This window comes from Callithrix jacchus, chromosome 3 (genome assembly GCF_049354715.1).
Source record: "Callithrix jacchus isolate 240 chromosome 3, calJac240_pri, whole genome shotgun sequence".
Taxonomy (NCBI): domain Eukaryota; kingdom Metazoa; phylum Chordata; class Mammalia; order Primates; family Cebidae; genus Callithrix; species Callithrix jacchus.
Genome location: NC_133504.1, coordinates 149,182,021 through 149,758,736, shown reverse-complemented (window position 1 = coordinate 149,758,736; position 576,716 = coordinate 149,182,021). Strand labels below are relative to the sequence as shown.

The window sequence follows — 576,716 nt, the reverse complement described above, 5'->3', positions numbered from 1 at the left end:
TTAAAACAAAATAATATGATGAAAGAATATTACTATATAATTCAAACATACTGCTGTGTTGATAAAAAGAAATTTGGGCTTTTGAAATCGACTTAACTGTCCTAGACCATAAGAATAAGAGAACAAAACTGATGGAAAAGAAATTGAGTTCAAAGAAATCTACTTAACTCTGTCTCATCTATAATATAAAAAATATACACTTTAAAACAGTGAAATGAAGACATTAGAAATAGCCTTTTCAAGTTGTATATATAGAAACCAAAGCAAATGTAAGTAGAAAAAATATTAGGAGCTACTTTGTTTAACAAATAGCTCTGATACCAATAATGATAGCCATCATATATTACCCAAAGGTTATATATTAAACACTGCTAAAAATTTATGTAATCCTACAGGTAAATATTTTTGAAGTGTCTTAATAAATTCAAATATTGAAAAATGTGACAAAGAATTGTATGAGTGGCAAATCCAGAGGCAAACACCCAACACTGATGCCCATAATCTTTCTATCATGCAGTTATTTCTGCCAAATCCAGAACAAATATCTCGTCCCCAATTCCTACCCTTAAGTGAGCACAGAAGCAGTATTTCAATTTTGCTTTTGCTTTTCATTCCTGTTAATTCCTTTATTGTCCAGAGGCCTTCCTTATGCCACTTATTCTGTGATAGCCACTCTCCTAAGGCAGGGGCAATAGAACATAAATAGAAAACAATGACACTGTCATTTTACATTTATATTCAAAGGCCTTTATTTATGTAAGAGACTGAAAAATGAGAGACATATTGGCTTTACTAGACTCATCTACCCAGTCCCATTCTCAGACTAAGTGAGATTATTTGAGAAGAGGAAGAAAAGAGTTGTAAAGGCAGTCATGAGAAATTTGAACATAGTTGAAAGCCATACCCCCTGTCTTCCACCCCAAACCAAGGCCTAATGTGTAGCCCCTTTAAGTTTATGGATGCATTTGAGAAAATAGAGAATCTATGCCTAAATTCCTAGGTTAAGGCCCAGGAAATACCAAGCCGTGTAGGAAATTCTTCTGTGCAGTATTTCCTGCCCTCTGGAGAACTCTGGGAAGTAGCTACATAGAATTGTGCAGTGGCTCAGGCTCGCTTCAACTCTGACAGCTATCCTTTGGGGGGACAGAAGTCGATGTGAGGTGTGAAAAGAGAAAGAAAGCTTGATGAAAGCTGCAAGGCAAGAAGGCTCCAATTGACTGGCATGGAGCAGATGAAACCCCTTCATGCCTTCTGGTGATTCCAGATTTGACTTAGTTTAAACCTGAAATGATTTACAGACGCAGAAAAATGACTCATAAAATTTGACATTTACTGGACTACATTTTCTGTCATCATGAAGAATGTGATCTTGATATATGAATTGCATTCAGATTTATAAAAATCAGGAAAATCTGCTTTCTTGGGACAACTTTGCTACTTGGAAAATGCACGTCAAAAATGATAAAATTAAAGGACTAATATTTCAAATAAAATAATCTAATAGAGTTTCTGATTACAGAGCTGTTCAAATATACCATTCTTTTCTATTTTTAAAGAACTGGGCTATCTGCATACTGCAGTTTATTTATATTCAAAGAGATTGTAATAATTAAATCATATGGAAATTAATAATATAAGAAAGCCAAGGCTATTTGTCCCACATGTGAAATAATATGTGTGTCTTGTTTCCAGTCTTGGTCATTATTACACAATTATTAAACTGAAGTTCTTATTTCACTGCTGAAATAACTGATTGATATTCATTTCCATCCTCTGATCATTGGTACAAAGATGAGATTATATCATAAATGAGCCCCAGATAAGGTAATGATCATATTGCTGTGATATATCTAAAAGGATTCTCTGAAGTTTCTGATTTTCTTAAGGGATGGCACAAATTATTAACAAAATACTCCATGTAGGTGAAAATATGTGCCTTAACATTCTGTAATATAATGTCCCATGTACTATTATATTAACATTTGAAATAGAATAGTAGGATAATACATTGTCCCATAGATTTACTCCCTGACACTTTCTCTGGAACTAACCTCATTGAGAGAGTTTCATTTCATTTTAAGTTGAGCAAGCTCATGTTCTAATAAGCCAGCTAAAATATTAGGCCTGTAGGACTGCCTTACTGATGGTTTCTGTGTTTTTGTCCTCTCTGAAATAGGTATCTTACCATCAGTGGCAGGTGATTTGCAGAAAACATATATAGCTTAAGTTTTATGCTTAGAAATGGGTGCATAGAAATTCATTTATACTAAGATGATAGAAACCTGCTTTGATTAAAGTAGATGGCATAAAGCATATTTTCTGCAAAATTATACTTATATATAAAAACATACATTTATGGTTTCATTTTAAAATATGTGGTGTATTAATATTTTATTAGAATTTTTTGGTTTTAAATACCAACATTTCAGGTACTTTAACACAGTAGTGAAAAGATGGTTGTAGTAGGTATTGAAGTTGTACATCTATTTCCTGGCCTCCATCAAATTTTATATGTCGAAGTCCTAACTCGCAGTACCTGGAACGTGACTGTATTTGAAGATAGGGTCTTTAAATAGGTGAGTACATTACAATTAGGTCGTTAAAATAGGCCCTAATCCAATATAAGTAATGTCCTCATAAGAACAGGAGATTAGAACGCAAACATACACAAAGAGAAGATAATGTGATATTCCACTGTGTAGGTCTATGCAAACATACTCCCAAAAATCTCAAGAAACCAAGAGACTAAAGAAAGACACTGACACAGCCAGTTTCTGAAAAAGAAACATTTAATACCAACTTACATACAGAAGGCCTATGTCAAGGCATGTGGCAGTGAGACAAGATGGTGGATCCCCACGATTACGCCCCAGACCCAGGGCTTACATACCATAGGGAAAGGATAATCATGATTTAGAAGGTATGTACAGGACAGTTGAATAGCATTAGGGTTGTTTGACCTTTGGGCAGAATTTATGGTAACTGCTCTTACACAAGAAACCATAGATAGACTGGAAATCTTAGTGGGTTTCCCAGAACAGGAGTTAATCAGAAGTCAACACAATGGATAAGAAGCCACAATGGAGTTGCTTTAGCCTCCACGTTTGCAGACCTGAGGAGAAGAAAACCATATATAAGCCAAGGAGAGAGTCCACAGAAGAAACAATCCTGCCAATATCTTGATCATGGGCTTTCAGCCTGAGGCAGTGAGAGAAAATAATCTCCTTTGTTTTGGCAGCCCTAGCAAACTAATTCAGTTCCAGTGAACTGTGAGCATTAAACTGTTAATCTTTCCAGCATGCTCTTCCCTTGTCATAGTGGCAGTGTTCCAGTATACCAAAACTACTGACAGTATTCCAGGTGGTGGCTGCTTTATCAGCCTTGGTCATAAAGAAAATACGATGCAGAAGATAGTCCCAATGACTTTCAATGGACATCACGGAAGCAAAAAATAAACCCTTTTTGTTCAAGACGGACATTTGGAGTGTGTTTTTATACAGCATATTCTAATTTATTGTGAATGCTACCTGTCTGTGCTCAGAGATTATTAAGATTAGCAAATATTCTTAAATGTCACACAATTATATTTGTGATATGGCTATGAAGGAAAAGTACAACCTATATTTGATGGTAAAGTCACTTTGCATCAACTATGTTACTTGATCTAAATCCCAACCATTTCAGACACAGAAATGGTAAACATTTTTCTTCTAGGCTGCTAAGAAGTTAACCCTTAGAAAGGTGACAGACATAGCCAGGCCATTTTACTGGAACATGATTTTAAGAAGGATCAGAATCCATATTTTGAAGCTAGTTTCTAATATTATTTTACTATATACAAAGAAGATGGTAAAAGGCCCCAGGATATAGTAAATGGCAAGGTTTATGACAGGAGAGACATTCGACATAAGCAACAATAATAAAAAACATAGTAATTTATCACCGTGGAAGTGTCCCTTTACCTAAAACTGTAAGATAAAACAAAATATTTGTATTTCATTTTTATAAATAGTGTAATGCAGCAGTCAAAAATAGAAACTATGAAACTTCAATTTCCAAAAAATATTAAATATACCTTTTATTATTTAATTGCTATAAATATTATTCACCTAAAATAAAGATAAGTGTCTTCATTTCTGTTTCATTTCTGATCTGCCCTAAGACGCACATGGTTCCTAATAGCACCTGACTACTTCACATGCTAAGCTTTAATTAATTCCATTTGATAAAGATATATTGAGCCCCTGGATGTTCTGTGTTTTATGCTAGACTGAAGAAGCTAAAAAAAAAGGTGACAAAAACTAGACCTAAGAAGAGACAACTTGTTAATTTAATTCATAAAGCTCTTTTCACTCCTGGATATGAAGCAGATGTTTAATGAGTTAGAATACAATTAATTATTTTCAGTACTCTAAGATTAGGCAAAAGGTGAAGATTTCAAAGGGTATACATACAATGAAAAAGAATTCTATCTTCACACTTAGAATAGCCAGCTTGGTTAAACATACAGTTTAAGATACATTGTGCTATGATGAAGATTTTAATAATGAATCTAACCCTGTCTTAGAGGTATTTAAATTAAAGATGAAAACTAACTATTGCTTTATCTAGGTAACATACATTTTATACCATGGGGGACCAGCAGAATTTTTCTGTACAATTTAATATCTTTGATTCTGTGCAGTCTAACTCCATATGATCTGGGCAGTAGGGTTTCCATAATGTCTCTTGCAAAAGTCAATCTTGGCACAACTTATCTTACTCTTAGGAAATGTTTGAAGATCTTCTGAATAATTTCTTTATTCTCTTAATCATATTTCTGTGACAATTTCCAATATACAGCTACATACTAAATTAAATAATGGTAATAACAAAAGACCATGTTATTTTGTTAGTAGTCAGTGAAATAAAACATTATTAACAGATGAACCTACCATAAGTACCATTCTTTAAATCTTCCATCAGAGAACGCAGAAAGAAATTGGCTTCTATAGATGGTCTCCATTCCACTTCATTAACATTTGCTTGTCTTAGCAAAACAAGCAACTCACCAGTAGTGTTTCGAGTTGTCCTCAATCCAAAAGTAATTACATAATTTAAATGGTGGTGTTGCAGGATCCTTGGAATGTCACTTTTCTGTCCAGAAATCTCTGTGGCCAGTGGCACCTTTGCCTGAGTTTTGCTCAGGCCCACTGGGCTCATCCCACCTATTTGTCCTGGAAGGCTGTGCTTGGCTCACTCTACCTGCCTGGATCCCATGTCTCCAAGGGAGACTGTGAGTCAGGCGTGGAGCAGCTAGGAGTGTGTGAGTGACCCTGAGGTCTGACCACTGTGCAGTCAGACACACCAGCTGCTGCCACAATGCAGACAGCTCCAGGTGCCAGCATGGGTGCTGGCTCCCTGCAAGGTTGTGGTTGGACCAGGCACACTGAATGCAGCTTCCCTGGCTAGCACTGGGAATGCAGCGGCACCCAGAAGCTTGGTGATTTAAGGAACCGCAAGGCCTGAAAGAGGGAGTCACAGTCCTGGCTCAGGGAGCTCCCAGGTCTGTGCTCCCCAGTGGACCACCACTCTTCTCACCTCCTTTTAGCCCTCAATGTGGCAAGCAAGGGACATGTTTCAGTCCTGTTTGTGTTACAGCTCTTTTAGCCTCTCCGTTTGGTGGTTGCCAAGTTCTTGTCCTGTGACCAGGAAGAATGAGGTATGCAGACAAGTTGAGGGTGAGAAAGACAAAAAGGAGCTTTACTGAATAAGAGAACAGCTCAGAGAAGTCTCGTAGTGGGAAGCTCCTCTCTGTAGCCAGGGTGCCCTGATGTGTGTTCAGCTCTACGCAGAGAGGGTAGCTCCTCTCTGCAGGCAGTTTATCCCAACAAGTGTTCAGTTCTCAGCAGAGAGAGTAGCTCTCCTCTGCCGTTGTTTGTCCTGTCATCTGCAGCTCTAGGCAGAGAGGAGGTTCTACAGTGGGTGACTCATCTTTGCAGGCAGGTGGTTCTGTCATCTCTGCAGTTCTCAGGAGAGCAGAGGCCATAGAGTGAGTGGCTCCTCTTTGCAGCTGGTGGTCCCATTAGCTGCTGCTCTCAGCAGAGAGGAGGCCCCGGATTGGGTAGTTTCTCTATGCAGCTGGTCTTCCCAGCATCTGATTAGTGAGCCCTGTGCGTTTATGGTCCTCATAGGGTAGGATGGGTGCACCAACTGGTCCATGGGTGGCCATGATTGGGCCTGGAAAAGGCACCACAAGTTCCCACTCTGATCTGTAGGACTGGCATACCAGTCCCCAGCCTTCAGGCCCTCCCTGGCCTAAAGGTGGGGCCTCACTAGGGAACTGCCCCCTTCCATCCAGGAACCTATCCACTTGCTGCTGCCACTCAGGGTGCCCAGGCTGTAGGTGCCAAGGTTTACTTGTAGGCCAGTGCCAAGCTGCCCTCATCTCCCCATCAGCTTTCCTCCTATGTCCATGGGTACCCCAAGTCTGGAGGGGCAGAGGTGACTTTGCTCCAAGATCTGAGTAGTTGCTGACAGCAGAGAAAGGACAGACAGTGAGAACAGGCATTTCTGAGCCTGTGAAAGGCAGGGTGCCTTTCTGGGCCCCGCAGAGTGCAAGGATGTCTGGTCTGCAGCACAGTTTGAGCAGCTGCAGTTGCACCTGGTGGGGTGGGGCTCCTACCTGCTCTGTGGAGTGGGAAGTCCAGGTCTACAGCTATAACTTGGGCAGCTGCAGCTGCACCCAAGGAGCTCCTGCATCGCAAACTTGGAAGGAGCAGTATTTCCACTTGTCCCCAACTCCCTCCAGCTCCACAGAATGTGCAGCCACAGCAGCGCCTCCCTGCTGCAGCCAGCATAATGGCAGCAGCCACTCCATATGGGCCACTGCTACCATCAGTGGCAATTAAACTATTTAAAACAGAGTTTGAAAGTGGCAGTACACGGGTTATGTCTACCCCTACATACATATTTTGTATGGCCTTTCAATGTTTGCTTACTTATAGTTAGTTAGTAGCACTGAAAATTGGGAGGCTGCACAGAATCAGTCTTTCTGACTTCTTCTGAAGAAAATGCAAACAAGAAGGAAGAAAAAAGAAAATGTAAAAAGTAGGAGAAGGTGGGGTGGAAGAAAGGAAAAGGAATGGTTGGGAAAGTAGAAGGTAAGGGAATGATGAGAGGGAAACATGGGACAAAGAAAGGAGGAGAAAAGAACAGAACTCTGGGCCAACATCACTTCTTGGTAACAAATATTTACTGAATAGCGGGTATTGCTTTTAGAGGGTATCTCTACTCTAAATTTGCTATAATCCTTTCCATACACCATTCTTTCTCCTCTATTCACTTCACATATTCTTAACCTACTTGATCCCATATGTCATTTTAATTTGTGTGTCTTATTTTAGACTACTAGCTCTTTGAAGCAATTTCAGTGCCCAGCCATGTACTGTCAAATCCATGACAAAAGTTATTTTGGCTGAACTGACTTGTATGTGGAGTTGAAGACTCACCAAAATAACTGACATTGATTTTTATATCCATTTCTATTACATATCTTACATAAGGTTTTTAAATTAATTTTTTTTCTTTTTTACTCATTCTCCATATCAAGTAGCACCCCTGCTTTGTATCTATTCTCCTAACTTTACCTCTACTTAACAATTAGTGCAGTTTTTTTTTTTTAAGGGTTTTGTTTCCTCTTATGCCGCCAGCTGAAGCTCGTAGCTCTGTCTCTCAAATTAGAATATGGCTCATCTTAAAGAAGGAAGAAGAGAAATGATGCCATCAGAAAGTAACTCCTCTTACTCCGATGGTTTCCCTCGTCGGCTAGGGTCAGGAGACCTGTGTCCCCTTAATTCTGTGTTATCAAATATCAATTCAGGAATGGTGAATCAGCTCTTGTTTATCATTTTCCCAATTAAGACATTTTCATCTCATGTAAGTTAATTAATTTTAAGCAGTTCAGGGCCTCAAAACATAACTAGACTCTTCTCTTATTACTCAATTTATTTTCAATTTGCCAACTAAGTTGATAGCCTATGTTATAATCCTCATTAGACCTAAAATAAAGTTAAAATGCCATTTCTTGTATCAAAAAGATTAAAGAAATCTAAATACTGTGTAATTTTTACTCAATTACACAATGTTTAAACAATTTGGAGTTTTAGAGAATTTTTTTATTTTAGTATTTGTGTTACTGATTATTTATACTTCTTTTGGTATCCATAATGTGAAAATATTTTTTTCATTACACTATATTAATTTGGTATCTTCTGGGGTTTTTTATTTTTCCAGTAGCATAATTCTTACCTAGTTCAATTTATAACTCCTACTGCTAAATTATTATATGACAGTCAATTTTTAAAAGTACATTGATCTTTGCACTATCTAGTTTTTAACTTATTTGAATAATCTTTAAGACTTATGTGCTTTTCCCTTTAAAGTAGGTTTCTGTTTTTCATATATCTTTATTATTTTAACATGCTTACTTTGTGCCACAATTTATTCTTTAAATGTCTTTAAAGATAAATATAAAAGAGAATTAAATAGAAGATCTTAGACATGGTAGAGCCAATATTAGTTTCATAGCTCTCATTTATTTACTCTCTAGTATATCTTTTTTGCTGAATATAATTGTAAAACTCTACTTATTTTATGTAATTCCCATGGCTAAAATTGCTTCTTTTAGGTTTCTTTAATAATTACTTTTTTAATTGACCACTTTCCTTCATAAAAAATATGTATTCTCTACTTCTAATTTATTTTCTATGCATTGGCTGGGTTTCTTTGTAAGCCCATGTTTCTTTCATATATATATATATTTATATTATTATATTATAATAAATATTTATGTTTATATTATTTATATTAATAATTTATTTGTATTATTTTATATTATTATTTATATTAATTTATTTATATTAATAATTAATTATTTATGTTAATAATATAAAATTATATTTATATTATTTATATATTCATATATAAAAATATATATATGAAGAGAGAGAGAGATATATATATATAAACATACAAAACATGGGCTTCCAAATGAACATATATATGTCATGTATAGTATACATGAAACCTATATACACTATATAATATGGCTCTCACATAAATATGTCTGTATACCTATGTATTATATACATAAATTATATAATACACAAAACATTTGATCAACTCTAATTATATATAACATATTATATAATGTATATGCTTTATATGTAGTATGTTTTATATATAATATGTGTGTTTCTTTTGCATTTCAGCACACACATATCTCTGTCTATTTCATTTGTTAAAAATATTAGATATTGTCATTAATTTCTTACTCTATTTAGCATGTTTGAATTCTTTCTGGGTGACAGACTAAATGCACTATATAATTAGAGTTGATCAAATGTTTTAAAATAAAGGTTATAAGAAATGCAAATGAAAGTAAACTCAAGCACCCCCCATTTCTCCCATTAGAGTAACATCCACTTATTTCCTTTCTGGCATACGGTGAAAGGGCCTCAGAGTCATCCCAATATATAAAGTGAGGTAACATTTAAGATGATAATGGAGGCCATATTTTTTTAACAACTGAGAAATATGATTTACTCTTTCAAAAGAGCAGTCACCTCCAAGTGTGTTTTCTAATGACTGAGAAAATAATCAGCTTGCAACACAGTCTTAATAAACTATTTTGTCACTGTCAACTTTATGATAGACACTTCATTAATAGTTTTGAAACTAAACTTTGGGGCAATAAGTCTAAAAGTCTAAAAATGAAATTGTATTTACAGATAGAATAGGACAAGTTCATTAAAATCAGGGCTGTTTATTATATTCCAGATTGAAGAACCCCCAATTTAAAACAGAGTAAATAAATGTCCCTTGCAGTGCTGATGGGCCCAGCTGACTTGGCTCTCCCTTTCTTGCTGATGTGAGCAATCCCTCTCTCTATGCTATTTTATTTCTTTACAGGGTACTCAGGATCAAGTGTCATACTGTTTTTCTTCTAAAAATGCTAACTTCAGGCCTTCTCCATTTTCAAGCTTGACTGGATACTCTCAAACTTGCTTCAACCTATTTCATGCCATATGTAATACCGTATTCATGGACTAACAATTAACTCTGTTCAACTGGCTAACAGGAAATTGTGGACACTCTTTTTCCAACCTGTTTTATTAGTAATTTGCTAAAGTTCATTTTCTTAGCTATTTATTTGCTGTTGTAAAACACAGCCAATGTGAAACAAATATTTAAAATTCTGAGATGCTTCATCATATTTTGTACTTGCTTTGTACAAAAAGGTTTATTCATTTATTTATTTATTTTTAAGACAAGGTCTTGCTGTCACCCAGGCTGGAATACGGTAGTATGATCACGGCTCACTGCAGCCTTGACCTGCAAGGCTCAAGGAATCCTCCTGCCTCAGCTTCTTGAGAAGTTGGGACTACAGGCACACACCACTATGCCTGGCTAATTTTTTTTTATGTTTTACAGAGATAGGGTCTCACTATGTTGCCCAGGCTGATCTCAAACTCTTGGGCTCAAGTAATCCTCTCACCTCAGGTTCCCAAAGTTCTGGGATTACAGATGTGAACCACCATGCCTGGTCTGTACAAACAAGTTTAGAAAATAATATACAAATATCCGTGTCCCCACAACATAGAATAAATTAATATTAATAATTTGTTAAATTTGTTTTATAGATTTAGATAAATGAAATCAAATATTTCTGATAAAGTTCAAGTCTCATTTATAATTTTTTCCTGATTTCATCTCCCATCTCCACAGACAAGCCCTATCATAAATGGGTGTATATTATTTAGTCTATATTTCAGTAATAAGACAAAAATAATTAGGAGGAGGAGAAGGAGGAGAGGATAAAAAGAACAATTAATTTTTTATATTTGTTGAGTACCTACTATATAACAGGGACTTTTCAAAGTGCTTTTAATATATTAGCTAACATAATTATCAGAACAACTGGTTTTGTACATGAGAAAACTAAGGCACAGAGTTTATATAAATTTTATAAAGTCACATAGATAGTAAGTTCTGGAACCAGAATATAAACCCAGCCATTGTACTGCATATGCAAGTATAAACAGTGCTTTTAGTGTTGTTTTCTATGTTTTCATGCTTGGTTTTTCATTCAATGGTTTATTTTTCAGGTACATGCCTTATTTATTGTGCCAAAACAAGCATATCTTTGTAAACGTTTACAAAAAAGTATTATATTTAATAGAAAAATGCTAGACCTAGTGAACATATATTTCTATTTTCAGTAAGACTATAAATTGTCATCTTATGAAATGATGTTATCTCCTACAGATTTTAGAATTCACAGTTTGCTTCTGCTTCTTTCAAAAACTATACTGTCAGATACTTTTTCTTCATTCAGATACGTGTGATTTTTTTTTGTTTTTTTAATGATTTTTTTATTTGTTATTAGAGTGCAGGAATCTTTGGGGGTTTTTCCCCTAAAACTTGCCTAGTTCTGTATTTTTCTTAATTATCTTTTGAATTGTTAGTCTCTTTTTCATTTATATAAAATCATTTTCATTAATTCCAGATATAACTTATCTGTTTATTACAAATACATCCTTTCAGTTTTTCACAGGTTTTTAAAGTCATGTATCATTTTGTTTATATTTCACCTGTATATTTTGAATTCTAATGGAGTTTAATCTGTAACTCATAATTTGTGCTTTTAAAAATCCCTTCCCCTTTTACTTGTGATAAAGCCACTTTTCCTTTTTTGTTTAACTAATTAATTATAAAGTTCTGTTAACTTTATTTGTGTGGTATGAAATAATTTAATTTTATTAGTTTTCCTATGAAGAGCCAATGGTCCCAATACCACTTAATGAGTAGCTTATCTTTTTCTTATCGACTTAAAAATGCCAATTTAGAACAAGTGGTCCATGGGGAGCAAATGGAAAAGCCATTTTGTTAATAGTCTGAACTTTTTTTTTATAACTGTACATAGCACGTTATGAGAAATAATTAGTTTAAAATCAGAAATGAATGAAAAGCTCAGTTCAAAAGCAAAGTAGCCGTAAGGGTGGAAAAGAATATATATAAAATTATATTGTCCAAAAATGTCATTAACAATATCACCTGGTCCCATATGCTCCTCTAAGATGTGACTCTGCTACTCCCAATGAAAATGGGGAGATTGTTTCTCCACCCTCTTGAATCTTTTTGAATGGGCCTTGAGATTGCTTTGCCCAACAGCAAGTGGCAAAAGTCACTGTGTGCCATTTCCTGGCAGAGGCTTAAATATTTCATAGCTTTTTCTGCCTACCTGTTAACAGTCATAGCCTTATAAGAAATACTACTACCCTGAGACCACTGTGTCATTGGAAGCCCAGTCCACACAAGGAGAACTGCAGACTGAGATACCCTTTGGGAAAGGATAGATGATGGGGTATGAAGGTACCAGTTATGCAAGTGGAGAAGCCACCTTGGTAGTAGATTTCCCAGCCTCAGACACCTCTGATGATAGTAAATGTGGCCAGCTCAGCCCTTCAAAAATTTCTCTCCCATAAAATTCTAATCAAAATACAATTATTGTTTTGTTCTGTTTGAGATGGAGTCTCACTCTGTCATCCAGGCTGAAGTGCAATGGCATGATCTGGGCTCACTGCAACCTCTGCCTTAGGGTTCAAGGGTTCAAGCAATTCTCCTGCCTCAACCTCCCCAGTAGCTGGGATTACAAGTGGCTGCCACCACACCCAGCTAATTTTTGTATTTTTAGTAGAGATGGGATTTTGCCATCTTGGCCAGGCTTGTTTTAAACTCCTGATTGCAGTTGATCAAAATTACTTTTAAGACATTACATTTTTCAGCATTTTGTTATGCACAAATATATAATCTAAACATATTCCTTGTAGATCTCAAAATATAAAAAATGAAATTGAAAGAAAAAACAGCTTTGAGCTAAGACGCTTAAATAGAGGACATCAGTTCTACAATGATTCGACTAAGAATAATTCTTCCCACTTGTATCAGTCAAGTTTCACCGGAGAAACAGATCCAGCATGATAGTATATTAAGAGACATGATTATAAAGGTTGATGAGCCAAGTTCAAAATTCATAAGGTAGGCCTTTTAAAAAAGCTAGTTGCAATTCTTGATCAAAGGTTAAAACTGTAGTTCACAGGCAGAACTTTTTCTTCTGGTAAATCTTAGGTCTACTCTAATCAGTCTTATCCAGATTATCTAGGATAATCTTACTAATATTTATTTAAAATAAACTGGTTATAGAAGTGAATTACTGTTACAAAATATCCTCACAGAAACACCTATGAATTGGCATTTGTTGGGATAACTGAGCAAATTGACATATAAAACACCATCAAACTGCATGAGTCTCCATTTCATATGACCTCAAGATAAACACGTTGCTAAGGTTTGTAATGGAGAAAGCCTTAAGGAAGAGTTAGCAAAGAAAGAAGGCAGACTAGATATTCATGTTTGGTAAATTACTTTGATTATGGTTCCTGTCACTCAGAACAAATGGATCAAGAACAAATGGAGTTTTTATTGGAAGAATTGATGAGGGAGAAACCATGAGCCTGGTCCAAAGTAGCATGTGTTTGTAAGATAAACCTTGTCACACAAAGTTGTCAGGCAGAAAGCATCCCACATATAAGGAAGCAAAGATCATACTCCACGAAGCTCAATTCATAAATGCCCAAGGAAAATAATTAATTAGTAAGAACTTTCCAGATGGTAGAACCAGAAGTATGAAGGACTATGAAAAAGGAAGGTTTGCCCAGATTACGAAACCAAGGAACTTCCTTACTGCCTGGTGCTTGGTCTTCAAGATGCCTGCCCTGGAAATTTACATGATTGTAATATTTCTCATTATTCCAAATTCTTAAATGGAGTTATCTTTCTTTCCTCATCTTTGTATAGTGAATGTGTATGTGAAAGGTGAGGAGATAGCCAGCATTTTAGTTGCTAGACTGCAATCTATGAGCCATAAAACCAGACTTAATGGATAACCTAGAAAGTAGGTAATACAGAAATTTGATGGAATTTTGAGTTGTCTCTTTTTGAGATGGATGAATTCCTTCTAAGGGTGAGAATAAGAATGTGCAGGGATATTTTGTTGGTCATTGAGGAAGACTGCAATAGTGATTGCAAATCATCTACCAAAATGTGTGATATGCCTCTGCCTTCCATAATATACACTTCATGCCGGAACACTGTTGTGCATTCAAGGAACAAATTCTCAACTCCTTTTGTGACACTGGAGCTGTGTGACTAGTTATCAATTATGGAATGTGAGTAGATAACACAGCCACATCCAGGATGAAGCAGTTAAAATGCATGTTTGCTGATTTCATTGTCTCACTTGCCTTCCCCTTGATGAAGAGGAAACCAAGACACTAGGAGATAATGGGGCAATAAGAAGAAAACAGCCTGTGTTCCTGAATTGATGTACTTTTATTTATTTCTTCATTTGTTGGAAAAATATCAACAAATGAAGAAGTCAGTACTGAACTGTTGTATAAGAAAGAATAAAAAAGAGTCATCTATTATGTTAATCTATTGAAAGTTTTGAAAGTTAATTATAGAAGGTGGTTTATAACTATAGAATGCAGTCAAAAACACAGTTACCACGATGAGTAACGAAGAGCTCTGGTATTACTCTCCTTTAGTGGTAATGCTTCTAAAGTTTCTACTTAATGTACAGCCACTTCCAAAGATTCAATAACCACAAATATTTTTGTTCAACTTTCAGCTTACATATCTCTTCTTGGTGACACAACAATACATTCAATTTGCTACTGAATATTTCTTCTTGAATGATCCATGAATTCAACATGTTAAAAATGAAAGAAATTAAATTCGACACTGTTTTGTCACTCTTTCTTGCTTGTCTCTTTCTCTTTCTCTCTCTCTCTCTCTTTATTTCTATCTCTTTCTTCTTCCTAAGTTTTTTTTTTTTGTTTTAATCTTTTAAAATGGCTTCAAAATCTATTTAGATCCTTAAATTGGAATTTTGGAAAGAATTGTTGAGTCTTTCTCACTTTATGAATTTGATTGGCCTACAAATTCTGTTAATTTTACCAAGCAAATCTTTCTTCAAAATATCCTCCTATCCATCCTTGCTGCCTTAAAAATTATAGTAGTACTACATCAGTAGCAATAGTAGTGCTTACTGTTTGTTTAGAGTTGTTTCTAACCATTTTACGTAGACTATCACATTTAACCCAAATATTAATTTTCTATAATATAGTTCAAAATTACCTTTATTTTATAGAATGTCATGCATCTGTTTCATGGTACAGCCAAGATCCAATGACCCTAAGCATCCAATACCAGAATTCACATTCTCAATCACAACACTTTTTTTTCATGCATTCTCACCTCCACTTCTGCAGGAGCTAGCTCGTAACTGTCTTCCCACTGCACTGACACCCTCCAATACTTATAACATCCAAAGCTAAGTCATTTGACTCTATTTCATCAACTCCTGCAATGTCTTCACATTTCTTAATGTACAGAATTTGTCCTCTTTTTAGTGTTCATACCGTCTGTTATGTTTTGGGCTTTCCTCTCATTTTAACCTCATTTCTTGCTAATGTTTTCTTCATATTCTCTGCCCAAATGATAATTAACTATTTGAGGGATGTTCTTTGACAGCAATGCCTTTCCTAGTCTCGTAGCATGGTATATTAGTTGGAATAGACTTAACTGCTAGAACTCCCCCCGACAAAAAAAAATATAATGACTCTGTCATGATAGAAGTTTTTTTTCATTTTTTGGTTTTATATAATAGTTAAGGGTGGGTGTTATATCAGGACAGGGAAGTGGAAAGATGGAGCTCTTCACTGCATAGTTATTCAGAGTTCAAGGCTAATGGTGTCTTTGCAATCGGCATGTAGGTATTAAGGTTGCTGATGTAGTCACTATTCTGGTCCATGGTAAGTAGAAAGTTGTGGAAGAGTGTACAGCAGATCCTAAAATAACATCAATGTTCTCAGTGTTGTTTCATTAAAATAAGGCCCTGTGTGTGGAGTTTGCAGGGCCTCTCCATGTCTGTGAAGGTTTTCAACAGGCACTCTGGTTTCCTCCCACATTCTAAAGATGTGTATGTTAGATTAATGCTAGTGTCCTGGTGTATACATGGTCCCAGTGTGAGTGTGTGGGAGTCATCCTGCCATGGAATGGCACCATGTCCATGGTCATTCTAGCATTGCACTCTGTGCTGCAGGGAGAGGCTCTGGCCACTTACAACCCTAAACTGGAATAATTGGATAAATAATTATCCTGTTTTTATTCATATTTCTTAAATATATGTATGGCTCATGTTTAGTTCAGTGTTCAACATTAGCAATTTGGGTCTTTAAAAGTTTGGTAATAATTTTTGTGACCAGAAACATGCCAGGAGAATGTGAACTCTTGTTGATATCAATTAGCATACAGTAGACTGTGTCCTTACAGGTTGTTTCATTAAAAGCTGCCATTTCAAAGAAACTGTCTACCATGTTAAGTGATGATTTACTGTACTTCCAAATTTTGAGGTACGTTCTTTGGGCCACTCTTGGAGGTGACACAAGTGACTTTTGCTCACTTTCCTTTGGCAGGAGCATAATCACATAACCTTATCAATCTCCAGTCAGCTGGGGTTCATAGCCTTTGCCTAGGCAACCATAACCCAGATACAACTCCATTGTCATGGAACAAAAATATATAGACAATGACCAACAGATTTGCACCACATGATTAACCCTTATAGTTAACTCTTATCATCCATGAAAGCTCAGAGATCACATAGCATCTTCCCTGAAGCACCTTTTCTGCCCCCATCCATTGTGGTGAAGCATCTCTTTTATGTGCTCTCATGAACAATTGTCTGCTGACCTCCTCCCTCTAATGAGATAGTTACCTTTTTGCAGAGAAAGGCTTGCTTATTAATCTTAATGTTCTCAACATCTGACACATGACTTGGCATATAATATAGTAACTTTCTAGAATAGAAATTCAATTTAATTTAAATGAAATAATATGGAATGGACAAAGATAAGAAAAAACAGAACAGAAAACTATGAGAGACCTGTTTATGGAAGACAAGTGAAGGAAAAGGCTACATCAAATATTTCAGAGAAACTGATTATGTATGAAAAAAACGTATTAGTTTCAGCTAATGAACAGAAGTGAGCATGCAAAGGCAGTGACACAAAAGGTGAGATGAAAGATGAAACTAGGTGATCAAAATAAAGTAGAGAGTATTTTGTCTTGTTTTTAAGATGGAAGTCATGGTTTTCCCAATGGAAAATAAGCAGCTTGCTTTATAATTGTTCCCTAGTGTCTGGACTTGGATTCAGTTGTTTTACACTAAGCATAAATAACTTGTGTCCTCAGGCATTCAAGGTTAATGATGTCCAATTTTTGGTTTTCTCAATTGTCAATGAAGTATACTTTTAAAAATAGCAATGTGATTAAAACGAGCATATTTTATTACTGGAATCAGGGTATTTTGAATGACTTGCATTTTCAGAAGTGTTTCAAATTCTGAGAAGGTCATGTCCCCAAAATTCCTTCTTTATCCTTGCATTCTTAAGCAAATGGTGGTTATATTTTAAAAAAATACATTTTGTATCCTTTATTAGCACAAATACACTATAAGCCATACGAATAATGTTTACTTCTGCTCCTATTAAGCCTTTTATCTCCTTTGTCTAAAATAAACACATTATGCTTTTCTAGCCTTTTTGTGTCTCAAAAATGAATATCCTCCTCCATGGTCTGCTTATAATTTCTCCCTTTCCTCTCACTTTGGCCTCCCATAGATCCCAGAAGTATAAAGGTAAATTCTGCTAATGTAACATCATCAAAAGATTAGAAGATTTTGAGGAAGTGCAATAACATTCAGAGCCTCTCCCTTCTTATTTTTCTCTGGTAATTATTTTATTCCAGAACACAAACTTCCAGAAGAGTGAAAAGCTTCTACAAATATAAGGTATTGGGGAGTAAAGAAGATGGTAGAATATACAAACACTGTAGACTTCATTTTTTTCTTTCTCCAGTGGTCTTTTAATCTGGTTGTACACCCTTAACCTGGATTAAGAAGTTGTACTGTGTATTTCCAAGAAATATTTCATTCATCTTGAAATATGACATAACACACTTTATTGGAATTCTCCAGAAGCCCAGCTTATGTCACATTTGTATCCCATGGCAATCACCTATGGGCAGAAGGATGGGGTCACTGTGTATGCATATGGCTCCCTAGTGGGAGAAGAATCTTAGAATAGAGACAACATGAGCTAGAGATGTGTTTCCTACAGGGTCAAAGTTCTAGTGCATATTGAAGAATACATATGAGTGTTGTGCATCTGAATCTGTTGGAAAGAGTAAATTACTTGCCCTCACAGATTTTGCTTTCTTTGTAATATGAGATCTCAGAGTTATATTAATTAAGGATGGTAAAATAACAAGACTTGACCAGTAAATTAGGAAGACACTGTTTTTTTTTTTAAAGAAAGTAGAAAACTGTGTTTTCTGTCTACTAAAAAAATGTTCTCCTATTTGTTTTATGTTTTTTACCTAATGTAGTAAATCATGCTGGGAATGAATACATGTCACTGGCAGCAAAGTCCAGTTTCTAATTAGCTGTTTATATTTTCAGGAAGATGAGTCAAATAGTTTGATGAGTAATAATTAGAAAGATGCGAATTAAAACTATAAATTTTTTAATTATGGAAATTTATAAAAGATGTGGATTGCTTTTTTGAAAGATAGTTTAACTGTCTTCAAATAACGAACCATCAAAGCAACTGGACTAAGAAATATCATTATTATCATTATAACTTTATATATGCTAAACCAGTGTTAAAAATGACTTTACAATTTATTTATAATTATACCTCAACATTTTATTACAATCTTTGTTCAAATTAAATGATTTTTAACTTGCCAATTCAACTAGTTCTCATTTTTAAACATGTTAATTGAGATATAAATCACATATCATAAAATTTACCATGATCAATGCACTATTTACAAAGCTGTGCAACCATCCCCACTGTCTAATTTTAGAACATTTTCAATCATCCCCAAAGAAACTTATATGCATTAAAAGTGTTTTTTCTTCCATTACACCCACATCTCTGGACCCAGTTCTGCACAGCCATTAATCTAATTTAGGTTTCAATTGATTTTTCTTTTCTGAACAGTTTATATAAGTGGAATCATATAGCAAGTGGTCTTTTGTGACTGGCTTTCTTTCACTTAGAAAAATGTTTGAGGATTCATCCAAGTTTAATGTGTAATAATATCGTATTTCTTTTTATTGTTGAATGGTTTCCATTGTATAAATATATCACATTATTAATGCTTTCATCAGTTGATGGATATTCAGGTGTTTCTACTTTGTGGCAATTATAAATAAAACTGTTATGAAGATATGTGCACATATTTTTGTATGGATATATGTTTTCCCATCTTTGGATTAGATTTGATACTATCTGGCAACTGAATGACATGGTAATATAGTAAACCTATACACAACTTTTTTCAGCAATTTCCAGACTTCTTTTTCTTAAACAATTGCATCATTTAGCATTCCTATCACATATATCTGAGAATTTCAATTTATCCACATTCTCACAAATATTTGTTATTGCTTGCCTTATTTATTATAGCTATCCTAGAGTGTGAGAAGTGGTATCTTATTGTGATTTTGATTTGCATTCCCCTGATGAATAATTATGTTCAGCAAAATGTTATGTGCTTATGTGCTATTTATATAACCTCTTTGGAAAAATATCTATTCAGATTGTTCACTCACTTTTTAAGTTACATTATTTTCTTATTTATTTGGGAGTTGTATATGCTCTGTATGTATTCTGTATATAAGTTTCTTATCAGATATATGCTTTCCAAATATTTTGTCCTGTTTTGTGAGTTGTCTTTCTTGATGTTGTCCTTGAGATTTAAAAGTATTTAATTTCAATTAAGCCCATATTTTTTTTTGTCACTTATGCTTTTGGTGTTGTATCTAAGAAACCTTGTCTAAACCAAGGTCACAAACATTTACACCTGTGTTTTTTTCTAAGATTTTTATAGTTTTGCTCTGACATTTAAGTCTATGGTCAATTTTGAGCCAATGTTTTTATATACTCTGAGGTAGAGGTTCAATTTCATACTTTTGAATGTGAATATCCAGTTGTCCCAAGATCATTCATTGAAGAAATATTGATCTCTTAGTTGAGGTATTTGTGAGAAGATACTTGAAAAACTATTAAAAGAGTTAAGACTACAAAAAGTATTGTTAGAATTTACAGGAAAAGAAAGGAATATCTAGTTAAATACAATCAGACTCTTGACAAGCAATCGTCTGGCTAACTAGGTTGCTACTTTACTAGAAAAAGGGCCAGTCCCAGTGCTTTTTTCTCAGAAATTCATATTTTATGTACTTTATCAGAAATACTATTTGCTTCCCATAAGCAGTTGTTCTGCTTAGAGAAGATAACAGGCAGTATGGAAAGAGGCAAACAAAAATGGCTGCAGCTCACTAAATTTCAAATGGAATCAGCTAATGTTAAGATTCTGAATAGATATTAATTTATCATCCTTTTAGTCACTTGTCTTGTATATTGTATTTCTGCTCATTATTCCCCTTATTTTAGGCATATTATATTTTCTTTTAACACAAGAATATAAGTATCAGGAATACTGGACTATCTTAAAGTTATTTTATACAGTGCTATATCCCATAATCTAACATAGCATCTGGCAAATAGGAGATGGTCAATAACAACTTTTCACTGAATGATGAATGAGTTTATTCTATTTAGAAATAATGAAAATAGCCTTTATACTACATTAGGAAGGGACAAAGAGAGAAGAAAAGAGAGTTTCCAACCGTTTTATAAATGTTTTAGATATGAAAAATCTATGTGATATTCCTTTATATATTCAAAACCTAAAATCTTTCAGTAACAAATATGAAAACATTTAACATAAAAGATAATAAATATTCTTAATGTAATTATTACCAATTATTATTCCCAAAGGAAAAATACAAGAAATTGTTTATTTCTTTCACTTGCATACATTTCAAAAAATCCAATTCAATGGATCATTTATTTATATTATTTCTTTCTCACAGGTCTTTAAAAGAGAAGAGAACTATATAGGCAATAGTTTCAGAACAAGGTTTGCTCATTATTTTATAGTCTGGAAAACCAACTAATGTCTCTCAGAGAAAAAGCTTTCTTCAGGAGTCTCATTTCATTTAGGAAATAAAAGTTAGTTTAATTATGATTTCTTCATTAAGAAATAAAGCTTGATTTTCTTTTGCATCAATCCCAGCACAGTTCTTACAGCACAAAATGATTTAAAATTCTTATTGATTAAATGAATGGTATGATAGTGAGCAAACTTTATCATAATACAAGAGGGCAGGAGAGTTGAGCAATGCTTTCTCCATTACTATAAATAACCCGTGTCACTTTTAGTTGACTTGAAAATATATATTCTGTATGCTTATTTACTTATGATAGATCTGCTTAAATATTAACAAAATTTGACACGGTGAAAGGAATTCTGATCATAAAGTGACAAGTTCTGGGTCGAAAACCTAGATTATCTCTTTCATTAGTTGGGTGACTGGAAATTTAGTGTCCTCATGTGAACAACAACAAAAAATAAGAAACCTGTCATGAAATACATCACAGATTTGTTTTAAAAATCAAACAAGATAATGGATATAAAACAGAGGTATTGACTACTGACGCTTAGCAACTTACATGAATGAAATGTTGTATAAGATATAGTCCTGCTCTCATACCACTTAGCCAGTAGAGATGATAGCATATAAACTGGAAAGTTCAGTATAAATGAGTCTTCAGCAGGATGCTGCAGAGATATGATTCTGGAGGAGACATGAAATGGTCTAATTTTTCACTTCAACTCCTTACTCAACAGTTTCTTGCAATCAACTTTCTGAAGTCTCTTTTTACCCTAAGAATGGACAAGTCTATTTTTGAAAGATGCTTTCTTTCAAATCCCATCTTCAGTGAGTAATATCAGTTGTAAGGACTGGCCTATCCCTGAAATCTAAGAGAAATAGAAGATGTAAATATCTACATAGCAAAGAATTATTCTTGTTTGCTGTTATCATTCAAAATGAAAAAAAAAAAAAGATTGAACTGAATCATTGAGTTCTAAACAGCAATAGATTTTAAATATTCCCCAAATATGTAAGAGATTTTATTAAACTCAAATAGCTAATTTCTATGATGCTTTATTTATTTCTCACCACTAACTGCTTGGCTTTGGGGACATTATTTAAATTTTATAAATTTCAGTCACTCCAAATGTAACTTGGGAATAATAATAGCACCCATCTCATAAAATAGTCACAGGTTGCCAATAGAGTACTGAGCATGGGAGTATATGTTATACAATCCATACATTCTAGCCTCTATTACTATTCTTTTATTCACAAAGAATGTGAGAGTTCTTCATAAGTGACCTTCCTAGTCATATGCTGTGCTCTGAAATTCCAAACCAGTTCATATAGTCATCTCTCTCTGGCTTCCTTCCATTGGACTAGCAAAAATGCTGCAGTAACTTTACTTAAGCCAGGCAGAGAATCCAACGGGAAAGAATATCTTCATTGTGAAACACGGGAGCTGCTTGAGTTTCCAAGGAAAGAATTACTGAGCTAAATAAAAGGAATTGCTTTTTAGTGAGGTTTCTCAGTCTATGTGAGGCGGGGGAGAAGTAAGAGCTGAGAGAAAATGCAAAGAGAGAGTACAGAGCTGAGCTAGAAAACACAGGGGTTTCCTTTTTCTAATCATTTTAACAAGAAGAGTAATCAATTTTTCAGTAATTCTTCTGGCTTAAGTTTTTGTTTGTTTGTTTGTTTGTTGGCTTCTTCTTGTAATTGGCTTCCTTCATTGCAAAATATTTCCCAACATAATAGATTGTAGCTCCAGATTTTCCCCATTTACAGTTTTGAAGCAGGAGTATAGTTTTCCACAACTATTAAATAAAAGCTTGGAGTTTCATTTTGATTGGACAAAGATGGACCGATAACTGTGACCAGAGCATAATCATTAGCTTAGGCTTGGAGTGGCACTCATTCTCGAACCAATGCCTGTAGCAGCATAGATTGGAATTGTGCCTTTCGCTTATGTCATTCAGTGCACCCATGGAGCTTGAGGTGCAGCTAACTCCCATCCAAATAACTGCCATACAGGAAAAGAGAATTGGATTTCCAAAGAAGAAATCTGAGTTTTCTAAAAAGAGGTAAGGAGGAAAAAATCGTGACTAAAAAGGCAACTAAACAATGATCACTCCAGACACAATCAAAAAGTCATTTTTAGTGCAGCTGGTAAATACTATACTATCTCTTTTACTGCAAATATATTTGCATATATTTATTTTTGTCATGCATTCTGTAACTAGTCGTGGTCAAAATATCTTCTGTAAGTCCTGAAATTTCTTCAATGAGATTTTAGTTTCCTCATTTTACAGTTCACAGAATGGTGGCTCAGGGAATTTGAGAGACTTGCTTCATGAGCAAATTATAGACCTAGAGAATCCGTCAATTTATAGATCATTCCATCCAGAATTGTTTTACTTTGTTTGGTGTGAGGTAGAGATTAAGTTTTATTTTTCCACACGAGGATCCCCAATAAATGATGAATTCGGCATCATTTATTTCGAAAGTAATCATTTCACACCTCTTTTGTAGTGCTAGCTTTATTCTAAAAGAATTGTCCAAATAGGTATGAAATTTTGGGGGTGGACCCATTTCTTTGTTTCATTGATCTTTTTGTCTATCCTCACACCAGTTCCAAACTTGGTTAATTATTATAGCTTATAAAACATCTTCTTGTATAGCAAATTCTTGTACCTTGATCCTTAAGAATGTATGAACTATATTTGGCCTTTTGCATTCTCAGAAAAGATTTTAGGATTGTTTTGTCACGTCCCACACACACACAAAAAAAATACTAAAAATTTTGTTGTGGTTGCATTGAATTTACCAATTTGAGAATTAACATTTATTAATAGTTTTTTAATCATAAATTGATATTTAATTTTATTAATTACCTTTTCTTTTCCTTTTTTTTTTTTTTTTTGAGATGGAGTCTCACTCTGTTGCCAGGCTGGAGTGCAGTGGCGCAATCTCGGATCACTACAACCTCTGCCTCCAGGGTTCAATTGATTCTCCTGCCTCAGCCTCCCAAGTAGCTGGGACTACAGGCATGTGCCACCACACGCAGCTAATTTTTTTGTATTTTTAGTCGAGATGGCGTTTCATCATATTGCCGAGGATGGTCTCGATCTATTTACCTCCTGATCTGCCCTCCTCATCTCCCAAAATGCTGGGATTACTGGCGTGAGCCACTGTGGTCAGCCATTAATTGCGTTTTCCATATCTCTCAAAATAATTAATAATGTTCTACTCTTAACAATGAGCTATTTATTTTCTAGTATTAAATCAACTTTGCATTTCAGTAATAAGCAATCTTAAATGTACTGCATTGTACTCTTTGCACATTTTCACATTTTGTTTGATAATACTTTGTAATTTTGGCCACAATGTTCAAGTGTGACTGAACAATTTCCTTTTTTATAACATTTTGATTTTCCTTGTTGTAATTTTTCTTTTTTTATAACATAATTTATGGTGTTTGGTATCAATTTTATGCTTATTTCATAAAATAAACTAAGAGGTCCTTCAATTTTTGGATTTTCTGAAAGAATTTCTGTAAGATTAACATGATTTTTAACTGAATGGGCCAGTAAATATATAGGAAGTTGGAGCTTTTACTGTGTAAAATGTTTACATAATAATTTTATTCTTCAATAGTTTCAAAACTATTAGCATTTTCTTTCCTTCTTAGATCTATTTTCATAAGTGGTAAAGCTTGATAGCTTTATTATATGCTATATCATACAATATTTTTTATTATTTTCACAGAACTGAAGCAAAGACATGTTCAAAAATTCCTAGCATTCATTACTTGCCTTGTAACACTTGCCGAGAGACTAACTGGCTTTGTTGAATCTCCATAGGGAATTCTTAAAATTTTATTTTTTCTGGTTTTAGTTATTACTATTTACTTCCTTCTGCATTTTTTGGATTTATTTTACTACTCTGTCTCTAATATCTTGACATTAGTTCATCAGTGTTTTAATTTTTTATCTTTTCAAATATACACATTTGAGGCTATGAATTTCACTCTCATCCTACTTTAGTTTTTATTATTTTTCAATTAAAACATTTCTAATTTCTACTTTTTGCCTTTGGTCCTTGTTTGCCTAACAGTTATATTTTCATAATTTATGAATATAAGTTTTAAATATAAAATTTTTGAAGTTTAAAAAAGTTATTTCCAGTTTTATTGCTTTTATTGCATCAGCAAAAGCTTCCTGTGGCTTCACTGTTTTCAAATTTGTTATACTTATGAATATAAATACTACAGTTTTGGGGTCCATTGTTCTATAATATACGTTTTGAGAATGCTCTCAAACACACAGAACAAATATTCTATATTTTAACATTTGTTAATCATGTAATTTGGCGCTTCTCTATCCTTAATGACTTCTTTGCTATGAATTTTATCAAAAATCAATAATGGGATTAAAATCTCCCATTAGAATTAGGATTAGATTTGTCTATATCTCCTAGTAATTTGTTCAATTTTTGTTTTTTAAATTTGAGTATGTATTATTAGGTACATAGACACTTAGAATTGTTGTATCTTATTGTTGAATTGAAAGTTGTATCATAATAATGACTACATCGATTTTCAGCTGCTTGATATTAATCACTGGCAAACTACCTTCTGATATTAACATCTTCCTGACACTAACGTAGCTACAATGGCATTCATTTGCAAGTCACTTAGATAACACATTGCTTTTTATGCTTTTATTTTTAAAACTTCTTTGTATTTATTTTAATATGTTTCTCTTTAAGTAAAAAATATTGAATATTTTTATTTGAGTTTAATAATAATAGTCATTGCATTTAAATTTGTGCACGTATTGTGTTTTTATTTAATAAAATTGACAACATATTTAAATGCTGACTGAGAATGCTGTGTTCTTTTGACCTGACTTTCATTTCCTATTTTTTATATGATTAAGCAGTTTTTGTTATTCGATTATTTTATGCTGTTAGTTTTGCAATATCTCCTACAGATTACATCATGAATCTTTGACTCACAAAAAAAGAAAAATTAAAAACAATCTATACTTTAATCCTCTTCCAGCATAATTATTTAAACTCTACTTACCCACTGTATGCTAATATTAGTATGTATTTTAATTACATAATTTACATTTCACAAGATATTATTAATGTTGTTTTATAATGTTGTTCATTTCAATTGACTAACAAATTTACATTTTTGTTACTTTTTCTTTCTTCCTACCTGTCAAGTTTCCATTTGGGATAATTATTTTGTTTCCCTAAAAAGTTGTTATTTAGGGAAACAAAATAATTATCCCAAATGGAAACAACTTTTAACATTTCCTTTATCGTATATATGCTATTGAAAATTTTTTATCAGTTTTCATTTTCTGAAATGTCTTTAGGCCATCTTTAATCTAGAAAGATATTTTCACTGAGTATAGAAGTCTAGCTTGTCAGTGTTTTCCTTCAATACATTAGGATAACCTTTATCTTACTCTTGGCTTCCGACTACTTTTTGTACATGTTACCTTGTTAATATGTCATTAACTTCTTAGGGCTCTGATGCTGTACGGTATTTCTGTTTTGTTTCATTTTTGTTTTCTTTTTTTTTTTTTTTGAGACGGAGTTTCGCTCTTGTTACCCAGGCTGGAGTCCAATGGCGTGATCTCAGCTCACCGCAACCTCCGCCTTCTGGGTTTAAGCAATTCTCCTGCCTCAGCCTCCCAAGTAGCTGGTATTACAGGCACACACCACCATGCCCAGCTAATTTTTTTATATTTTTAGAAGAGACAGGGTTTCACCGTGTTGACCAGGATGGTCTCGATCTCTTGACTTCGTGATCCACCCGCCTCGGCCTCCCAAAGTGCTGGGATTACAGGCTTGAGCCACTGCACCCGGCCTATTTGTTTCCTTTTAACCATATTCCTTCTTGGAAGAGTTGGTTTGAATTACCTAGGATATCATTCTTGGAAGTAAAAAATCATTAACTTCTTTTATAATAAGAAAAATCAATACATTCAATGTAAAGAACCTAAGAGTACCTAAATCATAGTACCTAAGAGTACCTAAATCATACAGTTTTTGTCATAGAGACAAAAAAAAAGAAGTCAATTTGAATATGTTATTTTGCTGAAGTTTAACAATGATTTAGAAATGGAAAGCAGAAACATGACAAAAATGATAAGGGGAGAGATTTAGATTTACAAATTATTGGCAAAATTATTAGTCAAGAGTGACAAAGAAAATAATATAAAATGAGGACAGATGAGTTTAGTAAGATCTTCAAGCACCACATTTAAGGAATGGCAAAAGAAACAGGAAATAGAGTAACTTATTTTAGGAAGCATTTCAGAGTCAGAAAGAAAAACACATGATTTAAAGTTTGGAGAAGTTAAGAGAGGCAAAATTTTCAATTAAAAATATGTAGGGGGGCAGAGGCAGGTGGATCATGAGGTCAAGAGATCGAGACCATCCTAGTCAACATGGTGAAACCCCGTCTCTACTAAAAATACAAAAAATCAGCTGGGCATGGTGGCACGTGCCTGTAATCCCAGCTACTCAGGAGGCTGAGGCAGGAGAATTGCCTGAACCCAGGAGGCAGAGGTTTTGGTGAGCCGAGATTGTGCCATTGCACTCCAGCCTGGGTAACAAGAGTGAAACTCCGTCTCAAAAATAAAAAAATGGATTAAAGAATAAGACGATATAAGCAGACGCAATGAATGTAGATGCCTGTAAAAAGTTTTCATTGTTAAAGGATGGTCAGCTATTCTTGAGTCACTTAGTAACATAACTCATTTTCAGGAAAGTTAGGAAGGAACAGAAAATCATGTTTAGGGTGAAACCTAAACATCTACAATGAGAAAGTCACTGTTAAAAATTTAATAGACTTTGTTCCACAACAACCCTCTGAAGTGATCATTGCTATCTTCATTTTACAGATGAGGAAACTCTGCTTCAGGAATCTCTATTTTTAATTCTGTCACACAGGCAGAAAGAGATAGAACAGACATTAAAACCCACATCTTCCTGGCCCGAAAGTTTACATTCTTGCAAATGTCAATGATGCACTGTAGTTTTTTATTGGCACTGTATTTACTGATACTGAATGATTTGAATATATGGTAGGCAGAAGGTAAAACACCAATGAAGTGGGAGAGAATAAATATGAAAACAAGAATAAAATGGAGAATTAAGAGCCCAAGATCTTAGAAGGTTCAAGACAGCATGAGAATAGAGAAGCTGAAAAGATGTTAGAGAAGTCGGCATAGAGCATACTGTATTAATTTAATTTTCAGGATAAAGTTATGGGAATGAGAAAATGTGATGGAGATTGCAGGTTGGAGGAGAACAGAGTTTGAAAGCTGTTTAGATCATAAATCCAAAAGTCTACCAAGTTGTATGAAAAGATTGTTATGCAGCTTCGGAGGCCTAGATAAGATTGTATAACACAAATGTTTAGTGGAGTCAATCATCAGAGCTGCATAATCTTGGTCATTAATAATTAGTAGTATACATACTAAAATATAAAATTGCAAGGTCAAAATGTTGAATTTAATTGAAAGCCTTTTCTGCATCTATTGAGATGATCATACAGGTTTTGTTTTCAGTTCTGCTTATGGTAAATCACATTTATTGATTTGTGTATGTTGACCCAGCATACACAGAGATAAAGCCTATTTGACTGTGGTGCATTACTTTTTTGATGTCCTACTACATTTGGTTTGCTAGTATATTTTTGAGGATTTTTGCATTGATGTTCACAGAACATACTGGCCTGAAGTTTTCTTTCTTTGAAATGAAAAATTTTGTTTTTTTGTATCTTTGCCAGGTTTTGGTATCATGATGAAGCTGGTCTCATAGAATGAGTTAGTGGGGAGTCCCTTCTCCTCCATTTTTGGGGAATAGTCACACACTACTATAAATAAATACCTGAGACTAGAAAATTTATAAGGAGATTTAATTGGCTTACAATTCCACGGGCTCACAGTACAGGAAGTAATGATACTGGCCATCTGCTCAGCTTCTGGGGAAGACTCAGGAAACTTACAATCATAGCAGAAGTGAAGGGGGAACTAGAATGTCTCAAATGGCCTGAGCAAAAGGAAGAGCAGGACAGAGTAGATGCTACACATTTTTAAATAACCAGACCTTTTGAGAACTCTATCAGGAGGCAGCACAAGGAAGGGTGCTAAATCATTAGAAACCATTCCTCCCCAGGCTATCCCTCCCCAGCTCCCCCAATCCCTCTCTCCCTCCCCTCTCCCCCCAATAGACCCCAGTGTTTGGTACTCCCTTCCCTGTGTCCATGTGTTCTCATTTTTCATCACCCACCTATGAGTGAGAATATGCGGTATTTCATTTTCTGTTCTTGCCAAATGTGGGTGAAGGGGAGGAAGGCAGCAAAACACACTGCCATGTGTGTACCTATGCAAATGTCTTGCATGTTCTGCACATGTACCCCAAAACCTAAAATGCAATAAAAAATAAAAAAAATAAAAAAGAAACCATTCCCATGATCCAGTCACTTCCCACCAGGCCCCACATCCAGCATCGGGGATTACATTTTATCATGATATTTGGGTGGGGACACAGATTCAAACCGTGCAAGTAAGGTACCAGCTCTTCTTTATACATCTGATAGAATTTGGCTATGAATCCATCTGGTCCTGGGCTTTTCCTGATTGCTAGGATACAGGTAAAGCAATATTAAAAGGAAAGTTTATAGCACTGAATGCCCACATAATTGTTAGAAAGATCTCAGATTAACAAATTAACATCACAACTAGAGGAACTAGCAAAACAAGAGCAAATCAACGCCTAAACTGGCAGAAAACAAAAACCAAAAGCAGAGCTGAAATGAAAGAAATTGAGATGTAAAAAAACATGCAAAAGATCAATGGATGCTGGAGTTGGTTTTTTGAAGGAATAAGAAAGATAGACTGCTCTCTAGACTAGTAAAGAAAAAAAAGAGAGAAGATCCAAATAAACACAACCAGAAATGACAAAGGGGACATTACCAGTAGCCCACACCGAAATGCGAAAAACAACTCCTCATAGTCTACTGTGAACACCTCTATGCACAAAAATTAGAAAACCTAGTAGTAATTGATAAATTACTGAAAACCTGCAACCTTCCTGGATTGAATCAGGATGAAATTTAATTTTTTAAAAGACTGATTCCAATGACTCATAGATTTGATGTCTTTATATATAACACCATATTTCTCAGATGTTTTGCTCATTCTTATTTATTGTTTTCTCTTTATTTTTGTCTGACTGAGTTATTTTGGAGAGCCAGTCTTCAAGCTCTGAGATATTTTTCCTCAACTTGGTTGATTCTGCTGTTAATACATACAATTATATCCTGAAATCCTTAAAGTGACTTTTTCAAGTCTGTCAAATCAGTTTGATTCTTTCATTTTAATTTTAAGTCCATTTTGACTTTTATCTCCTGTATCACTTTATTGTGTTTCTTAGAAACCTTGGATTGGGTTTCAATTTTTTCCTGCATCTCGATGATCTTCATTTCTCTCCATATTCTGAATTCCATTTTACGTCTCTCATTCCAGCCATTTCAGCCTGCTTAAGAACCAATGCTGGGGAACTAGTGTGATCGTTTGGAGGTGAAAAGACAGTCTGGCTTTTTGAGTTGCTAGAGTTCATGTGCTGGTCCTTTCTCATCTGTATGGACTAATGTTTCTTCATTCATTAACATTTCTGTCCTTTAACTTTTTTTCTTTTATCCTCTTTGATGTCCTTGCGGATTTGATTAAGGTATAAGGTGAGTTCAGTTCAACTGGCTTCATTCCTGAAAGATTTTAGGGTATGAAAGCTCAGTTCAGGACTCCTGGGCTGTGTGTTCTAACTCTGAGGGGCTGATATCACATGCTTACCTTTGTTTTCAGATAACTTGAGGTTGAGGAACCTGCTGCATTGAAGAGGCCAAGGTGTTCCAGACTGCTAGTCACAACACTCCAAAGAGTGGTGCCAGCCAAAGTACATCATCATGCAGTAGCAGTGGGATCTGGGCTCATTCGCATGTGCTAGTAGCAGTGGCAGCATGGTTGAATAGACACTCTTTGGATGAGGAGAGAACACTGGTGCATGCAGGGGTCCTGGCCTCTATGCCCACATTTGCAATGGTGGTGGTGTGGCACAGTGCAGTGAGGTGGGAGGGTTAGGTTGGACCACTGGCATCCCTCCACACATTCTCACTGGTAGCAGTGTTGGCATAAGAGCAGAGTGTAAGCAGGCATAGGATTGGCAGTCTCCATGCGCACATTGCACCAGCAACAATAGCAGCTCAGGACGAGGATCAGTGCCAATCATCTCCTTGCATGCATTTGCATTGGCAATGTTAGTGTGGTGGGGGGTTCACTCATACTTACAGCAGTTGCACAGTGGGGTACACATACACACACACACTGGTGGGAAAGGGCAGAAGATGTCTGCCTGCACACAAGGATGCCGGCAAAGCAATCTAGAAGGCTTTCCTGGTCAAAGAGACACAGGGAAGGCTACAGTGGACGGAGAGTGCAGGTGGGCTGATGTGCATCAACGGAAACTACTTTGCTGGAGCTCTCTGATAGTCAGGCACAGTCTGCTGGCATGGGAGCTATAATGCAGGCCCCCAAAAAGCACCCCAGCTAGGCATCCTAAATGGAACTGCAAGCAGGCATGGCCAGGCTGGGTCCCAGGAAAAGCAAGCAGACAGGGTTTGCTCAAGTCAGACTGGCACTGTCTCATGGGCAAAATTGCCCTTCTCTGTTCAAGTCTAACAATTCCTTTAAGCTAAATTTTCCTAGAAGAGCAAGGTGAGTTTTGTGGAATGAGCATCCCTGGCTATGTTCCACTTAGGCACTTCAACACCAAACCCTCTGGGCTCCAGACTGGTTGGGGTTCTGTCCCTATCATATCTCTACCCAGCTTGCCATGGCAGCTTCAGTGTCCCTGAGGATTGCGGCTCTTCTACTGCCAGAATTCAGAGGTCCATGGCCAGAATAGGTTGTTCCTCATCCATTCAATTCACCCCTTCTTCAAGAAGTCGCTGGTGGCCAGGAACAAGTCCAGGTGCACAGTAGTCCCATGCACGGTTTCTAGCTTCCTTCCTCTTCAGCCCAACTTTCTCCTTCTGATTGCTCTCAATGCCACAACTCTGAGGAGATCTGTTCAGAGTGTGCCAGTCTTCTTAACGTCTCAGACCCTGAGTGACACATATTTATCCATCTTACACTATGATTATTAGAAAACAACTGTTATCTGTTAAATTAAGAATAAGAAAAATTGAAGGCTGTATCTTTAGCTTCACTTATTCCTTCCTTAATGTTCTATTTATTTATATATTTATTTGTTTGTTTATTTATTTATTTATTTATTATACTTTAAGTTCCAGGGTATATGTACAGATCATGCTGGTTTGTTACATAGGTATATAGTGTGTAATGTTCCCCTCCCTGTGTCCATGTGTTCTCATTGTTCAATGCTCACTTGTGAGTAAGAACGTGCAATGTTTGGTTTTCTGCTATTGTGTCAGTTTGCTGAGAATGATGGTTTCCAGCCTCATCCATGTCCCTGTAAAGGACATAAACTTATCCTTTTTATGGCTGCAGAGTATTCTATGGTGTATATGTGCCACATTTTCTTTATCCAGTCTATCATTGATGGGCATTTGGATTGGTTCCAGGTCTTTGCTATTGTAAACAGGGCATTAATGTTCATTAAAAATATTATGCTAGAGTTTTCTTTTTTTGATGTGTCTTTGTCTGGTTTAGGTATCAGAGTAACACTGGCCTTGTGGAATGAGTGTGGAAATTTTTCATTCTCCTCTATTTTTGGAAATAGTTTCAGTAGAATTGGTATTAGTGTTTTAAATGTTTGGTAAAGTTCAGCAGTGAAGCCATTCTGCCTTAGGCCTATCTTTGTGGAGAGATGGCTGCTATTACAGGTTTCATATCATTACTTGTTATTGGTAACTGCAAGAAATAAGTGAGGTAAGTGAGGTTGCCATTGGATCTCTTCATAGTCCAATGTTGTAGGTTGTATGTATCCAGGAATTTATCTATTTCTTCCAGATTTTTCTATTTATTGCCCTATTGTTGCTCACAGTAACTTCTAATGATCCTAAGAATATCTGCAGTATTCCTTGTAATATCTCCTTTTTCATCTCTGATTTTTTATGTGGGTCTTTTTTCTTTCTTATTTAGTCTTGTTAAGGGTTTGACAATTTTATTTATCTTTTTAAAAAACAACTTTGAGTTTCATTCATCTCATTTTTTTTGTTTCATTTCACTTTTTTTGCTTTGCCTCTTCATATTTCTTTTATTTTACAATTTTGGCTTTTGTTTGCTCTTTTTCTATTCTTTAAGATGCATCAACATTTATTTGAAATTTTTCTACCTATTTGATGTAGGTGACAATTAGTATAAACTTTTCTCTTAGTTCTACTTTCACTGTTTCCCATAGATTTTGGTATGGTGTGTTTTCATCTTATTTGTTTCAAGATATTTTTCAATTTCCTTCTTAATTTCTTCATTAATTCACTGGTCATTCAGATGCATATTGTTTAATTTCTACTTATTTGTATAGTTTCCAAAATTCCTCTTGTTATTAATTTCTAGTTTCTCTCCACTGTGTTCATAGAATATGAATGATCTTATTTCAATTTTCTTGAATGTTTTTAGACTTGTTTTGTGATCTCGCATATGGTCTATCATTCAGAATGAGTGATATGCTGAGATTTTAAAAAAATGTATATTCTATGGCCACTTGCCTCTTCTGGCCATAGATATAAGTACTTCTGCTCTTTTCTAGTTTCCATTATCATGTCATATCTTTTTCTATCTCTTTATTTTTAGTCTATGTCTATCTTTATGGTTGAAGTTTGTTTCCTGCAGGCAACAGACCATTGGAACCATTTTTTAAAATTCTTTCAGCCACTCTATGTCTTTTGATTAGAAAATTCGGTTCATTTACCTTCAATGCTATTATTGATAATAGGGATTATTCCTGTCATTTTCTGTCTTCTGCTTGCTTTGTGTTCTTCTCTTTTTTCTTTCCTTCCTTTCTCTCTTCCTCTTGATGCAGGTGATTTCCTTAGGTGGCATATTTTAATTTCTTGCTTTTTATTTCTTGCATATCTGTTGTGGATTTAAATTTGAGATTACCAATAGATAACCTTGCAAATAATATTATACAACTTGTTATTTCAAACTGATGACAACTTTACACTGATTGAATAACAAAACTAACAAGCAATGAGAAAATTAATAAAAGCTCTACAGTTTAACTTCATATTCCTACTTGTTAACTTATTGTCATTTTTATTCATATCATATTATACTGCCTTTGACTTAAAAAGTTTTTGCAGTTATTCTTTTTGATAGGTTTATCTTTTACTCTTTCTACTCATGGCACCAGTATTTTACACATCACAATCACAGTGTTATAATATTCTGTACTTACTGTAACCAGTGAGTTTTGTATTTTCTGATGACTTCTTATTGCACATTAACCTACTTTCCTCTCAGATTAAAAAAAATCCTTTACCATTTTTTTGTAAAACGGATCTGGGGTTGATGAGGTTGATGAAATCCCTCAGCTTTTTTTTTCTGATTTGACTCGGGAAGTTTTTATTTCTTCTTCATGTTTGAAGGATATTTTTGCTGTATATACTATTCTACATTACATTTTCTTACTTCAGCACATCAAAAACATCATGCTACTCTCTCCCAGCCTGTAAAGTTTCCAGTCAAAAGTCTGTTAATAGACATATCAGAGCTCTATTTCATGTTATTTCTTTCTTTTGCTGCTTTTAAAGTCATTTCTTTATCATTGACCTTTGGAAGTTTGATCATAAAATTTTTGGAGATAGTCTTCTTAGGTTTAATATTCTTCTTGTACCTGAATACTAATATCATTTTTAGAATTCTCTATTATTCCTTTGAATAAACTTTCTGCCCCAACATCTCTCTCTGCCTCTTCAAGACCAGTAACTTAGCTTTGTCCTTTTGAGTCTTTTTCTAAATCTTGTAGTTATGATTATTCATTTTTATTCTTTTTTCTCATGTCTCTTCCGACTGTGTATTTTCAAATATTTTGCCTTCAAGCTGACTAATTCTTTATTCTTCTTGGTCAGTTCTGCTGCTAAGAGACTCTGATATCTTCTTCAGTCTGCCAGTTGTATATCTCAGCCCCAGAATTTCTGCTTGATTATTTTTAATTCTTTCTCTTTGTTAAATTTACATGATAAGATTTTAAATTCCTTCTTTGTGTTATCTTGAATTCTACTGATTTCCTCAAAACAGTTTTTTGAATTATCTGTATGAAAGGTCACATATCTATTTTTCTCTGGCATTGGTCACTGGTACCTTATTTAGTTCATTTTGTGAGGTCATGTTTTCCTGGATTGTTTTGATGCCTAAAAATATCATTCATGTTTGTGCATTGAGGAGTTGTAATTGTAATCTTTGCATTCTGAGCTTTTTTGAACCCATCCTTCATGGAAACATTTTCCAGGTATTCTCAGGGACTTGGGTGTTGTGATCTAAATCTTTTGTCACTGAAGCCATGTTTGCTTTAGGGGGCACTTGAAACCCAGTAACACCATTGCTCTTGCAGACTTTAGAGGTACCACCTTGGTGGTCTTGGGTCAGCTCCAGGACATATCTCTGAATCACCAGGCAAAGACTCTTATTCTGTTCCCTACTTTTCCCCAAACAAACAGAGTCTCTCTCTCTGTACTGAGCTGTCTAAATCTGGAAGAGGGGTGACACAGCATCCCTGTGGCCACCACCAATGGGACTACACTGGGTGAGACTTGAAGCCAGCCCAGCACTAGATCTTGCCTAAGGCCTTCAGTGATCACTGCTTGGGCTACCACCTATTTTCACTCAAGGCTCAAGGGCTAGGCATAGAAGAAACATACCTCAAAATAACAAGGGCCATATTTAAAAAGCTCACAGCTAATGTCATATTGACTGGGGAAAATTTGTAAGCCTTTATTTTAAAAACTATAACAATACAAGGATGCCCACTTAGCACTAAGAGATTTATAAGACTGGACCACTACATTAGTTTGCTAGTCCTGCCATAACAAATTACCACATATTAGGTGTCTTAAACAACAGAAATTTATTTTCTCATACATGTGTACTCCAGAAGTCCAAGATCATGGTGTCAGCAGTGTTAATTTCTTTTGAGGGCCATGAGAAAAGGATCTGTTTTAGGCCTCTTTCCTTGGATTTTAGATAGCCATTGATTCCCTATGTCTTCACATTATCTGCTCTCTGCATTTGGTGGTATCCAAATTTTCTCTCTTTTTTTTTTTTTTAAGACAGAGTCTCACTCTCTCATCCAGGCTAGAGGTCAATGGAGTGATCTCAACTTCCTGCAACCTCTCTGCTTCCTGGGTTCAAGTGATTCTCCTGCCTCAGCCTCTTCATTAGCTAAGATTACAAGCATGTGCCACCATGCCTGGCTAATTTTTTTTTTTTTTTTGTATTTTTAGTAGAGACAGGATTTCACCATGTTGGTCATGCTGGTCTTAACTCCTGACCTTGCAATCCATCCACCTTAGCCTTCCAACGTGCTAAGATTACAGGCATGAGCCACTGCATTGGGTCCCACATTTTCTCTTCTTACAAGAACACCAGACATAATGGATTAGGGTCCAAGTTAGTGAACTTATTTTCACTTAATTACCTCTTTAAAGGTTCTATCTTTAAAGATTCCAGGCTGGCCACTGTGGCTTATGCCTATAATCCCAGCACTTGGGACACTTATATAGAAGGATCCCCTGAGCCCAGGAGTTCAATTTTGTAGAGAGCTATGACTGAACCACTGCACTCCAGTCTCTGGAAGACAGGGCAAGATGCTGTCTTAAAAATAAACAAATAAATTACATCTTAAAAGGTTATTTTACCTCCAGACTAAAATACAAAAATAACACTTCTTACTTGTCTCATGCATATATAATTATGAAACATCAGAATCTTTTCTAATTTTTGGTGGTTTGAAGAAGATGCCCTGAACAGCAACAAAGCATAAGATTTAGTACAGACTGTGACATCTGCAGTGGCATTAAATTGCAAAATAAAAAAGAAGGATACCACACCCAAGCCAGGGTCATTCAAAATATATGGCAGGAGGATTCATTAAATAAAGGTATTACATGATGATGTTGCATCCATAATATGAAATATTAAATTGCTATTAAATAATTTGTCTTCAACTTATTTTATAACTTTAGAAAATGTTACTAACAAGTTAAATGGGAAAAGTACGCTCTTAGTCTGAGAAAGGGTGGATTAATAAATAGAATGTATTAATTTGGGCATTCACACTTAGGTCTTGGAAGATTTTCATATTTATTGTTGTCTTGATCTACTGAGCAGGGTACTATTGCGCAGGGTACTATTGAAGAAAAATCTGTTACATAGCACTTCAAAATATGTCTGACTTGTGTCTTAAACCTGGAACAAACTTAGAATTGATTGCTATGCATTGAAGATTAAAGCCAACCAAACTGTATCCAGTTGTATTTAAGCTCTTACTCTTGCTATTTTGTAAAGGAAATTAGCTGCAAGGATGCTGAATTAAAAATGCTATCCTGATTATTTATCCTTTGGGCCTTAAGACTTTCCCAGGCCCCTGAAAGCTAAAGATTATAAATGCTTGATAGCACATATACACAGAAACATTGGTGTTGTATCTATTCATCAACTGATTTTTTTAAGGCCACATAGGAGACTCAACTTAGTGTACAAAGAACAAAATGTATTGCTGGGTTTTGTGTTGCTTTGAATACTCAATTATTGACTACAATACTTATCTTGGAAATGAGGTCAGTTCAAATGGTTCATTTTTATGAAAATTCAACCTGAGAATCTGGAAATTTTAAATGTTCTGTTTGATAGCATTTGGTTCATTAGCCTTATCTTGAAACTAAACAAATGCACTTTAAATAAATTCTAATTTCTAAGCCTGCTGGGGAGTCACTATTTTGATGGTGTTCAGGTCATGACATATTTCTAAAGTCAAAGGTGATGGTGAATGATTCTGAAGCTAATTTGTCCCTCTGTTTTGCCCCCAGCATTTCTCTATGTACTCCAGAACCAGTTCAGAGGTTTCAAGTACCATATTTTGGGGATCCTTTATTCTGACTCCTGAAAAAAATATGATAGGAATTGCTGTTTTCCTTCAAATCCTGAAACTTACAGCAATCTCATTTCAGAAGGTTATGACAAATGGACAGATGATTATTGAAAACCCCTTCAAAAGTCAACATCAGGTACTTAAAAATTAGCAATATTTTCTACTTCCTAAAAACAGAATGACATAGAAAAAATTAACAGTGGGCACCAAAGGATGCTAGCCAGTCAGGTCAGAGTCCCTAGGAACCAATCACAGCTAGCTCTAGCCCTAAACAAACAAGACAATTTTCCTGAAACATATCGGCTAATTATCTGGTCTATTTAGGATTCTGGCAGATGTGGCTACAAATATTCATCCCACTATGTGACTTTGAGAAAGTCATTGCATTCTTTGAACCCCTGTTTTGTTTTCTTTCCGTGTCCTGTATCCATGGGATTGTTGCGTTATTAAAATACAATTTCCCAACTGCTTCCTCATTTAATGTGGAGATTTTTATTGCAAAATGAATACTTGAATTAGAGAAATAGAGAGTAAACACTTCTGAATATATGAATACTTTGATAGTTCTCCTTTGAATAATGTTCTCAGATGCTGCTTTGTTGCTTAAGAAGAGTGAGGAACTATGAGATATCTTGACAAATAAAAATTAAATCTGGAGTTCAATTACTATGCAGTTATGTTTGATTGACTTAAGGAATAAATATTTTCAAAACCTTTAATAACGATAGTAATAGTAAACACCTAATTGTTATTATAATGTTATAGGCACTATTTTAAGTGACTTTCATATATTCTACTCTTATTTAATAGTCATTATCATTTTTTTTATTAAAAAAAAACTGAGGAACTAAGATTAAGGCATTGTGACCAAGATTCTAATCCCAATAGGTGCTAGAACTGGGTCTTAAACCCAGTTAGTCTGATTCCAGAGTAGAGTTGATGTGCCTGACAACTTCATCATTTTTCCCCTAAGTATTTCCTCTTGCTAGAAATTTTGTTAATATTTTTCATTTCTCTTATAGCATTGATGTTCAGATGGAATCTCATATCCCAATTTTGTGGGTAGGTACACTAAGACAGACATTTAATGATTTACACTAAGAAGGACAGGACATTTTTACCTAAGATTCCAAGTCCTGTGTTTTATGCAGCAGACTTGTAACCGTAATATTGTGACTAATGTTTAAACAGTGAAAGTATTCCATTTCCTTTGCTCTAGTTAATTTGCCTGGCTGAGGCCATAAATGTAACTGGAAAGGGACTCAGCTCGTTATAACAGCAGAGGCAATGTACAAACAACAAAATGAACCATGGTTCTGACTGCAAGTTCTGATTTATAGTCACTGAAATAGAATTGCACTATTTGAGAGATTGCCAGTTTTCATTTGTGTGGCATCTGGATATTCCTGTATAATATCTAAATCAAATAATGGCTAATAAAAGATATTGATAACTGGGAACTCCAAATGAAAGGTATAAATTGTCACGCATGGTCAGGAAAAAAAAATAGAACCCACAGAGTCCACAGTTTTCCACTTTCAGGGTAAAATGTGTTTCCCCATAAAGAAAAATGAGCATGAGGTTGTACCTATAAAGGACTGTGATTGATTTCCTGGGTGACTAGGAGCAATCAGTCTCTTCCTTTTGAATCACACCTCATATGTCACACCTCGAAGAGCTACTTAATGCCAGCTAATGTCTGTACCCAGAAAGAATAAATAATGAATTCATGGATTGCCTTTCTTTCTCCACTTCATTTAAGAAAGCTAATTGTTTAGAGAATAGATGTTCCTTGGCTCATTGGCTTAATAATACAGGAAACTCTATTGAAAAAGCCAAACTCAACCTAAATGAACAATCCTTCCTTAGCTCACACTTGTGATAAGAGCAGAGAACGTTACTGGCTATTAAAATGTAAACAGATAATGAATAAATTCACTATTTTTCCCTGCTGAGGCATTTTGCCTTTGGGTAGCCTTGAGCTCTAAACTATACAGAAAGTAAATCCTCATTAATTTGAAGCAAAAGGAGATCACAAATAAAACATTTGTTTACCAAAATCTATCTTCTAGCTCAAAGGAACCCAATCATAAGAATGACTCCTTGGGAGGCAGAGGCAGGTGGATCATGAGGTCAGGAGCTCAAGACCAGCCTGGCCAAGATGTTGAAATCCTGTCTCTACTAAAAATACAAAAATTAGCTGGGAGCGGTGGCATGCACAAGTAATCCCAGCTACTCAGGAGACTGAGGCAAGAGAATCGCTTGAACCTGGGAGGCAGAGGTTGCAGTGAGCGGAGATCACGCCATAGCACTCCAGCCTGGGTGACAGAGTGAGATTCTTTCTCAAAAAAAAAAGAATGGCTCCAAAACATTTATGAGGAATGTCACTAATATTTTATTCTTTTACTTTCTTTAATTGATAAGCAAGGACTCAGGGCAGTCCTACAGTAACATCAATCTCTTGCATTTGCCTTCTGAAATGCAAATTTAGAGTAGGAGAGAAAGGGTTGAAGTTACAGCTACTATATTCAGAATTGCTTATAATTCTGGGCATATCCAAGGGCATATGTTTAATTTGTGAATATCATTAATTGAGTTTTTTTAGAAATAAAATAGTTTGATAATAACTAATTTATGGTTAATATTTTAAGTCTGAGTTAAAGAATCTATCAATTGTCATGGTCAAAAGTATATATAAGCAGAACACCAAATAAACAAAACAAACAAACAAACAAAAAAAAACGAACCTATTCCCAATCCTCAACCTCTGAGATTTACGGTAAGGTAAGCAGTGTTATCACAAACTAGTAAATAAAGTACCCATGTATAACAAAAGTATAATGACAAGATAGCATCATTAATAATAACCATAATTTCTAGAGTATTTGCTATAACAGACGCTGCATTTCATCCCTGCATTCATGATCTCTCTTGGTTCTCCCAACAGCCCATAAGGATGATTTTAGAGGAGAAAATGAGTCTCAGAAAGGTCAAATAACTTACCTCAGTAGCCAATAAATACCGACAGTAGGATTTAAACCTAGGACTTACATTAAATTGTACACGTGTGTTTTTCTCATATACCATTAAAGTATGTCAACACCAACTAAAAATCAAGCTTATGTCTGATTTTTAGATAAGGGCAAAGATGAGTGACACTCAGGCAGAGAAACTGGAAAGGGATGAGTAGGGTAGTGTGGCAGTTAGAACGTTCAGATGATTCCCAATGACTCATGCCTTTGCCTCATTCCTTCCCCTTGAGCGTGGGAGAGAACTGTGAAAATGATAGGATATTTCATTTTGTATGGCAAAGATGAAGGGACTTTTCAAATATAATTAAGCTCTCTAATCAGTTAACCTTTGGTTAATCAAAAGGAGATTCTCCAGAGTTTTGAAGGTGAGCCCTTCAATTAAAAACATATGCCTTCTTTAAGCACTGTTGCAGAAAAAAATTATTCTAACTCTTGTTAAAATGGTAAGAAAGACCTCATTCAGGAAGACTGTTGTAACAGGAGAGAAAGCCTGAGTGTAACTCTGTGTAAAACAAAGACAACTGGAGATTTATGCCAATGAGAAGAGGGAGTGGTCAGTGGGTAGAAAATTACTAAGAGAAGACATCAAGACTAGGCAAATTCTTGCTAACTGGCCTGAGTACTTTTACTAAAGGCAGGTCAAAGACTGAGATATCAAAGATGGAGGATGAAGAAGATAATCAGATACCAAGGTTAGGGGATTCTCTCTAAACTGACCTAGTAAGACTCTTGCTAAAACTGGACTTGGCAATGACAAACACAGAAGCCAAAGGTCAAGGCATAGCAGAGAACAGAGCTCACGGGAGCTTGGGCAAAGTTTGGTTAAGGAGAGTTGTTTTCAGCAACAGAAATGCTCTCTTGTGGACCTTAGAAGAGTGAGCTGCCAGGTTGTGAGAGGGAATACTGAAGGAACTGCTAGCAAGGACCTTAGGTGTCTCTAAGAGTGGAGAGTGGTCCTTGACCTATAGCCAGTAAGACAACAAAACTTACCAATGTGTTTCTAAATCATTCCAAAAGATTTTCTGAAGAACGTGAAATTCAGAAATCAACACTACATGACATTCTGAGATATTGTAAATAGAGGCAATTTATAAATTGGCATTTGTAAAAGCTACCTGGTAAATGACTTTCAACATCATATCTATATGCTAAAATTTTAAAATAGCATTAACTAAAGAAAGAAATAAAAGTGACTTTAATTATCTAGTTAAAAATAGTAACTATTAATAGTACATACAAAAATATAATATCCCCCCTTAAAAACCTAAGTATACAGTGAATATATGAGGAAGTTGGTTTAAAATACAAGTCTGTCTGTATTCAATATTTTGCTGTCTTTATTTTATTTACATGACAAGTGTACAGACACCTTGATGAGATTTCATATAGAAAATAACATCTCATTTTGACCAAAACTGTCCATCTTATACCTGAGGCCAGGAGAGACTAGCCTTGGCAACATAGCAAGACCACATCTCTACTTTAAATATATATATATATATATTTTTAATTATATATATTATTTAAATTATATATATATTTAAATTATATCTATATTTAAATAATATATATATTTAAATTATATATATATTTAAATTAACCAGGTATGGTAGTACATGGCTGTAGTATGAGCTGCTCAGGAGGTTGAGGTAGGAGAATCCCTTGAGCCCAAGAGTTCAAGGTTGCAATGAGCTGTGACTGCACCACTGCACTCCAGCCTAGGTGACAGACAGAGGCACTGTCAAAAAAAAATCTTAAAAGATTATTTCACTCTTACACTGAAATGCAAAAATGAGACTTCTTGCTTGTCTCTGTGTATGTATTTCTGAAGCTTCACAATATCGGATTTCCAGAAGATTTAAAAAGGTGACCTGAGCAACATCAAAATTTAGGATTATCACAGACTATGACATATGTGTTGGCATTAAATTGCAGAGAGAAATAGGAAACTGTACCCAAGCCAGAGTCATGGAAAATATGTGTCAAGAGGATTCATTAAATGAAGACATTGCATGATAATGTTGCATCCATAAAATGAAATACTATGTAGCCATTACCAATATTGTCTTCAAAATATTTGATGACTTCATAAAACATTACAATAGGTTAATGGAAATGTATGATCTTACTGTTTGTTAAAAAAATGGGACAATTTCAATTTGCTCTATGAAATAATACAGTAGCATGTTAGCAGCTATTGGGTTTGGATAGGAGGAATATGTATAACCTTAACTTTAATATATTTTTCGCTTTTATATATTTATGTATTTTTATTGTTCATTAGTATGAAAATTTTAAATGAATTTTGTTCTTTTAGAATTGGAAAACAATAAAGCAGGGGAAATCGAGCTTTATTGGCAAAGCACTAAAATTTAAAATGACCTAGGTGATCTATATAAAATGAACAAAATGCAATCATTGAGTCATTTTCAGCTTCCAGATGCCCTAATTCTAAGTTCAAATAGGGACATGTGCAAAGAGATGAAATTTCTTCGGCATTTAGCCCATGTCTATAGTTCACAATATATCACAAATGAAACATTACTCAGTTTCCTTCGCTATAAAAAGTGGGAGCCAAATCAGATGGGCTTTATACTCTTTTCCAGCTATAATGTTCTATAATTTCATATTCTGTGATTCACTGGTGTAGAACTCTTGCAGATTTTCGGGTTTTGACTGTGTTTAGAAATTTCATTTTGTTTAAAAAAGTACAAACTCAAAACATGCAGCCTTACAGTCTATTATATAATGAAGAACTAGAAAGCAAGCAGTGAGACAGTCCAGCACGGCACTTTGGAGGCCAGTGGCACTGGGGCCAGATCACTTAAGCTGAGTCACATGACTACCAATTATTAGGTATGTGACTTAGGACAAGTTATTTAACCTCTCTGTGCTTCCATTTTCTCATCAAGGGATAATAATACTAACTGCTGAATTCATTGGTTTGGTGTGAACATTAAGTTAATTAATACATGTAAAGGACTTAGAACAATGTCTGGCATATGTTCAAAAAATATTAGCTATTATTATTTTCCTCACTTGCTTAAGTAGAAAGAATGAAATGAGTACAATAAAAAACTTAGCCCATGGGAATTAAAGCAATTTTTTCTGCATTAGAAAAGGCCAGGCAGGGCCGTCTAAAATTTCTCAGTCATAGCAACCTTATTAATTTACATGATTGCCTCCCCTCTAAAACCCGGTATTTTAACCTTAGAAAAGTATAAAGGAAGAATGATGCTGTAGGGACGTTGCTAAAGATATTAAAAATAACTCTAAGATGCTAGCTAGCAACAGAAGGATTCTGCACAGAACTCGGTTTGCCAATTCCATTCTTTACCTTTCTTTCAAGGCCACATTCAAATGACATTTTCTCAGTGCATTTTCTGTTCATCAACAATAAACTGGTCCCCATTCTGCCGCAAGTCATCTTTTGTGTCATCACACATGACACTTTTTGTAGAATCTCACTTCCCAGAAAGTGTAAATGCTATATATTCTCCAGAAAAAAAATGTATTAGACATTTATTTAATAAACATATAGTGCTGACTGTGTCCTAAGCCCTCTGTTCCAAGCACTTGGCAAATATTATGCCATTTAATCTTCATGGGAGATTGCAAAATACGGACATAATTTTCCCCTCTCTGCTTGCACACCTTTTTCTAATGTGACTTTTCCATTCTTTCTAAGTGTATTTCTCCATCATCTTGAATCTGTGTTTCCTTGTGATTTGTTTTGGCAATACAAATGCAGCAGAAGCAACATCCTGTGAGTTGAGAGTTGAACTAGAAGAGGTCTTGCAGCTTCAGTTCTTTCTCTCCTAGGCTCCTAAGTTTGTCATGTGAAGAGGCCTACCCTAGTATCCTTGAAGATAGGAGACCACATGGAGAGGCAAGTCAGCCAACAACTAGCACTATCTTCCAGATATTAGTATGTGATTGAAATTCCTAGATCATATCTCTCCAGAGAAATAGCCATAGGACTGTGGCTGTATGACACACTCAAGTTAGAGCAGCAGAAAGAAATCATCCAGCTCATTGCAGTCACTAAGTTTGGGAGGTTTGTTTTGTAGCAAACACTGCTAACTATATACTCCTCATTATATTAATATGAACTAGATATAACATCATTTTCTTTTTACAAATGAAAAAGTCCAAAGTTTTACCAGTGTTAAGAAGATAGAGCTTAATGCATGTTATCTTTCATACATACATTGCCTAATGCCCAGGTACCAAGTTCTATTAATACTTCTAGGTGCACCAGTTGGAGTGTCTTGCACATAGTAAGAACTCAATAAATAAATCCTTGAGGGTACATCATTTAACCCTGGTTTAACTTACTGTGCTCTTTCTTTTGCAAATGAAGTCACTCATGTTTCTTGTATTTCTTCACTGCAGATTCCCTATGCCACAAAATATGACAGCCTCCATACCCATTGGGAGTAATGATAATAAAGAAGTGAAACCTAGAAAGAAATGAATATCTCTTCTTGCTGTTTTTTTCATGTTTTGATTCAGCATCTAGGGACTTTGGTGACAGCCACCTTAAAATGTGACACCTTGTGAAAGGAATAGATAGGTTGGTAAAAGGCATATAGACAGAATGATAAGCCATAGATTAGGGGATAACAAACTTTTGGTATAAATATGTGGCAGGAGCAGGAAGGTTATATAGTAACTAACCCCTCTGTAAAATCACAGATTTGACCTCCACAGAGAAAAGTTATGAGTTCTTCATTACATATATATATGTAATGTGTGTTTTATATATATATGAAAATATTTATATATGTATTGCTTATTTATTGAGCTCTTACTATGTGCAAGGTACACTAAACTGGCACTCCCCGAAGTATTAATAGAACTTGGTGTCTGTGCATTAGGCAATGTATGTATGAAAGGTAATATACGTTAAACATTACACATATATATAACATGTAATGAACTTACTAAGTTATGAGTTCTTACAAATTACATGTAAGTAGTGTGTACAAATTATACACATGCAAATATATACATTATGTATATATATTTAATAAGAACTCATTACATATATATGTAATGAATAAGTCATTATATATAATGAATGAGCATGTATGGAAGCTATTGACTATCATGTATGGTAGCTATTAACTAGCATATATGGTACCTGTTTTATATAAATAGCTTGAATAGCATATATGGTAATTATTTTATTTAATTTCAGAGAAGGAACTTTAGATTACATGTGAAACTCAAATGCTGGTAACAGCCCAGACACTTTTGATTTATAATTAATTGAATAACTATCTGAAATGCTTAGCACATTAAATATCAGGACTCCTGACCTATTCAGATGCTAATGTCTCATTGAAGTCCCCTATCCATAGCCTTAGAAAAATAGAGCTTATGGGAAGTCATTAATTCCAGCCCCAGGAGGTTGAACTTTAAGAACCAGTGCAAACACCAGGAAGGCAAGATCTATTTAAGCAGAGAGGATGTACAGAACAGAGAACGGAAAATATAAATATAAATGTGCTATTCTTCCTTCCTCTCCCCTCTCCTCCCACAGCTGTATCTTCTGGAATGTTAGAGGCAATAAACAGGTTCTCTCTCAGCAAAATGACTTCACTGTCAAACTTGAGAAAAAAAGTAAGAAGCAAACTGATGGTGTAACTATAATAGTTTAAAATAATATTTCTAGTGTGAAAAGCCTTCACATCCCAGACAGGACCTGTGCTACTCTAGGTCAAACTTAATTTTAGTTGTTGCATGTTACATAAGACATCCATGCATTAATTTTCACTGCAATTGCGTTTATGGGTAAGAAACCCAGAAACCTAAGGGTAGAAGCCAGAAGGAAACAACAGAAGATAACCAGACTGTGTTATAATGGAAATTTGAAGCAACATGTCCAAGAATGTAGAGGACAATTTTTGTACTTTTTAATAATTTCTTTCCTGTCTCTACCTTTTTCTTCTGGTGAAAAAAGACCTTAATGGTGTGAATATTTAAATTATAGGAACTGGACTTAAAAGTGGAGTAGATTCTACACTGGTACATTAAGTAAAAATAATGTACGTATTGCCATATATTCAAGTGTAGGTATGAAATTATGTGAATCTAGAATAATGCTGCTAATTCTACTAAACGCCACTCCTATCTTCCTACCTTGATGATAGTTTCGATATTGAAAAGATGGAGGGATTTGTTGCAGATTTCAGAGATCTCATTTATTTATTCCTTCTCTATGGTGCTTAATCAGTTTGATAAATAGCACACAAATGGACATGAGAATTAAATATAGCTTTGTTACCTTAAAATGTGATAAAGATCTAGTTAAAGCCTCATCCAAAGTAAAAGTATCTGTAACTTTCCTTCCTAAAATGCCCCTAGATTAGACTCTGGGATCAGTCTGGGAGAAGACTGAGCTTGTAGAGCAAACTCTGAACATACACACACACACACACACACACACACACACACACACACACACACAAACACACACACACACACACACCCAGCTGAATGGAAGGTTAAACCTGTTTTATCCTTCAAGCACAAGTTACGGAATACAAGAACAGGAAAGTGGCAAACCAGCACTGCTTTTTAAAGCAATTATTCACCTTGATGCGTCTCACGGCACCAGTGGAGTGAGAGATTACTCTTGCTGTGAGAAGAAATGAATGTGGGGAGTTCAGAAGAGGCTCCAAATACTTGATTACTGTTTCTTCTAGGGGAGTGGAATGGTAATCCCAAAGCAAATATGAGGATAAGGCATAAAAAGCGCCCCCTCTAATAAAGAGGTGTTAGGAATTGCTACTTGCGTCTCTAAGCTGACGGTAAAGCAAATATCTAAAGTTATTTTAAACTTTAGTTATTTGCCTTACCGTCAGCTTAGAGACGCAAGTAGCAACTTTTTACCCAAGCCTATTACTGCTTTAATAGCAAAGTTTTTGGCATAGAATATTGACAGTATATGGGTGAAGCAGGGAGCTAAATCATGAAAAAAACAATTAACTATAATTTCATAATAGGAAAACTGGAAACTCAGAGAGTAAGTAGAGATCTTTCTAACCCACTTAAGAATTTTAAAAGAAAATTTATTAATTTTGAAAATAATAAAAATTAGCAAATAAATGTCAAAGAAAAATTGTACCAGAGTTAAACAGGCAAGAAAGACTTTACTCATGGCTATGGAAATAGGAAAGGCCAGAACTCAGTCTGAACCCAATTCCCCTAAAACAAAAGCTACACAAAGTTTTTAAAGTAGGTGTTGGGCCAGGCGCGGTGGCTCACGCCTATAATCCCAGCACTTTGGGAGGCCGAGGCAGCTGGGTCACAAGGTCAAGAGATCAAGACCATCCTGGTAAACGTGGTGAAACCCCGTGTCTACTAAAAATACAAAAATTAGCTGGGCATGGTGGCACATGCCTGTAGTCCCAGCTACTCGGGAGGCTGAGGCAGGAGAATTGCTTGAACCCAGGAGGCGGAGGTTGTGGTGAGCCGAGATGGCACCATTGCACTCCAGCCTGGGTAACAAGAGCAAAACTCAGTCTCAAAAAATAATAATAATAAAATAAGAATACTTTAAAAAAAAAAGTAGGTCTTGGGGTGTGGTACCAGGATTAAAGACCATATGTGTTTATCGATTGCCTTTACCCAACTACATGAGGTGGCTTTAGGACTTGGAGAAGGCTTCATCAGAAGTTAGGAACTAACTCTCCCACAGAAACTGGGCAATAGGGGCACTATCTTCATTGCATAAGATAGTTTCCAGATCCTTGAGAAAGACATTTCTGGATTGAAGTATTGGCAAAGGGCTTTCAAAAAGATTTTCATCTCGGAGAGGCAGAGAAAAGATTTATAAATACAAATTGTCTAATGTTAATGCTCTAGGAAAAGGTGGTCAGGCCCTAGAGTCAAGAAGAAGCCTGTCAAAATGTAATAAAGCAGAGGGCAATGTTAAGGTTCATCTTGGCCAATATCATACACAAAAATTATAGAAGATAGAAGACATTTAAAAAATCTGATTGAACAAATGCTAATAATCGAAATTAAGCATAGAAAAGTGTTGGCTGAAGGATAATTGTGACTGTTTAGTGAGCTTTTCTGATGAGCCCAGGTGCACAGAAAACATATGTGTAAGGAAGTTGAGGCTGGGTACAGCGGCTCACACCTGTAATCCCAACACTTTGGAAGGTCGAGAAAGGTGGATCATTTGAGATGAGGAGTTCAAGACCAGCCTGTACAGCATAGGGACACACTGTCTCTAGTAAAAATACAAAATTAGCTGGGAGTGGTTGCACGCACCTGTGGTCCAGGCTATTATGGAGGCTGAGGCACAATAATAGCTTGAACCTGGGAGACATAGGCTGCAATGAGCCTACTGCACTCCATCAAGACTCCATCTCAAAAAAAAAAAAAGTTGAGATATAGAGCAAGGCTGAGTAACATCAAAATAATAATATCATGAAACAATGTCAGTGATATGAAAACCAACAATGAGCCAATTACTCAGAAAGCCTTGACTCAGCACTTGCTTTTTTGGCTTTTACATTTTGTAAAAGGTCTGTTTTTTTTTTTAATAAGATACTTTATTATAGGGTATTGGTATAAAAAAAAAGCAAGAGGACAACTATGTGAATTGAGCATTGTAACATTAATAGAAAGAAAGCAGTCCAGCTAACCACAGAATTCTTAACTAAAGAGATTTATGTTAAAACAGAAAATGTTAAAGCAAACATCATTAAAAAGAAATTAGGCCTTAATAAGAAAGATTATAGTAAGAGTACTCATCCATTTAAACTTAATTTGATTCCAGGTCCAGATCTCTAGAAAAGATCTTAAAGATAAACTGTTCAACATATCCAGGAGGACTAGAGTACTCGCAGAAAAGACTGCAAAAGCTATGTTAATAATCTCTGAGAAACTGTAATAAAATAAAGAGTATGTTGAAGGGTTTTTTAACATTTAGAGTGCAAAGCAAAACTTTTCTAAAAATCTTCTAAGCCAGACACATATTTGATATACGGCTCTTCCCCAGCCTTGACATTTATTTTCGTTGTAGTTATGAAGACTACCCATATATAAAGATAATCAACTTATTGTTTTTTTCCCATTTAAGATTTACAATGATGCCAAATACAAAACTATTTTGAAAAATGAGAGATGAGCCACAGATATTATCTGCCTTCTCACAGACAATTGTCTCACGACTTCACAAACTAAAAATTCATTCCACACTGATGTCCTTATTTCTTATTTTTAAAATCATTTCCAATATTAATGTGGCCTTTAATTCCCTAAGATGCAAAACTTTTTATTTGACAGATCTTGCTTACTTCCTTCAAACAAATTACAATTTTGTATCACCAGCACTCCCAATAAGCTCTTACCCCACTCACCTTCACCAAGGGATTTGGCCACTTGTGAGACTGTCAGAAAACATTTCTTTGTGGAGATGTGGGCCTTCCTGCACATCAGTGCTAGAACAAAAAAGAAGGACAGAAAATGTTCTTCTGGAAAATTTATACACACACACACACACACACACACAATATATGGATGAAGTATATATTTCATAGTATATGATCTATCCAGACTAGGTTAAGCAATCACTTCTATATGAGTTTTAAAAATTAAAAAATATTATAATAAAATATTATTCGATATCTATTTTTACTTACTGAAAACCCTCTGGTTTTGCATGTAATACAAAATAAGAGAAATCACCTCCCAATATTTGTTGTCATCTTCATGTTACTCATACATTTTACATCTCAAGAGAGTCTGAAATAGGACTCACTATCAATACTTTAATTAATAATTTAGGATTTCCCTCTCATAAGCATTGACCTGGGGATATTAAGATAAATGGATTGACTTTAAAATTATATTGTTTCTTTTTGCCTTCTCATCTTACAAAAAACAGCAAAACCCCTGCCCAAGTCACTTTCATTATTAAAATATACTGTCAAGAAAGATACTGAGATTAGTAATTTATATTTGATTATAAACTTAATTGCTCACCTCCTCCATATTGATTCATCTATTCTGTGTCCTTTAGTTTTGTTTTTTTGGTTTTTTTTTCCATTCTCTAACACCATGGGGTAGTTAGTTTAGGTGTTACAATATGAATTCTTAAAGTATTAATTTATTTACTTATAAGTACTAAGTCAGGCAATTCAATCAGGTCTGCATGTCTCAAGTTTTCAAAATCTTAGACTATAAAATTCCACCGATCAAGTCAAAGGCCATCCAAGAATTATCTTATTCTTTATCCACCAAAAAAAAAAAAACCTCCAGTGCAAATTTTCTAATGTTTTCTGTTAAATTAATTTATACATGTTTGTTTGCCATAGTATTCTTAGCCTGTGGGTAGAGTCACTGAAAGTGCAGTAATGGGTGGTTCGGGCTCAGTGAGACATGCTCTTTCCTTTGCTCTTTGTTCTTGGCTCATTTCACTCTTGTAATCACAAAAACGCAAGCATTCTACAGTCTTCTCTTTTTTAATCCTGCCCTGATTTTCCATAAGGTTGTAATCTGGGTATGCTCCCCTAAATTCACTGATGCAACACTTCCTATTTCCACTAGCTAAACGTTATATACTGCTTCATCCAAGTCAATAAATTTCTGTTCCAATCTGTTCTGCTGAACTAAATTTACTCATCTGGTGTTAAAGGTATTTCAGACAACAGGAAACAGTAAGACATATATTTAGGAGAGATAGACCTTCTTAACGTCCTTGAAAAAGCATTACTTTGACACCAGTCTTCCTTGCATGCCAGTACACAGCAAAAGGCAAGGAAATCTATGGTATTTTCACAAATCCCTTGCCTTCACTCTTCCTTCCTTTGCTTTAGGTAAAGTCTCACCTTTCCTCAAACAGTTTGCTGCAACTAACTCTGTTTTTTTTTTTGTAATTCACACCACCCCCACCCTGCAAAGTCTGCTGGAGCTCCATCTCCAAATTCTTACTGGTTCTGGTTGCCTCCTTCCTTTCTTTTCTACTTCTATTTTCCCTGAAGGGCTGCTATTAGTCTCAGATATCTGCGAACCAAAAAGAGAAGATGGAAAACCAAAGGCTTGGCCTAGAGGAAGGGAGAGTCAAGGGACCACAGAAAAAGTTCAGGAACTACAACCTCTTATCTGGCCTCACCACCTTCAATATTCACTCTACAAATTTAACCATCACAGTGATGCTTGTCTAACATTTAGAACTGATCTTGCCACTTTGACTTACCTGCTTAACTTCTTTTTCGTTTTTTTTTCTTATTTATTATTTTTTTATTGCATTTTAGGTTTTGGGATACGTGTGCAGAACATGCAAGATAGTTGCATAGGTACACAAATGGCAGTGTGTTTTGCTGCCTTCCTCCCCTTCCCCCACATTTGACATTTCTCCCCAGGTTGTCTGTCCACAGCTTCCCCCAACGCTGTCCCTCCCCTATTCCCCCCAATAGTCCCCAAAGTGTAGTACTCCCTTCCCTGTGTCCATGTGTTCTCATTTTTCATCACCCACCTATGAGTGAGATTATGCGGTATTTCATTTTCTGTTCTTGTGTCAGTTTGCTGAGAATGATGTTCTCCAGATTCATCCATGTTCCTACAGGACACGAACTCATCATTTTCGATTGCTGTATAATATTCCATGGTGTATATGTGCCACATTTTCCCAGTCCAATCTATCATCGATGGGCATTTGGGTTGGTTCCAGGTCTTTGCTATTGTAAACAGTGCTGCAATGAACATTCGTGTGCATGTGGCCTTATAGTAGAATAATTTATAGTCCTTTGGATATATACCCAGTAATGGGATTGCTGGGTCAATTAGAATTTCTATTTCTAAGTCCTTGAGGAATCGCCACACTGTCTTCCAATATGGTTGAACTAATTTACACTGCCGCCAGCAGTGTAAAAGTGTTCCTATTTCTCCACATCCTCTCCAGCATCGGTTGTCTCCAGATTTTTAAATGATCACCATTCTAACTGGCGTGAGATGATATCTCAATGTAGTTTTGATTTGCATCTCTCTAATGACCAGTGATGATGAGCATTTTTTCATATGTTTGTTGGCCTCTTGTATATCTTCTTTTGTAAAGTGTCTGTTCATATCCTTTGCCCATTTTTGAATGGGCTTGTTTGTTTTTTTCCTGTAAATCTGTTTGAGTTCTTTGTAAATTCTGGATATCAGCCCTTTGTCAGATGGGTAAACTGCAAACATTTTTTCCCATTCTGTTGGTTCCTGATTCACTCTAGTGACTGTTTCTTTTGCTGTGCAGAAGCTGTGGAGTTTGATTAGGTCCCATTTGTCTATTTTGGCTTTTATTGCCAATGCTTTTGGTGTTTTGGTCATGAAGTCCTTGCCTACTCCTATGTCCTGAATGGTTTTGCCTAGATTTTCTTCTAGGGTTTTTATGGTGCCAGGTCTTATGTTTAAGTCTTTAATCCATCTGGAGTTAATTTTAGTGTAAGGTGTCAGGAAGGGGTCCAGTTTCTTCTTTCTGCACATGGCTAGCCAGTTTTCCCAACACCATTTGTTAAACAGGGAATCCTTTTTCCATTGCTTGTTTTTGTCAGGTTTATCAAATATTGTATGGTTGAAGATATGCTGTGTTGCCTCCGATGCCTCTGTTCTGTTCCATTGATCTATATCTCTGTTTTGGTACCAGTACCATGCTGTTTTGATTACTGTAGCTTGTAGTATAGTGTGAAATCCGGTAGTGTGATGCCTCTCACTGTGTTCTTTTTGCTTAGAATTGACTTGGCTATGTGGGCTCTCTTTTGGTTCCATATGAAGTTCATGGTGGTTTTCTCCAGTTCTGTGAAGAAAGTCAATGGTAGCTTGATGGGGATAGCATTGAGTCTGTAAATTACTTTGGGCAGTATAGCCATTTTCACGATATTGATTCTTCCTAACCATGAACATGGAATGTTTCTCCATCTGTTTGTGTTCTCTCTTAGTTCATTGAGCAGTGGTTTGTAGTTTTTCTTGAGGAGATCCCTTACATTCCTTGTACGTTGTATTCCTAGGTATTTTATTCTCTTTGTAGCAATTGTGAATGGCAGTTTGTCCTTGATTTGGCTCTCTTTAAGGCTGTTATTGGTGTATAGGAATGCTTGTGATTTTTGCACATTGATTTTATATCTGAGACTTTGCTGAATTTGCTTATCAGTTTCAGGAGTTTTTGGGCTGAGGCAATGGGGTCTTCTAGGTATACTATCAAGTCGTCTGCAAATAGAGACAATTTGGCTTCCACCTTTCCTATTTCAAAACCCTTTATTTCTTTTTCTTGCCTGATTGCTCTGCCTAGAACTTTCTGCTTAACATTTTAAAGGCTTTCTGTGACAAGTAAGTCACCTCATGTCCTGTCCTTCCTGTCCCCAGGCTCTACCTCCTACAAAAACTCCATCAAACACATACCTTCCAGAACACACTCACCATTCTCCCTGTGACTTCTTGCTTTTGCTATTCAGTTCTTCTGTCTGGGGTTCTTGTTACCCCTTTTCTGCTGGCTGAATTTTAAGCCTCTCCAAAATTTAAATTCAGAGATTATCTCTCTGAGGAAACTTTTATGCCCCCTCTTACCTCCCTGCTGGGCTGTGACTCTGTAATAGCCTATAAGTCTCTCCATAAGTGTACTTGCCATATAATAAAAGAATTTTTGGTGTATGGCCAGGGTTTTCCCACTAGGCTATTAGTCCTTTGAAGTTAAGGGATATGTTTTTCTCTTTAATGTACACACAGCATTTCTCAATGTAATTGAAATTAACTTAAAATTTGGAGTGGGAAATTTTGTTCTTTGTGTAAAATGTTCTCTCTCTCTCTCTCTCTCACACACACACACACACACACACACACATCTGTCATCCAGGCTGGAATGCAGTTGCACAATTATGGTTCACTGCAGCCTCAATCTTCCTGGGTACATGCGATCCTCCCTCCTAGGCCTCCTGGGTAACTGGGATGACAGGCACATACCATCATGTGTGGCTCATTTTTGCCTTTTTTTTTTTTTAGAGATGGTATTTTGTCATGTTGCCCAGACTTCTCAATTTCCTGGGCTCAAGCAATCTGCCTTGACTTGGCCTCCCAAAATGCTGGTATTACAGGTAAGCCACTGCACCCAGCCCCCAGTGAAATGTTCTTAACTTTGTAAAACACTTAGTGTTCATGCTTCCAAATGACTTCAAGTCAAATTTCTACATTCCCATTAAGTGAGTGTCGTTACCTGTGGTTAAAACTATTATTGCACAGTACAAATGTGGTACAAAGAAGGCACTCAAATGTGTGCTGAATAAATGAAAGAATGAGTAAATAGATGAATTCATAAATGGATGAATAAACACTTTTGCCTTAAAATTAATTAGTTATAATTTATTTTGGTTGCCAACAAATTTTAAGTGATTTAGTTCCTTTCTCTCAAATATCTCCAATTACTCTGAAGCCAGTCACTTCAGACAATTGCTAAGTGAAACTTTGTAAATGATGTCGAGATCATGAACAGAGATATTGCATCTATTTTAATTTCATAGCCAGATAATTCTTTAATTGACATAGGTTTTTTGCTAACTTTAAAGCTTAGCATATATATATATATATATATATATATATATATATATACTCACAACTTCAATAAACAGGAATGATTTTTCTTTCCCATAACAGATATTGCATTACTACAGATACAGCTATTATTAAAATATATCCATTCCGCAAAGCATGACATATACCAACATTTGTTTTTAGAGGTGTAATTATAGTTGAAAATGTATTATAAATTCCAACAGATTCGTTCCTAAAATTCAAGAATATGTGTTGTTTTGGCAGAATGGATTATAAAATAGGCTTTTATCAATACTTAAGAGTTTCAAATCATGTCTTTCTGGCTGCATAAAAAAGTAGCTTTTGTATGTATGAAAATAGTAGTTTTCTAGTTCTCTCACAGTAAAAGTAAAGTTATATATTGACTGTTATTAGAAGAAAATAACTTCTATAAAAGTTGTGAATATACATGGGCTAAGTCTTTGAGCTTAATAGACTTAGAAGACTATAGAAACTTAGTCATTACCTGATTTAAAAGTGTAATAATGCACACATATATATACATGCACCTTGGAAATACAAATTATTTTTTTTTTTGAGATGGAGTTTTGTTGTTGTTACCCAGACTGGAGTGCAATGGCACGATCTCAGCTCACCGCAACTTCCACCTTCTGGGTTCAAGCAATTCTCCTGCCTCAGCCTCCTGAGTAGCTGGGACTACAGGCACACAACACCATGCCCAGCAAATTTTTTTTTTTTTTTGTATTTTTAGTAGAGACAGAGTTTCACCTTGTTGACCAGGATGGTCTCGATCTCTTGACCTTGTGATCCACCCACCTCAGCCTCCCAAAGTGCTGGGATTATAGGCGTAAGCCACCGCGCCCAGCTCGGAAATACAAATTTTACCTCTCTTTAAATGTTTTAGAACACACACCAAAAATACATTGATAGATTTAGTAAAAAAAATTCCTAATAGATAACATAGAAAATACATTATATAAATAACTAATTAATCCTTACTCTCCACCAGTGAACACTGTGGTCTTCTACAATAATTTATTTTTCACCATACCCTATACTTTAGCCCTTCTTGCTCAATTCTCTTACCTCTCAGCACTGCTCTTCCCCCAGCACCTCACCCCTAAAGCTGGAAACCCTAGAATGGAACTAAATTACACAGAAAGAGCATGGAATTTAGTCGGAAGATAGGTTTCTGTCTTTTATTTTCTGATTTTTGAGCTGCCTGCTTAGCATCTCTGAGTCTGTTTCTTCATCTGTAGATTGGAGATAAAAGCAACTTAACCTTAGAAATCTAGAAAACGTTAGTTTTGTCCAAATAACCAAACTACGTCTCACACAGTAGGTTGTAACAGGAAAATTTTGCAAGTTTGCTCTTCGTCTCTAATATTTAACATTAAAAGCTGGAGAGCAGTTCATTATCAAGGTACATTCAGGTTGGCTTAGTGATTCTCTTATTAAACTTAGGCTACCTACCTACATTGTTTTTAATCATGAGAAGAAAGAAATTGGTGTTACAGTTCTCCAGAGAAACCAAACCAATAGTTTATTGGTCCCATGATCTGCTATCTACTGGAGACCCTGGAAAACCAGTATCGTTAATTCGAATTTCAGGCTGAACACCTGAGAGCCAGGGAAACTCATGGTATTAATCCCAGTTCTTGAGCAGCAGCAGTAGATCAATGTCTGAGTTCAAATAGGCAGGCAGGAGGCAAATGGGGAAAATTCTTTCTTCCTCTGCCTTTTTCTTGTATTCAGGCATTTAATGGATTGGAAGATATCCCTCTAAACTGAAGAGGGCAGTTTCCCTTACTGAGTCTACAGATCAAATGCAAGTCTCATCCAGAAACGTTCTCATAAACACACTCAAAAATAATGTTCCATCTTAGCACTCAGTGGCACAGTCATATCATGGGCTTCCCTGGCTCTCAGGTGTTCAGCCAGAAATTGGAATTATTTTCAGACTTGGTCATTCTTACACACTCCTGATCTTAGTTAATAAGACATGGCCATCTATCATGTTACACAATATATGAACCCAAAAGTCATCCTGGATTTCTTCCTCCTTTTCATATTCACTTCAGTGTTTCACAAGAACCTTCATGCAATGTGCTTGAAATTGATCCTTCACCCTTCTTCCAAAATCTGTCTTTCTGCTATTCCTTATTTTAATTGTCATCTATCCAGACACCTTAGAAATGGACAGTTATTTAGGATTCTCTCTCTCTCTCTCTCTCTATATATATATATATATAATATACATATACACTATATATATGTAGATAGATAAAAACATAGGTAGATAGGCATTTAGGATTATCTCTCTATTTTTTATACATTATATATATATATATAAAATATACACATACATACATATATGTAGATAGATAAAAACATAGGTAGATAGATAATAGAGCAAGCAATCCTTTGGACATTATATATATATATATATATATATATATATATATATATATATATATATGGTATATGCCCTTTGCCTCTCTTAATAGCCTTTCCCTCTTTTCTTGCCCTATTTTCAGCCTTTCCCAATTCTTCTCACTAGAACTCTCCCAATAGACTCTGCCAATATAATTCTCACTGTGTTGTAAGAGTGATCTTCTCAGGTGCCATTTTAAGAGAAAAATAATTTCTATTTATAAAGGTTGTGACTGTACATATGCCAAGTGTTCAAGCTTAGTGAAAAACCTATATAAATGTGTATATTATCTGATTAAGAAATTCATGCACATACAAACATATGTATATACTCTATATGTATATACTCAGTTGCTCTGTATTGCTCACAAGACAAAATGCATGCTTCTTTGCAAGGTGCTTCCAGATCATGTTCTCTTCCGCTTTCCTAAAATTCCTGATGTATGAATCACATGGCATTAGGTTACTACCTACTGCCTTTTTTGGAGTTCTTACAGATTTTAAAAGATCGTTAAAATTTTCTCTCATTTGTTGAATATTTAAACTTTTGGCTCCAGCATAATGTCTGTCCTTACTCCTGGTAATTTGCATATTCATGTAGATGACATTTTTGATATCTAGGCTTATTAGTTCTTAGTGTATCAATTACACTTTTATCTTCTTTTTAGTGATTCCCCTAGAGTTTGTTATATACATGCACAATTAATTCAAATCTGCTTCTAAATAACACTATTCACAGGTAGTACATATACCTTATTATATGGTTTGGCTCTATGTACCCTCCCAAATCTTATCTTGTACCTCCCATAATTCTCATATGTTGTGGGAGGGACCTAGTGGAAGATAATTGAATCTTGAGGGCAGGTCTTTCCCATGCTGTTCTTGTGATAGTGAATGGGTCTCATGAGATCTGATGGTTTTCAAAACAAGAGTTTCTCTACACAAGCTCTCTTTCTGCTTTCTGCCATCCACATAAGATGTCACTTGCTCCTCCTTGGTTTCTGCCATGATCGTTAGGCTTCCCTGGTCATGAGAAACTGTAAGACCAATAAATCTCTTTCTTTTGTAAATTGCACAGTCTTGGGTATGTTTTTATCAGCAGCATAAAAATAGACTAATACACCTTACAATAACAAAATATTCATAATCCCTCTCTTCCTCCTCTTGTATCATTGCTAAAATTCATTTTATTTATATATATGCTATGTTCCTTAAAAACATTATTTTCCACAAACCATTATCTTGAACAAGCATGTTGTTGAACTGTTACGTTTGAACAAAGCAGTTCAAAATTATTGTTTTAAACAAACTCTTATCTGTTAGACCAATTAAAAATAATAAAAAATTTTAATTTTACCTTTACCAATTTCTTCTCTCATGCTCTTTCTTTATGTAGAGCTGAGTTTCTGACTTTTATCATTTTTTTCTCTCTCTCCAAAGAGCTACTTTTAAAATTTCTTGCAAGGTAGGTCTACTGGCAACAAGATTCCTCAATTTTTGATTGTTTAATAAAGTCTTTATTTCACCTTGCTTTTGAAGTATAATTTCACAAGATATGGAATTCTACTTTGGTATTTTTTTTCTTCAATCCTTTAAATATTTTATTTCATTCTCTTCTTGTTTTCATGGTTTCTGAAGAGAAGTCTGATCATTCTTATTCTTTTATCGGTACCGTGATTTTTCCCTCTGGCTTTTTCTCAGTTCCTTCTCAGGACTTTTTTCTTTGTCTTAGATTTCCTACAGTTTCAGTGTATTATATGCTTAGGTGTAGTTTTGTTTTTTTGTTTTATTTTTGTTTCTGTTTTTGGCATTCTCTTGCTTGTTATTCCCTGTGGTTTTCAGGTTTGTGGTTTGGTGTCTAAAATTTTTATTTTAGAAAACTGTTAATCATTATTGTTTCAATCATTTATTCTGATCTGTTCTCTCTCTCTCTCTCTTTATTCTCTTTCTTATATCACATCATGCATATTACATAATTTGTACTTGTCCCACAGTTCTTAGATATTTTTTTTTTCAGTCTATTTTTCTCTTTGATTTCAGTTTAGGGATCACTGTCGTCACATCCTCAAGCTCAGAGATTCTTCCATCAGTCTACTAAGAAGCCCATCACAGTCATTCTTTTTCTTGTTTGTGTTTCTGAGCACTAGCATTTTTTCTTCATTTTTTTCTTAGGGTTTCAATCTACTAGCTTTCATTGCTCATCCATTCTTGCATGCTATCTTATCCATTTAAGCTCTCAGCATATTAATCATAGCTGTTTTAAGTTCACAGTCTGCCATATCTGACTCTAGTTCTGATAGTTGCTCTTTCTGTTCAAATTGTGCTTTTTGCCTCTTAATAATGTGCTGTATCTTTTTGTGGAAGGCCAGCCATGATGTACCCGTAAAGGGGACTGCAGCAAGTAGGTCTTTACTAATGTAGTAATAAAATATGGGTTAAGCCAAAACATTCTATTATCCTATGATTAGGTCATCCTCTTAGTGAGCTAGTGTCTCTAGACTGTGATCCTTGCAAGTGCTTCTCAGAGTTTTCCCCTCTTATGCAAGACTAGATGGCTACAGAAGGCTGGAATTGGGTAATTACCTTTCACCCTGCTCATTTAGCACCTGATAAAACCCCAATAGTGTCTATGGTAAAATAGATTCTCTTGAGGGCCAGCCTGCTGAAGAACAGAATGCTCTGCCTACTTTTGTCCTTTCCCTGCTGGAAGCTATTGGAGGAAAAACTCACAAAAATGTAGGCATATACCCTAAGACTGGAGTTTTAAACTTCAGACTTGTTCACACTGAGTGTCCAACAATTCATCAATTATAGTTCAGATTTTCCTACCCCAGTGCTAGTTCTCACAAAGGTTTCTGCTAATGGATCTCCAGTCTGATAAACTTGATTATCTGTGTCTTCCTTTCTGTCTCACCAATTTGGCTGAGAAAGCAAGAGTTTCCTTGTGACTTCAGTTTTCTGAGAGATCAAAGAACAGTTGTGGATTCCAGTTTCTTTAGACTTTTACTTGTTGTTAAGGCATAATGCAAATTCCAAACTCCTTAAGTGCCAGATCAGAGACCTTCGAAGAGTTTTTTGACCTCTTCGTTTTAATGCTTAGACCTCCACCCCACCTCAGCCAGTTACCCCACAGCTTATGTTTTTTTGTAAATTTTTTTTATTTTACCTTTACTTTGCCAATACCAAAGATTGGAAGTCTCCCCAGATCTCAACTTAAAGGACTCCACTTTACATAGCCATTTGTTTTCTCTCCAGTTCTTTCTCTCAGATACACTAATTCTTAAATGTTTAACTTCACCAGGACCTAAATGTAATTGACCATAATACTTTGTGTCTGTCCCTCACCATGAAATGTGCTCACTTCTGTTTCACTGTTTAATATATGAGCTATTCCTATAGTCAATCTCTTATATATTCATTCAGTATTCATTACCTTCTTTCTTTTTTCCAAGTTATCTGAAAACATTCCAACCGTAATTAAATTCAGTTCTTTGCATTCTCTATTCCTATATCCAATTAGTACGATATAATTGAAAAAAAAAATCCATGCTAACTGATTTCAATTATGCTTATGATCACAAATTTCAAGTGAGCCCTTAATGGTCTTCTCTATCATTTTACATTTACTTATTTATATCCCTACTCTCCTAGACAAGCATTTTCTACTTTCTTCCCGTAAAACTTCCAACCACTATCATTTTGTCCTTACTCTGATATAATAACTGCTTACTGTTTTACTGAAAAATAAAAGCAGTCAGAGGATACCTTTCACAAGTTCCCATATGAGATTTTTCCATCTAGCTATACCTGTCACTATGTAGTCTGGATTCCTTTCTATTATTGCAGATAAATGACCATAATGAAGATCAACCCATCCGCTTTTGCACCAGTAAGCTCAAACCTACTGAACAACTTCACTTTAGCCATCTTTCTCCTCTCTCATCTAAATAATTAAAACCAGAAACCTGTGCTTTTTCCATATTACACTATGGCTGCTATCCCATTTCTACGTGTCACATGGTAGCAAAACATTTTTGTAATATTACGTATTTGGACTATCTTCACTTCTTAAAATCCAATTCCTTCTTGATCCCAGTACAATCAATATTTCTTTCCGAGACACCTGTAAAACTATTTTGAAGATCATTGATTATTTCCATATAATTAAACCAATATCTGATACTCAATCCTTCCCTTAACCCATCAGAAGCATTTCCAACAGTTTTTCAATTATTTAGCTTCTTTAAAATAATTTCTTTATTTGGTTTCTGAGACACACAGATTTTCTCTATCTCATTAGTGCTTCCTTTGAAATTCCTCTTGTTGCTTTCTTCTCTTTTTTTAAAAAAATTTTTTATTGCCTTTTAGGTTTTGGTGTACATGTGCAGAGCATGCAAGACAGTTGCATAGGTACACACATGGCAGTGTGTTTTGCTTCCTTTCTCCCCTTAACCCACATTTGGCATTTCTCCCCAGGCTATCCCTCCCCACCTCCCCCACCCACTGGCCCTCCCCTTTTCCCCCCAATAGACCCCAGTGTTTAGTACTTCACTCCCTGTGTCCATTTGTTCTCATTTTTCATCACCCACCTATGAGTGAGAATATGCGGTATTTCATTTTCTGTTCTTGTGTCAGATTGCTGAGAATGATGTTCTCCAGATTCATCCATGTCCCTACAAACAACACAAACTCATCATTTCTGATTGCTGCATAATATTCCATGGTGTATATGTGCCACATTTTCCCAATCCAGTCTATCATCAATGGGCATTTGGGTTGGTTCCAGGTCTTTGCAATTGTAAACAGTGCTGCAGTGAACATTCGTGTGCATATGTCCTTATAGTAGAATGATTTATAGTCCTTTGGATATATACCCAGTAATGGGATTGCTGGGTCACATGGAATTTCTATTTCTAAGGCCTTGAGGAATCGCCACACTGTCTTCCACAATGGTTGAACTAATTTACACTCCCACCAACAGTGTAAAGGTGTTCCTTTTTCTCTACATCCTCTCCAGCATCTGTTGTCTCCAGATTTTTTAATGATCGCCATTCTAACTGGTGTGAGATGGTATCTCAATATGGTTTTGATTTGCATCTCTCTAATGACCAGTGATGATGAGCATTTTTTCATATGATTGTTGGCCTCAGATATGTCTTCTTTTTAAAGTGTCTGTTCATATCCTTTGCCCACTTTTAAATGGGCTTGTTTGTTTTTTTCTTGTAAATCTGTTAGAGTTCTTTGTAAATTCTGGATATCAGCCCTTTGTCAGATAGATAAACTGCAAAATTTTTTCCCCATTCTGTTGGTTGCCGATTCACTCTAGTGACTGTTTCTTTTGCTGTGCAGAAGCTGTGGAGTTTCATTAGGTCCCATTTGTCTATTTTGGCTTTTGTTGCCAATGCTTGTGGTGTTTTGGCCATGAATTCCTTGCCTACTCCTATGTCCTGGATGATATTGCCTAGATTTTCTTCTAGGGTTTTTTTGGTGCCAGGTCTTATGTTTAAGTCGTTAATCCATCTGGAGTGAATTTTAGTGTAAGGTGTCAGGAAGGGGTCCAGTTTCTGCTTTCTGCACATGACTAGCCAGTTTTCCCAACACCATTTATTAAACAGGGAATCCTTTCTGCATTGCTTGCTTTTGTCAGGTTTATCAAAGAGTGTATGGTTGTAGATATGTTGTGTTGCCTCCGATGCCTCTGTTTTGTTCCATTGGTCTATATCTCTGTTTTGGTACCAGTACCATGCTGTTTTGATTACTGTAGCCTTGTAGTATAGTTTAAAATCTGGTAGTGTGATCCCCCACGCTGTGCTCTTTTTGCTTAGAATTGACTTGGCTATGCAGGCTCTCTTTTGGTTCCATATGAAGTTCATGGTGGTTTTTTCCAGTTCTGTGAAGAAAGTCAATGGTAGCTTGATGGGGATAGCATTGATTGTGTAAATTACTTTGGGCAGTATAGCCATTTTCACGATATTAATTCTTCCTAACCATGAACATGGAATGTTTCTCCATCTGTTTGTGTCCTCTCTGATTTTGTTGAGCAGTGGTTTGTAGTTTTCCTTGAAGAGGTCCCTTATGTTCCTTGTGAGTTGTATTTCAAGGTATTTTATTCTTTTTGTAGCAATTGTGAATGACAGTTCGTTCTTGATTTGGCTTTCTTTAAGTCTGTTATTGATGTAGAGGAATGCTTGTGATTTTTGCACATTGATTTTATATCCTGAGACTTTGCTGAAATTGCTTATCAGTTTCTGGAGCTTTTGGGCTGAGGCGATGGGGTCTTCTAGGTATACTATCATGTCATCTGCAAATAGAGACAATTTGGCTTCCACCTTTCCTATTTGAATGCCCTTTATTTCTTTTTCTTGCCTGATTGCTCTGGCTAGAACTTCCAGTACTATACTAAATAGGAGTGGTGAAAGAGGGCATCCTTGTCTAGTGCCGGATTTCAAAGGAAATGCTTCCAGTTTTTGCCCATTCAGTATAATATTAGCTGTTGGTTTGTAGTAAATAGGTTTTATTACTTTGAGATACGTTCCATCGATACCGAGTTTATTGAGGGTTTTAGCATAAAGGGCTGTTGAATTTTGTCAAATGTCTTCTCTGCATCAATTGAGATAATCATGTGGTTTTTGTTTTTGGTTCTGTTTATGTGGTGAATTACGTTGATAGACTTGCATATGTTGAACCAGCCTTGCATCCCCGGGATGAATCCTACTTGATCATGATGGATAAGTTTTTTGACTTGCTGTTGCAATCGGCTTGCCAATATTTTATCGAAGATTTTTGCGTCTATGTTCATCATGAATATTGGCCTGAAGTTTTCTTTTCTCGTTGGGTCTTTGCCAGGTTTTGGTATCAGGATGGTATTGGTCTCATAAAATGATTTGGGAAGGATTCCCTCTTTTTGGATTATTTGGAATAGTTTCAGAAGGAATGGTACCAGCTCCTCTTTGTGTGTCAGGTAGAATTCGGCTGTGAACCCGTCTGGACCTGGGTTTTTTTGTGTGGTAGGCTCTTAATTGCTGCCTCGACTTCTGACCATGTTATTGGTCTATTCATAGTTTCAGCTTCCTCCTGGTTTAGGCTTGGGAGGACACAGGAGTCCAGGAATTTATCCATTTCTTCCAGGTTTACTAGTTTATGTTCATAGAGTTGTTTGTAATATTCTCTGATGACGGTTTGAATTTCTGTGGAATCTGTGGTGATTTCTCCTTTATCATTTTTTATTGTGCCTATTTGGTTGTTCTCTCTTTTCTTTTCTATCAGTCTGGCTAGTGGTTTGTCTATTTTGTTGATCTTTTCAAAAAACCAGCTCTTGAATTTATTGATTTTTTGAAGGGTTTTTTGTGTCTCAATCTCCTTCAGTTCAGCTCTGATCTTAGTTATTTCTTGTCTTCTGCTAGGTTTTGAGTTTTTTTGATCTTGCTCCTCTAGCTCTTTCAATTTTGATGATAGGGTGTCAATTTTGGATCTCTCCATTCTCCTCATATGGGCACTTACTGCTATATATTTTCCTCTAGAGACTGCTTTAAATGTGTCCCAGAGATTCTGGCATGTTGTGTCTTTGTTCTCATTGGTTTTGAAGAACTTCTTTATTTCTGCCTTCATTTCATTGTTTATCCAGTCAACATTCTAGAGCCAATTGTTCAGTTTCCATGAAGCTGTGCGGTTCTGGGTTGGTTTCTGAATTCTGAGTTCTAACTTGATTGCACTGTGGTCTGAGAGACTGTTTGTTATGATTTCAGTTGTTTTGTATTTGCTGAGGAGTGCTTTACTCCCAATTATGTGGTCAATTTTAGAGTAGGTGTGATGTGGTGCTGAGAAGAATGTATATTCTGTGGATTTGGGGTGAAGAGTTCTGTAAATGTCTATCAGATTTGCTTGTTCCAGGTCTGAGTTCAAGCCCTGGATATCCTTGTTAATTTTCTGTCTGGTTGATCTGTCTATTATTGACAGTGGTGTGTTAAAGTCTCCCACTATTATTGTGTGGGAGTCTAAGTCTCTTTGTAAGTCATTAAGAACTTGCCTTATGTATCTGGGTGCTCCTGTATTGGGTACATATATGTTTAGGAATGTTAGCTCTTCTTGTTGTATCGATCCTTTTACCATTATTAATGGCCTTCTTTGTCTCTTTTGATCTTTGTTGCTTTAAAGTCTATTTTATCAGAGATGAGAATTGCAACTTTTGCTTTTTTTTTGCTCTCCATTTGCTTGTTAAATCTTCCTCCATCCCTTTATTTTGAGCCTTTGTGTATCCTTGCATGTGAGATGGGTTTTCTGGATACAGCACACTGATGGGTTTTGGTTTTTTATGCAATTTTCCAGTCTGTGTCTTTTGATTGGTGCATTTAGTCCATTTACATTTAGGGTTAATATTGTTATGTGTGAATTTGGTACTGCCAATTTGATGCTAGCTGGCTGTTTTGCCCATTAGTTGATGTAGATTCTTCATTATGTTGATGCTCTTTAACTTTTAGTGTGATTTTGGAATGACTGGTACTGGTTGTTTCTTTCTATGCATAGTGCCTCTTTCAGGAGCTCTTGTAAAGCAGGCCTGGTGGTGACAAAATCTCTGAGTACTTGCTTGTTCGCAAAGGATTTTATTTTTCCTTCACTTGTGAATCTCAGTTTGGGTGGATATGAAATTCTGGGTTGAAAGTTTTTTTCTTTAAGGATGCTGAATATTGGCCCCCACTCTCTTCTGGCTTGTAGAGTTTCTGCCGAGAGATCTGCTGTGAGTCTGATGGGCTTCCCTTTGTGGGTGACCCGACCTTTCTCTCTGGTTGCCCTTAGTATTTTCTCCTTTATTTCAACCCTGGTGAATCTGACGATTATGTGCCTTGGGGTTGCTCTTCTTGTGCAATATCTTTGTGGTGTTCTCTGTATTTCTTGCATATGAGTGTTGGCCTGCCTTGCTAGGTGGGGGAAATGTTCCTGGATAATATCCTGAAGAGTATTTTCCAGCTTGGATTCATTCTCTTCGTCACATTCTGGTACACCTATCAAACGTAGGTTAAGTCTCTTCACTTAGTCCCACATTTCTTGCAGACTTTGTTCACTGCTTTTTGCGCTTTTTTCTCTAATGTTGGTTTCTCGTTTTATTTCATTGAGTTGATCTTCGACTTCAGATATTCTTTCTTCTGCTTGGTCAATTTGGCTGTTGAAACTTGTGCATGCTTTGTGAAGTTCTCGTATTGTGCTTTTCAGCTCCTTCAATTTATTCATATTCTCTCTAAGTTATCCATTCTTGTTATCAAATCCTCGAATCTTTTTTCACATCTTTTTTCCAGGTTCTTAGTTTCTTTGCATTGATTTAAAACATGTTCTTTTAGCTCACAAAAGTTTCTCATTATCCACCTTCTGAAGTCTAATTCCATCATTTTGTCACAGTCATTCTCCATCCAGCTTTGTTCCCTTGCTTGTGAGGAGTTTTGATCCTTTGTAGGAGTCGAGGTGTTCTGGTATCGGGTGTTTTTCTCCTTTCTGCGCTGGTTTCTTCCCATCTTTGTGGATTTATCCACCTGTCGTCTGAGTAGTTGCTGACTTTTCAGTTGGGTCTCTGAGTGGATGCCCAGATTGTTGATGATGAAGTATTTCTGTTACTTGGTTTTCCTTCTACCAGTCTAGCCCCTCCACTGTACGACTGCTGAGGTCCACTCCAGGCCCTGCTTGTCTGGGGTGCACCTCTAGCAGCTGCGGAACAGTGAGGGATGCTACCAGTTTCTTTTTCTGCTATCTTTGTCCCAGAATGATGCCTGCCAAATGTCAGTCTTCTGGATATAGAGGGGTCAGGGAGCTGCTTGAGGAGACAGTCTGTACTTTATAGGAGCTCAAGTGCTGATCTGTGAGCTCTGTTGTTCATTCAGGGCTGTTAGGCTGCTACATTTACTTCTGCTGCAGCAGAACTCATTAAAAATACCCTTTTTTTCTCAGATGCTCTGTCTCGAGGGATTGAGGTTTTCTTTATGAGTGTCCATTGCGCTGTCCCGCCCAGCTAGGAGGCAGTCTAGTCACTATTTGCCTGCCGAGTCTCCGCCCTGCTGGTGTGAGGTCCTCCCTGTTGCTGCAGGCTCTACCCTGCTGCTGTGGTCTCCGCCCTGCTGCCACGGGCTATGCCCTTTGGCAGAGTCTCTCTGTTGTGGTGGGTTGCCTCGGCAATGGCAGGCTGCATCAGCAATGGGAATGTACCTCAGTAGGGGCAGGTTGCCTTGGTAATGGCAAACGCCCCTCCCCCACCGAGACACACCGTCCTGAGTTCAGCTGTGCCCGCAGTGAAACTCTCCACCAGGCGTGTTTGGAATTGCTGTTTTGTTTGTCCCACTGCCCTGGCCCAAATGCCGTTTCCTGGAATCTCCTGGCCTGGCTCACTGTCCAAGTCCTGTTCAATCAGATGGATACGCCAATCTGCCCTCTCAAGTTTCAGATTGCCTGTTGAACAGGGCACCCGGACCAGTGCCCTTTGTGTGGAGTGCTTTGAAGTGCCACTGCACTGCAGCACCGGCCGTCGGCTGCACCAGCTGAAACCGCTGCACTGGCATCCCGCGCCTCTTTTATACCTGGGAATTTTCCCGTTTTGTGGGCAACAAAGATATGTCTGGAAATGCGGCCCTGACTCACCCTCCACGTGTTCACCAAGAGCTTCAATCCTGGGTTGTTCTCACCATGCCATCTTGAGTCGGTTCCTCGCTTTCTTCTCTTTTATCTCACCCCAAAATATTGATACACCCGAGGGTTCAGTTCTTAAATCTCTTTCTTATCTACATTTTTTCTAGTCTTAAATTTTTAAATACTGACTACATGGGACAGCTACTAAATTTATAACTCTTGCCAGAATGCTACCAAGAATTAAATATGCAAGTGCCTAATCTATACCTTGACTCTGATGTCTACTAGGTGTCTCAAGTTCAGCAGCACAATCAAAACAGAATTTCTTTTGTCTTCCAGTGTTTCATAAGCATATTTCTTTCTACACCTGTAAAATTTTACTCTGTCTTTCCAGTTACTCTGGTCAAAAATTTTGGTCCGAATGTTCCAATCATCATTATTTCTCTCCAGGATTATTTTAATAGATTTTTAAATATCCTACCAGCTTCCCTCCAGCTCCTACACCACAATATACTCAGAATTGATGCCAAAATTATTCACTTAAAATTTAATCCAAATGATGTCACTCTTCTGCTAAAATCCTTTAATGATCCTCATCTTGGTCTTTTGGGGTTGTAAATAACAAAAATACCATAAATTGAGTAACTTATAAACAACAGAAATTTATCACTTACAGTTCTGGAGGTTAGAATGTCCCAAATCTAGGCAATTCACACATTTAGTGTCTGCTTTAAGGCCTTTTCCTCTTAGACAGTGAATTTTCTCTGCATTCTCACACAGTGGAAGGGGCTAGTGAGTTCTCTTGGGTTTCTCTTATAAAGTAATTAATCTCTCATTATCTAGTCACCTCCACAAAGCCCCACCTCTTTATATTGTCACACTGGGGATTAGGTTTCAACATATAAATTTTGAGGGGACACAAACATTGATGACAAAGCACCACTTCACTCCTGACATGTCCTGTTGGCAGGTTTCCGCTTCACGGTCTTTGCATTTGTTCTTCCCTCTCGCTAGAATTCCATTGCACTCATTCTCCAAATTGCTTTTGCCTTCACCTTTAAAAATAATTTTTAATAAACTTTACTGTTTTAGAGGAGTTTTGAGTTTATACAAAAATGAAACAAAATGTATATAGAGTTCTCATATAGCTCCGCAGCCCTGCCAATCCTGCTTCTCCTAGTATAAATATCTTTCATTAATGTGGTTCATTTGATACAATGGATGAATCAATATTGATATATCAAATAATGTCCATAGTTCATATATTTACATCAGGGCCCATTCTTTGTGCTGTAAATGCTATAGGCTTTGAAAAATGCATAATGACATATATTTACCATTATACTATTATTTAGAATAGTTTAATTTCCCTAAAAAATTCTGAACTCCACTTACATATTTATTCCAACCTTCTCCAGAAGCTCTGGCAACCACTGACCTTCTTATTATCTCCCTAGTTTTTCCTTTTCCAGAATGTCAAATAGTTGGAAAAATATAGTATGTGGAGGATGTAGCCTTATCAAAATGAATTTTCACTTACCAATATGCATTTAAAGTTCATTCATGTCTTTTCATGGCTTGATAACGCATTTCTTTTTATTGATTAATAATTCATTGCATGAATATACTGCAGCTTTTTATTTATTCATCTATTGAGGAACATCTTTATTGCTTCTATGTTTTGATAATTATGAATACAATTGCTATAACATTTGTTTGCAGTCTTTTGTATGGACATGAGTGAGTTCTCATTTGTTTGGATAAATAACAAGGAACACAATTTCTGGACTGTATAGCAAGAATATGTTTACTTTCATAAAAGAACTTCTAAATGGCCTTCATTTGTTTTTCTTAATAAGTCTTTATATCCACTTTTTGTTTTGGGCTTTTCTAAAGATCCTATTTAAAATTGCAAGCCTCTGTCCCTCTACCATGACCTTGACACTTGATACACACTGAACGTTTATGTTCCCCCAAGTTAATATGTTGAATCCTAATCCCCAGTGTGGTGGTCTTAGGGGGTGGAGTTCTTGCGAGATAATTAAGTCATGAGTGTGAACCCCTTATTAACAGAATTAGTGCTCCTATAATAGAGGCCTACAGAGCTCCCTCTCCTCTTCTACCATGTGAGGATGCATTGAGAACATGGCCATCTATGCATCAGAAAGCAGGCCCTCACCAGATACTGTTTGCTGGTCATTTGATCTTGCTTGGGTTTCCAGTATCCAGAACTATGAGAAATAAGTTTTTGTTGTTCAAAGCCACAAATCTACAGCATTCCATATAGCAGCCCAAGTGGACAAAAATAATACTCTCTACTCATTGTCCTTACTTAAAACACTAATCAATGTCTAACACATCAGATATCTCACTTATTGAAGATTTCCTCTGACCTTCTCACATCTCATACTACTAGAGTATAATTTCCATAACAGTGGGGATATTCATCATTTTTTAAATTAAATCCTCTATACTCAAAGCTTAAAATGATTAGGACAATTTAAAAATATTTGTTTAAAGGACTAATAAATTGAAGGTCAAATAATTATCAAGCATAATAAAGGGCCTGAGGTACTAACCTCACAAGCTAAAAAAAATTATTTTGCTATAATTTCATAGATGCTGCCAGAAGACATGAGGCTTATTAGTCAGTGACAAATGGTTTTATACCAATGCCACAACAGACAGTATAAGCTTCATGTCTGTACTAATTATCTTTGCTTCCCAAGTCCCATGGAAGCAATATGGAGATGGGACCCATGTGTTTGCTGAACATGCAGTGGGCTTGCAGAAACTTCAAGATTTGAGAAATCCAATCTTTTATACTGGACCACAAGCAAAACTCCCAGGCCTTTGCCCTTGAAAAAGATATTATCTATTATACTGCACACCAAACAAACTTTATTACCGCTTCAAATATATTTTATAACATCCATGAAGAGATAGTCGATAACAAAATCTATCAGGGCCTTTGCAAGATGTGCAGAAGTACAAGAGACCAATGAAGAATTGCCTCCCAACTGCAATAATCCAGCTTAGTTTTATGTCCTATAGCATTTTCCTACTCATCCCTGTAGGCGTATCAGGCATTCTGAACTATTTAGAGATTAAGAAGAACAGAAGAAAAGTTTCATCTTTCTTATTTGCTAAATTATCTAAAAGCTTGTTCAGTCTTGACTTGATATTGTGCTATGCATGTGACCCTAAACTTGCTACTAAAAAAGACTATTATAGTATAGTATCAAGTTGGCACCAGATGGATTATTTTACTCCAGATAATTTTCTTTAAATTTCAGATTACAAAAGTAATACAATGTCATACAAAGTGATGCTTTTTTTTCTTTACAAATTTCATTCATTCAAGAAAAAAATAAAACATCTGTTTTTTTTATAACTTTGTGTCAGAGCTTCTCTCAACTCACTGTACTGTTAGAGTGAATAATGGCATCATATTTCACTGTTTGGTGGGCTGACACTACTGAAATTTCTTTTGGGGTGAGTTAAGGGCAGGCTTGTAGGTTTTACTCTCAGTTGCCTTCCTTTAATTCATTTGTCACAATGTTGCTAGAATTTTTATACCTAATAATGAAAACATTCTCTTTTTGCTTATTCTTTTCAGAGAGCTATCTGACTTCTCAATTGTTCACACTATTGGCTCATACCACCAAATGCATCCTTGAAGAACTCAAGAAAATAAGACTTGGGGACTCAAGGGAAAGGGTTGGGGTGGGTGAGGGATAAAAGATTTACAGATTGGTTCAGTGTATACTGCTCGGGTGATAGGTACACCTATGGAAATTAAAAACTTAAAAAGAAAGAAGTAATGACTGTTCTTCCAAAGTTTTCTGAATAGTAAAATTAACAAGCATGGATGGTAGGTAATAAATATATTAGATTAATTTTTTAAAAAGGAAATAGGACATCTTTTAAAACAAAAGAAATATGGCTATGGAACTCTGACAGCTTGAAAGGAGATCCGGTACAATTTAATATAGTGCTTAGCCTAGAATCAGTTCGCTTAATAACTTAGGGCATACTCTCTCATAAAAGCAAAAATAAGTAAGTAATATAAAATTAAATGTGGTTATATATTCTTTTTTAAAAATTATAGGTCTTGGGAGAGTGGTGAAGGGACATGGTTTGAAAAACTACAGATTAGGTGCTATGCTTACTACTGGGTGACAGGATCATTTATACACCAATCCTCAGCGGCAGAAAACTTACCCATGTGGAAAACCTACACATGTTCCCTGGAACCTAAAATAAAAGTTGAGAGGGAAACTCACCCACACACACCCACACACACACACAAATTATTATTCTCATTTACGGTAAGAATGAAACTGTAATATATACCTCAGTATCAGTGGCCAAATTATTCAGCAGTATAAGGTACAAGATACAAGTCTCTTTAATTCAGAGGATCATATCACTTATTCTGAATTCCAGAGGCAGCATCATCCCTACTACAGAGTTGAAGTTTAATAAACCATCAGTTAAGAGGCAATAAACAAAGTGGTTAAGACTTCAGACTTAAATGAAAATTCCAATAATGTAACTTACCAGTTGTGTGACCTTGGATAAATCATACAACTCTTCTGAGTTTCAATATTTATATCTATAAAATAGGAATAATGACACATCCTTATTATAACCTAGTCATATGCATTATTTCAACTTATGTCTTTTGAGCTTTGCCTACTTTCCTATGTGCCAAGAATACTAGGGATACTAAGCAGCTTATATATATCTTATTTAACTCTCAGAGCAACACCATCAAATGTGTGTTAGAAATGAGAAAACTGAGACCCAGAAAGTTTATAATGTACTAAAAGTCACATAGCTAGAAAGAAGCAAAAACCTACTTGTGTCTAAGTTCAAAATCTGCCCATTTATCCGTTATAGGACTAAACAAAAGCATGCATATCCAATTTTTCAGCACAAAGTCATAGAGTAAGAGCTATGCCAGATGTCCCTAGAGCAAGATCCTAAACTCGGAATTTTCTGGAGGTGGCAGAATAAAGGAGGATGCAGGAGGAAGCACTCACAACTTGTTCTTCCTCTATAGTGATTCATGCCATGAGTCACTCCCAGATAGTTATAGGACAGAGAGCCCCAAACAACTAACAAGCATGAGCATGTATAGAGGAAAGAAGAAAATAGACTTTAGCAAAGACAAAAACTGGCAAAGTAAAGCATTTTCCTGGGGGAGTCAGTCAAGAGTAAAAGAAAAAAAAAGGAAGAAAAGTGGGGGCAGTAAACTTCTTCCTAACCTTAATTATTTTGTTGGTCATACTCTGAATGTAATTGTGAGGAAGGATAAAAATCATGAACGTGCTGCAAGCCGGTTCATGGCTTCCCACTTGCTAATCACTCAACTTGTCCTTGCTTCATTTTGGCATTACTACCACCTAGTCTGTTTTCTTCAGTTATGGATCCAAACCACAAATAGCAAAATGTGGGGTCATAGCTAAACCCCAAGTCATGTATTTCTATATCAAAGTTTCATCTTCCTGCAAAGTTTGGTTTTCTTAGCTCACTCAATGGCACATTTAGCTCTTTTACAAATATTTCCCCACTCAGAGTCTCAATGAATAAAAAATTCATCCTAATGATGTAAAAGCTGGGAATGTGTTAGGCATAATTTCTTGCCAATGAGCAAGAACTGAGAGATGTGTAATTGCTATGTGGAGTTAAGCATTACAAGGTGTGTTCATTGGCCACAAGTACCACAGACTATGTGGTTTAAATGACAGATACTTATTTTCTCACAGTTCTGTAGGCTGGAAGTCTAAAATGAAGGTGTCAGCAGGGTTGTTTCTTGTGAGGCCTTTCTCCTTAGCTTGCAGACAGCTATGTACTCCCTGTGCCTTCTCCCTGTTCTCCCTGTGTTCTTCCCTCTGTCACTGCCTGTGTCCTAATTTTCTCTTCTTATAAGAAAACCAGTCATATTTGATTATGGCCACGCTAGCCATCTTAATGTAATTACCTTTCTAAAGGACTTATCTTCAAATACAGTCACCTTCTGAAGTATGGGGTGGTTAAGACTTTGAGAACACAATGTAGCCAATTAAACAAAGCATAGATATGCTGCATCTGGGCCCTGATATCAGACCCACTGCCAAAGACAGATTTACAAGTCTCTTCCTCCGGATTCCCTTCCATCTAGAATTTAGGCAAACCTTCAAGTGGTCCCCAGGGAGATGGTGAGAAAATAGGGAAACTTATTGGACTGCTTTCCTGAGCTGCTTTCCTTGGTCTGGGAGCTCCTCATTGTCCAAATGCTCATGAATGAATATTATGATTTACTCATACTAGAAATTTGCTTTATTAATTATTTTTGGCATGGATAAAATTTTAAAAGGGTCTATTGATTCAGTTACACATTTAGAGGCAGGAAAAAACTGGCAAAGTTGGTGCAAAGCTCAGTGAAGCAATCTATATTGAATCAACAGACACAAATGCCTTCTCTACAAATATCTGAGGGATTAAAATGGAAGAGGAAAACTGAAAACCCTATCTGTTTTCATGATGCTTCCTTCCAACCCACAGCCATCCCCACTAACCTAATGGGAACACACAGCTCTATGTAGTTGTAACAGCTGGTTCTTGTTCCAGATAGAAGATTTGGGCAATCAACCCTCCTCATCTCAACCCAGATTTACTAATTCATAGAGGACCCAGATGTCTGGGAGGCAAAATTCAAATTTGCATCCCTTTTGATAACCAACTCTGATGGCAGAAACCTGCCATTGCCTATGCATCATCTGCACTAGCACCAGGAGGAGTCTTTCTGATTTTACAAGCACTGTTTTTCCTGGAGAATGCATACTTCTATGTTTCTGTGTTATATTTACCTTTCTTGTATTTTCCAGGGCTTAGATAAAATAGCTTGGATTCTTTTTAGTGGCTTTTTAAAAAGTCTGTCCTTAGGCCAGAGGGATGGGTGCATTGTGTGAATTCAATAACAAATAAACAGATTTAGCAAATAGGAAAATGATATGTTTTTCTTTGGAAGTGCTCCTAGGGGCTCAGGTCTGGGCACGTTTTACAAATCAGTGATCTTGGAAGTCATTCAGTTAAATTAAAATCTCCAGTGAGTGTGGGCAAAGCTGTTATCCAGTTCCTTCTCAGAAGCAACATCCAGAAAGTGAACTGGGCTCCTTTTGGACTTACTCTAGAGCTCTTTTGACAGACTTTGCTATTATTCTTTGTAAAGTCATTGTTCTTGCTTTAATTATTTTTTTACCGCTGAGGCTTATTATTTCTTTCTGTAGCACAGAAAGCAAATTTGCAGAGAAGATGGCTCATTAATCACATTGATGCTAAGTCATTAGCAAGTGTTAAATACATAACAACAAAATCCTTTAACTAATCATAAAACCTCTGCAACACTTTCTCTGACCACTCAAAAATTGCTTTGTTTCTGTCATTTTATAGATGTCTTATATTGCATATGTAAAATAATTTGAACTCTGGATCACAGCTACCTCCACTGAAATAAATGATTTTTCTTTCTCTTGTGCACTATTCAGTCTCATGATTTCCTTTTGTCTCTGGTTATTAATATCATAGAGGTTACAGCTATAGAGAGCTGTAGACAGCTATTCCCTGATAAAAATAAATTTTAATTTACTAGGAAAGGTTTCACTCTATTGGGAAAATTTTATTAATCATTTAAAATCTGGCAGTTCTTTCTTTGAAAACCTCAAATTGGTGGTATTAAAATGAATATTAAACTCACAGCCTTCTTCTGTGTTAACTTTCTTAGAAAATTCCAATTTTTTAATGATTTCTGTTAAAAATAAAGATATAACTGACCATTACAAGTGGAAGTAGCTTTGAATCTATAAGCACACATACACATGAATACAAGTGAAATACTGGGCGAGTCAGGAATGCTGAAAACAAAATTATATTCTTTATGAAAAGTATAATTTGAATACCTTGCATTTTATTTATCTTGCCCATGTGAAATATCTGCAAGTGCACTGAATTACTTATTTTTTATATAAATCCAAATAAAAATGACTGGATGTGATGGTATTGTTTCTATGTATATATCTTTAAAATCTACAATTCATTGATTAATTTCATATTTCATCTGTTTTTCTTGTCTCCTTATCTTTAATCTTTATTTTTTCTACTTTTTTTTCTGCTTATGTTTCTTTCCCTCTGTTCATTTTTTTGGTTGTTGTTCTCTTTCTTAAATAGTCTTCTTTTGAATTTCCCCCCTTTTTTCTTTGTTTTTCCTATGGCACTTCCTCAGGAAGTTGAATTACTTTTCTCAACAGCTTTCTTTTTCTCCAGTGTGTTCTCCATTCTACTGACTTTCCCTTTGACTGCCGTGTTCCGACATATCACCCCACAATATAAAACGATGTCATGGTTTTCATTGCTCTTGTCTCATTGTAATGCTTTATTATTTCTCCTTATGTCTCTCTGTTGGCCCTTAAATGATGATTTTTGTTCTAGGTTTTACATTTCATTACCTCAAAATGTAAAATTCTAATAAGCAGGAGTAGCATAGCATCATTAGTAAAGCCTGTAAAATGTTCAGAATGGAGAATCTAATTTAAAGACTTTATCAAGGGAACTCCCAACCACTGCTAATCAGAGCAAAAGATACATCTACCAGAAATACTTATTTCTAGGCTTCATTTTAGAATACATATTCAGTTAAGCACCTTGGGACAGATGCTTCTAAAATTCTTTTATTTTTTTGACTTCTCTTTTCTCTGCTCCATGAACTGTGTAATAACAAAACAAAAAATGTAGACGAGCCCCATAGATCTCAGATACCAGCTTTTCTACAAAGCAAGTAAGCTAGCTGTATAAAAGAGGAAAGAAGAGAGGCATGGAGAGAATGAGGGAGGGATAGATGGAAATCAGTGTGTATGAGGTAATGAAGAATTAAACTCTTTTCAAGATTGGGTTTATATCCAGAAACTTCTGAAGTAGGGGAATAAGTCCTCTTCTTATGAATGCGTACAGTTATAAAATGTTAATACTATGTAGATTGCAGCCAGTAGGAATCGGATCAGGTTAAAAGAATGGAATTTGCAGAAAGGAAGGCTAAGCCTGTGTCCCCACAATCTCTCTGAATAACACCTTAGTCTTAAACACTGTAAATGACTGTGATCATGCTAGATTGAAAGAAGTAGAAGCCACCAAAAGAGACCCATGAATTATTCATATTGAACTATAAATAGTATTTAAACACACCTTTGGGGAAATATAGCCATGGCAGTGTGCCTAAATTGAGAAAGTTATGAGAAATCATGTGCTTGTAACACTGAGAATCATGAACATGCCTGGAAGATGGATTGTTCTGTTCATAAGAGGAGTTACGTGGAATTTTTTCTTACTACCGAAATTTCAGTGAGTGACCAAATGTGATGATAAAAGGCTCTAAATATCCCCACAGTCTAAGCACTGAAAGCTTTTCTGGGAAACACGGGAAGTAGGCAAACACTTCCTTTTCACCCGACTCACTCAGTTAACCTAAAGATAGAACTGCAATGGAGAAGTTTAGGTCTTGGAGAAATAGAGCATCATGGAGTTAGCCTATTCTGTTTCCTCTCTTTCTTCTCCCTAAAGCAAAAGTATGTGATGAATTGTTAAGAGAAGCACTTGTAAACACTTGGGATACTGGCAAGGAGGAGAGATCAAGAACACTTTCTTTGGCTGAATATTGAGCTGTGGAAACCAAACTCCCCTTGTGCCTCCATTAAAATGGAAAATTAGGAGAGATTTATTTGAAAGGTGATATGGGAGCCTAGGGGAGAATTTTGGAAGAATACTTAGGTATAAAGACTTATACAATTTTTAATCAAAATTTCTAATGCAGAAAGCCTGCTTTACCCTGTTGGAGTTACCAACAATAACAGGGCAAAGACCATTCATAGAAGTTGTACAATGCAGAAAGAATAGTGGTTTATGTGGATTCACATGAAGGAGCCCATGGGTCAGCAGATGGATGGAAGCCATGGTCATGGTACTGTGCAATCTGTGAGAGCAGACCATGACAGCATAAGGGAGAGACTGTGTGCAGGGTGATGGAACTAGTCATGGAAATGCAGAGAAAGCTGCCATTTAAAAGGTGGGTAAAGGAAGAGGAGCCTGAGAGAATTGATTTGTGTAGTAGATAAAACATAAGGCACTGAATCAATGCTTGTAAAATAATTATTACCATATTCTAGACATATGTTATATTAGAGAACTTGGATTTCATAGTTCTCTAATGTAACAGTTCATCATTGGATAGAAGACCAATGTTAACAGTTATTAAAATGAAGAAACTTGGCCAGGTGTGGTTGCTCACTGTAATCCCACTTTAGGAGGCTGAGGCAGGAAGATCACTTGAACACAGGAGTTCAAGACCAGCCGAGACTACCTAATGAGACCACATCTCTATTTTTCTAAAAACACTTAATAAAAATTACAAATAGTCATTTTCCAGTGAAAAGATAAAGACAAAATATATAATTAAAAAGAATAAAATGTCCCCTAAAGTGAGAATAGATCATTTCAAAATGACATAAAATTATATAATAATATCAAGAATTAATTAAAATATCAGAAGATATAAATTATAAAAATATGTTTTGTTAAAGAAGAAGTTAAAGTTCTTCTTGATTAACACACACCTTTTTATATCTATCTTACATGTAATATGATAAAAAAAGACAAGCATCTTTGCATGAAACTTAAAACTCTATTTAAAAATAAAAAAAAAGACGAGATTAAATTAGAAAAATCTAAGAATCCCGAGGAACGGTGTAAAGAACCTTGTGTTTATCAGCTTTATGTAACTGAAGATTTTTGTTTTTCTAAAAGATCTTAAATTCATATTTTTTGACCAGAAGCATTTGTAATTTCCTTGATATTTCATGACATAATTGAAATTTTTAGCAAGATTTTCAGTATCAAAGCTCCCAGTAGGAGCCTTTTCTTCTATTTTTCGTATGCTAAATGTGACTAATGGATAAGCCCTTTAAATGGAAAGGATAATTTAGCCTTGCTTGATGAATCTTGGTAACTTAGAATGTGCGCATGATTTAATAAAAGAAAAATACAATGAAAACAATACTTATAAAAAATTTTATTGTTTGGCTGATTTTTTTTTTACATTTTAACTATGACCGTAATTTTAAAATTGCATACATGCAACCAATTCTACCACACCAGCCAGCACCAGAACCAGTATCCATTTCAATTGCTGGAGGCTCTGATGGTTGTTTGCTAACATCCTTAAACACAATTTTATTTTTTTAATGTAATTTTTGTGCATTCACAGTTTAGAAACATTATTCTAAAATTAAAATCTGTCAGTTATAGCCAAAAAGGAAATACTACCATCAGCTTTAGGGATTTTAGTTAAAAAAATAAAGAATAAAAGATAACTATGCACAATGCTGATTTTCATAAGTAGTCATTCAAAGGAATGTTTTCTTATTTTTACATGCAAAATAAAGTCTAATAATCCTTGTGTCAAGAAGGTTATATGAAACCAAGCATGTGATGATAAATTTGATTTCATTTAAAATTCTCAAACACAAGAAAGCTGATGGGGCATGTGATGTGGAAGGAAAGTTACTGACTCTGAGGTGCAGAACATAGAAAAAGATTAAAATAAAATTAAATGGAGAGTATTAGTGACATATAATGTGGTTATCTACATTTAGTGTACTTGTGCATAAATACTGGAGTTAAAATGAAACAGCTATCTAAAATGAGTGATGCTATTAAAACAACACTGATTATATTGCTAAATTTTATATATATATATATATTTTATGTATACATTCAATACATAGCTACTCACAACTGAAAATGAGAATACAATTTTACAAAATATAGATCATTCAAATATGTATATGTTACAAATACCATTTATTACTGCATTAAGACATATGTAGATAAGAGTACATCCTGGAAATAATACCTTTATCAAGTATTTCTTTCCAGTGCCTGTGACCAGATAGACTGAACAGAATGGTTAGAACAGAAATAATGCTATTCCAAGAGATCACTGTGTAAGTCATACAAACAAGCCTTCTATTTCATTGAAATTATGTACATGAAATTATGCTTTGGACTCTGGAACATTTAAGAAAAATACAATGCAAACACCTCCCCTCTCCACCCCTTTGTAGACAAAATGGACAAAATTAAATTATCATGTCAGTAACTAATTATGTAAATGTATTTTTTTTTCATTTGCATCTCAGACAAGAGAACATAAAGACTTACTCACATAGATACTGCCAAAATATTGAACCAGAAATAATATTACTTATGGCCTGGGGAAAAAGTGTGGGGAAATGGAAATTTGTGTGCCAAAGAGCTACTATGCTAAAGGCAAATTTTGATTAATGAAGGACATGCAAATGAAAATGCCATAGAATATGTTTACCATCAACTTATAAACAAAATTCAAAGATTAGCAACATCATATATAGTGCAATAAGGAAACAGGTATTGTGAAATACAACTATAACCTCCACTGAGTTTAATTAAGCTTGATATATTAACACTGCAGTCACATATATACTCTATTTAAAAAGTATCCCACCTCTAAGAAACTACCCCTAAGAAATAAAATTTGAGAATATTGTTATATAGCTTTAAGAATATTTTTTTCAGTATTATATATAACAACAAAAACTGGAGGCAAACTAAATGTTCATCAGTAAATTATGACATAAAACAAATTATAGAACAGGTAGCTCTTTGTTTGCTGATATAAAGCCATTTTATTTTAAATTGATAAAAGAGAAAAGCAAGTTGCAAACCAATGTATATATGTGTTTTCAATTTAATAAAGTAAAATTTAAGCATATATGTACATATTATGACTCAATAAATATTCAATAAATGTATGAAAAGTTTCGAAGCATGCACACATTGCAGGTACTCAATAGACTTGATGTTTAAAATCACTTGCCCTTAGGTTTTTTTCCAAACTCAAGCTAATTCTGATATTGTGAGCTAAGCCATGATGAATAAATGTTGCTTTACTTTTATTTTTTATTTCTTCTGAATGATATGCATTTGTTATTTCATCCTTCACTTCAACGTAACTTTAATTATAACAAGCATAACTTTCTACACACACACACAGAGTGTAGGTTTGGTCCTGTTAGAAATATTACATACCAGGAGAGGAATGAGATAATTCACAAGAGGACAGATTAGATCCTGCTTTGTCAATTAGGAGTGCCATTAGGGACTATTTTGAAGAAACAGTTGTCTTTTTATGGGTGAAGAAGAAAATTCTAGGCAAAATAAGGTAAAGCAATGATACAGATAGAAAATTTGGGCACGTTTGTAAGATAACCTGTTTGGCTATAGCATAGGTATATAAATTTGAAAAGTGTTGGAACTGAAAAAAGCACAGGACTACATTGTGATATGTAAGGGTTATGTCTTGCCAGAGGACAATGCTAATTAGGAGATAAAAAGAAAGCCACCGAAGAAGGTATATTGGGAGAAGAACAAGTGCTGTCTTTATGCTGTGCCTGTCCAAGTGATCATTCGACACAGATTGATTGTCATTCTCAAAACCAGGAAAATGTCAGCTCTATGAGTCTCCTAGACTAATGGTAATATTATAGGCCCATGCAGAAAAATTAACATATAAAGCCAATAATGTAGAGATGAACACTCTATCTGTGACTATTTGGACTTTAGGTTCTCCAAAGTGTGCAAAGTTGGAAGATTTTTTCAAAAAGACAAGTGACTTTACATTTTGTGTGATAAATGTCCTCAGAGATACTTTCTGATGAAAGTATTAACAGTTAACTCCTTAGAGTTGAAAAAGATCATACTATAGAAATATAAGTAAATGATGTGAAGTTTTTAAATAGAGTATCATATAATGTGGGTTAAATAATTCAAAGAAAATAATAAAGATGTTAAAATAAATGTGCAGTAAATATATTTATTTTTATTACATAATAATTGTTTTGTATTTTTTTGCCAAGATTAAGCAACACTTTGTTCTGGCAAAACTTCAAATTAATTGTGTTTTAATAAGTCACTGAATGAATGAATGGAAGATTCGCTTATTCAAGCCAGAGACATCAGTTTTAAGAGTCCCCTTATCTTCTATTTGTGATAACATTAAGTCATGATCAAATATTACCTACTGTTTTTACAGACCTCTGACAAGAAGTTTTCTTTGAAACAATTATAATAGCCCGAGTGGACTATCCACATACAAAGTTAGAGGGCATGCCCTAGTCACTTACTGTTCTTTACTTTACAGTGGCTTTCTTTCTTCTTTTATTTCCAAAATTAACAACACAGTGTCTAGTTACATATTTTCCTTTATCACTTAGTGCACAAAGAAATGTGAGAATCTTCTATTTGCTAACAGAGATATTGCAGAGTTGCAAGTGAATAAAATTTTCTCTTGACAGTGAAAGACGAGAACACTGAAGAAATGTTATGCTTTCTTCTGTACTCTTTCCCCCTGTTATAAATTATATAAATGATTTCTTGGAAATATAATAGCCTAGGTTTCACAATCACTTAGACTCAGGAACACATTCTGAGTCCATGTGCTCATAGTTGAAGGAAACACTATCTCATGGCAAATATCCAAAATAGAATCTCAGCCTGTGCAGGCTAGATTTTTTGAGGACCCTCTGGCACAATCATCAAAGCTATAAATATGCTCTGAAATGAAATAAGGCCAATGCAAAACAAGGTTGTACTCAATTTTAGGATGATAGGTTAACTGAGGAAGCTAGTAAATCTTTACTGGGAAGACTGGAGATTAAGAAGACTGAAAAACCGAAAAATGGCTGAGGACAAACTCTCTCATTGGCTGTATTCTTTGTTGTTTTTGTTTTTGCTTTGGCTTGAGTAGTGCAGACTTAGATGACTGTCACTGAGTCCAAGTGATAGCCACTCATTTTATGGACACAGAATATGTATTAGTTCATTTTCATGCTGTTGATAAAGACATACCTGAGATTGGGTAATTTAAAAAGAAAAAGAGATTTAATACACTCATAGTTCCACGAGGCTGGGGAGGTCTCACTATCATGGTGGAAGGCAAAAGGCACATTTTGCATGGAGGATTCAAGAGAAAATGAGAGCCAATAAAAAGGGGAAAGCCCTTACGAAACCATCAGATCCTGTGAGACTTAATCACTACCATGAGAAGAATAGGGGGGAAATCACCACCATGATTCAATTATCTCCATCCAGTCCCTCCCACAATACATGGGAATTATGGGAGCTACAGTTCAAGATGAGATTTGGGTGTGAACACTGCCAAACCATATCACTACAGAATCAATCAAGTGTGCTTTAGGGGCACCTGGACTCCACCTTCTTTACTTCAGCCTTCAACCACCGTAACACAAGTTCCCAATGCTCTCTCTACTTGCCTCTTTCCTGTCAGAAGAAAAAATGACTTAGATCACTTACACCTTGACGTAAACCAGTTTAGTTTTGTTTATCTACTTTAGAATTATTTACATATTTAAAGGGAAAAGAAGAGCTAATATGGTTAAAGGAAATGAGAATGAGCTCTTAATGGCAAAATTCCAGACACTGGTACAAGACTAGGTGGTTATTGTCATATTGCTGCAATGGAGGCCTCCATGTGCCCTTCAAATCATGCTATACAATAAAACAAAGTATTTTTCTTCTTCTCTGTTTAAAGATTTAGAGTTCATTGTGTGTTTATGACAAAGAGGCAAAAAATGGTAATCATATAAGGATTTTTATTGTAACTATTTAACTACCAAATATAAGGAAAGAACTTATAGCAAATTAATCATACTTTTGATATATTGAGAAGCCCATAAATATTAAACTGATCCTCTTGGCCTGCTGACAGAAATCTATATAAGTAGCAGAAATTATAAATGAGTTAAAGCTGAAGCAAGTTCCTTACTCTTAAGAAAGTACGTTGGTCATATTTTATTAGAGTTATTATAATAAGTATATCTCCAGGAAAGCAGATTTTCATAACTTGTTTTAAAAATAAAAACCATTAGCCATAAAGTGTAAAATGAAAGGAGCACTTAACTCAGTTAATCAACATCTCAAATTCTACCATGATCAACACCTCAAATTCTATCAGATAAACACAGGGCAATGAAACATTACCATAATATATGTCCCAGAATTATTCTCATTTATCTACCTATTACCCTTTATATAGCAAGATCCAGCTCATGTAAGGCATATAAACTGTTAATGGTTGTCTGAAGTTCTTTGGAAATTTACTAGCTAGAGTTGTCTGGGAATCAAACCAGAAATCACACTGGAGGAAGATTCAAACAAGCACAAAGGATTCAAATGAGCACAATAACACTTCTGTCCAAGCAACTAGTCACTGGTATTAGGGTAGGCAGGAGACAAGGGGGTGAGATTCCACCAAACACCTTTCATTAGTTGCTTTTCACACTAGAGGGTGTTAGACAAACATTACCAGGCTTGGTGATAATATCACATATTTGTGGCACTACAAATGAATAGGGGAATAAATGCATTGCCAGATGGACTAAAGGTGACCATGAATAATGTAGCAAAGTCAAGTAGGGAAGAAAAAGCAAACACGAAAGTCCCTTTACAACCACCTCCAGTGACATTAACTGGCACAATTTTAGGATCAAAGGCATATTTGCCTTTAACCTGTGCCTTATAGCATTTCAAGCCAAAACAAATGCATAAGCTTCCCTCAAGAAAGAAAGAAAGTTTTTAGCAGTAAAATAAAAAGTATCCCTCTATGTATAAACTGGTGTCCCATATTTAAACATTGCTACATTTGGAGTCCAACCAAAAGATTATTTAGTGGAATCCAGAAAAGGACTCCAATGACCTCATCTTCTCAAATAATAGGAGAATATTTGTATGTGGCCATTTAGAACTACTCTTGCAGAAAAGAGTGATTTAAATGAAATTAAAAAAAAAAACAACTCGAAGTCAGTCCTTAATTATTTAAGTTACTTCCTAATAGGGAACTCAGAAAACATAGATGTATGCCAGGAAATTCTAAAATAATTTAATTCAGAGGTAGTTGTAATTTTTTTTCCATTATCAAAGAGACATCAATGTTTCCAGTAAACAAAAATATGAGAAGTATACCCATTAACTTGGGACACTGCCCATGAATTTTTCTGGCCCTGCAGACTCATGGTATAAATAATGAAAATGCCACAGATATGGCAGCTAGGCAATACTGGGCCAGCTTCCTGGTGGTCCACACAGGAAGGGAAGGAAATGCTGTGATGTACATATAATATGTGATAGAAAGAGAGATTGGCATTATGGTTCCAAAGCCAGACTCTAAATTGGTTTGGGCAGGCTAACGGATATTTTTCAGATGTTTGATGTGACAAACAACAGACTGTTGTAGATTGTGTCATGGTGTATTGAATTTATCCTTCACAAACAGCTTTTTGAGATAGATTATTCCCCTTCTCTATACTCCCATTTTCCTCAAGGTGCATAATTATTGCGAATAATCTATTTGAATTTACTTTCTTTGGAATAACCGTGATTTTTTATATATGATTTATAAAATACCCTGTGCTTGTTTTATCTGGTAGACATTTTAGATCTCCACTCTATAACCTAGGAAGAACTAATTCCAAAAGTGTAAGTGACTGTTGGTAGGTAGTAAATAACCAAGCTGAGGCTCCAATTGCATCCACTGCTCTTTTATTGACAGCTTAATTCCCTCTAAAAGGTTACTTATAATGGTTATACAAGGCTTATGAAAGGGTTAAGCCCACCAGAGGCATTTGAGTCAGATGTAGGAGATATCCCAAGAAAAGAACATATTCTTAATAGCTCTGAGTCTTTCCAATTACTTCATTTTTCTATACCTAATGTTCACCCCTCTGTTCAAGTACTGTATATAATCTCTCTCCCTGGATAACTGTGATAGAATTCCATCTGGTCATACACAAACTCTTACCTTCCTCTGCACCCAAAATGATTGTCGAAAAAGTTTTTGTTCATTTACTCTCAAGTTTCTAAACTTTAATTGGCTTCCCATTGTCCTTAAGCAAAATCTACAGCCTTTGAAATAGCTTAAAAGTCCTGCCATGTTCTGGTCTCCACTGATCCCTGCAGCTTCACCTCTCTACATTCTGCCTTGTGGATTTCTTTCAGTTTCTCATTTGTGCAAGTTCCTCTCCTGACTTTGAAAATCCATTCTCTCAACAAAAGCAGTGGGTCATCTCCGTCACTCCCTTGTCCAGAAAATGCCTACTAATTCTTTAGATGCAGGGCCATATGTCTTCTGGGAGACATTTTTTATCCCAGGTCACTATTTTTTAGCTTTATTTATTTACACTTGGAATTGTTTACTGATGCTAAACCCTGTAAGGCCACTGTGTCTTTATTAACGCAGCATTAATGTCTAATCTGGTAGTAAAAAAAAAAAAATTAACTAAACAAACAAACAAAAACCCAGCAACGAGTAAGTGGATGTACAAATAAAATACTAGGTAGAAATATGAATGTGAACTAATATTCCTCTAGCCAAGATTTCATTTAGCATATTTTTTAATGGCTCAAGTTAATAAAATACTTAAAAACCAATATGACAAGCACATGTCAACCTATGGGGTATTGTCTGCAGTTGTTGTGCTTCATCAGGTGACTATTAACAAGTGAGATATGATGTTTTGCAAAGAGAGAACAAATAGACACAGTGGTGAATGCAGTGTGGGACACTAGAGCCGCATAGGAAACTTCGATTATTTAGAATCAATATTTCAACTGTGTTTTCACTGTGCTATGTATATGCATCTGTTTCAACATCCAGACATTGACAACAGTACATGTGAAATGGAAATTTCATTCTAATTTGAAGACGGAGCCTGTTTACTCTCCAACTGTGATTTCCACTCTTAAATGGCAGAATTTAGGAATCTCTGCTTTAAAACAAACAGACTAGCAATTTAAAGGTTTTTCAGTTAAATATGCAGAACACTAAATAATTTAATAATACTTGACTTGGTTCCTTTTAATTATAGGAATAATGACCTACATATTTCCTTAAGAGAATAAATGTTCTTTACATAGGACTGCCAAGATGACAGTTAACAGCAAGTTTGGCAAATACAAAATAACATATTTATGGCACTCTTCATTTTTCTTCATGTCCCCAGGTGGCAAAAAACAACATTTTCAGTGAAGAGTTATTTATTATTTGGAAGATTCTTGCTTGTGATTAGATCAATTTAATTAAGTGTGTTTTATGTATAGGTAAATTTAGAATTTTATGCAGAAATATTGCTAACACTGCTTATGTACAGTTCCTGTGATTATGAAAAGGCTGTCTTATCCCCACATTTGCACTTTCTTTGTTCAAACAAGAAATGTCGGAGGTTGCTGAAATCAGAGGGGAAAGTGAGAAGACAGCTATCAAATATGCTAATGACATAGTTGGATTCAGGGTTTATTAATTACTATGGTACTAAAGGCATTTCATCTGGGCATCAAATTGAAATGGATATTTTTTTAAAAAAATTCTAAAACAATACTATACTACTTTGTTACCAGTCTGTCCATGTGGAACTGTACATGTCCATGTACATGCCAGCTGAACTAGACTCTCACTCATAAACCAAGGCTTTGAGACTCCACTTTCAGTGTTGCTGGTGATTTTGTTTCTCTTAATAGGACTTTTCAAACAAAATAATTATTCCATTGACAAGTGTTTTGGAAAAGGTGACTAAAGAGCAAACTTTTTAATAGCAGCCTGATTTAATCAAGAATAAGATCCCAGCTCTTTTGAAGTGATTGGATTTATTACGTCATCACAGCTGCCGGCTAGGATTCTATCCTGCAGGCACGTGATTTCTAGGTACTGAGGGAAGTGATTATTATGATGCTTAGATTTCAAGGAACTCTAGAACAATGGAGCCAGCTATGAAAAAATAGATTTTTTGCTGATTACTATCATTCTTTGTCCAGGAAAGAAAATCTAGATACAACAGTCAGTGTTTTTATTATTATTAGATCAGAACTGCCAGTACTTTCAGTTTTGAGAAAGTAACTTCTAACATATCACCTGTATTTTAATTTATGTACTCCACCGTAGTTTGATTTTGTCCTGTGCATAATTCAACATAGAATTTTTTTTTTTTTTTTTTTTTTTTTTTTACTTTTTTATTGGATTATAGGTTTTGGGGTACATGAGCAGAGCATGCAAGACAGTTGTGTAGGTACACACATGGCAGTGTGCTTTGCTTTTCTTCTCCCCTTCACCCACATTTGGCATTTCTCCCCAGGCTATCCCTCCCCATCTCCCCCTCCCACTGGCCCTCCCCTTTTCCCCCCAATAGACCCCAGTGTTTAGTACTCCCCTTTCTGTGTCCATGTGTTCTCATTTTTCATCACCCACCTATGAGTGAGAATATGCGGTGTTTCATTTTCTGTTCTTGTGTCAGTTTGCTGAGGATGATGTTTTCCAGATGGAATATTATGCAGCAATCAGAAATGATGAGTTTGTGTCGTTTGTAGCAACATAGAATTTTAATACAATCACAGAGTGATAAAATCAAGAACAAAACATAACTAAAAAGGAAAATGATTGTTCCTGTGGTCTCTGTTCTGTACAAGTTAAATTGTGTTGAATTTGAATATGGGCTTCTGAGAAGACACAAAGAAATGACTTGACCCTGGAAGATTCTGTATAATGCCACTGGATGCACACTGCTTTTCTGTGCATAGGAAATTTGTGATTTCCTTTCAATAAAAACTTTCCTCAGAAAAAGATAAACATTAAAGTTATATCAATTTCCAAAACACTAATAGAGTTGGAATGGATAAGGACCCCCAAAATCCTTTCCTCTTATTATGTAGCTCTGAAATTATTCCAAGCAGGTACATAATTTGCTACCTGAGTGGCATAATGTTTTGCTATGGGAAGAAGATTCTCTCTCCTCGAGAATGTTACCTCATACCTTATCAGACCATAAATGTAAATTATTGGCTTCAACTGCTGTACTCCAAAACATCTACAACCCCAGACTTTGACAAACACATTGAGAGTGTAGGCTGTGGCAGGGCTACTCTTGGCCAGTCTCTGAGCTATTCCCCTAAGTCCTGCCTGCCCACAACAGCAATGCTTGCTAGTGCCAAAGAATGTTGTGTGTTGTCCCAGATCTCCAATGTGCTGGCCAAATCATTGCTTCTGAGAACATCCTCATAGAAAAACATGCCTCAAACTTTGATTAGGCTTTATAACCAAAGAGGCCTGCTTTCAACCTAACTGAGTAACTATACATTAATAATTAGCCTCTAAATGAAATTGGAGCTCACTATATGGCTTGAAATACCTCCTCCATCAAAGGTATTTCCTGTGAGATTTGGTCTCATTATTCTCCCTCTCTTTGAACACTGTGAGAAAAAAAAGTCTCTTTTTATGACAATAAGCCATTTGGGTTGTGAAATCATACCTTGATCACTTCTCTATTTTGACCATAGAAAACGCCTCCATTAAAGCTATAAAATACTGGCAAAAATGCTCAAAACCAACTTTTTAAAAACTCTCAAAGTTAACCAAAGACTTACAATCGAAGAGTCTTTACTCAAGAAAAACAGCAGAACTCCAGTAATAAAAATGAGTTTGTCACATTTTAATGCCCTAATTCCAATCCCTAGTTCTGTGGTAGCCTTGTAAAGCAATAGCTATCAATCAAAGTGGAAAGCAGCAGTAGGAAGAAATAGAGTTCCTTCAAAGCAATTCCCATGGTTTGCTGGAAATTCCCACTGATAAAGCTTGTTTTTACTTGACCTGACTCAGACCTTCCCCAATATGAACATTCTTTTCCTGAGGGTGTTTTTGGAAATATTCAATGACAATTATCTTCACCGTTACCTGAGGCAATGGTAACATTTGGGGCAAACAATAAACTAAACAAAATAATTAAAAGAAAAAATGGGGAGTTAGATATACATAAAGGACTTCAGAAAGCTATGAAATATTTCTGGGAATCTGGAAGATCACATACATATCCATGGTCCTGTACATGCCCAGGACCTTCAGGCTCTAAGTAAGCAGTGTGTAAGCTCTAAAATGGAGTGATAATCTATCTGCCTGAATGTTGAAGGTGTACTCTCACATGCACATAGTTCTTTGGCAATGTCTGGAAAACCTACTAATTTAAACATTTAAGAATATATTTGCAAATCATATATCTGATAAGGATCTAAATATCTGATATCTAGAATATATGAAAAACTCTTACAACTTAAAAATAAAAAGACAATCCAATTTTAAAAGAGGCAAAGGACTTAAATAGGCATTTCTTCAAAGAAGAAACACAAATTGCCAAAAAGCTTATGAAAAGATACTCAACTTCATTAGTTAATAGGGAAATGCAAATCAAAATCACAATGAAATAACACTTTACACACATTAGGACGGCTAAGAAATAAAAGCATTGTTGAGGATGTTGAGAAGACTGAATTTATGAAGGCACGTAAAACTGTAACTTATTAAGGAATAAATTACTAGTGGAAATGTAGTATGTGCAGGCACTTTGAAAAACAATTTTGCAGTTCTAGTAGTTAAACATACAGTTACCATATGACCCAGCAGTTCCACTCTAGGTATATAAAAAAGAAATGGAAACATGCATTCACTGAAAAACTTGAACACAAATTTTCATAGCAACAGTATTCACAATAGCCGAGTGGAAATAATCCAAAACCCATCAACTGATGAATAAAATTTTGTAGCCCCATACAATGAAATATTAGTCATAAAAATAAAGTACTGATTCATGATACAACATAGATAAATCTTGAAAACATTATGCTAAATGAAGGAAGTTCTACACGAAAGGCTACATAGTGTATGATTTTACATATATTGAATAGGCAAATCCACAGAGACCAAGAGTAGATTATTTGTTGCAAGGAGCGGCCTGGGGGAAAAGGGATTTATAAATGACTGCTAAGGATATGGCCTTTCTTCCCAGGATGATGAAAATGCTCTGGACACTGATAATGGTTGCATAACTTTGTGAATATATTAATGGCCACTGAATTGTATGCTTTAAATAGGTGAATTATATCTCAATAAAAATAACGCTGATAACCTTTGTTCACTAAAGAAAAAGAGAAAAGAAATTCCCTTTGTTGTCAATTTTTATGCACATTCAAAATAGCAATTAGTGATAAGTCATAGTATTAAACAAACTTTGAGGGGAAATGTTACCTTTAGGAGAGTAGCAGCTCCCCAACCCCATAAAAAACATCCTCAGCAGAATTTCAAAGTATATTTTCATTCTTTTAATTTAAGTTTTACTACATTGATAGAATCTTAGATTGAGTGAATATTTACATTAATAAGTATTTAAGATGTCAACATTGATTTGTGCCAGAGTTTACTTTTTAAAATTTCCTCAGTACATAGAAGAGCTCTATGAAGCTTAGATATCTTTCTGAAACTTCTCTAAAATTTCACATTTTGTTGAAAGTTTGTATAACAAATTAACTTTACTAACAAACAAGAGGGAACTATAATGAGAAGATATACACATGCTTGCTTTTGTTTTTTGAAGCAGAAAAATGATGCATAGTTAATTGGATGTATAACTCAAGAGGGTTAAGGTTGAACCCAGAGTAAGAAATTGACATCCTACAGTAGAATAAGTAGGAAATTTTAAAGAATTTATTTCTTTGAAATTTAACCTGATAACTTAATGCTATTTTGTTTAGTAATTCATTCCTATAATAATTTATTAACATATTGATTTGTTTTCTTCTTTTAGATATTTAACATTTGATTACTCATAAGCATTAAGTAACTAATAGTGCAAAAAAAAACTTAAAATAGTGAATACAGGATAGTAGAGGTTGTAATTTTTTTCATGTAATTATAGAACAAATCTAAGGCACCATGTGTAAATATTTTGGGATATAGCAATTCTCTATATCTATTAAAGGAAATCAAATAAGGAAATATGGCAAGAAGGGCTTTTCATAAGTAGTTGATAAAATGTTTGAGTAATGGTGACTATTGTTTTAAGAATTTTACATGTACTATATCCTCATAACAATCCTTAGAATACATACTCAGTAGCACCACCATGTTGCATTTGGCTACTACATGAAAGCAGTGTTTTATGAAGAATAATGTTGCCTGGTACAGATTATTTATTAGAGAGGTTACAGGAAGAGCTGTTAGGGAACCATTACAGTAATCTGTCATGCAACAGGGTCAGAATTATGTAAGTCAAATCATTATCCAAGAAAAATGAAATAGATTCCAGTGATTTTTGGCCCTTCTGGAATGCCTTCAAAATATGAAGTATTAAAATTATAAATTAAAAGAGTTTCTTTAACTGGCCACAATCACCATTTCTTCTAGATTTCATATGCAATCACTTTCTCTGAGTTCATCATTTGAATCATAAGATTTCCAGGCTGATAATCTATTTCATTTCTCAATCCCCAATCTATTACCTTCTTTATTCACTTCATTTAAAAAAATCCTGTTGAGTTTACAAGATCCATAATTTAACTGACACCTTCACCATTACTTGTATCTCTCTTGCCTCTCTATATACTTCATTTCATTTCTCTGATTGTTAAAAAACAAATACATAGCTAATTACTTTTATACAGATTATCTATGCTACCATCCCCACTTCTACTCTCAACCACAGGAGGCTATACAGCTTCAGAAAGTTATGCAATAAGACAAATTGGTATCACTATAAATTCTTGTAGGCCAACCTCAAAAATGCTCCTAACTTTCCAATTTTGCTCAAAATTCCTAGGATATTTCTTGGGTCAACATTCTTCACCTTCTAAAGAAGCTTTTTTAAAAAAGTTTACTTTTTCATTATGAGTTTCTTCAACCACATGCTGAAGTAGAAAGAAGCCATGAGTATCTATAACTTTCTTCTATAAACACGGCCAACCTTGTTTCATCTAGTTGAACACATTGCTCCTCCACCATGTGTTATTTTAAAGATCATGTCTTAGATTTTAACACAGAAATACTTCAGAGAATACCTCTAAAAGATCTGAACATTTTTTCAACATATCCATGTATCATTGTTAACAAATAATAATTTGTTATTATCATTAAAGATTCATGTAAGATGAATAAACTCCTTGATGATGATGATGGTATTACAGTTGGTTTGATATGAGCTGGATCCATGTGAACTCCCAATATAGCATCTATAGGATATGTCTCTTGAGTATAGATCTTCTTCCCTCTGTTTTTCCCTTACCACTTTGTTGCTGAAGAATTAATTTGTCATGTAGAATCTCCATCCTAGAAATAATTGACTGCATACTTTTGTTGTTATTTAGATTTTTTTATCCCTTGTTTTTCCAGCCAACTTGCATTTAGATTGAGAGACCTATTCGATTCAGCTCTATTTTGGGCAAGAATACTTCAGAGGTGGTACTGTGAGCTTCCTATTCCTTCGTATCAGGAGGCACCAGTGTCCGGTTGTCTTCCTATGCATAATGTTAAGATTTGGCAGTGGGATCAGATACTATCAGTCTGATCCACCCATTATAATGTTTCCCATTATCACTTCATGCAATTTTTGCTGCCATGGGTGGCTATTGTTTAAATCCATTATTTCATTAGTGTTTGCAAAATAGTGAAATTCTATTTCTATAACTTATTCTGCTTTGAAGAAAAAGATGAGAAAAAGGAAAGGTGAAATGTGGTAGGATGGGGTGTGGTATGGTTTGCATCCACAAAGTCTAATTTATGTCACCAAATAGGTAAGGACTGTGCTGGTAAATCCTCATCTTTAGTTAGTGGGAGCTAAGGGAAAACATGCACACATGTTAGAAAATAATCCTGCATGTTCTGCACATGCACTCCAGAACCAAAAGTGTAATAAAAATATATATATAATAAATATAAAATAAGCAGCAAGTAATAAAATCATTAGAAAAAAAACACAAAAGAAAATTATGTCCCTGTCATAATAAATATTGTATTGGTGAGTGCAATGAAAGGAGCAGCAAATTCTACTTTGGAATTGCAAGTAGTTGAAATAGCTGAAAAAATGGATCACATGGAGGTGTACATGTGAATATGTGGTGGTAAGTAGGGAGAAAGGAGACAGAAAATGGAGCACTTTATTAGTTATAGAAAGTAGTTTAAATCTTTTTCCCTGATCGGCAGTGAAATGAAGAGATTTAAGCAAGAAGATAATAACAATGAAAAATTTTGTTGTAGGAAGATCACTTCTCTAGCAGAATGAAGAATGGACTGGAAGGAAAAAGATTGAAGGCAGAGACCAGTGCAGTCATTATTACTGTTGCTGAAGTGGAAAATGATGAAGGCATGTACTTGCAGTTGTGGGCAAGACAGTCTTTTATGTGCTTCTGGCTTAGCACTTGTTAAACTCTACTATAACTGTCTGTTTTCTGCATTGAACTACAATATGTATTAAGCACAGTTGATGGGAGCAATCTGCCCTGGGTACAGGCAATAGGGGTAGATAATTTTAAAATGGCAATAAAACCAACTATAAATTAATTTGCTTTTTATTACCACTATGCACTGGCAATTCAAAACAATGTGAATGTTAAACTCCTCCTCTCAAAAAAAATTTTTTTTGGTACAAGTTCTAATTAACTTATTTCTTTTCATTAGTTTTAATTGATCAGTTTCCATTTCGTCTTCTTAAAGGCATTTTAAAAGGAACTTAATTTTAAAAGTTGCTGCTGCAACCGGAGACTGCAGAAAAAGACTGGGTGGGTATAAAAAGAATTTACTCATAAGAATATGACCTTGAATATGAAGATTATGGTAAAACAGCATTACTAAAATCTTCAACATAAGAATGACATATTCAGTAAAACTTTGAAATATACTCAATAGTATTTTTGTGACTTTTTTTTCTAAAAAAGCTTCATCTGCTAGTGATCTAACACATTTAAACTTAAAGACTTGTCTTTTTCCTTGCACAGTCCCCTTTCAACATCCTTATTTTTACAAATACAAATCCTTTTCTTTCAAGTCCCAAGTCACATTCCACTTTCACCAAAAAGCTGTCTTTCCCTCTAAATCCATGTAGCAATATTTGTGCTTTTATTACAGCCAACCCCACTGTCTACCCCATATCACAGTCACTGTGTACACATCCTATGATTAAAATTAAACCCATAAGCTCTTAGGTGGTCTTTATTATTGCTGTATCTTTGATATATCTGATAAAGTACCTAGCTCATGGGAACATTCTAGAAATATACATAGATTACTTTTAATTAATTTGTATAGAAAATGGACATGATTTTTAAGATTCTTTCACCTCTGTAGTTATCTGATCTTTTTAACCCCTGTATGTAATGTTTCATAGTGACTATTTTTAGGACTATGGAATGGAGAGAGGGTGATTTGAAAATAGATTTGATGTTTTAGGAATTTACAGAAAACTTTTTCAAATTTCATCCTTTTATAAATGAATATAACTACGCTTTGGTAAAATTTATGTAATACTCTAAACTACAAATCACTAATATATCACGTCACAACTTATGTTTACTGTCTGCCAAACTAAAAAGAAACACTGTAGAAGAGAAGAAATAATTTTCTGGCCTACTCACTGCATCTCAAGCAGGAGATGTCAATATCTCATTCATCCAAATTGGAACAAACTGTGAAATATTTCTAAGATATTCATTTAAGTAATCTCTCTGTGAGGGATTAGGAATGTAAAATCAATTAATGAGATTTGGCCTGGAAACACTGTAAAATGGCTTTTAGCATGCCTAGGAGGCAGGAAGCATATCTATCAAGGGCTGTTAATGATATTCTTTCATTGGAAAGGATGTTTGTTAATTTGCCAAAATTATCATACCCACTGTGTGCAGAAACTTTCTACTCATTATTTCTCCCATTCAAAGAAAAGTAAGATGTTAACCTATATGAAACGTCTTTCAATCTAAATTAAGAGACAAATGTACATCATTACCCTTATATAAGACATAAATGATAGGTACAGAAAGGATGTATTTAAAGTGATCCGAGATATCTGAGAATGAATTGGTTAATAATTCTGTTCAGATAAATCTCTTTAGAAAGCTTTGAAGAGTGGTGTCATTTGAATTAAAACATGTAGTATGGGTAGGATTTCAAAAGGTGGATGACGAAGTTTGTATGTGTGTGGGTTTTAGGAGAGTTGGGGATGCTATTGATTTTAGAATATAGGTAAAGTAATGGCAAATCAGTAGCAATTGGTGTGCAAAGAGTTTGCTTCTAGGTGTGAAAGCATTGGTCAGAACTATGGTAGATTGCACATGGTCACAAAATCTTTGCTGCTCTTCCCATGAAGAAGTAGAGCTATTTCCACATCCCCTTTAATTTTGAATGGCTTGCTTTGACCATCACAAATAGAATACAGAGAACATGATGTATGAGTTCAGAGCTATACCTTCAGGGCCTTGAACATGCTTTTGTATATTGCCACAATGTGAATAAATCTGAGCTAGACTATTGGAGGGATGTATGGAGAACTGGGTCACTGTGATTGAAACATATCAATTGCCAAACATTCAATAAGGACACTATAGATTGTTCAGCTCCTGCCAAATAACCAGGATTATCTAGGTGAGTAAGCCCACATAAGATCTATGGAAGAACAGTGCAGCTGATCTCAGGACAAATTGCCAACTTACAGAATTGCAAGCAGAAAATGGCTTTTTTTTTTTTTTAAGTCATTATGTTTTTGAGTGGTTTGTTGCCCAGCAAAGGTAAACTGATGTGGAGTCACTTTATTGAGAGCCTATATTATGGTCTATACAGTATTTGAATTTTATTCTATGAAAAGTGGGAAGTTTAAAAGAACTAATGCAATTGTGTCCACTTCTCACCAACCTGACACTGCAGAGTTTATCTAATTTTTTTTTTTGTCTTGCTATCCCTTTCCTATTCTTTTGACTAAAGAGAACACACTTTTGGGGGCTTGTTTTGTCTGCACTTATTGGTGTTTCTGGGTAACTATCTTCATTTTGCTCAAGTCTGGGATGTATGAGGCAAAAATAAATCTCAGGGAACTTACCTATCCCTAGCTAGCCTTTCCTCTTACAATATCCTTAGCTAGGCTTTCCTCTGAGTCCTACCTTTTTGTATATAATGTAAAGGGATTTAATTACACTTAGTAAGAAGAATAGGAAAAGGAAGTCCACTTCATTTTTCCGGAATCAAAAATGTCACACTTGACTTCTGTTTTTTTCTCTCATTTTATTTAGTACTAAATGTTTCCATTTAAACTAGCAATGGCAACACATCAGGTTACAAGTTCAATATCTACTGTGCACGAAACAAAATGTAAAACGTGGGGGAGAATAAATACTCAACTAAAGTGTGTGTTTCCAGTCTTTTGATTTGTTGTGATTGTCAGATTTTACCTGCTGGATCTTTGGAAAGGGAGTTTTATATATGAGTTTTAGCCCAACTCACCATAAAATTTGGTGTCTCCTTTCCTTAAAGAAAGAGTCCCCATTCTAGCTGCATCCCTCGATCCCTTTGTAACCAAAATAGAGGCCAGCCAGGTTTTAGCCTCTGGGGAAAATATGATGGCTTGGGAGAATCAGACCCACTGTTAAGCTTCCTTCCAAATGCAATAGCTGGTCATTTGCGTTTCTTGAACTTGTTGCTGACCTTTGAGACAAATGCTTGGTGTATGATAAGTGCTCAAAAGACCATAGTTAAAGTGGCCTCCCTTCTATCCTATGGTTCAGAACTTTTATTCTAATTTAGCAAGAAGGACTATAAGAATAGACAATTATCATTGGCCTCCCTTATGATACAGTGTGGAGATATGAGCAGATGACATAGTTCCCAGTTACTAATTATTTCCACTGCAATTCAATTCGAACTATTTTATTGGGAAAAAAAACAGAGCAGGGTGTGACTTTTTTTTCTCAGATTTATTAGTTGATTCCTCACCTTTTACAGCTGGACTTTGTGTCACAAGGGGATCCCTTGTACAAGTTACATTTCCTAGGCTGCTTAGCCAACTGGCTCCTACTTACATTGGGAAGAGGGAAGGTGCTGATGTAAAATTAGGATGTGGGGAAAGTGGGAAACTAGGGTAAGTTCTCCCTCTGTGCTCCATGAATCATCTTTGAAAGTGATTGCGACTCCTTAGAGGCTATATGTAAAGGGATTTAATTACACTTAGTAAGAAGAATAGGAAAAGGGGCCAGACAGCTTGCCCCCCAGTATTACAAACTCCCTGTTGGATAGCACTGGTTCCTAGACTCCAGTAAGACAAACACCTTCCTTTTTTCTCTGCAGCTCCAGTAGTGATGGTGATACTTTCTTTCAATTACATCATTTAAATGTTTTCTATGGCATTATGCCCCTTTATTGTCCCATTATCCCTAAGATACAGATAGTATGTAGTACAGGTGGTATTTGAACTGTGGCAACCTGACTGCCAAGCTTTATCCTCTCACCAGTGTGTTGCAGCTACATCAAGCCATGTTGGGACTGTCAACCTTCCGAAAACAAAATGCAGAAATTGAGAGTAGCTGTTTGTCTAAAACCTGATTGACAATTCAAGGTAAATAATATACATTAGTTTCCTTTAATAGTCCACTATAGGTGATATTTTACATAATGGTACGGTAAGAAATCTAACAATACATCTAAAAATGAATGTGGATTTTTTTAAACTTTGAGTTGATAATGCTCATCTTCTTACATTGTGCTAAAAGAAATGATACCACAAATTCTGCTCAACTTCCCTTTTGACTAGAGGAGAATGAGTTATTTAGTTTTAAAGACACTTTTACCCTCTCTCAGCCTTTCCTTTAGTAAAATTTCATGATGTTATACATTTCTTTCTGTGGAGATAGCAGGGCAAAATTATGTAGCTTATGATAAGAAAGCTTCTTTCCACGCGTAAAATCAGGAAGAAATCATTTTTCATAAAGCCTGGCCTTTTTGTTTGCTATTTCCATTTTTGTGCCTTGATCTGTAAGAGGTAACTTACCAGTAGTTTCTGGAGAATCTTTCAATCTGGTTGAGAGCTAAAATAACATTTTAGTGTATTTCCAGAGGAGAACTTTTTCTCTTGAGGACTGTTTATCAATCCATACCAATACTATCTGGATCTGACTATATCTCCATTTTCAATTATGTTTAAACTTGTCAACATTAAATCTGAACAAATCATTCTACAACTTAGGGTTTTAGAAGAAAATTGAAAACAAGATAGCAGTTGAATATTTTTCAAGAAGAGTCAATAGAAATCAAGAAATTCTAATACACTTTTCTTTTTTTAATAAATACATAAAGCTCTTTACCATTTCCCTCTATTATTTGGATTAACACAATAATAGGATCTTTCAAAGCATCATTATACCAATTTTCACAGCCTGATGTAAAAGACTCATTTCACAGTAATAATCATGGCTAGCATTAATAAGTGAATGTTGATGCCATAAATAACAGCATAAGGCATATTTACACCATCTTAACATACATAAACACCATACATATACACAAAAAAGTCACAGATCCAGAACAAAGAAAATTCAGTCTCCTAGACAGCTTACATTTATAGGCTTTGCCTAAAACATTTTTTTTTTTTTTGCTTTTTTTTGTAATTTTTTTCTTTCCAAGCAACAAACAAATCTCCTCTATTTCTTGTGATTTATTTGTAACATTGTGCTCATGCAAAAATAATACTTGGTTTATTGCATTAACATTTAGACAGTTTTAGATTTGGGTCCTATCACCATCGTCTAAAATTTTATTTTATGTTGCTTCATCCATATATCATTTTAGTTGGTATGGTATGATGGTTTGTTTTTGGTGAGTTACAAAATGACAAACATGTCCAGTTGACCAGAGTTCAAAAATCAAGATTCTAAGCTTGACATGCACATTTTACTTTCATTCTTGCAAAATGGTTTGAATCAGATACTCCATTTTGATTTAACATTTATTGATTTATTTGTTTCCTTTTAAATCATATTTCTATAAACAACAACAAAAGAATAAAATAAAATACTGTCCCACATCCACTAATCACAACAAGGAAGAGCAGCAAGGATCACACTGATCATTGTTAGGACATCAGTCAGGTGGTGACACTGTAGTAAACATTGAATGTCATCAAAATACTGCAGCAACGTGATAATTACTATAGCCCATACTTCTGCAATAGTTCAGATTGCCATTGGCGTTTGCGCTCTGGAAAATAATCCGGAATGTGGATTTTTTTAAAATCCTGAATACACTTTTTCATTTCTTCTTCCACACTTAGCTTCTCACAGACTTTCTTTTTGGATAGGTTTGTTTCCCGGGACTTGCTGATGAGTGTCTGAAAGAGTTCACTGTTTCTGCGTTTGTCTGGTGGAGGCATCCATTGCACAGGTGCCTTTTTAGAGGGGCGATCCAATGTTAAGGTGTTAGGTTGGTGAGCTGTTGCCTGCTGGGCACTGGACGGGTTGTCCTGGGGAGTGCTTGCCTCTGAATGGCTGTCACAACTGGAAGTGGAGAGCTCATTACAGGAAGTCCCACTTTCACTTCCTTTGTCAGTGACTTTGTCATGTTTCCTATCTTCATGTTCTTGTTTAGGTGATACTATTTTCTGAGGTGGTCCTAAAATAGAGGAAAAAAAAATAAAAAGAGTAGAATAGTTGAATAAGAAGTATGAAGGTAAAATTAAACAAACTCCATATTTTCTATTTTAGATCAAGAACATGTATCTTAACAAGAAATGGTGCTTGTTGCACTAGTCTATGTTTGTGGGGTTAAATACAAGACCTAGTGTCTTTAGCATACATTGAAAGATGTAGTATGCTGATTAATTATTTATAACAATAAAGTTTGAGAGATTTGTTTAATGAGAATTTCTGCCATAGAGGCTATCAATAGCTTCATACTGAAAAGATGCTTTTTGTTATTTTAATTTCTAGTTCCTGGAATATATAAACAAAGTAATGGTTTGTTAGCCTTCTATCTGTGTTGTAAGACACTTAGTTCATTTCTGTTCTAGCCACTGTACTAGGTGTCCTTTCTATATATATTCTCTCATTGTACAAACAAGAAAGTACTATTGTTGTATTTTACAAGGCTGCAGTATTCTCCAGGCCCAGAGCTACAATCATAGCATTTATACTTCCAAAGGGGAGGATGGTTTACATCTTATTTTAGTCTCTTAATCTTGTTTCCAATTTCCTTAAAGAAAATTATGAAATTGCTGTAAGACATATAGGGGCCTAATATTATGGTATGAAAATATAGTTGAAATGTGGTATTCTCTTAAAATATAAGGCATAACATTTGAGGTAAATTACCTAGGAAGACAAGTTTCAGAAAGTGATAGTTTTCTAAGATAATTATTTCAAATAAATGAAGTGTTTCCAAGAAGAAGCGTATTTTATTCTCTTTGACTCCACTGTGGGATTAGGATCTCCATTTAACATTTATTAAACACTACCACACACCCAGAACTATTATAAAACCTCAATTAAATGGAGCCTAAACAATTCAGTGATCTAAATTACTCAAATCTTATTTTTTCCTTAGAGTCAAATTTTTGAATGAGTTGCATAAATCAGAATCAAGAGGAAGTCATTAGTGTTTTAAAACAATTGCCCAGGGGTTCTACTGTGCAGCCAGACTTGAGAACAACTGGTCTTATTCAGAGGGTCTAACCTTGACTGCATACTAGAATCACCTAGAAAGCTTTAGATTATTGATACACTGGAACCAAGCCCAGACCTCCTGGTTTAATGGAATGCCACCTGACCATCAGGGCATTTAATAGATCAAGGCAATTTCAATGTGCAGCCAAGGTTATGAACCATTGATCAGTCTAATATATATGAAATTAGTTAATAACTTCTGAGTAGTTGATATTACTCAGAAGGATTAAGAAACAAAACTCTGCTGGTTTCTAGCACTGATTTTTCTATTTAAAAATTAGAAGAAACATATCAATGCCAAATATTCAGTTAAAGATTTTTTAAAGTTTTACAACATTTTGGAATGGTGGAGATATTCTTTCTCTTGATCATGGTGTTGATTATGTTATTGTATACATTTGTAAAAACTGATAGAATTGTACACCTAAAATGGGTGAGCTTTTCTGTATGTAAACTATACCGTGACCAACCTGACACCCTCTTATGAAAAACAATACATATACGTGTGTGTGTGTGTGTGTGTGTGTGTGTGTGTGTGTGTATTTCAGGGAGAGTCTTAAGCAATATTTCAAAATTCCTTTGTCTGCAATATGGTAAAACCAGAACAAGTTCTAATGCTTATAATTGCTTAATAAGGAAGTGTACTATTACATTTTAGAAGTATTTGCAACAAAAAATTTAAAAATTTGTTGGGTTTTATTTGTTTTAAGCCTCTGCCAATTTACACTTTCTGTCAGGGAAAGTCAGCTGAAACTTTGGGATGGTGTGGAGAAAACGCACTGCTAACACTCTGTGCTGGAATTACCCAGATCAATTCTCTATTCTCCTCTATCCAGAGTGGCTGATGGGTATGGACTATGTTCTTAAGCTCCCTTGCCTTCTGGCTTTCAGTTGGATTCAGTCAACACCAAAAATTAGCAAGACAGCAACCTAACCCCACCCTCATCCCAGGAACGTGGTGATCTGGTTACATCCTTGGACCAAGAGACATAGCCCAATCAGGAAGCTCTCTCTGTCTCCCTTCTTTTTCTTCTCCTTCCCTCTTCCACCACTCCCTCTCAAAATTTCAATAAATTGAGGCTCAGAGTTTTAGGCCTACAGGTGTTAATATGGTTTGGCTGTGTCCCCACCCAAATCTCATCTTGAATTGTAACTCCCACAATTCCCATGTGTCATGGGAGGGACCCAGTGGGAAGTAATTGAATCATGGGATCTGGTCTTTCTCATGCTGTTCTCACAATAGTGAATAAATCTGGGACCTGATGGTTTTGAAAAGAGAGTTCTCCTGCACAAGTTCTCTCTCTTTGCCTGCTGCCATCCATGTAAGACAGGACTTGCTCCTTCTTGCCTTCTGCCATAATTCTGAGGCCCCCCCAAGCCATGTGGAACTTTAAGCCCATCAAAGTTCTTTTTCTTCCCAGTCTCAGGTATGTCTTTATCAGCAGAGTGAAAATAGACTAATATAGATATTAACCATTTAGGTACCATAACTAATCTTAGGCTACTGCCTACACTGGTGTAAACTGTCCCATATTAAGTGCTCTTAAATATCCCAGCCAAGTGTGCTTTCTCTCTCTTCCTGGGTTTCTGACAGACCCACTCTATCAGACCCACTCTGGCCACCAACCGTCTTCTGCATTGAGTAGAGGGATGTTACTTGAAGAATCAGTTTTTAGTGGCACCAGATTTATGTGGCAATAACATTTGAAAATAAATAGGTTTGGAGTCCTACTGACTTGGATTTAAATTCCGGTTCTCAAGAAAATACTAGCCTTGTGGCTTTGAACAAGATACTTAGCTCCTCTAAGCATTAATTTGTTCATCTATAATATGAGTAAAACTACTTTCCCCATAGGAGCATTTTAAGACTAAGTAAGATATCATGTAAAGGATCTAGTATAATGATTCTCAACAATGAGAGCATATCAAGGTATATCAGTGGAATTTTTGAATGTATATATGTCATCTACATCCCTCGAGGTTTCTAGTTCAGTGTGAAGGGCTGGTATGTATTTATTTATATGAAGCTGGGAATGGTGGAGGAGATGCAGTGGCTCTTTAATCACCTCCATGGCTGAATGTGATCCCAAGCAAGCATGAAATTTAACACCCTAATACAACATAGGATATAAATAAATGTAGGGTTTTTTTTTTTTACCTTTGTGTCAATATTTGGCTATACTTTACCCAAAAGCCCCTATCAAAGGATTTTCATTCCCAATAATGATTAAAGAATTAAACTGCAAATATCTGAGCAAACCAACTTACATTAAGGGTAAATAAGTGATGAAAAAAATAATTTCCTGTTTATCAGCAGGGTAATAGAGCATTAGATAGAGATACCCAAGCAGAAAAGCAATCATATCAAAGTGAAAGTGCAGAAAGAGTACTAGATACCACCAAAGTAAATGCCTTATTCTAATTGTTTTTATTCACTGGGAGAAATTATATAATGCTTAATGACAACAGAATGTAACATTTGTGTGATGAAAATGAATTGATCTTGAAGTACAAGATAGATGAAGAAAGCCCTCTTTGAAGAAGGGATCAATGAGTTCAGCTGAGAATTTTGTATCCACTGTGTGCCAGATGCAGTGCTAGGTTCTGGAGGAGACACAAGTATGGATAAGATAAGCTCTCTGCCTGATGAAGTTGACTGGCTTTCTCTAACTCCAAGTGGGTGAGGACAAAAAGATGCAGAGAAAAAGATTTTACATGTGTGGCCAAGGATCCCTACAATTTTCTGGGAAGATGAACTAAGATGCATTTTACACCAAATCAGTCTAACTGAATTTCCTACACTAGCTTTTTTTTTTTTTTTCACATTTTACTTTTCAACTATTTTTCAATTTTCTTCGCCACCTTTAAAAAAGTCATCTATATCCCTCTCTGACCATGGTCAGAAATAGAGTCTATTATAGAATAGTATTTTATAATTATTAAGTGTTAAAATGCTTAAGATATTTTAGAATCTCTTTTTGTAGACTTCAATAACTATGAAAAAAAGGGGATCCTGAAATTACTGTGATTCTAAGAGCTTTGAAAATAAAAAGAACTTAAAATAGTTATACACATTAATAAAAATTAACAAATATATAGTAATACATAGTAATATATATAATGTATTCATGTTATATATGTTATATATATGTCTTTTATATTACATATATATATATATATATATATATTCATGTTTTGCTAATCCTATTTAATAAGACATCTTTAGGCAAGGTGGACCCCCAATCAGACAAAATGGATTCAGAGGTTTATATAATGACTTAAAAGAGAATGCTTAGCTTTTTTGTGTGTGCATCTTTGAATGTATAGAATAATATGACAGTTCTCTGTATAAATCCCTAGGGATCACTAATAGTCTTCTTATTGTTTATGCTAGCAGTTTTTATTGCTATTCATTTAAGCATACTTTAAATAATTATTGATAACTTAGTGGATTTAAATTGGGACTAAAATGCAATAACTTAAACTGATTTAGCTGCTTTTTATGACATGAAATATAAAAAAATTAATTAATTTAAGAAAATCATAATTTACTCTGGTTACCCAGTTTCTCATGGATGCCTGCTAATTGCAGGCTAATTTAAAACTTTAATTTTATATTATTTTATTCAGTGGTCCAAAGCCACTTGACATGCTTTAAGCACCACATGAATGATAACTTAAATATTTTCAACTAGTGAATATTTGAGAACACTATGACTATTAGAAATGTCTCTGTGTCTCTTTAACTAGTAATAGAATCAGATATATACCTGAAAGATCTTTCTGAAAGCATTTTGTCCTGTGAGTTAGGGCACCCAAAAATCATGATTTAAAAGGAAAATGTAAATGTGTTTGATGGCCTGATCATCTAGGATTTCTTCCATTATATAAAGAACTCATTACTGTTTGTTTGTTTGTTTGTTTGTTTGTTTATTTATTTATTTATTTGAGATGGCGTCTTGCATTGTTGCCCAGGCTGTAATGCAGCGGCACAACCTCGGCTCACTGCAATCTCTGTCTCTTAGGTTCAAGCAATTCTCCTGCTTCAGACTCCCTAGTAGCTGGGACTACAGGAGTGTGCCACCACACCCAGCTAATTTTTTTGTATTTTGGTAGAGATGGGGTTTCACCATGTTGTCCAGGATAGTCTCGATCTCCAGACCTTGGAAATCATCACCATTTATTAAAGTGTATGCAAAAGATTAGTCAGTAAGCAAGTCTCATATTAACTTAAAATTTATCTGTAAAAAAAAGTTAATTATTTAAAAGAGTTAGATAAATAGATACACCTAAACTTTCAAATACTGGAACAATTAATCAACTTCTCATTTGGTTATTTGAAATAATAAACTAGGATATTCATCCAGGAATGTTCCATCCATTGAGTATTTGTCTATGGCAAGTATAGTCTTAACTAGGAGATCTAAAAACCAGCTACCTAGGTCATGCCTCTCCAATATTATTTTTGAAGAACACTCAGTATTCATACATGCGCACACACAGTTAGACACATTTATTATGCTGACATTTTTTCATCACTGGGAGAATAACCATGGAAGATCTGGGTTGGAGCCAGGTTCAGCTACTCCAACCAAGCAGTACTTTGTGTTTATCATGTAACCTCTGTAATATTTGGTTTTTCTTGGTTTAAATTTTAGGGTCGTTCCCTAAGTTCTTCTGTGTTCTAAACGATGTAATGAACAGAAAGAGATTTTCCAAGGTGTAAAATTCTGATCGAATATTAAGCATTAAAAGGTTAACATGAATAGAAATTACCTCAGAACAAGGAAACAAATTCAATTACTACTACAGTATTTTAAGAAAATTTATGGGTCAAGGATAACTTTCTGCAAGCTTACTGAGAGGAAGCGTAGTTCTAGAAGACATTATTAATTTATGTTTGTTTAATTACATCTATTTTTACTGGTGAATTGCCAGCAAAGAGGATGGTACTTAAGGTCGCATCGTGCCGACTGTCTGGGTTCACAGCTCAGTTTAAAAACTTACTAGATTTGTTATTCTGGGCAAGTTGCCTGCTTTCCTTGGGCCTCAGTCTCCTCACGTTTAAACTTCAAATAGTTTCAGGTAGGATTAAATGAGCTAACATATATTATGTACTTTAAATCAGTCTGGCATGTATAAATGCCAAAAAAATGCTAATTGTTATTATTCAATGTAAATATCCATGTGATAATTGGCCATGACACGGTCAATTTGTTCACTTGAATATTAAGAGTACTGATTGAACAACTGTAATGTTTCCACACTGATCCTGGGTCTGCACATAACACCTATGCACATATGAATTGCAGACAGGTCTTATAGTTTCTTGAATTCTCAAATTTTTATCACTTGAAAATGAAATTAAAATGGGAATATATAGTCAGATGGCTTTGATAAGAATCAAATGAGATAATATATGTGAATGTAATTTGTAAGCTGTAAAGCCCTATACAAAGCAAATCTATCATTTACATATGTAGATGAGAGGTTATGAAATATTAAATTTTTATGTTCAAAAGGAATTTATTTAAGAAAATAAAACACAAAGGCCCTGTTATAAGTTATCAAAAATGTGTGAATTAAGGCCAGTAATAAAAAACATTATATTAAGTAAAATGGAACAAATGGAAAATATCACAATGGGCCCAAACTTGTAAACCTCAGCAAAACAGGGCTTTTGATCAATTCCCTTGAGTTTTATTATATTAAAATAGAAAAGAGGAAAAGATATATTTTCCCAGTCATTTGAATAGATAACGAGGTACAGAAACTAACTGTCAATATTTTTGTCTTTAAAAAGGCTACATGATTTCTGGGTAGTTCTGGGTGTGGACCTGTTTATAAGAGTATTTCTATAGTTTTTCCTTGAATACACAAGCATTTCCAAATGAAGTCTATGTAGACAGCTGCATACTTGAGAAAATCTTTTTATTTTGATCTCTTTACCTGCCCAGTGATGATAAAAAAGGATAGGTATGTAAAATGTGTCTGCAACAGTCACAATTCCTAGAAGGGAAATTATCCTTTAATAGTACTAAACTCAATGAAGTGTGAATGGTTATGCGGTACTTAAACAGAATTAACAAATCTATCTTAAATGTTAGCACCACATGCTTCTACGTATTAAGCACTTAAGTCAAAAGGGAAAAACGCCATTTTGATTTGAGAAACATCTGCTGAGTGCCTACTATGTATAAGGCATAGTGTTAGTTACAAGGGTGGGAACACACATACATGTGCACACACCTGCACAACCACAGTCCCTGATATCAAGTAGTTCAGGCTCGGGGTGACAAGTGCAGATGAAGCTGAAGTGTGAACTGGGCATGGACAAGGGAGCAAAGAGTAAAATAAAAAGAGGCTTATTTGTGATTGGAGTGAGCTAAGGAATGGGGTCATTTTTAATTAACTAGTAAAACTGCCATGCTAAATCGAAACTTATAGGTCATATAGGAGATGTGTTCATCTTAAAGTAAAAGACAATGAATAAAAATTAATTTATATGTGAGAAAAATTGAACTCATTATTATTAATTTTTAATTATAATACTTTAAGTTCTGGGGTACATTTGCAGAATGTGCAGGTTTGTTACATAGGTATACAGGTGCTATGGTAGTATGCTGCATCCATCACCCCACCACCTACATTAGGTATTTCTCCTAATGTTATCCCTCCCCTATTCCCCCACCCCCTGCTATCCCTCCCCTAACCCTTTCCCCCCGCAACAGGCCCTGGTGTGTGGATGTGTGATGTCCCCCTCCCTGTGTCCATGTGTTCCCATTGTTCAACATCAACTTGTGAGTGAGAACATGCAGTGTTTGGTACTATGTTCTTGTGTCAGTTTGCTGAGAATGATGGTTTCCAGCTTTACTCATTTATTTATGTTTTCTATAATCTCCATTAGCATGACTTAGCCACTTTTATGGTTGAAAGAGAATAACAAAAGAAAAGAAAAAAGTGTGACTTGAAAAGAGAAACATGGTCATATTCCTTTTTTCATCCTGACATGGTCATCAACAACCCACTCTTCTGATATTCCCTGAATTTGTTAATTGTTATCATATGTACCTACTCACAGTGTGTCTCTCAGTCTAACTGTAAACTCCTCAAAGGCAGAAAGCATGCTTTTTTTCTTCTCTCATGGTGCCTTGATCAGAATAGTTGTTTAACACAATTAGTAAAATTATCTTCACACCTCTGAGTTTCTATAGTATTTACTATAAACTATATCACCTACTTGGGAGTTAGCATTTACCATCTTTTAGGTTAGTAAATATTCATTTCAATGTCCATAGAGTAGTAAGAATGCTCCCACCCCACACACATAAAAATTGGTCCTGAGACACTTCTGGTGTCCCATATTCCTCAAAGAGTTTACAACTTCCAAGAGGTATTATACGAAATCTTTGGTTTCCTTCTATCACTCAGACAGTTCAGGAACCTGATTTGTATTATCACTGAATAAACAATACTATAATAGTAAAGTGCATAAGCAAAAATAATACAGCATAAGAAAAGAAATGTCAGAGAAAACATATTTATTTAGTGAGACATAAATTAGAAGAGGTGTCCAAAAATAATCTTATTGCCTTCCTCTCATTCTACAAATCAGTATCTTCCTAGGACTCAGTTATTTCTGCAAACCATACCCAAAGTCACCTTTGGCTATCCAGTAGATTCATCTTCTAGTTTCAATCACTTGTCGTGTCTTATCAATGCTACCATTAGAGCAGCCCTTGAATCTATCTATTAATCTCTGTTTCTTTTTTTATTTCCCCTGAGAGCTTGAAGCGCTGCAAATGCAACTTTCTTTTTCTACCGTTGGCTGCATCTATCTGTTAACAAAGTGAAGATTATTAAAAGATGAATCAAAGGCAAATTCAGCATCAAAGAACAGCCTCATTATTTATTTAAGACTCATACCATAATTCAGGTACAACCCAGAAATAGGATCATACCTTTAAAGAGTTAGCCAAGAAATACCGTGACGAAAAGGAATAGTTGGAGCCTGTGTTTCATGGTTTGAGCTCCCTATCAATGGCCATTTATCACAGACAAGACTCTTTTCTTTTTTTTAAGAAAAAAAAAAAAGGAGTGAAGGAGAGGAAGAAAGAGGAAGAAAAAGAGGGAGAGAGAACGGGAATGTAGCTTTATTCTAAAAATGGGTATTAATAATGGCCAATCAATTTTTGTGTATTTAAGGTGGAGAATGTATATTTTGTGTATTTAAAATGGAGAGTTCTATAAATATGTATTGAGTTTACTTGTTCTGGATCTGAGTTCAAGTCCTGGATATCCTTATTAATTTTCTGTCTCGTCGATTCTAGATCTCTTTATGGGTCTTATGTATCTGGGTGTTAGGATCGTTAGTTCTTATTGTTGCATTGATCCTTTTACCACTATATCTTTGTTGCTTTGAAATCTATTTTATCAGATGCGAGAATTGCAACTCCTGCTTTTTATTTATTTATTTATTTATTTATTTATTTATTTATTTATTTATTTTTGCTCTCCATTTGCTTGGTAAATCTTTCTCCATCCCTTTGTTTTGAGTCTTTGTGTATCTTTGGATGTGAAATGGGTCTGGATGTAGCATACCATCAGGTTTTAGCTGTATCTTTTGATTGGGGGATTTAGTCAACTTAAATTTAGGGTTACTGCCATTTGATGTTAACTGGCTATTTTATCCATTCGTTGATGTAAATTCTTCTTTATTTTGATGCTCTTTACTTTTTGGTATATTTTTAGAAAGGCTAATACTGGTTGTTCCTTTCTATGTATAATGCTTCTTTTAGAAGCTCTTATAAAGCAGGCCTGGTGGTAATAAAATCTCTGAGTACTTGCTTGTTCATAAAAAAATTTATTTTTCCTTCAATTGTGAAGCTTAGTTTGGCAGAATATGAAATTCTGGGCTGAAAGTTCTGTTCTATAAAGATGTTGAATATTGGCCCCCATTCTCTTCTGGCTTGTAGGGTTTCTGCTGAAAGATCTGCTGTACATCTAATAGGCTACCCTTTGTGGGTAACCTGACCTAATCTCTGTTCCAATTTCCACCACCTGTGACAGGTTTCTTATTATTTCTCACTGCATTTCCTAACCAATTCTCTGACTCCACTTTAGTCCTACTTCAAATTATTCTCAATGCCATTACTAAATAAATACTCCTAAAACCTAATTCCATTAAGTATATCCTTTTTCAAAAATTCTAAATAGTTTCTTTGCATGTAAGATAAAATTTGATTATAACATATTGGTTTGGAAATTATCTTCAGTGTAACTATCTTCATGTCATGCCCCCATGACAAATAACCCCAGCCCATCTGTTTGTGCTCCCCATTTGCTGACTCTAATATACTTGTTTCTGGTGAATGCCTTGCTCTACCAGTGCTTGCTTCTTTTTCTCTGGTCTGTATTCTTTCCATACTCATGCTCCTTTTAGCTATCCTTCAAAGCCTGTTCCACATGTTGCTTTCAGCATAAAACTTCTCATGATCATATTTGCATGTAATTCCTTGTGATTTCCTGCTCTTTTAATAATCCAAAGTTCTTTGTTTGAATCCATCTCAAGGTACTGAACCTATTTTGCCTTAAGTAATAGTTATTTCTATGCTCAGTTTAACTTTCATCCCTGTGTTCTGTCACACAAAACACACACACACACAAAACACATACACACTAATATAATCGACATGAAAGGAGGGCAGGAAGTGCTGGATGGAGAAGGGCAGGGTCCCTGGAGTGGTCTCCAGCCTCAGGCCTGTGCCCCCAGACCTAGGTAAAGGCAGCCACTCCTGTTTTCATGCCTACATGCTGCATTTTCCAAGACAACTATGGCCTGTCATGCCCTCATCCTGGGCCTATAAAAACCCCACAGACACAAGCAGCTGCACATCAAGAAGAACACACCCACACCGGCAGAAGAGCACATAGATGGCAGGACATCGAGAGGAGCAGAGGAGGAGAAGAGCATACCGACAGGCAGTGAAGATGTCAGCAGGACATCAACTGGTGGAAAGATGTGGATGTTGAGGAGAATTCGGCCAGAAGAGCAGAGGGGAGTTGGGCCACCTTACTCCAGGCAAAAACCACCCTCCCACTCTGTATCCCTGCTGGCTCCCCATCCATACACAGAGAGCTACTTCCAACACGCAATAGAAACTTGCACTCATTCTCCAAGCCCATATGTAATCCAAATTCTCTGGTATACGAAGGCAAGAACCCTGGGATAGAGAAAGCCCTCTGTCCTTGCGAGAAGGTAGAGCATCTAATTAAGCTGATGAACACAAGTTGCCTAAAAATGACAAAACTAAAAGAGGGCACTGTAACATGCTCTCTGGGGCTTAAGGAGCTGTAGACATGCACCCTTAGATGTTGTTGTGGGGTTTGAGCCCATGTTCCCCACGATCTGCTCATCTGCATGTTCCCCCTAGGAGTTCTGAGCAGTAGGGCACTGAAGAAGTGAGTCACCTTCCTATCACATACCCTGCCAAGGGGATGAGGGAATTTTTTCCGTTTCATATAAGATAGTTTTTTCTTTTCATTTTGATAATTCCTGAAGCACCACCCCATGGCTAGGCTCTTAGGAATTCAGTAACTGTTTATCTAAATGAATTAAATAAAATTCATATTATCTACAAAATATTGTCTAAGCACACATGAGATTTCTTTATTTCTAAAGAATTTCCTTTTTGATTTGTTTTGTTTCAATCAAAATATGTAAACCCAAGTGTAACTCGGTTTAAGGAATGTAACAAAAATGAAGAAATGAGGAAGTTGATGAAGATAAGCCATTAGCAGTGTGTCATAACAACAGCCTTACAGTCTCTTTAGTTAATGAAAATATCATTCCTTTGGCAGAGTATCACTTTTAGCTTATTAAGGAGAAATAAAAGTTACTTGAGAACCACATATAATGTGGAAAAATAATTTTCTTTTTTTCTGCAGAAGAATGCTACATCACTTACATGATTGTACCTGATCATAGTAGAAAACATATTAGGTGTTCACTTGTCCTCTCAGATGACTTATCACATGCAAAATTGTTACAGACACCTTGCAAGAGCTCTTCATTTCCCACATGGAAGCTAAGATTCTATCCACATTCATCCTTTTTGCACTTACATTAAAAACAAAAACTCCACACAATGATGCCTAGGCTCCTTTTGGAATCTGGAATAAAGACTACTGAACAACTTGCTGCTCATTCCCAGGTTCCCACATCTGAATCTACTACCATTCCTTATCACTGACATTAGCAAAGTAATTTTTCACATGCCCAGGTAGCCACCTTCTAATGACCTCCTTTTTTACAAGCACATGTTATATGAGAAGAATGATTTATTTGGTTTTCAAATTTGCAAACACAAGCCTATGCTTGCTTGTTTCACAACTATAAAATGAGGATCATAACACCTACAAGGTGCTTGGCAAGGATTAATGAGATGTTGTCTCTACAAACATGTCTGGTGGCTCAGGGAGGAAAAAAGATGGCACTCTGCTAATATGGGTTGGGAGTACACTTCTGATGGGCTGTATATAACAAATTTATATGATCATAAAACCATGCTGGTTGTAAATTATCATTGCCTGTTACACAATACTAAAAAACTGCCTCAGACCTGAGGAAAAATCTCTCAGTGACAACAGGGGAAGCAGAGGTTGTGGAAGAGGTACACACACATACAGACATACACACACACACACACACACACACACACACACACACACACACACAGTCTAACATTTTTTGGTTCAATGGGCAGGAACAATTTCCAGCAGAAGCCATAGTTAAGTGGATATTTATTTGTTGGATCTCTTCAGATCTTAAGTGCCTGCCTGCCAATAAATGGTTTCAAGTATTTCCAACAATGCTCAGCTGTATGCAACATCTCATAGCTGCCATACTATTGAATATGAGTGCTGCTTCTTTTCACTTGAAATTTATAAAAGTGTGTCTGTTATGGCAGCAGCTCAGTGCAGAATCATCATGATGAATGAAAGATGAAGGCATATATGTGGATAGCATATATGGGTTTAATTTCATTTCACAGTACAATAAAAAAGTGCCCAGCCTTTGAATAGAGCATAACTGTGCTTCATGTCAAGTTCTGACATCTATTAGCTAGGTGCCAAATGTGTCTTTAAGGTTCATTTTCCTATTCTGCTTAAAAAGGAATGGAAATATGGCACCTCCCTCCTAGGGTTACTTTAAGTCAAGATAAATGTGAGGAAGGCCTTTGTAGTAGGCTAAAAAGTGGTTCCATAAAAGATACCAGGCACTAATCCCTGGAACCCTGTAAATGTCACTTTCCATGACAAAAGTCTTTGTAGGTATAATTAAGGATTTTAAGATGGTGAAATCATTCTGGATTATCCAACTGGACCCTAAATTCAATCAGTTGTATCCTTACAGGAAGGAGGCAGTGAGAGAGCTGATACTTACAGAGGAGAAGGAGGCAACGGAATCAGGTGTCGGAGTGATTCAGCTACAAATCAAGTAATGTCAGCTACCATCAGAAGCAATCAACAGATTTTTCCCTAAAACTCCCCAAGATAGTGTAGCTCTGCTGACACCTTGATTTCAGCCCAATGAAACTTACTTCAAACTTCAAGCTTCTGGAGCTGTGAGAGAATAGATTTCTGGTTTTTTAAGTCACCAAGCTTATGGTAATTTGTACTAGTAGCCAATAGGAACTAATGCAAATGATTTAGTGTAATGCCTGGCCCTTGGTCAATGTTGAGTTATGTCATTTTATATAAGTGAACATAATATCCTTAATAACTGGAAGATATAGGATCTGAATTGTAGAATCTTAACTGATCTATTAAGATATTTTGTAGGCTCTATCAAATGGTCATCCTGCTTCTTTAAGTTTCTATTGTAGTAATAAGCCCAGAGTATTGTACTGTAAATCATTCTACTTTGCAGGTATCCCTAATGTTAAAAAATTCATATACTCAGCCATAATTTGTCTCCTCAAATAGTCCCACTCACTAATTCTATTTCTATCTTCTGGAGCAACATAGAATAAATCTATTCCCTGCTTTCAACTAAGAGCCCTTAATATTTCGGAAAACAATTATCATATCTAGTCAAAGATCTCTCCAATTATATAGATCAACCATTATTTGAATAATTAGGTTAATAAGATAGCCACTTCATCTTATCTCTGTTCCCATAACACACTATTTTCTCTCTTTCTACAAACATTCAAACATAGCCATCCATCAAACCCATTACAACACACACACATACACACACAATCACAGAACTGTCTCTCTCTATAACCGACTCTACACACATTTCCAGAACCTGATCATTCCTTGTCATTCTAGTCTCATGTTTTTACTGCCTTTGAACATCTTCTAAACTTCAAAAAAATTATGTCAAAAAATAGCCTCACTATTCTTTTTCTCTTACACCAGTTCCTTCTCTTATGCTTTCTATTTTCCTATTTTCATGGAAGCACCACAGTCTTCTTAATTACCTAGATTTTAAATCTTGAAGTCATTTCGCTATTCTAATTTCTACTCCTCTACTGATTCCTTCCCCCAGCAAACAGTTATCTAGTCCTCTTGAGACTTTGATAATATCCCAATCATTTTCCTCACCTCGATATTCACTCTCGCAGTTTTGATCCTCATTAACTCTTACTGAATCAACTGTAATAACTGTCTAGAGATACTTTCATCACTAATCTTGGTCTCCTTTTATCCATACTAAACAAAGATTGCACTACATTGCACTAAAATATAGCTCTTATTATAGCGTCTGTTCTCAGAAAGCCTCAATGGATTTCAGAAACATAGCTAAATCTTTTAGTTCCACAGACAAGACTTTCATGACCTAGTTCCAGCTTAAAGTCCACATTTCATTTTCTATTATCTCACCCTCCATTCAAGTCAAATTGGAGGTATTAATATTAGCCTAAATATCACATGCATTCCTGTACTTAATTCTTCACTTGGGTGAATGATAGGTTCAGATCTGTTTATAATGATACTTGTTTAGATAAAGTAAATTTCTTATTGGCTGCAAGGGTATGTATGACTGAGAATATAGTTGGTGCTCTATCTATCTTATATGACAGACCCCAATCACCAGGCTACAGTAGTGTATTTATTACCTAGACAGGGCTAATTGTAATGTTCTACCAAATCAGGCCCCTAATCTAAAAAGGATGAAGGTTGGGAGATAAATAATCTGGGTAATTCAATAAAATAAAAATCTTTGGAATACTTCAAACTGTTCATGAGTGGAAAGAATGAGAATGCCTTTATGTCTTTGAACAAGAAGCTCTCAGATATGACTGTGGGGGACTAAGTCTCCCAACCCCAACTACAGTAGGAGAGAATGAGAACTGAAAGGGAAACCTAACAGTATTTGGACACCTGGTTCAGTGATTCTTATGACTAACTCCACTGTTAGAAAAGCATTTTAGACAAAATAAAATAAAAATTATATAAAATAAATTTATCTTATAAATGTATTTAGGTATTTTATTAGATGCAAATAACCTTGAAATATAACAGACCTCTCTTCCCGAAACAAGTTGAGTGATGTGTTATTTGTATTTGTTTTTGGAGAACTCTAACACTTAATCCTTAATACATAAGCTTAACTTTTTAAATGCACATTTCTAGTCACTGACCAAAGAAATAGGAGAAATTTGAAGAAAATCAAACAAAAATAAGTCTAATCAGTGTGTATTTATGAGCAAATCATTATGACAGCAATATAAAGAATTAAAAGAATCCTAGGAATTTACTGTTATATCACTAACAGGGTCATGTGCCTGCATCCCTTAAGGCTAGGATGGGTATTATTTGCTCTATTATTACTGGCCTAGACTGTGCTCCTTATCCACTCCAGTGTAATAGGGAAAAAAATCTATCTCAAAAAGTAGGAGTGCAAGGTAGGCAAAGATACACACACACACACACACACACACACACACACACACGGAACTGATAAATACTTCATTATGCAAGTCTGGTTAAAAATAGAATTCACTATGTTTTGCAGTAAAGTAAGTTTTTCATGTCATCCTTCAGCAACATGTCACCTTTTCCTGTGAATGGTTAATATGAATGTCAACTTGATTGGATTGAAGGATGTGAAGTATTGTTCCTCGATGTGTTTGTGAGGGTGCTGCCAAAGTAGATTAACATTTGAGTCAGTGGACTGGGAGATATACATATCATATTAGTTCTGTCCCTCTAGAGAACCCTGACTAATACACCGCTATTTTAAAAAGATAATAAACTGAGATAAACACACCTACCAATAAAATAAGTACAATTTTACTTAGTTCATATTTCAACAAGTTAAATTTATAATAATATTTAACATTTATTGAATGTTTACTATGGATCAGGTATCATGCTTAGTGCACAATACATAGCATCTTATTTACATTTCACAATAACTCCATGAAGTAGAAGCCTCTTATGTTTATTTTACACATTAGGAAACTGAGGCTTAGAGAGGTTATGAAATTTGACGGGTCATATTTAGAAGAGGCAAAGGCAGATGTAGATCTGTCTGACTTTAGAGCTTAAGCTTAGTTAAGCTCTGAGATACACAGGTTGCCACAAATTTCTGAAAATGATGTTAAAACCAGCTTTCTTGAAATTTTAAACTAGAGCTATAATTACTCATAATTTTAAGCCCTTAAGGATTAAACTGACATGCATATCTGAAAATTTGGGGATAAAAGTGTGCTTAACTGCACTTGAATATAGACATTTTTTAGATTGTTTATTTACATCTAGCTATTTTAACAAAAAAGAAATTTAAAAGGCTATACATATGAAAATGTAGACAGTGCTAACTCCGTTTATTGTGACTTTTTACTGGGACCAAGCCACTTTAACCAAGCAACGTCTATTTATCAAACATAACGTCTTTTTTTGTTTCACAAAGACACAGTTAGGTTGCAATATCCTCTGACAAGCATATATTTGTGAATTAAGACCAATACAAAAGCTATTTTATATTAATTATATGAACCATTATAAGAAGCAACTATGGTTGGAAGGGAAATTATCTATTTAAAATGTAAATTCTACAGTAAAATTTACAGAGTGAAATTAGGGAAATAGATAAAATGTAGACGGAACATAGGGAAGCAAAAACAGAGAATGAATCCTAAGATTATTTTTAGTACTATCGCCTCCTCAGGTACTGCAATTTCCAAAATATCAAAATTATATTTGTAGGATAAGATACATTTAAGACCAAATTTTACAGTGATGTGCAGCACATGATCCAGAAACGTTCTGACATAAGGCCAGAAATTTCTGCTAAGAGATTTCAGAGCCTAATTAAATAATGAGCAGATTCTGTCAGTGTTGAGATGCCTTGAACTTTTCCTGTCACTTTATAGTGCACTTTAGTCTAAACCTGGTATTTCAATAGCACCACTAACATCAATCTTCTTTTCTGACATTAAAGCCTTACAGATTAAAAGTAAAATATCAGGAAATGCTATTAATAAAACCATTATTAAGTAAAAAGATATACTAGTAAGACCTTCTCTGTAGATCAATAAAAATGTTATGTCAGGGGTAAGGTTGCATTGGAAATACTTTTGGAAAAGCATATTTAATTATGAGCTATATTAATGGTTATTCATTAAAAGCTTGGAGGTAGAGAAAATGTAAATACACAAAGCATTAGTAACAGACCATGCTCTTTGTATGACTCGTGTGACTCACAACTTCCCTTGAAGTGCTGAGAACACAGAATTCACAGAAATGAATATTTTCCTTCAACTTCATGTGGTTTAGTGAAATAATCAGAGTGCCTACTCTTTGTTCACTTTATAAAAATTACTTTAAAGAATTATGTGCTACTTGAATGAAAAATTCAAATTTATATATCCTCTTTCTTTCTTTTTCTTTCTTTCTCTTTCTGTCTCCTTCCCTCCTTCCTTCCTTCCTTCCTTCCTTCCTTCCTTCCTTCCTTCCTTCCTTCCTTCCTTCCTTCCTTCCTTCCTTCCTTCCCTCTCTCTTTCTTTCTTTTTCTTTTTTGAGACAGAGTTTTATTTTTGTTGCTCAGGCTGGAGTGCAATGGTGTGATCTTGGCTCACTGCAAATTATACCACCTGGGTTGAAGCGATTCTCCTGCTGCAGCTTCCCAAGTAGCTGAGATTACAAGAATGGGCTACCACGCCAGGCTAATTTTTGTATTTTGTATTTTTAGTAGAGATGGCGTTTCACCATGTTGGTCAGGCTGATCTCAAACTCCTGGCCTCAGGTGATCCACTTACCTCGGCCTCCCAAAGTGCTGGGATTACAGGTGTGAGCCACCGTGCCTGGCCCAAATATATACTTTTTTTTAAAACAAAAACTTCTATAACATGGAACTAAAATAGATCTATAATTATCCAATTATGAGGATAGACTAGTGAAGACTACTGATTAAGAATTATGATTTACAATAGAATTAATTTTAATGCACTTGTGGCTGTATATTGATATTACAGAAATTTAAAAAAAAGCCCAACAACATTAACCAATGACTAGGAACTCATACTCCTTTGCTCAAATGGCCAGCTTTTCTGTTTCCCTTTAATGTGCTATGACATGTTCTGCAAGTGAAATTGTAAGGTTGAGCACAACGATCATATAGAAGACCAAGAAGATTCTGATTTTGTAGATCAAAGAGCAAGTGAGAATTTTTTATGTTTGTTTTTTATTGGTTTTGTTCAACTGATTTTTCTTTTTTTGGTTTATAATAGCAAAAATATACATATAACTAGAAAAAAACTTTATAAGTAAACTCTTTAGTATTATATGTCCAAATTGCTCTACCCTTTAACTACTTTATTAATAAGAAAAGAGTATTTTATATGCAATTTTTGGTAATAATTTAAAAGGTTACTAACTCTCTAGAACCAAGTTGCTGACTATTAGAACAGGGGAAGTAAGAGGGCTGAAGGAAGTAACAGCATAGTAAGGATATTGTCTTGTTGAAAAAGAGAATATAGATGCTGGTTAATTCTGGGCATTGTTAGAAAATATGTAAAGCATAGGTTAATTTTTAAACTACCTACTAGAACAATAAAAATACAAGGCATACATAATCAAATAGCTAAAAGTAAAATGTAAAATGGAAGAAAGTGTAGAGAGTGAACAATAAAACAAGCATTAAAAGTTTGTATAAAGTAAATGTGTTACATTAATACTAAGTAAAGGGGAAGAAAGGGTGGAGGCACTGACAGCCCTTCAGATGCCACATCCTTTGTACCAACTACAACTTGCTTGAATGCAAAAAGCAATGACATTCTAATCAACACAGATGACAAAGCAATCCTATAACACTCTTCCTTACTCATAATTATAGGCAAAATGATAGCATTGAAAGAAAGAGAAGGACAGAGAAACCCATAGTTCTTTTTTATACTCCTTCTTTACCCATCAGTAATCCAAAGGTAAAGAGTTTTGGTAGAATGTACACATATCAAGAAATAGAAAACAGATAAAATGTTAATTTCGTACAACCTTTCACTCTTCTGGTAAGATGCCATATGCAAGGGAATACGAATTGTGTAATTTTGGTGATTCCATACACAGATTAAATGCTCTTATATTTGCATTTAAAAGTTGCATTGGAGAGGGGCATTCAAGATAGCAGAATGGAAGCAGCTAGTGTGCACCTGCTCTCATGAAAAGGAAACAAAATGGAGAGTAAATACTAACTCTTCAGGTGAATTGCCTAAGAAACCATGTCAGGATCCATTAAGGGAGTAAGAGAACACATAAAGAACAGAGAAGGCTGAGAAACCATGTCAGGATTCATCAAGGGAGTAAGAGAACACATAAGAAGAGAGAATACTGAAACTGGGCAATTACCCGCCTGGGACCAGTGCAGAGCCAGAAGAAGCTTCCTACACAGGGAAAGGGTGAGAGAGAGAGGGAAAGAGTAAGAGCTCCCAGGGAATCCATACTTCCTATAGGGAACTGTGCAATCTTGGGAACTGGAGAAACACGTCTTTCCCTGGCTTCTAGACTGATACAGAAAGCCACACAGAGATTCTGCAGAGGCAGTACTCAAGCACATAAGGTATCCCACAGGTTTTGAATCCCGGAATAGCCTGGTATCAGCTGCAATAACACCAATAAAGGCCACAGTTGGGGTGCTGGGGAGCAGTCAGACTACCTAACACCTCCTTGCCAGACAAGGCGGTGCTCTTGCTTCCAGCACTGTGATCTAGCTGCTCCTAGCCAGGTGGAACTTACTGGCTTAGGCTTCCAACTCAGTGGCCCTACCCATGCCTGAATGCTGTGGGCAGGCACAGCTCTGTATTTCCCTGGAAAACATGCAGATGGCAGACTATGTGACTCCCCAAACTCCTGTTTCTCTTGGCCAGACAAAGCCCACTGGTTTGGGCAATGTCCAAGCAGGAGGGAAGGCCCTGTTTCTCAGAACACCAAGAGTGGCAAGAAACCCAGGTGCATAGGTTAGCAGAGGAGTGGGGTATGCCTCCCTCCACAGGACCAGTCCAGGAAGGGTATAGCCTGTCTACCACCCCTGGTCCTTCCTGAGGGAGCCCCACAGCCTGGAACATGTGAGAAAGGAAATGCAAGAACAACAACACTAATCAAAGGGGGATCTTCTAAAACCCAGGAGCAGATCTGGTGAGAGGGTCATATCTCTTTCCCCCCACCTTTAATATATCTATGAACATTCTAAAATGCAAAAAAGCCAATCTGCTGGTCATCATTCTTAAGCACCATCTATCAAATTACAAAATCAATTATACAAATTGATTTTGTAATTCAATAGATCAAATTACAAAATCAATAATATTTTGCCGGGATACAGTACCTGTGAAACATAAGGCAAAAATTAAGCGACAAATAAAAATTCTATACAGAGCCTTGCCCTTCTAAAAGCACACACAGAAATAAAGACAACTGATTACATTTACACCACAGCAAAAGGAACACCAGACTTCTCAGATGAGAAAAAATCAGCATAAAATTCTGGCATTAAAAAGTGTGTCCCCGCTACCTTCAAAGGAACACAATATTACTCCAGCAATGGTTTTAAATCAAATTGAAATGACTGAAATGACAGACAGAATTCAGAATCTGGATGTCAAGGAAGCTCATCACAATCCAGGAGAAAGCTGAAACCCAATCCAAGGAATCCAGCAAAATGATCCAAAAGCTGAAATGAGAAATAGCCATTTGAAGAAATAATTAAACTGAACTTCTGGAATTAAAGAATTCACTAAAAAAATTATAATACAGTCAGAAGCATTAAAAAGATTAGACCAAGCCTAGAAAAGAATCTCAGAGCTCAAAAACCAGGTCTTCAAATCACCTCAGTCAGACAAAAGTAATGAAAAATGAATTTTAAAAAATAAACAAGACCTCTGAGAAATATGGGTCTATGTAAAGAGACCAAATCTACAATTCATTGGCATCACTGGGAGATATGAAGAGTGAGCAAGCAACTTGAAAAACACATTTGAGGATATAGTCTATAAAAATGTCCCCAATCTTGGTAGAGAGGTGAACATGCAATTTTAAGAAATATAGAGGACCCCAGTTAGATACTATATAAGATGACTCTCCCTACAGCATACAGTCATCAGATTCACTAAGAAAAATGCAAAAGAGAAAATTCTTAAAGACAAATAGAGAGAAAGATTGGGACACATAAAAAGGGAAACTCATGAGGCTAGCAGCAGACCTCTCAGCAGAAACCTTATGAGCCAGAAGAAACTGGGGCATATTTTCAGCATCCTCAAAGAAAAGAAATTCCAACAAAAAATTTCATATCCCACCAAGCTAGGCTTCATAAGGGAAGGGGAAATAAAATCTTTCTCAGACAAGCGAACACTAAAGAAATGTGTTACCACCAGACCAAGACCAGTCTTATGAGAGGTCCTTAAGGAAATGATAAACTTGAAAACAGATCAATACTTTCGACCACAAAAACACACTAAGTACATAGCTCATAGACAACATAAAGTGATTACCCAATGAAGTCTACAAAACAGCTAACAAGATGCTGACAGAATCAAAATATCACATATCAATACTAACCCTGAATACCAGTGATCCAAATGCTCTGTTTAAAAGGCATAGTGGCAAGCTGGATGAAAAGACAAGACCCAACATTCTACTCTCTTTGGGAGACCCATCTTATATGTAATGATGACTCTAAGTAAAGACATGTAAAAGGAGCTACTAGGCAAACAGAAAACTAAAAAAGGTTTCTCATCTTATATTGCATAAAACAGAATTTAAACCAACAACAATCACGAAGGACAAAGAAGGGCATTATATAATGATAAAAGGTTCAATTCAACTAGAAGACTTAACTATTCTAGAGATATATACACACAACAATGTAGCACCCAGATTCACAAAAGAAGTTCTTTTTGACCTACAAAAAGACACAGACAACCACACAATAATAGTGGGGTACTGTAACACCCCACTGATAGCTTTAGACAAATCATTGAGTCAGAAACCTAACAAAGATATTTTGGACTTACAATTGGCACTTGACCAATTGGACAAAATTATATCTATATACCCCCAAGTAGATATCTATATCTACTCTACCCCCAAACCAAACCACGGAATATACAGTTTTTTTCATGTACACACAGAACGTATTCAAAAATCAACCACATGCTCGGCCATAAAGCAAGTCTAAAAAAATTCAAAAATATTTAAATCATACCAAGTGTACTCTTGTACCACAGGGCAATAAAAATGGAAATCAGTACAAATAATATCTCTCAAAACCATACTACTACATGGAAATTAATCAACTTGCTCCAGAATAACTCTTGGGTGAACAACAAAATTAGGGCAGAGATCAAAACATTTTTTAAAATTAAAGATACAACTTGCTAAAATCTTTGAGGTGCGGCTAAAGCAATGCTAAGATGAAAATTTATAGCTTAAATGACTTCATCAAGTAGTTAGAAAGGTTTCATATTAATAATGTAATGTAACACCTGGAGGAAAGAGGAAAAAATAGAACAAACCAACTGCAAAGCTATCAGGAAAATAGAAATATCTAAAACCCGAGAAAAACGGAATGAAATCGAGATGCAAAAGACCATACAAAAGATCAATGAAATGAGAGTTGATTATTCAAAAGAATAGATAAGACTTATAAACCAATAGCTAGATTAACAGAGAAAGAAAAAAGAGAAGACTCAAATAAATGCAATCAGAAATTATGAAGATGACATTACAACTGATTGTCAACAGAAATAAAAAATGATCCTTAAAGAGTATTGTGAACACCTTTGTCACATAAATTAGAAAATTTAGAGGAAATAGATAAATTTCTGGAAACACATACCCTCCCAACATTGAAATAGGAAGAAAGTGAAGACCTGAACAGATCAATACCAAGTTCTGAAATTGAATCTGTTAGAATAATTTTTAAAAACCCTATCAAGCAAAATGTCCTGAAAAAGATGTATTTACAGCCATATTCTACCACATATTTAAAGGAAAATTGGTACCAATCCTACTGAAACTATTCCAAAATATCAAGGAGGTGGGGCTCCTCCCTAACATAGTCTATGAAGTCAGCATCATCCTGGCATGAAAATCTGGCAGACACAATTAAAAAAAATACTACAGGTCAAGATTCCTGATAAACATTGACACAAGAATCCTCAACGCAACACTAGAAAACAGAATCCAGCAGCACATCAACAAGTTAATTCACCACAGTCAAGTAGGCTTTATCTCTGAAATGCAAGAGTGCTTCATAAATCAATAAATGTGATTCACCACATAAACAGAAATAAAAGCAAATACAATATGATCATCTCAATAGATACAGAAAAGGCTTCAGTAAAATACAACATCCCTTCATGATAAAAACCACCAACAGGCTAGGCACTGAAGGAACATATCTCAAAATAGTAAGAGGCTTCTATGATAAACTGCCAGTGAATATCATACTGAACAGGCACAAGCTAGAATCATTGCCCTTGAGAACTAGAACAAGACAAGGATGTCCATTCTTACCATTCCTATTTCACATAGTACTGAAAGTCCTAACCAGAGCAATCAGGCAAGAGAAAAAAGTAAAATGCATCCAAATGGGAAAGAAATTACACTCTCTCTCTCAGCTGATGATATGATTCTATACCGAGAAAACACTAAGGACTCTGCCAAAAGTCTCCTGTAAGTGATAAATAATTTCAATAAAATTTCAGGATACAAAATCAATGTATAAAAATCAGTAGCATTGTTATACACCAATAATGACCAGACTGAGAGTCAAATCAAGAAAGAAAATGAAAACCTAGGAATATAGCTAACCAAGAAGATGAAAGATCTCTATGAGGAGAACTGCAAAACACTGCTGAAAGAAATTAGAGATTAATTAAACAAATGGATAAACATTCTATACTTACTGATTTGAAGAAACAATATTGTTAAAATGGTTATACTGTCCAAAGAAATTTAAAATTCAATTATATTCCTACCAATATAATTTTTCACAGAATTAGGGAAAATAAGTATTCTAAAATGCATATGGATCAAAAAAAAAAAAAAGCTTACATATCAAAAGCAATTCAAAGCAAAACGAACAAAGGTGGAAGAATCACGTTACCCAATTTCACACTATAGCATAAGACTATAATAACCAAACAGTATGGTACTGGTACAAAAATAGACACATAGACCAATAGAACAAAAGATAAAACTTAGAAATAAAGCCACACACCTGCAACTATTGATATTTCATAAGGCCAACAAAAACAAACAATGGAGAAAGGACTCCCTATTCAATAAATAATGTTGGGATAACTGTCTAGTTACATGCAGAAGAATTACATTGGACTCTGCCTTTTGCCATAAACAAAAATTAACTCAAGATGGCTCAAAGATTTTAATGTAAGACCCCAGAGTATTAAAATCACAGGAGACAACTTAGGAAATACACTTCTTGTTATAAGCTTTAGCAAAGAATTTTTTTAAGTCCTCCAAAGAAATTAGAACAAAAACAAAAATTGACAGTGTGACCTAATTAAACTAAAGATTTTCTGTACAGCAAAAGTAACTATTAGTAAACAGACAGCCTATGGAATAGGATAAAATACTCACAAATTATGCATCTGACAAAGGTCTAAAGTTCAGAATCTACAAGGAACTTTAAACAAATTGACAAGGAAAAACCAAATAACCCTTTTAAAGAATGGGCAAAGGACATAATCACATACTTCTTGAAAGATGTACTGGTGGCCAACATATGAAAAAATGCCCAACATCGCAAATCATCAAAGACATGCAAATCAAAGCCACAATGAGATACAGTCTCATACTAGTCAGAATGGTGATTATTAAAAATTGAAAAAATAAAGATGCTAATGAGGCTGTGGAGAGAGAGGGAATAAGTATACACTGTTGGCACTAATGCATATTAGTTCAGCCACTGTAGAAGGCAATGTGGAGATCTCCCAAAGTACTTAAAACACAACTCCTATTATATCTAAAAATTCCATTGCTGGGTGTATACCCAAAGGACAATAAATTGTTCTAACAAAAAGACACATGCATTCATTCACATGTTCATTGCAGCACTATTCACAATAACAAAGATGTGGAATCAACCTAGGGGTCCATCAAATGGTGGATTAGATTTTAAAAAGTAATATATACATACCATGAAATACTATGCAGTCATAAAAATGAACAAAATCATATCCTTTGCAGCAACATGGATGCAGCTGGAAGCCATTATGCTAAGCAATTTTATGCAGAAACAGAAAACCAAATTCTCACTTGTAAGTTGGAGCTAAACATTGAATACACATGGAAAAATGACTGGATACAATACAACAGGAAAGGAGGGAGAGGCAAGAGCTCAAAAACTACCTATTAGGTATTATGCTCATTACCAGGGTGACTGGATCTGTACTCAAATCTCAGTATCACCCAATACACCCATTTAGCAAACCTGAGCATGCACTGCCGAATCCAAACTCTAAACGAAAAGTAAAATTGAAAGGATAAAACATAAAAATAAAAATAATATATTGCACAATATAAAAATAAACATTAAAGTTCACACTCATAATTGTAAAATTGAAAATTTTCTTTATTTATAGCAGTATTAAATAGCAAAATACTAGCATACGCATACACACAAAATCTATGATAAGTTGAGGGACCAAAGAAGAAATAAGAAAAACTTTACCTTTTAGTACTTTTAGCAGCTTTTTTTCCTGGTTTTTAAACAAAAGATACTACATCTTTATTTGGTTATGGGTCATACTAATTATGTCAATTAGACTTTAAACAATTTATTTAAAAATGGAGATGAATGAGCCTGCCACATACCAAAATCTGTAGGGCATACCCGAAGTAAAAGAAACTACATCCTTAAATACAGAACATTATAGTCTTAAACATATCTAATTAAAATTAAGAAAGAACAGCTGGGCATGATGGCTCATGAATATATCCCCAGCACTTTGGGAGGCTGAGGCAGGTGCATCACCTGAGGTCAGGAGTTTGAGACCAGCCTGCCAACATGGTGTAACCCTGTATCTATTAAAATTCAAATATCAGTTGGGAGTGGAGGTCAGTGCCTATAATCCCAGCTACTCGGGAGGCAGAGGCAGGAGAATCACCTGAACCAAGGAGGCAGAGGTTACAGTGAGCCGAGATGGCACCATTGCACTCCAGCTTGGGAACAAGAGCGAGACTCCCTCTCGAAAGAAAGAAAGAAAGAAAGAAAGCAAGAAAGAAAGAAAGAAAGAAAGAAAGAAAGAAAGAAAGAAAGAAAGAAAGAAAGAAAGAAGGAAAGAGGGAGGGAGGGAGGGAGGGAGGGAGGGAGGGAGGGAGGGAGGGAAGGAAGGAAGGAAGGAAGGAAGGAAGGAAGGAAGGAAGGAAGGAAGGAAGGAAGGAAGGAAGGAAGGAAGGAAGGAAGGAAGGAAAGAAAGAAAGAAAGAAAGAAAGAAAGAAAGAAAGAAAGAAAGAAAGAAAGAAAGAAAGAAAGAGAAAGAAAGAAAGAAAGAAAGAAAGAAAGAAAGAAAGAAAGAAAGAAAGAAAGAAAGAAAATGAATAAAAATAAATGAGCTAAGCGTTCAACTAACCATTCATCTCAATGAACTGGGAAAGAGCAAAATAACACAAAAATACATAGAAGCTTAATATAAAAGAAAGGCAGAAAACAAGAACAAATAAAATAAAAATAAAAGAAAATAAATAAAATAAAAAGCTTTTTGTTGAGAAAATAAATGATTTTGTGCTATGTCTGACAAACAGCAAATGGCAAAAACATGAAGACTGATAGAGTGGGAATAATTAACATGGAGACTATTTAAAATGAGAACAATATAATATTAACAAGTTTACATAAATAAATTTCAAATTAAAATGTTCTAAAATATATAAATTACCAAATTAGGCTCAATAAAATTAGAAAACCTGAAGTAACATATATAAATAAATGAGAAATAATTTCAAGATTTAGTCCTAAAAAAGCATGTGCAAATGCCTTTATGAAAACAAATATCTGGAAAGATGATGAAATCTATGTTATACGAACCCATCCAAAGAATAAAAAATAAGAGCAAGTTCTCCAAATAGGTCTACAAGCATGAATAATTCTAACATCAAAGACAAATACACATAGAAAAAATACTGTGTCCATCTAGGTTTACCATGAGCCTAGATGTAAAAATCTTGAAATTCTGAATATAATCTAATACCCACAATTATTTAGATTTTAAAAATAGCAAACTAAAAATTGGGAAGAAAAAAAAATCCTTTAACTTCATAGCAAAGTATCAGAAGTATTTCCATTAAAGTCAGAAACAAGCTAAAATTTCTGCTATTATTTTCACCCCTATGTATATATAGTTAATATAATTTTTAAAAGTAAAGAAATAAAAGTATAAATATTGGGAATAGAGCAACTACTATTTTCATTTGATAGTATGGTTTATCTGAAATTGAAAAACTCATAAGAGAGTTTTATATGGAGTATGGACACAAGATTAAATCAGCAATATTATTTTTTAAAAAATAAATAAAATTAATTACATTCAGTATAACAACAAAATTTCAAAAAAAGCATAAAGCTTTGAATCTAGTGGACTTTACTGATTAACCTGGAAAGACTGAAAAAAATAGAGAGAAGTACTGTTTTCTCTACCAGAATAATATTGTAAAGATGTAATTATCTTTCAAATAAATGTATACATGCAATGCAAGACTAATGCAAATCTCATAAAAATATTTCATGTAACTTGACAAACTGACCCCAAATAATTTGGAAGAGGAAACATATAAGAATAATCTATAATATTTTGAAGCAGAAGGAAAAAATTAAAGTGTCTTCCTAGATACCAAAGCATATATGAAACTTTATAATGACTGTAACAATGTGGAAAATTATGTCAGTGAAATGTAATGGATAGTGTGAAATGTACCTGTACATCTTTGGAATTTCAGTTTGATGAAAAAAGAATGTACTACTCAATGAACTGTTTCAAAGCAACTGGCTATCTATCTGGAAAACATTTATATTTATACCTCATGCCATATACAAGTATATATTCTGGATGAAATAACGAGCTGAATATAAGCAATAAAGCTATCAATATACTGGAAGTATTTGCAAATTTCTTTAAAAATTTTTTTTACTATTTAATATGTGATAAAACTCAGAAGCAATAAAATAAAGGATGAGAGATTTGTTTTATAAATATACAATTTCCATAAGCTAATGTACCATTGTAGTGTTAAGAATAAGTAATAAACTAAGGAAGTAACAAATATAATATATTCTAACCCAACTAAGACATAAACAAAGCAGTCAGGCTGATAGAGATCTTAATATCACATTTATTAGTAATAAAAATCGCTTGAACCCAGGAGGCGGAGGTTGCGGTGAGCAGAGATCATGCCATTGCACTCCAGCCTGGGTAACAGGAGTGAAACTCCATCTAAAATAATAATAATAATGATAATAATAATAATAATTGGAAGATCTGGGATTAGGCGTGAAGGAGAAATGATTTTGTTATGACTGTTTGCAAAATTAAACTTACCATGTTGTAGGTGGAACTAAACAATTACAGACCCCCTTCTACTGCCCATGGAGTCCTGACCCCTCTAAAGCTCATGGCATAGAGGGGAAAAGCAAAATAGATTTTTTTTTTCTTGAGACAAGCAGGTACCAAATAAAAGAAGGCAAAAGGCTGAAAAGAAACACATCGATCTGATAATGAGGGTCCCTCTAGGGAAAAGAGCCTGATACTGGGAACAGTGAAGGCAAGCTTTCTTAGACTGTTTATTTTTAAAATTTATGATAAATATGTATGCATTATTCGGTGATTAACAATTCAGGTAGAGAGACACAACAAGAGCCCTGGCTTCAAGTCTCATATTTGCTAACAAGTAGAATTATCTTCAAGAATGAACTCCATCAATTTGGACCCTAATTCATTACTGTTTATCAATGAGGAGAAACAATCCAGGTGACCCTTAACAACTCTGAAATATGCAAACATCCTAGTAGAAATATGGGAATTTGGGGCCAATGTTTCCTACAGAAAAGGCTTGATATCTATCCACTTGATTCAAAACAATCCCAGCCACATGCCCACAGCATATGTACCAAATGTTCATGGCTAGTGGCTCTCAAGATGAAGTGTCTGCTCATTAAACACCTATGTTATTGCCACCTCTGTTTATTGCCTTCCAAGGATTGATAAGTGGGAAGGAGAGCTGTCTATCTAGTGACCCAGGTGCTGCATAAAGTGGTCCCCGGGCAGACCTGCTGACTGCTCTTCTTTTGCACTCTGGGAGCCAGAGGCCTCTTCCAGATTATTTCATTTAAATTCCTATGAGTTTCTGCTTATCCCCAATTAGATTGAAAGCTCCTATTTGGAAGGAATTGTGTCTGGAACTGTTTCTACAAGCTCAGACTCTGAAGACTTGGGTTTTAACTTGGGCTTAGCCACTTCTTGGCTGAAGGTGACCCTTAGGGGCATTAATTAAACATCTCCCTATGATGAGTGTTTCCATTTGTGAAGGATTGTTTTAAGGGCTATGTAAGGTATGCCATGCAGGTTAAGTATTTTTTACACAGTAGTCTTGCATTATTATTGTAAAAGTCAGAACATTTAAAAAAACATTCAAAATGAACCAAAATGTACTATTTGTAGGGTCCTTTTAAGAGCTGACTTTACAAGTTGTGAGACAGTATATTTGTGGCCAAGTATCAGATAAGAAACCTAATACTTGGACATGTCAAAAGCCTTGGTTCTAACACTTAGGCTGTGGCTTTACAGCTGTGTAACCCTGAACAAGTTATTTGAACTCTCCATACGTTGGTTTCCTAATATGTAAAATAGAGATTAAAATGTACCATTTACAAGGCATTGTGCCTGCACTCAGTATGTATTCAATGAATACTGTAAAATAAATCAAAGCTCCAAATATAGTGTAAATGGTAAAGTATATGAATGTTACACCACCTCTTTAATATATTTGATCAATATCCTCTTCTCTGTAAGTTCTACCCTGGCCACCCTATTTTAAATCATATCCCATCTCCACTTCTTCCTGATTTCCCTCTTGATATTTACAACATATAACAGAATTTTTATTTTATGTTTTTTGTTCATTTCTCCCATTATCCCATTATAATAAAAGCTCTACCATTGCTGTGTCCCAGCTACCTTACATATTATAGTTATTTAACAATATGTGTTGAATTGTTGAATAAATAAACCAATGAATGAATTATTGAAAATCCTTGCACATCCATCTCCTCTTCTCCTCTCTATATCTTTGGAGTACAAAATACGTTTTTCACCAATGTGTGTGTCAACATGTCCATATGTAAAGTTAATGTATTTAAACAAACATCTATCTCTTTAATTCTGTGGGCAGGGGCATAATGGGGAACCCTGCCAGTAAATGACACCTCTGTCAACTGCTACACAAGCACTGAACATAATATAACAAAAACCCCTTTGTAACTGAAAAACATATTGTTTTCTCTACAGGAAGCCTGAGATAATGCTGGAAGATGAAATTGCTCTCCCTGAGTAGATTCATTAGGTGCTACAAGCATGGGGAATGGCTTGCTGCTGAGCTAGCAGTATAAACACAGGCAGAGTGAGCAGGAATGAGAATCAGAGGTGCAAAGACCTAGCTGAAATTATCCCACTTGATCCATTTGGTGACATCAGAACTTCTGGAGCTCAAGAGAGAAGTGCTGTAGAAATTTTTTGACCATGAGATTTTTTCACCATGCGATTTTTTTCTTGTGATAGGCTAAGAAGCTTTATGTCCACCACAGTTTTCCTTTTTGGGTATAAAAGATGACCACAGCCTTTAGAAGGGGTTCCAATTAACTTTCTTAGAAGTTTTCTCAATTCTCCCAGCAATTATCTATGATTCTTTTCCACCGTTGTAATACAGTAATTGCAATGTTTTTAACCAAAGGCACCATTAGTAATTATTTCTACAACAGTTTTACTGAGTCAATACCAATTGGTGTCACCTCTAATATTTGACACTGTGTATCTTGGCACTGTGCAGGAACAACTAGCAGAGGAAGTAATTACCTGAGAGCACAGCCACAGGCACCTTCAGAGAATGGCAGCCCCCTTAGACTGCATCTTAATGAGCAGCATTTTAATCTTCACCTCTTATCACTACTTCCATAACACGAAGCATTTCATAATTACGATCATCATATCAGGTTGCAAGATAGAATACAAATTATATTGAAAACCAGAAAATAACACCAAATAAGAAATTTGGTACGCTCCAATAGTACAATGTATGCAAATTTTTCACCCTAAAAGCAAATGATCTTGTCCAGGAGTTGGAATAATTAGGCTGCAATTATTGAAGTCCTATGCCTCTCAACTACTTGTTCATATACTGTCCTGCCCTTCAATTCATATGGCCTCATATCAGTCACCCGAAATCTCCCCTACCTACAGATACTGTAAATACTAAGTAAAGCAAAAGCTGCATTATTATATTATTAGTTAAAAACAAAATGAGAGAGGATATGTTTATTTCTGCAATGCTTGTTGGCTCTGACTTGGTAACCGGTGTGCAGAGAGATGAAATTATAAAACGGTTTAAGGTCCATCTTTTGTCCATGATCTAAATCTCCAGATAATAAGGGAAGAATTTTATTTGTTTGTTTGTTTATTAAGGAGCATTTTATTTTCTTGAATATAGATTTTATTTGAAGGCTTGTTATTTTAGAAACGTTATGCACTTTCTGTTTAAGTATTCTACTAGAAAGATTAAAACAAAAAAATAAAAATGCATTGATCTGAAATCTAGAATTTTTACCCCCTCACAAGTAGTAATATTTAATGATCTGTTAAAATGGGATTTTCTGAAGGTTTTTTTTTATTATACATAAACAGCAGGGATCACTTTAGAATGGCTTCTCCTGCAATGTGGAATAGAGATGCTCTGTGATGGGTTGGAGCACTTAATAAGAGAATACAAGATTCAGAATTTCTGTTCAAAGGCAAGATACCCATAGGAAACACCAGGTTCAAATACGATTTTCATCTCTTTGATTTCACCCTATTGAACTAGTAAGCATTTTACTCTATAGAGTTTAGAAAAAGGTCTCCTTTCTTCTTCTACTACCACATACATAATTTGCTCTCTTTCTCTATTCCTCTCACCATGTGTACAGATGAAAGTAGATATAGCTACATACAGACACCCACACCCACACCCACACATACCCCCCACACACAGATGATAGACAGATAAATAGACATAATCATAGTGAACATAGATATAGATACAGACATAGCAGTATTCATTGAGCTTATTCTACTTGCTAGATGCTATTCTGGATTCCTTATATATGTTTCTATTTTGTCTATAATTACTCAGTTCAATGGGTAATAACATTTTCAGGAATGGTAAGGCTTGAATTGGGAAAAATAAAATAAAATTTAAGATTATGAATTAAAAGCAATATATATATATATGAATTACATATATAATTACATATATAATATATATATATGAATTAAGGAGACTGAACAGATTAAGGCAGTAAAAATGCAGTTAGCTAACTATAAAAAAGATACACTATGGAGACCTATGGAGATTATAGAATTCTGGCTAAAGAACTTTTGAGTTGATAGCTGCTGCTGTGAGTCTTTGAAAGGAAAAAATGCTACATAAAAAGTGGAGCTCGAAGAGAGACCAGGAGGCAAATCAACCTCTCTGAATTCAGTTTGAGACCTTCCTATTTGAATGCCCAAACATATATCATCCTGGCGTTATGTAAATATTTAACAGTTAATCATATCATTATCTCTTAGCTTTTTATCACAATTTTTTTTCTCTAAAACTGTATTCTCTTTCTCTATGAAATATTTAGGTGTCTTCGCTAAATATAAATCCTTTAAAATTTTGGGAAGTCGGATTATTATAGTAATCAGCTTTCCCAATTAACTAATCTACCTTGTATTTAGGTGGCAATAAAATAAAATGCTAAGGCATTTTCTTTTATCTTATACATTTACTGTCTATCAGTCATAGCATTTTTTGAAGCAAAAAGATAATCTGTACCATGTTTTTATAAAACAACCAAGGACGATGTCTAATCAAATGAGGTTATATAACAATTAGGAAATTATAAAGGAGTTTGTTATAAAAGCAAGTGGTTGTTTTAGGGTTAATTATTTTTGGCTGCCTCAAAATACTCCTATTCACTATACATTCTATAATCACATAGGAAACATTTTTTTCCTAAAAACTCCCATAAGATTTCAGTCAAATCTGATAAATAAATGCTGGAAGAAAGAGATTCCTGAGTGGGAAAGTAAGAAAGAGATTATATCAATTTCCTGTAGTATTACAGAGGTGAGACACAACTTAATTTATGATAGGAAGACAGGAGGGAGGAGCACCCCTTTTCTCTTTTAAAATATACCTGAAGCTATGGCCTGGAGCCAGGTACTAGGCAGTTCTTTTCCTAGGAGAGTTTTGCTTCAAACTCTTATAGTTTTGCTTCAAACTATAAGAGAGAGCTCAAGCCTGTAATCCCAGCACTTTGGGAGGCTGAGGCAGGCGGATCATGAGGTCAAGAGATCGAGACCATCCTGGCCAACATGGTGAAACCCCGTCTCTACTAAAAAAATAAAAAAATTAGCTGGGCGTGGTGGCGTGCACCTGTAGTCCCAGCTACTCAGGAGGCTGAGGCAGGAGAATTGCTTGAACCTGGGAGGCGTAGGTTGCAGTGAGCCAAGATTTTGCCACTGCACTCCAGCCTGGTGCCTGGCAACACAGTGAGACTCTGTCTCAAAAAAAAAAAAAAAAAGAGTGAAAGATGTAGGAAAGGTTGCTCTCTGAAGGTGGGCAGAGAGTCAGTGTCATCATCAATAGCAGTAACAGCAGGACTAGCATGCAGGTACGCTAAGACTGTAGCAGAGAGGAAGTCCACCAGTCCTCTAGAGGCAGCAGTGTTGTTTCTCATGATTTTGTACACAATATTATATTTGACAAGGAGCTTTCCCTTTCATCTGCTTTGTTTATCCTTAAAATATCCTTATGACACCATTAGAATATGGAAAATATTAGGCTTATTTATTTTAAAAACTTTTATTATATATACATTCACATATACAAAGCAGATGTAATATGTATGTTATGAGGCAAATATCACAATGGTGATCGCACCACAAATATGAGAACTAAACTTTATCAGTAACCTTGAAGAAACCAGTGACTTCTCTCTAACGTCATATATCCACATATTTCATAAAGATAGCTAATATCCTTAGTTTTTAAAATAGCTTTGCCTTGTTTGTAAATTGTTTTAGTATACATAAACAGAAACACACATGCAATATCTGTTCTGGGCTTTTTATATTTTAGTTTAATAAAAAATGCAGTTATAACTCATTACTCTTTCTCAATTGAACATTATATTTCTAAGATTCACTCATACTATTGTGAGTTACTATAGGTGACTCATTTTCACAGTTGTATATTATGTCACTGTGTGAAAATACCCTATCTATTCTCCCATCTATGGGTATTGGTACAGCTTCCATTTTTTTGTTATTATGAACAGTGCTTTTGTGAACATTCTAACTACCGTTTCCTGGCAGACATGTACAAGAATTCTGTAGAGTATATCATGAGCAGAAACAATTCAACTTTATAAGATAAAGCCATATTATTTTTTTATATTATCTTTGTTTATTAATTTTTTGTCTGCCTAACATATATAATTAAAAGAGGAAATTAAAAATATCCCACTATGTTAGTAATCTGTAAAATTCTGTAGTCCACCCAAAGGAGCTAGGAGGATAGAGGAAAATAGTTTTTCTCCCCTACATGCAAACTCTTTAGCTCCTTCTTTCTTTACTTTGCCTCTCATTTCTTTATACTTTAGGCAGTGTCTCCAGTATACAAAAATGTAATCTCCTCTATATCAAAGGTCTTCTTAGTTCTCCTTAAAAAGGAAATCACATATATCAATAACCTGTACATATAGTAATAAGAACAATGATACACAGCTCAATATTTTACCAGTATAAAATTAAATCTATAGCAAACTATTGAATAAAATAATAAAACATCGTAACCCAGAGAGAAAATGAAACCGCCTCTACAAAAATTATAACTGAGAAGATTATGATGGTGAAAGAGTTCTGACCTAACTGACCCCATCTTGCTTCTAGCCTGCAAGTCCTTGTCCTTGTTCATTGCTGCGCATATGCTGAACTAACTTTGGGAAGAACTTAGTTCATAGTTTAACTTTGAAACAAAAATAGTAACAGTCCTTTCCCAAAACAAACCCCCTTCCTACCTGAACACTAGACTGCCTTTTCAGGACTAGCCAATTAGCCACAAGATTAGAAATTACAGTTTAGGAGTCATGCATCTGGAGGCTGCAAGATTCTGAACCTCCCCAAATTGCTCCTGGGACAACATTACCATTGTAAAATCTAAGATCAATGCTTGAGATATTTTGTAGACTCTGTACTTGACAGATCCACTGGCACCACCCAGATCAATAAACTGGCTCATCAAGTCTTGTGGCCCCCACCCAGGAAGTGACTCAGCTTCAAGAGGGCAGCTTTGACTCCCTATGATTTTCAACCAATCAATGCTCCCCACTTTCTGACCTCTTATCCACCAAATTATCTTTAAAAATCTCCATCCCTAAGTTTTCAAGGAGGCTGATTTGAGGAATAATAAAACTCTGTTCTCCTGTGCAGCCAGCTCTGCGTGAATTAAAGTCTCTGTTGCACTTCTCCTATCTGATAAATTGGCTCTGTCTAGGCAGCAGGTAAGGAGACCCCGTTGGGCAGTTACAAAAGTATGGTTCATTTTAAAGCGTTTTTTTCCTATTTAAAAATATAGATGGATTATAATTCCATTTAAAATAAAACGTATACAGAATGACAGAATTCTTGACTATTTAAATAATAAATAGAAAATAGAATCTTAGTTGACTTCATGATTATTACTGTTAAAAACATTCTTTTAAATCATTTATAACTTTTACAGGGAAACTTTCATCAGCCGTAACTGAAAGTAAAGGTGTTTAAATTTCACATTTCTATATTCTAATTGTGATATTTAATTAGGAGGTTAGTAAGCCAAATCTTTAATTCAGAATTCTTCAGAGACTTAACAGAAAACAGTACATGAAGTTGATTGTGAATTTTAGCCAAGGTCTGTATTGAGAACTAGTTATTTTCCCAGTTCATAACATATCATTAACCTAACAGATTTAATGAATGCAAAACTGTATAATACAAAAACACCTTTTGGAAACTAAAGGAACAATATTAACCTGTTTAGTTCTCCTGGAAAGAAAGAGCTCAAACATGTGAAAAGAGCAAGGTCTTCCTTAACTGATATGTCTTTCTTAGATTAGAAGTCCAGAAACAGGTACCCTGTGTGATGTCATATATAATCAAAAGTTTTAAAAAGTACCTAAAGGCTGAAAATATGTTGAGGTGCAGAAGGAGGCAACTGCCTATATTCACTGAAACTAAAAGGCACTTTAAAATTTTATTAAATATATACTATATAGAGAGACTGAATGAAATAAAGTAGCACAGAACAGGAAATTAGCATCTGCAAAAACTATTTCTGCTATCAAATTTTCCTGAATGGCAATTCTAAACAAGAGTTTACAACAATATAGAGAGTTCATTATGTTATAATCAGTATAAACATCTTAGAATTTCAAAATTTAGTTTTCTAATTCTCGTTAGCTACAGTGCCTTCTAAATTCATAGATATGGGTGGGTATGTTCACATGTTGGTTTTCCACCTTTTACCACTTGATACAATAAGTAGATACATTAAAATGTATTGTGATGTTATGACTAGCCTTTGCTGGGATTAAAAGATAAATAACAGTAATAATCATAAGGGAAACTAAGATCCTATTTTCTAACCCAGAAAAGTAGACCAAACTGACACAATAAAGTACAAGGCATTACTAATCCAATACCCTAACCTAATAAAATAGATGGCACTGTTATCACAATTAATAAAGATATCGCATATTTCTGAATGAATAGGAAATAGGATACAGGGTAGTGTTTGGGGCTGTGGAAAGATGAAAACCATACATACAGTTCAATTGTGATTTTTCACTTCAGGATGAGACAAGTTAAAAAATATTTTCTGTTATTGCAAAACAAAACCTGTGTGTCACAGATTAGGCCTCAGAATATCAAAAGAAAAAATACCAACAGGATTTAAACAGTTCGTATACATTGAAGTCATCATTGACTTCTACCACAGTAGCAGTTTCAGTCTGTTCTGGCTGTTTTGTTTGTTGCAAAATTTTGTGTATGTATGCATTAATGAGAGGGCATGAGACAGACAGCATATTAAGTATGCACAAGTGACTCTACACACTTCAAAAGTTACTTTTTTGTCAAAGGAGATGTGCCTTTCTTGGTCTAAAGATCAAGTGACCTTCCCACTAACCTAGAAATAATTGCTGAATGTAAACATGCACCTATCACACCAGGTAATAACGAATAATTTTTCTTTATCACACCAGGTAACAATGAACAAGTTTTTTAAAAAAAACCTAACCTCAGAACCCTATGAGAGAGGATTTGAGAAAAGTCAAGCTGGAATCAAGGGTCATCCTACTATGCGGAGTAAAGTGAATAGTTCTCATAAAGGGTTTCATTTGTTGAGAGTCCACTATATCATAGCCTTATGGACTTTAGTAAAATTTAGTAGAAATTCCAGTTGGAATATTCTCTTCACACATATTGAGATATCAGGTACAGCCCCCAAAACTCATTTTAAAAATAATCTCTAAGACTCTTGGGACAAAAATAGTAATCTGTTGTATTAATAGGACATAGAAATTATTATTCTTGACCCAAAGTTAAGAGTGGAACTGGGGAAGTGTAGAGATTGTTAAGTTGACCTGTAGAAATATTTTTTTGGCTAAAAGAGAACACTTGTGAAAGAAACAAAGAAACATTAGCACTCCACATGGATGTCTGGAAAGGTAAGAAAACAGAATGGATATGACTGTGATGGTTAATATTAGGTGTCAACTTGATTAGACTGAAGGACACCTAGATAGCTGGTAAAGTATCATTTCTGGATGTGTCTGTGAGGGTGCTACCAGAGAAGTTTAATATTTGAATCAGTGGACTGGGAAAGGAGGACCCCCCTTCAATGTGGGCAGACACCATCCAATTGGTTGCCAGTGCAGCTAGAACAAAGCAGGCAGAAGAAGGTGGGGTAAGGTGCCTTGCTAAGTCTTCTGACTTTCCTCTTTCTCCTGTGCTGGATGCTTCCAACCATTCTTCCTGCCTTTGGACATCGGACTCCAGGTTCTTCAGCTTTTACCCTCCTGGACTTAAGTGGTTTGCCAGGGGATCTTAGGCCTTTGGCCACAGACTAAAAGCTACACTGTCAGCTACCCTACATTCCAGGTTTTGGACTCAGAATGAGACATTACTGGTTCTTTCACCCTCAGCTTTCTGATGGCTTATCATGGGACTTCACCTTGTGATCACATAAGCTAATTGTCCCTAATAAACTCCCTTTCGCACACACATATATCCTATTAGTTCTGTCCCTCTGGAAGACCCTGACTAATAGAGACCTGCTAATGGAGACCTACTATTTGATAGCACAACAGGTGACTATAGTCAATAATAACACTGTGCATTTTAAAACACTGTGCATTTTAAAACTTTTTTCTTTTCTTTTGAGATGGTGTCTCATTCTGTTGCTCAGGCTGAAGTACAGTGGTGCAATCTCAGCTCACTAAAACCTCTGCCTCCTGAGTTGAAGCAATTCTCCTGCCTCAGCCTCCTAAGTAGCTAGGATTATATACATGCACCGCCACACCGGGCTAATTTTTGTAATTTTAGTAGAGACAAGGTTTCGCCACATTGACCAAGCTAGTCTCAAACTCCTGACCTCAGGTGATCCGCTTGCCTTGGCCTCACAAAGTGCTAGGCATACAGGCATGAACCACTGTATCTATCTTAAAGAATGTAATGGGATTGTTTGTAACTCAAAAGATAAATGCTTGAGGAGATGGATACCCCATACTCCATGATGTGCTTGTTTCACATTGCATGCCTATATAAAATATATACACATAGTATATATATACATATATGTGTATATATATATACACATATATATGTGTGTGTGTGTGTGTGTGTATATATATATATATATATATATATATATACTATGTACTCAAAAAAATTAAAAATAAAGGGAAAAAATGATAAAACATGGCATGCGAACATATCCATGTTTGGGTACTGCTGCTAAATCAAAGGCTTGCACAACTCCCCTTCCTAAGGCCCTATATGCTACTATTCCTGCGTCAATACAGCATAGTTATACAAGAATTAGAGAAACCCAATATAAACTAAGATTTTGACCTAAATAATGAATTATAAGAAATTATGAAATTTTTCTTCATGAAACTGTAACCAGATTCCTATGATGCTGAATTTCATAACATTGGAATTGTGTTTTTCTAAGCATTCTCAGACAAGCAGTTTATTCTCTTCTACTGGAAGTACATTGTTCACATGTTTCATGCTGCAAAGCAGGGCACCATCTTTCCTGACTTACCCTCCATCACCGTTCCATGAGATCATAACACAGGTTCTCTTTATTCACTTTAAAAAGTATTCTGTAGGAACCAAATCTAAACATATCCTTGGTGGATACTATAAATTTCAATATGATTTCTGATTTTATGCCCAACCTATGATTTTAAGAATTAGTTCATCTTGATAAAATTTTTAAAGGTTGCAAGTATAATTTTCCTCATTTAAAGCAAATAGAAATGACAACATGAAACAAAAACCAACTAACAAATTCTATTTTTCAGTTGCTTTATGTTGTGGATTGAATTGTACATCCCCAAAAGGTATGTTGAAGTCTTAACCTCCTGTACCTGATAATGTGATCTTATTTGAAAATCCAGTCCTTGACAGTATAATATAGCTAAGAAATGATCATATTGGATTAAGATGAGCCCCAATTGCTCTAATACAATGACTGGTCTCCTTAAAGATGGGGGAAGTTTGGGGCCCCCAAACATAGACACAGAGGGAAGAATGCCATATAAAGACAGAAGCAGAGACTGGAGTTATACACCTGAAAGTCAAGGAATGCCAAGGACCGATGGCTACACCAGAATCAAGGACGAAGCTAGGTGGCTTCTTAATTTTAAATTTCTATTTTCCAGAACTATGAGAGAATAAATATCTGTTGTTTTAAGCTGCCCAGTTGTGGTAATTTGTTACAGTAACTCTAGGACACTAAGGACTTTATAATTAAATATTTGTAATGGTATTAACTATTAGAGATATTTTTTGGTCATCATATCTTTATAAAAATAACATTGATTCTAACTGTTCCAATGACTGATCTGTATCAGCGAGAATGAAGTTAGGATAATCTAAATATTTTATCAAAGACAAATTATCTGTAAGTTTCAGGCAACAACAATATATAATTTATGAATATGAAAATATTTTTTATTTCTAGCAAACAAAAACTATTATTGGAGTGTTTTGTAACTAAAGTGAATGATTACTAAACAATATGAGAGGTACAAAAAATGGTAAGACCTGGTTTCTGCATTCATATTGAAAGAGAGCACAAAGTTTTTATATATACAGATTAAAGCAGCATGCCTTGTGCCTAAAATATTACCATAAATGATTCTCCTGACTTTACTGCTCATTTTTCATGTTGAGCCTTTTAGCCCTACTTTTAAGTTGAAAATGAATTCAGAATTGTATCCAATATTCATCTGACCTGCAGGTTACATTCTAAAAAGCTTACTATTTGGCCATTGTAGCAGTTTGAAAAATTGCAGGAAGCCAGAAATAAAATGTCACTTGACTACAGTACCTGATTCCTCAACTCAAAAATGGGTTTTCTTGTGGGATGAAATATTCCAAGTAAGGCCTGGTAAACATAATAGAGCCCATAACTAGTATTATATTAGTTAGGGGAATGTCTACATCTGAGGTGCTAGAAGAGAAAAAGGCAGATCATAGGGATGGGTCTAAACAATTTGGCATCCTAAAGAAACTGATATTGAGAGATTGAACGCTCTTACAAATTTAATTAATAGTGCCCATAATAAGATCTAGAAATCAGCAATGCTCATTCTGTTTTAGAAGTAATGGTGAGGATCTGAAGAGTAAAGCAGGAAATGTTAAAGGAACTTCAAATGGAAGGCAGAGCCCTTCTTTATATTAATAAAGCCCTCCTTTAGGTTAATCCCAAAGTTGTGCTTACAAGCGTTGACTGTCATGTAGGGGTCTACAGAAAAATGGGATAGTTCAGGGTTTCTTTAGAGATGGGGATATAGAAGTATTACCTGATAGACTATAGATAATCACAGTGATGGTGAAAGATTTGCTTATCTTTTCCATGGTAAAAGTGGCAAATCTGGGAAGGATACACTTATGTTGTCCAACAACTAGAATGAAGTAGTAACAAAACAGGAATTGATAAATCTTCAGAAGTGGGTGAAAAACGCATAAGAAATATCTTTGAAGAGTTTACCAATGTTTGATGAGTGGAAGGTGTGGTGGAAGGAACACCGTCCTCTAACTCTAATCATAACCAAAACACTAGTCATTGCCCTGTTCATATTCCTTTAATTAACATGCAATCATCTAAATGTATGAATTACTAGACATTTTAATTCTGAAATCTACTGAGGAGCATTACAATTTTGACCTCTCTGTATTTCTCCCTCCAAAAAGGGGTGTATATTCCCACATTATGTTCTTTGGGGCTTCTTAATATTGAACAGAGACAAATACATCAAAACAGAAGAACAACAGTCATGTGGAGGTGGGGCCAAAACTGAAAAGTCTAGGGATATTTAGGGTAAAGAATTTATTACTCTGGTATGTGAGGGGAATGAATTGAATAAGAAAAGAGAATATTTAAGATGAATTCCCTATCTCCCTTTGTAGTCTTCGAGAAATTATTTTGGTGGAAAGCTTTATTTTCTTTTGACCATACAAACATTCTCAGCCTAGATAATGAAAATCCTGGCTTTCTACTTCTTATATTTTAGAATATTTGTCATAAATTTTATACCTAAGAATCAATACTCTGTCGGATATCTGAATAAATCCATTATCCTGATATGAGCTAACCTTGTATGCCATTATCACTGTTGAATGCTAGGCTTAGAAGGTCACAAATGGGGAAAATATAGTTAGCAGGACCCACAGTTATCCATGAAATGCTCCTGAACAATCAACAGGCTTTGTGCAGTTATCAACTTATTGTCTCTCAGCTCCAAACTCACCCTTAAGTACCTTCTCTGCTAAAACAAACTGGAATAAGCATTTGTCCTTTATAATAATCACTATGTTAAGTTTTGCCAGTACAGGATGGTGGAACACTGCAGGAGGAATGAAAGAGCTATTTCTTTATGTTTTATTGTACTTTAGGTTCTGGGTTACAAGCACAGATCATGCAGGATTGTTGCATAGGTACATACATGGCAAGGTGGTTTATTGCCTCCATCCCTCTGTCTTCTGTATCTGGCATTTCTCCCCATGTTATACCTCTCCAACCTCCCCACCCCCTACTGTCTCTCCCCTAGCTCCCCCGCAACAGACCCCAGTGTGTGGTGCTCCCCTCCCTCTGACCATGTGTTCTCATTGTCCAACACCCACCTATGAGTGAGAACATGCAGTGTTTGATTTTATGTTCTTATGTCAGTTTGCTGAGAATGATGGTTTCCAGATTCATCCATGTCCCTACAAAGGACACGAAGTCATCATTTTCTATGGCTGCATAGCATTCCATGGTGTATATGTGCCACATTTTTCTTGCCCAGTTTATCATTGATGGGCATTTGGGTTGGTTCCTGGTCTTTGCTATTGTAAACAGTGCCAAAATAAACATTTTTGTGCATGTGTCTTTATAATAGAGCGATTTATAAACCTTTGGGTATGTACCCAGTAATGGGATTGTTGGGTCAAATGGAATTTCTATCTCTAAATCCTTGAGGAATCACCACACTGAATGATGGGGCTATTTCTTGTTCCATTAAGCTGCATTTTGCTTTTCCTTGTTTCTGCTGCATGATCCATCATGTGAGTGTGTGTGTGTGTGTGTGTGTGTGTGAACAGGAACATCCAGTGGACATACAAGTTGTATTAGTTACAGTTCCCTAAGGGACAGGACTAATAGAATAGATGGACATATAAAAGGGAACTTATTAAGGAATACTGACTCACACAATCACAAGGTGAAGTCCCACAATACGACATCTGCAAGTTGAGGAACGAGGAAGCCAGTCCAAGTCCAAAAACCTCGAAAGTAGGGAAGCCAAAACTGCAGCCTTCAGTCTATAGCAGAAGGCCTGGGAGCCCTGGAAAACCACTAGTGTATGTCCAAGAGTCCAAAAGCTGAAGAACTTGAAGTCCAATGTTCGAAGGCAGGAAACTTCCAGCATGGGAGAAAGATGGAAGCCAGAGGACTTAGCCAGTCTACTCTTCCCATGTTCTTCTGCCTACTTTTATCCTAGCCAGCCTGGCAGCTGATTAGATGGGTGCCCACTCAGATTGAGGGTGGGTCTGTGTCTCCCAATTCACTGACTAAAATGTAATCTCCTTTGGTAACACCCTCACAGACGCACCCAGGATCAATACTTTGCATCCTTCAATCCAATCAAGTTGACACTCAATATTAACCATCACAGATGTTATTTCATTCAAAGGGCTTGCTTTCTAGGGGCAAAGACATAGTCAGCAATAAAATCAATAACCATGTCTGTGATAGGCACCCTAAGGAAAATAAATGGAATGGAATGGATCTATTTAAATGAGGGATAAGGAAAGATTTATTTAAATAATTGACATTTTTATTAAAATCTAAACTAGGCCGGGTGTGGGGGCTCATGCCTGTAATCCCAGCACTTTGGGAGGCCGAGGCAGGCAGATCACAAGGTCAAGAGATCAAGACCATCCTAATCAACATGGGGAAACACCATCTCTATTAAAACTACAAAAAAAAAAAAAATAGCTGGGCGTGGTGGCATGCGCCTGTAGTCCCAGCTACTCAGGAGGCTGAGGCAGGAGAATTGCTTGAACCCAGGAGGTGGAGGTTGCAGTGAGCCGAGGTCCTACCACTGCACTCCAGCCTGGCACCTGGTGACGGAGTGAGACTCTGTCTCAAAAAAAAAATAAAGAAAATAAAATCTAAAGTAGGATTTACTCAGAGAAGCAGAATTGCTGTGAGATCATAGAATAAGGAATTTATCGCAGAGGTTATGAAAGCTGATGGGACAGTCTAGGCAGCCTGCTACCTTTGTCTGCTGAATTGAGCCTGAGCTTGGCATACATCAATCAGACTGGCAGTCAGGAAGAAAAGCTCAGTGCGGACAACTGCAAGGAAAAACTGAAATCAGCAGAGACAAATAGGAATCCAAAAGGACTACTGAAACCATGTCTTGTCTTTCAATCCCCCAACCATGATTCTGTAGGTGACATGCAGGAGTAACTAGCACCTTTTCCACAGTGATTAGTAATCAGAGAAGATGAAGAAGATCTTGCCAGAGCTGAAGGATCCATGGATTGGGATGCTGTCATGCTGCAAAATGTGAGCCACCACATCAGTAAGATACCTGGTGTACCTGAGTGCCTGGTGCCCTGCATCATCTTTCAGAGGATAAAAACAATGTGGCTTCAATGTTACATCCACCTTTGTAATCTCAGGCAAAATACTTCCTGTGTCTAAGCCTAACATGGAACTCTGCACAGAGGAAATTCTGGGAATTCTAGTTTATTGGACTAAGCACAAAGACACTTCACTTGCCTAACATGCAAACAGAGTGGGAAAGAGTCAGGCAGAAAAAAAGAGAAAACAAAAATATTTGGAAACATAAAGGAGCCTGATTATTATTAGGAAAAAACAGCCACAACAGCTAGTTAGCATGGAGGAGGTAAAGGGTGGCCCTGATACTAGGTTAGAGATATGGTTAAGAGACTCATCATCGTCCTTATTGGTTATGATGTGGAATACAGATTTATTCCAATTCAATAGAAAATCATCGAATAGCATTAACCAAAAAAGTAACTGGCTTCATTATGTAGGGAACACAAACAGGGCAATATTGAAAACAAAGGAGTTTTACAATAATCCAGATGAAAAATGATAGTAAAGTGAAAAAGATTCTTAAAAATTTAATTTGGAGGTAGGGCCCAGAATAATGTCTGAAGACTTAAATTCCCCCCTAAATTGTATTGTCTTTATTCCTCTAAGGAAGGGGCAAGAGTGGCTCAGGATTTCTGTTTCTAGTGACTGGATATATGACAGGCAATTAAGATGGAGAACACTGTAAGATTATATTCTGGGGTTTAGAAGGAAGGGAAAACTATGTAGCATTTTATATTTGCTAACTTTGAGATACCTTTGCAGAATCCAGGTGTAGAAGGGTTAAATAAGTTTATCAGAGTCACAAACATTTCTAATAACATTATGACTATTTTCCATTCATTCAAGCTTAATAAACACTCTGAAGCACTTGGCAACTTTGTTCACGCTTTTGCAGTCTCCATATTCAATCAGTAACAACTTACAGAATTGGTTAAAGAAATATTTCATTGAAAACTTACTATTTTCTCAATAAAAATATGAATACAATTATATCTTTAATTCACAGAGTTCCTAGTCTAGTGGCAGAGTTAAAAGTATGTCAATTATCAGGGTCAATATAGAAAGTGCTACACTGGCATGAAAATTTCCATTTGATTGACTTCTAAACATATGTCATATTCCTTTCTTCTTGGTTTCCACAGTTGAAGTCTTGTTACTGCTATATGAAGACCAGCATGAGCAAACTTAAGCCCACAGGCTGGACTCCTGTTTTTATAAAGTTTTATTGGAACACAGTCATGTCTATTCAATTACATATGGTTTAGGACTACTTTCATACTACAAAGGCAGAGTTGAGTAGCTGCAATACCGACTATGGACTGTAAGGCTGAAACATTCATTATATGGCCCTTAAGAAAAGTTTACAGATACCTAATTTAAAGTAAAATATTCCAATATCCTTTAAAGTTTCTTCTTTCCTCTGTCTCTTCAATTCAATCCTTCCTACACATCACTGCTAGATTAATAAAAGCTGCTATGATCCTTTCTTCAATGAGTCCCCATGGTATACTTAAATAAATATTAAAAATCATTCTATGAGTTCCATTGAATATATAACATCTAAGCTCAAAATTTTTACAGATCTCTATTCCCTTCCGAATTAAGTATGCATACCTATTCTGGTACTCAAAAGCCTCCATTACATGACCAAGACCTAACTGTTTATCTTAAGTTAGAGGTGCTCTAGCAAAGTGACCTCCTCTTTCTTTTATTTATTTGTTACCTTTTCTTCAGTGTCCACCAACATGCAGAAAACTCTCTGCCATTTTTTGGTAATTTCTCACCTCTGTACCATATTCATTACACCATCTCTATCAGAGGGCCCTTCATTCTGTCCCCATCTTTGCAGTTTCAGTACTAACCACCTCTGTTTGTTAGGATAATGCCAGCTTCTAAAACAGACAATCTCTAAAATTTCAATGACTTAATATAATAAAAATATATTTCTTATCCTCATAATAGTTCATTGCAGGTGTTCTTGGTCAGTGATGTAGGGCGAGGTGGTGAGTATGGTGGTCTGCTTCTCAGAGTCATTCAGGACTACCATTTTCAAACAGTCTTCTAAAGCCAGGTCCATGTCCACGCAGCCAATGGGGAAGAGGTAGTGGAGAAAGATACAATAACCCCCTGTGCCAAGGAGGTCACACTCATTGCTTCCGCCCACATTTCATTGGTAAGAACTAGTCATAAGACCCCCACATAATTTTAAGGGGGAGTTGAGAGACATGATCCCTTTTTAAGTGTCTACTCCCTAATAGCAACTCTACTGTATCAGCAGGGAGCATGACTACCAAACCTTTCATGGCACATCTCCATACTACCTTCCTAATCAGATAAGCTCTGTCACATAGTCAACCCTTGTAACACTTCATTTTATTTATTATTAGGTTCTAAGGAGGTCTATTATCATATTGGATTTTCTTTCACTTGACTTCTTTTTTTACTTTTCTGACAATATCATTTATTAAGCTTCCATCATTTATAATACCCTTTATATCGGCGATGGTGATGATAAAACAACCCTTCTGTTAGATTTCGTTTTGAACTTTTTATATAGGAAATATATATTTTTTAAATTTTAAGTTCTGGGATACATGTGCAGAACATGTAGGTTTAGTTACATAGGTATACATGTGCCATGGTGGTCTGCTGCACCTATCAACCCATCATCTAGGTTTTAAGCCTCACATGCATTAGATATTTGTCCTAATGTTCTACCTCCTCTTACCTCCCAATCCCTGACAGGCCCTAGTGTGTGATGTTCCCCTCCCTGTGTCCATGTGTTCTCTTTGTTCAACTCCCACTTATAAATGAAGACATGCAGCATTTGGTTTTCTGTTCCTGTGTTAGTTTGCTGAGAATGATGGCTTCCAGCTTCATTTATGTCACTCTAAAGGACCTGAACTCATTAATTTTTATAGCTGCAGAGTATTCCATGGTATATATGTGCCACATTTTCTTTATCCAGGCTATTATTGATAGTCATTTAGGTTGGTTCCAAGTATTTGCTATTGTAAATAGTGCCACAATAAACATACATGTGCATGTGTCTTTTAGCAGAATGATTTATAATCCTTTGGATATATACACAATAATGGGATTGCTGGATCGAATGGTATTTCTCCCTCTAGATCCTTGAGGAATAGCCACACTGTTGTCCACAATGGTTGAACTAATTCACACTCCCACCAACAGTGTAAATGCATTCCTATTTCTCCACAGCCTCACCAGAATCTGTTGTTTCCTGACATTTTAATGATCGCTATTCTAACTGGTATGAGACGGTGACTCGATGTGGGTTTGATTTGCGTTTCTCTAATGACCAGTGATGATGAGCTTTTTTTCGTATGTTTGTTGGCCACATGAAAGTCTTCTTTCGATAAGTGTCTGTTCATATCCTTTGCCTACTTTTTGGTGGGGTTGTTTTTTCTTATAAATATGTTTGAGTTCCTTGTTGATTCTGGATATTAGACCTTTGTCAGATGGATAGATAGCAAAACTTTTCTCCTATTCTCTAGATTGTCTGTTCACTCTGATGATGGTCTCTTTTGCTGTGCAGAAGCTCTTTAGTTTAATTTTATCCCATGTGTCAGTCAATTTTGGCTTTTGTTGAAATCGCTTTTGGTGTCTTAGTCATGAAGTCTTTGCTCGTGCCTATGTCCTGAATGGTATTCCCTAGGTTTTCTTCTAGGGTTATGGTTTTAGGTTTTATATTTAAATCTTTAATCCATCTTGCATTAATTTTTGTATAAGATGTAATGAAGGGGTCCAGTTTCTGTTTTCTGCATATGGCTAGCCAGTTTTCCCAGAACGATTTATTAAATAGGGAATCATTTCTCCAATGCTTGATTTTGTCAGGTTTTTTGAAGATAAAATGGTTGTAGATGTGTGGTGTTATTTATGAGGTCTTTGTTCTGTTCCATTGGTCTATATATCTGTTTTGGTACCAGCACCATGCTGACTTCTTGACATATCAGCGTAGCATGATCCTCAAAGGACATCTTATCTTTTTTTTAGTCCTCAACTATTGATCCACGTATCTGACCATGTAACCATTCATTTAAGAGGGACCAAGTGACAGAGAGCATGTAGTTGCATTTGGTCAAACCCACCTACTAAATTAGAAATCTAACCCAGTAAGCATTTTCTTTGATTGTGTATCAGTATTCTCATTATCTGTGGAGATAAATAATTTAGAACCTCATAAAAATACCATTTAGAAATATATCTACTAAATAGCACAATTTTGATATGAACATATTAAACCTAAGAGTCAAAGAGTCATTGCTTCTTTCCTTTCTCTCACTCTTAAGATGCAATTAATCTACAAGTACTGTCACTTTTATTCTTTTTTTTTTTTTTTTTTGAGATGGAGTTTTGCTCTTGTTACCCAGGCTGGAGTGCAATGGCATGATCTCAGCTCACCGCAACCTCCACCTCCTGGGTTCAGGCAATTCTCCTGCCTCAGCCTCCCGAGCAGCTGGGATTACAGGCATGTGCCACCATGCCCAGCTAATTTTTTGTATTTTTAGTAGAGACAGGGTTTCACCATGTTGATCAGGATGGTCTTGATTTCTTGACCTCGTGATGCACCCACCTCAGCCTCGCAAAGTGCTGGGATTACAGGTGTGAGGCACCGTGCCCGGCTCTATTCTTTTTTCTTTTTTTTTTTGAGACAAAGTCTCACTCTGTCCCCATGTTGGAATGCAGTGGCACAATCTCAGTTCACTGCAACTTCCACCTCCTGGGTTCAAGCGATTCTCCTGCCTCGGCCTTTGGAGTAGCTGGGACTATAGATACATGCCACAGCATCCAGCTAAGTTTTGTATTTTTAGTAAAGATGGAGTTTCACCATGTGGGCCAGGATGGTCTCAAATTCCTGACCTCAAGTAATCCACCCACCTCAACCTCTCAGAGTGCTGGGATTATAGGCATGAGCCACTGTGCCTGGCCTATTCTTAAAATATATATTAAATATCTACATCTCTTATTCTGGCACCTACACCTTTTATCCAAATCACCGTCCTATTTCTTCTGATATATTTCATGCTCCTGCTGTCACTCTTGTCTATCTAAAGACTTCTCTGCACAAAGCAGCTAGTGATCCTCTTACAGCATAAATCATACAATGCTACTAACCTGTTTAATACCTATTATTGGCTTCTCATTGCCTTTAAAATGAAATCCAAACTCCTTACCATTACAGCCATGATTTGGCCTCATCTATCCACTGCACTTCACCCACCCCTTATCAGTTTGCAAGGGCTGCCCTAACAAAGATCCACAAACAAAGTAGCTTGAACAACAGAAACTTACTTTCTCACAATTCTCAAGCTAGAATTCTGAGATCAAGGTGTCAGCAGGATTGGTTTCTTCTGAGGCTTCTCTCCTTGGCTTGTAAATGGTCTTCTTTTCCCTGTATCTTCTCATGGTCTTCTTTCTGTGCCTGTCCTAATCTCATCTTCTTATAAGGACATCTGTTATATTGGATGAGGGTCTACCCTTAAGAAATAATTTTACCTTAGTTACTTCTTTAGAGGCCCTATCTCCAAAGACAGTCACATTCTGAGGTACTGCAAATTAGGATTGTAACATATGAATTTAGGTGGAACACAATTAACTCCTAACACTTCTTCTCACTCAATATATGCAAGCCATATGGCTTCCATTTGTTCCTCAAACACACTTTTTTTCCTGCTTCAGCAAATTCGTTTGGTTTTTGCCTAGAGTGCCTTTCTATTCTTTGCATCTCTGGCTTTTTATCTTTCTTTTTCATTGCTACCTCCTCAAGGGGGTCTTTTCTGACCAACAATCTAAAGCACTGTTACCACGCACTGTTCCTCCATCACAGTCTGGTTTAGCTTATTTTCTGTTTCCCTCCTTATAATATAACCTCCTTTAAAACAGGGTATTTGCCTCACTCATTTATTGCTTTAGGCCTTCTGTGCCTAGTACAGTGACTGGTACATTAAAGAGTGTCAATAAAGAATTGGTGAGTGAATTATGCTTTATATAAAGCAGGAAAGCATTTCAAATAAATAATCAAATATTTTCTAACCTCTTCTCATTTTTTTTTGGATTTAAAATGTACGAATTCTGACACCAGACCTCCTCAGCTTAAATCTCTCTCTTGAATCTTCATAACTTTGATTGAGGCCAAGTTGAATAAATGCTTTGTTATTCAGTTTCTGCATTTGCAAAACGGAGATAATTATCTGTACCTAAGGCATTGGATTATTATCATGATTTAACAAGTTGTATATAAAATATTTACAGTTACACTTGTTACAGGTAGCTAGGCAGGCATGGGTGAGGCAGGAGAGGGCTCTCACATACCCACCAGGAATGCTGGTTGATGGTTTGGCAATTATCTTGTTGCCTCTCTAAAAGTGATTAACTGGCAGTCGATGCCAGGGAGTGGCTGCTTCCTGATGGTCCACACCTGTCATGCTAAAATGTTAATTGAAGGCATATGCCAGGGAGAAGCAACTTCCTGGGCATGTATTAAGAGACAAAAATGGAGGAGTATGACCTTTCAGGGCACTCCACTGGAAAAGGAAGAAAAGCCTCAGATGGGCATGTATACTACTTCCTAAACACACTGCACTTACTCACTTCCCAAGAGTAAGGAGGGCACTGGGGATGTGAACAGCCCACACTAAGAAGAGAATCATGGAAAAGGGATGCAAGACGCCAGAGATGGGCCAGCCTATATAGTCCTAGAATCATGGTTAAATGGGGTACTTGGCCTTGGTGCCAGCTTGGGTCTCTTTCGAGCATACTTTTTTTCCTGTTCTATAGCCTTTTATAATAAATTTCCATTCCTACTCTGAAACTTGCCTTGGTCTCTTTTTCTGCTTTATGCCTTTCAGTCAAATTCTATCTTTTAAGGAGCCAAGAATTGAAGTTGCCGCAGACATGTACTGATTCGCTGCCAGTAACTTGGATATTTTCCACCAGTAACACACCTAGCACACGATAAATGCTATATAAACATTTGATGTTATTGTTTAAGATATGAAAGGTAAACTATTCATTCCTCTAGTTGATCAAAAGATATGAAAGCCATTTGTTCTGGCCATGACGACGTTACTATATAGCTAAATAAACTATGTAAGTTAAATTATTCACATAAAATTCAGTTAACCAACTCAAGGCAAATAACATTATGCAGGTACAAAACATTGGAAGTGAAGAAAATGAAGATAACTAACATGATTATGCATCATATAGTTATTCCCAAGTGAATGGTACTGCTTAGTACTGATTTCACCATCTCCCATCAACTTTCTTACAAAGCCATGTGACAAGTAGCACTATTTACAAGATATTTTACTGGAGATCCATTGCATGTTAACTTCTGAAATGTTTCTTAAAAGTGTTCTTTAATGATGTAAAAAGACACAGTGACAGGCAGAAGCGTACAGCAGTATACAGGATGGCTCAGGGCCTCTTAGCTAGCACCTAAACTGTAAGACCAAAATGTTGCTTATACTCTTGAGTGTTCTTTCTCAAGGAGGAATTCTTGAGCCAAACTATCATTTCGGCTTTGTCATTAATTTTTTTTAAATATCCAGATATTATCTTTATGATTTAGAGATCTTAGGAGAATATCCTGTTTTTAACAGTGATCATTTGGGAATAACCAGACCCTCAAGCAAAATAGATGGAAAATAATGTGATTTCTGAGCCCATCTGGTCATCTGTGCTAGACAGTTCCAAGCAAATACCGTGAAAAAATCGATTTTGCTGGCAAATTTATAAATTTGGTCCTAAATTCTCTGTGTTTGTTTAGTGTTCTCCACTGGGCAGCAGAGATGCTAAGTGGTAATGACAAACTCAGATATGCATATTTAGGTAATTATTTTGGATTCCAAACACCTGCGCCAAGAGTGGGTTGCTATTCAATAATCTCAGTTATCCTCCAGCTGCCATATGATTTGTTTCACATGTAGGCTAGGCAAAGATCATATATCTCGCCCCATTTCTCCCCACACAGGCTCTATCTCTGATTTTCAGGTCTTTCTATAATTGCTTCAATCAATGCTATAACACATTAAGTGGATATTTATGGAAAATCAATTCAGAACACTATAATTAGCAAGCACTGTAAGCCTGGAGATGTTGATGCAAAGTGTTCAACTCCAGGAAGGGATTTATCTATAATAAAATTTGTATAGAATTACCTATGACATTTACCAATACCAACTTTGTTGATATTCGATCTTGGTTTTTAGTTTATTTATTTGAGATAGGACATATGATAGTCTTCATCCTATTTTCTCAAAAATGATTATGAATATTCACCTAAGTTATATCGAGCAAAATGGAACACTGTCTCTGAATATGTAGTCTAAACCTTTTCAGCACTACGTTAGAAGCACTGGGAAATCTGATTTTGTATCCCATGTGTAAAATAATTTTAATGGTTTTCATGTATCAGAAGGCATACTATGAAAAATTAATCAGTGTTGTTTTAATTTCAAGCTCCTATGAAGAAATTTTTCTGGAATGAATAAATTAAAATCTCACTGTGTGTCTCTGTCCTCTCTCTCTCTATCTTCCTTTCTCCTTTTTTTCTCTCTCTAATGGAATAGCAGGCTTTTAGCAATTCAGGTTGATTCTAAGCAATGACTTCAGAAATGAAATTAGGCTGGCTACTTTAAAAGTCAAGAACCAATATGGAAACTTCTTTAGTGTCTTTGGGTATTTGTATAATGGAGTAAACAGCTTGGAATTTGATACTATTGTCACTGTCTGTAGTTCCCAAGTTTTTATATATATGGCAGAAAGATTTAGGCAGAAGGGATATTTGATAATATGCAAATTTCTCGGACTTTACCATAAATATTCTGATCCAATTTGATTCAATTCATTTGAAAATGCACAAACGAGTCTTAAGTAAACTATCCAGAAGCAGTATTTTCTGAAACAATAATTTCTAGACTAAAAGGCTCCGTCATATTGGTCAAACAGTCCTGCCTTTCTCTGCCTCAAACAGTCTGGTCTCAAACTCTCTTCATGGTTAATTTTTGTGTTTATTCTCCCCAAAGCCAAATTTTCACCCCTCCTCATTAATAATTAAAGTGGTTAAAGCAGTTGTCAAAAAAACCCAACAGCAGAGCAGAGACTCAAACTCACTCTTCTGTCCTCTTTTTCCCTGACACCCTGTCCCCTTATGGACCCAGTCTACTTGTCCTAGATCAGCCTATGGAGCCGGACTAGCTAATAGGGCTGAAAGAGTCACTCCTGTTTTCAAGGTAGCTACATAGCCTAGAGAATGATGTGGGCCATTACTTTATCCTTGATTACAGAAATAAAGGAATTCAGCAGTGTTTGTACTTCCATAATAGAAGAATCAACTTTGCATTAGTTTGATCCTCTGAGATATGACAATATAAATAGATTGAGCTATTACAATGCTAGCTTAATAAAAATCATAAACAACAAGTAGAATATTGATTTCCGTTGGGAAAAGGACAATTAAACAGTAGCTGGTATGTTTTATTTCTTTTCTTTTTTTTTGAGACGGAGTTTCCCTTTTGTTACCCAGGCTGGAGTGCAATGACGGGATCTCGGCTCACCGCAACCTCCGCCTCCTGGGTTCAGGCAATTCTCCTGCCTCAGCCTCCTGAGTAGCTGGGATTACAGGCATGCGCCACCATGCCCAGTTAATTTTTTGTACTTTTTAGTAGAGACGGGGTTTCACCATGTTGACCAGGATGGTCTCGATCTCTTGACCTCGTGATCCACCCGCCTCGGCCTCCCAAAGTGCTGGGATTACAGGCGTGAGCCACCGCGCCCGGCCAGTATGTTTTATTTCTAAGTTGAGATGTAAGTACATTACAATATTATTTGTACTTAAACTAATCATTTAAATAAACTAGTATTAGATGCTTATTATCTAGACATGTTGAACTAAATGATGAAATAAACTAGTGAATAAATAGAAAATGGTTGTCTTGAGGAGCTAAAGTGTGACTGGTAAAGTGGAAGAAGATGCAAGAAACTCACTTTTTTTCACAAAACGTTTTTTGATAGTTCATTATACAATGAACTATTTGATAAATGTAAAATCTAAATAAAAATTTAAAAACTGATGTTTTTAATTTTTGTTTTTTTCTTTTATAGCTTTTTGTTTTGTTGTTTTCTACTTAGTTTAGGTATTCACATTACGGAACATTACCTAGAGAAAAAGTGAAAAATAATGTATGTTTTCCTTACTATTCATTTTAATTATCTTTATTCTGATCTGGGCCAGTTTTTGAGCTTTTAGTTTCATCTATTTTTTGCCTTTTTATATATTTCAAAGCCTAAAAATATTTTAATAAATATCAGTTATTTTACTATTTTTGTCTCTCATTTCAATTTAGAGTGTTTCTGCTTCTGTGAACCTAATAATCACAAACATAATGTGTTCATTTTCACCTAGCTTCCTAATTCATTTCAATGCTTTACAGCGTTCCAGTTTCACAGGATTCGTTTCCCACTTCAGCAATCTGTACATGTGAATCTGTCAATCCCTGATTTCATTAAGATTAAACTTGCTTTAACATAGCAAATACAGTTTCCCCCAGGTTCAGAAACGATGAACTGAAGGATAAAACCTTGCTTTATTTTTGTATAGAAATTCTATATTTTAGAGGGTTACCAAAGATCACCAACATTTAGATTATGCATATAATTTACCACAAGAATTTTACTATTCTCTGAAAAAGAAAACCCATACATTATATATAGTCCCTGAGAATTTTAACTACTTTTCCCCAAGAATTTTTTTTAAATCATGTATTATTGACATAAACAATGTAGAACTTTTCAATAAAGGAACAGTCAGTCTGTACATAGGATAGTTTTAAACAATTTACTATTCATTCAGATATTGAGTATTTTCTACTAGCTGTATGGCCTTGAAAAAATTGCCTAGCCTCTGTGTCTGTTTTCTCTTCTGTAAAATGAGACTTATACAACTGTCAATACAGTAAGATTAAACAATTTAATAATAAAGCTAGCAATTATACACAGCCCTTACCATGTGTCAGACACTGTTTTAAGCCTCTTGTTTGTAATAATTAAATTTCAAAACAACCCTGCAGAGAGTTACTCTTACCATTGTCTACATTTTATAAGTTAGGAAACTGATGTTGGGCAATTGAGATACAATGAAGTCTATGACAGAAACTATTTCTACTCTTAAAGAGCTCATAGAAAATATAGAAGATAAACAAACAATTTTAAAATCAAGTGTGATTAGTGTTTGGTTATGGCATATATGAGATGGGACAGCAGGAGACACTAGGAAGCTCCAATCTAGCTTAGAGGGTAAAAAAAAAACACCTCCAGGCAGATGAAGTCTTAAAAGCTGAGCTTCCTATGTTCTGAAGATGACCACACAGACAGTTCCATAGGTTTCCATTGACAGATGAGTATCAAAAGAGAGAGCTGAAGAAAAGGTTTTTCAGGAAGAATAGGGAAAGTTGGAGCTGCTTTTACTCTAGTAGTATTAATGCATGTCAACTGGACAGGGAAAATAAGCAGAGAGGAGTATAGCATTGGTCAAGGGAAGATAGCAGGGCACAACTCCATTGCATTGCATTTCTTTGCTTTGAATCTCAGTTACAGAGCAGAAGAGAAAGTCACTCTCTTTTGCCCTCCCTCCTGCGTCCTTTTAGTCAATGAAGGTGTGACAGACCACTATAAGCCAGGCCCTGCTGGTAAACAGCAGTGAATATTACAGATAAGTTTCCCACCCTCAGGGTCTTTACATTCCTATGTAAGCCTAAACAAATTAAAGACTTAACTACTAAAATTACCACTTTTAAACAGGGAAAGCAATTTTTATGACAATATTCTAGAAAATGCAGGCCCAGGCTCAGTTCTAATTGACATTTCCTTTAATGACACGTGTGGCAGATGAAATTATTCTGGAACCATGACATAAAGAATGAATAGAATATATGAAGAATCATTAGGCAGAAGGTAAAGTTTGCTTCTTGTTGTATCTAAGATTTGTTGGTTTGTTTTTTGACAATAGCTGATTCAACCCTCAAAAGGTACATGAGAAACTTTAGACTTGGAAGACTTAAGTAAACAGTTGAAGGTCAGTCATCCAGCAAGAAACTAGCAAAATTGAGATTTAAATTCTTATTTGTCATGATGCTTTTTGGACATAGTTGAGACTAGAATAGAGATAGATAAATAGATAGATAGATAGATAGATAGATAGATAGATAGATAGATAGATGTAAATATATACATACACATCTCTCTATATGTATATAGAGAGAGCAAGAGAGACACTGGATTTTACCCAAATATACAGTAAGAGGGAGACTAGATTTTACATGTGTATATATGTATATATACACACACAGAGTGAGAGGGCAAGAGCAAGAAAGAGAGAGAGAGGGAGAGAGAGAGAGAGAGAGAGAGAGAGAGAGAGAGAGAGAGAGAGAGAGAGAGAGAGATAAAGTATGGGTAAAATCTACTCTGCAGAAATTGAGAAAAACTTTCAGTCTACCAATAATATTGTTTTATTTTAATATCCTATTCATGACAAGTTATGTTGAGTAGTACACAGGATTTAACAGAGAAATGATATTACATATCTCTCAATTATATAGCATATCTTTTTGTTTAAAGAGTGGTGAATCAATCTTCCTCTAAACATACTACAAAACATTTCGGGCTTCAATTTTATGCACAGCTTTCACCTGTATTATGAGTCCCTGTATCAGCCAAGGTCATGGCAGGATGCAAGACACTCAAAGTTCTTGACTGAGTAGAGGTTAATTAAGAGAATATTGACAAAGTGTGAGCCAGGATAAAAGGAACCCAACAAGAGATGATGAAACAGTACATGGCTGGTATTAGGGAAGAATCCTTACTATCTCCCCACCCGGAGGGCAAAGGAAGACAGCAGTTACTCCAACATACAGGGAGTGCCTGTAAAGGAAGATAACGTTGCCCAGCAGGGCCACTGGCCACAGGTCCAGCAACTCAGCCACTGCCCAACTGCAGCCAAGAGAGAGGGAGCCAGGAAGAAATAACCCTCACCTCATCATTCTCTCATGCTCCCAGTATCTTTTGGTGCTTTCCACTGCCCAAACCCTACCAAAAGCTAAGGGGAAATGGAGCATGGTTGATGTTGCACACGAGAGCAGCTTTCTAGAATCTGGAGGAAGAAGACAGATGTAGGGTTCCAGTATTGGTCCATGGTTTCTGGCCATCCAATGCATAGTGGTTGTGGCATGCACTTAAAAAAGCAACAAGAAGAGTCCAATGAGGAGTTCATTTTGGAACTTAGTGTATTTTAAATGTGTTAAGTTTTGGAAGATGTATTTATTTATTCCCATTCTATTTAGGTCTTTAAATACTTGTGAGTTATCTGTATTTAATTATTGCCTATATAAACATGTAGTTTTGAAGTTTTTTATATAAGAAGAAAAAAAATGTAACTCTTCTCTACTTGAGAAACCATGTTTAAATTTGCCTGAAAGGTACATATTGATCCATATTGATATGTGAATGTGTCTACTTGGAGGCCAGGAGGATGAACTTAGACTCTGGTATTGAAGATACTGAAGAAACAAAATGATGTGGTTTGGCTGTGCCCTCACTCAAATCTCATCTTGAAGTGTAACTCCCATAATTCCCACATGTTGTGGGAGAGACTGATGGAGTACAATTGAATCATGGGGCCAGTCTTCCCAATTTGTTCTCGTGGTAGTAAGTCTCACGAGATCTGATGATTTTCTAAGGGGTTTGTACTTTCAGTTGGCTTTCTTTCTCTCTTGTCTGCCACCATGTAAGATGTGTCTTTTGCCTTCCACCATGATTGTGAGGCCTCCCAAGCCACATGGTACTGTGAGTTCATTAAACCTCGTTTTCTTTTTTTAATAAATTATCTAGTCTTAGGTATGTCTTAGCAGCAATGAGGACACACCAATGCACAAAATACAATGAAAAAATGAAAACACCACTAAAAAGCTATGGTGGGACGTTTATTTACCACGCCTCTTGTTTCTACAGTGTGGAAGGAATTTCCCACTGCATTCCTAAAAGAAGCAATAGGGAAGGAATCCTTTATGCTCCTTTTTAAATACCTTTTCACTTCTCTCCCAGGGAGGAAGAATGACATCTCACTGGTGAGTGATTATGGATAGTTTCTCCTCCTCCCTTCCTCTCTCTTTCTTCCCATTTTCAGATACACAGCAGTTTCTGCTTTTCTGTGGAAAGAACTTCTTAGAACAGATTGTGACCCTATGGGTTATTATTTGGGAGGCAAGAGTGGGTGGAATGGAGTTGGGTGGCCTGTTGTTCTAGGTGAGTAAACTTATTAATTCAGGAAACTGTCAGGAAAACCAATTGTGACCTACATGTTAGCCATACTCTCCAACTTGGATAGACCAATAATAAACCAAATGTTTTGATCTCCATCTATCTAACTCACATATCATTTCAGTTGGTGTGCAACTTGAGAGGAAAAAAGAGAAATTATGTTATTATTATACTCTAAAGAGAAGTCCAACAACAACTTTCTTGAATAATAAAATAATACAAGAAATATATTTCTCCTGATCCTTTATTTAACTCGAAGCATATGCACATTTTGTAAGAACTCCAATCTTCCCACTTGGTTTGAGCAGTCACATCATAGGAGTGAGATGACTCATTAAATAAATCTCAGATGTTGGAGGAGAGAGGTCCTGCTGAGAGATTAAACAGAAATCATTGAAACAGCTGAGGTTCAGATTTCAGTTTCCATTGATGTGTGCATACACAAATCTGCTCCTGTCATTAATACTCCCCAAAACAACCTATTAAAAAGAAGAAAAAAACAAAGAAGCAACCTTCCATTATCTTTGACTGCTCTCAGGATGAAGTCTGAAATCTTTAACAGATCTCTAGCCCCTTCTTCTATTCTGGATTCCTCTTTCATCACCATCCCCCTTACTCTCTATGCTTTTCTGTAACTCAAACCCAATATTCTCCCTCCTGCCACAGGACCTTTGTATGTGCTATTCCCTCAACTTGGGAAGTTCTTCCCACCCTTATGCTAGTCGATTGCTATTCATGCGTCCTATTTCAGCTTCCCCTAAGGGAAGCTGCCTTGGCCCTCCAGTTTAGGTTATGAATAGTGTTATATGTTCTTATGGTTCCATCTCCCTCTTTCCCTCTCAACTTATCCTGTTGTGATGTATTCACGAATGGAATTGTTTGTTTAATGAGTATTTTAATCCAGACTGTAGCTTCATGTAGGTAGAGACTACATGTAAATTTGCTCACCTGCTATTTGCAACAGAGTTTAGTAGAATCTTAATGATTATATGTGAAATGAATGAATAAAAGAATCAATGAAAATTAATGAAAAAAATAGTTACCCACGTGTTAACATACCACATATATCTGTGCAAAAATACTGACTAAATAGATTTTATGGGTCTTTGGATACAGGATTTTAGTACAACTCAAGAAAATATTCCATATTAAAAAATAAATGTATTTCTACATTAAATATTGATAGTTTATTTTCTGCTCTCAAAAACGTTCATTTCATTCTAGTGGTCTTAAGTTTTTAAAAAGTCATACCTGCTGTGGTTCAATAAACTTATTTCCTTACTAAGGAATTTATTTACACAGGAATTAACATTATATTCTATTGTAACTACCAAGATAATCTAATAAATTCTCTATAAATAATCTATAAATTATTCCCAAAATAAATGTGGCATATATAACTGTCTTATAATAGTTTTTATTCATAAAATAAAATCATAAGATGCTAGAAGTAGAATAATAGAAGTTGGATGCTCTAAGGAAACAAAAAACAGAGCACCTCTGTTCTAACAACTTCTATAAATTGCTAGTCATATGCAAGGGTAAATTTAAACAACCTGGACATCTGTATGAAGGAGGGTAATGATGCCTGCTCCATCCCTTCACTAGATGAGGATCACATAAAATATAAGATGGTCTCATCTCTCTGTAAATTCAAAAGCACAATTCAAATCTAAGGTAGTCATAGTCGATCGTGATGCTGTAAAATTTCAGAGAAGATTCTGACGTTGTTGTGGACACTGAAGCTACATCATGTTGTTCCAAAACAGGGAAGTGTTGGGGTTAAGAACACAGCCTCCGGAGCCAGACTGCTAGTCTCTAATTGCAGCTTGCCCACTTACTGGCTGTGCAACCTGAGGCAAGATACTCAACCTCTCTGTGCCTATGTTTCCTCAGTAGTAACGTGAAGATAATTATAGCATAGATTTCATAGTGGTATCAAGTGGATGAAATGAGGTAGCATATGGAAAGGCCAAAGAACAGAGTAAGCGTCAGTTAAAAATTAACAATTATTCATAGGAATAGTGCTTTGTAAGATTTCACTGCTTGATTTATTAATTGCTTATATGGGACAGCAGGGATGATGACAATTTATTAAGCTCTTCACCATATGATTCTGTAGTCTTGGGCAGAGAGAAGAAATCTCTATCCATTTGACACTTCAGAGATGTTTTATGAAAGGGAATACAACTTTGCCAATTAGAATTTAATTAATAGAGCATCATCATTTCTCATTTATTACTCATCTTTACCATCTTTTTGTCTCACTTCACAGTGGTCCTCTCTTCTTGCCCAGTGCAATGTGTACCTAGTTCTTCTGATTAGTCTGTACCTTCATCTCTTAGACCAGTCTTCTAAATTTTCAAAGTGGATTGTCTTCTAATCTTAATACCTGTTTACTCCACTTCAAGATTTTATAAGCTGTCTTGATCTCAATCTCCTGACCCCGTGATCTGCCCGCTTCAGCCTCCCAAAGTACTGGGATTACAGGCTTGAGCCACCGCGCCCGGCCGTTCATAAGCTGTCTTGTACATTTTATGCCAATTACCTCCCTGTGTGGATTTAGTGATAAAGAAATTAGAGATGCAACCTAGTATTAACTCCTATAGAAATCATTAAAATTTTGCATAATGTCATTTATCAGGACTCAGTACCAGTCTCCATTATCGGAAGAAGACTCACTTTGAAGCCCATCTGGATCAATTTGTAAAACTACTTGAGATACTAACAGATGATTTACTGAAATTGATATAACTCTTGCCTTTTTGGCACCCACAAATGGTGTTTCTCTGTCAAAACAGCAATCAAGTGAGTTTTACATGATTTGTTGTTAAGAGACTCCCAGACTTCATTGTTCACATTTGTTTCATCCTCTCGATGCTGGCAACTCCTTTCCCTGTCCCCTTATTTTGAAGTGATTAAAGAGAGTTCTGAGAATCAGTGATTGCCAGAGGCTTGCTGTGTTGCACTGTAGTCACTTTCATCTTGTCTTGCTCCAGGTGTGTTTTCAATGTACGTCTTTAACTCCACCCATGAATCAGAATTGTTATCAGTCCCAGGATTTTATTTATTTGTTGTTTGTTTATTTGTTAGGGACAAGGTCTCTAACAAATGTTGCTGCCCAGGCTGATCTCAAACTCCTTGGCTCAGGGAATCCTCCCCACTAAGTCTGCACAATAGCTGGGACTACAGGTTCAAGTTACCATGCCCCGCATGATTTTTTTCTTGTGTTCATGAATGATTTTCTGCTTCCATCAAGGGCTGTGACAGTACGGAGCCAGACTCGTCCTTAAAACAGCTTTAAAATGCTCTTCAGACTGAAATTGTTACAATTCTGAAGATCAATTGACCATGGTCAAAATAATGCATTTAAGGCTGTGCAGAGTTTACGTAGCATCAGTGGCTATTGTGCAACTGTATAAAATAAATGGGAATTTCTGTTATCTTCCCTAGTCTGTCAGAAGGTCCTGAGAGGAAAATGTGACACAAAGTCCTCAGCCTTTGTTTCCTTCTCCATGATCTCAGGCAGAATCACAAACTGTTTTGAGACCAAAACCCACACTTCAATTTTATGTACTTCCCATGACACCAATTATTTTAACCCTTGGTTTCAAAGTTCAATGTCACACTGTCTGTCCTCATTTTTGCTAACTACTAAATCTCTAATCTATATTTCCATGGCTTTCTGCTATGCTAGCTTGTAAGCAGTGGTTATGAATTTTGCATACATTTCTTCTTTTACTCTAAACAAAAAAAGAAAACAATATCACATTTATAACTCTGGTATGCTTCATACAAATTTGAAAATAAATATGATTATACAGTGACTGAAAAAAGGATTTATCTTGTGAATATTACAATTGTGAAAGAAAATTAGAAGGTTTTTCTGGACAATATGCAATCAAAATCAAATAACATATAGCATCTATTGAAAATTACTTGGTGGTTAGGTACTTCTCTAAGTTTACAAACACACACCTGAACACACATATATTCATTCAGACCTCACAAAATTCTTTATGATGATTTCCATTTCACAAAATGAGGAAACTGTTGAAGAGGACAATTAAATAGCTTCCAAAGGTTAAACAGCCAAATAAATGACAAAGTCAGGTTTGGACCAGGTGGTCTGGTTCCAGAACTAATTCAGGAGTACATATGCACTGGGCAAGATACAAAGTTGAATACTATTTACATAATCCTTTTTATTTAAAAAGCTCTACCTCTATGAAGCCTAATAACTATCTTATATTAAATTCCCAGTTCAATTAAGGAGATTGGAATCACAGGTCACAGCCACCCAGTATTTTATATTCTGAATAGCAGGCACAATTAACCAGATCCCTAGTAAAATGTCAGCAACCCTCTGAGAGTGCAGACCCACACAGTCCAGTCCATATAAATTAACCTGGTAATGAAGATTGTTTCAGAGTTATACAAAGGAACGGACACAAAATATCTGCCTGCTCTTATTTCTATAATGAAAGTACTTTTTAGATCATATGGTTAGGTTTCTCCCCAAGGAGTTGTTATTGTTAATTTCTAAGTCAGTCAGTGCTTTGGCCTAATCTTATGCTGCTTTTCGTGATCATTCCAGCTGCTGATCTTTGGATCACTGACTACTCAGCGTGCAAAAAATCTGGAAAGTAAAATACTCATTTTCTAATGAAAAAAAAAACAGTATTTATGGAACAACAAGAGTTTACTATGTACAAAATGCAATTTTAAATGTATTAACTTTATTATATTGCTTAATTCTCACGTTAATCCTATGTGATGGGGACACTTATTTTACTCATTTTTCATATGAGGATGCCAAAGCAAAGATGTTAAAAAACTTGTTGATATAATTTGACTATATGTCCCCTCCAAATCTCATACAGATATTTAATTCCCCAGTGTTGCAGGTGGCGCCTGGTGGAAGGTGACTGGATCATGGGGGTAGATTTCTCATGAATGGTTTAGCACCATCCCCTTGGTGCTATCCTCTTCATACTGGGTGAGTTCTCATGATATCTGTTTCTTTAAAAGTGCATGGCATCTTCCCCCTCTTTCTCTTGCTCCTGCTCTGGCCAAGCAATGTTCCTGCTCCTGCTCTGTTTTCCACTTGAGTAAAAGCTCCCTGAGGCTGCCTCAGAAGCCAACCAGATGTCAATGTCATGCTTGGACAGCCTGTAGAATCATGAGCCAATTAAACCTCTTTTCTTTACAAAGTACCCAGCCTCAAGTATTTATAGTGGTGCAAAAATGGCCTAACACACTTGTCCAAACTCACCAGTTAGAAATTGCAAAAAAGAGCTATTTTAGAGAAAGATAATATATAAAATATGTTGAACCATGAAGTCAGATAACCACCAGGAAATGACGAAAGATCAAAAAGAACAATTTTAATGTCAAAAGAGGCAACTTCCTTTGTTCATGGGTTCCAGCAAAGTTAAAAATGGAGATATGCTACAACTGCAGTTAAAATGTTTTGTTGTTTAATAAATTAAAACCCATATACCCATGTGTTCTGACAAGGCTATCCTGTTACTACAAAAAGTACAGTTACCAATTTTATATTTACAGGATAAAAATATATTTCTAGTGCAGTTTACATTCACTAACTTACAGTATACTACATACAGAGCATGTGTTTAATGAATAAAGTTACTTTATTCATTAAGTAATTAATGAATACTTTCATTAATTACTCTACCTCTGAGACTATATGCATACACTCCTTTAGAGATGATTTCCAGAGTATAAATGCAGGGCTCTTCATAAATAAATGTAAGATCTGGAAAAGTGGCCCTTCTGGAATTCCAGTCATTGTTTCTTTCACCTAGCACCCAACTGTTTTAAAAAGTCATGCAGTCTTCAAAATAACCCATCATTTCATGGGATGGAACAGATGGGACTCAGGGATGTTAGTTAACCTAAGGACTATCAACTTGTAAAATGTGACATAGATGAGATTGAAACCTAAATTTGTCTAGTTCCAAAACCACACAGCTATCTTGTCAGCAAAAGAAAAGGAAGAGAAAAAGCAAAAGAAGAGGAAGAGAAGGAGAATTGGCTAGTAATAGAAATATTTTTGTCCATACCTTGTTTCATCCTTCTACGTACCTTCCCATAGGTTATTCTCATTATGCAACAGCAATCTGTCATGCCACAGCTTTTTACTACATGGTTCTTCTCCCAAAGAATATACTAATTCCTCCCGCCTTGCAGTAATGGAATTCAGAAGATGGCTTCACTTCACTTACCTCACCCGCATCCTGACTTTTCTCAGGTAGGGTTGCCAGATAAAATACAAAATGTCTACACAATATTGTGGCATTCTACTACAGATTATTCCAATTTTACTGGGCATCTGTACTTTTATTGGCTAATCCTGGCAAACTATTCCCAGGAAACATTAATCTAATCAAAGTGCACACATTCTGTTTTTCACGCTTTTCCTCGTCAGTATCCTAAACAGGTTTTCTTCTTTTTCTTTCTCTTAGGCTTCATCTCCATATTCAAGTAAATATGTTTATAAAGCCCAAATCGTTATGTTCTTGTAATTCTGAAATTGAACTGTGTCGAGGCTCAGGAAATAATACCTCAAAGTATGGCGCTTTGGCATGCTGAGTACTTTGAACTAGAGGACACTGGAAGGGCTTGAAGGAGACCTCAGAGGAGGCTTCAGACTTAAAGTTTGCTAACATTCTTCTGCTCTCCCACCTTTCATTCCTGATTGTCTCTCCCAAAGGGCATAGAAACTAGAATTCTTCTTCCCCAAGGTGGTTCATGGAAACTAGAACCTCTTTTGCCCAAAGTCAAACAAAAAGTAGATGATTACCTTAATATCCTCCTCCCCCATGCCTTACTGTCTAGGAATTGGTCATAAAGAAATTCTGGGACATATGCTGTCTGATACTAGGTCATAAGATCGTCTTTCCAATACCTCCTGTCCCATACCCAGAAAAAAAAAGATGCTACACACAGAGGCCAGGAGTTATCTTGTTATGCTTAAGCAAGTTAGATGGAACAGCGCCACACTCTGAGTTTCAAATTATGAGTTCTTTATTTTTAGCCAGAGACTGAGAAATGGCTAACACTCAAAATTCTCTCGGCCTGAGGAAGGGGCTTGATTATCTTTTATACCTTGATTTAGGTAGGGGAGGGGGAGCCTAGCTGGAGCAGAGTTTACAGAAGCAGAACAAGCAAGTTAGATAAGGGGGCTGGTAACTAAGAGTCAGGAGGTTCTCATGATTGTTGATTGTTTAAGGAGGGTATACACAAGCCGTTCCCATGATTGCTGGTTACCAAGGTGGGTATTTGATTTTTGTCATATAATCAGTCGGGGGCGGGAGGCATTCACAATGGTAAGTGGGCTTGCCAAGCAGGCTATGGTTACAAAGGTTATGTGTTTCTATAGTTCTAAGTACAGCATGACCCAGCACAGTAGCAAAACACAGGTATGCACTTAAGGGAGGAGTGGCAGGAGGGGTGAGGCAGAGGTCAAGATGGAATCTATCTGGCTTTCAGCAAAATGGAGTCTGTCTGGCTAACACAGGGTAGGTTAGCACAATCTAAAAGGCATTCCTTGCTTGGTTTCCTCACCTCAGTCTACTAGCATTAGTTCATACCCTTTGTGTTCAATCATCAATAGTTTCAATAGTGTTCCCTGTATATTGGGGTGAGGGTCTTCATTTTGAAGGCGCAAATGAATTTGTTCTGTTTTACACTTGTTAATCTGTCTTGACATTTGAGTGTTGGCGGTAACCTTTATGATGAGTAAGAAAAGATATCACACCTTTTTGTGTCTACAACTTCTGAACACATTTTTAGCACATACTTTATTTTCAGTTTTTTTTTTTAAGAATAAAATAAACATAACCATTCTCTCTTTCCTATAGCAATTATCTAACATGAGGGAAAAACAAGTACAACTTTTTGGATCTGTGACTTTCAAACTTTATAAAACATGCCCAAAAATAAGCTTTATAGGTGGGATAATGAAAATAGCAAATATTAAAGACAGCTTTCTTTCTAGGGTAAGAAAAGGAATAGGGAGACAGAGAATGAATCTAATAGCCCTCAGGATGTTTTAAAATACATAAAATATTAGCCAGAGCACTAAGACTGAAAAAAAAAGGAAAAAGCACCATACTCAAAAGAGACTAAACTCGTCAGCTATCAAAAAGCATACATCTATTATGTTTGTAAACCTCAGAAAATGATCTGACAGCTATCAATCTGTCTTATCTTATATTTAGCTAGCAAATATACACATTGTCTGTGTTATCATACATATAGATTCTTATATATGTTTTGGCTTCTACAGTAAGCATTAATAATATGTCATTTTTTTCATTAATTTTATTTGCAGGAAAAAATTTAAGCTATAAGTAGAAAAAAATATTGTTCTCATAATCCATAAAGTGATAAAGGAGACTATCAAGAAAATGAGATTAAAAGTGTAGTCTACTCAGTGTTAAAATGTCAATATTCCAATAACCATATGCCAGCAGTAAATTTAACATAATTAGTATTTTTTCCTATCAAGCAATAAATCAAGTAGAAGACTGATTGCAGAAAAATCAGCTGACTCTTATAAAACATTCTAAAATTGGTTTTCTAAAACTAAGATGTCTCCAGATAGATCAGAAAAACTTGAAACAATTTGAATAATTTAGAAATTCAGAACAACATATATAACCTCTCAATGCTTTTTATATAGGTTGCTGATAGTTTAGCATTTCATAGTTTCTTTAGTGATAGTAAACAATAAAACAAACAAGAAAAAAAACATATTCTCCTTTTAGTTAGCAGTGGTATTGGAAAAAATAATGTAATGACTGGCTCCCAAAATGACTGAGCTAGAGTTATAACAGATTCCAGTGGGTAAAGATGTCTGAACAACGTATTTATTTCTGTTACATGGCAATTCTTCTAATCTATCCTAACATTCCATTAGTTCAAAGTATCTAGAAATCTAACCCAAACTTTTGCAAGAATCTTCAAAATAAGCCAAACTCAAATGCTTTTAATTCCTGCCAAATGACTGTCTTCTAGTTGATAATGAATTGAAGTCATTACATTTGAACTCTAACTCTCCAATCAATTAAACTTATTTTAGCCTATATTTCTCTCTATCTGAGCATAAAGTATCACTCTTCTTGGTTCCAATTAGTCCTTCTATATACAGGTTTTTAGTTTGTTTGTTTGTTTTTGTTTTTGTTTTTTTGTTTTTGTTTTTGTGGTTTTTTTTGAGAAGGAGTTTCGCCCTTGTTACCCAGGCTGGAGTGCAATGGTGCGATCTCGGTTCACCGTAACCTCCGCCTCCTGGGTTCAGGCAATTCTCCTGCCTCAGCCTCCTGAGTAGCTGGGATTACAGGCACGCACCACTGTGCCCAGCTAATTTTTTGTATTTTTAGTAGAGACGTGGTTTCACCATGTTGACCAGGATGGTCTCGATATCTTGACCTCGTGATCCACCTGCCTCGGCCTCCCAAAGTTCTGGGATTACAGCTATATACAGGTTTTAACCCACTGTTTTCCATTTCTTTAAGGAATGTGCTCCGTTGGTCATATCTAATTTCTCCTAAATTTTTGCCTATAAATATGCTCTTTCAGGAAAAAGGAAAGAAACTAGGCTTCTTTCAGAGAAATCAGGCTTCATTTTCTCCTATTCTGAAAATTAAAAAAAAAAACTTTTCTTTGGCTGGGATTCCCTTTTAGCCACTGTTTTTCCTCATTCTCAATTTTCCTTTATAAGCTTCCTTAAAAAGCCATCAATCCTTGATGCCTTTAATTCCTCATGCCACATTCATTCTCAATCATAGGTCATATTTCATTCCCCTACTTTCACCTCCACACCTTCCCTGAAAATACTCTTACTAAAATCAGCTATGAAGACTGCTGCCAAATCCAGCAGTTATTCCTCATCCTTTTCCTCTTTCCCTGTGGCCTTTGTTTTTTTTTTTGTTTTTTTTTTCTTTTTATTGCATTTTAGGTTTTGGGGTACATGTGCAGAGCATGCAATACAGTTGCATAGGTACACACAGGGCAGTGTGTTTTGTTTGCTTTCTCCCCTTCACCCACATTTGGTATTTCTCCCCTGGCAATCCCTCCCCACCTCCCCCTCCCACTGGCCCTCCCCTTTTCCCCCTATAGACCCCAGTGTTTAGTACTCCCCTCTCTGTGTCCATGTGTTCTCATTTTTCATCACCCGCCTATGAGTGAGAATATGCGGTGTATCATTTTCTGTTCTTGTGTCAGTTTGCTGAGAATGATGTTCTCCAGATTCATCCATGTCCCTACAAATGACACCCTGTGGCCTTTGAGATGTAGAGCACATATCTGGTCTTCCTGAAATCTTCTGTTCTATGTTCTTCTCTTCTTTGCTATTCCATTCTGCCCGTAACTGGATCTTCTTACTCTACCTGTCCTTAAATAACGATGTTCCACAGAATTGTGTCATATGGTTTGGTTTTAACTAGACAAACTCCTACCATTTGTAGCATTATATGTAGAGTGTTCATTTCCAATTTATCTCCATAGTCCAGACATCTTACAGGAATTCCAAAATAGGACATTACACCTGCCAGCTCATCACTGTCACCACCTGAGTGGATCACAAATCACTGAAATCAAGTTGTCCAAAATGTACCATTCTATGCTTCTTCCAATACTTCTGCCTCTAAATCTTCCAATACTTCTCACCTCCCTAAATCTGCTTTTTATTTCTGTATTCCTTATCTCTGTTTATGGCATCAATTTTTTTCCAAAAGGAAAAAAAATTATCTTAGAACCATTTTTAGTGATCCATGTTTTTCCCCATGCAATTAATCACTCCTAATAGTTCTAGCTTTGAATTATTTCCTAATTATTTTTATTTTCCACTATCAACACTGTTTTTGCCACTGTTCACTTCCCCCACTAAAACCTCTTTACTAGGCTTTTACAATTATTGTGTGTGCATATGAGAGAGTGTGTGTGTAGAACATTTAACATGAGATCCATCCTGTTAACAATTTTTAAGTGCACAATACCATATTGTTAACTATAGGTACAATGTCAATAAGGAGATCTCTAGAATTTATTTATCTTGTATGACTGAAACAGTGTACCCATTGAACACAAACTTTATACCTATTCTTCTAGCTCTTGGCAACCACCATTCTACCCTCTGTTTTTGTGAGTTTATTTTAGGTATCTCACGTAAGTGGAATCATGCAGTATCAGTTCCTCTATGACTGGCTTACTTCATAGCATAGTGTCCTAAAATTTCCTGAATTTTTAAGGCTGAATAATATTCAATTATATATATATATGAATCATATTCATATATATATATGATAATCAAATATGTGAATCATATTCATATATATAAAATAGTCAACTCACAGAAACAGAGGGTAGAATGGTGGTTGCCAAGAGCTGAAAGAATAGGTATAAAGTTGGTGTTTATATATATATATATATATATCTCACATTTTCATCCATTCATCAATCAGTGGACATTTAGATTGTTTCCTTGGTGATCTTGAATAATGCTGCAATGAATATGACAGTTCCTAAACACATTAAAAATAGAAATACTATATGATCCAGCAGTCTCATTTCTTGTTATATATCCAAAATAATTGAAATTAGAATCTTGCAGAGATACAATAGTTCTTTTACTGTTGATTTCTTCCTGCCTCTGATATTAGCCTGGTAAAATCTATGTTTCTTTGTGCTTTCAGCATGACTTTTCTAACATTCATATGACTATAATTTTCATATGCATTTTCAAAACCTTCCATCAATATTACCCACCTGAATGAGTGTAACCTTTTTAGTAAGACATGCAATAATTTAATAATATCTAGCATTACTAGATTCATTAAAGAAAATTATTGTTTAGGAAATACTCATACTGCAAAAAAAAAAATAGTTATAATTTACCTGAAATTCAAACTTAATCAGAAATCCTGTTTTTTTTTTTTTTTTTCCTGGCAATATCAACAATGGGCAAATTGAGTATTCTTTAGGTTCATCTCTTCCTGTGCTTCACCATTAATTCTACTCTCAACCTCTAAACATTATTATCTAACCTCCATCCTGCCCCAACCAATAAATAAAAAAAAAAAAAAAAAAAAAACAAAGAAAGAAAGAAAAAGTTACTGGCCTACTTTACTCTTCCTTCTAGTCTCTTAAAATATTACTCTTTCTGCCTTCTTCTTCCTGTCTGGGGTGTCTCTTTTCCATAATAGCTGTGCCTGTGGTTGCACAAGCATGAATCAATATCTCATTTCTCAAATGGACTTGCAATTGGATGTGGCCATATGACCAAATTATCTTCAATGAAATGGGAGCAAATGTTATCTGCGCCATAATCTAATCCTGTTTCAAAAAGCCTCCAAACAGTGCCCATCAATGTTTTTTGGAATGGTGACACAGAGAGGAACCTCAAATGCACATATAAACTATGACCAAGATGCTATCAGCCTGGGTTCTTGAAAAACCACCAGGAGCAGATTCCCTCTTCCCCTTTGGAACACCTGCCTCAAACTGTTTAATGAGAAAAAAAACAAAAACAAAAATTATCTTGTGTTTGAGCCATTGCAGTCAGGGTCTAATTAGCCTATCTTCCTAATTCACTATCCTCTCTCATTTTCAGGTCTCAACTAAATAAATATTACCTATTATGGAAATGTTAAGTAATACCAGGTTACAGAAGAAGGTAACAGAGTAAATGAAGATGGTTTAATGATCCTGAGGATTATGAGCTGCAGTGAGGAAACTAGGACTTTCATTAAATTTTATTTGGGGCATGAATTATAATATAAGAAACCAAATCCTCATTATTTCTTATGAACAAAGAAATATAGGTTAATGAATTTTTTTCTCATGATTAAATATATGGTTTTCTGACTTTTGCCTTTGAAAGACATTGGAAGTTAACAAGTTTCTATTAAAAAAAAACTTTGAATAAATAAAATCACTCAAAAAATCAATTTCCTTTATGAGTCATTACATTCTAATGCATATTTTCAAAATTATAAAATATTTTCATTTTTAGGAAAAGCATATATTCTATTCTGTATCAAGCATTAAGATTTTTTCCTGTAAAGATTGAGATAATAAATAATTTAGACTTTGCAGGCCATAAGGTCTCAGTCACAATTATTCAATTCCTCCATTAAAATATAAAAGCAGCCATAGATGGCAAATAAACAAATAAGCATGGTTATCATTCAGTAAACTTTTATTTACACAAACAGGTGGCAGGGAAGATTGGGTTCACAGATTATACTTTGGAAATCATGTGATCTCTATCCAACTATATACAGTACCTATAAATTATAAATATATTATTTTTTGTCATATTGTCTCCTTTCCTGTCTTCTTCTCCCTTTCTGTCTCTCTTTCCTTCCCCTCCTGCCCTCTTCCCCTCCTCCCTCCTTCTCTGCCTTCCTCCTTCCCATCTTTTCTTTCTCTACTAATGTATCACAGATACAGCCAAAGCCACTCTTTCTATCCTATTGTTAAATCTTTTCCCCCCTCATTCCCTCTAGAAGTAACCACTATTCTGAAAATGGTGTCTATCATTCCCTTACATGTACAGGTATCTATAAATAATATGAACTGATATTTTTTCTTAAAATTACTTAAATGGTGTCAATTTTGTATACATCTTTTGCAGTCAGGTTTATCACTCAACATCATTTGTGCTTAAAAAAAAAAACTCTAACAGCATGGCTCTGTTCATTGGTGAAATATTTTTACACTCTTAGAAGTAGAGACTCCTAGAAGTGAATATTTATGGTATATGCATCTCCAGTTTTACTATTGTCAGATTGCTTTTCAAATAGGATGTTATGTTTTCACCAGAAATACAGTAATTTGTTTCCTCATATCTTGCCATATATGGTGTTATCTGAATTAATGATTTTTGCCAATTTGATGAGAGTCCAATGAAATCCCATTGTTTTAGTACTAATTGCTTAGGCTTAGGGAGTGCTTATTATGTCAAGCATGATTCTCAACAGCTAATATATTCTAAAGCACTTAATAATATGAGGAAAGTATTATTTTTATCTCCATTTTACTGATGAAAGAACAGACCCAAAGATGTAAAATCACTTTCCCAGGTTAACGTCACTCAGGTAGTCAGAGACAGAACCAGAATCTGCACCCAGGTTGTCTGTTTCTGAGGTCCATGTTGCTTACCCATGAAACTTACAATTCTCTCCCTAGATTTGACTTGGCTTTACCCTGTGAGTAAAGTTGATTACCATTTTATATATTATTAAACAGATTTTCTCTTTTGTGAATTTTCTTGATGTGCCCTTGGCTCATTAAGTCCTTTCCCAATTGTTATTTAATTGTGCTTTTTGTTCTTACTGGTTTGCAGTGGTTTCTTCATGCATTCTGAGAAGTAAATAGTATTTAATTTATACAGGATGTAAACATTTCCACCAAGTCAAAACTTGGCTTTTTATTTTCTTAGTGTGTCTTGTATCATTTTGAGTTTTTTCTTTAATTTCACATATGCAAATGTATCATTCTTCATTTTTTTCTTCATAGTTGTGTTTTTAAATTGTTATTTAAGAAATTATTTTACATTTCAAGATCATGAAGATATTCTTGATTTCTTCTTTACATTTATTTCAGTTTTCCATATGGATAGCCAATTTTACCACCATTATTTATGGAAAAGTCTGTCCTTTGCTCCACTGTATTATAATGCCACTCACAATACTTACTATTCTTCCTACAGAGAGTTATTTTGGGGCTCTTTTTTCATTTCCACCAAGATATTTATGTCTTTGCAGATATCAAAATATGTTAATTGTCATGCCTTTTAGTAAGTCTTACCATTTAGTAGGGTGATTTTTCTCTTATAGTCATAAAAATTCAGGACTTGGCTATTTTTGTCCCTCCAGTTTCTCATGTAACTTAAAGGATCTGTTTGACAAATCCAAACAACATAACCCAACTGGTAGACTGAAAATCATTTGAATATATAAAAACATAAAGAACTGACATCTTTTTTGAGTCTTTATAAACATAAACATGGTAAATTTTTCAACTTGTTTCTTTTTATGTCTTTCTTTGAAATTTTCTATTTTTTCCTTAAAATCTCTATATAACTTTTATTAGATTTATTCAGAGGTACTTTTTGTTATTATAAATAATATTAATCTTAAAGTTACATTTTCTAATTATTTATTGCTGGTATTTTTGAAACCTATAAATTTTCATGTTAATAGGCTTACCTATTTTGTTCTTCCTTTAAAACAGAATGTCTCTAACATTTCTCCATTAAGAATTATGCATGTTATAGGTCTTGAAAGCCCAACCTTTACTGAGTTAAGAAGAAAGTTTTCTATTCCAATTTACTAATGGGATTTAAAAAAATCATGATTAGGCATAAAACTTTTCATACGCTTTTTTCTGTTTCTGTGTTATTATGTTTTTATTTTAATAGGTTTTTGGAAAACAGGTGGTGTTTGGTTACAGGAATAAGTTCTTTAGTGGTGATTTCTGAGATTCCGACGTACTCATCACCCAAGCAGTGCACACTATACCTAATGTGTAGTCTTTTATCCTTCACTCTCACTCACCTTTCCCCCCAAGTCCCCAAAGTCCATTCTATCATTCTTACGCCTTTGCATCCTCATAGCTGAGCTTCCACTTGTGAGAACATAAAATGTTTGGATTTCCATTCCTGAGTTAGGTTACTTAGAATAATGGTCTCCAATTCCATTCAGGCTGTTGTGAATGTCATTATTTCATTCTTTTTATGAGTGACTGAGTGATATTACATTGTATGTATGTATATATGATATATGTGTATTTGTTATATACATGTATATACTATCTATACAGCTATATCACACAGATAATATACATGATGTATCATACAAGTATCTAAATAATATATATAGATAATATATATGATATATCATACAGATATATATATATCATTGGATATTGAATTTTGTGTATATATGATATATATATCATGTATATGTGGATATTTTGTTCTTGTATATACATCATATCATATATATATCATATATACATAAAATTCAAATATCAAAATATCCATATATCCAAAATATGGAACTAGCCCATCAATGAGTGGATCAAGAAATTGCAATGTATTTGTGTCTACACATATATGTCTACATGTATATTGCAATTTATCCACTCATTCATTGATTGATGGGCTAGTTCCATATTTATGCAATTGCAAATTGTGCTGCTATAAATATGTATGTGCAAGTATCTTTTTTGTGTAATGATTTCTTATTTCTGGGTAGATACCCAGTAGTGGTATTGCTGGACCAAGTGGTAGTTCTACTTTTAGTTCTTTAAGGAAGTTCCACATTTTTTCCATAGTAGTTCTACTAGTTTGCATTCCCAACAACAGTGTAAAAGTGTTTCCTTTTAATTACATCCAAGCCAACATCGATTATTTTTTTATTTTATTATGGGCATTTTTGCAGGAATAAGATGGTATTGCATCAAAGCTTTTTTGTATGTGTTGAAAGGTTTCCTCTTTTTTACTACAAAAATTTTAGTAAATGACCTTTCTGATATTAAATTATTTTTTTTTCCTGGACTAAATTCTGATTTGCCCTAGTGTAAATTTTAACTATACTCTTGGATTGATGTTGCTAATATTTTATTGAATATTTTAAATCTACAATCACATGTCTTATAGTTTTCACAAAAGGTACTTTAAAATTCACAGAACTATGTATCAGACTCACAAACTGAAAAGAGGCTCTTCCTTACTTTTTGCAACAGCTTGCATGTCATAGGGAGTGATAGTTTGAAGATTTATCACAACTTAAAAACCTCTTTGGCCTAATGTTTAGATTTGTTTTTGAGGGTTGCCTGTAGTGTATTGATTCCATTCACTTAATGGCTGAAAATTGTTCTATTTTTTTTTTCTTGAAACAGATTATCAAAGTTCCATACACACTGTGTTTTGTTTATCTTTAATATCCCATATTTTAAAATTAATGAGTTTTCTTCTTTTTTCTTGTTCAACTTCACTAGAGGTTTAGTTCATTAGCCTTTCCAAAATATCAGGTTCAATTTTGTTGCTCTCCTTATTTCCTGTTTAATATATGTTATCAGTCATGTCATCTGGGCCTGGGGATCATGTTCATGGGACAGTTTGTTTTTCTTTATAATCACAAATTCAAGAGTTTAGTAGATATTGGTTGTTCAAATTTATAGATTTTATTTGCTCACTTTTAATAAATTATAATTTTGAAAGCATTTTTCTCTGGTGGATTAAAAATGGCCACAAATTCTTGTGGTTATCTCACTGATGGTGGAGTTTGTGTCCTCTTCTTTTTATCTGGGCTGGTTTTGCCAAATGGAATCCAATAGGACATGCAGGAATGACATGCCAGTTCTAGCCCTAGCCTTTAAGAGGGCTTACTTTCCCTCTCCTGTTCTTGCTCTTGGAATGCAGATACCATATAAAGAAGCCATCATCATGGCAAGCACAAATGGATATAGAGAGATCCCAGCCTTTCTATGTGACCCTTTCCAATTCTCCAAAGTCTATGTGAGTAAAGCCATTTTGGCTTTTTTAGTCCTAGCTGTCCACTGACTGCAGCCATATGAGAGATCTCAAATGAGACTTGCAGAATAACTATTTGGTCAAAATGGAGGTTCCATGACATAATAAATGATTGTTTTTAAATTTTGCCAGTAAGTTTTAGAATTTTTGTTACATATCAATAAGTAGATAAAACAGAAACTGGTCCTGCAAGTGGGGTGCTGCTAGAACCAAACCCTAAAATACATGTACTGATAATGAGCAGAAGACCAAGAGCTTGAGGAAACTATTGTTGCACAGTGGAAGGACAGTGAAGATATTTAATTAGAAACAGTAAAAAAAGGCAACCTGTGTTATATGTGGTAGAAAATGTGGCAACACAGTCACCTGCAACAATAAGAAAAACAGAAGATATATTTATTGAATCTGTGGATTTGGCTAAGAAGATTTCCATGCAGAATATTGAAAATGCTAACTGGCTTCTTTTAGCTGTGTACAAGAATATGTTCAGAGAGAGATGAGTTAAAAAATGAACTCTTTAGTTATTAAGCACAATCTTAAGGAATCATTTCCAAGCTAGGAATTACTAGATTCAGACAGAAAACTGTTTCTCATTCCTAACCACTGTCCAGAAAAATATTTTCAAAGAAAGTAATGGGTTCATGACAAAGATCAAAAGCAGTTTCCTGACAGGAAAACATGTTCTTAAGGTCACAATGCCAATGATACCTTGCACTGCATCTAATTCTCAGGCATGTAGGAAGCAATCTCTGCTAAGTCTTATAGGGTCTTACCTGTAAATGCACAATGTAGCCCTTGGCCAAAGGTCTTTGCTGTATACCAACATAGAATTACTACTCCAACACCCCACTCTCACAAAGACTTCTTTTTTCCTTTTCTTTTAGGTAAATCTCAGTCACTTTTGTAGCTCTCAATTCTGATCTATGCCATTTTAACCTCACAAGATCACCTTTCAATTTAGGAGTTTCTTCTCTGCACTATGGTAAGAAAAGCCCCGACATTCAGAAAGCCTCCATGACTATCAGGGTGACCTCATATATTCCCCTATCTCAAAAGTCTCAGATGCTCTGCCTCTGTTCCAATGCCTGAAGGCAGTTGCTTTAGATATTTTATGCAGTATGTAGTTGTATACACTAGGAGGAAAGTATGATACCATTTACTCAGTCATAATTGGAGGCATAAGTGTTATAAGCATATTCTATCTGTGCTTATTTTTTTGTGAGAACATTTTATTTATAATTTGGCTGAGGGAAATTCACTCTCTACCTTGAGCAATTTTATACTTGTCTATGCCAGTGTCTGAGTGGCTTTATTAGCCCAGAAATAATTTTCTTACTGAGGATGCAAGTTTCAAAACATACATAAGTATACGAAGTACTTGGTTTGTTGTCTACTTGCTATACTCAGTGCCCAGGAACAAACAGATAAATGCACCTTGCCTATGACGGTAAACATATTTTTCTTCTAAGCCATCTTTTCACTACAATTCTGGCTCTCTTGGCTAATGGAGAATTTGTAGTTCCAACATCTCAACTTAAGCAGAATCTATTCCTTTCTTTGAGTTCTTCTGTGGTTGCTAAAACCCATCTAAGCCCCTAAGACTGAAATATCTCTCAGTCACCAACCATCTTATTCTTTCCTCAAGGAGCCAGCAATATCATGTCTCAATAATAATAATTTTTTCAATCTCTTGTTTCTGAAACTTGATTATCTTCTCTTTTGTTTCCTTATATGTTATCTAAGTATTTTTTAAAAATGATAAATATTATTCAAAATTTCTGTTGTCCAAGTAATCTTAATCATGTCTCCAAGTGCATTATTTTAATATTTAAATATTTCATAGATCGCTATTGTGTTAGTAGAAAAAACTTTTTATCCCAAACCTTTTCACATCCCTATGTCATTAATTCAATCTCGATGTTTAGGTTTTTTTTTTTTTTTTTAAGAAGAAAATGAGTCTCTTAATCTAGAATTTTCCCATTAAAAAAAGTTCAATTGAATATCAATATAAAAAAATAATCTTGTATCCCTGCCTGATGTTACACACAAAAATTCATTTTAGATGAATTCTAGATCTAAATAGAAAAGAAACAATGAATATTTTAGTAAAAACATAAGATAACATCTCTATTACTTTGACATTAGCAAATATATCTTAAATAGGACACCCAGGAAAGTGTTCATTATAAAAGAAAAAAATTATAAATTAATATTTCACCATTTTATTAGTCTGTTCTCACACTGCTAATAAAGACATACCTGAGACTAGATAATTTATAAAGGAAGAGATTTAATGGAATCACAATTCCACATGGCTTGGGAAGCCTCACAATCCATGGTAGAAGGCAAAGGAAAAGCAAAGGCAGGTCCTTCATGGTGGTAGGCAAGAGACCATGTACAGGGGAACTGGCATTTTTAAAAGCATCAGATCTCATGAGACTTGCACACTCCCATGAGAACAGCAGGAGAAAGACCCATCCCTATTATTCAATTACCTCCCACCAGATCCCCCTATGGCATATATGAATGATCAGAGCTACAATTCAAGATGAGATTTGTGTGGGGACACAGCCAAACCATAACAACCATATTAAAATACGGGATTCTGTTCATCAAAGGAAAATGAGAGAGCATGAAAAACCCACAGAGTAGGAGATGCTCTCAATTCATGTATATGACAAATAATTTGTATTTGATATATGTAAATATTTCTAAATATATTAAATATACAAAGTTTATAGAAAATTGACTAATGACTTAAATAGATGCTTCAAGAAAAAATATATCCAAACATATAGTAAATATATGAAAGATGCTAAATTATTCCATCAGTTGGTGAGGATATGGAAGGAACTTTCATATACCACTGGTGGGAATATGAACTGATACAACTGCTTTGGAAAATAAGAGATTTTGCTAATGTGATTAAGTCAAGGATATTGAAATGGGGTACTTATTCTGGATAATCTAGTAAGCCTAGTGCAATCTCAAGGACCTTTGTAAGCAGGAGGAAGAAGGAAGAGTTAGTGAGGAGAAGAGAAGATGGAAGCAGAGGTCAGAATGCTTTGAGTAAGAGGGCATGAGCCAAAGAATGCAGGCAGCCCCTGGAAGCTGGAAAAGTCAAGAATTCCAAGGAGGAAGGCAGCCCTGACAACCCATTTTAGACTGCTGACTTCCAGAACTGTTAAGATAATAAATTTATATTGTTTGAACCCACTGAATATGTGGTAATGTGTAAAAAGGAGCAATAGAAAATGAATACACTCTATAACCTAACAGTTTCTTTGTTCAGCATACGCCGACAGGGAATGCATTTACCAATAGAGAAACTAGAATGTTAATAATGACACTTTTTGTGTCTCTAGCTTGAAACACATTGCCCATCAATGGTAAAATATATAAACTGTGGTATAGTCACACAATGGAATACTATGTAACAATGAGAAGCTTCTATAAATACATGGAATACTATGAATGAATGTCCCTAAAATAATGTTAAAAGAAAGAAGTTTGATGCAAAAAAAGGTAAATACTCTAAGATTTTATTTATATAAAATTTTAAACAAAAACTATCATTATAGAAAATGTGAACAGTTATTACCCTTAGGGGAAGATTGAAGGATGTAGGGGAGAAAAAGAGGAGTTTTCAGGTGCTGTTAATGCCTGTTCTTTAATTTGGGTTATAGATATATGAAAATGTTCACTTTGTGAAAATCCATCAGTTTAATGTACTTATTTTATGCTTCAATAAAAAGTTAAAATATAAATTTAAAATGTGACCCAGAAATGTATATTGATTGACAACAGCGAAAATTAAAATATGTGGGAAATTTAAAATATTTTTTTAAATTAAAATTATTTAGAAATTCACTTTTGATAAGTTAATCAAAAATATAAACTAAAGTCCTTTTGAGGTCTTATTTTAAAACTTGAAATATTCTCTCAAGGTCCAAGGGCCTAGCCTAAGTCTAGTACTGTCCCTTAGGGCATTGTCTTCAGACCATGTATATTTAATTTAACAGTTTAATTACACATAGAAAAACATCCCCTCAAAGCTAACACAATGACAATGATTTTCTTTCTAATTATTTTTCTCCATGTCCCTATTGAGACTACAACCTTAATATAGTACTGTTAGTTATAGTCACTTCTAGTTAGATGTCTTGCAGTTTTTAACAAGCCTTTTGTACTACTGCTTAATAGGCACCCTGATGTCATCAGTGCCAGCTGCTCTCTGCTTAGAGAGTAAAAGAATGGGGATGCAAGGCAGCCATAACCCAAGTTTTAAAAATGAACTGAAAGTAAAAGATACGGCCCTTGCCTTTCCTCTTTACCTCTACGAAAGGAAAAGCATCCCACTGTCTGGACACAAGCCTTGATCCATTTACTTGAATTCCTATTTTATTAATATGAGAGCCAAGTACCTAGGCAGGCTGATGATTTTAATAGACGGCCTCATTTTTCAATAGGAACATATATTAATCTGTAGCTTCCTAACTTCCTTCCAGTCATGAATTCCTTTCCACCTTTTTGTTAAACAAAATACATTTTGAGTTGCCTATTGTGTATAAAATGCTGTTTTAGGAAACTGAGGGATGGTAACCCAAAATGAAATAAGATACCATTAGAAAATCAGATACTAATAGGAAAGACAAGTCATGGTTCATTGTCACAATGAATTACTATGATATTTCTCTAACTCATTTTGAGGTTTAAGTTCAAGGGAATATCTAAATATTCAAAATATGAGGACTTGAACTAGGAGTTCAAATACTGAGCATTCTGTACATTCAGAATATATAAGTGAAACAGTTTGTGGTGATGGTTGCACAGTTCTTTCTATATACTAGAAAATTACATTAAGTGGGTGAGTTTTGTGATATGAAGATAACATCTCAATAAAGATGTTTTTTAAAAGCAAAGCGCTAGAAAAGGGTTTAGCTAATTCACATATCTGGGGAGACAGGAGGTGAAGAACAGAAATGAACTATGTTTCATCTTTCTACATCCCACCAGAAGTATTTATGAGTGCCCATAAGTTCCAGTTGTGTACCTATTTGTATATTTGCAAAAGGAGGTGATCCTACTCCCTTAATGTCATATACATGCTTATTATTAAACATCCTAAACTTTAAATAACCTGACTGAGACTGCTTTCCTTAACATTTAAATATGATATTTAACACATTTCTCTGGATAACACATTACCACACTTTCCATTACTGATTCCACTTTTTAAAATCCAAATTGATTCTGCACGAAGTATTTGCTACTTATATTAACATATGAGTCAAGTGGTTTAAAATAAGGACTTTCAGGCTAGATTGCTTGGATTTTAACAAAAAAAAAATCACCACTTAAGAAATGTGAGCTCTTAAGTAAGTTGCTTAACCTCCCTCCCTGTGTCTCAGTTTCTTCATCTGTAAAATGGTAATATAATAACCCCTACCTCATAAAATTGGTGTGAAATACCTGGTATATAATAAGCATTCATCAATGTTAACTGCTATTCTATCATTTAGGGTTAATAATTTCTAAATATATAATTTCCAAAATTAATTGAGTTAGGAAACTTGTCTTGGAAGCTAAAGCAGCCTTTTAAAAATTCCCAAATGGCAAAAGCATTTACACTTCAGCTAAAGACTCCAGTCTTCCCACTCCCTCCAAGGAATTTCTCTTTTTTTGTCTGTTTGATCATTTGTTTGCTTTGTTTCTTTTTTTTTTTTTCAGAGTGACAATACGTGATATTCCAAATGCAAGTCAAACAGAAAGAGTGTGATTAATACATGTTTCTTTCCTCCATCATGAGGAAATAATATACCCTTCAAATACAATCAGCCGGTTTCTCGTCCAAATCCTGTGTAAACCTTCCACACTAATACTTTGGACCTGGCAAATAAAGTTTTTATAATATTTCCCTTTTCAAATAGATATGGTCACAGGATTACAAACACAGAGAGTCAATGGAGAGGAAAAAAACAAGTAAGATCCATTTAGTTCATCCTCTTACATCCAATCACCTAAACCACTCCAAAAAGTAAGTATGCATTTTTTCAAAAATATCTAGAGATAAAAATGTAATTTTTCTTGGCAACCTATTCTAATTTCTTATAGTCTGTATAGTAAAGCAGCTTTTTTCTAATGCAAGTACAGGAGTAAAATATTCAACCACACTTCTATTTCTGGTTCTTTCTCAATACGTGATATTTTTCTTCCATGTAAGTTGTCTTAATTTTATCACCACTTTAAGAAATATTCAGAGCTATTAGTGCAAGAAATGTTGATGTGAGCAAAAAAGTCTAAAGGCAAATTGTTCTTTATGCATGTGTTATTTGAGGTATATTGGGCTTTTCATGATTTCTCTTACCCCTTCAAAAAATTCTTAAATATGTATTCCAATAACTACAAATTGAACATTTTGAAAATATGATTACATGTTCAATTATGTATCATAGATTTAAATGTGACGGAGAGACTATTTTTACATATAATTCTGCTTTTCCACAAGTCATTTAGGTGGTAGGAAGGTAGGCAGAAAATGAATTGTATATTAGTCTTTGAACTCTGAAAAGGCTAAACTTGTCACAAGCAAAATGAGAATTCCAGTAAATTGGGGAAAACTTGAAAAGAAAGAGATTTGGGAGGAAAAAATGAAGTGTTGGATGCATTAACTGTTAAATTCCTATAAGATATCCAGTGAAGATTTCAGTAAGGAGTTGAAAACCCAATTCTTAATTTTAGCAGCAAGTTTGGTTCTGAAAATCAGAATTTAGCCATAATCAGAGTATATATGTTATATAACCTCATGGGGATAGATGTGGTTACATAGAAAGTTAGTGTAAATAGAGAAGAGGTATCAACATCTATTTTCAGAATATTTCAAGTACTACTAATTATAGTCATCATACATTAGATCTCTAGAACTTATTCTTCCTATAATTAAAAGTTTGTACATTTTGTCCAGCATTTTCCTATTTTTCATACCCTCTACCCCTGGCAACCACTGTTCTACTCTCTGCTTCTATGAGTTTGCCTTTTTCAGATTCCATAAATAAGTGAGATTATACAGTATATGGTACTCTGTATCTGGCTTATTTTACTTAATATTCTCTTGGTTCAATCATATCACAAATGACAGGATTTCTTTCTTTTTATAGTTGAATAATATTCCATTGTAAGAAAATAAGAATTGCTTGTGATAGTGAATGTGTTAACTGATTTTATTGTGGTGACCATCTCATAATGCATATGCATATCAACATTGTATATCTTGAATACATACAATTTTAAATTGTCAATTAAAAAATAAAATAAGAGAGAAGAGGTCTCAGAATTGATTCCCAAGCCCTGAGATTTGAAGCACTACAAATCTCAATGTTAGAAAGATGAGGAAGACCCGTAATGAAGACTAAGATGGAGAAATATTGAAGAAATAGAAGAAAAGAGAACTAGAGACCAAGGGAAGAAAGTGCTTGAAGAAAAAGAAAGTGAACAGTTCTGTCAAATGCTTTCTCAAGATTAACATATGAACAATTATCCACTGAGTTTGACAATGACTAGAGTGTAACTAGAGTTTTCAGAGGAGGGATGAGGAATGATGCTTGATTACAGTGGGTTCAAGAGTGAATGTGAGATGAGAAAACAGGTATTTCAAAGTATTTTCACAAGCAAAACAAATGGACCCATTCATTGTGAAAGAGATATAATCCCCACTACCCTCCTCTCTCAATGGTAATGATCCAAGAGAGAAAATTGTTGACATGAGAAAATAACAACATGAGCAAAATCTCTGAAAAGACAATGAAAGGTAGAATTCACATTAAAAATATATAAAGACACATCAATTACTTAAGATAAAATATATTCTTTGTGTAGTAAGTCACCTTACTACACAATGCATTGTATTTATCTAAAACCAAACCAATGGCAAATAGAGAATTTGATATTTGTCTTTAATGAGAAAAATTCTAAATTACACATTAAATTTATTTAAATTACCTTTTTGTTCATGTCTTAAGGTGAATAAAATACCTGCTATAGGTCTAGAAAATTAATTTCCAAAATGGTCGTGTTTCTCTCTCCTTGGGTTTTAAAAAATATTTAATTAAGCGTGATGCCTTGTTACTAAAGATAGCTGTACACAGGTACAATTATGAAACATCGCCCAGAAATTTACTCCCCATTGAAGAATGTAACAGCTTGTTCAAAAATTAATATTCTGTACTCTCAAGGGTATCTTTCAAATTACAAAGTGAGACTTTCTGATGTTATTGTAATTGGTATGAACACTGGAGCAAAGTAGAATCACTAGTATTATGAAATGAGGCATATGTTAAATTACCATAATAAAAGATCAGCTTAGGGCAGGGGGTTGCTTCCTATATGAAATTTTGGTGTAAATGTTTTCACTCTGCCCATGACAAGTTTAAATTTCACTCTCACATATTCTTTCTTCTGCCATTGCAGCAATGGAAAGCATATGGTGTTTTCTTTTTATATTTTGACAATCTTCATTTTGTCAAATTTTAGGCATAACAGCAAGTTTATGTCTAAAAACTTTCTCTCTTCTACTTAACATGGATTTCTGTGTTGAAAATCTATGTAGATGAAGGAACTAATCTGTTTTATTTTTCTAAGAATACTGGTTACACAAACCATGGTCATATCTCTGGATTCTTTCAAAGAGAATAAATGGAACACCAATGTTGTCATGACATTGAATCAATACTTAATGAGGTTGCCTCTGGGAGAAAAGACTGATGTGTTAGGTCTAAAAATAGCTACTTCTTAATTGTTTGCTGTTGCTTTAAGCCTTTTAAACCAAGATAAAAGCACTGCATTTTTATTGTCTGCAGATGGATTGTTATACAATTTATTATTTTGCTTTGATGTTAGAACAGAATAGTAAAAGTAGAAGGGAAATAAAGGAAAGAAGAGGAGGGCTAGAGGTGGCAGAAAAATACTCATTTTGGAAAAATAAATGGTTTTAAAATATGTAAAGCTGTTATTAGAATTAGCAATGGCTTAAAATGCATTCCTAGTCAATAGCCTTCAAGTGGCACATGAAGTTGAACTTGTCACTGAGATAGGAAGTAGAAACATTTATTTATAAACATGCTTCCAACATCCAACTGATTCCAATATCCAAAGTTAGCTGTACTAATTCCTTAGTAGGACCCTAAGGAATTCCAAAGAAAGCTCTTTGTCGTTCCTGCAGGTATTATATCAATTAAAAGTTATTTACTTTGCCAATCTCCCACTGTTCCCTAGTGACTGGGATATGCAGTCACATTTGACTGCCTCAACAACTTAATAATTCAAAGTAAGTTATCTTTTTTTGCCAAAATTTTCACATCTGTAAGATTCACATAATATCAGCTTCTATCTCAAGGAATAATTACACAGATTAGATTAATTAACAAGGAAAGGGTGCTTTAAATTGTATCAAGCACAGGTAAATAACTCAACAATAATTATTAGTCCTAAATAATAAAGAGGAACAACTCCTTCCTATAATCTTTAAGTTCAAACTTGAAACTTTGAATATTAACCTTCCCTTATAGAATTTAAAGAAAATTATTAGCTTACCCTAATATTTGGGTCAGAATTTAATACTTTTCCCTTTCATATCTTAACCATTGTAGCATTTAAAACATTTAATAGGGCAACTAGAGTCCGAATTGTATTTTCTTATTTGTTTCACATTAGGACAGTTGACTAGGCTCATCCAAGTGTTTGCATTACATTATAAAATCCCAGGCTGGGGTGCAATGGTGCGATCTTGGCTCACCGCAACCTCCGCCTCCTGGGTTCAGGCAATTCTCCTGCCTCAGACTCCTGAGTAGTTGGGATTACAGGCACGCACCACCATGCCCAGCTAATCTTTTGTATTTTTAGTAGAGACAGGGTTTCACCATGTTGACCAGGATGGTCTCGATCTCTTGACCTCATGATCCACCCACCACAGCCTCCCAAAGTGCTGGGATTACAGGCTTGAGCCACCGCACCCAGCCAACAAATCTTCTTAACGTCTACATGTTGACTATAGGAATTATTCAATGAATTTTTAGAAAGAAAACTGAAGGTATATATACACTGTATGCTTTTACCACATATCACATAGAGGGATAAATTTAGGAGCCAATTTGAGGGTAAAATCCATGAAGAAAGGATAACTATTAACAAATAAATTAATGTCATGTTTACACATTAAAATCCTAATTTGTTATAATGTTATTGCCTGTCAGAAGAGATAATGCACTTTAAACTCCTTTTATTTAGGGTTCATCCTCAATCAATATTTACATAGAATACAAATCCACTAGAAGGAATATTCACCCTAATGAATAGTAATTAATCATGATAGAGATATATTGAGTATGCCAGATAATTAATTTGGTAATAATTTATTATGAGAGACAGAATAGCATAGTACTAAGAGCCTCCAGGCTCTGGACTCAGACTTCTAATGTTCAAATCCCAATGCCACAGTTTACTGAGTGTGTGACCCTGTTAATTCTTCTATCAAATGAAAATAATAAAGTACCTATACCTCACGGAGTTGAGGTCATCATAAAATGAGAAGACATACATTGAATGACAGCACATAGCAAAGATCTATCAATAAATAACCATGATATTATTAACATAGATATATATAAATGCTGAGCTATTAGTAACTGCTGTTTTGTCAATATCCATCAAGTATTGTCAACTGAGTAATTTTCAATTCAATCAAAACATACACAGAGAATCTAGAGGGACTTCAAAAGAAAACACACAAAAATTGGCAACAGGAACACTTTTTTCCACTGACCATTTTTTGGAAAGATAAATGATGAACAAATAAGCAAAACTAAAAAAAAAAATTAAAGTACTTCTAGTATATATATTATGGAATCAGCACAGATTTGTCCCATCTGTCATATTCAGTTCAAAAGTAATACACAAAACAATTCCTTATGAGGCACTTTATGAACTTGATGAACTATAAATGATCAGATGTTTAAAATATGTGTACAACGAAGTATTTTCCCTTGTACTTAAGTTTTTTGAAAATAATAATAATCTGTACAGAAAAATATTTTAGATAATAGCATATGAAATTAATTTAACAGTTTAAGCATTTTTAAAGAATTTGTGGTAACTCTCACACATTTGTAGATTATATGCATATTGATTGTGTTAATGGTAACAGAGGTTATTGAATTGTGCATTTTGATTAATAGATTGATTTAACAGATCTATTTTTATGTCAGTCATGAATCAGGCATGATGTCAGGCCCTAGGGAGACAATGATCAGTGAGACAGGGAAGGTCTCTGCTCTTAAATACACATATCGCTGGAACTACTAGAATCTACTTATTACTGCAATGCCACCAACACAGAGAATTAAAAATTCTTCAAATACAAAAACACAATTTTTTTCTCATTCAAATGAGCATTTAATAGGGCCAGGGTTGTTGATATTTTCAAAAAAAGACTAAAATATTTCTTATGTGAAAGAGTACCCTTCTTCATGTATGAGTCACATCACATATTAGCAACCAAAGTTTTTCTCATTTGGCTTGAAGAGATAGATAACTAACAAGATTGGAAAATGAAAGAATAATAGATGAATCACAAATCTACTTAAAGAATTCTGTAATATCACAGATATTTTTAGCAACTTATTTCATAAGAAAGTTTCCAAATTAAAAAAATCAAACATTCATAAAAATTCAAAAGATGATATTCATTCCTTGTGACATATATAATTCATCATTTTCTCTATGTGACCATAATACAGGTAAAGAGCAAGGATATTGAAAGGGGGTTGACTATCCATTTAAATTTTAAAAGTTGCTCTCCCAGTAGCAAATTTACTGCCAAAAATGCATGTGTGTACATTTGTCATATGTACATCAACAAAGGTGTACATAAATATGTTCTAGGAGAAAACAACTACGACATTTTCAATGTTAGCCTCATAAAACATTAATGAATTTTTTGTGACTGAAAAACTGAAGAGGTTTGGAATACAAATTAGAAGTCTTATAAAAGGTTGAAAATATCTCTTAATCCAATCATTGAACCAGTGGGGAAAAAAGATGAAGATATTAGGGTAACCTTTCCTAAATTCAAAAGAAAAATTTCCCTAAATTAAATGGCCAGAATCCTTTATAAATGGTCATTTCCTAATTTCACCCACTGACAAGGAGAGAATTCTGTAGATCAATATGTATTTTACAAAAAAAATATTGTTAAACACAAAAAACATATGTGACAGGGCAAACCCAACATGTCAGTTAAGCCAAATAATCTGGATGTTTGTAAAATAATAAAAATGACTGATAATCCCCAAACACTATTATGATAATGTACATTATAATTATCTTGTCAATATAAGCAGATATTAAGTTGAATTGTCATAGTTATGTTTGTTAAAAGCTACACTAAAGTCTGAGGACAAAAACATAGATTGTTGTTATCTAAAACTTCTATTTCTTTTATCATTCTGTTGTTTGAAATCATGTAAATACTCAAAAGAAGAAAAAAAAAGGACTAGTAAGTTTACTTTTCTAAATTTAAAAAAAAGATTATAACCCCTCCCTGTATTCTTTGACTCCACAGATTGTTTTAATAAAATTGAACATTTGGCCAAAATTTAGAGAAAGTAAAAAAGATTTTATAAAATGGTTTAGACAGAGCTATCTCATGGGCTTAATAAATAATTTAAAATCCTTCCTTCCTTGGAATAATTTAGGGAGACTTAATTTCTAGCTTTAGTGAAGACAAAGAGTTGAATGAGTCTACTGAATGAAGTCATATGTTTTTCAGTGAAACTACTCATTCATTTCTCTTCTGTTTAAAGGTAATCAATGTAACATTATATTTGTGCAAAGTAATTGCAGTTTTTGTCATTACTTTTAATGCAACACCCTAATATTTCCCCTTTTATACTCCAAATCACTACCTAAAAACTTTCAGTTTTTCCTTGAATGGATAAAGTCTGATGCTCTTCCATGTCAGACATAAAGTTATACATCACATTATAGTGCGGTTTTATCTCAGTTCTTATGAGTCACTCTTCTGATATCTGTACTATTTCTACTATATTAAATTATCAAATTGTATTAGCTTTGAGTACGACCTACACCTAATTATATTGATATTTATATAGTCTTTTCTTGGCCTATGTCAAAAATTTGGTTGAAAATTACTACTTTCATTTGTAGTGAGAGTTTAAAGTCTGACTGGGAAGTATATACATAATACATTTTTTTCTTCTTTATAAAATATCCTCAAACCCAGATTAAATTGGCCAGGCAACTTGCTATAAAGCAAAAAATATCCACTATTTTGCCTTCTGAATGAAGTTCAATTAATTTAGAGATTAGAATGTGGTCCACTGCAATCTATTAATGCTTCTTTATTATTCATGCTGATTAAAATGTTCTACATGTATATGAAGTTGTAAAGTCATTTTTACTACCCAGAATGGCTTTTAGAAGGGAAGAGAGTGTCTAAGAATATATGTCTTGATGAGAACTTAGAATGAAAGACAATAAAATTTCCCCATATGAGACAGGATAAAGGGTATCAGTCTATTAATGCTTCTTTATTATTCATGCTGATTAAATGTTCTACATATATATGAAGTTGTAAAGCGATCTTTACTATCCAGAATGGATTTTAGAAAGTGAAGTGACTTCCTAAGAATATATGTCTTGATGAGAAGTTAGAATAAAAGATGAAACTTCAACATATAAGGCAGGATAAAGATTATACTGCTTCTTAAAGCGTATGGAAAGTTGGAGAAGGTATCCTAATAATATAGTATAGGAATGAGACAGGGATCATATGGAAGATGTAAGTGCTCCTGTGACTAGAGATAATAGGAACGTAAAAGATTGGTTCTTAATGCTACACACAGTTGGGTGTCAATATAAGCCTTTCCTGTGCTTGTTCCTAACATTTGGGTAAATAATCTCTATGAGAAAATACTTTTTAATTTATCTCTTTCTGTCTTCTCCCTCCCTCCTTTCCTTCCTTCTTTTATTCCTCCCGCCAGTTTATTTTTTATGTGAGAATTAAAAAAGATATAGTGTAATCTACCAATAGCAGGCATAAAAGCATGAAAACAGAAGTGATCAAAAGTCTTTAAGAATTTCTAAAGCTTTAGGAGGAGAAAGTTTTTAGTCATCTATAAACTGTACAAATGAGGACATAAGCTGACTTCAGGCTTATATGTCTAAACTGAAAGAAGCTGAAGTAAGGCTTAAAGCTAAAAATCTACTAAAATACAAAGTATAATCTTGAAATGGAAATGCAACAGCTTCTTTATGATGTCTTTTATCAGCTTATTATTTCTTGTACATCGTGGTGGGACAAACTGGTTCTAAGAAGTGGGAGCTTCTCCCCTTTGCATGCCCATGTGAGAGACAATACTCAGGCAGGTCCGAATACCAGCCTAGGGAGAGTGCTCTCAGCAAAAGGCATGGTAGTATAAAGACAGTGATGGGAAGAAAATAGGAACAATGCTGCCACATAAAGCTTCCAACAGAAAAGCAGAACAACTTTTCATAAGACATTAATTAACAATTGGTATCAGTTTAGAAAAAAAATTATTAATGGTTTCTATTAAAATATCATTGAGGTTGGGCACAGTGGCTCACACCTGTAATCACAACATTGTGGGAGGCCAAGGAGGGCAGATCATGATGTCAGGAGTTCGACACCAGTCTGGTCAACATAGTGAAAATACATCTCCATTAAAAATACAAAAAGTTAGCTGGATGTTGTGATGTGTGTCTGTAATCCCAGCTACTCAGGAGGCTGAGGCAGGAGAATCGGGTGAACCCGGGAGGCAGAGGTTGCAATAAGCCAAGATCATGCCATTGCACGCCAGCATGGCAGCCCAGGCAATAGTGTGAGACTCCAACTCAAAAAAAAAAAAAAAATTATATATACGTATTTCCATGGTCCCAAAAGAGTGGCATCCCAAGGGTGGTGTGGTAGAAGCCATCTGATCTGGTGCAGGCAGTAAGGCAGATACATTGTTTGTAGATCATTTAAAACAATAAAAAACCATATAAAACCATTGCCCTTTTTATTACTGTATTCCCATGTATGGATAATTCTAAACAAATTCCATAATAAGATACTCCTGCCTGAAAACACTTTTCATTCAACTAAGTTCTAAACAACTGCTACAGTTTGCATCAAGATTTATTAATTATGTGTATGTTTCAAATTAATATATTTATGTTATGTATCCTTTAATAAAGTATTCTACATAGAAATTAATAGAGAATTCTAAGTTGTACAGTTGGTCTCTGACCCATCTGAATGCCACTATATGTATTGCTTTTTTAAATAAATATCTAAGGATTTGGAATTGTTCACATTTGCTTAGGATATGATTTTGGGCTTTATCCCTTATGGTAATACATATTCTTTAAACAGTAGACTCCAAATAAATAATAATGGCACAATAATTATAAAAATAAAGTAATCTTGATTCACTTGAACTCAATCATTCTATATAAACAGTTAGTATTTTGTGTGTGTATGTTTTAAATTTTTTTGAACAGTAAAACCAAGTGAGAACTGCAAGATGTTATACTTTTGTTTCCTAAGTGCAAATTTTATTTCACACATTAGCTATTTTACTCAATTAAATAAAGTTCAAATTCAATATTCTCTCAAAAATTTGTTTTAAAATTAAAGAATAAATTGAGAAAGTATTATTACTGATTATTTCATGAGACTTTCAAAAATGATTTTGTCAAACAGAGAATGGGAATGTTTAAAAAAATTATCTTCCTCAATGTTTTAAATACTCTAGGTACACCAAGAATACTTTGGTCCAAATCCCATCCTAGCTACTTAACTCTGTGACATTGGGTAAGAGATGAAGTTTCTCTATCTGTAATTTGGAAATAAAAACATTCCTATTTTAATTAGATTATTCTGAATATTAAATGAGTTAGGACAAGTAGTTAGAACAGTACCTGGAAAATATTAAGTAACTGATAAACATCCAAATTATTAATATTCATGCTAGAAGACATGACAGATCATCACCTCCTTAAATGAGTACTTCCAATTAATAAGCTTATGAAATAATCAAAAAGATTATAGTAAAATCCCAAATAAGACAAAACAAAAAAAAACATATCTTTATAGGAAAATCCCAAGCTTTGGTAATTATTATCTATATTAGCATATAAAGAACTCCATGGTAAGGTAATCATTTAATTTTGTTTAATCTTATTTCTCACTTATCTAGGCCATATGATTCTTTTTCAAAAAATACCTGTTAGGACATGGCAAAAAACAGATCCACAGAGTGAATCATTCATTCAATAAAATCTTACTAAGCAACAACCAAAGAACCAATTATGTCAGGCTATAAACAATCCATAGGAAAACTAGACACCTGTTTTTCTCACTAATTAATAATTAATTAGTAATGAACATTATTGAGCACTTACTAACATGAACTGTCCTAAATATTTTACATGCATCATTATTTTTAAACTCTTACTTTAATCCTATGTAAAAATAGTAAATACCATTTTTAAAGATAAAGAATCTGAGGTTTGTAATCATTCAACTTGTAAGTTGTAGAATTGAAACCTGGATCAAGATACTCCTGACACCAAAATATGGATTCTTACTACATTATATTAAGTAAATTTTGGTCCATTCCCAAAGAAGCTTACTGTCTGGAAATAACAATAAGTTTATACAGAAAGCTACAGGATTGTATTAAATTTTCTCTTGTTGACTTGCCTTCTGGAAAGCTCAGGGCTAAGGAAGTGATTAGTTAATCGATTATTTTTGTCTGGGGTTCCTAACATAGTTTCCTACTCTCTGTTTTCATCACTTTGGGTTTCCTCTTCTATCTCTGTTTAAATGTTTGATTTATCAGAGTCTTTTACACAGACACATAAATTAGGCCAAGTCCATTTAGGAGGCAATAGCAGAAAATCTTGGGAAACAAATCCAAATATAGAGTAACTATATGTATCAACACAAATCTTTCACTCATAATACTGCATTACATAACCAAATTATTCTCCACACAATATGTTCCCAATAGATGTCAGGGTTTCTTGCTTTTTTCCATTTATCCTTTCCTAACCCCACTTTCTGTCTATTCCTGTGGCAGGAAAAGAAAAACAGCTATCAAGTGTTCTTAATAGGAGAGCAATGCTTATTAAAAGTCGGAATCTTAATATAGTAGAATGGTAATTACTTTCATATTCCTTAAAAGGGCAATGAAGAAAAATGAAGGGAGAGTCAAATTTGTAGAAGTAATGAGGAAATAGTTTAGAAACTATAGAAAAAAAGAGGCAATAGTCATTCACTCTCTGGTCTTATCCTGGCAAGTCATACAGACGTACTTTAAAATTTTGTACACTTGGAAAACACATCACACTCACATTGATCAACAGCATTCAAGTTGTAATGAATGGTATCTAAAATCAGAAATGTTGAGAGTATCAGTGACTTGTTTCACAGCCAAACCAAGACCTCATCTCTGTTCTCATTCTTTCTGACATTTCAACCATGACTCAAAGAGTTGACTTCCCAGTCTCCATTATTCCTCAGCTACGGAAAGGACAGACTCCACTGGCAACCAAAACCTACATGCTTTTCCCAACATTTTCTTTATTAATATGCTGTGATTGCCAGGCTATCTCCTATCTTTTATTTCTTACACTGTTATACCAGGGAAGCCTTTTCTCTTAAGGTCTGTCAGGAAAGGCCCTTAGTGGAAAGAGCACAGCTTTGGAATCAAATAATTCCGGATCTTAGTTCCCATTATATGTCAGCTTTGTGGCTTGGGATAAATTGACAGTACCTTTACACCTCATTTTTATGCATAAAATGGAGATAGTCATATTTGCATCAAGTTGTGTGCATTATCTATAGTTGCTATAATAATCGCCATAAACTTAGCAACTTCAACCAAATTCATTTATTATCTCACAGTTTAAGTGAGTCAGAAGGTCACACACAGTGTGGCTCAACAAGGTTAACTGTGAAAAGTCTCATAAGGAGGAAACAAAGGTATTGTCAATCCTGTATTCTGTATTGGAGGTTGGAGAAGACCTACTTCCAAGTTCATTCAGGAGGCTGACAGAATTCAGTTCCTTTCCATGCTTTCTACTTGGTCCCTTCTATCTTCAAGCCAGTCATGGTGCCTGGAATCCCCATGATTTCTTCTTCTGCCCTCAGCAGAGAGAAAGATCTGCTCTTAAGTGCTTGTATGACTACACTGAATCCATCAGGATAATATTTGTATTATATAGTCAATTCATTAGTAACTTTAAATCTAGAAAGTTCCTTTTTTTGCCACATACATAACATAATCATGGGTATGATCCCAGGAAACAAAGGTCATGGAGAACAAAATCCTGTCTACTACAAAGGATCAGTGTGAGGACCAAATAAGTGAACACATGCACAGAGTGCAGGGTCTTTATAGTGCCAGCCAGATTTTGAACACATACTAAATTAATACTTATTCATCTTTCCTTTGCTCAAACCACAACATATATACACATAGTTTTCCTAACTTTGATATGCTGGCTTGTGTATCATCTTTAAAGATTAGATAGATTCACTAAGATGAAATGCAACTTTTCCATTTTGATCTCATTCACACAGGTATCAGTGAATTAAAAACCAACCAAAAGTGTTTACTTTCGTATTTTTCCTTTCTCTTCTATGATCAAGTTGTAGCCTAAACCCTTAGCTCCTCATTTAACCAAGGAGTGATAGAGATCTTGGAAATTTTCAGTCACCTTGGAGAAGACACTAGGAAATTTATATAATTCCTAATCTAGGTAATTTACGGTGGAGAGAAAATGCTGGGGAAAAGCTTTCTCTTACCTTTTGAGGACTAAGAAATTACAAAGAGTAAGCCAAGGCCAAAGCATACCAGTATTAGGTCCGAATTAAACAGAGAGAATAATTTAATTTTTTCCAATCAAATGACAAAAATAAAAGCCCTAGAAGCTTCTTGAAACAGGTAGGAGCCACTGGATAATATACAACTCATACTGCTACCCTCTGGATATCTTTTCAATCAGCAGATTCAAGTTTTAAAGCAATTCGTGTTATTTTTTCCTTTCCCAAAACACTCAGCTTTTTTATCACTGTCAAGAGCTGCATCATTTTTTCAGATTTAAGATCATTCAGGTACTCAAACTTCAGGGATGGCAGTTATTAATTTCACTACTAAAGTTTGAGGAGACAAATGAGCTGCTCCTGAGTGAAGAAGGACTTTATGCCTCCATGTATGCTCTCCCTCAAAACTATCCTAGGCAAAGAACACTATCACAGGGAATCAAATTGTGGAAGGGGACAGATGCATTTATATGCAGTTCTCCTCCTAGCCAACCAGTATGTTGTGCATATATAATTATTATATAAATATAATATTTTATATATAAATAATAGTGATAGTTCTCTTTTTGCACTCTAAAAGTTTCTCTGTACTAAGCGCGTTCCTTTCATTCTGATCCTATAGCCCTTGCCAAATCTGGATAAAATTCTTGTGACTCACTATTGAGATGGTGTTCTTGGTTGTCTGCTTGGGTTCCTACACTTTATGTGTATCATTTAAGAATGAGTTTAAATTGAGACAAGATGGAAGTACGGAGGTAATATTTCATTAGGCGTGACATGAAATGTGAGCTGGTATATCTAGAGGTAACTTAGAGGAGAGACACATACTCTTTGATCTCTAGAAGAAAAGTGCCATTTTTACCTTCAAAATGCTGCTGACACGTCCCATCTATTCACCTCCTTGTTGTGAGTTTGAATCTTTTTTCTTTTATTGTCATTTTAATGGTGCTTCAGGAGAAACAGTGGTAAACAATAAATATTTAGTGATTATCAAAAAAGAGAACTGCCATTTTTAGAAAGACGATAGAGTTTCAGAGCTAGAAGAATCAAAATTCCCTAATCCAGCTATCTGATTTTAAAAATGGATAAGTTGAGGACAAGAGAAGTTAAGAAATTTGCTGAAAGTGGTATGACTTAATCAAAGCTAGTGAGGATTAGCACAATGAGAGCCAGTCTGAAGTTACTATATTACATGCCCCCAACTCCTTCAAAACTATGAAAAACTCTGTCACCTTACAAAATAATCTCCATTTATCTGCACCCAACTTAAATAATGCTGATCACATTCACATTCCTGCTTATTGAGTCTCATTTACTGATTGCAATAGAGTAAAATTTATGGATAATTTTTTAAATGTGTAGTATACCTCAATGGCTTCCATTTCATAAAATGTACGTATTTTTCTACATAGATTTAGAAGAAATACATGTCCTGCTTTCTCCTTTGCACATATTAAGCTATACATGACTCAAGTATCAAGAGATACTTGCTTCCAGCAAATTCTTTTGGACACTACTCTGATAGTTGGAACCAACTGATGTGTACACTCATTAAATACTGGGGTTTGACAGACACAAGTTTTCTGTGAGCCTTTTGCCTAATGATATTAAGACACAGTTCCCAATTTGTACTTGTGGTGATTTACTGTTCCTGTTCCAACCATAATGATGGAAAATGTTTTTCCACTATCATTTAATTAGCCCAGCAATCCTAGTAGAAATTAGTCTTGAAAATGTACCAGCAGAGAAAAGATTGAGAGCAGCTATAAAGAACTTCTCACCAAAACGAGACAACTTTAATAGTATGGCATTGGTATTAAACACTATCAATAATATGAGTAATCCTTTCCCATAAAAGGATTACAGCCAGAGGTCCTTAGCATTTTAGGGCTTGTATTCCCTAGCCGTATAATGAAGAGGCAGGTGTAGCATATTTGAAATATTATTTCTAGTTCTAGGACTCAATTTAATTCCCAAATGGATGACCTAAATGAAAGTGGCCCTGAGGACAAATAGCCTGCTAATAAATATTCTAAAATAAATTAAATGTTATCCTAAAACAATACAAAAATCTAGCTTGATTTACTACATATGCCAGTAACAGTCCCATGCATTTGGCAATGTATAGGCATAGCATGTTTATTGTGCTTTATTGTACTTCATAGGTGTTGTGATTTTTTACACATTGAAGGTTTGTGGCATCCTTGCAACAAGCAGGACTATCAGTGCCATTTTCCCAATAGCAGTTCCTCACTTTGAGTCTCTGTGTCAAAGTTTTTTCATTTTCACATTTCAAACATTCTCATTAATATTATTCCTGTTATAACAATCTGTGCTCAGTGACCTTTGATGTTACTATTGTAATTGTTTTGAGGCATCACCAGCCACACCCATAAAAGATGATAAACTTAGTTGGTAGATCATGGGTGTTCTCCATCTCTGTCTCTCCTCATGAGCCTCTTTATTCCTTGTTGTACCTCAGGAATAGGGAGGCTCAAAGGGAGGGAGAGAGATGGAGAATACCCATGACATCTACCAACTAAGTTTATCATCTTTTATGATGATAAAGATGATATCATGTCTACCCTACAATGTCTTCTAAGTGTTACAAGTGAAAGGAGTCATGTGTCTCTCACATCAAATCAAAAGGTAGAAATGATTAAGTTTAAACATGTTAAAAGGTAAGGCAGGCCAAAAGCTCTACCTCCTGCACCAAACAGCCCAAGCTATGAATGCAAAGGAAAAGTTCTTGAAAGAAAGTAAAAGTGCTAATCCAGTGAATACATGAGTGAAAAGAAACAAAAAAGAGCCTTATTTTTGATATGAAGGTAGTTTTAGTGTTCTAGATAGAAGATGAAACCAGCCACAACATTCCCTTTAGACAAAATCTAATTCACAGAAAGGCCCTAAATCTTTTCAATTCTATGAAGTCCAAGAGAGGTGAGAAAGCTGCAGAAGAAATTTGAAGCTAGCAGAGTCTGGTGTATGAGATTTAAGGAAGGAAACTATTTCTATAACAGAAAAAGGCTAAGTAAGGCAGCGAGTGCTAATGTAAAAGCTATAGCAAGTCAGTCAGAAGATCCAGCTATGATAATTGAGGAAGGTGGCCATATTAAACACCACATATGTATTTTTAATTTTTTTTGAGACAGAGTCTTGCTTTGTCACCCAGGCTGGAGTGTAGTGGCACAATCTCACCTCACCGCAACCTCCACCTCACAGGTTCAAGAGATTCTCCTGCTTCAGTCTCCCAAGTAGCTGAGATTATGGGCACATGCCACCACACCTGGCAAATTTTTGTACTTTTAGTAAAGATGAGTTTTTTTGCCATGTTGGCCAGGCTGGTCTCAAACTCTTGACCTCAGACGATCTGCCCACTGAGGCCTCCCAAAGTGCTGGGATTACAAGTGAGCCACCGTGCCTGGCCCAGATTTTCACTGTGAATAAAACAGTGAAAGAAGATGCCATCTTGGACTTTCATAGCTAGAGAGGAGAAGTCAATAACTGGCTTCCAATCATTAAAGAACAGGTTAACTCTCTTGTTAGGGTCTAATGCAGCTAATGACTTTAAGTTAAAACTAATGGTCACTTGCTATTCCAAAAATCTTAGGGCCCTTCTAGGACCTTAAGAATTATTCTAAGTCTACTTTGCCTGTGGTTTATAAATAAAACAATAAATTCTAGATGACAGCACATCTTTTTATAGAATGGTTCAGTATTTTAATCCCACTATTGAGAACTACTGCTTAGAAAAAAGATTCCTTTCAAAGTATTACTGCTTATTGACAATGAACTTAGTTACTCAAGAGCTCTAGTGGAGGTATATAAGATGAGTGTTGTTTTCCTGCCTGATAACATAACATCCATTCTGCAGCCCATTGATCTAGCAGTAATTTTGATTTTCAAGTTTTCTTATTTAAGAAATACTTTTTGACTGGGCTCGGTGGCTCAAGCCTGTAATCCCAGCACTTTGGGAGGCTGAAGCGGGTGGATCACGAGGTCAAGAGATGGAGACCATTCTGGTCAACACGGTGAAACCCCGTCTCTACTAAAAATACAAAAAATTAGCTGGGCACGGTGGTGCATGCCTGTAATCCCAGTTACTCAGGAGGCTGAGGCAGGAGAATTGCCTGAACCCAGGAGGCGGAGGTTGCAGTGAGCCAAGATCACGCCATTGCACTCCAGTCTGGGTAAAAAGAGTGAAACTCTGTCTCAAAAAAAAAAAAAATACTTTTTGTAAGATTACTGCTGCTATAGACAGTGATTCCTCTGATGGATCTAGGCAAAGTAAACTGAAAACCGGGAAAAGATTCACCATTCTATATGCCATTAGGAATATTTGTTATTCATAAGAGATCAAAATATTAAAGAAGTTAATATTAAAAGATTAAATAAATTTAAATTGATTAAATAAATTAACAGGAATTAAAAGTTTAACAGGAGTTTGGAAGAAGCTGATTGCAATCCTTATCTCAGTGGTCACATCTCAGTCTCTTTTGCAGATTCTTTCTCTTTCTCCAAAAGTTTCTCTATATTCTAGTGGTTTCTCTCAGTTCTTGGGCATTCACATTTTTATCCATATTCACTTCATTGGTAACTGTAGGAAGTTTCATGACTTTAAATACCAAGTATATTACAACAACTCACAAAATTTTACCTAAGCTCAGACTTCTGAACTCCAGGCTCATATATCTAAGGCTTAGATATCTTAAATTCAGTATATCTGGAAGTACATTCCTAATCTTCTGTTCTAAATCAACCCCAAATTTAGTTTCTCTCATTTTAAATTATGGGGACATCTTCTAATCACTCAGTACAAAAACCTCGGAGTACTCTTTAAACCCTTTATATCACAATATGTTTGCCAGGAATTGCTATTGCCTCTACCTTCAGAATGGATCCACAATTGACTACTTTTCCCCACCTCCTGCACTACCAGCCCAGTGTAGCTGGGTATATGGATGAAGGGAAAGAGATAATGTGGAAGAAAATGGCCAGTACGAGATTATTTTCAAGCTTTTCAGATAAAGGTAAGAAGCTTGGTTCTATGCCACTGGAATAAAGAACCTACTGGAGTGTTTTATATAGGAAAGTGACATGATCTCATCCGTGTTTTAAGAAAAATAACTTTGCTCCTGGAATGAGAATGGATGACTTAGAGGTAAGGGTAAAAAAAGAGAGGGACTGAATAGGAGGTATTGCAAAAGACCAGAGAAAGATGATGGTGACAGTGGATATGAAGGGCAGATTCAGGACTGAAGTAGAGAACACAGGCCTTGTTGATTGAGTGACTGAGGGAAAGTGAAAGACAGAGAAATGAATGTAACTATTGGGTTTTTAACTTAAGCAGTCTAGCAGATGGTGTCATTATTTACTAAATTAAGGAGATTCGTTAACTATCATTTCATCGCATTTTCAAATACAGAGCAGAAAGACTATTTGAATTTTAGTATCCTATAATATAAACCATATAAACTTACATGAGCTCATTAAAATTGAGAATTTAGAAGATGGGTGTGGTGACTCATGATCCTAACACTTTGAGAGACTGAATTAGGAGGAATTAGCCCACAAGTTCGAGACTAGCCTGGATAAAATAGCAAAACCTCATCTCAAAAAAGTAATGAACATTAAATTGATAATTTAGGAATTATTTTCACACATGTAATACTGTTTCTGTGTTATAAAATGAATTATGTAAGCATATCTTGATTGTGTTTAAAGAAAATTATTTATGCATATGTTGATTATGTTTAAAGGTCATGTTTACAGACTTAAAGTAGTAGAATTAAAAGTGCCTATAATGTCAAATATTTAGCTAATTTCTGTGGTAACAATTTCAGGACAAGGAAATTCACTTGCCCCAAAAACTCTAGCACCAAACACAATTTTTAAACCTATCTAATAATTAAAACATTCTTCCTTAAATTAGGCCAAAATCGACCTCCTGGGGTATTTATCTAACAGTCCTGATTCTGCCATCTACGGCAAATAAAGAGCACCTAATCTAAGATAAACAACACTTGTCACCTTTGGCGTCACTTTTAATTCTCTGGCTCACAGCAGGAGTTACTAATTTACCACTGTAACCATTCTTGCTGATCTAGCAGGCTTCCTTATCAGACTTAACACCGTATTCTTGGAAGCCACAACAAATCAATAGAAAATAAAACTAATCCCTTCAAATAAAAAAAATTACTGAGTGCTTATTATGTGTCTGCATTCATTCAAGGAATCCATAGTTGACCTCTATGTAGATGGTTATACAATAATGTCATAAATATTATGATAAAAGGCATAGACTACTATGAAAGCTCAGAAAAATGGGTATCTAGACCAGATTAAACAGAATAAGGAAGAGTTGGCTTCTTGCTAACAGGCCTTTAGTTGAACAGACATTAAATATATCTCAAATTTTCTTTTCTCCATTCTAAATGCCCTTAGTATTTTCAAGCTCATATGATAGAGAAAAAATGTTAAGACATATTAGGGAAGGGATTTCGCATCTTTTACTGTACAAAAGGCACTGAAGATTTGAACATAATTAACATTAGAAGAAGTTGATAAATGACTGTAGAGTTCTAATGTAAAAGCATGATCAAGAATATTATACTAATCCAAATGTTTCTTCTATAATGAATACAAAGTCACTGAAAACTATGCAAGAGATTGGGTGATTAGCTCATAAAAACTTTCCTTAAAAATATGCATACACAAAACCAACAATAAAATCTAGCCAACCAAGAGATTAATTAGAATAGTTCAATAATAGAAAAATGATGATACATGAAAAACTTATAATGTTGAGTAGTGAATCTATTTAAATACCGAAATTAAACAACTTTGAGCTTGACATGGTTATAATTTCTCATCTTTCATAGCAAGAAAGTAGTAGATAGTTTGCATAGTTCAAACAATCAAAAACACTGGATGCCTACTCTGTATGACAGTCGTTTTCTTAAATTTGCAGGTAACTTTTTCTTTTCAAGGTCAACTATGTCTTCAGTTTTACTTCTGTTCTTCTATCTCAGTTACATATAAATAAAAATTAAATCAAAGTTTCTATTTTTGTATGACAAAATATTTTATTTTCAAAATTTATTTCTTTCTGACTAGCTATCTCACCTATCTTCTTACTTTCTGCATATACACTGAGAAGTATATATAGGGAACATGGTCAGAGAAGGTAAGCAACAGTCCTTGTTAAAAGGTCAGATTTTGATTCTCATTTGAATTTTTCAAATCAGTATATATAATTTTTTCTATAAAACAATAATCATATTTTTAAAAGGATACAGGTTAAAGATCTATATATAATTTAGTGTTATTTATTGACTTTAGTCTTATTTATTTAGTTTTATTTATCTGAATATTTTGAGAATTCTCATCTTTTAAAACAGAGATACTATCTACCTGACAGGATGATTATGAGCTTTAAAAAAACTGATAGATGTAAAATTCTAACTAAACTATCAAGTATTTGATTAACATTACTCATGTAATGTTAATATTATATATTATATAATCGCATATTACATATTACTAATATGCTATACTATTAATATTATATAGAATACTATATCACGTTACCATTAAACTCTCACAGTATATTTTTTAAAAGCATAAGAAATTTAAATACAAAGACAAAATATAATGTGGTATAAATACAAAGTGATATATTTAAGGATAGAGCAAATAGATCTTACTTGCCTGTTATCAAAGTACAATAAGGGAACATACTTTGAATAGATCTTTGGAGAGAAAACACCAAGAGTTGATACAGGGGAGATGAGAAAGGAAGCAGGAAACCTTGTGCAGGGTTGCCAAATGCCAGTGCTAGTTCCATCCTACACTGGCTCCCAGGGAAGGGGTGAGTGAAGAGATAATGAGGCAAACCACACTTGCTGTGAAATTTTGAAATCCTAGCTACATGAGATCCCACAATCCGCATAGACATTTTAACTGGTTGGGGTGAGGAAGGGGTCCTGACCAGAGAGTAGACAGAGACAGAGCTCCAGCCTGCATGGAGACTGGTAGTTTTTGCACACAGGACAACTGCAGTGGAACATGGCCACAGGTGCTCATATCCCAAGGCTCCCAATCTTCCCCAAATTGCTCTATTTCCAGTTTACTATAGGGTCAAGGGACAACAGGGCCAAATTTCACAAACAATTATACATTCAAGCCTACAAAACAAAAGCTAACAATATGATAACGGTTTCAAAATCTCACATATCAGTACTAACCCTGAAAGTAAATGGTCCAAATGCTGCAATAAAAAGGCATAGAGTGGAAAGCTGGATGAGAAGACCCAACTGTCTTTTGTCTGCAAAAGACTCACTTCAAATGTAATGACATATACCAGCTCAAAGTAAAGAGATAGAGAGAGACCTACCAAGCAAACAAAAAAGTGCAGGAATCACCATTCTCATGTTACATAAAACAGACTTTAAAGCAACAACAATCAAGAAGGACAAAAACAGGCATTACATAATAAGAAAAGATACAATGCAACAAAAAGACTTAACTGTCCTAATTATGTATGCACCCAACATTAGTGCACCCAGATTCATAAATATTGTGAGTCAAGTTTTTCTTCAAGATGTCTACAGAATGCACCACTCAATATTCTTCTCATCTGTACCCTGAACATGTCCAAAGATTGTCTACATGCTGGGTCATAAAGAAAGTCTCAAGAAACTTAAAAACTGAAACCATGGCAAACACTGTCTTAGACCACAGTGCTATAAAAATGGAAATCTATACCAAAGTCCTGGTGTGGTGGCTCATGCCTGTAATCCCAGCACTTTCGGAGGTCAAAGCGGGCAGATAATGAGGTCAGGAGATCAAGACCATCCTGGCAAACACGGTGAAATCCTGTCTCTACTAAAAATACAAAAAAAAAAAATTAGCCTGGTGTGCTAGCACATGCCTGTTTTAGTCCCAGCTACTTGGGAGGTTGAGGTAGGAGAATTACTTAAACCCAGGAGGCAGAGGTTGCAGTGAGCCAGGATTGCTTGTGCCACCACACTCTAGCCTAGGGGATAGAGCAAGACTTTGTCTCAAAAACAAACAAACAAAATAACCCAGAAATATATACCAAGAAAATCTCTCAAAACTACACAAATACTAGAAATTTAACAACTTGCCCCTGAGTAGCTCTTGGGTGAACATCAAAATTAAGGCAGAGATCAAAAATTATTTGAAATACAAAAAATTAGAGAAACATCTTACCAAAACCTTTGGGATGCAGCTAAAGCCATAGTAAGAGGAAACTTTATAGCACCAAACACCTTCATCAATAACTTAAGAAGATATCAAATTAAAAAACTAATATCACACCTGGAAGAAGTAGGGAAAAAAAGAACAAACCAACCACAGAGTTAGAAGAACAGAAACAACTAAAATCAGAGAAGTACTAAATGAAGTTAAGAAGCAAATGTTTATACAAAAAATCAGCAAAACCTGGAGTTGGTTTTTCAAAAGAATAAACAAAATTATTAGGCCATTAGCAAGATTAATAAAGAAAGAGAAGATCCAAATAAGCGCAATCAGAAATGACAGAGATAACATTACAATTGATTCTACGTGTTCAGAGACTATTATGAACCTCTCTATGAATACAAATTAGGAAGTCTAGATGAAATGGATAAATACCTGGAAACACAAAACCTTCTAAGACTGAACCAAGAAGAAAGCGAAAATATGAGCACACCAAACACATATACCACTGGAACAGAAGATAGGACACAGAAATAAAGCCAGAAACCTAACATCACCTGATTTTCAACAAAATTGACAAAAATAAGCAATGGAGAAAGGACTTCCTATTCAATAAATGGTGCTGAAATAACTGATTAGCCATATGGAGAAGAATAAAACTAGATCCCTTCCTGTCATCTTACATATAAATTAATTCAAAATGAATAAAAGATTTTAAATATAAAACCTCAAACTATAAAAATTCTAGAAAAAAAGCTAGAAAATACTCTTCCTGACATTGAGCTTGGCTAAGAATGTACAGCCAAGTCCCCAAAAACAATTAAAATGAAAACAAAAACTGACAAATAGTAGCTAATTAAAAGAAAAGAGCTTATGTTTTGCAAGAGAAACGATCAACAGTGTGAACAGACAACCTACAGAATTGGGGAAATGATTCACAAACTATGCATCTGAGAAATGTCTAAAATTTAGAATCTATAAGGAAGCTAAAGAAATCAACAAACAAAAAAACCACAAATAATTTCATTAAAAAATGTACAAAGAACATGAGCAGACATTTCTCAAAATAAGACATGCAAGTAGCCAACAAATGTATGAAATAAAAAGGCTTAACATCACTAATCAGCAGAGAAATGCAAATGAAAACCATAATGAAATACCATCTCACATCAGTCAGATTGATTATTAAAGTAAAAAATAAAAAAATTTTTTTAAAAAACAAGTGTCAGTGAGGCTGTGGAGAAAAGAGAACACTTATACATTCTTGGTGGGAATGTAAGTTAGTTCATCCACTATGGAAACAGTATAGAGATTTCATGAAGAATTTAAAACAAACTCCAATGCAACCCAGCAATCCCATTAATGTGTACATACCCAAAGGAAAATGAATCATTTTACCAGAAAAGATATGTTCATCACTGCACTATAGACAATTGCCAAGACATGGAATTGACCTATGTGCCCATTGACAGTGGACTGAATAAAAAAAACGTGGTACATATACACTATAGAATACTATGCAGCCATAAAAAGAATGAAATCATGCCCTCAGTAGCATCATGGGTACAGCTAGAAGTTATCTTCTGAAGAGAATTAATGCAGGATCAGAAAACTAAATACCACATGTTCTCACTTATAAGTGGGAGTTAAACCCTGACTACACACGGGCATAAAGATGAAAACAATAGACACTCGGGATTACTAGAAGTAGGAAGGGAGGAGGGTGTGGGCTGAAAAACTGCCTATGAGGTACTATGCTTGCTACCTGAGTGATGGGATCATCTGAACCTCAAATCTCAGCATCACACAATACACCCATATACCAAACCTGCACTTTTTTACCCCCTGAATCTAAAATAAAAGTTGAAAATATCTTTGTAAAAGATATAATTCGGTGGCAGTGCAATTATTTTTTCTTGAATGACTAGTTATTAGAAGTAACTACGTTGAGGGAAAAAAGGTCAGGAAGTATCAAGCAAGATTTAGTCTTCATTAATAATTTCTCAGCTTAAAAGGGCCTATATTTTCCTAATCATTATAGGATTTCCTATAAGATTAAATTTTATCTCAAAGTACCAGTAATTTCCCCTAAAATTTGTTTTAATTATGAGTTTGAATTCTAAATTGGTTTAACTAATTCCTATTTTTTTTACATAGGGACGGTAGGAGATATTTTTCTACAGCTCCTATTGTTGTTTGAAGCCCTTTTCAAGCCTCCTTGTAAATAAATCTCTACAAAATTTTTTGTAAATAAGGACTTGTAGATAATTATTTCAGATCATTAAGAGGTGTTGATAAAATATTCAAATAAAATATAAATAAATATTAGGCTACTTAAAAAAAATCCAGAATCTGAACAGATGGAAGTCTTATCTATGCACATAATTATTATGAAAAGTAACACCTCAATTTTTTTAAATCTGATAATTTTCCATGCACATAACATGCAGTTTTCTATTGAAAACTATTTTAAGAGCTTTTTTCTTCTTATGTTGATGACCTTTTCCCTTACAGTTAGAATTATCAAATATAGTCAACCAAATTACTGAATTCAAATGCTTTCCAAAAGGAAATGTTCAACTCGCCCAAATTTAAAACCAGAATAATTTATCTGCCATATTCTCTGGAGAGTATTAACCTTATCTGCTGCCAAGTCTCTGACCCCGGTTCTGTGTCTTGATTCATGCTTGAGCCTGGCAAGCAATCATAAATAGCCATATATTCAAACCTAGAGGTACCGAAGGCATAATTGGTAGAAACAGCACACAGAGGACATAAAGAAATTGAATTTATATAAGAAAGGTCAGGGAAAAGCAAATTATATTTATTATTTTAAATGCTAGATTTCTAGTCTTTTAGGTTTTTTTCTAGGAATCTGGTGAGTTAAGTTGGTTAGTATTTTAATCAATTGTTTGACGACAAGAGGGAACTTTTTTAAAACACAAGAAGCTTATAAAAATTGGCCAAAAATGGAAGTTGTTAAAAATATTGAAGCATAGCTAATTGAAAATCATTTAGGCATTTTGAAGTTACAGAAGATGGAGCATGAAGACATTGCCAAAGAACCTGTGGAAAGCCAATCAAAAGAAGAATGATTTATCAGACAATTTAAAAAGCATGATTACATGGAGATTGAGATAATTCCATTTATCATGGTGTTCAACAATTCTCTTGAGCATTTTATTACCACAAAGATTTAACAATCACAAATAACAAAAATGTAAACTAATGCAATGCATGTTCTTTTGCTTAAAAATTGAAAAGGATATGAAAAGCATAATCTTTGTTGGCTAACGTTCAACAAAATTGACAATAACAAAAGTATAAGTGATTATTATTGTAAATAAATCATAGGAATGATTTGACACATGCAGGTTCTATATAAATATCTAAAAGGGAAAATGAACAATTATATTACTACCTTAAATATAATCTTCCTCTCAGTATATGTGGGTCACTGTAGTCCTGTGGTAAAGCAGAAAAAATGGATGCCCGTCTGACACTTAAAAACTTAGAAGATTTTATAAGACTCCTTTGCCCATTTGTGCCTATAAGCCACCAAAGCACCCTTAAGATAGGTACATAAAAGCACATTCTGCCCAAAGATTTTATAAATTGAAACAGATTTTCTCATTGTAATGGAAAAACATATTTTTGAAAGAATATCTATTCATTTCTCATGCCATCAAGTTCAAAACCATTTCCTCATTACCCTCCAGCACCATAGCAACCAGTAAGATTATCTGGTTTAACTTTTAAAAGCATTGGCTCACTTTGACATAGAGTGTCTATTCATGAATACTGAAAAAAAATTTCCTGATGATACCTGATTTTCATGATAGCTTGGCCCCTAAGGCTTCACTTGAATTTTCATCAAAAACCATCTTCATCAGTATAACAGAAGAATGTTAACTCTCTATAGCATTCTATATATCCATTTTGTGCATGGGTTTTTAAGCTCACATTTTTATTTATTTTTTTAAAATTTATTTATTATACTTTAAGTTCTGGGGTACATGTGCAGATCATGCAGGTTTGTGACTTTCTTAAGTAAATATTATGCATAGCCCAGTATACAGAACAGATTAAGATAGAGTTGATTTGCTAAAAGCAAAATGAGAAATGAGCACCCTTCATGTATAAGATCCTACTTTTATCTAGTAAAATCCTGAGGCAAATCTACTGAATCTTAAGGACAAGGTGAATTCAGTTAAAACACTAAAGAAGTAGAAAAAGGTAACAAAATGTTCTAAGGCAAAAGAAAATAAAAGTTTCTCTGTCAAAAAGAGAGAAACTAGGTCCAGCAGGGTGGCTAATGCCTGTAATCCCAGCATTTTGGGACACTGAGGCAGGAGGATCCCTCGAGCCCAGGAGTTTGAGACCAGCCTGGGCAATATGGGGAGACCCTCTCTTCATATTTAAAAAAAAAATAATTAGCCAGACACGCTGGCTCATGATTGTAGTTCCAGTTACTCTGGGGGCTAAGGTGGGAGGATTGCTTGAGTACAGGAATTAGAAGCTGCAGTGAGCTATGATTGTTGCCACAGGACTCCAGCCTGGGTGACAGAATGAGCCCCTGTAAAAACCTCAAAAAACAAATATAAAAAGACAGAGAAACTAGAAAGTTATTAGTACATCTTCTGATGGGGCCGTTTAGAACGAATATGCTGTCAATGTTTTGTTTGGCCCTAGGCTTAATAGCTATTAAATGTAAGACCCAAGAGAGCCCTTTTTTCAGGCTCTTTTATGTTGTCTTTATCATTTCAGTTTCTGGAAAAGAGGAAAAGCAAAGAAAAAAATGTAAAACTTTTAAATATTTAATATAAATATATATTTCATTTGTACCTGAGGATATTTTAATTTCTTTAAATTTTGATATCAGTATTACCTGTCATTTATTTTTATATGTGTCAGGCTATTTTGTGTTGCTATAACAGAATAGCAGAGACTGGGTAATTTGTAAAGAAATTTCTCATAGTTCTGGAGGCTGAGAAGTCCAAGATCAAGGTTTCAGCATCTTCTGAGGGCTTTCTTGCTGTGTCCTCACATAGAAGAGGGCAGGAGGAATACACCCACCCCCAAGCCCTTTTTATAGTTGCATAAATCCATGCATGAGAACTGAGCCTTCATGAACAAAACACCTCCCAAAGGCTCCATCTCCCAACACTGCAGCACTGGGGATCAAGTTTCCAACAAATGAACTTTAGGGAATACATTCCCACTGTATCAATATGCAATTATTAATATTGGTAATTTATTACATATTAATTCACTTTTAATAGCTTCTCCCTTTGTAAAAATAGTTAACCGGGTCATTTGGTAGATAAGACCCAAGACACTTGAAATTACCCCATTTGCCTTAATTGCCTAGGCATTAATAATAGTTTTCCTTGGTTTAAATATTTCCAATTCTTATACTATCATATTTGTTGTTAAAGTAATTTTGCAGCAGAAAAGGAATGCTAAGATTTGTTACTGCAGAATTGGCAGCATAATGCAAATAGAGATTATGAATGTATTTTGTTTTGCAATGTAGAGACATACAACATAAAGTAATTTAGTTTCCTCATCTTCAAGCAAGAGATAAGTCTTCCCTCTTTTTTCTGATCCTCAGTAAACCCTATTTCTGTGCCTTTCTTTCCATCCTAACCACACTGAATTCCCTACTAGCCACACAGACAACATAAGAAGAGGCTATGGAAATTCAGTCCTTCTACTACAAGACCTATGATTGACCATGGAAATGACCTTCCCACACAATTAATGCTACAAATGGTATCATAAGTGTCACATGTGTGAATTAGGCATTTGTGAGTAGAACTGGGGGTCCAACAATAATTTTTAATGTTATTCTAATATGTTTTAAATTGATATATTAATGGCTTATGAAACATTACAATTTACATATCTGCTTTTTTAATATCTCAGACACTGAGACACCAATATAATCAAAAGACTATTTTCTGCTCTTTAAAAAGTTCATAAAATTACTCTATTCCTCTAATAACACAGTCATGAATGGCAACATGGGCTTCACTAATATTTGTTTCTGAATTCTAGTAATGATTCTTCTAATTATATGTTTTATTTTAAAATCTTTAGTTTCTGGGATTATCTAAAAATTTTTTTTTATTATGTCCCAGAGTGACAATCTAAAATGCAAACTGCTTGTGAAAAACCTCAAGAATGACATCCCAAAGATTATTCTATCCTCAGGGTAACAGATTCCATGTTATGTGAGGTCTAATCTGAAACACTCCATTAGATAATAGAAAATGGCCCTTTTCATTTTCTTTTACATTAGTAAGATACATTATAATAAATTTCCAATATTAACACTCTATATTTTAAAAAGCATATGTAATGCTACAGAAGCAGAGTATTTTCACATCTATTCTTCGCATATCTATGTGTCAAGCACTGGGTTCACGATAAAAAAACTAACATTTTCAATAATTAAGATACTAACATAAAATATGCCTCCACTGCAAAGTACTAAGTTAAAATATATTCAAAATAAGATAGGAAAAAAGTATTCCATAAATAGGTAAACCCAATAATTGGAACAAATTAAATCAAAATGGATTCGAATACCATTGCCAACAAACTTGTAAAAATAAAACATCATCTAAAAATTTAATTGCTTTGGAAATTAAATCACATTTTGGAGTGTTTCTCATGCAAAAAGCTCACTTTTTTGACATAACATCGTCCTCTACTACTAAGATGTATATTTTTTCACATATAAATGGATATCTACATTTAACATAGTCTTATTAGATCTTCTTTCTCTGGTAATCTATTAATAAAATAATATCTTACAATCAATGAAATATAGTACATATGCATATTTTCTATTTTTTAAGGCAAACAGTTCCATTAACTTGCACTTTAATACATCTTAGAAAAATAATGTCCCTGCTATTTAGGCTATCACAGAGGCATCTTGAGTAGAGACTGTGATTATTAATAATGAATAAATAAAATACCATATCTGCTTCTCTCAAGGCAAAACATTTCAAAATCCCAAATGGAGATATGGTAGGTCTTAGATTCTTTATGTCTAAGGGAGTAAGTTTCTTATATATGTAAAACATTAGAAATGTCTACTTCTCCACATGAATTTGCAACTTCCATAAACACAGCACTTGTGTGATACCTTTCTAACACCTTCAGAGTAATTCTATGTGGCCAAAATCTATGGTTCTCTATGGAATATTTTAACTCTTGTAATTAGCGATCAGTCCTTGATTTTAAAGCATGCAATTGATTCAACACTCTTTTGATTGTACTTGGAATAATTGCTGCAACCATTTTTGAGCCTGTCATTAGGCTATGAACTCATTTGAGTCAAAAATTACTTTAGTTATCTCTCTGTTGTTAACAAGAAGCACAGTATCTGATGCAGAGTTTGTCAGAACTCAAGAAAAGGTGTATAGAATAAGAATTTTAATGAAAAATGTACACCACAAGAAGATGAAGAATAACAAGACAATAGGACTAAAGTTTATCTTTTTCTCTCTGTGCTCGAATAAGGATTTACAGCAAACTTTCCAGATATACTGAGGCTCAAGACCTGTTCCTTTCCCATAAATAGTTTGTCAGATTTCTGTTTTTGGAATTAGGTGATGATATGTTTTATTTACATATACTACTTGAAATGGATACATATTTCTACAGAGAACTGGCAAAGTCTGATTTTTCCTCACAAAAGTCCTTCACACTAATAATCTGCCTCTCACCCCTTTATTTTTTTGTATAATAAAATTAACTAAGATGAATTAGGGGGAAAAGGAGAAAAAAGCATCATCACCATCACAGTTTCCTACATTTTTTATAGTAGTAGGAATAAGATATATACATATATTTTTAAATCACCTCAGGGGAAGAGCTGACAGCTCCCCAGAAACAGTAAGAAATAGCTCCCTGGAGAAGGTCCCTAAAACTTGCTTCATTACAGTCTCACTATGAAACATAGTCCCCTGACTCACTGAACTTTTTTAAAAAAAGTACTGGGAATAGCTACTAGTTTAGAGTTCAAACCCACTAGCTCCGTACTAAACTGACAAAATTGTACCATCTTAAAGATAGGTGGTAACATTTCTGGTCTCAATAACCCACACTAGATCCAAAAGAACAGAAAACAGCACAGAAGTTAGATATAAAATATTTATTAAAAGATAGTAAATAAAGTAACAAATGAGATCAGATCTTTTGAAAAAAGCCATTCATCTCATACAAATGGACAATCTACGAAGACTAAAGCACAATAACATGCATACAGTTGTAAAAACATGTTCCATGTTTTCAATGGCAATAAAATATAAATACTTTACTTATTATTCCAAGCTTCTTGGAAAATCATAATGTAGCTAGGTTAGAAACAGAAATATGCTAAAACTTACTTTCAAGTACATTACTTGTGTATCATGTATCCCAATTATAGAAGTGAATATATGCTTGTGGAAATCTATTAAAAACTTAAAAGTAAGAAATTTAGTATTATATAGATAATATAACTCCATCACCCAAAGACAAGCACTGCTAAAATACACATAAATTCTCATTTGTTTGTAAGGGTCCTCTCTGCCTCATTTTTCAAAGAAACACTTTTCCTCATTTCTTTTTTAAAAACAGATATGCCACCTATCAAGCCTTCTTCCATGTAGCAACATTCTCAAATGATAAAAACCCAAGATATTTTTAATAAAAGTTTAAGGTGAGATGGGAAACTGTTGTGTGTTTCTTTCTTGTTGCATAAAAATGTGATTCTCCAGGTAATTTTCTTTTTTGAGACAGAATCTTGCTCTGTTGCCCAGGCTGGAGTGCAGTGGCGAGATCTCTTGGCTCACTGCAACCTCCGCCTCCTTGGGTTTAAGTTATTCTCCTGCCTCAGCCTCCCAAGGAGTAGCTGGGACTGCAGGCACGTGTCAGCACACCGGCTAATTTTTTGTATTTTTAGTAGAGATGGAGTTTCACCATGTTAGCCAGGATGGTCTCAATGTCCTGACTTCATGATCATCCTGCCTCAGCCTCCCAAAGTTCTGGATTACAGGTGTGAGCCACCCCACCCAGCTGCCTTAGGTGATTTTAAAAAAATAACCCGACTTTGTGAATTTTTCAAAATAACTTTTCAAATGTAATGGAAATTCAGAGTTGTCCAAAATTAGTTATAAGGCAAAACATGTTGTTTTGCTTTATAACTAAGTCTACACACTTATGAGTAAATTAGAACAGATTAAAGCCCTACAAATGTCAGACATTTTTCAGAGGCACAGCTTCTATTTCAGTTTCCTAATCATGATTTTTATTGCCAATAATATAATAATACATGTAAAGCACTGTCCACAGTGGATCTCATTACAATCATGCAATTAAAAAAAAAAGTTATATTCATGTATTTCACGAGAACTTTTTTTTCTGTATTGCCATCTTTTTTATTATACTTTAAGTTCTGGGGTACATGTGCAGAACATGTAGGTTTGTTACATAGGTATACATGTGCCATGGTGACTTGCTACATCCATCACCCTGTCATCTACATAAGGTATTTCTCCTAATGCTATCCCTCCCCTAGTCCCCCACCCCCTGATGGGCAGGGTGTGTAATACTCCCCTCCCTGTGTCCGTGTGCTCTCATTGTACAACTCCCAGTTATGAGTGAGAACATGCAGTGTTTGGTTTTCTGTTCTTGTGTTAGTTTGTTGAGAATGATGGTTTCCAGCTTCATCCATGTCCCTGCAAAGGACATAAACTCATCCTGTTTTATGGCTGTTTAGTATTCCATGGTATATATGTGCCACATTTTCTTTATCTAGTCTATCACTGATGGGCATTTGGATTGGTTCCAAGTGTTTGCTATTGGGAACAGTTCCACAATAAACACACATGTGTGTGTGTGCATGTGTCTTTATAATAGGATAATTTATACTCCTTTGGGTATATACCCAGTAATGGGATTGCTGGGTCAAATATATTTCTAGTTCTAGATCCTTGAGGAATCGCCATACTGTCTTCCACAATGGTTGAACTAATTGCATCTCTTTTTAAATGAAAGCTTCTTTGAAATATTCTGTTAAAATTTTACAGAAAAGAATAATCCGCTTTGCAATCAGATTGCAACAAGAGAATGTATTATTCTTTGCAATAACTGGAAATACAATTAAACTTTTATGGTATGTTTTTTAAATGCTAATTCAAACTAATCCTACACTAGCAGGATTATCAATAAGAACTCTTACATAAGACCGGGCACAGTGGCTCACTCCTGTAATTCCAGCACCTTGGGCAGCTGAGGCAGTTGGATTGCTTGAATTCAGGAATTCAAGAGCAGCATGGGCAACACAGCAAAACCCCATCTCTAAATAAAATATAAAAATTAGCCGTGTGTGGTGATGTGCCCCTTTAGTCCCAGTTACTTGGGAGGCTAAGGGCAGAACTGCTTGAGCCCAGGAGGCAGGGGTGGCAATGAGCTGAGATTTCACCATTGCACTGCAGGCTGAGGGACAGAGTGAGACCCTGTCTGAGAAAAAAAAAAGAAAGAAAAAGAAAGAAGTGGAGGGGAGGGAAGAAAGAAAGAAAGAAAGAAAAGATCATTAGCAGAAATAGTATTGCACTCCAAAATCTCAGCTGTAAGATAAATATAAATTCAGGTTACAAATGAACAATGTCTCAATATGTATGAAGTTACATGGATAAAAATTTCACATAACTCTAAATGGTGGGATGGCTCATGCAGTCATTCAGACTCTAACATCACCTTATGTACTGAGGTGCCATTATGCAACTTGATACCCCAGAATTTTGACTCAGTTTTGTCATACCCCATTTTTCTGTATTAAAGCTTTTGTTTTTATTAAGCCCAAAAAGAATATGAGAAATGAAATAAAAATGGGTAGGTGGTATACAAATCCCTCTAGGTGACACGAGAATTGACATATCTGAGTCAGAGAACATATTCAATAAATATCTGTTTATTAAATTAAAAAAAAGTGCAATAAGGACAATAGTCAGAATTGAGGTGAAGTAGATGGGCTGTATTTAAAAAACAGTTTTTGTAATCTTTCTACCACTTTGAGCATCACTTCGGTCAACACATTTTTTTGTTTGCAAACTCCTGATGAAAAGTCATTGATTATTCCCAGCTTGCTGATAGTAAGAAACAAGAAAGTAGTATTAAATTTGGTGAAAACAACAACTAGTTAAAAAGAACTTCAGTGAATAGATCTGACTTGAAGAAAAAATAAGTTTATGTGTTGGGCCCAAACTTGACCTCAACCCATAAATCTATGCTCTTTATTTCATTTATCCTTTAAAATGGCTGCTTATGCTTAATGGTTTATCATGACAGAAATAGTTAACAATTTCTACACTTACAAAAATGTCTAGACTCTACTCCCCTAAATGTCTTCAGCCTCTTAATTAGAAGTTTCACATAAAATCTAGTCAATATAAAGGGAATAATAAGCTGCTATTAAAAGTAATACAATGTCATTGATAACCTTTTGTTGTATTGTATTAAGTAATCATAGATTAAACTCTTACACCTTCCCACAATTATGTTGATAGCTGAAGTAATTATGTTATAGGATACAATATATAATGGTTAGGGAAGATGAAACAAGAAATGAATCTCTATATTTAAGAACAATTATCAAACACTTGTTTTTACTAAGCCCAAGGTGACAAAGATAATTCAGTGCAAGGGGAGGGGCGGTGGATGGAACTGTTCTATATCTTGATTATGATGGTGACCACAAAATAGATGCATTTGTTAGCAGGGCATGGTGGTGCCTGCTTATAGTCCTAGCAAGTACCTAGCAGGCTGAGGTGGGAGGATCACTTGAGCCCAGGAGTTAGAGAGGCTGCAGTGAACCTAGGTGAAAAAGCTAGACCCTGTGTAGAATAAAAAAAAGTCCAGAACCAAAATCCTGGAATCAATATCAAATAGACCTGATGGGGGAAGGTTTTACATTAAAACATTATAAGAATATTTTATGGTTTCAGAGTAGAATAACAGATTTGATTTATCACATGCTTTATTGAAGTATACTAAAATAACTAAAATGAAAAATAAAAGAACAGAATTTAGCTTGCATATTGCAATCTAAAAAAAAGAATTAGAAAACCAAAGTTTAGATAATTGAAAGTAAATACAATTATGTGATAGAAATAATTATAAGTATATAAAAATCAAAGTAATTATAAATTGATTAATCTCTCCCCTTAAAAGATTATAATTTTGAATACTAAAGTTGAGTTGCTTCCTGATTACAAAAAAATCTTACAATTTAACAGGACAGAAATATTGAAAATAAAAGAATATTTTGAAAGTTTACTAGACATATAATAACTAAGAAGATGTAGCTATATTTATATTTATATTAAATTTTAAAATCAAATATAAAGAGAATCACTTCTCTTGATTATTAAACAATTACACTGACCAGGATGGAATAAAACTTCTAAACTCATATATACCTAATAATATAGTATGAAAATGCATAAAAAATTGAGACAGCTATGAGAAAAACTAGACAAACCTATTGTCATACTAAGAGATTTTATGTTTCCCTAAGTTATTAACAGATCAAGCAGATGAAAAAATCAATGACCAATAAGCTTACAGAAAATCTTAGAAATACAACGAACATGATTAATATAGCATATGCATACATGTTTATAATTTCTTACCCTAAAATAAAAAATATAAATGTTTGTAAGTATAAATTAGACATTTATAAAAAACAACCATTTACTGGACCATAAATCAAGTTTCAAATATTTCACAGATTTGCTATCATAATAATCCTGTCACATTTTGTATACAATAAGGATTCATACTGGTAATAATAATTTTATAACTAAGAACAAAAATATTTCTAAATAAATCATTTGCTAGATAGTATTAATAAAAATTAAATAATACTTAAAGTTCAATAGTAATATTGCATATAAAAAATCACTTAGAGGGAAATCTGTTCTCCAAAATGTTTGTATTAGAAAGACTAAAAATTAATGTGCTAAGTATTCAACTTAGGTAGACAATGAACTCAAAATCAAAACAAAAGGAAGTGGAAGAAATAAAATAATAAATGTAAAAACAGAAGATTATAAATAGAAAATGAAGACAAAACACAAATATAATCTGTCAGTTAAAAATAGAAATAAATTAATGATTGCTATTTTTTTTTTTAAAGATGGGGTTTCACCATGATGGCCAGGCTGGTCTTGAACTCCTGACCTCAGGTGATCCACCCACCTCGGCCTCCCAAAGTGCTAGGATTACAGGGGTGAGCCACCGTGCCCAGCCAATGATTGCTATATCTCTAATATGCAACAAGCATTAAACGATCTTTTTAGTATGATACTATCAATATGTTTCTAGATCGGTCAAGTATAATTATATCCTCACTTCACTATTAAATGACTTAACAAAGTTTACACAGTTAGTAAGGTAGATATTAAAATATACGTCTCTCAGATCCAAAGCCTATGGGGCTTTTTCTAATATAATTTAAACATCTTCAGATTTCTTTATTAAAAAAAATATAGCTTGATTTCTAGTCTCCTTAGTTCATGCATTACCAGCTGCATGTGATAAATAAGTCAAAATAATTTAAAAAGCAAACAATCAATTTTCACAAATTGAAATTTGGATGACCAAATCATAAAGCTATATATAACCCTATTACTCAAAGTGTAATTAATGGACTAGTATGACCTGGTAGATTATTAAAAATGCATAATCTCAGTCCTGAACATGTTCTGCCTAAAGTATTGGACCAGAACTTAGCCCACTGCCATCTGAGAGAACTAAGAAATGTACAATTTTATTGGATTGTGGGCAAAATATTGGCCCTTCTATTAGTAAAGAAGAACACAGGTTTTAAGGCAACTAGTTGTCTTTGCCACTGATTGTTTAAAAAGGAGAAAAAGAAGAAACTTCAACTAAACAAATTAAACTATGTTCAGTTGAAGTCAAGTGTCAGAATGACAGGGCGTCTGAAAAACCAAAAGATGTGAAGCGTAGCTAAAGGTACCAGGGACATTTCGACTTGAGAAAGTGACCTGACACCTGCCATCAAATATGTAATTAATTGCTTAAAGTGGACATAAACAAGATCAATAATTAAAAATTATAAAGGAATTAAGCTTAATACAAATAAAGATATTTTATTAGGAGGTATCCAGTCAAAAAACTAGTAAACTAGTGAAAATGCACCATATCCTAAAGAATTTCACAATAAGCTGAGTGAATGTTTCCTAAGGATATTGTAGAAGGGCAATTTTTCAGATTAGGAAAAACTGAAGAGGTCTTCCAAGTCTATGCTCAAGTTCTTGTAATGACAATCACATTCTTTACTTACCATGACCATATTTAACCAAATTTACATAGTTAAAATGTAGCTAGTTCATCTACATCTGCTGTTTAAAACTGGTCTGTAATGAAAAATGCTCAAATATTCTTACACTGTGATATCATCGTACACTTGCTCACGCATGAGCATTTCAAAAGAAATGTCATTTCTAGAATATTGTCCAGCAATAGATTCACATGTTTTCAATAAGTTTTATCCATTAGAAATATATTTACTAAAGTCCAATATATTGTCATTATGTCAGATTAAAAATAAAATGTGAACCTTTATTTCTTTTTTTAAATAGATTTTGTCATAAAACAAGATTGCTTCCACTATAATTTATTTTCCAAAAATTGAATAATTAAATCTAAAGCCACAAGAGAAAATACTATGTTTCAAGCTTCATATTAGCCTATGATTTTCGTTATATCAACTGACATAATGAGCAAAGCAGTAATTATCATGAAATAGGCCAGTACTGTATGAATAACTTTTTTCCCCAAAATGCGTAATCTTATAGCTAACATGACAAAGTATCTAAATAAAATTTCTGGTCAAAAATTCATAAAATTAATATAGTGTCCATATTCAATGTATAGTATTTTTTAAAAGTCTACCGAGAAGATAGATGGATTACAAAAAAATTGACATCACTTCTAGAAGTCGCTTACAAACACAGGAATAAAGCCCATATTACAGTCACTATTATTTATTTCAATAAAATAAAGCATATCCCTTGTCTATTTTTCACAACTTATGTTACTACTATATATAGGTACAACATTGTCCCATAATATACAGTTTTTCCTTTATATATAATTCAGTGATCTTTGTTTAAAAATTAAGTTAAACTTTGTATGGCTCAAGATGAGAAAAGAAAACATTTAGGTATATGTGATGTCTCATAGATACATATGAAAACAGAACTTTCTAACTGATATATTAGTATAGTATAGTCAATCAGTCATTCAATCAATCAACAAAGGCTCATTAAGATTTGTATCTATGTCTACAGTAGAGATTAAATTACTATAAACTCTTTTCTTTACCTTTAAAAAAGTAGAACCTGTTTCATATTTGGATATTAATGAAATTATCTAAATCTCATTTTCCAAGTATAATAGATTGTAGACTAATAATAAACTAACCAAAAGAGTCACATGTAAATAGGAAAGGAAGAAGTAAGAAAAAAACTATGTATAATTTAACCCATTCTATTTGAAGACCTATATGATTTTGTATTTCAATATTTTATTGTCTGCATTTTAGTTGGTTATACATATATCTTTTTTATATGCTGTAATATTTACAAGGACAGATATACTATTAAATGAGAATGAATATGTGTACATAAAATCTTATGTTCTGAAATATTTCAAAGTTACCAGTCAAGGTAACGTTAATTCACTATGAGAAACAATGATCAGATTCGTGAGTAAACCAGAGGAATAAAACATAATTACCACCAATGTGCAGAGATATTGTAAATGTGATTAAAAGTTTGTGTTTTAATTATAAATCCTATTAGCCTATTTCAATGTTTGAAAATCTTTCAACTTCATTAGTCTAAGGTATAAGAAATCTGTTTTTACTTGTGTGAGTAGGTATGTGGACATTACATATAAATCAACTATTTTCTGGATTCAGTAAAATACATTAACCCTGATAATGCCATTTATTTCACACAAGCTGGAATGCCAAGTATATAGACCACAAGACCAGAATAAAGCAGAATTGTTCCACGCTTCTGCAACCTCTATTTCTCTTTTCTTTGTGTGTTTTTTTTCATTTAGTTCTGAATTTAGGCTTGATGATTCCTCTTAAGGTAAATAATTTTCTAAGATCCCCCCTTCAAAAAAGAGGCCTTCAAATTTTTCATAAATGATATTCCAATCAATCTCTTAGAATCAAAAATACAAACAGCTTTTAGACTATTATTCTTTCTTTTGTCATTTTCCTCTTCCAAAATTTTCAAAAATATTTTATACCCATAATTTAAAAAACAAAAACACAACATCTGCAATGAATGCTCATTCTCTCTCCTCCTTTATTTTTCTATCTTCCATGGGGTTGCCTTCCTTCTCCAAATCACTTTCTCTGATAATAAGAGGAGTTTCTTTCACCACAAACTGTTTGCCCATTACATCCAAATCAATCAGCTGAAAATAAAAATTGTTCATTCAACTTAAAACTATAGGTATATACAGTAAAAAATATTGTCCACTTTATTTTTAAGGAAGCTATATTTTTAAATTCTAGAGTCATTAGTAGATGCCATCGTATGTTTACTGCAATGTAAAAATGCTCATCCTCCTTGCCATTCAGTGAGGCTGTCATTACAATGTTGAAAACCAAGTGAAGATATACATATTTAACATTCAACAGAAGATGAAATAACAAAACCAGTCCAAAGCAAATTAATAACAAATGGTCGTTACAGTATGGAGCTGAGATACAAATGATTCAGGTTCTGCAAAATAAAAAGGCAAATTAATTTATTTGTACCTCTCAACTCCTTGATTGGATTGAAAAAGCAGAGTACTGCCTTTTTATTCTGCTTGGTTCCTTCATTGTCAGCATTCTAGAAGACAAATGGACTAAACTAATAAATAACTTAAATAATTGAAACTAATGAAGACCTGTGGTCATAACTAGACTGCCCACACATTTTTTGTAGACACCCATCAGAAATAAAAAATCATAATTATTTTAGAATGCTACTTTCCACTTTCAGTTATAAAACTCATATTCTTCTTTGAGTTTGGTATATTTAGTTATGATTTTTTAAAAGTTGGATAATACATGTGTATGGGGAAGGTATATGTCTTCAGATGCCTAAGTAAAAAATATTGGAAAATGTTTCCCAAAGGTTTTTGAAATGATAGACATAGCTCTTTGGGACCTCCTTCAAAGTGGTGAGAGTGTTTTACTTCTTTTTATTTCTCAAAGCACATTTAGGTGCTCAACAAATGTTGGGTGTTTTAAGTCAGGTAACTCACTTGAAAGACTATTAAATTGAACGGAATAGACTTCCTAATTGCATCTGCAATAGAAAGGGCATTCAAGCCAGGACTTGAATCACTGGGAATCAATAATCTGTTATCTTTTCAGGATAAAATAAAGACACGATTAATACTGATGTTTGTCTTTTTGTTTTGTCCTTTCCATCATTTACTTTACTTGTTTTCTGATGGAAGAGTAAATAAAATTATCCAAGCATTAAAATCTGAAAGAATATCAGTAGAAAAAGAACAGCTACCATATGAAATCACTTTCATATTCATCCCTCATAAAATAAGAACACCAAAGCAGTACGTAGCTTTCCTGGAACAAATTTCCTTGGTGTGCCCTGCTGTGGTCAGCAGAGGAAGCATGTATTCTGAAGAACTCCATGAATACTGGGGACTTGCCTGTATCTGTGGTCTGCCCGTTAGCTCCAATTAGAGCAAGGTGATGCTTCTAGTGTTTTATCCAAAACTTCTGCTCATCAGTGGCATCAAGTGCAGGTTGAGCACCATTAATTAGTTAAAGCATTTAACTGAACACTAACAAAGCAAGAGAGATATTTCTCTAGGGTTACAGCAGGTCATACTGAAGTTAATGGCCATATGGTCTTGTGGTCTGTCAGGCAGAGATGCCCTAAAGAAGGTGAATCACTTGGCCATGGTAGAGTACCTATAATCTTTAGTGAAACTGCTTTCGAATTTTCTATTTTATTTATTTTGAGGCAACAAGAGTTTCTGGATCACAATAAGCTCCACAATGAAAAGAAATGTTCTCCTACCTTTAATGATTAGCAAGAGATTTGTTAAGTGCTTCAAAAATTAATAATTGCCATTTATTTGGCCCAGCTAATAAGCCAGGTACTGTGTAGAAAAATGACACATATCATTCACCAATCACTTAATACAAAATTACTGAGTGTCTACAGTTTACCAGGCACTAGCATAGGTAATGGACATATGATACCCTAGTAAAAGAGCTAGTTTAATAAATAAATGCTTATAAGAGACTGAGATAGGATAGGCACACTATGATTCAGGAATATCTAATTGCTAACTAGAAGAGTAAGGCAAGAGTTGGCCAAGAAGGTATTTCTAGAAAGACATTCCAACAGAAAACAACATTTGCAAAAGCAAAGTTATGGAAATGGAACAGGCTATGCAAAGGACAGAGTCATGAGAGATAAAGCTGAAGAGGTAAATCAGTGGCCAGACAATGAATTGTCATGTAAAATATGCTAAACACTTTGGATAAGGGGAGCTGTACAAGAAAGAAAAATTAATAAAGTTAAAAGATACAGAAGGTCAAACGGAAAGGATTTAGTAATTGGATATTCTCAGTCATGAAGATGAAGGGTTAATGATCTCATCCCAGGTCTAGGTTTGGTAACTGGTGGGATGGAGATCTCATTTATAAGTAAAAGGAGGGGAAGCTAAACAAAGGTACTGGTTGCTTTGGTTAGTGAGAAAAAAAACACAGAGATAGAGGATTCTATTTTGGAAAAGAAAGTTTCAGACAATGTGGGACATAAAAGTAGATGCAGCTAGTGGTAATTACATACATTGAGCTAAAGTGTAGATATTTGAGTTGATGATTTAGATTTGTAGCTGAAAAAAAATAAAGCCTACTAAGAAATAATGAACAGAAAAGTAGGAGGGGAAAATGCAGTATCATGGAAGCCAATTAATAAGATATTTTATTTCCTTAATTATACAAGTTGTATATGCTCCTTATAATATGATCCAAGTAATAAAATATGCAGTAAGAATGAATCATGTTTCCTCTACCTGACACAGTCTAAATCACAAAAAGTCACTAGTATTATTTTTGTGGATATCACACTGGACATTTTCTATGCATATATATCTATATGCATATATGCACATATATCTATATGCATAAACATTCATATTTATGTAGTAGGGATCATATCATATATTCAGCAACTTGTTTTATTGAAAAGACTGGATATATTTCACTATCAGTACATAGAGATGTATATTATTTTTAATGATTGGATGATATTCCATTATATGAATATATCATAGTTAAGTATTTTAAATTTATATTTAAATGTTTATTATAGAAATAATTCAAAGACATTGTGATAAAAAGTAATATAAAAAATAAAAACTTATAATCCTCCATCTCTACTTCAGAGTCAACCAGTGTTAATCTTTTCACTCTTTAGAACATCTGGAGGTTCAATTTTCAAATATGACACTTAAAATTTTATTATATCATTGTCAACTAGAGATCTCCATTATTTGCCACCTTTAAAGATGGAAAAATTAGGGATTTTATGCAATTCCTCATCTCCCTTTCCCTCCAGATCCAAATCTTTGTGAGTTGCTCATTTTAATTTCTTCTTGGGTTTTCACTTTTCAAGAATTTCTTTCTTTTCTTTTTCTAAAATTAGCACTTAATATTATCTATTTTCCCCAGATTAAAAAAAAAAGAAAATTAGCTACTTAACCTCTATCTTTTCTTCCATTTGTTAAAAAATTTTAAGAGAAATTATTAAAGGCATATAACTTTTACATTCTCTTCTGTAAATATGCATTCTAAAGAGAATTTTCTTTGTTTCTATAGCTTCATATTAGAAAGTTTAAACCACAGTGCATAATTTAGCATACAATTATGGAAACATTATGTACCATAGAATTAAAATGTGGGATGGAACCCATACAGATGCAAGAACAAACTATTGAAAAGTCTTGTTTCTAGCTGCCTTCCCACCTTCTGGATAAGCTTCAGTTGTTACTCTATTTTCGTATTATATATCGTCTCATTTTTTGGAGTAGGGGAGTGTCTTTTTATTTTCGGGAAAACAATACTAAAATGATTGTTTCCACAGAGTAAATATATATAGCAATGTTTCTTAGTTATTCTATCCCTGAAAAAGTGTGTAATTTACCCTTATAGGTTGATTACACATCTGGATATAGAACTCCAGGTTTAAAACATTTTGTTTTTCTTTCAGAATTAGGAAGTCATTGTTCTAAGGTCCCATGTTGCTGATGAGAAGTTTGATGTCTTTCTGAGTTCCAATCCTTTGAAATCAACATTATGCAATATAGTCATTTTATTTCTTTCTAAGTAGTTTTAAGATTGCTGTCTTTAATCTTGATATTATAAAACTTTTACCATTTGAGTCATTTTGACTAATGTTGTTCAGCAGTTGAAGATCTGGGTTTTCTACCCATGTAAACAGTACATCAGGTAAGACAAATTAGTGTTTCTCTTCTCTCCATCTAGAACTCCTTTTGAATTGGGCTCTTTTTCCCATTTTCTTATTTAACTTGCCTCATAATCATTTTCATCTGTTTCCTTTCTGTCCAAATTCTGTCAAATTTCCTTGATGCTTTATCTTTCAGATTATTTATTGCTATTTTTTTGATATAACTTGTTCTGCTATATACCTTAACTATGTTGACTTTTACCTTTTGGACTTTGGCTATCTTTCATATTTCTACACTAATTTCTTAAATTTATAAATAATTTTTCTAATAGATTCAATTTATACCTAAATATTTATAAGGGTAATTAGAATTATTGTTAAGGTTCTTTGTTTTGTTTTGTGTCTTGTTCTCTGCATTATCTCTATTTTCTCCAGGGTTGATTTGTTTTGGCTTGTTTTGTTTTTTTTTTTTGTTTTTAGTTCATCTTGGATCTTCTCTTTGATGACACTGATTGTCTTCAGATGTCATTTTGTTGTCATTCATAAACATAAATGTACTATGTTAACAAGCGTGCCTAGCAAAATGTGTTTCCTCACCAGTTGTATGTGTGTCTTCTAGACGATTACTCCTTTGAGTTGGAATATCAATTGCAATTTCTACAATCTTCTTACAGTTTGAATAGATGAAAAACAGGAAATCAGACTCCTGTATTTGTTAGAGTAAAGAGGCTGTAACTGGGCATAGGAGAAATCATTTTATTGCTTTATGAAGCTATGTATCCTTTCTTTTTTTTTTTTTTTTTTTGTTGTTGTTGTTGTTGTTTTATGAGTCTCCAGCAGGAGCTGATATACATAACAAAGTTTTAATGGAACAGAGCCATGTACATTTGTTATGCTTTAGCAAGAAAGCCTATGGGTGCTTTCTTGCTGTAATGACCGAGTTGAGTAGTTGTAACTACAAAGCCTAAATACTTTCTACATGATCCTTTGTTTAACCCACTTATGCCTAGTGTTCCATTATTGGAATGCTAAGCATGTGGGAATTATTTATATCCTACTGCTCAAGGTCATTGCCAAGGTCTGATTTTTCACTCATGCAAAAATTAAAAAAATTGCAACCTCTGGCATAAATGGTTTAAAAAGTTTGCCAACTCTTGGTCAAAGGTACCCTTAACTTCTGTGATACTCCTTTCTCACTCTCTAATACTCACTAGTAGCAGTGCTCACACGGATCATATATATAGATCACTTTCTGCTTTTAGGGAGGACTTCTCAGGATTTATCTGGATATCAAAAAATCCAATTGCTAGATAATTGGTTGACAATGGAACACAAAAGGAATGCATCTCTTTCAGAAGTTTCTGAAAGTGTTTACTTCGTAAATTATCTGATTAACATTCATCTTTGCATTTGCTGCTGAAGTTGAAGCATCTCTGAACTCCCTTGGACTGCCCTGGCTTATATCTGGTATTATGTGCTGCAATTTTTGCAGGATATTCTACATCCTTATTACATAATCTGCTTTGTATATTCCAACTATCATATAACATTTCTGATCCACTACTTGGATTTGTTTATGTTTATTACCATTGTAATAACTTTGACTTGAAGAAGAGTAATAGGCCCATATGTGGCTGGAGATAGGTGATTAAATTGTAGGCTTTTGTTTACTTATTTATTGTTGTTGCTGTTCTTTTTTGGCAGAGAACAGAATATATCAAATTTAAAAGTGGAAGAAGCCTAGAGACAGAAAGAGTTGGAAAAAAAAGAGTGAGAGGGAATCGTTTATTAAATGTATCCTAGAAAAATAAGAAAAGAATAAAACCCTGGAACAAATAAAAGAATTCATTTCGGGTAAGATAGCAGGTGGGAGAAAAGGTGAAAATGATAGACGTGGATGGAATCTAGAAACTGATGGCAGGACACTGAAAAGATTTTCATTCTGCTGTTTTTATTTTCTACATGAAGTACAGAGTGTATGTTAGGTATTGGCTAACCTAGGAAATTCACAGCGGGTTGGAAAAGCTGCCACATTTATGTCTGTAATGAGTTAATTTTTGTATATGTTGAAAGATGAAGATCTGGTTTTATTCTTCTGCATGTGGATATCCAGTTTTTCAGCAATATCTATTGAGAGAGTGTCCCTTTCTCAGTGTATGTTATTGTTGCCTTTGGTTACAAGTGCATAGATTTATTTCTGAATTCTCTATTCTTTCCATTGATAAATGTGTCTGTTATTATGCCAATACAATGCTATTTTGGTAAATATAGCTTTGTAGTATAATTTAAAATTAGGTGGCTTGATATGTCCAGCTTTATTCTTTTTACACAGAATTGCTTTAGGTTTTTGAGGTCTTTTGTGGTTGCATACAAACTTTAAGATGACTTTTCTATTTCTATGAAAAAAATCATTGGTATTTTGATAGAGATTGCACTGAATTTGTAGATTACTTTGGGTAGCATGAATATTTTACTTTCATGTAACAAAGGGTGGCCAGGCGCAGTGGCTCATGTTTTTAATCTCAGCACTTTGAGAGGCCGAGGCGGGTGAATCACCTGAGGTTAGGGGTTTGACACCAGCCCAGCCAACATGATAAAACTCCATCTCTACTAAAAATACAAAAATTAGTGTTGTGGTGGGTACCTGTAATCCCAGTTACTTGGGAGGCTGAGGCAGGAGAATCACTTGAACCCTCGAGGCAGAGGTTGCAGTGAGCTGAGATTGCACTATCTCACTCCAGCCTGGGCGACAAGAGTGAAACTCCATCTCAAAAAAAAATAAATAATAAAAAAATTAAAAAGTTTTAAAAAAATAAAGTGTTCAGGGTAAATAGTTCAGGAAATGTATGACAACTTCACTACTCACCACTTGCCCTGGGATCCCTGTTTCTTTCTTTTTTTTTTTTTTTTGTTATCTCACCCTTAGAATCCTTTGTGAGAGCTGCTAGAAAAATGAAAAATTACTTTCAATGGTAAAATCCACGATTACTTTCATATCAACCTGATCATTTTCATGTATTTAATATGGGAATATCTCTAAAGTACCAAGAATCTGTTAATAAGAAATACATTTGCATAAATAATAGTCTCATACTAGAATGTTTCTTGATTGATATACAAACTAAAAAAAAAAAAACAATAAAACATTATCATCACCTGGTCTGTATCACTCCAACATGCAGTAATGAGCCATGATAGACTGTTCTATGTAGGAAACAAAATTTTTATCAGAAGAAAGTTCAGAGCACAGAGAGAGCTAAATGAGTTAAATATTTAATGGTGGGACAAGACAGCCTGGTATGTACATACCAACTTTAGGTATGGCTTTTCCAATTAGATATAAATATTTAAATGGTTGAGAAAGACATCTTCTCCTCTAGACCATATTTGGATTGACACAGTCAAGCTATTAACTCTGAGATCCTCTCCTTTCCATGCTTCATTTTCTGACTCCTTTCTGATGGGTACATCCTTTCTTTTGATATTTTACTGTATTCAATTACATTAAGTTTAGTCTTAACAACTGCAGAAGGTAATCTTACTCTTTCAGGGAAATTTGCATGTCTCTGATCTGATGCTTTGACTTCACAACAGTTTAACTGTCAGAAAGTAATTTTGTTTCCACTTTTTCCAAGTTCTCCTGGAACTTTTCTGCATAGACCTAAAACATTGACAAATAATGTGAATGTAGTTTTCAATCTGAAAGTTGATAATAAATATTCACCATAAAATTTCCTTCAATATTTGTTTAATTTTTCTCTCAATTGCCTCTGAGGCTGAGGAATTTCTCCTATAAGTATTTTAGCAATAAAGATTTTTCTGCTCATGTTCTAATATCAATATTGGCTTCCCCCTGGAGACTTTGGTTAAATGTATTTTTTTTAATATAAGACTTTTTAAACGTCTGAAAAATTGGTTACTTAACATTTACCAACATATTATCAAATACTTCTCTTTTTAAGACTAAAGAATGTGAAATATGAACATTCCAATTTCAGACTGGCTTTATATTACTAATTGTTATTTTAAATAACTCTCTTGACATCCCCGAACTTTATTTTCTTTACCAGTGATATAGCTGTCAACTCTATCGCACACCACTGTTTTAAAGACCCGATCAAATTACATAAGCATGAGAACAAATAGGGTGGAAAGATAATCTTCCTTTAGGCAAGAATTTCTACGTGTGTTCTATAATTCTGGGTAAAAGAACGTTAAATACAATTGTCTATTTGAATGTACTGTATGTAAATATCTAGCCACAGCTATTTCTTTGGTGGTTTGGATGGAAACTGCAAGTGCAAATTGTGGTACCTGAGGTGCATATGTAAGACCCTTTACAATACAGGAGAAATTCAAAGTGAAGAGAATGAAATCAAGACTTAAGGTTGGGGACTGAGGCCTATTGCTCCTAGAACTGCCATATACTAGAACTCTGAGGCATCTGAAAATTCCAAATGTAAACTTAGCCCTCTATGTTCTTGTGAACATATGTTGGGAAAAGTATGAATATAGAGCCTATTTTATTTAACAATTTGCTTATTTGATAAATTATTTTAAATATGAAAGGCATATAAAATTTCAAAATAAAGTGCATAACTGGATTGATTGTAACTCAAAGGATAAATGCTTGAGGGAATGGATACCCCATTATCCATGATGTGCTTATTTTAAATTGCATATATATATCAAAATATCTCATGTAACCCATAAATATATACACCTACTACACACCTATAAAAATTAAAGAATAATAAAAATAATCAAATAAAATAAATATTCAGGCATATTATATATATCCTTGCCCCAGGCACACAAAAAAATGTTATCAGTAGGCTTGTTTAGTCTTTCTGTATTTCTATACTGATAAAATATTATCATTTAAATATAGCCCTGTAGAAGGAGGTATATCTCTATCTCCTCAATTCATAGGAGATATAATCAAGATAGTGTTATTAGGCACAAGTCATCATAACAAGACAGGAAGAAATGTGTGCAGATATAAGTTATGCTCTTCATCTGCTTCAAAAAGTGGTGAGTTAGGAAAAAATTTAAATTTAATGCAGAACTTACTGAGACAGACTCTCTGAATGTAGAGACAAGCCAACTGTGACCAAGGAAGTCATTGTGCAAGTGTCCAGATCAGAGAGGTGCTCTAAAATGTTGTGTGGAACACAAATCCCTTGTAATGCCATTGCTTTTCCAGTTATGTTCACAACTTTGTGCTTTTTGGATTGTTTGTTTTAGTCATTGAATAGATCAATGAATCTTCTTTGTTCAAAGCATCTTCCATGTTTAAGGAGTCTTTTGTATATTTTTGACTTATATTACTTTATATTTTGGGCTATGTTTACCTTCATGAACAATAACACAGCACCACTGACACTATGATTAGACATGATTGGGTGCATGTGTATATGTCTATTCTGGTAGCTGTCTACTTTTTTTGCATTAATTTTTACTTAAAACCAGGATTCTATTTTGTACCATGTAACTTTATTTCATAGATTTATAATTTAAACTGATTTAGTGAAAGGAAATAAAGCCCACAGTATAGTAAAATCTCAGATATACTCACTATATATTATACTTACCTGAAGGGTAGGAGCATAAATTACCATGATGTCCATTGCATTTTCTAAACAATTTAAAGTTTAAGCATCATTTTATCTTTACATTTTGCTCCTCTTTTCTTATATTAATAAATATGTATTTCTTCATCTGCTTTACACCCTAGTTGTTTGTCTGGTTTTCTCTTTTTCTCGTCTTGTTATGTACTATGTATGTCCATAACTCTAGCTGTTTGTCTACTTGGCTTTTGTCTCTTCTGTTAATTTACTATGTATATCCATGACTAATACTCGTGTCTTTCCAATATATAAACATTTGAAGGCAAGTCGTTTTTCAGAAAGCTTTCTATGCATGAGTAACAGGTATTCTGACATTGAAATTAACTAGCTCTTATTCCTTGTCCCTTTATTCTGCCAAATGAGACAACTAATTTTGTTATGTAAGAAGTCATTACTTCATCTACTCATCAGCTGTTTCTGACATGCTCCAGTTGGCTCTCAGTTTGGAAATAAAATTGCACAAGGATGAAAATGAAGCCTGTTTCAGAACACTTTCAAGGAAGATTTGTTCCTGTAATGGGTTCTTAGGCAAAAGATATGGTTTTTAATTTGTGAGAAAATAAAAATGCAGTTCAAACAAGTGAAACATATAAAGTAAGAGGTCAAAAGACATTTTTATTTTTATAGCAAGCAGGTTCAAACTCTGTATTAAGTGAAATTGAAAACACACAATTTTTGCTGTCTTCCACTTCTAGCAGTTGGGGCAATGTATCTGTGTAAACAACTTAAAATTAAGTCAGGTTTGGATCTGTCAGTTTTCTACACATATTAGTCTCAGAATCCACTTTTTCCCCGAAGTAAATATTACGTATGTTAACTTCAGCCTTACTATCTCTATTTCCTTGTAATTATCATTCTCTTATTTGCACATCCTGGCAAACGAAATATTTCTAACATGATATATGGAATAATAAAGAATGTTTGTATAATGTTCCCCACAGTAGCTCTGGTTGCAAGTTTTTACAAATATTGGAACTGAGAGCAAACCTGAAGGGTATATTGAAACATAATCAAGACTCAGGAAGAACACTGAAGTCTGAGATAAGGTTACTTATCATTATCATTATTATTATTACTATTATTTTATTTAGATACTTACAAAAGGTAGAAATTAAAAATATAAAACTCTGGGGGGGTGGGGACTTTCCTCTACGCATATCTCAGATTTTCCACTGTGTGATCTTGGGCACTTAACACTCAACATCTCCCTGCCTCAATAGCCCCATCTGTTGGACAAGGACATAAAAATAATGCAGTTCCTGATTCACACAGTAGCTGTGAAGGTTTAATGTATCATTACAAAGAGCCATCATTTACTAAGCACTAGCATTATATCACTGTTCTAAATATTTTAAAATACAACAATTTGGTAACTTTAAGGAAGTCTTATAATACTAACTTCCAAAGCACAGTGAAGATTTGCATGCTCCTTGAGGGATGTTTCTTTTATAGTAAAGTAATGCTTCTATCTCATATCAAATACCAATTTATTTGTTTACTAATATTTAAATAACGATTTATAGCTCCAAGTACAAACAGAAGATCCAAATAAAAACACATAATGATTAGAATTATTTTCTGTAGAAGGCATTTTGCAAAAATTATCAACATGAAAGTAAACCAACTCATAGAACTGTGTACTTAAAAATATGTACTCTTCTTGTATGCAAAATAGGCTTTAACAAAGTTGAACGAAAAACAAACTAAAAGTAAACCAAATTGTTGGTTAATTTGTTGACAGCATGGGTAACAATGTTATAATTGACTTACTGTACATTTAAAGAATCTCTCCTAATACCTACTAACTGTTTCTTCTCTGACTTCAACAAATAGATTTGTACTAGGGAGAAGTCTTTGCCCAAGTAAGTAATGGAAGACCACATCATTAACATATACACTGAGGCAAACCCAATGGCTCTACGGCATGTATCTTTTCCTGGCTGGAAGCAATTTTTACTCCATACATGTAGGACATCCATAAAATGCACAGTTATCATTATATATAGTAAGTACTTAATATAAATGATTTTAGATAATTTTCCATTAGAAACACAAAACTATTAACTATTTTGCAATAGCAAAAGTCATGAGAATCAAGCTCCTAAATAATCAGTGGCATCCAAAGAGTTGCTTTTAAGCTTCATCGAATAATAGATGTGGCTTAACAGAGTGGGGAAAATAGCTCCAGATTTTATTGAGTTGAGTCTACAAGTAAATTTGGGAAAATACATTAACCCATTAAAATTACAGAGCTCTGTACTTTACTTCATTATTGATGGTAAGTAGAGACTAAGTTTACCATCACATGGCAGCTAAGGACAGGAATACAAAGGGAAGGAAAACCGGGTTCCAGTTAATATTCCACAGCCACTTAGGTGTCAAACCATGCAAGTTACTTATTCTCCCAGGGCTCTTGTATGCACATAATTGACAGACTATAAATTATTTTTATAGTCTTGTTAAGTTTTGGGATCATAGTTAGGCACCATAAGAAGCAGAGTGACATTTTCAAAATAGTACATCAAAGAAATAAATATTACCTTACAATCTTGAAAGACTTAATTGGTTTCAATATTTAAAGAATAAATCCCCTACTTTTTTAAAGATAATAAAATAAACTCACTGGGGTTTGTTTTTCTTGAAATCTGCTATATTTAAAATATGTTGAGATATCAAGAAATGACTAATCCAATTCCTTGCATTTCTGGCAAAGATTTAGTTTCTTAGGCAGTAAGAAACTAAATGAAAGTAAGAAATTAAATGAAAAATTGAGAGAGTATTTTTCTTTTTCTCAAAGAAAATTATTGAGAAAAATATTGAAAGAATTTTTGAGGAAAAGGAAAATATTCTCTACCATTTTACACATTTTCTACTAAGTTGTATTACCTTATCTTCTACTTTTTTAAAGGGTCCCTCTGTAAGCATTAATTTTATTGACATTGAGGTAATATAAATTGTTAAAAAATAAAGTTTAATATATATAAGAGCTATTTATAAAGTGTAAAGGTCTATATAGATGTAACATATCCCTTATTCTCACATTCTTGATCCTAATAGGAGATACAATTACCTCTTATCTTGTTTTGTGCAACCAGATTAGAAACATGAGTATCCAAGACAAACTTTTATAGTATATCATAGATAAGTAAATCAAATTGATTGAATGAAAAAACAAAATTGAGTTGAGAATATGATCCCCCGTTCTAGATGTAAAATTAACAATACCCTATCAGGATAATTTTCTTGAGATACAAATAGTTCTTGGAATAGTCTTTTCTAAATAAAATTTAAAGATCTATTCTAAATTTGATCTCATCAATTTTAGCTACAGTAGACAACAATGTAACTCTGACTCTTTATTTAAGTCCACAGAAGCTTCCATCTACTAGAATTTCCCAGGAATATTATATGATATCTATCAGGGAACTTGATATCTCAATACTTCACAATCTAGCCATTATACCCACTGTATATTCTATATAGAAAAGTCCCATCAATTCAGAAAAAAACATGCAATAAACGTGTTAGCTTTTTCTATTAACATTCTTTTTTTCATTGTAACTAAAAAGCTCACATTTCAGATTAAATATGTTTGAATCACAGCAGTTACGTGGATTTTTTGGTTAGTATTATAGTCATCAGTAATATGTTGTTAGAATTTTCTATAAAATCTACAAATGTGTGTCATGCCTCAGGTGAATACCAGACTTACAAAAATTATACCCATTTTGACTATTAGCTTGAAACCTCAGAACAATGCTGTCCTTACTTTTCCATAACACTGTCACTACATAGTGCTAATATTTTATTTAGTTCTGCTGATCCCAAATTTCTCTTCTTAGTTTTTGACTTTTTAGATAGTTTATATATCTGGAATTAGTTCCATATCCCATCATTCATCAGAGCTTTATTTTTCATGGATGTTATCAATATTCCAGAATGTTAGCTATTTCACAAGGGCTCTAGTTGCATCATTGTAGTGAATATTAAAACAAAAATAAATAGTTAAAATGTGGTAATCAGTAATGAAGAAAAACGAGCATCTAAAATCAAAGAGAACTGGTAATAAATGAGAATCTGATAATTACCATAGCTATGAACTTGAATGATTCAATAATTAATTTTTCTGTGTCTTGGTGAATGTTAATAAACTACCAAAAAGGTTGCTATAAAAATTAAATGAAGTACTATATGTAAAGCTCAAAGCAGGCAGTAAAAGTAGGTACTCAATTTCATGCTGGGGTTGCTTGTTAAGATGGTGACAATGAGGGCAATGACAAAGACAGTGTGTCCATCAGGATGATTCAAAACTTCAATCAGTTTCCTGTTTGAGCCAGAAAAGAGGGGATATTGGTAAAATGCAGATTCTTGGAGAAGGTATGAGGCATACCACATTGTGACACTTCCTCTTCCTGGATCCTAATCACTTGTTATTAAGGCATAATACATGTTTTAAGAGAAGGCAGAAAAACTTTCAGTTTTGTATATGAAACATGTTAAATATTTTTTCAACAGTGGAAAATTTGTTCATAATCCTAGGTATGTGGAGAAGGCATGATAGCTTCACATGATTTCTAAAGGAAGTTCATTAAAAAATAAAATATAAAAAAATACATTTCTGAAGCTATCTTCTCCTTCTCAGCTTGGCAATAGCACTTTGATAAAGGAAATAGTTCTAATTGCTATTTCCTAAATATATATTCTGCATCATCCATCCTCTAACACTTTTAGGAAAAAGTAAGGACCAGAATATTAATTATATGCAGGCACACCCAGTGTTGAGAGCATTTCAATTTAATTCTAGCTCCAATACACTTTAACCACCCTATTATTATAAAATTGTAATCTTTTGGAAAATATGTCTGCCCTATATCATGTTACTTATTATATTATAAAGAATTGAAAAAAAGATTTGGGCAGAGAAAACAGATCACAGATAGGTTGTCAACAACAAGGTATCGTTCTTTTTACAATGAATGTGACATACATGATTTAACAATGTGCCAACAAAACTCATTACCATTTTTTAGTAGAAAACTCACTGTTAATCTTTCCTGTTGATTTTGGATATGACAGTGATTTATAAAATTTATCTATTTTTATTGAAATTATAGATGTATACATAAATATATGTGGATATATATATATATAGCTTCATGTGTGTGTATATCTATCTATCTATCTATCTATCTATATATATATATATATAGCTTTATATAAAGAAAAGAGTGAAACTTCACAATAATCCATGTCTCTGTGCGTATGTATGTGTATGTGTGTGTGTGTGTATAAATTCACATATATGGAATATATATATATATGCATATGTATATGGGTATATGTAGTATATAGAGAGAGACAGAGAGAGAGAGAATGAAACTCTACAATAATCTATGTAAATAACTCTATCTTTCTTAAACAAATTCTTCAAAAACCCAAAATAAGGCAAAATAAAAAATTATATTACAGTAAGTCTACAGAAACTAACGGATATGCTCAACTGAAACATGTTCCAACTTTCTCTCCGATCATCATTCCTTTACCAGAAATAAAGTTTAATACAATATGCTGAAAGAAATGCTCTAAGTAGTGAGCGGTGTAAATTTCACTGATTGCTCAATTATTTTCTAGCTACACAGTCCTGAGTAAGTCATCCATCCTCCAAATTTCAGTTTTAACTATCAAATAAGTGAGAATAGATCACCCAGTGTTTTCCCTGGTTTTCTTAGCAACTAACCTATTCTTCAAATACAGTCTATACAGAAACTCAGTATGTTTCTAATAGATGATGGGATCTGCTCTGTTGAAATTAAGATGAGGAAAACATGGGCAAAGACCTTCAGCCTTCTGTTGCACATAGCAGTTATATAATATACCTTAACATGGTTTCAAATTAATACTTGTGTTTATAAAATATATTAATCCTGTCTCCAACTTTCAGTCTCTTTACACAAAAAAGAATGAAAGATCATTCACCATTTGTAATCTCCATAGATTCATACAGGATAAGTTTTCAATAACTAGTTGTTGGCTTCATCTGCAATAGTATCTTACATTTATATACTATTTTGCTTCTTACAAAACATTTTCACACAATTTCTCATTATCTCACTTGTTTTTTACTAGTAATAAAGTAGGCACAAAATGTCTAAATGAAAGATAAATATATTCTTTCTCACTGTATTATCTCTTTTCCTTAAAAAAAAAAAGACTCAATAGTTAGGAAAAGACAAATCCATCATACAAATTCCATCATTAATGTTTCCATTTTATAGTACCATTTATTACATATGTTCAAATGAATATCACTGTTTCAAAAATGCTCCTGATTTTATATGACAGACCAGATTTTTCAGCCTCGACTCTGTTGAGGTCAGCTGTGACAACCAACAATGTCTACATGCATTGTCAAACATCTCCTTGAATGGCAGTCACAGTCAATTGAGAACCACTTGAAACACAAACACTAAGGCCAACGGCAGAGACCAATTCATTTCAATACACCTGCTATGTTCACAACTATTTGTATCAATTGTCCATAATGATTATGGAGTACTGTCATTCTTTGTTTCTAATGGCCAAATAACCAACTGATCACACTAGTTCCTTCTCATTCTAATCATAGGGACAAAGTGCAATAAATATCTCATAGAATATACGGGCACAATTTTGGACTTTGGAAAAGACTGTATCTTTTGATTAATATTAAAGATGAAGACAGACAATCTAATACAGGGACCAGGAAAGATGTCAGCCTACAATCAACCTGACTGTCTCAAATTACATACAATAGCAGACTGTATATAGAATATCATGCACTTTAATAAGTTGCAAACAAACCAAAAGAAGAATTTTATAGAAAACATTCTTTATAAAAACCTGGGCTACTGTCTTAAGTAAAGTTATAAGTCAGTACTTAAACATCGTGCTTTATTCACAACCCTCCTATGGTGCACAGGCATAGTATCAATCAACAAAGGCAGAGCTGAGCACAAGTTCGGTAGGGATAACTAAGGTCAAGTTTCCCATGATTCCTAGCAGCAGAATATAGTTAACAGCTGTTTCACCAATGTCTTGATTGCTACCAGTAATTGACCTTATCACTCATATGTTTCTTCATACATTAAGTGATCATTTTTATCTGATAATAGGTAAGAGATTAGAAAGTAAAAATAAAATGACCTAGTATCTGTGCTAAGAATGGGATTTGTATTGAGGTGAATGAGAGGCATAATAGAAGAGTAGTAATACATGAAGATGAACATTCCTTGGAAAGAAAAGTTTTTAAATGAAAGGCAAAAGCATAAAGCAAATCCAAACATAAAAAGGAGGAATTGCTATATTATTAGGTATCAAAAAATTGAGAAAAATTGTCGATAACTTAATATTCTTAGAAAGGTATATTTATGTTCCTTCAAATGCTATAAAAGGTATTATCAAAATACACTGATCACAGACTATTAGAAGTATGAGAAAAATTGAACAAAATACAATTGGGGAAAACATTACCAATTTATAGCTAGTTTAAAAGATAGAAATTAGAAAAATTATAGAGAATTCGAATAATAGAATTAATAAAGTTGAGTTAATAGCTATAGTATATTGAACTTAGCACTCTACGGAAAGATATTATAATTTTTTATTCCAGTGAATGACTAAACATTTTTTAAAAGCCACTCGCTATACTGGTTGTCTCCTACGTGCCAGGCTTTCTTCTAGTTACTGTGATACCACAAAGAAAAAAAAGACAAAATTTTCTTCATTGTGCAGTATACATTCAGGTATACAGAGAGTCACCAAAAACCTTTGAAATAAATTTCAAAGCTGAAATTGTACAGGATACATTTTCTAAACAGAACATGATAAAGGAAGAAATTAAAGTATGTATAGTCAAACAAAATTCTCACTAATATTTTTATGTCTTTGTGTCTATTTCATTCAATTATACTAGTTCTGAGAATTTATTCTAAGAAATAACTGAAGGTGGGCATAAAGATTTCTAACAAGGGTATTAACCAAGGAATAAATTACATTAATGCAAGTATGATAGGGATTAAATTGTATATTTATGAAAACATTTAAAAATCATATGTTGTCATAATGTGCACCCATTTAAAATATATTTTGGGAGAATATGTTACAATATTAACATTGGAACCATAAACATTAGGGAACAGGAGTGTCATGAATAAGAAGTCCATTAAATAAATAAATACACTTTGGAAATTTTGAAAGTTTGCTCACTTGGTTAATAATCAAAATAAAACCCAAACATCTAATTGCATATTTTCCGGAATGCATCCAAAATGAAAGAAACCTATTAACATGTATTGAATGCCCACACATAGTAGGCAAATTCACAAAATGACTAAATCTCAATGAGACAAGGGACAAAAACATAAAAATATGGTTTTAGATGACAATGAAAAGGAGTCAAATGGATAATTAATCAAGATTCCATTCTGGCAAAACATTTTTTAAATGTCGGAGGTAGAAAGCACAAAGTTAGGATTTAAAAGTTACATATAACCCATGTAAATAATATTTAGAAATTATGATATTATGCACCAGTGTATTCTAACAAAGTTGATCATCTCAATATAATGGAAAATAATTTTTAAGTAAAATACTTAACAAAAAGAAAGAAACAAAAATCGTGAACATACTGAAAAGATAATTAGCCATGGGAGACATTTGGTTAATATTAATATTTTAATCTAAAAATTAATTTATATCGAATTTATATCATCTACCAATTTAACATTTGAGTAGAAAAAAACTCCTTTTACACATAATCTGTACACCAAACCCCAAGACATACAATTTACACATATATAACAAACATGCACAGGTATTCCCTGAACCTATAATAAAAGTTGTAAAGAAATTTTAAAAACATGTTTTGTATAGGAGTTGTTAGGTGTTGGTGGAGCCAAGAACAATTTTCACTTAGATATCCATTAGAAGTAAACTTAAAAATGTTTAAATAACTCAGGAGACATTTTAAAGATAAATAATATTCTATAAAATGACAGTTTTGTTAGTGTACTTGAGAATTATTCATGAATTCCTAACGCTTTTAGGAAAGGACCTAAATAACTGTTTTTTAGGATACTTTTAGGAAATGCTTTTAGAAAAAGACTTAAATAACACCTGTTATATTTACAATGTATATAAAAGAAAAATAATGATTTTCTAGAGAATGCAAAAGAGGAAAAACATCCTTTGATTCAACAAAAGGATTATAACCTTTTGGGAACACCAATCACAATAGAAAAAAATAGAAAATTTAAATTTCTGAATAAAATAATAGCAAATATAATTCATCAAAATATAAAAACAGTATTAACCAGCCTATCAAAGACTCATCTCAGAAATATAAAATGGATTCATGTTAGAATTTCTAAAAAAATAAAATATTTTATCAATTTAGAAAAAGAATATCTTCATAGAATTGAAAATTTATATGACAGGTTTAATATCACCCAATTAGAAATCAATAAGTAATCTCTTTATTAATATTTAGGGTAAGACAGCCTATCATACCCAACTAGACAACATTTTATTTATGGTGAGTAACTGAAGCCATCTGCATCAAAATCAAAACCAAAAAATGTTATTTCTGGTTTACAAAACAACCAGACTTTAAACAGATTTAAGAGTTACAACTATGAGAGAAAGTATGACTATGTGCAAATCATAAACTGAAAAACAGAAAATAATAAAATCTTATTTAAATGTCTGGGAAGATAACAAAACAGAAAAATTCAGCAACATTTCTCTGTACCGGTAACAGTGAGAAAATATAAACAGTCATAGGAATTAAAATACCCTGAACAATAAATGTATGATATCTACTCAGCAAAAACTACATATGTTAATTAGAATATACAGAAATAATTAATTAGTGCTTTGTTTTAAAAAATAAAATAAAAGAATTTCTTCACTGTATTTAAAATAAAACAATAAAATGAAACTGCTATATAACAAATCTCTAAATGGGAGAAGTCTGTTTAGTTTAAGAAAGAGTGAATGAATTATGGAAAACAAGTTAAATTTAAATGATAAATAGGAAGATATTCAGAGTAAATATGTCAACAAGCAGGTTAATCCAGAAGAGGATCTGAACTAATATGTCATAAAAGAAGAAATAAACACCTTTAAAATGTTCAATCTAACTAATAATTAATTATAAACTGTATGTTTTTTCTGTTCTGGCAAATTAGCAAACATGTTTAAACAATAAATAAAACTAATTGTTGGGCAGAGTACAGTGAAGACAGGTTGGTGGGAGTATAAATTAGTTCAGTTATGATTAAAAATTCATTTAAAATGGTCAGAACTATGAAAAAAGGACCTTGACCAAAATTATTTCAATTAAAATAATTATGTTATTTTAAAAGTAAAAACTATAATCTAAAATAGCATCTAGACTATGCATCTGTATATGTTTTCATAGAACATATATATCATTGATGCTTCATGCAAAACTGCAATAATGTACTTACACAACATTGTTGAGTGTGTAAAATGTTAAAAATCCAGAGTTATACAAATGATACAAACTGAACTATTTTAAATTATACATCCTGGCCACTGGAATAGTAGTAATATTTTATTCTGTTTAATAATCCCTATACCTTAACACATTTCTTTATTATAATATATGCAATATTTATTATAAAAATCGATAGGAATGCTTAAGTAAATAGAATACCATGCAGCAAATAAAATTATATTGTGAAAGATTATTCAGTAATATAGAATTATCATCACAGTCTGTTTAATAAGAAAAAACTACATTTAAATCAGCATTGCATCATCAACCTCTTAATTCAAATAATATATATAGATAGAGGGGTAAACAGGTTGAAAATATACAGTAAAATATTAACAATAGTAATCTGGTAATAAAATTACAGATTATGTGTATTTTCTTATTTATGCTTATCTCAGTTTTCAGAATATTCCATAATGGAAACACATCATTTTCATATTAAAAGAACAAAAAAGTTATTTCTCAAATTAGCATTAAAAATAATCTGACTTGGTTTACTGTTATGGAAATCTGTAATCCTACATGCCTTTTTCTCTGATATGTACTCTGAGGATATTAAAACAGATATGTATGGATGTGTGTGTGAGTGATACCACATGCGTGGTTTTAATTTCTGACTTTTTAACACAACATATAAAAACTTACAAAATATTATGGAGGTTTCCAAAATTTGTGATAAAAAATAATTTAACAAGTGCGTGTTTCAAGAGATATAATTACTAAAAAGCTGTATAGTAGAGCAAATCAGAGGAATTTGTCAAAAGTAGATACATTTTAAACTAAACTTTTTAGAGGAAGAAATTGGCAGGGAAGATTAGAAAAATAATCTGCAATTTTAAAAGAAAAAAGCTCTCTTCATGAGTCTCTTATAGACCCACATGAAAACAAAAATGTAAGAGAAAAAAATTGGACCTTTCTTGAAAAGGAAAGCACATTCTGAATATTCAGTGGGAAAAAGAATCCTATTTTTCAACAACTTTGCATGCTAGGGGAATAGAGATTTGGGAGGCAAGAAAAAATGGTTTAAATCTATAGTTAAAATATTCAGTGATATTGAGCCTCACTGACTTTCTCTCCTACAGGAAAGGTTACCTGCCCAATATACTGACAAGAGTAGTCTGAAGGCCAAATGTAATATAGAAATGTAGGGTTAATAAAGTGATTTCTAATTGTAATGTAGTTGCCTTATTTAAAAACTGCAAAAAGTACTTTAAAAATTCAAAACAGATTAATAACAACTCATGTCTTATTTACTGAAGAAAGGGAAAATACAACCTATGGAGTCAAAGAAAAAAGTAACTTTGGGGACCTGTGTTGGATATACAGAAGAAGGATCACTCAAATCACAAAGGAATTTTTTCCAGAGTTTTTAGAATCCCTAAAAAATTACAACCATACTGAGAGTAGTGTATGTGTGTGTGTGTGTGTGTGTACACACACACATACATATATATGTATATTTTTAAGTATCAGTATTTCATCAGGGAGAAACAGGATAAACTCAAAAATAATACATGTATTTCATCACATTCTTCAAATTTATAGAAGGGAATAGAAATGTTAAGTAGCTAGGAAGATAACACACACAAAAAGCAATACTTTGGCATCCCTTATATACATTAACTTCTTTTTATTTTGTTAGTTCTTTCCAAAGTCTGTTTTCTTCTCTGCCCCATCTCTCACAAAGTAGCCACTGCTCAGCCACGTCTTGATGTAATAGGGAGCAGAAAAGTACTGGTTCCTGTCTTATAGAACATACATAGGATTCAGGTTAGTACTTCAAGTAATAATGGATTTTAACAAGAAAAATCTATGATTTTTCAGGTATAGTGTTCTATATGTGAGAACTGAAGTAACTAAGATTTACCAGAGGAATTCTTAGACACTGTAGTAGCCCCTATTCTCCCTAAATTGTCCCTATTCTCCCTAAATTGTCCAAGACAACTCTCATACATTGTTACTATTTTACATTAAATGCCAAAATGGGCTTTGAGATGTGATTAAAGTTAAGGGCTTGACAATGAGGAAATTACCCTGCATCGTCTGGGTAGATTCAATCTAATACATGAATCCTTAACATGGAAGGCAGCGGAAGAAAAGTGGGTCAGAGACAGACATAAGAATAGGAAGTACCATGCTGTTTTGATTACTGTAGCCTTATAGTATAGTTTGAAATCCGGTAGTGTGATGCCCCCCGCTGTGTTCTTTTTGCTTAGAATTGACTTGGCTATGCGGGCTCTCTTTTGGTTCCATATGAAGTTCAAGGTGGTTTTTTCCAGTTCTGTGAAGAAAGTCAATGGTAGCTTGATGGGGATAGCGTTGATTCTGTAAATTACTTTGGGCAGTATAGCCATTTTCACGATATTAATTCTTCCTAACCATGAACATGGAATGTTTCTCCATCTGTTTGTGTCCTCTCTGATTTCGTTGAGCAGTGGTTTGTAGTTTTCCCTGAAGAGGTCCCTTACATTCCTTGTGAGTTGTATTCCAAGGTATTTTATTCTTTTTGTAGCAATTGTGAATGGCAGTTCATTCTTGATTTGGCTCTCTTTAAGTCTGTTATTGGTGTAGAGGAAGGCTTGAGATTTTTGCACATTGATTTTATATCCTGAGACTTTGCTGAAGTTGCTTATCAGTTTCAGGAGTTTTTGGGCTGAGGCGATGGGGTCTTCTAGGTATATTATCATGTCGTCTGCAAAGAAACAGTCTCTAGTGTGAATCGGCAACCAACAGAATGGGAAAAAATTTTTGCAGTTTACCCATCTGACAAAGGGCTGATATCCAGAATTTACAAAGAACTCAAACAGATTTACAGGAAAAAAACAAACAAGCCCATTCAAAAGTGGGCAAAGGATATGAACAGACACTTTACAAAAGAAGACATATATGAGGCCAACAATCATATGAAAAAATGCTCATCGTCACTGGTCATCAGAGAGATGCAAATCAAAACCACATTGAGATACCATCTCACGCCAGTTAGAATGGCGATCATTAAAAAATCTGGAGACAACAGATGCTGGAGAGGATGTGGAGAAAAAGGAACACTTTTACACTGTTGGTGGGAGTGTAAATTAGTCCAACCATTGTGGAAGACGGTGTGGCGATTCCTCAAGGCCTTAGAAATAGAAATCCCATTTGACCCAGCAATCCCATTACTGGGTATATATCCAAAGGACTATAAATCGTTCTACTACAAGGACACATGCACACGAATGTTCATTGCAGCACTGTTTACAATAGCAAAGACCTGGAATCAACCCAAATGCCCATCGATGATAGACTGGATTGGGAAAATGTGGCACATATACACCATGGAATATTATGCAGCAATCAGAAATGATGAGTTCGTGTCGTTTGTAGGGACATGGATGAATCTGGAGAACATCATTCTCAGCAAACTGACACAAGAATAGAAAATGAAACACCGCATATTCTCACTCATAGGCAGGTGATGAAAAATGAGAACACACGGACACAGAGAGGGGAGTACTAAACACTGGGGTCTATAGGGGGAAAAGGGGAGGGCCAGTGGGAGGGGGAGGTGGGAAGGGATTGCCAGGGGAGAAATACCAAATGTGGGTGAAGGGGAGAAAGCAAACAAAACACACTGACCTGTGTGTACTTATGCAACTGTATTGCATGCTCTGCACATGTACCCCCAAACCTAAAATGCAATAAAAAGAAAAAAAAAAGAATAGGAAGGACTCCCCATTACGACTGTGTCTGGCTTTGCATATGAGGAGGGGAGTCTCAAGCCAGGGAATGCCACTGGCCTCTAGAACTAGGAAATAGCCCTCAGCTACAGCCAACAAGAAAATGCAAAGCTTGGTCCCATAATTACAAGGAATTTAATTCTGCCAACAACTCAACAAATGATGGCAGAAAGGAGAGTCAGTACAACATTCAGAACACACATGATACTTACTGATTAAGTTCACTGTCTTCTATGGACACAGCTTATGGTGCCCCAAAACAATTAGAATAGCAACATCAAAGATTACTGATCACAGATCACTAAAACAGATATAATAACATTGAAAAAGTTGGAAATATTGAGAAAATAACCAAAATGTGCCTCAGAGACACAAAGTGAGCACCTGCTCTTGGAAAAATGGCTTGCTCAACACAGGGTTGCCAAAATTCTTCAATTTATAAAAAGATTTGCAATATCTATAAATACAATTAAGTGAAGCCCAATAAAATGAGTCATGCCTGAATAAAGACATTAAGCTTTTAGAGTTTTAGCAACAATAAAATTAAAATTTAAAATACCCAAATGTAGTTTATATTATATACTAAAAAAAGTTAATAATCACATCGATAAAATGTAATCGAAAATAGTATGCTGAATGAAATCAGTGCTTGCTATCTAAAAATTAACTGACAACATTACAGGTTTTTTGTTTTGTTTTGTTTTGTTTTTTGAGGTGTAGTCTTGCTGTGTAACCAGACTTGAGTGCAGTGGCACAATCTCAGCTCACTGTAACCTCCCCTCTGCCTCCCGGGTTCAAGTGACTCTCCTACCTCAGCCTCCTGAGTAGCTGGAACTATAGGCCTGCACCACCACACCCAGCTAACTTTTGTATTTTTAGTAGAGATGGGGTTTCCATGTTGACCAGAATGGTCTTGATCTCTTGACCTCGTGATCTGTCTGCCTCAGCCTACCAAAGTGCTGGGATTACAGGCGTGAGCCACCATGCCTGGCCAACATTACAGGTTTTTAAATTTTTTTAATGCATTTAATTTATTTTTTAGAGAAAAGGCTGTAACCCAGGCTAGACCACAGCATTAAAATCATAAGCTCACTGCAGCCTCAAACTTCTGGGCTCAAGCGATCCTTCCACCTCAGATTCCCAGGTAGCTAGAACTACAGTTGCACACCACCACACCAAGCTAATGTTTTCTTTTTCTTTTTCTTTTTTTTTTTTTGTAGACATGGGGTCACTCAGTGTTGCCCAGGCTGGACTCAAACACCTGGCCTCAAGCAATCATCTTGCCTTGGTTTCCCAAAATGCTGGAATGACAAGGTGAGTCATTGTGCCAGGTATGTACTTAATACTGAACTAATTATATTTTCCTCTATTCAAACTACTATGAAACTGTTAGTTGCATAGACTAGCATGACACTACAGGATTGGATTTAGTTCAGATGCGTCCTTTGCACATTAAGCCTCTGTCTCTCCTTTGTTATTTGCTATAAAGTTACAGTAGTGCTACAGTACAGTGCTAAAAGGAAACACAATACAGGCATGAGATTTGGTATTCTGACATAATGGTCAAGCAGTTAATTCAGAATATGCTTATATTAATGTTTAAATTATAACTGAATTGAAAAGATAATTGTAATATACAGGAATTCCTATAAATATGTGAAAGGACTGTGTGCTATGGGCCACCATTTGAGAAACACTACTCCTAAACTTACCCTTTCTATTAGCAGCATATATTCCTCTAAGCAACACAGAATAAGGTATTTATATTTGTTCTCTCTTCACTGTTCTTCAGCTTAAACTTCAGCTCCCATTTTTCTTTTCTTTTTTGTTTCTTTGTTCTTTCATCAAGTCCCAAGAGCTCACTTCACTGCATTTCCTGTACCTTCTAGACATACTATAATTGAACTACTTTAGTATGTTTCTCCAGCCTGAAAACACAGTTTCTTCTTTCTTATGCTAGGTATTTCTAGGACTTATTTTATTCAGTTATAGTAGCCTAATATTTAAGAACAGTTTATTAAGTACTAAGAACAATTAGCCTTTTAGTTTTAATTTACCATAGGAATTATTTTTAACTTATTCAAAAATCCCCCATTTTTAATATAAGCTATTTTCATTAATAATAAATGTAAAAGAAGAATGAATATCATAGACATTCCAATAATAAAGAAATTGAAAATGTTCTCAAACATGTTCTTAGAAGGTTGGAATAAATTCCCCCCAAAAATGGTTTCAAAAGCATTCTCTCGTCAGATTTACACAAGGCAAAATGAAGAACTAGTAATTAAGCAATAAATTCTAGCGGTAAATTTAACCTTTACAGATAGCTAAAATAAAATACACCATAGAGCCCAGCTATCTAAAAGACTATTTACATACATGTAATTTATCACATAGCATTCACAAAACATTAAGTGCTGCAGAGAGCTAGCATAACCAGAATCAATTTGAGTGACTATAAAAATCAAAAAGTTTATATATATTTAGTACTGATCAAGCTTACACTTTATATTTATGACCCCAAATATAAATGTACTCTCCTCTGGTCAAGAGATGATCATGTTTGTTTGCTTGCTTGTTTGGAATCAAATTGTTTCTTATCCTCCCTACTAGACTACATATTTTTGAGTACAAGATTTTCAACAAAGTCTAGAACTGGGGAAAATACACATATGTGTTATATAATTTAAAACTGATTTATACGCTATCTATATAAGCAAACAAATAGACTTAAAAAATTAAAAATAAAAGGCTACATTCTGGGAAAAACATACACAGTGAAAGAAATATAAGAAAAAATCAAGATGCTTATATACTACTAGAGATTTCAGTCTAGTCAAAGAGCTCATAATCTATATGGGTATGCTGTAATTTTAACAGCTTGCTCCCTTCTTAAAGAAATGGTATGAATATTGTTATATCTGCATTTGAATAGCTGATCAGACTCATAGATGAATATGATCCAACTTTGGTCCTCATTCCAAAGATATTTATTTGGGAGATATCAGCAGACTGCAAAATCTGATATTTTATATCCCCACATTCTCATATTTTGGAGATACTTTAAATTCAACTCCCATATAAAATTGTGGTGCTATTCAAAGTGACAATTTCAACCATCATAGATATTCTTTATATTTAAATTCTACCCACTAACTGATTTCAACTGATTATACAACTATACCACATGGTTAAACCAATTAATTAAAAAATGGCCAGAGGTTATTTTTAGTGGTAGACTTCAAGGTCAAAGAAAAGATGAAACTGAGTCAAACTAAACATATATGCAGATACAGTGTCACCCACCTCTTAGCTGCATGAAAGAGACTGGGAATTGGGACAATAGTACAAAGAGAAATGTGTCATGCTGACTGATCCTCCTTACTTCTCCAAGTCACCACAAACTGACACTCACTTACAGAGCTTGTGCTCTTCATAATTAAGTGCGTAATCTCTAGTTAAAGTAAATACACATCTTCATGTTTAGTACAAGGAATTGGAATTGTAAACTTGGTTTTATAAGCCATGAACACAAAAAGTAAAGTATATATTTGGAAGGAGAGAAAAAGACTACTAGGAGCTGGACTGAATATCTTCTGGGCTCAGTGGTAAATAAAGAAATAAGTCTACTGTATGAACGCATTGCCTAGAGTTCTCCATATTGAGGTTCTCCAAGACACATTATCTTGAATGATACTGTGGCCCACAACATAAAATACAGCCATGTTATGGTTGGGGGCATAAGCAGACTGCTGCTAAGATGCTGTAAGAAAGGATATAATTCCAGACCTTCTTAAAGTGAATGTCATGACAACTTGTAGAAATGAGCAATTGCAGCTGGGTGGTGGCTCATATCTCTAATCCCAGCACTTTGGGAGGCCGAGGTGGGCAGAACACAAGGTCAGGAGATCGGGATCATACTGGCCAACATGATGAAACCCCGTCTCTACTAAAATACAAAAAATTAGCCAGGTGTGGTGGTGCATGCCTGTAATGCCAGCTACTTGGGAAGCTGAGGCAGGGAATCCCTTGTACCTGGGAAGCAGAGATTGCAGTGAGCTGAGATTGTGCCACTGCACTCAAACCTGGTGAGAGAGCAATACTCCATCTAAAAAGAGAGAGAGAAAGAGGAAGGAAGGAAGGCATGAAGGGAGGGAAGAAGACAGGGAGGGAGGGAGGAAGGAGCAATTGCTCATTTATTTCAAAGCTCCTATCGTGCCTTATTAAACATGGAAACATCAGTGTTAAGTACACCCAATAAATGAAAGGTCATCTGAGTTTCTCTGGTCAAGGTCCATGACAATCATAGTTGGAACATAGGATTTGGGCCTCAGGTGGTGCAGGTCAGTTCTTCAATATCAGCAATGTAGCATAAAACAAAGACAATGGCAAGTGATTCAGCTTTCCTTGGCAACTAAATCACTAGGATAAGAGTGCACCCTTGAAGAAACCAAGAGACAATGGCTACTGATCAATGGGGACCTTCCACCCACCATCTTTAACATTTATTCCTGGAATAGGAGTTCCATGAAGAAATCCCTTGGTTTGCACTATTATTTCCACATTGTTCAGTGAAGTATTCCTGGGCTTTTTCAACTGAACATCTTTAGTTAACAAGAAAGAACAGTAAACTATTAACAAATAATGCATAATTTTTATATATGGCCTCAATGTAACTAATGAGAAAATTATATTAGATTACAATGTGAGCATTATCAACACTGATATTTATAATTAACATAATTCCATGTATAACTTTTCAGCTATAAGGTTTTAAAATCAGCTGTGGATTTAGCGTATTATATGCATAAAATGGAATATGCTAGTGGTAATGCTGCAGCCACACGTTTCTCCTGTTACCATTAAAGAAATAATGATACATTTATAGGGAAAATGCCATTATTATCCCGGTAGGTCATAATACAGACTTTCACTTGGAATAAGTCAGCAAGTTACCTTCATGATAAATAACGTTATATGAATATCACAGTTGGAGAACTGTTCTCTGAATACACACAGCAAGTACAAAAATTATAGCCCAATTTTGTTTAGAAATGCACCATTCCTTCCTAACAAATGTATCTATCTTCAAATAACATAGAAGGACAAGGTAAAGAATATAATTAAAATGAGTGTATCACACAAAAAAGAACATGCAACTTTGTATGGTAAAGACATTGTAGGTCAGCTATGATAATCACTACATAAAATGGCACAGTTAATTGAGCTAAATATTAGACAAGTAAAGAATATTCAAAACCCAATTTTTCTACTTCCATTTTTAACTCAGTTTTAAATAACTGCAATAATGCAGCTGGTATATGTAACATCAATTTTGAAAGTCCAACTTGAAAATATAGGTATAAATCAATTTAAGGGAATATTATGCTTAGTTCCATTTATTTCACTGAGGGTAGAAAACAGATGCAGACTACAGTGAAAATAAATATAAGAAAGCCAGAATCTCAAAGGAAGATGCAGGTTAAGTATGTGTGTCTCTTCAGTTTCTGTTTTTTTGATCAATGATATTCATTCTAATACTGAATATATGTGTGTCTTAACTACTGTACATTTTTATTTGTATATTAAGTCCTTACCAAAAAGAAAATCTATTAGAAAAGCAATACTTACTGTTTTAGAAAGGAAGTGAAAATGATGAGTTGAACATCACTGAAGTGTACACACATGATTCTAGGAGATTAGTGACCCCTGAGTCCTTGTTGCTTACAGCCATGTATATTCATATTTAAAAACAAAGACACTTTGTACACACAAAAACAGGTTATACGACCTACTTGCTGTGTTCACCCTCCTTGACAGGTTGGCAGGATTTCTGGTATTGACTCCCTCCTGCAAATTGAAACTCTCTTCTCTCAGTTGACACAGTCCTCTCTCTTACTACCTTCGAGCCTAATTTTTTTCTGATCTTTTTCTCTCTTTCGTCAAATACAGCTTTTTAGATATATAATAAGTTCTTGAAACTGTACATTTATAAAGGTATATTTCTAACCAGGACTATAGAAAAACATAAATTATACCAAAGTCTATCCCTAGTATCACCACCACTGATGCCGCCACAATCGCCACCACCACTACCACCACTACCACCACCATCATCAATATTTAGCAACAGCTCTAGGATCCATCTTCACGTTTTGATTTTCATACTTTGCTGATCCGAGGACAAATATTTTGAGATGAAGTTAGGAGTACATGCAGTTTGTTGGGGATAATGATTGTGAAGATAAAAAGAGGAAGGAGAAAATTTGGGTTGGGAAAGCCTTCAGCGTATGATGCAGATCTGAAAAACGTTTAAGGAAGGGAGAAGGGGTGAGGAAAACAGCACTCGGCAGGGGGCACCTCAGATCATGATAAAGGCAAAGTCTTGGCTAATCTAATGGGACACTTACTTGGGAGCAAGGAATGCTCATTACAATTGTCCCACATTGGGCAGGAATGACCAGGCTCTAGCACCTTGACACAATCTGTCATAGGTAGAGAGCTGCCCCAGAATAAAGCATGACTTTGGTTCAAAAGCTAATGTGGGAACCTGAAAGCACTAAAGACTAGAAGCTGTCCACTAACTGTACAACTTACAGCTCACCAATGGGTTCTTTCCAGAAGGGAGAGCTGAGAGGTACATTTCCATCACTGCCATCCCCTAGATACCTACCGCTTACACGTCTAGATTTGACTTATGTTTCCTATCCTGAATCCTTCCTAGTTCTAATTTTTTTCCAAATAATTTTCCAAAGCACAACTCTGATTGTATCAAGGCCTGTATTAAAATCTTTCAATATTATTTGATATTATTGCTTATTAAATATTTATTATTTTAAAGAAAGTTAAACTTTTTTTAATTGGCATCCAATATCCACCAAAATCTGGGCCAAATAATTCTTTCTGGGTTTATTTATAAGACAGTAAAGACCAGAGGAGAACACTGCAAAGCTAGAGAGAGAGATGTTTAGAATATTGTTTCTATCTACCACTGACTAGGAATATAACTTGTTTCACTTTGATTTCCTCATTAGTAAAATAAAAATATCTGATATAGATTTTGTAAATGCTTACTGAGATAGCATTAGAGTACAAGAATATTTAATACATTTTGATTCCCCCTTACTATTCTTCCTCCTCTGCCTGTATCTAAGATAATATTCCACATCTTAAATATGTCTCATACTTTCCTATTTTAACACTGATCCCTTTCAAAATTCTTTCTATGCATTATGCCATTTTCCCAACACCTTCTCAGCTATTAAAATCCTACCTATCATCTGAAGTCTTATAGTTCAGCCCCTTCTGATAACCAGATGTTCCTCCATAATTTAGCCAAAACTAAAAATAAACTGCCACATGCTCTTTTTATTTTTGCACTCTTTTGTTTTCATATATTCCTATAATAAGTGGGTCATTAAGTCAAATTCAGCATATATATTTGTCTATATGTAAATATAAATACTAGAGCTTCTAGCACAACACTTGAAATAGCAGATCCTAAAATGTATTTTAATTTAATATCAGCTGGCAATATGCAAGCTAACCACTCCATAGATTTTTTAGTGATGTTCTAAGGATATCTTTTTATGTAAGACTGCTCTACTAAAGATATATTTGAAAAAATGAATAAAAACGTTTTCATTGTTTAGAAGAAGAATGATAACCACTAATTTCTGAAATGCCACCAATGTAAAATGGCATTCTAATGAATCAGAAAAACTAGACTATCATTTCCATTATTTATTTAAGAAATAGGGATTTCCTGCCCTAATTCAGCCTGTCTTTGAAAGAGCTGTCAATACCTACTGTGTTCTTCATTTCTCCTATGTCCCTATCCAGTCCAATCAGACTTTTATCAAAATTACATAAATGCAACCACTATTATATTCACCAATTAACTCAATATTGGCTACCTGGGATATCTCCGGGTAGATTGCGATCCACTCAATATGTCAATTTTATTCAGATATTTTTCCAAATTTAGATCCTCAGCTGCCCTGACTTCCATCTATAAAGGAATTTCCTCCCATTTATTCTATTTGTTTACTGTGTTCTATCTTCACATTCTTATAATTATCTGTCATTATTTACATATGAGTTTTAAATTTGTGAATTTTGTCTGGCTTCTTCCATAGAATGCAAGTTTAATGAGGACATGAACTTTGCCTTACTATTTTATCTTCAGCATGAGGAACAGCTCCTGGCTGTCTAAATAATTGTGAAATGCATTAATAAATGATGTTCTGGGATATCATTATGTGTTAGTTGTTCTGACATTTTCACCATAAGATTCAAATCTGTTCAATTTTATGTCATTAAAAAGAATTTTTGTGCATTAAAAGATCCAAACAAACCCATTTAGTTGGTATGAAACCAAGTCAGATTTCCATATAATTTTGCCTCTTTCTGCAGAAAAACAAATAATACAGATTGCTATAAAATTATCTTGGTCATTGATTTTTAAATTATATATTCATGGACCATAAGGTTTCAAGGATGTCTACAAATTTCAATAGGAACTTATATCTCTGTGGGGATCTCTGAAACAAGGGGAACACTGAGTTTTAAGGGCTTAAGGTTCACATCTTTTAATGATGTAACAATCTAGATAATATCTTTAATGTAAAGTATCAATATGGTACAATAGCACATATAGGTCATAAGATTCTTGAAATAATAAATGTGGTCTTTCACTAATTGAACATTTTGTCCCTGCCTAGAACACTGCTGAGTACAGTGGAGAGGCATCAGTTACAGCTACCCAACTGAGCTGAAAATATTTATTAATTTTTTATTAAACGTTTTATTTCCAATTTATTCAGCCAACATTCAAACTCCATTAACTGCCACTGCAGTCACAGTCTAAAAAGAATAAAACATGAAATAGTTTATGTATTTCATTTATTTATTCATTTTCTTTTTTGGTAATAGACATTTGATAGGAAGAAAATGAAACTGAGGATATAGAGACCTTCTTGCCTGGCGACTACTATGGACTCAGACATTCTCTTCTCATTCCATGTACCCTGAAGCTTTTGCTCATTTCTATTGATGAAGCCCAGGATTCATTAAAATGGTACCAGTTTGCCAAAAGGAAGGTCTCATTAGCCACATGGGCCAGACTTTTGTCAGCTTATAATGAAATCATGCATATCTGTAAATGGTCTTTTTGGGTTCCACAATGCCTCTGAAGCACTGCAAAGTCGACTTATGGGTAAGTATGTGATATATGTGATGATGGATAGCCTGCAACAGTAGGGTTTCTCAAGGATAAAATATAACTTCCTTGATTGGTAAGGATGATAAATTTAGTAAAAAGAGATAGAAAGTAAAAAGAGAATAGAATGGAAATAGCAAAAAGAGAATAGAAATTCAGTAAAAAGAACAGGAAGAGGTCAGATTTTTAGAAATAATGGAAAATTTAAAAAATGAAATAGAGAAAACAAAGTATTTTACAATATCCATAATCTAATGGTATTCACTGTATTTATCTGTCTATGTATATTCCTATCTATTGCTCAAGGCGGAAAGCAGAATGCATAAAAAGGTATCGATTAACTTTAGGCACCTTTATGTAACATCTCACTATCTTCTTCGACTCCTGAAGTAGGTATTCAATCTAATCATACTAGAATTTTGCAAGCATCCCTCTCATTCTCTCCCACTACAAAATCAACTGCTTTCACCCAAACTCAGGTTGTGCTTACTTAGCTATAGATATTTGTTGTTGTCATCATTTTTAATTAAGTATAAAAGTACATATGATAAACATTTTAAGTTTACAGTGCAATGAGTTTTGGCAAATACCTACACATAAGTTGTGATGATCACTAGAATAAAAACATAGAATGATTCCAAAAACCAAAAAGTTATCTTATCACACTGCAGTCAATCTCTACCCTTCTGGCCACAGACGTCTACTGACCTGCTAAAACTAGGTTTTGTGCCTTCCAGAATTTCATATAAAGGAAATCATAAAGTTAGACATATTTTGCGTCTGCTTCATTTGGTCGACATAAAGTTATTAAAGTTCATCACTGTGGTTGTGTGTGCCAGTTCATTTCTCCTGCTGTTTTTATTATTTTATTTCTTTTTGCTTTTCTTTATATAATTATTACAAGTGCATAAGAGTTGTATATATTTATGAAGTACACATAATATTTTGATACAAACATACAATGTGCAATGATTAAATCAGGGTAATTAGCATATCCAGCTTCTTAGGAATTTATTATTCCTTTGTGTTCAGAACACAACAATTCTACTCTATTAGTTATTCTTAAATATACAATAAACTATCAATAACTATAGTTTCCCTACTGTGTATCAAAACACTAATTGCATTCCTTCTATGTAATTGCATTATTGCACCAATTAATTATCACCTCTTTTTTTTTATTTATTTTTCTTTTGAGACGGAGTTTCACTCTTGTTACCCAGGCTGGAGTGCAATGGCGTGATCTCGGCTCACCGCAACCTCTGCCTCCTGGGTTCAAGCAATTCTCCTGCCTCAGCCTCCTGAGTAGCTGGGATTACAGGCATGCACCACCATGACCAGCTAATTTTTTGTATTTTTAGTAGAGATGGGGTTTCACCATGTTGACCAGGATGGTCTCGATCTCTTGACCTCTTGATCCACCGGCCTCGGCCTCCCAAAGTAATTATCACCTCTTTATCCCAGCTCTGCACTACCTTTCCCAGCCTCTGGTAACCATCATTCTACTCCCTCTCTCCATGAGTTCAGTATTTTTAACTCCCGCATGTTACTTAAAACATATAATATTTGTCTTTCTGTGTCTGGCTTGTATCACTTAACATTAGCATCTAAAATGGAAACTTAGCTTACCGATTTTAGACCTTTTTTACCTTCCAACATAAACTTAATACTGTCTCTAAGCACCATTTGCCTGTATCCCACAAGTAGTTGTTACTAAGACAAACAAATACTTGTTCGTTGTTATGTAAGACAGAGCTACTTCAGTCCCAGTTATGTTATTGGGGTTAGAAAATATGCTTTGGATTTTTCCAAGCATTGGGATTAGTAACCCTGAAAACTACATTTTAAGAGACATCTAATAGAGATACTCAATCCAAATAAAAGTAATTTTCTAATATCCTTCCGTAACTCCCTCTTTCATATTCTTATTATCATGCTTCTAATGCTTAGATTTTTTTGCAATAACATATGTATCCTTTCCACCAATCCTTTTTCAAACTAAACATATTAATCTTCTATGATAAACTTCAGTAATATCAGCTTCCAGCTTAAACATATTTAGATTCATTTGTTGTGTGTGTGTGTGTGTGTGTGTGTGTGTGTGTTTGTGTTTAATTTCTAATTAAAGTAAAAACTTCTTAGCTTGGCCCAGCATTCTTTCTACTCCATGGCTTCAATACATTCCCAGCTACTTTGATTCCATTCCTTCATGCTTATTTTTGATACCAGGAAAACTGGATGACTCTTCCCTAAATAAAACACAAAGTCCCACCAGTGAACTTTGGCTCAGGTCATTTTCTCCACCTAAAATAGCCTTATTTGTCAGTGCCTCACCTCCTCCACTCCAGATCACATCTTTATGGTCCATTGCAGATACTATATTTTTCATGAAGTCTAAAGGAGATGCAACCTCCTCTTCCTGGATCATTTATTTAATACACTCTTATTTTATCAACTTATTGAGCACTTAGTGTCTGTCACTTAATTTTCTAAGTGTTCAGTATAGTTTTTTTCATTTGAGCCTCATAAAGTCCTCATGGTAAGCAGTACCATTATCCTATGTAACAGGTGAAGAAACTAAGGCACAGGAATGCTAAATACTTGTAAGCACCATGCTATGTGGCTTTACTTGACACATCCTTACAGTATCATAGATGCATTATAATCCCCCAAAAGAAGAGCCTGTAAGACATTTAGCAAAAAACTAGCATATGATGAACATCATACAGCAAATATTTATTCCTGCTCTGAAAGGCAGAAAGAGTAAAAAATAATAGCTATAAAATGCTTTTCATTGTAAAAAGGTGATATAATTGTAAGAAAATGAATAAAAGCACAATAATTGGGAAGTAAGAAGTAAATAATAAGATAGTTTTAGCTGTCTCAACACATTGTCTTTTATAATTGTTGTATTAAAACTAAATATTCAAATATAAAAAATTAATTCATCTTAGCTGTCTCAACACATTGTCTTTTATAATTGTTGTATTAAAACTAAATATTCAAATATAAAAAATTAATTCATGAACATTTGAATTAATTGAGGATAATTCAGTGACATATTTATGATGAAAACTTTGTTTCCGGATAATTAAAGTTTACTCCTATATTCAACAAAGCATTATCTAAAAATTACTAATTATTGTTGAAAAGATAATTATCAAAACATGTTTTTTTCTGTCTTTTATAACAGAGAACACCAATGTATAATTTATCCTTCTCCCAATAATATAGTCACTAGAAATATTAATTACTAAACCATGCAGGGATAAGGTCATCTTTTCAGGAGTTAGTGAGATCAATGAAGATATTTGCTTTATAGCTGAGCATATAGCTTCTTTTCGTTTGTCTTTTCCTCATTAAGAACTATGACAAAGTATTTTAGGTTTTAGTAATTCCAACCTATGCTGTTAATATTTTGTGATCTCAAAAAAATTAACTAATTAACCAATGCAGTTTTATGCATAGTTTTAAAAATATTCTTTGCCATTATAGATGGTTCTCATGCCAGTATAATCCCTTTTTTTGTGGTTTTGATTTGCATTTCCCTGATGATTAACTATGTTGAACATTTTTTATATACCTGTTGGCCATTTTTTTTTTTTTAATGAATTGGAGGTTTCAGTGGGATGGGAGAATCACAAGGAATCAGGTGTTCAGAGGAATGTATTGAGTAGAGGTGAGAAAATAGGATGTTGAAAAGTAAAAAAAGGAGAGAAGGAGAGGAAGAAAAAGAGGGAGAGAGAACAGGAATATTGCTTCATTCTAAAAATGGGTATTAATAATGGTCGATCAATATATTGTGTATTTAAAATGGAGAACTCTATAAATATTTATTGAGTTTACTTGTTCCGGATCTGAGTTGAAGTCCTGGATATCCTTATTAATTTTCTGTCTTGTTGAGTCTAAATCTCGTTATGGGTCTTATGTATCTGGGTATTAAGATCTCTTATTGTTGTATTGATCCTTTTACCACTGTATCTTTGTTGCTTTGAAATCTATTTTATCAAATGTGAGAATTGCAACTCCTGCTTTTTGTTTATTTATTTATTTTTGCTCTCCATTTGGTTGGTAAATTTTTCTCCAACCCTTTGTTTTGAGTCTTTGTGTATCTTTGGATATACCATTAGGTTTTGGCTGTATCTTTTGATTGGGGGATTTAGTCAATTTAAATTTAGGGTTACTGCCATTTGATGTTAACTGGCTATTATATCCATTCGTTGATGTAAATTCTTCTTTATGTTGATGCTCTTTACTTTTTAATATATTTTTAGAAAGGCTCATACTGGTTGTTCCTTTCTATGGATAATGCTTCTTTCAGAAGTTCTTGTAAAGCAGGTCTGGTGGTAATAAAATCCCTGAGTACTTGCTTGTTCATAAAAGATTTTATTTTTCCTTCAATTGTGAAGCTTAGTTTGGCAGGATATGAGATTCTAGGCTGAAAGTTCTGTTCTTTAAGGATGTTGAATATTGGCCCCCACTCTCTTCTGGCTTGTAGGGTTTTCACTGAGAGATCTGCTGTAAGTCTAATAGGCTTCCCTTTATGGGTAACCTGGCCTTTCTCTCTGGCTGCCCTTAGTATTTTCTCCTTCGTTTCGATCCTGGTGAATCTAATGATTACATGCCTTGGGGTTGCTCTTCTTGAGGAATATCTTTGTGGTGTTCTCTGTATTACCTGGGGTTGAATAGTGTCCTGCTTTGCTAGATTGGGAAAATTTTCCTGGATAATATCCTGAAAAGCATTTTCCAGCTTGGATTCATTCTCTCCATCACATTCAGGTACACCAATCAAACGTAGATTGGGTCTTTTCACTAGTCCCATATTTCTTGGAGACTTTGCTCATTCCTTTTAATCCTTTTTTCTCTATTCTTGTCTTGTCATTTTATTTCATTAAGTTGGTCTTCGACCTTTGATATCCTTTCTTCTGCGTGATCCATTCTGCTATTTAAACTTGTGCATTTTTCACTAAGTTCTCATGTTGTATTTTTCAGCTCTGTTAGTTCATTTATATTCCTCTCTATATTGTCCATTCTTTTCAGCATTTCATCAAACCTTTTTTCAAAGTTCTTAGTTTCTTTACATTGGGTTAGAACAAGTTCATTTAATTCCCAGAAGTTTCTTATCATCCACCTTCTGAAGCCTACTTCAGATAATGGAACACAGTCCTTTTCCATCAGGGCTTGTTCTGTTACTGATGAGGAACTGCAATCCCCTGTAAAGGAAGAGGGGTTCTGATTTTGGGTATGCTCGGCCTTCTCAGGCTGGTTTTTTCCCTTTATTATAACTTTATCCATCTGTCATCTTTACAATTACTGCCTTTCTAATTAGGTGTCTGAGTCGACGTCCAATTTATTGTTTCCCAGTGCTGGGATTCAAGTAACCCACTGCACCAGCCGAAATAGCAGCGATAAGACTGATGGTGCTCTTCTGCCCAGGATTCTCTGGTCTGGCTTCCTTCCTGAGTCCGCAACAAGCGGCTCTGCCTTCCCGGAGCTCCAAACACTGGTCAGTAAGGGAACCAGTCCCGTTTACTCTGCATGAAGAGCGGTCGCGCCAAGGCGCTGGCAAAACCGCTGCACCGGCCACAAGAGTCACGCTGGTGACCCATGGGGCTCCTCCACTAGAAATCTGCTGGTCTGTGAGCAACAAAACTTCATCTGAAAGTGTGGCATCCTCTCGTTCTCTGAGCTTTCACTGGGAGATACAATCCCGAGCTGTTAGTGATCAGCCATCTTGGATCTCTCCAGTATAATCCCATATGAATTTTGTATTATGTTTGCCTTTAAGAAATTGTTCTCATTTATTTCTGAGTTAGTTTCTGTTCTGACAGCTAGGGTTGACTTCTGCATAAAGGATTTAGATAAACAGAATACATTAGAATTCATCCAATCTCTTCATGGATATTATTTGGTCTGTATGTTGAGGGCACAGGCATAATCAGTTAAGAAATCCAAATTAGCATACTCCTTCATTTTATAATATCAATCTCAAATTTAAAATGTTACTTGTCTTCCATTAATATATGAAATAGTGCAGTTAATTAAAATGTTTAATAAATGAATAAAACTGATAAAAGAGTTAAGTTATATAAAATAATACATTTTATAACTAAAGTTAAATAAAATACAAATCTGAATGTTAACATCAATAATTACTAGGAAAATGATAACTAAATTTAGACTATGACTGTAAAACAAGTACACATACATACTCAACCCTAAATACACATACATTACATATAACTTCTTCCCATAAGGGCTTTGCACCCTCATACTTGGGTATACTTCCTCCTAACTTTCTCCCCTAGTTATTCTGAATCTTTCATAATTTTCAGAATTTGACTACAGCTTAAAAGTATCTATCTTTCATCAAAAGTCTTTTCTTTACTGCTTCTCACTCAACTATAATCTTTTACCTGCTTTATAAAAAATTTAGTAAGACCCTAAAGATACCAAGCAGTTTGCTGTGAATCAAGAATGATGAATATAGTCTCTCTTATATTTCTTTGAAACATTTCCTTTTTATGGCAAAACAAAAATGTAAAGGAAAGACTAAGCATTATAAGTTGACAGTTATTCAAGAAGAATTAACCTCATCAATAGATCTGTCCGGTTATAGTTAGATCCCCACTTTCTCTACCTTCTATAAGGAATCTGAAAGGTAGTTTCTTTTCATGAGATGGAGTCTTGCTTTGTTACCCAGGCTGGAGTACAGTGGCATGATCTCAGCTCACTGTGATTTCTGCCTCTCTGGTTCAAGCAATTCTCCTGCCTCAGCCACTGGAGTAGCTGGGTAGCTGAGTAGCCACCACGCCTGGCTAATATTTTGTATTTTTGGTAAAGACAGGGTTTTGCCATGTTGGCCAGGCTGGTTTCGAACTCCTGACCTCAGATGAATACACACCTCGGCCTTCAAAAGTGCTAGGATTACAGGTGTGAGCCACTGTGCCCAGCCTGGGAGGTAGTTTAAAATGAAAAATACCAGTGCATTACAATTTATGTGATCCATGTTCCATTTCTGTCTCAGACACTTGCTGTCGATGGAACTTGAAGTAAGAGACTTGTCTGTGTGAGGATATTGATGACCATCATGCCTATAACATAAGATTACCATAAGACTCAAAATGTTTCCATGCTTAGAACAATATTTTAAAAACTGTTACATACTATGAAATTACAAAATATAACTTTTGTAGACTATCCTCCTTTGTATCATGCCATGCCACTTTCTACGAAATTCAATTTTAAATAAATTTATAACAAAGAAAGGCATTTGAGGAAAAAAAAGAAAAATATCCTTCAAAACAAATATCTAAACAGTCAAAATTTACATCACATGAATCTCTTCCTCTATCTCATCATTCTACTCCCCTTTCAAAGATGAGAAAATTAAGAAACATAAAGGATAAATAACTCAACAAAGGCAACACAACTGGTAAAGTGGTGGCACTCAGGCAATGTGACAAGATTAAAAGATGTAACCCTTATCTTTCTTTGCTAGGCTGTCTTTTTCTCCTTCTCTCCCTTCTCTTCCATTATTAACAAACCACTGCACCAAGAGAAAAAGTAATAAATATTTGAATGAATGAATGAAGCATTTGTCTTCTCTTAAGATGAACTGAAGATTAATTATAGATAATTTCATAAAATTCCTACTATGGTTCTAAAAACAAAAGACCAGAAAGCTAAAGTGAATTATAAGAATATTTCAGAATGTAAAGGGTCACTTACCACCATTAATGGCAGAGTACTTTCTGCCTAAAGCCAACTCTCTAACAAAAGGGAACATAGACTATTAAGCTAAAGTCCATAAATAACTCTGCTTAAAGGAATCATTAGAATTAGACATATACTTCAGAGGATGTAACTATGAATATCACATAAAGGTATTTCTCCTAATGCTATCCTTCCCCTTACCCCCCCAACACCTGACAGACCCCAGAGTGTGATTTTCCCCTCCCTGTGTTCTCATTGTTCAACTCCCACTTATGAATGAGAACATGCACTGTTTGGTTTTCTGTTCTTGTGCTACTTTGCTGAGAATGATGGTTTCCAGCTTCATCCATGCCAAGCACAGGATATGAACTCAACCTTTTGTATGGCTGCATAGTATTTCATGGTGTAAATACATCATTTTTTTTCTCATCACTTCTATTCAACATCTTTAATTTTTTTTACTTTTCTTTCATTTTTTTCTGCCTAGATTTAAATATTTAGCAAGATTTTTAAACTCTGTTCCATCTTCTATTAACTGGCTTTTTCTGAAACGTCAAATGCTTTTCTGATTGATATTATATTAGAATGGCAGGATACAGTTTATAATAAGAATAAAATAAATTACATTTTGAACATGCCAACTTATTTATAAAACATATTTATTATCTAAATCATCAGTTATTTGTAGACTATATAGTAAATATACCTTAGGGACAGAGAAGGAAACAACATACACAGGAAATATCAGTAGAACCTATTTTGCATGTACATTCTCTTGTAGTGAAGTTAAATAAAATTCAGAACACCCAACCTAAGTAATTTGTTTTATATAAATGTTATTACTTTCTTTAGTTATTTAACTCTCTTCTTTTGCTCTTGCTGCTTTTGAGACCTAACTCATGTAGAGCATGAATTAAATCCATATAGGGCAATAATTTTTCTTTAGGCTTATATAAAATTTCTAGCACCACAGACCATTCTGAATAAGTTCAAAATTCATCATGAGTCCAGACAAGAGAGGTATGATTTAAAATTTGCATGTAGTTTTTTTCCTAAATATTGTTGAGAGGACAGAGATTAGCAAAATCATACATTTTTATTCTACCATTCTGTAATGCAGAGTATATACATATTTATATGACTTTTTAAAAATAAGAAACATTATTTCAGTAGGGTTAAATGTACAGTTAAGTAGCTTATTAAATTAAAGATATGCATACATTGTAACAATTAATCCTTCCCAGGGTTAGAATACTTTGCCTTATGATCTGGAATACTAGAATGATTCCATAAATTTTTTCAGTAGACAGAAGTTAGCAGCAATACAATACTTAAATATTGTCCTTTGTATTTTAATAAAATATTGTATTCATAAAGAGGAATATATTAAAAATATAAATTATAAATGTAATATAATGAAAAGGCAGATTATCCAGATTGTTTTATATACACCATCCAAATTCTCGAAGAAACTATAAAATTATTAGCTTTATATACTGCTAGCCTCAAATAAAAGACAAAGTAAGTTAAGAAAAGCCTTAGAGAATAAAATACCTAGGAATAAAACTAACAAAGGATGTAAGGACCTCTTAAAGGAGAACTACAAACTGCTGCTCAAGGAAATAAGATAGGACACAAACAGATGGAAAAACATTCCATGCTCATGGTTAGGAAGAAAATGGCCATACTGCCCAAAGTAATTTATAGATTTAACCCTATCTCCATCAAGCTACCAATAACCTTCTTCATAGAACTGGAAAAAAACACCTTAAACTTTGTATCAAACCAAAGGAGAGCTTGCATAGCCAAGACAATCCTAAGCAAAAAGAACAAAGGCAGAGGCATCATTAGAGTGAACGAGCAACCAACATAATGGGAAAAAATTTGCGATCTACCCATCTGACAAAGGGCTAATATCCAGAATCTACAAAGAACTAAACAGATTTACAAGAATAAAACAAACCCATCCAAAAGTGGGCAAAGGATATGAACAGACACTTCTCAAAAGAAGACATATATGAGGTTAAAAAACATATGAAATAAATACTCATCATCACTGATTATTAGAGAAATGCAAATCAAAACCACATTGAGATACCACCTCACGCCAGTTAGAATGGCAATCATTAAAAAATCTGGAGACAACAGATGCTGGAGAGGATGTGGAGAAATAGGAACCCTTTTACACTGTTGGTGGGAGTGTAAATTAGTTCAAACATTGTGGAAGACAGTGTGGCACTTCCTCAAGGACATAGAAATAGAAATTCCATTTGACTCAGCAATCCCATTACTGGGTATATACCCAAAGGATTATAAATCATTCTATTATAAAGACACATGCACTTGTATGTTCATAGCAGCACTGTTGACAATAGAAAAGACTTGGAACCAAACCAAATGCCCATCAATGACAGACTGGACAAAGATAATGTGGCATATATACACTGTGGAATACTATGCAGCCATAAAAATTATGAGTTCATGTCCTTTGTAGAGATAGATGAATCTGGAAACCATCATTCTCAGCAAACTGACACAAGAACAGAAAATCAAACACTGCATATTCTCACTCATAGGTGGGTGATAAACAATGAGAACACATGGACACAGGGAGGGGAGCATCACACACTGGGGTCTGTTGTGGGGGAATACGGGAGGGACACCAGGGCAGTGGGGAGGTTAGGGAGGGATAACATGGGGAGAAATGCCAGATGTAGGTGACGGGGCATGGAGACAGCAAACCACATTGCCATGTGTGTACCTATGCAACATTCCACATGATCTGCACCTGTACCCCAGAACCTAAGTACAATAAAAAAAAAAAGAAAGGAAAAAAAAAGGAAAGCCTTGTTCATGTTGTGCTTTACAAACTTAGTGCATATGGCTTGCTTCCTATCAGTGCCATCCAGGGTAAGGAATAGTCATCTTTCATGAATATTTTCATAAAATTACTAAGAAAAATTCAGACATAGCCAAAGAAAAATAAAATCCAAGCTGCCAGAAGGAAAACAACAATTATACTAATGGATGATTTTAATTATCATTACTGATTTTAATTATCATTACATCAGCACCCAAATCTGCACTCAACACTAGGCTCTGCACTCAGCACCTAGCCCGCCATTGAAAAACCCCACCAAAATTTAAAAGAAGCCTTGCCAAAACCTGCCCAATAGCAGTTTGCCCCATCCATGTCCCGCTCCCCGTGGCCAGCTTGCTTACCAGAAATCCCGCCTACCTACCAATAGCAGCTTGCTCCATCCAGTCCATGTCCTATTCTCTCATAACCAATCAGAAAATCCTACTCCTCCTCACTCGCTATAAAAGCCACATGCCTCAGGAAGCCAGGGTGACTTCTCTGACCCCCCTTTCCTGGACCATAGAACCTTGCCCGGGAGCTGAATAAATTGGAATTTAATTGTTCTCTTAAAAAAAGTCTAGAGAAGTAAACTAAGAAACAAGTGTTTTCTAATTAAATGAACAGAGTTAATTATTTTTCAAACAATGAGGAGCATCAGGAAAACAGAATGCAAAGGCAATCTTTATATTCAATTGATTAAACTGAAAACAGAGAAACCCTCAAGATTCTTTTTAAAAGTTATAAAAATTTAGTATCTGAAGTCTTTTAATTTTAAAAAAACATACCAAATCAATATAAATGCACAGCCAACAATTCTTTAAATTTCAGATTAACAGGCATTAAATATCTGTTTTTTGTTTTTTTGTTTTTTTTTTGAGACAGAGTTTCTCTCTCATTACCCAGGCTGGAGTGCAATGGCGTGATCTCGGCTCACCACAACCTCTGCCTCCTAGGTTCAAGCAATTCTCCCGCCTTAGCCTCCTGAGTAGCTGGGATTACAGGAATGCACCACCATGCCCAGCTAATTTTTTGTATTTTTAGTAGAGACCGGGTTTCAACTTGTTGACCAGGATGGTCTCGATCTCTTGACCTCGTGATCCACCTGCCTCGGCCTCCCAAAGTGTTGGGATCACAGGCTTGAGCCACTGTGCCTAGCCTTTAAATATCTCTTAAAGATACAATCTATGAAAGTCTCCTGTTTGGGGACCTTCTGTGCCTTTATATTTCAATTATTTATGGTTATATTTCTTTCCTCATGGATTTTTCCATTTAATTCCCGATATTTTCTCTCCAATTTTCTCAAATGCTCTTTTTTTCTTCCCTTCCATCAAAATCCATTCTTATCTCTTACTCTGTATCTCAACGTAGAATTTCCCTGAGAGCCATCATTAATAATCTTCACCTAATCTCAAGCAGGGTGAGATTTCTTTTTCTCCCTTGATCTCACTTATTTCAAGTTTGTCATTGACATATTTCATCTGCTGTTACAATAGCTCTTGGGTTCATTTACCACGTTCATTGCAAAGATCCTTATTTTACAAGGGAGGCTATAAAATCAGTCTTCCTTGGAATAATTAAGACTGGAAGAGTTGTCTTTCTGTCAGAACTGGTTTAGGTAAAAATTGCCTGAAAGTATGGAAAATAGACAAGGCAGGTTAAGAAGTCTTTCTAAGCCATATAGTATATAATAAGATAGTATTCATTATTTGGGCCATTGTTTAACATGTTCTTCTGAACAAAAGAATGCTCACTCAATACAGTAGAGCCTTCTGTGTTGAGACGAATTTGGGTCAGAAATGAACTAGATACTTTTAAAACATGAAATACTTAGTAATGATGCCTCAGTTTCTTTCCTGAACGAGAGTAGATTTGTCAAACCCTTAAACGGTAGAAAACATTTCTGCTGTTAGTCAATTTAAAGTAATTTTCTACATGATAATATTTTTTAAATACTTAAGTGATATGTAATCTTTATTGTTGCAATGGTCTGGTAAGTCTCCTTGAGCCATTGTAGGGAAAACACAATTGTACCAAATTTTACCAATTTTTAATAATTTAATGAGAAAAATATTAATATCTATGAGAGTTAATCCTGAAATAATAGGATAATATGAATATAAAAAGCTAAATAATAAATTAATTCACCAAATGTTTACAGAAAGCTTTCTCTGTGTCGGATGTAGTTCTAAGTGCCATAAACATGCACAGGTATAATACTGGCCTTGCTAGTGAGTACCTTATAGTGAGAAAACCCCAAGTAACTATTATCCAAAGCAATAACTGTTAAGTGCATTAAGAAAGTAAAAATCTCAGAGCCCTACAAATCTCAGAAAGAAAAAGGGTCATTTTAGGCTAGTTATGTTTAATCAGGAATCAGGAGATATGCTGTTAGTTGGCTTTCATGCATTAGTAGCATTTCAATAAATGATGAAGGTAGAGAAGATGAAAAATTCCAGGCAGCAGAAATATAAATAGAGGTGAAAGTACAGAAACAGAAAAGCCAAAGTCAGGATAGAAAAGTTCTGAGTGAACTTGGCTAAAATGCCAACCACACATAGATGAGTCACAATATCAGTGTTGACAGGTTGTCTGAGACCAAATTTTGGCTAATTTTAGGTGCAACGTTAAGAATTTAGAACTTTATTTCTTAGGCAGATGAGAAGCATAACGAGAATATGCATTGTTTTATTTTGTCTTTTTTTCTTTTTGTATCTTACAGTAGCTATGGGTTTTCACCATGTTGGCCAGGCTGGTCTCAAAATCCAGACCTCAGGTGATCCAGCCATCTCAGCCTCTCAAAGTGCTGGGATTACAGGCAGGAGCCACAGTGCCCGGCTGCATTATTTTCTTTTAACTATAATCTCAATTTTTATGAGTTTTCTGGTAATACTGCAACTTGGGTACTTTAGTGTCCTTACCATAAAATGAAGCATGTGTCTAAAAATCACAAAGGTACTAAGTAGTACTTGTTCCAAATCCATAGTCTTTCTACAAAACAATACAGAATGGCTCCTGAAATAATAGAAGCAGTGCAGCATTTGTGGAAGATCAAATAGTGGTGTAGAATGTGGGGCAAAATAGTAAACGAAATGACTCAAGTGAGGATATCATGAAGTGATTATAAAAGTAGTCCAGGTGAGTTGAAAAAGAAACCAGGGGTAATTGTGGTAGGAATATAATGGAAAATAAATATTTCAAATAAAACTACAGGGAAACTACTCAGCTTCTTTATGAATTATTAAAGGGGTAACAGTATAACTTCAACTGTCTAGTTTCTTCTGTGTTAAAGGTATTTTTTTTTTTTTTTACAAAATCTCACTAAAAAGTTAACCCATTTAAGACCAAAAAAATTTGATAACAGATATTAAAATACTAAGAAATAGCTCAGTGATTACAAATAAAATTCTTTAAATATTATTAGATATACTTATAATATTTAATCCATCTGCTTTGTGTTTTTCTTTTTTCTTTTTCTTTTTTTTTTTTTTTTGAGATGTAGTCCCACTCTGTCATCAGGCTGGAGTACAGTGGCATGAGCTCAGCTCACTGCAACCTCTGCCTCCTGGGTTCAAGAGATTGTCCTGCCTCAGCCTCCCGAGTAGCTGGGACAACAAGCGTGTGCCACTATGCCCAGCCAATTTTTTTGTGTGTGTACTTGTAGTAGAAATGGGGTTTCACCAGGTTAGCCAGGATGATCTTGATCTCCTGACCTCATGATCCACCCACCTTGGCCTCCTTGCTGGGATTACAGACGTGAGCCACCGTGCGCAGCCTGTTTTTTTGGGGGGTTTTTTTTGTTTTTTTTTTTAACGTGGGTTAAAACAACCTGATAAAATTAGGGGCAAAATAAGCATGGTGTTAAATGTTGTTATATGGCTTTAAATTATTTTCAATTCATTTATATTGGAAAGTAGTTTGTGTGCAAGATGGTAATTTAACCAAGGAGCTGGAGGAATTAAAAATACATTTCATTTTCAAATCAACTGAAAGCATCATTAATTTTAAGTATGTTTTTGATGCCTGTCACTATGGTATCAAGTCACAGAATTATTAGAGAATCAATAAAAGGAACTGAAACTCCTATGACTATTTTATTCCATTCTAAGCCATATCAAAGCTTAGGAACTAAGAGAAATACATCCAAGTTATTTATTCTAAGGTTAAAGAGGGCATTAAAAAATGTATCTTTGATGTATTCCTACAAATTGTAATACTGAGACAAGAGCTGCTCTTCCAGGATAAGGATCAGGAGGAACTCCAGCATCTAACTGAAAACTTTCTGCATCCAGCATCTAACAGTGAATGCAGTTCACTGCAAGCCAACAAAGACAAAGATCACAGACAAGTAAAATGAGCTGCTATAAGAAGAACCAAGGAAGAGAGAGGGGAGATGTTAGAAAACAGAATTTCTCCCCTAGGCACATTTGTAATTTTACACCAACTTGTGAGTTGTCCTTTATGTGTTCAAAACAACATACTAGTTCTATTCAAATTAATCAACATGGAAGTGTTGCTGCCAGGGATCTCTATTATAAATAAAAGCCTCTGAGTATACACACAGTAGTAACTTGTATTGCTTTCAAGTAGACTACTCAGAATTAGCTAAACATTAATATGTGCACTTAAATCAATAGCCACATTTATGTTTTGGTATCAATGGGGTTGGTTAAAGGACAAATTTTGTCCAACTATGGACAAAAATCAATTGCAATGCTTGAAAAATTAAATGTTCTTATGATGTCAAAAAAATTAATCAAAACAGAGATCTTAAACCTTTAACCAAAAGAATCAACTAAAAATGAATCATGGATTTAAATATAAAACACAAAATGACAAAATTCCTACAAGATAATACAGGAAAAAAATTACATGACCTTGGATTTGGCAGTGACTTTTTAGATACAACATGAAAAGCTCTATCCATAAAATAAAATAAAATAAAATAAAAAACTTGATTTTGGATTCATTAAAATAAAAAACTTTGGTTCATCAAAAGACAGTGTTAAGAGAATGAAAATGCAAGTCATAGACTGGGGAATATACTTGCAAATCACACATCTTATAAAGAACTTGGATCCAAAATACAAAAAACTCTTAAAATACAACAGTAAGAAAAGAAAAAACCCTAATCTTTAAAAATGGTTAAAATATTTGAATAGACACCACAAACAGATATATTACAGATAAAAAGTGGCTCAATATGATATATCATTAGGGAATTGCAAATTAAAACAAGGAGCTACCACTACACACCTATCAGCATGGCTAAAATTCAAAACACTGGCAAAACCTGAGGGTAAGAATATGGTGCAACAGGAAATTTCATTTTTTATGAAAATGCAACATTGTATAGCCCTTTTATAAAACATTCTGACAGTTTCTTGCAAAGCTAAACATAATCTTATATAATCTAGAAATTGTACTTTATCCAAATAAGTTAAAAACTCATGACCATACAAAAACCTGCACACAAATGTGTCTAGCAATCATAGTCATAACTTCGAAAACTTGAAAGCAATCAAGATATCCTTTAATAGATAAACAGACCAATAAGCTGTGGTTTTGAATGATTCCGCAATGAAAAGAAATAAGCTATCAAGCCAAAAAAATGACATGAAGGAAATTTAAATACATGCTGCTAACTGAAAGAAGCTAGTATATAAAGACTACATACATGTGATTTCAAATATGTGACATTCTGGGAAAGGCAAAACTATAAAGCCAGTTAAAAAAAAAAGTCAATGTTTCCCAGGATTCATACAGGGAGTGAGGGAAGGAGAGATTAACAAGAGGAGCACAGGATATTTTTAGGGCTGTAAAACTATTGTGTAAGAAACTGTAATGGTAAACCCTATAATAAACTATAAACTACAGGTAATAATAGTGTTTTAATATTGAATAATCAATTGTAAAAATATACCACACTAAGGCAAAATATTAATAACAGGAAAAATTGTGCAGGGAGAGTGGTGGGCATATGGGAACTCCCTATATTTTCTGCACAATGTTTCTCTAAACCTGTAATTTTTCTAAAAAATAAAGTCTATTAATACTTTTCAATAAAAAAATCATGAACTGTTTCATCTTGAGAAAAACAGAACTATGCATAACAACATCAAGAAAAAATGTGTCTTTATAATGTTAACCGCATCTAGTTTCACCAAAATTCTCATACTGTCCTTGAATTAAAAGGATGATTTCAATGTGTACAAAGAAGTGGTATGTTATGTTAATGATTGAAAGATTTTAAGATTCTTTTACTATTTTAGATGAATTCATAAAAATGAATGCATCAAATACAATACAGAAATGTTAAGAACAGTGACCTTAAGTAAAAAAACAAAGTAAATGAAAATAGTAAAAAGGTATCATTTGTAACCTTTTCTAAAGGCAAAAAAATAGTAATCTTAACAAAATAAATCTACCCATCCTTGGCAACAGTGTGTGATAAAGGACAGTATCACACAAACTAATAAAGATTAAATTGTTCCAAACTTTTTGGAGGGCAGAAAATTCTGTATTGAAATTTTAAATGTGTAAACCACATGACCCAGCAAGTTCATCTAGATATTTATATTAAGAAGATAATCAATCATGGACAAAAAGATTTATGTACAAGAAGATACATTCAAGTCTTGTATTTTTAGGAAAAATTGGAAGTAACACACATGTCCGTCATAGAGGAAACTATTAAATAATTCATGGTCATATATTACAATGGATTACTATACAATCATCAAAATGGAGCTGCTATACTTTTTTGACAAAGAAATACCTTGATTACAAATCGAGTTTGTAAAGCAGGTTGTAGTGACAATAGGACATGATTTACATAAAATTATATATCAACTATCTGCAAATATACATTTATATGTGTTTCTCAGTTTGTGTTGGGTACAAAGATAGTTTGCTTTTACTTTTATACTTCTTAAGAATGTAGACCCAGAAAAAAAAATCACTGAAAGAAGTAGGCAAGCAAACAAACAAGACACGGAGGCTCACATGTGAAGACCTCCACATGGTTTGGTTCTGTGTCTCCACCCAAATCTCATGTTAGATTTTGATTCCCAATGTTGGGCAGGGACCTGATGGGAAGTGACTAAATAATGGGTGTGGATTTCCTTCTTGCTATTCTTCTGATAAGGAATGAGTTCTCACAAGTTCTGGTGCTTGCAAAGTGTATAGCACTTCCCATTTGCTCTCTATTTTCTGCTGCCATGTGAAGATGTGTTTGCTTCCTCTTTGCCTTCTGGTATGATTCTAAGTTTCCTGAGGCCTCCAGGCTATGCTTCTTGCTAAGCTTGCAGAACTGTGAATCAATTAAATCTCTTTTCTTCATAAGTTACCCAGTTGCAGGTAGTTTTATTTTAATAGCAGTGTGAGAAGGAACTAATACAGAGACATAGCCCTGTGGATTAGCCTACTTCATCGAATTATCATCATCATCATCATCATCAATAGGAGCAGCATCATCATCAATGTTGTTTCCACAGTTCCTTGTAGTAGGATTTGAAATTACAAGTATCATTACCAATTTCTGGAAACCTCATTAAGCAACACAGTCCTCCCCTTACTACCCTTCTGTCATTTGTATAGTCCTAGAAATCCCTAACCATATGGCAGGTGTACACTCTCCTCCCTCCAATTATTTCTACTCCCACAGCCTGAGTGGTTTATTTGAATGAGGAATTTTGTCATGCTGTATGTGTTCTATCTGCTACCTGAATCATCTACTTAGAAATGTTTAATGAGCTCCCAGTGCTATTATGGTAAAGATAAAACGTTTTAAGACCCTGCATGGTTGGCTGATAGATACCTACTCCAGCCTGACAGTAAGCCACATTCTTTGTTGCAATCCAGCCACATTAGTCTTCCTTCAGTCCTTCATATTTGCTGGGTTCCCTCTTCCTACAGGCTCTTCACACAGGCTATTCCTTCTTCCTCTTCCTCTTCCCTTCCCCTAGTTAACTTCTGCTTATTCTCTACATCTTACCTCAGGCATAGAGTTATCAGGAGATCCCTTCTTGACTGTCATCACTAGGAGAAATCTCCCATTATGGAATCCCATACCATCGTGTACTTCCTTCTTTCTTTTCTTTCTTTCCTTCCTTACTTCTTTTTTTCTTTCTCTCTCTTTCTTTCTCTCTGTCTTCCTCCCTCCCTCTCTCCTTTTCTTTCATTTCTTTTGCTCTTCTTATGGTTTCAATTTATGATAAATTTGATTAATGTCTGTCTCCCATACTTCACAATAAGCCCCAAGAGTACAAAGAGGATTTCTAGTTTTGATTACTATTGTACTACCAGGACACAGCCTGATACACAGAAGGAATTCAACAAATTATTTATTTAATGAATATATTAATCAATTGACCAACTAACCAATCAATCAGTCTTAAAGCTAACAGATAGATCCTCCACTATTGGACCCAGTTTAGCACAGGAGGATGTGATGTTTGCAGCGTACATTATATTTACAACAAGAAATTACATATAGTCAATCATGGACCTTATAAAAAAATACTTTTAAATATCAGTAATATTAGAGTATTCCTCTTAGTACTAAACATGTCTTTGGCCCCAACATATTTAGAAGTAGAATTAATGCCACTATTAACTCAATTAACTAAATGTGTCATTGTTAAAAACCTCCAAGACAGCTATAGAAAAAATGATGATGGCATTTCTTTTGCTGACTTTCAGTTTGATGATGTAGACAGATGTCTTTTTAAATATCTTTTCAGCTATTGAATGCATAAAATATAGCAAATCGCACCTAAAAACCATCACTAATCAAAGATATTCATGTTAGGACCAAAAAGAAAAAAAAAGAAGAAAGAAAGAAAGAAAAGGAAAGAAAGAAAGAAAGAAAGAAAGAAAGAAAGAAAGAAAGAAAGAAGGAAGGAAGGAAGGAAGGAAGGAAGGAAGGAAGGAAGGAAGGAAGGAAGGAAGGAAGGAAGGAAAGATAGATCCACACGGGGGAATAAAAAAACACATTTTTCTTCAAAAAATCTTTTGGTCACTTTATCAAAATGGCATTAAGCTGAAGGCCTTTGATATGGACAGTCATGCCCCACCAGTGAGATTAAGGATAACATCAAGATTTTGAGACAACATAGAGAACATGTGGAATAGTTTTTTCAGAGTCTGGTTCATATTGGTCTTAGGAGCAAATTGGGCCAGGCATGGTGTCTCACGTGGTAATCTCAGCACTTTGGGAGGCTGAGGCATGCAGATCATCTGAGGTCAGAAGTTTGAGACAACATGGTGAAACCCTGTCTCTACTTAAAACACAACAATTAGGCAGGCATGGTGGCACATGTCTGTAGTCCCAGCTACTTCCTAGGCTGAGGCAAGAGAATAAAAGTGTTTCTTTATAAGGTCCATGATTGACTAACCTGGGACACACAGGTTGCAGTGAGCCAAGATTGCACCACTGCACTACAGCCTGGGTGACAGAGCAAGACTTTGTCTTAAAAATAAATAAATAAATAATAAAAATAAAAATAAAGCAAATCAGATTCTGTATGGGCCATACACTGGAATTTAGCCAATTACTTCTGAAACTCAATGACACTAATACTTTGGGGTGAGATTATGTGGAGGACCACATTTGAGTGTATGAAGAACTCCTACAAATATGGATAAAATTATCTATGTGTTAGATCCTTTGACTGTTGGAAATAGTCAGCAACAGAAAGTTAAATATGGACTTTGGCACCCAGAACTGGAACAGGTTTTCGGAGGAGAAAAGCTGTTATGTAAACTATAAGGTAAAAAAAAGTAAGCCCAGAGACAACAAACAATATGCCCTATTGATTCATCTTTCTCTGACAGTATTTTCAAAATCACTTGCCTGAGAGAAAGCAATCTCTATTCAGGTCATACTTAAATATAAAGGGCAATGATGAAATTTGAGAAAAGATTAAAATTTCTATAATAATTAACAAAATACACTTTCTAGAAATCTGACCATTTGGCACATTTCAGTATCTGCACTGAGCTGCTTCTGACTTGATTTTACACATGACTGGACTTCAGTGAGTCATCAGTATAGCCACTGCTCAGTCCTTTCTGTCCTTTTTTGCAGTTACATGTAAGCTGGTTGGCCACCAGCAATTCCACTCAAATATTAATAGTAGCTTAATGCACACAAGTATAAGGAAGACATGGAATGAGAAGGTTCCTTTCTGGTTAAGGGGAAAAAGTCAGAGTACTTACTAGGATGAAAGAACTTTACACAGGGATGAAAAGGGATTAAAGAAGGAGGATAATTCACTTGGCACAGTCTTCTGGAATTCATGGAACAGAGATTATTTAAATTCCTTTAACGTTATGTTTATACTTCTAATTAGGTCATGTTTAGAGTTCTAGAAAACAATTCCCAAAGAAAAAAATGTCTGCTTTCTATATAGAAGAGCTAACTGCTACTTCAATATACACTCCATTGTTCACAACTAGCTAAGAGTATGTTCAAAAGAAAAGACCCATTCCAACCTGCCAGCAGGATTCACACATTTTATATGAAAGAGTTTGCAAATTACAGAGTACTTAACATGCCAGATCTTCTGAATTTTGCTAAATTTAGTTGATAACCACTTATTTAAAATAAAAGGTGTTGGTGAGGCACGGTGGCTCTGTGCCTCCAATCCCAGCACTTTGGGAGGCCAAAGTGGGTGGATCGCTTGAGCCCAGGAGTTCATGAACAACCTGGGTTATGTGGCAAAACCCTGCCTTTACAAAAATTAGCCAGGTATAGTGGCATATGCTTGTAGACTCAGCTACCTGAGATGCTGAGGTGGGAGAGTAACCCTCAGCCAGGGGGGTCCTGGCTGCAATGAGCCAAGATTGCACCATAGCACCCTCAAGCCTGGGCAATGGAGAGAGATCCTGTCTCAAAAAATATAAATAAAAGGCATAAGAAATTACAGTAATCAATGAACACAATTGCTTTCACTGGCATTTCTTTTCTTAGTACTTACAGTTTTGCTTTTTTATAATAAACAATATCATACTTATTGGTAGAATTTTGCAAAAATTTACATAAATTCTTGACACACTTCGAATTAAAAATACCTAAATATTTTGAAAGATGAAGAAAATAAACCTGGATAAGAACTAGTATCTCTGACATTGCTTGCAGTTCTGTTTCTGTCATCCTAGATATCACAGTTGAGCGTTCTTTCACTGCAAACTTCACACAAGGAAATATTCTTTTCACAAAAAGCCCCTGGGTATCCATTAGTATTCCACTACTTCTCTTTCAACCCTGCTTTCTCATGCAGAGAAAATGGGTTATTTCCCAAACTCAAATCTACCATTACAATCATTAAAGCAATACGATGAGTTGCAAATGTATATATAAGAAGACCAGACATTTGAAATGGGTGCTCTCACATCTTTGGGAAGATAAAATATTTCAAATTTCCAAGATGGTAATACATAAGGGTATAAAAAGGTATACCCTTATGTCCAGTAATTATACATCTAAAATTTTATCTTATCAGAATAGTTAGCAATAGGCTAAAAATTTTTCTCACATAGTAAGTCTACTGAAAAGCAGTGGCTTGCACTGCTTTTGTTTTTCAACTATGCCTCCAGGATCATAGGATTTTTCTATATTTCTCCTCTGATATCCTTAGAATATTACTTATAATCTTATAGTTGAAAAATGGCAGGCATGGCTCAGATATCATGTTTTCTTTCAAAGCAGAAATGAGATAACGATCAAGAATCTCAATATATCAGTCTGATTATTTTTTCAGCAAAAACATCCCAGAAATCCAGTACTAGACTTCAATTTAAATACTACAGGCTATAATTGAGTTACATTGCTAAGTCTAGCTAAAAAAAAGTGCAAAAAGTATTTCTTTTCCAGCCTCAATTCCTAGAGGTAGCAAGGGAGAAGGAGAAATGAATGGTGAGTTAGCCTAACAGTACTGGTTACTATATTAGAGTTCTCCAAAGAAACAAAACCAATAGATAATACTGTAAACTGATATAAAGACATTTATTAGGAAGAATCGGCTCATATGATATGGAGTCCATGAAGCCCTACAATTTCCCATCTGCAAGCTGAAAGGTGAGGAAAGGCAGTGGTGAAATTCAGTCTGATGGGCCTGAGAACCAGGGCAGCCAATGCTGTAAATTCAGGTCAAGTCTGATGGCCCAAGAACTGGGAGGGCTAATGTTGGAGGGCAGGAAATAGTCAATGTTCCTGCTCAAGCAGAGAAGGTGAATTTCCCCTTTCTCTACCCCTTTTGTTGTAATCATGCAGTCAATGGATTGAATGATGCATGCCTACTTTGGTGAGGGTAATCTGCTTTTCTGGGATTATAGGTGAGCCACCATGCTTGGCCTATCTGGTCAACCTTTTCAAAGCTAATCTCTTATATTCTAATAGGTACTTCCAGAAATACTGTTTTACCAACTATCTGGGTATCGCTTAGCACAGTCAAGTTAACAAATAAAATTAGCCATTACAACCACATAAATTATATATTTGAAACAAGGTATATAAGAACAGGGACTTTATCTATTGGCTTTTGTATCCCTGAGGTATAGCATACTGCTTGGTACAGAGTAATGTCCAATAAGTGGTATATGGATGAATGGATTGGTAAATGAATCGAAGACAGGTAGTCGTTAAATGTATACTATCGAAGGACATTGAAAGCATTGGAGATTATTCCCAATTAAATGAAAAAAAAACAGAATGCAAACATATATATTATATGATCTCAACCCCAAAACATACATATCCAAATAAGTTTGAAAACAAATTCTACATTGTTAAAATTGGTTCTCTCAAGTTAGTATTATTATGAGTGACAACCCTGCTGCACATCAGTATCTACATTGTAAAACAGATGAATTCCCAACTCAGATCACGATGATAACAAAATGAAATGAATATATCTCATTTGTTAGGTTTCCAAAAGAAAATATATTCCTCTCTTTCTTATTTTTATTAAGGTTCTAGCCAGTTTTTAAATTTTGTGATTCATCCTTGTTTTCTTTCCAATTTGATTCCCTCAATCTCTGCTCTACATAACTTATAAAGCTATGGTTACAGTCTTCTGATCCTCTACTGCAAACCAATATTGACTATGAAATGGTAAACATACATTGGTAACAATCATTTTATTTCTGAGGAGCAGTGTATCTGCTTTTTCTAATTGAAACAGTATTATTCCCTACTGGAAAATATTTTCACAGTATAATTATTCAGTCTTTTAATAAGCACAGTGTGTCACTCTATCAGACTAATATAATACAGGCCTTACTATCAAGGGGCTGGCATTCCAGAAAAAGACAAACAGATGTACCAAAAATTATTAGTAAATTAGGTAGATATGCTGGTGAACAGTGTGTCACTCACCCTATCAGACTAATATAATACTGTCCTTACTCTCAAGGGGCTCACATTCCAGAAAAAGACAAACAGATGCACCAAAAATTACTGGTAAATTAGGCCGATGTACTGGTAAAGCTAAAGCTACACTGAGGGTATAGGCACAAGCGTGGAGAAAAGTTACAGGATCAACTTAAGCACAGGAAGGATCAAGGCAGCTTTATTGAGGAGGGGACAGAAAAGCAGGTCTATATTTCAGGAACAGTTAAACTGAGTGGGAACAAAGAGGGGTAAAGCATTAAAGAAGAAAAAGAGGATGTCTTCTGAGGAATTATTTATTTCTATGTAAAGAAGCCTTTTTTTTCCTCCTTCAGTCAGTTTACTTCCAAACCTACTTCAAAATCCAGAAAGTTTCTGATTTAAAAAATTTCTTCACTGTTTCAGAAAAGAAAGGTCTTAAAGCGGATAATAAGATGTCTTTCTAGGCACAGATTTGCGTCTTAATTTGTGCTTCTGCAAATCAGGCCATATTTCAGAGACATTGTTTTAATTCTTTTAAAAACCTGGGACACGATTACAAGTTGAATGCTTGCTGCAAAGAAATAATCCCACATTATCTTTCATTGCAGCACAACTATAATTAAAATCCCAGCTGTATCAATGGCTTTAGAAATTCATATGGTAGGTTTCAGCAGCTCACATAAAATATCGACACTTTTCTATTCAATAATATAGAATTATACATCTGTGGCTAATAATTCCTCTTACAAATTTGCCATCTCCTTCACTACATTTACAATTCTCATAGACTAAGACCCTCAAACAAAGTCAATAGGGTATTGTGATGAATAAGGGCTCCAGAGTGGGGGTCCCTGGGATCAAATCCCAAATCTGCTGCTCACTCACTCTATGATTCTTGGTATTTAACCTGTTTATCCCACATTTCCTCTATGTAAATGGAAACCATAAGAGCATCTACATTAGAGTCATTATGCAGAAAAAATTATTTACTATTTTAAAGCATTTGTTCTGTATCTTGACCCTTAAGAAGTATTATAAAAGTTTAGTTATTTTAAATTGTTTTTTAATCATCAGTATATGCCAGGATTAACATGATTCCTGGCACTCAACAGATAGTAAATATGGGTTCCATAAATAAATGAAAAACATCAATTACCAGATTGTTTTTTTCCCATCTTATTCTTGTCTTTTTCTCAGACTCTCCTTCTCTTACTTTCCCATGCCCCATTCCCTTTCAAAGAGAGTAAGATAAGGATCTCTTATTCTTTCTCCCTTTTTCATTCTCATTTCAGATGCCCAGTCAATATCCCAAGATACTATGAAACCTTGGATTAGACACTGTGAAATGCCTCACATCTCACTCACCACAGTAAAAGGTCTGGCTTAGTTAAAAACTTGTAAGTTTGTTTCTTCCATGTACTGTTCTTTAGAATAGTATTGTTTAGAACACAGAATAGTTAAGGTGACTATATAAGGTAACTGAAGATGAGAACCTTCTTGGCACAATTTTGGCAGTCTCCAAAACCAGTTTATCATGTAGGCAATGGCCAGTATTCTTTAAACTAGGTTACTTATAATTTTCTTAGATGACTACACAGGCTTTTACTACACCCTGATAGGTAGACCGAAATTTAAAGTGAAGATTAATGGGAAAATGCATATAGATGTGTTCATTGAATAGAAAGGACAATTGAGCTGCAGAGGAGAAAACAGCTGGCAGAACTAGAGACTGCTAGCTCCTATCTTCTCTTCTGAGTTTGCTTGCCTCTCTCTCAGCCTTCACAGAATCAGAGTTAATGTCTTACTCTACAGTAAGGTAATGTTGGCTTAAGGGAATGCTGTGGATGTTTTGATCCTCCATGCAGACCACTTAAGCTTTCTCCATGTCACTAAGAAGGCTGTTACACTTTCTTATTGTGTGTTCACTGAAGCAGCACTTTTAATTTTCTTCAATAACTTTGTCGTTTCATTCACAACTTGACTGTTTGGTACAAGAGACATAGCTTTTGGTCTGTCTTGGGTTTTGACATGCCTTCCTCACTAATCTTAATCATTTCTAGCACTTGTTGAAAGTGAGAGACATGTGATTTTCATTTCACTTGAACCCATAAAGGCCATTGTAGGGAGGCTTGAGGTGAGGAAGAGATGTGGAGGAGGTTGATTGTGGAGCAGTCAGAGCACATAAAACATTAACCAATTAAGTTCACTGTCTTCTATGGATGTGGTTCATACTCTCCCAAAAAGCAATTATGGGAGTAACATCAAAGATAACCAATCACAGATCATCACTACAGATATAATAATAATGAAAATTTTAATATTGTGAGAATTACTAAAATATGACAGAGACATGAAGTGAGCATATGCTGTTGAAAAAAATGATGCAATAGACTTGTTTGATACAAGGTTATCATAAAACTTCAATTTATTAAAAAATATTACCTGCAAAGTGAAATAAAGTGCAGTAAGCAAGATATGCTAAAATATTAAGACATTCATTAGCATGAATTGTTTTTATTTTATATCAAGAAACCTCAGAATTGGAAAGTTATGCATTATGTCAATTATTTCCATGAAGCAAAGGATATAAGGCAATAAAGAATCACACAATGTGGCCACTAGAGATGGGCAGAGGTGGCCTGCTAAGGAACACAAAGTGTATGTAAGACAGAACTCCAGGAAGTATCTGAGACAGGGAATAAAGTGCTAGGAAATTCTACACAAAAGTGACAAAGATAGAAATCAAGGTAGCCTAGGAAAGTACATACAAATGAAGAAAAGATAAATCAGAAAATAAGGGGGTGGAAGAACAGGAGTAAAACAGCAGTCGATGAGTCAGGAAACAAGTGCAATGTGAAGGCATCAAAAAAATGCTGTGAGATGTCTCTGTTTGTTCCTGGCTTCTCCCTTGGCAAGCCAACTCCCCAGCTTCAGCAGTAGCCGAATGCTAGTAACTATAGGATCTGTATCTTCAGATTCCAAGTTCTCTTGAGCTCACCTGAATTACAGTTATCTACAGAAAATCTTTTATTGCCCTAACTGAAGGCCAGAAGTAAGGGAGTACTTTGAAATACTCTATAAAAATCAGCTTCCTGGTAGGCAGAACCAGGTGGAGAGCCTACTGGGAGGGAAGAGCAGAGGGTGACCCTCACACAAGGTTTGTCAGTCATGACAACAATATATTATTTAACAATAATGAAAAAAATATTATTTGCCTATCTTTAGGGGATTATACCTGATCCCTCAGAGATTACACTTAATCTCTTTCTGACACACCAGAAAACATCCTTTGCCTTCGCAATTCAGCAAGGATTGGAGGAAGTACTTTGTCTCTCTCTCTCTCTGCTGCTTACTCATACGTTTTCTTCTATATCCTCTCTCCCTACCTCTAAGGGGAGTGATTATGTGACTGGAGTGGTTGAGAGTGCAGAAATTGCTGCCACAGTTGCAATTATTTTTTCTCTGAAACAAGACACAGATTTACCTCTCATAACTCCCTGACATGCTGTATGATGGATGTATCAGAAAATAAGATTCAGGATTTTGTGGACCATGCATGTTCTTTCCCTAACCCCCACAGAGGGTACACTAGAGTGAGGCCCCCAACCTTCATTCCTGAAGTAAGACTGGAACTCTCTCTTCTCATGTTCTGTGGTGCTCTCTAGCTGGCTCATTTAGGAGTGCATGAAGGTCACAATGTTCCATGCAGCCAAATGGTAAATGTACTCAGAAGCACTCCCAACAATGGTTCCCAAGGCTGAAATTTGAGAAAAGGTTGTAGGGCCACCACCCCTACTTTGGCCTTAAGACAAAATCATGCTCTCCAACAATTTCACCACAGAGAGAGATGCACTTTGAATCTGCAGGGACTTTACTTATAAAGATTATTTTCTTTAGCATTAATGACCCATGCATCTACTGTTGATGTTTTCTAGGCAATGGGAATACAGAAATGAATGAAAATATATAGGCACCTCTAAGAGGAGCACTTAGATATATAAAGCAAATAATATTAGTTTTAAATAGAGAAATAGACTCCAATATAATATTTGGGAATTACAACAGCCCTCTCTCCACTCTCCACATTGGACAGATCACCTAGACAGAAAATCAATAAAGAAACATGAGATCTGAACTGCATTACAGACATGACATCAACAGAATGAAGGATGATCATCCTTTTTGTTGAAGGATCAACAAAAACCATATGATCATCTCAATAGATAAAGAAAACGCATTTGAAAAAAATTAACACCCTTCATGAAAACAGCTCTCAACAAATTAGGCACAGAAGGAGCATACATCAATTCAATAAAGGCCATATATGACAAACCCATAATTAACATCATACTGAATGGGGGAAAGCTGAGAGCTTTTCTCTAAAAACTCAAACAAGACAGCCTGGCACAGTGGCTCACACCTCTAATCCCCGCACTTTCGGAGGCCAAGGTGGGTGGATTACCTGAGGTCAGGAGTTCAAGACGAGCTTGGCCAACATGATGAAACCCTGTCTCTACTAAAAATACAAAAAATTAGCTAGGCATGGTGGCTACTCAGCTACCCAGTTACTCAGAAGGCTGAGGCAGGAAACTTGCTTGAACCTGGGAGGCGGAGGTTGCAGTGGGCTGAGATTGCACAATTGCACTCCAGTATAGGCAATTAAAGCAAATCTCTATCTCAAAAAAAAAAAGAAGAACTCAAACAAGACAAGATGTCCACTGTCACCACTATTACTCAATATAATACTGAAACTTCTAGCCAGAACAATTAAACATAAGAAAGAAAGAAAATCCAAACTGGAAAGAAGGAAGTCAAACTGTTCCTATTTGCAGATGACATGATCTTACATGCAGAAATACCTAAAGATTCTACCACAAAGCTCTTACAACTGATAAGTTTAACAATGTTGCAGAATACAAAATCAACATGCAAAAATCAGCAGTTTCTATACACCAACAACAAACTAGCTGACAGAAAAGCAAGAAATACATTTTATATAGATATACAGAACAAAATAAAATACCTAGAATATCTATGAATAAATTAAACCAAGAAGATAAACGATTTCTGCAAGAAAACCTATAAAACACTGATGAAAAAAAATTGAAGAAGACACCAAGAAAATGAAAACACATCCCATGCTCATAGACTGGAAGAATTAGTATTATTAAAATGATCATAATACTCAAAGCAATCTACAGATTCAATGCAATCTCTATCAAAATACCAATGCAATTCTTCACAGAATAAATGAAACAATTTTAAAATCTGTGTAAAACCACAAAAGATGCCAAATATCCAAAGCAATCTAGGGCAAAATGAACAAAGCTGAAGGCATCGCATCTGACTTGATAATATACTACAGACCTATAGTAACCAAAACAGCATGGTACTGGCATAAAAACTGACACATAGACCAATGGAAGAGAATAGAAAACTCATAAATATATATTTAAATATATATATATTTATATATAATATATAATTATATATGTTATATATATTTATTATTATATATAATTATATATTTATATATATAAATATATAAGTATATATGTTATAAATATATATGTTATAAATATAAATATATATGTATTTATAGACAAGTGATTTTCAACATCAGTGGCAAGAATGCACACTGGGGAAAGGACAGTCTGTCTCTTAAATGAACAGTGCTGGAAAACTGAACAAGCATAAACACAATAATAAAACTAGACCCCTATCTCTCACCATATTAAAAAATCAATTCTAAATAAATTAAAGATTTAAATGTAAGACCTTATGAAACTACTGTAAAACACAGACACACACACATACACACACACACACACACACACACACACACAAAGAAAATGCTTTAAGACATTGGTCTGGGCAAAATTTGTTTGAATAAGATCTCAAAAGCACAGGCAGCAAAAGCAAAAATAGACAAATAGAATTATATCAAACTAAAAAGCTCTGCATAGTAAAGGAAACAACCAACAGAATTAAAATATTACTTGCAGAATGGAAGGAAACATTTGCAAACTTCTTTCAACTAGGAACTAATATCTAGAATATACATGGAATTCAACTCAAAAGCAAGTAACAAATAATTTTAAAATGGGCAAAGGTCTAAATAGTCATTTATCAAAATAAGACATATAAATGGCCAACAAATATATTTTTAAAATGCTCAAATGCTAATTATCAGGGAAATGCAAATCAAAACTACAAAGAGATATCTTCTCACCCTGGTTCAATGGCTATTGTCAAAAAGGTTAAAAAAATATTCTGGTGAAGATAAAGAGAAAAGAGAACTCTTATACACTGTGAGGTAGTACAGCCATATAGAAAACAACAGAGGGGGTTCTCAAAAAACTACAAATAGAACTACTATATGATCCAGCAATCCTACTGCTGGGTATGTATCCAGTATGCCTTCCCATGTTTATTGAGGCACTATTCTCAACAGCCAAAATATGGAATCAAACTAAGCGTCAGTTGACAGATGAATGCTTTAAAAAATTTGGTGTATACTATTAAGCCATTTAAAAAAATGAAATCCTGTTATTCACAGCACAGTAGATAAGCCTGGAAAACATTATGTTAAGTGAAATCAAGCAAAGAAAGATAAATACCACATATACTCATTCTTATGTGGAAGATAAAAAGATTGCTCTCATATAAGTAGAGAGTTTAATAGTGGTTCCTAGAAGCAGTAAAGGGTGTGTATGGGGATGGGAACTGAGAGAGGTTGGTTAATGAATACATAACTACAACTAGATAGAAGAAATACAGTCTAGTTCTAGTGTTCTACAGCATGGTAACTGAGTATGGTTAACTACAATTTCTTGTATGTTTTCAAATAGCTAGAAGAGAGAATTATAAAAAATGACAATTTTTTTATAACACAAAAAAATAATAAATGACATGATGGATACGCTAATTACCCTGATTTTATCATTACACATTCTATATATGTATCAAAATATCGCAGGGTACCCCCATAAATATATATTATTATGTGTCAATTAAAAATAATAGCAATTAAATTTTAAAAATATAATAGATGAGAATATATACATATATATGAATAAACAACTAAGGAGGTAAAATACTTATACACTAAAAACTAAAAAATTGAAAAAGAATCAAAAAAATTGAAAAAAATCATGATCATAGATTGGAAGACTTAACACTGTTAAAATGCCAATACTATCAAAAATGTTGTGTAGACAGTTTAATGCAATGACTTTTGAAGTCCCAAAGACATTTTATTCAGAAAAATTTTAAAAGTTCAGCCAAAAAGTCAGATGAAAGCTTGTGGGACTTAAATAGCCAAAATAAATTTTAGGGCTCATGTTTCCCAATTTCAAAACGTATTACAAATCTACAGGAATTTAAACAGTGTGATCCTGATAAAGACAGACATATAGACCAAGTAAATGGAATATAAAGCCTAGATATAAATCTTCACTTATACAGTAAAACGATTTTTGACAAAAGAGCCAAGACTATTCAATGGGGAATGAAAAGTGTTTTCAACAAATGAGGCTTGGAAAACTATATATCTACATACAAAAGAAAAAATTGGGAGCTTTACCTTATGTACCATATGAAAATTAACTCAAAATGGATTAAAAAACAAAATTTAAAAACTAAAACTTTAAAACTCTTAGAATAAGATTGTGAAAGCTTTATCGCACTAAATTTAATAATGATTTCAAAAGCATCTGCAACAACAGAAAACTAGATAAGCTGCAGTATTACATCAACATTAAATACTTCTTTCTGTGCATCAAATGATATAATAAACAGAATGAAAAGACAAACCACAGAATGAGAGAAATATCTTCAAATCATGTATCTTAAAAGGGGTAACTATCTAGAATTTATATAAAGAGCTCCCTTTTTTTATTATTATTATTTAGAGATGGGGTTTCACCATGTTGGCCAGGATGGTCTCAATCTCCTGACCTAGTGATCCACCCACCTCAGCCTCCCAAAGTGCTTGGATTACATGAGCCACCACGCTCAACCAAGAGCAACTAAACAACTACAAAAAAAAAACAAACAATTAAACAATGTGCATAGTACTTGAATAGACATTTCTCCAAGGAAAATGTATGAATGACTGATAAGCACATGAAAAGATGCTCAGAATCAGTAATTACTAGAAAAGTGCAAATCAAAATGCCAATGAGATAGCACTTCACACCCATTTAAGTAGCTACTATTTATTCTTTTTTTTTTTTAAAGGAAAAGGTTGATTTGTGGAGAATGTGGAGAAATTGGAACTTTGGAACTCTTGTGAACTGCTGTTGGGAATGTAAAATGGCTCAGTGGCTATGAAAAACAGGATGATGATTTCTCAAGACATTGAAAACAGAACCAACATACAATACAACAATTCTACTTCAGGGTATGTACCCCCAAAATTGAAAGCAGGATCTCTAAGAATATTTCTACACCCATGTTTAGAGATACCATATTTACAATAGCCGAGAGGTAGAAGGAACTGAGCGTCTATCCTCAGACAAATAAATAAAATGTGGCATGTACACAAAAAGAAATTCAGCCTAAAAAGGAAAACAAAAACTAAGTAGCTCAAGCAACTTTATAGGAAAACATCTAATAATCTAATTTAAAAATGGGCAAAAGATCTGAATAGACATTTCCAAAAACTCATACAAATGGAAAACAGGTATCTGAAAAGGTAGTCAATATTAATGATCATTAGAGAAATTCAAATCAAAACTACAATGAGATATCATCTCACTCCAGTTAAAATGGCAAATCCAAAATACAGGTAATAACAAATGATAATGAAGATATAAAGAAAAGGGAACCCTCATACACTGTTGGTTGGAATATAAATCAGTATAACCACTAGGGAGAACAGTTTGGAAGTTCCTCCAAAAACTAAAAATTGAACTACCCTATAATCCAGCAATCCCACTGCTAAGTACATACCCCAGAAAAGGAAATCAGTATATCAAAGAGATATCTGCCTCCTATGTTTATTGCAACACTATTCACAATAGCTAAGATTTGGAAGCAACCTAAGTGTACATCAACAGATGAATGAAAAAAGTAAATGTGAGGCAAGAGAAAGAAATAAAGGGCATTCGAATAGAAAGAGAGGAAGTCAAATTATCTTTGTTTGCAGATGACCTGATCCTATATCTAGAAAAGTCCCATTGTCTAAGCCCAAAAGCTTCTTAAACTGATAAGCAACTTTAGCAAGTCTCAGGATACAAAATTAGTGTGCAAAAATCACTAGTATTCCTACACACCAACAGTCAAGCCAAAAGCAAAATCACAAACAACCTCTCATTCACAATTAGCACAAAAATAATAAAATACCTAGAAGTATAGCTAACTATGAAGGTGAAATATCTCTACAATGAGACTTATGAACCACTGCTCAAAGAAATTAGAGGTGACACCACAAATAAAAAAATTCAATGCTCATGGATATAAAGAATCAATTTCATTAAAATGGTCATACTGCTCAAGGCAATTTCTACATTCAATGCTATTTCCATTAAACTACCATTGACATTCTTACAGAATTAGAAAAAAAAATTTAAATTTATATTGAACCAAAAAAGAGCCTCAATAACCAAGGCAATCCTAAGCAAAAACAACAAAGCTCAAGGCATCACATTATCCAACTTCAAACTATACTACATTGCTAGGGTAAACAAAACAACATGGCACTAGTACAAGAAGAGACACATAGAAAAATGAAACAGAATAATGAAGAACCCAGAAATAAGACCACATACCTACAACTATTTAATCTTTGACAAACCTGACAGAAACAAGCAATGGGGAAAGGATTCCCTATTCAATAAATGATGCTGGTATTACTGACTAGCCAAACACAGAAGATTGAAACTGGACTCCTTCTTACACCATATACAAAAATTAACTCAAGATGGATCAAAGATTTAAGTGTAAAACCCAAAACTATAAAATTCCTGGAAGATAAACTAGGCAATATCATTCAGGAAATAGGCACAGGCAAAGATTTTATGATGAAGATGTCAAAAGCAAATGCAACAAAGGCAAAAATTGACAAATGGGATTGAATTAAAGTCAAGAGCTGCATGGCAAAAGAAATTTATCATCTGAGTAAAGAGATAACTTACAGAATGGGAGAAAATTTTCTGAAACTATACATCTGACCAAGGTCTGATGTTCATCATCTATAAAGAACTTAAACAAATTTACACACAAAAAAAGTTAAAAAATAGGCAAATGACATGAAAAGACACTCCAAAAGAACATATACATGCAGACAACAATCATATTTTTAAAAGTTCAACACCACTGATCATTAGAGAAATGCAAATCAAAACCACAATGGAATACTATCTAATACCAGTCAGAATGGCTACTATTAAAAAGTCAAAAAATAATAAATGCTGGTGAGATTGTGGAGAAAAAGGAATGCTATACACCGTTGATTGGAGTATAAATTAGTACAGCCATTACGGAAGACAGTGATGATTCCTCAAAGACCTAAAGACAGAAATATCATTCATCCCTGCAATCCTATTACTGGACATTTACCAAAAGGAATATAAATTGTTCCAGTATAAAGATACATGCACACATATATTCACTGCAGTACTATTTACAACACCAAAGACATGGAATCAACCTATATGTCCATCAGTGATAGACTGGATAAAGAAAATGTGATACATGGTATAATATATGCAGCTATAAAAAAGAATGAGATCATGTCCTTTGCAGAATCATGGATGGAGCTGAAGGATATTATCCTTAGCAAACTAACACAGGTACAGAAAACCAAGTACCAGATGTCCTCCTTATGAGTGGAAGCTAAATGATGAAAATACATGGACACATAGAGGAAAACAACACACACTGGGGCCTTTCAGAGGGTGGAGAGTAGGGGGAGGAAGAGGATCATGAAAAACAACTAATATATGGTAGGTTTAATACCTGGGTTATGAAATAATCTGCACAACAAACCCCCTGACACAAAGTTTACCTATGTAACAAACCTGCACTTGTACATCTGAACTTAAAATAAGAGTAAAAATAAATAAATAAACTGAACTTAAACTGCTCACCAAAAAAAGAAAAAGTGGTACATACATACAATGGAGTGCTATTCAGCCATAGAAAGAATGAGATCCTGTCATTTGCAGCAACATGGATGAGAATGGAGGATACTATGTTAAGTGAAATAAGCCAGGCACAGAAAGACAAACTTCTCCACTTCTTACTTATTTATAGAAGGTAAAACTTCAATTGAACTCACAGTGATAGCAGAATAATGATTACTACAGGCTGGGAAACATAGTTAGAAGGTTGTGGGGAAGTGAGGATGGTTAATGAGTACAAACATACAGTTACATAGAATGAATACGACCTAGTGTTTGACAGCATAGCAGAGTGGTTATAGTCAATAATTTATGTGTACATTTTGAAATAAAACAGTATAATTAGATTATTTATAACATAAAAACAGGATAAATGCTTGAGGCGATGGAAACCCCATTTATCCTTGTGTGATTATTACACATTGTACACCTTTGTCAAAATATCTCGTGTACCCCATAAATATATCCACCTGAAAAAAATTAACAAAATTTTGATACATACTATGACACAGATAAAATGTAAGGATATTATGCTAAGGGAAATAATTTAGTCACAAAATGATTCCAATATGATGCCATTATGATTCCAATATGATGCCATTCATCTACAAAGAGTAGTCAAATACGCAGAGACAGAAAGCAGAATGGTGGTTGCCAGGAGCTGGGAATGTGGGTATAGAATGGGGAATAGTTGTTTAATGAGTATGGAGTGTAAGTTTTGCAAGATGTAAAGAGTTCTGGAGTTTGGTTGTGCAATGACATAAATGCACTTAACACTACTGAATTGTATGCTTAAAAATAGTTCAGATGATAAATTCTATGTGTATTTTATAACAATTTTTTAAAAATACAATTAGCACTTGAACAACACAGGTTTGAACTACGCAGGTCCACTTATAAGTAGATTTTTTTCAATAAAAGTTATACCAATTGGCTTTCATTTGCATTTCCCTGATCATTAGGGATGTTGAACATTTTTCCACATTTGTTGGCCATCTGTATATCTGTTTTTGAGAATTGTCTGTTCATGTCCCTAGCCTTTTTGATGGGATCGTTTGTTTTTATTCTTGCTGATTTGTTTGAGTTCCTTGTAGATTCTGGATATCAGTTATTTGTCAGATGTATAGATGGCAAAGATTTTCTCCCAATCTGTTGATTGTCTGTTTATACTACCAATTGTTTCTTTTGCTGTGCAGAAACCTTTTAGTTTAATTAAGTCTCATCTATTTATCACTGTTTTTGTTGCATTTGTTTTTGGGTTCTTGGTCATGAAGCCTTTGCCTAAGTCAATGTCTAGAAAGGTTTTTCTGATGTAATCTTCGTTTATGGTTTCAGGTCTGAGATTTAAGACCTTGATCCATCTTGAGCTGATTTCTGTATAATGTGAGAGATGAGGATCCAGTTTCATTCTTCTACAAGTGGCTTGCCAATTATCCCAACACCATTTGTTGAACAGGTGTCCTTCCCCCACCCTTTATGTTTTCGTTTGCTTTGTTGAGGATCGGTTGGATGTAAGTATTTGGCCTTATTTCTAGGTTATCTACTATGTTTCCTTGGTCTCTATGCACAGATAGATAGATAGATAGATAGATAGATAGATAGATAGATAGATAGATAGATAGATAGATGTATATATAATTGCACTTTAGGTTCTGGGGTACATGTGCAGAACATGCAGAATTGTTGCATAGGTACCTACATGGCAATGTAGTTTGCTGCCTCCATCCCCCTTTCACCTATATCTGGCATTTCTCCCCATCTTATCCCTCCCCAACCTCCCTATCCCCCACTGTCCCTCCCCTATTTCCTAACAATAGACACTAGTGTGTGATGCTCCCCTCCCTGTGTCCATGTGTTCTCATTGTTCAACACCCGCCTATGAGTAAGAACATGCAGTGTTTGATTTTCTGTTCTTGTGTCAGTTTGCTGAGGATAATGGTTTCCAGATTCATTCCTGTCCTTACAAAGTTCACAAACTCGTCATTCTTTAAGGCTGAATAGTATTCCATGGTGTATATATGCCATATTTTCCTTGTCCAGTCTATCATCGATGGGCATTTGGGTTGGTTCCAGGTCTTTGCTATTGTAAACAGTGCCACAATGAACATATATGTGCATGTGTCCTTGTAATAGAATGATTTATAATCCTTTGGATATACACCCAGTAATGGGATTGCTGGGCCAAATGGAAGTTCTCTTTTTAGGTCCTTGAGGAATTGGCACACTGTCTTCACTGTCTTTCACAATGGTTGAACTAATTTACACTCCCACCAACAGTGTAAAAGTGTTCCTATTTCTCCACATCCTCTGCAGCATCTGTTGTCTCCAGATTTTTTTAATGATTGCCATTCTAACTGGTATGAGATGGTATCTCAATGTGGTTTTGATTTGCATTTCTCTAGTGACCAGTAATGATAAGCATTTTTTCCTATGTTTGTTGGCCTCATAAATGTCTTCTTTTGAAAAGTGTCTGTTCATATCCTTTGCCCACTTTTGAATGGGTTTGTTTTTTCTTATAAATCTGTTTTAGTTCTTTGTAAATTCTGGATATTAGCCCTTTGTCACATGGGTAGATAGAAAAAAAAATTTAATGCTAGTACCAGTGTGTTTTGCTGACTATGGCCTTATAGGATAAAGATAGGGAATGTGATGCCTCCATATTTGTTCTTTTTGCTTAGTCTTGCTTTGGCTATGAGAATTTTTGTTGTTGTTGTTCCATATGAATTTTATGGATTTTTTATTTTTTTGTTCCATATGAATTTTAGAATTGTATTTGTTTCTAGTACAGTGAAGAATAACATGATACCACCTTACTCCTACAAAAATGGCTATAATCAAAAAATATAAAAAAATAACAGATGTTGACATGGTAAAAAGAAGTTGATGTGGTGAAACAGGCACTGATAATAGGTGTTGATGTGGTGGTGAACAAATAACATTCTTATACTGCTGATGGGAATATAAACTAGTACAACCACTATGGAAAACATCATAGAGATTCCTCAAAGAACTAAAAGAAGAATATTTGATATAGAAATCCCATGACTACCAATGACCTTCTCCACAGAAATGGAAAAAACTACCTTAAACTTCATATGGAACCAAAAGAGAGCCCGCATAGCTAAGTCAATTCTAAGCAAAAAGAACACAGCAGGAGGCATCACACTATGGGACTTCAAACTATACTACAAGGCTACAGTAATCAAAACAGCATGGTACTGGTACCAAAACAGAGATATAGACCGATGGAACAGAACAGAGGCATCGGAGGCAACACAACATACCTACTACCATACAATCTTTGATAAACCTGACAAAAACAAGCAATGGGGAAAGAATTCCCTGTTTAATAAATGGTATTGGGAAAACTGGCTAGCCATGTGCAGAAAGCAGAAACTGGACCCCTTCCTGATGCCTTACACTAAAATTAACTCCAAATGGATTAAAGACTTAAACATAAGACCTGGCACCATGAAAACCCTAGAAGAAATTCTGGGCAAAACCATTCAGGACATAGGCAAGGACTTCATGACCAAAACACCAAAAGCATTGGCAATAAAAGCCAAAATAGACAAATGGGACCTAATCAAACTCCACAGCTTCTGCACGGCAAAAGAAACAGTCTTTAGGGTGAATCGGCAACCAACAGAATGGGAAAAAATTTTTGCAGTTTACCCATCTGACAAAGGGCTGATATCCAGAATTTACAAAGAACTCAAACAGATTTACTAGAAAAAAAACAAACAAGCCCATTCAAAAATGGGCAAAGGATATTAACAGACACTTTACAAAAGAAGACATACATGAGGCCAACAAACATATGAAAAAGTGCTCATCATCACTGGTCATTAGAGAAATGCAAATCAAAACTACATTGAGATACCATCTCAAGCAAGTTAGAATGGCAATCATTAAAAAATCTGGAGACAGATGCTGGAGAAGATGTGGAGAAATAGGAACACTTCTACACTGCTGGTGGGAGTGTAAATTAGTTCAACCATTGTGGAAGACAGTGTGGCGATTCCTCAAGGACCTAGAAATAGAAATTCCATTTGGCCCAGCAATCCCATTACTGGGTATATATCCAAAGGACTATAAATCATTCTACTATAAGGACACATGCACACGAATGTTCATTGCAGCACTGTTTACAATAGCAAAGACCTGGAACCAACCCAAATGCCCATCGATGATAGATTGGACTGGGAAAATGTGGCACATATACACCATGGAATATTATGCAGCAATCAAAAATGATGAGTTCATGTCCTGTAGGGACATGGATGAATCTGGAGAACATCATTCTCAGCAAACTGATACAAGAGCAGAAAATGAAGTACCGCATGTTCTCACTCATAGGCAGATGATGAACAGTGAGAACACATGGGCACAGGGAGGGAAGCACTACACACTGGGGTCTATTGGGGGAATATGGGAGTGACAGCATCGGGTAGGGAGCTGGGGAGGGATAGCAGGGGAAGAAATGCCAGATGTGGATGAAGGGGAGGAAGACAGCAAATCACACTACCATGTGTGTACCTATGCAACTATCTTGCATGTCCTGCACATGTACCCAAAATCTTAAAATGCAATAAAAAGGAAAAAAAGAAGAAATCCCATGACTAGGTATCCAACCAGAGGAAAATAAGTCATTATATGAAAAAGATACTTGCATAATCATGATTATATCATATGTGTGTATATGTGTGTATATATATATGTGTGTGTGTGTGTGTGTACATGTGTAATATATATATATTACATATATATATAATATATATATATATATTATATATGCCATAGAATACTCCTCAGCAAGCTGGATGAACTTGAGACCATTATTTTAAGTGAAGTAACTCAAGAATAGAAAACCAAATATTGTATGTTCTCACTCATAAGTGGGAGCTAAGCTATGAAGATGTAAAGTCATAAGAATGATATAATAATCTTTGGAGAGTCAGGGGAAAGTGTGGGAGTGGGTAAGGGATAAAAGACTACAGGTTGGGCACACTGTACATTGCTTGAGTGATGGGTACACCAAAATCTCAGAAATTACAACTAAAGAACTTATTCATGCAACCAAATACCACCTGATCCCCAAAAACCTATTGAAATTTTATAGAGTTATGTGTGCCTGCCTCTTTTGTCTCCCATTCTACCTCCTCTACCTCTTCGACCTCTGTCACCTAAGACATCACGACTAACCCCTTGTCTTCCTCCTCCTCAGCCTACTCAATGTGAAAATGATGAGGGTGAAGATATTTATGATAATCTACTTTCACTTAATGAATAGTAAATATATTTTCTCTTTCTTATGATTTTTCTTGGGAACATTTTCTTTTTCTAGGCTCACTTATTTCTTTACGCTAGGCCAATTTAATTTTTCTCTATGCTAACATATATAATACATAAAACATACAAAAATATGCATTAATCAACTGTTCATATTATCAGTAAGGCTTCCATTCAACAGTGGACAATTAATAGTTAAGTTTTGGGGGAGTCAAAAAGTTGAAGTTTTTTTTACTGCTTAGGGATACATCCCTAACCCTCACATTTTTAATGGATCAACTGTAATAAATGAATATTCAGATGAATACCAATATCATTCTTTGTTAGTATCACTGTTATACCAATTAGACATAAAGTTAATCCACATCATTCTACACAAGTTCAGATTTCCCAGAAATGACACCATGTTGCCTTTCAGCAAATAAATCTTCTTAAATCTGAGTCTAAGCTTTAAGTAGATTTGGCCAGTAGATTTGAGAAAAATTTCAAGACCTATATCAAACTTCAGTACAAGCCTAAAGAAGACTCTTACAGAGTCTTGACAATTGTGAAAATTTCAGAAACAGTAGCAGACAGATAGAAGACAAACTTTTGGTCAAAGTGGCCCTTTTTTGCATTTCTTCAAACCACACAGATCATATTGTTTAGACTTGTGCTCTTTTAATTAATTCATAAAACTAGGTCTAAAGGTTTTTACTTTCCCATAAACCCTGAATAAGCCTCTCCCTTCCTTTAAGCTGATACCCAAGAAAGGACATGAATGATGTTGAGGGAGATAGAGCAGGTCCTCTATGTAAGCGTATCATGTCACTCTCTCATGTCTCACAAGTTTTACACAGTGAAGTACATGGCCTTCTGCAAAACAAGGCATTAAATAAATATTAAATAACATATTATTTATCATATTTTTCCATATTAATAAAACATAAATTTAGGTTGTGAGTTAAGGTTTAAACTGTCATTACCTATCATTGAGTCAGATTATCCATAATATTAAAGTCAAAACTTAGCTAAATGGTGTAGGTGTGCTTGGAGAAAACTTTGAATTGATCCAAATCACCTTGCTTTCCCTGCCAATATTCATGAGCATCTAAAGGTTAGAAACCCAATTAGTCTGATTCACTCACAAAAGTACCATAAAAAGATGCTTAATAAGTGTTTTTTGATTATGCTAATGATGAAATATTTCTGGAGTTAAAAACAGCAAGTTGAGACAATCCCAAATGGTAGATATAACTTCCCCTCCAGGTTGAATAAGGAGAAGTATAAAAATGATGAAATTGGCTTACATGCAGAGAACAGTCTAGCTTCATCATAATTTGTCTCAAACACTGCAATATAAATTTTATTATAAACTATAGCTCTGTACAGTTGAAAAACATCTATTTTTATTAAATGTCAAAAATATCACCAAAGGATATTCATAAGATAAACCTAAATATATCAAATTGTGAGAAGATATGGACAAAGAAGTACTTTCTTCCCAGCCTGCAAAGCAAGAATACTCATCACCACTAAGTCATATGAGAAGTGCTGACACTGAATCTCAATTCCTGCTGGAAATGGTAATATCACAAAATGTGGGAAAGTTACAATACTGTGACAATAGCAGAGTTGTACTCCTTCCACATGTAAGCATTGATTGTAGAGAGTCCAGTTCTGTGGCCTTTTAAGAGTGTGGTATTTTTAGGAGCATTATAACAGCAAACTATAGCTCTCCTTGCTCTTCAAAAGTAGGATCGGGCTTCAGTAAAGGAGATATGGTAGAGAAAAGAAAAAAACAAAGGTTATTCTATTTTCCTAAAGTTATAAAGAAAGTTAAAAGAATACAGATTTGATCTTGAAAATAATATATTCCTAAGAAAATTAGTGTAATACATTTTAAAACTACATAACAGTTAGTCTCACACTAATGGGTCTAAAATGAGTAATGAAGCAAAAATAATTAGTAAATTTAACTTATGCAAATAACATTGGTAAGTGTATTATATTTCCAAGTAAAACTACGAGAGTTCACACTGAAAAAACACACATAAGAAGAGGTCTACCTACCTACTTACATTATAAATATTAAACTCAATTATAAAAAAAATCCAATCAGAAAATTCAAATGAGCATTTTTAAAAACTATTATGCATTAACAATGGAGTTTATTAATGGTAATTATCAAAGTATTTATGTATCTTGTAAACTATTAATATAAACATAAATGATAATAATAAATGGTTAGGGCTATGCTGCCATGAACTAGTTATCTTCACCTCCTCATTAGTCATTCTCTCAACTATTTATTCAATGAACATTTGCAGAGCATCTCTTTTTCTTTAGAAGCTAGGAAATCAAATAAAACATAAAGAAATAATTTTTGCCATTACACTATATGATTAAAAAATTAAAATATAAAATAAAAGTAAATAATATTTAGTATGCCTGTACTAAGTATATTTACAGCTCTTCAATTACTTCAAATTAGATAATCTATGCAGTTTATAAAAGAACATAAGATTGTCCTAGCATTCATTCTGTGTCGTTAGTTTACCATTACTGGTTTACTTTCTCATTAAATAATTAGAAAGTACTGAAAATAATACTTATTTCTAAATATAGAAAATTCATTCCAAAAACCTAATTGTGAATAGCAAACACAAATTAATCAGAACAAAAAATATAATAGTGATTGCCAAATAACAGGGCAAACACTAGAAGCTTTCACATCCATCACCTCAGTTAAGAGGAGTTGCTACTATGCCCTTCTGTAAAGACAAAGAAATGTAGGTTCTAAAAATCAAGTAACTAGCCCATCTTCACAATTCATAGAAATGGGAATTGAGTATATGTCTTCTTTGAGCTTCCAAATTCCATGAACCCAACATAAAGCCTAAGTATGTCTCAAAGAAAGCTTAAACTCAGAAAGGAAAACAAAATAATCTTTGGTCTTTTCACAAGTGAATTCAAAAGACAGACAATGTCGTGTTATATGTATTCCCATATTATCATATTTAATGTCATAAAATTCAATGATGTGGTCATTATTATTCCTATTTTATTTTGATTCCATAAGATCAGATCCTGGCTTCAATTCTGTATCTCTGACATCATTAAACCTCACTGAACTCAAATCAGACAATTTGACCAACGCCATTTTGCTATTTTATGTGTGCTGTAAGATATGTGAAGCTTTACATCTAGGGATTTTGCTTACAACTCTAAACCAGACCAAAATCTCAAAAACACAAACAAAAACAAAAAGAAACAGACACATTAATTGAGCATGACTTTACCTAAAAATAATGAAAAAATATAGTGTAACATTTTCTCACATCACAAAAACATTCAGGTTCTGATGTAGGTCTTGCTCCAGTGACTCAACAATAAAAGCCCTCAACTCTGTGATTATCCAGGTTTTTCCTTCATCATGGTCCTTCATGTTCTCAAGACAGCTGCTCAGGTTTCAGGCATAATAGTTGTGTTTATGGCAAGGAGAAAGGGAAAGTGGTGCTATCACCCTCTAGTCTTCCATTTGTATTGAGAACACAACAGTTTTCCTGGGCACATTTCCAGGAGACTTCCTCTAATGTTTAGGAGACGAAACTGTGTGATCTCCCCAATCATTGCAGGAAGAAAGGTAAGAAAAGGGTATGTTTAAATTTTGATACTCTACAGAAAAAGAGTAATAAGAGAAGAGATAGGTAAAGGGATAGTGTGTGATCCTGAGACAGGAATAATACAGGGTGGTCACAGGAGAATAGAAAATTCCAGGCAGCAGTTTCACATGACTAGCAAAAGGAAACTGTTGACATAGATGCATAAGCTAGAAGCCCATAAGCCCTGAAACAGGGTGTGGGACAACCTGGCTAAGAGAAACTGGACCCAACATAGTGCTGGATTTGACCTAGGTTTCACCTAGGACCTCATTATGTGCTCATTAACATCTCAAATCACACACCCATCAGCACCATGGAGATTCTGGGAACACCCATATTTGGTATAAAAATGGATGGCACAGTTCCAAGAAACCTTCGCCTTTTTCCAGAAATCTTCATAAATATTTCACTCTGGTTAAAGAAACCAATAAAGGTAGCAGCCCCACAACCTCCTGTGTGTGACTCTCTCGTGATTATGCCCACAATCCCCTTTTTTGAGTGGATACTTTTAACTTTATAAAAAATGTTCATACTTTTACTATTTTCTGACTGGTCCTTGAATTTCTTCTCATGGTGGTGTCAAGAGCCTAAACATTGGCTGGGGGTAAGGTCTCACCTGCACTTGAGGACCTCCCCTAGCTCACCAGTATCAATTCTACGATAGCAGCAGTTTCCAACCATTTTGGCACCAAGGACTGGTTTTGTGGAAGACAATTTTTTTATGAACAGAGGGAAGGGATTAGGGATGTTTTGGGGATGATTCAAGTGCACTGCATTTATTGTGTACTTTATTTCTATTACCATTACACTGCAGCATATAATAAAATAATTATACAACTCATCATAATCTAGAATCAGTGGGAGCCCTGAGCTTGTTTTCCTGCAACTAGATGATCCCATCTGGGGGTGATGAGAGACAGTGACAGATCATCAGTCCAATTCTTATAAAGAGCATGCAACCTAGATCCCTTGCAAGCAGAACAATAGGATTCATTCCTATGAGAATCTAATGCAGCCACTGATCTGACAGGAGGCAGAGCTCAGTCAGGCAGTAATGCAAGTGATAGGGGAGCTGCTGTAAATACAGACAAAATGAAGCTTCATGGGCTTGCCCATTGCTCACCGCCTGCTGTGCAGCCTGCTTCCTAAATGGCCATGGACAGGTACAGGTCTGTGGCCTGGGGTTTGGTGATCACTGCACTATAGAGTGCACTGTAGAGTGTTTGTTCCAAGAAATATTCAAGGAATTTTTTTAAAATTCTCTCACATTAAGCAGATACTTGCAATTGTTTCTTCTTAAAATCATGTTAGAAAAGTATAAAATAACTTCACATTTTTCATGGATTTTTCTCATTCATATTAAAATTCTGGACAAACACACAGGCACACAAAGCAATGTGTTGATTAACATCTAAGAAAAAAAATCAGGTCAAATACTGGCTACCCTAACCTATTAGAGAAATATCTGCACCAGAATTCATTAGTAGCATACTTCGTCTCTTCAACTCTTTACTAACAGAACCACCTTCTTTAACAGCCAGGAGTGGCCATATCACACACTTCAAGCCCATGCAATGGAATGTAACTGTCAGGAGGTTTGAGAAAGCTTCTCAAAAGAAAAGAATAAACTAATGAAATCAATTGAGATGACCCCATTTTTTTCCTTTGCCTTCCTCTCACAGCTTAAAATGCAAGCCCAGCAGTGGAACTCCAGCAGTCAGCTTGCAAAAATAAGTATCATACTCTAAGAACGGCTAAGAAAGCTAAAAGAAGCTTGGCTACTCGGGACACTAGGACCTCCATAACATTCCTATGCTGCCTCCATCTGGATCATTTCACATGAACAAAAAGTAACCTCTTAATTTGTTTAAACCACAGTTTCTCAGATTCTGTTAAACTAGATTGCTAGATTATAAACTGCAGTTAATTGAACATAACATAAAGATATCATGGCTAAACCTAAATGAATCAGTTTATATAAAAATTGAAAATACACAAATATGGAGCTAATAGCCCCTTTTGTAGATCACAATTAGTGAAATGACAGTTATTCATTTATAAGTACCTTGACCGTAAGTAGCAAATATTGAGCCCATTTCTCTAACATTCATATATGTATACATCCTGTTAATATATATATATGTATATATGCACATTTATATACATGTAGATATAGGTAGAAAGTGTGTGTGTGCATGCATTTGTGTGTGTGTATGTGTATGAGGGTTTTATATATACCCACTGGTACATACACATATACATATATATATATATATATATATATATATATATATATATATATACACATATATACAAAAGACAATAATCAGTTTGGTAAATACAAGGTCATACATAAAGCACAAAATTTTAAGCTGAGGAACCAAGTCTTATATAAAGAGACTACTAGAATGTCATCTGCAATTGGCAATAGTATTTTCTAGGTGATTATCTTTCAACAATTTGAATAATTTTTCTATTATTATTCTTCCAACATTCCTGAATTACAAATTTTGTAATCATGAGATTACATCTTTTTACAAAAAATAAAGTAATTATTTAGAAAGAAGTTAGGATTTATTGTTGCTAATGTGTTGAAACTAAAATATACTGGCAAATGGTTCTTAAAATGTGGGAAAACATTATAAGAATTTTGAACTGTTCTTTCAAGTAAAATTTATTACAATTATAATGCCTAAAAAATTGAATTTTTTTTTTGTGGTTACGAAGAAGTTGTAGCATAATGAATTACAGTAATATTTACTTTTTTAAAGAAGTAAATTAAATGTACTATCCTTTGGCCACATCCTTTATTATTGAATTCAATACACTCATTGCAGTCATGTTCCTGTAGGAAAATCATTGATAGAGAATTGGAATATATATATTTTGTTTCAGAGAATGAAAGTCAGAAATTATTTTATAAAGGAGTAATCAGAAAATCTTTAAAAAGCTGTATGTCAAGTAAATAGCTGGAATTTATAAGTCAAATCCTCTAGAATTCAAAGCTTTTTATCTGTTTTCCCAATTGCCTCAAAGTAGTCCTTCGAAGTAACTTTAATAAGTCAACTATTGCAGACCACTAAATCAGAGATGCAAGGGATGATGCCCAGTGATCTGAAAGAGTTCATGTGTCCTCTGTAACCCTTGCTACCTTTGACCCTGAAAGGATCAGATTCCATATGCCACTTCTCACCAGAAATAAAGAAGCAAAACTGAAGCATAAACACCAATGGTGATGTATATGGAAAAGTGACTTACTCTGAGTCACACAGTGAGAACTAATTTATTCATGAAGCACCCACTGTGGATCAACTATATTCTATCTGTTGAGGACACAGAGTTGATGAAGTGTATACTAGAAGGTGTTTCACTTGATGGCCATTATAGCCAACCTTTCAACTCTATCATTTTAGGTCACTTAGGTCTATCACAGAATTAAAGATCCACAACGAACTCTCAAAGACATCTAATACAAACTCATTTCACAGCTGATTTCACTAAGTAGCAAAAGAGCAAGCCTATTGTGTGGAGGGTAATCACTTAAACTGACTCCTGCAGAATCAGCCAAGTATGTGAAGAGCTAGGTACAGCATACCCCATGTGGAAGAAACAGCATTTACTAAGCACTCCATTTGTGGAGGAAAGAGCACATGTGTTTCCAGGATGATTGATGCATATTGATTCCAAAGAAGACAAGTGTGAGTTCAAGTCATGCAACAGGCCAGCCAGATCATCCAGATCCATGGAGTCCATGGTTTAAAAGGTTGGATTTAATTTTAAGTCAGTATATCAAATTAGTAAAGAGATGTAATGATAAAACCTTCAAGAATTTCTTCATATGCTGGTGGATAGGAGAAGGAAAAGTAACCCACAAACCAAGTTTGGGCACTGTGAAGATAACTAAGACAGAGCTACATCACAGAAGCTAGGAGAGGAGAGTTTCAGGAGGGGCTGAGAGGGTTGATAACACTGCTGAACATTACAGGCATATGTGGAGGTCATTTCTTTTATCCATTCGATGAGAACTGTTTCAATCAAGAAAGTAGTGAAAGATACAAGTCTCACTGTGGGGCAATGAAAAGTAACTGATTAGTGAAATAATTCAGGCAACTAGATTTTGGAAGTGAAGGGAACAAGTGAAATAGCAGTGGAGAGAAATCATTCAGGTGGAAGTGAAGCTGAAAAAATAATTGCTGGGATGTGGAAATTTTAGTTTAAATGCAGGTAAAGTCAAACAAACCAGTGGAATAATTGAAAGTAAGCAAGAAGCAAGATTCCAGAGGTGGAAAAGGATGAGATATAACTCAGAGGTGGAAGAGTTATCCTGGGTAAAGATTAAAGGAAAGAAGAGATAGATGGCCCTTTTTAAAGGATTAGAAAAAGCTAGGACAGTTCCCAAATCCTGCTGGTCCTCCAGCAGGGTTCAGGATATCTAATAAAGCAATAGTAAGCATATGGTTTGGGAACTAGAGAAAGTAAATATGGGAGACCATATTCTTTTAAGTATCACAGTCTCCTTCATAAGATGAAAAAGAACAATCGAGCCATAATAAGGGTACAACTAAAGTTAAAGAGCATTAATCACACAACAAAAGAAGGCCCAAACTTAAGTGGGAGTATGTTTCCCTCCCTCCAATTCCAACGGGGATAAATATTTTACCAAACATCTATTCTAAAAGGTATTGAAGTAAAATATATTATTTTCTAGATAAGCCAATTTTATCACATTTTCAAATGGTTTTGGACACAACTTTTGATTTCCCTCCACCATCCCTTAATTCTTTTTTTCTGTGATAAAAAGAGAACTTAACACTAGTAAGAAACGAATAGTCTATTATTAACATCAACTCTACTTGCAGTACAATTCTATTTGTAGTATATTTTCAAATTATGTGACTGACATTGCAATTGCTTGGTTCTGTTCACACAAATTTGAATTATTCCATTATTAAAGAAAACAGGCTAAAATTTTCCCAGGGTCATAGTTACTTTCTGATAATGTTTCTTCAAATTCTAAAATAATGGCTTGTATTACCTACCCAACAACAACTGTTGAGTGTTAGAATCAGAGATGATACTTAAAAACATTTCTAAATAAAAAATTTCATCTACTTTCTCAATGCTGCAATAAGATAGTAATGTTGGGTCAAAAGTATCATATTCCTGTCTCCTAGTTACTCTTTACTTTAACATGCAGTTACCATTCTCAGACTAGAGAGAAAAAAAAAAAAAACAAAGAAAAATAGACATCAAAAGCAGATCTTGGCCAGGCATGGTGGCTCACACCTGTAATCCCAACACTTTGGAAGGCCGAGGCGGGTGGATCACTTGAGATCAAGAGTTCAAGAGCAGCCCGGCCAATGTGGTAAAATCCTATCTCTACTAAAAATACAACAATTAGCCAGGCATGGTGGTGTGCACCTGTAATCCCAGCTACTTGGGAGAGTAAGGCAGAACAATCATTTGAACCTGAAAGGCAGAGGTTGCAGTGAGCCATGATCGTACCACTGGACTCCAGCCTGGGTAGCAGAATGAGACTGTCTCCAAAAAAAAAAAAAAAAAAAAGATCTTTTAGCAACTTCAATTCTGCCAGCTCAATCAATCTCATGGGAATTCACCAAACTAAATGGCTATTTTAGTTCAATAAATAAATTTCATAATTTAAAATAATTTTTTTAGACAGTCTGTCATCCAGTGGAGTATAGTGGTAGAATCATGGTTCACTGCAGCATTGAACTCCTGGGCTCAAGCAATCCCTCTGCCTCAGCCTTCCAAGTTTCTAGGACCACAGGTGCACACCACCATGATGTTTTTTTTTTTGTTTTGTTTTGTTTTGTTTTTGGTAGAAATGGGGTCTCACTGTTGCCTAAACTGGACTCAAACTCCTGACCTCAAGTGATCCTCCCAGCTCAGCCTCCCAAAGTGCCAGGATTACAGGCATGAATCACCATGCCCAGACAGTTTTTTTAAATCTTGAGTTTCTTAAGATGCAGTTGGGTATGATAAGTAAATGTTGTAGGCATATGGGTGCAGAGGGGTTTCAAGCGAGACTTCAGAATTCCTTCTTCCAGTACTTTTCCTCTGCTCACCATATCAGAAGACCTGAGTCCTTTAGAACTCTCTGTAATTAACTGGAGTTTGCTTCATTGTTTTTAAGTATATTTCCTTGATGTGCATCTTCTTACAGCTGTCACTGTCAAAGACAAAGGAGTATACAGTCCAAAATCTGTAAGCATATGGCTTGGGGACTTGAGAAAGTAAAATTGGGAGAACATAACACAGTCTCCCTCACAAGATAAAAAAGAGCAATCAAGTCATAGTAAGGGTACAACTAAGGTTAAAGAGCATTAATTATACAACATGACCTTTGAAGTTAGAAAGATCTGGGTTTAAGTCACCTTTGTACAAATCACTTTACCTCTCTGAGACTTGGTCTCCTCATCTATAAATGAAAATAAAAATATTACTTATATTATAGTTGTATCAAAGACTAAATGAGTTAATACATGTAGAATCTTCAACACAGGACATAGGACATACTAAGTCTTAAACAAATGGCAGCAACTACTATTCTATTTTGGTAACTTCTCTTATTCTCATTCCTTAATACTCTCTCTGAGCCTCAAAATACAATTCATCCAGAAATTACCACATTATTATGACATAAAATAAATTGATTCTATTTTTTTACAGTGCCAATAGCAATATAGTGCTCACAAAATAATTTTATACAAAGAGCAACAAAGTTCCACAAACTGAAATATCTGATGAACCGTAAGGTAATTGAATAATGATCTTAATTAATTCAAGATTTTATATTATTTTTAAAATCTTAAACTTTAAACTGAAATCCTTTATTCTTTTTTTTCTTGAATGTACATCATTTTAATATTCCATGTGACAAAATGGGAAGTACACATAGAGCATTTCACTGCATACCAAAGTACAATGGTTGTCTAGAGGAAAAGCACTTGTGTGATTGAGTTGAAAGCGGAAGTAGCCACTTTTGTCACGGAATACCATTTTTACATGAAAAAACAACTGACAGGTATTTGGCCGATATTCTCCCTGACACGAGCATAGTAAAACTGTTATTTCAAGGAAAACAACTACAATATTTGTTGTCAATAATAAAATTAAAGCATTAAAGTAAAATCAGAATTTTTGAAAACTTTGTATCTGCTACCATAAACTGTGACAACTTCTTAGTATTTAAAGATTTTTCAGATGAGATCAGTGGTGATATCAACAGGTACAATTTTTGTGGTATTGTATAAAGAAATGTATTAACATCTGAAGATCTGTATAACTCAGTGAGCAAATATTTTCCTTTTTTTTTGTATGAGTTTTTTTATTGCATTTTAGGTTTGGGGGTACATGTGAAGAACATGCAAGATTGTTCCATAGGTACATACATGGCAGTAGCAAAAACTGAATTCACAAAGGTAAAGTAGACCTGGTATTTGAATGATTACAGAGAAAAAAGATATAGCTGAAAAACAACAACTGAAAAAAGGACAACTCGGGGATTTACATATTTAACTTCTTAGATTTTAGTCATGCTGTTAATTTGATTATTCATTTTAGTATCGTTGGATTTAAGGCATTCAACTGCAAATGTTTACTTTCTCTTTTTAGCACAGACCTTTGCTAAATAGAGTAATATAAACAATAATCTACTAATGCAAATGTTCCAAGAGCTACTACTTCTTGGCATTAGAGTTAATAGAATATCAATATTTAATTACTATTTAATTGGAATTAATTATCATTAGACATTTAAATATATTAAAAGAAATAAAAGTGCATAAATCCAATACTTTAAAATAAGAAAGAAAACAGAGAAAGGAGTCTGGGATAGTGCCCCCATAAACCGCTATATGAATTTAGGCAAACCTCTTAAGTTTCAGAAGCCAACTTACCCTGAAGCTAATAAAACTTGAACTTCAAGTCTCCCTCCTAGGTCCTGGGAGAGCCCTAGAAATGTATTTACACTTAGATTTTCAGAAAATTTGCAAACATATTTAACTGAAAGTGATTATAACTGCTATCACTTTCCACACTGAATTAGTCCCACCTCCCCTCATATCAACTGGCATTGAAGTGTTTCTGAGCACTTCAGGAATCTGGCTAAGGAGAAGCTGAATTAGGAATACCTTTGTGGAATATCTAGAAACGATTTTAAGTAATTCTATTATGTAAGCTATCTCAGTGTACAAATGACTTCCAAGAACACTCCTACTCTTCGGTGACCCAACTTAGCATTGTAACACAAAGGAATGAACCAAAGATTACATCATTATATAAATGTGCCCTTTGGCACTCAGCACTAGGAGCATGTGATTAGTGGAAGAGAAACAAGGTTGGAAATGAATGGAACAAGCTAGTCTTGGGAAACTCCTTTATCAAACATTTCAATGTAAAACCGAAAACAAAAAAATTCATCAATTCATGGTCAAAACTAAAGATATATCTTGTCAAGAATATAATCAACAATCAAGCTTATCCAATTACAAATGTATTTTTGCAGAGTGGAAGTTGGGCAAAATAGAATTTGTCAAAATTACTCTGCTGGTCATAAACCTCTAACAGTACTGTAAAAAGTGTATATATCTATGTATAAAGTCACATGTTTTATGCATCTCAATAATAAAAAACATATTTCAATCAATCACATTAGAGGAATGGCTAAATTATTTTTTCTATATTAAATATTAATAATTTTAATACATATGAGATAGGGACTTTATGCTAGTTTGCTAGGGCTACCATAAAAAACAACAACAGATTAAGTGGCTTAAGTGCCAAAAATTTAATTTCTCACAGTTTCGAAAGCTAGAAGTCCAAAACCAAGGTGTCAGGAGGTTGGGTTTCTCCTGAGGCCATTTTTATAACTGGCCACTTTCTCACTCTATCTTCACATGGCCTTTCCTCTGTAAGCATTTTTGGTATCTTTTTGTACATCCTAATTTCCTCTTACAATGACTCAGTCAGACTGGATTAGGCCCATTCTAAAGTATTCATTTTAACTTGATTATCTCTTAAAGGTCCCATCTCCAAAGAGTCACACTCAAATATGGGGATTAGGAGTTCAACATACAAATTTTGGGAGAACACAATTCAGCCTATACAGGTACTGAGAGTATGTAGCCAAAAATTGTAATGAAAAGGGTAACAAAGACATGTGTTAGGTGATTAATATTTTTTAAAACATGTTTTTATAGTATTTGTAATATTTCTGGCATTTTTCTTTTCTTTTTAATTTGCAATTGATTTTCTCATGTGAAATATATAATCACCTTTGTACTTAATTTGGTATTGGTAATCTAATGCATTCTTTAAAGAGAACCCTCTGATACTACATTGGATTCAATGCCTCCGAGACCCAACCCATTTCTTAGATTCAATGTCTTTATAGACTGTCAGGGTTCAACTGCTTAATCTCTAAAACCAAAATCATTTTAATTGACATTGAGAAACATGTATACTCCATTTCAATACAATATATTTGTATTTTGAAAAGAAAGAATCACATCTAATTGTCAAAATTGCAACCAGCTTTTTAAGGTCAAGAAATTAAAAGGGTATTTCGTTGTTGTCGTTCCTGATATTCAACTGTCCTTACAGTCCAGACATTAAATTCCTTGCTGCATTCTTATACTATTTTCATGTCATATTTCTATCTATGTACATAAGGGTCATATGTAGGAAGTTTTGAAAATATCAACAGGGAAAATTTTGACTAGTGGTATTGACAATATCTCTGTGAGCCTGACTTGCCAAGAGAACTAAATATGACATACTATTTTTCTATATTTTAATCTATTTATAACTCCCTAATGGGACACTCACTGCATAAACCCTGTGTAGAGCTTTCCTGAAATATCAGCATGCTCTTGGGTCTGATCCAAGTTTTGCCTGAGGGCTATGGAGATAGAATTCAGAAAGAGAAGTAAGGTGAGTGACCTATGGAACTGGCCTGCTTGACAAATAACAAGGAAAATAATGAGATAGAAAACTGGGTGTTTAATTTCTAAAATATTCATGTTTTGCATTTCAAGAAATCCCCTAACTTATTCATTCAGAATTCCTTCATTTTACATTTAATCTTATGTTTAAAGTCACATAAAAGTAATGAAGCTTGTCAAGTAATCTCACTTTGAACATTCCTTGAAATACTGACAAGAACTTAGGTCAGACTTCCAGGTGCTAAATATCTCTCTTGTTTTATATAATAATCCCAGTTCACCTTCATTAGCAATATTTGAAGTAAAATACTCTGGGTTTCCTAGGACAAAGCTACTTTGAATAGTTTAAAGAAATTATAGTTCAAAATAGATAATGGAAATTTAATTTTTTAACTTAAAATTCATGAGGTTTCTTAATTTAGATCTGAATTTCTACCTTCAGTGATCTAATATTCATGACCAAAAATACCAGCTTTTGCTCCAACCAAGGACTTATAACACCCTTACAAGATCTTACATTAAAAAAGAAAAAAAAAAAAGTAACTTGCAAAATGTGCTCTTATTAAGGGTCAAATATTTGATCAGCCAGGTTTATTGTTTTTGTTTTTGTTTTTTGCAATGATGGAGTCTCATACTGTCGCTAGCGTGGAGTGTAGCGGCATGATCTCAGTTCACTGCAACCTCTGCCTCCTGCTTCAAGCAATTCTCCTGCCTCAGCCTCCCAAGTAGCTGGGACTACAGGTATGCCATCACACTCAGCTAATTTTTGTATTTTTAGTAGAGACAAGTTTCACCAGGTTGGCCAGGATGGTCTTCATTTCTTGGCCTCCTGATCTGCCTGCCTCGGCCTCCCAAGGTGCTGGGATTACAGGCATCACCCACTGTGCCTGGCCCAGCCAGGTCTTTAGAATCATAGAATAGAGGAAGGCATGGCCAAACTTAGTGTCACTCTTCTAATTCTCTACCATTTTCTTCTCTGGGACTCTACTCAAGCAGCTACAAATACCAAGAAAATTATATTATCTACTTTTATCTTAATCCAAGATAACAACTACAAAGTATCTTAATGGTGGCCAATGTTAATTTTTCAATCAATCATCCCTCTAGCTATGAGTGTTTGGAGGGCCATGACCTGCTTCTCAGAAAACAAGCAACAGTATCGTTTTTTTCTATGCTGAAGCATGTCCATGAGCCATCATTCTAAACAGTTTTAGTTTCAGGAAACTAACCAGAGAAGAAGAAAAGGGTGTCCATGCTAGAAGATGGATATCTTATTTTGGCAGCTCTATTTCCTTTGAGATCAACACTTACATTTTTCAATTTTTTAAAAGTTAAAATTAATAGAAAAATGTTAAATGTCCCTTTCAGATTGAGACACTTCTTTCTTCACAATATCCTGAACATCTTTTTCCTCTTCCCACAGAGGGGAAGCATCCAAAAACAAGGAGGTGAATATGCAGTGAATATCAGTTCTGAATTTATGGTGTAAGAGGGACCAGTCTTTGGTAGTTCATGTGACACTCAGAGTATATAAAGAATATCTTTCATGGGTGAAATACAGCTCAGACCATCATCCCCCAGAGTATAATACTATGCACTGAAAAACATGACTCTTCTCTTTTCAAATGGTTTGGCTCTGTGTCCCCACCCAAATCTCATCTTGAATTGTACTCCTCTAATTCCGATGTGATACCAGAGGAACCAGGTGGGAGATAATTTGACTCATGGGGGTGGTTTCCTCCATACTGTTCTCATGGTAATTAGTAAGTCTCACGAGATCTGATGGTTTCATCAGGGGTTTCCACTTCAGCATCTTCCTCATTTTTTTTCTTACCACTACCATGTAAGAAGTGCCTTTTGCCTCCTGCCATGATTCTGAGGCCTCCCCAGCCACATGATACTGTAAGTTCAATTAAACCTCTTTTTCTTCCCAGTCTTGGGTATGTCTCTATCAGCAGCATGAAAATGGACCAATACACCTTTCCTTAACTGAAACATAATCTATAAAGTACCAAATCCAAAAAAAAAAAAAAATGAACCTAGGAGCACAAATTTCTATGGGAATGACAGCCTTGACCAAAAAAATTAGATAGATAAAGTTAAAATAACATTTCAGGGAAAAAAACAAACTTATAACTCCCAATGAAAAATATCCCATCTGTGCTTCTTGACACATTATTTTTGTCCTCAAATTTACATGTTGTATTTACAAATGTTTCTGTTCTCAGATTAATTTTAAAACTTCAAATCAAATATTTAAATGTTTGAATTAAGAATAAATAAATAAATATGAGAATACAAATCTTGAATATTAAATGCATATAGATGAGAAATTTTTCTTTCTAATCGTCAGCCAACACCTGAGTTCATGTCCATCTAATATTCTAGCAGACACGTCCAGTTCCTTGCTTAACCATCACTTCACAATTCTCTAAATGTACTACTTTTTCTTCTGCAAGAAAAGTACTGTTTTACATTGTCCTTACTTAATTGTTATCATTTTTTCAATAATTTAAAACACAGATTGCAGCAGCATCCTCTCATTCATCTTTCACGCCCAATCAAGTTCTAAAGATACTGTCTTCAAAAATCTTCTATTTTATTAATGTCAAGGTTCTCATTCTCCTCTCAATTACTATATTAAACTCTGAAGTCATTTCTATACCTCAAAGTCTACTTCACTTTCCCTACTCTGATATAGTCATGGCATTAATCTTTCTTTTTTTTTTTTCTTGAGGCGGAGTTTCACTCTTGTGCCCAGGCTGGAGTCTAATGGTGTGATCTTGACTCTCTGTAACCTCCTCCCGGGTTCAAACAATTCTTCTGTCTCAGCCTCCTGAATAGCTGGAATTACAGGAATGCACCACCATAACAAGCTAATTTTGTACTTTTAGTAGAGATGGGAATTCTCCAAGTTGGTTAGGCTAGTCTAGAACTCCCAACCTTAGGTGATCCACTTGCCTCGGCCTCCCAAAGTGCTAGGATTACAGATGTGAGCCACCACACCTGGCTGACATTAAATTTTCTGCTTCACCACTTTCATCAAGATATTCCATCACCCTAGATCAAATCATTAAGTAATCTGTCATCACCCACAGAAACAATTTTCAGCTGTTCAGTGTGTTACTGGGGATAACACTACCTACCTATATTTAGATACATATTAAACTGTATCATTATAATTAGAATGGTTTCCTCAAGTTCTTCAAAGAACCCTACATCTCTTATTTCATTTGCTCATTTTTATTCTACACCCATACCCTACAAGAGTACTACCCTTCCACATTCTTACTGTCTACTGCATTCTCATACTTCAAGAGCTTACTAAGAACTCCTCTGATACTTTTTGTTACCCTTCCTGTAATCAGAAACAATATAGTATAATGGGGGAATATATACCCTGAGGCTTTAGGCAACTTTGAATAAAATCCCAGTGCTGTCATCTATCCACTATAAAAGACAAGTTAAATCCTTGAAGCTTGGCTTAATTATCTGCAATATAGGAGAAAATACAGCCTAATTCTGTGACCAATGAAACATTAAATGAAACAGAGTATGAAAAGTATTAGCATGGGCAAGTGATTTTACTTGGTCATCTATGAAATATTAAATCCATAGTTCTAAATATAATCATAAAATAGTTGTTAAAATTATGACTTTGACTCATTAAATGATCCCTATTTATTAAACAAAAAGGAATTTCTGTAGCATGCTTTTATAGCTACTTAAACATTTTGAGTTTTGAAACTGATAATCTATTCCTGAGATATCTGCTACATTTAACTTGAATACTAGTTAACAAAAACAAAAATAAAGTCCCCTTAAACGACATATCAACAAGTAGCCAGAGTTTAATATATTTAACAGTCAAGAAATTAATGTGAAGATTTTTCAGTTCAAAAGGTCCTGAATAGATAATTTTGAATCAGTCTTTTAGCATTAGGGTTCTCTTAAGTAAAATGATTAATAAAGAAAAGAATAAGGTCAGATGCTATGGCTCACACCGGTAACTCTAGCACTTTCAGAGACTGAGGCAGGAGGACTGCTTGTGTCCAGGAGTTTGAGGTCAACCTGCTTAACATAGTGAGACCCCCATCTCTACAAAACAAATCCAAAATTAGCAGGGTGTGGTAGATGGTGCTTGTAATCCCAACTACTCAGAAGGCTCTGGCAAGAGGATCAAGGCTGTGGTGAGCTGTGACTGCACCATTGTACTCAGCTAGGCAACAGATTGATATCCTGTGAAAAGTCAAAAAAAGAGGAAAGAAAGAAAGGATGAAAGAATGAGAAGGAGGAATGAAAGAAGGGAGGGAACTTTTTCATATATCCAGCAATATTTTTCATATATCTAGAGAAAAGCCCTGGGAAATATCTGTGGCTTTTTCTTTTTTGAGACAGAGTCTTGCTCTGACACCAGGCTGGAGTCACCAAAGTTGCAGTGAGGCAAGTGACACAATCTTGCCTCACTGCAACCTTCCCCTCACTGCAACCTCCACCTCACTGCAACCCCTGCCTCACTGCAACCTCCACCTCACTGCAACCTCAGCCTCCCAGTTGAAGTGATTCTTCCCCTCATCCTCCCGAGTAGCTGGGATTACAGGCATGTACCACCACGCCCAGCTAAATTTTTGTGTTTTTTAGTAACAACGGGGTTTCACCATGTTGGTCAGGATGGTCTGATCTCTTAACCTCGTGATCCACCCACCTCAGCCTCCCAAAGTGCTGGGATTACAGGCGTGAGCCACTACACCCAGCCTATATCTGGCTTTTTCAAGATATTCATTCTATCTGTGCTAGGAGGGCGATTTGCCTTCTCTAATAGGAAGAGAGGCCTGCCCCAGACTCGAGTGTTTGACCTGTAAGAAACATGGTGATCACCAGATTGGCCCTCATTTAAAGAAACTATGAGGAACTTATCAGAAAAGAAAGGCATTCAGAAGCTTAGAAATAATGGTGAAGCGGGAGCTTTGGTGCTTGCTATCTGTGGCTTAAACAAGAACAATCATTTTAACAAAGGTACTACAGAAACATTTTACCAAATTGACAAAGGTCACTGAACTAGTAATTTCAACCAGGTAGAAAAACATGCTTAAGAATCTGCAGGAAAAAAGCATTTAAAAAAAGATTTTGCATATTTATCATTTTTTAAAAAATTGAATAGCTCTCATCAAGTTTTCAGTTTAGAGTATATTAAAAAAAATGAGAGGTTAGAATAGTGATGAAATAAAGCACTGGAAAAACAGGAAAAAAAAAAGTAGGCATAATGCCTGATATAATAGACAATAGGAGAACACACACACACACACACACACACACACACACACACAATCCAAAGTATAGCATTTTGGGGCTTTTATTGCAAGTTTTCTCAGCCTTACATATTTCAATTGCTTCAGGGGCATCACTTTATTAGTAACATAATAAAATGACTAGAATCCTTAATGAGCAACCTTCTTAATTTAACTTTTCTGCAAAAGTATTGCTAAAATGTATTACACAATTCCCTCCCTTATTATACCAATTAAAATCATATAGCCTTTTTCCTTTATGTTTCTTGAGGTGAAGCTATAAAACAGCAAAAATACTTTAATACTTTGAGAATAATCTGTATGATATCTTTACTCTATAAATTATACAGAAATTGCATTCAAGATCAGAAGTATGGCCCACTTGTTTAATGGATTTCAACATCACTATGGATTAATGCCTGGTGACAAATATTAACTATTCAATAATAATTATTTGATAACTATGATTGAACTCTGTTATAAAAACTGAATCATACTATTCACCTGTATTACTTCATGCAATAGTCTCAATCACTTTGATAAAGAAACTAAAATTATATTCTCATTTTACACTTGGGATGATTAAAGCATACAGAGGTTAAGTAATCTTCCCAATTTCTCAATGAAAAGGGACAAGGGTATGGGTGTTAGTCTGTTTTCATACTGTCGATAAAGACATACCTGACACTGGGCAATTTACAAAAGAAAGATGCTTAATTGGACCTACAGTTCCACATGGCTGGAGAGGCCTCACACAATCATTGTGGAAGGCAAGGAGGAGCAAGTTACATCTTATGTGATGGCAACAGGCAAAAAAGAGCTTGTGCAGGAAAACTCCTCCTTATAATAACCATCAGCTCTCATGAGACTTACAGTCACGAGAATAGCATGGGAAAGACTTGCCCCCATAATTCAATGACCTCTCACTGGGTCACTCCCATAACACGTGGAACTCCAGATGAGATTTGGGAGGGGACACATCCAAACAATACCATTCCACCCTCCACCTCTCTCAAATCTCATGTTCTTCATATTTTGAAACCAATCATGCCTTCCCAACAGTTTCTCAAAATCTGAACTCGTTTCAGCATTAACTCAAAAGTCCACAGTCCAAAAGTCTCATCTGAGACAAGGCAAGTCCCTTCTGCCTATAAGCCTGTAAAATCAAAAGCAAGTGAGTTACTTCCTAGATTCAATGGAGGTACAGATATTGGATAGATACAGTCATTCCAAATGGAAGACACTGGCCAAAACAAAGTGCTGTGGGCCCCATGCAAGTCCAAAATCCAGCAAGGCAGTCAAATCTTAAAGCTCCAAAATGATCTCCTTTGACTCCATGTCTCACATCCAGGTCACACTGAGGCAAAAGGTGGGTTCCCATGGTCTTGGATAGCTCCACCCCTGTGACTTTGCAGGGTACAGCCCCACTCCTAGCTGCCTTCATGGGCTGGCATTGAGTGTCTATGGCTTTTCCAGGTACACAGTGCAAGGTGTTGGTGGATCTACCATTCTGGGGTCTGGAGGATGGTGGGGACTCTCTTCTCACAGCTCTACTAGATGGTGCCCTAGTAGTGACCCAGTATGGGGGCTCTGACCCCACTTTTCCCTTTCACACTGCCCTAGCAGAGGTTCTCCATGAGGGCCCCTCACTGCAGCAAACTTTTACCTGGGCATCCAGTTATTTTCATACACCTTCTGAAATGTAGGCAGAGGTTCCCAAGCCTCAATTATTTACTTCTGTTCAACTGCAGGCTCAACACCATGTAGAAGGTGCCAAGTCTTGGGAATTCTGCCCTGTGAAGCAACAGCCCAAGGTATACCTTGGCCCCTTTTAGTCACAACTGGAGTGGCCTTGAGAGCCCACTCCCAGCACCCATGTGCCCAGAATGCAGGACATGGAGTCAAAGGAGATTATTTCAGAGTTTTAAGATTTAAGAACTGCCCTGCTAGGTTTCAGACTTGTATGGGGCCTATTGTCTCTTTATTTTGGTTGATTTCCCATTTTTAGAAGAGGAATGTTTGCCCAATGCCTGTACTACCAGTGGATCTTGGAAGTAAACAACTTGTTTTGATTTTACAGGCATTTAGGGGGACGGAGATAAGTCTCAGGTGAGACCTAGGACTTTGGACTTGATGCTGGAATTAGTTAAGACTTTAGGGGACTCTTAAGAAATTATTGCATTTGGTGATATGAGAAGGGTATGAAATTTGAGAGATCACAAGAGAAATTACATGGTTTGGATATGTGTCAACTCCAAATCTCATGTTGAAATGTAATCACACATTGTGGTAGGTATTGATAGGGGTGGATCCCTCATAAATAGCTTAGCACTATCTCCTTAGTGATGAGTTCTCACTCAGTTCACTCAAGATTTGTTTGTTTAAAAGAATCTGGGATTTTCCCTTTCTTTCTCTTGCTCCCACTCTTGCTGTGTGACCCAATATCAGCTCCTCCTTTGCTTTCCTCCATGACTGGAAGCTTTCTGAGGCCCTCACCAGGAAGAGATGCCAGTGCAATGCTTCCTGTGTAGAACCATGGTTCTGCAGAACCATGAACCAAAATAAAAATCTATTTTCTTTATAAATTACCTAGCCTCAGGTATTTCTTTATAGAAATGCAAGAATGAACTAACACATTTATGTTTTAAGTTATTCAAAATGTTTTTAATCTATTTCAGGGTCATCACTGTAATAATAGAAACATAATACATATATTTTGAAGGCTTGCTATATGTCAGGCACTATATTACGAACTTTTACAGTCATAATCTCTTTTAATTTTCAAAACAATTTCTGCATCATCATGCAGGTAATGAAATGATGCTTAGAGCAGTTAAGTTAACTTGTTCAAGGTCACACAGTTAATAAGAGGCTAGAAGTTGAATCCCTGTGTGTCTGACTTCAAAGCCCAGAGCTCTAAATTGTAACCACTGTAATACAGCAATGTTGTTGGGAGCTTTGGGTACTTCTGGCTTTTCACCCTTAGAGCAAATAGCTCAGAAGGATAGATTTTTTAAATTATTGAATGATTTCTTTCTTTGTTTTTCTCATCTCATTATCAGAATCCAATTTATTACTCCCACATACATTAGGAAAATAACGCTTATTAAAATTAAGTCTAAATTGCAGATCACAGGATACTACTTGCTAGGAAATCACTTCATCTACCCATTGTGATTTTTGAAAACAGAATCTTTGAAGATAATTGTAAAATAATAATAATAATACCATCCACTCTAGTAATGTACTGGCTAAAAAGAACATGCCACACTGTTTTATAATCACAGTTTTCCTGGTTAGATTATACAACTATTTAAAGGAAGAAATCATTTCTTACTTAGATTTGTATCCCTGTCTATGGCAGATCCTTGAAAAAATTTCTTTTATGAAGCCCACAGAATATACCAGAAACAAGCCTCCTTCCTTACAGGAATCCTGTGACATTAGCCAACTATTTCTACTGGACCTATTGTCCTGAACAAGCTTCCCCAAGAACTGCGTGCCATTTTCCAATATGAGAGACTACAGGTGAGAAAAAGGAAGAAAATCATAAAATAAACAAGTTTCTTGGGAAAAGCCTTTAACAACATATTTTTATTTGTGCAACTATTTCTATTATAATACAGAGATAAATTTGTTCTGTGATGTCTCAAATGATGTAAAACAAATTATGTTTGGATTATTCAAAGGCCCATAACTTGTGCCCTGAAAGGACCAAAGATCTCCCTTCTTAAAACAGGAGCCCTTCTTCAATACTTGTCTATATGGTAAGACATCCTTATTTGTCAATCCCAGTAATTAAGACCATAATGCTAACTTGGGGTCCAAATTCACTGTGAAACTAAAATACATGACCTTTAGGCAGAGGACCAGAAAGAGTTCAGTTAACTTCTAAGTACTGTTTAGTATCGTATTTGATCAGAAAAGAAATGAATAGCAAAACAATTTTGTCTAAGCTATGTCTTTTGATGTCCTGAAATTCCTGTCTCATTGTGGTTTCGAAAATCAAAGTAGAATCTTATCCAAAGATGTCCATCACCCCCGATTTGGAAAAATTTTAGACCCATCTAGAGATGACACTTACTTTCACTACATATTTGATTTGTTAAATTGGTGAATGAATAAATAACTGATAGAAATAAAAGTTGCTCTCATTAATGAAGTATGTGAAGCTGGAGAAAGAAGAAAAAATATCCATCTAAATTGGCTTTATAAATGTGGTGTTTAATTTCTCTTTAAAATTCAATTTGTTTAAATGAATATAAACCATTAGACCCAAGAAGAGGAAAAGCTGATTATAAATGTTAATTAAAATATTTAATTTTGCTGGGCAAGAGGAACTACATGGAAAAAAATATTATTCACACTTAGGTAATTCTCAGAGAACTGCATATAAAATAAAAGGTTAATTTTGTGATAAATAAAGATAGGTAAACAATATGCTGTTTGCATGTTTAGCCATGCTTATTTAATCATACTTTTGAATAAATGTTATAGATAAAGAATAACAGTAGGACTAAATAAGTATGTCATTATTAAGTGTTTGTTTTCCATGAAGCCACACAAGTATCATTAACTACCAACATAATCTCGCTGTTACTAATGGGCTTATCCAACAAAACTGATGTGTCTAGGGTGTCAGGTGTTTACAAGAAAAGACAGAAAGTTATTATTTAACATGAAAATTTCCAGGTACACCCGCAGAGATTCTATTTCAGTATATCTCTTGTAGAGCCCATGCATATGAACCTTTTAACAAGAATCCTGAGTGATGCCAAAACAAGAAACACAATATTGCTGGGCTTTCTCATAGCCTCTGGTTTTACCATATTTACTAAGTATAACATATAGGGTATATATTTCCTTCCAATGAATGGAATAAATTGCTGAATATTAGGCTTTGGAGATCCCCTGTTCATACAGATTCATAAAGGTTAAATTACAACATATGCACCATAGGGGTAGTATGTCACTGCCTTTTCTAACAGACAAAATCATTGGAAAACAATCATGCAACATCTGTTTCTGATGTTTCAAGTTTTGATGGAACTATCACTGGGAGAAAGCCCAGAATTCTTAGAGAAAAAAAATCACAATGGCCTATTCATAACAATGCTTATAGTTTCTAATTTTATGTGTATCGCCTTTTATTTCCTAATTTAAATTATCCTGTGCTGAATAATAATCATCTGATTTGTGTGTGGGCATTAACTAACCTTTCCTGAAATACATACCATCATTCTTTCTTTCATTTCTTAGCAACATCTTTCTATATGTCTATACTTAATGTATCAAACTGCATTCTTTAGCTATGAAGTAAAATCAAACTTGACATTCATATCTTTAGTTGAAGAGTTTGGTCCTCTTAGTTTTACATGTACTTATTAGACATTTGATTGCTAATCAGACCCCTCTCTCAAAGGAAATGACAAAAAGTGCTCAATTTAAATCTATCAAATTTTGTTGTTAGAAAGAAGTTTTTATAATTTAGGATGCAACAGCAAATTACCATGGCATGTAACAATCCTGCACAATCTGCACATGTACCCCAGAACTTAAAGTATAATAAAAAAAGAATTAAAGTATATATAATATGAGGATTTTATCTTGTCTCTTATCAGTTGTTGTAGTGTGTACCTTTCGGGTATATTTATTAGTGTGATTTTCAGTTTGGTAAATGGGAAGGAGGAAAAAGAGACAGAACTAACATTCATGGCCAAGGAAGAATCTGTATTAGAATTCCTTAAAAGGTAGATATAAAGAAGCCCTTCTCCCCCATCTTTTATTGCAATTATTTAAAAGGAAAAATATATTACATCTGGAGTAGAGCTAATAGTTTTATTAATATACACAAATCACAAAAAAATATAAATTAAAACAGACTATAACCCTTAATTGCTTTGAACCACGTGATCATTGACAGAAATAGTACAACTTGCAGAAGAAGGTAGTTTCAGGGTATAGCAGAGTGAGATAGAAAGAAGAGGAGTTTGGGCCAGGCGCAGTGGCTCACTCCTGTAATCCCAGCACTTTGAGAGGCCAAGGTGAGTGGATCAAGAGGTCAAGAGATCGAGACCATCCTGGCCAACATGGCGAAACCCCGTCTCTACTAAAAATATATATATATATATATACACAAAAATTAGCTGGGCATGGTGGCACACACCTGTAGTACTAGCTACACCAGAGGCTGAGGCAGAAGAATTGCCTGAACCGGGAGGCGGAGGTTGCAGTGAGCTGAGATGGTGCCACTGCACTCCAGCCTGGCGCCTGGTGACAGAGACTCTGTCTCAAAAAAAAAAAAAAAAAAAGAAGAGGAATTCGGGGATAGGGCTAGATAGTTTAATCTCAACTATAACACCTATCAAATGCTGAGTTTAATTCCCATGGCAGTAGAATAAGAACAACAATCATCTCTTCATAGGACTATTAGGAAGATTAACTGAAATAGCATGAAAGGTCTAGGGTAGTACTTGACAGTGGGCTCATTTCCAGCTAATATTCTTTTCATCTCCTCAGCCTCAGGATGGCAGTGGTTGTTGTTACTGATGATGCTGTTGTTTTGTTGTTGGATACAAAAGAGACTGACCCCCCCAAAATTCCATTTTACCAACCGTAAATTTGTCTGTTTCCATTCCCAGGGTAAATTTCAACATTTATTTAGGACAGCAGTTCTCAACCAGGGCAGTTTTGCACCCCAGGCAATATTTGAAAATCTGGGAACATTTTTCATTGTCACAACTGGGGAGGGAAGGAGGAGAGTGTGCTACTAGCATCTGTTGGCTAGAGTAGAGGATAGGGTTGATGCTCAACATCCCACAAAAGTCAGTCCTTCCACAACAAAGAATTACCGAGCCCAAAATGTCAATAGATCCTCGGCTGAGAAAGCCTGACCTAAATTAATAAAGCTGACACATTTATTTTGTTCAGTCAGTAAATACCCATTACACAGAACACATTACACTGTTTTCCTCTATGGAAATGTTTAAATAATGACAACCCTATAAATGCAAAATAATCCATTAGCAAAACAGCTATTCTGTTAATTATTTTGTGAACTGTCAAGATATCAGAGAAACAAGAGCTTCTTGGCAGTTCATTAACTGACACAGCTGTGATTCCAGAAAATGTCTACAAGTCTATCTGCTTAATAAAAAGTGACCCAATTCCTCTGTTCAGTTAAGCTGGAAGAAATTCTTGACAATGGCCCACAAGAGGCAGTAAATTCATTTCCCTTTAAAGACAAACCCAGAATTCTAAAGACAAATGGAGGGTGTAAAGTTAACAGGAAATAAAGTAAGTAATAAATGTACCATGAGATTATTGTTTACTTGAATGAAGAGTAAGGAAAAAAATGACAGCTTTATGAATTCCACTGAGTTGTGAACAAAAGGTGAGCTTCATAAAACATAAAAAGAAGAATGTTTTAATCAGCTGATTCATATACTTCCACTCTGAAGCTACATTCTAAGGTTTTATCCTAAGTGGTTTAAATTTTAGGACAGGTATTTAACAAGTCCTCTGAATTATCATGTGACTTGATTCGATATTAAAGCTCATTCAGAGAGAGCTTACATATTTTCAGATGCTAATGGTAAAAACAGTATTTAAATGATATAATTTCATCTTAAATTTCTATCAATAAACCAGTATTGGGTGGGTAGTTTCTATAAGTTTTATCTAACCCTATTCATCTTTAGCCCAGCTAAATGGGTTCTAGTTTGATTTTATACAATGAATGTCATAAACAATGAATGTCATTATCACAAATATCATTGTGTAAAACCAACAGGGAGACACTGTTTACCAATATGGGTTGGTCAAGCTTTTCTAAAGATCTACCTATGGACTTAAGAAGACAATCCTGGGTCTCTCATTACCATCCCCAACACTTCCTCTGTTCATTCACCAGTCTGGCCATTTAGCTGTATTCATCTCTATACATAATATCAGGCATGTCCTAACCAAATGTTCTCACTCTCAACCCAGTATAGGTCCCTGTTTTTTCATACAGTTAAAGAGACCACCATATATAGACAATGTAAATAGCTATTTTCTTTTCTCTATCAACCCATTTTACCTCTACACTTAATGACAGAAATTAGTACAGAAGAATGAGGTTTTACCAACAATTAAAGACACCTACATACTGTTTGGGAAATATCTACTGAAAGTATTATACCACCTCTTGTTCTGTAAAATGTATGAGGTTTTTCTCTTAATAAGTCAAGTTTGTCCACTAAAAAAGGTAAGTTTGGCAATTGTTTTAGACTTTAGCCCAGAAAAACTAAACAGAGAGTTACATGAATGTTTCCCTAACAAATCAAGTCCAAAAACATGAAAATAATATAAATTCTAAACATATCAACTCTAAACACATTGGACATGATATATAGTTCCACTAATTTAATCACAGGAAATATCTACTGGGAACATTTGCATTAATCAACACTTTGTTCTTACTCAGTTTCCATTGATATGAACTGAATTGTGTTCCCCACCCCTCCCAAATTCATCTTGAAATCCTAACCCTTAGTATAGTACTTCAAAATGTGACTGCATTTGGAAATAGGGTTTTTATGGAGGTAAATAAGGTTAAATGAGGTGAATAGGATGGGCCCTAATCCAATATGACCAGTATCTTTATAAGAAAAGATTGGGACACAGACACACAGAGGAAAAAGCATGTGAAGACACAAGAAGAAGGTGGACATCTGCAAGCCAAAAAGGCCTTAGAAGAACCCAACACTGTCTACACTTTGATTTTTGACTTCTAGCCTCCAAAATTGTGCGAAATTCCTGTTGTTTAAAAGCCATCCAGCCTGTGGTACTTTGTTAGGGAAATCCTAGCAAACTAATATATTCCTGTAACCTAAACATTCTGATTTGGGAAAGGAAGAACCCATTTACCATAAAGTATTACACAGCTTAATGTGATTTACTAATGTTGTCCTATCTGCATCTGAAAGAACAAAAAGTAATACAGACAACGCTGCAGTCAGCCAGTCTTTCACTTCTCTTATAACTAAATATATAACAATGCTTATAATAAAATAAATCTAACAAGTCAGTTACTTTTTCATTTAATAAAGATAAGGAGATATTTCATTTGACTTGGAAACAAAATATTTTTTACCAATAAGAGTGTAAGAGCCAAGAGGTAGATTTTTAGTGGGTCTTTTTGCCACTTAATTTTTAGTACCTAGAACTATTCTGAACATTGTCAATGCTTAGGCAGTAGTTGATGTTTAAATAATCAATAAATTAAAAATACCTGTAGCTTCTGGTTATTACTGACAAGATGGCAGACTAACACAAGATGGGTGAATACTGCTTCCCCAGTATTTACTCTTAGGACAAAATATAGAGGGAGCCATAGATCTGAGGCATTAAATCTAACCATGCAATCTATCCATCATTTTAAGAACTCTGGGAAACATTCTTGTTGGATGATGACACCCTGTGGCCAAGAGTGGCCAGGCACAGCATCGAAGGATAATTTGGGGAGGGACCTAGCTAGTGCATCGCCTGGACATTGTCTTGGAAGAGTCATTGTCTGTACCATACCATTTCCCAGACAGAAACCAGCAGTCACAACATATGTATATCAAAGATATCTAACCAAAAGCAATAAAAATAAGCAATAAGTAACAAAAAAGGAATTGAAAAAAATGTGTCTAGAAATCAAATAAAAGACTACTAGACAACATATACTAAAAAGGAAAAGAAAAATGATAGACAATTTAGGCTGAAAAATACATGTCAAAATGTATTTTTCACATGTATTTTTATAAATTTATAAAGTACCATGTAAAAGGAAAGTTGTTTTAAGTATGTCCATCAAAAAAGAAAAAGGGTTAGAAAAAGAAATTGAGCCAATCATTGAGCTTTGAAAAGGCAACAGAGCAAACCCAGTGAAACAGAGGAAGACAATAATAAAGATGCAAAAAAAAAAAAAAAATAGAAATCCAACCCACCAGAAAAAAAATAGGAAAAATTAAAACACTTGAAGCTTTAAGGAAATTAATAGATAATAGACTCTGACAAACTAATCCAAAATGAGTGAGCAAAATTCAGAAGAAAGACATTCTAAGAACAAGAGAGAGGAAGAGAATGAAGGATGGAAGAGAAAAAAAGAGAGAGATAAGAAAAATAACCAAGAAAGAGAAATTAACAGAGAAGTAACTATAGACCCAAAGAGATTAAAATGATAATATAACAATATGAGTACTAATTTGGTACTGAAATTGAAAATCTAGACAAAAGATATATTTCTGAAAAAATATAAAATTTCAAATTGGTATAAAAGGAAATTTAAAACTTGAATATATTTATAAATATAAAAGAAACTGAAAAGGTAAGTCTCCTTCTTCCCCAAATTTCCTAGCACTATTGATTTTTTAGTTGCATTCTATCAAACTATCATGAAACAAATGATTTTTACCTTCTAAATAAAAACAGAGAAAGAAACAAATCTAGTTTCCATCCAGCATAATATTAATTCCAAAATTAGGTAAAGATAATAAAAAACAAAAAAAACTACAAGCCTATTCAATTAAGAATGCACATACAAATTCCAAAATGAGATATTAGCCAAATGAAAAACTGTATTAAAATATAGTCAAGATTTATCCAGATCTATAAGACAATTTTAGCACAAAAATGCACCAATTCACTATATTACTACAGTAACCAAGAGAAAGCATATAATTATTTCAAGAGAGAGAAAAAAATAAATTGAATATAAATTTTAAAACTTATTTATTCTTACAAAAGAAGTCTATTCCTAGAAAACTAGGAATAGACGAGAATATCCTAAACTTGGTGATGGTTATGAACCAAATGCCTAAAGTAAACATTATGCTTAAACATTACATTTGAGGGAAACCTTTACATACATTCCTTTTACAGTAAAATTAAGATAGGCATTCATATAAAATTGAAAATTGAATTTCAGGGCAATCACAAATTATAAGAAGTCTAAGAACTGCAATATTATATATACTTTGGGTAATACCATAAATCCTGGCAAGTTCTATTTAAAAAAGAAAAAGAAAAATGGAAATACTAGAAATGAAGGAAGAAAATTATAATGTAGTTAATATAATGGTCTAAAATAGAAAAAAATGGAATTAACAGGCAAACTACTGAAACTAACAAAAGAGTATGATAAAAGATCAATTTATAAAACTCATGAATATCTCTCTGCACTAGAAATAACCAAATAACCATCTACAGAATATAACCAGTAATAAAATACTCTTCATACTAGAAAAAGAAACCTACAACGTAAGACTCAACTTAAGAAAGAATGCACAAAACCACACTAATAAAAATAGTATATAATAGTAACAAAACTAGACAAATAAAACAAAGTAGAGAGACTCAGAAATTATCCAAACCATGAAAGAGAACTTAATATACAATTAAGTTTATATCACAAATCAAAGTGATGAATAATGTCACAGCATATATTAAATAGAAAAAAAGTTTGCTATATATTAAAAAAATACAATAACACTGGATTTCTACCTTTGAATACAACATACAAGAGTATTCCAAATGATTAGAAGACCTTAATATGAAAAATAAAACTATGAAGTTAATAAAATAATTGTACATGTTTCCCTTGTCATTTTTGACATCTTATGATAGTAGTGGAGGCCTAATTATTACTTTGAAAAGTAAAAGAAGCCTAAGGAATTGGGCTGAGTAGTAATGAAATCACGTTCAGAGATCAGGGCACATGAAATATAATGAAAATTAATTTGTCCAAACGAGTGTAAAAGAAAATCATTCTGTCATGAATCTTTTAAATGTAAATAGAAAATTTGATGAAAACATTTTTTAAATGTTACATTTAAGTGTATTTGTTTTAAAGTAATTATAAGCAGAATTTTCAAAAGGTTATACACAGCAAATAAAAACATGAACCTCAAGACTTATTTTACTTTCAGTATAGTTTCATTTATGATAAGAAGTGATGATCTCTATAGAAAACAATTTCATTTTGACCACTAATGCCTTCATGGGGAAAAGAGAAGTGGCCTAGAAGTCAGGAGCCTAATTTTGCCTCTAGTCAGAATTAACACTCTGATCAAGTCAATTACTCACTCTGAGCTTCATTTTTTTCATACAGGAGTGAGAAAATTAATCAAAATACTGATTAGTGTTATCAATATTTGGAGGATTATAGTTCCATTCGAGAATCTCATGAACACTAGGAACCTCCTTGTCTCCTAAAAGCGTGTACAAGATTATATAAACAAAATTGTAAAACAAATGTCAGAGTATCCACAGACCTCCAAGCGGTCCCTGTACCTCGGATTAAATATGTTTAAACTAGAAAATACATATAATTCCTTTCAACTTCAAAAGGAAAACAAGTAGAGGTATGTTTCAAAGCAGATTAATATATTTTTGGCTTGTGTAAAGAAGGCACAGAATGGTCATTTAAAGACCACACTGAAATATAAACAGATGTTGTCAGATGACACAGAAGGAGGGAGATTACAAACTTTGGACTTAACTTAGACATATTAAACCAAACACGCCACTTACATATTCACATGGAAATTTCTAGTAGGGTCTGGGTATACTGGTAGGTATGGCACTCAAAGGAGAAGTCCATGCTATGAATATAATTTGGGAGCTATCTGTCCATAAGTGATCATTTCTTCATGGTGATTAGATCTCAGGTGGCATGGGGATGGTGAGAAAGGAAACAGAGAAGAACTAATGTAACTCCAGTATCTAAATGGTAGGTAAAGAATTATGAAGCTACAAAGGAAGCAAACAAGAGCCAAAGAGATAAGCAGTGTTATGTCATAAAATCAAGGACCCTAAAAATATCCCTTCTGGATGGATTAAAAGAAAAATTACTCTTTCTTCTGTCTGACACTGGACCATGCTTTTATACAAGTCTTGGACAAATAATCACACTTTAGATTTTAGTTCCTGATTTAGGCACAAGCTGAACAGCACATGCAACAACTCTGCACAGAAGCAAAGAGAGGGTGTGTTTCAAGACAGAGTGGTCATCAGTGTCAAATGCTGATAAGATATGAACATAAGCAAGGAAAGAAATATCCTACTGGATTTAACGGTATGGATAGAAAACGGTGGAGACCTTTGAAGGGGCTGTTTTGGAGGCATGCTCAGGACAAGCCAAATTGGCATGTGCTGAGATGTGAGATGTGAGAATCAACAGAAAGCAAAAAAAAAAAAAAATGGAAACAATGGCATAAGAATACACACCATTCAAAAAGTTCAGCTGGGTAGAATGGTAGTTGGTTAAACATAAGGAGTAACTTTGTGGACATTTCATTATTGTTTTTAATTAAAGAAACTCTGTTAAGTTTAAAAAGTAATGAGAAACATATAACTGAGAGGGAGAGAAGCTGAATGTCCAAAAATAAAAGAAATAATCATTAATATAATATTCCTAGGAAGATTGTAGGTAATAGAACCCAGAGCATGGAATGGAATAACTGTCCTAGGATAGAAGGGATAGTTTCTCTACTATTAGAACAGAAAGGAAGGCAGATAACACGGGTCCAGTGTGGATAGGTTTATATTCCTGGCAGCAGGAAGATGAAGAAACAGGAAGATTAATAAATTTCAATAGGTTTGTTTTTCTTGACAGAGATATTTACTATGAATGATGGTGAGGAATGGGTGATGTAACTGGGGATTTCAGAAAAACACACAAAAAATAAAGCTATAGTAAGAATGTACTGTGAAAATTAGAAGTCTTACCAGAGAATCACAGGAGAACTATCAGCCAGTACTGTAGGTCTATGTAAAGCTGGTCATCATGGATTTAGAAATAAACTGCTTTGTTGTGTGACTTCCTTAAATGGTTTTAGGTTGTTTGGTTATAGCAGGGAAAAGTTCCCAGTTGGTCCCAATTAGAGTTGGGATCAGAAGAAGAATTGGAAAAAAGTAAAAAGACAGAGAAACAAGAGTTTTCATGATACTTCCAGGAGCGTCACTGCAGTTAAAAAACTGTAATATAAACTAGATAACAAGAGCAGTGAACAAAAGGCAATGGATTGAAAGAAAGTGGTTATAATAGAGTAATTACACAAGTTGGAAAGGGAGTATGTTATGGCCCATGAAACTCTGAACCAATCGTTTTAGAGGTGGAGCAAATATGTATACATAACATACGACCTATCCTTGTCCGAAATTAATGACCAGAAAAATACATGGAGCCAAACTGTGCCCCATCACCAACCTTTTTGTCTCCCCTTGGCGATCCTTCTACCTGGAATGTTTATTGGTAACCCTCCTTCCATGAGGGTAATGTTTGAATAGATGTAAAATTCTCACGGATATGACTATGACTTTAATATCCAACTTAATATAATAAACTAGACTCACTTTTTCCCTCCTGCTCCTGAATCAGTCCTTCCTCTCAACTTCCACATTCTAGTAAGCTTTCTTAGGCACTAACCACTGAAGCATTTGACTCACCTTTTACTCCACCTCCCCACTTCCCCTGTTCTCAGTAATCATCAGTCTGTAAGCCCTGATGATTATTTCTCTTTCTTGTCATCAGTTGCAGACTCTATGATTATTTACACAGAATATTTAAGAGACCTTCAAACTTATTAGAAATAAAAAATGAATACAAAATCATTATATTTAAAAAACTTTACAATTTGTAAGAATAGGTATCAAGAAACCACTGAGAAAATTAATCCTTCTTAATTTTTAAAATTTGTTTTTGTTTCTTTTAAATTAACAAACTATTTTGGAGCAGTTTTAAGGTTCACAGCGAAACCAAATAAAAAGTATAGAAAGTTCTCATACACCCCCATTCTCACAAAAGCACAATAATTATTTCTTCAATTTCTCTCATATCCATCCCCTCTTTCTCAAAGACCTTTCTTGTTGTTTTATATATACATACATATATATATGCATAAAACAGAATATATATATACATACATATATATATATATAAAACAACAGACCCCAGTGTGTGATGCTCCCCTCCCTGTGTACATGTGTTCTCAGTGTTCAACACCTGCCTATGAGTGAGAACATGCAGTGTTTGATTTTCTGTTCTTGTTAGTTTGCTGAGAATGATGGTTTCCATATTCATCTAGGTCCCTACGAAGGGCATGAACTCATTGCTTTTTATGCCTGTGTATTATTCCATGGTGTATATGTGCTCCTTTAATGTCTTCCATTGTCTCAGTTATCTTTAATATTTGCTATTATCTTCAGGATAAAGATCTTATTTATTTTGTTTTCCCAACTATATTGTAAATCCCCTAAGGTAAAAATGATACCTATGATACAAACATTTTATATCCTTCTTTCAAGAGTCTAGCCTATAATGATTACTCAATCAACATCTGTAAATTTGATACAGTCACCAGAATCCAGCAATGCTGAGCTTCATGAAAATTTTAATTTTAAAAAAAACAAAACACCTTACTCTATGTCTTCCAAAGAATAGAATCTCCTGTACCCAATTCTTATCAGGATAGCTTTTGGCAGATATACTCTTAGGTGACCAGAAATCCATGGTATTTATCAGCCATTACTCTAAGATGGTCTTTTGGATTTTCTTAACTGAGATTTTTGACCCTAGCATTTTTCAGACTGATGTTTCCTCCACATCACTACATTGATTCTGCTAAGTGATCTGTAGTATTTTATTATTTGTTCTACGACACCTTGACAGCTTAGCTGTTGGGCAAAGAAGTGGCTAAAATTTGAGAGCTTGAACATCTGTAATCTCTGGGATATAAGAGCATGGGCTTCCCTCAACAAAATTATGAAATATAGTACATGATATTTGTTTTCCACAAAGCTCTGCTTTTACCCCATGTTCCCCTCAAATTCCTTTTCCTCTATATCTAACTCAACTTAAAATGTCTTTATGTCCTTTTTCTCTTTTATCCTTATTAAAACATTTTATTGATGCCAGTATTTTGTTTCTATATCTATAATCTACTATATGGAAATAGATATTAATTATTAGCTCTTTAATAATTATAATTTATTTGTAACTATAAAATAAATATAGGCTGCAGTTAAAGATTTGTAAAAAAACAAAAGTTATTTAAATATCCATTATTCTATAACGTAGATATAATTAAGTGCATTTCCTACCATGTTGTTTAATGAATGGATATTTATTTGCTTATTTTTAAATATGGTTAACAGCATTCTACACATAGAGATCTCTGTCCTCGTTTCACTTAATAGTTTAGCAAGGCCATAATTTTTCTCAGAATCCACTTGTTTATACTAGAGAAGTTCTAAAACAATTTGGGAAGCTTCTTGGAGAATATCTCCAAGCACTATCTCCCAGAGATCTGAATTCAGTAGTGAACAAATACTCAATTTTTGCCAGCATCTCAGATGATACTACTGTAAGTACCTCAGACTACCACAGCTTTATTTATTTCTTTACTCATCTTGGAAGAAGCAACTGGTTGCATCAATTACTCTTCTATCAGTATCCTTAACTAGCTCTGATCTGTTCTTCATAACACCCACACTAAGAATTAACAAATGAGATCAATCCCATTATATTCCCTCTCTACTTATGCATCCACGCCAGACCACCTCCACTTCTACAATTTATTACCACTACAAGTTTATAATTTTCTTTCATTATCTCTAAAATCACTGGTAAACTCCTAATTGGCAACTCTAGTTGATATTTTCAGTCTTAATCTACAGTCAACTCTCTGGAACATTTATATTGTTAAATATTCACTTCTTTGCACTTGAAATTTGTTTCTCCTATAGCTTCCATAACCAACTCTTCTCTTCAGTTACTTCTAATGTCTGACTGGTCCATCACAATAACGTTTCCAGGCTCCTCTTTACCTCCATTCAAGAACCTCAACACAGTTTTCTTCCTCTCCAAATTCATTGATTAATCATCTAACCTCCAGAGCTTGCATATGGAACATTTCCACCTGAAACTTACACAGATACCTTAAATTTTAATGGATCTAAAATTGACTTTATTAACTTCTCCTTAGGGACAGAAGCAGGGTCGCACTCATCCAGTATATCCTCTGTAAGATATGGCCATCACCAACTCTGGAATCATTCCCTATATCTTTTACTCAGTCTTCTCCACATCCAATGGATCAAAGCCTGACCTAAGACACAGGAGCAGATGATCTAATCAGACTCCCATGAATTGGAGATAAGAGTATAAATGTTCACTAAAAATTTCAAGAGTACAGAACTAGATGAAACAAAGAGAGGTCTGGGACAGCCCACTTGGTTTCCCAGTTTCTTCTGTTCCATATGGGACATTTCATCCTCTGACTCAGAATGACTGATGAGAAATCGACGGGAGGTTTTATGGAGCTCTTCACAAATGGGAGTATATAAGTCATAAAACTTCAACATTTACCCCCCCCAAAAAAAATTAATAGTTTTTATTATATTCTCCAGTGAGCCATACCCCATAGATTCCATACTTATTTGCTACAAGACATTCCCTAACTAAGGCAACCTGGTAAAGGCCTTCACTAAATAAAGTCTCTTTTTCCTAGAAATATTATTCTTTTACTTGACCAATCAGTTGACATGAAGATTAGACTGAGTCACCTATTTCCTCTTATTTTCCCTCAAGATATACCCCCAGTAAAAGAAATGAATGAATCATAGGCCAGCTGCCAGGTGTCTTAACTTCTTTCCTCTCAAATTTCACTAGGTTATACCACCTTTTTAGGACTAGAATTTGTCCCTTATTCCCTGTCTCCATTAATGCTCATCTGACTCATCTCTAGCCTCAATGTTTTCAATACCCACCAACTATCCAAACAAATTTAGTTTCCTTAATTCTATATGCAGTCTGCTGCCATAGTTGCTTGTTGAAAATGTACATTCTGGTATAAAATCCTTTGCCTGATATCTAATGTGTTACATCATATTTCCTTTGCCTGCATTTTCAGATTTTTCCTTCCAACACATCCCCTGATACCCAGCCAAATCAAACTATATCCTGGACATGCCATTTTTGCATGAACTAGCAAAGCTCCCAAGCTCTGTCACATGAATCCCCACATTTCTGTCAATAATTTGCAATGTCACCTTTTCTCTAATGCCCTCCCTGAACTCTCCATTCAGTTCAAGGCAATTACCTCCTTCTCTGTTTCACCATAACTGTCTATAAATAATAAGTAAAATAGTTAACTTCAGTGAGCCTTGACTTTGAAAAAGGTACCATGCCAAGTGCTTTCTATGCATCACATTGTTTTATCTTCAGAGCAACTCTCTGAAAATGTATTATTATTCTGATAATTTTACAAAAGGGAAATGAAAGTACAGAGTGAATAAATGATTTCACCAAAGTTACACACTTATTAACTAACAGAATTAGTGTATAAATGCAGCCCTGGTTTACTCGACAATACTCCTACTTAAACCCAGTCATAAGATGTCTCTACTCACCCATCACACAGCTTCCCTACTTAAATCAATAAACATTTGCTAAGTGACAACTTGCTGCCAGGCACAGTGTGAGGATTTAATAAGCATGGAGAGTAAGTTGATTAAAAAAAGGAAACACTGTCTCTAACTGAAGAAATCATCAGTTTTAAAAGCCTACCTAACATACCATCTTTCACGACTTCACGCCAGAAATAGTACCGTCAGACACACTGCAAGACTTTACTCCACAGGGAAGACAGACCAGATCTAATGTGAAATTATCTCCCTTACCTTGACTGGCCAAATCACCCACTTCAGGATTCACAAGGAATTTCTCTGGGGAACTTACAATCACCTAGTAATTGCTGTCATTCATGGAATTTTGTGGGATTATTTATTATAATTTACAGGTATTATCACTGTCTGTAATTGTCATCTATCTGTCCTACATCTTGCACTTCACTGATTTCAGTTCACAATCTGATGACAAGCAAAAGTTATTCACCTGGCAAGTAACTGGCATAGAACCTTCAACTTGCATCTTACCTAAATTGTGGAGAATAGAATCGCTGCTAATCTAATTTCTTCCTTGTATTTTACTTTAAAGCAATTTATGTTTTTTTTTTTCACTACTGACTCAATTTATATAGTACAATTCAACTGAGATGCTAAAATCACCTAGCAAGTGTCTTCTCTTTTATGCTCACATCATTCTTCAAGTGGGAGATGGGGAAATAATCTCAAAGTATTTAAGTGATTTTCATGAAATTAATAACTATAAAGCTGAAAAAACAAAGGGTAAGCCAAGATCTCTGATTTTCTCTAATCCTTGCCAGAATCCTTATGCTCTTTATCACACCTATAACTACAGTGGTGTAACAATTTAACAGATATTTATTTATTCTAGACTTTTAATATGACTTTTAAAATTATATATTTCCACAATATATTCTCCAGATATTTTTATTATTCAAACTGAAATGCTACTTCCTATACTTTTCCTAATTGATAACTTGCAAATAAGATGCACTGAAAATGATGAAATTGAAATTACCAGTCTCATTTCTATGACATACACATTAGCATGTAAAGAAATGCCATAAGGGGAATTGTGCAGTTATGTCTTTGCAGAAACGAAATGTGTAGGAATATGAATACTGCTGTAGGTATCTCAATAAAAATCACAAGTCTTTCAGACATTCTTTCCAAATTCAAATGAAGCAATGGGTGTGAAGTATGTGGCGGATGGGCTTGCTTTATACTAGCATGAAGAGGCTAGGTGGCTACAAATCAAATTTCCTGATCCCATTGATATTGGCTTCTATAGGTAATCAGTTGTCCTCTCATTGTGAAAACAGGCTATGAATAAGAAATACTTAGGCATTTGCCCTGCCCTTCTTCTGTGAACAGTATTTTAAGCAGTTCTTCAGAGAAAGTTTTTCATTATAATAGTCCAGTTAGTAATATGGAAAACACAAATTAGAAGACCACAATTTTGTATCCCTTAAGGTAATACCTGAATCAGGCAATTGCATTCAATCGTACAACTATCAAATAAATGTTTGATGAGAAGTTACAAGGAAGGGATTTAACTGACACCACTAGCGGGGCAGCCTAGCACAGAATCACCTATAAATAGACTTGCCAAAACACAAAAGAAGTTGAATGTAGTGAAGGTTGAGTTAATGACCACTTACAGAAAATATAGGTACAGAAGAATAATTTAAATAATACCACAAGAAAGCAAGCAACCATATATTCAAAACAGGGTACATTAATCGGATCACCAAGATCTCCTTCTGTAAACAAATTGAGGGCATTACATGTAAAGAGAAACAGAGAGAGATGGACAGAGTAAGAGACAAAGAGGAGAGACTAGGCTATATTAACAGGAAAAAAAGACATAAAAATAAGATCTATAGTCCTGAGCTTTATTTTTTAAAGGCTATAAAATATTTTGAGACAATCTTAGAAATATGATTATGAATTATGTGTCAGATATTGCCAAGAAATATTATTTCTCTTGACAGGGTTGATAAAGGAAGAGTGGCTATATGTTTTTAAATATGCATTTTTTCAGATACTAAAGTATATGGGGTGACATAACACAATATTTAGGGTTTGCTTTAAAGCTTTTCAGAAAAAAAAACAGACATGAAGTGATATTTTGGTTATTGTTTAACCTAGGAGGTATATATGTGGGAGTCTTTATAAACAATTCTTTTTCCATGATGCTTCATGATGTTTAATTTGCATAATGTAAACTTCCAAAAAATGAGAATAACATCTAAGCAGGGACTACAAAACTGCAGCCTTAGCAAAAGGTACACCTGGTGCTCTTTCACACAGAGGCCACTACTCTGCTGACAAAGCTGGCATCTTCCTCCAAAACCATTAATTTAAGAGGAGAAAATGAATGATTCACAGAGGTCATAAAATAAAGAGCCTGCAACCCTAAATATTACATTACTCAATATTTTGGTTTCCCTTAATTCACTCACGAAACTGTCCAAAGGTGCACAATAATTTTGAAGAATTTTTTTTCCCAAAGAAACTTCAAGATTGGGTATAAATAGCTTAAGTTATTTAACCCTTAAAACAACTCACAAGTCCCACACCTGCAAGTTGGAAAATGAGCTGGGTATTTGTGCAGAAGCAAGGAGAGTAAATACTGCCCAATGTGCCTCCAGAGGTGGCCAAGGAGAACAATTTACAGGAAAGAATCTGCCAGAAGGCAAAGAAAGGAACAAGGAAGGACAAATAATAAGCAAGGAAGTTTTACTCAATGGCAGAACTAAGTGATAGATTTAACAAAAAATGTATTCTATTGCAAGAAAAAGGAGTCTGTTATGTCTGCACAGCAGAATTTGCTATTGACCTGTGGCTGCTGTGAGTTTCCCATTTTTTCATTCTAGGAACAAAAGCTTTCAATAAAGCTATCTTGGTCCTATTCAATATTATTTACTGAATGTATTGGTGGCAAGTAACATATATTAACATATTAGCCACAGCTGGCCATTTCACAAGGAATCACATTCAGACCTCATACAATGTACATCCTATACAAGGCCCAAAGATGGCAGGCTAGCTGATGAGGCATGAGGAAGGCAGGCTGATGAGGTTTAGGGGTCTCCCTTTTAGGAGAGGTTTAGTAAATATTCCTTTGCATGAAAGGCAATTTCATCATATTAAGCAGGAGCATGTGCTGATGATACTATTGCTGTGGTTTGGATTTTAACAGGGAAAGAAAGGAGCTGTATATGTCTGTTTTCACACTGGTAATAAAGACATACCCAAGACTGGGTAATTAATAGATAGAAGTTTAATGAATTCACAGTTCCACGTGGCTGTGGAAACCTCACAATCTTGGCAGAAGGCAAATGAGGGGTAAAGTCACATCTTACATGGTGGCAACCAAAAGAGTGTGTGCAAGGGAACTCTTCTTTATAAAACCATCAGATCTCATGAGATTTATTCACTATCATGAGAATGCCATGGAAAAGACCTGCCCCTATGGTTCAATTACCTCCCACAGGGTGCCTCCTACAACATGTGGGAATTATGTGAGCTACAATTCAAGATGAGATTTGGGTGGGGATATAGCCAAACCATATCAGCATCCAAAGTGATAGAGCATAGTGGATCCTCTTGACCAGCTCACTCAAAATTTTTCTACCTTTATAATTAAAAAAAAAGGAGAGTTTTTAAAAACTAAAATCCAATCATTAGTAATTAGAACAATAAAATATCACATTTCACTTTACTCTTGCAACAATAAAAACTGAATTTTGCAAAGTGTTAGCAGGGAAGTGGAAATGACAGAATCCTCATGTACTGCTGCTAGGAATGTAAACTGTTGCTCTCATTTGTACAGCAAATTGACAATACTTAGTCAAATGACATATAAGCATATCCAGTGTCCCAGCAATTTCCCTCCTGGAGAATATTCACACAGGTCCACACTGGATGTGGCCATGATCAGACTGAAGGCAACCTGAATACAGATCAGCGGGGAAGAGATTATTAGGTAAAATACATGCTAAGAAGTAACATTCCACCCTCAGAACAAACCAATTAGCTTAAATAGACACATGAAAATGAAGTTCTCTTAAAAGGAAAGCACTAATGAGACAGATATCATATATATAAATTAAAAACATAAGCAAGACAAAACAGAATACTCATTGTCCAAGGACACATATAAACATAAGGATTTGCATTCAATATATTAGACTGGTTACCTATGGGAGATAAAGTTGTAGAGATTAAGCGGTTTAAATGTCAAAAATAATTAATAATAATGTCTTTTCACAGACCAATGATGATAGTGTGCTATGAAAATTTGTTGCTATTGTTTTGTTTTTAAAGCTATATTTTTTACACCCTCTTATAACCTGGGTTACATAAGCAATTCAAGTTTCACCACAAAACACTCCAGTGAACTGAGGCATAAGGGGAAACCAGAAGTGAGCTGATGATCTTACTATGACTGGCATGGATGATGGCACAGATCGTGGAGCTAGATCCTGCAGCTGCACCTGGCTTCCTGATTCTGAGCTCCCAAGTCCTTGTAAGACAGCAAGTCCCTCAGTAGCCCTATTCTAGGATGCGGTTGTGAATCATTCCTGGAAGCTCAGCCCTCCCAATCTATGAGCGATACACTATACTTAACAAATCCTTCTCAGCTTAAAGCGATACACTATACTTAACAAATCCTTATCAGCTTCAACTAGCGAGAGTGAAGTTTGTCATCTGTAACTTAAGACCTCTGAAAAATAGAGGGAGTTTGAAAAACACTGCCTGCTCAAGCTTTTCCCATATTTTTTACAAGATAAAGACTTTGAGAACTCCCACAGTAGTTTTCTAGGGCTGTTATAACTAAGTACCACAAACTGGGTGGTTGCAACAACAGAAATGTATTATCTCAAAGTTCTGAAGGCTGAGAGTCTGAGATCAAGGTGTCAGCAAGGTTGGTTCCTCCTGAGAGCCATGAGGGGCAATCTGTTCCATGCTTCTCTCCTAGATTCTGGTGGATTGCTAGCAATTTTTAGCATTCCTGAAATACCACCTATGTAGAAAATATCATTCCTGTAGAAATATCATTTCTGTCTCTGCCCTCAAGTTCACATGGTGTTCTCCCTGTGTGTGTGCATGTCTTATTTCTACCCTGAGTACAAATTTCTCCTTTTGATAAGGATACTAATCATATTAAATTAGGGCATACCCTAATGACTGCATTTTAACTTGATTACCTCTGTAAGCACTGTTTCCAGAAAAGGTCAGGTGGTAGGGAGGCAGGTGTAGAATTTCAAAATATTTCTGGGGTGAGAACATAATTCAATGCACAGAATATTGCATGTAATTTAACAAAAAATATAACCATTAGTCCTTAGACTCCAGTAATTATACTAAAACTATAGAGAAAATCCTTTTTATCCTTTTCTTTTTTTTTTTTTTTTTTTGGTTAGCCAAATACTGGATATTACTGAGTTTTATGGTATGAATGTTAAATAACAAATCATAATTATGATAAATTGGCTTGATAGTGGCAGCTCTACAACAGACATCTTAAAAGTTTATTTCACAATCTAAACATCCTAATACAGAAAGTAAATACTGAAGTATCATAATGGTTCTTTCATGCTTTAGAAACACATCAGTCCAGTAGAAGAAAAGTAAACGATTACACTAAACTATAACAACTTTTATGCTGAGATTCCTAGAATGTTTATTCTTGGTGCCATTTGCTAGCAGTATTAACCATTGTTACCAAAGTCTATATCTTCTGTTACACAGCAATTATCTTTTTCCCACTATGAAGCATGCTAAATCAACCCATCACATGTCTACTTGACTGAAATAAAAAGAAATACATCAAAACTATTTCTAATTCTAATTTAATCACAAATATAGAAGAGTTATCAAAAGTATCCAGAAGTCTTCATTTCCATTTGACTTCAGGATTTCTTCACAGGAAATAGGCAATGTTTAAAAGAAATACAGCAAAACATTTGGACTTTTAAATAGATTTTGTATTCCCACATATGGTAAAATTTCTCAGAAAAGGAGTCAGATATAATAGAGACCAGAAAGATGGTCACTTTCAAAAGACTGTATTTTTCTCTAAACAGGTCATTTTTTAGGAAAGGATCAATGTCACCTGTATCTCATTTTAATATAAATTGGTCACTGTTCAACCACAGTTCAGAGGACAAATATTTTTAATGGCCAGTAGTAGCTAGAGTCATATTGATGCTCTCCTGAAACATGCTTGTGTGTCTGTCTGCAGACACACACAACATCATGCCTAGACTCTTGTCAGAAGTTAGTAGGAGATACAGTCAGTCTTCAGTCATGAGCTTGGGCATCACACAGAGCTTCACAATTTGTATCTTATGTATCTACGCAGTGCAGCATTCACCTACCATGTGCAATCGAAAATCAAGTAGTGGGCGTATCCTACAAATCTACAAGTCATGGTCCCAGTCATGAAAGATAGGATATATGTTCACTACTATTTACTACCACATCTTCAATATCTAAGAGGCTGCTTAGTTTATAATATTGGATAATGAATGCATGAATAAATATAAATGAACTAAAGAAGAGATATGATTCAGTAGCTTAAAATTAGTCTAATCTGGATTTCCCTCAGTTTGATAGTTTTTATGTTTCTGAAATTTTTTTGAAAATTGTTAAATGAAGTAAGAGCATTTCAAAAAGGTGTTTCACCTCAGTCAATGTTTTATTAATAGCAATACATGCAACACGTTTTTAAGAGAAATGACAGGGCCAGGCGTAGTGGCTCACACCTGTAATCCCAGCACTCTGGAAGGTCGAGGAGGGCAGATCACGAGGTCAGGAGTTCATGACCAGCCTTGCCAAGATGGTGAAATCCCATCTCTACTAAAAACACAAAAATTAGCCAAGTGTGGTGGTGCTCGCCTGTAGGCCCAGCCACTCAGGAGGCTGAGGCAGAAGAATTGCTTTAACCCAGGAGGCAGTGGTTGCAGTGAGCTGAGATCGTGCCACTGCACTCCAGCCTGGGCGACAGAGCAAGACTCCATCTCAAAAAAAAAAAAAAAAAAAAAGAAAAGAAAAGAAATGACAGTCTGACACACTAAAATGAGTACAAATACTCTATTTTTATTTAGCACAGATTACTTGACACAAAATACATATGGCATTATGTGGAGGTAAGGTGAAAAGGATGATCAATTTCTACCATTTTCTTCCTGAAGAACTGAAGTATAGAAAAGTAAAGCAGCACAAAATTAAACAAATCTACATACTGATGAAGGTTAAGGATATAGCCCAATGACTTCGAGCGCTATATCTCTTTCTTTTTTACTCAAATTAGAATCACCATTAGAAGTATTCTTCCCTAAAACCACCATATAAATGATACCAATAATTTGCAACCACTATGCCTGCTTCTTCCCACCACTCACTATAAGGCTGCCACTGTAGCAACTGTTCTTATCAAAACCAAAGTCACTTTAGAATCATATCCATGAATCCTTATCATCCACCTGCAAGAAGACATGCTAGGTGCAGACTCACCAACCAGAAAAAAAGAGATCAGAATATTAGAGAATTATTTTGAATGTCTGCCAGCATCTGCCTCAGATCTCTCTGCTTTCTTCAAATACCTGGACTTTTAGCAACTACAAATAAGTTTTCAACATAAATTATTGAAAATTTGTCAGAGTGTGAATTTCGATAGGAGCTGACTGAGTTGACAGCTAACATAGTTTTCCTAAATTTGTGAAGATATGTATTTAAATCCAAAAATCTAGCCTGAAAATTTGGCCAAATGCCCAGACTCTGGGCAGTGTTTGAGCCCACCTGGCTCGGTGACAATTAGTTATTTTGCGTAAAACTGTTGAAATGCAAACTAAAAGCCCTCATCAGAAATATAAATAAAGATTATGATTAAGAAGTGCTTTGCCCGGTAGTTTGAGACAATTTCCATTGACTACAAGTATTATTTTTAATTGTGTCATAATTAACCAGTGACCACTATGAGACTTGGAAGAGTCCATTTTTCCACCTAATCAGTGAAAAGCCAATGAGAATGGACTTATTTTAATAATATGTTAAAATTTATTTTATACTTAGGAGGTCAATAATTTTAAAAAGTAAGAACTCATTAATGATAACATGACCATTTCAGGGCAGTTTTTAGATAGGTGTTGCTTTCATCTCCCTTAAAAAGAAAAAGTAATCTGGTACTGAGATTTATTATAAATAAATGGGATTGCCTATGTATTATTCTGAGGCCCTTAAATTAATAAATAGCAAAAGCTAACAAGCTTTTCATTTGTGTCTGATACCATTCTAAGTATTTTATATGGATTGCTTTACTTGATCCTCATAACAAAGCTGTAAAGTGAATACGATTGTTTCTCTCACTTTCCCTTCAGGAGGGAGCATGAAATTATTTTCCCGATCTCAAAACTGGAGCCAGAATTTTTCAAGGGATCTTATTTAGAAATATTAAGCCATTCATAGTGTTCAAGTATTCCCCTCTTAGAAGTAGAGGCCATCACGAGGTCAAGAAATCGAGACCATCCTGGTCAACATGGTGAAACCCCGTCTCTACTAAAAATACAAAAAAATTAGCTGGGCATGGTGGCGCACGCCTGTAATCCCAGCTACTCGGGAGGCTGAGGCAGAAGAATTGCCTGAACCCAGGAGGTAGAGGTTGCGGTGAGCCGAGATCACGCCATTGCACTCCAGCCCGGGTAACAGCAGCCAAACTCCGTCTCAAAAAAAAAAAAAAAAAAAAAGAGGAAGAAGAAGTAGAGGCCAACAGATTCTGGCATTGTCACTCCAGAAACACTGTAACATTTTCCCTATTTTACATACACCAAATGTTTATAAAGCATACCTAATTATGCCAAATGATGAGAAAGAGCAATATAATATAAATCTTATTCTCAAGGTTTTTGATATTGTAACTGGTGAAATAAACCAAAATAACAAATCTGAGTGTTTAAATTTAAATCACTCACTATTCTGGTGATATTGTCAATACAACATATTTTTTATTATATTGGTTTCTTCCATTTTATTTTCTTTTTCCCCATAAAAGTAGTGTTTAATGGGAAACTGGTTGCAATATGGTAGAAATAATACTCTAAGTTAACTATTGCATGTACATTTAACTAAGTTTAATGTTGAATAAGGAATAGGATAATGTTTATTTAACTAAGTTTAATGTTGAATAACGAATAGGAATCATGAAGCTGTCTGTTGTTATTACCAGCAAAGTTGGTTTATTTGTATTAACTACTTTGACAAAAAGTTAATAAACATAAGTAAAATGAATACTGTAATATTGATTATTAAATAGTAATACTTGTGAAGTACATTTTAAGATGCCTTTTTAAAAATGAATCAAGATTACAAGATAGAATTAACTGGATCCTCACTTCTACAGATACCATAGCTGCATTATCAGATACTTCCTATATTTAATTTTTATAATAAGGCCTGGCAATGTCAAGAGGTACAGTAACTTGGCCTCTAAGATTTTTTTTAAGCAAGTACTCAATACTATCTGTAGTTGCAGGGGTATAGAACATTTGCCCAACACTCTAAACTAATGAACTCATTTAATTTTCCCTTACAACTTGTATTCCACCAATAATTTTATTTTTAATTAATTTATTTGTTTATTTTTAAAGATAGGGTCTTGCTCTTTTGCCCAAGCTGGAGTGCAGTGGCATGATCTTGGCTCACTACAACTTCTGCCTCCTGAGTTCAAGGGATTCTTGTGCCTCAGCCTCCCACATAGCTGTAATTATAGGCGCCCACCACCATGCCCAGCTAATTTTTGTATTTTTAGTAGAGATGGCGTTTCACCATGTTGGCCAGGCCGGTCTCAAAGTCCTAGCCTCAGGTGATCTGCCCGCTTTGGACTCCCAAAGTGCTGGGATTATAGGCGTGAGCCACAGTGCCCAGCCTCCACCAGTAATTTAAATATAAAGAAGTGTGTGTGCATGTGTGTGTTTACAAATCTAACAACTTCATTTATAACATTATTTTAATCTGTCCCATATTTAGTTAATATTTTACTTATTTTCATTCCATATAGGTGCTTATGTAACAACTTATGTCAATACTCCTGCTTTTTTCCCTCTTACTAACATACTAAATAATCTCTCTATAAAATAATTCACCTTTACATAAAGTTTATTGCAATAACCTTAAACACAAGGTCTCTGTCTTATTCATATTTGTATGTCTTGCCCATGTTTTAGCCTGGTAGTTGTTCATTAAATGCACTTCAAGTTGAAGACAGGCTAAATCTCAGATTCAGTAACAACCTAATGAAAACTCCAACATCTCTAGTTCTTTCCTTAATTCGCACTTTCATTCAGAAAACAAATACTTTTATTTCTATTGTACTTTAGGTTCTGGGGTATATGTGCAGACCATGCAGGATTGTTTCATAGGTACATACATGGCAGGTAGTTTGCTGCCTCCATCCCCCTGTCACCTATATCTGGCATTTCTCCCCACATTATCTCTCCCCAACCTTCCCACTCACTGCTGTTCCTCCCCTACCCCACCTCAACAGACTCCAGTGTGTAATGCTCCTGTCCCTGTGTCCATGTGTTCTCATTGTTCAATACCTGCTGATGAGTGAAAACATGTGGCGTTTGATTTTCTGTTCTTGTGTCAGTTTGCTGAGAATGATGGTTTCCAGATTCATCCATGTCCCTACAAAGGACATGAACTCATTTTTTATGGCTGAATAATATTCCATGGTGTATATGTACCACATTTTACTTGTCCAGTCTATCATTGATCGGCATTTGGGTTGGTTCCAGATCTTTGCTATTGTAAACAATGCTGCAATGAACATTTGTGTGCATGTGTCTCTATAATAGAACGATTTATAATCCTTTGGGTATATACACAGTAATGGGATTGCTGGGTCAAATGGAATTTCTATTTCTAGATCCTTGAGGAATTGTTACACTGTCTTCCATAATGGTTGAACTAATTTACAGTCTCACCAACAGTGTTAAAGTGTTTCTATTTCTCCACATCCTCTCCAGCATCTGTTGTTCCCAGATTTTTTAATGATCACCATTCTAACTGGAGTGAGATGGTATCTTAATGTGGTTTTGATTTGCATCTCTCTAATAACCAGTGATGATGAGCATTTTGTTTGTTGGCTTCATAAATGTCTTCTTTTGAAAAGTGTCTGTTCATACCCTTCACCGACTTTTGAATGAATTTGTTTTTCTCTTGTAAGTCTGCTTTAGTTCTTTGTAGATTCTGGATATTAGCCCTTTGTCAGACGGGTAGATTGCAAAAATTTTTTCCCATTCTGTTGGATGCTGGTTCACTCTAATGATTGTTTCTTTTGCTGTACAGAAGCTCTGGAGTTTAATTAGATCCCATTTGTCTAATTTGGCTTCTGTTGCCAATGCTTTCAGTGTTTTAGTCATGAAGCCCTTGCCTATTCCAATGTCCATTTTTTAAGTTCTTAATGTGGCCTTAGCCTCTGCCCTGAAGAGCTGAGAATACTACTCTCAGGAACAGAGAGAGAAAGCTACTGCAGAAGATCAATATGCAAAAAGATCATTACACATTGTAGAAAACACAATGAAGGACCTATCCTAAGGCACCTGGAAAAGACAGAAAAGTGTGAAGGATTCCAAAGCAGGAATTCACTTAACATTACATGGCTATGATACCAAGGGGTACACTGAAAAACCAATGGGTCAGGGAATAAACATAAATGATACACACTCAGCACAGAATACTTCATATATTTGCATTGTTTAAAAAATGCAAAATACAACTACATTTGTAAGACAATCATACACTAATCAGAAACTTGTATCATTAATAGAAACTAGTAATGAGACTTATATGGAATAGAAAGATGACACCAATAGTTCCCATTATACTTAAATATTATAAAGTAGTTAATGTACTTGTTGGAATGACTTTGAAATCTTGTAAATAAAATTATTCTGATCTTTAGATAAGTCCTTGCAAAACCTCTGATGCTATAGCCTCATATTATTAAAGAAAAAAATGCACTTTAAATTTAAATCAGTTTATCAAGCCTAAAGGTGTTACTGGTTTATCAAAACTATAACTTGGTTACCACCCAAAAAAGGGTTAAATTGAGTCAAATTTTTATTTTCTTCGATTATAAAAATATTCATGTATATGGTAGCATTAATCTATAAAAATAACCCTTCCAGCATGTAAAGACACAAAATATGTATTTACTATATTTCTATGGATATTTAACATAAATTTTTAAATTTTGGATTCACTCATATACATTTCACACCACACTTTTTTAACTATAGACAGAAGTTCCAAGTACTCAATAGATACTGAAATATATTTTTCAAATTGACTCTGTGAAACAGGCATTATTTTCAATGATTTAACAGTAAAGACTTCGAAATAAGACAGAACTAGTCAAATCCCAGCTCAGTCATATCCAAGCTCTATGAACCAGGGATGTTACTTAATGTCCTAAATATGGTTTTCTAATCGAAGTATTAGGGAACTAATATCAAGCTCTAGGAAATGTTTGAGAAGCAAACAAAGTAATGAATGAAAAACACTTATCACAAAATTAGGTGATAATAAATATGACAGTAAATCTTTTTTTAGCACAGATTCTGTATCTTCAAATAATCAAATTTTTATCTAAGCTTACGGACAAAATATTCAATACCAATATTTATAAAACTGTGGCAATGTATATGTACTGTACTTTCGTCATTTATGATGACAATATAAATTTTAATGTCATATGGGAAATTTCATTAAATGCGTTAATTTATTAAATGTATAAAACTAAATAAACCAAAAAAAGGCAGCATATAAACCATCTATGTACTATGACCATGACTGTTTTAAAATATGCCTTTTTATCTACATATACATAGAAAAAAGACTGGAAGGAAATGAATCAAGATTTTATTAACAGCTACTAGTGGTGCTGATTAAAACTGTACTTTTTTTAACAAATGTCTCTAAACCTACATGTACTACTTTTATAATTTTAAAGTTACTTAATCTTATTTTTTACAATGAGGACATTTGAAATGTACTCTCTTAGCAACTTAAAAAATGTAGAGTATCATTAACTATATGTAAAATATTAACTATAAAAAGTGACTTAAATGACAAGTAATCATTTTCACATTTTTAAACAGATTCCAGCTGATAATTTATGACAGTAGAATAGACAATAATTAAATACTGGCTTTATACATATTTCTGTTTTTTCCAAAGAGATTTTTTTCTTCTTAACTAAGTATACTCACACACTCATACACACATGCACATAAATTGTAAGAACTAGCATCCTAAGCTACAAGAAAAAGAACCTTACCAAATAAAGCTTGTAGCCACTCAGTTTCTCAGCCTCATTATCTGCGTAAAAATTGACCCACACAAAGCTGTAAAAGGGTGTCAAGAAAAGCCAAAGCCATAGCCATATAAATCTCAGTAAGTTCAAAGACAGTACTATGCCAGATATAAAATGCCATTAAACACACAGTGCCATAGCACAGCCTCTAAACTTTCTGCTCTCCAAGATTTGTGTCATTTTGTCTGCTTTATTACTGGAACTAGATGCATTAAATCATAAACCTGATGTTTTAAAAAGTTATCTTCTCCTTTTGCTTATTCCCCACTAATTCAAAAGTCATTCAGCCATGTGGCTGCAGAGAAAATTTTCACATTGTAGTTGTAAAAATAAGTAGTAACTTGGGAGAAAAAAAAAATCAACTTTTAAAATTGTGGTTAATAAAATTAACTTCCATAAAATGATGTCTGGTAATCAAAGAAGTATTTTAGACTCATAAAAGATGCATTTAATGGTATGCGCCTAAATAAAACGATTTTTAAAGATGTTTCTTAGAAAGCTCTTAATTCAGCAAGGATAGTAACACAGTATTGAATAGCTGTTTGAATATTTTCAACTCAACTAGCTTTCTTCAACCTAACACAGTGAAATAAATCATAATGAATTTGAAAGAATGGATATAAAAATCCATTAAGACAAATTATGTTTCACAGCCCAGTACAGTAACAGCATTAATTCCTAGATCTGGCATTCTCATACATCAAACAACAACAATAAAAAAGATACACCAAACAAATAATATCAAGTACAACCTAAAGAAGGGTGTACTTTCACACATACATTGCTCAACCAAAATACGGAGTTTAAAACTTGAAGCACTATTAGAAGAGAAGAGCAATAAATCAGTACTACTTTTTCTGCAAACTCACTGATTATGAGAAACAAAGGAAACATATAAGGCTAGTTTTTATCTAAGGATAATCTACCTGTCACATTCCAAGCACATTATCTACTTTCTATATAATACACTGCCAACATAAAATGTCTTTTGTCTCCCAGATACTGCTGAAGGTAGCCACAACGACACTTACTAGACATCCCCCAAATACAGAAAGCACAATAAATCACTGTTTTTCCCCCAAGAAAGGATAATCCATCTTCAATATTAGAAGAATAATATAGAATTTAATAGGACCAGTATATGTTGCAGTGTACTAAAAACATGACAAATAATGAGTTAAGACTGAGAACAGATATAAGTGTTCATGTAGCCAAATGAAGCTGATATTAAAGTTTAATAGCCTGTATATAACCTTGAGCATAAGAACCCAATGACTTGGATAAAAGCACTTAAGGAGATATGAATCTAGCTCAGTATTTATCAAAATATATTGCCAAAGTTTCAAGTCCTAGTGCTAAAACACTTCTTGGCCCTGAATAGGAAATGGGTTCTGTTGAAGTCAATCCAGAAAAACCAATTGGAGTATGAATAGCAACCTTCAGTGACTTGGCCTGAAAAATTCAAGTTCAATATTCAAGGAAAGAAATCCATTATTTTATTGGTTATTTCATAATTCTGAAAGTATAGTATGCTATCATTTAATTGCAAAGTGATTTCCTATTAACTTTACAATTAACTGTACTTAATATAAAACAACATTAAAATTTAATGTTGACAATAACAATAAAGACAGTAACATGCTACTTAGTAACAGCTAACATTTGTTAAGCTTTTATTGTAAGTCAGGTACTACATGCATATTCTCAAATCCTATAAAACTGGTACTGTGATAACTTTGGTAATATAGATGCGGAAACTAAGAGATCAAGTACATAATTTAACCAAGGTCACACATTTGGAAAATAGCAGTGTCTGGGATTATTGACCTGTTTGCCACTTTCTTCCCTCTAATGCAGAAACTCAGGAGTGGCAGGGGCAGTGGGGGTTGGGAAGAATTAAAATTGATGCTCAGGTGTGTAAACTACAACAGTTTCAAACTACTAAGTTCACATGTAACCTAGATTTTTAAGAGGTGTTAAAGTGACTGATAACCTGTCATACACTAAATAAATGTCATACAACACATAAGTATTTGCTGAACAAAAGTGTGTCAACAGGGGAAATAAAAGATATTAATGTTATTTTCTGCATCTAAAACATAAGTGCACAAACATGGTCATCCAGTAATTTTGCTCCTATAAATAACAGTAATAACTTTTTTAAATAGAGACTTGCCAAATAAGATAAATACATTGTCATTAACTAAACTGAATAGGATGGAAATACAAATATTTTACAGTGTATTTTCATTCACCAAATATTAAAAGAAATCCCATTCAAAATAATGTGTAAAAAATATAATGAAAGCTACAAAAAAATAAATATATGTATTCTATATTCGAGACAAGTTTTACATCCAAAATTTAAAATGACAACTCTATTTGCCTGATCAATGACCAGCTACCACTTCAAAAAACAATATTTAATCTGGAATTGGATATTCTTTCCCAAAGTAGGTCGCCTCCTTAGATTTCTGGGAATTTTATGAATGAATTTCAGAGGTCATTAATAATGTGAGTACTCTGAAAGTCGTTATTCATAACATGAATATTTTATTTAACACTTCTCTAGCTCTAGAAGTGAAACAGATCCTGAATTTCAAATATCTCTCAAATTTATCTCATAAGTTAAATTAGCTAAGTTTCCAGTTTCAATACACTAAGGGTATTTTTTTCTAATGTAGAGATAACTTGTATTATCTCTTCATAAACAAAGTAAGAATCATTTTCATGTCTTCATCTTTCTATAGGAATAAGAAAGACCAAAACTAAGAAAGATTTTCAAAATTTCACAAACTTAACTGTGCAGAACATTCATACTTCTATCTTCTCTAACAAAAAACACTACAAGAAAGCCAGAAGTTCATTTTACCTCATCTTCTGACAGGCTTGGAAATCTACATTGAAATGAATTAAATGGTTTAAAATCAAAAAGTTGTTGACAAAGGTCACAATGATAAGGAGTAAAATGTAAAGAATGGTGCTAAAATACTTAATTACACGATATATATTACAGAGGTGTCAATTTTATAGAAGCAATAAAATATCTTCCCTTGGGTGGCTTTTCTGACCATTAATCTTTTTACTGGTAACAAGCAATACTTTGATATAATTAAGACAGGTTTTTAACTACCAATTCATTGGACAGGCACTTCATTTGCTTCTCTGTTGAAACTGGTTTCTCAAGTATCCAGCACTACTTTAAAAAGCAGTCTAAGAATCTGTGTGCTGTGGTTTGTCACCCAACCTCCAAGTTACCAGAATACACAAATACTAAGCCAACCTTCCAGTTAAGCTTGCACCTGTGCAAGGAGAGGTCCCTTCCACTTCTCCAGTCAAAATAAAGTCCAGAAAATTGTTCAGTTTCCGATTACTGTAGTGACTGAATTACCAAAATAAATAAATAGAATTTAAGCTGGTCTGTTTCCATCACAGGATTTCAAAGCTACTCTCCCTAAGGCTACAAGCAAGTTTTTTACTTGTGTCTGGCCAAAGGAAAAACGTTTGCCAAACAGCGTTCCTGCTGCCATCCCAGCTGGCTTTTCATTTGTCCAAATCGCTCTCTAGTCATTGCCTTTTCACTTTACAAGTGTCACAGAGAATTGTGCCCACCACAGCCCCACTTCACCCCCAATCCCCAGTGCAGGTTCAGACAGTGGTATTTGGTAGAGTTCTTGAACTCCAAGCAGCCCGCTCCGGAAGCGCACTGCAAAACGCATCCCGGATGCTTTCCCAAATCTGTTCCCTCATGTTCTCATTTCAGAAAATCACTCTATTTATTCACCCTGAGAAAGTGGACTCAGCCCTGGATTTCGCACTCAAGAAGGAAACACGACCATTCCCTCTCTGTCTTCCCCTCCCTCTGCACCTCCTTTCCTCCCTCCACACTCACCCAGTCCTAATCGCCAACCCTAAGAGCAGCACTCAGACACCCAAACTTTCTAATTCCTTCCACCCTTCCCTGTCCCAAACGCTGGACAATCACATTGGAGATAAATGACGCTGGGAAATCTGGGTTTCCATCTGTCAAGGAGTCCCCTTTCCCCACAGCTGCTTTCCTGATCTCCCGCCCCCTCGAGGGGCTCTGGAGGTACCTTCATCACTTCTCCCCTACCGCCTAGAAAACCACCCTAACTGGAGCGCTGCAGCGGCACCAATAGCAGGTGATCCAGGCGGTGCGAGGCAACGCCTTGTGATGCCATCCTGCCCTCTGCAGGGACACCACTGAAGCCCAGGTGAAATGACCCCAGGAGTCCTGCGAAAGCCAAGGGGTGGAGGAGGGTCTATGTGCCCTGCCCTGTGCCCCAGTCTCTCCTACCCTGCCCTCTGCAACAGAGGGGCCCCCAGGCATCCGGGAGCGGGCTGGGGCAAGTGAGTGATACTTGTCATACACTAAATCAAAAAAGTTCAGGAAGTAGACGCCTGGGAGCTGGGTGATACTGAGTTCTAGAAAGGGGGAGTAGAGACGGAAATGTCCAAAGGAGAGAAACGTAAATCGCGTCTACTGCCTAAGGGAGTTGTGCTGGGAGAGCCGCTCACTCTAAGGTGTTAACCAGCTCCTGCCCGGGACACCCCTTCAGGGGATCCAGCGGTCCTGGAACCGGCGGTGGGGGAGGGGTGCTGAGAAACGCCCGGGCTGCGAACTTACGGAAGAAAATGTACTCGGTGTAGCTGCTCCAGATCTTGTCGTCGCGGTACTGGTTGACGAAGGCGGCGGTGCCCGAGGAGTTACACGCCACCATGTGGAAGCCGGCCTCTGACAGGCGATCGAAGGCCTGCTCCAAGTAGGTGAACTTGAGGTAGAAGCGGGAAGTGTACTTCTCCGGCTGCCGGTCGGGGTCGCGGCTCTCGTTGAGCGTGTCCCCGAAGACCTCCTTGGCCAGCGCGATGCGCCCACACACCATGATGCGCGCCACGCGCCGGAACTTGGCGTCGGCCTGGTTGTCGCGCACGGTGGTGTAGGAGCCCCGGTAGCCCAGCGTGAGGAAGCCCGAGCGCTTGTCCGGCGCGCCGCCGCCGCCACCACCGTGCGCTCCGGGGCCCGAGGGCACGGCGGCCGCCGCCCCGCGCAGCAGCAACGCATCGCTGCTGCCCTGAGAGACGTTGTCCTCCAGGTCGCTCTGGCAGCCCTCGTCGTTGAGCGAGTTCTGCTTGGTGACCTTGGGCGACAGCAGCTTGACCAAGTCGGTGAGCTGGAAATACTCGGCCTCGCGCAGGAGCCGCTCCTTCTCGGGGAAGTGCTCCGGCAGCGCGAGCTGCTTGTCCCGCAGATAATCCAGCACGTACCTGAAGAGGAAGCCGTCCCGGTCGATGAAGAAGCGCGCCCGGCTGTCCCTGGGCAGCTCGCCCCGGCGCCGGGCGCCGCCCCGGGGACTAGAGGGTGAGAACATGCTGGCCAAAGTGCTGTCCGGGACGCTGAGCAGCGTCGAGTGCTTGGTCACATAGACCTGGCCGCCTACGTTCAGCTCCACTACTTCTGGGAAGGGCGAGGGTGCGCAGGGCCCTGGGGCGGCAGCTGCTGACGCGCCGGGCGAGCTGGACGAGGAGACCATCTCGCTAATGGGCAGGATGGTGCTGCCGCCGCTGCCCGTGTCCTTCAGAGCCATAGTCCCCCGGCCGCTGGCTCAGTGACCCTAGGAGCAGCACTTTCACGTTCTCCGAGCCCGTGCCCCAAGCCCTCCGCGTGCTCCTTGGAGCTCTGCGCCCTCGGGCGGAGCGGCTTGTTCCTCCGGCCGGGGCAGCCCCACTCAGGGCTCGGGGCAGCGGCGGCGTCGGCGGCTCCCGAGCTCCATCGGAGGAGAGACGCGCGGGAGAGGAGCTCCGCGGGTGCGGCGGCGGCAGTGGAGAGGCAAGAAAGAGCGGCTGCTCCTTTGGGGAGAGGGCGGGGAAGTGTGAAAGAGACTTGCGAGAGGCTCTAGGGCTGCCGCTCGACTCTCCGCGGGGAGGGTGGGAGGAGGGGCCGAAGCCAAGAAAACTCGCCGCCCCGGCGGCTAGCGAGCGCGGAGCGAGGCCCGAGCGCCGACGGTGGCGCTAACTACTCCTGGCAGCCCGGGAGGAGGCACTGACGTCAAGCCCCGGACTGGGACCCGAGCCTCAGCTGTCATTTAAAGAGATAGGCTCCCGGGCTCCGACGCTAGGGGGCGGGGCCGAGGGCCGAGCAAGCTAGAGGTGCAGCTCCGCGGTGGGCGGGGAGAGGCGGGCAGGGAGCGCCTAAAACACGCTCGAGAAAAAAGGACAGCGCTCTCCTTAGTTCATTTCGCTCCCTCTTTGGGTCAATGCCCAATCTTTTCCTCCCTCCTTTCCTTCTTCTCTTCCTTCCTTCCTTGCCTCCCTCCCCGGTAAAACTAGTTTTTTACATTCTCATTAAGGTAAGGAGTGGAGGAGCAGAGAGGGGAGAATAGGTTTTGATAAAAGCAAAGATGCCAGGCTCCTAATCTGAAATCATCACACATGTTGGCCTGCGAGCAGTGATTGCAAAAAGATTACGTGAGGATGGGAAGGTGAATCTCTTGTAGTAGCTTTATGATACAGTTTAAGTGAAGGGCTAAATGCCTGTACCTCTCTTACAATCAAATTTCACGACTTGCATGCACTGAATATTCTTGAATAATTTTTAAAACTCTGAAATCTGGTTTCAGTTCACAATAATAGAGGAGTGTATGTAACGACTGTTTCCTTCTGACATTTTTACAATATTTGATTTTATAGTAGCTGCCCAATAAATGTTTAGAGAGGGAGAGATGGAGCCCAAGAGGAAACTTACTCCATTTGTTTATTCTAATGCCCATCAGTCTCTTCATTAATCTCTCCATTTCCCTTTCAACTCCATCAAGCAAGAAAAGTGGCTGCTATTTTTGTTAGTCTTCTAACCCCAAGAGAAAGGTCACTTATAAAAATTATATTTATTTAAGCTCACCTCAATTTCCATGTGTACATAGTACAGGTACAGTCTGCAACATGAACATTACTTGTGATAAAGACTGAAAATAGGAATGCAAATGAGAAATCTTTCTTTTACCCTGGGGCATACTTTTGTGTTCAGAAACAAAAAGAATCGTTGATTTATGAAGTACAAAAGAGAAAAGAGTGTATTGTGACACAAAGTAGTTTGCTTCAATTATCATAACAATATTACAGATGAACTTTATTCATTAGCAGTTAATATACAGATTTAAGTATTTTTTTAAAAAAGTTAAATGTCTATTAACAACTTTTTTTCAAACCACCCAAAAAAGTATCAAATTTCAAATACGGTTATAAATTAATATATTATTTTTTAGAACATTATGAACTATGTTTAAGTCATTGATTCTTATAAGCCACACGCATAGACGATGTTATGCCAGTTTTGAAGTTTGATTACATGAAACAGAGAGCCTAATTGACCAATGAAAGAAAACAATATATTTGCCAAAGGACTGAGACTTAAAACAGGGGTTTCTGTATGCATTATCATGCAATCCTTTTACTCAAAATGATTTTGTCCTGCCAAATGTATAAACTGATTGACCAAATTAAAAAATTTAATTAATTTTAGCCTTCATTTAAAAGTAACAACCAAGCATTAAAAGAATAGAAAAAATACACTATTTTCTGCCTCATTAGAAGAATTAGAAAGTATTGTGGATTTAATGTAATTGTTCCTGGATAAATGAATTAATAGATTCTGTATAACCTTCATAGATTAATAAATAATAATGCCTCAAACCACTACTAATGAAGCCCATTTATCATGAGGTAAATGTCCCTACTGAGAAGTATGGGGCAGATTGTAGAATTGTAATGAAGTGGATATGATAAATATGCATATGAATATGAAGTCTCTAATATTATCAGGTTGAAATCCATCTTTTGAATTAAAAAAATTATATTTATAAGACAAAATGATCAAAATTTATACTGTAAATGAATCATCTCAAAAATTCACAGCAAATTGTATTGTTTGATATATTGCTTTTTAAAATGATTCCTTCAACATTGATTAAACACTTTTTCTTAATCTCTTCCCTCTTCATACTCCTGTTAATCTCCTGTCTGCCAATTATACCCTCCAACCAAACTGAGACTGAGCAAATTGCAGAGGTACAATGTTTCTACATTTCCTCTTCCTTTTGCTAGGAATGCCCTTCCTCTTCCACCAGATCCCTAACCCATTCTTCCTGCTTACTGATTTCCTCCAGCTGTCAACTCAAATATCACTTTCTCTGGAAATCTTTACATTCATTCACCCAATCCGGTGAAGTGTCCTCCTAAGATGTGTCCATAAGACCCTGTGCTTACAGACAGGCAAGGTTTATCACATTGATGTGTAACTGTGTTCCGCGAGATTGTAAAAATGACATGCGACCATATGCATTATTATATCTAGTAGAGGTAAACTGTAGAGGTAGCCCATAAAAAGGTAGCCATTTGGTATTTGTTGAACGCTCACTGAATAGAACTTTATTAATATCATAAATGGATGACGATGCATCACCTATGTGCTGGGTACTAGGTTAAATAATGAAATTACAGAATTGAGTTAGACCCTGTTCTTTACAATTAAGATCAGGTAAAGTAAGAACAAAATCTGATCAAAATAAACTCAGAAATGACAAAAAAGAAAAAGCAAGGAAGAGACACAATTGAAGCAATTCATTTAGTAAACTGAGCAATCAACCCCAAATACCATAATCAGAACCGTTTTGCTCTAAACCACAGACACCATTAATGTTCCTTAGACCAATTTGATCACACATATGGGTCTTTTAAGATCTTCCATTGGTATACAAAGACAAGGCAGCAAACTTCTCTGAATAGAAATTACACTAGAACAGTTCCCATACCCAGTACATTTTAAAATAACACAGTCAAACCTCCATGTCTCTAAAAGCACAGCAAACAAACCAGAAAGGACATACTGAGTTCAGATTTTAACACATACATAATTTAAAATTTACAATAACAAATTAAATATTTCTTTACCAGGCAGAGTTACTAAAAGGCAGAAAACATATCTCCTTCTAAAGAAGAGGAAGAACACAAAAGATAACAATGAGATTTAGAATAAAATAGAACTGTGTTAAAATCTAACCTTGTCTCTTACTAGCTTTGCAATTTCAACAAGTTACTCTGAACCTCAGTTTTTTCATGGGCACAGTGGAAATAACAAAGAACCTAGCTCATCTCATCAATGATGGTTTGTAATAAGACCACCCAAGTTTAATGGAGTTCACTATATTTATAATGTCTATTTCACAGTATGGTTCTCAGGGATGGGAAGAGAGTTACATCTTGACCAGATAGATCCAAGATCCAGAATCAGGTAACTGATTTTAGCAGCTCTACCTAACTTCTTTCCTATTGTCTCACCCCTAAGGCATGGAGTTACCCAGCCTTCTCATTATGAACATCCCCATACTGTCATGTCCTTCCTGTCTGTATCTATTGTTGTCTCCCTCATTGCATGTTATCATCCTAGACCACTGATATAATTTTATTGATTTAATTTATCTTGGTCCTGTTCTTTTTTTTTTCTTTTAACTTTGTTCAGTCTTTCGACCGTGGTCTAATTACCCCTTTTAGCTTGCTTCTGTACAAGGCCAACTGTGCTTCTAATTTTCAGGCAACCATCTGGTCTCTGTTTATCTAGTTCACAACATATAAAAGTTTTATGAAAAAACAAACAATCACAAACAAAAAGCCCTCAAGTATCTCATATAATTCTAAACAAAAAGCCTGATATTCTTTCCAGTATCAGAGGCTTTGCAGTTTTTAGAGCAGTGCTGTCTAATGTAAATATAGGAATCATATATCTCATTTTTAATTGCTTATAGCCACATTAAAAAATAAATGTGAAATTACTTTAATAATATGGTTTAGCCTAATGTGTCCAAAACATCATTTCACAATGTATTAATGACGTAATTTACATTTTTCCACACAAAGTCTTGAAAGTATGGTATGTATTTAGGTCTTCTGACACATCTTAACAGTTATAACATAACTTGGACTAGCCATATTTCACATGCTAAATAATCACATGTGCCTAGTGGCTTCTAAACTGAACAGCATAGCTCTAGAGCATTTGTGACTTTAAAGCATCTCTGTCTTTTGAGGATTAGGTAAGAAAATGTAACTTTTTAAAGTTTTTAATTACAGGATTGTAATGAGAGGAGGCTGGAATTCAGTACTTGAGTAGACTCAAAACATGGAATGGGGACAATAAAACATCTCTCTAGCCCAAAGAGAGAAAGAGAGAGAAGAAAATTAATATAATCACTAAAGAACTTAGATGTTCCTTACAAACCCATCACACCCCCATAATGTTTGCAGTATGCATCACTCTTACGAAAGGCAGGCCATTAGCCTTTGTAGGAATAAGACTGAAGATGAGATCTTCTACAAGCAACTGCTGCTGAATCTGGGGAAAGTTGGAAAACAGAGTATGCACTGCCCCCAAACCTCACGTTAATTTTGAGAGCGTCACTGGTTCTATCGAATGGAAAACTTGTGCAAATTAGGTATTTAGAAAACTCAGAGTATCTATGCTTGATGAACATGTTAAATAACATGTTCCAGCAACTTCAATATCTTAGTATAATTCAGTATGGGTTCTGATTCTATATTTAAAATTGTTTAGAAATACTACTAAAGTTTAGGGTAACACCTGGTTAAACCCTATAAAATTAAATACCTAAAGAAATTAATGAAAATTTGTATAGATTATGATCCAATATAGCTAAGCATTTAATAGAACACCTGGCACATAAATAGTGATCAACAGGTACTTCACAAAATTGTTTGTAAAACATTTTCATATTAACTATTATGGTATATGTCATGTTTTCAGAAGTAGCATTTAATATGTTGTATGTTCGGGAGTGTTTATTTTGGGAAGGTGGTTAGCAATAGATGGTCTAGCTTCTCATTGTGCATAACTGGTTACCTCCTTAAAATATAGCTTAACTCCCTAAAGCCTTGGAGGAAAGGGCAAGCTAATTCTCCATAACCTTAGAACATTCTGGGAAAGAATTTCATTAGGCTGGGCAATGGGAATGATACTCTGATTCTGGATGGACTCCACGTCTCTTGAAATAACATAAACCAGGAGCCTAAAACTGGTGATAGTATATGTATAATATAAATTTTAGAAAATTTCTGCTATTTAAAAAAATTTCACTGATTGGAAGAAGACTTTAACATACACAATACATTTAAAATATGAATGTCAGAACAGCAAGTCAGTTTCCCTTAGAAATGACTTGCAAATTGTAAACTTTCATTTATTATTTGGCCAGCAACTATTAACTGATGAGTTTGACTTCATCAGAAAAACTCTAATAGCTAAAATTAAATCAATTCCTATACTGTTTAGCTTTTTGTCCTACTATGTTAGTCCATGTTTGCACTTCTATACCAGAATATATGGGGCTAGATAATTTATAATGAACAGAAATTTGTTTTCTCTTAGTTCTGGAGGCTGGGAATCCAAGATCAAGTTTCCAGCATTAGGCAGGTGTATTTTTACTGCTTCATTACAAGCCAGAAGGCAGAGGGAAGAGAGAGAAACTGGGGGAGGGGAGGGTGGAGAGAGGGAAAGAGAGGCATGATCAGGCCAGAAATCTCTTTTTAAGGCATTAAACCCTCCCATAACTGTGGATCTGTGTGCTTAATATTGTTACAATGGCAATTAAATTTCAACATGAGTTTTGGAGGGCACATTCAAATCATAGCACCTATCTACTAGGTTCATCAAGAGGATTATTTAGATAATGACTATAGGACATTTTATGCTCCTTAACTGAAGTTACTATGGAAATAAAATAGTGTTACCATAATATCACTAATTTTCTATAATGCTTGTCTCTAATGGGAGCACAGGATGAATTCAGTATAAGAAATTAGTCCTTCAATTTAAGATTTACAATTAGTGAAATGTTTGAAAAATATATTAAATCTAAAGGGAAGCAATTAAAAATTTAAAATAAATGTCCTTAAGTAATCTAGTATTAAAAATTATAAATGTAGAATGTGGATGGGAATGCTGATAGTTTGATAAAACCAAATATAGTTTATATTTATAGACAAGTCAAATGGCTTCTATTAGGAATTTTATAAAAGGATTGCTGGCTATATGTCAAATAATTGAGGTCCTTGGTAGGGGTCAATTGTCTGAGCCTAGAACATTACCTTCACCTAATTGGTATGTCAGGCTGAACCATATAAAATAGCCACTTTAATAAAAAGTCTCAAAAAATGACAATTTTATGTAATTCATCTGTATTTTTATATGATTTTATATGACAAATTTTATGTAATTGCTAATAGTTTTCATCAACAATGTAATACCATATCACTAAATAATTAAATATTTAGGAATGCATAATTTATATCTTGAGTTTTAAACATGGATTTTAGTGTGCCCAATATTTATAATTTTTTTAAAAGTTCTATTATTTTACTATTGGTTTTCTCAGCACATAAATATAGCTTGTCCAAAGAACTATGTTTTTTTAAATGTTTGGTTTGTATGTGTTCTGAATTATCACTATCTCTACATAGGTAAGAAACTCTTTGAAAACAAGTACTACTCTCCAATTGTTGTTTTGTTTTGTTTTGTTTTGTTTTGTTTTGTTTTGTTTTGTTTTGTTTTGTTTTTTCTGAGACGGAATTTCGCTCTTGTTACCCAGGCTGGAGTTCAAGGGCACGATCTCCGCTCACCGCAACCTCCGCCTCCTGGGTTCAGGCAATTCTCCTGCCTCAGCCTCCTGAGTAGCTGGGATTACAGGCACGCGCCACCATGCCCAGCTAATTTTTTGTATTTTTAGTAGAGACGGGGTTTCACCATGTTGACCAGGATGGTCTCGATCTCTTGACCTCATGATCCACCCATCTCGGCCTCCCAAAGTGTTGGGATTACAGGCTTGAGCCACCGCACCCAGCCTTCTCCAGTTGTTTTATTTTGTCAGTGCTCTACATACAAAGTCAGTGCTCTACAAACAAAGTCTAAAATGAAAATGGGCAGATTGTTTATTTACACTGTAGCTAATTAGCATGAGAACTCACAGTCATTAGTTGTACAATTTAAATTTTCTATATACTGCTAAGTAGAAAGATATTGATATTTGTATATCTCTAGGTTCTATTTTTAAAAGTACATCAGTTGAATCAAACTTTAAAAATACAATTAAAGCACAATGCTTTAATCTAGGAGAGCACTCCAATATAAGGTATAAATTCAGCTAATGAACACCTGTTATGACACACTATGTTATTCAAGTTCAATAAACAGGTTTTTAAAAATCTAGCTTTTGAGTAAATTGCATGTTATAAAGTTTCATTCCAATGAGTGTTAGGGTGTGCTCTGTTTTTTCCCATTATAGATCTAGTGAAACAGAGGTTTTAACAGGAGTCAGAAACTAAATTTTAATCCCAGCCTTAACAATGATGTAGATTTACTTAGTGACCCAGAGCTGGCATCTCTTCTGGTCAGTTTACTAGTTTATCAAATGGGCACTTCCTAATATCTTCTGGGAAATACTGTTCTGGTTATATATTGTTGCATAACAAAGCACCCAAAAACTTGGTGACTTAAACAACACTAATTTTATCATTATTTCTGTGGTTCTAGCTTCAACTGGCTGATTATTGCTCAAGGTCTCTCACAAGTTTGAAATCAGACAGAGGCTAGGGATGGAATCATCTGGTGTCTTAGCTATGAAGATTCAAAACAATTGGGGCTAGAACAGTTAAGGCTCTTTGGGCAGTGGTGCTCTCTCTCTCTTTCTCTCTCTCTCTCTCTGTCTCTGTGTGCGTGTGTGTGCATGTGTGCGTGTGTGTGCATGTGTGCGTGCATGTGTGTGTGTGTGTATGTGTGGTCTGTATGCATGGTCTTTCCACCATGGTTACTCAGGACTACAAAACTGTACAACTCATGAAGAGAGAGCCAGCAGGCAGAGGGGGTATAATATTTTATATCCCAACCCGAGAAATAACAAAATGTCATTTTTATCGTAATCTATTAATCAAGGCATCCACAGGGCCTTCCAAGTTTTGAAAGGGAGAAACAAAATGCTGCTACTTGAAGGGAGAGGGAGAAATTCTAGTAGAGTATGTGGCACCAAAAATATTATTGTGGCCATTGTTGGAAAGTATGATCTGCTGCAGAAGCTGTGCAAATCAAACGCCATTATATCCCCTGTAATATGTGCATGGGGAAAGTTTTCTGAGTAGAGCCATAGCATTTTGCTGTATCACACATTCTGTAGGTTTGGCATACCTAATCGTGATGTATGGGACACACAAAGGTACACACACATGCGCAAGCAGCTAGCTCAAGAGTATGACTACCTGAAATCTTAAGCCGCTATTTAGAGATATGAAAGGACAGTCAGGTGTTTTCTTCATTTTGAATAAGAATCTCCATTGTTTTCTTCATGATCATTTATTCTGCTCTAATAAACTGCTTTAGCCAATTTGCCTTTGCTCTAGTTAATAGAGAACTACCTATTACTTTATTTTGTAACACCCCTTACAACATCTGCAAGCCTTAATTCTCCCTTGGCGAATCATTTCTTTTCATCTTTTAGATGCTGACCTAGTAAACACAAATACATCTATGAACATTTAAGAATTTTCTTGTTACCCAGTTTTTCAACAATTTTCTCTACTCTGATCATTATATGATGCAAATAGTTCCACTGCATAAATTTTTATCTTTGTTTTCCAAAGTTCATTCTTCTCCCTGCAGAAAGATTGGCTTTTTGTCTAGCAGCGCTCATTATGCTCATTTAAAAAGAGTATTACCCGTGTTACTCTCGTTACTGCATATTACTCATTTATTTATTCAAATATTGGAAAGACAATAAATATGATATAGCTTGGTACATGACCATTTATGAAATCAGAAATTTTGAAAATTTCTACCTAATTTTGAGGAAACTTATCAAATAAAAAGAAACAGTTACTTCAAAACAAATATCAAAAAAATTGTATTTACGTTTTGCTCATATACAGTTTTGATTAATTTTGAGGCAGCTTCACAATCTCAGTTCATGCCAATTCCATTTCAATAAAATTCAAGTATTTATGGAATATCAATTATAGCCATGTATTACTTACCAATGGGGATACATTTTGAGAAATGTAGTTAGGTGATTTTGTCATGTGGGAACATCATAGAGTGTACTTACACAAACCTAGATGGTATAACCTGCTACACATCTGGGATATATGGTAGAGCCTATTGCTCCTAGGCATCTTGTACAGCATATTAGTGTATTGAATACTGCAGGCAATTGTAACACAATGGTATTTGTGTATCTAAATCTATTAAAACCCAGAAAAGGTACAGTAAAATTATGGTATCAAAGACAAAAATGGTACACCTATATAGGGTACTTACCATAAATGGTGCTTTCATAAATGGAAATCATTCTGGATAAATCAGTGACTGACTGGTGAGTGAATGTGAAGGTCTAGGACATTATTGTATTATTGTATGCTTTTATATGACTGGCAGCATAGTAACTTAGTTTACACCAGCATCACCACAAACACGTGAGTAATGCATTGCACTACAATGTTACAATGGCTACATCATTTTCAGCTCCATTATAATCTTATGGGACCACAGTCATAAGTCATATATGCAGTCCATCATTGACTGAAATGTCATTATCTGCAACATAACTGCATACTCTACTAAGTGCACTGTGGGTTATAAAAGTGGATGGGACATATGCCCTGCCATTAAAAATATACAACGTGGGAAAGGAGAACTAGACAAGTTTACAAATAACTAGAGACTGAATTACAGATAGGAATAAGGTTAATATTGCAACAGAAAAATACACAAAGTGGTATGAGGGTCTGTGTAAAGAGAGAGAACACTTCTGGTTGAAGGATTAGAAAATACCAAAAGAACTAGGTGGTGGGTATAACAGCCTCTAAAAGATATAACATTGATAGACTTGGATGACAATTTCAAAGTGAAATTACAGCATGAGCAAAACCAGGGCCAGTAATAATAACTGTCCCACTGATCTATCTATCCACTTATCTACTTATTCATCCATCTATTCATCTATCAAACCATGCCCTTATTTCAGAAAAATGGCTTATAGAACAATATAAAGAGTTTAAAATCAAGACAGAGGAAATATACAAAATTGAGACCAGTAAGAAATGTATAACACAATTACACATTTTATAGCATACTAGGTTATTAAATTTGACCCAAATTGGACTCATATGACATATGAGCTTCCTAAAGGAAAGAAAATGTGACTGGTCAAATGATTCAAATTACCAATCCATTTGGGAAAGAAAATTGATATGTTAAATGTTTCTATGTGTAAGACAGATTGAATATAAGAAAATTATCAAGATCTCAAATAGTATATTTGAGGGACTTTTACTAGCAGATTAAGGGTACCAGAAAATATACTTATCCTAAGAGCTAAAGACCAACATTAATTTACAACTTAGGAAACCAGTTCTATAAGGGATATTGGTAACATCATCCTTGCTTTGCAAAACATCAAACAGAGAGTTATGGCTACTGAGTCAGTTACCCAAAATCACACTGCTAATAACTATTAAAGTTTGGATTTGCATTTGTATCCATATTTACATTACTTTGATATGAGAGTAAAAAGTTATGTGTAAAGAATAGAGTTACCAAAAATGTATAATAAAAGGACTATAGGCAACTGTCATTCACAAAGTTTGGTTGTGAGAAGAATAATTGAGAATATACTTTCAGGGTTAAAATAAAGAATTTGGAGTCAGAAAAACTAAGGCTGCCTACAGGCTAAGATGAAAACAGCCTGTAGAAATAGTGAGGAAAGTTAAAGAAAGGCTGTTTAGTGGAGAAAAGCCTAAAGAAAGATGGGATCAAGAAAACTGATAAAGGCTTTAGCCTTGGCAGGGAGTCAGAACTAGTCTTCTTTGAACAGATTGTGAATAAAAGAAATGATACCATCTAAAGAGCTTAAGAAATGGCCAACCCTGTCCTCCAGAGAGTTTCAAGTCAAAGAACTTAGAGCTTGTTTAGATTTTTAGGCCAAAACTCTTTCAGGTAAAATATTTTTGTTGCACCTTGGCCCCTAAAGGAATCAGCATTTCAGAGCGAAGGCATAGAATGAGATCAAGTAGCCATTTTTCTAATTTCATTCCATTTTCTGCCTGTATGAAATCAGTCAATTCTAGAAACATGTATCCCAGTCTAGAGATTAGAATAACTAGTTTTCCCCATTAGCCATGGACATTCCATCAGCCTAAGGTCTGCATGTCTTTAGGAAAAGTCAGCCTGACTTCTGGATGTTTCACTTTGGACTGCTTACTTATTCTGTGGGAGCCTCAATAACACCGTATAAAAATGATGCTTTAATATTTATAAACTCAAATTTTATTAAAAATTAAAAGCCCCCAGTTTGTGCCCAACACATACCAAGCAATCAATAATGTGAGTTCTTTCCTTCCTTTACCTTAAATCCTCACACAACACATTTCAAGATCTGACAGCTGAAAAAGGATCCTTAATAGAAGATCAGTAAAGGCCTCCTACTCTGGCATTTATTCATTATTTCATTTCCAGTTCTTTCAATAAATACTTATGTGATGGCTTCTAAGTGACAGGCACCCACCTCACCTTAAAACTGATGCAGAACCTCAGATTTTAGCAGCATTTTCTTTTATCTTGAACCTTGAGTCTATTCCCTGGTCCTGTTTTTTTGGATGGTTTGTCACTTTTCTTATACTGGTTTTTAAAATCCTTTGTCATCGTACAAATCTTGATCCGCTTAAACTAAGATATTCCTTTCTGTTTCCTGCCTCAAATCTCTTTCTTGTATTCTATATCCTGTCTTTATTTTGTTCTTTTATTTTATTTTGTTTATTCTGTTTTTTTCAAGACAGAGTCTCACTCTGTTATCAGGATGATGTGCAGTGGTGCCATCTCGACTCACAGCAACCTCCACCTCTTGGGTTCAAGCGATTCTCCTGCGTTAGCCTCCTGAGTAGCTGGGACTATAGGCACATGCCACCACACCCAGCTAATATTTGTATTTTTGGTAGAAACAGGGTTTCACCATGTTGGCCGGGATGGTCTTGATCTCTTGACCTCATAATCTGCCCGCCTCGTCCTGTCAAAATGCTGGGATTACAGGCGTGAGCTACTACCATGCTTGGCCTATTCTGTCTTTAGATAATAATTTGTTCTGATGCCGGATCCAACCTGGCTAGGATTAATGAGTTAACGTATCAAATGTACTTAACACCTTAAAGAAAATAATATGAGCAAGAACAAAATGTAAATTTTTTCTTTTGTGAATAAAATAAGAAAGGAATATTCAAATTATATATTCTGAATTAATGCTTCCTATTCACTTCTTCCAACCTAGAATTTCTTTCATTCAATCTTCTTTCATAAAGCATTTTATTAGGGTCTAGGTAGGAAATGGATGGCACAGACTCCTGTTGTGTAATTGCCAAGACTTAGTGGTATAGAGCTTAAGAAAAGAAATACACAAAGGAAGCACTTTGACTAGTAAGGGCAGAGGGCCTTTGCCATGTCTAAGTCTGAAGGGTAAGGGGAAGAAGCAATCACTGGAACCTCAGAGAGAAAGCTGTATGGAGAAAACTGTTTGAAAAAGCTGTGGGTTTTGATAAAGAGGCGTCAATCTAGAGCAACCCAACAGGAAGGAAGCAAGGGAAAAACAAACACTCCAATCTTATTCTCCTCCTTTTATTTATTTATTTTTTTGTCAGTGATCATCGCTTTGTTAAATGCAACCAAAAGCCAGATAGAGAGCAAGGGAGCTCATTTTTTATTTCATATGGGTCAGCATTCCGAGGACACAAAGAAGACTGTAGAAGGATGAAGAGTGGACCTGGAAGGACAAACAGGAGCTATGCAGAGCAGACAAATAATCCAAGGTGACAATTCTATGGCAACAATATAAACACATGCCAAGGGAACAAGCCAAGAAAGAGAATTCTGGACAGATTTTGATGGCAGGGAAGGCCAAGATGAAAGACAAGTGGATGATTTGAGCCAAAAAAATGATATTCCTGGCTGGGGGTTTATTCAGAAAAAGTGCTTGGTAGTTTTTGAGGAATTTGAGTAAATTGATACAACTGGAATACAGAGGGAGTGAAGCGAAATGAGGCCAAAGATAGGCTGTAATCCAGATTAAGTAGTTTCATTTTTATTGTAGAAACAGTGGGGATTTATCACAGTATTTTAGAAAAAAGAGTGATGTAATCATCCTGCTGGTTAAAAAGAAAAAAGATAAGGGGGAGGAATTAGTGATAACTGAATGGGCAGTGATGCCATTCATACATCTTCATATACTAAATGGCAACAATGATTGTATTTTATTCCTGCACAGTGAGTGCCAGGCACTGTTGTAAGCACTCTGGATATAATAAGCCATTTAATCCTCACAACAATCCTATAAGTATTCTTATCATCTCCACTATTGCTTAGAATTAAACAGAGGCACAGTGAATTAGATGACTTGACAAACTTCACACAGCTAGCAAATGGTGAAATCAGCCAAGGGATCAGACACATGGGGCACAGTGCAGGAACATTTCATCCCTGGAGCTTCCAGCTGCACTCTCCCAGTGGAGTCAGGAACAGTATCAACATTCCCAGCATCAGTGTATGGCAATATACACAGAGTTTTGGCAAATAGGGAAGCTCCTCTGACACTTACTGTCCAGAGTTTTATTGGAACTTAGTCATATACACATGGTTGGCTGCTCAAATGACTGATGTCAGTCTCCAGCACCTCTCAGGTTTCAGCTGATCCTATATGACTCTGAAGCCCCATTATGAATCATGTTATTAAGTCTGTCTGTGATATGGTTTGGCTCTCTGTTCCCACTCAAATCTGACCTTGAACTGTAATCCCCATGTGTGAAGGGAAGGACATGATGGGATGTGATTGGATCATGGGGAAGGTTCCCTCAGGCTGTTCTTATAAGAGTGAGGGAGTTTTCACAGATTTGATGTTTTAAAAGTGGCAGTTTCCTCTGACTGTCTCTTTTTCCTGCTGCCATATAAGATGTACCTTGCTTCCCATTTGCCTTCTGCTATGATTTTAAATTTCCAAAGGCCTCCCCAGCCATGCACAACTGTGAGTCAATTACACCTCTTTTGTTTATAAATTACTCAGTCTCAGGTAGTATTTTTATAGCAGTGTAAAACTGGATTAATACAGTCTCCTATAGCCCAGAACTTACAGGTAAACAAAAACACTCTTAACAGGCAGGACATTACAAGGGCTTAGATAACCTTCCAAGAGCTGAATAAGATAACTTTATACAAAGTCCAAACTTCTATTTGGGCAAGATTAAATTCCTTACTATACACAGGTGAAATTAATAATACATTTGATTTAACTCAATATATCCAAAACATTGTCATTTTAACATATGATCAATATAAAACATTATTAAGATAGCTTACTTTTTTTTTCATACTAAGGCTGTGAAATGCTGTGAATATTTTACCTTTACAGCACATCTCAACTTTGACTAGCCACATGTAAAGTGCTTTGTAACTGCAAATGGCTAGTTGATAGTCTATCAACCAGTGTAGCTCTATCAACCATCCTTTCCTCATTCTTGCTGAATCGTTAACAAAGGTTTATATATTTACTCTGTGGGCGTAATTATCAGTGTTTTCTAATATATTTCTTTGTTATTTTAAGAAATAATAATTATTATTAGGTAATTTCTTATTACCTAATAATTTAAACATTTAAAACCAATGTTTAAAGTAGAATATGCTTTTTCAAAAACCAAAACAAAGCAACATCAATGAATAATCTTTTTACCCTCCCATTTGAAGTCTAAGTTTCTATTCCTTATCTATATAGTGTTTGCTCCTCTGGTGTACTTTCATTACTTTTAGATTGAATTTCACCTTATGCTTAAAGTGACAATTTAAATGTTTAATGATCTTCCTCTTGTCACTTGTAATTCAATTTTCTATTTTTAGTGAACCTGATTTCTGTGTGGGATATAATGTCTCTTCTCTTCTGATGGCATCTTAGGCAATGCATTGCAATTTGGACAAGACTTCATGGAGTCTCCCAATTATTATTTTATGTGTGCAAATCCTCCCCTTACTAAAAGTGATGTTTGACATAATTTATTTTTATCTTAGTCTGAAGATATTTCAAGAAGTTTTCTAAAACCTGAAAAATACCAAGAGCTTGCCTAAGTTGCCACAAAAACTGACCTGGAAGCTCTATTATCTATTACAGAAAATATTATTTTCCAGCATTCTCCAGTTGCAGTTCAACACTTCAAAATGTACATTTAAACTAAATTTAAAAAACACATTTATAGAATAGTATGTGTTTTTTAGAATGGCTTCGTATATGAACATATTTACAAGAGAATTTTAAAAGGCCCTTCTAATGATAGCTATTGAAATTCCAGGCTTTAAAGGTCAGAGTCTGTTTACAACTTCACAGGCCTTCCTGGCCTCATCTCTTCATCTGTTGCTTGACCTCCTGCGGTGGTGGGGCAAACTGTGCGCTGAGATGAACCTTAATTATTTTAGATTCATTTTTTCTTCATTAAAGTTTTACAATATTATAGTCTCATATTTTCCCCTTGTTTTCTCCCTTCAATGGTCTTAGAATCATACTATTTCTACCCTAAATAATAGGTACCTCTCCATCACAGTAGCCATTTTATATGAAGTCTATGCCTTATCTTTTGTTGTTGTTGCTGTTGCTTTGGTACGCTTTTCTGTCTATAATCATGGTTCTGCTTTAGATTAAGTGTATCTGAGATAGGTTCTTCCTACCTAAACATGGAAGGTAGACGTTTTAACTCATATATTTATTTTGGTCTAGACTTTAGCCCTTTTACCTAAAAAATTTGCACTTTTTTAATAAGGCTGCGTTTCCTTGTGTGTGTGGATGTGTGTGGGTGTGGGTGTAAATTAATATCCCAGAAATATATCAAAACCTTTTAAAGTTATTTCCATTTTCTTAACTGTTGATATATCTGTCAACAGGTATGTTTCTTTAGTTAGGACTTTTAAACTCTTTGTCCTCACAAGATGAAACTGTTAAGTGTTTCTGTCTTTATCCCTTGCTCTTGTAACATTTATGAACAAATAACAGTGCTGCCTGATATAGCTGGAATTCTTGGTTTTTTCCTACTAAAATGCTTAGTTACTTTTTCTTTTTCTTTTCTTTTTTTTTTTTTTTTTTTTTTTTTTTGAGACGGAGTTTCACTCTTGTTACCCAGTCTGGAGTGCAATGGCGCAATCTCAGCTCACCGCAACCTCCACCTCCTGGGTTCAGGCAATTCTCCTGCCTCAGCCTCCTGAGTAGCTGGGATTACAGGCACGCGCCACCATGCCCAGCTAATTTTTTTCATTTTTAGTAGAGACGGGGTTTCACCATGTTGACCAGGATGGTCTCGATCTCTTGACCTCGTAATCCACCCGCCTCGGCCTCTCAAAGTGCTGGGATTACAGGCTTGAGCCACCGCGCCCGGCCGCTGAGTTACTTTCTCTCCCGTAAATGTTACCTTGAGGTTTTTCGCTCCTTTTAAGGCCATAAGTAATTCTCCCTTTAAACTATCATTTGATTTATTGAATTAGAATGTAACTTCAAAAAAAAACTGTATTTTACTGTAAATTAATAATCTATCAACAGATTTTACCACCAACCAAATCAATATCTTGACAACATATATGTGAAACAGAGCTAGGTGAATTTATATCTGATACATCTCTTAGTTACAAATGTTTCTGGGAAATTACTGGCAGCTATAAGAAACTACATGCCCAAATTGGAAAATCTAGAAAAAAAAAATGAACAAATTTCCAGATACATATAATCTAACCAAGATTGAACTATGAACAAATCCAAAACCTGAACAGACCAATAACAAGTAACAAGAACAATTTTCTTTTTTTGTTGTGTCTCTGCTAGGTTTTCATATCAAGATGATGCTGGCCTTATAAAATGAGTTAGGCAGGAGTCCCTCTTTTTCTATTGTTTGGAATAGTTTCAGAGGGAATGCTAACAGCTCCTTTTTGTACCTATGGTAGAATTCGGCTGCGAGTCCATCTGGTCCTGGGCTTTTTTTGGTTGGTAAGCTATTAATTATTGCCTCAATTTCAGAACTTGTTTTTGGTCTATTTAGGGATTTGACTTCTTCCTGATTTAGTCTTGGGAACGTGTATGTGTCCAGGAATTTATCCATTTCTTCTAGATTTTCTACTTTATTTGCAGAGAGATGTTTATACTATTCTCTGATGGTAGTTTCTATTTCTGTGTGATCAATGGTGATATCCCTTTATCATTTGTTACTGTATCTATTTGATTCTTCTCTCTTTTCTTCTTTATTAGTCTGACTAGTGGTCTATCTATTTTCGTTAATCTTTTTGAAAAACTAGCTTATGGATAAGTTGATTTTTGAAGGGTTTTTCATGTTTTTATCTTTGTCAATTCTGCTCTGATTATAGTTATTTCTTGTCTTCTGCTAGCTTTGAATTTGTTTGCTATTGCTTCTCTAGTTCTTTTAATTGTGTTTTGAGGGTGTCAATTTTAGATCTTTTCTTCTCCTTTGGGTATTTTAGTGCTATAAATTTCCCTCTAAACACTGCCTTAGCTGTGTCCCAGAGATTCTGGTACTTTATGTCTTTGTTCTTACTGGTTTCAAAGAACTTATTTATTTCTGCCTTAACTTTATTATTTACCCAGTAGTCATTCAGGAGCAGGTTGTTCAGTTTCCATGTAGTTGTGTGGTTTTGAGTGAGTTTCTTAATCCTGAGTTCTAATTTGATGGCACTGTGGTCTGAGATACTGTTATGATTTCTATTCTCTTGCATTTGCTGAGTAGTATTATGCTTCCAATGATGTCATCAATTTTAGAATAAGTGTGATTTGCCGAGAAGAATGTATATTCTGCTGATTAGGGGTGGCAAGTTCTGTAGACGTCTATTAGGTCTGGTTGGCCCAGAGCTGAGTTCAAGTCCTGATATCCTTGATAATTTTCTGTCTCACTAATCTAATATTGACAGTGGGTTGTTAAAGTCTCCCACTATTATTGTGTGTGAGTCTACGTCTCTTTGTAGGTCTCTAAGAACTTGTGTTATGAATCTGCTGCTTCTATTCTAGGTGCATATATATTTAGGATAGTTAGCTCTTCTTGTTGCATTGATATCTTTACCATTATGTATTGCTCTTCTTTGTCTTTTCTGATCGTTGTTGGTTTAAACTCTGTTTTATCAGAAATTAAGAATGCAGCCACTGCTTTTTTTTTTCTTTTTGCTTACCATTTGCTTGATAAATCTTCCTTCATCTCTTTATTTTGAGCCTATGGGTGTCTTTACATATGAGATGGGTCTCCTGAATACAGCACACCAATGGGTCTTGACTCTTTATCCAATTTGCCAGTATGTGTCTTTTAATTGGGGCATTTAGCCCATTTATGTAGAAGTTTAATTGTATTATGTGTGAATCTGATCCTATCATTATGATGCTAGCTGGTTATTTTGCCCATTAGTTGATGCAGTTTCTTCATAGTGTCAGTGATCTTTACAATTTGGTATGTTTTTGCAGTGGCTAGTACCAGTTTTTCCTTTCCATTTTTAGGCTTCCTTCAGGAGCTCTTGTAAGGCAGGCCTGGTGTTGACAAAATCTCTCAGCATTTACTTGTCTGTAGAGGATTTTATTTCTCCTTCACTTATGAAGCTTAGTTTGGCTAAATATGAAATTCTTGGTTGAAAATTATTTTCTTAAAGAATGTTGAATATTGGCCTCCACTCTCTTCTGGCTCGTAGAGGTTTCTGCAGAGAGATCCACTGTTAGTCTGATTGGCTTTCCTTTGTGGGTACCCTGACCTTTCTGACTGTCCTTAATATTTTTTCCTTCATTTCAACCTTGGTGAATCTGACAATTATGTGCTTTGGGGTTTCTCTACTCTAGGAATATCTTTGGGGCATTCTCTGTATTTGCCAAATTTGAATGTTGGCCCGTCTTGTTAGGCTGGGAATGTTCTCCTGAATACTAACCTGAAAAGTGTTTTCCAACTTGTTTCCGTTCTCCCCATCACTTTCAGTTACACCAATCAAACATAGGTTTGGTCTTTCACATAGTACCATATTTCTTAGAGGCTTTGTTCATTCCTTTTAATTCTTTTTTCTCTAATCTTGTCTTCACTCTTTATTTTATTAGGTTGATCTTCAGTTTCTGATATCCTTTCTTCCACTTGATTGATTCAGTTATTGATATTTGTATATGCTTCATGAAGTTCTCCTGCTGTTTTTCAGCTTCATCGGGTCATTTATGTTCTTCTCTAAACTGGTTATTCTAGTTAGCAATTCATCTAACCTCTTTTCAAGGTTCTTAGCTTCTTTGCATTGGGTTAGACCATGCTCCTTTAGCTTGGAGGAATTTGTTATTACTTACCTTCTGAAGCCTACTTCAGTCAATTCATCAAATTCATTCTCCATTCAGTTTTGTTCCCTTGCTAGCAAGGAATTGTGATCCTTTGGAGGAGAAGAGTTGTTTATGTTTTTGGTATTTTCAGGCTTATTATGTTGGTATTTCCTCATCTTTGTGGATTTATCTACCTTTGGTTTTTGATGTTGGTGACCTTCAGTTGGGGTTTCTGTGTGGACATCCATTTTTTTGATGTTGATGCTTTTTTTTTTTTTTTTTTTTTTTTTTTTTTACTGTTTGTTAGTTTTCCTGGTGCCCTTTAGGCCTCTCTGCTGCAGTTCTTCTGGAGTTTGCTGGAGGTCCACTCCAGACCCTGTTTGCCTGGGTATCACCAGCAGAGACTGCAGAACAGCAAAGACGGCTGCCTGTTTCTTCCTCTGGAAGCTTTGTCCCAGAAGGGCACCCGCCAGATGCCAGCCAGAGCTCTCCTATGAGGTGTCTGTCAACCCCGGCTGGTAGGTGTCTTCCAGTCAAGAGGCATGTTGGGGACCCTCTAGAGGAGGTAAACTCTTCCTTAACAGAGCTCTAGTGCTGTGCTGGGAGGTCTACTGCTCTCTTCAGAACTGGCAGGCAGGAACATTTAAGTCTGCTGAAGCTGCTCCCACAGCAGCCCCTTCCCCCAGGTTCTCTTCCCCAGGGAGACAGAAGTTTTTTCTACAAGCCCCTGACTGGGGCAGCTGTCTTTCTTTCAGAGATGACCTGCCTAAGAGGCAGAATCTAGGAAAGCAGTCTATGGCTTTGCCAAAATGCAGTAGGCTCCCCAACAATTTGAACTTCCTGGGGGCTTTGTTTACACTGTGAGAGGAAAACCACCTACTCAAGCCTCAGTAATGGTGGATGCCCTCCCCCCACCAAGCTTGAACATCCCAGGTCAACTTCAGACTGCTGTGCTGGCATCAAGAATTTCATGCCAGTGGATCTTAGCTTGCTAGGCTCCATGAGGGTGGGATCTGCTGAGCTAGACCACTTGGCTCCCTGGCTTCTGCCCCCTTTCAGGGGATTGAACAGTTCTGTCTCTTTGGTGTTCCAGGTACCACTGGAATATGAAAAAAACTCCTGCAGCTAGCTTGATGTCTTTTTAAACAGCTGCCTAGTTTTGTGCTTGAAACTCAGAGCCCTGGTGGCACAGGCACCTGAGGAAACCTCCTAGTCTGTGGCTTGTGACAACCAGGGATAAAGTGTAGTGTCTGTGCAGGAGTGCACCATTCCTTATGCACAGTCCCTCATGGCTTCCCTTGGCTAAGGGAGGGAGTTCCCTGACCTCTTTGCTTTCCAGGTGAGGTGATGCCTCACCTTGCTTCTACTCACCCTCTGTGGGCTGCACCCATTGTCTAACCACTCCCAATGAGATGAGCTGGGTACCTCAGTTGGAAATGCAGAAATCACCTGCCTTCTGTGCTGATCTCACTGGGACTGCAGACTGGAGCTTTTCCTATTCAGCCATCTTGCATGCCATTCACTCCCATGTTTTTTGCAGCACTGTTCACAATAGCCAAGCTTTAGAAGCAACCAAAACATCCATCAATGGATGAATGAATAAAGAAAATATGGTACTTATACACAATGGGATACTTTTTGACAATAAAAATCATTTTTAACAACATGGATGAAACTGGAAGTTATTATGTTAAGTGAAATAAGCCAGGCTCAGAAAGACAAACATCACATATTATCATTTATTTGTAGGATTTAAAAATCAAAAAAATTTTATCCCATGGGGATAGAGATTAGGAGGATGTTTACCAGAGGCTGGGAAGTGTAGTGGGAAGGTTGCAGAAGATGGAAATGGTTAATGGGTACAAAAAAAAAGTTAGATGAATGACTAAGACCTGGTATTTGATAGGGTGACTCTAGTCAAAAATAATTTAATTGCCCATTTTAAAATAACTAAAAGGGTATAATTAAATTACTTATAGCACAAAGGGTAAGTGCTTTTTTTTCCCTTGAGGGATGAATACGCCATTTTACCTGATATGATTGTTTTGCACTGCATACCTGTATTCAAACATTACATGTACCTCGTAAATATATACACCTCCTATGTACTCACAAAACTAAAATTTAACCAACAAATATCCATGAACACTTATAGAAATGTAAATTAGAAAGTTATATCTTTCTGGAAAACATACCTAACCTTATTGTGTATTTAAATAAACAAAAAGTAAATAAATAAAAGGGTCATTTAGTAGCTAGAAGGTATAGCCAAACTAAAAATTTAAAATCAAATAAACAAATTTAAAAACCAGAAATTCTGTGTTGATGGTTATGGTAGTAACATTGCTTTTGAGTCTATCTGTATTCATCCATAAAAATAGATGTAATAACTAGGAGAGTAAAATGAAACAACCACACAACAATTTACCAAAAAAGTTTTAAAAAGAAATGAGTTTAAGTTGCCAGATAAAATATAAGAAAGACATCTAGTTAAACTTGAACTTTTTAGCTTAAGTATGCCAAACTATTACATGAGACATACTTACATTAGAAGTCATGCATTGTTCACCTAAAATTAAAATTCAACTAAGAATCCTGAATTTCTGTTTGCTAAATCTAGCAACAAACCCTATAACAGTACAACTTGTCTAGTATCAACATTTTTGTTAGGGACAGTAAAAAGACATTTCACAGATGTAAGGAAGGAAAAACTCAGAGTCCCAACAGGTGCTTTCTGGGAAGAGCAGCAAGCCACAGAACAACTGAAACTGGGCAGGTTTCCTACATTCTCCAGGTTGCTGTGAGTTCAGAGTCCTTCAGTGAAGTCAAAAAGAGCTGGAGTAGACTGGGCCTACTAACCCACTGTAGGCCCATGCAGGATGAAAGGAGAACCCTCTTGGAATAGAGTCCAGAATTAGCAGAATAGGAGCAATAGTCACAAATAAAAAGGAGGAGCCAGAATATTAGGATGAGCCACAAATGAGGATATCTCTAGGCCTTATTATTAACATTTCACAAAGACAAGAGAGAACTCTAATGTTTGGAAGGTAAAAGTTATCGTATTCATTTCTCCTTTTTAAGTGTCTATTACTTGAGGACTGTTAGAATAAACAATGGTATATCTGCACAATGAATTATGATGTGGCTGTACAAAAGAACAAAAAAATCTCCATATCAACTGTGGGAAGATCTCCAGGATATACTGTTACATGGAAAATTTATGTATAGTAGAAAACCAAATTAAGAAATATATTCTGTGTTCAAATAATTTTTAGAAGATACACTAGAAGTAGAATATATAAAATAGAAAATAAAAGCCAATGTCAAGGCAACATTTTTTGCTTGATTTTTCACTCTATTTTATTCTAGTAATAAAATAGAGCCAGTACATTCAAGTAGAACTCTTTAGTTCTATAAGCTTTTGCATATAAAAAGAAGCTGCATAGTAATGATAAATTAATAATGTCTTTGAATCTAAGAAAAATGTTGAATTTGACAAGGTTCACAGAAAAGTGAGATGAAAGGGGAGTATAAGTTCAAATTTCAGCAGTATCTACAATTTTTTTCAGTTATTCTTAACAGACAAGGATATTGTAAATATTGCCAAATTATATTTTAAAAGGCAAACAAATATTAGAAACTGAATGGAATATACAATAATGGATTTTTCTCTCAGGATTTTAAATTGATGATTTCAGTCTATGAGATGTAAATTTTAAAATAAAAAGCCAGCAACAATAAGGAACAACATGAAAATAATATACTGGTAAGGTGTGTTTTACAAATGCTGTTAAATATCACATTAATTTCATATTGATGTGATAAAAGTCTTTAGAAAACTCCTGTTTTGTTTAGATATACATTTTTATATTTCTCAATCAAGCCTGTTATAATACTTTCAAGGCTCAAGAATATTTGTTAAATTATTAAATGAACAATGATCATCATTAATGTAAATATTACCCTATTAAATCTGACTTCACATAAGAAATGCTTTTATTTATACCTTACTACTTTGTTGATGATGGTTATATTTAGTCAGTTGGTGCACTTTGATTTGGTTGCTGTCTTGTCTTTTCTTCTTCTTTTTTTTTTTTTTTTTTTTTTTGATTCAAAGTCTCACTCTGTCACCCAGGCTGGAGTGCAGTGGTGTGTGGTGTGCTCTCGGCTCACTGTAACTTCTGCATCCCAGGTTCGAGCAATTTTCCTGCCTTAGTCTCTCAAGAAGATGGGAAAACAGGGACATGTGACCACACTGGGCTAATTTTTTGTTTTCACGGGCTGGTCTCAAACTGCTGAGCTCGGGTAATCTGCCCACCTGAGCCTCCCAAAATGCTAGGATTGTAGGCATGAGCCACTGCCCCCAGCCTTGTTGCTGATTTTTAACCCTCAAGAACTGAGTTGGTCTTACTTCTCAGTTTATAGCATGACACAGTGTGTGCTCTTCATATTTAAAATGCATTACTATTTACTTGTCTCTCCTCTTTACGCTCCATCCCAGTTCATCCCACCCCTTAAAAATGCCACAATTTGTATTTAATGCATGGCCTTCAGATTAATTTTTATACATTTACTTACCTCTATGTATGTATTTTTATCATTGTATAAATAGTGTCATGCTGTAAATTATGTCCTTTTTCTTATTTTTTTATTTTCTTATTTAATATTATTTACATATATTGTTTGTTGCAATATGTAAATCTAGGGTTTTTCTTCTGATGACTCTTCTGATATGCACAACTACATTGTTATTTGCCTGGTTTTGTATGATAAATATATTTAAGTTGCCTCCAATATTTTTTATTCTTCAACTATCAAAATAAATATCTTCATAAATATCTCTGTGTACCTGAAGGAGTGTCTCTGGGTATATATGTCCCAGAGTGAATAGGTATTTATGCAATTTTCTAAAATGCTGCCAATTTACTCTCTAAAATAGCTTCACTAACTTACACTCTCAAAAATAGAATACAAGATCTCCATTTTCTACCACAGTTGATAGCTACTGACTTACCAATGTTCTCACTTTTACCAATTACATGGGTATAAACTGCCATCTACATGTTTTTATTTACATTTTTATTATGAATTAATGTGAGAATATTGTCAATATTAACCACTTAGATTTTTCTTTTTGTTTATTTAAAATATTTGCCTATTTTTTTATATTGAAATTTGTTTATAATCTAAACTATTAGACTTTTTCCAGTTAAGGACAGTGCAAATAGTCCAAAGATTAAGTAATATCTCAAAAGATAATTTAGGGATGTCAGAAGAGCAAAGGAGCCATCCTAGAGAGCTTTCAGTGGCCCAGAGTACAAAATAAATATTGACAAGTACATACTTATTTAAATAAATGATTGGAACATAGATGAATGGGGGGAATGAGCAAGTCTGTGCACAAGAATTCCAAATTATTTATGCAGTTACTGCCCCATTGAGAAGGTGGAGTATAATACCTCTCCACCCTAACATTTGGACTGCTCATGGTTGACTTTCTTCCAAGTACAAGGTGGAAAACTGCATGTTGGCCAGGTAGAAAGAGGAGGAAGAGTGACATTCAGTGGATAAATCTGATAAATATCATTCATTAGGTAATTAAGGTTAGAATCAAGAGTTATAATTTACAAATTGATAATATGTACCTTTGATATGATGTGATGAAAATGGCACTTTACTCTTGTGGTCTTACCCTTTAAAAGTCCTAACCCCTTCTAATCACAAGAAAAGCATTATCCAAGTCTGTACTGAGGTGTATTCTACAAAATAACTGGTGAGTACTACCCAAAAAGGACCAGGTCATCAAAAATAAAGAAAGTCTGAGAAACTATCACAGTCTCCAAGATCCTACAGAGACATTGCTTTGGTCTGAATGTATTTCTCCAAAATTTACATATTGAAACAGAGAGCAGCCCTCATGAGACAATGAATCTGCTGGCACCTTAACCTGGAACTTCCTAGCTTCAGGAACTATGAGAAAATAAATTTTTATTCTTATAAATCACCCAGTCTCAAGTATTTTGTTATAGGGGCACAAACTGACTAAGATAAAAATGATGACTAAATATAATATACTATCCTGGATGGGATCCTGGAACAGAAAAAGTGCAGTAGGTAAAACTAAGGAAATTTGTGTCAAGTGTAGACTTTAGTTAATAATAAATATATCATTATAGTTTTCATAGATGTGACAAATGAACACACAAATGTAAGATGGTAATAATGGGGGCATTGGCTGCAGGAAATATAGAAACCCTCTGTATACTTTTGCAACTTTTTAGTCAATATAAAACTATTCTAAAACTAAATGATTTTTTAATGCTGCTAATATTTTTCCTAACCTGTCAACTATCTGTTAATTTTGCCCATTGTGACTTTATTGAATAGAAATTTAGACATGATTGTCTTTGACAATGGTGATAGTAGTGGAGGTGAAGTGAATTGGGCAGGTTTGGAAAATATTTTAGGGTGGATTAAATTAGATGTAGAGAGCAAAAAAATATATATTTAGAATAAATTCTAAACTTTTTACTTCAGATATGGAGTAATTAATTTCTAGAACCTTCATAATCTTTATTGTGATTGTAAATGGTATCCTAGTTTTTAATTCAATTTCTAAATGTTTATTGCTGTTGAAAATAAGTTCTATTGATTTTACATATTGATCTTATTGCAATGTCTTAATCATTCTAATAGTTTGTTGATTACATGGGGCTTTCTTTATAAATGATAATTAATTACAAATACTTAACATTTATCTTTGTCTTTTTATTCACAATTTCTTTTGTATTTAATTAGACAACTCCCAGGACTATTTTTAAAAAGAGAAGAATGTCAGAATTTTTGCTTAATTTCTAATAGAAAATGGAAACTTTCAAAATTTCTTCATTAACAATAACATTTGATGTTGGCTTATGTTTGTTAATTTGTTTTGCTTTATTTTGCCAATATTAATGGCTGGCAACAGGGGTGATGAAAGATAGCTTTTATATAATAAAGGACATTTCCTCTATTCCTGTTTTTTTATGAACATTTTAAAAAACTCAAACTCTAAACATTATCATCAAAAGCTTTGTCTGCATATGTTGAAATGATCACATGATATTTCCCATGCAGTCCATTAGTGTGATACATTTTGTTACTACATTTTCTGATGTTGATTGTACTTGCATTCCTGAGATAAATCCTTTTTGACTCATAATCTGTTTTGAAAAATATGATGCTATATTTTGTCAGCTAATTAATATTTGGAAAATTTTAATCTATGCTTGAAAGGAATTGAGTATTGATTAAAATTTTATTTTCCTATGGTGTTTTGCTAGTTTTGATACTGTGCTGGATATTTTTTTCATGTTTCCTTTAAAATTTATTCTCGGGGGATTCTGCCAAGGTGGCCAAATAAGAACAGCTCTAGAGCGCAGTTCCCAGTGATAGAGATGCAGAAGGCAAGTGATCTTAGCATTTCTGATGGAGGTACCAGGTTCATTTCAATGGGACTAGTTGGACAGTGGGTGTAGCCCAAGGAGGGTAAACCAAGGTAGGGTGGGGCGATGCCTCACCTAGGAAGTGCAACTGACCAGAGAACTGGAGACCACCCTCATCCACTAGCACTCTAGTTCAGACACTGTGCTTCTCTCATGGCCTCTGCAACCCACAGACCAGGAGATCCCCACTGGGCTAAATAGCATCATAAGTTACTAACAGAGATCTGAGTGGCAGCCTTTACTGGTGCCACAGGTTGTCAGCACAGATCTGGATGGACGTTTTGTCTAGCACCAAGTGCACTTGTGGTAAGGAGCTACCAACTCCCCAGAAAGAAGGGGAGCTGAAAGGAGAGAGACAGGTGATAAGGCTGGATGAAGACAAGCAAATTGAAGCCCTCTCACTTGGCTTGAGAGTTTCTCAGCCAGAATATCAATTAGAGCTCGACCTGGGAGGATCAAGCTTGGTGGGGGGGAAGGGCATCTGCCACTGCTGAGGCCAGTCTAAATCTGCCTGTGTAAACAAAAGGGAGAGGAAGGTTACAAAGCAGCTAGACTGAGTCCATGACAGCCCAGCAGTGCTTCTGCAGGCAGACAAGGGACAGATTGCCTCCTCAAGCAGCTCCCTGACCCCTGTATAAACAAAAAACACCTCATATAGGAGAGTTCTGGCTGACACCTGGCAGATGCCCTTCTGGGATGAAGCTAGAGGAAAGATCAGGCAGCAATCCTTGCTGTCCTGCAACTCCCACGGGTGATTCCCAGACAAGCAAGGTCTGGTATGGACATCCAGCAGTCCTACAACAGAGAGACTGACTGTTAGAAGGAAAACTAAAAGACAAAAAGAGATAGCTTCAACATCAAGAGAAAGAACATCCAGTCAGAGACCCCATCCAAAATCGCAAAATTCAAAGATCAAAGGTAGATAAATCCATGAAGAAGGGAATAAACCAGCACAAAAAGGATAAAATTATCAAAGATCAGAATGTGTCTCCTCCTCCAAGGAATCACAACTCCTCCCCAGCAAGGGAAAAAAACAGGATGGAGAATGAGTTTGACAAATTGACAGAAGCAGGCTTCAGAAGGTGGACAATAACAAACTTCTCTGAGCTAAAGGAGCATGTTCTAATGCAATGCAAAGAAACTAACAACTTTGAAAAAACGTTAGACAGAATGCTAACTACAATAACCAGCTTAGGGAAGAACATAAACAACTTGATGGAGGTGAAAAACACAACACAAGAACTTCATGAAGCATATACAAATTTCAATAGTCACATCAAAAGCAGAAGAAAGGATGTCAGATACTGAAGATCAACTCAATGAAATAAGAAGGAAATATTAGAGAAAAGAGAGTGAAAAGAAATGAACAATGCCTCCAGGAAATATGGAATTATGTGAAAAGACCTAATCTACATTTGATCAGTGTACTTGAATGTGATGGAGAGAATGAATCCAAGCTGGAAAACACTCTTCAGGATATTATGCAGGAGAACATCTGCAACCTAGCAAGGCAGGCCAACATTCAAATCCAGGAAATACAGAGAATGCCGCAAAGATATTCCTCAAGAAGAGCAACCCTAAGGCACATAATCATCAGATTCACCAGGGTTGAAATGAAGGAAAAAATGCCAAGGGAAGCCAGAGAGAAAGTTCAGGTCACCCACAAAGGGAAGCCCATCAGACTCACAGCAGATTTATTGGCAGAAACCCTACAAGCCAGAAGAAATTGGGGGCCAATACTCAACATCCTTAAAGAAAATAACCTTCAACCCAGAATTTTATATCCAGCCAAACTAAGCTTCATAAGTGAAGAAGAAATAAAATACTTTATGGACAAGCAATTGGTGAGAGAGTTCATCACCACCAGATCTGCCTTACAAGAGCTTCTGAAGGAAACACTAAACATGGAAAGGAATAACCAGTACCAGCCACTGCAAAAATGTGCCAAATGGTAAAGACCAACAATACAATGAAGAAACTGTGTCAACTAATGGGCAAAGCAACCAGCCAGTAACAAAATGGCAGGACCAAATTCACACATAACAATATTAACTTTAAATGTAAACAGCCTAAATTCCCCAATCAAAAGACACAGACTGGCAAACTGGATAAAAAGCCAAGAGCTATTGGTGTGCTGTATCCATGAGACCCAACTCACATGCAAAGACACACACAGACTCAAAATAAAGAGATGGAAGAAGACATGCCAGACATATGGAGAGCAAAAGAAAGGAGGGGTTGCAATTGTAATCTCTGATAAAATGGACCTTAAACCAACAAAGACCAAAAGAGACAAAAAGGGCATTACAAAATGGTAAAAGGATCAATGCAACAAGAAGAGATAACTGTCCTAAATATATATGCACCCAATACAGGAGCACCCAGATACATAAAGCAAGTTCTTAATGAACTGCAAAGAGGCTTAGACTCCCACACTATAATAGTGGCAGATTTTAACACTCCACTGTCAACATTAGACAGATCAATGAGACAGAAAATCAACAGGGATTTCCAGGACTTGAATGCAGATTTGGACCAAGTGGACCTAATAGACATCTACAGAACTCTCCACCACAAATCTACAAAATACACATTCTTCTCAGCACCACATCACACTTACTCTAAAACTGACCACACAATTGGAAGTAAATCACTCCTCAGGAAATGCAAAAGAATGGAAATCATAACAAACAGTCTCTCAGACCAGAGTGCAATTAAATTAGAACTCAGGATTAATTAACTCATCCAAAACCACACAACTACATGGAAATGCCACACATCTACAACCATCTGATTGACAAACCTGACAAAAACAAGCAATTCAAAATAATTCCCCGTTTAATAAATGGTGTTAGGAAAACTGGCTAGCCATGTGCAGAAAGCTGAAACTGGACCCCTTCCTTACACCTTACACTGAAATTAATTCCAGATGGATTAAAGATTTGAACATAAGACCTAACATCATAAAAACTCTAGACGAAAACCTAGACAACACTATTCAGGACATAGGCATATGCAAGGACTTCATGACCAAAACACTAAAAGCAATGGCAACAAAAGCCAAAATAGACAAATGGGATGTAATTAGACTTAAGAGTTTCTGCACAGCAAAAGAAATAGTCATCAGAGTAAACCAGCAACCAACACAATGGGAAAAATTTTGCAATCTACCCATCTGACAAAGGGCTAATATACAGAATCTACAAAGCAATAAAGCAGATTTATAAGAAAAAAACAAACAAACCCATTCAAAAGTGGGGTAGGATATGAACAGACACTTTTCAAAAGGAGACATTTATGCAGCCAGCAAACATGAAAAAACGCTCATCATTACTGGTCATTAGATAAATGCAAATCAAAACTTCATTGAGATACCATCTCACACCAGTTAGAATGGTGATCATTAAAAAATCTGGAGACAACAGTTGTTGGAGAGGATGTGCAGAAATAGGAACACTTTACACTGTTGGTGGGAGTGTAAATTAGTTCAACCATTGTGAAAGACAGTGTGGTGATTCCTCAAGGATGTAGAAATAGAAATTCCATTTCACCCAGCAATCCCATTACTGTGTATATACTCAAAGGATTATACATTGTTCTATTATAAAGACACATGCACACATATGTTCATTGCGGCACTGTTTACAACAGCAAAGACCTGGAACCAACCCAAATGCCCATCAATGATAGACTGAACAAAGAAAATGTGGTACATATACACCACGGAATACTATGCAGCCATAAAAAAGGATGAGTTCATGTCCTTTGTAGGGACATGGATGAATCTGGAAATCATCATTCTCAGCAAACTGACACAAGAACAGAAAGCTAAACGCCTCATGTTCTCACTCATAGGAGGGTGTTGAACAATGAGAACACATGGGCACAGGGAGAGAAGCATCACACACTGTGGTCTGTAGGGGGGTGGGGGGGTAGGGGAAGGACAGCATGTGATGGGGAGGTTGGGGAGGGATAACTTTGGGAGAAATGCCTGATGTAGGTCACAGAGGGATGGAGACAGCAAACTACCATGGCATGAGTGTACTATGCAACAATCCTGCGTAATCTGCACATGTATCCCAGAACTTAAAGTACAACTTAAAAGAAAAGAATTCATTCTCTGTTCTTCTCCTTCCTGTTCTGTGTCACGAAAGGTACTGAATGGGTTCCTTCCACAGGTTCCTTTGCCCCTGGCTTCTGGTAAAGTTCAGTCAATGATCTAATTTTTTTTAACTTTTATTTTAGGTTCAGGGTACATGTGCAGGTTTGTTATGTCGGTTTATATTACCTGGGTGATGAAATAATCTGTATGTCGAATTATTGGTATACAGATTATTTCATCACCCTGGTAATAATCATAGTACCCCCTAGGTAGTTTTTTAATCCTCAGCCTGCTCTTACCCTCCACTCTCAAGTAGGCTCCAGTGTCTGTTCCTTCTTTGTAACCATATATACTTGATGTTTAGCTGCAACTTATAAGGGAGAAGATGCGGTATTTGGCTTTCTGTTTCTGTGTTCGTTTGCTTAGGATAATGGCCTTCAGCTCCATCCATGTAGGTGCAGAGAACATGATCTCATTCTTCTTTATGGCTGTGTAGTATTGCATGATGTATATATACAACATTTTCTTTATCTAGTCTACCATTGATGGACATTTAGGTTGATTCCATATCTTTGCTATTCCACATAGTGCTACAGTGGATATACACATGCATGTGTCTTTATAGTGAATGATTTGTATTCCTTTGGGTATATACCTAACAATGAGATGCTAGGTTCAATGATAATTCTGCTTTAAGTTTTTTCAGTTATTCCAAGCTTCTTTCACAATGGCTGAAATAACATTCTCAGTGTATAAGCATTCCCTTTCCTCCATTGCCTTACTAGTATTAATAGCCGTTTTGAGGGCTTCAGGTGGTGTCTATTTCTGGCATGATACTTAAGAGCAGCAGTTCAGTGAAATATGAGTCTTACTCCCCTCAATTCCCTTTCTGTTAGATTGTAGAATTCAATATGTCTTTTACCAAAAGTTTCAGCTTCATTTTGGATTTTTACAATAACTTCCTCAAGTTGCTCATTTAGGTTAAGAGTGGTATTAGTTTCTTCTGTTGTAAGCCTGTATAAAAACTATTCCCTCTTGATTTTCCTAAAGCCAGTCAATATCATTGTAGAGTTTCCCTTCATAAATACATGAAATCTCCATAATCCCCCTGTGGTGGCATGCCAACTGCTTCCTATTGGGAGCCTCACTGATATAGATATCAAGGTTACACTCACTTCAAAACGTTGAGTTGTACAACTTCTTTTCTTTTCTGCTATAAGACATAAGTTGTATAAAATGGATACATATTTTTTTGACAGTTTGGTAGAACTCACCTGTGAAATTATAGTTTTAGGGCAAGGATTTAGTGGTAAATAATCATTTGTACAAATTTTCTATTTCTGTGTTAATTTTGGAGTATTATGCAAAATATACATTGAAAAAATCTGCTTAATTAGTATTTCAAGTTATTGGCATTTAGCGGTTTATAATATTCTTTTGAATATCTTTCACACCTGTAGCTATATTCCCTTTTCTTTAATATTTTATTTATATGTTCTCTCTCTTCTAGTAAGTTTGCAAAAAGTTCAGCTTTTCAATGTAATTTCAAACAATGATCTTTTGCTTTTGAATATCAACCTTTAAGCTTTAAATTGTTTGGCTTTCTCTGTCATTGGGTTCATCCATGAGCTTTATAACTTTGTTTTCCTTATGCACATAGTAAAATAGATAAATACATTTAAATTATAAGTGAAATATGAAGTGAGGAGATAAACTTTTATGCCCTGTATGGGGAAAATGTCATAAACATCCTAAAATGATCAAAATATCTAACAAAATATTGCCACTATGAATGTTACAGATACATTTTCATCATCACATCTTTTAACCCTTGATTTGGGGACGTCTGGATTAACTAAAAACATGTGAATGATAAAAAGGCATTTAATTAATCTACAAAGCTAATTACAAGGCAACTTGCAAAGTATAAATGTAATCATCCATTCTGTTTTAGTGGTACTTTAGGTGCCTTTTTAGATATCTTCAGCCTCATCTGTCTTCATTGGCCTCCACCATAACAACAGACTCTGAGTAGATACTCAGAATTCTGCTGAGGCTGAGCAACCATGTGTCTGAATTCAATATATCACTTCCAGACTTGAAGGGAGCACCCAACTGCAAGGCTTTCCTAGTAGCTACCAAAGCACTCAAGTAATAAAATCCAGTTTATTTGGAGGAATTAATTCTCTGGAATGAAATTTACCTAATCAAATAGGGAAGGGGACAGAGCAAGCAAGTAAGTTTATCTCCTTTCCTCCAATAGAATGTCTGAGGCATTTTTTAAAATACAATTTATTTAGTGACAGTCTTGATAAAATGGGGCTTCCTGAGTGACATCTGTGCTTCCTTGCAGTACTTTGAAAGCACAGTAACTTATCATCTTTCTATTGCTATCCAACTGAACCTGACTGTTTCCCTATCCTTCATTCTCTCTAGCCTGAGACTACATTTCTCAACTAAGCTTTGACACTTGAGTGGTTTTTGTTTGTTTCTTTGTTTGTTTTGTTTTGTGTTTAAGATTCTGTTCTCCAGGGAACAGATATATATCAATCACTTAACATCCAACAAGAAACCCTATGTGGAAGAGGACCTATTCTCCACTTGGGAAAGGAGAATTACTCACTTCCTAGTGGAAAAAAACAATCGTTTGGGAGAGTCATAATTTTGAGATACTTTTTCCTCTCTCAACTTTGGCTGTGTGGAAAGGGAAATAGGAAGAAGTTTGGACCAGTTCTAGCCTGTGGTCTTCCCAGTTATGTCACCTTATATCACCATAACCAAGTTCCCTGGAGAGGTATGGAACTTCTAAACAATTCAACCATGATTATCTTAGATTTATTTTCTACCTTCTAGGAAAAGCCCCACTTTCCAAAGAAATACAATATTCTTAAGTAAAATAAATTTCCTGAGAGTAACTGTTCTCATCTTTTTTGAATCCTGAAAAGATTACTAAAATGTTATCTTTGTTTCAAGCCATGATAGCCTTGGGAGAAAATATAGTCTCAAGAGGATTTACTCAAATACATATTTTTCTGTGTAAATCAGAACCACAATACCACTTCATACTAATGAGGATGGATGTATTATGAAATAAGACAAAAACAAAACAAGTGATGAAAATGATGTGAAGAAATTGGAATTCTTGCATATTGCTGGTATAATATAAAATGGTGAAGCCACTGTGGAAGAAAGTTTGATGGTTCTTCAATAAGTTAAACTTAGATCTATCACAGAACCCAGCAATTTCACCCCTGGATATATATGCAAAAAAATTGAAAACAGGCATTCAGGCAAAAACTGGTACATGAATGTTCACAGCAGCACTATTCACAATAGCCAACAGCGGAAACAGCTCAAATGTCCATCGGCTGATGAATGGACAAACAAAATGTGGTATTTCCATACAATGAAATATTTTTTCACCATAAAAAGGAATAAATACTTATACGTGCTACCACATGATGCATAATGTTTCAGCATAACCTTGAAACATTATGCTAAGTAAAAAAAGCCAAACATGAGAGACCACATACGCTCCTATTTACATGAAATGTCCAGAATAGGCAAATCTATAGAGAGAAAGGAGTTTGGGAGGAGAGAGGAATGAAGAGTGACTACTTAAAGGGCATAGGTTTTCTGAAGGGGGTCATGAAAATGTTCTGGAATTAGATACTAGTGACAGTTGTACAACATTGTAAATGCGTACTTTGTTATGCACGGTTAATTTTATATTAGGTGTGAGTTTTACCAGAATAAAGGATAAATAAATAAATAAAAGTAAATGTATTTACCTGAATCTACCCACTGATCTCTACAAACTCGTGATCCTTTTCTAAAATAATTCCCAATTTGTTATTAAAAGTCCCTGCGGTAGGGGATTGAGGGAAGGAAAGTAGGTTCTTAAGTGAATTCTGTGAGTTAATCCTCTTTAATAATTATTCTGTGCCACTACTTTCTTCTCATTTAACAAGGACTAGCTGCGATCATATCTTCTATAGTGATTAATGACAAAAAACAATAACTTTATTGCAAGGGATCACTGAAGGTGCCAGCTCAAATGCTGATATCTGTACTGAGGGTCAGAGGCTGCCTTTGTTGTTTTTGTTGTTTAATTCACTTATAATCCATTTCATTTTAAAAATTCCTTGAGTTAGTGAATGCCTATGTCAAGAACAGTTATGTCTATGCCCTTCATTGCCAGGACTACTTATGTAAATGTGACTGATACTTTACAGAGTGATTTCACAGGCAGATTTTAGGAAAATAACTATTTCAGTTTTTACTTGTTTTTTGTTTTGTTTTTTTGAAGACTATTGAGAGTTGAACAGTTCTGAGAGTTGAAACTGGAAGATGACTTAGTGTTGGGAATAGCTGTCTCTGTCATTGGTTCACTGGGAAGACATTCATGCAGGAGCCACCAGCATGTGGCCCACTGGCTACTGGCAAGAATGATGCCAGCTTGTGCCCTATGATTTTGCTCCAGGCTTGTCCTGCATGAAACACTTCTCCACCCCTTCACCCCTATAGTACCCCACCCTGCTCTCTTTAAAATCTTTCACAATACTGGTAAGCAACAGACGAAAGAAGCTAGTGGTATTTCGACAAAAACTTGTAACACGTATGTGCTGGGAAAACTTGAGATTTCTTCTGAGATTTGAGAAATCTAATTGAGATTTCTTCTGAGCCAAGACTATGATAAAACAACCCACTATGATATTGCCTCTGAAACAAAAAATGAGCAAACAACAACAATGAAAAGGGTTCAAGGGACTAGTAATCTTTGAGTGTGAATCTGGAATAACATAAATTTCAAGATCTTATATAGGAAGGAAAAATTTGCTTCTCCTAGGAGCAAAGTAAATGGAAGTTCTATGAAGATAAAATGGGGAAATCAAGCTAATTGAAAAATGCTGAGTTTGTAATGAAGTTGTGTACCTTTGCTTAGAGAAATTTTCTGAAGTCATGTTCAACATAACATAGACACAATTATGGAAATTTATGGTACCATCAAACTGGGTTACATTTAAATTTCTGATTCTTGAAGAGGGATCCATTTGAATGGGGATATTATTTTTGTTTTTAAAAAGCTTTCTATATATCAAAAATTTATATGTGTAATCTATATATTACACACACCAGATAGCTAATAAATATATTTGTAATGAAAGAATAAAAAGCTAATATTAGATATAATTCTACAAAAAAATTCTTATAATTGGGAAACATTTGTTTGCTCATTTTCTGTAATATAGTTTTGTTGGTTAAATCTTCAAAACACGAGAAATATGTTTTATGTTTCCATAGCATTTTTGAAAACTATGAGAACATTGTTCTGTCAGGATGAACAAAATACTGTGTGAGGATCAAATGGCATTTGTTTGAACAAGTCAACTAAATTTTTTTGAGGGGAAAGACTTATTTGGCATTCTAGAGAGTAATTTTATTAGAAAATTGAAGATTCATGAAAAGGTGGTATTGGAAATTATTAACATTAATATAAAGGAATGTAAGCTGAATAATGGGAGGATGTGAAAAAATGTCTAGGCAGAATTAGAGGATTTTTTATATGAAGAAAAAGGTATGCTGCAATCATAACTATAGCGTACAAGGAAAAATTGAATAACCAGCCTATATGTAACAAAAGTCAAAAATTGCTGATAAGTTGAAAGGAAAAAAGGAAAGAGTGTGGTGCTTTGTGAATTAAAAAAGTTTGGTAGGTATAAAGAAATTGACAAACTAAAAATTGTAATAGTCATAATGTTAATTCCCTCGACAATTATATTTTTAAAAGCTACCATGTATTGACCTTGACCTTTCTGTTAAGTGCTAAAAACGCAAAAATAGAGATGGTTTAAAGACCTCTAGGAGTTGATACGCTAGAGATAGAGAAAGATAGGTATGAGAAAAAAAAATGCCATTTGCTAAGTGCTTTTATAGAAGCATGAACAGTGTTTTAACAGTATAAACTGGGGAATTATACAAACTCTCTGATAGAATTGCCAAAAACATCACTGAGACATGGTGGCTAAGCAGGATACTAATGATCAGAAGCTATTGATCAGGTCTAGGAAAATATTTCTGGGCCACAGGTAATAGAGGATGACTGTGGATAAGAACATTGCAAAAAGAGACTGAAATAAATACCCAGTATTTTAAAGCCAGAGTCTCACCACTGTGAGTTTCACAGCCATCATAGTTAGCAATCAGCTGACAAGAAATGAAGTGCCTAAGAGCAACATAACATTGCTTCTCTGTAATTTACCCTCATCATTTCTAACATCGTAACATCCAATGTTATAAAAATAATTTTGGCATAACTTGGCATTGGCTATAACACTTCCTTTTCCTCCTCTTCTCTGGCTTAATCACAAAGCCGATTTGTTCATTTTCTCTCTATGCTTCACTAGTCACATCTTTCCAATTTCCACTATAGTGTTAGTGTTGAATGTGTGTGTGTGTGTGTTTGGAGGGGGGGGTGCTGATTGTGTCCTGATCACTGTATTAACAAACAGATGAGATTGAGGTAGGCAAAATTTTTCTTTTTATATGTCACCTTGAATACTCCTTTCACCCTCTAAGATATCCGTTCTTGGCCCTGGCATCTCATGGCATAAAATCTTATTAATAATTTATATTCAAAGCATTTACATGCTAAAGGAAGTTAGAATAACAATTCTCCATAATATGATTTCAGCATCTGTAGCACATGAGAGAGAAAATACCTGGGGGGAGGAAAAGCCTTCAACATATTCCATTCTCCATCATATTGCAGACAGACATCTATTTCTCACCTATATATTACAAACTTTGAATACAGATTCCTCTAACTTATAATGAGAGTGTTAATGTTTATCACTCTACTTTCTTCAAAAAGAGTAATAATGTATTATTTTAGTCAAAATCTTTATTCTTACAAAGCACTTTTACATACGTTATCTTATTTAAGCCCTGTTTGTTTGATGCTGTTTCTATTATTACTCCCTTTTCGGAGATGGAGTAACTGAGGCTCAATGAGTAACCTGGCTTGCTCGCGGTGATACAAATAGTAAGTGGCAGATCCTAGGCTTGTATTCATACATGCTGTCTTTCAGTTGACTGCCTTTCTTTCACTATCCCTATGCTACCCTGTTCCTTGCTCCCTTACAAGTTTCTCACCTATGATTTCAGGGCCCATCCACAGAGATAAGTATGTGTAGGGCCATAGATATGCATTCTTCATATTAGATATTCTAGATACAAGTAGTTTAAGCATCATAACTTAAGAAACAGCTGTAGAAGCTATCTTGGGTGATAAAGTAGATCAGGGCAAGGCAGAAGGTGGTTAGCACTCCAATTAATTAATGTCAACCCAAGGTAAAAGCAGATCTTAGATGAAACAGATCTTTAGTTCTTCCACCACTAGCCCGTCTTGCTGCTGCACTCCAGTCCACAGCCCATCACACCAATAGCCACCCCTGCTTTGTAGCACCCAACACAGGTTGGCCTTGCAATGCTCTAAGCATCCTGAATAACTTAAATTCTCATTTCCCCAGATTAGAAGGAGGACTACCAAATAAACTTCATTTTCTGTTGTATTAATCACGTGGCTGTATTAGAAGAGAAGTGGAAAGGATTTACCCCACATAGTGAATTTCATAAGATAAAGTTTTTAGAAAGAAATGTAAGGAAACTTTAGTCACCCCAAAATTATTTCACAAAGATAGCCACATATTCTAAAAATATATGTATTTCAAATTGCTGAACAGCTATTACTTAAGAGTCTTATTGTTGTGTTCTGGGATTTATTTTGTGTAATTGCATGCCACACAAGGCATCTGTAAACAGTGATGATTTCAGATGTAAACATTAATACATTTATTTGGAAGTTTTAACAAAAGGAGATGTTAATGACCAGATTATGTATAAGGAAAATGGCTGCACTGCAGACCGAAGTAGGCCGAGGCAAACATCCGGTACTCCAAACACAGAGGGTTTGGAGCACAGGCACACAACCCCACAAATTATATAATCAAATGTATGTAACTACTTTACGTGAGCTCATACCTGGCTCTGAGCCACTATTGTCTGTGAGATGTACAAATACACTATTGTCTGTGAGATGTACAAATACACTGTGAAGAGAGGAGGGAATAAAGCCATGTCCCAACTGCCTACAGTCCCTTGAGTGTTCTTTCAGCTGCCTGCCACCAGTTCACCAACTCCCTTTGGACTCCAGCTTGGGTTGGAGCCCAACATGTGGCGTAGTCAGCAGTATCCTGAGGTGAGGGAACTGTCGGCCCCCAATGATCCCAAGTCAGCCATGTGGAGCCCACTATGGGATCCCAGCGGCAGCCTTGCTGCTAGGATGGGCCACAGTGGAAACATGGGCAGCAGTGACAGGCCCCCAGTGAACATGGAGAAGGCACTGAAACACTTGGAAGCACATGGTAACAAGAAGGAGTGTGTGCTTTTGCTGGCAGAGTTGGATGGATGACAGGTCTACAGGAAGTGCATGCTCAGTCCCTACAGGATGCAGCACAGGTAAGGAACCTCCTGGGGCAAGCAGAGCACCTGGAGGCCCAGATATACAGCTTGGAATGAGAATCGGGGACTGCCGTTAGTGTGGGCCTGGGCCCACCATCCCAGTCAGAGATCCCCACTTGGTCTGATACCGAGGAGGAAGAACTCCCATTGCAAGCCTACCCAGTGGTCCATGAGAAAGTAGAACACTAACAGCATCTAGGGCCCAAGAGTGGGTTCAAGAACCCCTACTGTAACAGAATATACTTCATATAGTGCCAATAGCCAAACCAAGTTGCAAGAATTAGGTAAACAGTGTCAACAGCGACCAGGGCAATGCTTACCTGCCTGGATGCTTTGTCTTTGGGATGAAGGAGTGGTTAGTATCTCCTGCTCTGCCTCTGAAATGGAAAGGTTGGCTTTCATCGCAACTCACTCCTCCCTCTGTCAGCAGTTGCAGGTGAGCAGGTGGTTAGTACCAGGGCAAGGTGACCACACCCTGTTTGAATGGCTGATGGTGGCCATATGGACAATATGGAATGATGCCAGTGAAATACCAGAAACTGTGAGTAAATGTCATATATAGAGTTGGTGCAAGTAATCTGGGTATGTGGCAAGCTATGTTTGATCTGAATACCCAAGGGTCAGATGATGAATGCTTTACTCCCCATGAGAGACTTGTATTGGGTTCTGTGCCCCCAAGTGCCTTCAGCATCCTGTTTGCTATCCTCACCCCATATGTGGAGTACTGCATGCATTAAGTAACTACTGTTGTGGCTGCCTTCAGGGAAGCAGGCCATCGTTGGGACTGAGGAATCCATGCCATAAAGATGGGGAAGGTACCCCTTTCACAGGCAGCTCTTCATGGGACAAAAAGGGGTTTCAACAAGTGACACACACACAGATGTGGATTGATTTGATTTTGACTGGGGTCAACCAGGAGAAAATTGATAGGCAACCCAATGAAGTGCTATTAACATGATGGAGGCAATTGTCCCTGGAGCAGCAATTTCAGAAAATATCCAAAGAGAAAAGATAATGTTGCTCAACCCAGTCCTGCCTGGATGCTCCAGCTAAAGGACTGCTTGCAAATGGATGGGAACATAGAGCCTCTTGTGTTTGATTAGGGAACTAGCTGAGGTGCTAGCTTGGGGGTACACCACACAACTGGATGGCTTTAGACATAGTAATTGCTGCCCAAGGTGGCACATGTGCCCTTTTAGGAACACAGTGTTGTACCTTAATCCCTGACAATCAACAAAACATAATGGCAGCTTTGCAGAGGCTGTCACAAGCAGTTGAGAACCTTACTGATGACCATCTATGGGTATGGTGGGTGTCCCTGGCCTCTGGCCTATGCTGGACCCTAATAGTTACAGGCAGCATAGCAGGAATCTTAGCAGTAAGTTGCTGCTGCCTATATTTCTGCTGTGGCCTATGGGTCCAGGGCTCTGCCCTGTGGGCACATCTCCCCAGTGAAAGAAATCCCTTGGCTTAGCAATTGTAGTGTAAGGAAAATGGCTGCACTGCTGCACTGCAGATAGAAGTAGGCCAAGGCAAATATCTGGTACAGCGTGACATAGCAGGTTGGGAGTGCAGATGCACAACCCTGAACATTACATAATCACATTTATGTAACTACTTTATGTGAGATCATACCTGGTTCGGGGCCACTATCATCTGTGAGATGTATAAATACACTGCTGATGGTGTTGTAGAGAGAGGAGGGAATAAAGCCATGTCCCAACTGCCTACAGTCCCTCTAGTGTTCTTTCAGCTGCCCACCACCTGTTCACCAACTCCCATTGGACCCTAACTTGGGTTGGAGCCTGACACTATGTATCTTAGAGTAAAGAGCACCAGTTTTGGAGACAAGCTGATTCAAATGTCAAATAGTCATCTAGTAAACAGTCATATCTTAATCTCTTATCTGTAAAATAAAGATCAAAATACTTGACTTTGGGGAAAAGGAAATGACATAGTAATGAGATAGTAAGTCTCCAATAAAGGATATTAAAGGACAATACAGTTAGTTTTCATTAGTCATGGTAGTTTTGCTCTTTATAGTCACTAAGAACAATGAATCATCAAATATTGACTTCATGAATATGGAACCCAGGAATAATTAGAAGTGACTTATGTTCTAGTTAAGAGCTTGTGGTCTGTCATAACACTGGCCTCAACACTCACAATTTGTACCGTCTTGGGCAAGTAAGTGACTTGCTCTCTTTCATTATCTATGACATAAATGTAATAATAGCTGTATATGCTTAGATTTGTGATGAGAATTAAATGAGATATAGCCCGTATTCAGCTGATAACATGTTAAATGATAAAAAAATATAAGTTACTAATTCAAGGAAGATAAACAAACCAAAAAGAATTAACTCTAGCATAAGTGGACTTTTAAAAACACTTCTCAAAATGCTGGAAGAGGGAGAAAAGATTTAACTACATAATTTAGTTTTCCCTTATTTCCTGTGCATAAGTGGGACAATCTTTAGTGGCATATATAAAGATTATTATATGCTAACACAAAAATGATGTTGGTGAAGTATTAAAAATCAATAATATCATTTTGAAGGTCTCAAATAAAGTATGAATGTGCTGAGTTTTATTATGGGGCCTTGTGCTAGAATTTCAATTAATGAAAATGGAAGAGAATATTGAACACTTACTACTAATTTTATCTGTCTAGATTAAGCAAGGAAAAATGAGCTCATGTCTCTCAGGATCTGATCTCAATGCTGAAAAGTAAATACCCAGAAACATAGTCATAGGACCTAAAAATTAATCTCTTTTGTATATGCTTTAAGTTGTTTCTATTTTTCAAAAACCCTAGGTTTTGCTGAAAATCCTAATAAGACATTTACAAACAACCTTCAAACTGTACAATGTATGTAGAATCAAAAGAAAAAAGAGAAAAAAACACATTATTAGTAATTAAACCAAGAATTTCTGCTTAAAAACAGTACCTGCTTAACTATTCCTTCTTGATATAGACAGGGTCTCACTCTCTCACTTAAGCTGGAGTATGGTGGCATAAATGTAGCTCACTGTAGCCTCCATCTCCCAGGCTCACCTAATCCTCCTGCTTCAGACTCTTTGGTAGCTAGAACTACAGGTGTGCACCACCACACCTGGCTAATATTTAACTTTATTTTCCGAAGCAACAGAGCCTTCTTACATCACCTAGGCTGGTCTTGAACTCCTGGCCTCAACCTCCCAACGTGCTGGGATAGCAGGTATGAGCCTCTGTACCTAGCCATTTTATTAAGACAGTACTTGAATTATGCTTTACTTTATTTCACTTGGGTATATTCAACATTTGAAATTTTACCAGAGTTTCATGGGACCCAAGCTAATCATCTCTTCTCCAAGAAGGTGGAGAAAAGTCAGTTTAAAATTGTATACCGAAATGAGTTCAAGATGGCGCAGTAAGAACAACTCAGGATCGCAGCTCTCAGTGAACGTGCAGAGGGTGAGTCAAAGCCACATTTCCAGACGTATCTTTGTTGCCCACAGAACAGGGAAATTCCCAGGTGTAGGAGAGACACGGGACACAAGCGCAGCCGTTTTGGCTGTTGTGGCCGCTTCGGCCGGTGCCGCAGCACAGTGGCACTCAGCAACATTTCACACAAAACACACTGGTCTGGGTGCCCTGCTAAACTGGCAATCTGAGATTTGGGAGGGCAGATTAACATATCCATCTGATTAAACGGGACTTGGACAGTGAGCCAGACCAGGAGATTCCTGGGAAGTGGCCTTTGAGCCAGCACAGTGGCTCACTGCACGGGAAATCACACAGATCCCGGTACCCTAACAATGGGCAACTGAAACACCTGGGAGAGAGCCATCTGTTCAACTTAAAAAAAAAAAAAAAAAAGAAAGGCACCTGAGGCAGGGAGCCAGGTGAGCAGGCTCGGTGGGTTTCACCCCCACAGGGGCAAACAAAATGGCAATTCGAAACTCTCTGGGTGGAGAGTTTCACTGCGGGCACAGCTGAACCCAGGATGGTGCAGCTCAGTGGGGCAGGGGCGCCCGCCATTACCAAGGCAATCCGCCCCTACTGAGGTACACTCCCATGGCTGATGCAGCTTGCCAATGCCAAGGCAACCTGCCATAACAGAGAGACTCCACCAAAAGGGCAGAGCCCACGACAGCAGGGCAGAGCCTACGACGGAGTCCACGGCTGCAAGGCAGAGCCCACAGCAACAGGGCGGACCCCACATCAGAAGAGCAGAGCCTCGGCAGGCAAATAGTGACTAGACTGCCTCCTAGCTGGGCAGGATTGTGCAATGGACACTCATAAAGAAAGCCCCAACTCCCCAAGACAGAGCATCTGAGGAAAAAAAAGGGGTTTTAAGAGTTCTGCTGCAGCAGACATAAACACAGCAGCCTAACAGCACTGAATGAACAATGGAGCTCACAGCTCAACACTTGAGCTTCTATAAAGTACAGACCATCTGCCTAAGCAGCTCCCTGACCCCTGTATATCCAGAGTCACCTCAAAAAGGACTGATCAGACTGACATTAGGCAGGCATCATTCTGGGACAAAGATAGCAGAAGAAGAAACTGGTAGCATCCCTCACTGTTCTGCAGCTGATACAGGTGTACCCCAGACAATCAGGGCCTGGAGTGGACCTCAGCAGTCATACAGCAGAGGGGCTAGACTGGTAGAAGAAAAACCAAGTAACAGAAATATCTCATCATCAACAATCTGGGCTGTCACTGAGAGACCCAATCAAAAAGTCAGCAACTACTCAGATGACAGGTGGATAAATCCACAAAGATGGGAAGAAACCAGCGCAAAAAGGAGGAACACACCTGAAACCAGAACACCTCGCCTCCTACAAAGGACCAAAACTCCTCACCACCAAGGGAACAAAGCTGGACGGAGAATGACTGTGACGAAATGATGGAACCAGACTTCAGAAAGTAGGTAATGAGAAACTTCTGTGAGCTAAAAGAACATGTTCTAAATCAATGCAAAGAAACTAAGAACCTTGAAAAAAGATTCGAGGAAATGATAACAAGAATGAATAACTTAGAGAGGAATGAAGGAGCTGAAAAACACAACAGGAGAACTTCGCGAAGCATGCACAAGTTTCAACAGCCGAATTGACCAAGCAGAAGAAAGAATATCAGAATTCGAGGATCAACTCAATGAAATAAAACGAGAAACCAAGATCAGAGAAAAAAACGCAAAAAAGAATGAACAAAGTCTCCAAGAAATGTGGGACTATGTGAAGAGACCTAACCTACATTTGATAGGTGTACCAGAATGGGACGAAGAGAATGAATTCAAGCTGGAAAATACTCCTCAGGATATTATCCAGGAAAATTTACCCAACCTAGCAAGGCAGGCCAACACTCAAATCCAGAAAATACAGAGAACACGACAAAGATACTCTGCAAGAAGAGCAACCGCAAGGCACATAATTGTCAGATTCACCAGGGTTGAAATGAAGGAGAAAATACTAAGGGCACTCAGAGAGAAAGTTCGGGTCACCCACAAAGGGAAGCCCATCAGACTCACAGCAGATCTCTCGGCAGAAACTCTACAAGCAAGAAGAGAGTGGGGGCCAATATTCAACATCCTTAAAGAAAAGAACTTTCAACCCAGAATTACATATCCAGCCAAACTGAGATTCATAAGTGAAGGAAAAATAAAATCCTTTGCAAACAAGCAAGTACTCAGAGATTTTGTCACCACCGGGCCTGCTTTACAAGAGCTCCTGAAAGAGGCACTACACATAGAAAGGAACAACCAGTACCAGCCATTCCAAAAACACACTAAAAACACACTAAATGCTAAAGAGCATCAACAAAATGAAGAATCTTCATCAACTAATGGGCAAAACACCCAGCTAGCATCAAAATGGCAGGATCAAATTCACACATAACAATATTAATCCTAAATGTAAATGGGCTAAATGCACCAATCAAATGACACAGACTGGCAAATTGGATAAAAATCCAAAACCCATCAGTGTGCTGTATCCAGGAAATGCATCTCACATGCGAGGATACACAAAGGCTCAAAATAAAGGGATGGAGGAAGATTTAACAAACAAATGGAGAGCAAAAAAAAAGCAGGAGTTGCAATTCTCATCTCTGATAAAATAGACTTTAAGCAACAAAGATCAAAAGAGACAAAGAAGGTCATTACATAATGGTAAAAGAATCTATACAACAAGAAGAGCTAATGATCCTAAATATATATGAACCCAATACAGGAGCACCCAGATATATAAGGCAAGTTCTTAATGACTTACAAAGAGACTTAGACTCCCACACAGTAATAGTGGGAGACTTTAACACTCCACTGTCAATATTAGACAGATCAACCTGATAAAAATTTAACAAAGATATTCAGGGCTTGAACTCAGACCTGGAACAAGCAAACCTGATAGACATTTACAGAACTCTTCACCCCAAATCCACAGAATATACATTCTTCTCAGCACCATATTACACCTACTCTAAAATTGACCACATAATTGGAAGTAAAGCACTCCTCAGCAAATGCAAAACAATGGAAATCATAAGTCTCTCAGACCATAGTGCAATCAAGTTAGAACTCAGAATTCAGAAACTAACCCAGAACTGCACAGCTTCATGGAAACTGAACAACTGGCTCTTGAATGTTGACTGGATAAACAATGAAATGAAGTCAGAAATAAAGAAGTTCTTTGAAACCAAAGAGAACAAAGACACAACATACCAGAATCTCTGGGACACATTTAAAGCAGTCTCTAGAGGAAAATATATAGCAATAAGTGCCCATATGAGAAGAGTGGAGAGATCCAAAATTGACACCCTATCATCAAAATTGAAAGAGCTAGAGGAGCAAGATCAAAAAAACTCAAAACCTAGCAGAAGACAAGAAATAACTAAGATCAGAGAAGAACTGAAGGAAATAGAGACACGAAAAAAATCAATAAAACCAAGAGCTGGTTTTTGGAAAAGATCAACAAAATAGACAAACCACTAGGAAGACTGATAAAAAAGAAAAGAGAGAACAACCAAATAGATGCAATAAAAACGATAAACAGGAAATCACCACAGATTCCACAGAAATTCAAACCATCATCAGAGAATATTACAAACAACTCTATGCACATAAACTAGTAAACCTGGAAGAAATGGATAAATTCCTGGACACCTGTGTCCTCCCAAGCCTAAACCAGGTGGAAGCCAAAACTATGAATAGACCAATAACAAGGTCTGAAGTCGAGGCAGCAATTAAGAGCTTACCACACAAAAAAAGTCCAGGTCCAGATGGGTTTACAGCCGAATTCTACCAGACACATAAAGAGGAGCTGGTGCCATTCCTTCTGAAACTATTCCAAATAATTCAAAAAGAGGGAATCCTTCCCAAATCATTTTATGAGACCAACATCATCCTGTTACCAAAACCCGGCAGAGACCCAACAAGAAAAGAAAACTTCAGGCCAATATCCATGATGAACATAGATGCTAAAATCTTCAATAAAATACTGGCAAGCCGATTGCAACAGCACATCAAAAAACTTATCCATCATGATCAAGTAGGATTCATCCCAGGGTTGGAAGGCTGGTTCAACATATGCAAGTCTATAATCGTAATTCACCACATAAACAGAACCAAAAACAAAAACCACATGATTATCTCAATTGACGCAGAGAAGGCATTTGACAAAATTCAACAGCCCTTTATGCTAAAAACCCTCAATAAACTCGGTATCAGTGGAACGTATCTCAAAGTAATAAAAGCTATTTATGACAAACCAACAGCCAATATCATACTGAATGGGCAAAATCTGGAAGCATTCCCTTTGAAATCCAGCACTAGACAAGGATGCCTTCTTTCACCACTCCTATTCAATATAGTACTGGAAGTTCTAGCCACAGCAATCAGGCAAGAAAAAGAAATAAAGAATATTCAAATAGGAAAGGTGGAAGCCAAATTGTCACTATTTTCAGACGACATGATTGTATACCTAGAAGACCCCATCGCCTCAGCCCAAAAACTCCTGAAACTGATAAGCAAATTCAAAAAAGTCTCAGGATATAAAATCAATGTGCAAAAATCACAAGCCTTCCTCTACACCAATAACAGACTTAAAGAGAACCAAATCAAGAACAAACTGCCATTCACAATTGCTACAAAAAGAAAAAAATACCTAGAAATACAACTCACAAGGAACGTAAGGGACCTCTTCAAGGAAAACTACAAACCACTGCTCATCGAAATAAGAGAGGACACAAACAGATGGAGAAACATTCCATGTTCATGGTTAGGAAGAATTAATATCGTGAAAATGGCTATACTGCCCAAAGTAATTTGCAGAATCAACGCTATCCCCATCAAGCTACCATTGACTTTCTTCACAGAACTGGAAAAAACCACCATGAACTTCATGTGGAACCAAAAGAGAGCCCGCATAGCCAAGTTAATTCTAAGCAAAAAGAACACAGCAGGAGGCATCACACTACTGGATTTCAAACTATACTACAATGCTACAGTAATCAAAACAGCATGGTACTGGTACCAAAATAGAGACATAGACCAATGGAACAAAAGAGAGGCATCGGAGGCAACACAACATATCTACAACCGTACACTTTTTGATAAACCTGACAAAAACAAGCAATGGGGAAATGATTCACTGTTTAATAAATGGTGTTGGGACTACTGGCTAGTCATGTGCAGAAAGCAGAAACTGGACCCCTTCCTGAGGCCTTACACTAAAACTAACTCCAGATGGATTAAAGACTTAAACATAAGACCTGGCACCATAAAAACCCTAGAAGAAAATCTAGGCAAAACCATCCAGGACATAGGAGTAGGCAAGGACTTCATGAACAAAACACCAAAAGCATTGGCAACAAAAGCCAAAATAGACAAATGGGACCTAATCAAACTCCACAGCTTCTGCACGGCAAAAGAAACAGTCACTAGAGTGAATCAGCAACCAACAGAATGGGACAAAATTTTTGCAGTCTACCCATCTGACAAAGGGCTGATATCCAGAATTTACAAAGAACTCAAACAGATTTACAGGAAAAAAACAAACAAGCCCATTCAAAAACAGGCAAAGGATATGCACAGACACTTTACAAAAGAAGACACACAAGAGGCCAACAAACATATGAAAAAATGCTCATCATCACTGGTCATTAGAGAGATGAAAATCAAAACCACATTGAGATACCATCTCACGCAAGTTAGAATGGCAATCATTAAAAAATCTGGAGACAACCGATGCTGGAGAGGATGTGGAGAAATAGGAACACGTTTACACTGTTGGTGGGAATGTAAACTAGTTCAACCATTGTGGAAGACGGTGTGGCGATTTCTCAGGGCCTTAGAAATAGAAATTCCCATTGACCCAGCAATCCCATTACTGGGTATATATCCAAAGGACTATAAATCGTTCTGCTATAAGGGCACATGCACACAAATGTTCGTTGCAGCACTGTTTACAATAGCAAAGACCTGGAACCAACGCAAATGCCCATCAATGATAGGATGGATTGGGAAAATGTGGCACATATACACCATGGAATATTATGCAGCAATCAGAAATGATGAGTTTGTTTCGTTTGTAGGGACATGGATGAATCTGGAGAACATCATTCTCAGCAGACTGACACAAGAACAGAAAATGAAATACCGCATATTCTCACTCATAGGTGGGTGATGAAAAATGAGAACACATGGACACAGGGAAGGGAGTACCAAACCCTGGGGTCTATTGGGGGAAAGAGGGGAGGGATAGCATGGGGGGGAGCTGGGGAGGGATAGCCTGGGGAGAAATGCCAAATGTGGGTGAAGGGGAGGAAGGCAGCAAAACACACTGCCATGTGTGTACCTATGCAAATGTCTTGCATGTTCTGCACATGTACCCCAAAACCTAAAATGCAATAAAAAAATAAAAATAAAATATTGTATACCAAAGAAAAACTTGTATATCGCTGATTTTTTTCACTGATAAATCTTTTGAAAATTATTTTAAAATAATTTAAATAACTTTTAGGAAATTCAAATAAAATACTGATATTTTGTAGCATTTTTGTGGCCTCACTCCCCTTATTTTCTTCCGTAGATAATAATTGAAGGTGCTGCTTAGAAAAAAACAAAGCGACTTCCAGCTTTAATTTGCTTTTTTATACTGATAGAACTTGGTTGGCTGTCAGTAAATTGGCAAACACACTGCATAGACTTTTCCAGTGGAAACTCTGCACAAGCCACTGATTTCAATAAGGGAGACAAAGAAAAGATTAACTGTGAGGCAAAACAAGTGTTCATGTAAAAAATAGGAAGACACCATTCCATCCTGTGATGTTTGACGAGAACTATTTGGAGAAATGATTTACTTTTTTCATAAGCCTATGGCCTGAAGCAAAGGAATATCATTATTTGGGTCAAGTGTTCTATATTGCCACAACCTCTATTCTTGCATATTTCACAGTTCATTATACTCCGTAGACATATCATGGGGATTTATCTCAATCACATTACAGAAACATTCAATGACTGAAAATGATTCACTTTTCAAAGATCCATTGGTCACATTACTTGGCTTTAACAGAAATATACAATTATGGTTGATAATGCCATCTAACACACCATGATCCAGGGTTTCAATCTGACACCCTTTGGTTTTTATCTTTACCATCATCCAGAAGCAGCATCTAATGCCAAGCCTGATCATGCAGAGAATATAAATTTAAAGAGCCATTTCATTTATAACAAACAGACCCAGCTGGAGCACAGCTGCTAAATGGGAAGGCAAAGCAAAATTTCCTGCTACCTGGGAAGGTCTAATTATAAAATGACCTAAACAAGCTTTCAAAATTTGTCTGTGAACTACCCAACATCAATGTGGGTTTAACTTAAAGAGAGGAAAAAAAGGTGAAATTATTTGAAGCATGTATTACAGAATAAATCAGGAATATTTTATAATTTTCTAAAGTCTATATGCTTTAATTGAAGCTGCCTTGGATTTTAATATCATTTCTTGGTTTCTCTATATGTAGACTTAAAATCTAAAGTGTGGAGTAATCAAAACAAAAAATTTAAATTATAGTATTTTTCATTCTTCTATCTTAGTGTTCTTCATTAAAGAACAAACAACAAAAGATCAGCAAATACAGGCAGGGCATGGTGGCTCATGCCTATAATCCTAGCACTTTGGGAGGCCAAGGCAAGCAGATTGCTTGAGCCCAGGAGTTTGAGAACAGCCTGGGCAACGTGGTGAAAACCTGTCTCTACACAAAACACAAGATAAATTATCCAGATGTGGTGGTGTGCATCTATAGTTCCAGCTACTCAAGGGGCTAAGGTGGGAAGATCACCTGAGCCTGAGAGGTAGAGGCTGCACTGAGCTATGAAAATGACATTGTATTCATTCCGGGCAACACAACGACATCCTCAAAAAAAGAAAAGAAAAGATTAGTAAACACAGTGTGTGAAAACAAAATCTAGAAATTTGAATATAATAACAAAGGTTCTCATAATAGTCAAAGAGGGAAATACATTTACATATGAAGTCTCTGTGGCATTCTCTAACATTTTTTAAAGTTATGACACAAATTTCACTGTCACTGTGGTATGTTGTTCATGGTTGTTCTGTTTTGAAAAATCAACCTTGGAAAATAAAGTAATCCTTTGATTCAACATCTTAGCTGCCCAGTATCTACTCTTTTTGTATCAGAGACTTCCCAATAGACCAATCCTGGACCCCACAGACTGCAAAGAGGTCCTAAGTGAGGGAGAATTGCATAGTATTTAATTCCCCCAACCCCCGTCTCCTTTAAATAGCATTATTAGCATTCTAAAACACATACAGTATTCGTAAGAGAGATGTACATTTTAAGCATTTCCCAGATTATAAAGGGTTCAATATTTTAATCTCTGAGGGAAATATCAATGCATCAGAGTAAACAGGGTATTTCACAGACACTACTTAGAATTGACTGTGGATTGTTTTTATGATTTATACCAATCTAGGTCATCCATGGAGATTCATCTGTGATATAACTAAGCCCTGGAAGCTATTGTGATGAAGGAACGTGGGAAGTCATAGTTCTTAACAGCATAAATTGAATTTGGAGTTTTAATTTTTAATTCATATTGTTTCCTTTCTACTTATATAATTCTTTACTCTGTAGTTAAAAAAAAGAATATTTAATAATATCACTAAATTCTCACAAGATTTTTTCATGGAAATGTGCTGTACATAATAAAATTGGGTCTGGGTTTTACCTAAAAATTATCTGAGAAAATGAATCAACTTAAAGAAAAACTTTATGAAAACCCAGACTTGTATAATCTTTCCTCCCGTTGTATAGCATTTTTTTGTAATTTTATTCATAATTCTTTCCTTTTTTACTTTTCTGTATTTATATTTAGGCTTAGTATCTTTCCAACTGAAGCCACATCCGATGGTTAAATAATTCTTCTTGCTTAGAGTGGTAATGTAGGTACTTCCTACAAAAAATAGTGGATGTTATTAAAACATCTATTTCCAAAAGATCCTAAAAGAATGAACACAAATGTGGTGCTTTTCAAAAGAATTTCCCTAGGGAACCAATGTATAAGTAGCATTAAGATAAGAAAGATAAGGCAATAGTGTTATTAATGATTAGAATTTTTGAGGTACCTAAGGGTCCAGTACTGTTCTAGGCACTATGTTATATTCATTTCCCGTTTTAATCCTCACAGCAATCATATGAGGTGCAGCTTGACTAGCCCCAAACCAAAATTCTGAAATCTGAAATGTTCCAAAATCTGAAACTATTTGAGCACTGACATGACAGCAAAAGAGGGAAATTTTATGCCTGACCTCATGTGACAGGTCATGTAAAATTGCCTTTGGACCATGTGTATAAGGTATACCTGAAACAGAAATTAATTTGATTTAGACTTAGGTCCATTTTCAAGATATTAATACTTCATTTCATATATGCAAATATTCTAAAATCTCCCAAAATTTAAAGTTCAAAACACTTCTGGTCCCAAGCATTTCAGATGAGAATACTCAACCCATATCATTTTCCAGGTATGACAACTGATGGACAATATGACTGAATTGCCTATTCAATTTATGTACTAAATTTTCTATTAGGCTATCATGCTGGTGTGATTTATTCTTAGATTCTTCAGGGTAGGTTTTGACGCCTGTTCAAGAAGAAGCATCTCTCAAACAGGGGCTGTTAACTTTAGAATGTTATGGTAGGATCTGTGGTATGCCTTCAGTGTGTTAATAAAGCCAGCAGAATGTTGTCCAAAATAGGGTAAGTGCATACATGGATTTTTCTCATAATTGCATCCATAATTTATACAATATCCACAAAAAGATTCAAGAATAATAACACCACCATCACCAATGAAAAGTTTAAGGATCAATGCTTTAAGAAGTGACAGAGCAAAAAGGGTAGAGTAAGGACATTTGAAAGATTGCCTCTTTGTAAAATTAATAAAATAACTGACAAATACTTTATAACAATCAAGTTTTCCAGGACTCAGAAAATTAACCAAATACTTGCAGCAGTCCAAAGGATGAGGAACATCTAGTGAAGAAAAGCAGCTGAATCATGGTAAGAACAGTGAGTATGTGGCATTTTCTCTTACTCTATCCTTACCTCCACCTCCCATTCCCTAACATCACATCAGCCTTAAAAATGACAGCCAGCATTCACAGTGTTAGAGAGAGCTGAACAGGGATGGAACACTTGAAAGCCTCATTCACCAAGAAAAGTCATTATTTGGCAGGGTGTGGTGGCTCACAACTGTAATCTCAGACCTTTGAAAGGTTCAGGTGGGTGGATCACCTGAGGTCAGGAGTTGGAGACCATCCTGGCCAACATGTGAAACCTTGTCTTTACTAAAAATACAAAAATTAGCCAGGCATGGTGGTGTGTGCCTGTAATCCCAGCTATTCAGGAGGCTGAGGCAGATGAATTACTTGAGCCTGGGAGGTGGAGGTTGCAGTGAGCCAAGATTGCAACACTGCACTCAAGCCTGAGTTACAGAAGGAGCCTGTCAAAAAAAGGAAGGAAGGAAGGAAGGAAGGAAGGAAGGAAGGAAGGAAGGAAGGAAGGAAGGAAGGAAGGAAGGAAGGAGGGAGGGAGGGAGGGAGGGAGGGAGGGAGGGAGGGAAGGAGGGAGGGAAAGAAGGAAGAAAGGAAGGAGGGAGGAAGGAAGGAAGGAGGGAGGGAGGGAGGGAGGAAAGGAAGGAGGGAAGAAAGGTCATTATTTTCCCTATCTAGTGGCCCCCGGAAGACTGTACTCAAAAGTTAGTATGACTTCAGTTGAACCTTTCCCGTGCTAAGCTTCTCCCTAGTGGTTATTTGTCAAATGTTTCAGGTTCACCGCAGTCTGAGGCAACAAATAACAGTTAGCACAAACAGTAGACTAACAAAAAATGTTTAAGAGGAGAAATTGTGAAATGAGATGTCCCTAGAGGTTTTGAAAAGCTCTAAAATATTTCTGGGAATATAGAAGACCACATGCAATGTATAGTGTATGCATACTAAGAAAACACCTGAGAAGGTCTAAGCTCTCACCTTTGATTGACCTTGAGGCTCTGTAATCAGGAAATGATGACAAAAAAGAGTAGTCAATTGACTGACTTAAGTGTAGAAGGTGGGCTCCAACAAACACACAGAGCCCCTAGGGGGAGAAATTATAGATTCATTGCTTCCAGATATTTAAAGAAATGTCTGTCCAGTCATTAGCTGCCTCCAATAAGTTACCTCAGTAGAGACTTGTGGCAACATAAAATAAAGATATTGAATTGACAGAATTAGTATAGAAAGTTCATTAAACAAGTAACCACCCAAACAAGCAGTAGCAGCAACAGCAAATCCTAGGAAAGATGAAAAATCATATATTCTGAGTTATATTATTGTAAAACTCTAGTTTCCAACAAAAAATTATAAAACATACAAAGTAACAAAAAAGTATGTGTAAGGACAATGGTTGCACTGCAATCAAGTATAGGCCAAGGTACACAATCTGGCACAGCATGACACAGTGGGACTGGTGGGCAGGCGCACAATCCTGTGCATTATATAATCACAGCTATGTAGCCATAACATGGGAAGGCTTATCACCTGGTTGTGAGCCATTATTGTCTGTGAGTCACATAAAAGCAGCAGTGTGAGTGAACTTCTGAATAAAGCCATGTCCCGCCTACTTGTGGTCTCTCTAGTGTTCTTTCAGCTGCCCACTGCTTACCCACCAACTCCTCACCTTGGGCTGGAACCTAACAGTATGGACCATACAAAGAAAAAATCAATGACTAGAAACTGTCCTTGATGAATCCTAGATCATGAAATTACTAAATGTACTAGTCAGAGTTCTCTACAGGGAAAGAATGAATAAGATAGATGTATATATAAAGGGGAGTTTATTAAGAAGTATTGACTCACACAATCACAAGGTCCCATAATAAGTCATCTGCAAGGTGAGGAGCAAGAAAGTCAATATGTGTTTCAAAGCTGAAGAGTCCAATGTTCAAAGGCAGAAAGCATCCAGCTTGGGAGAAAGATGTAGGCTCAGAGGCTAGGCCAGTCTGGTCTTTTCATATTCTTCTGCCTGCTTCTATTCTGGCTATGCTGACAGCTGATTATATTGTGCCCACCTACATTGAGGGTGGGTCCGCCTTTCCCTCTCCACTGACTCAAATGTTAATCTCCTTTGGCAATACCCTCACCAACACACTCAGGAAAACTACTTTGCTTCCTTCCATCCAATCAAGTTGACAATATTAATCATCACACTACACAAAAACTTTAATTAGGTATTTTAAATATATCTTTATATATCAAAGACCTAAAGGCAAATATGTCTGGAAAACTAAAGGAAAATATGAGAATACTGTCTCACTAAGTAAAGAATATTAATAAAGAGATAGAAACTATAAAAAGAAACCAAATCGAAATTCTATAGTTAAAAGTACAACTTAAATAAAAAAAATCACTATAGAAGATTAACAGCAGATTTTATCAGGCAGAAAAAAAAATCAGCAAATTTGAAGATGGGTCACCTGATATTATCTATTCTGTGGAACAGAAATACAAAAGAATGAAGGAAAATTAACAGAGCATCAAAGACTTGTGGGACACTATTAAATGTGCCAAAATACAAATAATAGGAGTCCCAAAATGAAAGAAATAAAAAGAAAAGTTCAGAAATATTTAAATAAATAATAGCTAAAAAACTCTCTAAAACTGATTTTCAAAAAATTGGTTTACATATCTAAAAAGCTCAGTGAACTCTAAGTAGGGTAAACTCAAAGACAGTCTTACCTAGATACTTTATAAATAAACTTGAAAGTCAGAGACAATGAGAGAATATTGAAAGTAGTAAGAAAAATTACTCATCATTTACAAAGTATCCTAAATAAGATGAACAGTTGATTTCTTACAGACACCGTGGAAGCTGTAGCAGGACATATTCAAAGTGCTGAAAGAAAAGGAAAATAGGCTGGGCACAGTGGCTCAAGCCTGTAATCCCAGCACTTTGGGAGGCTGAGGCGGGTGGATCACAAGGTCAAGAGATTGAGACCATCCTGGTCAACATGGTGAAACCCCGTCTCTACTAAAAATACAAAAAATTAGCTGGGCATGGTGGTGCGTACCTGTAATCCCAGCTACTCAGGAGGCTGAGGCAGGAGAATTGCCTGAACCCAGGAGGCGGAGGTTGCGGTGAGCTGAGATCGCGCCATTGCACTCCAGCCTGGGTAACAAGAGCGAAACTCCGTCTCAAAAAAAAAAAGAACTAGATTTTTATAAATAAAGAGATTAATGGTTATTCCCAGGGTAACCACTACAAATATAATTCAAAAACTAGAGTAAAGGAAATGGCAAAGCAATTAAAAATGGTGATGTGGTATAGTGTAAAGTATTTAATGTAAAATGTGCAGTAATTAAGAATTGAGAAACAAAACCCATACATACAGAACAAATGGTAAAATTGTAGACACACAGCTAATCAGTGATTAAATTAAATATAAATGGATTAAATTATCTAATTACTCATAAAATGCAGTGATTGGCTGAATTAAAAAACAACATTCTCCAACTATATGCTACATATAAAACAAGATTCAAATACACAAAAATATTTAAAATAAAATAATGTAAAAAGGTAGTCTATACAAATGATAACCAAAAGAGATCTGGAGTGCCTAGATTAAAAGCAGACAAAATAGAATATTTTTTAAAAAATAGTTGTTAGTAGAAATAAAAATGATATTTTGTAAAATAAAACAGTCGATACACTAAGAATTTATACCAATTATAAATGTATATGCATCTAATAGCATAGCCTCAAAAGACATGAGAGATAGAAATTTAAAAATTATAGTTGGAGAGTTCAATACTCCACTTCCAGTAATGGCTTTAATAACTAGAAAGATCAGTAGGGGAATAGATTTGAACAATACTATAAACCATACCTAACAGACACATATAGAATTCAACAATGGTAGAATTCACGTTTTTTTCAGGTGCTCAATGAACATGTCCAGAACAGCATTATTGGGAAAGAAAAGCATTATTTCATATTGGAAATAATTATTGAAACAGAACAGCATTATTTCATATTTTAAATATGAAAAAAACAGAACACCTATCAAGTAATGAATGAATGAACAAAATGTGGCATGTACATATTAGGGAATATTATTCAGTTATAAAAAATAAAGTATTGATACATACTACAACATTAATAAACCTTGAAAACATTATGCTTAGTGAAAGAAGCCAGATGTATTGTATGATTGTATTTATATGAAATGTACAGAATAGACAAATCTATAAGCATAGAAATAGTTCTTTTTCAGGTGGTAAATATGTTCTTAGATTAGATAGTGGTGCTAGTTATACATTTGAATATACTAAAACCACTGAATAGTACATTTTAAAGGAGTTAATTTTATGGCATGTGAATTATGTATCTTTTTTGAAAAGGAAAGAAGCAATGTTCTAGAAATAGTTTATCATCTGAAACTTGATGCAATAGTATCACAATGTATACTGGCTAGTGCTTAAAGGCTTTTCAGTTCACAATTTATATTAGCTAGCCTTAGATGCTATTGCTTCTTCATTAGGAGTTCCGTAATGTCCAAGACCTAATACAAATCAACTTTGTTTAAAATATTTGTTAAAGGGAACATAAACTCATAGCTTAACAGATAGCCAGAGTATTCAAGATATTAGCTTTATAATCCCTTTAAAAATGACAACTCTAAATTTTAATATTTATGCCATATTACATTTATATTACATTGAATTTATAAAGCTACATTATTCAGTATAAACTCTTCTCTTTTCGTTGAGCTTTCATTACAGAATAAAACAGAAAGGCACTGTGATGTATGGGAAGGTCTAAGGAAATCAGAGTATTTAAGTAAAACTCTATAATCTTAAGTAAGTTATTTAATCTCTTAGCATCAGATTCTGTGTAAATGACTCTATTCTCCAGTTTTATATTAGGAACAAATAAGGTAACATTTAAAAAAGTACTTTGTAAAATGGGAGGTCAATTTTTTTAAAAGTGTATTATTGTATTATACAAGCAGGTTGTTAATAAATTAACATTCATGTCACCCACAATGATGGGTCAGGTCTCTCTCCCTTTGAGATTTATAAATAAAACAAAAAATGTAATTCCAGGCCTTCAGTTGTGTTTAATTTGACAAAGAAGTGTCATTCTAGTTTTGCTTGTGGGTGCAAATATTCTATCATTTGTTTGCTTTCTGGATTGTTTAAATAAATGTTTTCCATTTTGCATTATTTTTCTACTGATTTGCATACCTGAACATTTTTGTTGGGATCCTGGACATTGCAATTTTTACTTATTGTGTGCAATATAAATTTGTATTACTGGAAATATTTTTGAGTTTATTCTGGGACATAGTTGAAACAGTTTGATCCTTGTGTATTTTAAACTATTTGCACTGGATTAGAACAAAGTGTAGCAAAAGCCTGTGAATTATGCCGTCTCTCACTTTAGCTGATAGAAACAGAGACTATTAGTGCATGCTCCAGAGAATTTTGTTATAATCCTTTGGGTGGTTCTTTTCCCAGCCTTGGATAATTTTCTCATATGCTTATGTTTGTCAGTATACATCTAAAGGCTGGCAGTGGACTTTTTCGGGATCTCTGGAGTTCTTTCTTTGCAAGCTTTTTGCTCTCTTTTCCTTTTCCTACAAATGCCTGCCCACTCTGGCCCACTCTGAATCCCAGCTCTGTCTTATCAACTCAGAGAGATGGCTAGGATCTGCTTGGCTTCTCCCTCCCTACATTGCAGCCTGCAAACTTTCTGCATGTGGCAAGACTGGGCAGTTGCAAAGTTCATCGTGTTTGTTTCCCATTGCTCTGAGATCACTCTCTTTCATTGTCTAATTTTCAATGTCTTGAGACTTGTTCAGATGGGAGACTAAATTCCTTCCTTATTAAAAACAGTACTCTGATATTAATGTTTTCGTTTTATTTGTTTTATGGCTTTGTTTGTATCTAATTTGTCATTTTAATTATATACTTTTGTAATGTATATGAGCGTAAGGGATGTATCACTGCTTTAATGATTTTGACAAACCTAATACAATAACTAAAGTTACCCACAGGATAGGAGTGGGAAAAGGAAGATATTGTTCTTCTTTAAAAGGTGTCTATATATTACTTAAATTGGGCAGCACTCTTCTAGTTTGAAGCAGAATATGGTCTTGGTGTGTTTTAGCCTTGAATGACATTTTGTTTTTAAAATGACTCCTTTTCTTTTTCATCTTTGCTATTTACCTCGGAATACCTTTCTACAATATTTTACTTTTGTAGCTTTCATGATACAGACATGGACTTTCTCTTTTGGGTATATACTATCTATAAATCCTAGGAATTTTTGCTCATAGAGGCTGGGCATTAAGAGTATACACCAGATTTAACAGACAGTGAAAATCCTGGAATGGTTGATGGTATTCAGAACCAGAAGAACCTGAATATGCAGAAAAATCATGACAATCAGGAAAGCAGGGAAGCCCCAATGAAGACCTCACATTTATTTATTTATTTATTTATTTATTTATTTATTTTGTTCCTGCTCCCCACCCTCGGTAGTGTGTCATATCACCTGCAGGTGGTGAAAACTAAAGATGGATAGATAAAATACTTAATCATCAAAGCTTATAAAACTTGTGTAAAATTTCCTTCACTGATTCAGGCTTAAGACAGAATATTATCTACTTTAAATAGATTGGAATACCCATAAGGGCAGTAACCACATATATCTTATTTGCAGTTAATTCCAATGCTTAGAACAGTGCCCAGAACAATTTCTCATTAAAGACTGTATTGATTTATCTCATTATTTCTAATACATTCAGCATATGAGGGTAAGAGGTGGAAGATCAAGATCTTGGTATCTGTGAAGCACAGCTGTAGTAACTAACAGATGTAACTGAACTCTAATTACCTACAGTTGTTTACATTAATTATTGGAAGACTATAGCTTCCATGAGCAAATAAATCGTATGTCTTTTATTTCTTATTACATTCTTAGAGCCAAGCGCATGTACAACACTTACATAACACACACTCAACAGCAATGAAAAAGAAGTTATTATTTAAAATATGAGATGACAATGAACTGTCATTCATTCTTTAGGGTGGCTGAGGAAGCTGTCACTTAGCACAAGGTATCAGAGAGATTCAAGTAGGACAGTCTAGAATGGAAATCAGACATATGATGTTTGGAGCCAAAAAGAGTTATGGTCTAACAGGGGAGAGAAGAATTTTATCATTTATGTAGGTAATGTTTATCCAATCCAACTTTTGTTTTAATTTAACTTTATCTAGTATGCTCTTCATCATCCTATACATTCTTTGAAATACTTTTAATTTAAATTCTGCCCTTTAAAGTGTTGGTTATTCTCTATAGTGATTGAAAAAGTGACCTTGAATGAGCCACTTAAATTTTTGATGCCTTATGTAGGCCTCTCCTATTTTGCTTACTAGGATGGTATGAGTATTAATATTTCAGATGCTCTAGCTGGTATTTGGTCTGGCCAAAAAGCCAAAATGGCTTTGATAGTTGATTAAATTCCAATAGCAGTCACAGTGAGGAGAAGGAAAAAAGAATGCAAACAACGCAGCAATAGAATTTCAGTAGAGAAAAGGACAAGTCAAAAATTATGTTAAATTATAAAAGACGTTTTGGGAAGAATAGGAGGAGCCCCTCCACCCCTATTACCATTTACTATTTCATTAATTCATTGATTCAACAAATACTTGAATTTCTGCTCTGTGTCAGGTACATTTCAAGGTAACCTGTCACATTAGTGAATAAATTATTCCAGCTGTCATTGTTCCTCCTTACATTTTATCAGGAATGGGGTCAGGTAGAAGTGGAAACAGAAAATGAGCAGCAAGTATAATAAATAAATTACATAGTACAATTCTCTATGGTGGCACGTGTTTTGAGAAAAAGAGAAATAGTAGATCCCCAGTAAATGAGGGAGCTGCTGATTGCAGTTTTATAGGTGAGATTTGATGAAATATTTAGAGAAACTGAGGAAATGAGCCACGCAGATGTCTGTGGGAAGGCCTGCTAGGATGAAACAATGGCTAAAACCAAAGTCCAAGGCTGGAAGGCCCCCACTGCATTTTTATGTCCCAGTGAGACTTGATTAAACAGAATGATTAACAGGGACAAAAATTGAAGATGGAGTCAGAGAGGAAACAGGAAAATATAAGGACAGTCTCTGGTCATTTTACCTTAAGCTTTTATGCTACACAGAATGAGTTATACTGCATGTAGTTGAGCAGAGGAGTGAGCTGATGTGATTTTGGTTTTGGAAAATTTACTCAGACTGTAGTTTTCAGAATAGACCATGTATTAGGTGGGGCAAGAGTAAAAGCAAGTACATCTTTTAGGAAGCTTTTGCAGTAATTCATGTGAGAGGTAATGGTTTGGGCCAGACGGGTAGCAATGCATACAGTAAAAAATTGATTGCAGATATATTTTAAAGGTTATGAAAGGTTATTAGCCTTTAAGGAAGAATTAGCAAATATTAATAGATTAGGTAGAGGCTGTAAAGAGAGTCAGAGATGCTTCCAAGGTTATTGATCTGAACATCCAGAAGGATGGAGTTGCCATTAACCAAGAGGAAAAACGCTGCAGATAGAGAAGGGTTGGATTATTATAACTATCTAAGTTATCTGCCCAGTTCTAGTTTTACCTCCCTCCACTTCTCAAGTTTTTAAACTGAGAACCTGACTGAGTCCTTAGCTAATTAAAAAAAAAAAAAATTCTTTAGATCACTATCTCTTTTAGGATAAAGTCCAAACCTCTTGACCTAATTTCATTTTTTAAAATTTTATCTGTCTCTATTATTTTTCCTCCCATGCTTCCTACCCTCATCACCACACTATTAGTCAAGTAATATCTAACATTTTAGATATACTGTGTTTCCATCTCCAAAATACGTAGGTTCCATTTCTCATTCATCTCATTTATTTCTCAGTCACCTTAGCTGTTACTTCTTCAGGAAAGCTATTTTGTTGAACACTATAATACATCCCCAAATATACTCATACATTAAGGGGCTTCTGTTACTAGGACATTTTCCACATCATATCATAATTGCACATTTAATTTCACTTACCATTCATTGTAAGCTTTAGTAGGAATCAAATCTGGATCATTTTTTAAATGTTCAAGTTAGTTGTGTAACAAATTATCACAAACATAGTCTTAATACAACAATAATTACTAATTTTGCTCACAAATCTATAATATAGAAGTCTCAGTGGGTAAAGTTTATTTATGCCTCATGTGGTATAAGCTGGGATGACTTGATTTGAGCTAGACTCAATGATCCAGCTTAGAATGACTCATGCATGTGGCTGGCAAATGAGAGCTAGCTGTCACTTTCACTCCACATGGGCCTCTTCATGGGTTACTTGATTTTAAGAGCAAGCTTTCCAAGAGATTCAGGCAAAAGTTCTGTCATCTTCTATAATATAAACATGCAAGTTACATAGCCTCACTTTCACCATAGTTACAAATTTCAGATTAGAAGAGAGGAAATGTGGACCCCACCCCTCTCTAAGAATAATGTAAAAGTCACATTTTAAGAAGAGTGGGAGCTATTGTTGCAGTCATTTTAGAAATATACAATCTGCCATCCTCACCACTGTGTCTTTGCAACATACCAAACTGTCTGGCATGTCTTAGATATAAATATCTTTGGAGTAATTAAAATGTCTCTCTCAATAGGTTACATTTCAGTCCATAATGAGAAGCCTCCCTTTATTATGTGTGAATAACTAACTGGGTATCACAGAGTTATCAACAGAACCCAACATTCTCTGTGTTTGGCTTTGTTTTATTTCTGAGGAACATGCTAGGCATAGGAAACAGATTCACATAATTGACCCTATGTTCTACCTGAAAAATACCTGTATTTCTTTCACTGGAGCCATTTAATCTGTAAAATGTTTATTTTCAGAGGACAGGATTTTCTAATATTTCTTAGTGTTATTCCTTATTAGGGCATTACTACATTTCTTTGAAAAACATTACATAAAACGGAAATGAATCTAGTGCTAAGCAGTATAGGCTTTATTTAGAAACAAGCTGACTAGGTTTTTTTTCTTTGCATTTGGCTTTCCTATAAAACTTTTGACTAGACAATGTTTGGCTATTACGGTAAAAAAACTAATATTCACACTGATTAAAGAGGCTTCTTTAAAGTCCAATGTCTTAACTTACCACATATATATCTTATTTATACACACACACACACGCACACACACACACACGCATATGTGCCTTCTTTGTCACTCCTAGAAAGGTAGCTATTATAATTAAATAGCAGTCCTATTACTATATTCTCCAGAAAGTACTGTTTTAAAATTTAGCTCAATTTCTCAGTTTTTTTCTAAATCTATATCTACCTATGTAAACATATTATCAATATACCATAACAGGATGAAAGCCAATACTCCAATTTCCTGACAATTCAGAAGATGGGTAATGACATTTACTGAATGCAGTGGAATGCTATACTATGTGATTTACAAATACACAAATCTCTGAGTCTAAGATGTGTTGTAACTCTCTGTGTTTACCTGAGGTGATAGGCAGTACTCTTTTCACCATAAAAAGTTATTTTTTTTCCCAAGCCATACATACTGGCCTTAACAGTTCCACTCTGTGGTTGCTAATTTTGACAGAGACTGAAAATAGCTTACATGTTTTATATTGTTATATGACTTTAGATACAAGACTTCAGTGATTACCAAAAAGATTTTCTCAATTTCCCTAGGCAAAGACAATATTTTCCAGATAAATATAGTCCCATAATGACCCAGGGCAAATTTTTACCATAATATGATCAATTTTTATGACAAGTATGTCTTTTTGCATCCAACCATTCATTAAATAAATATTTTTTAAACAAATATGTCTTCCAATTCATTTCAAGAGCTCAAACAAAAGAAGCTCATCTTCTTCATAATTCTATTCAGAGCACTTAGCATAATGCCAGGCATATAGTGTTTCAGTACATTCAAGTAACAGGTTTATCTTCTTACAGTGCCAGAACTCATGCATTGATCTAGTCTATTCATTAGCTCAGATTCCTCTAGTATTAAAGTTTGTATTTGTCTCTTTGTTGTTTTTAAGAGAAAGCATCCTACATGCTAACTTTTGACTCTCCAATTATATTCTTATCCGTGTAGCCAAATTTCCTAGTAGGATTTCTGCCTATGTTGTATCATCCTTTGTACCCCTTTCTTAACCACTTTGTCAACCATCACCATAAGTATGTGTTGGGAAAAGCTGCAAAGGAGAAAGGCCTACATAAATTGGTTATGAGTAACATATACACAAGGAACAACAAACTGCAGAAGGCCGCAGGAGGCCTCTGAGAAGGAAGGCCTCTTCATGCTCCATGTTCTGGTGCAGGGTGACCTCACTCTGTTATCAAAACATTTGCTCAAGGACATAAAACCTCTTCATAGCACTATGACATAGCCAGACTTGTAGGCTCCTTGTAAGGGCCGTGTTCCATCAGCGGTACATAGACAATAAGCTAAAGATAGCCACATGTTCTTGTTTTGTGAAATTCCCAATCTGCCACTGCTATCAATCCTTAGAATGACATATTAGTTCCAGTTCAGTGATTCAATTCCAGCTCACTGATTCCCTCCACCATCACCCTCTCCTCACCATTACTCCACCCCTACCCTGTAGATCAAAGTGATTGCAACCAATAAATAGAATGGATGATTAGAGCTCAGGGCCTTCACTGTCACCTCCAGAGTAAGAAAGTGATGCCCCCCGGTCCCACTTTTTCTCTTTATCTGTCTTTCTCTCATTCCTTTGTCGCCATCAAACTCAGGGTAACCACAGGTTATGTGGGGCTCATGGACTCCTTACAGGTATGTACCTTCTCCTTCTGTCTGTTCTTTAGAACTTCCCTGATGGTGTTCACCCTGCAAATACACCTGGTTTCTCTGTTCCTACCATCTTAAATAAAACTCACCTTGACTGTCTTCCAGCTGCTTTTTGATACCTGCTAGACTATAACACATCCTTTATGGCAAAAAAAAAAAAAAGCAGAACAGAATTCATATAATTTAAGATTTAACATGAAGAACAATAATTTCACAAAGACAGGCCTAAGTAAATTGAATTGTCCAAGTCCCAGCTTAAAAAAATTTTCATAGCAGTCATTTTAAGAATCTTAAAGAACAGCTTTAAAAAGTTGAAAGTACAAAGTGAAAATAACGCACACTTGCTGTTCACATTTTTTAAAAGTCCTTGTGAGGTAACAACTATTTGCTACTCAGTCTCAGAGAGAGAAGTTGCAACCAAACTTCGATTCAGATAAAGCCACTCATTTTTGATAGCTTCACCCAGGTTCATTGGGATAATGATATACAGACCCAGTATCTCTGCTCTCTACATCAAGTGTTAACAACTATCACTAGCAAGAAAAAAACAAAAACAAAACAAACAAAAAAACCCCACTGTTTACAAAAGACACAGACATGCAGAGATCTAGTAGTTGAAATAATGCTAAGAGATGCCTTTTAGTTTTTGTTTAGTTTAGTTTAGTTTAGTTTTTGTTTTGCCCTTGAGCCAAATACCCCAAAACATTTTCAGATATTTAAGACCAATGCACAATTGCACCCATCAGTTTAGGGTAACAATTGTGAACCAAATGAAGACTGGCCAGCCTTCTTCTCTGCAAGCGCCTGCTCCAAAGCCTGAATAGGCCTCACCACAGAGAACTGAGAAGACAAAGGGAGCATGCAGAATGCTGAAGAGAGAAAACAGTGTGGTGCTCAGGAGCCATTCCAGTTATCAAAAATATGCCTATCAGAAAGTCATATTCCTTTAGTCTCACATGTTCTCAGAAGTCTCTGCCCCAGAGACAATATTCACTGTTGTTCCAATGCAAATTGCAACCCAGTATGATGTTGACACCTCTATCTGTCTGAATTATTTCTCTTCCTTTGCCACTTCTCTCCAGGCTCAGTGGCCTCCTGCTGGTTCCTTGGACAGGCCAACCATGTTTGTTCCTGCCTCATGTTTCTGTGCTAGACTCTTTCAAGACTTCCCTCAATACTGGAATTTTTAGCTAGAGATGAGATGATGGTTAATTTTAGTTGTCAGCTTGGGTGAATTAAGGACTACCTAAAGAACTGGTAAAGTATTACTTTTGAGTGTGTCTGTGGGTGTTTCCAGAGGAGACTGGTGTGTGAGTCAGCAGACTAAATGGGGAGGAGCTGCTCTGAGTGTGGGCAGGCACCATCCAATCCACTGAGGGCCCAGACAGAACAAAAAAGTCTCTCTCTCTCCTGGCACTGGGACATTTTTTTGCTCCTTGTCTTGGATATTTGAACTCGAGGCTCTCTGAGCTTTGAACTTCAGGACCTAACGCCAGCGGTCTCCAAGATTCTCAGGCTTTTGGCCTCAAACTGAGAAATACATTGGCATCTCTTGTTCTGAGGCTTTCAGACTTGGACTGAACCATGCAACCAGCATCTCAGGGTCTCCTCCAGCTTGCAGGTGGCCTGAGATGGGGCTTCTCAACCTCCATGACTGTGTGAGCCAATTGCTTAAATAAATTATCTTTCATCTATCTATCTCTATACATACCATTAATATATCTCCTGTTGATTCTATCTCTCTGGAGAACCCTGACTAAACAGAAAACTATTCATATAAATGTCTCCATAACAAAGTCACAAAAATATTTGAGAAACCATTAGACTCTCCCCAAAATACAGGGGAGACATTTTACTTACACTCCAAAAGATAAGTCTAATTTTACTTACACTTCAAAAGATAAGGTGACTTCAGTTGACAACTATATTATAATTGGTGATGCTGGCTGTACTATATTATTTCTTATTAGCTTGATGTTCTGTGGTTTGTTCAGGCTGGGAGTGGGAAGCGATCAACTAATTATCTGGAAGCTCCACTCTCTACCATTCTGCTTCTTTATTGCTGGACTTGTGGCAGTAATTTGTTTTATCATACTTAAAAAAAAAACAAGAAAATATCAAATATGAAAGATGACTGCCTGCTAATTTCAGTGAGACAGTACCCCTTCTTAAAAGACTTAGTCATTCCAGTGAAAAACTGTGCTGATTCTCCCTCTCCAACTGTGATGTGACCTTCTTATAGATGCAGAACTCTGCAAAGGGCTGAATCCCTGCTAGAGGCACATGGGCACTTTCTTTTGTTTTGCTGATACAGGTAGTATTCCTGACCCAAGATTTTCAGAGATGAAAAGTCATGATCAAGCCACTTTGTCAGATAAGTTAAGCCTATACCCCAAAGCTTTATTTCAAATTTCTGATGATTATTTGTAAGTAATTACCAATTTATCTAAGGTATTCTGAAACCAAACTCCTTGAGCTTCATGTTTTTCTTTCCAGGAGGAGGAACTGGTTTTTAAAGTCTTTTCCAAGTTAAGAGTCTCTGGTTTCTTAGATAGCACATTAGTTAAGATCTGAAAATGATGACTAAGATGACTTTGAGATGTTACACTTCTCTCTTGATCTCTTGTCAACCCTCAAAGCGTCTGTTACAAGACAGAGGTCCTGATCCAGATCCCCAAGAGGGGGTTCCTGGATCTTACTCAAGAAAGAATTTACAGCGAGTCCACAGTGCAAAGCAAAAGCAAGGTTATTAAGAAAGTAAAGGGGTGAAAGTACAGCTACTCCATAAGCAGAGTAGGACGTTCCCGAAAGTAAGAGGAGGAATGCTTCCACCCTAGGTACAATGCTTGTATATAGATATATATGTATGATATCTATTATATATATATAATATATATATGATGAAAGGAGATATATCATATATATATGATAAAAGGAGATCTTGAGGAGATGTGTTCTGTTACAAGGGTTTGCGATAAAGGGTTAATTTTCTTAATTACTATATTTTGCAAGAATCGACATTATTATTGTTAGAGCAAAATTTAGAATGCCTTTGTTCTCCAGATATTAGGCTATCTGGACACTCCCAAGTCTGGGTCTGTTTAACAAACATTATTAATTTGTCTCCTTAACGATAAACACCTAGAGGTGAGGCATGACTAACTTTCTGGGCGAACAGCCTAGCAAGTCCCAGCCTCATTTTCCTAGACTTCACTCATAATGGAGTTGCTGTGGCTGGAACACCTCTGACACTTTTTAGTCACGATATTCAAAGAACTGTGTTAAACTAATTAATATATATAAATTAAATACTTTACAAATCCTTGTAAGGTATTCAAAATGATTGGAACATTAATAATAGTAAAAAGTGGGAACTTGGGCTGTCACAAGAAATAGTATCTATGAGTCCAGACCTTTTGACCTATTCAAAGATAGATTTATTTTTAAGACTTTACTTAACACTACTTTGAGCACAAGTAGAAGACATTGATTCTTTAAGATCTGAGAATCTCAATATTTATCAAAGCAAAATTTAGTTGAATCTCCAGAGATCGATATTAAATCAGCATCAACTATTTGTTGTTCAAACTATAGCTGTGTAGGGAACACTTTTTTCAGCTCAGAATTTAATCAGCTAAAGTAAGTAATAATTACTGTTTCTATAGGGCAAGAATTTTTATTTCAAGGTGTTTCATTTGTCCATTTAGTCCAAAAGGATATAGAACATCTGTGAAAGTTTAACACATAGAGATGCATTGAGAAATGCATTGCCCTTGTTGGCTATTGTCCTAAGTTAACTAGTATCATCTTGACCAAGAACTCACTTGATCATTTAGTCAGTTGACTAAATAATCTTCATGTTGCAAACATTATTTCTTCATTTACCCCTCAAGTGACCGGGGAACATCTTGGTAAATTACAGATTAGTACTTTGTTTCCATACACAAAGAATAAGATTACTCACACCTTAATCAGGAACATCACACCTACGTGAATTGGAAAAGCTGGCCTGAGGCATTCTAGATGGGATGCCAGGCAGGAGTGATGAGAGCCCAGGAAGATGCATACCTACATGATGGTGTTAGGATAAGGAAAAAAAGGTGCAAAGATAGTCAAGATTCCTGCCACTCCTGACACCACATATAGTAAGATACAGTTACCCCCTCCCTCAGTTGTCCCCATTTCTTTCTCTCTCCCCTCCTCTACCTTTCTCTTTACCTCCTTGGCTTTATCCTGGGGTCATTCAATACTCTACAATAAACCTTCAGCGATAAAACTCTGAGATCTTAATGGTCCAAATGAATGAGAAAACAATTTCCAGTTAAAACAATCATCAACTAATTCAAAATATATTTCTGATATTGTCTCTTTTTAGTAACATAAGTAGAATTTCATTAAAGGAAAACTGCTTCATTTCTGGAGTATTAAATTTACTATTCTATGCATGACTGCTGCCTTTTTGACAGAAATTTTCTCTCCCATTCTCATTGGTTCTGGAAAAAGACTGAACAGAAAAGGGGAAGGATATGAAAAAAAAATCAAATCTGGTCAGAGGCTTGGAAGAAAAGAAAATTAAAACTAGAAACAAGCATCGAGACCTTCAGATTATTTATATGAAAACTTTAGAACTGCCACATGGAACACAAATGCAAGGGATTTGCTAAATGATTGAGCATATTCAATTAAAAAATAAATTTTTATTTATTCTACTATTCTTTAATGAAGGAGTCTCTAGACAGTTATCCTCTCTTCTCACCCCATAAGAGTGTCTAACTGGGACAAGCTACCTTTGCTGTCTGGGCCCAGATAGTGTTGGTCAACATTGTTGAAGAGCACAGCTTTGTTTTATGGATCATTTTAGACAAAGGGAATTGGCAGGGTGAATTCAAAAAGTGGGAAAAATAAACATAACACAAAACAAAACAGAGATACACACTAAAATCCTTTGTGTATTAATCCTGGAGTTATTTACGTTGGGGCGAATTGCTCCTATAAAGCAAAGACAGCCTCTGAAAGAAACATGAATCTATTTGGTGGTTTCTTCTGAGGGCTCCCTCTGAGCTGTCTGTATCTGCTCTGTGAGTGAAGGCCCGTTTACCAGGAACTGATGTCTCTTTAGGTCTAGTTGTTAAGACAGCTTCTAGCTTAGGGACTTGCCTGGTTCTGATTTATCACTTTGAAGCTTTCATTAATTTATTTATCTTTTATTTTTTGTTTTTCAATTCACTATGATTTTAGCAGGTAATTCCCACGTCTTTTCTAGAGTATGCTGACTTTTTAAGACAGGCCTGTTTTCCTTTTTATGGCTGGGTAGAATATACTTCCCAACCGTGTGCTTAATTTCAGAGTTTACTGAAAAGTTTGAAGGTTTGGCTGCTCCACTAAATAAAACCTTACAATACTGAGAAGGGATTTGAAAGCACAAGGAGCCCTGTTTCCACCTTTCTTTCCACTTCAGGGACTAAATTGCTTCCCTGCTCTCCTCTGAGAAGAAATGCTTTTTTTTTTTTTTTTTTCTCATTATGACCCTTATTTCAAGAGTGTTTCTTTTTATTCCCAGAGGCAAAATTCATGAAATTCTAAGGAAGACAATTATTATTGTGTATTTATTTCTAAATTCCTCTAAGACTTAACTACCTGTCAAATAAGATATTCTCCAAAAACTGCTATAAAAATAAGAAAACTTGTAAGAACTCTCACTATATTTTCTTTCAAAAAAAAAAAAAGATTTCATAAGTTTCCTTTCACCGCCTAAGATGTGGGATTACAAAAATGACAATATAAAAATCTCAGTGGGTTCTTGAGAACACACACAGTTTAGCATAGATACCTCTGCAAAATAGGATGGGCCATGGGAGTTTCTAGTTATTTTAGTCTCCTTCTGGTTCATGCTCCAGAGACAATATAAACCAGGATTTTTGCTAAGCCATTGAACCTTTATACTGTGAGGGAGTCATGCTAGGTGCTGGAGATCGCTATGTAGGAGGAAGGTGACCTGGGTTAATTGGAGCAGGCAACATGGTGGAAGGAGTGCTGGTTTTGTGCTCACAGTCTCCCACTTTTTGCCAGGTGACCTTGGGGAATCAATATCTTGGACCACATTTTCTTTGTTTTTAAAATCAGCACAGTAAGTTACAAGAAATATTATTCTGAGGATTACAAGCTTTTTATGTAAAACATTGGTATTTAGTAAATTGTCACCAGTATCTTGATATTGACTTTGAACTTCAGGAAATTACTATTTCCTTAAGGATGAAGAGGATTAGGTTAGTGCAAAAGTAATTGCAATTTCTTCCACTACTTTTAATAACTATTAGGTTGGTGCATTGTGCCAACCAAATTGCACTGCAATTACTTTTGCACCAACCTATTAGTTATTAAAGGTAGTGGCAAAAATCACAATTACTTTTGCACCAATCTAATCCTCTTCATTTCCTAATACAAGGAAAACACTGGCCTATTTGAGGTATTATATGCTGAACTCCCGCAAGTGGTAGAAACAGTACAAAAGTTTGAATAAGTAGAAGCCTCTGGTTGTATTAGTTGAGAAGTGTTCCAGGAACAGTTGGGAGCTACCTCTGGTTTGACTTCAAAGCATCACCAAGTGGAACGTGAAACAGGAAAGTTATGGGAGGTAAATGTTTGAAGACAGGAGGAGGAAATATAGCACAGTAATGAGTTCAGGTGAAAAAAACACAAAGATCAGCAAATGTATTTTTGAAGATTTTCAACCTTCAATCTGAACTCGAGGAGCATAAATTTGTAGTATTTCGTAGACTGTTATTCATACCTCAGTACTTACTAAACTTCTACCATATGCCGAGCTTTATGCTAGAGTGGTGAATTATTAAGAAATGCTCCTCATGCCTGGGAGCTTACAGTCTAGTGGGGAAGTCAACAAAAAAACAAGAAAACAAACAAAAAGAGTATAATGAAAAAAACAGAATGCTATCAGAAAAATATGTCAACTATTCATTCTAGATGAATTGTCTAAAAGGGCTTTTTGAGGAGGACCATTTTTAAATAAGACATGCAAGATACAAAGGGTCTCACATACAAAATACAAAGAAGAGAAATTGGCTGGGGGAAGTAACCAAGAAAAAAAAAAAACTCCAAAAGACAAACAACAACAACAAAACATGAAGTCTGAATGTACTTGCTGCTCAAAGATTGGCCCACAGATGAACAGGTGGGACATTGCTAGCAATGCAGAATCTTGTATACCACTTGAAGTCTACTGAATCTGAACCTCCATTTAAAATATATCTCCAGGTGATTCATATGCATATTACATTTGGAACCAGACATATAATTATCTTTTTAATTAGGCCACATGGGAATCTTTAGTTGGGTTAACAAAAGCTATTCCAATGGAGGGGGTTGGTACCAAATTGGAATGAGTTGAATGACTGGAATGTTAAGAGTGAACATGGCATCTATTAGTCCATTCTCATGCTGCTAATAAAGATACATCCAAGACTGAGTAAATTATAAAGGAAAGAGGTTTAACTGACTCACAGTTCAGCATGTCTAGGGAAGCCTTAGGCAACTTATAATCATGCCAGGGGCGGGGAAGCAAACACGTCCTTCTTTACATGATGGCAAGAAGAAGAAGAATTGGAGAAGGTGGGGGAAAGCCCCTTATAAAACGCTCAGATCTCTTGAGAACTCACTGTCACCAGAACAGCATGGAGGTAACCACCACCATGATTCAATTACCTCCCACGAGGTCCCCCAACGACATGTGGGGATTATAGGAACCACAATTCCAAGATGGCCAACCACTAACAGCTCAGGATTGTAGCTCCCAGTGAAAGCCCAGAGAACGAGACGACGCCACACTTTTAGACGAATTTTCGTCACTCACCGATCAGCCGATTCCCAGTGGAGGAGCCCCACGGGTCGCCAGCGCGACTCTTGTGGCCGCCGCAGCGGTTTTGCCGGCGTCTCGGTGCAGCAGCTCTTCATGCAGAGCCAACGGGACCGCTTCCCCTACTGACCGGAGTGTGGAGCTCCGGGAAGTCAGAGCCGCTTGTTGCGGACTCAAGAGGGAAGCCAGACCAGAGATTCCCGGGCAGAAGAGCACCATCAGTCTTATCGCTGCTATTTAGGCTGCCACAGTGGGTTGCTCGGATCCCAACACTGGGAATCAATAAGTCGGACGTCGACTCAGAAAACTAATTAGAAAGGCGGTTCATCTACAATGAAGGGAAAAAAACAGCCTAAGAAGGCCGAGTATACTCAAAATCAGAACCCATCAGCAACAGAACAAGCCCTGATGGAAAAGGACTCATCAGCAACCGAACAAGCCCTGATGGAAAAGGACTCATCAGTAACGGAACAAGCCCTGATGGAAAAGGACTGTGTTCCATTATCTGAAGTAGGCTTTAAAAGGTGGATGATAAGAAACTTCTGGGAGTTAAAGGAACTTGTTCTAACCCAATGTAAAGAAACTAAGAACTTGGAAAAAAGGTTCGATGAAATGTTGAAAAGAATAGACAATATAGAGAGGAATACAAATGAACTTATGGAGTTGAAAAATACAACACGAGAACTTAGTGAAACATGTACAAGCTTAAACAGCCGAATGGATCAAGCAGAAGAAAGGGTATCAGAGATCGAAGATCAACTAATGAAACAACACAACAAGACAAGAATAGAGAAAAAAGGATAAAAAGGAATGAGCAAAGTCTCCAAGCAATATGGGACTATGTGAAAAGACCTAATATACGCTTGATTGGTGTACCTGAATGTGATGGAGAGAATGAATTCAAGCTAGAAAATACTCTCCAGGACATTATCCAGGAAAATTTTCCTAATTTAGCAAAGCAGGACACTATTCAACCCCAGGCAATACAGAGAACACCACAAAGATATTCCTCAAGAAGACCAACCCCAAGGCACATAATCGTTAGATTCACCAAGATCGAAATGAAGGAGAAAATATTAAGGGCAGCCAGAGAGAAAGATCAAGTTACCCATAAAGGTAAGCCTATTAGGCTTACAGCAGATCTCTCAACAGAAACCCTACAAGCTAGAAGAGAGTGGGGGCCAATATTCAATATACTTAAAGAACAGAACTTTCAGCCCAGAATTTCATATCCTGCCAATTTAAGCTTTACATTTGAAGGAAAAATAAAATTTTTTAGGAACAAGCAAGTACTCAGAGGTTTTATTACCACCAGGCCTGCTTTACAAGAACTTCTAAAAGAAGCACTATACACAGAAAGGAACAACCAATATGACCCTTTCTAAAAATACACCAAAAAGTAAAGAGCATTAACATAAAGAAGAATTTTTATCAATGAAAGGACAAAATAGCCAGTTAATATCAAACGGCAGCAACCCTAAATTTAAATCGACCAAATCTCCCAATCAAAAGATACAGACAAAATCTAATGGTATATCCAAAGATATACATAGACTCAAAATAAAGGGTTGGAAAAAAAAAAAAACCTACCAACCAAATGGAGAGCAAAAATAAATAAATAAGCAGGAGTTGCAATTTTCACATTTGACAAAATAGATTTCAAAGCTACAAGGATACAAGGATAAAAGGATTAATGTAATAATAAGAGATCTTAACACCCAGATACATAAGACCCATAATGAGATTTAGATTCAACGAGACAGAAAATTGATAACAATATCCGGGACTGGAACTAAGATTCAGAACAAATAAACTCAATAGGGCTCTCCATTTTAAACACACAAAATATACATTATCCACAAAATCTAACGATATATCTAAAGATATACAAAGACTCAAAACAAGGGGATGGAAAAAAGCTCACCAACCAAATGGAGAGCAAAAATAAATAAATAAAAAGCAGGAGTTGCAATTCTCACACTTAATAAAATAGATTTCAAAGCTACAAGGATGCAAGGGTAAAAGGATTAATACAACAATAAGAGATCTTAACACCCAGATACATAAGACACATAATGAGATTTAGATTCAACGAGACAACAAATTGATAAGATATCCAGGACTTGAACTCAGAACCAGAACAAATAAACACAACAGAGGTCTCCATTTTAAACACATAAAATATGCATTAACCACTTTAAACACTCAAAATATTGATCGGCCATTATTGAAACCCATTTTAGGAATGAAGTAATATTCCTTTTTCCCTCTTTTTCTTTTTTTCCCCTTCTTTTTCTCTTTTTCCCTCAAAAAAAAAAAAGGAACCACAATTCAAGATGAGATTTGGGCGGAGACACAGACAAACATATCGCAGCATGTGGAATTAACTTTACAGGAGTGTAATTTGGAATGAGGTGAGAACAAAGGATAGGGCAGAAGTTGAAAGGGGATATAATGTCATGAGAAGTTTTTTAAAATGAAGTGTTTTTGTATGCATAAGGATAACATCTGGATGAGAGGGAGAGGGGTTATGAGAATACAGAGAATAATCAAGAGTCAGAGTACTTTAGAGTGCAGAACAAGGCTAATATGACAAATTTAGCCTGTGATGGGGACTGGAACAAGAGGGAGGGTAGAAAAAAATACGTGTCCTGTAGATTTATTGATGGGAATAGGAGCAGCTTCTGGCACACCAATTGTCTTTTGTCAATGAAGCATGAGGCATGAACATCAGCTGTAAGCAAGCAGGACACAAGGGTGATAATTTTGAAAATTGAGAAATTATGAAATGATCTCTCCAAAAAATGAAAAACAAGCCAAATGGAAAACTATGGTAGGATTTCTAGATAGCATTCAGCTCCCATTTAAATATGGCAATCAAAATCTGAAGTGAAATCTGGCCAGTCACATGATTTTTTTTTCTAGCTATGCTGGAGTTTATGGGTACAGGTGTAAAGAAAGCAGATGGTTGAGTTCGTGTAAGGTTGGGGTTAGTAATCAAAAAGCATTTTTTAACACTACAATGTGTCTAAGTTCAGCTCTTGGCAACTGTTGCTGTTTATAAAAGTTGGAAGTCAGAGGCAGATACTAGCTCAAATTACAGTAACATGGTACCAATTATTCAGCTTTTCTGTGCTCACCTTTTGCAATAGACTTTCTAGAAGCCTCACAACAACACTAGGACTTAGATCTTATCAGCTCAATTTTACTGATGAAAGATGAATATAAAGAGGGTTCTGTAACCCTTAAGTAAATTGTAATTCCCAAAGTCAAATTATTATTTTTCCTTTTTCTGATTAAAAGCAAAAAAATCTATTTGCTTTTATTGGACAGTTTTTTTCTCCAGTGGCATGATGAAATTGAGTGAAACATATGTTCTCTCATCATCTTTCTACAATCAGCAAAATATTATGTAGTCTTGGAAATCTTGTCTCTGATATTTCCTTATCACTCTATGAGAAGTCTGAGAGGAAGGTTTAAATGAAGAGCAGTGTGGGGAGGAGGATGAAAGAGACCCTTACAGGTTTTTGAGAAGGCTACAAAAGGATTTATCTATGACTTGATAAGTCTTTTCTTGCAAACCATGAGATATGGCACTTACTTTGACTGCTTAAAGTTACAAAAATGTTAAACAATAAAATTTCAACATTATCAGGTATACAAATCAGATGACAACGTCAAATGCCTCCAGCAGCCAGGAACAAAACTTAAAGGCATGAAGAGGGCTAGAGAGAAGATGGGGAAGCATGGGCTGAACAGAAGACTAGGAAGCATGTGGGTGGGCACAATGGAGTGTCACTCATTCACTTCATCCAGTTAATGCCATGCAAGAATTCGAGTCCTCCCATTATCTAAGAAGACAGATTACCTAAACTTTTGTGAAATTTTCAGAAATTTTAAATGTTCTATTGAAAAAAACAAGCATATCAGCTGGCTAAATTTGGCCCATTGGCCTCCAGTTTGCCACTTATGATAGATATACATTAAATCTGTGACAAGGATCTTAATTTTCAATTTTTTAAAAAGCAGGCATCTTTTAAAGCATTTTGTAAATGCCTCAATTGAGAAATACGATCTACTTGATATAATTACAGAAAACATTTAATTTGTTTTTTAACTTAGAGAAGTTACTGAAGAGAAGGAGCTATCATCAAACCTGAAATAAGAGAAAGAAAAATAGGCTTTCTTCGTGCAAGTCATAGGCTTCTCTTTAATCTTTACTGATTGGGTTGCCATTGTTTAAGCAAAAAAAAAAAAAAAAAAAAAAAAGCTTCTTTTGAAAGAAGGTAGAAAATATCTTTATTCAGCAGTGATTCTCATTTATGCACCAAAATGTTCACAAACTTAATCAATGTATCATAATGAACATCCCAGGGGCAGTCAACAAGAGCATTTATAAGCACAGCAGATAAGTTTCCCAACAATAATAATATTATACTTCTATCTGCATAAAGAATAGTTTTAGCAGCTTTATGTTTCAGACAAGTTAAGCCCATAAATACACAAAAGCCACAATGACAAAATCATAGTTTATTAGATAAGATTCTCCTGTGGAATTATCTAATTTCATCTCAGAAACATTGAAAATGTGAATAAGGTTCTAATCCAAGTGAATTTCTTTCTATTTTATAAATATGAGCCAAACTTTTGAGACTTTGTATTTGATCTTAGGTTTCATTGCCCTTAACTAAACCTATCTGCTTGTAAAACCCAGGCTCAAAACTGTTTCCTCTCTCTGATAATCCCAGTGAATGAAGGCCTACGCTGTATAAGTATCTACTGTATACTCAGAAATGCTAAGGTTGTGTTGGCGCAGGTAAGGAATATGGATTGTAGACTTTTCTTTTTTTGGTAGAATGTAAGGAGCCTTGTGGGAGAGAAAAACTGACCAAACACATTGGATTTGGTGACTAAATAAGAGAGCCAACACTTCCAAGCAAATTGGAACAATCCTTTAATCTCTCATGTTGTGTTCCTGATAGCAACAAGCAGGGTCACGAAGACTGACAACCTGAAATAAATATCAAGGAGGGTAGGCAGAGTCAGTAGGAAGCTACATCTGCTAATTAGTGTCAAACTCCTGAGAGAGGAGTATAATAAACAAAGCTAATCAATTAAATAGAAGAACATTTGTTTGAGCTGATAATAGAGCTGTGCACTAAGAAAGAGAATGTGGTTATATGAGAGACTTGAAGGCTTAAAAAATATTAATTTCTATGATTATGATCTTTTCAAATAGCTTTATTGTATTATTGGCTTTTTTTAAATTTGGGGTTAACCAACCCCAAAGAATAAGAGTTCAAGAGTGACAAGAGTTAATAACACTTGTTATTCTTTATTTTGTATTTGTCGTACGCCATATCTTCCATTTACAAGTCCTCTCTGTAGTGTGGATAATGACCCTTCCAAAGATGGCTGCATCCTAATTCCCAGAACCTGTGAATATTACCTTACATACCAAAGGGACTTGCAGATGAGATTAGTTAAGGATGTAAAAATGAGGAGATTATCCTGAATTACATGGTTGAGTCTGATGTAATCACAAGGGTCCTTATAAGAGGAAGGTAGAACAGGGTCAGGAAAGGAAATTGATGATGGGGGTGGGGATTGGAATCATATGGGGCCTTTCTAGAACCTGGGAAAGGCAAGGAAACAAGTTCTCTTCCTAGAACCGTCAAAACGAAGGTGTATATGGCGTAATATATAAGTCTCTAGTTTAATTCTTCTGACTATAGGTAGCCAGCTTTCCCAACACCAATTATTTAAAGAGATTTTGCTTTCCTCATTGGGTGTTCCTGGCACCCTTGTCAAACATCAGCTGACCAGTGCCAGGCATGGTGGCGCATGCCTGTAATACCAGCTACTCGAGGGGTTGGCAGTTGCTTGAGCTTAGGAGTTTGAGGCCAGCCTGGGCAACATAGTGAGACTCTGCCTCTAATAAGTAAGCAGATAAATAAACAGTAAAAATCAGCTCAGGAGAATCAACTGAACCCAGGAGGCAGAGGTTGCAGTGAGCCAAGATCACACTATTACACTCCAGCCTGGGCGACAAAAGCAAAACTCCATCTCAGAAAACAAACAAACAAACAAAAAAAAAACAGCTGACCATAAATGCTTGAGTTTACTTCTTGGTTTTCTATCCTGTTTTGCTAGTCAATGTGTTTGTTTTTATGCCTGTACCATGCTATCTTAATTACAATAATTTCATTGTAATCTGAAAATGTGATGCCTACAGTTATACTTTTTGTTCAAGATTGTTTTGGATATTGTTTTGTGGTTCCATATATATTTAAGAGTATTTTTTCTGTTTCCATGAAAAATGAAATTGAAATTTTAATAGAAGTTGCATTGAATCTGTAGATTGTTTTACATAGTATGGGCATTTTTACAATATTAAATTCTCTAGTCCATGAGCATGGAATATCTTTCCTTTTCTTGTGCATTCTTCAATTTATTCTATCAGGACTTTGTAGTTTTTGGTATATGGGGTATACCGTTATCTTAATTTGCACCTAAGTGTTTAATTTTTGTTGCTCTTGTAAATGTTGTTTTCTTAATATTTTTTCCAGATAGTTTGTTATTAGTATACAGAAATGCTTCTGATCTTTTAATGTTTATTTTGTATCCTGTAATTTTACTGAATTCATTTATCGGTTCTAACATTTTCTTTTGTGGTGCTTAGAATTTTTTCATATATGAGATCATGATATTAGCAAATAGGAATAATTTCACCTCTTTCTTTCCTATTAGGATAGATTTATTTTATTTTTCCTTTGACTAAGTGCTCCAACTGGGACTAACAGCATTATGTTAAAAAGAAGTGGTGGGAGTGGAATTTCTTCCCCTATCCCAGAAGAAGTCTTAGAAGAAAAACTATCCAATTTTTACCATTGAGAATGTTAGCTACAGATTATTTTTATTTTTTATTTTACTTTAGGTTCTGGGGTACATGTGTAGATCATGCAGAACTGTTGCATAGGTACACACATGGCAATGTGGTTTGCTGCCTCCATTCCCCTGTCACCTACATCTGGTATTTCTCCCCATATTATCCCTCCCTGACCTCCCCACCCCTGCACTGTCCCTCCCTTGGCCCCCCACAACAGACCCCAGTGTATGATGCTCCTCTCCCTGTGTCCATGTGTTCTCATTGTTCAACACCCACCTATGAGTGAGAACATGCGGTGTTCGATTTTCTGTTCTTGTGACAGTTTGCTGGGAATGATGGTTTTCAAATTCATCCATGTCCCCACAAAGGACACAAACTCATCGTTTCTTATGGCTGCATAGTATTCTATGGTGTATATGTGCCACATTTTCCTTGTCTAGTCTACCATCCATGGACATTTGGGTTGGTTTCAGGTCTTTGCTATTGTAAACAATGCCACTATGAACATACTTGTGCATGTGTCCTTATAATAGACTGATTTATAGCTACAGTTTTATCACAAATGGCCTTTATTGTGTTGAGATACATTCATTCTATACTTAATCTGTTGAAAATTTTTACCATGAAAAGGTGTTGAAGACCGTCAAATGCTTTTTTCTGCATCTATTGAGGTAATCATTGTATTTTTATCCTTCATTTGTTAACGTGGGATCTCACATTGATTTGTATATGTTGAACTATCCTTGCATCCCAGGAATAAATTCCATTTTATCATGGTGAATGCTACTTTTATCTTGAGTTTTTGTATTCTTGAATTGAGTTTGCTAATATTTTGTTGAGAAATTTTGAATCTATACTCACCAGAATATTGACCTCTAATATTCTCTTCTTGTATTCTGGCTTTGGTATTAGGGTAATGCTAGTCTCATAAAACGAGTTTGAAAGTATTTCCTCTACTTTAATACTTGTGGAGGGTTGGAGAATAATTTGTATTGGTATATTTTTACATATTTGGTAGAATGCAACAGTGAAGTCATCTGCTCCTGGGCTTTTCTTTGGTGAGAGACTTTTTTATTATTCACCAATTCTCCTTATTTATTATTGGTCTGTTCAAATTTTCTAGTTTTTCATGTTTCAGTCTTGGTAAGTTGTGTTTCTGAAAATATACCCATTTCTTACAGGTTATTCAATTTGTTGGCATATAATTGCTTATAGTAGTTTCTCATAATCCTTGTATTTTGTATTTTGGTAGTTTCTATTATAATGCCTCCTCTTTTATTTCTGATATAATATGAGTAGTTTTATTTTTTTCTGGTTTAACTAAGGGTTTGTCAATTTTATCTTTCTAAGAATACAACCATTAACTTTATAAATTTTTCTATGATTTTTCTAGTATCTATTTTATTTATTTCTGCTCTGATATTTGCTATTTCCTTTTTTTTTTTTTTTTTTTTTTTTTGCTAACTTTAGGCTTAGTTGCTTCTTTTTTCTTCTAATTGCTTAGGGTGTACCATTAGATTATTTGTGATCTTTCTTCTTTTTTGATATAGGCATTTATTTCTATAATTTACCTCTTAGGACTGCTTTTGTTATATCCCATAAATTTTAGTATGTCATGTTTCTATTTTTGTTTGTTTTATGGTGTTCCATGATTTTCTTTTTTATTTCCTCTGTGACACATTGTTTAGAAGGATGTCATTTAATTTCCACATCTTTGTGAATTTTCCAGAATTTCTCTTGTTAGTGTTTTCTAGTTTTATACCATTGTGATCTGAAAAGATGCTTGATATAATTTCAGTTATCTTAAACTGGTTAAGATCTGTTTTGTGGCCTAGGATAGATATGATCTGTCCTGGAGAATGTTTTGTGTGCACTTGAGAAGAATATGTTTTCTGCTGGTGATGGATAAAATGTTCTATGAGTGTCTGTTAGATCCATTTGATCTAAAGCATATTGAAACCCAATGTTTCTTTGTTGACATTTTTTTTTTGGTCTAAATGATCTATTATTGATGGTGCAGCTTGGAGATACCTTACTATTATAGTATTGTGATCTATTTCTCTTTTCAGATTATTTCAGAATTGCTTTATGCATTTGGATTCTCCAATGTTGGAAAAATACATATTTACAATTGTTACATCTTCTTTGTGAATTAACTCATTTTATCATTATGTAATGACCTTTTTCTCTTTTTCTAGTTTTTGGCTTAAAGTCTATTTTGTCTGATATAAGTAGAGCTACTTCTGATCTTTCTCAGTTTCCATTTGTGTGGAAAACCTTTTTCCATCTTTTCACTTTCAGTCTGTGATGTTACTAATAAAATATGTCTTTTGAAGGCATCATACAGTCGTATCATTTTTTATAATCCATTCAGCCACTCTGTCTTTTGATTGAAGACTTTAATTTTTGATAGATAGAGACTTGCTACTGCCATTTGGTAATCTGCTTTCTGGTTGTTTTTAGGCCACTTAGTTTTTTCTTCCTCTCATTTTCCTGATTTTTCATAATTCATGTGTCCTTCCAACAATGTCTGCAAACTTAAGAAGATAGCCAGCACTTGCAACCTTTTCAGGTGTTCTTTGGTGGCAATAGACCTTTAATATTTAGTCTAGCTTGCAATTCTAGATGGACTAGCTGGTAGCAACACCGGACATGCAGAACGTGATATCTAGTTCTCTAGCTGGCCTGGGTTGAATCCTGTGCTCTGAGGTCAAATTATATTGCTGGCTGTGCTCCTTGGTCCAGTAAGACGAAAGGTTACGCTTTGCTTCTGCTGGCTGGGCTATGTGATTGTTTCTAATAGGAAAAAGCTGCAGATTGTCTTCCCGGGCTGGGCAATATTCTCTACCACTGAGGTTTAGTAGGACCCGACCCTCTTCTTACAAGCAACTGCTGACCTACAGTAGCTTCCCAGTATGCAAAATACTTACTGTGAGCACTGGAACTTAATTGCTCATTTGCATTTGCTTCCCAGTCTGGGGAAGACTTACCTGGAGTACCCAGGCCCTATAAAAAAAATTGGCTAGGGATTCAAGCCTGGAAGACCTGTGGACTAGATTAACCATGCTTCATACCACATGATGCTTTTGGCTAGTTTTTCTGGTGTGGTGCCTTTACTGGACAGAATGCAGAGCAACCACTAAGATTCATGTTACTGTGAACCCCACCCCAGATCATTGTTTCTAACTGACCACAGATTGTACAGCTCTACTGGCACTCCCAGTGTTTCCCATGGGATGAGACTAGAGTGAGCCTCCTATGAGGAGTCCCAGAATGGTGCTCAAGCTGGATGGTAGCCTCCTACTCACTTTCCCCACTATAGAAACAGTGGGCCAAGAGGAACTCTCTGTGGTGTGGTGCTGTGCTGGCATTGGGGAAGGGTGGTAGTGAAGGAAAGCCATTTCTCTTTCTATTCAATAATGGTTTTTGTTGTTGTTGTTGTTGTTGTTGTTGTTGTTGTTGTTGTTGTTGTTGTTCTGCAGTCCAAAGGGGTGTCTCAGCCTAACTCCTGAGTTCTGGGATATTGAGGATGGTATTATTGCCTGTGGATAGTTTCGAGTTGTATTTCTATATGGGAGAGTGAAGCCAGAGAGATCCTGTTCCTCCAGCTTGCTGATGTCACTTCTAAAAGTTGCTTTTCCTAGACCTTACAGGTGAAAGAACCCCATCTTAAACCAACTCCTTGCCTCCTCCACAACTCACTGCCATCTCTGAAATTAATACAATCAGAGCCCAGGTTAAACTGAGCCCTAAACTCAGAAAATGAAGGAAGCATTTTTTTCCACAAGCCCAAGACCTATCAATTCCACCTAGTATGTTATAAGCAGCCCTATCAAGAGACTCATGTGATGAGATAATAAAAGGGGATGCTCTGCATCTTATCTTAGAATAAGTATTTATAAGAAGACATTTCCTGCATCTGTATCATTTGATTTTCTATTCAGATTATGCTGCATAAAATCCTTTCCTTTTTCACAAACTTTCTTCCAGAATAAGGTGAAGTGAAAATGAGACCAGCATACCCTTCCTGCTATACTTCTTCACTCCTCTATATCTCCTCTGAGCAAATGCTTCATCCAGAAAACATTATTTCCTGAGATAACTTTCTGATACAAGGCAATCTAAACACATACTAACAAAACATACATACAGATGTCTCTCAGTCTGCTGGGATGTAAATCTGTAAGTATGCTTAATTCAAAAGACTAAATGAAGTATCTCACACCTCAAGCTGAAGCTATTTGATTTAAGTTTTTCTCTTTCTCTCTTCCTTTCTTCTTTCCTTTTTTTCTCTCTTTCTGTTTCTCCCTCTTTCTTTCTTTCTTTCTTTCTTTCTTTCTTTCTTTCTTTCTTTCTTTCTTTCTTTCTTTCTGTCTTTCTTCTTTTCTTTTTCTTTCTTTCTTTCTCATTTAGGGATTCTCCAAAAACATTGGGTAGTTACTTGTCTCATATGCAAATAATCATAAGGAATTATTTTAAGAATTCTACTTAGAGAGAATCTTCACAAAAAAACATTATGCCTGAGACTTAGGTCATAAGTTATTTTTAACGTTTAAAATGGACGTTTTCATATCTTTGTAAATTTCTCAGGGATTGATGGGTAGTAGTGGAAAAGACTTAGTAGGTTATCTCTGGTCTGTCACTCAAGTCTTGATTCAACTCTCATCTCTCAATGAGACCTCCTATAATCACCTTATTTATAAGAGTACTTCATCTTGGTTCCTTCTTCCCTCTAACCCCTGGACCAGAATTCTCAGTTCTCCATACTCTGGTTGTGATTGTCTCAAAGATATCTCCCTACATTCTTTAGTACTCTTCTCCTCAAGAGCAGGAGCTTCATTCACCTTCCAGGAGTGTGGCTGGACTAGTGATTCTCTTCTAGTGAATAGAATGTGGTAGAAATGACAGAATGTCACTTTTGAGACTAGGTTAACAAAGGAATGTGGCTTTTCTTCCCTCTCACATCACTTTCTCTGGGTGATGACCCCTGGTATGTCCTGAGCATCCCTATAGAAAAGCTCATGTGATGAGATAATAAAACCTGCTGCCAACAATCAGGTGAATGAGCTTCAGATGACTGGTAACTTGGCTATAACTTCATGAGGGACCCCTAGCCAGAACCACCCAGGAAAGCTACTCCCAGATTTCTTACCTTCTGAAACTGTGTGAGATAATAAATGTATGTTATTTTAAGATGCAAGTTTTGGGATAGTTTATTATACAACAACAGATAATGACTATATTTAACATAGGATATTTTATTCCACTTATCACCTTTAACATATTAGTTCTACTCTGTCCAATGTGACAGCCCCTAGCCATACATGGCTATTGAACAATGAAAATGTGGCTAATGTGTCCCAGGAACTAAATTTTTACTTTTAATTAATTTAAATATTCACATGTAGTCAGTGACTACTATATTTTATTATTTTTTAAATTAGATAGTCTACGTATTATTTATGTTATTCATTATCTGCTTTCTCTACCTATAATATAGGAATATAAATTCCGTGAAAGTAGAGATTTTTGTCTTTCTTCAATAATGTATTCAAGGGCCTAGAACAGTGTCTGTCACCTAAAAGTACCACATTATTATTTGACTTAGTTTAGGATGCTATACCAAAAATACTATGTGTGTGTGTGTGTGTGTGTGTGTGTGTGTGTGTGTGTGTGTATAATACCATATATATATATATATATATATATGGATGGCTTATACAGCAAAAAAATTATTTCTCACAATTTTGAAGGCTGGGAATTTCAAGATAAAGGTGCTGCCCTGTTTAGCTTCTGGTGAGGAAACACTTTTTGGTGTTCAGAGAAACACCTTCTTGCTATATCCTCACATGGTAGAGAGATCATGTCTCTTGTGTCTCTTGTTGTATGGTCACCGATCCTGGCTTGAGGGCTCCACTCTCATGATCTAATTACTTCCCAAAGATGCCACCTCCAAATACCATCACAATGGAGATTAGGGCTTCAACATGTTAATTTTATGATGACACAGATATTCTGGTAGTTCCTACAACACCATATTTTTTAAACTTTTAGTTTTAGAAATACATATACAGGTTTGTTCTATAGATAAATCATGTGTCATGGAGGTTTGGTGTATGTATTATTTTGTCACCCAAGTAGTAAGCATAGTACTCAACTGGAAGTTTTTTGATCCCCGCCCTCATCCCACCTTCAACCCTCAAGTATGCCCTGATATCTGTTTTTCCTTTCTTTGTGCCCATGTGTACTCAATGTTTAGCTCCCACTTAGAGTGAGAATATACAGTGTTGGTTTTACTATTACTGCATCAGTTTGCTTAGGATTATTATAGCCTCCAGCTCCATGCATGTTGCTGCAAAGAACATTATCTGATTCATTTTTATTCCCTTTGTATATGTACCACAATTTCTTTATCCTTGATGGGCATTTAGGTTGATTCCATGTCTCTCCTATTGTGAATAGTGCTGCAATGAACATCCATATGAATGTGTCTTATTGTAGAACAATTTACGTATATTTGGGTAAATACCCAATAAAGGGATTGTGTCTTTACAATGATGCCTGGAAATTTAAGAAGACAGCCAACTCTTCTGACCTTTGAAGTGTTCTTTGGTGATGATAGTCCTTTAGCATTTAGTTTAGTTTTAAGTTTTAAGTACTTCTGTTTTAAGTTGAGAAATTGCCAAGCTGCTGTCCACAGTGCTGAACCAATTTACATTCCCAGAAGTGTATAAGCATCCCCCTTTCTCTGCAGACTTACCAGCATCTGCTGTTTTTTGACTTTTCAATAATAGGAATTATGACTAGTGTGAGATGGTATCTCACTGTGTTTTTGACTTGAATTTCTCTAATGATTAGCGATGATTAGCATTTGTTCATATGCTTGTTGGCTGCATATATGCCTTCTTTTGAGATTTGATTTTGCCTACTTTTAGTTTTGTTTTTGCATCCTGTAACTGTGTTCTATAATCTAAAAATTTCGGTAGATCAAGTTAAGTGTTTTTCCTCAACTAAGGAATTTGTATTTTTCAAAGAGTACAGAGAGGGGAGATATATCCAATGGAGGAACACTCCCAGTCCCTCTTCAGCCTCTCCAGATACAGATACTGCTTAACAACAGAGATACATTCTGAGAAATGCATCATTAAACAATTTTGTCATTGTGTGAACATTATAGATTGTACTTGCACAAACTTAGATGAGATAGCCTACTACATACCTAGGCTGTATGGCATACCCTATTGCTCCTAGGCTACAAATGTGTATGGTATGTTACTATGCTGAATATTGTAGCCATTGTAACATAATGGTAAGTATTTGTGTGTCTAAACATAGAAAAGGTACCGTAAAAATATGGTATAAAAGATAAAAATAGTAAAACTCTATAGGGTACTTACCATAAATGGAGCCTACTGGATTGGAAAGTGCTTTGAATAAGTCAGTGAAAGAACCGTGAGTGAATGTGAACTTAGGATAGTACTGTATACTACTGTGGTCTTTATAAACAGTGTATACTTAGGCTACACTAAATCTCTAAAAAAAATTTTTCTATCTTCAACAATAAATTAACCTTTGTTTACTGTAACATTTTTACTTTATAAACTTTTTGAGATGCAGTCGCACTCTGTCGCCCAGGCTAGAGTTCAGTGGCATGATCTCAGTTGACTGCAACCTCTGCCTCCCGGTTCAAATGATTCCCCTACTTCAGCCTCCAGAGTAGCTGGGATTACAGGTGCCTGCCAACATGCCCTGCTAATTTTTGTATTTTTAATAGAGACAGCGTTTCACCATGTTGGTCAGCCTGGTCTTGAACACCTGACCTCGTGATCCGCCTGCCTCGGCCTCCCAAAATGCTGGGATTACAGGCATAAGCCACCTCGCCTGGCCTACTCTATAAACTTTGAAAAATCTTTTTGATGATTTTGTAATAATGCATAGCTTAAAACCCAAACTCATTGTGATTTGCACAATGTACAAAAATATTTTCTTTGTGACCTTATTCTATAAACATTTTTTTCTGTTTTAAACATTTATTTTTACTTTTTAAACATTTTGTTAAAAACTAAGACACAAACAAAAACACTGACTAGGCCTACACAGGGTCAGGATCATCAGTCTCTCTGTCTCCCACCTCCATGTCTTGTCCCACTGGAAGTTATTCAGGGGCAATAACTCAATAGAGCTGTCATCACCTATGATAACAATGTCTTCTTCCGAAATTCCTCCTGAAGGACCTGCCTGGGGACCTGAGGCTGTTTTAATTAACTTAAAAAAAAAGGTAGAAGTACACTCATAAGTACAACATATATTAAATAAAGCATCTTTTAAAAGAAACACATTTTAACAAGGTTATATACTAATTCTAAAAACAAAACAAAAAGAAACTTCTCATTGGAAATTGAAGAGAAAGGACTCATTTTCTGAGGCCAGCATTACTCTAATATCAAAACCAGACAAAGATAGTACAAAGAAAAAAAACTGCAGAACACTTTTTTATTTTAAACACTTTTAGCAAATTGAATCTAACGATATATTAAATAGTTAATATATCATGATCTAATTGGGTCTGTCCCAGGAATACAAAGTTGGTATAATACTTGAAAATCAATCAGTGTAAACCACTGCAGAGTCTTTGCCACATGTCAACTTGTCTAGTCCGAAATTTTTCCAAGAATCTTGTCTTTGTATTTTTTTTGTGAAAGTGGAACCCCAAGGGGACTTGTGAACATTAGAGGACAGGTAGCTGAAGTAGCAGCTATGTTGTAGCTCATATTGCTGTTTATCTGCTGGTTCACCAACCTGCTCTGGGGCAGCAGCTGGGCCTGCAACTACCTCACTTCACATGAACCCTCCTTCAGCTTCTCTTAGTCTTGGGGTAGGTGTATGTTTAGCTCCGTGATGAAGGATGCCAGCCTCTCTAGTAGGAAACCTGTGCTTTCAGCTTAGATACAACCACAATTGATATGAGTTTCAGTCTCTCTCCAAGGCTTCCAGCTCAGGCATGTGGGTTGCACCTATATTTTTTTATAGAGTCTGACTCTGTCACCCAGGCTGGAGTGCAGTGGCACAATCTCGGCTGACTGCAGCCTCCACCTCCCTGGTTCAAGCAATTCTTGTGCCTGAGCCTCCCTAGTAGCTGGGATTACAGGGGCCCACCACCACACCCTGGCTAATTTTTGTATTTTTGGTAAAGATGGGATTTCATCATGTTGGACAGGCTTGTTTCAAACTCCTTACCTCAGGTGATCTATCTGCTTCAGCTTCCCAAAGTGTGGGATTACAGGTGTGAGTCACCATGCCCGGCCCACATTTCCTGCTAAACTGCTTGCCTTGCAGACTTTAAGCTTCAACCCTAGGCATGAAGACTCACGAGACTAGATAATTAGATACTCAAGTTTCATAAGGTCAAGTTTTTATGATAAATCCCTTATGAGACCACATAGTGATTCTGCTTCACTGATTAAACTCTAATACATTCAACTACATTGAGACGAAGAAACAAACAAACAACAACAAAAACCCACATGGTCATCTCAATATATACAGAAAGAAGAATTTGACAAAATTGAACATTGATTTCTGTTAGAAACTCTCAGCAAACTAGGAACAACAACAACAAAAGTCTTCATCATGATAAAATATCCTGAACACAAAAAAGCTTACAGTTTATATCATACTTAGTAGTCAAAGACTGAATGCTTTCCCCCTGGGATCAAGAACAGGGTACAGATGTCAGCTCTCACCATTTCTATGTAACTTTATACTGGAAATTCTGGGTAGGAAAGTAAAATGAGAAAAAAAAATAAAAAGCAGATTGGAAAGGAGTAACTAAAACTCTCTTTATTCACAGGGGATGTCATTGAAGTAGAAAATCTAATGGAATCTATAGAAATACTCTTAGAATAAAGAAACTTTGGCAAAATGATGACATACAAGGACAATATACAACAGTGAATTGTGTTCCTGAATGACAGGAAGCCGAATTAAAAAAAAATAACTGAAATAGAGTAAAAAATAAGAAATACTTAGGAATGAAATAGGACAAAATATGTGGAAGACCACCACATTTAAACTTACAAAATATGCTGAAGAGATAGAAGACCAAAATTAATAGAGAGATGTACTGTATTCATAAATTGGAAGACTCAGTATTGTTAAAATGTAATTTCTCCTTAAAATGATCTACAGGTTTAATGAAATTCCAGTAAAATTCTAGAATGCTTGTTGTAGAAACTGCTTCTAAAATTCACAGAAAAATTCAGAGGACATAACGTAACCCAAACAATTTGAAAAAAAAAATTAAAGTTGGAAAACTAATGATACCTAACTTAAAGACTTCATATAAAGCTAAGGTAGATAAGACAATGTGGTATTGCATGTTGGGATAAAGATAAATAAATACATCAATGCAATAGAACAGAGATTTCAGAAATATACTCACATATCTATGATTAATTTTTTTAAATGGCATAAAGGCAATTCAATAGGAAGGAAAACTCTCATCAATAAACACTGCTGGAAGGACTGGATAGCCAAATATAGAATGAACATTTATCCTACATCATACCATATAATATGAAACCTGAAATTATAAAACTTCTGGAAGTAAACTTAGGAGCAAACCTTTGTGTCTTTTCTTAGATATAACACCAAAATCATGATACATAAATGAAAAATTGAGGCATTCAACACTTCATGAAAATTAAGAATTTCTGTACTTTGAATAACACTGTTAGGAGAATGAATATGTAAGATACAGACTAAAAATTTTCACAAATTTCCTTTCTGATGGAAGTCTTTAATCCATTTTATCTATATTTATGTGTGTATCTATATATATATATGTGTGTGTATATATATATTTGAGATGGAGTTTTGCTCTTTTGCCCAGGCTGGAGTGCAATGGTGCTATCTCGGCTTACTACAACCTCTGCCTCCTGGGTTCAAATGATTCTCATGCCCCAGCCTCCCAAGTAGCTGGGATTGTAGGCACCCTCAACCACGCCAGATAGCGTTTTTGTATTTTTAGTGTAGGCAGGTTTTTACTGTATTGGCCAAGCTGGTCTTTAGCTTCTGACCTCAGGTGATCCACCTGCCTCAGCCTCCCAAAGTGCTAGGATTACAGGCATGAGTCACTGCTTCCAGCACCATAATATATTTTTTTAAATCTTCCAAAATGAAAATACAAGAAAAAAATGGTCCGATGATTTTAACAGGCACTTCAACAAAGAAGATATATGGATGACAACTGAGTACGTGAAAAGATGCTGAACATAATTCATCATAAGTAAGATGTAAGTTAAAACCACAATGATTTATTAGTACATAATTATTAGGATGGTTAAAATAAAAGAGACTGGTTATATCAAAATGGTCAGGGTATAAAACGGAAACTCTCATACATGTTGGTAAGAAAGTGAACTAATACAACCGCTTTGGAAAACAGTTTTTTAGTTTTGAAATATGCTAAACATATGCTTACTATATAATCTAGCTATTGTATCTCTCAAAAAATGAAAGCACATGTCCATGCAAAGCCTTTTTTTCCCCCCTCACCCAGGCTGGAATGTAATGGCGCTATCTCTGCTTACTACAACCTCTGCCTCCCAGGTTCAAGTGATTCTCCTGCCTCAGCCTCCTAGTAACTGGGATTACAAGTTCCTGACACCATGACCACTAAGTGTTTTTGTTTGTTTGTTTGTTTGTTTGTTTGTTTGTTTGTTTGTTTGTTTGTTTGTTTTTGAGACGGAATTTCACTCTTATTACCCAGGCTGGAGTGCGATGGCGCGATCTCGGCTCACCGTAACATCCGCCTTCTGGGTTCAGGCAATTCTCCTGCCTCAGCCTCCTGAGTAGCTGGGATTACAGGCACGCGCCACCATGCCCAGCTAATTTTTTGTATTTTTAGTAGAGACGGGGTTTCACCATGTTGACCAGATGGTCTCGATCTCTTGACCTCGTGATCCACCCGCCTCAGCCTCCCAAAGTGCTGGGATTGCAGGCATGAACTACTGCGCCCAGCTGCAAAGCTTTTATGTAAGTGTTCATAGCAGATTTATTTGTAATAACCAAAAAACAGGAAAAAGTTTATATGTTATCAAGTGAATAGATCAACAAATTGTGGTAAATCCATTCAGTTGGAAAGTGCCTAGCAATAAAACAGAATAAACTATTGATACTTATAACAACATGTATAATCCAAAATTAATATGCTAAGTGACGGAAGCCAGAAAAAAGTATGTACTATATAACTCTATTTATTAAAAGTCCTAGAAAATGCAAACTGATGTATAGATAGAATGCAGGGTAGTGCTTACCTAGAAATGGAGCAGCAGGGAGGAGGAGGGACACACAATAAAAATCATGAGGAAAATTTTAGAGGTGAAAGATATGTTCATTATTTTAATTTCAATGATGATTTCATGGGCATATTCATATGTCAGACATTTTCAAATTTTTTGTGTGTGCATTTTATCCTATGTCAATTATACTTCAATAAGTCAGTTTAAAATATGAATGTAATTTAACTGCTTATGATAATAGCATCTTAAGCTTACTAAGGGTTTGCTATCTTATAGAAGTTTTTCTCTGTCCTTGATGTGTTTGAATGTAAGCCTTACAACAACCCCATGAAGTAAGGACAAAACAATCCACATTATCCCTGTTTTCCAGATGATAAAAATTATCTGGAGAAGTTAAGTTTTCTGAAAGTCACACTTCAAGTAAGTATTACAGCTGAGAGTTTATGCCAGACTGTCTGGTTCCATAGTTCACATATTTGTCCTCTAGGCTTCATTGCTCCTTGGGGAAGCGTTGAGTTGCTGTGGTAAAATTAGATGTTCATGTCTAAATGTCCTGATGACTATTGCATTTGTTTTCTGAGTTCAGCAAGCCTGCACTACAACATCTCTTGTATTGGCTCAAATCTTCCATCATTTTCTCTGCTGACCTATTTTGCTTTTCCAATGCATCCTGACATTATTTCTGTTTTCTGTGTAGTCAGTTCAAGATTAGGTTCACAATTGTTCCTTTCTAATTGGTACACAGTAATTAGATTTGTGCTACATGGCAATTATAAATGGCAATCACACACACAAGAGGTGCCAGTATTATTTGATTATAATGTGGTCATTCAGATTATCTAGGGTATATTTGTCCTAATATTTTATTACTATCATCAAACTGAAAACAATTTTCCAAAACTTGGGTTAGATAAATTGAGAACTTCTAAAGATATGTCTGTCTATCAAAACACAAACATTGAAACTCAACTGGACAGCATTGAACTAGAAGAGGTAAGTGCTGAACACATTTATTTTTAGTTACTCACCCTATAACTCGGCAGCCAAGTACACTTCTCCACAGCTCTGGTTGAGTAACCACATTTAAGCTTTCTGCCCTGCAACCATAAACCATTTCATTTCAGTTGAGGTTAAGTTTCTTATCTATTAAATTTAAATCATAGTGTTTTGCTCCATAGATGTTTATATTAAACATATACACACACAGATACACACACATTCTTTTATAATTACAATATATACATATATGTATATAACACACATATATATGCTATATAATTTATATATACATATATAAATGCTTATATAACACACACACACACATATAAATGCTTCTTATATATACTTTAAGGTTCTGGTATAATTAAAGAGAGTTTCTTTCTTAAACTGACCTCAGTTTTTACAACACAAGTTTGTACTCTATGTATTGCTATCTCCACAATTTACCAGCTGTGCAATCTTGGGCAAATCACTAAACCTCTCTCTACTTTGGATTCCTCATGTTTAACGTAGGTATAATAACAAATGAACTTCACAAGTTTGTTAGGCAAATTCAATGAGTTAAACCTTTGAAGCTGGTGGAAGAGTGTTTGGTCAGTGCTTGGAGGTTTCTGCAGTAACTGTTAGTTCTTAGGAGGGTTGATATTTTACAAGAACCACCCTCTGGGGATGGGATGTTTTCCCCTTCTGTTTGACAAGCCACGTTTCTTCTGTTCTCTATCAAATTTTGCATAAGAATTAACTTCTTCCATAAGCAAATCTTACAAATTTCTTCACTCCTTCAGCAACAGAAATTGGTTACAATTTGCAAAATTTTGAGCAGGGATGTGGAATTTATTCTTTAAATCTATGTATTTTTAAAAATGGATACAATATTGAAAGATTGCCTTTAAACAAAAGTATGCTTTTATGTAATTTGAATGAACTATACCTAAGTATTGTAGTGAGGTAGAGTAGGCAAAGTTTTAAAATTTTAGAAATTTATATCAGTCTCTGTTACTTATTACTGCAGTAATAGGTAAACCCAAAAGCTTGGAGATATTTTCTAAATTTTTCCTTACATTTTTGTCTCCTTAAGCTAAACTTACAAATTTGACTTTTAAAATATTTTCTTTTGCTTGTTTCGTAAGTTAACAACGGGGTAGGGGATGCAGTAGAAAAAGGCATGGCCTTTCCCTTCTCCTCAGTAGTAGTGGGAACATGCAATACTTTCAGTATTTTAGTTTAATTTTACCCTAAGGTTATCACAGTACACTAAGAATTTGAGAAAATGAACCACTGTGGTTCTATAAAATAGTAATATAAGAACCTCATCAACAATAAGAATAATAGCAACAGTATATTAGCTCAGTATACAATGAACACAGTACACAAACTCCCAAACTCCTGCAATCCTCACAACAATCTTACAATATGTACTAAAATGCACATGTTTTGCAAATGAGACAACTGAGACTCAATGAGGTTGAACAATTTGCCCAGGGTCATGACACTAGAGCTTAGACAAACACGAATCTTCTTAGTGCATTTCCAGAACACTTCTCTGGGTCTTTTGTTTTGTTTGATTTCTTTCTTATAATCCCTGGCATTGTGTTGACTTGTTGCCCTGAAAATACGTAGGACCACTTCCTTTAGAACACTATCTACATCAAATCTTAGATGTTCACTCTGGCTATGCAAGCAGCTCAGAGTCCAGTTTCCTATAAATGTAGGTTAAGGTCACTTTTATGCCCTTCAGTCAACGAGTACAGATCTTTCTACAATGTAATCTTATTAGTTCAATACCTCACAGATTCAAAGAACTAAAATTACCCCCAAACCGGTAAGACTTGCAGTCACTTTCCTGCCTTCAAATGCTTAGGGTCTGTACTGTGTGTATATATCTTTGTTTTGTGTCATTTGAATTCACAGATATTACTATGAGACTTATTCTCTTAGTCCACTTGGGCTGGTACAACAAAATACCACAGACTAGATAATTTTAAATATTAAAAATTCATTTCTCACAGTTGTGAATACCGGAAAGTCCAACAGCAAAGCACTGGAATTTGGCATTTGGTGAGGGCCTTCTTGTTGCCTCCTTGTAACAGGAGAACAGAAAACGGAGAAACAAAAAGGGCAAAATTCTGTAGGAAGCTTCTTTCATAAGGACCTTAATCCCATTCACAAGGGAGGAGTCCTCATGACCTAATCACCTCTTAAAGGCCCTGTCTCTTAATAACATCACGTTGGCCATTCAACCTCAATACTTGAAATTTGGAGAGGATATATTCAAACCATAGCACCTCCTATGTGCCGAGTAATGTTCTAAAGATTTTATAAATATTAATTTTTTCAGTCCTTATAAGCTAAGTCCTACTATTACACTTATTTTAGTGGTAAGGGATGGAGAGGGACTTGCCCAAATACACAAGGCTAGTAAGTGGCCAAGCTTTGCACAGTAACAGTTGTAATCTATAGATTCACAGCAGCCTCAGAAGAACAACCGCTGAAACTCTACAGTTTAGACTGAAATTTATGCAGTCACAAATGGAGAACTCCATTCTAAGAATGGTCTATCAGCTATAACATTGAAAGCAGGAAATTACCTTGACTAATCCAGGGGCCACAAGTATGAATGGTGGATTAGACGGCAATGTAGAAATAGTTCAATGAAAGAGCAGAAACTGAATCCATACCATTATCCAAGGCACACTTGGCTACATTTTACACACACACACACACACACACACACTCAGTTAACTAAATTAAAAATGGAAATTTCGTTGCCATCAAATAACTAAATATAGAACTTTTTTTGAGAAGGCTAATTTCTTTGCCATTAAACCTCTTGTAATCTTAGTGCCCAGAGTTAACTCCTTCAGGTATTTTTAGAAATAATTCGGAAATAGTTTGTAGATCTAAATTATATATTTAGACAGTCATCCTGAAAGGGAAGATAAGTACACCTCTCTTCTTGTCTAAAACACATATTTAAATAATAACAACAAAATGATAAATTTATGTTTCGTTAACAAGCTGCCTCTACCTTTTCAAATCAACAGTTGGTGTGAAGCTCTCTTGGAGAATTTTCATTTTAAAGAAAGAACAATAATAATTAACAATTTGATCACTTAAACTGTTCCAGACCCTTTTCTAAGAGCTATATGTGATTTCCTCATGTAATCCCCATAATGGCCCTATGAAGTAGATACTGTTATTACTCTTATTTTATAGTTAAAAGAACTAAGACAGAATTTAAGTAATCAGCTTAAGGTCATACCTCCACTTGTTTGAGTAAGTGGAGCAGAGAGTTAAACCTAAAAAATCTGACTTCAGAAATTTTGCTTCTAACCACTGATAGAGATGATCGTCAGAATAAAATAACTATAGTTGAAGGAATTATATTTCAGAAGCTTTGTTTACATTTCTATTTTAATTTTCAAAAGTCTCTGGAAGAATAGTGAATACCATCTGTATTTAGGAAAGCAAAGTGAGATGTCTCAAATACTCAAAAAGGAGATCAATAAAAAAAATCCAATATCCTATAAAAATTCTACTAGTAAACACAACACAATGTTATCTGAGAATGAATGTCTGCAGAAGCCATTTTATGACTATTGCCTTGTGGCTTGTGAGTCCTTCCCAAACAAAAGATAAGGTCTTCTGCTGGGTTCTAAGAGCCTAACAATAGATCAGGCTTTTGACCAACAATTCCACATTATTGATTTTATTCATTGTAAAACTCTTAATGGAGGAATTGAGATTCTGATGATGCATTTATGTCTAGCTTCCAATTAGCTCTGAAATTTTCTCTTTGCTTACCCTCAATTTGATATTTTAACTCTCTCCACACTAGTGTCTTATATAGGAACCCATAAACATATGATATAGCCTTATTATGTACCAAGCACAGACCTAAGCACTTCATGTATTTATATATATATATATATATATATTTTTTTTTTAATTGCACTTTAGGTTCTGGGGTACATGTGCAGAACATGAAGGATTGTTGCATAGGTACCTACATGGCAACGTGGTTTGCTGCCTCTATAACCCTGTCACCTATATCTGGCATTTCTCCCCATGTTATCCCTCCCCAACCTCCTTACACCCTGCTGTCCCTCCCCTATTCCCCTGCAACAGACCCCAGTGTGTGATGCCCCCCTCCCTGTGTCCAAGTGTTCTCATTGTTCAACCTAAGAGTGAGAACATGTAGTGTTTGATTTTCTGTTCTTGTTTCAGTTTGCTGAGTATGATGGTTTCCAAATTCATCCATGTCCCTACAAAGAACACAAACTCATTGTTTTTTATGGCTGCATAGTATTCCACGGTGTATATGTGCCATATTTTCCCTGTCCAGTCTATTGTTGATGGGTATTTGGGTTGGTTCCAGATCTTTGCTATTGTAAATAGGGCCTCAGTGAACATATGTATGCATGTGTCTTTGTAATAGAACAATTTATAATCTGTTGGATATATACCCAGTAATGGGATTGCTGGGTCAAATGGAATTTCTATTTCTAGGTCCTTGAGGAATCGTCACACTGCCTTCCACAATGGTTGAATTAATTTACACTCCCACCAACAGTGTTAAAGTGTTCCTATTTCTCCACATCCTCTCCAGCATCTGTTGTCTCCAGATTTTTTTAATGACCACCATTCTAACTGGCATGAGATGGTATCTCAGTGTAGTTTTGATTTGCATTTCTCTAATGACAAGTGATGATGAGCATTTTTTCATATGTTTGTTGGCCTCGTTATGTCTTCTTTTGAAAAGTGTCTGTTCATGTCCCTTGCCCACTTTCAAATGGGTTTGTTTGTTTTTTTCTTGTAAATCTGCTTTAGTTCTTTGTAGATTCTGGATATTAGCCCTTTGTCAGATGGGTAGATCTGAAAAATTTTTTTCCATTCTGTTCGTTGCCGGTTCACTCTAATGATTGTTTCTTTTGCTGTACAAAAGCTCTGGAGTTTAATTAGACCCCATTTGTGTATTTTGGCTTTTGTTGCCAGTGATTTTGGTATTTTAGTCATGAAGTAACTGCCTATGCTACATCCTGAATTGTTTTGCCTAGGTTTTCTTCTAGGGTTTTTATGGTGTTAGATCTTATGTTTAAGTCCTTAATCCATCTGGTGTTAATTTTAGTGTAAGGTGTAAGGAAGGGGTTCAGTTTCTGTTTTTGGCACATGGCTGGTGAATTTTTCCAACACCATTTATTAAACAGGGAATCCTTTCACCATTGCTTGTTTTTGTAAGGTTTGTCAAAGATCAGATGGTTGTAGATGTGTGGTGTTGCCTCCGAGGCCTCTGTTCGGTTTCATTTGTCTATATCTCTGTTTTGGTAGCAATACCATGCTGTTTTGATTACTGTAGCCTTGTAGTGTAGTTTGAAGTAAGGTAGCATGATGCCTCTAGATTTTTTCTTTTTGCATAGGATTGTCTTGGCTATGCAGGCTCTCTTTTGATTCCAACATTCAAGAGCCAGTTGCTCAGTTTCCATGAAGTTGTGGGTTCTGAGTTAATTTCTTAATCCTGAGTTCTAATTTAATTGCACTGTGGTCTAAGAGACTGTTTGTTATGATTTCTGTTCTGTTATGATTTGCTGAGGAGTGATTTACTTCCAATTATTTGGTCAATTTTAGAGTAGGTGTGATGTGGTGCTGAGAAGAATGTATATTCTGTGGATTTGGGGTGGAGAGTTCTATAGATACCTATTAGATTTGCTTGGTCCAGATCTGAGTTCAAGTCCTGGACATCCTTGTTAATTTTCTGTCTCATCGAGCTGTCTAATATTGACAGTGGAGTGTTAACATCTGCCACTATTATTGTGGGAGAGTCTAAGTCTCTTTGTAATTCATTAAGAACTTGCTTTATATATGTGGGTCCTCCAGTATTGGGTGCATATATATTTAGGATTGTTAGCTCTTCTTGTTGCATTGATCCTTTTGCTGTTATGTAATGCCCTTCTTTGTCTCTTTTGATCTTTGTTGGTTTAAAGTCTATTTTATCAGAGACTAATATTGTAACTCCTGCTTTCTTTTGCTCTCCATTTGCTTGGTAAATCTTCCTCCATCCCTTTATTTTGAGCCTATGCATGTCCTTGCATGTGAGATAGGTTTCCTGGGTACAGCACACCAATAGGTTTTGAGTTTTTATCCAATTTACCAGTCTGTGTCTGTTGATTAGAGCATTTGGCCTATTTACATTTAAGGTTAATAGTGTTATGTGTGAATTTGATCCTGCCATTTTGATGCTAGCTGGTTGTTTTGCCAGTTAGTTGATGCACTTTATTCATTGTGGCAATTCTCTTCTCCATTTGGTACCCTTTTGGAGTGGTTGGTACTGGCTGTTCCTCTCTATGTTTAGTGCTCCTTTCAGGAGCTCTTGTAAGGCAGGCCTGGTGGTGACGAAATCTCTCAGCAATTGCTTGTTCATAAAGGATTATATTTCTCCTTCACTTATGAAGCTTAGTTTGGCTGGATATGAGAGTCTAGGTTGAAAGTTCTTTTCTTTAAGGATGTTGAGTATTGGCCCCAACTCTCTTCTGGCTTGTAGGGTTTCTGCTGAGAGATCTGCTGTGAATTTGATGAGCTTCCCTTTCTGGGTAGCCTGGCCTTTCTCTCTGGCTTTCCTTAGCATTTTTTCCTTCATTTCAACCCTGGTGAATGTGATGATTGTGTGTCTTGGGGTTGCTCTTCCTGAGAAATATCTCTGTAGTGTTCTCTGTATTTCCTGACTCGAATGTTGGCCTGCCTTGTTAGGTTTGGGAAGTTCTCCTGGATAATATCCTGAAGAGTTCCAGCTTGGATTCATTCTCTCCATCACATTCATATATACCAATCAAACATAGATTAGGTCTTTCAACATAATTCCATATTTCTTGGAGACTTTGTTCATTTCTTTTCACTCTTTTTTCTCTAACCTTGCCTTCTCATTTTATTTCATTGAGTTAGTCTTCAATCTCTGATATCCTTTCTACTGCTTGGTCAATTCATCAATTGAAATTTGTGTATGCTTTGTGAAGTTCTCATGTTGGGTTTTTCAACTCCATCAAGTCATTTATATTCTTTTCTAAGCTGTTTATTCCTGTTAGCATTTCATCAAACCTTTTTTCAAGTTTGTAGTTTATTTGCATTGGGTTAGAACATGTTCTTTTAACTCAGAGAATTTTATTATTACCCATATTCTGAAGCCTGTTTCTGTCTATTCATCAGACTCATTGTCCATCTAGCTTTGTTCCCTTGTTGGTGAAGAGTCATGATCCCTTGGAGAAGGAGAGGTATCCTGGTTTGGGGTGTTTTCATCCTTTTTGCACTGGTTTCTTCCCATCTTTGTGGATTTATCTGACTGTGGTCTTTGTAGTTGGTTACTTTCACATTGGTTCCCTGAATGGATGTCCTTTTTGTTGATGTTGAAGTTATTTCTTTCTGTGTTTTTAGTTTTTCTTCTAACAGTCAGGCTCCTCTACTGTAGAACTGCTGGACAACCACTCCAGACTCTGCTTGCCTGGTGATCACCTGTGGCAGCTGCAGAACAGTAAGGGTTGCTGCCAGTTTCTTCTGTTATCTTCATCCTAGAAGGATACCCACCAGATATCAGCCTGAACTTCTTTTATGAGGTGTCTCTTTGGATATACAGGTGTCAGGAGCTGCTTGAGACAGCCTGTCCCTTATAAGAGCTCTGTGATGTACTGGGAGCTCTATTGTTCCATTCAGAGCTGCTGGGCAAGTATGTTGAAGTCTTCTGCAATGGAACTCATAATCACCTTTTTTCCCAGGTGCTCTGTCCTGGAAATGTGTGCCTTTGTTTATCAGTTCCTGACATGCTGCTGCCGTTTTTCAGAGATGCCTTGCCCAGCATGGAGGTAGCCTAGTCACAGTCTGTCAGCAGAAGCATTGCTGAGCTGCCATGGGCTCTGCCCAGCTTCTGTGTGAACTTCCTTGTAGTTTTGTTTACAGAGGTATAGTTATAACTGCCTTGGTAATGGTGTTCTGCCTCAGTAATGGCAGACTGCCTGGGTAATGGTGGACTGCCTCGGTAGTGGTGAACCGCCTCAGTAATGGTGGACGCACTTCCCCCCACAGAGCTGAACCATTCTGGGTCTAGCTCCACTTTCTGCAAAACTCTCAATCCAGAGTGTTTCAGATTGCTGGTCTTTGTGGGGGTGGGAACCACCAAACCAGATCACCTGGCTCCCTGTTTCAGCCCCCTTTTTTCAGTTCAATGGGTGGCTCTGTCTCCCAGGTGTTCCAGGCGCCAGTTGAAATGGCTGCCCAGATTTGTGAGAGTTTTTGTGCAGAGACCCACTGCGCCTGCTGAAACAGCTGTGCTTTTCAGCCTGGGAATCTCCTGGTTTTGGGGCAGTAAAAACTTGTTTGGAAATGTGGTGATCACTCACGCTCTATGTTTTTCTCACTGGGAACTGCACTCCAGAGCTGTTCCTATTTGGCCATCTTGGATCCTCCAGCACTTCATGTATTTTAACTCATTGAATTCACACAACTGTATTAAACAAGTACTGTTATTATCACCATTTAAGAGATAAAGATACTGTGACACCGAGGTTAACTTTCTTAAAAGTCACTTACTAGGTTAAATGGTAGAACCAGAATCCAAGCTTGATTGTCTGGCTGAAAGACCATGTTCATGACTATTATGCTATACTACCATGAGATGACTCAACTATTACAAAGCATCATAAGACCTACAGTCAACACCTAGATATTAACTCCATCACTAAGCATTTACTGAGAACCAGTTTTTCTAGGCAGCATTCAAGGTTTAGGAATACAATGACAAGGCAGTGGGACTTTTAAGAAGAAGAGAGAACTAAAAAATGATTAATTACAATATGTTGGACTAACTACCAGCCTAGAGTATAAAGGGATGCAGGAGCATAAATATGATTATCCTTGGTAGAGAAGCCTCCTTGGAGGGATGGAAGTGAGGAGGAATATTTCAGGGGGAGAAAATAGACGGAATCCCCAATATAGTCAACAAAGTGAATTTCAAAAAACAGAGCTCATTACCTTTACCTATCTCAAGGAGAAATTAATGATGCCATGCTTCAAGAATGTGAATCATTTTGAGTCAGAGTCCTTGCAGGACACACAGAAGTGACAAGTAAGACCATTTAATAATGGGACTATTTACAGAGTTGTGAAGAGAGTTAAAGGCACCAACTAGGGCAGGAGAGGAATTATTAACTTAATCCAGAAGTTTTTACTGTCTGTAATCTGGGAAGGTTTTACCATCTGTGATTGGAAAGTGGGGGCAAAGAGGTGCCCTTGTCCCTGAAACCTGACAATAGCTGTAATGGTGGGCAAGTCTCTGCTGCAAAAGGAGCTGTTGCTCTAGAGAGAGAAACACAGCCACTGAACACAGACCAACAGCTGGGGAAAATACAAACTCTGACTGTGCTCTTCTCCTAGCCACCAGGCTTCTACTAGCGCCTCCAGTGGCCAATCAGAGGGCAATAAAAAACAGACAATGCCTTCCACAGAAGTCAGGTTCTTGGCACCTCGAGCAGGGTTTGAAGGACAGAGAGTGGATCTGGAAAAACGGAGAGTAACCAACACCCAATTATTGCTCAAAGACAGTATTTGGTACTTCATAGTCTCTAAAGAAAATAGGAAGCAGTAAGAAATGGACAAAATGAAGACTTTTCTAGAAGAGCTACCTAACTACCAAAATCTACAACATGAAATGGAAGTGGTAGAGATATTGTGTGAAGCTTTTTAAATACAGAATTCATGTTACTTTTACTAGTCCTGATTCTCTCTAGTGCTAATTACTGATTTGAAAATTTTTAAAACAAAGGTGACTTATTTCCATCTATAGAGCCTACTTCTCATAACAGTCTTTTTAGAGAAGAGTCTTTTTTTTTTCATTTCATGAATAAAGGTTATTATTTCTACCTCTTAACATTGGTATATCTATTTCCTTCCCTCCTTTTCCACTACTGCTGTTCAAGCTATTATCAATCAAGGCTCCTACTGGCCCTGACAACAGCCAACTCCAGGTATCTGAAATGACAGGCTGCTGTCTGTCCAGAGCCCTGAATATGCTCCCAGAATACAACATAAAACAAATTCAAATAATGGCCCTAGGAACTTCACAGAGAAAGATCCTTTACTGATGATGTTTGCCAATTTGCATGTAATTTGCAATAATTTTAACATATAAAATTAGCATTTAATTACCATTCAGTCTTTTCTTTTTTTGCTTCTTTTAGAGTGATCCATTAATTAAGGTGAGAAATTAGATGAATCTGGTTCTGCTGAATAAGGGAAATTGACTTTAATCTTTATGTAAAAATTAGACATTCAAAGAAATTCATTAATCAGCATTAATTAATGTTTTCTCTGACAGTATTTAGTTTCAAGTGTTAGGTTGTGTTGTCTTTTACTAAACTTTCTTTTACACTGCTCTCAGTAAAGTTTTAGAGTGTGCAAAATTTCTTATTTATTCATTTTTTTCTTTGTCAAGCATGAAGAAATGGAGCCAATTGTCAAGGTTGACCTTGGTATCAATAAAAGGGCAAGTATTTCAAAAGTAACAAGTATAACCTCTCTCTCTTTCTCTTCCCATGATACTGCAAAAAATAGAATTTGGAAGGTATTTATGGAAGAGGAAAGTAGAGAATGAGAAATGGGAAACAGCAAGTGGTAACTATGAAGCTTAATTCTCAGTATTTAAAAATAACTTTTCTACTTTTAGAGACACATACTAAATGATTGAACTCTTTTTCTGTTATAGTCATTAACTAATGGTACAGAGTATTTACTACCTTACTGGTACTAGACTTAGCTCTGTACGAAACAATAATAAGTAAGATAAGCTCACTATCTTCCCTCAGAACATTAGCATTACAAATATATATATATATAATGTGTGTGTATATATGAAATGTATATATATACCTATATATTAAATGTATATATATATACTTATGTCCTCCTCACATATAAGTGTATAACTTTTACATAATATATATTTTATACACATATATGCTTATATATCCTTTTTTTATTCAGGTTTATGTTAGGACACATATGGAAAACTTATGCCGTGTGAGATACATCTATTGGCACTCCAGACCACCTACAGAACTACAGATGGGAGTCTCATGAGCTTTATACTTCACATAGTGCATCAAAATTTCATCAACAAATATTCGAATGTTTATTCTGCCCAAGTCTCTATCTGTCTTTACTTAGAAGAACACAAAAATGTTATATGACCCTGCCATCCAAAAATTTGTTAATAAAATTTAAACATAGTTTAAAAAATTAAAGGTGAACATTGCCAACTGTCGATGATTAACTTGTTTTAGAAAATATGACCTTTGTGGTAACAAAGAAATAAAAATAATTAGACTAGTTAAAACAATCTTTACAAAAAAAGGGCTAAGACATTTATTGCACATTATGTACTGGCATGCTATCTTTATTTGCCATTGGATACTCACAGTAAACAGATGAGATAATATCATTGCATAGTGTAATGATATGGTATAGGATGTCGATTGTAACATAGTATGACAACCATGAGTATATTTAATGTTGCCAAACTTGCTAGACTTTAATTTCTTCATCTCTAAGTGGGGAAGACCATCAACATTACCTGCCTCTTTGTGATGTTTAAATAAGAGTATATATATATATACGGTTCAACTTCCCACAGCTAATGAATGGTTTACTTGACAGTCTGACTCCCTGTCTGAAGCATAACACTATGCTGTAGGTGGGAGAGGGACACAAAAAGTTAACAGTTTAGCTTAAGCAAGTTTTCTCAAAGTGTTCCAATCTATCTACATTATAATTATTGTGATTACCTCTATTTAAAAAATTCTTATTCTTCTTTTCAAGATGACAAACTAAAGCCTTGGATTTATCTTCTTTCCTCTTCATGGTCTCTAAAATGTGAAGAAAGGAAAAAAGAAGCTTCTCTTCCTGTAAACAATGAAGACAGAAATGGGGGAAGCTACCATCCTATAAGAGATCTAAACAGATAGGAAAGAAGAGCAGGAGAGTTGCTAATGGATACTACTAAAGCTAGTCAGAATAACATAAGAAAAAAGCCTCGAGCAGGGAAGGTAGTCTGTCTTTCATTGAAACCCAGAAATTCTACTTTCAATGGAGGTTTAGTCTGAGATGTAGTTTAATTTAAATGGGATATAAATGCAAGTCTTTTCATACTTCCATAGATTCCTTCATCCCTCATCCCTATCCTAGTGCCACAAGCAGTAGGCAGGCAGGTGCTTTCACTCTAGAAAATAATTTTTTTTCTTAAGAGAATATTGGACATATCAGTTTTTATTAACCTTGGAGGGAGATCTCCTGAGTATGGTGGCACAGCTAAGTGAGAGCTGAAATTTTCTTCTTCCTTGCTCATAAAACTGCAGTCCTGACACAAAGGTCAACCATGAGAAGAAGGGACACGTTGTATCTACCCAGGCATCTTTTCTATTTTTATTAGTCTAGAGGAGACTCACTTTTCTGTTTTATATGTCCAGAGACTGTGCCTTTTTTTATTTTGCCTTCTCAGAGAGGATAGCCTTTTCCAGTTTCAACAATAATGCAGTACAGGTGAGCAGCTGTATGTTGTGGGTTGGAGGCCAAAGATTTCCACTTGCTAGCATGTAAGGGCCCCCACCACTCTCTTCTCCACTCACACAATAAGCTCAAAGCATTATCCACTTATCCAGACCTCCATAACCAAGTGGAGTGGAAGACTGCTATGTATGCATCAAATGAGCCTATAAACCAGCGTCAGAAAACTGTGACCCTACCTAGGACAAATTCTACCCACCACCATTTGTTTGATCTGCAAGCCAAAACTGCTTTTAATACATTTTAATGGTTGGGAAAAAGTAAAAAAAATATTTCATGTGTGTGTAAATCATATGAAATTCAAATTTCTGTCTCCAAAGAGTTTTATAAAAACATAGCCACACTCATTCATTGACATATTATTTATGGCTGATTTTGCATTACAATGTTAGTGTTGAGTAGTTGCAATAGACAGCATATGACCCAGAAAACCTAAAATTATTTACCATTTGTCTTTTTACAAAATTTTTTTTCTGTCCCTGCTAAAAAGCATTTTTAATGCACCTTTTTTAAGAGTTGAAAAGAGTTAGAAAGTTTATATGTTATTATACTTTCCAGACAGTTTTTACCTGCCCCACACCCCACTTTTTATTTGCTTGATTTCTTTTCAGCTAGTATCTTATCCTTTATGCTACCTGCTGCTTCCAACCTGGATTGAACATTGAACTCCAAAAGCAAGATTCATGTTCTCTTGTTGGAGCGTGCCAATGCCAAGTCGAAATTCTGAAAAACTCAGGTGAATTTGGGCTGCTCATGCGGGAGTAGGTAGATGAGGGCAAAACTTTCACCCCTATTTTAGGACCCACAATTTCAAGGACAAAATCTCTATAAATAGCCCAAGATGACCAATGCTAAAAAAACTGGTTGTGGTCCTTTTATAAAAATCAGTTTTGTTTTTGCCTAAACCGATGCACTTATACTTTGTTCATGTATTTTCTCTGGAACAGGTTTAAACTGAACATCAACCATTGCCTTATTCTGTGTTCCTATAGAATGACTTCCTACATAATGACTTCTTTTACCTTGCCTTAAGGAAAAGACCAAGCTGGTCTCGAGTTCCTGTGGTCTTAATAGGTCCAGAAAACCAAGTGTCAGGTCCTGAATTTGAAACATGAACTGAATCTGAATAGAAAAGAGAACCATTAGAGAAAATATTGGGTTAATATAGGGCTATCTAAAGGACAGCAAGAACACCTTTATTTTCAGTTCCTGACATGTTATCAGGCTGCCCTTAAAGAAACACAACAGAGCACTGACATTCCAGAAACTGGGCAGATTCTACAATACTTTCATTTTATGCCCTAGGAATATCTAAAATAATGTGAATTTTCATTTAGGAATTTAAGTGTTCTTTTAGTATGTTTTGATATAAGTACGTGAAGGATCCAGAGGCACCTACAACAATGCAACTGAAATACAAAGAAACAGAAGGAAGGACAAACACAGGATTGACTGTGGATACCTCACTCCAGAATTCCCCATCCAGTGAGTCCTATAGTACTTAGAAATGAAATAACCTCAGCAAGTTTTCAGGGTTATGACCAGAGGATTCCATTGTGCAAGGTCTGATTAGAGTTCAGGTTATGCTTATGATATAATTCTAATTTCAGTGTGTCTGATACCAACCATTGGCTCTAATGCTGTTCTATAAAAGGATAAGTCTTATTCAGGACAAAGCATATACTGAAGAAGTATGAGGCAAATCTACTTAGAATGGTTGGCATTTGTCTCCTGGACATTACTAGGAAGGCTGCCAGTTCATCTGCCTTTAAAAAGACAGTGACGAAATTCCTGAAAGCAAATTGCTCCATGTAATGCATTGGAATTTATTGCCTAAACTCCATAAAAAAGATAACATAAATATTATACAATGAATTCATGAAAATATGTGTCAAATTGAAGTTATTAAAATTATAATCATGTACAATTAAGAAGACATCTACTATGTTTTAGTCCTGTACTGGCTTTAGACAAAATTAAAAATCAACATAACATAACAGCAATTATAATAATGGACCTTTAATTCACCATTAGATAGATTCACAATTGAAATGAAGTAATCCATGAACAATTAATAAAGCATATTAACCCTTAAGCATATCAAATTCTGTACACTTTCTCACACAAATACTGTTTCTTAACTTTTAGCAGCATAAAATATTTAGACTTTGTGGAATAAAAGTGTGCAGTATTTTAAAGTATACTGACAAAGTAGACATTACAGAAACATGTTTGATATTCATCATATATACCAATTAAAATTATACTGAGAGATTTTGTTTTGTTTTGTTTTTATATAGTCTCACTCTGCCGCTCAGGCTGGAGTGCAATAGTGCGATCTCGGCTCACTGCAACCTCCATCTCCAGAGTTAGAGGGATTCTCCTGCTCCTGCCTCAGACTCCCAAGTAGCTGTGATTACAGGCGCATGCTACCATGCCCAGCTAATTTTTGTATTTTTAGTAGAGACGGGGTTTCACCATGTTGGCCAGGCTGGTCTCGAGCTCCTGGTCTCAGGTGATCCACCCACCTCGGCCTCCCAAAGTGCTGGGATTACAGGCGTGAGCCACCACACCTGGTCAAGAGATATTTTAATACATGTGTTTGTCAGCTTGTGCTTCCATAAAAAATCTGTAAACTGGGTGGCTTAAACAGGAATTTCCTTTCTCACAATTCTTGAGGATAGACACGCAAGAACAAAGTGTCAGCAGAGCAGTTTTCTGGTGAGGCTTCTCTTCCGGGCTTGCAGACAATTGCGTTCTCGCTGTTTCCTCACCAGTCCTTTTTTCTGCGTGCACTGAGAGAGCAAGCTCTGGTGTCTCTTCCTCTTCCTATTAAAACATCAGTCCTAATGGATTACGGTCCTACCCTTATGATCTCATTTCATCTTCATTATCTTCTTAAAGTTTCTCTTCAAATACAGTCAGGCCCTCAATATATAAATTTGCAGGGGAACATAATTCACTCTATATGATTAAGCAGAAAGCATCTTCCCGTTCACATCCTTGCATTAAAATTATTACAGAAAAATACAATGTACACTTAGATCTTCCTGTGGTTTTTTTTTAATACTGTTAATGAGCTAGGAAAGATATAAAGGAGGTATTTGGATTCTTTTATACCACAGGCAGTCCGTTGGAATACTCTGAAAATAGTAACCATCTAAAGTGATGCCTCTTCATTGCAAATTAATTTCACCAATAGCTTCCTAATAGAGAGCAGTCAATGCACCTGTCTTACCCTATACAAGGCACTGTAACAAAATATCAGACTGATGTTTTTTAAACAATAGAAACATCTTTCTCATGATTCTGAAGGCTGGGGAGTTCAAGATCAAGGCAAAAGTAGACTTAATGCCTGGTGAGGACCTGCTTTCTGACTCATAGATGGCTCTTCACGGTGTCGTCACATGGAAGACATAAGGCAGCTCTCTAGGGCCTCTTTTGTAAGGACACTAATTCCTTTAATAAAAGCTCCACCTTTTGTGAGGTGACCCAATCACCTCCCAAAGGCTTCATCTCTTAGTAACATTACATTGGTAATTAAATTTCAGCATATAAATTTTGAGGGGTCAAAAACATTCAGACTGTAATAGCATCATTGGAACACACATTATACATTATATCTATAATGTATTTCCATAGTACTCTTGCTCTAGAAAATATAGTGTAATGAATAAAATTAAATATCTGAGTTCCCTTTCATTGACATGTCCAACAACCTTCCTTAATCTTTGATATCTTATTATTTTAAAATTTGAATACTTTCATCCAAAGTCCAATAGCAATTAAGTAACAACATTTGAATCTAGATCTTTTAGAAAACTTCCTTTTTCCTAATTCCTTGCTGCACAAGATAAGAATGTTATACAATTTATGATCCTATGTAACTTTTGTTGTTGTCATTGTTTTTTTATGACTTAATGTCTGAAAAAAAATAGTTTGGGTAATTCGTTGCAGAGTGATGTTTACTTACTTTTGTGTTTTGGATTTGGAAAAGTATCTTTGGTTTATATGAAGAATGACTGAGCATCCTAAATAGCTCAAGTGTGGGGAAAAGGATAAACAGCTGGTCAAGCAGAGAACTGGAAAAATGTGAATTAGCATTTGCCTTCTGAGGATGCCTACCAGCAGAAGGCAATGAGATACTGGTTATTAAACAGTATAATGATATTAATTGCCACAAATCATCAAGTGACAATTTCTAGATAACAGCCAGTGGTACTTTTCATAATTTTTATCTAATTTCAACTCTATAACTCTATGCATAGATACCAGAATTTTCCTTCATTACAGTAGTGAGGAAACTGAAGCTCAGAGAGGTTAATAAGCTTAACCAGGGTTATTATAGTAAGTGTCCAGTTCATAATTCATACTTAGTACTGTTTTCTATACTCACATATGCTCCCTTTTTGCTACAATTCTCACTCTTCTGCCCTACAAAAAACGTATGTTTTAGTGATTTCAGCTTATAGAATACTTCGTTTCTAAATAGTATCAAAATAGTAAGTCAAAGTGTATTGTTCTTCAGACAGTGTGAATGTAAGAAAATTACATAATTACCTGTGATAATGAATAGCACAAGCTATGAGAACACTTGGTGGAATGTGATTGTGGAAGAGTGTATGACTGATGTGTGAGTGTGAGTGATGTTTGAGAGTGATAACCTTATTTTTTTTGTTTTGTTTTGTTTTTTGGTTTTTGGTTTTTTTGAGATGGAGTTTCTCTCTTGTTGCCCAGGCTGGAGTGCAATGGCGCGACCTTGGCTCACTGCAACCTCCACCTCCTGGGTTCAGGCAATTCTCCTGCCTCAGCCTCCTGAGTAGCTGGAACTACAGGCATGCGCCACCATGCCCAGCTAATTTTTTGTACTTTTAGTAGAGACAGGGTTTTACCATGTTGACCAGAATGGTCTGCATCTCTTGACCTAGTGATCCACCCGCCTCGGCCTCACAAAGTGCTGGGATTACAGGCTTGAGCCACAGTACCTGGCTGATAACTTTAGTTTGAACCAGGCTTTCCTCATGCACTACTCGAATCCTGCTTCTTTGCTCTTCTTTATGTATTCCAATCACTTTGGAATTTTTATTCTTCCTTTAATCTATCCAATTCCACATACTTTTAAGAAACAATTACAGTCTAATTCCTTCTAGGTAACTTTTACCACATATTTTAATGAAATAATATGATTTTGTTTATGTTCTATACCCAGATCTTAGCTCTTAATAATAAACTATATGGTATTTTTATCTATTTACTTACCTAAACTGTAAACATCTTTGATTTCTTGACAATAAGCTTTCAGTGCATAGCAAATACTAGGAATAAAAATCAGTCATTTGATGAATAAGTTGTCATATCAAATATGCCTTTTAAATTATGTATATGGTAATTAGTTTATTTCTTAGAGCAAGGAATCCAGGGTATGCATTTAATTCTGCCAAACTAGTATGTTTTGCACAAAACTACATTCTGTTCCAGCTCTGGATACTATCCCAAGCTCCAGACACCAGTTTCAGACTGGAGAATATGGATGCCTCACTCACCCAAGCAGAATTTAATTGAATAAGACAGAGAATAACTTCTCTGTCTTGGATTCCACATAAGGTACTTCCGGTATAGAGATTAATCAGATGCAGTCTCTTCTTTAATGAATTCAGTCCTATAGTAGAGGAGACAGATTTGTAGAGACAGATAAAATGTTCAGAGTTTAATGTTTTATTGGGCCTTGGAAAGAAATGGCTGTCACTGTTTTCTGTGTCACAGGAAAGCTGTCCAGTTGGACATCTAGAGGTCTCATAGAGAGATATCAGCTTGGTAAACTAGACCAATAAAGTTCTCATCTGGCTGGATCAGAAATTTGATATTGACAAATCCGAAAAAAAAACCCTGAGTCTTTGGGACATAAGTCCACTAAGGATGTCCTTGATATGAGCATGTTAATTTACAAATAAACAAAGTAATCATGTCTGTGACCCACTAATTCTCTCCAGGTTTGTGGCAATAATTAAATCAGAGTGATTTTCTCTATAATTACTAGTATCCAGCTTTGGAAAACTAACCACTTTATGTCTTAGGTCACAATTCTGTAAAATACTGATAATGGTAATACCTACCCTAGTAGTGTTGTGTGATAATTGAATAAGTATATATATATATACATACACACAATATATATACAATGCTTACACAGTTTCTTGCACATTGTATGCACAACGATAACATAATATTATTTTAACATTTAATGATATGGTTTATAACAGCTTAATGTATACAATACCACTATAGGGTTGTAGCAGTCAAGAAATCTGAGCTGGTGAATTTATTTTTCATTAATTTAGTTATTTCTTAATATCAATTGAGCACCTAACATAAGTCATTCTTTTGTTTGGTGCTGGTAATATAGCAATCAACCAATCAAATTGATATTTTCTCCTAACAAAGCTTAAATTATAATAAGAAATTTATTAAGTAACTATGATAATATATGAGGGCTGTTACTGTTTGGAGTGGGGTGGGCTGTGATTGTTAATTGTATGTGTCAATAAAACTGAGTTGTGCAGTAACCAGATGTCTGGTCAAACATTCTGGGTGTTTCTGTGAGGAAAGTTTTTGCATGAGATTAACATTTAAATCAATAGACTAAATAAAGCAGTTTGCCCTTCCTAATATGGGTGGGCCTCAAGCATTCAGTTGAAGTTCTAAACAGAACAAAAAGGTTGACCTTCCCCTGAGTAAGAAACAATTTCTCCTGCCTGATACCCTTTATATCAGGACACTGGGTTTTTTCCTGCCTTTGAACTTGAACTGCAACATAAGCTCTTCCTGGGTCTCAACCTGCTGGCTTTTAGATGAAAACTATACTTACAGCTCTCCTAATCCTGAGGTCTTTGAACTTTTATTAGAACTAAGCCCTCAGTTTTCCTGAATCTCCTGCTTGCTGACTCACCCTGCTGATGTTGGGACTTGCCCACTTCCATAAACATATGAGCCAACTCCTTGTAATTAATTTCTTTATGAATGTGATGAATGTGTTTAGCTTATACAAACACGTCCTATTGTCTCTGTTACTCTGGAGAATGCTGACTAGAGAGGACTTACTTCCTAATTATAATATTTTCTTCCATGTGGAGAAAGCTTAGCCTGGATTATCCATGAACATAACCTGGATTGTACCTATCTTCTCATTCACTTGTCTCATAGGGAGGAGGAGTAAATTTTCTTAAAGGTTAGTTTAGGATAAGAAAATTGGATGTGCATAACCCCCAATTCCTTCTCATTCTCCCCCACTTGCTCCACTCCCTGATAAAAGCATGTTCTGTCCTCTGCCATGTGTTGGGACAAGACTGTGCTCAAGCATCCATCACTGTGTGTAACTGTATTGACAGCCCCAATTCTGAAGTTCAGGTTAGAAAGCCCATTTACTGGCAAATGTAAGCTACATTCTCCAATATTCACTTTATTAGTAGCGCAGGTGGTATTTTTGCCTCCACCTGCTATAATCTTTTTTCTAATTCTCATTTCATTCAGAACTCAAGTGAGGAAGTAGAGATTTAATTGTTAGATAACTTGAACTTCAAATAGCTATAATGCAGCAAACACACACAGGAGGGGTTTATTCTAGAGAGACAGGAAAGACCTATGAAGGAAGTGATGCTGGGATATAAGTCGACCACTAAAAGAGAGAGGAGGACAGTCTAGCACACAGTGGGCTCTTCTTCTTCTGTTCCTGAATGAGCACTGCTTATGGAGCTTTTTACTTTCCATTATTTATGTTGACAAATGCTCCTTTTAGACTTTCTTAATTACATTTGACTTTTCAACGTCTTTAGACATGTTGAAACAGTGTTTATCTTAAGTTACAACCTCACTTTTTGTTAAAGTTTTCAATAATCCATTTAAATTATTGCCCTTTTGCAAGTTAATTTTCCATGATTATTATTAATAATAATAGCTATCAATTATAGCTTACTCCCTATCTGTCAAGGAGCATGGAAAGAATGTTGTATACATAATCTCATTTGATACTTATAAAACTCTAATTTGAATAGTGTTACTATCCCCATATTCAGATGAAGAAATTAATGCTTAGGAGAACAAGTGACATGTCCCTCAGACACATAGTTAGGTGGAAACCAGTTGCATTATTTTAACTCCAGTGTCCATATTCCTAAAAAATACAGATTAGTTTCTTAAAAGCTAATGTTATTTCTATTGGATTACCCATTTTCAACTTTAATTATAACAAAACCATGTGAACAAACTTCTATAGGACATCAGCAAGGAAAAGGCACTGTACTACATCCAATTCCTTATGCTGGCAAAGTAGTTAATTGGAGTGAGAAAGATAGCATTTCCTCTATAAATGGTGTGTGTGCATGTGTGTGTGTGTGTGTGTGTGTGTGTGTATATACACTCTTTTTAATTCACTGAAACCTGAACATAATTAGCTTTAATGAGGTATTGAGTAATTTATGAAATGTGTTTGCACACATGTAGCATGCTATTTGATGCCTAATCAATATCCTCCTTTCTGAGACTTCCTTATGAACAATTTTAGAAATGCAGAAATACAAGCTTGGAATAAAGTTCAATTCAACAAAAATTTACTAAGCATTAACAATGTACAAAATATTGTGCCAGAAACAATGGAGAATACAAATTCAATCTTCAAGGATATCACAATGTCTTATATGTGATTTCTTATTCTCATTTCTATTCACAGAAGTTCTTTTATTATTTCCTAAGTGAGCTTCGTGTTTTCCTTCCTCTATTTGTTTTGCTGCCCAATATAAATGAGAGATGGGATCCTTCATAAACCATATTTTTATTGCCTTGCACCATAGCAAAGAGAAATGGCAGGTGAATAAGAATTTTCTGTTTCTAACTAAAATTTTAACAGCACCTAGAACACCGTCATCATAAAAAATAATTGATTGTGGTGTTGATGCCGGCATTTATTTCCTTGGCAATTTATTTGACTGGAAAAGCATTACAGTGAATGAGATGCTCTAGCAATTCTAAATATCAGTAATGACTGGCAAATATTCCCCTATATTCTGAAATGTTTCTGAGATATGCACAGCTATTTGTTCAAATTAATAGTGTCTATATGACAGTTAGTGTACCACCTGCTCCCCAAGGGCAGAAAAAACAGAAAAAAATTGATCAAGAGGAATAAAAGCAAACTTAGGTAAAAAATTTCTTCTAGAAGAAAACAGAATCTGTGAACATCTATCTCCCTTCTAATATCCTTTTTTTATAGCGGCAACTTAGGGTAAGTTTTTGGAATATAGACTAGAAGTTTGCCTTATGATTCTTGGCATATCAGATTATACTCAAGGTGTATACCCTGTAGACATTAAATGAAAATTGCTTGGTACAGTAATTGATTCTGTGTGCCCTTATTATGGCCTCAATCTCTCATGTTTCAATCTATACTGATAAGATGTTAATTAAAAGTAAAAAACACAACACTTTTGGGGAAGGTATGCAGAGAATGAGGAGTAAGAAGATTTAAGAAAGTCTTTTTACCAGCACAGTGAATTTAGATTGGAGAGAGGAAAATAAAGAATGACTTTCTGCATCAGCTTGTCATTCTGTAATTACAACAATCACTTTCAAGAACTGTCTGGATATTAAAGTGGTAAAACTAAAATCAATCTAATTATCCACAGTGAACCTTCCTTCCATCAATTTCCATTACAGGGGAAACAAAATTGGCCATTACTTACCACTTCAATATTAATGCTGCCTCCAGCCCCACTGAGAGGTACTTAGAGGCACACCATTTGTTAGAAATCTGAAAGTGATTCCTTTGACTATTAGCACATGCATAGCAAGAGAGAAGAGACAGAGAGAAATTACTAGCTCATTTTTTTTTCTTTCAACAAGCAGGCACTAGGCTTAGTGTTGTGACTATAAACACACGTAAGATGAGTAGTCTTTATTCCAGGAATTCAGAGTCTGGTTAGGGAGAAATGCACATAGACAATAATGAAACAATATGGTAAATGCAATGATTGAGAAATTTTCCTAGTAATGAATGGAAGTTGCTAGTCAAGTCAGAATGTTTATAAAAGAGAGGGAGGAGGATATTAGTCATGGATGTAACTGAACTGTTTCTTGGAAAAAATTGGACTGAAAAAGATAACATTTCCTCTAGAAGTAAAGGCCTGAGCAAAATCATGGAGGTGAGACACACTAAGGGGTAAGTATGGAGCCACAAGCAATTTGCATTCTGTAACCTGGTAAACCAGGCAGAGACAGACAGGTTAAAAAAAAAGCAATGAGGTAATGAGGTATACTTTGTGTTCCATTTTAAAGAAAAAAAATATTTCCTCATAAGATATTAAAGAATCCAAATGTTTAGAAGCTTTGGAGCTATACTGTTAAGATCTGTGTGCTAATTGTTCCATTGACCTTCCAGATACATTCTTCACTCATCTTAATTCTGTGTTCTGCCCTGGGAGAGTGACCTGTACAGACTACATCGAGAGTTCTCATGCCTTCTGATTTTCAGTTGGGTTTGACCAATAGAAATCATAGTCAGAAGATCAGAAGGAGGTTGGGAGTGAGGTCAGAATATTTATCTGGCTTCCACCCTCTGATAGCATCTTGAGCTGGTGTGTTTCTTAGATATTCAAAGATCTCTGCTTCTTTCAAAGCAGTTAGCCTTACCTATTTAATTTTCCCATGTTCTGTTAATCAATTTCCTCACCTCATCCTATAAAACCAATAGGTAGTAATATCTTGTTCAGGCTATTACACCATCTGTTGTGGTTGCTTTACATCTAAACCTCTTGAAATTGTCTCTCTATAAATACAGCTTCCATGAATTGTCCTACTTTAAAAATGGCCATTGTTTCCTGTTGGGACCTTAACTGATACATGTTGCATTTAGAGAAATCAAACTAGAGGCTGTAATGAGAGTACTTTAAAAAGTAGAAAGAGGAGATGGCTCATCAAAGACCTAGTGACACCCGTATTACTGGATCAACGATAGTTGAGGCAGAGAAATGAAAAAATTAATAACTGTTTAAAGATAAATTCAGTTGAATGTATTAATTGGTTGGGAAGAGAGGCAAAGGAGAGGGGAAAGTCAAGAATTATTTCCAGTTTTCTAATTTTCAAGTTTTTAATTCCAGTAACTAGATAGATTATAGTGCTAATAGAGACTACAGATAAAAGAGAAATTTTGGGGGAAAGAAAATAAGTTTATTTCCATAAATTTTGACTTTGAGGTGTCTAGACCTGCTGGACATGTGAAAATAGAAACAATCATGACAGAAAAACAATAACTTTGAAAGTTGTCAGCTGTCAGCAGGTAGGATTTAAACCATGAGACTGATAAAATTAAGCTGGAATAGAAACCCTGGAAAGACCAACATGTAAGGAAATAGTTCTCAAATTTGAAGGCTTGTAGGTTCTACTGAGAATGTGTATAAAAATGCACTGTCCAAAATCCTTAATTTATGACTTTGATTCAGTAGATAGAGTGGTGGGTTAAGAGATTTTACCCTCTGCACATATATCCAAAGTAATTCTGATTATATAGTTTGCAGACCACACTTACAGAAATATTAATTTAAGGATGGAGAAATGAAGAAATGTTCATAAAAGGAGAGAAAACAATGTGATATCAAGAAAACACACAGAACTCCTAAAACTCAACAAAAGAAATAAAACAACCTGATTTTAAAATGGGCAAAGGGCCTGAATAGACATTCTCCAAAGATGACCAGGACAATAAGTACATGACAAAATGATAAACATCAATACTCATTAGAAAAATGCAAATCAAAACCACGAGGAAATACTATGCATCTATTAGGATGACTACTATCAGAAACACTGAAAATAAGTACTGCCAATGATGTGGAAAAATCGGAATCCTTGAGTGATGTTGGTGGAAATGCAAAATGATACAACCACTGTGGAATCTATATGGTACTTTCTCATAAAATTTCAAAAAGTTACCTATGATCCAGTAATTCCACTTTTGAATATATGCCCATGAGAATTGAAGGGTCTTTAACAGATAGTTGTACACTCACATTTATAACAGCATTATTCACAATAGATAAACTGTGGGAGCCAAACAAGTGTCCATCTACAGATAAACATATAAACAAAGTGTACTATATACATACGATGGAATATTATTCATCCTTAAAAAGAAAGGAAATGCTACCCTATGCCACAACATGAGAGAACCTTGAGAACATTATGCTATGTGAAGTCAGTCATAAAAGGTCAAATACTGCATGATTGCAATTATCCAGAATATCTATAGTAGTTAAAATTACAGAAACATAAACTAGAATGGTGGTTGCCAGGGGTTGGGGCAGGGATGGATGATTAATTATTGTTTAATGGGCATAAAGTTTCAGTTTTACAAGATGAAAGGAGTATCAGAGATGGATTAGAGCGATGGTCACTTAATAATATAAATGTACTTAATACCATTGAACTGTATACTTTAAAAAAGTTAAGATTGTAAATATTATATGGATCTTACCACAATAAATCCAATTTAAAATTACAAAAATAAACACTACTGTTTTCTCCCTGAAAGAGAAAGAGGTCAGAGCTTGACGACAAAGAGAATTTTCAAGATGGAGAGATCAATCAGCAATGTCAAATGAAGTAGACGACTATGTGTCATAAGTGAGTTATTCTACTAGAAAACAAGGAATTATTGCCCCTAAATTTTATTACATTTTCTGTATACTCCCCCTAAAAATCCTACATCTGCATTTGAACAAGAAGTAATTTAAATATTTCTAATGTTCCCAAGGATTAGACGTATCCACTAAGAATCTTGTCCTCTTGTTTTTGTGAGTGGAGCACCCACTGATTAAAGAAATATGCTGTATTCATTCATTTTCACATTGCTAATAAAGACATACCCAAGACTAAAAAGAAAAAGAGATTGAATTGTACTTACAGTTCTATGTGACTGGGGAGGCCTTAGAATCATGGTGGGAGGCAAAAGGCACTTCTTTCATGGTGGTGGCAAAAGAAAATGAGGAAAATGCAAAAGGGGAAACCTCTGATAAATCCACTAGATCTCATGAGACTTATTCACTATCTTGAGAATAGCACCAGAAAAATGGGCCCCCATTATTCAGCTACCTCCCCCTGAGTCCCTCCCACAACACATGAGAATTCTGGGTGATACAATTCAAGTTGCGATTTGGGTGGGGTCAGAGCCAAAACATCTACCCCTGGCCCTTCCAAATCTCATGTTCTCACATTTCAAAACCAATCATGCCTTCCAACTGTCCCCCAAAGTCTTAACTCATTTCAGTATTAGTGCAAAAGTCTACAGTTTAGACTGTAGTCTCATCTGAGACAAGGCAAGTCCCTTCTGCCTATGAGCCTGTAAAATCAGAAGCAAACTACTCACTTCCTAGATACAATTGGGGTATTGGTATTGGGTAAATAAAGCCATTCCAAATGTGAGAAATTGGTCAAAATAAATGGGTTACAGGGCCATGCAAGTCTGAAATCCAGAAAGACTCAAATTTTAATGCTCCAAAATTATCTCCTTTGACTCCAGATCTTACATCCAGGTCACACTAATGCAAGAGGTAGGTTTCCATGGTCTTGGGCAGCTCTGCACCTGTGGCTTTGCAGGGTAGAGCCTCTCTCCTGGCTGCTTTCATGGGCTGGCATTGATTGTCTGTGGCTTTTCCAGCACACTATGAAAGCTGTCAGTGGATCTACCATTTTGTGGTATGGAAGATGGTGGCCCTCTTCTCACAGCTCCACTAGATAGTGACACAGTAGGGACACTGTGTGGGGGCTGTGGCCCCACATTGTCCTTCCATACTGACCTAGCAGAGGTTCTCCATGAGGGCCCCACCCCTGCAGTAAACTTTTGCCTGGGCATTCAGGCATTTCCATACATCTTCTGAAATCTAGGCAGAGGTTACTAAATTCTTGACTTCTATGTACCTGCTTTTGGAAGCTGCCATAGCATGGGCTTCCACCCTCTGAATCCACAGACCAAGCTGTACATTGGCTCTGCTCAGCCACCATTGGAGAAGCTGGGACACAGAGCACACCAAGTCTCCAGTCTGCATGCAGCTCAGGGACCCTGGGCCTGGCCTATGAAATCACTTTTTCCTCCTGGGCCTTCAGGCCTGTGATGAGAGGGGCTGCCATGATGGTCTTTGACATGGTCTGGAGACATTTTCCTCATGGTTTTGGGGATTAACATGAGGCTCCTTACTACTTATTAAAATTTCTGCAGCCTGCTTGAATTTATCCCCAGAAAATGGGTTTTTTTTTTCCTATTGCATAGTCAAGCTGCAAATTTTCCAAACTTTTATGCTTTGCTTCCTTTATAAAATGGAATATCTTTAGCAGTACCCAAGTAACCTCTTGAATGTTTTGCTTCTTAGAAATTTCTTCTGCCAGATACCCTAAATCATCTTTCTCAAGCTCAAAGTTCCACAAATCTCTAGGGCACGGGCAAAATGCTACCAGTCTTTTTGCTAAAACATAAAAAGAGTCACATTTGTTCCAGTTCCCAAAAAGTTCCTCATTTCCATCTGAGACCACTTCAGCCTGGATTTTATTGTTCATATTGCTATCAGCATTTTGAGCAAAGCCATTCAACAAGTCTCTGGGAAGTTCCAAATTTTCCCACATTTTTCTGTCATCTTTTGAGCTCTTTAAACTGTTCCAACCTCTGCCTGTTACCCAGTTCCAAAGTTGCTTCCACATTTTTGGGTATGTTTTCAGCAACACCCCACTCTACTCATACCAATTTACTGTATTAGCCCATTTCATGCTACTGATAAAGGCATACCCAAGACTGGGAAGAATAAGAGGTTTAATTGGACTTACAGTTTTCCATGGCTGTGGAGGCCTCAGAATCAAGGTAGAAGATGAAAGGCACCTCTTACTTGGCAGCAGGAAGAGAAAATGAGGAAGAAGAAAAGGAGGAAACTCCTGATAAATCCATCAGCTCTTGTGAGACTTATTCACTATGACAAGAATATCATAGGAAAGACCAGTCCCATGATTCAATTACCTTCCTCTGTGTCCCTCCCACAACATGTGGAAATTCTGGGAGATACAATTCAAATTGAGATTTGGGTGGGGATGCAGCCAAAGCATATCATATGAATAAAAGAAACATTTTCTCAATATATAATAAAACATCATAACGTAAAACAAATAAAACGTTAAAGTATCGCTGCCTCTTTTCCTGCACCAGGTCATATTTCTTCCACAAAGTATATGAAAATAACAAATAACAAAACATCAAACCCTTGGGCTTGTTTGCCAGAAACATACTGGGCTGGCATTAACACAGATGTGGTTTTAGAATGGTTTTGGTGGTCACTCGATAATCTTGGAAGAACAAGGATTCTTGAGGAACATGATGAACTCACACTTGTTTCACATTAAGCACCCCCTGAATCCACGGGTTGGGCTGGCTAGTCTCAGAATCAATTTGATGCATAGAAAAACAATGCATACTTCAAAACATTTAGTTCTTCCAGAAGCTAGTAAATGTCTGCATGTTCACAGATTCACTTGATTTTGAGTCTTCAAATGATACTTGTCCATGCCCATACAGCTTCGTTTTTCTAGTCCTCAAATATTTGAAAGCGACTACTCCAATGAAAATACATCTTGCCACTTTGAGAACAAGGTCACATGCACCAAGCAAACAGAAAATCTCAGGTTTTCAGATGAGAATAATGGTGGAGATTTTCTAAAAGCTTCATTATACACCAGAAATTTTATCTGGCTTTCAAGCTTTCAGAAACATATATATGTATTTCCCTAATTGTGTTTATCATGGACTTAAGCTAATTCTATGCTGATCTCCTTTACTGAAAACAAATGGCCCTCTCATAACCCTGCTATCTTTTTTTTTTTTTTTACTTTTTTTACTACTTCTTAAATTGCTTTCTCTCATTGTATATTCTTTATTACTTCACATTTGCCTATTTTCACACTTTATCTGTCTTTACTGGCCTTACTTTCTCATGTCCCTTACAGCACGGATCCACATTATTGTAATGCTGTTCCCTAAAACAGCTTGTCCATTTTGCTATTCTATTCTGCTACCAGGCCAATCTTGCTTCCCAGACTAAAAGCCTCAGTGCTGCATGATGATTTGATACACAGCAAATTTAAACTATATTTATAATTTCAGATGCAGAATGGACAGAGGTTAAGTAGCTATGCCATCTATAACCTGGGTTTTAACAATTTTCTAATTTATCAAGTCTTGGTTTTCTCACTGATAAAACAATTGAGGGACAATTGAGGATTTTCAGGTAGTGGGCAATTGTCTAAATCCAAATTCCTCTAGTCATTCTTCAAAACTATGCCAACAAACAACAAACAAATTAAGAAACTACAGATCTTTCATACTTCCAGCATTAAAAAATTTAAATTTGAAGTAATTAAAATCAATAATAATAAAAAATTAAATTAAATACAAATTCCCAGCATGCCTTTTTATTAAACCTCTGTTGCAAGAATTTGTAGAGAGTCAAGGAAGTCCAGAAAAAAGCTGTGCTAACTGGAGAACAAAAGTTGGAGATAAAATCACCCCACAAAGAGAAAGTTCTTCCTTAAACGCAAAAATATTGAAAAAAAAAATTAGTGTATCAGAACTATAAAAACAGAAAAAGGATTTAAAAATCTACTTAGGGTTCAAAGAGGTGGTTTTGGAAAGGTGACAGATACTTCTGGGAGATACAAGGCTAAAAAGAAAGAGAAAAACGCTGAAAACTGTAAAGTGAAGGGTAAAAGTAGAAATAAGAAAAAATTCACAATCCCTTAAGACAAAAATAAACTAAAAATATCAAAGGAAACAACTGTATACTCACTGACAAAAAAGAAAAGTGTCATCAACTAAAGACACTATGATCTTTTTGTCTAAAGGAATGTGCTCTTGAAATATAATCTCATAAACAAACCCAAACCACAATGCTTATCCCAGAGATACAAAGATGCAAGAGGTATTTTTCATACAAAGCTATTAATAAGAAGAAAATAGAAAATGATAATTAAAGCATTCTGCTGTTAAGTGTTCTCCATCCCAAAAATAACACTAAAGTAGAAGAAAACTTTATCATAACACTCTATCCTGAGTTAAGTAAGCTTCAAAAAAATCAGAGATATGAAAGTGAAATATCTTGAATCAGGAATATAAAAATTAAAAACAAAATTATACAAAACCCAGAAAGAAATGTAATGAGAAATGACTGAACGTAAGAAAGAAATGAAAGAAAAAGAAAAAAAAAAAACATAAAAATGACAATAAAATTACAAGATGCCCAAAGGATAATACATTTTTAAAAATTTAATGAGGACTTGAAAAAAAGCAGAAAAACAGCTAAAAAGATAAAAATAAAATAGAAAACTAAGTAAAAGAGAAAACACAAGGAAAAAGACAAAATAGAAAAAGCAAGAGACATTTAAAAAATTCAGCAGATGTATAAAGACCTAAGAAAACAAAATGAACCTATTGAGCAGAGACAATATTTAAAACTAGAATACAAAAACTTTCCAGAAATTAAAAAAAAACCCTCCCTCTACATATTGAAAAGGCAAACCAATTTCCTTGGAATATTGGCCAGCAGCAATCAACTTAGTGACATAGATTATTAAAAATATTAAACTTAATAAAATCCTCAAGGCCTCTAGGCAATATTATCCAAGGATTTATATGGGGAAAATAATTTGATTGGCATCAGACCTTCAAAGCAACTTTTAAAGCAAGGAAAAATGAAGCAGTATTTTCGAGAAACTTAAATATAGAATGTGTGAGCTAATGCTTTTATACCCAGCCAAACCGCCCTTCAAGTACCAAGGGTATAGAAAACCATTTTAAATAAATATTCAAGAACTGAGAGATGTCTGTGCCCATGAGCTCTCCTTGAGAAATTTAGTAGAGAATGATCTTTATTCAATTAAGAGATAATTGGAGAAACTCTGACAAAAAGGCTGTAGGTGAAGAAATTATATATTTAATTACAGACTTACAATGAAAACAAAGGAGGAGATAAGGTTGAAAGAATAATATATAAATGCTATGTTTTGGGAAAAAAATTTACAACAAAATAAATGAGAGAAAGAGAAAGGATTAATTAGTTTATTGATTATTGTATAGACAACATGTAGGCATCATTTAAAACTGACAATAGATACTAAAAACCAAGATGTTAAATATTAATATAAGAAAACATGGTATATATTAAATTATGAGAAGTGTAATTACAAAGGTAACATCTGAAACAAAAATATAAAACTTCCTAATACAAAAATATTTTCTAAAAACATCAAAGAAAATACATCATTTAGTTAAAGAAACACAGAAAATTTAAAATAATACATATAGAAATTATAATATGGCAGTTAAATTCAAAAATATTACCAATAAATAAGAACAGATTTAACTTACAGAATCAATGAAAAATATCCCAGTTTGGTTCACAAATCAATATTCCCTTATATGTTGTGTATAAGAAATGTACCTAAAACAAAGTGATTCAGAGAGGCTAAAAACAAAGTGAAAGTCAAAGTTATACAAGTCAAATTAAAACAGGAAGAAAACCAGAGTTTTAATATTTATATCAGGTAAGCAAAACTAGAAGCCAGGAAGCTTGAAAAGGAACCTGAAAAGAAAGGCAAGTTTTAATGTGAAAGCCACAATTCATAATAAATACAGGATAGACTCTAATATCTATGTACAAAATAATATAGCAATCATCTTTGAAGGAGAAACTACAAGAAAGTAAAAGAGACAGAGAGAAAAGCTTATTGTAAGAGACTTTAAATACAAATTTCAGTAAAAGATAGACAAATCGGATTAAAAATAAAGAAATGAGTATTAATAACATAATCAATAAGGTATATTTTATTAGTATATATTGAAAGTTATACTCTGCTTTTGTTTGTTTTTTGTTTGAGACAGTGATTCACTCTTTCTTCCAGCCTGGAGTGAGGTGTCACAATCTCGGCTCACAACAGTCTTGAACCCCTGGGCTCAAACATTCCTCCCTTTTCAGTTTTCTGAGTAGTTGGGACTATAGGTGCATGCCACCACACCAGGCTAATTTGTTTTTTCTTGCAAACACAAACTCTCGCTGTGTTGCCTCTAATAAGAAAGAGGATAACTTTATCTTAAGACCTTAAGAAGTAGTCACAAAATCAATCTTATATTGTAAAGAAAGCATTGATAAGTTTCATAAAGTATAAAATAAAATTGCTACAAACAGCACTTTATGAATAAAATAAAACTAAAAATTAATAACAGAGAGCAAGGGTTTTCTACTTGGTTTTTAAAAAATATTATTAAAATTAAAATTTATAATTTATTTAAAATCATGATATAAAAACTTTACAAGTTAAAAGCAAAAATAGAAGAAAAATTTAAAACCATAAATTTTTATATCAATAAAAATGAAAGAATGAAAATGAGTTAAAATGCAGACAATAATGCATATCCTGTAGGTTTATGGAAAGTATTCAACAGCATAATATATGTAGAATACTAGGTATATGTTTGGCATGCTGTAATACTGAATAAATGTTTCTTGTCTAATGATATTCTGCAAGCTTCTTAACAAGTCCATCGCAATGATTACTGAAAAACATACCTATGCTCCTTCTAGTCTCTCTAATTCTTCTACATTATTGAAGACCAACGCCACCCAATCAAAGTCCTTTCCCTGTATCGTTCCTCACCTCCAAGTTATTTTCATCGTATATTTCTCTCTATACCCAGACTTCTGTGTCCTATTTCTGTAGATTTCAGGGGAACAGATGCCCCTCCTCATGTATGAGGCTAAATGCTTCACCTTCCTGCCTCATAATGAACTTTGCTTAGGACTATGATTCTATTTTGATTCTTCAGCATCTTCTTCTCTGGTAGTTTCTTCATCTAGATCTACAAATATGCTTTATCAAAAATAAACCAAAACTTACCTCAACCTAGCTTTTTTCTCAAACTCTTTTTAAATCCCTTCTCATTTAGCAACTTTATAAAATAGTAATTGATGTTCAATGCTTTTACTTTTGGTGTATTAACTCTTTAAACTCTTGTTTTCTCTGTTCTGTCTCCACCAACCTACTGCCACCATTTTTTATTTATACGAAATGTTTTACATATTTATTGAGCATATGTGACTGATTTGTTACATGCACAGAATGTATAATCAAGTCAGGGTATTCGAGGTCTCTATCACTTTGAGTATTTATTGTTTCACCTTGAGTATTTACCAAACGTGTTGGTAGCTGTCTTCTAGCTATTTTGAAATACACAGTGTGATGTTGCTAAGTATAGTTATCCTACTCTCTTATAGAATACTGGGCCTTATTTTTCTCTATTTGACTGTATGTTTGATAAATCACCTGCAAATCACCAACATGATTTATTCTCAAACTTGATTTTACCTGACATATCAGTTCATGTTGACAGAGCAAATATCCCTTCATATTGAGAACCTCCCTTTCTTCATCTTTCATGTCATAATACTGTCTTAGTTATTCTCTTCCTTCTCTGCTGTCACTTTCCCTGCCTCTTTGATTCTCCTAAGTTTTCTTTTAATTCTCCCCTTCTCTCTTCCTTTAACAATGTTCTCAATCTCTGAGTATGCCTTTGACTCAATTCTTCATTACCTCTCACACCTGCTCAATTAAAAATTCTTCCGATTTTTTAAAAATGGTTTCCACATCTGTCCTTTTCTTTCTGTGTCCACTGTCAACATTTTAGTACATGTCTGTACTATGAAAACAGTCTCCTAACTTTTGTTTCATATTGTACCAATCACAATTTTTGTCCTATTAATACATTTTAATTATATTATTTTTCTGTTCATGAGTCAGTGGATTCTTACTGCTTCTGAAACACAAATTATAATTTCTGTATTTTGGCATTTACAAAACCTTATAATAATCTTGAGCAAATTTAACTTTTCAAATTCTCATTACTCCTTGAATATATGCTATTCTTTAACCCAATTTGACGACTTGCCATTCTTCATAACAAGCCTGGTGCTTTCCTCTTTGATGTCTTTTTCCAGTTCTAACTTCTACCTAAGACCTCTCATACCTAACAACTGTCTTTGCTACTCATTTTTCAAAAACTAGGTCAAATGGCACCTTTTCTTCAAAATGACCTGATGACTTTAGGCAAAGGATTTTTCCTCTTCTGGATTCTTAGAGTTACTTCTTACTCCATATTTACTTTTTTTAAACATACATTTCTTATATTTCTATGGATCTGAAAGATCACCTAGTACACAGAAATGTATTTCTTTTCATATAACCCTTTATTTTAATATATCCATTAGGTCCTACCACAATGGTATACATAGCATAGATATTATGAAATACTGATTGAATGACTAACTGATGAGTGGGAGAAGTAAAGACACATGTGGGTGGGTGATAAGTGTTGTGTGAAACTGAAAGTGGTGGAAACATGAGTTAAGCTTATGTTCATGAGTACAGTTGCAGAAATGAAAAGAATGGCTCCTTTATATCTTACATTCTCTGTCTCTCCACTTTTCAGTGCTTAGAGCTCCTGACTGTTGTTTTGGCCTTACCCCAATTTCTTGGACCAAGCCCAATTTGAAGCTAAGATAAATCTGTAAGTCAAATAAACAACTTCAGGATAAGCTCCTTTCTTGTTAATACTTCTTTTCTTTTGCTGTTTCTATTTCTGTTAACAAATCCACAATCAGCCATGGTAAAAGATAGTTCAATTTATATAATCTGCTTCTAGGCATATAAATGACTTGTTACTCCTTATTCACCAGGGCCTTAACAAATGTGCAGCACAAAATACATCTTGAACAAATTACTGAGTAACAAATGCTAGCAGCACATCAGCAAAATCCACTAGCACATCATAGAGCATATCCACTACGAACGAGTAGGTTTTATCCCTGGGATGCAAGGTTGGTTCAATATATGCAAATCAATAAACATGATTCATCACATAAACAGAAATGAAAACAAAAATCACATGATCATCTCAATACATGCAGAAAAGGTTTTTGGCAAAATTCAACATCCCTTCATGTTACAAACTCTCAACAAACCAGGTATTAAAGAAACATACTTCAAAATCATAAGGAATCATCTATGCCAAACCACAGCCAACATCACACTGAATGGGCAAAAGCTAGATGCATTCCCCTTGAACACCAACACAAGACAAGGATGGATGCCCTCTCTCACCACTCCTGTTTAAAAATGTCCCAGCCAGAGCAATCAGGCAAGAGAAAGCAATAAAGGACATGAAAATAGGAAAACAGGAAGTCAAATTATCCCTGTTTTCAGATGACATGATTCTATATCTAGAAAACTCGAGCCCTGGACCAAAAGCCAAACTGATAAACAATTTTAGCAGTGTCAGGACAAAAAATTAATAGGCAAAAATTGCTAGCATTCCTATTCACCAACAACAGCCAAGCCGAGAGCCAAATCAGAAATGCAATCTCATTCGCAGTTGCCACAAAAAGATAAAATACCTAGGATTACAGGTAACAATGAAGGTGAAAGATCTCTACAATGAGAACCACAAAACACTATTGAAGGAAATCAGAAATGACAAAAACAAATGGAAAAAAAATATTCCATGCTTATAGATAGAATGAATCAATATCCTTAAAATACCATGATGCCCAAAGCAATTTATAGATTCAATGCTATTTCCCTCAAACTACCAATAACATTTTTTCATAGAAATAGAAAAAAATCTCAAAGGAGCCTGACTAGCCAAGGAAATCCTAAGCAAAAAGAACAAAGCAGGACCAAGCTCCTCAACTTCAAACTATACTACAGGGCTACAATAACCAAAATAGCATAGTACTGGTACAAAACAGACACAGAGACCAATGGAACAGAATAGATAGCTCAGAAATAAGTCTGCACACCTACAGCCATCTGATTTTTGACAAAGCTGACAAAAAGAAGCAATAGGGAAAGGAATCCCTCTTCAATAAATGGGGCTGTGATAACTGGCTAGCCATATGCAGATGATTGAACTGAGACCTTTTCCTTATACCATATTCAAAAATTAACTCAAAATGGAGTAAAGGCTTAAATTTAAATCCCAAAACTATGAAAATCCTGTAATGCAGTCTGGGCAATACCATTCTGGACATAGGAAGGGTCAAAGATTTCATGATAAAGATGCCAAAAGCAATTACAACAAAAGCAAAAATGGACAAATGGAATCTAATTAAACTAAACAACTTCTGCACAGCAAAAGAAACTATTAACAGGGTAAACAAACAACTTACAGAATGGAAGAATATTTTTGCAAACTATGCATCTGACAAAGGTCTAGTATCCAGCATCTGTACAGAACTTAAACAAATTTACAGAAAAAAAAATCATTACAAAGTGGGCAAAGGACATGAGCAGACACTTTTCAAAAGAAGACATACATGCAGCCAATACGCATATGAAAAAAAAGTTCAATATCACTGATCATTAGAGAAATGCAAATGAAAACCACCATGAGATACCATCTCACACCAGTCAGAAGGGCTATTATTTAAGTAAAAAACTAACAGGTTCTGGCAAGGTTGCAGAGAAAAGGGAACACTTATACACTGTTTGTGGAAGTGTAAATTAGTTCCATCATTGTAAAAGGCAATGTGGTGATTCCTCAAAGACCGAAAAACGGAACTACCATTTGACCCAGCAGTCCCCTTACTTGGTATCTAGCAAAGGAATATGAATCATGATGTCATAAAGGCACATGCATGTGTATGTTCACTGCGGCATGATTCACAATAGCAAGGACATGGAATCAACCTAAATGGCCATCATTGAACAGACTGGATAAAGAAAATGTTGCACATATACACCGGTGGAGCTGAAGGCCAATATCCTTAGCAAAGTAACACAGGAATTGAAAAACAAATGCTACATGTCCTTACTTATAAGTGGGGACTAAATGAAGAGAATACAGGGACACAAAGAAGGAAACAACAGACACTGTGACTGATATGGTTTGGCTCTGTTTCCCCACCCAAATCATCTCAAATTGTAATCCCCATGTGTTGAGGTAGAGATCTGGTGGGAGGTGACTGAATAATAGGCGGCAGACTTTCTCCTTGCGGTTGTCATAATAGTGAGTGAGTGCTCACAACATCTGGTTGTTTGAAAGTGTGTGGCACCTGTTTGTGGAAGTGTAAATTAGTTCAATGATTGTGGAAGAGAGTGTGGCGATTCCTCAAGGATCTAGGAATAGAAATACCATTTGACCCAGCAATCCCATTACTGGGTAAATACCCAAAGGATTATAAATCATTCTACTACAAAGACAGATGCACACATATATTTATTGCAGCACTATTCACAATACCAAAAAGTTGGAACCAACACAAATGTCCACCAATGATAGACTGGATAAGAAAAATATAGCACATATGCACCATGGAATACTATGCAGCCATAAAAAAGAATGCGTTCATGCCTTTTGCAGGGATATGGATGAAGTTGTAAACCATCATTCTCAGCAAACTCACACAGGAACAGAAAACCAAACACTGCATATTCTCACTCATAAGTGGTAGTTGAACAATGAGAACATATGTGCACAGGGAGGGGAACAGCACACATGGAGGGCTGTTGGGGAGTGGGGAACAAGGGGAGGGATAGCATTAGGAGAAATACCTAATGTCGATGACTAGTTGATGAGTGCAGTAAACCACCATGGCACATGTATACCTATGTAACAATCCTGCATGTTCTGCACATGTATCCTAGAACTTAAAATATAATAATAAGATTAAAAGGAAAGTGTGTGGCACTTCCCCTTTCACTAGTGCTCTCCCTTGTTCTGCCATGGGAAGTTGTGCCTTGCTTCTCCTTCGCCTTCCACCATGACTGTTAAGTTTCCTGAGGCCTCCTCGTTATGCTTCCTGTTAAGCCTACAGAACTGTGAGTCAGTTATTCTTTTCTTCATAAATGACCAAGTCTCCACAGTTCTTTACAGCTTCCTACTTGAGGGTGGAAATTGGGAGGAGGGAGAGGAATAGATATAATAACTATTGAGTACTAGGCTTAGTACTTGGTGACAGAGTAATCTGTATATCGAACCCTGGTGACATGAGTTTACCTGTATAACAAACCCATATATGGACCCCTGAACCTAAAATAAAAGTTCAAAAATAAAATAAAAAAGAAAAATTGTATAAACTATGCTAAAATATTAACAAGAAAAATGACCATTAATGGTTTGACAAATGATCAAAGTGAGGTAAAAACTGAACCAGATTATTTCCATTCTCTTCTATGATGCTTGATAGGATATTTTAATAAAGAGTGCATCTTGAAGGCTATTTCCTTACTCAGAATGCATTTCAGTTGTAAAACTGGTCTTTCAAAAAAATAGGGCAAAATATCCAGAGCTGAAGTGGATACAGAGCGAGGAGTAATGAAGTAATATGAGATCTGGCACCTTCAAAGAAAGAGCAGAGCTTATTCTTGATAACCCTGCCTAAAAGACAAAATACCTTAAGAGAAAACAGTTAAGGATGATTGGCGGTCATTCTATTTAAAGAGAGATCATATCTCATGGTCTGCAAACACCATCACATTTAGAATGATGGTGACAGAGCCTTTATCATGATGAAACAGGAGAGATGAAGTAAATAGCTGAGAGATATCATGTGCACTTTCTTTTGGGATTATTAAATTATTCTACAATGAGGGAAAAAGTATCCTAAATCCAGCAGAAAGAGAGTGGGATGGATGAAAATAACCTCTGAATAATCCTATTCAGCAGTGTTAACTACATCCTTCCAGTTGCACAGAAGAATATTGTCTTCTTTGGATATACCTTTTGCATATTCCCATAATAATTATAACTACTTACATTAATTTAATAACCCATTTATTGATAACTTTTGATAACTTGCAGTTTTGCTTACATATCTTTAGAAAGTAGATTCGTTTTCTTCCTTTCTTTTCATCAGCTATCAAGAATTCAGGAGGAATCAGGAAAATTTCCTTAACAATTCTAAATATCTCTTACATGCACTTTGCAGTCACTGCTAACACTTAGTAATTATTGAGCATGGTAACCTTTGCTTCCAAAAGAACAAGTGCAGAGCAGTTAGAAGCAACAGAATCTATGTCAAAGAAATCAAATGCAATCACTAATCATTTCCTTCTACTTTACCTCTGTCCTGTCTTTAGTGCTTCTATTTATAGCTGTACAGAATGCTCACTGCATGAAGGTATCTTAAATAGGTGAGTAGGGGTTGCAATATATGTCATGCTCCATTTGCCAATCAATATGCTCTTATATGGGACTGAATTCATTCAAAACGTACTTTTTTGAATTCTCATAAAAGTACTCTGCAGGCTCACAGAAGCTTTGCCTGTCTGTTTCTATCAGGGCATAGGTAAAAATATTTACCTAATGCTAGGGAGTGATCTATCCTGTAAGAAAGGAAAAGTCCCTTTGGAAAACTGCTAATGATTGCCAAATATCCTTTTCTCCTTCTTCCTAAGAAAATCTGTTATTGTTCACAATAGCAACATATTCACCTGAAAACTGTCAGCTCCTTAGACTCCTGTTCATCTAGGAGTGTATTTGCTAGATGATTCTGGACATGAGATATGAGCTGAGGCTTTTTAGGAAGGTTTTGCTCTTTCTGGGTGTCAGTCCTTCCTGCTTTCTTGCCTTTTGCTTGTTTGCAAAGGGGGCAGTATGCTAAGAATGCCTCAGACATTTTGTGATTAAATGACAACACGAAGAAAAACTCTCACTAAAGAATGCACATTAGGAAGGTAAAAGGATCCAGGACATTGACAGCATCATGAAGAAGAGGATTCAAAGACAAACTTCCTACCGCTTGTTATATGTGAAAAATAAACCAATCTGTTAAGCCACCACGTACTGGTTACTGTCCCATGCAGCAGGAAGCACTCTTAACTGATGTGTCAATCTTTTACATACCTTGCAAAAATGTGTAAAAAAGCTTTTGCTGGATTTCAAGTCCAAACTATTTATTGTGTATTGTATTTATCCAATTCTAAATTTTTATGGTTGATTATCAAGAACCTAACGTATTGGCTGTACCCCACAAATAAGTTAGGTAGATGTTAGTTAAATAGTGCAGATATATCGCTAAAAACAAATTACAACTTTTCCCAAAGTCTTGGTAAGTGTCCAAAGAAAGAGAAATAGCAGTTAATATTAAGCTGAGCACTGCTGTTTCCTCTGTTTAATATGCTCAACGTATATAATTTTTAACAGATCCTGGAACATGATGGGTAAATATTGAATAATGAGTACAATGGTGGCAATATATCAATGGTTTTGAACAATTTCCAAAAGAATAATTTATGCTCTAGATAAAAGTAGACTGGCTAAATAATAGATTCTGACATTGCATCTCCTCAAATAGGACACTGTGGTATTTTAGAGGGCAAAGATTCTTGCTCTTTTAAAATTGGAAAATTTTGCTGTGAGTTTACTTACAAAGAGTTTACTATAAGTCTACATAGTTATTTTCATGAAATAAGACTTTCTGTGTGCATAATTGTAAAAAAAGGAGTTCTAGACAGAAGGTATAAATGAAAGATACTTGGGCCCTGAATACCAGTACTCCATGTAAGGAGAAAATTAATCACTTGGCAAACACACTTTGTACCTTATTCTCTTATGAGAGTGTAAACTCTAAGGTCAGCATTTTATATCCTACATAACATTACCCACTAGAATAGTGCCATGCCTAAGTATTTAAACTTTTGCTGTATATCGTTTTCCAGATATGATACCACTAGAGATTAAAAAACAAATTAAGTAAGATTTAGTGTCACTCCTGAAAGTGCTTACAGGCCTGTGATAGAAATAGATCTATCTTTATACCAAAGTGAGGAAAATCTAGTAATTAGGTAAGATAAAAATTACTTTGCAATTGAAATATATGAATAAAGGCTACTGGAAATAAAAAAAGCAGCAGGAAAACATACTACTAGAAATTTAGGACATATCTTTCAGGCTTTGATAAAACAAGTAAGCAACGATAACTCAAGAAACAATAGATACCTGAATAGCTGACTGTTCAAATAGTTCTATAAAGGAAAAGTTTATATTACATAAAGAATACAGTTTTTAAAATTTCTTATAAAAATTTCAAACACTGACCCCATACTAGGCTATAAAGAAAATGTCAAGTAATTCCCTAAAGTGAAATGCAGAGTACATCTCTGATGACAGTGTGATTAATCTACAAATAAGAAAATATATTAACAACCAAAATGCAATCACTTGGAAATGTTAAAAAAAATACATATTTTCTTAAAATAATACTGGGGCTAAGAGGAATATAAGGCCTCAATTTCAAAATATTTAGATAATGATTAAAAGAAGAATATTAAAAATTGAAACACATGGATTGTGAGTGACATTATGCTAATGGGAAAATACAGTCTATTAATTCACTAATAAATCAAAGGGAATGAAGATTTTTTAAGTAAACATTAAATGTATAAGTTAGCACAAGATTGTGGAATAAATAGAATTTTTCTTTTTTCTTTTTATTTTTCGAAAGAAAAAAAGGAGTGAAGGAGAGGAAGAAAGAGGAAGAAAAAGAGGGAGAGAGAATGGGAATGTAGCTTTTATTCTAAAAATGCCTATTAATAATGGCCGATCAATATTTTGTGTATTTAAGGTGGAGAATGTATATTTTGTGTATTTAAAGTGGAGAGCTCTATAAATGTTTATTGAGTTTACTTGTTCCAGATCTGAGTTCAAGTCCTGGATATCGTTATTAATTTTCTGTCTTGTTGAGTCTAAATCTCTTTATGAGTCCTATGCATCTGGGTGTTAGGATCGTTAGCTCTTTTTGTTGCGTTGATCCTTTTACCACTATATCTTTGTTGCTTTGAAATCTATTTTATCAGATGCGAGAATTGCAACTCCTGCTTTTTATTTATTTATTTATTTATTTATTTATTTATTTATTTATTTATTTATTTTTGCTCTTCATTTGGTTGGTAAATCTTTCTCCATTTCTTTGTCTTAAGTCTTTGTGTATCTTTGGATGTGAAATGGGTCTGGATGTAGCATACCGTTAGGTTTTGGCTGTATCTTTTGATTGGGGGATTTAGTCAACTTAAATTTAGGGTTACTGCCCTTTGATGTTAACTGGCTATTTTATCCATTTGTTGATGTAAATTCTTCTTTATGGTGATGCTCTTTATTTTTTGATATATTTTTAGAAAGGCTAATACTGGTTTTTCCTTTCTATGTATAATGCTTCTTTCAGAAGCTCTTGTGAAGCTGGCCTGGTGGTAATAAAATCTCTGAGTACTTGCTTGTTCATAAAAGATTTTATTTTTCCTTCATTTGTGAAGCTTAGTTTGACAGGATATGAAATTCTGGGCTGAAAGTTCTGTTCTTTAGGGATGTTGAGTATTGGCCACCACTCTCTTCTGGCTTGTAGAGTTTCTGCTGAGAGATCTGCTGTAAGTCTAATAGGCTTTCCTTTGTGGGTAACCTGACCTTTCTCTCTGGCTGCCCTTAGTATTTTCTCCTTCATTTCAACTCTGGTGAATCTAATGATTACATGCCTTGGGGTTGCTCTTCTTGAGGAATATCTTTGTGGTGTTCTCTGTATTACCTGGGGTTGAATATTGTCCTGCTTTGCTAGATTCAGAAAGTTTTCCTGAATACTATCCTGAAGAGTATTTTCCAAATTGGATTCATTCTCTTCATCATATTCAGGTACACCTACCAAACGTAAATTAGGTCTTTTCACATAGTCCCATATTTCTTGGAGAGTTTGCTCATTCCTTTTTATCCTTTTTTCTCTATTCTTGTCTTCTCGTTTTCTTTCATTAAGTAGGTCTTCAACCTCTGATATCCTTTATTCTGCTTGATCAATTCAAACTTGTGCATATTTCGCTAAGTTTTTGTGTTGTGTTTTTCAACTCCGTCAGTTCATTTATATTCCTCTCTATATTGTCTATTCTTGTTAGCCTTTCATCAAACCTTTTTTCATAGTTCTTAGTTTCTTTACATTGAGTTAAAACAAGTTCTTTTAACTCCCAGAAGTTTCTTATCATCCACCTTCTGAAGCCTACTTCTGTTAATGGCACACAGTCCTTTTCCATCAGGGCTTGTTCCGTTGCTGATGAGGAACTGTAATCCCCTTTAGAGGAAGAGGGGTTCTGATTTTGGGTATTCTCAGCCTTTTTAGGCTGGTTTCTTCTTTTTGTTATAAATTTATCCATCTGTCATCTTTATGATTACTGCCTTTCTAGTTGGGTTCCTGAGTGGATGCCCAGTTTATTGATTCCCAGCGCTGGAATCTGAGCAACCCACTGCACTGGCCAAAACAGCGGCGATAAGACTGGTGGTGCTCTTCTGCCCGGGAATCACCTCCCATTTACTCTGCACAAAGAGCTGCCGCACCGAGGTGCCGGCAAAACTGCTGTGCCAGCCACAAGAGTCGCGCTGGTGACCCGTCGGGCCCCTCCACCAGCAATCTTCTGGTCCGTGAGTGACGAAAATTCATCTGAAAGTGTGGCGTCCTCTCCTTCTCTGCGCTTTCACTGGGAGCTACAATCCCGAGCTGTTAGTGATCACCTATCTTGGATCTCATAGTCAAATAGAATTTTTCTGGCTAAAATAAAACATAAAATATTTTTACCTAGTTTTGATTCCTGGGAAAGAAGTAAGACAAAGATTCCTACTGTAGACTCAAAGATAATTTTTTATGTTCCTATAGTATAAAATTCCTTATTTTAAGTTAATGAGGAAATTGAAATGAATCAAACACCTTTGAAAAACATTAATCAGTCAAAAAAATTTTCCATAAAACTAACCTATATAGATTTGCTTGATGTAATAAGAGGAAAATATGTGTGTGCATGTGTGTATGTGTGTGTGATTTCTCACCATTCAATATAGATTGATAACTGTTTTCAAAATATTAGAACAGATTATTGTAAATTACAGTCATCCTACTGATCTGTCAAATACTAGGTCTTATTTCTTCTATCAAACTATATATTTGTACCCATTAGTTAACCTCTCCTAATCCTCACTCTTAGCTTTCCAGGCCTCTGGTGACTGATGATCTACTCACTAGTTTCATGAGATCCACTTTTCAAACTCCCACATGTGAGTGAGGGCATGCGACATTTGCTTTTCTGTGCTTGGCTTATTTCACTTAAGATAGGGACCCCAGAATCTAATAAAAAAGAATCTTGAAAAAAAAAGATATGGACCTCCAGTTTCATTCATGCTGCTGCAAATGACAGGATTCATTCATTTCGTAGCTGAATAATATTCCACTGTGCATATATATGACTTTTTTTTATCCATTCATCCACTGATGGGTACTTAGATTGATTCCATGTTTTGACTGTTGTGAAAGGTGCTGCCATAAACATGAGAATGCAGACTTCTCTTTGATATACTGACTTCCTTCCTTTTGATATATACTCAGTATTCGAATTGCTGGGTCATACGATCAATCCAGTTTCAATTTTTTAAAAAACCTCCCTACAGTTTTCCATAGTGGCTGTAGTAATTTATTTTCCCATCAACAGTTTATGAGGGTTCCCTTTTCTCCACATCCTCACCACCATCCATTAGTCCCTTCCTTTTTCATAAAAGCCATTTTAACTGGGGTGAAATAACATCTTATTGTAGTTTTATTTGCATTTTGCTGATGATTAATGATGTTGAGTATTTATTTATATACCTGTTGGCCATTTGTATGTCTTCTTTTAAGAAATGTCTATTCAAGTATTCTTCCCATTTTGAAATTGGATATTTTTTTGCTATTGAGTTGTATGTATTTATTTTATACTCTAGTTGTTAATCTCTTTCAGGTGAATAGTTTGCAAATATTTTCTCCCTCTCTGCAGGTTTTCTCTTCATTCTGTTGATTGTTTCCTTTTCTGTGAAGTAGCTTCTTAGCTTGATGTAATCACATTTATCCATTTTTGTCTGTGTCACCTGTGCTTTTCAGGTCTTAACTAAAAAATTATTTGCCCAAATCAGTGTTATAGACTGCTTCCTCAATGTTATCTTCTAGTAGTTTTATAAACTAAGCTTTTTAAATCTTAAAGATGCCTACTATGCATCATCATTTTTCTTTTGGAAAAGCATTAATAAGATATTTTTAAAGGAAAGTGCTTGTGTTACTCCCAGAAACCTATCTATAATGTGGAATTTATTTATTTCTCATCAAAAACAAGAGAACAAACCTAGGGAAGCCTAAGAGAAGAGTTCAAATAATAAAAGCGAATTAATAAATTAGAACACTAAAAAGAAAAATATTTGATGTAGTGGTTTTGGGGAAAGAAAAGGACAAAGCTAGAAAGGTAGAAAGCAGTGTTGAGAGAGTTCTTTTTAAAATATTAAATATATAAAGGTCAAGAGAGAAAAAATATGATCTTATAACCAGATGTGAAGAAAGCATAGATAATTCAATATCCACTTCTGATTTTCCAAAACGTGGAAATAAAATAATTGCTTTAAAAGATTTTTAAGTATTTCAGGTGAATACTTAGCAACGTGTTTAAGGGTAATACCTACAGGCTTGTCTATTAAAGTTAGGAATAAAACGTTTTTTCCCTTAGTATCAGTATTATCTAACATTGTTCTGAAGAAATTATTCAAAGCAATTGAATTTCGGAAATTGCCTCAGTATATTTCTACTCCAAATATCTGTCACAATTCTAAGTCTTATTAATATTCTTCTCATAGGCAATGACCTTTCTGTTCACTTTACATACTTTTGGACCACCAGAACTAAACGATTTCCAAAACCTGAACCTTTTATACTGCCCCTCTGAACACTTCCTGTAAGTCTTCCCACTTCCCGTGGCTCAAGTACATCCCTTGCAGTTACAAAGAGATTAGCCAAGTTTTCTGTAAAACAATAATACACAGGGTTAGTGGACTTAGAATTATTATGTTATTCTCAGTTGTAGTTTTTAAATTTTTGCCACTTCTTCTACCCATCAGTGAACCACTTTTGACCCATTCATCGATTGCAATACAACAAAAATGATGAACCTTACAAAGATAATACATTTATACATTACTATGCAAATACTGTGAAAAAATTTGCTAGGAATTGTACCTTTTACTTTAATGTAAGCTGAGACAAGTGAGCAACACAGTTCTTACCTACATGCACAAACCTTGAAAACATTAATTTTTATTAAGAACATAATAAGGTTTCTATGAAAATCACAACCAGTTTTAGAGTTCAAGTTTGTAATATGTATCCAAGCAAATTAATTCTATTTATTTTTCTTCTACTAATGCTATCCTGCCCAGGGAACCATCAGAGATCCAAAGAGCAGTTGTGCAACACTGATATTGTTCCACTGACATGGAAATAAATAGTACGTAGATTCCTTTAAAAAGTTACAAAATAGCTTGCTTATATTATGCATACAGTGTATATTAATATTAGTAATGTATATTAATACAGCATGTATATTGATATAAAATTATATAAATATATGAAGAATAACGTGAACATATTTATATACATAGAAAGAAAAAGAGTGAGAGATGGGTAGGTCTGGAAGAATTATCACCAAATGATTCAAGGAAATAATTCTGAGTGATAACATGTTGATTTTTAATATTTTCCCCATACTGTAAATTTTAAGAGGCTATATATGCTATCATTTTATGTCTGCACTAAATATTCATTAAAAGGATAATCCAATAAATAAATAATAGAATTGCATTTTTTAACACTTTCATTAATGAGCAAATTGGTAATCTTAATCACTGTCAAACCTGTTATCCTAAATGCAAGTGAAGAACTGGTAAAAAATTAAATTATCTGTACTAGATGTTTTTTGTCTCCAGAAATGACCAGCATTTAATTCCTGTCTTTTGTAAACTCACATTATACCTAAATTAAATGGTGGAGTCTAATTTCCCTCTCCTTGGATCAGGCCAGATTTTATTGCCTGGGTAATAAAATTGTGTGGCAATGGTGTTTGGGAACTTCTGAGGTTAATCTAGGTGAGGAAAGATTTCCTTCTCCCCTCCTAGATTTGATAGATGAATCTAAGTCATAAAATAACAACAGGCAGGTTAACAGGAGAAAAGGTATACAAATTTATTAATTTTTAATATTATGTGCATGGGGGCATCTCACACAAAAAATGTAAGTGCCCCTAAATGGTGGTAAGATTTGGGAGCTCATATACTGTTTTAATAGAAGGGAAGGGGAGGATTTAGGCAACTTTGGGGAATGTAAATAGGCCCTTAGAAGAATAGATTGGAGATATGATAGTTTGTGACAAAATATCTGGCTGTGGTGTTGACTTTTTTTAGACTAGAAGTTATCAATTTTCACTGGTTTCTGACAATCCTGGGGAGGGGACTTACAACAATTGAGTTCCTTGTGAAAATCTGTCTTTCGGCAGATAAAGTGAGTTCAGAGAAACCCCTCTATGCATTTGATGTTTTTCAAGAGCCTTCAGTTCAAAATAATCAATACACCTAAGTAGCATATATTAGGATGATGTGTCCCAAATTTCACCACTAAGTTCCCTCCTAGGCCTTATGGACTGCTCCTTTTGGGGACTTTCCCTTTTGGAAAGTGTTATGCTGGGAGAAACCCATGGCATAACGCTATGAAAAGTCCAAACTTAAAGGGAGCCCACTTGTGAAAGCTCTGGTCTGGAGCTCCCAGTTGACAGAATAGCACGACTGCCAGCCTTGTGAGTGAGTCATTTTGTAAATCTGGTAGTCAAGTCCTCAGACCTGAGTCCTACCATGTGAGAGACCACAAGTGAGAACTGCTCAGCTGGACATAGTCCACACACAAAATTGCATATAATATTTTATGTTATGCCATTATGTTCTGAAGTTTATTTTTATACCCCAACTAGAAGATACTCCATATTCTTGTAAATTAAAAAAATCAGTATATTTAAAAGATTCTGGTATATACTTCCTAATCAACTATTTTTCTCAGAGCCTTCATATATGTCTGCTGAAATTCATCTTTTTTTGTTAGAACTTAATGCTTCTGACACCTAAACAAAAAAGCACCTGAAATTCACTTTATGGTAGTGTAAATTAGCTTACAGGACCTTCCAGCAAGGATATGTTGCAAGTTCTAATTAAAAGGACAGTAGAATAAAGTGGACTAAGCCAGAGGGTTATTCTTAAGAAGTTCAGGAATAAAAGTGTAGAAGGACACTGTGCCAACCTGGACTTGGAAGAGAGGGATGAAACGGAATGTGTGTATGCATTGGGGGAAAAAAAGCCTAAATTAAATTATGACTGGGATGAACCTTTACTTCCATATTCAACTTGGAGATTTCTAATGTTTTCTATTATGGCCCTGACCTATAAGTAGATGATCTTCTGTTTTCTCCCACCCACCAAGGAGTCCAAGGGTCCTCATTACTCATTTATTCATATAAAAATACTTACCAAATACCTTCTTTGTCCAATGCACTAAGCTTGGGAGTAAGGATACAATGGTAAACAAGATAGACAACTGAAATGCTGAGGGTGTATAAATAAGACATCCTAAAATTGATTTTAGAAAACTGAAATCAACAGTAGGATGCTGATGCTATTCATGCAATGAATGAAGAAGAATGAGTGAGCCATTGCCACATAATCAGGACAAATATTTCAATAACACTATCCAGGTATGTTTCTCTAAGTCTGGTGCTAGAGTTTGCCCACTGGGGCAACACTGCTTTTGGATACTTCGCTGGAACAGTTACTAGCAAAATGTTATCCCTCATTGGTTCTTCCCTGGGGATATAGATACAGAATTCTTTCTTTAATTTTTTTGAGACCGAGTTTCACTCTTTCACCCAGGCTAAAGTGAAGTAGGGTGATATTGGCTCACTGCAATCTCCACCTCCCGGGTTCAAGCAATTCTCCTGTCTCAGCCTCCTGAGTAGCTGGGACTACAGGTGCCTGCCTCCATGCTCAGCTAATTTTTGTATTTTTAGTAGAGACAGAGTTTCGCCATGTTGGCCAGGTTGTTCTCAAACTCTACCTCGTGATCTGCCTGCCTCTGCCTCCCAAAGTGCTGAGATTACAGGCATGAGCCACCACGCACAGCCAGATCCAGAATTTTATAACCACCATCCATGACTATGTGACCATTATCTTTGATCTGGCCCAGGAATTCTCTGAGCTTCGCATTCAGCATGGTCGTATACTCTCCTCCATTCCCCGTCATCCTTCCTGGTCTCTTGTGCCTTACTCCACCTTCCTTAAGTGCTTACAAATGAGAGCTATATGCAGCTCCTTTTCTTTTAAAATAAAAATCGTTTAAAAAATGCTATCGGAAACAATCTGCACACCCTACCAACATAAAATTTTCTTTTCCATCCAGTTCTAATCTGAATTCTTTTTCACAGAGTATAAAAAATTATAATAGAAGTTGAGTAATTTATTTATAATACTCTGGTTAATGTTTTTTTCCCCTGGGATCTTTACTTTTTCCAAAACACAAAGTTAAGTGATTCTAAAACATTAAAGCAATCACATAAAATTCACATGGAAGAGTGCTATAATAAAATATTGAAAGCACTCTTATTATTTGTGAAGTAAATACAATTACTCCTTTTTCTCACAACCATAGCTAGTCCACAGAAGAAATTGGTGAATTATTATAATTTACATTATACAGTCAATAGAGGTAAACTATTGTCACTGAGAAACCTCCCAATCCATTTAAGTAAGGAAATAAAACACTCACAGCTTTTGGCTGTAGCTGCAAAGATGTATGAACCAACGGAGTTATTGTTAACTGGCTTAAGATAATAAATCTAACCTTAAAGATAAAAAACTATAAAAATGTATGAACTACTTTTTGTCTGCATATTTGCAGATAGGAAGAACAAAGAGAAGAAATAGACCCTACCACTTTTATACGGAATCACTTGGTATAAATCATCATTACTGGAATAACTCTCAATGACAGTATTATACAAAAATTTATTTATGTATGCATTTTTATTGAGTTCAGTGTATACTTCCATAGGATTACAAGCATCAGGACCAAATACTAATCAAAGAAGACCCTTATAATACCAAAATAATTAAATTAAGGGTTTTCAAAAAATAGAACCTGAGGCAGTACAGAAAATGATCGGGAATAAAAGCAGTAACCAACATTCTGGTGGATTCTGATTTTTAAGTACCAGAGAGAATTTTTCCTTTTACAGTGTTACTCAGAAAAAATGATTTTTTGTCTGTAAAGAGGCCCACAGAAAGCTGTGAAATTTTAAAACACCTAAGGTTCTAACTCGGTACACTGGATACAAGAGGAGGAGAGCAAAGGAAAGGTTAAAAACAAAAACGAAAACAAAAAACAGGGCCTGACAAGAGACAAAACGGGATTGAGAGACTTGTTGCTTTGGGCAAATTAGAGTATGTGATATTTTTTGACATTTCTGGCTCACTAGCATTATAAAAGTACCCAGGTTATAGAATTTGATCCAGCTTCCCTTTTTTTCTTTCTTTATACCATTTCCAGTGTAGGAAGTAAATTTCACCTGTGTTTGCAAATACTTTATATGGTATCAAGAGGATGTTTTTATATTTTTGAAGACAGAGGGTGATTTTTAAAAGACAAATATTTATAATTTTTGAGCAATTGGTCTATTTGTTCATATTCTAATATCTTTCTTTTACAAATGTATCTATTTCCAAAATCTAATCAATAATTTTACTTTTAAAAAAAGAGATAAGATTTTAAAACACATACACTTTGATTTCATAAGATTTCTGGGCAATATAATAAAATAAACTAAGATATTTAAAGCATAACGTAAAAAAGAAAACAATACAAAACTGCAAAAATAGCATAAATGTCAATAAAAGTGTCAGAAAGTCAAGAAAAATGTATTAATCAGAAATCTCAAACTTTACATGATAATATAACCAAATCATTACAAACCATTAGTATTACACTGAGTATAGGCTTCCAGTGTGTAAAAACTATTATGTTTCAAAAAAAAAAAACAAAAAAAAAAAAGAAAAGAAAGCCAAACTTTGGAAACAAGCAATTAATAGAGGCTGAATCAAGATGAGTAAATAACTCTCATCTTTAAAAATAAAAATAAAAAAAAAAAACAGAGTCACATAAGCCATGTTACTTATCTGCCCTATTCACTGACAGTAGCAGAATCTTGACATGCCCTTACTAATCCCTCTACCTAATTCTAGAATATTCCATCCTTCATCTGGCTCCAGTCCCAACAACCTCCATCTCCATCACTTGCATGCCAAACATTCACTTTTCTTCAAGTTTAAGTTCTAGCATAGCCTCCTGAGCAAGTATAGCCTGTCCGCCAGCCCCTGAATGCAGAACTGAAGTTTGAATAAAGTAACTTTCTATTAACTCATTTTCCTGCTGCTAAACTCACTGCAATATGTTGTTTGGGTGCCTTTAGTGAAAGGTGATGTGTTATTTATCTTTCTCACTGAGTACTGTGCTGGACATTTACTATGCCCTTAAAAATATTTTTTCAACAGAATAATAAAATTTAAGTTCTTCCTGGTCAGTTTAGCAACACCTGAAACTCTATTAATTTGGACAAAAAGAGAGAGAAAGAGATTGGACATCTGTTATGGATTGAACTGTGTGGTCCTAAAGATGACAATGATGACAATAACAAATAATGCAAAAGCAGTTAAGACTAGTTATGTTTCTAGTATAAATGATCAACCCCTTCACTTTCTAAGATACAGTAAAACTTACAGCTAGGAGTCCCTGAGGGGATCTCTGTTCTGGGTCTGGACCAGATCTTCTGCTATTTTTATACCCCCTTCCCACCTTCTTTTTCTAAACCACCCATTAACCTTGTTCTGTTCTCAAATTGGTTCATGTCAGGTTAATTATTTCTTTTTATAAAAGCTTCTATACAAATCTCAGAAAATTTCAGTCTCTTCTGCGATTTCTTCAAGCTGACTTTAATGTAGAAGTGTTCTCAGGTGTATTCCTATAGCCCCAACACAGATTTTTAGATTGCTTAATTTTTCATAGATACAATTATTATCCAATTCCATCACTTCTAAATATGCTTGATCGCTGCCTGAGAATATCCAGAGATATTTTATCTTTTTACTGTTGAAGACCACTCTGATAATTAGGAGAAGAAAAATAACTTCTAAGCTAAATAAGACCCATCTTCCAATACTAACTAGAAAAAAATCTGTTTCTATATAGCATTTTACCATTCAAATGACTTATGCTTCTTAATGATCCATGTATTTTTATCTATTAACTACTCCTACGTGGAAATTTTCAATACCCATATAGTATGCAAAATTTATTTACAATGAGTCTTACAGTTTTCACCTGTTTTGATATAAAATTTATTTAATATTGGATTATATTTTAATATGATAATTTGGGTATATTGTCGATGTCAGCTAAATGAGGAATCAATTCACATCATGCTTGAGTCTTCTCTAAGCTTTTTCAAATCACAAAGTCTTAAAAATCAATTTTTTTACATAGACAATAGCAGCAGCACTTAAAATAGCAATTACTGTCCACTTCCATCATAACTACTCATGTGGATATTCACAGGTTACTGCGTTCAATGCACTTAAGGCAATAGTTAGAAAATATATTCATGTTGTTACATTCTGAAAGACAAGGAGAGATGGAAAAGTATATGTTTTAGACTATTCCAAAACAAGCAGTAGAAAGATAATTTATAAGCAACTAAAGGAAGCAAAAGTTTGAAATTTGGAGACAATATATTTTTTATTTTAACCATTAGAATAGGCAAAAAAAAAAGTGTTATGAATAGGGAAAGAACTTTTAGCCAGGTTTATGGTTTTTTAAAAAAAAGAACTCAAAATTATTCATTCAATTAAAATGAATCCAATATATCGAGTTTGCAAGCAAAATCACATTTAATCCCAAAGAATACTGAATAAATACAGCACCCATTAAAATGAAAAAGAAAGGTTTTCTAAAATTAGGTTTACAGTGTTTTCTCCTATAAGCACAATAGAACCTTATTATAGAAAATGTAAAGATTATATAGAAAGTCACTAAATAAAAAGCACTCATCCTACTTCTCAAAGTGAGTTACATTCTTGCATTTTCATTTGTCTTTTTATTTGCATATTTTTCAATATCTGAGATAATACTAAAATTTTTAAATGTGTGGGGCTTTTTATAATTTGATATTATACTTAAGTATTTTCTGTGTTACTGATTTATTTGCAAGAATTTGAGACGCAATTAAAAGTGGCATAAGCAAGTAAAGGTAAATTTAGGCCTATATGAATATAAAGGTCAATGGAAAGACCAGGAATAAGCCTGTTTGCGCTCATGTGCTCAAGTGAATTAATTGCAAGTCCATCTTTATCCACCTTTTACCAACACTTTCCCTTGTGTTGATTTCATTCTCAGTTTTTCCCACAACATGGCAAAAAATCAATAGGAGCTCCAGGGTTGCTTTTTATTTAGAAACCCCCACAGAAAGTTTCTCCCTCTTCAGCAGTAATCCCAGCAACTAGTTTCACTGGGATTCTTCACTCTACCTAGGGAGATATAGCATTGGTTACTCAGTGAATTACTTGGGAAATTTAGGAGTTATTGGTATAAAACTGAATCTGATGGTTATGGGGCTGGATGAGATTTTTACCTAGAAAGCAAACATTCTTATAGAAGAAGGCCCCAAAGAATGTGGCTCAAATCATACCACCAGACTTGTGAGTAAATAAATGTTTGATATACAAAAATAGACATGAGTTCTCTTTCATGTAAACTCCATAATCTCAATTTTCAGAAAGGATATGGACTAAAAAAAAGCTATATATTCTAAGATACACAAAGGTTAGGGCCAAGGTAAGTTTCAGAAGAAAGTATATCAGCTGGGTTAAAACATCACTGAAAAATTGATATCACAGAATCCAATTAAAATAGTACTAAATGTGTTAAACAAAAACCTATATTGAACATTAAAGAAAGAATTAATTGCTCTGTATCTAATCACTCTAAAATCCTTCCTGGCCAAACGATGGAATCTGACAGCCTGTTCATCTTCAAAGTCAGGTTCAATAATATATGGGAAGCCATGATATAAGAAAAACTGTCATCCAAGATTAACATGTATTTTTGCACTTGATGTAAAGCTGCCACTTCTGAAGACTCAATGTCTTTTGAAACTTTTATCAACAAGATCAAACTGCACAAGACCAGAATTTTGAAAGTGGTTTATGCTCTGTGACAATCTGCAATGAACTTGGCATGACAGAAAATAAAATATGAATAGCTTTACTACTATGTTCAGCTCATGTTCTAATGAATAATTTTTAGTATTTCCTTTGGAATTTTTAAATAATATAAAATATCCTGTATTAAAAGTTTTATACAACATAAGTATATAATTTAAAGAAATTTTTTTCCCAAGATGGCTGATTTGAGATGTCGGATGCCAGTTCTCAGAAAGAAGATCAAAGTTACAGGTGAATAGTCATGACCCAAGTGAAAAGCTGAGGGAAGATAGCCCACATATGTTGAGACTGCGGTGCAGAAAAGGAAAGCATCAAGAGTCTGCAGAAATAGACCCCTAAGGAGCTTGAAGTCCTGCAGCGGGGGTAAGTAGGAATGTTTATTTGCTCTTCTCACTCCTGCAACAAACCACTGACTGCTAAATTGTCAGGACACCACTCTGCCCTTGAAACCCTGTGCAATTGCTATCCGTGGACATTCTGGAACTTCCAGGGGACAGAATACCAGGTGGCCAGCTCATGCAGGTGTGCCTGAACTCCTTTCAGGCCCAAAATGTGATGGCAGGTACCATACTGGTTGTATGCCTGTTGTGGGGCACTACCCTATCCAAAGAATCTCAGCCCTTGTGTTGCCTCATCACCATACGCCCTACAAACATTCCCCAGGAGCTGCTCTGACTTTGGTATCCACAGAAAACTAGTAGGACCCTCAGGAGCTGTGGGATCCCCAGAGATCTAGCCACTGGTGAGGGGTGCCTCTTATGGAGCAGAATGTAAGTCCTGCCCAAAGTGCCCTTTGGGACAAAGAAAATGCACGTGTGGTGCCCATCTCTCTAGGGGGTGGCAGTAATGGCTGGGAATGAATGTGAGGATGGGGTTATCTCCACTCCCCTGTGCGCTGTTGCAGATATAGCAGAGGCTTTCTCCACTGGGGTCTAGAGCAAGTGCACTTGGAGATAGCCTTTCCAGCACATTCATGGCAGCAGAAACCTTGCTAAAAGTGTGCACATGCTGCCCACACGTGTACAAAGGGCAGGGCCCACTTCCCGTTCTCTATATATAGTGGCATTCTCCAGGTAACTGAGCTCATACGAGCCACAGAGGGGTCTGCTCTGGCTGGGGGAAGAGGCTCTGCCCCAAGGCCATTTCACTGGTAGCCACCAGAGGGGCATTTTTACAGACCTCAATCACACTGTGGCTGAAAGACAAAGGATAGTATCTGTATCTATAGGAGCTGAAGGTCATGAACGCTGCACAGAGGCCCGATAGGGAAGCAGATCGCATTTTTGCCTTCTAGGAAAAAGAGCTGGTGTAGTCCCTAGCCCACTCCCGGAAGACCTCAGTGCATACCAACATGAACTACCCCCGCCACCCACACACACCACAGGAGCAGATGCTTCCAGTTGATATGAGGCTATCCAAGGACAAGCTAGCTCTTACTCTGAAGTGCCACCTACTGGACTGGAGATGGAACTGCTCCATCAAACAAAAAAACCTGTCAGAAGGTCACAGTGCTAGTGTACAAGATAAACTTCCTGAGACCTCTGCACTTTCTGCCCCAGCAATACATTGCTACAATAAAAAGCATTTGAGAAAGTCACCACACAAAAGCTATGCATAACCAGGTAACCCATGCAGAGCCTTGGTTCTCTGAAAGCACACAGAAACAAAGCCAAACAATTAACACAACATACACTACATTGATATAGTCAAGGGAGAAAAAACTAAAAACTGAAAAAGTTCTATCTAAATGATTGCAAATTCAAAAAAAAAAAAAAAAAGAAATGACAGCTTCTTCAAATGAGAAGGAATCAATGTAAGAACTCTGGCAGTAAAAAAGGATAGAGCATTGTGACACTCTCAGAGGATTGCACTTAGCCCTCTAGCAGTGGATCTTAGCCAAAATAAAAATCCTGAAATGACAGGTAAGTAATTAAAAATACGGATTGTAAGGAAGCACAATGATATCCCAGAGAATGTTGAAAATCAACAGAATAAAACCGGAAAAACAATTCAGATTACAAAAGATAAAACAGATACATTGTTTAAAAAAAAATCAGAATTTCTGAAAATAAAAAATGTACCAGAGGAATTTCAAAATACAGTTGAAAGCTTTAACAATAGATTAGACCAAGCAGAATAAGAAAGAATTTCAGAGCTTGAAAACCAGTCTTCCTTTTTTTTTCTTTTTTTTTTTTTTTCTTTTTTTTGAGACAGAGTCTTGCTCTGTCACCAAGTGCCCGGCTGGAGTGCAGTGGCACAATCTCGGCTCACTGAAGCCTCTGCTTCCTGGGTTCAAGCAATTCTCCTGCCTCAGCCTCCCAAGTAGCTGGGACTACAGGCACGCACCATCACGCCTAGCTAATTTTTGTATTTTTTAGTAGAGACAGGGTTTTACCATATTGGCCAGGATGGTCTTGATCTCTTGACTTCATGATCGACCTGCCTCAGCCTCCCAAAGAGCTGGGATTACAGGTGTGAGCCACCACGCCCGGCAGCTCAGTCTTCTAAATCAACTTAGAGAATTTTTTTTTTAATTAAAAAGTAAACAAAGTCTGAGAAATATGGGGTTGTGTAAAACAACTAAACCATGTCATGCAGGCATCCTGCAAGAGAAAAAAAAAAAAACTAGGAAAAGTGGAAAACATAATTGAGGGAATTACTCAAGAAAATTTCCCTGATCTTGCAAGAGATGTATACATCCAGATACAAGAAATTCAGAGAATAACCGGAAGATACCATGCATGAGGAACATCACCAAAGCATAGAATCTTCAGAGTATCCAATGTCAAGTCAAAAGAAAATATATTATATGCAGCTAGAGAGAAGAGTCAAATCACCTATAAAGGGAATCCCATCAGACAAACAGTGGACTTCTCAGCAGAAATGTTACAAGCCAGAGGAGAGACTAGAGTATTCTTTTCAGCTTTCATACAGAAAAAAAAACAAAAACAAAGGATTTTATAGCCCACCAAACTAAGGTTTATAAACAAAGGAGAAAGAAACGTTTCCCAGAAATGGTTTGCCTCTAGACCAGAACATACAAAACATGCTCAAAGCAATTCTAAACATGTTAATAAAAAGATATTTGATGCCATAAAAGCACATATAATTCTGAATTGTACCATATGTACAATAAAAAACTGGTAGCAATCTTACTGAAACCATTCCAAAAAATTGAGGCGGAGGGCTCTCTAACTCATTCTATTAAACCAGCATCATTCTGATACCAAAATACTGCAAGGACACGACAAAAAAAGAAACCACAGGCCAGTATCCATGATGAACCTAGACGCAAAAATCCTCAGCAAAATGCTAGCAAACCTAATCCAACAATATATCAAAAAGTTAAATCACCATGATCCAGTGGGTTTAATTCTGTTGATATAAGTATAGTTAAACATACACAAATCAATAAATGTGATTCATCACATAAACAGAATTAAAAACCATATGATCATCTCAATAGATGCAGAAAAAGCATTTGATAAAATTCAGCATCTCTTTATTAAAAAAAAAAAAACTCTGAAAAATGAGGCATGGAAGAATCATACCTCAAAATAGTAGGTGCTGTAGATGACAAACCCACAATCAACATCATACAGAAGGGGCAAAAGTTAAAAGCATTCCTCCAAGGAACTGGAACAAGACAAAGATATATACTCTGTGCACTCCTAATAAACATAGCACTAGAGGTCCTAGCCAGAGCAACCAGGCAAGAGAAAGAAAACGAAGACATCCGAATTGAAAAGGAGAAAATCAAATTACCTCTGTTTGTTGATAACATGATCTTAAACTCAAAAACCCTAAAGATGCCTCCAAAAGACTCCTAAACTTGATAAACGACTTCAGTAAAGTTTCAGGTTACAAAATTAATGTACAAATATTAGCTGCATTTCTTCACACCAACAACATCAAAGCAGGAATCAAATCGAGAACACAATTCCATTTACAATTGCCATAAAAAATATAGAATATTTAAAAATATATTTCACAAAATGAAATATCTCTATAAGGAGAACTACAAAACACTAATGAAAGAAATTGTAAATGATACTAACAAATGGAAAAACATCTCATGCTCATAGATTGTAAGAATCAATACCATTAAAATGCCCATACTACCCAGAGCAATCTATAGATTTAATGCAATTCCTAAAAAATATCATTTTTTACAATTCTAAAATTATATGGAGCCAAAGCAATCCTAAGCAAAAAGAACAAACCCGGAGACATCACATTACTTGACTTTAAAGTATACTACAAAGCTGTAATGATCAAAACAACATGTTACTGGTACAAAAATAGACACAACACAAATCAATGGAACAGAATAGAGGACTGAGAAATAAACCCACATACTACAACCAGATGATCTTCAATTCTGTTGATAAAAATAAACAATGGGTAAAGTTCATGCTGTTTAATAAATGATACTGAAAAAATTGATTGACCATGTGTAGAAGAATGAAACTGTACCCCTATCTCTTACTATATAGAAAAATAAAGACGAATTAGGGATTTAAATGTAAGACCTAAAACTATAAAAATCCCAGAAAAAAAAGAAAACTAAGAAAACCTCCTCTGGACATTGACCTAAGCAAAGAATTTATGACTAAGAACTTAAAAGCAAAGGCAACAAAAGCAAAAATAGCCAAATGGGACTTAACTAACCAAAAAGCTTTTGTACAGCAAAAGAAATAAGCACCAGTGTAAACCTACAACCTACAAAATAGGAGAAAATATTTGCAAGCTATGCATCTGACAAAAAAACTAAAATCCCACATATAAAAGGAACTCAAACAAATCAACAAGAAAAAAAAACCTGCCTTAAAAGTGGGCATGGAAATGAACAGAAATTTCTCTAAAGAGTACTTACAAGTAACCAACAAAGATATGAAAAATGTTGAACATAGTCATTAGAGAAATGCAAATCAAAACCACAATGAGATACCATCTCACAATAGTCAGAATAACTATTATTAAGAAGATAAAAAATAACAGTTGTCAAGGATGCAGAGAAAAGGGAATTCTTATACACTGATGTAAATTAGTACAATCCCTATGAAAAACAGCATGGAGATTTCTCAAAAAATTAAAATAGAACTACGCTTCAACCCAGCAATCCCACTACTGTGTATCTACCCAAAGGAAAAAAAATCATTATATCAAAAGGACACCTCTACTCATACATTTATTGCAGCATTATTTACATTACATAGTCATAGAATCAAACTAAATGTCCATCAATGAATGACTGGATAAAGAAAATGTGCTGTATGTACTCCTTAGAATGGTATGCAGCCATAAAAAGAATAAAAACCTGTGGTTTGCAACAAAATGGGTGGAGTTGGAGGCCATTATCCTAAGTAAAATAATTCGGAAACAAAGTCAAATACTAGGTTCTAACCCAGTACACTGGATACAAGAGGAGGAGAGCAAAGGAAAGGTTAAAACAAAAAACAGAGCCTGGCAAAAGACAAAATGGGATTGAGAGACTTGTTGCTCTGGGCAAACTCAAGGTGTGTGTTTTGTAGAGATGGGCAAAACCCCATCTCTACAAAAGATAACTAAAATTAGCTGGGCATAGTGCTGCATGCCTGTAGTTCCAGCTACTCAAGAGGTTGAGGTAGGACGATTGATTGAATCCCAGAGGTTGAGACTGCCTAAGATCACACCATTGTACTCAAGCCTAGGCAACAGAGTGAGATCCCACCTCAAAAAACAAACGAACAAAAAAAAAATCAACTCTTTGTCTTCGTATTTAAAATGCAGATTATTTCAGACTCTCATGAAAAGAAATCTAAGTCTCAGGTGGAGCACTGAGATTCTACATTTTTTTTTTGAGATGGAGTTTCACTCTTGTTACCCAGGCTGGAGTGCAATGGCGCGATCTCGGCTCACCGCAACCTCCGCCTCCTGGGTTCAGGCAATTCTCCTGCCTCAGCCTCCCGAGCTGGGATTACAGGCATGTGCCACCATGCCCAGCTAATTTTTTTTTTTTTTTTTTTTTTTTGGTATTTTTAGTAGAGACTGGGTTTCACCATGTTGACTAGGATGGTCTCGATTTCTTGACCTCGTGATCCACCCGCCTCGGCCTCCCAAAGTGCTGGGATTACAGGCGTGAGCCACCGCGCCTGGCCGAGATTCTACATTTTTTAAAGCAACCTAGGTGATTCCTCTGCAGATGTTCTTTCGACCACAATTCAAAATACACTTATGATAGGGACTAATTTACATAATGTTAAAAACAAAAGAGATCTTTTATTTCCTTAGCAAAAGCAAAACCTAGGAAGGAAAGATAGGTAAATTTGGCAAATAAAAATTTTAAACTAAAGTGTCAGAAAATACTGACCAAAATTTAAAAGTGATAAATTTTAAAAACTATGTTTAAATCAAAACCATGCTAATCCTAATACCTTAAAATGTTTTAAAAAGTCAACCAAAAAAAAGTCATCCTAATAGAAAAGCAGAAAAGCAATTCATTCATACACTCTCTAAACCTGGCTGGTAATTCACATAAGTTTATTCCTCTTAGTAATAGTCAAATAAATTCAAATTTATAAAATATTAGAAAAATATGGAAGATACATCAATTTTCCTTATCAACTAAATCTGTATTAAAATTTATTGAAACAAGTTAAGGGTGTGGGAAAACAAGCTCTGTTATAACTGGTAGTAGGAAGTTATATCAATCTATTTGAAGACCTATTTGGAATAATTTTTAAATGTTTAAATGTATACAGTTCCTTTAGTTTTATTCTAGTTTAGTAGATCATTTACCATTTATTAAATCTTTATTTTAGTCATTTAACAGATATTTATTGATTGCCTACTATATCTTAGGTGCTATTCTTGGTGCAGAAGGATACAATAGTGAAATAAACAAGTAAAAAAAAAATCTTTATTGTCTTTCACATTCTGTTGTGGGGAAATGGACATAAAAATCAATTGCATAGTATGGTAACTGTGATTATGTGCTAAGAAAAAAACAGAGAATTCAGATAAAAAGTTTGGAGATATATAATTTTAAAAAGGATAGCCAGAAAAGATTTAATTGAGAAGGTGATATTTGAGTTGTATGTGTGTATTAGTTAGGTTGTCTGCAGCTGCTAACTTAATCAATAAGAAAATATATTGTTAAATAGAAAAAGGAAGCACTGGTTATGTCAAGCTAAAATACATCATCAAGTCTCAGGCTTTCTGTCTCCCCTTTCTGCCATCTTTGGCATTAGTTCCCTTATCAGACTTCTGGTGAGGCGGTGGCAGCTGTCAAACATAATAATATCCCAAGGAAGAATAATTCTTCCTGTTGCCCTTTCTCAGAGGAAACGTTTCCTGTTACTTCCTTGACCACCTCTACAGCCTACCCACACATATTACTTGTTAGAATCTCATCACACTCCCGAACAATGAAATTATTGTGGTTGGCTTGGCCTAGACATTTAGGGTAGGCAGATGGTTGTTAGGGAGTCAATCAAAACATGTTCTCATTGGCATATGCAGGGTAGTAGAGTCTTCAGAAATGTAGATAAATAAAGAAATTGTGCATTAAATAAAGAAGTTAAGACAGAATGCATTATATTGGTCAAACATAGTTTTTTCTCATATCCACAAATTATTATAAGGGGAAGACAAGAAGACTGAGTTTTACTCATGGTATTTGAATCAGGAACATATGATTTAAAGTCAATCAATTCACAGATCAGTCCATTTCTGCCCCCCAAAAATAAAACTATTCTATGATCCTATAAGATTTATATCTTAAGAATGTTATTTATTAAATACAGAGAAAAATAAGCAATTAATCCTGAAAATTGTAGCTGCTGAAAAGAATGAGGCCATGAAGATTAGATGGGACTGAAAAGAATGTAAAGTTGTGGTCATCAAGGGTAATGGCAACCTGATGTGTTGGAAGCCAAGTTAGGGGCAGTAGAGAGAATATACAAGTCAATACCAAGGCAAGCAAGCTCCTGACGATGAACTGCTGCTGCCGAAATTATTAGTGCTGCCTTGGATCAAGTTCCATTTGTATCATGGCCAGCTGTACTTTGATTCCACTACTGGAATCATATTTGATCTCTGTGTCTCTAATGGCCCTGTTTCCTCACCATAAATCCCTCATTATTGAGACAACTTGAGTGAGTCTCTGTTTCCTTTAACTAAAAGATCCTAATGAGAACATCTTAAGAATTTTATCTAATACATCAATCTCAGTGAATAAACTCATTTATATTTGGCCTTAATAGTTAAAAGTGTTTCTCATTTTTACATAAGAATAGGCAACAACAAGTTCATGATGTTTCATGTAACCAGAAATAATCCCTTCTATATTGAAAAGCAAGAATTAATACACAGATTGTAAGCCTTTTATGGGGAGAAATCATATGTTTTTCTCTCTTAAGCCCCCAACACATACACAGTACTGTATAGCTAATAGGCTATGTACCTGGACTTACTGTGATCTCTCCTTTCTTTCCTCTGTCCTATTTTCCTGGCAGTGAGCATCATAAATATTCTGAATATAGGATACAACATTTGCATATATATATATATATATATATATATATATATATATATCTTTTAAATTAATAATACCAACTAGGCATGGTGGCTCACGCCCGTAATCCCAGCACTTTGGGAGGCCAAGGTAGGCAGATCATTCGAGGTCAGAAGTTCCAGACCAGCCTAGCCAACATGGTGAAGCCCTGTCTCTATTAAAAATACAAAAATTACCCAGGCATGGTGGAGCATACCAGCAGTCCTAGCTACTCAGGAGGCTGAGGGATGAGAATGGCTTGAAGCTGGAAGGTGGATGTTGCAGTGAGCCCCGATTGTGTCACTGCACTCCAGCCTGGGCGACAGAGCAAGACTCTGTCTCAAAAAGTGATAATAATAATAATAATACCATTATGTCATATCAATAATTACATTTAAAAAAATTTTTCTGAATGATGTAATCAAAGAATAATTGAGTTTTATCATATCAGTGACACTCTAGATAATACTACAAAATTTTCCCAGCATGCATATATTTTATTAAGGAAATTTTAAATTTATATATTTAAACATATATCTATATTTTACATGAAACACATTGCCCATTTGTATCACATAATACAGCTTTCATGTCCTAATACTTTATAACAAAGTATGTATATGTGTCTATGTGTTTATATATGTATATATCTGTTTATATATGTATATATCTGTTTATATATGTATAAGTGCACATGCAGACACATGCACATACTTTATTTAAAGCATTATACTTTACATATATGTGCCTGTATCTGTGTACACATATATACATATAGATATACAAATATATACCAATGTGTCTGTACATATGTATATGTCTCTGTATGTGCGTATATAAATGTATACACACACAGACACATACAAATAATTTGTTTAAAATATTATATGTGTATGTTTCTGTACATGTATATATGTGTATGTATAAAATATTATAAACATAATGCTTTAAACAAAATATGTCCACATGTCAGTATGTGTGTGTATATAGTTATATATACACATACAGATATATATATGCATACATATACATACACTCACATGCATATATTTTGTTTACTTGATATTTTAAACAACTGAATCCATATCCATGAATCAAACTAGAAAAATAATTGAAAGTGTTCAATTTAAGGAAATGTACACCTGACAAAAACAAGATTTGAAAATTAGTCATACACAAGCCAAGACCTTTCCTTCACACCAAAGCAGGTCAGTGTCTCAGTGTCTGTCTAAAGAATGTTCCTTTTAAGAATCCCTTTAAGGAAGTTTGTCAAGTATGTTTCTGAAGTACATCATATTGAAGTGCTTGGTGTAGTTTTGTTCGTGTTAAAATCACTTGGCTTTTGAGGCTTACTGTTGAGGTTTATAGCATGAAGTTGATCCAGATCATGTGTCTCTGAAAATAAACATAGGTTTGTCAAGTTCCATCGCTAATTCACACAAATACAGTCTTCTAGCAAAGAGAACAAGATCCCATTAAAAAAAAGGCTATATTATAGAAAATGTGGTAAAACTGAAAATTGCCTCTATTCTGAAATTTGAGCAGAATCAGAGCTTAAAATAGTGACTTTGGGGCATATTGAACAGTTTTATATCAATTAGCACATTTCCCAAAATTTGTTTGCTAAAAGCCTCTCAGTCCATCTTAAAACAGGTAGAATAAAAAGCAAGGAAGAGAATCTGCTTCAAAGTTTTTAGTTATTAGCTCCACATATATGCTGAGATTAGGCCTTGCTTCCACCTCTGCTCCATCTAGGACTAAAACTTTGATGAATATATAAACTATTGAAAGTGTACTTTTACCAGCACTATTGGGTGTCAATGACCTTTTGAAGCCAGGAGAATCCTTTGACAGGGGCACTGTTGGCATTGACACCAAATTGAGGGAAAGGAGTCATTCTGTATCATTCCTGATGAAACATCGCATTGGCCAATCTGAATCTGATATTTGTAATAGCTGCAAAAGAAGCCTTCACCATTTGAAATGCAGCTCACAAATTAAGGAAGCAGTCTCTTATGTAAGTACTATTCATAATTCACACAGAGAGATCTTGCCAACAAGGTCAGCAGGGAATAGGAAATGAATTCTCTAAAAGGTGTACTGATCAATACAGACACTTCAGCTCTCATTCAGGCTTCAGAAGATTCCACCAACATTCAGTTTGCAAACTCAGGGGTGTAGGTAGAGCTTCTTCAGGAGAAAGAAACACCATAGCAGAGTGTGTTATTTAGAAAGCACTGACTTAGCCTAAAACACTAAAGAATGCAATTGTTTGCAGGACTCTGGGGCCCAGGACTTGATCATTTTCAGAGAAAAAAAGATGTCTTGGTATAATAAAGGATTTAAAATAATGTTTGTAGATTGTAATAAATACAAAGTGGAGGTTAATAGTCAATTTTTTAAACCCATTTTAAAAATAATTTTTGTCAAACTTGTTGGGACAAACCTTTTAAAAAATCACAGCAATCACGGTATTTATATTGCTGTGAGTGCAATCTAGATTCAGTTTCAATCAAGAAATATTTTATTCAATACTATTAAAGAAAAAACAGAGCTAGATAGTGAAGTGGTAAAAAGCAGGTACAGGTTTTACTCAGAAACTGTTGCAATAATGGCAAAGAAACCTCAATATAGAACTGGGCTCAATTTCTAATGCAAGGACAAGTGGGGATTTATAACCAAGAAAGAGGGCGAAGGTGAGGGAACAGAAAACCATTCAGAGGCAGCATCAGGGTAAGAAATAAATTAAATAAGTTCTTGCTAAACCACCTTGACTGGACTCTTGCTGAAGGCAAGCCAGGGTCATCAGACATCACCTGGGAAATGGTGGAGGTTGAAGAATTTGATCAGATGTCAAAGGTGCTTAGATATAGAGAGTGGGGTCTGGTTACACTGACTTAGCAGGACTTTTGCTGAAACCAGGCAAAGGTTGGGCTTAGTTAAAAAGGTGGCTAAGAGAACCTGATTAAAGTTTTGTAAGACACAGGTTTAGTCAATACATATCATACGCAACACAATTAAAAGCAATTGCAGTAAGAAGAAGAAAAGAAAGTGATGATTCTTTCCCAAAGAATCTTATACTCAAGCAAGGGAGATATAATACTTAGCCAAATATAAGCATTATATTCTAGCCAAGACTAAGACAACCATTCAAATCATGTTGACATTAATGATCCAAATCTCAAACTCCAGGGTTCAATGGTGGATGTTAGCCTGACATTTCCAGCATTTCTCCCCCATTGTTTCTGTGTATCCAGTGAAGCTGGTCCCTTCTCTTGCTCTGCATCAGTACACACAGCTACAGGTCTTCAGCATCAAGTCTTTTACTAAATGGTCTCAGTAGTTCTGAGGGCAGATCATCTTCCATAGGCCATTAGAACTGTTACTACTTAGGTTGGGAGAGGTGTGCTTTCTTACTGCTTACTGCTTTCTTACTGCTTACTGTAAGCATGGAAGAGTCTACACTTAGGCTTCCACAGCAGAGCTTAGTCTAGCATGTCATGAAACTATAAGGAAGGCTTAATCCTAGATTTACATGTTCTCAAGACCTAGTTTCAGTATTCACAAGACACTTCCAGGCTTGGCTAAAAGGCTGACTCCATGTGGCAGGAGGCAATGCCATAAGTACACTCACAGGTTCTAGCACTTTTTGTGAAATGTCAAGTCTGACTTCTCACATTCATCCTTCTCACTGGAAAGTCTGCCTTCCAGTTCTCATTTCTTTTATGTCAAGCTTCTTCCCAGAAAAATTTACAGAGGGAACATTTGCTCTATTAAGGGGAACTACCACCATTGTATTATACCATCATTAATTATAGCCTATCCTTTATTAACGGGATAATCATTTCAGAACACAGTGGTCCAATGCCTCCTGTTTTACCAGTGCTGTTATTCACTATATGTAAAATATCAGCAGTTAATCAAGGTTGAGCTACTCAAAGCCCAAGTTTCCTTATTTTATTTTATTTTCCCAACTTTTTATTTTTTAAAACATTAAATCTAGAGAAAAGTTGTTAGAAAATAGTACAATGATACCCTTATACTCTACATCCAGATTTAGCTAACATTTTGGCACAGTTTTCCTATCCATATACAACTCTTTTTTGTTTGTTTCATTTAGTCATCACATTTGGAAATTTGATAGTTTATATTCAATTTTGCCAGTGGTCTCAATAACAATCTCCATAATTATTATTAAAGAATTTATCCATGATCCCACATTGCATTTAAGTCATGTCTGTTTAGTCTCCACTAATCTAAAACAGGTCTCCATCCTTTCTATTCATATGTGTATCTCTCTGGACATGGGCATTTGAGAAATCCCCAGGCAAGTTGCTCTGTCAGACCAGTTATTTTACAGTCTTTCCTCCAGGATGAGGACTGGTTCAGGCCTACATGTCCTTCCTGTGTCTCTAAGCATCTCAGCTTCTTATCTTTCTAAGAACCTGCTTATCACATACACACACGAATAAACATCTGTATAAGATCATATAAGACCTTATACACAAAGTGCACTCAATACACACACAGAGAAAAAAATAGAGAGAAAAATTCTCCCATTGCCAAACTAAGCCAAAAATACAGAAAGTAAAAAAAACAAAACCCACTAATGCACAACATTGACACATCTAAAGCAATTACATCACATAAACAATTTTTCATTTAAAAGAGTTGCATAGACATTACCTGTTTCTTTAGTTTTTCACAAGAATAATAGGTAGATACTACCTGTACAATTACATAAATAAAATATTCATACCAATTATTTATCTTTTTAAAATTAAACATAATTTGTGACAAAAAGATTGTTGACACCTCCAGCTTTGAGAGGCAGAAACCGTTAATGACTTTCATTTTTGTCCCAATGATTACTCAAAATTTTGTAAATCTTCAGGTCAAATTTCAGCCAGGGTACTCCATTGCAAAAATTTAAATAAGACATTATTTAAAGACTCCATTACAAAAAGACTCCATTACAATAAGACTCCATTACAAAAATTTAAATAAAATTTAAATTTAAATAACAAATAATCTAGAGGAAAGAGAGTAAAAACTTGGGAATGAAAAAATAGCATAAGACTAGCTATAAGAACCCAAGTAACAAAAGACTGACTCAAATAAGGGAAGTTATTGGTACATAGGAAGCTCCATGGAAGAGAAACTCCAGGGCTATTAACTTAGTAGCTCAAAGTCATTATCAACAATCCAGATCTTTCCATCTCACCCCATTGTAATTACTTCATCAGCTTGCTTCTTGGTTGTAAGATGGCTATAGTTACTGTCATCAAATATTCCTATGCCAGTGAAGGGAGACAGAAAAAGTCACTATCTTTTCATTGTATTTAAAACTAAGAAGAATTTTTCAGACTCTCTCAGGCATCCCTCATATCTCATTGGTCATAAGTGGGTAATAACCCCAAATCAAAATCAGTCATTGGCAAGGTGATATGACCTGATAATTGGCTTAGATCCATAAGAATTTACAAAAGCATGTGGGCAAGAGGATTGTCTTAGTTTATTTAGGCTGTTGTAAAAAAATTGCCATAAACTAAGTGGCTAACAAATAACAGAAATTTATTTCTTACAGTTCTGGAATTGGAAAGTCCAATATCAATGCACCAGCAGATTTGGTGTCTGGAAAGAACCTGCTTCCTGGTTCAAAAATGACCATCTTTCCTCTATGTTCTCATATGGCAGAAATGGAGGCAAACTCTCTGTCATCTCTTTTATGAAGAGACCAATCCCATTTACAAGTATTCCACCCTCATGACCCAAGCACCTGACAAAAGTCCCATCTCCAAATACTATCACATTCTCCATTAGGATTTAACATCTGCGTAATTTCAACAAACATTGAGTCTATAATTGGTGAACATAAAACCAGAATAAAATTTCAGGTCTGCATGGAGGAAAAAGGTTGGGAAAAAGTTTTGGGTGAGCAAATACCAGTTGTATCTACATCTGCTCTAAATATTAATGTCCTAGACCTCATATCTTTCTAAGAATGTGATTGATTATAGGAACTTTTTAACCCACTTTCTTTCTTCCCCCACCTTTTTTTTTTTTTTTTTTTTTGAGATGGAAGCTCACTCTGTCGCCCAGGATAGAGTGCAGTAGCATGATCTCAGCTCACTACAACCTCTGCCTCATGGGTTCAAGTGATTCTCTTGCCTCAGCCTCCTGAGGAACTAGGACTACAGGCATGTGCCACTATGCCATACCATAGATTGCATAGCTTACAAACAATATAATTTTATTTGTTAGAGTCTGGAGGCTGGGAAGTTCAAAATCAAGTGGCCAGAAGATTTGGTATCTGGTGATAGCCTGATTCCCAACTCTTGGACATCTTCTCTTTGTGTCCTCACATGGCAAAAGGCACAAGGGGCTCACTCTCTGTTTCATAAGGGCATGAATCCCACTTGTGACAGCTCTGCCCTCATGACTTAATAACCTCCCAGAGGCCCCACCTCCTAATATCATCACATGAAGAATTAGGATTTCAACATATAAATTCTGAAGGGATGCAAACTTTCAGTCTATAGATTCAGGACAGTACTCTGCCTCCAGAAAGCTGGTTGTTAAACACTTATCAGCAAACTACTTCATTTTTAGCTTTCTTATTTTCTTAGCTAGGTAGCCTTGGAGATATATATATATATATATATATATATATATATATATATACATACACACACACACACACACACACACATATATATACACATATATACACTCATATATATGTATATAAAAATATATGGATATATATATATCCATATAGATATAGATATATTTTTTTCTTATTTTATTTATTGGTAATAAATTTTCTGATTTTAATTTATATTTATATTATAAAATAATATATTTTCTTATTTTATTTTTTGGTAATAAAAGTACTTACCTCATAGATGAAGTGTTTTATAAAATGTGGGCTACCTGTTAGACATATCATAAATACTGAATAAATTTACATTACTCACCATTACCACAATTACAAAACTCAGGATTTTTTTTTTTTTTTCTTTTTGAGATGGAGTTTCACTCTTGTTACCCAGGCTGGAGTGCAATGGCGCAATCTCGGCTCACCACAACCTCCGCCTCCTGGGTTCAAGCAATTCTCCTGACTCAGCCTCCCGAGTAGCTGGGATTACAGGTACGCGCCACCATGCCCAGCTAATTTTTTGTATTTTCAGTAAAGCCAGGGTTTCACCATGTTGGCCAGGATGGTCTCGATCTCTTGACCTCATGATCCACCCGCCTCGGCCTCGCAAAGTGCTGGGATTACAGGCTTGAGCCACCGCGCCCGGCCCAAAAGTCAGGATTTTTTGGGGAGGTTATAGTACAATGTAAATAAAATAAATGATATATGTAACAGACCCATAAACCTGCAGTCCCAGAACCTTCAAACAGGGCTTGGCCAATACTGCTAAGAATATAGAGGCAAATACATTCAAGATAATTTGTAGCTAATTCTTTTAGTTTTCAGTTTCTATTTCCTTAGAATTATTCCAACCCCATGTACATCATTTTTCTATTAATTCAGGTTTGGTGCCATAGCTCAATTATAACACATCAATTTGAGACAGGGAATTCGGTTTAGTTTAATGGGCTTGCCTAAGGCACTTGTAAAGGATTTAAGAGACTTAGGTTCTTAAGCATGTCTGACATTAGTTAGTGTTTTAATCCCTGTTAACATGTCTAGTGTTTCTGAGTTTTGGATTTGACATCTGTAATATGAAATGGTTGAATTTACTCAGTGGTTACCAGTGCCTCATACTCTGTGGAACATTGGCCTCTTCTCTCTGTCTCCATTACACTGTACTCCTTTGAACTGAAGCTCAGGTCCTCAGAACCAAAATCTATTTATTGCTGTAGCTAGTGATGACAATGTGGTGTCATTTCCCAAAGATGTCTCAGAAATATGTATAATAGACTCCAGGCATACTGTTCTTCTTTCAGTTGTCCAAACACACCAAGATCCTTTCAGCATCCACAGCTTGTGTCTGTTGCTCTCTCTCCCTGGAAATGCCCTTCTGCATGTAGCCATCTTCTACCTTCCTTCGGGTCTGTGTTAGTTTTCTGGGGCTTCCATAATTAAATACCACAAACTGGATGGCTTCAACAGAATCTTATTTTCTCACAGTTCTGGAGGCTAAAAGTCAAAGATCAAGGTGCCAGTAGGTCTGGTTTCTGGTGAGGCCTCTCTGTTCAGTTTCTAGACTACTCCTCCTTGCTGTGACTTCAGCTGGCCTTTTCACCGTGTGCATCCTTTGGGAGACAGAGGTTCTGATGTCTCTTCCTCTTTGTATAAAGAGAACAGTCCGATTGGATTAGGGTAACTCCACCTTTCTGCGTTGATTTAACCTTAATTACCTCTTTATCTCCAAATACAGTGACACTGGGGGTTAAGGCTTCAACATATGAATTTGGGCGAACATAGTCTGTAACAAGTTCCTTATTTTCACAAGTGCTGCTCTGCACCTTCCTCTCTAAATTTAATCTCTCCTGTTTTTCTCTCATAACACCATGTTCATTTACTTAATCATTTGTGTGTGTATACATACGCACATATGTAATGTGTACAATTTATTTACTTGGAGCATGTTTTTGCCATTGACTATAAATATTATAAGAGTAAGAACAAAGCCTACCATATTTACTATTATTGGTCAGCAATTGGCATGGAGACTGGCACACAGTGGGCAGTCAATACATACTGTGGCTTGCTCACTATTTAATGCATAAGCACTTTAAAAATCAAGGTACAAAGAAAGAGTGATTCGTTGCACTCCCTGAACTCATCTGTGCCCTGGCAGTATTACAGGCATTTTTCAAGCATTATCTCGTTTATTCTTTACAGCAATATAAGTTATTACTGTTTTATTTTCCACTTGGTAGTGGTAATCATTGTCTGCATTAGTGATCCACAGGAGTGGAATTACAGGGTCAAAGATATAAGCGCTTTGAAGCTCTTGGAGCATATTGTTAAACTGATTTCCAAATACGCTTGCAATAACTACTGCATATCTACTTCATCATACTCTCATAAGGATTAACATTGTTATCTATGCTAGTTTTAGAGGTGAAAATAGTAGAGCATTACTATTTTAATTAAATTATTGGATTATCAAAGAGTCTGAAGAAACAGCCCTTTCCTGCTAGTCCTATTTACCTCTTGTCTCCCTGCTTCTTCATGAGAAGTCATCAGGACGCCTGTAAGAATTCTTGGTTTTTCGGCACTGTGTTACAGATGATCTTAATAATGATGAAGATCTTTATTATTATTATCATCCTCAAGAAATTCATTATTTGTTTTTTTAGTTGATAGCTTCTCTGATGAAATCCTTACATTTCTGATTACCTTCATGGTTAAGCCCAAACTCTTCTTTACAGCAGCTAAGTCAACACATTTTCTGGCCACCACGTCATTCCCATGATCATCTCTCCCTCTTCTATTTTGTATTTTATCGTCAAACAACACAGAACTGCCCACAGTTCTTTGCACACATAGCGCTCCTTATTTCTTTTTCCTGGATAAATATCTCCCCTCTCTTCTGGTTGTATTATCTTTCCCCTCTATTCTCTTTCTTTTTCTACTCAGCTTCACATTCCTCTGGCAAGCTTCCATCTCTATTCAGCATTCTTCAACATGTTTTCATGGTATGACTTTTCTCTGTGTCACGATATCAAGTGCTCCGTGAATACTTAACCGTTGACTACATTGGGTAACCTTCCTCTGCTTCCCAACAGCTCCCTGTGTTAGCTTGTGAATTGTAAGTATGTGTCCATTTATCTCTCCTGAATAAGATAGTAACTCTTTGAAGGCATGGACCAGGTCTTCTTCATCTTGTATTCTTAGGAACTAACAGTGTCAGTGATTATACATAGTACCAGATACACAGGAAACATGTTTAAATGAATGCGTGACTGAGAGACTGAATTATTAACCTTGAGGAGGAAATGCAGCATTTCTCCCTGTGAAATGGATGAAAAAGAAATACTATTATCTTGGTGCAAAAGTAATTGCGGTTTTTACCATTAAAAGTAATAGATTCAGTAAAGTTTCTATCAGAGCAAAAGAAACATCTGTAGATATTTGATATGAAAAGAGATTTAACACAGCGTAACAGAGCCCAGGGAAACCAAGATCACAGGGTTGAGCATAAGCAGACACTGGCTCCTCAGTGCTTCACTTTTCCCTTAGAAATGCAACTGGGAGGCCAGGCGCAGTGGCTCACACCTGTAATCCCAGCACTTTGGGAGGCTGAGGCGGGTGGATCACGAGGTCAACAGATTGAGACCATCCTGGTCAACATGGTGAAACCCCGTCTCTACTAAAAATAAAAAAATTAGCTGGGCATGGTAGCGCGTGCCTGTAATCCCAGCTACTCAGGAGGCTGAGGCGGGAGAATTGCTTGAACCCAGGAGGTGGAGGTTGTGGTAAGCCGAGATTGCGCCATTGCACTCCAGCCTGGGTAACCAGAGCGAAACTCCATCTCAAAAAAAAAAAAAAAAAAAAAAAAAAAAAAGAAGAAATGCAACTGGGAAAGAATCAGGTGGATGCAGCCCAGATGATGAGCATGATATTGGGAGTCTCAAAAAAAGTTTCTGCCTCTTTACGGATTTGTGAGTCAAATGGAGGGACTCCATAAATTATGACAGTGAAAGAAATCTGATCCAACTGACCCCATCTTGTTTCTAATCTCCCAAGCTGCCCTTGTTCATTACTGGTCATAGGCCGATTAACTTTTGGAAGAATTTAGTTTACAGTTGAACTTTGAAACAAAGATGGTAACAGCTCTTTTCTGAAACAAACCCCTTTCTTGCCTGGGAACCAGACTGTCTTTCTAAGACTGACAAATTAGCTATAAGATTAAAAATTTTGGCTTAGGAGTCATAAAGCCCGAAACCACAAGGTTCTGAACCTTCCCAGTTGCTGCTCGGAATAACATCACTATTGTGAAACCTAAGATTGATGCTTGAAATATTTTTCAGACCCTGCATTCTAATACACCAGCTGGTGCCACCCAGATAGGCAATCTGGCTCAACCAGTTCTGTGATCCAACCCAGGAACAGAAGACAGCAAGATGAACACAATTTGACCTCCTCTGATTTCATCTCTGACTCAACCAGTCAGCACTCTCTACTCCCTGTACCCTACCCCAAATAGGATGGCTTGGTGGGCGTGTGCCTGCTGCATCTGTATGAAGCACTGCTTTCTAGGCCTCACTCCCACTGGAACCCTGCCTGCCCACCTGCAACTCCCCCACAGCAATACCTTTTCCACTTTTCCCAGAGAAGCAACTCAGCCAAACCTAAGCAGGGGCCATTCATGTGGGCTAGAGCCAGTCTAGTCATTATTTGCTGTTGGGTTTCCAGTTTCACCATGTGTCAGGGCAAGGCATAACTGTAAAATTTGCTCCTCAGAGGAAATCAGGCCAGACTCAATTTTGGAAGGCAAGACAGGGAGAAAGCCACTTCATCCCAGACTCTGTTCTAGGGCTTTCCACCATCAGCTCCTCCCACTTGAGACTGGTCTTTGGAGGGCAATAGGCCACCATGCCTGGTCAGCACCAATTCAAACCATGCCAGGAATTTGCCTACCTGCCAGGTTCAGTTTTTTTAAGGTGCCTCTTCAGGAACACAGTGTATCTCTCTGATTGGGCTTCTAAATCAAAACCCTGATGTTTGTGTCCCTCTCATGGGGGAGCTTTGGACACATGAGCAGTTTGGAAAAGGGTCACGTAAGGGTTTCCACTCTGCTCATTGTAGAGGGGACACTCTGTAGGCCCATGGGTCACTTACTAGAGAGGTTGAGTGAATTTGCCTTCTGTTAACCTGGAAACTTCTATTTAGCTCCCTCCTGCTTCCCAAAGATTTTAAGAATTTTGTAAATGTATAAATTCACCTCTAGTAACAGTGGCCTGGACGCTGCTTTGTGCTAAAAGCATGGGAAGTCTAAAGGCAGTCTTTCCCTAGGAAATGGATGCTAATTCTATTCTGCTGCCCCTACCTGTTCCTGAGGCTTCATTTAGAAAGGAAGTCCTCTCAGAAGGCTGTCCAGCATGCTGTGTCCTAGCCAAGCCAAACATATGAGAAAGTAAGTGCATTTTCCGCTTCAGGTCCTCAGTGGGTTACATAACCACTGTTCTCTCTCGGTCCCTTTTTTCTAAATGGGTTACTTCTTTTTCTCCTTTTTTTCTAAATGCTGGTAAATATCTACATTCAGCCATGGGAGAGGAGGCCAGAGTTCTGGGCAGCTGCCCCATTCTTTTAATGTTGTAGGACCTGCCCCTGGAGTGGGCCTTCCTCTTTGGGCCTTGTGAGCTTCTTTGCTTACCATGTTCCATCTCACTCCACTTTCCTCCTTCAAGATCTCATTTGGAGGGTAGGGGATCTGCTTCCCACTGTGACTGGGCTATGGGATTCTGACTATCTTGCTTACAGATTCATGGTTTGATAAATTTGTTGTTTTCAAAAATTTGAAATGTAGGATGCCATTAAGTGCCTGTTTATATTTTTGGAATATTTGTATTACTTACAATTAATCAATAAAAGTGGGTTTAAAAACCTAAAAAAAAAAAACACCCAGTCTCCAAATTTTCAGGGAGACTTATCTGAGTAATAAATCCATGGTCTCTCTTTCAGTGGGCTCTGCGTAAATCAGACTTTCTTTGTTGCAATTCCCCTGTCTTGATAAATTGGCTGTATCTGTGTAGCAGGCAAGAAGCTATTAGGTAGTCATACAGGAAAAATAGGAGTTGGAAGTTATGGAGTCAAAATGGAGAGAAGTGCCTGGGGCAAGTCCTCTACTAAGGTGTGGGAGAAGATGCCTTGGAAGTGCTAAAGACTCCTTTGGCCTAATAAAAATCCCTCCATGAAAGAGCATAGCTAGTCCTGGAGAGCCAGATTCCTTGAATACAGTCCCCTCCAGAAAAGTACAATGGACTGGCAGTGCAACAAGTCTGGTATGGGGAGGGCAACCTCTCCCTAGGACGCCTCTCCACACTTGTACTTGCCTGGGGTTTAGCCTGAAAGATTACACATAGAACTTGAAAGTGGAGCTGGACTCCTTACAGGGAAACTGCTAGCATTCAAGACTTTAATTTATATGTCTCTTGTAGAAAAATGCCAGTGATAATCTCAGCTGCCTTGGAAGACAGGCAGGAAAACACCCAGGTAGAAAAGCCTTACATTTGCCTTCTGACAAAACCCATATGTGTGGCCACTGCTGCTTTTAAGGAATGATGGTTTCTGCTTCTTTTTGGTCTATCACATATTGCATAAAAGATTATTGAAATCTTACCTGAAATCCACCTACTGTAATTTAGGTAAATATAATTCCCAGGGTTCTGGCTCATGTGATACAAAGTAACAAGCAAAATATGGGGAAAAGATTCGAGTTGTCCATAAATAAACTAGCACAGTACAGAAGATGGGGTGCTGGGATAAACAAGAGGGACTATTTTTGCCAGGCAGACTAAATACCATCTAAAATGTAGGAGGCAAACTTGGATGTTGTGGAATTGGAAATGAGATGGCCAGGAATAGTTCAAATGATTACTTTAAAACTGTGAACAGGTAATTCAAAAAAGTAATTAATGCCATGAAACTTATAAAGTGAGAAGTTTAATCTTACTAATAAGCGAAGAGATAAAACACAAATATATCTGATTTTTACTCACTTAGAGAATTTTAAGTGCTATCAGTGCTACTTTGTCACTGATCATGTATGATCACATTGGTGACATAAGTTACTCAGTGTCCTGAGTACAAGACAAAACAGTTGTTTTTACTTCCATTGTCATTGGAATCTATTGTTCTTACTTTTTTCAAAGTTGATTTGTCAAAGTGCATCAAAAACCTTAAACTCTTATTTTCTTTATCTCCTTAATTCTATCTTTAAAAGCTCATTCTAAATAAAAAGCTAAAGTTACTGGTTAGTAATAATCTAAATAGCTACCAGTAAGGGAAAGTTAAAGATAAATAATAGAATGTCTAAAAAGGGGAATGATATGGCGTCATGAAAAATTAGACATTGGAAATAAATTCTTTGACATTACCTAAGTGCATTTTATAATATTAAGGGGAATTTTGTAAGATAACATGCACATTATTCCTGTTATATGCATAGAAATAAGACTGGAAGGAAAAGCACCAAAAGTTGATAGCCATTTTTCTGTGTGATGGCATTATGGCTGCCTTTTTTCTCCACACTTTTTTTGTTTGTCTGCTTTTTTGAGTTCTATAACAAATATGTTTTACTTATTGAATTGCTTTGAAAATTTATTTGACATTTTGGTTTATAAATTTGAAATCAAACTATCTATATGGTTGTGTGATTCAACAGTCTTCCAGCAGCTCCCATCAGACCAAGTAGGGAATTAGGAAACCAAGAGTTTGTTTCTGTTTAAGCTGTGTGAGGTTGCGCAAAACAGGTTGGCAGAAGGGCAAAAGGTTTAGGGAATTGAGAGTGTCACACCATGATATCTGCCTTGGATAGAAACAAAAATTATATGGGAGAGGAACACCGAAGTAAAATGAAGGAATTGAGCAACCGAGAATCCCAATGTGATTTTCCTTTTGAGGTGAAATAATTCTAGGAAACAGAATAGTCCAGAGTGCAGTTGGGGTATTGGGTGCTGCAGTCATGGAGATGCTTGGAAGAAGTGATGTGGGACATTCAGTCTACATGGATCTGCAGGTCCTTTGGGATTACTCCAACATTTGTGCAAAGAGCAGGACACAATAAGGATCCAAAGTCTTCAGTGGATGCAGAGGGGTGTCCTGTAGCTGGAATGGCATGGCCTGAGCAGCACACAGGAAGTGACACGAAAAGATGAGAATTGTAGCACTGTTTCTATGCTTGAAGTTCTCAAGTTGTCTTACATTTAAAATAAATGTTTAAAACTTTGATTTTTTTAACATTTTTAATTATCTTCCCTTCCTTCAAAATGTGTTCAGATGTAACCAATTTTCCTTTGGTACCTTTATGATTACTTAGCTTCTGAAGGGGGAGAGGTTATAGTATCAGTTAATTTACTTCCCAGCTATCATTGCAGTGATTAATGACCCGCCATATGGAGAATCTGCTTTTAATTTTTTTTCTCATTAAAATAGTACAAGAAATGTTGACAGTGTCAATTGCTTCTGAACAGACATTTCAGGTTCAAGAATAGCCGAGAACTACTCTGTGGATGGTTGCTCCAGTGAATAGATTTCAAATTATATGAAATCAGTTTTTTGTTAAAAGTGCAAAAGTTGCCCTAAAAATGCATTAATTTTATTAAATTGTTTAGAGGCTTGGAGTTTCCTTAGGACAGAGCCAGTTTACATCTTGGGAAAGGACAGAAGAGAAGACTGCCCTCACTGCCTACTGTATATACTGGGCTAGTACAAAATAATTCTCTACTATTATGATAATCTATCCATCTTCAATGTGGTAAATTGGAAGCAGAGGCTTCAGTGAAGTCAGATGGGCCTAGAAGTAGTTGTGTTGTCAAGGGAGAGGGTTCAAGGGAGAGAGTAATTCTGGTCAGAGTTTCTATCAGTATATTTACTCAAGGTAGACATCTGTCCAAGATGTCGCCTTCAATGATGTTTCCAGCACCTCAGTTTCCAGCTCTTCTATGTGGAGTCTCATTTCAGCAGGGGAGCCTGAACTTCCTAAAAAGTAGTTCAAGACTTTAAGAGCCAGGAAGCAGAAGCAGCCAGACTTCCTAAAGGTTGGGCTCAGAAATTTCACAATGTTATTTTCAACTATGCTATTAGTCAAATTAGGTACAAGCAGGCCAGATTCAAGAAGGGGAGTGGGCCATGTGTCAGAGAGGAAAGGAATTGATGGCAGTGGCCAGATTTTCTGAGAGATCCTATGAAGAGAACAGCAGCGAGTTATAAAAAGTATGGGAAAAAAAAACTGTAGCAGGTTGCACAACAGATTAGAAAATGACTGGAATAAAAAGGTTGTATGATAGAAATGAGCATTACTTTTGGCATCAGCCTTCTTTCACTGAGTGTCCAGTATGCATCCTTTCCTATGCTTGATGGTGAAGATATAAAAATGCTTCGATATGGACAATGCTATAGGTTTGTTTGTGTTCCCTGCACCCCAAAATGTATATGCTGAAATTTCAATCCTCAGTAACTCAGAATGTTACTTCATTTGGATCTAGGGCCTTTAAAGAGGTAAATTGTCTACAATGAGAATAAAATACCTAGGAATACAACTAACAGAGGAGGTAAAGGACCTCTGCAAGGAGAACTACAAACCACTGCTCAAGGAAATAAGAGAAGACACAAACAGATGGAAAAACATTCTATGGTCATGGTTAGGAAGAATAAGTATCATGAAAATGGCCATACTGCCCAAAGTAATTAATAGATTCAATAATATTCCCATCAAGCTACCAATGACCTTCTTTACAGAATTGGAAAAAACCACTTTAAACTTCATATGAAACCAAAAAATAAATAGAAAATCCTAAGAAAAAAGAACAAAGACAATCCTAAGCAAAAAGGACAAAGCTGGAGGCATCATGCTGCCGGACTTCAAATTATACTACAAGGCTACAGTAATCAGCACAGCATGGCACTGGTACCAAAACAGAGACATAGACCAATGGAACAGAACAGAGGCCTTGGAAGCACCACACATCTACAACTATCTGATCTTTGACAAACCTGACAAAAACAAGCAATCGGGAAAGGATCCCCTGTTTAGTAAATGGTGTTGGGAAAACTGGCTAGCAATGTGCAGAAAGCAGAAACTGGACCCCTTCCTGAAACCTTATGCTAAAATTAACTCCAGATGGATTAAGGACTTAAACATAAGACCTAACACCATAAAAACCCTAGAAGAAAACCTAAGCAAAACCATTCAGGACATAGGTATAGGCAAGGACTTCATGACCAAAACACCAAAAGCATTGGCAACAAAAGCCAAAATAGACAAATGGGATCTAATGAAACTTCAGAGCTTCTGCTTGGCAAAAGAAACAATCATTAGAGTGGACCAGCAACCAACAGAGTGGGAAAAAATTTTACAATCTACCCATCTGACAAAGGGCTAATATAGAATCTACAAAAAACTAAAAGAGATTTACAAGCAAAAAAAAAACCCATTCAAAAGTGGGCAAAGGATATGAACAGACACATTTCCAAGAAGACATATATAAAGCCAACAAACATGAAAAAATTCTCATCATACTGGTCATTAGAGAAATGTAAATCAAAACCACATTGAGATACCATCTCACACCAGGTAGAATGGTGATCATTAAAAAATCTGAAGACAACAGATGCTTGAGAGGATGTGGAGAAATAGGAACACTTTTACACTATTGGTGGGAGTGTAAATTAGTTCAACCATTGTGGAATACAATGTAGTGATTCCTCAATGGTCTAGAATAGGGATATCATTTGACCCAGCAATCCCATTACTGGGTATATACCCAAAGAACTATAAATCATTCTATTATAAAGACACATGCACATGAATGCTCATTGCAGCACTGTTTACAATAGCAAAGACCTGGAACCAACCCAAATGACCATCAATAGACCAGACAAAAAAAATGTGGCACATATACACCATGGAATATTATACAGCCATAAAAATGATGAGTTCATGTTCTCTGTAGGGACATGGATGAACCTAGAAACCACAATTTTTAGCAAACTGACACAAAAACAGAAAATCAAACACTGCATGTTCTCACTCATAGGTAGGTGTTGAACAATGAGAACACTGGACACCGGGAGGGGAGCATCACACACTGGGGTCTGTCGCAGAGGAATAGAGGAGGGACAGTGAGGGAAAGGATGGGGTGGGATAACATGGGGAGAATTACAGGTATGGGTGATGGGGGGATGTAGGCAGCAAACCACCTTGCCAGGAATGTACCTATGCAACAATCTTCCATGACCTGCATATGTACCCCAGAATCTAAAGTACAATTTTTTTAAAAAAGGTAAATTGTGGTTCATGCCTGTAATCCCATCACTTTTGGAGGCTGAGGTGGGTAGATCACTTGAGGTCAGCAGTTCAAAAGAAGCCTGATAAACATGGTGAAACCCTGTCTCTCCTAAAAATACAAAAATTAGCCCGTCATGATGGCTGGTGCCTGTAATCTCAGCTACTTGGGATGCTGAAGCATGAGAATTACTTGAATCTTGGAATTGGAGGTTGCAGTGAGCTGAGATCACACCACTGCACTCCAGAGTGGTGGAGCAAGACTCTGTCTCAAAATAATAATAAACATAATACAAAAAATAAGAGATAAATAAAGTAAAATGAGGTCATATGGGCAGACATTAATGCATTGCATTAACACAGTAATTTAATCAGAGTCTGAGGAAAGAGCATGTGAGGATACAGCAAGAAGGTCGCCACCCACAAGCCAAAGAGAGAGGCTGCAGAAGAAAGCAAATCTGCTAACACCTTGATTTTAGACTTTCATCTTCTAGACTTGTGAGACTGTAAATATCCAGTGTCCAAGTCACCTAGTCTGTGGTACTTGTGATGGAAGTCCCAGCAAGCTGATAGAATACAGTATACTCAAGTCACTTAAACTTCATGGATGTTGTAGACAAATAAGTAGATTTTTCAACACAGTGTGATAATACCTGCAATAGGGGTAGACACAGGATGCCATGGGAAAAGGGCATCATATTCTCTTAGTTTAGGTTCTTCTTTAAAATAATCTCATTGCTTTTTCTGATAATAAAATGAGACATTTTATATAAAGCACTGAAGTAATAGGTACCTATTATATATTAGTTCTTTAGTTCCTTCCTTCATACCTATTATATACATAATAATATTTTTTTCCTTCTATCCATGTAAAGAAATAAAAGTAGAAAGTCTGAGTGGAAGAGTCTGAAAAAAAATACCACTGACCCAGGGGATTGTATACACACCCAACAATAAGGCAGAAGCCTGGTTTTGGCAGTTCTGGGTCACTTAGGAGTTTTTCACAACCAAATGGGTACTAATTCTGAAGTGTTATGAAGCTGTGTGCTGGAACCAAGATGGTTCTAATAACATTTAAAAATATTCTGGATGAGTTCATTTTAAAAATATTCTGGATGAGTTCATTCTGCTCGCGTTAAGATGAATTTTCTCCAGATTAATTCAAGTTGTGACTGAAAGCAAAAATTAGTAAATAGAATCTCTCATTATTTAAAAATAAAAATCCATTAAAATATAATGTTTAAGCAAATATTAATGGCTATTTGGAGGGTTTATTTTATCCAAGTTTATGAATGATGAGAGGTTAAAAAAAGTTTTGATGAAAGGAATTTAACTTGGGAAATCTTGCTGGAAGTTGATTTCTAATAAGATTAAGTTAACATTAATGTAAATGATTCATCAGGGAAGACTTATTTGCATTTCAAATTTATTGTTTTAATTAAGCAATGCTTCTTGATAGCAGGGATGATCCAGGGCAGATACATAGGGCAAGGGTTATAGGTATGCAAAGCAATAGCCCAGGCTCTATGATTTGTTGCAGAGGGCAAGCCCAGGGTCATATCCAAATATATATATATAATAAATGCTTTTGTAGCCAGTGTTGACAAAAATAGTTCTAAGAATAAAAATTTCCTTGCTTATTCTATATGTTTTTTGGACTCCCTCTGGCAAACTCCCTGGGCAAATAAAGAATAATAAACACAGAAACAAAATGGCATAGTGGGGCCTCTCTAAACAACTGCATCCTAAGCAAATCCCAGAAATTTGAGAGCATTCTGTAAAAGTTCCTCTAATATGCCTTTGACATAAAAACAACCTTGCTTATACTTGTTGTACTGGCTTCTCTCACCCCTGTCTGTTCAATAAACGATCCCTTTAAAGGAAGTTTAGAATGGTTGTTTATCTACGAGTCCCACGCCTTTTATTAGATAGAGATGAATTCCCCAGTGTTCACATTTTAAAATGCAGGACAGATTGCAGCACCTATAGATGATGATCCCACTGGTGACAGGCAGCAACTGAGGGCCTGTGTGCCCTCTCACTGGGTCAGCAGGAGCCCGTTGGACTGCTCTGCTATTGGCTGGTATTCATTAACATTTCTGCTGCTCTTGCCCTGGATTCTGCCTCAGTGAAATATTGAGCATGTTCTTCCTCACATGCTGCTTTCCTTCTAGCAAGGCTCATCTCTAAACCACATTATACACCAACAAATACCATCTTCAATGTGCCTCACAAGATTTGCAGCTGGGACAAATAAAACACAAGTTCTTAATTCCGAGAGTCTGGAAGTTACACTCTAGTTACTAAAAATCTCTCTGGTCAAAGAGAAAACTACAGTCAGTAGTTTTCTTAAGTCAGTATGAAACTACAGTCAGTTTCATGTACCATGTTTATATTGTTCTGTGTGATGAAAATATCTCTACAGTAACAGTTTAGGTGCTAACTGTTGTGCTCGTGCTACATACAATATAATAGTTGTGTCCTCCCAGATAATGAAAAGAATAACATGTATTTCAACCTTCTCTATTATGATAACCTAATATGCCTTCAAAAGTTTTAGTGATACCAAGATAGGAAATGTTCATTAGTCTATCAATACCTTAGGAGTCTTTGTATGCAAACAACAGAAATTGGCTCTAGTTAATAAAAAAAGAAATAGGATTTATAAGAAGGATAAAGGCGTGTTCATAGATTCAGCTGTAAGGTAAGGGAACAGAGTTCGGGAAAAGTCCATGATCCAAAAGAGACTGAGTGGAGAACACAGCCCAAGTCTTGCTCAAGATAAAGTTCTTCTACAGATATGGACCCAGCTACATATGCATAGTTACTACCACCGCCAGAATCTGTCCTTCAGCTTCTGTGAATATTTCTAACTTCTTCTATGCTCTTGTATCAGTTTATCAGGATTCCAGGTGCTGAACAAAATGATCAAATTGGCCAATCCTATTTTATATGCCACTAGCTGCCAAAGATCAGAGAGAGGGTGTGGAAAATGCCTTCTTTATAAAATATTCAGATGCTTGGTAGCCAAATACTAAAACTTCAACAAAGGACATTGTCTCAAATTCATAAAATTGTGTTAATATTTCTAGTAATACTTAACAAAAAGTTTAGCTGACCTTGACATTATCTCCCTCACTGGTTGCACCACCATGCCAAAATAATTGTTTTCCATTAAGTCCATATATCAATTAAGGTCATCATCTTTTACCCATAATTTTATTCATGATATGATGGAAAAGCAAATAGACTTTCCTAAAATCTTATCCCTGAGGATCTATTACCGCTGTGGCAAGTTTCCACTTACTGGGTAATTACTATATGCAGGGCACTGGGCTAGGCAATTTATATGCAGCATCTTATTTAGTCCTCACAAGACCATTGCAAACTCTGCATTACTCACTTCATTTTCCATGTAAAGAGAATGAATTTCAAAAAGCTATGTAACGGTCTTAAATGCAGCAAACTATTTACAGGCAGAACTGGGATGAGAACTTAAGGTTGATTTTTCTCCTTCTTTCCTCCTTTACTTATTTCCTTCTTTTCTTCTATGTCAAAATCTTTTTCCAAGATATTTTCACCAGTCTGCATGGCTAATCAGCATTGTAAAAGCCCATGAATCCTACCTTCACAAAAAAAAAAAATATGTATTTGGTCACCATCATCAAGGATTCTCTGCAACACAGCCTTGTTGGTTTTTTAAACTTAAAAAATTATTTTATACTTTTACTCAAATATGAAAACCTATTTGTAAAGCTATAGGCTCTTGACTGTTTCAGAGAAGCAGAATAGAACCTACCATGCTCTGAGAACAAGAGGAGCAGTAGCTTGTCAATGTGGGTTTACAGTTGGCATCCTTCACTTGGAGTCAGAGCAGAGTAGAATAGCATCTGTCATCAAATGTGACAAAGGCCACTGCCCTAGTTAAACTGTTTTGAACTGGGGCACTTGAGTCTGAGTAATTCAGGACTTTTATTTTCAGCCCATGTCCCCAATCATTCCTGTTGAAATGAAGGCCATCTCTTGACACTAAATGTGCCATTTACCCTTAGCAATAATCTGTAGTTTCATCCAACCAGTAAAGACAGAAAAATGAAAATGTTACATTCTCAGATAAAAAAAAAAAGATATATTTCTCATTGTGTACCCCAAATGTGTTTTCTTTCACTTTCTCATTTGTTCTGTAGCACATTCTACTGACTGCAGATACATTTTACAAAGTATATAATAAATTTAAAAGGAAATATCTTCATTCCACACAAATCCATAAAATGTATGCACCTCTTGGAATTGGGGGAAATAATGATATTTTGCAAAATGTTTGTATGCAAATGCTAACTGGATCTGAATATGCATCATTCATTTCAATTAGAGTTCAGAAACGGACCCAGGAGTCATACAGGTACTACTTTAATCCACTTAGACATTATGGATTCTTCTGTCTTATTACAATATTATTTTTCCCTTGTAGGTAAAGCCCATTGGCTCTGTCCAGTATTGCCCAAGATCAACAAGAAAGAATAAAACTGAGTAGAATGAACAATAGATGAATTGCTACTTAGCTACAGGCAGTGTTATATAGTGATTATGCATTCTGGAATCAAGCTTCCTTGATTCAACTCCTAGCCATTGGCTGTGTAACTTTCAGCAAGTGATTTAGCCTTTCTGTAACTCAGTAGCCTCACTTATTAAATGGAGGTGATGATAAGTGCACTTTATAAAATTATAGTGAGGATTAAATGTGAGTTAATAAACTTAAAGCATCTAGGCCAGCCCATGGTAAATCCTTAGTAAATATCAAAATGTGAAAACTTGCTGCATATAATTTCTCCTGCCATGACTCTTCCAAAATATTTCTTATTTACCAAGCATTCAATTACAGAGATAAACAATAACCTACTTAACTCACAATTGTAATAAATTTTTATATTTTTTCCGATTCTTCACAATTATATTATATATTTGCCCAATTTTTTATATTAACCTCAGAATCAATTTGTTGACCTCCTAGAAAAATGCCTCTTGGATTTTAATTGAGATTATATTAAACATACACATTTATTTGGTGGAGATTCTCTTATGAAGTCCAATTTTCTCATCCAGGGATATAGTCTATCTTTTTATAAATTTAAGCTTCCTAAAATAAGCCTCTAATATTTTGCAATTATTTTCATATAAATCATCTGTATTTCTTTTTACATTAATTCTTTGGTATTCACAATTCTGTCATTAGGAACTATTAAATAGAATTTATTCTTATTTCTTACTGTTATGGAAATATTTAATAGTTTATGTAGTTTTTTAATATAGAGGCTTTAATTTTTCATAGTGAAAAATATCAAATCTTTTCTGTGTATGACTCTGTTTTTATACACAGAAAAACATCAACTTACATCCTGAATTTAGAGCAATTTTTAATTTTATCTTTCTAAAAATAAAAGCAGTTTCCAAAAAAAAAATCGGTCCATAAGTATACTTCTTAACAAAGGGGTGATTTTTATAGAGAAAGCATTACAATAAATGGCATTCTTGCTTCACCATGAAGGATGTCAGTAGAATTGTCTCAGCCCAAATATAAAGACCAAGAACATAAGAAAATCTTTGCTAATTAACATGTCTATTAATGGGTGATTAGTCCATAACAGTCTGACATTTACTACAATCCTGCCTTCTTTTCCACATACTCCTGCCTTAGAATTCTTCTCATACTTTTGTAACTATCTCATATTAATTGATTGCTTACTGTTTATTTTTCTCCACTGCCAAAGTATTTCCATTAAGGCGGCAACCGTCAACTGTCTGGTTCACCATAGTGACCAATGTCTAATCCCAGCCTTGTTTATTTATTCATTAATTTAATAAATAAATGTTAATCTCCTATTCCTTATTGGGAACTGTTTCATATAGACAAGTTCTTTGGCCTCAGAGTTTTTATTTTCTGGGGAGTTGGGGGAAGAATGGAAAGCAAATAACTAAATAAAAAACATAATTTCAAGTAATTGTAACAGCTACCGCAAGAAGCAGACTCAGCAAAGCTGGATGGGTGTACTGTTGAAAAAAAGAAAGCCAGTGAAGGCTTCTCTGAGGAGGTAATATGAATAGAGAAGTTAATAATATGAAATTTTTTTGTTTTGTCCATTCATTCATGTAAATTCTTCTTTATGTTGATGCTCTTTACTTTTTGGTATATTTTTAGGAAGGGTAATACTGATTGTTCCTTTCTATGTGTAATGCTTCTTTCAGAAGCTCTTGTAAAGCAGGCCTGGTGGTAATAAAATCTCTAAGTACTTGCTTGTTCATAAAAGGTTTTATTTTTCCTTCAGTTGTGAAGATTAGTTTGGCTGGATATGAAACTCTGGGCTGAAAGTTCTTTTCTTTAAGGTTGTTGAATATTGGCCCCCACTCTCTTCTGACTTGTTGGGTTTCTGCTGAGAGATCTGCTTCACATGCAAGGATACACAAAGACTCAAAAAAAAGGGATGGAGAAAGATGTACCAACCAAATGGAGAGCAAAAATAAATAAACAAGTAAAAAGCAGGAGTTGCAATTCTCTCATCTGATAAAATAGATTTTAAAGCAACAAAGATATAGTGGTAAAAGGGGCAATGCAACAATAAGAGCTAATGATCCTAACACCCAGATACTTAAGACCTATAAAGAGACTCAGACTCCCTAGACTCCCACACAATAATAGTGGGAGACTTCAACATCAATATTAGATAGATCAACGAGACAGAAAATTAATAAGGATATCCAGGACTTGAACTCATATCCAGAACAAGTAAACGTAATAAACATTTATAGAGCTCGCCACTTTAAATACACAAAATATACATTCTTTTTTTTTTTTTTTTGAGATGGAGTTTCACACTTGTTACCCAGGCTGGAGTGCAATGGCGTGATCTTGGCTCACCACAACCTCTGCCTCCTGGGTTCAGGCAATTCTCCTGCCTCAGCCTCCCAAGTAGCTGGGATTACAGGCACGTGCCACCATGCCCAGCTAATTTTTTATATTTTTAGTAGAGATGGGGTTTCACTATGTTGACCAGGATGGTCTCGTTCTCTTGACTTCATGATCCACCCGCCTCGGCCTCGCAAAGTGTTGGGATTACAGGCTTGAGCCACCGCGCCCGGCCAACAAAATATACATTCTTGTCAGTACCACATCACACCTACTCATAGGTTTAAATGAAATATTGATCGACCATTATTAAGCACAATTATTGGTATAAAAGACCTATTTTATGTCAATACCCATTTTTAGAATAAAGCAACATTCCCGTTCTCTCTCCCTCTTTTTCTTCCTCTTTCTTCCGCTCCTTCACTCCTTTTTTTCTTTCTTTCCTTCCCTCCTTAAAAAAAAAAAGATCTGAAGTGAAAATGTTGCAAGTAGACTGAATTTGTATAAAGATCCTAAGGTGAATAAACTTGGTTTGAAAAGAAGCAATAAAACCAGTGATCCAGAGAGAGAATGGAAGATGATGTCAAAAAGGCAAGACATAGTGAGATTGTGCAGGCAAGACCTTCTTGTCTCACACTTTTGAAACTTAGTTGTGCATATAAACCATCTGGAATCTTGTTAAGATGCAGACTCTCATTAAGGAAGTCTGGGGCAGGACCTGAGATTCTGAATTCCCAACAAGCTTCCAAGGGATGCTAATATTGTTCTGGATACCACTCTGAAAAGGAAGCTTCCGAGCTATAAAAAGGGGTTGAGTTTTATTGAGTAAAACTCAAATAATTACTCAAATATGAGTGAAAGACAGGAAAGGGACTTGGAATGACATAATTGCTTTTCATTTTCAAAAGATCACACTGATGTTTAGAAAAGCTGGTCATTAAAATGCAAATCAAAACCACATTGAGATACCATCTCACACCAGTTAGAATGGCGATCATTAAAAAATCTGGAGACAACAGATGCTGGAGAGGATGTGGAGAAATTGGAATGCTTTTACACTGTTGGTGGGAGTGTAAATTAGTTCAAGACAGTGTGCCCATTCCTCAAGGATCTAGAAATAGAAATACCATTTGGCCCAGCAATCCTGTTATTGGATATATAACCAAAGGATTATAAATCATTCTACCATAAAGACATATGCACATGTATGTTCATTGTGGCACTGTTTACAATAGCAAAGACTTGGAACCAACCAAATGCCTATCAATGATAGACTGGATAAAGAAAATGTGGCACATACACACCATGGAATACTATGCAGTCATAAAAAGGATGAGTTCATGTCCTTTTCAGGGACGTGGATGAAGCTGGAAACCATTCTCAATAAACTGACACAAGAACGTAAAACCAAACACCACATTCTCACTCATAAGTTGTTGTTGAACAATGAGAACACATGGTCACAAGGAGGGGAACATCGTACGCTGAGGTCTATTCAGGGGGTAGAGGGACTGGGGAGGGATAGCAGGGGGTGAGGGGGATTGGGGAGGGATAACATTAGGAGAAATACCTAATGTAGATGATGGGGTGATGAATGCAGCAAACCACCATGGTATGTGTATACCTATATAATAATCCTGCATGATCTGCCCATGTACCCCAGAACTTAAAATATAATAATAAAACAATAAAGAATAAAAACAAAAATACAAAAAGTAAAAGAAAAAAGAAAAGCTTATTGGGATGAAAACATGAAGCCAATTAGGAAACTGCTTCTGTGCTGTGACAGAGCAGAGTGGTTGGGAGTAGTTCAGGCAACGAAGGAGCCCAGGACACATGGTCACTTTTGGGACACGTTTTGATTACATAGTTAAAATAATTGATGCACCAGATATCATATATGAAAGTAAGAGTAACCAAGACTGACTACTCTGTAAATGAACAACTGAGTGATTTGTGGTTCTTCTTATAAAGATGAGAAAATATGAAAGAGGGACGGGTAGGACAGGATAGAAGTCAAAGGTTTGGTTTCAGATATGCTATTACTAAGCATATCATATTAATGATCAAATGGAAGTATTAAGTATAAGTTGTGTATATATGTTAAGAGCTTAGGGGAGAGTATTGGATGGAGATTGAAATTTGGTGATCATTAGATTTTAAAGCCATTCAATTAAATGAGCTCATCTAGCAAGGGAGGATTAGAAAGATTTAAGGCTAAGAAGAAGATCCGTCAAGGAGACTGAGGAGAAGCTACCTATGAGGTAGGAAAATAATCCAAGAGCATGTGACACTCTAGAATTTCAGTGAAGAAGTGCTTCAGCATAATGGCTAAGAAGGTTGGATAATCAAATAAATACCTGTCAGGGTTCAAATAAAATGAAACAGAATTGACCATCCAAGTTTACAAGATGTGGACATTGTTGCTAACTTGACAAAGGTGGTCTTGGTGAATAGGGTGATAAATTATTGCCTAGAATGTAAGATAGCAAGAATGGGAGATGATGAAGTAGAAGCAGAGACAATAGAAAATGCTTTCAAGGGTTTTTGCAATAAAAAGGAACAGAGAATGGGCCATAACTAGATAAAGATGTTAAATCAAAGGAGTTTTATTTTAAGATAAAAGTTATTGAAACATATTCATGTGCTGATATAAATGAAAGATGAGGAGAAAATATGGGTTATGCAGGTAGAGGGGATGGCTGTGGAGAGAAGAGAGAGACAAGAGGAAAAGAAGAGTACATATGGGTAAAGATGCATGTAGGTGGAGAGAGAAGAAAGGGGAAAGACAAGCACTTTTCTTCTAGATGTTTCTGTTTTGCAATAAAATAAGAATTGACTAACAGTAGAAAATGAGAAAGGAGTCTTGGGGATTTCGGTGGAGAAGAACTGGTGTGATATATTTATCTCAGATAGCATGGAGGCAAATTTAAGAGAATGTAGTAGGACTCGAGGATAGTACAGAGAAGCCACTGAAGACATGGTAATACAATAAACATAAAGTGAGTGGGATTTCTTCTAGTAACATTCACCTACTTAGGGAGAAAATGGCAAGGTTGCTGAGTATACATACGAGAAAGAAATTAGAGTAATAAATCATGGCATCTAAACCAAGTAAGATGAAACTGAAGGCTTAAAAAAGTGGTGAGTCAATGCATTATCTAAATGAGACCAAAGAATAGTTATTAAAACTATTTATTTAAAGGGAAGAGGTTCTTTGAGACGTTGGGTAAATAAAACCCTACATAACAACAGCTGAACTCTCCAAAGGTGCAGAACAGTGCAATTTTTAGCCACATGCACACAGCTTGAGCTGTCATGAAAGTTTCTCAAAAGGCTTACTAGAGATTTCCTTTTGGTAAACATATGGTTTTATTTACTTACGGTTTCTCAGAAATACGTCTATTGAGAAAAGCAGGGTCGATCAGTACAGCATCTGTATCCCTTTTTAAGTATTTTGAAATGTTTTAATGCACCAAACTCAAAAGCAAAACATTATTCAAACCAATAGGCTATTAGAGCACCATCCTTAAGTGCTGCTTTGTTGCTCTGCTTATTACTCTCTCAAAAGCAATAAAACAGAAATCTTATTACCAAATTTGAATGTCAATATAGTTCCAAAATAATCTGGATAGCAAACGAATAGAGTCTTGCAATGCCATCTCAAACATTTTTTAGAAAATTGTTAGGAGGGCAAAAAGTCCATAAAGTAAGGCACAAGGGTAGGCAACAAGAAGCTGCTGTCCTTCCATGTCCAAGGCTGAAATGAAAATCTTGGAAGCTGAGAGACTACACCAGCCAATGATGACCAGGGATGACACAGTTCCAAAGGCGCCCCTGCAGCAAAGACCAAGAGATGATTGCTTTATGCCAGTAGAAAAAGAGATCACTAAGTTAGAGTTGCCCTCTGAACTATCCTTAGTACAGTATTTATAACGGCTTTCTCCATTAGTAAAATAGAATGATGAAATACATGAACAAAAGCCCTTGGCCAGTTAGGCGTTTTTTAAGTCAAATTCATTACAGAGAATAAATATTTTATACTTCTGTTAAACCTGAATTAGGAAAAAAAAAAAAAAAAAAAAAAACAGTAGAAATCACCTGCAGTCACTCTCCTCTCATCTGTCAATATTCAAATCCTAACTCCTAAAATTCCCTGAAATACAGCATTGAGAATCTTCACTTCCATATAGCTATAGATTTTCTTTTCCCTACTTTCCTCGAAAATTGGCCAACAGCGGAGGAGAAAGAATAACAGACTTACATTGCAGTGGGGTGCCTAGTTCCTAATATTTCTAGATCTACTTCCTAGGTTTTTGTCTGAGATCACAAAAAAGCCTGGCACAGCTCAAGTAAGGAACACATGGGATAGGAAAGCACATATGTGTGGCTTCCCACCTCATCCCTGAAGTTCCATTTTGAATATTTTTAGACTACTGAAATAGATTTGTTCAATTGTATCTTCAAAAAGTAACTGCAGAGGCAAGTGAGCAAATAAGGTGGTTAAGTCTAGTCACTTGCCGAATAATAAAGTAGGGAGGGTGGTTGGGAGCGAACTTCTTTTCCAACGTGTTAAACAGAATGCATTATTTAGAAAAATAAGACATAAAAGCTGAGCGAAATCTCAGGAAATGTGTACTGCCCAGTTTCAAAGTAATAAAATGATGACAAAAGTTGCATAGTGAAGTGGACAATAGGTCAAGATCTCCTAACTCCCAGCATAGTACACTTTTCACCACCAAACTAAACTGCCTTCCTTGATCTTGGTTTGACTCTGAAGTTGGGAATTGTGTTTCTTATTTGTGAAAATGACAGAAATCTACTTCCAATAATTGAACCAAAGCAAAAGAAGTGAAAAACTCTACAGTATAGCTTCTAATGCCTCAGACTATTAATGAACCAAACATATTTTTTAAACACCAAGTAAATACTACATTTATTGAATTAAGAAATACCTATTAGGGATAATTTCTAGAGCTATTTAATGGACTGTATTCTTAGTCATTGTCTTGAGTTGCACATAATTATTGGCTAAATTAAGGAAGAAAAAAAGAAAAAATGTATTGACTGAGCATGTATGTTATAAAGTTCTCCAACATTAATATCCTCTCAGGCTTCCTGGAAAATCTATGTGGCAAGGAGCCCAGCTGAGAAAGAATAGTTGCCTTCAGCCCCAAAGGCAGAGTGCCTGAAAGCTGAAGCAATTTATCAGTGTTCACCAGGCACTTACTCTTCCAAAATCAAACAAGTGAATTTCCTGTAGTTATTATTTTACACACGATGATAGTTCACATTGAAAAATATGACAACTTAAAAAGCGTCAGTTTTAAAGATAACTTGGATTAATTTATTTTTTACATCATCAAAGTAGAAATAGCACCTGAGCCAAAACTGACCTACTTTTCTCAATCTATGTGAAGCTGTTAAGAGCCATGGTTTTCCCAGTTCCGCTACCAAAACAATCAGAAAGAACTTAACTTTGGCATGGCTATAGCAAACCTTGGCTATGATTGTGCATGTGGGGTCAATGACAGCAGACAGACACTTACTGCAGTGAAAAGAACATGGCGCAGCCAGACAGGATGACCATGGGGAGCAGGCAGTAACCCAGCACGCTGGCCACACAGCCGTATGACACCCCTGAAGAGCTCATCAGGTTCAGCAAGGCGTGAATCACAAGGCAGCCAATGGCACTCAGGCCATACACATAACCAAACTGAACTTTCCCTGTCTGAAACAACGTGAAGAAAAGTGTTTGAACACACAATAGTCACCAAGAGAAAATCTGAGTATTATCGCGAAGCAGAGAGCACCTTAGAGTCAGTTCAGTGCTGTTGTCTTTGTAAGACTATCATCAGGAGACCGGAAGTTCTGGGAAAACACAACCCATGATATGAATTCAGATTCTGAAAACTAACACTTCTGACTAGAGTCAGGATGGGACAAGCATGCTACAAAAAAATATCAAATATTTCTAGACTTCTATCTTTTATTATAAATTGTCTATTATAAGTACAGAGCATAAGAAAGACCATATTTTGTCCCCATATCTATTAAATAATTACGCGATTGAATAGAGGAATAAAAAAATCCAATTTTAGTCTTGGAGATTTACAAGGCATATTAGTAAAATTAGCAAACATCTACAGGATTTACCATGTCAGGTCCCATTCTAAGTGTCCTACATATGTTTACTTAACCCACGTAATGATCTTATGAAATAAGTATCATTATTACAGCACCTTTACATATGAGGACACTGAGGTGCAGAGAGAATACGTAACTTGCCCAAGGTAATATAATGCTAAGCAACGGAGACTGGCTTTGAACCTAGGTATTTCACCTCTAAAATTTAGGCCCTAAACATCAACAGGAACTCTTAGAAGTCCTAAATAAGTCTCAAAATAATGGGACATATTTAACCTTATTTTTTTAGCACTTATTTGACCATAGTTATGTTTCATAACACCAATAGCCAGGTTGATTAACCACACCTTATGAAAAGCTGATTTACATAAACTTACTGGTAATAAATCATAAAAGGGATACTGTCAAAGGAAGTTAGTAGTGCACCTCCAGTCTTCTGAGGAAAACTTACAAAAACAGTCATTGCTCACAAAGCTAGTGTCTTGTTAGTACAAGCCCCCATAAATTCATTCAGAGAAAATCACAGCCTACTACTACTTCGACAGAGAATATCTTAATGTTCGCTATCTGAGAATACCAAAGCTATAGTTTAAAAATTCATTACTTTTTAATGTTTACATTAAGCTGATCATAACTTCTAGATAAAAGTCGAATAGATTGTCTCTGTTTTTCATGAGAATTAGACAAAAACATTGAAAGATCTGATAAATGGATTCAGGAGAGAGAGCTTTATAGCTGCCACTTTTCCTTCTCTATGCTATTATCTATGAAGTCTTTTAGAGATATTTATTTTACTAATGGGGAATGTCACAGCCATTTTAATGTTCAAAATTGTTCACCTATTCTGAATTCTTCTTCCTCTGAGGTTGCAGAGTTGATCATTACCCAGTCCTTTCATAAAGTATCCCTGGCTTTTGTTGGCAGGATTCTCAGGATATCTTCTTTATTCTTGTGGCTATTTAATGAAATGATGCTAATGATGGACAGGCTGATAGAAACACATCAGCTATCCACTGCTTTATTTGGTGAGTTTGTTCCACTTGGAAAATAGTGACAATTTCACATCATTGTCATGTATTAGAGAAACCATCTAGTTAATATTTTACCTGAATGGGATAATTCTGAGGTAGGGCTAGTCCAAATGGTATAGGGCAACCCTCTTACACCCAAAGGACACCTAACTGGACCTTCCTGTCCTGAAAAGGCAGTTTTACAAATGGAGTGGGGCAAATAGGAAGTAGATGAAGCTAATTTGGTAGTAAAATTGTGTCTTTTCATATCAGTTATGCACTTCTTTCATCATGTCTTTCTCTTGTTAGTTTGTCCAGTTTAAATTGTAATTCCATTTAGCCTAAATCACTGCCATTTTTAAATTTTGTTTCAAATTCTAACAAGGGCTTACAATTGAAATATGAAATAGTGTTCTATTTTGTTACCCTCAAACCTTTTAAAGATCCTTCTTACACCATCCTCATCACCACATCTTGATGTGAAATAGTTAATGTTCTTCTGATTGCACGTTTATATTGCTCATGCATGTTGCTTTTTCAGACCACACTCTTGGCCCTACCAGAAAAGTTAAATGGAGCAATAGCATTTGTGTTCTTGATGCTAGAAATGAAAATAATTGGGGGTGAAAGAATAAGTAAAACTAAATTTATGTTAAGTGCTTGAAGCTGTTTTCTTTGGTTTGTCTCCTTTAACCTGAGGAAAGCCCACGGAAATAAATAGTGTCTTATGTCAGCATAAATCATAAAGAAGGAAGAGTATGTGACTATGACTCTTATGTCTCCAGAGAAAATAAACAGATTTGGATATTGATTCTGGATTTAGTTTTGATTTCTCTAGTAAAATTCCCATATCAGCCTATAAAATCACCCTTACATTTTAATTCTGCATAACCAGAAAAGAATTAAACTATAATTAAATGAATTCTGAGTTAAATCATATTTCAATTACTATTCAATTGGAGTTTTGGGAGAGTCCTTTTTGCTCTATGTTTATCAAAATCAATTTGGATGTCACCACATCTAATGGTAAAAATTCGAGTGATAATGTTTGTATAAAGATGTTCAAAAATAGTATTTTCATATATTCCCCATAATTTAGAACTAAATAGAACCTGTAGAACTACTCAAATAAACTGCTTTTGTCTTGAAGAAAATGAAATAAAAGCCTAGAAATAGGAAGCCAAAGATTAAAGATTGCAGCAAATGACAAAGTTAGGGTAGATACAATTTTTTTGCTTCCAATCAAGAATATTTTTTGCCTTGATAGCTTTATATTGAAAACATAAAAAGGGATATGTAAATAACACCAACTAACATTATGCATCCATGACAGATCATAATGGAATCAATGCTGTTCTTTACGGGATGGTAACAGTAATATTCTGCCACAGAACAAACAGCTGTTTTATTATGAATGACTTGAAAAAGAAAGATGAGTGAATATATTAAAGTGATTGTTTCTGACTATTTGATTAATTGAAATAGCCTTACTTAGCAGTTAATCAAAGATTATCAAATTATTGTCACAAAGACAGAAGAAGAGAGGTTAGAGACTAAATTAAAGCTCTAGTTGATATAGTGCTTGGTTTACAGAGTATTTGCATTTGATGTAGAACAAAGGAATAAGATGTCATCATTAAATACTATCAGATTGGATGAATATAATATTATTATTAGCCATATTTCCGGCAAAAACCAGATTGCTACCAGTACTTTGATTGATCATATATAATAATTTACTTTTTTAATTTTTTAATTTTTATTTTTTGAGAAGAAATAAAAGGAGTGAAGGAGAGGAAGAAAGAGGAAGAAAAAGAGGAAGAGAGAATGGAAATGTTGCTTTATTCTAAAAAGTGGTTATTAATAATGGCCAATCAATATTTCATTTAAACCGATGAGTAGGTGTGATGTGGTATTGACAAGAATGTATAGTTTGTGTATTTAAAGTGGAGAGCTCTATAAATATTTATTAAGTTTACTTGTTCTGGATCTGAGTTCGAGTTCTGAATATCCTTATTAATTTTCTGTCTCATGGAGTCTAAGTCTCTATGTATCTGGGTGTTAGGATCGTTAGCTCTTATTGTTGCATTGATCCTTTTACCACTATATCTTTGTTGCTTTAAAATCTATTTTATCAGATGCAAGAATTGCAACTCCTGCTTTTTATTTATTTATTTATTTTTGCTCTCCATTTGGTTGGTAAATCTTTCTCCATCCCTTTGTTTTGAGTCTTTGTGTATCCTTGCATGTGAAATGGGTCTGGATATAGCATACTGTTGGGTTTTGGCTATATCTTTTGATTGGGGGATTTAGTCAATTTAAATTTAGGGTTACTGCCATTTTATGTTAACCAGCTGTTTTATCCATTCGTTGATGTAAATTCTTCTTTATGTTGATGCTTTTTACTTTTTGGTATATTTTTAGAAAGGCTAATACTGGTTGTTTCTTTCTATGTGTAATGCTTCTTTCAGAAGCTCTTGTAAAGCAGGCCTGGTGGTAATAAAATATCTGAGTACTTGCTTGTTCATAAAAGATTTTATTTTTTCTTCAGTTGTGAAGCTTAGTTTGGCTGGATATGAAATTCTGGGCTGAAAGTTCTGTTCTTTAGGGATGTTGAATATTGGCCCCCACTCTCTTCTGGCTTGTAGAGTTTCTGCTGAGAGATCTGCTGTAAGTCCGATAGGCTTCCCTTTGTGGGTAACCTGGCCTTTCTTTCTGGCTGCGCTTATTATTTTCTCCTTCTATATTAGGAGAATTAACAACTTGGACATCCACTCAGAGACCTAATTTGAAAGTTGGTAATTACAAAGACGACAGGTGGATAAAGATCATATATAATAATTTAAAAGTGGAATTTCATTCAGTTGCAAATGTGTTTTACAACTACATTTGAAAATTGTAAATCCACTGGAAGAAATTATTTATATGAAACATGAAGAGCAGGAAAATGGGGAATAGGGCTAAATAGTTATTAAAACCTTTCCCATAATGTTTAATTTCTCATGTTATTTCCCCTACCTAGTTTATCTTTTTGTGCTCTAATGAAACTACATTTTTCACACTGACTTGACCAACTTCATCATTCTCTGTTTTTAATGTATTGCCATCTCCTCCTTGGTATGAAGTCAGAGACATTTTCTCATTTTTTTCTTCTTCCTTTTTTTTAGTAAAATGTTTTCCTAAACTCTGAGCTAGAATGTCTTTTAAACTTAGGTGGAAATACTTTTTAAAAAATTTTTAGTAACCCTTAATATCATTATTTGCAGATATAAAGAATGAAAGCGTATATAAAACATGTTCATGTCAGAGAACAAATGTCTTCACAAAAAGTAGAAAACACTTTAGAGGAAATATGTAGATTGAGTAAACAAATCATAGGCTGTCGTTGCAAATTAATTTATTCATAGCAGCCTGACCCAAAATAAGGAGATCTGTCTCATACCTCCTAAGATATTAGAAAGAGTCTGGAGATGTCACAGCAGAGAAATGATGACCAAAAAAAGGTAACTTGTTCAGTGTCACATTAGAACTCTCTCAGAAAACAAAAACTGAAACGTAGGCTTTATATCTTCCAAATCTTTGTTTTCCTTCCCTTATTCCAGATTTACACTCTTTTCTTAATAGCAAAAAAGATATAAATGATCTCTTGCTTTGATCTCCTTTTGAAATTCTATTTAAATTTATACTTTCTAGCTGTTGCAACACATAATGGTAGCATCTTTTTGTCACTATGGTTAAATTACTCTCTTTCACTTAAAAAAATTCACTGTGTAAAGTGACACACTTTCTCTTGTATTTATACAGATTGCTTCAAAATCGACACTGGAAAGGACAAGCACTAAAATCTGGTGCTTGCTGTGACACATTACCAGAAGCAAGGTGGCTCCCAGGGCTACGCAAAAAAGAATGGGTCCAGTGAGGTCCGTTTCATTCATAATGCTGCCATCTGCTGGCTTCATTGGGTTTAACACTGTCAAAGTTTTTTGCCATATGTGATCAAAATGGATTCCAAGTTCTGTATAAACAAAAAAAGAGATAATATAATATAAATATAGAAAAATAAAAATGAGTTACATTCTTTAAAGGTTAACGTACCTGATTAATTTACTTAGCATTTTAATCTTTTTGTTCTATTATACCTTCTAAAGTTCTATATTCTGCATTACACCATCTCAGGTTCTATGCAATATGTAGTAATCTTTAAAAAACAAAATAAAAAATAATTAGGTTTCCAAATAATGACCTAAAACGAATATGTTAGAGAAATAATTCCATCAATGAAAATATTCCCTGATATATGCAGCAAATACAAGCTTTAAATCTAATTAAAATTTGGGAAATTGCAATATACAGTAAAAAATAAAATTGTGGCTAACGAATCAAAAATTTCATCCTATTGTCCATTTAGGTATTTCCTTTTCTCGTATTTTCTGTTTTATTTATTTGTTTGTTTGTTTGTTTGTTTGTTTGTTTGTTTGTTTTTTGAGTCAGGGTCTCCCTCTGTTGCCCAGATCGTGCAGTGGCACGATACCAGCTCCTCCGCCTCCCGGGCTCAAGCAGTCCTCCTGCCTTGGCCTCTTGAGTAGCTGAGACTGTAGGCATGCACCACCACACCTGATTAATTTTTTTTCATAGTGACGAGGTTTCACTATGTTGCCCAGGCTGGGCTTGAACTCCTGGGCTCAAGGAACCGTCCTGCCTCAGCCTCCCAAAGTGCTGGGATTACAGACCTGAGTCACTGCACTTGACCCTTTCTCTGTATTTTCAATTGCTGGCACTTCTGAAATCCTGTCATATCAGCCATGACATAATTTTTCAATTAGCAGTACTATACTAAACTAATGAGACTTAGTCCACATCTGGGTTTTACTTTTACTATGCCTAATAAGAAGAACAATTTTACGCCTAATGCTTAAAGCTACACAGAGAGGAAAGGGGCTATTTCTGCAAGTAAAAGTGATCATGATGTGCACGCATATTTTTGTAAGGTCAATGCACTGTGAAGTTGAGTCTATGTATTCAAAGATTAAATTCTTGAGACAAGTTAATCTTTCTCTTTTATACATGGTAGTGTTCAAATAAAATGCCCACAATCAGTGAGGATCAGTGTTCGTGAGTCCAAACCCATTTAGAAATTTCTAATTATTTTCTCCAATCCCCAGTTTTTAAAGATTTCTGACTGCTGCCTCACAGATCCTTCTGCTAGAATCTGCTTCTCTTATTAATATAAAGCAAATACCTAGCCATTTGACATCCCCAGAACAGAGAAATAAATACTGATACCACATTAGTTTCTTTTCTTAACACTTCTGTAGAGATCAACTAAGCTGTGTCTAGGGTAGATAAAGAGAACATTTCAAAGAGAAGAATATGACTTCACTATTTAGGGACCAGCAATGAAACTGGTTATCCTATAATTTCAAATATCAGTAAGGGTAAGGTGGAGGCTAGGAAGAAATGAAAGCTAAAATATACTGAGTGTTCGCTATGGACTCCACAAGATTTACATGCACTTGTCTTATAGATACACAATCAATCATTTGCTATTATTTTATTTCTATTTTATGCATCCGATAGCTAAGGTTTTGAGAGATTAAAAGCTAAGGCTTTGAGAGATTAATTTGTCCAAAGACATAAAGCTAGTAATATAAAATTGAGGTTTCAACGCTGCACAATCTGAATTAAGAAAGCAGGTATTTAACCATAGAGTTGTGGTTAGGTCGATGTTCATAACCTCATAACGGTTGTCTTTTCTTTTTAAATGAGCCCAATTCTTCCACGTGAAACGCTGTCTTCCTAAATGTATTTGTATGTCACACTCAACTTCCCTTCCAAGGATTTAGTAATCCTTTTTGGTCAGATACAGGGGTACAGCTCAACTTAATCTACAGAGGCACATACCATCTAAATACCTTGCAAAGTTGACTTTCGGTACACAGAATACAAGGTGAACTTTTAATAATCCCCATGACACAGAGGAGCCTTGTTCTAAGAACTCAGAAATTTTCAGAGGGTAAGCTAGGCACTGCTCTAAACCAGAAAATAAAACTTTATTCATTTCATGTCTAGAATGACATTTGTTATTTTAAGTTTGAAAAAAAAATTAAACAGTTAAATTAAAAGCAAATAATTTACATTTCACCTTCCTTGTTTCATGCTTTATCTCCACAGTGCATTCATACATTTATTAATGAACATACACTTTGAAGAATATGAGCAGTTCACCAAGCTTAAAAGGACATTAGAATGTCTAATGTAATTTTTAAAACAGACGACTTTAAAAATTGAGGCATGCTATATATTTTAAATTGATTTATTTTAAATTAATTTCACCTGAAGCTTATGTTCTCAAACTTTTTTTAATTTTGGCATTTATGCTAAAAATTAAAATACATTTTTAGTATTTACCACAATAAAGTGGTATTTAATTCCAAATACTGTTTTCTCAAAAAACATAATAATTTTGTTCTTAGAAGAAACTCAGATGAAAATGCTTTATGCAACATCATTGCTGACGTCAACCATGTATTTACTGACTTAACTAACTCCTGCACGTAATTTAATATCAAGCCATGAGATAGTAAATGAACATAAGCCCATATAAATATTTTCATAATAAAAAAGATTTTATATGCTTTCTACTGAAATATAGCTCCATAATATTTTGTACTTATTTATTATAAGGTATGTGAGAGATTATAAGCATTTATTAAGTATAGATACTCTAATATAACATCTTATTCAAAATAAAAGAAGATAAAACTGCTGTGAAATTTGAATACAAAATTTATTGCTTTGCTGTCATCTAGTGGCAGTAAAGTATATGATACTTTTACTATAAAAGTGAATTAAGATCTCTATTTTCTATGCAAATTGTGGCATTGGCCTTTCACATATAAACGTCAAGCTATGCTACAAATACAAAATACCAAATATCAGTAATTTTCTTATCTGACAGACTAGAATTTACTATTATTCTTGAAGATGTGTTTGTTAACATATTGATTGTACATTAACAAACAGCAAAATTTATCATTCTTACATAAAGCCAAAACTTTTAGACAACAAAACATTTAAGGAATAAAAAAGGACATTTTCAAAATAACATGCTTTTTGTGCAAGGAATGTTCATTATTATAGCTTCGTAATTTTAAAGGCCATTCTGATGGCTGGTCAATAAAAACTAGTAAATGTTATTTAATGTGTTATCCTAGAAATCGTATCTTTTTTATGTCTGAAAAAGACATATCCTGGCCTTTTTTATGTCTTTAGACAGAAGAGGCTAGAAGCTTTCACAAGTCACTCAGCCTGAAGAACATGTTGGATCCAAAAATCCAAATATTTCATGGATTCAAAACACAAAATTATATTAGGTAGTCTATCTTCTAATACAGGCCAGGGCCTATACCTACCCGTCCATCATGGCCTGTTAGAAACCGGACTGCATAGCAGGAGATGGAGGTGAGCGGTGGGCAAGCAAGTATTACTACCTGAGTTGTGCCTCTGGCCACATCAACGGTGTTAGTTTCTCATAGGAGCGTTAACCCGGTTGTGAACTGTGCATGCGAAGGATCTAGGTTGCATGCTTGTTATGAGAATCTAAATAATGCTTGATGATATGAGGTGAAACAGTTTCATCTCAAAACCATCTCCCCCAACTGTCCATGGAAAAATTGTCTTACATAAAACTGTTCCCTGGTGCCAAAGAGATTGGGGACTGCTGTTCTAATACGCTATATATTTTGGGGAAATTCACTCTGAGCTGCATAAAATGAAAAAAAAATCTGTTTTATATTTTCTATTCAAATTGAAAGACATATTAAAGGAGGATATATAGAGTATGGTATATTAATGCAACAAGAGAGACATTTCAGATAATAGAAGAGATTATTTTCAATACATGTTGCAGGAAAAAATTTGTTAAGCAGTACAGAAAGAAAAAGTTAAATTCTTTCTTCACATAATAAGCTTAAACAACTCTTGAATGAAAAATTCAATATAAAACAAAAAATGCAAAAGGATAATTTTAAAATGTGAGCATATATAAGGAGATAGAAACAGTATCTAGAACTAGTGAAGTATATTCTGAACAAAGAACAATTGGAAAGAAATGTTACTAGAAAACATATTCTGAGTTTAAAAATTAATATCACATTTTTAATATGCCCCAAAGACCCATAAACAAATTAAATGGCAAACACAAGCTAGGAAAGAAATGTTTGAAATACATATTCTATACAATAATTAATATTGTTACTATATAAAATCCCTAAAAAACTAGGAAAGAAAACTCTTTAGATTCAATAGAAATCTGAACAGCAACAACAACAAAAAAGAAACATGAAAAATAAAAAGTCAATCAACGTGAGAAGTGTCAAACTTTTTTAGTAACTTAAAGGTACAAAGTATTCCTTTTTCCTTTTTTTCTATGAAATTGACAAAGACATGTCATATTCTGTTCTGAGACTGGAGTAGAAGACCATTTTCAAGATCAGTTGACAATGTCGGTACCTTTAACCCTGCAATCTCACTGTTACGGGTACATCCTGAGGACAGACTCTATAAAGGTCAAAGATGGTTCATGATGACAGTCAATAAAGTATTACTTGTTACAAGGAATAACCATTAAGGTATTTTTAGATTATGGTTATGTTATATAATAAAATTATATAAAATGGTTATAAATTGTTTTCAAATAATATGTCATTATTTTAAAGAATGCATGCATAGAAGTGCTCATGACAGGCTTGGCACAGTGGCTCATGCCTGTAATCCGAGCACTTTGGGAGACCAAAATAGTGGATCACCTGAGGTCAGGAGTTTGAGACTAGCTTGGCCAACATGGCAAAACCCTGTCTCTACTAAAAACACAAAAATTAGCTGGGTGCGGTGGTGTGCACCTATAGTCTCAGCTACTCAGAAGGCTGAGGGAGGAGGATTGCTTGAACCCAGGAGGTAGAGTTTGCAGTGAGCCAAAATTGTGCCACTGTATTCCAGCCTGGGCAACAGAGTGAGACTCCATCCCAAAAAAAAAAAAAAAAAAAAAAATGCTTGTGACATAAAGTAAATAAAAAGAATACAATACTTTAAGTACTCAAATGCATATATATTCATTGAAAAAATAGTATTTTACTATAAAATATGCATGTATATTCATACATAATACATATATACAGATATTCATAGGAAAATAGAATAAAGGCTAGAAGAAGATACATTAAATTCTTATAGATATGTCTTTGAGACAACATTTGAAGTAATTTTTATATTTTTATTCTTATGTTTCTGTGCTTTGCAAATTCTGAAGACAATCAGGAGAGATGTTGGTGAAGTCAGGGAAAATGTTTATCGAGAGTAATTTATAACTTCTAGGTGTTTATTACTTATAGAGGCAAAATGGAATAAACTAGTTAGAGATAACTGATCCAGAAACTTGACTGGATTCTAAAGAGCCAATAGATCGATTGTATAAATCTCTGTGCTGCTCTGAATGGTTTAAATCTTTCACGTTTTCCCATTTTTTAAGGCTGTGTTCATGTGAGGCAAACACCTTAACATCTTGTGATGTAAAATACTGGAAGTTTTAATCTATTCCTTTTACTTGACTCCATGCAAAAGACTTGGAGCAGTTAACAAGTGACAATTTCTGCCTGGTTCTCAAATTTATATCCACCTGGGTTTTAGTTTTTTAACACTTATGTTTCTAGCATTGTATTAACATTCTTTAAGGGCAAAACAGCACATATGGACTGGCTATATATGAAAAAATAAATAAATGGATGGAATAACTCCAAAATCCCCTAAGGACTTTTCAGCTCTAAGAGTCTGGATTTCCTTCTGTCTAGCAGTGTTCTTTACTGGATTTATATTCTTCCTCACCTACCCATGCCAAGCTGAGATGAAAGGTCTTGTAAGAGTCAGGAAAGAAAAAAATACTGGCTTGTCTCCATGTCAACAATGACAACAAAATATTAATTAGAGAAACCATCCACTTTGCTCCCAGGAAAACATAGCAGAAAATAAAATGCGCTGTTATGAAGTGCTTCATTAACTGGGGTGGGAAGGATGGTCACTTTGATGTAGCTACTCTGCAAAAAGATGTCTTCATTATTTTCTATTCTTGGCCAAGGAATTCTAATTTAAGAAAAAGTGAAGGAGCATTTACTAAGTGCAGCAATATCACAGAATAGCCCATATCTGCATCCGATTTCCCCTACACAAACATGCAACAAACTTCCAGTGGTTTAAGTGTTTTGGTTCAGCAAACTCTTATTATATGTGAAATAATCACACATGAAACACTGTACACAGCAGGCTGCCAGCACACATTAGGTGTTAATTATTGCTATTATTCTTTTAGCTGTACACACATTAATAACACTTCCTTAACTTATCTTCTAGCAGAGGAGGCTCTTCATCAAAACTGTCAATGTAAGAAGATTGTGAATAATAATCCGAGTTGGATGCTGGCTGAAAAAATTGTCCTGTGTAACCTGGTGACATGAGCATCTCTGGTGGAACAAAAGAGGCGGGCTGAGGCTGCTCACCAGCTTGTTGTCTAGAAAAAGAAAAATGTGGATATTTATATGTCTAAGAAAAACATATCATGAGAAATCAATGAGATAATAACAATTTTACTTATATGAATTCACTTCATTTTTATGAGCATTTATTCATAAAAGAAACAACTTATTTAAATTTAACTTTCACCCAAGAATGTCAAATAACTGGTTATGAAAAGGCTTCTGGAAAAATAATCCATGCCAACAAATATTAATTGAGCATGTACAACATACTGAATGCTTCCCCTCATCTTTTCTCAATTAAAACTCTATAAGGAAAAAGCTGTATTTCCAATCCTATTTTACAGAAAAAGACATAGAAGTTCACAGAGTCTGGTGTGAAGCTTTCTGAGCCGTTCTCTGCTCGCCACACAATTTTTTACTGATATTCAGGGGCAGTCACTAGCCATGAAGCCCCTTCAAATATGTGGAAGCAGCAAAGGAAAATGATAACTTTAATAGTATAGTCAACTGACAGGAAAAATAAATAGATACACTAATTGCTGTGCATAAGGAAACACACATCAGTTGTGGCCATTTCCAGACAGTCCTTGCCAACAGAATTGTCTCTGAGTTCCTAGCTAAATGTATTATCTAGTTGGCTTTAGTGTCTCTTTATTTTATTTGTACAAATTTATGGCATATATATAAAACTTTTTACATGCATAAACTGTATAGTGGTCAAGTCAGAGCTTTTAGGGTATCCATAACCCAAATAACATTTCTTATATGCATCAACTAATTTCTCACCACTCCTCTCTTACTCCCTCCCCCTTCCAAGTATCAACTGTCAATAATTCCACTCTCTACCTCCATGTGGACTCTCTTTTAGCACCTTTATGAGTAAGAACATGTGATATTTGATTTTCTGTGCCTGGCTTATTTCACTTAAGATAGTGACTTTAATTTCCATCCATATAGCTGTAAAAGACATGATTTTATTCTCCCTGTAACCTTAGCACTTTGGGAGGCTGAGGCAAGTGGATCACCTGAGGTTGGGAGTTTGAGACCAGCCTGACCAACATGAAGAAAACCGGTCTCTACTAAAAATACAACGTTAGCTGGGTATGGTGTGCATGCCTGTAATCCCAGCTTCCCTGGGATGCTGAGACAAGAGAAACACTTGAACCCGGGATGTGGAGGTTGCAGTGAGCTGAGATCATGCCACTGCATTCCAGCCTAGGCAACAAGAGCGAAACTCCACCTCAAAAACAAACAAAAAACATTATTTTATTCCTTTTTATGGCTGAATGGTATTTTGTTATACATATAATACATTTTCTCTATTCATTCATCCATTGGTGGACACTTAGGTTATTTCGTGCCTTTGCTGTTGTGATAAACATGTGAATGCAGGTAATTTTTGACATATTGATTTATTTTTCTTTGGGTGGATACCCAGTAGTGGGATTGCCTGATAAAATGGTCATTCTATTTATAGTTCTTTGGAAATTTTTCATATTGTTTTCCATAGAGGCTAATAATTTACATTCCCACCAACAGTATATAAGAGTTCTCTTTTCTCCACATCTTCATCAACATCTGGTACTTTTTGTCCCTTTAACATGAGCCATTCTGACTGGGAGATGATGATGTCTCACGGTTTTCTAATTTTCATTTCTCTGATGATTAGTGATGTTGAGCATTTTATATACATTCGGCCATTTTATATACATTTGGTCTTTTGAAAAATGTCTGTTCATATCCTTGCCCACTCTTTTTCTTTTTTAAAAATTTTGTATTTCCATAGGTTTTGGGGGAACAGGTGGTATTTGGTTACATGATAAGTTCTTCACTGGTGATTTGTGAGATTTTGGTGTACCCGTCACTTGAGCACTACACACTGAACCCAATTTGTAGTCTTTTACCCCTCACACCCCTCTTTCCCTTTCCCTTGAGTCTCCAAAGTTTGTTGTATTATTCCTATCCCTTTGTATCCTCATAGCTTAGTATCTATCTATAAGAGAGAGCATTCAATGTTTCATTTTCCGTTCCTGAGTTACTTTACTTAGAATAATAGTCTCCAGTCCCATCTAAGTTGCTGCAAATGCGATTAATTCACTCCTTTTAATGGCTGAATAGTATTCCAAAATCTCTAATATCCCAAATTTACAAGGAACTCAGACAAATTAGCAAGAAAAAAAAAAAACAATTCCATCAAAAAGTGGGCTAAGGACAAAAACAGACAATTCTCAAAAGAAGACACACAAATGGCCAACAAACATATGAAAAAACGTTCAATATCACTAATAATCAGGGAAATGCAAATCAAAACCACAGTGCAGTACCACCTTACTCCTTGCCTACATTTTAATGGGATTGTTTCAGGGGTTTTTGGCTGTTGAGTTTCACGGTTTTTTTGCTGTTCACTGGCTGTTTTTATTGCTGATTCAATCTTGCTACTCATTTTTGGTTGGAGACCAAAGCCAGATGGAGCTAGACTTGGCAGGCTTCTGCTCAGGCCCCCTAGTCATGAGTGCATGCACCAGTCATGATCGGTGGGAGTAAAACAGTCCATCGAAAAGTGGGCTAAGGACATAAACAGACAATTCTCAAAAGAAGATACAGAAATGGCCAATAAACATATGAAAAAATGCCAACATAACGGATAATCAGGGAAATGCAAATCAAAACCATGATGTAATACTGCCTTACTTCTTGTCCACTTTTTAATGGGATCGTTTCAGGAGTTTTTGGCTGTTGAGTTCAGTTCCTTATATATTTTGGATTTCCATCCCCTGTCAAATGAATAGTTTCAATATATTTTCTCCCATTCTACTAACTGTCTCTTCACACTGTTTATTTATTTATATTTTGCTGTACAGAAGTTTTTAATTAAATCCCATTTGTCTATTTTTGGTTTTGATTCCTATTTTTGAGGTCTTAGTCATAAATTATTTGCCTAGACCAATGTCCAAAAGTTTTCCCTATATTTTATTCAAGCATTTTTACAGTTTTAGGTCTTATGTTTAAGTCTTTAATCCATCTTGAGTTTATGCACATTGTGGGAGATAGGAGTCTGGTTTAATTCTTCTGCAAATGGCGAAATTCAATTGTCCCAGCACCATTTATTGAAAAGGGTGTCCTTTTTCCCACTTATGTTGTTGTCAGCTTTGTCAACGATTAGTTATCTGTAAATTTGTGACCTTATTTGTGTGTTTCCTATTACATTCCCTTGATCTATGTGTCTAGTTCTATAGCAGTACCATGCTGCTCTGGTTACTATAGCCTTGTAATACAATTTCAAGTCAGGTAATGAGATGCCTCCAGGTTTGTTCATTTTGCTTGGGATTGCTTTGGCTGTTTGGGCTTTTTTCTGGTTCCATATTAATTTTATGATAGTTTTTTGTAACTCTGTGGAAAAATGATGCTGGTATTTTTATAGCAATTACATTGAATCTATAGATTGCTTTGGGCAGTATGGTCATTAAAACAATATTAATTCTTTCCATCCATGAGCATGAGATGTTTTTCCATTTTCTGTGTCATGCACAATATTTTTTCATCAGTCTTTTGTTCTTTTCCTTAGAGATAGCTTTCACCTCATTGGCTAATAAATGTGTGCCTAAATTTTGTTGATAATTATTGCAAACAAGACTGCCTTCCTGATTTGTTTCTCAGCTAGATAGTTATTGCTGTATAGAAATGCTACTGATTTTTTATGTTGGTTTTATATCCTGCAGCTTTAGTGAATTCATTCATTAAATCTAAGAGGTTTTGGTGAATTCTTTAGGTTTTTCTAGAAATAAGATTATATCATAAACAAACAGGGATAATTTCACTTTCTCTTTTCCAATTTGGATGGCTTTTATTTCCCTCTCTTGCCTGATGTGTCTATATAGATTTTCCACTACTATATTGAATGGGAATGTTGAGAGTGAGCATCCCTGTCTTGTTTCAGTTCTTAGAGAAAATGCTTTCAACTCTTCCTCATTCAGTATGATGTTAGCTGTAGGTTTGTCATAAACAGACTTTATTATTTTGAGGTACATTTCTTATATTCCTAGTTTGTTGAGGGTTTTTATTATGAAAGTCTGTTGAATTTTATCAAATGCTTTTCTGCACCAATTGAGATAATCATATGTTTTTTGTCCTTGGCTCTGTTTATGTGATTTATCACATTTATTGCTGTGCATGTATTAAATCATCCTTTCATCCCTGGTACAAAATCTGCTTAATCATGATATTTTTTTGATGTGCTGTTGCATTTAGTTTGTTAGTATTTTGTTGAGGATATTTGCATCTATCTTCATCAGAACTACTGGTCTGTGGTTTGTTGTTGTTGTGTCCTTGTCTGGTTTTGGTATCAGGTGTCACTGGCCTTGTAGAATGACTTAGAGAAAACTCCCTCCTGAATTTTTGGAAACAGTTTCAGGAAGATTGGTATTAGCTCTTTTTTGTACATTTGATACAATCTGGCTGTGAATTCATCTGGTCCAGGCCTTTCCTTGGTTGAGAGACTTTTTATTGCTGATTCAATCTTGCCACTCATTATTGGTTGGGGGCCAAAGCCAAATGGAGCTGGACTGGGCAAGCTTGGGCTCAGACCCCTCAATCATGGGTGCATACAGCAGGGGGTAATATTTTCTTTCAAACATTAATCTTAATAATAAAGCCAAGAATAACGTATTCAACCTTCTTTATGTGAATAAAGAGTGACCAAAAGAATAACTTATTTTGGAAAAAAATCCAAAGATACAGAGGAAGAGATATACGCTTAATCATTTACAACTTAAATGTATGCTCATTAAAAGCAAGGACCTGATGTAATACTATTTGAACCTGAATTTATGGTGATTACCTGTTATTTTTCACTTAGCCATGTGTAATATTCCACATCTATTTTCTAGAAAAGTAGGCACACCATCAGAAATACTGGTAGAAAGAAACTATAAATAGGAATCTGAATGGTTTTTTTGCTGATAAATTCCCCCAATATCCATATTTTTAACATAAACCTTTCTAGAAAAATGAAAGGGACATATAAAGATGACTAAATGGACCAATGTCTAAGTAAAACTATGTCATTGCCATACTTGTCTGGCCTCACCATAACCTATCCCAGGTGCTACGAATCAGGCTTGAGTAAACATAACTTTCACAATTATTAGCTGCAAAGCAACCTCTGTGAGTGAGTGGACTATTTCAGGTGGTAACTGACCCATCCCCCTCGAAAAGAAACAAAATTTTGCAGAAAAAAATGTATATGTCCATCAACAGTCATATACTGCCCTTTTCCTTTTCCTCCATCCATCTCTGCTCCTTCATACAGAAAAAAACTCCCTCAGGAGCTTGAGTTTGACTGTTCTTATTGAAATGGAGGTATAATATCAAAATTTCTCTATCACTTATTTAAGAATGTGAAATTTAAAAATTTGTCCCATAAAGGAAAACAGCAAATTCTTTATTTGTAAAATTACCATGCTCACTTCTGATAACTATCTAAATTTAAATTCTCTCATTCTTTATCTTAAATCTTTGTATCCCATCTCTGTAATATTAAACATTGCATCTCAATGTTTAATTGAGATGCAATGTTTAATATTACAGAGATGGGATACAAAGAGACACACCAATACCAAAAGAATCACATTATTAGTCCAAAGTACGACCCCAACAATTCTGTAAATGATATGGTATGGGTCTGTGTCTCTATCCAAGTCTTAGGTTGAAATGCAATCCCCAGTGCTGGAGGTGGGGCCTAGAGGGAGGTGATTGAATTATGGGGACAATTTCTCCTGAATAGTTCAGGACTATTCTCGTGGTAGGGCTATTCTCGTGGTAGAGTTCTTATGAGATCTGATTGTTTAAAAGTGTGTAACACTTCCCACTTCTCTCTCTTGATCCTGTTCCTTCCATGTGAGATGCCTGCTCCTTTGCCTTCCACCATGAGTTAAAGCTCCAGGAGTAGCTGCTGCCATGCTTCTTGTTCAGCCTGTGGAACTGTCAGTCAATTAAACCTCTTTCCTTTATAAGTTATCCAGTCTCAGGTATTCCTTTACAGTAGTGCAAGAATGGCCTATTATAAGAAATTGGTACTGAGGAGTGGGGCACTGCTATAAAGATATCTGAAAATGTGGAAGTGGCTTTGGAACTGGGTAAATGGCAGATGTTGGAAGAGTGTGGAGGGTGCAGAAGACTACAAGAAGATGAGAAAATACTGGAACTTCCTAGAGACTCATTAAATTGTTATGACTAAAATGCTGATAGTGATACGGACAATGAGATCTAGGCTGAGAAGATCTCAGAAGGAGATGAGAACCTTAATGGGAACTGGAGTAAAGGTCACTTTTGCTATGCTTTAGTAGAGCCTGGGGGCATTGTGCCCTTGCTCTAGGGTTGTGTGAAATTTTGAACTTGAGAGTGATGGTTTAGGGTATCTAGTGGAAGAAATTTCTAAGCAGCAAAGCATTCATGATGTGATCTGGCTGCTTCTAACAACCTATGCTTATATGTGTGAGCAAAGACAGGATCTGAAACTGAAACTTATATTTAAAAGGGAAGCAAAGCATAAAATTTAGGAAGATTTGCAGCCTGGCCATATGGTAGAAAAGCCCATTTTAACAGGAGGAATTCAAGCAGGCTGCAGAAATTTGCAAGTAAAAAAAAAAAAAAAAAAAAAGAAGCTATGTGCTATTAGCCAAGAAAATAGGATAAGGCCTCCAAGGCCTTTCAGAGACATTTGTGGCAGCCCCTACCATCATAGGCTCAGAAGCCTAGGAGGGAAGAATAATTTTGTGGGACAGGCCTATGACCCTGCTTCACCTCATAGCCTCAGGATAATGCTCCCTGCATTCTGGCCACTCCAGCACTAGCCTTGGTGCAAAGGAGCCCAGGTATAGCTCAAGCTCAGGTCACTGTTTCAGAGGATGCAAGTCATAAGCCTTGGTGGCTTCCACTTAGTGTTAAGCCTGCAGGTGCACAGATGGCAAGAGTTGAGGGTTGGAAGCCTCCACCTAGATTCCAGAGGATTTATGGAAAAGCCTGGATGTTCAGGCATAAGCCTGCTTCAGTGGTGAAGCCCTCATGGAACACTTCTACTAGGGAAGTGTGGAATGAAAATGTGGGATTGAAGCCCCCACACAGAGTCCCTCACAGTGCAGCTGTGAGAAGAGGGCCATCATCATCCAGACCCCAGAATGGTAGATCCTCCAGAAGCCTGCACCTTGCATCTGGAAAAGCCTCAGCATTCATCACCAGATCTTGAGAGCAACCTGCAAAGCCACTGGGGTGAAGCTATCCAAGACCTTGGGAGCCCACCCCTTGTATCAGTGTGGGACCTGGATGTGGCACATGAAGTCAAAGGAAGAAGTTATTTTGAAGCTTTAAGAAAGGGGTGTTCAATCTTTTGGCTTCCCTGGGCCACAATGGAAAAAGAATAATCATCTTTGGCCACAAATAAAATATACTAACACTGATGATTGCTGATGAGCTAAAAAAAATTACAAAATTATCTCATAATGCTTTTAAGAAAGTTTACGAATTTGTGTTGGGCCATATTCAAAGCCATCCTGGTCTGCATGCAGCCTATGGGCTGTGGGTTGGACAGGTTGGCTTTAAGATTTAGTGACTGCATTGCTGGGTTTTGAACTTGCATGGAGTTTTCTCTTTCTTGTGGTCAATTTCTCCCTTTGAGAATGCCTACACCACCATTGTATCTTGGAAGTTACTAATCTGTTTTTTTATTTTATAGGCTCATAGGCAGAAGCTACTAGCTTCATCTCAGGTGAGACTTTGGACTTGGACTTTTGAGTTAATGCTGGAATGAGTTAAGACTTTAGGGAGCTGTTGGGAAGGCCTAATTTGTATTTTGAAATGCGAGGACATGAGATTTTGGAGGGTCCTCGGATAGAAGGATATGGTCTGGATCTGTGTCCCTTCCCAAATCTCATATTGATTTGTGATCCCCAGCTGGAGGTGGGACCTAGTAGAAGGTGATTGGATCATTGGATAGACTTATCATGATATCTGGTTGTTTAAAAGTATGTGGCACCTCCCTCTTTCTCTTGATCTTGCTCCTGCCATGTGAGACTCCTGCTCCTGCTTTGACTTCTGCTATGAGTAAAAGCTCTCTGTGGCCTTCCCAGAAGCAGCTGCTGCCATGCTTCCTCTACAGCCTGTGGGACCAAGAGCTAATTAAACCTCTTTGCTTTTATAAATTACCCAATCTCAAGTATTTTTTCATAGCAGTGTGAGAATGGCCTGATACAGTAAATAACCCAATTCTAATGTTTAGGAGTTTTTTCCCAAAAATTTTCTATGAACAACCTTAATTTTAAGTACATATCATAAATTGACATATAGTCCCCTATGTCTTCTGGTATTATCCTTTTTTTACTAAGTGGCACCGACTCTGAATGGCTATGCCAATGAGTTTTCATACATTCTTAAAGGATCTTTCAAGCCTACAATATCCTTTCATGAAAAAAGTGTCTGAGATAATTGGTCTGGACACTTTACTATTTCCTCTATTAAGCCTATAGTCCTTGATGATTAACCTGTTAGAGGTAACGTAATAAGTCAGATTAATATGCTCAATATTTAAGATGTTAAAGTTTTGTATTTGTACCACAAACACAATGAGAGATGTGCAGAATATGCCAAGAAAATGTAACTTTTCTCCTGTATTACACAACATCTCCATTACCTCTGTGATAAGATAAACACTGAAGTGCTAATTTCTAATTTAGCACATTATTAGAGACAAAATAAGCGTTATCTGAATTAGATAAAAAGAAACACTGAACTCTGCTGGTTGAATTTAAATTTTAGCTTTGTTAGTAAACACCTCCTCTTCCTTAAAAATCATTTCAAACTACAGAGAAGTGACTGTAGGGCTCCTTTAGAACAATCAGCAAATTTCATTTCTGAGTACGTATAAATACATATGCATTCATTGAAAAATAGTATTTTATTTTAAAATATATATATATAATATGCATGCACATTCATAGGAAAATAGAATAAAGGTAGCGGGAAGTACATCAAATTAAAAATAGTCATTTGGAGATAAGATTTGAAGTAATTTTAATATTTTATTCATATATTTCTATATTTTCCAAATTCTATACTGGATACCATGAGATATCTGATAGTTTTCTAAAAGCAAAAATGTTGGTGGAGTCAAGGAAAATGTTTAACAAGAACAGTTCACAACTTTTTGGTGTTTATTAATTCTGGAGGCAACATACAATGAACTAGTTAAACATAACATTCAAAAACATATCTGTGTAACTTACCTATGTAAATTTCCAATTAAACCTATAAATTTAGGCAATCTAAATGCTTTTGGTAAGACGTTATCAAATAGGATGAGTTTGATGGTAGCATGAGTAAGGGAGTGGTAGCTAGGAGAATTGGCTTCTGCAAAATTCCTAGACTCTCGTTGGTCCAACTGAGTACACAGTGATATCTTAACTGTGTTTGAAATACTAGAAGATCAGGTCTGAGGATTCAAAAAAGGTGATGATTCCGTATTTTTCTGTTAAAGTAATACCAAACCACCAAAAGACATTTTTCCAATTGCTCACACCTTTCTGCAACAATATATGTTTCTTTTTCTTCCAAATAATATAAATAGATTTCACATTTCAAAAGTTGGAAAAATATAGCCTCAGTAATTTCCAACCACTTATAAATAGTGGTTGGAAATTATCCCTATCTGAATGACTGAATAATTATGTTTTTAAAAAGATAAAGATCCTACTGATTCATTCTAAAATAAGATGACTTATTTTTAAATATAAATGTCTTCACTGTCTCAGTGAGCATAGTCACCCAGCTTTCAGAACAGTACATCACTGAGCCAAACAGGCTTTTTAATACAAGCTCTCATACTTTGGACATGGATGAAGGAAGAAAGAGAGTGAAAGAGAGAGGCAGAGACAGATAGAGAAACAGAAGCTGAATTATTGATTGTAACTATTGTCTAGGTTTCTACATCTTTTGCCAGGATGATGATCATCTTGTTCTGATTTGGGGTGTATTTTAATTGAACTATTCATGGTATTAATAAAAGATCAAATCTCTGGAGTTCCTTTGATGTACATAGTAAATCACTGACCTGACTCCATGTTTTATATACCTCATAAAACTACCACAGCTACAATGCCCTTTCCTAATTCCTGAGACTTACAGCATGGATTGGAACTTAAATGTTGCCGCATCCAAATCAGGACTTTGCTTTAAATGCTAAGCATCTGAAGCACGGTAGGCCATCAACCTGGTACCATATAATTAGGAGCTTTCATTACCTAGCTATGTTAATTTCCATCTCTTTATCATCTTGATTTTGGGGAAATGTTCAATCAAATGGGGAAGGAAAATTAGAGTGTGTGGGATGGGTGGATGAAGCTGTGGTTCATGAGTCCTTGCTTAGGGAAAAAGTTTATTTGTCTCTTATTGAACATTTTAGTTTAATCTGAAAATATCAATGCTACCCCAATGCTTATCTTATCTGGAAAAGAGAGTGGAGAGAAGAAACAGAAGGTTCAAGGCAACTAGTTCCTTTCCACAAAACAGAGCAAAGCTTAAAAAGCCTAATTGATAGTTCTTGTTGTGGATTGTAAATTTAGAGTGACCAACTTTGTATACATTAGTGCTCAAACTACTCCCTGTGCCTCAATCATTTTCTCGTTTTCTCTTCACCTTCCAAAGTGTAAATCATAAAATGCAGCCTGACTAGTGCTAGGCAGGAAAGTATAGGAGTGTAAATTAGATACAATTCCAGATATTTAACTTTTCCAGCTTAAAAAAATTATATCGCAATATAATTCCCTATCCTCTAGAGCAGTACCTCAGCAGGTGTAGCTAGGAAGAAGTTTGCGAAAGCAGCATCTATCTGCTCACACCTGTAGGAGTGATCAATTAGTAAAAAGAGGGCCCATTTTTTTTTTCTGGACAGTGTTGGAACAGGAGACTCCCCACTGCCTGTTATATGTATTCTGTCTTTTCCTCTTTCTACCTGGAGATTTTAAGGGTGTGTGTGTGTTAATAACAAAGCTTCAAGAATTAATATATTTGAAATATACCATACATCCTAATTTATGGTACAGTTTATTCCAATTATCTAAACATTATTATAATAGCACTGATTTTACACTAAAAAGGTCTTCATTTTACAATAAGTCATGTGCTCAGACTAGTTATAGCCCTAATCAAACAATTTTTAGCTAAAATCCTAACTGCATTTCTTACTAGATGTGTAACCTCAATAAAGTCTCTCAGTTTCTCTGTGTGCCTGGGTTCTCATGCAAAATGGTAATGATAGTGCAAGTTGAGTATCGCTTATCTGAAATGCTTGTGACAAGAGTGTTTTAGATTTCAGATTTTAATGCATTCTTGAACAGTTGCATAATACATACTGGTTGAACATCCTTAATCAGAAAATTAGAAATCTGAAATGCTCCACTGAGCATTGCCTTTGAACACCATGTCAGTGTTCAAAAAGTTTTGGATTTGGGGACATTTCAGACTTCTGATTTTTGGATTTGGGATGCTCAACCTGTAGTGCCTAACTCATAGGGTGCTTTAATGAGTTAATGTGTATAACTGAGGATCCAATGAGTTAATTTATATAATTTCAGAACAGTTCCTAATATATCGTAAAAACTCAACATATTGTAGTTATTATAAAAGTTGAAGAGTCTGACCCTCTTGCCTTCTAACCTAGACCCACACACACACAAATCCATGAAATCAACTATTTAACAAAATACAGTATACTTAAGTGACTTTAGGTAACAAAGTGTCGATTGCTTTTTAAGTCATATTTATATGAATCAGTAATATTTATATGATGGTTTTACTTTAATACACTCCTTCTTACACATCACAATTTTTTCATCACAATTCCATGAAGTAGATATTATTAATATTCTTATATTTCAGATTAAGACAGTCAGAAAAGTTAAGTTGTCCCTATGTCACAGACAAAAACTGCCAAAGCCAGAATTTGAACCAAATTCTTCTAACTCTAAATGCCATAGTTTGCCACTAAGAAATAGCAACTATTAAATTCTTAATCATTTTGTTTCATTTTCAACTCAAGTTGAATTTTTACCTCAAATAACTTTCATATTTTGTCAGGTTTACCTTAATTCCATCATAGCACTTTTCATATAATAATTACATATTTAATTGCCCAATTCTTCAACATAAAAATATTAAATTGCATGAGAGAAAAGACTACGAGTTCATCATTAGATTTGTAGTGGCATTCTTAATTTCTGAAACACAAGCAGAATCTCAATAGATGTTCATTAAACTAAATGAAATGTATTTCTCAAGAATTGTCCTGGAAAATATTAGACAAAATGAAAATGCTTTCTGTTTGTCTAGTGTCTGTATCCCAGCTCCCTGTTAAGTGATGTTTTGAAAAGAGGAGATAACCTTGGGCTGAGGTGATAAATCGCATTCATGGAGAACTTGATTACTTTCTCTGCCCTTTCCTGACATTTCTTCTTGGCACTTTACTGAGATATATTGAGGCAAACATTGGCTTTTCCCAAAGAAGGCTCCCTCTCTGGAAATCCCTGTCATAATATTAAGACTTCTTAAAACAAGAATAATACAGCCCAGAGTGGGCCCTCACGCCTGTAACCCAGCACTTTGGGAGGTCTAGGCAGGCGGATCACCTGAGCTCAGGAGCTTGAGGCTAGCCTGGGCTACATGGTGAAACCTTGTCTCCACTAAAAATTTAAAAAAAAAAAAGGCTGGGTGCGGTGGCTCACGCCTGTAATCCTAGCACTTTGGGAGGCCGAGGTGGGTGGATCATGAAGTCAAGAGATCGACACCATCCTGGTCAACATGATGAAACCCCATCTCTACTAAAAACACAAAAAATTAGCTGGGCATGGTGGCACGTGCCTGTAATCCCAGCTACTCAGGAGGCTGAGGCAGGAGAATTGCTTGAACCCAGGAGGCGGAGGTTGCGGTGAGCCGAGATCACGCCATTGCACTCCAGCCTGGGTAACAAGAGCGAAACTCCGTCTCAAATAATAATAATAATAATAACAAAAAGCCAGGCATTGTGGCACACACCTGTAATCCTAGCTACCTGGGAGGCTGAGTCACAAGAATTGCTTGAACTCAGGAGGCAGAGATGGCAGTGAGCCAAGATTGCACCACTGCACTCCAGTCTGGGTGACAGAATGAGACTCTGGCAAAAAAGAAAGAAAGAAAGAATATTAAGTACTTACTTTCTAGATCCATAAAGGTTTCCATAAGCATTAGAGTTATTACCACTCTGCTCCTGGTTATCAATAGTAAAATTAGACTGGTAAAAATCAGAGTCAAATTGTGCCAAGTTTGACATCCTGAAAAATAAAGAGTATGTTTTTAGTAAGTTAGTGAGTCAATAAAACTTAGTTTGAGATATTTACAAAGCTCAATTGACAATGTGGTTATGGCTGGATTCCTATCAGAAAACAAGGTATCCTGTGAATGGGATCAATAAAGTATCTTAGCAATGGTGTAGTAATATATGCTAGAAAGTTATTTACAAAATGTGTAATCTTCAACTACTTTTTAAAAAGTTTTCGCAACCTGGACTGTGGCTTCTAATAAGTTGACTTGAAAGAACTAATCTCTAAATATCTTATTCTTAGCAATTTAAGGGAAAAAGTTTAAAACTTGGTACACATCTAGAAGAATTTCCCTAAAACAATTTTTAGGGAAAGTAAAAAACAATGTCAGTTTTTTACTTTAAGCGCATGTGTGCACACACACACACATGCACACACACACACACGCATTCTTGTAGCAATGATTATTATTATCTACAAATGGCTGATAATAACAATGCTCCTTCTCAAAGCAAAACCAATAAACTACAAATGTATTTCCTTGTTCTATTTGGCAATTCTTAAAAAGTGTTTGGAACATTTTCCTTTTTCTTTTGCTCTGGATATTACACCTGGGCTTCTGGCAGAGTCAGAGAGTAAAAAGACTCAATCCCGCTAAGGGGTGTCTTTTATTCTCTACACTCTCTCTATAGTTTTCACTCACTTCTGGGAGTAAAAAGGAATGATTTTTTTAAATTAAACTTAATGGCCAGGAATACCAGAGGAAAATATGAAGAACTGAGAGAAGGAAGAGGTATGGGAGAAGAAGACATTAGAGAGGTAATAGTGGCTCTTTGGATTAAAAAGTAGAGAATAGAGAAGAGACTCTTCAACTGGACAAATGCGGTCATTCAACTCAACATTTAATTCTTTATTTTTCTTTGAAAACCTTTGTATTTTAAAATGGTGGATTTAAAAATCACTAGGAGTAATCCATATACTTATAATAATCTATGGAATATACTTATAAGAAATATCAAAAGAAATTGCATAAACAGCCTCAACTCAAAGGGTATCATTAATCAAAAATATTAAAGTAACAATTGTCAAATATATCAAATTTGTTCAGTTCAATAAAAACACAAAAAGATGCAGCGATTCATACATTTGATGTAATAAATCAAGATTTTTCATTAGTAATGTGTCTAAAAGTAGCTATAAATTATGTAAACTAAAATCAGGACTTAGTGATAAATCTTTTAACAACTTATAATTTAAAGAACTTAAAATTTAATAGGATAACTTTCTCAACACATAAAAACATGTTATTATAAAGCATAGAGTAATTTATTGAAAATACACTAAATTTTCATAACATGCAAAGCTTTATGTAATGTGACTATTGGTAATACATTTCTTACATAACCTAGCTTTGTATTTTGTTTAAATGCCAAGTCTTTTAAAAGGATCAGACACATACCTCTATTTATTTTTGTGGAAAGATCCTCCAGCAAATGTAGCTTTGTGTGAGAAATTTAAAGCAAATCCATTGGTGAAAAGATGATGTACTGGCTATATATATACCTTTCTAAATTTGTACCGTGACACGCTGAGCAGATGCTACAGACAAAAATAAAAAAGCCTGCCAAAAGCCAAATACAGTATCTTATAACACTTATTGTGGTTTACAAACACAGTGAATAGTGTACAGACATACAATTTGATCAATATGGAAATTGTGGAAAGATAGATACAGTTTCCTTGTATTTTAATAGATATGATCTCATCTCATATCTATTAAACTGAGATAAGATCATTTATTTGAGGCAAGCAGTTAAAAACTAAGAGGCCTTAATGTCCCTCCATTTCATGGATTTCCTGATAATATGCCGTAAAAATCAAAATATGGCACATGACTTATCGTGAAGATCTCAGCACCAAAATGAAAATGGGTTGTGGTCAATTTTATCTATCAGAGCTATTTTATTTATATGCGCAATATTTAAGACTAATTGTGGTCTGCCTCTGACTTTTCTGGCTTCCTCCTTTTCCAGCAGAGGCTAACATGGATATGCTAATAAGATCTAGTTCTTCTTACTTGCGGGGTAGGTTCTGTGCCATTTTCGAGCCAATCTTAAACACTGGAAAGTGTTAGGCCCATCCCCACCCCAGGAAGCTCCCTGAGTTGGCCTTTCTCTGCATCACTGGCTTACTACTGGGAGCCTACTCTCTGGTTCTGAGCCAGGTAACCTGGCTAATACTATCAATTCTATCTAGATCTTGTCTTCTCATCCCTAATCTTAATCTCATGGCTGGAAGTCAAGTTCCCCTGTAGTCTGCTTCATGCCGATTCTCTTTTCTAAGACTTAAGACTTCCCATGTATCCAAATCTCAGTAACTGAAATTTTCTGTCCAACGGCAGATTATTTGGCACTTCAGAATCTTCGACTGGAGCCAACATCAGAATGCTGGAGTCATTTCTTTTTCCACATTGTTTAAAAGGATTTGACACTTGAATGTATTTAATCACAGCTGCCTTTCCTACATCAGTAGTCAGGCAACAACTGGTCACACATTTATCAAGAAACTACTGTTGAGTACCAGACTCTGTTCTAGATGCTAGGGTTATAGAAACAGGTAAACTAAACAGGCTTGCATTTAAAGAGATACATCTTAGTACTGATTTTGCTACACCTACAACTATACAACTAATAATAATGACTAGCTGGGCATTGTTCTACAAAGTTTAAGTCATTTAATTTTTGTAACAACCTGATGAGGTATTATCATCCAATTTTACAGAAAAAGAAATGGAGATTGAATAATTTTCCTAAGGTCATTAGCTAGTAGATAAAAAAGCCAAAGTTTGAAACCTGACTATAAATCGTTCTACTATAAGGACACATGTACACGAATGTTCATTGCAGCACTGTTTACAATAGCAAAGACCTGGAATCAACCAAAATGCCCATTGATAATAGACTGGATTGGAAAAATGTGGCACATATACACCATGGAATATTATGCAGCAATCAGAAATGATGAGTTTGTGTCGTTTGTAGGGACATGGATGAATCTGGAGAACATCATCCTCAGCAAACTGACACAAGAACAGAAAATGAAACACCGTATATTCTCACTCATAGGCGGGTGATGAAAAATGAGAACACATGGACACAGAAAGGGGAGTACTAAACACTGGGGTCTATTGGGGGGAAAAGGGGAGGGCCAGTGGGAGGGGGAGGTGGGGAGGGATAGCCTGGGGAGAAATGCCAAATGTGGGTGAAGGGGAGAAGAAAAGCAAAGCACACTGCCATGTGTGTACCTATGCAACTGTCTTGCATGCTCTGCTCATGTACCCCAAAACCTATAATCCAATAAAAAATTAAAAAAAAAAAGAAACCTGACAGAGTTCACATTATCCAAGATAATTTCAGGAATTATACCATAGAATATGCTATTAAGATGGAGAGTGCAAAGGGGAAAGGATTTGAATGCTCAGGGAGGACTTCTTAAGAGGGTCATTTGGATAGAGATCTGATAGATGATAATGAAGTTACTTCAAAGACAGACTTTCAGATGGCAAGGAGTTTTGTGGTTTATGGTTTAGAAAAGAAAGCCAATGTTGCTAGGGATTTTTGAATTAGAGAAATTTGAAGGAGATGAGGTCAGAGGTATGAACAGAGGTTGGATCCTAAAGGAGTCTGTAGGCCATGGTAAAGAGTCTAAATGTTATTATAATTGAAACGAAATGTCATTCTGGAGTTTTACACAATGTGATGGTGTCAGTTTTAGTCACAAGTGGAAGAGGGAAACTGGTTAGGAAGAAGATGTTACAATAGCACAGGCATGAGATGTCAGTGGCTTGAACTAGGGTTGCAGTGTAAGGAGAACTGGTACAAAAGTCATGGCAACTGAGAAAAAGGGGAATTGAAGGGGTCAATATTGAAGCAGTAGTATCAGGAAAAAGAAAATTCAGTCCAGAAAAATGATGATGAGTTATCTGAATTAAGGACGGTCCAAGGTTTAGGTCTAGTAGTGAACAAATACAGAAGATATTTAGAAAGATTTAATAGGATTCAATTTCTATAGAATAGGAGGAAGAAGAGAAAGGCAATTATTGAGGATGATTTTTAGAATTCTGCAATTTTTTTCATCCTAATGCCTAACGCTGGTAGGAAAAGGCCAAATTGTTATATAGTGGCCAGATTTTGATTATCATATTTTCTATTCCTTCTTTCAAAGTTCTTTACATGAGAACATAGGTTCTTCTCTAAAACAGTGGGGATTTATGATACATTCTTTTTTTGACATCTAAATGCCATGTAAAGCTTACCAAAGATAATACTTGTTATCTTAGTCCAATTAGATATATTTTAAACTTATTTTGTGATTCTGTACTTTTCAACATAGTTTCCTTCATAAAAACCTGGCTTGATTCAATGAATTGCAGAAATATATGGACTGAAAATGGCATATAAAAATCATATTAATCTAAGCATCAAGTGAATTATAAACCATGAAACATTGAAGACAAAATGACTTCAGTCTCCTTAGAAGTGCATTAATGGATCATTAACGTATATGCAAGAATACTTTAAAGCTATTCTTATGGATATAACACTGTGTATCTATAAAATATACATTTAAATGGTTTTTTCCATTAACAAATTATCTGATTGCTATAGTATATGTTGGAGAATGGAGTGTAGATTGATAGTACATATAGTCACAATGTCATCAATTATTTTAACTCATCTGTTTTAGTGTTTGTTTCTGTGTCCTGAACGACCAAAAAGACTATATTATGTTAATAAAGTTTCTCACCTGATGTAAAAAAGCCCCATGTTCTGCTCATAACCACTTTCTTTTCCTTCATTTTTATTTTCTTTTCTCTCCCTGGTCTCTCCTTCCCTCCATCCTTTCCTTCCCTTACTCAGTTCCCTCTCTGAACGCTCTCCTAAGGTGATCCTATGTATTTCCCTGGCTTTATATATTATCTATATATATATCAATTCCCGAAGTTATATATGCATTATTGACCTTTCTTCTCAGTTCCAGACTATTTGATAGACACTTCAAACTTAACACAATCCAAACTGGATTCTTAAAGTCTCCACCCTCTCCAACCCAAGACTGTCTTCTTCATTTCAAGAAATTACATCATAAAGCACCCACTCAAATCAGAAATGATCTAATTTTTCTATAAATTCTATCAATTCTGTCTCTTAAATATATCTCTCACTAACCAATTCTCTCCATCACCATTGCTATAAGCCCGGTTGAAGTTACCATTTTCTCCCACTTATAATTCTCTTTGTTGTTATTTTAAAAGCGATGTATCACTTTTACAGTAGCAGATGGGTAGGAGATAACAAAGCTCTTACAAAAAGACTGTAGAAATTATGCCTTTAATGACTTGACAAAATCAGGACAAATTCTTCTGTGGTTGCTAACTATAATTAGCAGTAGGAATCAAGAAGAATTTCCATCCCTAACTTCTTAGCATCTCTCTGGCGACCTGTCACATGTTGTAGAGGCTGTGAGTTGCTCAAGAGCTATATCGAAAACAATTTGCTATATACCTGACAGTTATGCAATTGTGTTAAGTTTAAGGATAAATGGTTCAGTGTATGGATGAATGATCACTATTAGTAATTCTGCATACTCAGAATCCAGTATTTTAGCTGATGTCTATCAATCTAAGTATAATATAAAATTGCAAAATTTATCACTGCAGTCCTCTGATATAAAAATGGAGGCTCAGAGAAGCAAAGTGGTTTGTGTAAAGTCACACACCTAGTATGTGAAAAAAACCTAGTCTGAAGCATCAGTTCTCTCACTCTTCCAGGTTTCTTTGATTACTGTTTCTCCAAAAATACTATGTATGGCTGCCCAGAACTCTGGTATTATAAATGTACATATTTAGGAACACTAAGTGATATTTATTTATGTCCATCTACCCCAAATATTTTCAGCTGAATAGAGCTGCCAATAAACCATATGAAAAATATGTCACCATTTTCTACCTCTGCTGACAAACAGATGATTTGTTATCCGTGTTTATCATGTAATTAATTTATTCTGGCAATCCATATTGCAATTTAATGTACATCTGCATTAACGCAGAGAAGATTGCAATGCATTCTGTTTTCCATTATTTTTAATGCATTTTTGTCAGTATTCTCTAAATGCTCTTATTGTTAGTACCACGTAAGATTTGTTCGTGATCATCTGCCTTTTAAAGACCATGCTGCTTCTATTTTATAAGCCTGAAACTACAGCCCTGAATATTACAGAGACACATGAAAATAGGCATAAAATTCTGTTTCATTGCATGAATTTTAAAGAGCTCAATATGTTCTATGGCAAGCAAAGAGAAGAAAATTAAAGGATTTTTGCTTCACTAATACTACCATAATTATCTTTGACTTTTAATTTGGCAACTTCTTCTTAATTTTCACTTTTTTTTCTATAAAGACTTAATTTGTCTTTGTAGAAAAAACTTCATTCTAGCAGACTTATTGCTGAAGTCTTATTAGTTTTTAGTTTGGCAATATGTTTTGTTAGCAAAAATACAATTACACTGAGATTATGAAAGTTGATATGAGCAGTAGATGATTAATACATTCTTAGTAACCATATTATTGTAATAATCATTTAAATATGTAATAAGAAGTCAAATTTACATACATTTAGTAAATTGATAGAATTAGTTTTCATAGGAGGTCTTTCCTAGGAATTATATACATTCTTCCGCAAGTTATTTAGCCACATAGACCTTTAGTTCCCCCATCAGAAAAAAGGAATAAAACTTATACTTACCTCTTAGGTACTGTTTATTTCATCTTTATCTCATCCACTTAATTCTATTTTTCCATATTTCACAATATGTTGAAATTATTAATTAATGGATATATAACTTTTATGTGTGTATATAAAATTCTGTATAAAATATAAGGATTAGACAGATTTTGCAAAAGGAACAACTTAATACGGTAGTTGGCAAATAGTAAATTGTCAATAAATGTGACATGTTATGATTGTGTTTCTGGGTAATAATCATACTGGGTCAATAGCAAGCATCCAAATTTATTCTGGTGTCCATTATTTACAGTCATCCAACATATATTTTTTTCTATTTTGACATACACAAGTCTGAATAAAGTTATTTTGCCAAAAGAAGCTAGGAAGCTGGATATTTGCAAATGTACCACGCAGAAAGTTGTCTCGCAATCCCAGCAAAATGACACATGAAGGTTTACAAAGGTTAAATATGCCACAATGTAAAAACCTAATGCTTGGAGTCAACCTCCTGCCAGAACCTGGGTAAAATTTCCATGATAAGGTTGATGAGTATGTAGTGAAATAATGATTTTGGATCATCACATTCTCTCTATCATGCACTAGGACAGCTCATTCATATGAAAGAAAGACGATTCCTGAGACCCTCAGAGATTCAGGCTTTGGAATAAATAGAAAAGCAACCATCCCCCTACTATAACGATGTTGCTTTTCTTCCTGCCAGCTGGTCTTATGGTCTGATATATATTTGGGGAAAGTCACTCCTGGGAGAAGGGAAGACTGCTCTTAGGAAATATAGTGAAAGAGAGTTGTGGCTTAGTGGGACTGGTGTGGAAGTTCTTATTAATTGTTTTGGACTGGCTGGATGTGGTGGCCCATGCCTGTAATCCTAGAACTTCATTTAGGAGGCTGAGGTGGGAGGATCGCTTGAGCCCAGGAGTTTGAGACTAGTCTGGGGAATACAGTGAGACCCCATCTGTATATAAATAAATAAATAGATAGATAGATAAATAAAAAATTTTAAAAGTGTTATAGACTGAATGTTTGTGTTCTGCCCCTGCCCCCACCACCAAATCCATACATTGAGATCTAAACCTAATGTAATGGCATCTGGAAGTGGAGTCTTTGGGAGGTTACTAAGTCATGAGGATGGAATCCTCATAAGTGAGATGAGTAACTTTAAAAGAAAAGGCAAGAGAGTTAGCTCTGTTTCCTTCCAATATGTGAGGATACAATAAGAACTCAGCAGTCTGCAACCTGGAAGAGGGTCTCCATCAGAATTCCACCATGCTGGCACCCTGATCTCAGCTTGCAGCCTCCAGAACTATGAAAAATACATTTCCACTGTTGACAAGCCACCCTGTCTTTGTCACTTTTTTATAGAAGCCTGAATGGACTAAGACACTAATAATGGTTCTATGCATCCTGGGAACTATAGTCTCCCCACTACCTTGTCTTTATAAGATCAGAGACAAGAGGCATTCCGTGACAATATATACTGGGGAATGAATCTTTTCATGTACCATGCTACTTTCATCCAAAATTCTGATATGAAACTGTGCAAGATGATCCAATGGAGTAGAGAAAACAGTAGTAGACTATTTGTATTAGCTTGTTTTCATGTGGCTGATAAAGGCTTAACGAAGACTGAGTAATTTATAAAGAAAAATAATGGCAGAAGGTGAGAGGTACATCTTACATGGTAGCAGATGAGAATAAGAATCAAGCCAAAAAGGAACCCCTTATAAAACCATCAGATCTCATGAGATTTATTCACTACCATGAGAACAGTACGAGGGAAACTGCTTCCATGATTCAATTGTCTCCCACTGGGTCCCTCCCACAAAACATGGGAATTATGAGAGCTACAATTCAAGATGAGATTTAGTTGGGGACTCAGCCAAACTATATCACTATTATTTACATTTTTTCTAATATAAAAATATGAAATACATAAATCTTTTCTAGTAGTTTACACAATTACTATACTATCCTGTTTGCCTGGGTTTATCTGCAGAGTTTGCTGGATCCTGAGGAAGAGAGGGAACTCTTCACTTGAAGATATTAAAGCAACAAGCATTTTCATCCCTTCCCCTTTACAGAGCCACAGCATACTGTGGTTTGTGAGTGCCCATTAAATGTAATTATAAATTATATTTTTTAACTTAAGCTTGCCCTTACAATATGCAACATGGATTCAAAGTCAGAGTCAGAGAACAGATGAAATGCAAAGACAATGTATTCCAACAAAGCATAAGAGTAGGAAACAAAGGCAACAAACTGACCTTTAAAAAGAGCTCTGTTCGATTAGGAAGCACTGTAAAAAACCTAGTAAAATAGAATGCAAATGATAGATAGTATAAATGATAGTGCTGACAACTGGATCATGGTTATAGAGGCCACACTTAAGATATTATTTCCAAATTCAAAATAAAGGGGTAAAGAAAAAGAAGAGCAAATAAATTAGCAATTCATAATGGGAAAACCTGTGGAAAGCATTTAAACTCACTATTAGTAATTTTAAACTGAAATAAGGCATAATGTTTGACCTATCAAGTTAGTAAAGATAAAATAAAATAAAAATATCTAGTTTTAGTAAGGCTGAAGACAACCAAAAATCTCATATAAAGTTTATTTTTATTTATTGTTTTAAAAAATTTTCAGCAGGTAACTAAGCATTAAAAAGCAGGATAAAATGTGTATATTCCCTTGATTTAGCAAATCTAGTTAAAAGAAATTATCCTAAAGATTTAAACAGGGATATACATTAAACCAAAATCTTATTGTGGCCTGTATGTGTAATATTAGAGGTCTAGTTAAATAAATTATTATACATCTATGCAATTGAACACTTTGCAATTTGAGGCAGATTAAAGATAGTTACAAATTCTTTGACACTACTCTTCAAGAATGGATGTAATTTCCTTCATCTTGAATATAGGCTGGCTTAGTGACTTGCTTGATCAATAAAATGTGGAGGAAGAAATGTTCTCAGACCTTCAAGGTTAGATAAGAAGCCATTTAGCTTTTGCCTGGGTCCCTTGGAACACGTGTTCTTTGAGTCCAGCTGCCATGTAACAAGACCAAGTACCTGAGATTGTGATGCTGAAGAGGCTGTGTGGGGAGGCCACATGGAGAGACTATGACTACAAGATGAGAGAGAAAGAACTGCCGGATTTACAAGTCCCTGCCTTGTCCAGTCATCCCAGCTGAGGCTACAGACATCACAGACACAAGTCATTCCTGCCAGCCCTTTCCAAATTGCATATGAATGCACAAAAGGAATGACCGTTTTGAGGCTCTAAATTTTGGAGTGCTTTGTAATATAGCAATAAATAACTAGAACACATTTGGTGAATGGAATTGGTTTTTGAAAATGTTACATTGGCTCTGAGACCAACCAGTAGGAAAAAGATGGAAGTGCCTCAAGGAGACTATTAGTGGAAGCTCAAAGGGTCCCAGGGTGAGGATTTGAAGGAAAGAGTAAAATATGCTTTTGTGGGATGGAAACAATTGAGACTCATTTTACGTAGTACCAGAAAGTTTGGCAATACTGGTGCCCAGGCTAATGTGAAAAATAGACAGGGGAACTTTCCAGACAAAATACAGAAAATGCCAACCAGCTTCTTGCAGCAACCTATGAGAACACATAAGGAGACCAAAATACAAAAACTAAAGCAGGAGCTGTTAAGATTCTCCACAGAATTTAGAAGAAACTTAAAAGGGCCAGGTCTTGCTTGATTTGAAAACAAAATAGTTTTCCAATCTTAGTCTCTCTTAACAAAAATGCTCAAAGTAGAAAATGGCATCAGCACAAAGATAAAACCTAGGGTGCCACCATTAAAGTATGAACTCAGAGACAAATTCAAGGTTGTAACTGTAAACCATTTGTTAAGATTTCAGACAGATATATGGGTATACTCAGTAGGGCTTCTAAATATCTTTTGGGCATGTCTTGTGAACCCTCTCAGTTAAACAATTAGAGTTTTAGGAATATTAACATTCCACAAGAAACACACGAGGGGCTTAAGGTAGAAAAGGGCCCTCTGTCCTAGGAAGAAACATTGGTTGTGAAGTAGATTATAAATTGATCCATAAGAAACTCAAATAGGGAGGCAGCAAATTAAGCATCTCTGTTCTTTGGATAGAAGTTGGTAAGATTTGTAAACAGTAAAAATTCTTACACAAAGTTTGCAAGTATTACAGATTCCATTTGTGGCGATATGTATTTGTCCTCACTTGTAAAGGGTACACATGCCTCTTTATGTCATCTTATTAACAACAATAATAAGGAAATATTAATCCTATATATTTCCTACCAGGAGGGAGACATCATTCATGAGAGGTGGGAATTACTGGGCTTAAACCTTCAAACTCCTAACATAAAAATGTACATGTGACCAAAAATGTTGCAGATAAATCATCGTGGAAGACAAAAAATTAACAGAATGCTACTTAGTGAAGTGGAATCAGAGAATGGGGACTTGGTCTGTAATCACCAAGTTAATTGGTTTTTATCTGTCACCATCTCTAGTCAGCAGATAAGAGTTCTTGGTCCAAGGCACTCACAACTTTGAATCCTATAAAGGTACTGTCAACCTTTTTCTCTTAAATGCTCTTTTTCCTTGTTTCTGATTTATCTTCATTCTGAAGAACATGTGCTTTTCTTAAGTAATATTGAAACCATATGTCACATTATGCCAACTGTGGTGCCGTTCTGTACAGCAGTACCCCTTATCCTTTTTGGATATATTACAAGACCCCTAGTGGGTGCCTAAGAAACCACAGATAGTATGGAACCCTATGTATACTGTTTCTTCCTATACGTATAAATTAGGTACAGTAAGAGACTAAATAATAAAATAGAACAATTATAACAATATATTGTAATAGCAGTTATGTGAATGTGGTCTCTCTCTTTTTCTCTCAAAATATCTTATTGTACTGTACACAGCCTTCTTTCTGTTGATTTGATAACCAAGAAGGCTACTTAAGTGACCAATGGGGAAGAGCATACATGGTGTGGATACATGTGACACAAAGTTGATTCATGTC

The 576,716-nt window shown here is 35.4% G+C and overlaps 2 protein-coding genes across 4 annotated transcripts; both read right to left on the bottom strand.

Moving 5' to 3' along the window:
* Positions 1–100,169: 100,169 nt before the first annotated feature.
* On the bottom strand, positions 100,170–353,655 carry KCTD8 (potassium channel tetramerization domain containing 8). Of its 2 annotated transcripts, none has more exons than XM_002745883.6 (2): positions 352,241–353,655; positions 100,170–101,518 (listed from the first exon to the last, which is right to left on the bottom strand). In XM_002745883.6, the coding sequence occupies exons 1-2, from the start codon at positions 353,196–353,198 to the stop codon at positions 101,058–101,060; spliced, it is 1,419 nt and encodes a 472-aa protein (XP_002745929.1). In that variant the 5' UTR covers positions 353,199–353,655; the 3' UTR covers positions 100,170–101,057. The 2 variants fall into 2 exon arrangements, with proteins under 2 accessions (XP_002745929.1, XP_054109372.2); XM_054253397.2 differs by lacking the exon at positions 100,170–101,518 and adding an exon at positions 241,683–246,239.
* Positions 353,656–537,034: 183,379 nt separating this feature from the next.
* On the bottom strand, positions 537,035–566,408 carry YIPF7 (Yip1 domain family member 7). Of its 2 annotated transcripts, none has more exons than XM_054253394.2 (6): positions 566,338–566,408; positions 564,774–564,890; positions 551,409–551,570; positions 544,882–545,029; positions 539,405–539,586; positions 537,035–537,692 (listed from the first exon to the last, which is right to left on the bottom strand). In XM_054253394.2, exons 2-6 carry the CDS (start codon positions 564,887–564,889, stop codon positions 537,530–537,532), a joined length of 771 nt encoding a protein of 256 aa, XP_054109369.2. In that variant the 5' UTR covers position 564,890; positions 566,338–566,408; the 3' UTR covers positions 537,035–537,529. The 2 variants fall into 2 exon arrangements, with proteins under 2 accessions (XP_054109369.2, XP_054109371.2); XM_054253396.2 differs by having other exon boundaries at positions 566,334–566,385.
* Between the last annotated feature and the right edge of the window lie 10,308 nt (positions 566,409–576,716).

Bases quoted from the DNA above. Each gene is read 5' to 3' on its own strand.
- KCTD8 (XM_054253397.2), bottom strand. From the start codon at position 353,198: ATGGCTCTGAAGGACACGGGCAGCGGCGGCAGCACCATCCTGCCCATT. The intron at 246,240-352,240 runs GTAAGTTCGCAG...GTTTCTTTGCAG, and splicing joins CACCGAGTACATTTTCTTCC to ACGACATGATAATATACCTA.
- YIPF7 (XM_054253396.2), bottom strand. The intron at 551,571-564,773 runs GTAAGTACTTAA...TTCTTTTTCTAG, and splicing joins AACCTTTATGGATCTAGAAA to ACAACAAGCTGGTGAGCAGC. The intron at 539,587-544,881 runs GTAATGTGTCAC...ACGTTGTTTCAG, and splicing joins TGGGAGCCACCTTGCTTCTG to ACAGGGAAAGTTCAGTTTGG.